At 40.9% G+C, this 576716-nt stretch overlaps 4 protein-coding genes, 2 long non-coding RNA genes and 1 pseudogene across 23 annotated transcripts in view; 5 read left to right on the top strand and 2 right to left on the bottom strand.

Moving 5' to 3' along the window:
- Nucleotides 1-60249, top strand: part of LOC111838792 (pleckstrin homology-like domain family B member 2) — a 69461-nt gene extending 9212 nt beyond the window's left edge. For 4 of the 11 annotated variants that reach the window (XM_072716511.1, XM_072716508.1, XM_072716510.1 and 1 more), the window contains 15 exons: nucleotides 28157-28223; nucleotides 28926-29085; nucleotides 29174-29284; nucleotides 29507-29644; nucleotides 29915-30064; nucleotides 30528-30683; nucleotides 33614-33724; nucleotides 35726-35818; nucleotides 35918-36002; nucleotides 37781-37952; nucleotides 38418-38505; nucleotides 53567-53713; nucleotides 55381-55585; nucleotides 55697-55782; nucleotides 57168-60249. In XM_072716511.1, the coding sequence (XP_072572612.1) occupies nucleotides 28171-28223; nucleotides 28926-29085; nucleotides 29174-29284; nucleotides 29507-29644; nucleotides 29915-30064; nucleotides 30528-30683; nucleotides 33614-33724; nucleotides 35726-35818; nucleotides 35918-36002; nucleotides 37781-37952; nucleotides 38418-38505; nucleotides 53567-53713; nucleotides 55381-55585; nucleotides 55697-55782; nucleotides 57168-57320 (1908 nt within the window). In that variant the 5' untranslated portion in view covers nucleotides 28157-28170 and the 3' untranslated portion in view covers nucleotides 57321-60249. The remainder of the gene's footprint in view (nucleotides 1-28156; nucleotides 28224-28925; nucleotides 29086-29173; nucleotides 29285-29506; nucleotides 29645-29914; nucleotides 30065-30527; nucleotides 30684-33613; nucleotides 33725-35725; nucleotides 35819-35917; nucleotides 36003-37780; nucleotides 37953-38417; nucleotides 38506-53566; nucleotides 53714-55380; nucleotides 55586-55696; nucleotides 55783-57167) is intronic. The other 7 variants (XM_072716516.1, XM_072716518.1, XM_072716517.1 and 4 more) reach the window with 4 other exon arrangements.
- Nucleotides 60250-67827: 7578 nt separating this feature from the next.
- Nucleotides 67828-83843, top strand: nt5c3a (5'-nucleotidase, cytosolic IIIA). Of its 2 annotated transcripts, none has more exons than XM_072716507.1 (9): nucleotides 67828-67849; nucleotides 81479-81577; nucleotides 81654-81723; nucleotides 81828-81874; nucleotides 82010-82095; nucleotides 82480-82569; nucleotides 82719-82881; nucleotides 83006-83206; nucleotides 83296-83843. In XM_072716507.1, exons 2-9 carry the CDS (start codon nucleotides 81479-81481, stop codon nucleotides 83395-83397), a joined length of 858 nt encoding a protein of 285 aa, XP_072572608.1. In that variant the 5' UTR covers nucleotides 67828-67849; the 3' UTR covers nucleotides 83398-83843. The 2 variants fall into 2 exon arrangements, with proteins under 2 accessions (XP_072572608.1, XP_023657871.1); XM_023802103.2 differs by lacking the exon at nucleotides 67828-67849 and adding an exon at nucleotides 79901-80026.
- A 13037-nt stretch (nucleotides 83844-96880) lies between these two features.
- bbs9 (Bardet-Biedl syndrome 9) lies at nucleotides 96881-425721 on the top strand. Of its 4 annotated transcripts, XM_072716502.1 has the most exons (22): nucleotides 96881-97008; nucleotides 114259-114375; nucleotides 160256-160406; nucleotides 178555-178619; nucleotides 179262-179375; nucleotides 182622-182796; nucleotides 186641-186725; nucleotides 186890-187073; nucleotides 187599-187728; nucleotides 201804-201985; nucleotides 203724-203800; nucleotides 212905-212958; nucleotides 213072-213174; nucleotides 243328-243432; nucleotides 246239-246379; nucleotides 248244-248339; nucleotides 252252-252424; nucleotides 289752-289904; nucleotides 339691-339864; nucleotides 364373-364592; nucleotides 372283-372387; nucleotides 424086-425721. In XM_072716502.1, exons 2-22 carry the CDS (start codon nucleotides 114264-114266, stop codon nucleotides 424229-424231), a joined length of 2745 nt encoding a protein of 914 aa, XP_072572603.1. In that variant the 5' UTR covers nucleotides 96881-97008; nucleotides 114259-114263; the 3' UTR covers nucleotides 424232-425721. The 4 variants fall into 4 exon arrangements, with proteins under 4 accessions (XP_072572603.1, XP_072572604.1, XP_072572606.1 ...); XM_072716503.1 differs by lacking the exons at nucleotides 372283-372387; nucleotides 424086-425721 and adding an exon at nucleotides 368211-368508; XM_072716505.1 differs by lacking the exons at nucleotides 96881-97008; nucleotides 160256-160406 and having other exon boundaries at nucleotides 114291-114375.
- Nucleotides 160413-162915, top strand: LOC140592646 (uncharacterized). Its single transcript, XR_011993018.1, has 2 exons — nucleotides 160413-161077; nucleotides 162097-162915. It is a non-coding gene; the product is annotated as an uncharacterized lncRNA (long non-coding RNA).
- Nucleotides 173960-180282, bottom strand: LOC140592645 (uncharacterized). Its single transcript, XR_011993017.1, has 2 exons — nucleotides 180197-180282; nucleotides 173960-179793 (listed from the first exon to the last, which is right to left on the bottom strand). It is a non-coding gene; the product is annotated as an uncharacterized lncRNA (long non-coding RNA).
- Nucleotides 220834-235800, bottom strand: LOC140592473 (E3 SUMO-protein ligase ZBED1-like; annotated as a pseudogene).
- Nucleotides 425722-428370: 2649 nt separating the features above from the next.
- Nucleotides 428371-476881, top strand: LOC111841646 (BMP-binding endothelial regulator protein). Of its 4 annotated transcripts, none has more exons than XM_023807532.2 (16): nucleotides 428393-428471; nucleotides 428922-429069; nucleotides 431070-431155; nucleotides 437703-437802; nucleotides 444178-444260; nucleotides 454642-454732; nucleotides 455496-455578; nucleotides 465829-465928; nucleotides 466039-466148; nucleotides 466363-466503; nucleotides 467187-467291; nucleotides 468513-468558; nucleotides 473526-473852; nucleotides 474116-474452; nucleotides 475004-475134; nucleotides 475607-476878. In XM_023807532.2, the coding sequence occupies exons 2-16, from the start codon at nucleotides 428949-428951 to the stop codon at nucleotides 475786-475788; spliced, it is 2043 nt and encodes a 680-aa protein (XP_023663300.1). In that variant the 5' UTR covers nucleotides 428393-428471; nucleotides 428922-428948; the 3' UTR covers nucleotides 475789-476878. The 4 variants fall into 4 exon arrangements, with proteins under 4 accessions (XP_023663302.1, XP_023663300.1, XP_023663301.1 ...); XM_023807533.2 differs by having other exon boundaries at nucleotides 428410-428500; nucleotides 475607-476879; XM_023807534.2 differs by lacking the exon at nucleotides 467187-467291 and having other exon boundaries at nucleotides 428371-429069; nucleotides 475607-476881.
- The last annotated feature ends 99835 nt before the right edge of the window (nucleotides 476882-576716 follow it).

The raw sequence follows: 576716 nt of genomic DNA, 5'->3' as shown, positions 1-576716 counted from the left end.
AATAAGACTTGAGTAAAAGTCGTAAAGTATCCAATTTTAAAAGAACTTAAGTATTTTACTCGTACTGAATGTAGGCTCAAAGAACACCAAGAAATGTGGAAAACAAGGAACTATTTATTTATGAGGCTTTATTTCCTAATATAGACATTAAATTGAACACCTCAATGTTTCAAAATGGCAGAAGAAGAAAATGGAACAAAAAGTCAGTCTCAGTCAAACTCAAATGTTCAAAAAAAAAGGTAAAACAATAAAAAAACTAATAAAAAAACAAATTCAGAGCTGACTTTAATGGTGTTTTAAGGGCAATTCTTAAGGGCAATTCTTAAGGGCATTTCAAGCAAAAATGGAGCACTCATATTACTAAAATAATGACTTGAATTACACCATGATAATTATCAATATCGTTTGATATGATCATGATAAAAATATTTTTGCTATATCGCACAGCCTTAATGGATGCTACCACAGTGGCTTTGCTAACTAGCTAATAACTAGTAACCCATAGGAAGCAAGCTGAACAGTCGTTTGAGCAGACAGTAATATCTGATGACGCACAAAGTCTTTAAGTGTCAAGTCTTGTTAACTACATGGAAGCTATATTATCAGCAAGAAGGTCTTTACCTAGTTACCATAGTTTTGGTAGTGAGTCGGCTAGATAGTCAGCTAACTGATGGAAACGTTTAACCAGCAGCAAAACAACCACAAACAACCATGCGGGTCCCACAGTAAAATCTTTGTGCAGTAATTGACAGTCAATAGTGTGTCTAGCAGAAACATTAACAAACAAAATAATAAATAATAGATAGCACTGTTATTACACTGGGACACTAAAGATTTTTAACTTAATGACATAACAGGTACTACAACGATTCCGTTCTGCGAGTTCGCTTTGGCTTCCGCTTTAAGACGTGTTGGACAAGGGCGTGGCTTTCGCGGTACGAATGGGCCGGGTTGGATGTGGGCGGGGTTGGATGTCCAACCCCGCCCTCCTGCAGGCTGCAGCGAGACATACTTGACGAAATTAGCCGTGGTAGATAAAGATCCTAACTTGTCGCATGCAATCACAATGTAGCGAGTAACGGTAAGCGTCCGTTCAAATGTAGTGGAGTAAAGAGTACATATATTCAGTCACAAATGTAGTGGAGTAGAGAGTAAAAGTTGCTTATATTTTTGATACTCAGTACAAGTACAAAGTAGCCAAAAAAATACTTAAGTACAGTAACGAAGTCCATTTACTCAAGTACTTTACACCACTGCCAGTTTTGCCTGAACAGATGTATCTCTCCAAATACTTATTAAATCCAGCACCTCACTGTCCCTCTACTGGCCAACTTCTGTGCTTTCCTCCATGTTTGGCACTCTGACGGAGACATATGATGACTTCCGCCTGCGCAGAATTGTGACGAACGTTGATCGAGAGCAGAGCATGTGAGCGGAGTGCAGCGGTGAGATATCCCGCTCCTCGCTCATGAGGCTGTAGGCTCCGCCCGCTCCTCGCTCCACTAAAATTTCCTCCCTCTCCAGTCAAATTGCTCCACGCTCACTCCAATTTAAAAGAGGGACAAATAATCTGCATGCCTAACAAATGTCACCTTAAACCGAAGCCTTATATCATAAAGAAATATGAGCAATGGCAACATTGCCACTCAGAACAGAAAATATCTATTTTTAAGCAACATATAGGCAACGGACAGGTTTGGCAATGGCATTCCACACAAAAATATACTTAGAAAAATAGACTTAATAATTAAATTCCTCAATTTTTTTTCTGTTGATGCTGCTGCTGTGTCTCTATAAAATCAAATTTCACGGGGAGCGTTACGTGAAATTTTAAAAATCCTATTAGACCTAATTTGAATGACAAAACAAATGTATTTGGTTACCAATATTTACTTTATAGGCTTTTATACTTTACTTTATAGACTAAATATTGGTGTTGTAGTCAAGACCGCCTAAACCAAGACCAAGACTGGCCGAGACCAAGACCAAGACCGAAAACAGACTAGGGCTAGAATGGACATCACATTACTCAGATCAACTGTAGAGAAAAAAGGCATTGCTGTAAAGTGTCATTACTCGTTAAATCAAATTCATGTTATCTTTTCAATTATATTGTCCATATGTCTCTCATTTAAAATCTCCCAGATTTGTCATAGTTACCAGGCCTGATGGAAAATAATATTCTCAGCAATCCTCTCCTATAACCATTTTATCAGACCTCATCAAGGGAAAGAGATGGGATGTACCAGAAAGATGTTCATATTAAGTCTCTTATACCAGGGAGAGAGGCCTCGGGTAAGCTATGAATACGGCTATGTAATGATCCTCTGCTTTGAATTGAAGAGAATGCTATTAGTGCTGGGCGATAAAACGATCTCGATTTTTTTTTATCGATTAAACGATCGATTAAAAAAAGTGACGATCACGTTGATACACACAGACTATAAAACTCAATCAACCAAATTTTCTCCGTTTTAGAGAATGCGCTGAGACAGACAACTCGATGGCTTATCGAGCAGAGGTTTACTGAACGCCAGCACAACAGCCAATCACCGACGACGTTGTAATTTTGCCCATCCTCCCTTAAAGAAGCAATGGGTGCGTTCGACTTGGGCTTAGGTCTGTCTGCAGCTGACGCAACATGGAGCGCGATCTGCCGGCGGCTGCAGGGGTGGAGTATAAACTGACTGCAGCCAAGTCGGACAACTTCTACTCCTCGTAGTCTGTGAGACCTGACTGCAATGGCAGCACTTCCAGAAGGGTGTAGATAAATCTATACAAATATCACCTGCATGCCTTCTTCACAGATTGGACGATTAAACATTACAGTAACTAACAATAAATAAACCACTAACTTACTTGTACTGTTAGAGCATTTATGTAATTTATTTAAACTTTATTTTACCAGGTAAATGAACTGAAACCAGTTCTCACTGCTTTATGTGCTTTTCGGGAGAAATAGCAGATAAAGCAATGGAACTTCCTGGGATACAAACGTCATGCGTGTGACTAAAATCTTCAGCCAATAAGGGCAAAGTTGTGTTGTCATGGAGGTGGTTCCAGTTTGTGCTGCACGGTCTGCCTGAAGTCGTCTTGCTCTCGCGAGGATTTTGTACCATAAGAACATAAGAACATAAGAACTATACAAACAAGAGGAGGCCATTCGGCCCATCGAGCTCGCTTGGGGAGAACTTAACTAATAGCTCAGAGTTGTTAAAATCTTATCTAGCTCTGATTTAAAGGAACCCAAGGATTCAGCTTGCACTACGTTATCAGGAAGACTATTCCATACTCTGACTACACGCTGTGTAAAGAAGTGCTTCCTTAAATCCAGTTTGAAATGTTCTCCCGCTAATTTCCACCTATGGCCACGAGTTCTTGTATTTGAACTAATGCTGAAGTAACTATTCGGTTGAACAGCATCCAAACCTGTTAGAATCTTATAGACCTGGATCATGTCCCCCCTCAGTCTCCTTTGCTTGAGGCTGAACAGATTTAGCTCAAATAACCTTTCCTCGTATGACATTCCTCTAAGACCAGGAATCATTCTTGTGGCCCTACGCTGCACCTTTTCTAAGGCCACTATGTCCTTTTTAAGATATGGTGACCAAACCTGTACACAATATTCTAGGTGAGGTCTCACCAAGGAATTGTATAATCTTAGCATTACCTCCCTTGACTTAAACTCCACACACCTGGAGATGTACCCCAACATCCTATTGGCCTTTTTTATTGCTTCCCCACACTGGCGAGAATGAGACATGGAAGCATCAACATACACACCAAGGTCTTTCTCATAATCAGCTACCTTTATTTCAGTAGGTCCCATAAAATACCTGTACTTTATATTTCTGCTCCCTACATGGAGTACCTTACATTTGTCTATGTTAAATTTCATCTGCCAGGTGTCAGCCCAGTCACTAATTAAATTAAGATCCCGCTGTAGCTGCTGAGCCGCTAGTTCAGTATCTGCTACACCACCCACCTTGGTGTCATCTGCAAATTTCACCAGTTTACTGTATATATTGGTGTCTATATCATTTATGTAAATTAGGAACAAAAGTGGTCCTAAAATTGAACCCTGCGGTACCCCACTATGAACGCAGGCCCACTGTGACATCGAGCCTCTTATAACTACTCGCTGCTTCCTATCCGTTAACCAGTTATCAATCCAAGTCGCTACAGTTCCTAAAATACCTGTCGCTTTGAGTTTAAGTGAGAGCCTCTTGTGGGGAACAACATCAAAAGCCTTTTGGAAATCTAAATAGATGACATCATAGGCCTTCTTATCATCAACTTCCTGAGTAGCTTCCTCAAAAAACTCCAACAGATTTGTTAAACAGGATCTACCTCTCCTAAATCCATGCTGGCTATCCCTCAAAATGTTATTTGAGTCCAGGTAATCTACCATTTTCTCTTTGATTATAGCCTCCATAACTTTACCAGTTATACAAGTTAGACTGATTGGCCTATAGTTTGACAAATTACTTCTATCCCCTTTTTTGAAAATGGGCGTTATGTTGGCATGCTTCCAATCAGAAGGTACCACACCTTCAGATAAGGATTTTTGAAACAGTAATGTTAAGGGTCGGCAAATAATATCCCTCATCTCTTTTAACACTATAGGTAAGATGCCATCAGGGCCCTGTGATTTATTTATTTTGAGCTTAGCTAGGCTTTGCAAAACATCAGCTTCAGTTATATATATATTAGTTATAGACGATGTTGAATTAGTAATAAGAACTGGTAAGTTACTAGTGTCCTCGACAGTGAATACCCGTGCAAAACTATCATTGAACTCATGTACTATGTCAATGTCGTTTTCAATTATAAGACCCTTACTATCCTGCAGATTAGTAATTTCAGCTTTTAGAGCTCTTTTAGAGTTAAAATACTGGAAGAAACTTTTAACGTCATCCTTAGCCTCCAATGCGATCTTCCTTTCGACATTCCTTTTAGCTCGTCTAATGTCATTTTTTAATTCAGCCTGTAGATTTAGATACTCTTGCTTTATTATGTCATCATCAGTTATTTTCCATCTCTGGAACAAAGCCCTTTTCCTCCTTACTTTATACTTTATGTCCCTATTAAACCACCTAGGTTGCAATTTCCTAGATTTATTCTTGCTAGAAACAGGTATGAAGTCCTCTTGTACTTGCAATAATGTGCTTTTAAAAAATTCCCATGCCTCTTCAACAGTTTTGTTATTTAACTCCATCCAGTTCACGGTTTCTAGTTTTAATCTCATACAATTGAAGTTAGCCTTCCTAACATTATATATTTTTGATTTGGACTTTGCTCTTCGGGCACTAAACTTAACCTCAAATTTAACCATGTTATGATCGCTACTGTCAAGTGGTTCTAAAACATCTAATTTACCAATCCTGTCCTGGTTATTAGACAAAACAAGATCAAGAATGGCATCTCCCCTGGTAGGGGTGTTAACAAACTGAGTAAAAAAACAATCCTGTACTAATTCCACCATCTCAAGTTCATTTTCAGAAGAGCCAGCAACAATGTCCCACTGTATCCCCGGTAGATTAAAATCACCCATAACTACCACATCATTTTTATTGCTCATAATCCTAATATCACTGTATAACAATCTGCTTTCCTCAGCAGCTACATTGGGTGCTCTGTAACAAACACCGACAATTAGGCTATTTGAGTTTGTAGCATCTAATTTTACCCATATAGCTTCCGTACTTTTACTTATATCAGTAAGCTCCCTTGCCTGCAAGATTTCCTTTACATATACTGCAACACCACCTCCCTTCTTACCTATACGGTCTTTACGGAACAATGTGTAACCATCCATATTATATTCTTGTCCATCCTTATCACTCAACCACGTTTCAGTTATTGCTATAATATCATAAGAGTCCGATGAGATAAGAGCCTCTAAATCATGAATTTTATTCCTAATACTCCTGGCGTTTAAATACAGACAACAAAGGGTAGGCTTATTACAGTGCCTACTTATAATATGATTTTTTTGGGCTTTCCGTTTCCCCCCAGTTACATACTTAACTAACCTCCCTGCCCCCCCAGTCCCTAGTTTAAACATTCCTCAACTACTCTACAAATACGCCTTCCCAGTACACTGGTTCCCCTCCGGTTCAGATGCAACCCATCCGGCTTGAACAGGTCCCACCTGTTCCAGAAGGTCCTCCAGTGCCCCATAAACCTAAACCCCTCTTTCCTACACCATCCTTTTAGCCACGCATTTAATCTCCTTATCTCAGCTAACTTAGCCTCACTTGCGCGTGGCACGGGGAGTATTTCGGAAAATACCACCATGGACGTTCTGCTTCTAAGCTTATTGGCGACTTCTATAAATTTATCCTGCAGAACAGCCCTTCTACCCTTGCCTATGTCGTTGGTGCCAACATGCACCACGACAACTGGATCCACCCCAGCTGGGGCCAAAAGCTTGTCCACACGATCTGGAAGGTCTCCTACCTGGGCACCAGGCAGGCAAGACACCGTACGGGACCCTCTATCACGCGTGCACACATAACTGTCTACTCCCCTAATAATTGAATCCCCCACTACCACAACCTCCCTCTTTCTGGGGGGAGGGGGCTCCTCAGTGCCCAAGGGCCCACCTGCTTCCCCAGTCCCTTCCGGCTCTAAAGCTGGAAGCACCTGAAACCTGTTAGACACAGACACCTCAGGTGATGCCGCCTCTGTAACGTGTGTACGCCTTTTCCTGCGTCTACGACCTACGGTCACCCAGCTCTCTCGACCTCTCTGCTCTTCATTCTCCCTCCCCCCCGTTAGTGGCGTACACACCGTCTCCCTAAACGGCGTATCAACTAGCTCATCTAACTCACTGTTGCATTGGATGCGAGCCAGTTGCTCCTCAAGGTCGCGAACCTTGACCATGAGTGAGTCCACTAGCTTACATCGCTCGCAGATGAAGTCCGACTGGACACTAACGTCCAGAAGGGCAAACATCTTGCAAACGCAACACTGAGCTGGCCCCATAATTAACTAACTCACTATGACCCCGTACTCCCAGCCCAGTAAATTTATATAGTGTATTTAACTATAAAGATTAATTTGCGTAACAATAAATGCAGTAACGTGCGGAGTACACTAAAATAAGTTATTACTTGTGTTAAAACGGAACTTAATTATTATTTTATTAAAAATTTTAAACCTGATAAACTTACTACTACTTACCAGAAGAACTTCTGCCTGAACCAAGTATGAACTAAAAACAAGGCGAAATCGAAGTTGCTCTTGGGAGGTCGAAAAACCACAAAAACCCCCTCACAGCAGGCTACTGCCGGAGCGGGAAAAAAGTGGAAAATGTCCTCCCGGCCCCGACTGGCGACCGAGCAAAGCTCAGGAGCAACTGTCCTTTTCCGACGCTTGGTAGCGATACCGACGTTAGATGTTATTAGTTATAATCGCCCCGCGGGTGTTTGTTACGGAGTTTAAACGCGGACAGAAAAACGCCGCGCACGCGACACCCGCAGCTCTCTGTCGGTAATAATCGCGCTGTTGATTAACAGACAGGACAGACAAGCACTCACGCTGACCGAAATAAGAACAATAAATAGAAATAAACAGCCACCCACGTAAACAGGTAAAGCACACAAACACTCAAAACACTCCAAAAAAACAATCCCAAACAATCGCTGCAGCTCAACACCACTCTCTCGCAGCAATCCCAGCAATCCTCGCAGCAATCCGACATGGTGACGCATGGTGACGTTTTGGAACATTTCTTTGCCTACTTCGATATCATGCGATGTGTATAAAGTGTGTGGACTGTGCACTGGCAGTGTCCATTGAGAAAATGTATACAATGTAACGTTTTTAAAGTAGATGCATCTGATTGGTTGCATTTGAATTGAGGCGCGTAATGAATAATGATACTGTTCTGTGAGGATGTGCTGTTTTCTCTTTTTTTCCCCATCCCATCGAGACCGCTATGTCCGAGACCAAGACAAGACCGAGACCAAATAGGGTAGAGACCAAGACAAGACCGAGACCACAAAAAATTGGTCTCAAGACCGGTCTTGAGACCAAGACCAGTCTCGAGAACTACAGCACTACTAAATATGCTACAACCATATACAGTGCCTGACAAAAGTCTTGTCGCTTAACCAAGTTGTAGGAACAACAAATAATAACTTGACCTGTAGTTAATCAGTTGGAATCAGAAATGGCTTATAAGAAAAGGCAAAGCCCTCTAGATTATGCTTATTATACCAAAATAAAGTTTTGCATCATTCATTGAGTTTTGTCATGTAATTAGGACAGAAAGGTCAACTTTTGCCTGGACAAAAGTCTTGTCATATGCAAAAATAATGTAGAAATTATACATATATTTCATTTAGAATACACAAACATGCTACAATAACATCAGAACATAAAGTCATGGTGCCTTGGAAAAAAAAATTAATAATGTGTATGACTCCCATGAGCTTGGAGGACCACATCCATACGTCTTGGCAATGACTGAAATAACTTGTTGATGAAGTCATCAGGAATGGCAAAGAAAGCAGTTTTGCAGGACTCCCAGGGTTCGTCTAGATTCTTTGGTTTCGTCTTCCAAGCCTCCTCCTTCATCTTACCCCAGACATGCTCAATAATGTTCATGTCTGGTGACTGGGCTGGCCAATCCTGGAGCACCTTGATCCTCTTCAGTTTCAGGAACTTCAATGTGGAGGCTGAAGTATGAGAAGGAGCGCCATCCTTCTGCAGAATTTGCCCTCTCTTATGGTTTGGAATGTAATGGGCAGCAAGAATATCTTGATACTTCAGGCTGTTGATGTTGCCATCCACTCTGCAGATCTCTCGAACACCCCCATGGATGTAACCCCAAACCATGATTTTTCCTCCACCAAACTTGACTATTTTCTGGGTGAATTTTGAGTTCATGCGGGTTCCAACAGGTCTCCTGCAGTATTTGCGGCATTTGGTATGTAGTTCAATGGATGATTCGTCAGAAAAATCAACCTTCTGCCACTTTGCCTCTGTCCATCCTTGCTGCAAGCTGTGGGCCTTGGCAAATTCAACATGCTTTTTTGTTGTGTTCTTGTTAATGCTGGTTTCTGAGCACTAATATGGCCATGGAGACCACTGCGTGCGAGAATTCGAGAAACTGTTCTTGTAGACACAGCGGTTTCTGGTGACCAGCTCTGATGTAGCTCTGCTGCAGTTGAAAAAGGGTTGGCCCTGGACTTTCGAAGCAACAAACGGTCCTCTCAAAGAGTTGTCTTACGGGGTATGCCTGACCTGGGCTTGTCATGAACATCACCAGTTTCTTCATATCTTTTTTTAATCCTCTCCACTTGACGTTTGGATACATTAACGATGTCTGCCACCTCAGCAGCAGACTTGGTCTGTGGTTGAATCTTTGGCATGTTGTCAGAAGTTAGGTTGCACTTCAAGTGAAGGCCTGGGGGGTATTCCAGAAAGCAGGTTATGTGACATACCCGGGTAAGTTTAAGAGTAAGTTAGTGGATAACCTCAACTTTCGGTTCCAAAAACGGAGGTTAACTTTCTGGGTATGTACGTAACCATAGCAGCTTACTCTCTGAAGATAACCTGCTACTGAGCAGGTTATGTTCCAGGGTCAGTTTGTTGCAGAAGGTTACTGAGCATGGCGTGCCCTTTTGATGACGATCCTGTGGACGTGGAGGCATAAATTATACGAGGTTTTTTTTGCCGGGAGAGAGTTATAAGACCGCGTATTGATATCTTTTCATTTCCTAATGATTATTTGAAAAAGCATTATCAGTTTTCAAAAGAATCGTTCATTTACTTAACATCTCTTGAAACCGCATATTGCAAATGTCACAAACCCAAACCGCGGGTCTGCGCTTAGCACAGAAAACATTCTGTACATAGCGCTTCGGTTTTTTGCGTCAGGGCATTTTTTGTACAATATGGGCGACGCAGAGCATGTGGGAAAGGCAACTCTGTGTAGAGCCGTTCGCACAGTATGTCTGGTACTTAACGCTTCTTACACACATTTGTACAGTTCCCTGTCCATAAAGCTCTGCGTGTTATTAAAGAGGAATTCCACAGAGTGGTAGGATTGTCCTTTGTAGTAAAATCTATGATGCATATTTAATATGTAGTCATACTATTTATATCTATAGCCTACATGTATTCATCCTGCACACACACACACTTGATACTTCCATATATGACTTTATATTTCAGGGTTTCCAAATGTAATTTGGAATACATGTAATACATGTATAGTGACAATAAAAGGCATTCATTCATTCATAATTGGGTGCATTGATGGCACCTACATTCCTATTAAAGCTCCTTCAATAAATGAGGGAGACTATGTTAATAGATAGATAGATAGATGTCTTTATTGTCACTATACAAGTACAGCGAGATAGCGTAGGAAATCTATTCATAGTATCAATGTGCAGGTAACTTGATTTTTGTATTTTTTGCCTTGTTAAAATCATCACATTTTTTCCACTAACTATAGGTAATCATTACAGGACAGTACAATGCTGGTTACCACTGGTTGCCCTCAGATGGGGTGAGGGGAGGTGGTGGTGGGCCCCCGCCAGTTAGACGGGCTTCAGCCTTTTTTCTATTAGCTACATGACAGAAAGAATATACTAAATCGTGTTTAATAAATAGTTAAGTGATCGTGTAATCAATTACCTTTTTGCAGAATGTTTTTGTGTTTCATTTTGACTTGGCTCAAAGTTCTTCTGGCTCCAGAAGGATTACACCTTATTAAATAAGAAACCATATATTCCTAGTCGATACACATTGTTATTTTAACCTAAAGAAATGAATGGCAGGAAAAGTAAATGCTTTCATAGTGATTTAACAGTCAAAAGGATGCGGAAGGGTTACGTGTTTAATTATTTTGCATTATAATAAAAGGGGAGGCGATGTCAAATTTGCAATTTAATACACACGCATTTACTCTGTCCGTTATTTTTTGCCAAGCCAACTCTTTCTTTAGCCGATGCAGCCGTATTGCTTTTTTTCATTATTATTGGCTTGAATTCCTCATATGCGTGCATTAAAACTTCCAACTCCGCCTCTGTGAAGTATGCCGCTCTCTTTTTTTCACTTTGATTTTCCATTCTGACTCGTGAAATCGGCGATCAATTGAAAACGTCTTTATGTATGCACGGTGCACGCGCATTAACTCTGGGTAACCAATAGGAGGTTGATTGAACTTACTCTTCTCAGGTGTTTTGGAACCGACATACTCATGGTATGCGGGTTTGGGGTATATCAACCCAGAGGTTAAGATTTACCAAATGGTAAGTTAACCAAGCTTTCTGGAATACCCCCCTGGTGTGCTGGGGTTCTTTTTATATACACCTGGGATTATGTTCATTACAATATTTGTCACAGGTGAACCTCTAATTTGTGATTGGTTGAATAATTAAAAGACATGACAAGACTTTTGTCGTTGCAAAAACAGGTGTTATGGACTTTAACAAGCTGTGAACATCAGGACACTTTTTGACTGTTTCATTTTGTACCCAGTTATTAATGTGAAAGCCCTTGGCATTAAATTGATCCATTCAATGTAACAATTGATTGATTAGAAATAAAGTTATATGCCTTTTTAAATTACTATGTCCTTATGTGACAAGACTTTTGTCAATGACTGTACACATTGCTCACGTTTTGCTCTGGCTTCTTGCCTGTTCGCGTAGCACACTTTCATGTTTTTGAGTAAAATGATTCCAAAGTGAATCTTTACTCACTGAAACAGTTTCACCACATTGTTGTTCTTGCTCTACATTATTGTCATCTATACGTTTGATAAGAATAGTACACTTGCATGATTTAACAGTTTCCTTTGTGAAATACTTTGCGAATTCCATCTCGGCCAATTTGTGTAACAGTCTTGATAAATGTACAGATGAATTCTAGGTAGATTTGGGCACGCCTCAGAATCGTAGTGTGAGTGGTATCGGAGTGAAATTGGAGCGAGACAGAGCGACTGCTCCAGCCTTAATTAAAAAACTGCTCTGCACTCTGACTAAATTCTGCCTGCTCCGCTCCTCGCTCATGCTAAAAGTCGTAAAAGTTGCATGAATTCTAATTTTGCTGTTCAGAGTGAGGTCACATTGCAAAAAAATCAGACCTGTATCCGATTTATGACCACATACTGAAGTGACCCAAATCAGAATTTAAAAAATCAGATTCCATGTCACTTGTGCTATTCACATTGTCATGAGAAAATGATATCTGAGTCACATTTGAACAAAAAATCGGATTTGGGCCACATAAATTTGTCCTGCAGTGTGAACGTAGCCAGAGTATTCAATGTTTGGTTGAAACTAGGGCTGGGATGATTATTCAACGTAATCAACGATGTCGATTATAAAAATGCGTCAATGTGGAATTTTAGTGTCGATGTGTAAAACTACGTACAGTGGTACCTCAGAACTCGAACTTAATCCATTCAGAACTCCGGATTGAATCCTAAAAACTTCGAGTTCTGATCGAATTTTCCCCATAAGAAATAATGGAAAAATGAAAATGAAAAAAATTGGTTCCCGGTCCCAAAAAATTACACCTAAATATGTTTTTTTTTTTTAAAACACAAAATGAACCGGATAAAACAAGAGCATATACTGTACTAAACACATCTAAGCACATTAATCAAAACAGCAATTTGTAAAGTAAGAAAATAAATGTATCCAAACAATGTGTAAACAATATTATGTCCGCTCGTCCGCTCCTTCCATGTCCCACCCCCACCCCCCCGTTAACACCGTGTGGAATCCCTGTGTGATCAGCTGTTTCTGTTTGTTGTCATTAGTCCTCTGTATTTAGTTCCGCGTTTCAGTTTGTTTCCCCAGTCCAGTCATTGTATTGTCCGCTTGCGTTTTGCCTGCCTTACCTGTAATTAAACTCCGTATTCCCTGATACCCTGACGTCTGCGCCTTTGTCTCCGTTCCGTCCCCGCTCGGCACGACTATATTATTATAATTAAATGTATTAATGGTTTATTATTAATGATATAAAAATTATTTATAAGAAATCTTTATTTTTTAAATGTATTTTATTATTATATAATACTGTTACTGTCCATCATTGTCTAAATGTATTTTTACTGTCTAAATATATGTATTCAGCTAGTGTATACATGCACGATGCTATCACAGCGAATGCGAGGCTGAGACTGAAGCGTTACCCTTTGTTTCTGCTGAGAGACGTGCTGCGTGACTCATTTCCCCGCACAAACAGTACAAGTTATCTTAGGTCGGCGTTCACGGTTTGATTTCTGAGATTCAGATCGAGCTCTAGGTAATTTTTTTTCTAACTGGTTGGGTTGACTTCGAGTTCTAATGAGTTTGAGAACTGAGGTACCACTGTAAATGTTTTGTAACTGCAATGCACTAAGTGATACGGCATTGTAAGGGAAAGTATTTTGTCCCCTTGGGAGCACGTTAACGCTGTCATTTTAAGAATCGTGCAATAAAACAGTCTGCTAATAACTGAACTTTACTGTCCACCTGATGATCTCTTCGCCACTCGAGAGCTACAATATTTTATTTATTGGACCTGCGGCATGATTTTCATTTACAATACAAAGTTATTCCGCTAATAAGCTGGCTAGTTGTTTCACTGCTGGCACCATTAAAACTATATCAATTATAGACTGAATTCCGATATAGTTTTGTCTAATATCGCGGGTGCCAGCAGTGCCGCACTATTTTGTAAGACATTCACTGGCCAATCATGTAGCACTTCTCTCATAAATATTAATGAGACATCTCCTACCACCCTGCAAAAAGGAAATTTGCCTCCTGCCCCACCCCCCTGTGCATGAGGTCACCACAGCAAAGTAGAAACGGGGAATCCTCACCTATCGCACTAGTCGCTCCCTGGATGCCGAGGCCGTGATGTAGAGACCTGCACTCCCGCAGGAGTACCGCGGGACCCGCCGCACCAAGTGCGGCGCGGGACAAGATTTGATGGGTCCCAGATAGCAAAATCTTTCTGGCCCGGATGTGGCCCACATCACGCATAATCATCTGGCCCACATACCGCATGGAATGACGGCGATTGAGCGGACTGCTCTCGGTTGCCGCATCAGGTTAACATCTGGGACAGAGCAGGGCCTGATGTTAGCCACGAGTGGCCAGGCTCTGTCTGAGATCTGGCCATATTATGGCCCATTACCAGTTTCTGAACCTCACAGATATTAACCTCGTAAGAGCTACTTTTCAACAGGAACTGTATACACTCCCTGATCAGGCTTCAAATGTGTTTAGAAACAACAAAAGTCCAATGTCTTCAAGGATTTTGAATTTGAGGAAAAAAACAAAAAAAAAACAAAACAACATCCGTGGATGTCTGGTGCTGGGTGGGTACTGTCGTTTTGAGGTGGACACACCCTTTACATTTACAGTACAGCATTTAGCAGACACTTGTATCCAGAATAACTTCCATTTTCAATTTGGGGTTAAGGGTCTTGCAAATGAATCCAGCTCAGTTGGATAAGTGCATGTTTATGGGCCCTTGAGTCATGAAAAATAATGAATGTAGTGAATTACTATGTTTTCAAATTACTTTTTGTAGTTTTGCGAACAACATCATTTATTAAACAAACAAATCTGAATTGGCAGAATGAAAAATTAAAAATGAAAATAAGCTATTATTTAAGAAATATTCCTTGGAACAACAACCTGTGGAAAACTGTGAATTTACAATATTTTCCTTGAAACTTGAAGGAAGAGTCCATAAACGGAAAATGTGCTGGTAATTTTCTGCCAGTACATTTTCCGTTTTTTCGTCTACAGAAACTACAATTGCCGCGCTCTGAGTGCCGGGGGACGAAACCAGACACCCCAAGAAGTAATCAGCCTGGTGCTTGGACGGGATGGCATGTTCTGAAAAGCTCCTCATTCGTGTCCATGTTCATCATTCCATTTAATTAAACTAAAGTAAAACTAAACATATTTGTTTATTTTCCGTTTCTTTTTTATATATACTCAAAAGGGAAGCAAGTGAAACAAATAACAGAGTAGCGGGAAGAAGCGGTAAAAATAAAACTACTTATATGTTTACCTGCGGTATTTTGCGGGCGGGAGCAGGACAAAACTTGAATACTGCGGGTGGGAGCGGGAAAAAATAATATATATTTTTTGCGGGAGCGGGACAGAATCTTGCGGGAGCGGGACTGAAAAATCCGTCCCGCGCAGGTCTCTACCGTGATGAGTAGAGGTATGGTGTTATATTTACTAGTCGGCAAAACGGCGAGATAGACATAAGTCGCTGAAGTGTCTACTTTATAAGTCGGAAAAACAGCGAGTTATATTTACTAGTCGACAAAACGACGAGATAGAAAAAGTTGCCAAAGTGTCGACTTAGGTGTATCTCGTCAATTCTCTAAGTCGTCACTTTTAAACTGGTCCCGCGAGTGTCGACTTAGACCAGTTTTACTGTATATAAAATAATATATTAAATGGAAATCAATCAACAACATATCGGCACATCCGCACGTTAGGATTCGAACCTGAGTTCTGAACGGATTAAGTTCGAGTTCTGAGGTACCACTGTACCAGCATCCCATGTTATGCATATACAATTCTTAAATGACTAATAAGCTAGATTAAGATAAATCTTTTTCATGCCTTCATAGTGTATCGATATAGCGCAGGGAGTTAGTTTTGATAAAGCATTTTTACTCGGTCAAAGGAAATTTTTTTTAGCTAGCTTTGCAATTTTAATGATTCCTTTTCAATATCATCTAGTGTATGTTTAATACTTAGTTTAAAGTTTACCTCTGATCTTTCACCATGATTTACTTTAGCTTTACATGTATTACAAATTGCAAGCTTTGTGTCGTCTTCACTAACAATGAAGAAATTCCATTCTAACTACATGTTAGCATGTGACTGTGAGTGTGCTCATGGCTCAGAGGCTATTGCTTGTGCAACTGTACGTTTTATATGTGGTGCATGTGTAAAACGGACTGGTTTGGTATTGGAAATTCATGAGATTGACCGGCTGGTTTCCGGTCCAGGCCGAGCATGCTGAAAATAGTCCGATTCTGCTTCTTGGCTGCTCAACTGATGCATTCCTACTATTCAGTCTAAATCATTTTTGACATATTGGAACACACACATTTCAGTGTAAGCGACACTGTTGCCAACGGGAGAAAAATTGTGGGGCATTTTAAGCATTCGCCACTTGCGTGTACTACCAGCCTGTTACTAGCCAACGTGCAGTCCCTGGAAAACAAACTAGACAAACTACAAGCCAGGATCACAACATAGCGGGAAATAAGAGAGTGCTGTGCTCTTATTTTCACCAAGACCTGGCTTTCAGACAAAGTTCCAGAATGCGGCGTTCAGCTACAGACTCACTCCATACACCATGCATACTGGACTGCAGCCTCCGGTAAGGCTAATGGGGGAGGTGTGTGTGCAATTATCAACAACTCCTGGTGCGGAGATGTACAGACTGTCTATAAGCACTGTTTGCCAGACGTGGAGCTTTTGTGGCTGAAATGCTGCCCCTACTATCTACCGAAGGAATTCTCAGCTGTGTTTTCGGCCGCTGTTTATATCCCGCTGCGAGCTAACTCCACAGCAGCGCTCGGCAAACTCCACGACGTCATCAGCGCATTAGAGACGACTCATCTAGATGCTGTTTTCATCATTGCTGGCGATTTCAACCAGTGCAACTTATGGACTGTACTTCCCAAATATTACCAACATCTGGACATTCCCACCCATGACAAGAACACCTTGGACCATGTTTACAGCAACATACGCAGCGCATAATACAGGGCTGTACCCCGCCCCCACTTTGGACAGTGTGACCAGATTTCTCTGTTCATGTCCCCGGCAGAGACTGAAACAATCAAACCTTGTCACCAAACTTGTGAACTGATGGACCCCAGAGACTGAGAGCATCCTGCAAGACTGTTTTGCTCAGACAGACTGGGATGTGTTGAAAACTGCAGCCACTATGGAGGACTATTCTGTCAGCACTTGTGTTGACAATATCATGCCCACCACACAAGTCAGGAAGTTCCTCAACCAGAAGCCCTGGGTTAACCGTCAAGTATGACACATGCTGCATACTCGCTCTCTTGCATTTAGATCAGGCAATGAAATGGAGTACAAGGCTGCGAAGTACAGACTAAGGAAAGCCATCACGACAGCCAAGAGGCAGTACAGAGAGAAACTGGATGGCTTCTATTCTTCTGCTGACCCCAAACAGATGTGGCAAGGTCTGCAGCACATCACAGAATACAGGGCCACCACCAACACCATCAACTTTTCAGGCAGCCTGCTGGATGATCTTAACACCTTCTACACTCGCTTTGAGACCCCCAGCCACAGCACAGAAAGGAGGCATGCATACACCCTGCCCTCCCAGACCACCCGACCACCCTCCCCCCTACCAACAGTCTCAACAGACCAGGTACAAAAGGCACTGAGGAAGATCAACCCCCGCAAGGCAGCAGGACCAGACAACATCCCTGGGCAGGCCCTCAAAGCATGTGCTAACGGGCTGGTTGATGTTTTCACCTCAATCTTCTACCTTTCCCTCAGCCAGAGCACTGTTCCCACCTGCTTCAAGACCACAACCATTGTCCCCCTCCCCAAGAAAAGCACAGCCACCTGCATGAACGACTACAGACTAATAGCACTCATTCCAATCATCGCAAAGTGTTTTGAGACAGTGGTGCTGGCACACATCCAGAGCAACATCCCAGACACTCTGGACCCCCTGCAGTATGCCTACCGGCCCAACAGGTCCACATCAGACGCCATTGTTGCTGCCCTCTCCCACCTGGAAAACAAAGACTCCTACATCAGGATGCTCTTTGTTGATTACAGCTCCACCTTCAACGCGGTCATCCCCCACAAACTCATCCACAAACTGATCACACTCAGCCAGCAACCCACTCTCTGTGACTGGCTCCTGGACTTTTTGGCTGACAGACTTCAGTATGTCAGGATCGGCAACAGGACTTCAGCCAGCATTACCACAAACACTGGCATTCCACAGGGTGGTGTTCTCAGCCCCATCCTCTACACTGTGTTCACCCACAACTGTGTCAACTCCCACAAAGACAACATCATCCTGATGTTCGTGGATGACACCGCAGTGATTGGTCGCATCAATGGAGGGGACGAAGCGGCCTACAGGAGAGAGGTGGTTGGTCTGGTGTCATAGTGTGAAGACAACAATCTCACCCTCAACATGGACTAGACAAAGGAGATGATAGTGGACATGAGGAAGAGGAGGAGGTCTCATCAGCCACTGTTTATCCAGGAGCTTGAAGTGGAGAGGGTGAGCAGCTTTAAGTACCTGGGCGTCCACATCAGTGAGTACCTCATCTGGTCACTGAACACCACACGGCTGGTCAAGAAGACTCAACAGTGGCTGTACTTCCTGAAGAGGCTGAGGAAGTTTGGTATGTTAACCAAGATCCTCAGCAACTTCTACAGCTGCATTGTGGAGAGCACTCTGACCAGCTGCATCACCGTGTGGTACGGCAGCACTACAGCTATGGACTGCAAATGCCAGCAGAGTCTGGTGAAGACTGCGGATAAGATCATCAGGACTCCGCTGCCCTCTTTGCAGAGCAGCTGCCACCGCAGAGTCCAGAGGAGAGCTGCCTCCATCCTCAAAGACCCCACACACCCCCAACATGGACGGAGGTACAGAAGTGTGAAATCTAGAACCTCCTGACTTAACAGCTCCTTCTTCCTCACTGCCATCAGACTCTTTAACAGCCAACAGGAGTATGATTAATGGACATCATACTACCATACCTACCTCATACTGTAATTTTTGCACATTACACTTAAAAGTATTTATTTTTCTATTTTTTCTATTATATTGCACCTTGGCATTTTTGTGTGGACAGCAAAGTAAGAATTTCATTGCACAGAGAAATGCACTTTTCTACTGTACATACTGTATAACAATAAACGCATTGAATCTTGAAGTCACACTAAGTACTCCAGGGTTGCCTGATAAATAGCTTTACAGTGCATGTCTGAATATTACTGAAAAGGAGAGTGATTAACCACGTTGAACCATTCAAAACACAAGTTCAGCCATCAGGCAAGATAAAGTCACTTGTTTGCCAGCATTCCTTGTTGATTTATGGGCAAGGAATTTATATACTCTACACAAAGGAGCCAAGAGTTAAAAATACTTATAAGAACATAAGAACATAAGAACTATACAAACGAGAGGAGGCCATTCGGCCCATCGAGCTCGCTTGGGGAGAACTTAACTAATAGCTCAGAGTTGTTAAAATCTTATCTAGCTCTGATTTAAAGGAACCCAAGGATTCAGCTTGCACTACGTTATCAGGAAGACTATTCCATACTCTGACTACACGCTGTGTAAAGAAGTGCTTCCTTAAATCCAGTTTGAAATGTTCTCCCGCTAATTTCCACCTATGGCCACGAGTTCTTATACAGTGGTACCTCAGAACTCGAACTTAATCTGTTCAGAACTCCGGATCGAATCCTAAAAAGTTTGAGTTCTGATCGAATTTTCCCCATAAGAAATAATGGAAGACCAATTAATTGGTTCCCGGCCCCAAAAAAATACGCCTAAATATGCTTTTTTTTTGCATTTAAACACAAAATGAACCAGATAAAACAAGAACAGCATATACTGTACTAAACACATTTAAGCACATTTATCAAAGCAGTAATTTGTCCAATTTATCCAAACAATGTGTAAAGTTAAAAAAAAAAAGTGTTCTGCCCCAATGGTCCACTCCTTCCGTCTGCCACGCCCCCTCATTAACCCCGTGTGGAATCTTCATGTGATCAGCTGTTCCTGGTTGTTGTCAGTCCTCTGTATTTAGTCCGCATTTCAGTTTGTTTCCCCAGTCCAGTTATTGTATTGTCCGTGTGCAGTTTGCCTGCCTTACCTGTAATTAAACCCATTATTCCCTGATACCCTGACGTCTGTGCCTTTGTCTCCGTTCTGTCCCCGCTCGGCACGATAATATCATTATAATTAAATGTATTAATGGTTTATTATTAATATTTAAATAATTAATAAGAAATCTTTATTTTTAAATGTATTTTATTATATAATAATTACTGTTACTGTCTATCATTGTCTAATGTATTTTTTTACTGTCTAAATATATGTATTCAGCTAGTGTAAACATGCAGGATGCGATCACAGCGAATGCAAGGCTGAGACTGAAGCATTACTCTTTGTTTCCGCTGAGAGACGTGCCGCGTGACTCATTTCCCCGCGCGTACAAGTTATCTTAGGTCGGCGTTCACGGTTTGACTCCTGAGAGTTCTAATTTTTTTTCAAACTGGTTGGTTCGACTTTTAAGAAATTCGAGTTCTAATGAGTTCAAGAACTGAGGTACCACTGTATTTGTAAATACTTCTCTTGGTGGTGGTCACCAATTCCATGAATATACTGTAAGCAATGTTCATTGTTTTATTAAATGTGCAAAAGGAACATGATTTTCTGTACTGAAAAATAAAATATGGTGTCCTGTTTTCCACCGATATGGGTTGCAGTTTGTCTCATATTTTCTGATTGTGTGACTGTGAGCTCAGTTTAAAGCAGGAGTATCTAAGTCTACAGGTTGAGTTAAAAAAATAAGAGGAATGTAGAAAGGAGGATTGCATTGGAGGCTAAGGATGACATTAAAAGTTTCTTCCAATATTTTAACTCCAAAAGAGCTCTAAAAGCTGAAATCACTAATCTGCAGGATAGTAAGGGTCTTATAATTGAAAATGAAATTGATATAGTAGATGAGTTTAATGATTATTTTACACGGGTGTTTACAGTAGAGGACATAAGTAACCTGCCACCATTTAGTACAAATACAGCTTCGTCTATGACCAATATATGTATAACTGAGGCTGATGTGGTACTAAGCCTAGCTAAGCTCAAAATAAATAAATTGCAGGGCCCTGATGGCATCTTACCTATAGTTTTAAAAGAGATGAAGGATATTATTAGCCAACCTTTAACATTACTATTTCAGAAATCCTTATCTACTGGTGTGGTACCTTCTGATTGGAAGCATGCTAATATAACACCCGTATTCAAAAAAGGGGATAGAAGTAATCCAGCAAACTATAGGCCAATCAGTTTAACTTGCATAACTGGAAAGGTAATGGAAGCTATAATCCAAGTGAAAATGGTAGATTACCTGGATTCAAATAACATTCTGAGGGATAGCAAACATGGATTTAGGAGAGGTAGGTCCTGTTTAACTAATCTACTTGAGTTCTTTGAGGAAGCTCCTAGAGAAATTGATCACAAAAAGGCCTACGACATGATCTACTTAGATTTCCAGAAGGCCTTTGATGTTGTCCCCCACAAATGGCTCTTGCTTAAGCTCAAAGCTACAGGGATTTTAGGAACTGTAACCAAAAACTGGTTAATAGACAGGAAGCAGCGAGTAGTTATTAGAAGCACAATGTCGCAGTTGGCTTGCGTTCATAGTGGGGTACTGCAGGGTTCAATTTTAGGACCATTATTGTTCCTAATTTACATTAATGATATTGACACCAATACATACAGTAAACTGGTTAAATTTGCAGACAACACCAAGGTGGGTGGTGTAGCAGATACTAAACTAGCAGCACTGAGGCTACAACGGGATCTTGATTTAATTTGCGACTGGCAGATGAAATTTAACGTAGATAAATGTAAGGTAATCCATGCAGGGAGCAGAAATATAAAGTACAGATATTTTATGGGTTCCACTGAAATAAAGGTAGCTGATTATGAGAAAGACCTCGGTGTGTATGTTGATACTTCCATGTCCCACTCTCGCCAGTGTGGGGAAGCAATTAAAAAGGCCAATAGGATGTTGGGTTACATCTCTAGGTGTGTGGAGTTTAAATCAATGGAGGTGATGCTACGATTATACAATTCCTTGGTAAGACCCCACTTAGAATATTGTGTGCAGGTTTGGTCACCATACCTTAAGAAGGACATTGCTGCCTTGGAAAGGGTGCAAGCTCTTTCGTAGGGCGACGAGAATGATTCCTGGTCTTAGAGGAATGTCTTATGAGGAGAGGTTAGTTAAGCTGAATCTGTTCAGCCTCGCGCAAAGGAGATTACGGGGGGGGGACATGATCCAGGTATATAAGATTCTAACAGGTCTCAATGCTGTTCAGCCAAATGGCTACTTCAGTATTAGTTTAAATACTAGAACTCGTAGCGATAGGTGCAAATTAGCGGGAGAACATTTTAAACTGAATTTGAGAAAACACTTCTTTACACAGTGTGTAGCTAGAGTATGGAATAGTCTTCCTGCTAGTGTAGTGCAAGCTAAAATCCTGGGTTCCTTTAAATCAGAGCTAGATAAGATTTTAACAACTCTGAGCTATTAGTTAAGCTCTCCCCAAACGAACTTAATGGGCCGAATGGCCTCCTTTCGTTTGTAAATTTCTTATGGTTTTCAAGTAACCCTTTTTTATATTTGTTTTTTATTATTAGCATTTGTTGTTTATGTCTTATTCTGTATAAGATGAAAATTAAATCATATTGGAATGTATGTATGTATGTATGTATGGAAGGTATGCAGATATGAAAAACAAGTTATATGTGGCATTTGCTGCTATTCACGGTGCTATCCACTGTAGGTAATGGGGCAGTACTGTACTTGTTGTACTCACTCCACTACTCAAGTTGGTTTTGCATTGAGGACAGCAAAATGGCAAACAGAAAAAAAGTTTTACTAAACTTTTATTATTTATTAGGTTTCCTGTTTTACGGTTATTCTGGTGTATTGTACATTGTACAGTTTCACTCTGCTTTGTCATATGCAGAAACTATTTCAACGAGTGGCACAGTCAACAATAGCGCTAAACAATGGATAAAGCCCAAAGAGATATAAATATTTGTAAATAGTTTGAAAGAGTGTTAGACATCTGAGTTGCCTTTTTATTAGTTTCTCCTTGTTTTTTGTGTTTTGGTGCATTAGCCAGTTTTGGCAGAAATCTGCCCTTGTGTGCAAATTTTTCTGTCTGTCCTAGCTGTTAAGCGATACATACCTGTAGTGTCAAGAGCATTCCTGTAGCCAACAGATTGCACTAACAGTGCTGTGCTCATGCAATCCTAGGGATGACATGCAGATTTTAGCTCCTCCCTGTACTGTAAGTGTATATGGATAAAAGTGTCTGTTAATTGTAAATGAGTTGCCATGCACAGGAAAAACAAAAACTGTCTGTGGCCCCTTCAGGGCTTTGTATTTACTATTGGTGTATTTCTTACAGTTCTTACTGACATGTCACCAGAATGCAAAAGTAGTGCAAAATTTAATATTTACATTTTATTTACTTAGTTTACCTCCATTAAACTAAACTACATGTCACCTGCTGCCCGAGTAGAGGATAACAAAGGAGTGAAAAGAGCAGGGTCCTAGGAGTAATTTGATGAGAATCTATCTTAAAGTAGACACTGGTAGGACATTATATGTTGGTCATTCCATTTTAATTAAACAAATCACTCTGAATTATCATTTTTGGATGCCCACTGCGTAAAAAAAGCTGTATATCTCAAAGAGAATAAACAAAAATATTTTTTAGCTGTGGAAGTTATGTGTAATTCACATGCCAAATTTAATGAAAATCAAAAATGGTAATTTCTCAAATTAAATTAGAAATGGCCCATACTGGAGAATGTGAACGGAAGTGGGTCTTAACCTTGTGTACCAAATATGGAAAGGATTCCCAGAATTAACTGAGTTCAAGAGAATGACCTGGGATGAGTTTCAAAAAGGAACATTACGGCAAGCATTATGCCTAATTACTATTGATTTCAGGTATGTGTCAGGGGTTGTTCATTATTGTAGTATTTAGAGAAGTAATTAACAGAGGAGTGTGAAGGATCATATCAGCCAGCAATATGATCAGATTTTCTGTCATTGGCTCAGCCCTTACCATAATGTCTAGCTTTTTCTTTCACTGCCAGGGTTTGGCTTAAATCCCCTCCTACCAGATTCGTTTTTGTTCTCGGGTCGTGCCACTCCTCTGTGTTTTAATGGGTACTTTATGTTTGCTTAAACCCTTACGGTTTTCTGTTGTCTGACTTGACAGGAATTTACATTTACATATACATTTTTTACATTTATGAAAATTTGGCAAATCCCCTTAGCCAGAGCGACTTACAAAGGTGCTTAGCAGTCTCATCAATGAATACATTCTGAGACTGGTTCAATAGAACCTGGCTAAGAATACTTGGACTTTAGTCCTGAGCACCTCCTTTTCATCTCGATGGTGCCTGAAAGCAGTTCAAAGTGACCTGTGAAGTTTGAGGTTTCTGCTCATATGTAATACAATTCTGTGTAATATAGCTTATTTTTTCTTCTTTCTTGTTTTAAGGGAGCACTGTAAAATTGTGCTGCCTCACATTACGACATACAGTCATGATTTCTATACTTAGATGTACTGAGGCTAGGTAAAACAGGTATATTTATACAGCACATTTTCCAACACAGAGGTCATTCAAAGTGCTTTACATAAAATTAAATAAAGCAAGTATTAGGAATTATTAAATAGGAAATTGAAAAAACTGCATGTAAAAGACAACAAAAATTATCAGAGGTGTAGATAGTTATGTGTTCACCCGTGATAGAGGGTCCCGTACGGTGTCTTGTCTGCCTGGTGCCCAGGTAGGGGACCTTCCGAGTCGAGTGGACAGGCTTTTGGCCCCAGCCGGGGTGGATCCAGTGGTCGTGGTGCATGTTGGCACCAACGACATAGGAAAGGGCAGAAGGGCTGTTCTGCACGGGTGCACACATAACTATCTACACCTCTTATAATTGAATCCCCTACTACCACAACCTCCCTCCTACTGGGGTTAGGCGGCTCCTTGGTGCCCAAGGGCCCACCTGCCTCCCCAGTCTCTTCCGGCTCTAGAGCTGGAAGCACCCGAAAGCGGTTAGACACCGTTACTTCAGGTGATGCCGCCTCTGTGAATTGTGTACACCCTTTTCTACATCTACGTTCACCCAGCTCTCTCGACTTACCTGTTCATCATTCTCCCCCCTCCCCACTTGTGACGTACACACAGTCTCCCTAGAAGGTGTATTAACTCTCTCCTTTAACTCATTGTTATGTTGGATGAGAGCCAGTCGCTCCTCTAGGTCACGAACCTGGACCATGAGTGAGTCAACTAACCTACATCGCTCGCAGACGAAGTTCGACTGGACGCAAGCATCCAGAAGGGCAAACATCTTGCAAACACAACACTGAGCTGGCCCCATAATTACCTAACTCACTATGTCCCCGTCCTTTACTCCCAGCCCAGTATATTAATATAGAGTATTTAAACTTTTAGTTGATCTAATTAACGTATAGTTAAAACAAATTACCGGGTACGCTAAAACACTAAATTAACACTTGCGTTAAATCGGTACTTTATTATAAATTATCCGGCAGCGTCAGCGATAACAACCTTTAAATTAAACTTTTAAAATAACCAAATTAACAATTACTTACCCGAGACTAACTTCCTGCTGAACCACGTTTAGCTAAACTAAAGCGAAGTTGCTCTAGGGAGGCCAAAAAAACCACAAAAAAAAAAAAACCTCTCAAAGCAGGCTACTGCCGGAGCGGAAAAAAAAGTGGAAAATGTCCTCCCGGCCCCGACCGGCGACCGAGCAAAGCTCAGGGGCAACTGTCCTTTTAGAGTTAATGTTACCGATGTTCGATAATATTACCCGCGGGTGTTTGATGCGAAGGACGCATACAGAAACGCCGCTCGCGCCCGCAGCTGTCGGTAACACTCACGCTGTCAATTAACAAGGACAGACAAGTACACACGTAAAAATAAAAGTTAAAAATAAAACAACAACCACCCAAGTAACCGTGCTGGCACACAAACACTCAAATATACTTTACAGATAATTCTAATCAAATCAACCGGCGCACAACACAACCAAGTGCACACAGCAACTACACCACTCCCGCACAGTACAGCAATCCCAGCAGCCTCTACAGATAAGATTTTAACAACTCTGAGCTATTAGTTAAGTTCTCCCCAAACAAGCTTAATGGGCCGAATGGCCCCTTCTTGTTTGTAAATTTCTTATGTTCTTATGTCCTTAAAAATATTAAAAGAAAAAGCATCAGCATTGATTACAGTACTTATCAAAGGCACAGTGGAATAAAATTTTTAAGCCTGATTTTACAGGTATATTTGGTCTAATCTCTTCCGTGAGTCTGTTCCAGTTGAATGCCATTTGGCCTTGCTTACTTTTCATTCTTGGCACTATTAGCTGACCAGCTCCAAATGATCTGGCACTTTAGGTTCGTACTCAGTCAGAAGGTCTATGATGTAAACTGGGCCAAGACTACTGAGTGACATGTAAACAAGCAGCAGCACCTTGTAGTGGATTCTAAAGACAACTGGAAGCAAGTGTAAGGAGTGAAAGTCTTGAGTAATGTATTCACTCTTCTTTGTCCTAGTGGCAGCATTTTAGATGAGTTGTTGCTCCCTTATGCATTTTCTGGGAAGGCCATACTGTATATGTACAAGACGGCATTGCAATAATCCAACTGATTGGAGATGAAGGCATAAATAAATTTTTCAAGGTCATGCTTGAAGATTAGGCCTTTGGGTATACAGTTGTTCCTAAGCTGATAAAAGGAAGACTTAGTTATAGGCTTAACATGGTTATTGAAACTGAGATATTCAATTTCTATATTTTTAGTCTTTGTGGCCTTTGTGACTCAAGGTAGGCACTAACTGGTAGTTGCTCTGCTGTCTTCCCAAATAAATAAATAAATAAATACAAATTAATTGGGTGGCAAAACCAGGGAGATCTGTGTGTCATCCATGTAACTATAACCCACATTAAAATAATCTGACCTGAAGGAAGCATATAGTAGTTGAATAAGAGGGGCTTTAGGAAATATCCTTGTGGGACCCTGCAGTTCAATACCTTGATTTATAACTGCAAATTTCAACATAACTACTTCTGCCCTCTAGGTATGTCCTGAACTAGTTCAAAACAGTTCCAGTGAGGCTAAGTCTTCAGCCTTTCCATGAGTATTTTGTGATCAATTGTGTTAAATGCTGCATTTAGATGTAGTAAAACCAGTGGCCTGTACTACGAAGGGCATTTAACCAAATCAGACTTAACCCGGAGGTAATTTGCGAACGCAAGGTTGACAAAATCAGGTTGACTCAATCGGGGCTAAACAGTACTACTAATATATATATATATATATTACTAAAAATGCGATAAAACTAACCTTGTTTCTTCTTCGAAAAGCAGAGACTCGAAAGCAGCAGATATTTATGGGCGTGTGTTAACTGCGCAAGCTCGTTCGCTACTTAACTCGGGTAGGACATTTTCATGGGTAGGAAATAATTTCAGAACACCTGCATTGTCTTCGGAGAAATTGTAGTTGGAGGGGCGGTGCTCATATAGGGCTGGCTTACGCAGAAACCTCAACTTAACCAAGAACAAAAACTGCTCGGAGCAGTTTTGAGACTTAGTGTAAATTGCCATGGCAGCATGCCTCGACTAAAACCTACCCACCTTTCGTAGTACAGGTTAATCGCGAAGTTACACCTCACGTCATCAAGTTACTCGCAAAGTTACCCCGATAAGCCAGTAAACCTGTTTCGTAGTACAGGCCACGGGACTTTGCCTGAATCACTGTTTTGCTGGATAGCAATCTCGGTGCTGTGGTAAGGGTGGAAACCTGACTAAAGTCTGTCAAAACAACCACTTGTGTTTAAGAGCAGGATTAGTTTATTGAAAACAGCATACTCAATTATCTTTCCAAAGAAGGGAAGATTTGAAATTGGCCTATAATTTTTTAGTATGGAAGCATCAAGACTTTTTTTTTTTTATGGAGGGACTTAATGCTTGCAGTTACTACTACTAACACAAGGCCTTTTTTGTGAAAATGTTCACTAGGGCACCTTTCTTTGGAACCAAATGAAGGATTTTGATCTTTCTTATTGTATGACATGGCGAATGACCCTGTTCCGTGTTGGTGTTATTGTTCCAGACTTTGTTACAGGGAGACGTTACAACAGATGTCTGCATGCCATAACTCATTTATTATTCCTTTCCTGTCTCTCCTTCTGCTTCTTTAGTCCCCCATCCACCTTAGCTTATCTTTGTGCATGTCAGTGTATTAGCCAGATTTTGAAACTTTTCATTCAAATATATTTATCCCTACAGCTGAATAGCCCTGAATGCACAACCAATTAAGGCAAGAACTCATGGGGACAGAACAAGGCTGGGAAAGGTATAGATCTTTGAAGTCATGGCTCTGCTCCCATGCTTGTTCACAAATGATGTAAAATTAAATTTGCTTTCCATTTATGTTGATAACAAATAGCAGTTGCATCCAGTGTGGGTTTGTTTTCATGCCAGTTGTTGTTTGAGGTGTGCTGCACATTCAACAGTCTTTTTTTGGTGTAAGAACATAAGAACATAAGAACTATACAAACAAGAGGAGGCCATTCGGCCCATAGAGCTCGCTCGGGGAGAACTTAACTAATAGCTCAGAGTTGTTAAAATCTTATCTAGCTCTGATTTAAAGGAACCCAAGGATTCAGCTTGCACTATGTTATCAGGAAGACTATTCCATACTCTGACTACACGCTGTGTAAAGAAGTGCTTCCTTAAATCCAGTTTGAAATGTTCTCCCGCTAATTTCCACCTATGGCCACGAGTTCTTGTATTTGTCTTGTATTTGAACTAATGCTGAAGTGTGTTGATCCAAAGAAATGCATTAGTGTAATTTGTTTGCTTCTATGTTCTATTCCAAGCAGTTTTGGTAGTAGTTTTACTCCCACTTCCCGTGCTCTGTAATATTTCTCTATGTCATGTACAACTCCTTTTTACTCTGCTATTGCTTGTCATGCCAACTCCGTAGTATAGAAGTATGAGTTATTGGAACTTTTATGAGTCTGGGAGGTTTAACTTTCATTTTTGCTTTCAATAGCCTTCAATTAGAAATGATTCAGCACAACACAGGCATGCAGAGGAGTCAGTGGCAGAAAGGCAGACAACTTCCAGCCAGCACCAGAGTGATTTATGGACATAGCCCTGTGTCATCGGGGGCGGAGTCAGATGTAGAGAGCAGCAGCACTGAGAGTGAGAACGTAAGGGAGAATATGGCTGCATTATCATCATATACAACTTATCATGCAAAAACAGCCATATTGTTTTTTAACTTGTCTTGCTCCTTAGTCCCATTCCCAACATGCAGAGGTGGAGCCCAGAAGAGGCCTGGCCTCTCCCTCCATTCTGAGGCAGCGAATCGCAGAGCTTGATCAGCAGAGGGAGGAGCTGAAGATAGAAGTATGGAAATAAGCTTATAACCTAAATCTTGCCTAAAATTCAGGGGGAAATATACATTTATGCATTTGTTTGGCACTTGAGTCACTGGAGCAAAAGAAATGGAAAAAGTCATTTTGTGTTTAAGCAAAATATGTTTTTTAATCTAAAAATGCTATATTATTGTAAATGTATCGTTTATGTTCTTTCAATGTTTCTAAAGTGTCTGCATATCCTTCTTTACAGATGCAGCTCGAGGTGGCCTTATTGTGCGGGGAGCTACAGACTGAGAGGGAGCGACTTTGCAGACACATGCAGCAAATGCAGAAGCTGCAGGAGGAAGGAAAGCTGAGGGCTTCACAACGGCAGCTCAAGAGGCAGCAGGTGCATCTTCTGCAGAAAGCAGATTGCATCCAGATATGCATCTAGATTTGCATGTCACAATGAACAAATGTAGAGGAATTCAACAATCAACTTAAAATAATTATATTTTATGTATGTGACAGATGGTTTATCCAAAGTAACATATATTGTTTGAGAAACAGGATCAGACAGTCCCTGGATTAAGTCCTAGCAAAGGAATCGAACTTGGGTCTCAGTGGTGTGAGCACTGAATTTTAATCAATAGACCACCATATGGCTATTCTGTTTTAGGAGCGAGCTGCCCTGGAGCAGGAGCGGGAACGAGTGGGAGAGCTGAAGAGGCACTGTGAGAAGAAGGAGACGCACATTTTATCCCAGCCGGAGAGCCAGAGAGAGCAGCTACTATTCCAGCTGCAGCAAGTAACTCCTGATCTTTCGACTGTGTGTCACATCTGCTTTTTTCTCCTTTTGCTAACAATTTATTTGTCAGTTATCTGTTTCTCTGCCTTGCACCCCTACCTCTCACACAAAAAATGAACACAACAAGTTGTATAAGTTTAGTAATAATTATGTGTCTGGCACTAGATGTTCATTCATTTAATATGACACCCAGACTGCATAAGATACTTAAGGGCTTCAATGTTGCTATTTCATTACAGTGATTACACAAAACAGATTGGACAATATTGTGTTGGACAGTATTGTATCAAAGAAATTGTGGCAATTGGATGGCTTGGTGGCCTTTCCAGAGACATTTGAAGATGACTTGCCTAAGCACATTACAATTAAGAATGTTATTTATGTAACTGAATTTTATTAATTATTTCTTTCTTTCATGTTTGTATTCATGCCTCCATATGTTCTCCTTCAATTAGCATTTGCTCCTTCTCATTGTTCCTTTTAGGAGAAAGAAGCCATAGAGATAGCAGTGAGGAGCTTTGAGGACATGGAGTTCCAATTTCTGGAGCGAGAAAGTGGGGTTGTGGAGGAGGAGGAAGAGAGTGATAGTGAGAGGGAGAGAGAGATGTCTCGCCACCAGCATGCTGTCAACACTGCTCAGGTAACTGAGATAGGGACCATTCACATGAGGGAAGAGTCAAGTATGCCAAGCGTTTTGTTGGAGGAATACAATTTGATGGTCATGTGAGTCGAATATATTTTCTGTACTCACTACAGCACACTTTACTTTCTGTATGATGCATTTTTGTATTAAATCTAAACCGTTCTTCTAAACACGTGTCACAGCTTTCCTTATCTATATCTCATTGAGAGGAAAGCTACAGTCAATGGTCGTATCCTGGCAACAATAATTCAGAACTTTGTCAGTCTGATGATGGAGAAAATACAGTGGTACCTCGACCCACGGACAGTCCTTTTCGCGAACAAATCGGGTTATGGACCAGATGTTCAAAAAAATTTTGTACCGGTTTGCGAACCGTGTTTCAGGCTGTGAACACACAAACATCGGCCAAAAGTGCCCCAAAGAACCACCCAAAACACAAAGAAGTGTACATTATGCCCAGGAACGGTTGTGGAATGTATAAAAAACTTGTTGTAGATGTATATCTTTACTATATCTCTTCAGAGGTGAAACAAGAAAAAATAGAGAGAGAGAACGTTCTGTTATAGTGGTACCTTTCAGTGATTGATAAACATGTTTGTGATGGTTTTTAACAGTCACATAGCTATACATAAAATTACAATACTATATTAATAACATAAATTATTAAATAACTCCTATTGAAGTGTTATAATCTCCATTCACACATGGTGGCAACTGCATATTGTTTGTTTGCAGTACAAACAAAATTCATCGCCATACAATGTGTCGCATCACGAAATGTACATAAAAATTTTAGGCATATGAAAATAATGTACAGTATAATAAAAAAAAATCACATTTTTGAAATTACTGTATTGTTTTTGGCTGTTACTCAGTCTTTTAATGTTAATTGTTCAGTTTTTTTTGTGGTTCTTTTCCATGTTTTGGCGTGTTTATAGCAACCAGCCCGCCAACAAGTGTATGCTCAGTGGTACTGTTTTATTCAATTTAGCATTATTTGTTTATAATTAAGGTTATTTTAATTTAAGTATATATTCTTGGTCACAGAAAAACATAAAAAATTGAAAAATTCAGTGTTTCTGAGGTTTGAACAAATTATTTGTTTGAAGGTTTGAACATTATTTTAAATGGGAAAAATTGATTCAGGTGGCAAACTTTTCAGGTCACAAACTGTGTCCTTGAACGAATTAAATCCGTGAGCCAAGGTACCACTGTATTTAGGAATTTCTGTGGTAAGGCTGACCAGGGAATGGAGGAGGTGGGCGAGTGGAAGTCTAAGTAGCTTTACTGGCCTTGTTTTAAGGAACAATCTATTTCAGGCTATAACTATCACATTTTCAATTATTCTATAGAATATTCAGTAACATTTTACTTAAGAGGGTACAAAAATGTTATTATGCAATTGCTTATGTATTAACCACATGCTACGTCTTTGTTACATTCTGATCTCATGTTTTTTCATCATTAATAATTCGTAACATCTTTTATGAAGTAATTACTATATTTGTTACTATATCTCTTAATTCTGTGAATCTTTGTGAACTATTGAATGTACTACTGAAGTAGCAAATAATGAATAACACATGTGAAATACTAATCTCATGTTAGTTCATCATTAATGAATCATAACATACCTTTTATCTCAAGTAGTGACTATATTTGTTCATGATTTGTTCTTCAGTAGTAACTCTGTTAATACTAGCAGTGAGTGGACCATGAGGGTAGACCTGGGGAGGCAGCTCCAATTCCCCAGGGAGATTGTAGAGACGTCGCTCCGGCCAGACCTAGTCATGTGGTCAGAACCACGTAAGACCATTCTGTTAGTGGAGCTTACAGTCCCATGGGAGGAGGGTATGGAGGCTGCTAATGAACGGAAGCATTCCAAGTATATGGACCTGGTGGAGAGTTGTAAGGAGGCTGGCTGGAAAGCTATCTTGTGCCCCGTCGAAGTGGGATGTAGGGGCTTCGTTGGATCCTCAACAATGCGCCTCCTCAGAGACATTGGATGCACAGGAGTGGGGTGTCGGAGAGCCATCAAAGAGTTGGCAGAAGAAGCAGAGAAGGGCAGTTTTTGGCTGTGGTTGAGGAGAAAGGATAGGGATTGGGGGTCAAATAATACCTAGGGCATCTGCAGGGGGTGACTGGGGAAATCCCAGTCATCGCTCCGCCACCATGAGATGTACTGGGGTTAAAGGAGCGAAACATCAATGACTGGTGGTCCCCAGCTGATGACCCATCTATGCCCAGAGAGGTGGATAGAGGAGGACATATGAAAAGGCACTGGTGGAGGTGCGACAAGCAGCAATGCTCTGCAGGTAAACCACCAACCTGTAACTGCATTATGTATTTTTGCCCCCCAAGTAAAGTGCTACCGAATATTCTGATGCTAGCTTATAATGAAAATGACTCAAGTATATACTTCATTGTTACCGGAAAAAACAATACTATTAGAGTTACTGCCATGTAAAACATTTTGACTGCATTCACATTCAAATGTCATCTGCTTTCATCATTCCGTTTGCTGCCACTAAGCGGTGTTGCTTCAGTGTTGAGATGATCTGTCTATATAATCATTTCCAGGTCATCAACCATAAAAAGCCTCTTCAAAGTTTGAAAATGATCCATCAAAAACTTTGTGTTATCTTTTTAACGGTGTCAAAATTTCCCTTTTTAGCTATAGCAAAGCATCTCTGGCGGACTGGTGTTAAAACAATATGTATTCCCTGAAGTCTGTGTATTTACATGTATAAAAGATATTTCGCATTACAAAAATTGTTGATGGTAATGATGAAGTTGTTTCCAAGGTGAAGTAAGTAGAGTATTTTTTGACCAACTGCCTTTTTGAAGATTCTAAAAGGGAAAATTAACTAGTATCTTCAGTGCCTTCAGCGATACCATAGTAGTGATCCACACTCTCTGTTTTGCAGGAGCATGTCCTCCAGCTTGAAAAACAAGTGAAGGAGATAGAAAGGGAAAAGGACAGAGAGCTGAACACACTGAGACAGGAGCGAAGAGAGCTGCATCACAACTCTCAAAGGGTAAAGCACTTGCCAGCAGTCTGCCCCTATCGTTAGGGCACAACTAATGTAACTTACTGTAATAATTTGCTGACTCTCCCTTCAGTTGTTTGTACTCGGTGAACAGCATCCATTCAGCATAACATCAAATTCTCTGATAGTTTTTGAAAGATGGATGCGACTACAGTGCTAAACATTGAGATATCATACTGCTTCGTAGTTTTTACTTGGGCTGCCACTAACGACTATTTTTCTATAGATTAATCTATTGTCTCTTTTATTGACTGGTTGATGAATCATTTAGATTAATTTTCCTCCAGAAAATCAATTTGAGCATTTTATTAAACAAATTCAGCAAACTGTATGCCATTACAGGGCTTTAGATAATGTACACTCGAAATATATATGAATATTTTCACCCACAATTCGATAAACAGATTATCTAAAAATATTAATGAGATGTGTATTGTGATGCCCAAAAGTTAGTAATCTGTATAAATTTGGCATATCCTCATGCTTAATTTGGTTGGCATACCATACCACATTTGACACAAGCGATAAACACTGAAGTCACAACGAAGGAAGGGACAGCTTTTTGAAGATGAGATACTGTGGTTAAACAAGGTAAATGATGTTGATGGTGTGGCGGTACTTTTGAAGATTAACGTCCAACGCGTTTTTTTTTTTTTTGGTAAATATGGTTTTCATTTTTATCTCAGTTCACAAGTATTATTTTGTTTATTTAAGGGGATGTTGCCTATTCTAGAGGTCTAGAATAGTGACTGTGTGTTTTTCTCTTCCGGGGCTTACAGTATGCATAGCGCTAGCACCGCCGTGGTATGCCATAGCACTTTGCACAGTGTAAAACCACCTTTTGGAACTACTCAGAATAATCACGTACTGATATTAAAGGAAAACACTTGTTATAATGAATTAAAGCATTTTTAAAAATCATAAAGGTAAGTTTATTAAAAAAAATTTAATGATGCGTCGATTTAAAATATTGATATCGACGGATTTTCAGCGTCGACGTCATCTACTACATCAACTAATCACGGCAGCCCCAGTTGTTACTTTGTCTTTAAAAATGTTCATTCAAAATAACTAAAATAATACTGGTTTTCTATAATGGTTAATAATTAAAGAATGATTTAAATGTGAAAATAGAATTCTGAAAAAGCATGTAAAAGAACTACATTAAAATGGGAAGATCTATAACCCTGACAGCTGGATTTACCCATTAAGATTAATGAAAAGTCTATTAACTCTGTCCTTCCACATAGCTATTGTACTGTAAAGTTGTCTGAATATGTGAGCTCCCTCTAGTGGTTATCTTTAGGTAGGGCATGGCAGTCGTGGCTGTATTATTGTTGCCGTCACCTTATTGTAAATATCTAACCCTTTTTACAAAAACATGTGATAATGAGCCCACCCAGATTTAATTCAGGCCCACCCATCAGCCACTTAGTAAATCCACCACTGCATTAAAAATGCACATGAAAGTCTGAAGTACAGTGCCTTTGCTTTGGTCATGCTGTTATTGTGAATAAATAAACCAAGACATGCAGAATTTGACAGGGAAAACAAGATGAAAAGAGTGTGAGCTAATAGAGTAAGTAAGAAGAAGGCTTAAAAGACACAAGGATGAACTGGAGGAGGGGAGAGGGAGAGCTAGTGAAGGGAGCTACTGAGAGGGAAGAGAGGGAGCCAGTGAGGTGAGACCAGTGAGGGAAGCTACTGGGAGGGGAGAGGGAGAGCCAGTGAAAGCTACTGGGAGGGGACGGGGAGAGCCAGTGAGGGGAACTACTGCAAGGGAAGAGGGAGAGCCAGTGAGGGGAGCAATTGGGAGGGTAGAGGGATAGCCAGTGAGGGGAACTGCTGGGAGGGGAGAGGGAGAGATAGTGAGGGGTTGTAATGACCTTTATCATTGTGTTAGGTAGCCCAAGCTTTATTCTCTGCCATTATCATTTGCTCCTGTTCTCCAAATTTGCTTGATGTTTGTACTGTGATCATCCTTAATAGATTCCGAAGGAGAAGAAATCAAGTTGTGACTGGCTCAGCATCTCAGCATCTACCCCTTGTATGATCTCACTGAGCCCACTTAGCATTCACAGGGTATGAAGGGAAGTAATGGGCAGAAACATTACAATGTATTTTTTTTATATTTCATGTTATATTAGAGATCCTGAACTCACTTTAAAATTACTTTGACAGGACTCACCAAAGGAAATGTCTAGTATTCCCAAACACAAGAATTCTCACCGAAACAAGTTTACTCATAGACCTTTGTCTGGTCAAGGTAAGCCATAGCTGTTAAAATCAGAGTCACAACAAATATTAGTTTTGGCCAAGGCTACATCCACACTGCTATGTTTTCTTAATGGAACTTTCAAATGAAAACTATCTCAATCCACACAGGTGTTTTCATATCGTTTACAAGAGTATTTCCATCCACACTGAAATGAGTAAAAATTTATATGACATAGCATATACACTCACCTAAAGGATTATTAGGAACACCATACTAATACGGTGTTTGACCCCTTTCGCCTTCAGAACTGCCTTAATTCTACGTGGCATTGATTCAACTAGGTGCTGAAAGCATTCTTTAGAAATGTTGGCCCATATTGATAGTATAGCATCTTGCAGTTGATGGAGATTTGTGGGATGCACATCCAGGGCACGAAGCTCCCGTTCCACCACATCCCAAAGATGCTCTATTGGGTTGAGATCTGGTGACTGTGGGGGCCATTTTAGTACAGTGAACTCATTGTCATGTACAAGAAACCAATTTGAAATGATTTGAGCTTTGTGACATGGTGCATTATCCTGCTGGAAGTAGCCATCAGAGGATGGGTACATGGTGGTCATAAAGGGATGGACATGGTCAGAAACAATGCTCAGGTAGGCCGTGGCATTTAAACGATGCCCAATTGGCACTAAGGGGCCTAAAGTGTGCCAAGAAAACATCCCCCACACCATTACACCACCACCACCAGCCTGCACAGTGGTAACAAGGCATGATGGATCCATGTTCTCATTCTGTTTACGCCAAATTCTGACTCTACCATTTGAATGTCTCAACAGAAATTGAGACTCATCAGACCAGGCAACATTTTTCCAGTCTTCAACTGTCCAATTTTGTTGAGCTTGTGCAAATTGTAGCCTCTTTTTCCTATTTGTAGTGGAGATGAGTGGTACCTGGTGGGGTCTTCTGCTGTTGTAGCCCATCCGCCTCAAGGTTGTGCGTGTTGTGGCTTCACAAATGCTTTGCTGCATACCTCGGTTGTAACGAGTGGTTATTTCAGTCAAAGTTGCTCTTCTATCAGCTTGAATCAGTCGGCCCATTCTCCTCTGACCTCTAGCATCAACAAGGCATTTTTGCCCACAGGACTGCCGCATACTGGATGTTTTTCCCTTTGCACACCATTCTTTGTAAACCCTAGAAATGGTTGTCCGTGAAAATCCCAGTAACTGAGCAGATTGTGAAATACTCAAACCGGCCCGTCTGGCACCAACAACCATGCCACGCTCAAAATTGGTTAAATCACCTTTCTTTCCCATTCTGACATTCAGTTTGGAGTTCAGGAGATTGTCTTGACCAGGACCACACCCCTAAATGCATTGAAGCAACTGCCATGTGATTAGTTGATTAGATAATTGCATTAATGAGAAATTGAACAGGTGTTCCTAATAATCCTTTAGGTGAGTGTATATATATGGCATTGACAAAACACCACCACTAGTGAATGTCTTTGTGAAAATATGCAGCAGTCACACTGTGTAATATGCTATTTAGCTGCATACTAATCAGCAACATGGCGAGTGCCATGAAAAGCAACTCCAAGGGAGGAAAGGGAAGACTTTCAGATATGCACAGAATCCATCCATGCTGCCAGTCGATAAGGCATTGCATAGACAGCTGAACTCTCAGGGTAGTGCATGTGCATTTTTTAATATTGTTTTATTCTTCTCTGCTCCCATTTTGTCACACTTTTTTTTTTTTCTGTCTGTAAAGGGCTAAAAGCATGCCACATACAGTATTTACTTGGTATATACTTGGTCATCTTTGCACAGGGTCAGCAAAAATGATCCCAGACAGTCAAGTGTCCAAGAATCTTGTCATCCCACCTGCGTGGGCTTCAAATCAGCATGGGAATCAGCATGGAAACAGACTCATAGCACAGAGTTATAATGACTGTGGGCTCATCACTTCTTGCAACAGTGCCAGCAGCTCCAGGACATCTAGGTCAGTGCAGGAATATCTCCTTCATTTAAAACTTTATTTTCAGTTTTAAAGATGGCTTTAAAATGTATTCTTTGGCTCAGTTTAGTATATGAATTGTGGAGTAACATTAGAGAATGTTTCCCTGTTGTCTTGTTACAAATGTGTCAGTGGCAGAAAGCCCAAGGTTGATGTGATAAGTATACAACTGGTTTTAATTATTTCTTGCAACTTCCATATTCCACAGAGGGCATAAAATGACAGAGATTTATACAGTATATATTAACTGTTCTGTGGACTATAGTCACTAAATAAAAATGTAAGATTTATTTTAATAATAATATATATTTAGAGTGCAAATTTACAGTAGACCAAAAAAGACAGATATTTATATTTATAACTACATGTATAGTCTTAGCCTGCAGGCACTTCTGGTGGGTGGCCCTTGTTGTGGTTGTGAGTCACATGATCAGACCACTTTCCCTGCAGTCCCTGTCTCGCTGTACCAGACCTGCTGGAGATGGAACGAAGGCTCAGGAAAGCTAAAGTCGAGAGGGAGCGCTTACTGAGGGACCGGGTGAGATCCCACTCTCGGAATCCAATGCTATGGTCACTGCTAAATATTTGCAAAATAATTATAAAATAAATAATTACTAAAAATGAATCACCACCCTATTGTGGTGGAGGGGTTTGTGTGCCTCTATGATCCTAGAAGCTATGATGTCAGGGCATATTGGTCCAGGCATAGCCCGAAAGGAGAACTTGGGTCTGCTCTCCTGTGGACCCACCATTTGCAGGATAGGCTGTAGGGGTTAGGTGCCATGTATATTGGGTGGCATTTGAAGACAGGGGCTTCAGTGGATAGATCATCGGCTATCAAATGTAGCTTTAGGCACATGGCATGTAACCTCTCTGGTGGGTAAGGAGCCTGAGCTGGTGCAGGAGGTAAAGAGATACCAACTACATATAGTCTGGCTCACCTCAACCTACTGTATGACTTGGACTCTGGATGAGACTCCTGGAGAGGGGCTGCATTCTTCCACTCTGGAATTGCCCTAGATGAGAGTTGCCAGGCAGGAGTGGGTCTACTTACTTATAGTCCCTGTGTTCGGTGCCTATGTTGAAGTTTGTCCTGGTGGATGATAGGGTCACCTCCCTTCGACTTCAATTTGGGGGACAGGCTCTGACTGTTGTCTGGGCTTATGCGTCAAAGACTAGCTCAGAGTATCTGGCCTTCTTGGACACCTTGGATGGGGTACTGGAAGGTACTGCCTCTGGGGACTCCATTGTTCCTCTGGGGGACCTTAACGCTCACGTGAGTAACAACAGTGAAACCTGAAAGGGTGTGATTTCAAGGAATGACCTACTCGATGTGAAACCAGGTGGTTTGAACATAAAGGTATTCATAAGTGCACCTAGCACCAGAGCACCCTTTGCCACAGTTCGATGATCGATTTTGTAATTGTATCTTCAGATTTGCGTCCGCATATTTTGGACACCCATGTGAAGAGTGGAGCTGAACTGTTTACTGTAACAATGAATTGCGAATCGGTTAAAAATCGATGTAAATGTATGACGATTTAAACTGGCTGATGTGGAAAATGAATCACTACTTTAGGAGTACTTCACAGCGTAAAACAGGTCTGATATCACATTTGATTTCACGACGTCAGTTCGACGTCAGATGTCACTGCGCATTTACGTCAACCTCGTTCGTCAGTTTTTGGTTTTGACTGAACACGAGATGGCGAGCGAATTTGTAATTGAGGACACACCACGGGGCGGCGCGGTGGCACAGTGGTTAGCTTGCCTCACAGCAAGAAGGTTTTGGTCCCGGGTCCTTTCTGTGTGGAGTTTGCATGCTCTCCCCGTGTTCACATCGGTTTTTGCCGGGGGCTCTGGTTTCCTCCCATGGTCCAGAAGCATGCAGGATAGGTTGATTGGTGAGTCTAAATTGGCCCTGTGAGTGTGTGCACCCTGTGGTGTGTTGGCAACTGCCCGGGGTTGGTTCCCACCTGCGCCCATTGTTCCCAAGATAGGCTCCGGTCCCCCCATGACCCCAGTTAGGATTAAGCAGTTTCAGAAAATGGATGAATGGACGCACTGCCTGATCATAGGTGGTGTTGCAGCATTTTAGCGTTCCGGTAATCACAAACGAAAATGGTGAGAAAACCACAGACAAGACAAAAATTGCGCGCGAACATTGTAAAAGACTGATAAGATACACAAATAGCACAACAAACATGCTTCAGCATGTCCACCGGCACCACAGTGAGCTCAATTCACCACCGCCAGAGCAAAGATTATTAAAAGGGCAAACCACGCTAAAAAACTGTGCATGCAAGCCTTAGATTATTTAATTGAAGATTTTTTTTTTATTTACTTTGATTTGGGATTTTAAAAACAGTATTTTATTCAATTTCAGTTGTACTGTTAAGAAGAGGACACGTTTTGCAGTTTAGAAAGATAAAGGAATATTTTTAATACATTTGTCTGCAGCTCATTCTGTTAAAAAATCATGAGAAAATCATACCGTGAACTAGGGGTTGCACCGACTAGTCGACTAGTCGACTGGTCGACCTTAATACTCTGTCATGACGCTTTTTGATTGAAGTCAACTAGTCGCGCTGCGTGGATCATGTGATTTTGACGTGAAAAACATGGCAGCCTTACACGACACGTCACACGTGCACCGATCAGGAACCTAGTGGGTCATTTCAGAAAAGCAGCGGCATATTAGCAAAAGCTACTTAGCTGTTCCAGCTACCAGCACCCCAAGCGAGAGAATCTTTTCACTCGCTGGGAATACAATTACGCGACAGCGTGCGAGCCTGCATCCAGCCCATGTCAACGCCCTCATTTTCTTGCACGCAAACCAGGATAAAAAAGTAAATTATGTGACTGAGCAGGACTCTGACAGTGAGTAGGCTTATAGCCTTTCTCGTTCGAGAGTTATGAAATCACTTCATATGAATTAGTGTTCTGTTCTGACGACGGTATGCATTACTTTTGCATAAACTATTTGTCGTTTTTATATTTTTAGTAAGTGCAGTGTTTATTGTGTTGACTGTGCATTTGTTGGCACTAAAATTAGCCAGTGCTGTTGCATTGTTTTTGCAATGTGTTATGAGCTGTCTAACAGCATTTGTATATTTTGTTCCTGTCAATAAATTACAAATTGTGGCATGTTGCAAAACTTTTGCATCGTTTTAATGATGACGTCACCAGCGACTAGTCGACGTCGACTGGACTTCAATCACATAAAAGTCGACTTTAAAAAATCTAAAGTCGTTCAACCACTACCGTGAACTCAGAATTGTGAATCGTATTGAATCGTGAGTTGAGTGTATTGTTACATCCCTACTGTTTACTGATCACCACCTGGTAGGCAGTTGGATCCAATGGTGGGGGAAGACGCCAGAAAGACCTGGTAGACCCAAATGCATAGCGAGGGTGTGTTGGAAGCATCTGGCAGAGGCCTCTGTCTGGGAGATCGTCAGCTCACACCTCTGGCAGAACTTCTACATCCCAAGTGAGTCAGGGAATATTGAGCCTGAATGGGCAATGTTCCGAGATTCCATTGCTGAGACAGCTGTGTGGAGCTGTGGCTGTAATGTTGTTGATGCCTGTCGCAGTGGCAATTCCCAAACCCGGTTGTGGACACCAGCAGTTAAGGGAGCTGTCAGGCTGAAGAAGGAGGCCTCCTGAGCTTGATTGTCTGGTAGGACTCGTGAATCAGCGGACAGGTACTGGGAGGCTAAGCTGCATGCAGTTGCTGAAGCAAAAACCTGAAAGGAATTTGATGAGGCCATGGAAAATGGCTTTCGGTCGACCACAAAAAGATTCTGACAAACAGTGAAGCGACTCAGTAGGGGGAAGCAAGGCTTTATCCATGCTGCAGGGATGGTGAACTGTTGACCTCAGGCAGTGGAAGTAGTATTTCCAGGACCTCCTGAAACCCACTGATATGCCTTCCTTGTAGGTAGTAGTGCTGACAGTGTCACACCCTGCTCCGTACGATCCCGATGTGTGCCACGCCCCCCTCATTACCTCGTGTTCAACCCTGATTGTGATCGCCTGTGTTCTATTAAGTCTAGCTTGTCTTGTGTATTTAGTCCTCGTCTGAGTCAGTCTTCCCCAGACTTGTCATTGCGTTGTTCATGTATTGTCCGTCGATGTCCGTACCTGTCCGTCCGCCTCCAAATAAACCCCGTTTCCCTGACTACCTGGCTGCTCTCGCCTGCTTCCCTTCTCGCCTCCCCACCGAACGTGACACAGACAGACTCAGAGGGGGACTTTACTCATTTCTAGGGCTCAGGTCACTGAAGTAGTCAAAAAATTCTTTGGTAGTAAGGCTCCAGGGGTGGATGAGATTCTCCCTGAGTTTCTGAAAGCTCTTTATGTTGTTGGGCTGTCTTGGCTGACACATCTCATAAAGATTGCATTGAGGTTGGAGACTGTGCCTTTGGTTTGGCTTTAAGAAGGAAGACTGGAGAATGTGTTCCAGCTTCAGGGGATCAAGCTCCTCAGCCTCCCTAATAATAATTATAGTAATAATAATAATAATTATTATTATAATTCACGCTCCTCATCCTTCCTGGAAAATCTTTGCCAAGGTACTGGAGAAGAGGGTCGAACCTGGTTGGTTGAACTTTGGATACAGTAGAAACCATGTGGATTCCGTCCTGGTCACAGAACACTGGACCAGCTCTTCACCCTCGCAAGGATACTGGACAGGTCATGGGAATTTGCCTAACCAAACTACATGTGTTTTGTGGACTTGGAAAAGGCATACGATTGTGTCCTTTGGGGGATTCTGTGGGGGTTGCTTCAGAAGTACAGGGTTGTAGGCCATCATGTCCCCATATTAACGGAGCAAAAGCTTGGTTCGCATTGCTTACAGTAAGTCAGACTCATCCCTGGTTGGTGTTGGACCCCACCATGGCTACTCTTTGTCACCTCCAAGTTTGAGGCCATGGTTTTCTACTGGAAAAGGGCCTTCTCTTGGCGGGGGAGGAGTTACTGCCTCAATAGAGTAGTTTAAGTATTTTGGGGTCTTTTTGATAAATGAGGGATGAAGGGAGTGGGAGATTGACAGGCAGATTGGTGCAGCATCAGCAGTAATGCGTTTACTGTACCATTCTGCCATGGCAAAAAGAGCTGAGCCGAAAGGCAAAGCAATCGATATACCGGTTGATCTACATTCCTATCCTCACCTATAGTCCTGATCTTTGGGTTGTGACTGAAAGAATGAGATATAAGTGGCAGAAATTAGTTTGCTTTGCAAGGTGTGTGGGCTCAGTCTAGTTCAGACATTTGTGAGGAGCACAAAATAGAGCCACTACTCCTCCGCATTGAAAAGAACCATTTGGAGTTTTTCAGGCATCTATCTAGGATTCCTCCTGGACGTCTCCCTGGGGAGGTGTTCAGGGCATGTCTAACCAGAAGGAGACCCAGGGCAGACCCAGGACATACTGGATAGACAGTTTATGGATAGATGGTAGGGATGGCACGGTTCATGAAAAAAAAAAGAACCGTTCGGTTCGCTTGTCTCAGTTCGGAGCATGCATGCGTCGCACAGTTCGACGGTTCATGACATGCGCAATGTAGCCTCGTGTCCCGTATGTGATGTCAGTGTGTTTCCCTTTCGCGGGAAAGAATAGGCTATATGCGCAGAGCGGTGTGACGTAGTTCCGGTAAAAGTTCAGCCAGCTAAGTAATTTCCGGTAGCCTTTCGTTTGCTGCGTTTAGCTTGCGTTTTCGGCGTTACCACCCTGTCTCTGAAGAAAACGTTGAAATTTCAGTCAACCGATAGCACAACATCTGAACACTGTTGTGCGCCTTTGTTGTGTGACTTTATTTAATGTGCGGTTAGGCACTTTGTTAAAGAAAATTAAGTTATCAGTGAGTGTCATGCCTCGATCGTCCGCTCTTTCCGCGTGCCACGCCCCCTCGTTAACCCTGTGTGGATTCCCCGTGTTTACCAGCTGTTCCTGATTGTTGTCAAATTTGTCATTACTCCATTGTATTTAGTCCGCGTTTCCGTTTCTCCAGTCCGGTCATTATATTGTGCGGAGGGGCCGCAGGCGAGAGGAAGGAGGGAGCAGGAGGGGACCACCCAGGGGCCAAGGGAACGGGACGAGGGAGTGACGGAGGGTACATGGAGGGAGCAGGAGGGAACACCGGTGCAGGCAGGCTGGAGGGGGAAGCCGCGGCAGGCGGAGGCGCAGCCGGAGCCGGCAAAGGTGCCGTCCGACGCTGAGCCGGAGCAGGGGGGCCCGTAGGCGGCCGACACGGAGCCGGAGGTGGGACCGAGGACCGGCACCGAGGATCCAGGGGGGGACCCGGCGGAGACCACTGACCCCGAGGTGCAGGACCCGCAGGCAACCACCGAGCCACAGCCAGGGGCCAAACGGGCGAGCCAGGGGCCAGGGCAGGCGGGACCCGGGCCCGACGCTTGTGTCCCCGTCCCTTACGGGACACTGACAGGCGGGGTCCTGGGGGGCGTTGGCCTTGCCGGGGTAAGGGCGAGGGAGTCAGGGCCTCTAATGAGGCAACAGGCGTGGCCGCAGGCGGGGCAGCTAGAGCCGCGGGTATACAATGGCAAGGCCGCCATTACTTGGCCAACAGGGGGCGCCGTGGCGGGCGCCTCCATCACGTGGTCAGCTGGCGGCGCCTCGGTGGGCGCCGTCATCACGTGACCCCCAGGGCGCGCCTCGGTGGGTGCCGCAGGCAGAGCGGTGTCCTCAGCTGCAGGCTGAGGTGAAGCCAGGACCTGGGGCAGGGCTGCAGCGTGCGCTACCACTTCCTGTCCAGTAGGGGGCGCCGCGGCGGGCGTCGCCATCACACGGCCAGCAGGGGGCGCAACCGCGGCCACCTCGGGCAGTTCAGGTGCCGGCAGGACAGGCGAGACAGGCAGATCAGGCACCGGCAGGACAGGCGAGACAGGCAGATCAGGCGCCGGCAGGACAGGCGAGACAGGCAGGTCAGAAGGGAGCGCCTCTGGCGTGCGGCCAGCAGGGGGCGCCCCGGCGTGCACCTCTGTCATGCGGCCAGCAGGGGGCGCCTCGGCGGGCACCTCAGGCGTGCGGCCATCAGGGGGCACCTCAGCGGGTGCCGCAGGCAGAGCGGTGTCCTCAGCTGCGGGCGGAGGCGAAGTCAGGCCCTCGGGCGGTGCTGTAGCGGGCACCCTCAGTTCCTGGCCAGCAGGGGGCGCCCCGGCGGGCGCCGCCGTCACGCGGCCATCAGGGGGCGCCGCAGCGGGCGCCACCATCACGCGGCCAGCAGGGGGCGCCACAGCGGGCGCCACCATCACGCGGCCAGCAGGGGGCGCCGCAGCGGGCGCCAGCATGGGGCGCAACCGCAGCCACCGCAGGCAGTGCCACAGGCAGAGCGGTGGCAGCTGCAGGGACTGCAGGCAGGACAGGCGGGTCAGGCAGGACCAGCAGGGCGGCGGGCAGGGCGGCGGCAGCCGCAGGAGGTGCCGCGGGCAGAGCGGCGACAGCAGCAGCAGGCGGTGCCGCGGGCAGAGCGGCGACAGCAGCAGCAGGCGGTGCCGCGGGTAGAGCAGCAGCAGCAGCAGCAGCAGCAGGCGGTGCCGCGGGTAGAGCAGCAGCAGCAGCAGCAGCAGCAGGCGGTGCCGCGGGCAGATCCGGAGCGGGTGTCAGGAGGGGAGCCGAGCGACTAGGCGCTGCCCCTTTAAGGGCTTTGGAGACCCGGGGAATAGAGTCTTGCCGCGTTCGGCGTTGCTTACGCCGGTTCCTTCTGGAGCTGGGGGGTTGAGCGGCCGAAGCCGCTTTAAGCTCACTAATGCGCTGTGGAAGACGCGTCTTTTGCGGGGCGGTGGAGGCTGGAGCTCTAGCCGTCTTGCCCAGGACGGAGAGGACGTTCGAAGGTGAGTCGGGGGGCGGCTCCCAGGAGGTATATCCCAGTGGGGACAACCAAACAGCTGCTCTCTCCCTCAGCCGACGAAGGTGTTCTTCCACCCTTACGTGGAGCTGTTTCTCCCCGAGAATGTCTCTCTTTTTCAAGAGCTGCCAACACTCCTTTACGAGCGGTCGTGCCTCTGGATCGTCGCGGAGTTCCAGCAGGTTGGTCCAGTGGATCACCTCTTCGTCGATCGAGAGGTCCGCCCCGACAGCGCTGAGCTTGGTTGAGAGACTTGTCATTCTGTCACGATAAGGAACGGGCGATCCGGGAAACAGGCGATTGAAGCCAGGAGTACGCACAAAACGGGGTTTATTTCTGGGTACGGGCAAGACGGAACAGCAGACATGACATTACAATGACAAGTCTGGGGAAGACTGACTCAGACGAGGACTAAATACAAAAGACGGGCTAGACATAACAGGACACAGATGATCACAATCAGGGCTGAACACGAGGTAACGAGGTGGGCGTGGCACACATCAGGAGCGGACAGAGCGGATCATGACAATACCCAACTGTAATAGCGATCAAAGCGATCTATTCTTTTAGCATTTATGTTAAGGCAAGACTTTTATTTTATTACTGTTCTGGGATTAATAATGTTTAATAATTTTAATAATGTGCTTTAAGTCAAGTCAAATTCAGTTTATGAATGATTACATGATATAACTTTTTTAATACTGTATCCTAAATTGTGGATAATTAAGCTATATATCATATGCTGAAGTACATTTCTGGAGTGTTAAAGATTAAAAGAAAAAATAACAAGAACCGTACAGAACCGAAAACCGTGACCCTAAAACCGTGATACAAACCAAACCGTGGGTTTTGTGAACCGTGCCACCCCTAATAGATGGATATCTAAAAATAATATGAACACATTTTAAACCATTAAGATCCATCCATCCATCCATTTACTTCCATTACCAGCCAATAACCAACAATACTTCAAAAAAGTATTTTTAAAGCAGTGGTTTTCAATCTTTTTTTGACAGCGCCCCAGTGCTGATATATTAGTTCTAACACACACACACAAACACACACAGACTTGCACAGTTAACAATTTGGTTCAATTCACAATATTGGGTTTACGATTTGACGCCCCATATTCTTGAAAACTGAAGGAAATTAAGAAAATTTAATTACCAAAAATTGCCACATTTATTTTTGCATTCTTTATCAACTTAAATGCTCCTTTTTTAAATAAAAAGAAAAAACTTTTATTTTCTTAACCAACAATAACTGTTTACAATAATTTGTAAAGGTTGGTATAAAATATAGTAACCTATTAACTAAAACATCCCTTTAATTGAAAATGAAAAAGTTTATTATAAATAGGCCTTTTCTTAATAATTTATGAACATTTGTAAAGGATGTAGTCAAGCTTAAACCAGACACCAATTTGACCGCTATCTGTGCTTACCATTCTGTAATGTGCTTTCTGCAGGTTGCATTAGTTGGTTGCTGGTAGAGGGACTGGTGAAGTTATTCCATCATCTGCTGTCTAAATAATGCAATTACAGCTTGGAAAAACTAATATTATGTAGCCTAATAGTAATGTGAGCTCTTTTGTGGTTCATTTTAATTTACAAAATTTTTACTGTCATTAATTTGTACCACAATTTTTCACGGCATGATATATTGTTATTTGCCTAACTCACTCTGACTTAAGATAAACTGCAACTCAATGGGAAGAATGTTTACATAGCTTGCTGTCATTTGCTACAGTTGCAAGAAAAAGTATGTGAACCCTTTGGGATTACGTGGAGTTTTGCATGAATTGGTCATAAAATGTGCTCTGATCTTCATCTAAGTCACAACAATAGAAAAACAGTCTGCTTAAAATAGTACTACACAAACATTATATGTTGTCATGTTTTTATTGAACACAACATGTAAACAATCACAGTGCAGGGTGGAAAAAGTATGTGAACCTTTGGACTTAATAACTGGTTGACCCTCCTTTGGCAGCAATAACAGCAGATCAGACCTGCACAACGATCTGGAGTAATTTTGGACCACTCCTTTTCAGAAAACTGTTTCAGTGTAGCAATATTCTTGGGATGTCTGGTGTGAATCGCTCTCTTAAGGTCATGCCACAGCATTTCAATCGGGTTGAGGTCAGGACTCTGACTGGGCCACTTCAGAAGGCGTATTTTGTTCTGTTGAAGCCATTCTTTTGTTAAATTACTTGTATGCTTTGGGTCATTGTCCTGTTGCATCACCCATCCTCTGCGGAGCTTCAGTTGGCGGACAGATGGTCTTACGTTTTCCTGCAAAATGTCTTGATAAACTCTGGAATTCATTTTTCCATCAATGACAACAATCTGTCCAGGCCCTGAGGCAGCAAAGCAGCCCCAAACCATGATACTCCCTCCGCCATGTTTTACAGTGGGGATGAGGTTTTGATGTTGGTGTGCTGTGCCTTTTTTTCTCCACACATAGTGTTGTGTGTTTTTTCCAAACAACTCAATTTTGGTTGCATCTGTCCACAGAATATTTTGCCAGTAGTGCTGTAGAACATCCAGGTGCTCTTTTGCAAACTTCAAACATGCTGCAATATTTTTTTTGGACAGCAAAAAACTTCCTCCATGGTGTCCTCCCATGTACTCCATTCTTGTTTAATGTTTTTCTTATTGTAGATGTGTCAACAAAAATGTTAGCATGTGCCAGAGATTTCTGTAAGTCTTTAGCTGACACTCTAGGATTCTTCTTCACCTCATTAAGGATTCTGCGCTGTGCTCTTGCAGTCATCTTTACAGGACGACCACGCCTAGGGAGAGTAGCAACAGTGCTGAACTTCCTCCATTTGTAGACAGTCTGTCTTACCGTGGACACATGAACATCAAGGCTTTTGGAGATACTTTTGTAACCCTTTCCAGCTTCATGCAAGTCAACAATTCTTGATCGTTGGTCTTCTGAGAGCTCTTTTCTGCGAGGCATGGTTCACATCAGGCTGTGCTTCTTGAAACCAGTAAACCCAAAACTGGTGTGTGTTCTTAAAGGGCAGGACAGCTTTCAGCAACACGTCCAATATAATCACACTGATTGGACTCAAGGTTGGCTGACTCCTGGCTCCAATTAGCTCTTGGAGAAGGCATTAGGCTAGGGGTTCACATACTTTTTCCACCTTGCACTGTGATTGTTTACATGTTGTGTTCAATAAAAACATGACAACATATAATGTTTGTGTAGTATTATTTTAAGCAGACTGTGTTTTTCTATTGTTGTGACTTAGATGAAGATCAGAGCACATTTTATGACCAATTCATGCAAAACTCCACGTAATCCCAAAGGGTTCACATACTTTTTCTTGCAACTGTAGGGTACATGCACAAACCATACAAAGGGCCATGCATCTCCATTGACAATAAATAAAGTGAAACCGTATTCCAGATATGCATTGTCATATTTTCTGTTTCTACTCATTTTAAGTATTGCTTTGCCATCACATTTTGTTTTAACACAACTAGCACCATGAAATTAGGTGCCTCTGTGTTTTACACATTTTATTTATTTAAAATGCTAATGTCATATCATGTGAACAGGAATGTGTGTTCACATTATTTTTGATATTTGTAAAGGTTGCAGTTTCAAAATATACTATATTGCCAAAAGTATTGGGATACCTGCCTTTACACAGACATGAACTTTAATGACATACCATTCTTAATATATAGGCTTTAATATACCCTTTGCACCTATAACAGCTTTGGCTCTTCTGGGATGGCTGTACACAAAGTTTAGGAGAATTTTTGACCATTCTTCCAGGAGAGCATTTGTGAGGTCAGGCACTGATGTTGGATGATAAGGCCTGGCTTGCAGTCTCCACTCTATTTCATCCCAAAGGTGTTCTGTTGGGTTGAGGTCAGGGCTCTGTGCAGGTCAGTCAAGTTCCTCCACACCAGACTCCCTCATTCATGCCCTTATGGACCTTGCTTTGTGCACTGGTGCGCAGTAATGTTGGAATAGGTAGGGACCTTCCCCAAACTGTTCCCACTAAGTTTGGAGCATGAAATTGTCCAAAATGGCTTTGAATGGTGCAGAATTAAGAGTTCCTTTTACTGGAACTAAGGGGCCAAGCTCAACCACTGAAAAACAACCTCACATCATAATCCCCTTTACACTAGGCACAATGCAGTCAGGCATGCTCTGGAGTCAAGTGGTGGCGTGCTTTAAACCACTTCATCCGACACTTTGCATTGCACTTGTTGATGTAAGGCTTGGAAGCAGCTGCTCGGCTATGGAAACCTATTCCATGAAGTTCTCTCCACACTGATCTTCAGCTAATCTGAAGGCCACACAAAGTTTGGAGGTCTGTAGCTATTGACTCTGCAGACAGTTGGAGACTTCTGCACACTGTTTGCCTCAGCATGCGCTGTCCCCGCTCTGTGATTTTACGTGGAGTTGCTGTTGTTTCCAATTGCTTCCACTTTGTTATAATACCACAAACAGTTGACCGTGGAAAATTTAGTAGCGAGGAAATTTCACAAATGACTTATTGCACAGGTGGCATCCTATCATGGTACCACACTTGAATTCACTGATCTCCAGAGCGACCCATTCTTTCGCAAATGTTTGTAGAAGCAGTCTACAGGCCTAGATGCTTGATTTGTATACGCCCGTTGCTATGGAATTCAATTATTTGGAGGTGTGTCCCAATACTTCTGCCAGTATAGTCTAGGTATGCCTCCACCTCAAGCCCCCACACAGTTCTGTTTTTGTTTTCTTGACCCGTACCCTCCTGCAATTTCTTAACAGTTTGAATACCTGTGTCTGCAAGTCTGTTATGATGTTCTCCAATATTTATCAATATAATATTAAAATTATGAATTTACTAAAGTAATTTGATGAAAATTATGTCTTCAACCAACACCCCCAATCTAATCTCACTGACTTCAGTGCTTTTTGAGAAGTCATTAGCCAGGAGATTCATATACTTTTCCTGATCTAGACTGAATGTTATCAGAATGTATTCAGTATTTACAAAAAGTAGTACAATTATTTCTTAGTACATTTTGCAGATTGGATTTGTTATTATGACTTATGTGATCAGATCAACACCATTTACAGAAAATCCTCTACATATGAACCTTCAAGATGCAAGATTCAAAAATGCGAACATGTCCAATAAATATAAAATTGTTTATATAATTGCAAAATTAAAAATTGTGCCAGAATTTCAAATTTTGTGGCAGCGCATAAGCTATTTCCTCTCTCTGATGCTTGACTGAGTCAAATGTGCATACATGCTCTTGATACAGTAACGTAGGCTCGCTTGCGAGCGGTAAGTGAGAGAAAACAATGGAGAAAAAAAGAACTCAATTGTTATTGTTTGTTAAAATGCACCTGAAATCAGTAACAAAAATAGATATTAACTTTTAAAATCATTTTCTTATGTAAATGTTTTCAATAGGAGTTGAGGAGAAGTAGGCTAGGTGTGCATATGTTGTGTAGGCTAGCTCAGCAAGGTCAGCTGATGGAAAAACAATGGAAATAAAAAATGATTCTCAGTGGCTTCTTGTTAAAATACACCATAAATCTAAAACAAAAAATACAAATATTAACGTTTAAAAGCATTTTCGAATGTACAAATAGTTGTACATAAGGGGTTCAGGGTTGGAGCATCATTAGCTGGATGCCTAGGCTGACTGTTGGACTTGCGTACTTTTGGCCTTGTGAACCCGCTCTCTGAACAGAACTGGGGGGTATTCCATGAAGCAGGATTAAGGGAAAGTCTGGCTTATTTCGTTAAGTCTGTCTTATTTAAGTGAGAGTTCTGTTCCATCAACGTGTCTTAAATGAATCCCCGCTGAGCTGCCATGGTAACTTGCACCTCCGAACAAGTCTGCTCGGGACCAGGCTAACTGTCTCGCTTAGTTTAGCGTTGTCTCAAAGAACGTCCGCCGTGTGGGAACAGATTCCCAAAAGATCGTTCCGTCGGACGACATTCTGCGATTTTACTATTCATGTCATGTAATCTGTTGAATTATATGTCATCTGACATTATATTTTACATTATCTGATTGATTTTTTTGTTAATTTGTAAGGTGTACCAAAATGACATGATTTTGTTTGAGTTGGCGGGATAATGAGTCTTGTATATACGTATATAAAAAAATGGAAGCTTGTAGTCAGTGCTGTGAGTAAAAGCAAGACGAGAAAGCAGAGAATAAAAACCATCTTTTCTGAAGTAAAGCTCTGCGTGATACTTTCATAATATGGAGAACAGAGCTGAGATTGCTACATAATCAATATAATAAAGCCTATAAAATCACGTCTTAGCATTCCAATTAATTCCAAAATACTTACAGTAAAATCCCGTTATAGTGGACTCGCTTATAACGGAATTTCGCTTATAATGGACAAACAATTTCGTCTCCAGGGCCGCTTTTAGATGTGGTTCTGTTCGGCTATAACGGACATGCAGTTCTGCCTACAAGGCGTGTGGCGTGCCGGTGATATCCAGCGCAGATACGTACGTAGTCGGGATTATTAATAGTCACGTATCTGGTTAGGTAAAGTTGGATTACTACATGTACAATATAATAATCTATACCACAAGTGTGTCTGCTGGGGTGTGGCATGAGTAAATGATGTCGTGTAGTTGTGTTCTGGGCATACAGCAACTCTGGATATAACGGACTGTTAATTGCCAGGTCCCTTGAAGTCCGTTATAACGGTATTTTACTGTAAAATAAAAGCGTACGCTTTTACAAAGGTCAAACATGAAATGCAATGACTGAAATTTAAAGAAAATCTGTTAAAATAATATGAACAGGAAGATATTTTTATATTTTGTTTAGTCACAGTCTACTTTGAAAGTTTATAAGTGAAAAGCAAAGACAAGATACGGTTATTTGTGCAGAACATTTCACACGGATGTGACTGAAAGTATTTTACGGAGATCAAATAATATTATACAATAACAATGACACGGGAACTCAACCCAGCTGGTTATGGGAATCGAACCAGCAACTTTCACGTTATAAGGCGACAGCATAAACCACTGTACTACCATGCCAAGCACTTACAACATATACGTAACTTGTACATTTAATCTGTCTGTAATGCATTGCCAAGCCAACACTCTGGCTATGTTTATGGCCACAGTATTGCCTTTTTTAACAATTACATCTTTGTGTTTTTCATACAGCTCCATCAGCAGCGTTTGTTCTGCAGCGGAAAGAAACGCCGATCTCGTTTTAAACACTTTCCGACTCATTTGGTCGATCTATCGTTCATCCATTCATTTGGGCTTCTTAAATATCACGGGTGTGCGCACTAAGTGAGACTATGCAAGTCTGCCTTGAATAAGCCTCGATTAGTTAAAACTGAACTGCGTTCGTGGAACGACAGGCTAAGTTTAGAGATAGAGCTAATTTGAGTCTCACTTTTTCGCGTAAGTCTGGCTTTATTTAGCTACTTTCATGGAATACCCCCCTGGTTCGTATCTTGGAGACTTACTGTATTATGATTGATTAAACCAATTAATTCTGAAGGGTTCACAAACTTTCTTTTGCAACTGTAAATGAATGGGTTATACCACAAGATGGAGCTGTACTGTATAAAAGTCATAAACAAACAAAGTCAGTTTCTTCAAAATGTTCTTCAGGAACAGCTATAAACAATCAACAACAGATACTGTAACTGTCTTTTGAGATATTCACATTAATATGGTTAATAAACATGGTTTGTGTCCATGATAGGAAGAGAAGAGGAAGACTACAGAGAAGGAGAGGAGACCCAGACCACCTGATTCTCAGTGCTCAGAGTCAGCTGAACAACACACGCTTTCGGCTGCTGATAGAGAACAATCACAGACAGCATACAGCCCATTTCGGGGAAGTCTAGAGGTACTGTCAAGCAATGGCTATTAATGACCACAGACAGTGTGCAGCCCATTCTGAGGAAGCAAGGTCAATTTGTTGATGGATACACTCTAATTAACAGTGGTGTGCAATTATCAAATAGCATTCAAATGTTGCTTCACTTCTATAAAGGGGCCCAGTGAGCGCCATGAACACACCCTGCCAACACCAGTCTGCCTGGTCTGGCACATGACATAAAGTCTGACACATGACATGAACACGATGCATGAACTCAGGTGGTTTTCTCCACACCCTTATCCACTTATCAGCTAATAATAGTATATGGGGAATCATCATACCAGGCCATGTTTTTGTTTGTGTAGATGCTGATTGGTTGCCATCCCTGTTGTGTCAGTATGCAATGAGTTGTGCATTCTTCTATGACTCTTTTAAAACTTTCATTACACTGAATAGCCAGTTAACTAATATCACCAGTTAAACCACAAAATTAATGTTTCTGCTGTTTTTAAACTTAAAAAAAAATCTTTTAATTCTTTTTCTTTGTCACCTCAAAGACACCTACACTGATGCAATTGATTAATAATTAAATGCTTTACCTAGGTATATAAGGTTGGACTATTCCAAGGAAAGGCCAGACATCCCTATTATATTAAATGAAGGAAGCTACTCAGGAAGTTGATGATAAGAAGGCCTATGATGTCATCTATTTAGATTTCCAAAAGGCTTTTGATGTTGTTCCCCACAAGAGGCTCTCACTTAAACTCAAAGCGACAGGTATTTTAGGAACTGTAGCGACTTGGATTGATAACTGGTTAACAGATAGGAAGCAGCGAGTTTAAATTTAACAAAGACAAATGTAAGGTACTCCATGTAGGGAGCAGAAATATAAAGTACAGGTATTTTATGGGACCTACTGAAATAAAGGTAGCTGATTATGAGAAAGACCTTGGTGTGTATGTTGATGCTTCCATGTCTCATTCTCGCCAGTGCGGGGAAGCAATAAAAAAGGCCAATAGGATGTTGGGGTATATCTCCAGATGTGTGGAGTTTAAGTCAAGGGAGGTAATGCTAAGATTATACAATTCCTTGGTGAGACCTCACCTAGAATATTGTGTACAGGTTTGGTCACCATATCTTAAAAAGGACATAGCGGCCTTAGAAAAGGTGCAGCGTAGGGCCACAAGAATGATTCCTGGTCTTAGAGGAATGTCATACGAGGAAAGGTTATTTGAGCTAAATCTGTTCAGCCTCAAGCAAAGGAGACTGAGGGGGGACATGATCCAGGTCTATAAGATTCTAACAGGTTTGGATGCTGTTCAACCGAATAGTTACTTCAGCATTAGTTCAAATACAAGAACTCGTGGCCATAGGTGGAAATTAGCGGGAGAACATTTCAAACTGGATTTAAGGAAGCACTTCTTTACACAGCGTGTAGTCAGAGTATGGAATAGTCTTCCTGATAACGTAGTGCAAGCTGAATCCTTGGGTTCCTTTAAATCAGAGCTAGATAAGATTTTAACAACTCTGAGCTATTAGTTAAGTTCTCCCCAAGCGAGCTCGATGGGCCGAATGGCCTCTTCTCGTTTGTATATTTCTTATGTTCTTATGTTCTTAACTTGGAATGCCTGTTGACTCAGTATGAATCTGTAATCACACTAAAATTGAAAATTCTATGTATGTTATTTCCTAAGTGTCTTCCACTCTCCCTGCATCCAACATTTGACCTCCGGGCTCATGTGGAGTCCCTGGGTCATGGTGTAGCTGAGTGCCTGGGGGTCTACCTATCTCCACGGCGCTGTGTAGGCTTTCTGACCAAGTGTGGGGGCAGAGTTAAGACCTGGAAGAGGAGATGGTTCCTTTTTGATCTGGATCATCGGAGACTAGCCTACTACACAGGTTTTTAATTTATTTTCTCAATTTTTGATGTCAGACATTACATTGTGGTGGTTAGTTCAGCAAAATTGCTAAACATGTAATATTAATCCGTGTTTTCTTCTGTCTGCTCAGATCACGATGAGAGGAAGCTGAAGGGTGTGATCTACTTCCAGGCCATAGAGGAGGTGTATTATGACCATTTGCGCACAGCATCTTCTGTGAGTGTTCCCTCACAGATATAATATGACATATCAATGTATCTTTCTACAGTGCTTCAAATGGGCAGTCTCATACTGCAAGGGAGTAAAATAACCTATCCAGAAGGTTTTCTTTTTTTCTTTTTCTGCAATTTTCCAGTGATGTGACACTGCCCTGTTATTATTTTGGAAAAAATTATTTTGACAATTGATTAATCATGTGTTCATGTAACCAAGTAATTGATTAGTTGGGCCAAAACACAGGGTTTAAAAAAGTGAAAACGCTTTATTTAAAAAACATCAAGATGTATTTATGCCACATTTGTAATAAAAACTTTACCCAATGTTGAGAAACTCTATTTAAAGTGACTAAGTGGCATAGAAACAAAGATCAAAGCTTGATCAAGTTTAAACATAATATCGATCGCTATCCTTCACTGATGAACCAGCTGTCTCCACCATATTTAGCTTATTAATGGTTGTACTTAACAGACCATTTCTATTACAAACCTCGGATAACCCTCTCTTTTGCTCTGCCAATCTAATCCATAATCGTCCCACACTCACCAATCTGTACAATTTCTAGAAGTACACACTAATAGTATATATGGAGGTCTGGAAGGGCCGCAGACTGTTTGTGTGTGTGTGTGTGTGTGTGTGTGTGTGTGAGTGAGAGAGAGAGAGCTCAAGACCATGCACTTGGAAAATACAAAACAAATCACATCCCATATTGGATCAAAATGGGACATGGGATTTTATTTTTCAATACATGGTGATCACACAATATATACGTGATGGGTACAAACACTAATCCTCAGGTTCTCCAGCAGACTTAATTGTATGCCTGTACTGATATGTTCCTTTTACACAATAAAAAGCTGAGTGACGTTCTTATTAACAGTCAATTCACAGGATTGGATTACATGGGATTAATAAATATCCAGACATATTTACAATTAATATAAATGACATTAAGACATACAAAGAAATAAAGTTAACAAACTTATTGGTTGGGAACAATTGTGCATATAAGTGGAATGTGCAATAAATTAATTGATGCAGTTACAGAGTAACACATCACAACTCAGAACATTTGGGTAAAAACATTTATTGACTTTCACATTTCCAGTTGATCCATCCAGTAATTCTGTAAATTATAGAATTTGGGGAATGTGGGAGGAGTACAAATTAGATGGGTAGAGTGGGAGATAGGACTCTTCCCCCACATGCAATGCTCTTCCCCGACAGCCCCTTTTCTACTTAGGTTTAATGGTTTTCCTGGCATTTGAAACAAAGTTTAACTTTTATGTTATGTTTTTGTGGCAGTATTGACAGTTAATGTTTCATGAGAATATTATGATTCCATTCACATTGACTTGGGTCCCGTACTATTGTTTGTTGCTCAGTCTCCCCGACCCAGCCTGACTTTCTGCGTGAAGACCTATGAGCGCCTCTTCTTCCTGGTGGCTCCGAACCCGGAGGCTATGAGGATCTGGATGGATGTCATTGTCACAGCCACAGACGAGCACTGCCGTTACACAAGCTGTGGAACTCTCTGAGCAGCATGCAGGACCATCCCTGTTTATGGAATGTCATTCTCTGAGAGGGAAGCATTTTGACTCTTGTTGGAGCTTTGGCAAAATTGGGTGTGTATGGATAGGGGATGTAATGAAGAGTATAAGAATTGAATGAGAAGATACAAATTATTTATTCATTGAATTCGGCTAGTTAAGACAAACTTCTGAGCCTAAATCTTTCATTGTTGGTGACAGTGCCTCTTTACATAGAATACACAGCAACTTGGACAAATTTGCTTATACTTCTTTTGTAAGTCAAATGTCTTATTGTCATGTGAAGCACAGTATTTTTAAAATATCAATACCAGTTACATACTGATGAATCATTTTAACCGCCCCCATGTGAAGTGATTTTTAATTCCTCCATTGGCATGGGGAGAATATGCAAACTTCACACCCATGGAACCCTGGCCAAGACTCAAACCCAGGTTCCAGAGGTGTGAGGTGACAGTGCTAACCCCTGCACCACTGTGTCACCTCCGTGAGTTTTAATTATTCAATGAAAACTTTACCTGTCATGGCCTGGGATATATTAGAGAGTAAGCTAACATTCAGTACTAATAGATGACATGCAGAAGAAATGGGCTTGGATAAAGATCTGAGTGACTTTGAACGGCCAAATCATTATGGCCAAATGACTAGGTCAAAACATCTCCGAAATGGTCAGGTTTGTAGGATGCTCATGTTCAGCCATGGTGTATACCTACTGAAAGTGGCCTGAGGAGTGAATAACTATGAACCACCGGCAGGGTGCTTGTCAATGCGAGTTGTGAAGAAACGCTATCCCGTCTGGTACAAACGGCAAACAATTTTCACAGGATTAGCTGGAGGCCAGACACAATATCCATTCCAACCCCTGTCTTCCGGTGAAAGTACCTACAATGGACAGGCTAGCATCAGAACTGGAACCATGGACCTTTGGAAGCAAGTCTCCTGGTCCAATGAATCCCGTTTTCCTGTTGCATCATGTGGACATGTGAAGCAGCTGTGGGATTGGACCACTAAGTCCCATCCACAGCCACACAGTCCGATAAACAGCAGGGTCCTACATTACAACAATACGAAAAGTTTCGGCTGCCCAACAACCTGTCGGCGATTCATGGTTTTACCTTCCTCAGATTGCTTTCAGTATGTATTCACCACAGCTGACCGTGAGCATTCCACAAGCCTTGCCATTTCTTAGACCTTGAAACGTGCCATTTTTACGCAATAGTCAGTATTGTTCAGTTCGTGCGGGAGTGGTCATAATGTTTTGGCTCATTGGGGTATATGTTATTACAGTGGTACCTCAGAACTCAAATGTAATCCGTTCAGATCTCCGGATCGAATCCAAAAAGTTCGAGTTGTGATTGAATTTTCCCCATAAGAAATAATGGAAAACCAATTAATTGGTTCCCGGCCCCAAAAAATTACACCGAAATATGTTTTTTTTTTTTTTTTTTAAGCATTTAAACACAAAATGAACCGGATAAAACAAGAAGAGCATATACTGTACTAAACACATCCAAGCACATTTATCAAAACAGTCATTTGTAAAGTAAGAAAATAAATGTATCCAAATAATGTGTTCTGCCCACGCCCACTCGTTAACCCCGCGTGTAATCCCCGTGTGATCAGCTGTTTCTAGTTGTTTTCATTAGCCCTCTGTATTTCGTACGCGTTTCAGGTTGTTTCCACAGTCCGGTCATTGTATTGTCCGTGTGCAGTTTGCCTGCCTTACCGTATTCCCCGATACCCTGACGTCTGCGCCTTTGTCTCCGTTCCATCCCCACTCGGCACAAGAATATTATTATAATTAAACGTATTAATGGTTTATTATTAATATTAAAATAATGAATAAGAAATCTTTATTTTTAAATGTATTTTATTATATAATAATAATTACTGTTACTGTCTATCATTGTCTAAATGTATTTTTACTGTCTAAATATATGTATTCAGTTAGTGTAAACATGCACGGTGCTATCACAGCTAATGCTAGGCTGAGACAGAAGCTTTACCCTTTGTTTCCGCTGAGAGACGTGCCGCGTGACTCATTTCCCTGCGTGTACAAGTTATCTTCACAGTTTGACTTCTGAGATTCAGATCGAGCTCTAGGTAATTTTTTTTCGAACTGGTTGGTTCGACTTTTAAGAAATTTCAGTTCTAATGAGTTAGAGAACTGAGGTACCACTGTATTGCTGTTTACATTTCAGATAAAATCTGTTGTCTTGTGTGTTTAATATCTTTCCAAATGTTTCCTTTTAATGAGACATTTTTGTTCTTCATGTAAATTTGATTTTAAAAGCTTCCACAATTACTTGCACCCTCTTTTAATAGCTGTTTTGTACATTACTACATAGCTAAGCGTGTTGTAATTATCATTAGTGAATGCAATATGAGTGCACCGTGTGACCATTCTAAGTGTCTAGGTTGTCATGTATCCTTTTGCATTATCTATCTGAACTCATTCTGTGCTTCTGCAAAGAAGAAACATTGAAAAAGTAAAAGAATCTATTTTGGATTGAACTCCACTGATAATTTAAGCCTATGATTGCAATGTTATGCTTAGAATCGAATATTCTGCTGTCTATACCAAGTAAAAATGTTATGGTTGGCCTTCTTTTGTCAATGAAGTTTGTGAATTCTGCAAGGAGTACACTTAACCTTGTTTTTTATGAATCAGGACACCAATCCATTGAATCTGAGACCACATCATAGTGTTTTAGAAAAGCAATGAGAATAGTAAAATCTTCAAAATAGAATAGATGATGGTTGCAAAACAAAACTGCTAGTATACTGGAAACAACAGAAGAGTAATAAGTGGTGTACATTTCTTTTTTCTCTGGTGTTTCTTGAATATCCCATTGTTGAAAAAGTGATGATTTGATTTCCTGGAGCTATTATTGTGAATAAAATGTTATTGAAGATACCTGCTTTTAATTTTGTTTTATATTATAGTAATTTTTAAGATTTTAAGAGAGAGAGGTGCCTTTGCTCTAAAATCACAATCCCTGTGGGGAAATTCTCTTTTCACCTGTTCCATCTTGCTATCCATGATACACAGACACATATATAGGTGAAAGCAAGCTTGGCAGCAAAGGGCAGCCACCTGCAGTGGTGCCCCTGGAGCTCGGGGTTAAGGGCCTTGCTCAATGGCCCACAAACATGACTACTTTGCAGAAGCTGGGCTTCCTTGTCAAGTGCAGAGGAAGAGAACACAGAATCCAAACTGTGATGATGAGAAGCTCTATCAACATCTGTCATTTCTATCAGATGGAATGGTAGTCATTGCTGATGAATCAGCCCATGTCTGCTCACATAGTCCAAGTAGAGTAATGAAGGACCTTGTTACAGGGTTGTCAACACTTATGCATCCGGCATGACACTAATGCTTTCAGACTTTCATGCTCACACAATAAATCTTATGACAAAGCTTCTTTATTCATTTATAAACCTAAAATGATCTGAATCAAACGTTGGGGTTGTTTGCAAACCCTACAGGTAATATATCTGTTATATACACTGACCTAAAGGATTATTAGGAACACCTGTTCAATTCCTAATTAATGCAATTATCTAATCAACCAATCACATGGCAGTTGCTTCAATGCATTTAGGTGGTGTGGTCCTGGTCAAGACAATCTCCTGAACTCCAAACTGAATGTCAGAATGGGAAAGAAAGGTGATTTAACCAATTTTGAGCGTGGCATGGTTGTTGGTGCCAGACAGGCCGGTCTGAGTATTTCACAATCTGCTCAGTTACTGGGATTTTCACGCACAACCATTTCTAGGGTTTACAAAGAATGGTTTGCAAAGGGAAAAACATCCAGTATGCGGCAGTCCTGTGGGCGAAAATGCCTTGTTGATGCTAGAGGTCAGAGGAGAATGGGCCGACTGATTCAAGCTGATAGAAGAGCAACTTTGACTGAACTAACCACTCGTTACAACCGAGGTATGCAGCAAAGCATTTGTGAAGCCACAACACGCACAACCTTGAGGCGGATGGGCTACAACAGCAGAAGACCCCACCGGGTACCACTCATCTCCACTACAAATAGGAAAAAGAGGCTACAATTAGCACGAGCTCACCAAAATTGGACAGTTGAAGACTGGAAAAATGTTGCCTGGTCTGATAAGTCTACTGTTGAGACATTCAAATGGTAGAGTCAGAATTTGGTGTAAACAGAATGAGAACATGAATCCATCATGCCTTGTTACCACTGTGCAGGCTGGTGGTGGTGGTGTAATGGTGTGGGGGATGTTTTCTTGGCACACTTTAGGCCCCTTAGTGCCAATTGGGCATCATTTAAATGCCACGGCCTACCTGAGCATTGTTTCTGACCATGTCCATCCCTTTATGACCACCATGTACCCATCCTCTGATGGCTACTTCCAGCAGGATAATGCACCATGTCACAAAGCTCGAATCATTTCAAATTGGTTTCTTGAACATGACAATGAGTTCACTGTACCACAATGGCCCCCACAGTCACCAGATCTCAACCCAATAGCGCATCTTTGGGATGTGGTGGAACGGGAGCTTCGTGCCCTGGATGTGCATCCCACAAATCTCCATCAACTGCAAGATGCTATCCTATCAATATGGGCCAACATTTCTAAAGAATGCTTTCAGCACCTTGTTGAATCAATGCCACGTAGAATTAAGGGGGTCAAACACCGTATTAGTATGGTGTTCCTAATAATCCTTTAGGTGAGTGTACATGTAAATGCATGTGCAAACTTGTCTCAAATTGAAAATCTCACGCCAGGCAGCTGACCAAAGTTGGTAACCCTGGGTCCGTGCGACAAAGCAACTATGGGGACGTCTCAGAAGGGTACTGCTCTAGGAAAAGGGTTAGGATGTCTGCATAATTGGATCGGCAAGACTCCCACTCCATGTTTTCCTGAGTTTTGCTAACTTTATATTTGAGTGTGATAGTAAGCAATACGGGTGGCATGGTAGTGCAGTGGTAAGCACTGTTGCCTCACACCTCTGGGACCTGCATTCAAGTCTCTGTTAGGATTCCATGTTTTTGGAGGTTGCATGTTTTCTCCATGTCATCAAAAACATGCTGAGGCTAACTGGAATTGCCAAATTGTCTGTAGGTGTGCATGTGTGTGAGTGTGCCCTGTGATGGGTTGGCAACCCATCCTGGGTTGGTCCCTGCCTCGTGCCCATTGCTTCCGGGATAGGCTCCGGACCCCCCGCGACCCAGTAGGATAAGCGGGTTGGACAATGGATAGATGGATGGTAGTGCAGTGGTTAGCACTGTTGCCTCACACCTCTGGGACCTGCATTCAAGTCTCTGCTAGGATTCCATGTTTGTGGAGGTTGCATGTTTTCTCCATGTCATCAAAAACATGCTGAGGCTAACTGGAGTTGCCAAATTGTCTGTAGGTGTGCATGTGTGTGAGTGTGCCCTGTGATGGGTTGGCAACCCATCCTGGGTTGGTGCCTGCCTGGCACCCATAGGCTCTGGACCCCCTGCAACCATGAATAGGGTAAGTGGTTTCAGAAAATGGATGGATATTAAGCAAAACTCCACTTCATTATTAGTCCACACATATGATTCCCCTCTTCCTCAAGGCACCATCATTTGTAATGTAGCAGAACTGGTAATAAGGCTTCTGGTTGGTTAACATGGCTTTTTGGTTAGCTGTGGCCCTCTGACCTATGATGTTCCTGCCACGTCTCCTCACTTTATTCAGGTCAATTCCTGCCTCATCCACATACACAAAATTGTGTGGTGTCTCATTGGTCTCCAACTGAAGTATTCTCTGTATAATCCAAAAAGAGTGTTCACATTAGAAACATCTGAAATAGTCCAGCTTAGAAAATAGAGCAAACATCTCTATATCCTTACCTGTACATATAGGAGTCTTTTACTCTCTCACTGTTCCTCTCAAATGGAACCGTGTACAGCTGTTTTGTAGACATAGCATGTTTTTTCAGGATACTGTCCAGGAAAAGTGAATGGTGGATGCAGAATCCATCCCGCTTTAGGGCTCCGAATCAACTGTTCAATAATATTGAACCTGGGGGGCGCTAGTGAGTTATGAGCGAGTGAAGACATCCCTTGGGATAGCTTGTCAAAATTACAGAGTTAAATAAGTTAGATGAGCAATGTGAAGATCTTGAGGAACGCTCCAGGAGGAATAATGTAAGAATTGCAGGAATGCCAGAAGGCACCGAGGGACACAAGATAACTGAGTTCGTTTTGCAACTTTTGGCGGAGACGCTACCTCTTGAGAAGAAGCCACTTATTGACCGAGCACATAGAGTGAATCGCCAACGCCTCGAACAAAGTGATCCTCCTCGACCCATCATCTTGAGATTACACTACTACCATGTTCACGAGGAAATACTACGGAAAGCTGCAGAGAACAGGAACCTGATATATATGGGGTTTAAAATAAATATCTTCCCAAATCCTCTCCTGGAGCCGACACCTTATCGTGGTGGAGGGGTTTGCGTGTTCCAATGATCCGAGGAGCTAAGTTGCCCAGGGCTTTATGCCCCTGGTAGGGTCACCCAAGGCAAACAGGTCCTGGGTGAGGAACCAGATGAAGTGCGGCACACAAGACCTCTAATGATGAATAAAATAGTGGAACCACGGATTCCCTTGACCGGACGCGGGTCACCGGGGCCCCCCCCTGGAGCCAGGCCTGGGAGTGGGGCTTGATGGCGAGTGCCTGGTGGCCAGGCCTGTACTCATGGGGCCTGGTTGGGCACAGCCCAAACAAGGCACGTGGGTCCCCCCTCCAATGGGCTCACCACCTATAGGAGGGGCCATAGGGGTCGGGTGCAATGTGAGCTGGGCAGTGGCCAAAGGCGGGGACCTTGGCGGTCCGATCCTCGGCTGCAGAAGCTAGCTCTTGGGACATGGAATGTCACCTCTCTGATGGGGAAGGAGCCTGAACTGGTGTGCGAGGTTGTGAAGTTCTGGCTAGATATAGTCGTACCCACCTCGACGCATGGCTTGGGCTCTGGAACCAGTCTCCTTGAGGGGGGTTGGACCCTCTTCCACTCTGGAGTTGCCCGCGGGGAGAGGCACCGAGCGGGGGTGGGCATACTCATTGCCCCCTGGCTGGGCGCCTGTACATTGGGGTTTACCGCAGTGGACGAGAGGGTAGCCTCCCTTCGCCTTCAGGTGGGGGGACGGGTCCTGACTGTTGCAGCAGTTCAGAATACCCACCTTTTTGGAGTCCTTGGAAGGGGTGTTGGATAGCACTTCTGCTGGGGGACTTCAATGCTCACATGGGCAATGACAGTGAGACCTGGAGTGGTGTGATTGGGAGGAACGGCCCCCCCGATCTGAACCCGAATGGTGCTTTGTTGTTGGACTTCTGTGCTCGTCACCGATTGTCCATAATGAACACCATGTTCAGATATAAGGGTGTCCATATGTGCACTTGGCACCAGGACACGCTAGGCCGCAGTTCGATGATCGACTTTGTAGTCATGTCATTGGACTTGCGGCCGCATGTCTTGGACACTCAGGTGAAGAGAGGGGTGGAGCTGTCAACTGATCACTACCTGGTGGTCGGTTGGCTCCGCTGGTGGGGGAAGAAGCCAGCCAAGCCTGGCAGGCCCAAGCGTATAGTGAGGGTCCGCTGGGAACGTCTGGCGCAATCCCCTGTCAGGAGGTGTTTCAACTCCTACCTCCGGCAGAACTTCTCCCATGTCCCGGGGGAGGCGTGGGACATTGAGTCCGAATGGGCCATGTTCTGTGCCTCCATTGTGGAGGTGGCTGACCGGAGCTCTGGCCGTAAGGAGGTCGGTGCCTGCCGTGGCGGCAATCCGCGAACCCGCTGGTGGACACCAGTGGTGAGGGATGCCATCGGCTGAAGAAGGAGTCCTATCGGGCCTTTTTAGCCTGTGGGACTCCAGAGGCAGCTGACAGCTACCGGTAGGCCAAGCGGGATGCGGCTTCGGCGGTTGCTGTGGCAAAAACTTGGGTTTGGGAGGAGTTTAGTGAGGCCATGGAAAACGACTTCTGGACAGCTTTGAGACGATTATGGTCCACCATCCGGCGGCTCCGGGAGGGAAAGCAGTGCAACATCAACACTGTTTATGGTAAATGGACTGTATTTATATAGTGCTTTTCTACTCTTACGAGTACTCAAAGTGCTTTACAATTTATGCTTCACATTCACCCATCCATACACACATTCATACACCGGTGGCACCATGCAAGGTGCCAACCTGCACACTGGGAGCAATTTGGGGTTCAGTGTCTTGCTCAAGGACACTTTGATGGGGTCAGGAGGAACCAGGGCTTGAACCTGCAACCTTCCAGTTGCCGAACAATAGCACTACCTCCTGCGCCACCATCTTCCCCGATGGGGATGGGGTGCTGCTGACCTCAACTCGGGACGTTTTGGGTCGGTGGAAGGAGTACTTTGAATTCCTCCTCAATCCCACCGACACGCCTTCCAATGTGGAAGCAGAGTATGGGGACTTGGGTGTGGACTCCCCTATCTCTGGGCCGGAGGTTGCTGAGGTGGTTAAAAAGCTCCTCAGTGGCCGGGCCCCAGGGGTGGATGAGATCTGCCTGGAGTTCCTTAAGGCTCTGGATGCTGTGGGGCTGTCCTGGTTGACATGCATCTGCAGCATTGCGTGGAAATCGGGGGCAGTGCCTCTGGACTGGCAGACCAGGGTGGTGGTCCCCCTCTTTAAGATGGGGAACCAGAGGGTGTGCTCCAACTATAGGGGGGTCACACTCCTCTAGTGTAGGGACGAAACAAGGGTTGCCCCCTCTCTCCATTCATATTTGCCTTGGCAATAGAGCCCCTTGCTGAAATTATACGTAAAGATCCATCTATTTTTGGTTATAATACTGATACAACTACTAATATATTCTCACTCTACGCGGATGATGTGTTATTATATACAGTATCACTCAGCCAGGAAAGACTATTCCCGCCATATTAGACAAAATTAAGTTATTTGGGTCCTTCTCTGGATATAGGATAAATTTGAATAAAAGTGAACTAATGCCTGTACATGTCAGTAACCCATCTTGGCTACAAAACCTCCCATTCAGTATAGCTTATGAGAAGTTCACTTATCTGGGTATTGGGGTTACAAAATGCTATTCCTCTCTACTAAAATCTAACTTCTCTCCCTTAATATCTCAACTTCAGTCAAGTATATAGTTCTGGAACACACTCCCTATATCACTCATTGGTAGAGTTAATGCTATAAAGATGATAATTTTGTGGTTGTACTTATTTCAAAATCTCCCTGTGTTCCTTCCTAAATCATTTTTTTAAAATGTGAATTCACTCATCTTTTTTATTGGGCAATAAAACACATAGAATTGCTTGGAAACATCTTTGCAAGTCTAAAATAGAGGGAGGGTTAGCACTTCCAGATTTCTTGTTTTATTACTGGGCTTCGCATATAAAATTAATGACACACTGGTTAGCAGACAACGGCAATCCCCTCACATGGTTGCAACTGGAGCAGTTTTGTTTTTTTCCCCAAGATTAAAAACTATTGGGCTGACATCTTTCATTTATTTCTGCGCCTTTTCTACACTCCGTGCGCCGTCCCAGCATGACACTTTGTATTGTAAATATTCAATTAAGTTTATTTTTATATAACGCCTTTGTCCTGGGTATGATGTTAAACTGCATCTGGCCCTGCAAGTGGTCCTCCAACTTGCAGGGAAACAATTTTTGGGGGGGTTGGTGGTGGGATTGGCACTCGAGCCAATGTAAAACAACTCACAACTGCTCGATACAAACAAGCACAATACTTTTTTGCTCTCCGCTCTGCTGCAGCTGCCCGCAGGAAGGCTGCATGCACCATGAAGGGGTTGGAGGAAAGCCTTCGGGAGCTCCATCCCCGGATGAGTCTAAACTGTCGGAGAGCTAATAGGGTCAGGCCTGTTGGGGATCGGGGCTGGGGTGGTGCTGAGGTGTCGCCTGCTGCATGGCAACACTTGGGTCCCAGTTTAAGACAGCCCATCTGGGTAGGCGCGTGGAACGTCTTGTCTCTCCGGCAAGATGACCATCTTCCTCTGCTGTTGGGGAGCTTTGTAAACCGGGGAGTGGTCAGATCTCTGTAGGTGGGTACAGGGGCGGACTGGCAATCTGTGCGTTCTGGAAAAGTCCAGAACGGCCGTCTGATCCACGGCTGTCGGCTTGCCTTTCCTCTTAAATGAGAAATCAGCTAACAGCAGATGGCGCTAATACGATCATTTGTCCGGTGAAATCCATCAGTAAAAGCCAACAAAAAAGAGTGAATCATAAGTTGCAGCTGCGGGAATGATGGCAAGCCGAAAACGTAAGGAGAAAGGAGGATGGGAAAAGTTAAAAGAAAAGAAAGCCAAGTCTCTCGAAAATGATGCGTCAAAATTGGCTGCAGTTTAACTGCCAGCAGCAGCAGTAATGTATATCAAAACGCTAAATCACCCAGCAAGAGTGTTGAAGACCAGGTGAAAGTTGAACCTGTTGAGCATCCACAGACTGGTCACAAGGGACAGACAGCAGAGGAAATTTCATGGGAGGAAGAGGTACTGGTAAGTGGCCTCAACATAAAACAACAGGCCTATTCTACATTTATTCTTATAGTCATCCAGTCAGCATCTATTAACTGGACTTGCATGATGATGAAAAATATATTTTATATAAAAAATATAGACGCTCTAAAAATTAATTGTGAGATGGCTGTGATTTTATCTTGTCAGTAGTAAGGTCATCTCTGCAGCTAGACAGAAGACCATGGTATTGAAAGAAACTGGAAAACAAACCATCCACTCCTAACACTCGTGACATGCTAGCAAGTGGGAAAGAGGGCTAAATAAAGCTCTATGTTAAACCAAAAATTTGGGGAGGGAAAATCTCATTGTTTTCCATTTAAGTGCAATTTGTTTCTGTCTTTCTGTGGTGGGCTATTGTGGAACTGACACTTAACATACAAATCTGGGGTTTGTCTAAAGCTTGATTAGTATTAGCTGGTGGGCCTATTTGGGAGAAAGTCCAGGGCTGTTTTTTAGTCCCAGTCCGCCCCTGGGTGGGTATACCTACTTTCTGGCCGGTCTGATGGCTGCCATACTCAGGGAGTAGCTGTTCTGTTGCCATAGCAGATCGGCTCCTACTGATGGTGTCTGATGTTACTCCTTTCAACGAGCGTATTATGAGACTCAGGGTAAGGCACTCCTTGGGTGTCCTGTCTGTTGTCTCAGTGTATGCTCCGACCGCGGTGAGTGATGTCTCGTCAAAGGAGACATTTTACTCACAACTTCGCTCGGTGGTTGGAAAGTGCCCACGAGGTGACATTCCTCTGGGCTTGGGTGACTTCAATGCGACCACTGGCACTAACAGGGCTGGCTATGAAGATTGTGTCGGTCCCCATGAGTCTGGAGACCATGGTGAAAGTGAGTCCATGTTCCTTGACTTTGGGAAAGGTCAGGTACCGCGAGTTGCTGGATCCTGGGTCAAACACCCTGAGCCGCATCATTGGACTTGGTACTTCAATACTGGTGGTACAGCGAAGGAGATTGATCACATCCTCGTGGGCAGATGCTGGAGGCTCCTGCAGAACTGCAGGGTCTACAGAAGTGCCCAGTTTGTGAATTCTGACTACAGACTTGTTGTTGCTACTCTGAAGATTCAGCTTAGATCCATTAGGCTACCACCTACTATGAGAACAAGGCTGGACTTAGCCAGACTCCAAGATCAAGCTGTTGTGGGAGACCTTCCGTGATAAGACCCTAAAGGTTGCCGAGGGTTGTGTTTGTGTTGCTGGTGTCCCCAGAAATAGGTGTTTCATCTCACAGAGCACCCTGGATATTATTGGAGAGGAGTTTCAGCGCTCGACTTGCAACTCCAGACTGTACGGGGAACTGAGAAGGATGGCTGTGAGGGCTCTGGGGGCAGATAAGGAGGCATTTGTTAGACAAATCTGTGAGCAGGTGACACACGATCTGTGGTCTAGTGACCCACATCCTGCTTACAGAGGAATTGAAGCATTATGCACATCTGAATCTGTTCCTCTCAGACTTGCAGTCAGGGCAAGTGATGGAATGGTCCTTATGGATGACACTGCAGTTGTGACCCGCTGGGCCAGCTACTTTGAGCAGTTGTTTAAAGCTGACCCTCCAGCTAGGATGTTGGACATCTCTGGGTCCACGGTTCTCGAAGCTAACCCTCCAGTCAGCTATGAACCACCCAATCTCACTGAGATTGCACGGGTGGTGAATCAGCTGGGGGCAGGGAAGGCCACAGGGATCTGTGGTATCTGGGGTGAACTTCTCCAGGCTGGTGGTAAAGCTGTCCTCCTGGCATTGCAGACAAGCTTTGCTTCCATTTGGGAGTCAGGCGTCATCCCAACTGACTGGAAAATGGGACTTGTAGTCCCTATCTGGAAAGGGAAGGGTGATCGCCTGGATTGCGGAAACTACAGGGGGATAACAATGCTTTCAGTGCTGGGTAAGGTCCTTGCTAGACTCATCCTTAATATGATCCGTGATCACTTGCTTGTCTGTCAGCGAACGGAGCAGTCTAGTTTTACGCCTAAGAAGTCTACCATCGACCATATCCTTGCACTGAGGGTTCTCATCGAGCGCAAGCATGAATATCGGCAGAGGATCTTTGCAGCCTTTGTCGATTTTCATAAAGCGTTTCACTCAGTTGATTGAGTTGCCCTGTGGGACATCCTGAGACTTTGCGGGGTCCCCCCAAAGTTGCTGGACGTCATGGCCGGCCTATACACTGGTACTGTGAGTGCTGTGCAGAGTGGAGGGAGAACCTCTGTGTTCTTCCTAGTTGATTCTGGGGTTCACCAGGGGTGTGTTCTTGCTCCCACTCTGTTCAATGCTTGTATGGATTGGGTGTTGGGCAGGGTCATGAGGTCTAGCAGCTGTGGGGCATCCGTGGGTGAAGAAAGATTTACTGATCTTGACTTTGCCGATAATGCTGTGATCTTAGTGGAGTAAATGGAGGCTCTGATCGGGGCTCTCAAGAGAATGAGCAAGGAGTCTGAGTGTCTGGGATTGCGGGTGTCCTGGATAAAGACCAAGATTCAGGCATTTAATGACTTCTTGGGCAGAGCATCAGTAGTGTGTCTGTCTGTGGGGGAGAATATCGACCTTGTCCAGAGATTTACCGACCTTGCCAGCAATATTCATGTCTCTGGTGACTATTCCTATTAAGTTAGCAGATGGATTGGAAGAGCATAGGGGGTCATGAGGTCACTGGAAAGGGGTGTATGGAATTCTCGATATCTTTGCAAGAGGATGAAGGTTCAAGTCTTTAGAGTCCTGGTGTTCCCTGTCTTGCTGTATGGCTGTGAGACATGGACACTATCCAGTGACCTGAGACAAAGACTGGACTCCTTCGGTACTGTGTCTCTTTGGAGAAACCTTGCATACTGCTGGTTTGACTTTGTGTTGTATGAGCGGTTGCTAGAGGAGTCCCAAAAGTGGCACATTACCTGCATTGTAAGGGAGCATCAGGTACGGCACTATGGTCATGTGGCGCGTTTCCCTGAAGATGATCTGGCTAACAGGATCCTCATTACTGAGGACCCAAGTAGCTGGACCAGGCCAAGGGGATGCCCATGTAGCACCAGGCTGTGGCAGATGGATGGCCATTTCCGGTGGGTAGGACAGGACCCTGTATCTGCCTGGGGGATTGCCGGCCGGGATCCGGAGGAGTTTTGCTGTGTGGTGGGTGTGGCAATGTGCTGCATCAGCGCATGGTCCCCAACCTGACCTGACCTGATCTAGCGCCTTTCACAAAAGTGTCACCCCAAGGCGCTTTACATGGGTATGTTGTGATACATGACAACATTATTAAGAGAAAAAATGGGATGTCAACACAATAGCAGACTATTGCTGGGTGTTAAAAGACTTGTCAGGGGATGATGACGACAGGGAACACAAAAGAAAATTGTAGAAGAAACATTTCTGTTCATAGGAATGCTCACTTTATTTGGAACTGAATGCCATACTGATATTCCTGTGCCGTTTCATGTTAAGATTTAAATGTTTGTGTAGACACCATAAAATCATCTGTATCTATGGTTTTCATAGCTGTGAGATTTTGTTAAAAAATATATATTTTTGACATGACAGCTATACTGCAAAGCCTAATAGGAAACGCAGGAAATCAGTTTTGGCAAATAAAAGTGAGAAAGTTTGAAGATACTAATCTGAAGCTAATTCCAATACTGTTTCCTGTTTTATTGTGCCTGGTCATTTTCAAAAGTAAAATACAAAAAAGTAAAAAAAATAATTTATGTTTAACTGCATTTTGCGATTTTTCAGTACTGCATTAAAATTAACATCTGATTTATGAAAAATGTGATAAAAATTGTATCGAGTCACCTTAAAACTTGGAGACATGCGACAATTTTTTTCACAATACATCGCAGCGTTCTCTGGCTTACCATCTTCATCAGCAGGTTACTGCTCATGCCAACTACTTGCAGTGCGGGCATCAGCTGATAACTGGACAATTTTCCACATATGTACCTTCCTGTACACCCCACTGCTCGATGCCCCTCCTATCCACATATAAAACAGCATGGGCCAGCATTCTGTTCAATGCACTTGGTGCAGCTGTATTGTTTTGATGAATGACTGGACCACCATTCTGTGTGGTTTGGGTTAGAATGTATGTTCTGTGGATTAGATTTTTTCAAATTTATTCTTATTTTAATTTCACAGCATGTCCTCTTTAGTGCACAACAAGAATAAATACGTTTCCCAACATCAGTGAAAAAATAAATGCAAAAATACAATGTCCACTACAATGGACATAAATGAATAGGTCGGGTCTCAGGAGGATATACAAGAACTGTTGCAGGCTCTCATGCTCATATTGTTTTGTACTCATTAGATTTTGGAAGGACTCACTGCCACTTTTGAGCTCATCAACTGTGGGATCATTCTTATTAATGAGCATATCCTGAGTGAAGTTGAACTGGAGCCCCTCTTCAATCTGCTTGCTCAAGATGTGATAGCCAGTGTCAGAGGCATTATCACCCACCTCACCCCCATAAATTCTGAATTCTCTGCGTTGCAGAAATGATAGGTCTCTTATGAGACAACACTATCAGACCGAATCACTGTGGGACTAACTGAGTTGTACTGAATAGTGCTCTGCCTGGTGGTGAGGAGTGGTAGGCTAAGTGCCAGTGCATGTGTAGGTGACATTACATTACATGGGGTAGAGGATGCAAAGCAGAGTGTATATGACAGGGTATGGATGGGTAGGTTGGTGATGTGAGTGGTAGTGGTTAGTGCACATGGTGTGGATTGTGGCATTTTAACCTCAACCTTTAGCTTCTTACCCAAAGCTTCATTGTCAGCCCTTAACTTTTGATACATGTGTGTCTGCTGGTGAGTTGAATCTGATGTGATTGCAGTTACCACAGAGTTATGTAAAGAGGCAGGGATGGTGATATCACTCTCTGGGCCCCCTCAGTAGCAATTCACCTTGAAACTAAAAAATCTATAACATCTTCTAAGTACGGTAATTTGGAAAAGCCTTGAACTTCAGACTCAACCAGAGTTTTACAATTAAGATAGGTATGAAAACAATCATAACAACTCATCATCACCTCTTACCACCCCTGAATAATCAAGCCCTATTACTGGTCCAGTGCTCTGTCAGCAGCTTGGATGAGTTCACCGCCACTCAGCTTGTGAATTCTTCTCTTGATCTTCCATGTCTGTCTTTTCCTCTCACGGTCATATGTTGCTTGTCCCTCATCAGCTATGGCTTACAGTCCCTGACATCTCTAAGTCTGCAGAGCACTACTTCTTCATTAGGACCCCCTAACCAACCTCATTTGAACACTGCCAGCTCCTCACACCAGCTATGTCGCTCTTGGTGTCTGGTTCGAAATTTTAAGGATCAGCATTGACATCCCAACTGTCTCTCCAAAATTCTGCTATAGGTTCTTCAGCCGGGGGCCATGTACAGATAAGAGATACCTGTTTTAAACAGAGAAAAAGTTAGGAGACATGAATGGTGTTTTCTTCATACAGGCTTTTGGTCTGAAGAAAATGTCTCATGCACATTTTGCTAGTGCTTATGTCTACGTACTTGCAGCCCCATCTTGTGGTATATTAGATAATTGCACTCCAATATTAACAATATTAACTGGCAAATTCACATAATAAAATTATACCTCGACACAGAGTTTTAAAATAAATATAAATATTTTTTTTGTGTGTGTGTGTGTCACACTAGTATGGGGCGAGGGGTGCAACTGCTGGCAATGACCATTTTCCTGTCTGCTTGCTGTGATTTTAGCTCCACCATTGGTCCCGTTAGTACAAGGCTAAGTCCACAGGTTTTCATTCTAATCTTACAGATGAGTGAAAACTGAGACATTTGTAAATGCTCAGCACATTGGTCATCCCTGATCTAATTCCACTAGTCACACCCATTGTCTGATTCCTCACCTGAGGGGTATTCCACAGTTGCGAAGGATCTACCTAATGGATTCTTCACAGCCCAACATATCTCAGAATTCATTGTGCAGACTTTGAAGGATGCATACATAGACTGTGTCCTTTGAAGGATGCAGCCCCTGAATTCGAACACAGCCAAGGTTCTCCCATCTGCTAAATTCCACTTTAACCCCTACTTAAAAGTCTTCCATGGTCTTCTCATTTCCAATGAAGTCAACATCCTACAGCTGCCTCTCAGAGCAGATTACTTTTAACTTGAGATATACATACTGAAGTGGTGATGGTAAGTGGTAATGATCTTGTTCCTGAGCCATTTTCTGCTAGACAATTATTGAGTGCAGAAAATGTATGTCAAATTGATGAGCTGACATAACTGCATGATTGCTTACTATAACAGTTTCACGCTCAACAGCGTATATGCACTCACCTAAAGGATTATTAGGAACACCATACTAATACAGTGTTTGACCCCCTTTCGCCTTCAGAACTGCCTTAATTCTACGTGGCATTAATTCAACAAGGTGCTGAAAGCATTCTTTAGAAATGTTGGCTCATATTGATAGGATAGCATCTTGCAGTTGATGCAGATTTGTGGGATGCACATCCAGGGCACGAAGCTCCCATTCCACCACATCCCAAAGATGCTCTATTGGGTTGAGATCTGGTGACTGTGGGGGTCATTGTAGTACAGTGAACTCATTGTCATGTTCAAGAAACCAATTTGAAATGATTCGAGCTTTGTGACATGGTGCATTATCCTGTTGGAAGTAGCCATCAGAGGATAGGTACATGGTGGTCATAAAGGGATGGACATGGTCAGAAACAATGCTCAGGTAGGCCGTGGCATTTAAACGATGCCCAATTGGCACTAAGGGGCCTAAAGTGTGCCAAGAAAACATAAGAACATAAGAACATAAGAACTATACAAACGAGAGGAGGCCATTCGGCCCATCGAGCTCGCTTGGGGAGAACTTAACTAATAGCTCAGAGTTGTTAAAATCTTATCTAGCTCTGATTTAAAGGAACCCAAGGATTCAGCTTGCACTACGTTATCAGGAAGACCATTCCATACTCTGACTACACGCTGTGTAAAGAAGTGCTTCCTTAAATCCAGTTTGAAATGTTCTCCCGCTAATTTCCACCTATGGCCACGAGTTCTTGTATTTGAACTAATGCTGAAGTAACTATTCGGTTGAACAGCATCCAAACCTGTTAGAATCTTATAGACCTGGATCATGTCCCCCCTCAGTCTCCTTTGCTTGAGGCTGAACAGATTTAGCTCAAATAACCTTTCCTCGTATGACATTCCTCTAAGACCAGGAATCATTCTTGTGGCCCTACGCTGCACCTTTTCTAAGGCCGCTATGTCCTTTTTAAGATATGGTGACCAAACCTGTACACAATATTCTAGGTGAGGTCTCACCAAGGAATTGTATAATCTTAGCATTACCTCCCTTGACTTAAACTCCACACACCTGGAGATATACCCCAACATCCTATTGGCCTTTTTTATTGCTTCCCCGCACTGGCGAGAATGAGACATCCATCAACATACACACCAAGGTCTTTCTCATAATCAGCTACCTTTATTTCAGTAGGTCCCATAAAATACCTGTACTTTATATTTCTGCTCCCTACATGGAGTACCTTACATTTGTCTATGTTATATTTCATCTGCCAGTTGTCAGCCCAGTCACTAATTAAATTAAGATCCCGCTGTAGCTGCTGAGCCGCTAGTTCAGTATCTGCTACACCACCCACCTTGGTGTCATCTGCAAATTTCACCAGTTTACTGTATATATTGGTGTCTATATCATTTATGTAAATTAGGAACAAAAGTGGTCCTAAAATTGAACCCTGCGGTACCCCACTATGAACGCAGGCCCACTGTGACATTGAGCCTCTTATAACTACTCGCTGCTTCCTATCCGTTAACCAGTTATCAATCCATGTCGCTACAGTTCCTAAAATACCTGTCGCTTTGAGTTTAAGTGAGAGCCTCTTGTGGGGAACAACATCAAAAGCCTTTTGGAAATCTAAGTAGATGACATCATAGGCCTTCTTATCATCAACTTCCTGAGTAGCTTCCTCAAAAAACTCCAACAGATTTGTTAAACAGGATCTACCTCTCCTAAATCCATGCTGGCTATCCCTCAAAATGTTATTTGAGTCCAGGTAATCTACCATTTTCTCTTTGATTATAGCCTCCATAACTTTACCAGTTATACAAGTTAGACTGATTGGCCTATAGTTTGACAAATTACTTCTATCCCCTTTTTTGAAAATGGGCGTTATGTTGGCATGCTTCCAATCAGAAGGTACCACACCTTCAGATAAGGATTTTTGAAACAGTAATGTTAAGGGTCGGCAAATAATATCCCTCATCTCTTTTAACACTATAGGTAAGATGCCATCAGGGCCCTGTGATTTATTTATTTTGAGCTTAGCTAGGCTTTGCAAAACATCAGCTTCAGTTATATATATATTAGTTATAGACGATGTTGGATTAGTAATAAGAACTGGTAAGTTACTAGTGTCCTCAACAGTGAATACCCGTGCAAAACTATCATTGAACTCATTTACTATGTCAATGTCGTTTTCAATTATAAGACCCTTACTATCCTGCAGATTAGTAATTTCAGCTTTTAGAGCTCTTTTAGAGTTAAAATACTGGAAGAAACTTAACGTCATCCTTAGCCTCCAATGCGATCTTCCTTTCGACATTCCTTTTAGCTCATCTAATGTCATTTTTTAATTCAGCCTGTAGATTTAGATACTCTTGCTTTATTATGTCATCATCAGTTATTTTCCATCTCTGGAACAAAGCCCTTTTCCTCCTTACTTTATACTTTATTTCCCTATTAAACCACCTAGGTTGCAATTTCCTAGATTTATTCTTGCTGGAAACAGGTATGAAGTCCTCTTGCACTTGCAATAATGTGCTTTTAAAAAATTCCCATGCCTCTTCAACAGTTTTGTTATTTAACTCCATCCAGTTCACAGTTTCTAGTTTTAATCTCATACACACCATTACACCACCACCACCAGCCTGCACAGTGGTAACAAGGCATGATGGATCCATGTTCTCGTTCTGTTTATGCCAAATTCTGACTCTACCATTTGAATGTCTCAACAGAAATCGAGACTCATCAGACCAGGCAACATTTTTCCAGTCTTCAACTGTCCAATGTTGGTGAGCTCGTGCAAATTGTAGCCTCTTTTTCCTATTTGTAGTGGAGATGAGTGGTACCCGGTGGGGTCTTCTGCTGTTGTAGCCCATCCGCCTCAAGGTTGTGCGTGTTGTGGCTTCACAAATGCTTTGCTGCATACCTCGGCTGTAATGAGTGGTTATTTCAGTCAAAGTTGCTCTTCTATCAGCTTGAATCAGTCGGCCCATTCTCCTCTGACCTCTAGCATCAACAAGGCATTTTCGCCCACAGGACTGCTGCATACTGGATGTTTTTCCCTTTGCACACCATTCTTTGTATCCCTAGAAATGAAAATCCCAGTAACTGAGCAGATTGTGAAATACTCAGACCGGCCTGTCTGGCACTAACAACCATGCCACGCTCAAAATTGCTTAAATCACCTTTCTTTCCCATTCTGACATTCAGTTTGGAGTTCAGGAGATTGTCTTGACCAGGACCACACCCCTAAATGCATTGAAGCAACTGCCATGTGATTGGTTGATTAGATAATTGCATTAATGAGAAATTGAACAGGTGTTCCTCATAATCCTTTAGGTGAGTGTACATAGTATATACAATCACCGACTGTGATTGTTTACATGTTGTGTTCAATAAAAACATGACAACATATAATGTTTGTGTAGTATTATTTTAAGCAGACTGTTTTTCTATTGTTGTGACTTAGATGAAGATCAGAGCACATTTTATGACCAATTCATGCAAAACTTCACGTAATCCCAAAGGGTTCACATACTTTTTCTTGCAACTGTATATAAAGAATGACGATCTTTAATTCTTTGATATTTGCACATTATTTTGCATCTTCTCAAAAGCACAGTATCAGTGTTAAAAATAAATAACTTACATGACTGGGGGAACTATCTGGGAAAAAAAACCATGCCATTGTGTTCTAGACCAGTGTTTCTCAAAGCAGTCCTCAGAGACCCCCAGATGGTCCACGTTTTTGCTCCATCCCAAATCTCAGGGAATTGGGCAAAATCAAAAACGTGGACTGTCTGGGGGTCCCCAAGGACTTCTTTGAAAAACATTGTTCTAGACTGAAAAGTTCTTGGCTGTTTGACACAACATTTACGCTCTTAGGCAACAGATGTGTTTTGTACTCTTTTATTGCAAAAAGACTGAGCACGTAAAATGTGCTTGTATTGTTGATAAAACTGCTGGATGCAAAAATTAAGCCATAACTTGTCAAGAAAAAAGACCATACGAAGGTACACAGAATCACCATGGCAGAAACTTGCGAATGCTGCTGAGAAAGATAAACATAAAATAGTTTGTTATACCTATGTCCTAGATGAACTCCATTCCAGCTCATCATGTGATAGGACAATTAATCATTTTCCTGTCCTTATTCTATTCAATTTATTTTTATATAGCACCTTTCCCAACAGAGTCATATCAAGGTGCTTTACGTGGATATGTTGTGATACATTAAACATCATTAGAGAGAGTAATACAGAATGGGAAAATGAAGGAAAGAAATTAAATAAAGAAAGCAGGATGACAGTGGAGGAGAGGAACCAAACCCCACCCGGGCACCATCCGGACATGTGGGAAGGCAGAGAGCATGGATGGTCAGAACATGTGTTGACACATAAATGGACAAGCATAGTAGATTAAAATTATATGTACAGCAGCACCAGCAGCCATAGTTACAGTATGGTGTGTTAGGTTGCAGGTAAGCTAAACTGAAGTAATAGGTCTTCAGTCGAGATTTATAGACTGAGATCGAATCAGCATCCCGAACATAGGCTGGTAAACCATTCCACAATATAGGGGTCTTGTAGCAGAATGCTTTACTGCCCACTGTCACTTTATTTATATGTGCAACGACAAGGAAACCTGTATTCTGTGACCAGAGTGGATGATGCGGCTTATAAACATGAAGTAATCCTGTCAGGTAGGCAGGAGCTAGACCTTTAAGTGCCTTATATGTAAATAGGAGAACTTTGAAGTCAGCTCTTAACCTAAGAGGAAGCCAATGTAGGAAACTAAGAACAGGGGTTATGTATTCAAACTTCCTGCTCCTGGTAACAATTCGAACTGCTGAATTTTGAATACGCTGCAAAGTATTTAGTGTGCAGTGTGTGCTTCCAGATAATAAAGCATTACAGTAGTCTAACCTACTGTATACAAAGGCATGTATCAATTTCTCTGTCTTGAATAGTAAGAAATCGTTGCAGTTTGGCAATGTGGCGTAGCTGTAGGAAGCCTTCAATACTGCACTTACATGTGATTTGAATGAGAAGCTTATATCTAAGATAACACCTAGGTTATGGGCTGAACTTATATGTCCTTATAACATCCTCAAGCTCACTTATTGGTGTGAGGTTGACTGTTGACTGTTAAGGCACTATCAAAGAACAGCTGATGTTGCATATTATCTTCTTATTCAATCCATACAGTTTCAGTCAGTACTGAGGAATATTTGCACAGATTGCTGGCCATTTTCACAGTGCCTGCATTGTTATTTAACTAAAAAGAGCTTGGAGTAATTTGGAAATGTATTGTTTGTTATTTTCTGATAAAGATTAATGACTTGTTTGGTGTGGACATAAAGGGAATTTTAGGATCTAAAGAGATAAGAATAATAAAAGGTACTTTAATGGGAAACAAATCGACAACCTCATATAGCCTTCACATCTGTGCACTCAGGACAGTTTTGAATATTTACTGTTCAGGTACAAAGATAAGACTGATGACTTCAACCAAAATAATTTGATAAGCTTTTCCACAAAGGGAGATGATTGATTCTAGTTCTTTCATTTAAACTATGGTGGGATCAAATGTTGCCTGTGAAATCTCAGCTGTAACCTTTCCCCTACTGGCCTTTGATACTCCTTTGAAATTTCATGTCAAAGGAACAGCAACAGCTTATTTAGCTAATGGGACTTATCACAGGGGTTGGCGAAGAGTTAGAGTAGGTATTTGCAACTTCTAGTGCTTTGGAAAGGTCAGAAAGGGTGGGATTACTAGGTATTTCTAGCCAATGCCCTTTAAGCAGATATAGTCCATGTTTGACATATGGAGTTCTCTTTCTTATTTGTCAAGAGTGCAGAGAACAGTAAGACCATGTCTTTATTTGGCTGTTTTTCTCTCTTTTTTGTTTTGGTTTGAGGATTTTGCAGCTGCTTGTTTTAGGATTTTTATAACCTGTTATCTGCATCAATTTAATACAGTCTAAAAGTTTCTTTGCTGCTCTTAGTGCAATAGAACATATGGGAACACAGTGTGGGGGATGGCTTTTCATATGCAATATGAAATTTGTATTTGTGTGCTCTCTCAATTCAAAAGTCATGATTTCTTTTAATTTGAGATTAAATTTGGTAATCTGAAGCATCATATGAATAGTGAATAGTTGATCTTGTAGCCGCTCTGAAGTCAAAATCTGTAATTAAGCTCTGTGAGGTTTTGTGAGCCAAGTAATATTCACAATTTTCCATGAATAAACTATTTTAATTTGTTTACTGATAATAGTTAAAGCTTTTGGCTACTCATGTTAATATGGGCAGGATGTTGAACGGATGTCAATCTGAAATTTAAATATTAACTTAGTAGTTGTGTGGCATTTTTAACAAAAAAAAATTTTATTGAGCAGAAAGATGGTGTTGGCATATTGTGTTTGCCATGCCTACAGACTCTCTTAATGTCTGTACACATATATTGAAAATAGGAATACGAAGTAAAACATCAAACTATAACAATGCACACACTTTAGAAAATCAAAACCAGAATTGTACATTGTAAGAATCACTGATGTTATGCTATTTTGATATTTGCATTTCATTTTTTGCTTTTAGCTGTTTGTTAAAAGGTGTGAGTCTTATGTATTGCAGAATTGATTTGTCAATATATCAATATACTTCTCAGTTACCATCAGACCATCATAATTTGAATACCAGTTGTTTCTAATCTAATTCATGAAGCAATATTCTTATATTGGGTGATTTTTTAAATGTTACATTCTAGAATATGGATCAAAGTGGGGGTTGCCAGTTTTTAACTTTGAACATTTTGGCTATCTAGTCTTCTCTCTTAGCATTCACAGCTCGTGTTTTTTATTTGCTCATGAATATTATTGTTCTACTTCTCTTTGGTTGAGACATTTTTTTATATCATGGTACATACATAAGCCACTGTTTGATTTCAAATTACTTATAATAATGTCTTGCTTGGAAAATCCTGGATTTTCAGCTTAAAAATCTGTTATTTATTTTATATAATTAATATAATTAAGTGTTTTTAACGATTAATTTCATGTATAATTGTGACAAAGAAGAGGGCCTGTTTTAGTGTTTTACAGAACTTTCCCATAGCTCATCCTAAACAAAAAGGAAAGTATTTACTTCTAAAATAGCCAGCTTTATTGTTTTTCTTTTTATATATTTGCACCTTTAGTATTTATAATCTCATCATTGGACAAATTATTTTTTGAATTAGTTTCTGACACATTTATTGTTCAGCAGTTTACACACTGGACTTATTTGTCTTTCATCCACAAACTCTTATCATCCAGATGCCCCAGTTCAAGAAGTCTACTGTTCATATGAAGGACCCACAGCATGTGGAGGAAATTATCTGCAACCTGATTCGGGGTGGAGCCTCCAAACTCCAGGTATATGATCCATAGCTTGTATTAGCATGATATCCTGCTTCTCTGTCCATTAACCTTAGATTGTTTTGCTTTCCAGATTATCACTGACTTTGACAGGACATTAAGCAGGTTTTCAAACAATGGCAAACAATGCCCTACTTGTCACAGTAAGTTAACCAAGTGATTATTCTTGAACAGAACATGTCAATAACACACATATCAGTGACTGATTGGATTAGGATTGAAAACCAAACATCTTCCTGATTTACAGACATCATCGACAACTGCAAACTGGTTACAGCGGACTGCAAAAAGAAGGTATGTGTATTATTTTAAAAGGGTTATTGTGTCATGTATACTCCTGTAATCCTACAAGATGTAGATAATGTAAAATTCAACCTCATATCAAAGTGGCACCTCTGCCATACTCTTTAATGTGTGTATCTTCTGTAGCTTCACAAGCTTAAGGACACATATTATCCAATTGAGATCAACCCGCATCTTTCAGTGCAAGAGAAATATCCATTTATAGTGGAGTGGTGAGTATTTAAGATAGCTACTGTACACACGCACATGTTTTTACAAAGTGACAAAATAATACTACAATGTACACATTTGTCCTTTTGATTTAGTATGTCAAATGTTAAAATTTGGTTAAAATAAATAGATTATTTAAAAAGTGTTATGTGAGACACCCATTGTAACAGTAATATTTCAATGATGAGATGCTAAGTTCACCATCCTTTCTAGCTTTTTCTGTTTATCTGAGCAGTGTTTCTCTACATTATGCTTTCTTTGGCGCAATAGACATTCTACAGGCAGACAAACCTGCTGATGCCATTTGAGAAAAATTTGAACAAATGATAACTTAAGAAAGATGAACTGAAACACTTTATAGATTTAAATTTTCATCTCAATTTCAGGTATTTTAAATCACACACATTACTGGTGGAACAGCGATTGCAAAAGGACAAGCTGCCGGAAGTAGTAAGAGAATCGGATGCATGCTTAAGGTAAGATAAAAATGATGTAAGGTTTAATTTTTAAATTATTGGTAATAAATTGCAAGATAAGAATATTAAATATTATAAAGGTTTCTTATTTAATTTACCCAATATTTATATTAAACAACCCAAAACCAATTAAAATGATATATTCACAGGGATGGGTACAAGCAGTTCTTTGACCAACTGCAACAGCGAAATGTGCCTGTGTTCATTTTCTCTGCTGGACTCGGAGATGTACTTGAGGAGATAATACGTCAAGCAGGAGTCTATCACCCCAATGTCAAAGTGGTCTCCAACTTTATGGACTTTGATGAGAATGTGAGCTTATTAACCTTAGGTGCTTGGTTCCCTATTGGAGAAATCAGTTTTATATGTCTGACTCTCTCAGTAATTTTTTTTTTCCATTGTTGAGAATAGTTAAGTAATACTTATTATTTTTTAGGGCATTCTGAGAGGATTCAAAGGTGAACTGATTCATGTATACAACAAACATGATGGTGCACTTAAGAATACAGAGTACTTTGATCTGCTGAAGGACAACTGCAACATTATTCTTTTGGGGGATTCACTGGGTGATCTCCACATGGCAGATGGTGTAGCCAATGTAGAAAACATTCTCAAAATTGGCTTCTTGAATGATAAGGTATTTTGTGTCATTATTAGTTTTTATTTTTCAACTAAAAATGATTTTAAAAGATGATATTTTATTCAAAACAAACTATACCTTCACAGGTGGAGGAACTGCTGCAGAAGTATCTGGAATCATATGATATTGTATTGGTGCAGGATGAAACTTTAGAGGTGCCAAACTCCATCCTCCAGAAGATAATCTGACTCAGATCCCATATGTTAATTTTTTTGCCCAGAGTTTCTTTTGGATTTTGTTCTTACATAAATATCACTTGTAACTTAAAAACATGGCGGCGATTGTTCAATTGTGCCTTGAAATAATTTTGGGATAATTTGTGTGGATTTTTTTCTTATTTTTAGTGACTAGAAGATTTAACAAACTTAAATTCTCATTAATTAGGATTCTCTTTTTGTCAATTTGAATAGTGTCACAAAAGGACTACAATAAAATTAGGCATAAATAACTCATAAAATTTCAGTCTTTCCTAATTTATACAACTGTACCTGTTAGAATGCAATAAAGTAATATATACTATTAACAGTGCATCTTTCATTGAATTGGAATATATACAGTTGTCAAGTTTCAATTTGCTTAATCTATTGTAAATCATATTTAATTTTTAAATAAAAAGAATTCGTCTTTAAATGTTGTCTCCCATCATTCTGAAATGATTTTTCTCAAAAATGGTGTACATTCTTCCTGTCCTTCTGTTTTGAACTTACGTAGTAGTTCTCAAATTATGGTATGTGTACATGCAAGGAAGAGGACTCCCTTACTATTATTTATATTGTAATCTGTATAGCACGTTAGCAGCATACTTTTCACTTTATTAAAGGCACTGTATATTAATTAACTCTATGGGGTGCAGCAGGGGCCCCTTTGCAGGGGGCCCATTGGAGGGGCATTCCTTCCCTCTTTGGAATAATTACCGTATAACTTCAGATGTAAAAGTCACAGACACATGCCTGATACCTAAAATCAAAGCTGACCCCTTTACAATCAATTGTTGGAAGCTCAATAACCAAAATGAATAACTGTGTATAATTTATGGACATGCGAATATAACAAAAACAGCTGGAAAAATACAAAAACCTGTCTTTGTCTTGGATTTTTGCAAATATTTTAAAGAAGTAGATGATGGATTAGGTCCAATTTTCAATATGTGGTTCCCTAACTTGTTTTCTACATGTGTGCCCAATTTCATGTCATTTGATCTAGCCGAACAGGTTTTACAGAGGAAAGAACAAATGGTGCGACTGGGAGCCTTTCATATCCAAAATCTGAAACCAATCCAAAATGACCACAGTGTAACAAGCAGTGTTTTTTGGGATAGCATCTTTCTTTCTAAATGCATTACCACTTATGGGTCATAAGAAACATTTTGTCACACATCACCACCACACATCTGGAGGAAAATCTATATTTTATTCACACGACTTGTGCCAAATATATCCAAAACCTATCCAAGACCTATCCAAACTGGCCACAGTGTAACTAGCAGTGTTTTTTGGGATAGCGTCTTTCTTTCTAAATGCACTACCACTTACGAGTCATAAGAAACATTTTGTTTCTAACCCTAACCCCGCATAACTTTGCCCAAACAAAGCGCGACAAGTTCCCGGCATAACTTAGCCCAAACAAAGCCCGACAAATGCCCCGCATAACTTTGCCCAAAAAAACCCGACAAGTACCGTACATAACTTTGCCTAAACAAAGCCGACAAGTGCCCCGCATAACTTTGCCCAAGTAAAAGCCAAAAGCGCTGCACATTACTTTGCACACGCAAAGCTTGACAAAGGCGATGCGGAACTTTTCCCTATGTACCATAATACAATTGTTACCAAAGCAGATGTTAATTATAATTTGCTGAATCACGGAATTATAAAAATCTATAGAATAAAAGAGTAAACTGTAAATAAATGTACTTACATGTCGAGGGTTGCATACTCTGCGAGTCATATTTATGGAAAACTGGGTGTTTTGTCTTAATACTGTAATGGTTTATGAATTGTTGGTCGTGAAGGAAATAGTTTTAAATGCTTAGTTTTCATTTTATTAACACTTATATTTCACTTCCGGACACTCGACCCGTTTAAAGATGGTTGCCATGGTCATTTTGTTTTAACTTGTTACAAAATAACCATGGCACAAAAATTGTGCAACTTTGTACATATATTATAATAAAGGTTTCTAGTACTGTAACAAGCTGTTTTTGGTTGATTTTATACATTTGTTTCTTTTATTGAACGTCATTTTTCTTTGTTATTGAAAACTCGGACGTATGCGTCCGAACCACTAGAGGGCGAATTGTTAAGCACTTTATTTAGCATTGCACTTTAACCACGGATTTGCATAGAAGAACATGTGCATACAAAAGTTTAATTGTGTGTTGAATATTTATTGGGAATTTTAAAATCAGTTGGTAGCCTTGTTTCAGAACCTGCACGGCGGCTCCTCATCAAGGAAGGTGGTGGTGGCTGTGAAACTGAAAAGGAATGGTGATTGAGAGAGAATAAGGTTTACCAGTAAGGAGAACTAAGGCAGATGTGCGTGTGCGTGTGTGTGTGTGTGTGTGTGTGTGTGTGTGTGTGTGTGTAAAATCTAGAATTAAAGGGGATGCAAAGAAGTGATTGTAAGATGTGATGACTCACCTTTCTTTCCTGTATTATCTCCAGGGTGTTTGGGCAAATGTTTCCCTGGGGGTCCAGACACCAGTTAAAGGTTCCGGGAGAGACCACGGGTTAAGGGAGTGTGGGGAATCTTTTGTGTTTGGGGTTTTTTGGGGTTTTATAATATGCGGTTTGATGTAAAATTAAAGTGGAAAATATTTATTAATATCAAAATGTGAAAATGTATTTGTATATTTATTTATTCAGGTTAATGTGTTGTGTATTATTGTGGAAGGTTGGGATTTAAGAAGTTACCTGTGAGTGGAATGATGGTTTAGCCTGAGACAGCTGAAAGTATTTAAGGCTGCCAGTTGTCATTAGAGGAGAGTTGTTGTGCTGTGAAAAAGCTCGACGGGTGAATTGTTTGTAAGAAGAGCTGCATGACAATAAATACGCGTTGTTCAAGTGCATTTGTTTTAGTCTTCCTCACTGTCAAATCCAGCCACTAAGGGCTGCCTCGTTACAGTACACATGGTCCCCCCTTGTTGTATGCAAAGGTATTAATGTATCAGTGGTATGTGGCAAGGGTCTACAGCTTATTTCATGACCACTGGTACGTGGGGTTTGAGAACCACTGGTCTAGATGAATTCAGTACGTCTTCAGTAAAAAAAAAAAAGAGAGAATTCTACCAATCCTTTTGGCATCCAGTTTCATTTTGGGATTTTTGCAAACATCCTTACATGTCTCCATGCAAACAGTTTATACCACAAAACTGTGAGTTAAATATACAGTCTTATCAATATTTTGAATAAAGAGGGATCATTAGCAATCATGGAGGCATATGAAACATTCTGTGCTGAGCAATTGTGAATTACCTCTATTCGAAAACAAATTGTGCAATCAAGGTCTATGTAAAATATAAAATATTTAAATGTAATTTTCAGCATAAATTTAAATTCTTATGGTCATTGTATTTTTTTTCTATTTGTTACCTTGATTTTAACCATGTTCTGCTAAAAATACACTGCTCAAAAAAATTAAAGGAACACTTTTTTTCAGAGTTTACTATCAAGTCAGTTAAACTTCTGGGATATTGATCTGCTCAGTTAAGTAGCAGAGGAGGTTGTTAATCAGTTTCAGCTGCTTTTCTGTTAATGAAACTAACAACAGGTGCACTAGAGGGGCAACAATGAGACGACCCCCAAAACAGGAATGGTTTAACAGGTGGAAGCCACTAACATTTTCCCCTCTGCTTCTTTTCTCACTGTTTTTTCACTAGTTTTGCATTTGGCTACGGTCAGTGTTACTATTGGTAGCATGAGGCGATACTTGGACCCTACAGAGGTTGCACAGGTAGTCGAACTCCTCCAGGATGGCGCATCAATACGTGCCATTGCCAGAAGGTTTGCTGTGTCTCCCAGCACAGTCTCAAGAGCATGAAAGAGATTCCAGGAGAATACTCTAGGAGAGCTGGACAGGGCCATAGAAGGTCCTTAACCCAGGAACAGGATGAGCACTGCCAGGCCCCCCTGCACCGTGGAGCTCAATTCACATTTGCCATAGAATACCAGAATTGGCAGGTTCACTACTGGCGCCCTGTGCTTTTCACAGATGAGAGCAGGTTCACTCTGAGCACATGTGACAGACATGAAAGGGTCTGGAGAAGCCATGGAGAATGTTATGCTGTTTGCAACATGGTTCAGCATGACCAGTTTGGTGGTGGGTCAGTGATGGTCTGGGGAGGCATATCCATGGAGGGATGCACAGACCTCTACAGGCTAACAATGTGCAAATGATGGCTGCATATGTTCCCTTGCAAATAACCATGGTTAAGAGAGGAAGAACAATGATTTCAAGCACCACCCTTCTTTTAAAGTATGCACTCTGCTATTCTAACTCAATCAGCATGACAGAGTGATCTCCTCATCAGCACTCTCACCTGAAATGATGTCAGCAGGTCCTTTTGTGGTAGGACTGAAATGCAGAGGGTTTTTTTGGGATTAAGTTCATTTTCATGGCAATTTTGCAATTCATCGGATCACTCTTCATAACATTTTGGAGTACCGGTATATGCAAATTGCATAAAAAACTGAGGCAGCAGACTTTCTGAAAACTAATATTTGCGTTATTCTCAAAACTTCTAGTCATGACTTTATATGCATTTAGTATATAATATAAAATTTTTGCAGTTTCATGTTAACTATGATTACTACCCAAGTTAACAAAAATGCGGTTCTATGAGCACAGGGGATGCTAGATTTTTTTTTTTTTTTAGCAGAGCTGTCCGCTAGTCGGCACTAGTTAATCATTAATGGCTTACATCAGAGAAAGAGCAAGAATGTTAACAATGCTTAAAATATCAAAAAGCGATTCTCTGAGGAAATATATGAAAATGATAATACTTGCCACATAGGGTTATAACGTTACACAAAAATTCCGGTTCAGTACGTACCTCGGTTTTGAAGTCGCAGTTCTGTACGTTTGCGATAAAAGAAACAGAACATAAACTGCTTTTTTTCCTTTATTAAACAAAGTATGACTGTCTTTCTTAAATAAAGTCTCTGTCAATACTGCTGCAGTATGCTAGCCGACTATGTAGGAAGGCTAGCAACATCATCAAGGACCCCACCCACCCGGGTTACAAACTGTTTGTCCCCCTCCCATCGGGCAAAAGATTCAGGACCATCAAGTCACGAACAAACAGACTGAGGAACAGTTTTTTCCTGAGAGCAGTAGCCTCCGTCACACCCCTTCCCACTACAGAACACTGACCATTAAGTCACTTCCACACCTCTGTATTACTGCTGATATGCAGTTGTTCACTTTAAATCACATTGACTTTTACAAATATATTGTATTTTATTAATAGTTATTTTAGGTTTTATTCATATTTATACCATGTCTATGAGACTATTCTATATTAATGTGGTACCTTAATGTATACCTCTTTGCTGCTGAGCCGTGAGCTACCAAACAAATTTTGTTGTATTTCTGATACAGTGACAACAATAAAGTTTAAGTTTACTAAAAAAAACTAAAATTTCTAATGAAACTGATTGATTATGACCAGGCAACATGTCCACTGCAGATTATTTGTTGGGCTTATGTCTTTGAAGCCATGAAAAAATTTAACAACTCTCAGACTGAGACCGACACTAAAAGGTAACTTTGAGTTATGTTAATGTTCATTTCCATCCACTTGCAGTAAACCTAATTAGCAATGTTTTTTCCTATCCATCATTTTACCTCAGGAGGAAGTTGGGTTGAGACTGATGGCAAAATGTATAACTTTAACTCTGAGGCCAAGACAGAAATGAGACTTTACTATGATTTATGTTAAGTTCCAGCTGGTTACAATCAATTTCATTAGAGACATTCACAATCTATCCACATGAAGACAGGTGAACAGAACACAGAGAACAGAGATCACAGAGAGATCTCTCACTGAACAGATGAGAACAACTCCCAATTTCCAGTGTTAAAATCTTTTTTGTCATCAAATTTTATTAAAGAAAAATCACAACAACGAACACCCCCTACATGGCCCTTCCCTACGGTGGCCGATAAGGGCAAATCAAATTAACTTTTCAGAAAACAAAATTACAAAAGTCAAGACAAATTAACAAAGCCAAGCAAAAACGAACACACTTACAAGTGCCCAAACAAATTTACAAGTGCCCAAACAAATTTACAAGCGCGGAAACAAATTTACAAGTTCCAAAATAAATATACATGCGACGAAACAAATTTACGAGATGAGAAACACTTTTACCAGTCCTCAAAACAAATTTACAAGTGGAGAATCATACGGAAAGGGTAGGTACGCGCTGCACAGGAAGTGCCTAATTATTGCTTGCCTTTTGTGTCAATCAAGCGGTTTCGCGAGGGGGAAGTTGCTGAGGGGGGGCCCAATCCCAAACTATACCCTCGACACTCCGCCTTCATTTCGAGTCACACTCCCGCCGAGTCACCCTCACAACACGCCCTATACACTTAAACTGAAGGAAATTGTCACAAGAAAGATTTGAGACAGACTTGCCCTCGCAGCGCCTTTTTACAGTCTTCATTACCGGAAAGAGGAAATGCATTACGTAGTGATTTGACGAAATGGATCCATCAAGAAGCTGTATTGTATTTTCTTTAATGACATATCAGTTATTTTAAAAAAGCACAGTTTATCTAATGCGCGAAGACGACGGCTACGTCGTCTTATTGCACTGAGCAATTTTAAGTATGTACATGTGTCATATTGACGATTGTACAATTTCTACCATAGCTAACTTAGGTTACACGCATAAAACATTACGCATTACTTCTGTACCAAATACCAGATCCAGATATGTAGAGGAAAAAACAGGCAAATATGAAACATAAATTGTTATTGCTGGTGTGATGTTGATCGAGTTTGCGTACGAATGTTTCTTCGCGTGGTTTCTAGTTTGAAAAGTACACAAAATCTCTCGTAATCGGATCACGATAAAATCTACCTGTACTGACCAGCTATAAATAACTGCTTTCCTAATTTTTTTTCTGCAGCGATGAATTATAACATGTAACATAGACTTTCTATGTGTATTTCACTGTGCTGTTAGAATCCAATTATTAAATTATCGCGCTGTTCTGTTTCCTGTGCGCTAGGAATTATGGGATATGGAAGTGGTAGTGAAATCGCGCGAGCCACCATCGTTGCCGACTCGCTAAAGGAGGGCATAATCGACCACTCCCCCTTAGCCCTTGCTGCTTTGAGACACACTTCAACATGGCGACGGGTCTCGGGAACGCGCAAACGAAGGCGGAGTGTGTAGGGACCGGTTTGGGATTGGGCCGGGGTTCAGTCTTGAAACGGCAGCTGGCAGGAGGAAGTGACGTCACAGGCACCCGCCAAGGCAGGTAGCGGCAGCTGCCACTAAGGAGCTTGGCAGCTGCCAGTTCTTAGTGGCAGCTGTCACTTCTGTCCGTCGCTAGTGGCGCTTAACAGTGGCAGGTCCCGTTCAAATACAGTGCCTGCCGGGGTACAGAGACAGCCACCGCCGCTCGTGGAAGTAAACCCGAGATGCTGTGCACGGCTACGATAAACTGGCATACGGAAATAAATTGAGTACTTGTTTAATCTTTATATGACTACGAATTATATTATTGTTGCTGACTCTACATCTCTTTAAGATAATATTTGAGAAAACAATGATTGTACTGTCGCTAGTGGCGCTAAATAGTGACAGGAGCCGTTCGGGAACAGTGCCTGCCGGTAGTGGCAGGTCTAGTGGCAGGTGCCGTTCAGATACAGCAGAGAGGCACCTACCCGCCACTCCTGGAAGTAGCCTAAACCAGAGATTCTGTACATCGGCTAAATGATCAAAAGCAATGATTGTGCTGTCGCTAGTGGCGCTAAACAGTGACAGGAGCCGTTCGGGAACAGTGCCTGCCGGTAGTGGCAGGTCCCGTGGCAGGTCCCGTGGCAGGTGACGTTCAGATACAGTAGAGAGGCACCTACCCGCCAATCCTGGAAGTAGCTTAAACCAGAGATTCTGTACATCGGCTAAATGATCAACTGCAATAGTTCGGTAAAGTTGGAACGATATTGGCAGATTCGAACTTGGCGGCTCAATAAATCTTAAACAAAACGTTCTTACAATACAATATACGGGTCTATTTAACAGTGGTAAGGTAGACAATGAGCTACAACCGGATTTTCGTCCAAACAATATGTATTTACAGAAATACGGATAACATTGCTCCCTATGAGCAGTCCGCTGTCTGAGGAGAGCTTAGGGACCGTCTACAAAGTGCAAATCGACAACGGATAATGTCAATAACTTCGCTTCCAAAGAGTGAAGAGCCACCAAAATCACTAAAGGCTTTTGGAATGTTATCATGGTCATACTACACCCCTTAGTTTGGTGAAATGTACCTACGTCTATTTCTAAAGAATTTATATTAGGAATAACATTGCTCCTATCAACTGTACTACCACCAAAATCACTACACACATCTAGGGTGTCATCATGGTCATATTACAACACTTATAGTTTGGTGAAAAAAATCATTATTATTAAATAAAATGCAATAACTTTGCTCCTATCAATTGTAGCGCCACCAAAATTACTATATACTTTTGTAATTTAATTATGGTAGGACTGCACCACTTAGGTTGGGAAAATGTGGCTTAGTTTATTGTTAAAGGGATTTTATTGGCAATAAAATCAACTTTCCCTTCGCGAAACCGCTTGATTGACACAAAAGGCAAGCAATAATTAGGCACTTCCTGTGCAGCGCGTACCTACCCTTTCCGTATGATTCTCCACTTGTAAATTTGTTTTGAGGACTGGTAAAAGTGTTTCTCATCTCGTAAATTTGTTTCGTCGCATGTATATTTATTTTGGAACTTGTAAATTTGTTTCCGCGCTTGTAAATTTGTTTGGGCACTTGTAAGTGTGTTCGTTTTTGCTTGGCTTTGTTAATTTGTCTTGACTTTTGTAATTTTGTTTTCTGAAAAGTTAATTTGATTTGCCCTTATCGGCCACCGTACTTCCCTGTGACAGCCCAAGAGAAACAGAGTTGTTAGCGATAGAGATGACAGTACACTTAAGAGGAGAAAAAAAGAAAGACACCTCACCTAGCAATACCTATTCAAATCTCAACCTGCTGCAAGGCATGAAACCATTTTTGAATGGTTAAGGAGGAAAAGTTGTTAATCCATGATGCAGACAACTCCAGAAATATCAGATTACAGAAAGTGGACTACCAGAGAGATGGAATTGCAAGGTCCAGAGAATACAGGCTAGACACAGGTCTAAATCTGGGAGAAAGGGATGTGGCATAGGAGCATAGTAGATAAAGAGGACGAGGTGAGGAGAGAAAAATTGTACATGCTTTATCAGTCCATCAGTCTCTCTATAACTTCTTCATAATCACACTGCTATCCTATAGCATAAATGCAGCACCTAGTCTGGATGGGAGAATCTTCTAGATTTATACTCCCTGATGTAAGTCCATGCAGTCTGAGCTCGCACTGATGCTTCAAACTGATTGCTCTACATTGTAAAAAACTTAAATAACGGCCTAAGTTCAGTCTAATATTGCACACAGCATCTGTGATGGAGAAGCAGAATTTGCAAGCATCCGCATCCGATTCTTAGCCGTCCCCGCATACCTGTCTACTGAACATGCTGTCCGTCTGGGTGCGCACTACAGGAAGCAGACCGTTTTGCACTGTGTTAGCTTCAGTAACGTATACTATATGGACAAAGTATTGGGACACACCTCTTAATCATTGAATTCAGCTTTTTCAATCAGACCCATCGCCACAGGTGTAATAAAATCAAGCACCTAGCCATGCAGTCAGGTTTACAAACGGTTGTGAAAGAATGGATCATTATGAGTTCAGTGAATTCAAGTATGGGACTGTAAAAGGATGCCACCTTTGCAATAAGTCAGTTTGTAAAAAATTTTCCTTACTAAATATTACATAATACTGTACTAAATATTACATGATATTCTACTATACATGGTATCATTGCAAAGTGGAAGCATTTACAATCAACAGAAACTCAGCCACAAAGTGGCAGACCATATAAAATTACAAAACGGGGTCACCAAGCCCTGAGGCGCATGATAAAGTGATAAATCAGTGGGCCTCATTCACCAATATTTTCTTAAGAATTCTCTTAAATTTGTTCCTACGAAATTTGTTAAGAACAAACTACGTCGGATTCATGGCGTGTTGTTAAGTAGAATTGTTCGCACCTTTGTTCTTAAGAATGATGAATTCCACGTCTTCGTAACTGAAAGTGTGTGCCAGTTTGTCCTAATTAGCATAGGGAAATGCCCTGCAATTTCCCATAAAAGGGAATGAGAATGTAGGACCGTGTGCAAGGAATGGCGAAGACACGCGCAGGCTGTGGACTGCTTGGCATCAAGAGGAAAAAACTTCAATAATGCTGAAATAAAAGTATTAATTCAGTAAAATCCTGTTATAGTGGACTCGCTAATAATGGAATATCGTCCATAACGGACGAGGTCCGCCGGTCCTAGCCGTGCGCCTTTAGGAGCATACAGAAAAAGCATCGGATATAACGGACTGGCATATAACGAAATTTTGCTTATAACGGACAAACAATTTGGTTCCCAGGGCTGCTTTTAGCTGTAGTTTTGTTTGGCTATAATGGACATAAAGGTGCGTGGCATGCCAGTGATATCCAGCGCAGATACGTAGTCGGGATTATTAATGGTCATGCATCTGGTCAGGTAAAGTTGGATTACTACATGTACAATATAATAATCTATACCACAAGTTTGTCTGCTGGGGTGTGGCATGAGTAAATGGTGTCCTGTAGTTGTGTTCTGGGCATACAGCAACTGGATATAACAGACTTTGGATATAACGGACTGTTTTGCCAGGACCCTTAAAGTCCGTTAAAAGTAGATTTTACTGTACAGGAGGTAAATGCAAATAGACACATATTATTTTGTAGCGTAACCAGTGGATATAAAGCCCCCAAGAAAGCTGATACATGGAGAGATATGACCTTCTCTGTGAACGCTGCGTGTCAAATAAATCTAAATGATCTTCAAACATGCGTTCCCTTCTCAGAGCACGATTGGCATGCTCTTCAAGAAGTAACACAAATGCCATTTTGATAGTAAGGCCAATGCGCAGAAACAGACCTATTTATAATCTGCATGATTGCTGTTACTACCATGAAAATAATTTTTACACTTTAAAATTATTTTTTATATTTTACTTTTACAAATTATTCAAATACTATCATTTTATCAACTGTAGACTGAACAAAACTGCTATAACCGATTATTTTGAACAAACTATCATTACTCAAATGTGTGTACAAATGGTCTTGAGTTTGCGTAGATTCTATTCTTAGCTAAGAACAAATTCAGATAAGAAAACATTGGTGAATGTCAGAATCTTCGTAAAAAAGTGCGTACGTGAGGTTTAAGAACAAATTTGTTCATAAGAACAGTTGGTGAATGAGGCCCAGTGTTAGGAAGGCCCTTTTCTGTTCCAGCATCACTGTGCCCCAGTGCACAAAGCAAGGTCCATAAAGATATGGTTGTGTGTGTTTGGTGGGGAAGAACTTGACTAGCCTGCACAGAATCCTGACATCAACTCCATCAGACACTTCTGGGATGAACTAAAATCCAACTTCACATCCAACATCAGTGCCTGACCTCACCAATGCTCTTCCGGATGAATGGGCAAAAATTCCCATAGACACACTCCAAAATCTTGAGGAGAGCCTTCCCAGAAGAGTGACAGCTGTACCAAATCCATGGGATGTCATAAAAGTTCCTGTAGGTGTAATGGCTAGGTGTCCCAGTACTTTTGTTCATATATTGCACATCACAAATTAGATGACAACCCCCCCACCCTCCGTCAACAAAAAACATGGCTTAGTACAACACAAGTGAGATACCACTGCAAATAATGTAGCGTCTGAACTTAAGGTAATGATACAGAACCGCTTTTCTCATTAAAGAATAATGCTGCCACTCAAATGTCTCGGCCAGAGTGGCTCACCGCACACCCATTTCTGTCATTAACTGCCCTCAGTACAACTCTGCCACAAAAGAGTCCAAAGCACACGTGGACAAGTGAAGACGTATGAATGAGACATAACCTGTTATACCAAATAGTGAGAACAAAATAAAGACAATAACAATATACTAAATGTGTCTAAAGGACTAGATAATTGGAAGTGGCAGTCTCTAAATTATGTATTCTTTGGGCCCAAGCAACACACGGAGAAGGTAAACTGTGCACGCACACACACGCACACACACACCTACACAAACGCACATGTAGGGTAAACATATCCTTATGTGGACCGCTCATTCATTTCAATGGAAAAAATGCTAAAGGTAACTATGACAACCTTAACCCCCACCCTGCCCCAACCATAACCATAAGTAACCTAACAAAATACAAGAGTTTTTGCATTTTGAGTTTTTTCATAGCAGTCACCGATTTTTATAAAATAGAGTTTTACCTTATGGGGACCAGGAAACCGGTCCCCATAAGGGAAAAAAAACGGATATTTATCACGTTATGGGGACATGTTCCCATAAGGATAGGTAAACTCGCCCGCACACGCACACACACACACACACACACAAGTTGGTCTTCCTATCTAAATGGGGACCTCAAATGTGATCTATGCAAACCCACACACACACCAGAGTCAAAATTACAATGTACTACTACCACTAATAAATTTCATTGCTGCTTCTGTAGCTATGTCCACCAATCCTTTCAATCGAAGATTGAAGAAAATGGTGACAGCCGTTTGCGCTGCAAATTAAAAAACACACACAAAAGAAAAAGCAGAAACAAAATGAAAATGTGCTGCAAATTAAAAAACACACAAAAGAAAAAGCAGAAACAAAATGAAAATGCGCTGCAATTCAAAAAAGACAAACAAAAGAAAAAGTAGAAACAAAATGAAAATGCGCTGCTGCTTTTTCTTTTGTTTGTGTTTGTCTCTAGGGGCCTCCGTAGATTTTGGATGGCGGAGACCAGCGTGGACATTAGAGAATTACCCAAACAACCCTATCCTATCTGCTTTTGGCTCCCCCCTAATCAGCATTGGCCTCTGACAAGGCCGCTGCTGAATTAACAACTCCCCCGGAAGAACAAGGCAGTGAGACTCTCTTGTATTTGCATCTCCCCCAATCCCAAGGACACCTGGATACACACACACATATACATACGTACCACACCCTCCCCCCCATCTCACGCCTTTGCCGCTTCATACCCCCAGCGTGAACAGGTGGGTCTGTGATCAGTGCCTCTGGCTGCAGAACCGGATGGATGTTTGTCTATGCTGGACTACCTCAACTTTCCCTCCCCTGTTGCAAGTCACGACTTTTTATGTTGTAAGGTATAGTGACTATGTGCTTATATGTTGCTGGAGTCTCGGAAGCTATGGACGTAAGACACAGAATACCCAGGACGGGGCGCGAACTCATCGCAGGGCACCTACCCCATTCACCCACAATAACGACGTCATTTATGTAAAAACGATTTTCAGTCCTACATTTCCCAGAAGGCTATACGCAGAAAGCACATGCGCAGTCGTTTCCTAAGTCGTTGACGTTAGTACTATGACAACGGTGAGATTCTGTGAAGTAGTTGAACCGCTGAGCTGCTGAAAATGTACTAAAGCTCAAATATACCATTTTCCTCTAAGGTACAGTATAAGAGTTTCATTATAAATGCTGTAATTAATTTAGGGGACTGTACCAAAATGTACCCGACAACAATTAGTTTCTTTCTAGCTAGTTGAATCGTCCTCCTATATTGTTAGCAATCTGGTTATCATGCTATCTACGTAATTTCTTTTTTTAACTAGAGACATATTACCTTGTGTTCTTACATGTAAGAGGAATGGTATAAATGTGCAAATAGGTCAGTACGAAAGCTAGAGTTTACCTTAGTCAGCTGGTCATGGTTTGTGTAAATTACCTGCTATCCATATGGTCATCGCATTTTTTAAGAATGAAAAATTAGCATCTGATTCATTTCTTTGATTCTGTTTTCCCATAAAACTGATTGTTTGTATCCCCATAGCTAAATTGGCTAATCTTCTTACAATACTGCGTCATTGTAGCGAGAGGGATTAGCTAGCAAGCTTTCTTATTTCTGGATTGATTATAGCTTGTGCATTCAGAAGCTGAAAAAGTAAGCTCTTGAAATCTAAAAATCTAAAAATTCTATAATTATTTTTAAATGCATGCATGTAATTCATGTCCACTATTTTAAATCTGTAAAGGGAAATTTGCTTGACTTAATGTACATTAAGACAATATTTTTTTGCATTGTGTCTAAATACTTCTGTTAGCAGTCACGTGTTTAGTCTATCCAGCTCATTGACTAGACCGATAAACCTGGCCGAGGGTATGATGTGAGCGGGGCCCTTCTTTGATGTATAATATAATGTATTAACTGTCCATTCCACCTCCTTCCCAATTAGGGGAACATATTGTATTGACCTGAGCAGTTTCCTTCACATTGTGCCATGTGCTCGATCCCCAGATTTTCAGTATAGTAATGTGTAGTAACAATATATTAAATGAAAGTTTCGAGGATACTTAAAAAGCTTTGGATTCTTGAAAACAGAGTTAAGTCGATGGTATTACAGTGAACCCACGCCTATCGCGGAAGATGCGTTCCAGACCCGTCAGCGATAGGTGAAAATCATATAATTTTTTTTTTTTCTTATAGTTTAAGCCTTAAAATACTCCTCCGACACACTTTAAACACATGTAAGCTTATTAGAACAACACATATATGTGGATGTCCTGCTACGGATATGAGTAGTAATAATAATACTAATAATAATAATAATAATAATAATATGTAATGTGTGTGTGTGTCTCTGTATACGTAATGGAATATATACAAATAAAAACACGTATGGCTCATATATTCTTTTCATCCTTCTTGATGTAGCGTACCGTCGGTTCATTACCACGGTTAAGTTAACCTCATAATCGATATTCAGTGTTCTAGCTTTAATAACTTTTCACGGAAGTAAGATGGGGCGTTTTTGATGATAGAATCGTGTGGTCCAGTACACAGACAACGATGCACACCGATTATTTTTGCGCTTCAAACCATTTCGTGATTTGTGCAAAATCGTGTTAATAGCTAATATTATAGGTGCTGTCAGCTGTAATGACATGGTGGTTTAGCATTTTGGGCTCATGGCGACTATTGCACACCCCTTTGTTTCCCAGATTACTTTACGTAAAATTTTTATTTAATTTTTGAATGTTCGAATGTATCCGTATAATGTGCAATGGGACAATACATGAATGGGTTAATACCTTTAAAACTAGACAAGACAGGCACATCTAGTGAAGTGTGTTTTGATCAGTGGACTACAGGGAACAATGCACACCCCTTGAATTTTCAGATTATTTTTGTCTGTAACAGTTATTAATTATTATATTGCATCCATTTAAAATGCAATGGGGCAACACATTAAAGGGTTAATAGCTCTGAAACCAAATGGGACAGCCATGTCCTATGGAGTGTGCATGAATCAGGGGAACTTGGGGCACAATGCACACCCCTTATATTTTCAGGATCACTTTCTCTCTATCAGTTATTAATTAATACATTGGATTTTTTTTATATTAACACTTTTATTGAGAAAGCACATATTATATTACAGTAACATAGCTGTTGACATTGCCTTTGCTTTCAACGTTTTAACCATCCTACTAGAAAGATAGAGGAAAAAAAAACACTGAAACTTGGGTGGAGGTGTTGGGGTTGCTGGGTTACAATCACATAATTGAGATGAGGGTTCAAATCAGTGCAGCAACATATAAAGCAGCAGGATTTATAGAAAATCAGACCTAACAGGCTTAACAAATTCCGTCCACTTAGTCCATAATTTGTAAAAGGTATCACTCTGCACTTTGAGAGAGAAAGACAGTTTTTCCATTGTATAAATTTCTTGCACTACATTTATCCAGTCTTCAGTTGTTGGTGGATCAGGTTTGAGCCATCTCCTCGTGAGGGCCTTTTTACTCGCAGCCAATAAGATGTACAAAAGTTTTTTATTATCGAGGGTCAATTTATCCACCGGTATATTACACAGAAATATGATTTCAAAGGTTAAAGGAAAAACAAATGAAGACATTCTGTACATGCTCATGGATTTGAGACCAATACTGATGAATGGCTTGGCAATCCCAGAAAATATGAAAATGATTGGCACTATCTCCCCCACATCTCCAACAAGCATCCCCTAATCCCCGATACATTTTCTGGGCAGGGGTAATGAAAAATCTCATTATGCTTTTCCAGCAAAATTCATGCCAGACATTCGATCCTGTTGTGCCCCATTGTATCTCACATATATGGTCCAAACATTCCTCTGTAATTGTCAGATTGCCCTCCTTTTCCCACTTCATTTTAACATGAACAGTGCTGTCATTTCTACACCACAGGATGCTATTGTATATTCCGGAAATAATTGTATTGTGCAGTCCAGATTTAGTTAACGATACAAATGTTTCCACAAATCACAGGTCATTTAAATTCACTTTTAGGTCCTGGTTAAAATAATTTCTGACCTGTAGGTATCTGAAGAAATCGTCTGAGCTTAGGTCATGTTTTCTTTTCAAGGCTTCAAAGCTTTGAATTTTGATCCTAGCCGTTGGTTTATTATATAAACCTAAAATAGTGTCAATTATAGATTTATCAAAACCAAACCTTAAAAGCATTTTATATAAAAAGGACCACCACACTGAATCAAATGCCTTTTCAGCGTCTAGACTTAACACTAGGGTCTCTAGTTTTTGTTTATCAACCTGCCTCATTACGTGTAGAACCCTCCTGATGTTGTCCTGAGTCTGTCTCTGTTTGATGAAACCTGTTTGATCCTTATGTATTAACACAGGTAGGATTGTTTCTAGTCTCTTTGAAATTATGGAGGTCAACAGCTTATAATCAATATTTAATACACTAATTGGACGGTAGTTACCACATTCTAATCTATCCTTCCCTTCCTTTGGAATGACAGAGATTATTGCTTCCCCCCATGAGGGAGGGACTATTTTCTTTTCCATTACCAAATTAAATGTTTTCAGTAGGGTGGGGGTCAAACAATCTCACATTATTTTGTATCATTCTGGGCCAAATTCATCTGCCCCTGCCATTTTCCCTCCCTTTAGTCTTTTAATTGCCGAGTGAATTTCTTCTTTGGTTATTATGGATGACAACATTTTATTTTGTTCCTCTGTCACTGATGGTAACTCTAGTGCAGGCAAAAAGGTGTTCACATCTTGATCATTATCTACATGGGGTTGAGAATAAAGATTTCTGTAGTAATCCTGAAAACATTGTTGAATTCTCCTCTGTTCAGTTTCTATTTGACCATTAAAAGGATTCTTATATTCTAAGTATAGTCCTCTCCGCTCGTTGCTTCCTGAGTTTATAAGAAAGAAGTTTTAGTGATTTCCCCCCTATTTCGCAGTACTGTTGCTTGATAAAAAGCATTTTTTCTGTATGTCCATAGTGTGTAGGTAATCCAATTATTTTTTCAATTTTATTATATCAGATTTAATATCATCATTTAAAGTCAAGGAGTGTTGGCGCTGCAGATCTAACTATTAATCTTCTAAGTGATGGAGTTTTAGCCAACTTTCTTCAAGTGGGAGGAAATACTAATAATTTTCCCTCTGATCACTGCCTTCAGTACGTCCCATATTATTCCAGGTGTCACCTCCTCAAAGATCTAAATAAGTTGCTATTTCTTTTTTCAAATCTTCTTTAATATTTGGGTAATTTAGAATGTTCGTATTCAACCTCCATAGGGTAGATCTATTTTTCCTGTTCAAGCAGATATCAGCATAAACCGGGTTGTGGTCTGAAATAATACAGGGACCTATTTCACAGCTTTTCAGCCTAAATAAATCATTCTTAAACATAAACATATAGTTTAGCCTGGAGTATACATTGTGTGGATATGAGAAGTGGGTGTATTCTCTATCTGTTGGATGATAATCTCTCCATACATCAAATACTCCTAAATCACCCATAAGGCTTACCATCCTTTTGCATATGTTTCTTGCATCTCCTTTCCCGTTCAAAGAATACAATTTAGCGTTTAATGTGATATTAAAATCACCACCACTTAAAAGTTCCCTGGCTCCTTGCTGACGCTAATTCTAGGATCTGCTTATACAGGGACCAATCGATGTTTGGGGGAACATACACATTTAACAGATTGGTCAGGGTACCATCAATTTTACCCGTTATCATTACATATCTACCGTCCTTGTCTTTAGATTCTGATATATAAGAACATAAGAACTATACAAACGAGAGGAGGCCATTCGGCCCATCGAGCTCGCTTGGGGAGAACTTAACTAATAGCTCAGAGTTGTTAAAATCTTATCTAGCTCTGATTTAAAGGAACCCAAAGATTCAGCTTGCACTACATTATCAGGAAGACTATTCCATACTCTGACTACACGCTGTGTAAAGAAGTGCTTCCTTAAATCCAGTTTGAAATATTCTCCTGGTAATTTCCACCTATGGCCACGAGTTCTTGTATTTGAACTAATGCTGAAGTAACTATTCGGTTGAACAGCATCCAAACCTGTTAGAATCTTATAGACCTGGATCATGTCCCCCCTCAGTCTCCTTTGCTTGAGGCTGAACAGATTTAGCTCAACTAACCTTCCTCGTATGACATTCCTCTAAGCCGAGGAATCATTCTTGTGGCCCTACGCTGCACCTTTTCTAAGGCCGTGTAGGAATTATTAGCTCAGGTAATTTTTTAATATCTCCACCAATATGTGTGAATTAATTAAAGTTTAATTAATTATTATTTAATGCTGATTATTAATCAATTGTTATGCCGAATGGTCGGCTCCTCCAAACTCGATTGCGGTATCCCCGTGAGTCTGTTAATGTGAGACTTAAATGGGATTCACTAATTACCAGTATCGCTTAGTAACCTGGGTTAGAAAGCTCGTCCAGCGAGCTGCATCACCAGGTAATGTAAACGATTGGTAGTGAAGCTCCCCTCACGGCCGATGAGAGAGAGTCTCGCGATGTTTCAGGTGAGTTTGAGGTTCAGAGCGTGTAGCAAGATCGCACAGAGGCAGGGACTTTATTGTGAGACACTCAATGACGGAGGCTAAAGTTGTGTAAAAGACATGCATTTATTCCTAACTAACACTACAACTAACATAAGACAGACATTACACCTAACACACACAACAAACACGAAATAACGGAATAGAACAAACGATGTAATTATGAAAATGCAATGACCGGATTTAAATGAGTAACCTTAAATGGGAAATACTGTTCTGCAAAGCAAGCACAGTTTGTGGAAACACGACCCTAAAGTCTTATAGCAGGTTAACAGAACAGCTTAAGTTGTTAGAATGAAAGGAAGCTGGTTTACTTGGTTGAAGAGTGGGGGGGGGGGTCTTGGCAGTTGATGGCAGAGCTGCTGAGCCGATGGCACTCAGGAAGGCGCGGCGTTTGAAGCAGTGGAGTGGAGCCCCTTTGGATTCTCTCTCCTGGTGAAGCTTTGTCTTGGGTGCTGTTCTCTGTTCAGGTGGCCCTTCACCGGGGGGTTTCTTGTGGGCTTCTCGTCTCCCGGGCTGATGGTCTTTTCTGCACTGCTGCTGGTTGTTCTCTGCGCTTGATGATCTGTTTGCCCTGGCTGATGTTTATTCTCTGCGCACCTTTGTTCTGAGGTGCTAGATTTTTATGGTCTAAAGTTCATGAATAGGGATGACCAGGAATTCGACTCCTGGCCCAATGGCTGGCCATCCATTTGGCGGGCTTTCGGAAGGGGGTCTGTATCAGTCCTTTTGGGATTTATGGCCCGACTGATTCTCCCTTTACTGATGATTTTCATTAAGCTGTTATAACTTTTGATACATCCACTTTTATGGTAATCACTGACCAGATTTGGAATCAGGGGTGATTAACAATCAGTTTGACACCAAACATGCCATACCAGCTTCACAGGTACATACCTCATTCACATCAGTATAGGATACAGGTGTTTTGGGTTGCACCTCAACAGATGTTACACTTTGTGCGGATATTACATCAAATATTCATATTACAAACAGCACATCTTATCCATAGATAGGCGTGGCCGTTAGTTTGTGGTAATATCAATATAAGTTGCACATCTGGAAACAACATATTTTGTTTGGTGTGGCTTATGCCAATTCATCTTCTCCAGAATGGATAAGATACACCTTAAGGGGCCGTTCACATATCGCGTCTTTTGCGCGCTCAAGTCCATTATTTCAAATGTAGACGCGCGGCAGCCGCGCTCATAACGGAAGCGACGCGGTCGCGACGCGCACGCGGTGCGACGCGCCAGGTTTTTTCAGGCGCGTCCGCGCCGCGACGAGTTGGAAACATCTCAACTTTTTCAAAATGCCGCAAGCGCACCGCGAGTCATGTGACAGGATTCAACCAATTAGCTTCCTCGCCTTTTCCGTTACACTGACGCCTCAGCAGAAACATGGAGGAGCAGCTCATTATTGTGGTCCAGGGATTTCCTGAACTTTATGATTTGTCATATATATATGTACACACACACACAATTGCTGTACTAGTTACTTAAAAATATTTTAATGCGTATAACTAATTCCTTGTTAAATCCATCATTGTTTTTATAGAATGGATTTATATAGAATTTGTTATTGTTTATATAGATTTTATATAGAATTCAGTTATTTTTTTTAACTTTGTGTTTTGGTCATTTCGGTTATGACGGTAATTATCTCAGACAAATGCAGAGCCGTTGTGCAGGAGAGATGGTTTCACGGCAGAAGCTCTAGCTGTTTGCTGATGCTAGGGCCAGCTTTTCCTAAAATATAATCCAACTGGTCCTTGTCAAGTCTGAAATAGGCTTTGAACCTCCCGTTGTCCAGGCGGAGCTCCTGGATCAGCTGGTGAAATTCCCCGTGTTTTTTACGTTTTTGAAGAATGGGGTGCACCCAAACAATACGGCGTTTTTTTCTTTTCTGCGTAAATAAATCTTGTAGCAGAGTCACAGCAAGGGTTTTTCGTTGGTGGAAATCCATTTTTGAAATTAATGGAGAGCGCGGCGGATGGTTACTTAGCAACGACAGACACTTCCAGAGTGCAAGCGCCCGGGCGCTTTTGGAAAAAAGGAGAAAGCGACGCGCCTAGCGTTTTCCTCGCGTTTTTAGGCGCGATATGTGAACGCCCCCTAATTCAGTTCTTTTAACATAGCATGGTAGAAACAAAGAAACTTGGTGACTGTCCACCAAGATCAGATAAGGACCACAAAGGAATGTTGGAAGAGAAGGGGGGGTTGTTAACAAATAAGATTCTCTAAAAGTTAGGACACATTGGTTACACTAATTTTCCAGATTCTTCTGGTATACCATGAGAACCTATATACAATGGTAGCTATACCTGTCTATTTATTTAAATTTATATGTGTTCAAGTGCAAAGGGGTAAAATAGGTGATACTCCGTGAACATGGTTATAAGGGTGGCACACAAAACACTAAGATTGTCTAAGGACACATACAAACATAACCATATCTGTATATTGAGACTAGTAGTCATGAGTAAATCAATATACAGGGTATACAAAAGCCAAACTTAAATGAAACTTCCTTTAGGGTGTTTGTCTGTTGGGTGAGTGATATGTAAGACAGAATGTATGGGGAGGGGGTTGTGTGCCAAGTCGAGGGACCCCTGTCCATTAGGTCCACTCTGCTTGTCTGTAGGTCCCTAAATCTTTGGGCAATAAAAGTTGGAGTGCTGGCCTCCCTTGTTATCTGTGTGTGTGTGTGTTTATGTGTGTAACCCCCCTTTGGTGCCTCTCGTACCAGGCTCAGCCTTGTCTCAGGCCACCTGGAATTTAGGCCCTGTGATATGTGCATGTGTGACCCTACAGCCGCAATGTCCTTTTTAAGATATGGTGACCAAACCTGCACACAATATTCTAGGTGACGTCTCACCAAGGAATTGTATAATCTTAGCATTACCTCCCTTGACTTAAACTCCACACACCTGGAGATATACCCAAATATCCTATTGGCCTTTTTTATTGCTTCCCTGCACTGGCGAGAATGAGACATGGAAGCATCAACATACACACCAAGGTCTTTCTCATAATCAGCTACCTTTATTTCAGTAGGTCCCATAAAATACCTGTACTTTATATTTCTGCTCCCTACATGGAGTACCTTACATTTCTCTATGTTAAATTTCATCTGCCAGGTATCGGCCCAGTCACTAATTAAATCAAGATCCCACTGTAGCTGCTGAGCCGCTAGTTCAGTATCTGCTACACCACCCACCTTGGTGTCATCTGCAAATTTCACCAGTTTACTGTATATATTGGTGTCTATATCATTTATGTAAATTAGGAACAATAGTGGTCCTAAAATTGAACCCTGCGGTACCCCACTTTGAACGCAGGCCCACTGTGACATTGTGCCTCTTATAACTACTTGCTGCTTCCTATCTGTTAACCAGTTATCAATCCAGGTCGCTACAGTTCCTAAAATACCTGTCGTTTTGAGTTTAAGTAAGAGCCTCTTGTGGGGGACAACATCAAAATCCTTTTGGAAACCTAAGTATATTACATCATAGGCCTTCTTATCAACTTCCTGAGTAGCTTCCTCAAAAAACTCCAACAGATTTGTTAAACAGGATCTACCTCTCCTAAATCCATGCTGGCTATCCCTCAAAATGTTATTTGAGTCCAGGTAATCTACCATTTTCTCTTTGATTATAGCCTCCATAACTTTACCAGTTATACAAGTTAGACTGATTGGCCTATAGTTTGCCAAATTATTTCTATCCCCTTTTTTTGAAAATGGGCGTTATGTTGGCATGCTTCCAATCAGAAGGTACCACACCTTCAGATAAGGATTTTTGAAACAGTAAAGTTAAGGGTTGGCAAATAATATCCCTCATCTCTTTTAACACTATAGGTAAGATGCCATCAGGGCCCTGTGATTTATTTATTTTGAGCTTAGCTAGGCTTTGCAAAACATCAGCTTCAGTTATTTATATATTAGTTATAGACGATGCTGAATTAGTAATAAGAACTGGTAAGTTACTAGTGTCCTCAACAGTGAATACCCATGCAAAACTATCATTGAACTCATTTACTATATCAATGTCGTTTTCAATTATAAGACCCTTACTATCCTGCAGATTAATAATTTCATTTAGAGCTCTTTTAGAGTTAAAATACTGCAGGAAACTTTTAACTTCATCCTTAGCCTCCAATGCAATCTTCCTTTCGACATTCCTTTTAGCTCGTCTAATGTCATTTTTTAACTGTAGGTTTAGATACTCTTGATTTATTCTGTCATCATCAGTTATTTTCCATTTCTGGAACAAAGCCCTTTTCCTCCTTATGTTCATAGTCTAGAACTCCAGATATTAAGATTGCCACCCCTCTTCGCCTCCCCGAACCGTGGGAAGAATAAAAGACATGCATAAACCCCAACTTGTTCAATTTTGCATGCTCATTATCAGCCAGATGGGAATGGGAATGTCCAGCCATCATACCGCTCAGGAAGGAGACGGCTCCTGAGTTCAAGAGATGAACGTGTTTTGGTGCGGAATGTGCGTATCAATCCCATAACAAAATCAAAAGACCTTGTGAAGATGCTGGCTGAAGCTGGTAAGAGTGTATCACTATCCACAGTGAAACGAGTCCTGTACCGAACATGCGCGTAAAGGCTACTCAGCGAGGAAAAAGCCATTACTCCAAAAGCGACATAAAAAAGCCAGATTACACTTTGCAAATACACACAGGGACAAAGACCCTAATTTCTGGAGACATGTCCTGTGGTCTGACGAAACAAAAAATTGAACTGTTTGGCCATAATGACCATCGTCATATTTGGAGGAAAAAGGAGGAAAACCTTCAAGCCTGAGAACACCATCCCAACTGTGAAGTACGGAGGTGGCAGCATCATGTTGTGGGGGTGTTTTGCTGCAGGAGGGACTGGTGCACTTCACAAAATAGATGGCATCATGAAGAAAGAACAGTATGTTGAAATATTGAAGCAGCATCTCAAGACATCAGCCAGGAAGTTAAAGCTTGGGCGCAAATGGGTCTTCCAAATGGACAATGACCCTAAGCATACTGCAAAATTGGTTACAGAGTGGCTTAAGGACAACAAAGTCAATGTTTTGGAGTGGCCAACACAAAGCCCTGATCTTAATCCCATAGAAAATTTGTGGTCAGAGCTGAAAAGACGTGTGAGAGCAAGGCGTCCCACAAACCTGACTCAATTACACCAGTTCTGTCAGGAGGAATGTGCCAAAATTCCATTAAACTGTTGTGAGAAGCTTGTGGAAGGATACCCAAAGCGTTTGCGTCAAGTCATTCAGTTTAAAGGCAATTCTACCAAATACTAAGCAAATGTATGTCAACTTTTGACTTTGAAGAAAGTAATAAAAAAATCTCTAAAAAATTCTCTCATACATTATTTTGACATTTAGTAAATAGAAATTATTTTGGGAATCCGAACGGGCCTAAAACTGAAAGGGTTTTGTGTGATTTAATATCAGACAGTAAGAAAAAAAAAAGTTATATGTCTTTTTATACAGTGTATGTAAACTTTTGGTTTCAACTGTAGATAGCGCTTTCCACCTTTTCACCGGATTACGCAAGCCATTAATGTTTAATGATTTAACTGTATTTGACTCTCCCTGCCGACCCCTGGAGGATGGGCTCCCCCTTTGAGTCTGGTCCCTCCCAAGGTTTCTTCCTTCTAGGGAGTTTTTCCTTGCCACTGTCGCCTATGGCTTACTCACTGGGGGCTTTGGGTGGGGATGCTGTAAAGCGCTTTGGGACAATGTAATGTTGTGATAATGCGCTATACAAAAATAAATTTGTTGTTGTTGTTGTTGTAATGTTGATTGATACCAGTTTTGTTAATCTGCTACTCATCTAAATTATAGTCTCTATAGTTATTATGCACAGTTTAATGGGCTCCCCGCTCACCCTTGTAAACACTGAACATTGAACATATGAACGAGTTAACATCGAAAAGAAACAAAAATCAAACTGAGATATTAACTTCCAAGATAGGGGTCTCAGAGGTAGACCCTGTTTCACCTCTAAGGGCAACTTCCTCATCAGTCAGTGAAGGAGGCACTTGAAGGCTAAGACCCTACTACAGAAAGTACTTACGAGAAACCTTACTTATTTACTTGTTATGCACCAAAAACCGAATATAATAGTCTTAAGTAACAAGAACCAAGTGGGTAAACCTCAATTTCACGAAGGTGTAGATGATGTCCTCTTGAAGTCTCTGAGTTTGTCTGTGTAACCAGTGTCCCGCCTCTTGCTTGTCATACCGCTCCTCGGTCCTCTGCTCACTTTGCTCCAGGTCAGCTGCTTCAGTTGTTCCAGGGCCGTTTCTGGTGATTTAACCACCGTCACAGCATAGCCTCTACTGGACATATCTTCAGTGGCCTCCACCACCGTGTTGTAAATTTTTGTTTCGTCGGTGTATTTCACCCTCAGCCGAGCTGGACAGAGGGTCTGAAAAGGGATCTTCTGCTCTTTCAGAATCTTGCGCACTTCTGCGTATTCCCTTTGTTTTTATAGAATCAAGGGGGGATAGTCATGATCCCAACTCACTTGTCTGCCATACCAGGTAAATCCTCTTTTCTGCCATGCCTTATGGAGCAGAAGTTCTTTGGTTTTGAAGCTGAGGAATTTCACGATAATAGATCATTTGGGGGGGGGGGGGGGGGCGTCGCCTGGGGGTAATGGACCTAGAGAGAGGTGCGCCCGTTCGATGTGTATGTCAAGCTCATCTTGGGGCAGCCCCAAGCCGTCACGCAGCAATTTCTCCACAAAATCAATCATTGTTGGAGAGTCTCGGGTACACCGTAAATGCGTATGTTCTCTCTTCTTGTACGGCTCTCTAAGTCGATTAATTTATCTTCCAACTTAGTTTGTAGTTTTATTATTTCCGTCATGGCGCCCTCGGGGCTCTGAATACTTTCCTCCATTTTCTCAATTCTCCCCTCAGCCTCATCCAGTCTGGCGCTCATCTTTAAGATTTCTTCCTTAATTTTCCCCAATTGCACATTATTTTCTTGGCGAAAGCCTCTTATTTCTTGTAATACCGTGTCTAATTCGCCCATATCTCAGCGGCTGCTTGTTCTAATCGAATCACAAAATGCCGTAGCAGCCTTTCAGTGTGCAGGTTCGTAACGAGAAGTGATTCGCATTAGCCGGGAAGGTAGCGTTATTCTCCCAACTTTAAACTTCCACTTTGTTGTTGCCTCTTTGAAGCATCGGTGTATTTCACTTACCCCCTTCCTTATTCACTTATTCCTTATTCAGCAGGTTTTCGTCATCTTAATGGGGTTAAGTTTACAATGTCGTAGGTTTCCTCGGGAGCTTGTTCGCAGCGCGGCCATCGCGGTGACGTCCAAACCGGAAGTATATTTATAATAATAACAAACCATGTTACAGAAGTTGCAGGGTTTAAAAACATGCTTAACAATTAGGCACATCTGCAAATATCAGCATGTACTATCATGTATACAAATTTCCTTCATGATTTGTTTTTTTCTTTTAATTTTTATTATGTTTAAAAGTTGCTCTTCACTAGGAAAACAGTTCAGTGTATGACTAAATTTCAACATTTGAGAAGCCATTTTTAATAAATAATATATATTTTTTTTAAATTATACTTCTTATTGTTATAAAAATTATAAGGGATAAATACTTTTACTTATACAATGTTTGTTACTCATAGTCCAGGCTATATTCCAATTGATATTTTCAATGTTGCAAATGAACTCGGACCACAGTGTGGCAACGTTATGCATCAGGATTCTGGTGTATTTATTATTCCACTTTTAATGTTTTGTTAATAAAATTTATCGTGACATCTTTTCAAGTTACTGGCATCCTGTCAGGTGTGCTGCTATCTTGCAGTAGTTTATGAAGACCTAAAAGAATTGTGTCAAAAACAAGAGTATTCTCTAGGAGATATTGGAACACTAAATTTAGTTAAAAATCACACTATGTGAGCAAATGCCCCTCTCAATTGATCAGCTGGGAGATTAATAGAATGTTACTGTTAACCCTTTTGTGTAAAAAAGTATTAATTCTTAAATTTTATTTAATTCCAAATTAATTTTTATAAGAAGAGTAATTATCTTTGTATATAAGAAGCCAGGATTCAAATGCTGGCTTAATTATTGTTTTCTTTTTTTATTCAATGGATAAATGCTTAATGCTAATTAGAGATGCTCCGATCAGCATTTTTGTGGCCGATCACCGATTACCGATCACCAAGATCATGATCTGCCGATTGCCGATCACTGCCGATCACAGAATGGCAGGGGAATGGGAATCTTTTATCTATAATCTAGCAGAGTTTGCACCATTTGTAGAAATGAAACTAACTCTAAATTAACTATATTGGGGAAAAAAAACTGTAGAAATAGGCTACAGTCAAGATCTTGAAGAATCAAGCGCTTGACACTTGGCGCCCCACACTGAAGGAGGGGCAGTAACACTTTGGTCAGCACTGTTGCCTGACACCTCCAGGGTCAACACATGAAATGTTCCCCGAGAGCAGAGTGGTTTAGTTTCTCATACTCGGCATATTCAGTTGTATGGCGTGTTCTAAGATGCCTAATCATGTTAATGGTGTTAAAATGCCGTTGCTTGCGTCCACCTCGAGGGATTTCATCACGACATACATTGCAAACGGCTAACTTTACGTCTTTATCGGACACTTTGAAAAACTTCCAGACAGGAGAACTCATGTTGCCACTAGTAAGCTCCGCTCCGCTGTTGTTTACCTGTGCGCCGTGCATGCCCGTGTGAAAAAGTCGCACGAGTAATTTACGTCAAGTGATCGGCTTTTTTGATCGGCGCTTTTGGGGCTCGCCGATCAAGCTATTTTTAGCCAATATCGGCCGACCAATTGGAGCATCACTAATGCTAATGTATTAAATGTGATGAAACACGTAATCAAGCAATTCAGCTGAGGTACATTTGCTTTGTCCCACGGTGCATTGCCTAATTCACACTTTACAACTTATTTATGTATTAATTTGTGTTATCAAATATCAATTAACTGTCAATCTGTATGAAATGGAGCAATGGCATGTAATATGGATACGATGTAATAATTAATAACTTAGACAGAAAGTGATCTTGAAAATCCAAGGGAAGTGCATTAGGGATGCTACGATCAGGAGCCACCGATACCAAGTACCGATTTTTTGCCATGGTGATCGCCCGATACCAATGCCAATTCTGATGCTTCAAGTTTATATAACTGATATGTAAGCTCTCTGATCACCATTAACTTTTTTTCAGATAAAGTAATACTATAAATGTTGCCTTTGTTATATTTTTGTTATATTTTTACAGTAATATATCTAATGTAACTATTGTTTTAACAGAGTACTAAATAAATATTTATTATATAGTGAACATTTTAATATGCCTTTACAATTGGGTTTACGCATAACACTATGCACATCAGCATGCTTAATATGAGACAAAAATTAATAAACAAAATGGAGCCAGCTGATGCAACCCACAAGGTTTGCTATAAGTCTGGGAGAGCAACATCAGTAAAATATTTGCGCTGTGGCAGTTTATATCATGGTTTAAGATGTGCAATTAGGCGTTTAAATCCAATGTCTTCTGTGACTGACCGAGGCTGGTGGTCAATACATATAAATTACATTATCTTCGCGGTTATATCCTTAGCTTTCTTGCTGTCTGGTGTGTACAGTTTGTGTTTTTTCAGAATGTCTGTAATGGATGGCTGAGTGAGAGTCGCATTATTAGTTACCGTTGCCTTTTTTAATTGCAGTTGCCAGTTTTTCGTATTCGCCGTACGACTCGTGGTGGCTCGTTCTTAAGTGCCGAATGAGGTTCGTTGTATTAAATATTTTGGACAATGCGCCTCCACGTGAGATTTCTTTGGAACTTAAACAGCAAATAGCAAATTTTTCATTGTTTCTCAAAACATCATAGTAATTTCACACCGGTGATGACATGACTGCGGCGACAAAACATTTACGTCCCCACTCATCGTGTACGTCCTCACGCATTGACGTCATCAATTGTGATCGGTTTATAAGATTGGCCAAGTTTAACGAGTACCGATCGAGTCATAAAATGTGATTATCGGCTGACTCATCAGACCAGGCAACATTTTTCCAGTCTTCAACTGTCCAATTTTGGTGAGCTCGTGCAAATTGAAGCCTCTTTTTCCTATTTGTAGTGGAGATGAGTGGTACCCGGTGGGGTCTTCTGCTGTTGTAGCCCATCCCCCTCAAGGTTGTGCATGTTGTGGCTTCACAAATGCTTTGCTGCATACCTCGGTTGTAACGAGTGGTTATTTCAGTCAAAGTTGCTCTTCTATCAGCTTGAATCAGTCGGCCCATTCTCCTCTGACCTCTAGCATCAACAAGGCATTTTCGCCCACAGGACTGCCGCATACTGGATGTTTTTCCCTTAGCACACCATTCTTTGTAAACCCTAGAAATGGTTGTGCGTGAAAATCCCAGTAACTGAGCAGATTGTGAAATACTCAGACCGGCCCGTCTGGCACCAACAACCATGCCACGCTCAAAATTGCTTAAATCACCTTTCTTTCCCATTCTGACATTCAGTTTGGAGTTAAGGAGATTGTCTTGACCAGGACCACACCCCTAAATGCATTGAAGCAACTGCCATGTGATTGGTTGATTAGATAATTGCATTAATGAGAAATTGAACAGGTGTTCCTAATAATCTTTTAGGTGAGTGTATATGGAGTGGTCTCTTAATTTTTCCCAGAGCTGAAAGTTTTCCTTTTGCAAGTGCCTTAAATCCTGCATTTCTTAGCACTTATTTCTTTTAGTGCAGCATTGTGATTGTTCAATTCTACAGTTCATAAGAACATAAGAACATAAGAAATTTACAAACGAGAGGAGGCCATTCGGCCCATCAAGCTCGTTTGGGGAGAACTTAGCTAATAGCTCAGAGTTGTTAAAATGTCATCCAGCTCTGATTTAAAGGAACCCATTGTTTTAGCTTCCACTACAATAGCAGGAAGACTATTCCATACTCTGACTACACGCTGTGTAAAGAAGTGCTTCCTCAAATTTGTTTTAAAATGTTCTCCCGCTAATTTCCACTTATGGCCACGAGTTCTAGTATTTAGACTAATATTGAAATAGTCATTTGGCTGAACAGCATCCAGACCCGTTAGAATCTTATAGACCTGAATCATATCCCCCCTTAGTCTCCTTTGCTCAAGGCTGAACAGATTCAGTTCCGCTAACCTCTCCTCGTAAGACATTCCTCTAAGACCAGGAATCATTCTCGTAGCTCTTCGTTGCACCTTTTCTAAGGCAGCAATGTCCTTCTTGAGGTGTGGTGACCAAACCTGCACACAGTATTCTAGGTGGGGTCTTACCAAGGAATTATATAAGTGTAACATCACCTCCCTTGACTTAAACTCCACACATCTAGAGATATAACCCAACATTCTGTTCGCCTTTTTTATTGCTTCCCCACATTGGCGAGAGTGGGACATGGAAGCATCAACATACATACCGAGATCTTTCTCGTAATCAGCTACCTTTATTTCAGTGGAACCCATAAAATATCTGTACTGTATATTTCTGCTCCCTGCATGGATTACCTTACATTTATCTGTGTTAAATTTCATCTGCCAAGTATCAGCCCATTCGCTAATTAAATCCAGATCCCGTTGAAGCCTCTCTGCTGCTAGATTAGTATCTGCTACCCCGCCCACCTTAGTGTCGTCTGCAAATTTAACCAGTTTACTGTATGTATTCGTGTCAATATCATTAATGTAAATTCATACTGGTAATATGCTGAGGTTTAAATGCATTTTCACTGAAACATTTTTTCCTCTGTTCCTAAAAGGTGGGATGTCTCTCTTTAAAGCTCGGGAGTGGTGGTTCACTGTCCTGGGAGAAAGGGAGGAATTTGACCGGGGGTGCCTGTGTATCAGTGATGTAGATAACAGTGGCTCTGGACATGGTAAGTACCAGCTGTATGAGTTGAAATGGAGCAAATGTCATACTAAAGAAGTTGCTGACTCATGGCAAGCTTGCTTAACAGATGTAATAGCCCTTTTACACCAGAGCCGGTGCCCATGCCGAGTCTAAATTCCGGCCCCGACATTGTATTCATGCCAGCAATGCCGAGCCGATATATCTGGGCCTGAGCTCAAAATAAAAGTGAAAATGTATACAGGAAATCGAAAAGAGAGCTAAATAAAAATGGTGCTGGCCACCCTAAAAACGAACATCTTGGACTCCGTGTTTGGAAACAGCTCTACTAACCAGGCGACTGGAGCATTGAATTCTGCGACCGCTTTGGAGGAATCGGGTAAGTTGTTATTGTTGTGTTTACTTGTAATTTGACTATGAACTTTAATTATGTTTGGTGTATGTCTGATGCCTTCCAAGGATCCGTCTAATAAAACAGCATATCGTTAAACACTTGGTTGTGTTTTGTTTATTGGACGTGTGCTGTGACTAGGGCTGCTTCATTTTTAAACATTTTTGTACAGCCCACCTGTTTTTTGTAACAACAACTTGGATAACTAATAAGTTACCATTAGAATTTGACCTCGGTGTACCAGCCAGTGATACATAACGTACAGCTTACTTTCATTGCTGCAACAAACACTATCTTGTGTGAAATGTCAGTAATTTAATTGAAATTTACCTATCATGTCTTTTGTGTGCTTGTTTTACCACAGGTGAAGAGAATGAAAATGGATAGGAGCAACACTTTTTATATTTATTTATTCCACATGAAAGATTTACATATTTCTTGATTATTTGTATATTTGTAAAATAAAAGTTTACCAGAATGTTTTGTTCTTTTCTTGTCTTCACTCTCCCTATCAGAGTAGTCCATTAATGCATAATGCACAGTAGTTTCTTCAGTGTCCCCTAGTTATTTTATGTTCATTTTAAATTACTATGCATTTGAACCTTTATATGCTAATTCGTACTTCAGTTGCGATGTAAAGGTTAAAATGCATGATAATTTCTTGTAATAGCAGTGCAAATGCACATAAAATACGAAAATACAAAAGTACGAATTTCCGCTGTTGAAACAATTGATTGCAGCACATATCGCTTTTAAAAGTGAATGCAGGACACTGAGAAATTTTGAATGAACTGTCAGGTTAAACCCAGGAACAATAACATATAAAGGTAAAAAATAATGTAAGCATTTTGGTAAATTCAAAAAAGTCTTGCTTTGATATTATGTGGCATGGTCCTCCATTTTTGTCTTTACTTCTGAAACGGTACCTGTCCCGCAGCAACACGCACACACTGACATCATCGTTTTACCCTTTTGGCACCAAGTGCAGTATGAATGTGAGATGATTTTTGATGGGCCAAGGTGAGCTCCAGCCCAGCTCTGGCTGAGCATTGGCACCTGAACTGGCTCCGGTGACGGCTTGGTGTGAAAGGGCTATATGTGTAAGGCTTACGGGTTAAAGTTGTTTACTTTAAATGCTCAGCCCCCTCCTCAATTATTAGCACCCCTAGTAAAGATGGATAAAAAGGGTTATAAGAAATTAATCTTTTAATGAATCAGTTTTATCATACTCTGAAAAAATAAGAATAATCCAACCATAATTTATTCTGAAAAAGATTAAGAAAAAAATATTTTTAACCACATGTTCCATGATTATGGGCACCCCTCCATCTAATACTTTGTGCAATCTCTTTTCAACAATTAAACAACACTGTTTTCTCCTGCATCATCTTATAAGGTTGGAGAATACAGGGCAGGGAATTGAAGACCATTCCTAATCACTGAATCTCTCCAGATCATGCACAGGTCTAGCTCCTCTCCTCTTCAGCTTACCCTATAGGTTTTAAATGAGATGGCAATGGCTGAATATTGAGTTAATTTAACAATTTTCATTTTGATTTGGGCATATGTTTTGTATCATTATCCTGCTGGAAGATCCAGCAATGACCCAGTTTTAGTTTCTTGGCAGTCAGCCAGATTTAGATTTCAAAATTTTCTAGTAGTTCATGGAGTCCATGATGTCATGTACCCCACCAAGGTTCCCAGGGCCTTTGGAGGAAAAACATCCCCACAACATTACAGAACTTCCAGCATACTTAACAATGCGAAACAGGTTCTTTTCAATATTGTCATCCTTCTTTTTACACCATACCTACCTTGAGTTGTTTGTTCCCAGAAAGCTGAATTTACATTTCATCTGTCCATAAAACACAGTTCCAGTCAAAGTTCCAGTGGTACTCAGCAGAGTCCTGGGGTTTCATTTATCAAAGTTGTGTATGCACAAATATATGGCCAAAATGTCTGCACACAACTTTTCACATTTATCAAACAAAACTTGTCAGATCAGGTCTGGTTGGGGAGCATGCACTGATGCAGTGTGTTGCCACACCCACCACACGGTGAAACTCCTTGGAGTCCTGGCTGGCGACCCCCCCAGGCAGACACGGTCCAGTCCCACACTCCAGAAATGACCATCCATGTGCCCCAGCCAGGTGTAATGTGAGCATCCCCTCGGCCTGTTCCAGCCGCTTGGGTCCTCAGCAGTGAGGATCCTACAAGTTGGATTGCCCTCAGGGAAACATGCCACATGGCCGTAGTGCCATAACTGACACTCCCTCACAATTCAGGTAATGTGCCTCATTCGGGACTCCTCTAGCAACCACTCATACGACACAAAGTCAAACCAGTGGTACCCAAGGATTCTCCGAAGAGACATGGTACTGCTGGAGTCCAGTCTTTGTCTCAGCTCACTGGATAGTGTCCATGTCTCACAGCTGTACAGCAAGACAGGGAGCACCAGTACTCTAAAGACTTGGACCTTCATCCTCTTGCAAAGATATCGGGAGCGGCACACACCCCTTTCCAGTGACCTCATGACTCCTTATGCCCTTCCAATCCATCTGCTGACTTCACAGGAAGAGTCATCAGAGACATGAATGTCGCTGCCAAGGTAAGTAAATCTCTCAACGAGGTTGACATTCTTCCCGCAGACAGACACACTACTGATGGCCGTGCCTAAGAAGTCATTAAAGGTCTGGATCTTGGTCTTTATCCAGCACATTCGCAATCCCAGACACTCAGACTCTTCACTCAGTCTCCAGAGAACCCCGATCAGGACTCCAGGAAGATCACAGCATTGTTGGCAAAGTCAAGATCAGTAAATCTTTCTTCACCAACAGATGCCTCACAACAGCTGGACCCTACAACCCTGCCCAACACCCAATCCATACAAGCATTGAACAACACTCGTGTTGAATCCCGGGATCAACTGGGAAGAACGTGGAGGTTCTCCCTCCACTCTGCACAGCACTTGCAGTACCAGTGTACAGGTCGGCTATGACGTCCAGCAACTTCGGGGAGATCTTGGGAAGTCTCACCGAGTCAGATGCTTTACAAAAATTGACAAAGGATGCAAAGAACCTCTGCCAATATTTGTGCTTGTGCTTGATGAGAACCCTCAGCGGCAGGATGCGGTCAATGGGGTAAAACCAAACTGCTCCGGTTACTGACAGGCGAGCAAGTGATCACGGATCCTGTTAAGGATGACCCTAGCAAGGACCTTACCTGGCACTGAGAGCAGTGTTATCCCACTGTAGTTGCCACAATCCAGGCGATCACCCTTCCCTTTACAGGATCAGCCTCGAGAACTCTGGATGCAGAGTTGTCCAATGTCCTAGTTGAGGGGTCAGCTTTAAACACCTGTTGAAAGTACTGCAGTGTCATCTGTAAGGACCGTTCTATCACCCGCCCTGACTGCAAGTCTCCGAGGAACATATTCAGATGTTCTTAATGCTTCGATTACTGTAAGCAAGACGTATGCCACTAGGCCACAGATGGTGTGTCACATGCTCACAGGTTCATCTAACAAAAGCCTCCTTATCTCTCCTTCGAGCCCTCACAGCCATCCTCCTCAGTTCCTGGTACAGACTGGAGTTGCTACCAAGCACTGTGACTCCTCTCGATAATATCCAGGGTGCCCTGTGAGATGAAACACCTCTTTCTGGGAAAGCTTACAACTCCAACATAACCCTCAGAAACCTTCAGGGTCTTATCACGGATGGTCTCCCACATCACATTAGAGTCAGCGCTCGCACCCAAGTCTGCAAGTTCCTCACACAAACTGTGTGCAAACTCATCAGAAACAGCTTGATCTTGGAGTCTGACCAAGTCTAGCCTCATTTTCCTAGTAGGTGGTAGCCTCTGAATTTTCAGAGTAGCAACAACAAGTCTGTGGTCAGAATTCACAAAATGGACACTTCTGTAGACCCTGCAGTTCTGCAGTAGCCTCCAGCATCTGGCCACGAGGATAATAATAATAATAATAATACATTGTATTTGTGGGCGCCTTTCTAAAACCCAAGTTAACCTTACGTAGCACATAAAAGACAAACAATTAAAAAAAAAATAATTAAAAAAGTTATGTACATAATTAGACAATAATTGGGTTAAAGCGAGTAAGCCAATTTAAACAGATGGGTTTTGAATTTTGACTTAAATAATGGAAAAGAGGGGTGACATGGTGGTGCAGTGCTTAGCACTGTTGCCTCACACCTCTGGGACCTGGGTTTGAGTCTCCGCCTGGGTTTCATGTGTGTGGATTTTGCATGTTCTCCCCGTGTCGTTGTGGGGTTTCCTCCGGGTTCTCTGGTTTCCCCCCACAGTCCAAAAACATAATGTTACTAAATTGCCCATAGGTGTGCATGTGTGAGTGAATGGTATGTGAGTATACCCTGAAATGGGCTGGCCCCCCATCTAGGGTTGTTCCCTGCCTCATGCCCATTGCTTCCGGGATAGGCTCCAGACCCCCCGCGACCCAGTAGGATAAGCGGGTTGGAAAATGGATGGATGGAAAAGAGTCAATGTTTTTGATAACGGGCAGAAGTGAGTTCCAGAGTCAGGGAGCAGAGCGACTGAAAGCTCTGTTTCCCATGGTGATGAGCCGGACAGAGGGAACAATAAGATGGGTGGCAGATGAAGATCTGAGAGAGCGGGAGGGAGTGGTGATGTGATGCAGGCCACATGGATAGGGAGGGGTGAGATTGTAAATGGATTTGAAAGTGAGAAGCAGAATTTTGAATGCTATTCTAGTTTTTATGGGCAACCAGTGAAGCTGTTTAAGGACTGGGGTGATATGTTGGAGAATTGGAGTAACAGAAGCAGTTTTGAGTGATGGAGGGACAATTCCAGTATTAAGGGAAGAGTGGATAATGGTGGTAATGAGGGGGGCCAGGGAGGGAAGACAGGTTTTAACTAGAGTAGTGGGTAGAGGGTTGAGCTGACAGGTGGACGATTTAGATTTTTTATTTTTTTTATCAAACATTTTTTATTGAATTTTACAAAAAACATAGACAGATAGACACAGTGTAGAACAGACAGTATGAACTAGAGCTGCACGATTTGGGGAAAATATCTAATCACAATTTTTCTGACGGACATTGCAATTATGATTTGATTTGCGATTTCATTTTTTTTATGTCAAGCTTCAGTTCAATATTCAGTGTGTATTCTGATGCAAGGATGAGAATTTAAAGATGTGGTATGTCAAGTTAAATAAAGTAATAATGAAAACAATTGCAGCAAAAAGAAAAATAGCGATCTTGCAGGTAACACTGCATGTTGGGGAAGATGGTGGCACAGGTGGTAGTGCTATCGTCCTGCAACTGGAAGGTTGCAGGTTCAAGCCTTGGTTTCTCCTGACTCCATCAAAGTGTCCTTGAGCAAGACACTGAACCCCAAATTGCTCCCGGTGTGCAGGTTGGTGCATTGCATGGCAGCCTCCACCACCGGTGTATGAATGTGTGTACGGATGGTTGAATGTGAGGCATAAATTGTAAAGCACTTTGAGTACTCGTAGGAGTAGAAAAGCACTATATAAATGCAGTCCATAACACTGATTACCCCCCTAATAACACTAGAACCGCCTTTTCCCACGCAAATGAACAAGCAAGAACTACTTCGGTGTATGCAGCCATTTTGTTTGCGCTAATGTGTTATTAGTGTTAATAACAGCAGCTAACAACACTCAAAAAGTCGTAATGTTCATAACAGAGTGGCTGTTCTGTCCTGAAACCGTAAAATGTTGAATAAATAGAAGTCGTTTATTGGTGATTTCATGTTGGTCGAAGTTTCCGCTTTTTAACAACTGTCTACAGTTATTTTCTATACAAATCAATTCAGGTAAAACAAAAAAAATGTACGTGTTCTGTAATGTACAAACTCTTTCAGACTCTCACACAAGAAATCTTACGGCAAATCTATATTCCATTCTGAACTTAAAAGTAGCTGCATCAAAAACGTTACGTCAGTTTGCAAACCCTACGGACTATTTAAAAGGTAATAAAACTTACATACATGTAAATGTGTGTGCAGAACTGAGAACAGAATATCTCACTCCATGTAGCTTACCAAAGTTGCCAACCCTGCATTTTATTTGAAATGAGAAGTAAAATGCAGTTTTCGACTGAAGCGGCTTATCATTCCTTTGCTTTGTTACTCGGACAAATACAAAACGAATGAATAAACATAATATGCGTCTCTTTTTGTATCTTTTCTAAATAAGACCGCATGTCCATACCCAACTGTAATAGCGATTAAAGCGATCTATTCTTTTAGTATTTATGTTAAAGGCTTTTGTTTTATTACTGTTGTGGGATTAAGATTAATCTTTTGTGCTAATAAGCACAAAAACATATGACATAAACACGACTGTATTATGGGTTTTACGGCTTTTTTGGGGGTCACCGACTCCGCTGCTGTGCGAATTACTGACTGTCTCGTTGTTTTGATGGGTTAGAGGTACCCTAATGCTATTGCCTATTAACAAAAACAAAAGGTTTGATACGCTGAAGTATATCGCAGCTGATGTTTAAAAGGAGCTCGCCGGTTCTATTGATGATAGGACCTTTCTGAAACAATCTCGGACCATGAAATAGGAAGGCAATTCACTTATAGCTCAGTAGCAGAATTAGTATTTTTCCGCACCGCAAATGTAACATTTTCGCGTGTTTGCTGTTTGTGCGCCTATACGCCTTCTTGGGCCACTTCTGATTGGTGAGAATGACTGGCACGTGAGAAGCATGGCGCTTGTGATTGGTGAGAATGACTGTCACACAAGGGAGCACAGCATGAATTTGTAAAACTATTCTCACAGCAGTTTTAAACCCTGGGTCCGACGTGTTGTATAATGTATATCCTAAATCGCAGCCTTTGCGACTTGCTAATTGCGTTGTTTCAAATCGCGATTTCGATTTGAAATCGATAAATCGTCCAGCCCTAGTATGAACCATATAGTAATCAGGCATATTCCACACATGAATAGAATCTGTGGTTGGCAAACTTGGCATTAAGGGGATAGCTCTCTCTTGGTTTCGCTCTTATTCAACTGATTGTTATCAATTTGTCTACGTGGACAATGAATCTTCCAAGCCCACCAACGTTAAATATGTTGTCCTATAGAAATCAATGCTTGGCCCTCTACTGTTTACTTTATATATGCTTCCATTTTTAAATTACCATTTTTAAAAATCATGATGTTGGGTTTCATTGTTATGCTGATGATACACAGTTAGAAGATTGTCTACTAGACATTTGGTGTTGGATGGTAAAAAAAATCCTTATGTTAAACCCAGAAAAAATAGAAGTACTGCTAGTTGGACCCAAATCTGCTCAAAATAAGTTTGACAACCTCAACCTGGGTGGTCTTCCTGCTCAGCTTAACACCGTGGTCAGGGATCTTGGTGTCCTTGTTAATTCAGATCTATGTTTCAATGCTTACATAAGAAGTATTACTAGAACTGTGTTCTACCATCTGCAGAACATAGTCAAGCTTTGGAAGACGCTCTCCTTCCATAATGCAGAAAAACGAATACATGCCATTATAACTTCCAGACTGGACTACTGTAATGCCCTCCTTTCTGCTTGCCCATCTGGATGCTTACATAAACTTCAGCTAGTACAAAATGCAGCAGCCAGAGTTCATCAGAGATCATATTATTAGCCCTGTTCTATGCTCCCTTCACTGGCTTCCAGTTTAGTCTTGGATTGTATACCAAATACTGATTTTAACTTATAAAGCACTGAATGACCTTGCACCAGAATACCTTAAAGATCTACTGATCCATTATAACCCTCCTCGCTTGCTTCAATCTCAAGGAGCAGGATATCAATTAGTAGCTGGAGTAGAAAGAACTACAACAGGCTGCAGAGCATTCTCTTATAGACCTTGCAGCTGTGTAATAGTATTCCAGCGAATGTGCGAGATTCAGGCTCACTTGTTTAGTCTAGATTTTAGGGACTTCTCGCTCGCAGTTAGACCTATAGTGTGAGGTATAGAGCTGGGTGGGAATTGGTGCCATTGGCTTTGAATGAACTGAACTGTCAGTGCTGTCACTCTAGCTTCACACCCCCTTGTGGAATTGGAGTCTCCCATACTTTGGCTAATTGCACATTTTGTTTCCCCAACCCCTCCTGGGGTGTTCTTCCTGGAGAAAATATCAAGATACAGTTGCAAGAAAAAGTATGTGAACCCTTTGGGATTACGTGGAGTTTTGCATGAATTGGTCATAAAATGTGCTCTGATCTTCAAGTCACAACAATAGAAAAACACAGTCTGCTTAAAATAATACTACACAAACATTATACACTCACCTAAAGGATTATTATGGAAAAAGTAGTGGCTTCCCAACTTCATAACCATCTTAAACTAAATAGTTTATATGAAACATTTCAGTCTGGTTTCCATCAAGGCCACAGCACGGAAACAGCGCTGGTTAGAGTGACCAATGACCTGCTCATGACAGCTGATGCTGGTTCCCCATCCATTCTCATTCTTCTGGATCTGTCCGCCGCTTTTGACACCGTCGACCACAATATCCTATTGCACCGCCTTCATACCACCTTCGGCCTCTCCAACTCCGTCTATGACTGGTTCTCTTCCTTTCTCTCGGGAAGAACTGAGCACGTTGCCCTGGGGAAAGCCAAATCAGATACCCACATTGTCACCTGTGGGGTTCCCCAGGGCTCGGTACTAGGACCAACTCTTTTCACCCTTTATCTGCTCCCTCTTGGTCGTGTTATCAGCACACATGGACTATCATTCCACTGCTACGCTGACGACACACAGCTTTACTTAAAAATGGATTTTAACCACCCCAACCACTCTGCACTTTCGAATTCTGCCGCTCTCACCACCTGCCTGGAGGACATAAAGGCGTGGATGAAGCTCAACTTTTTGCAGCTAAACAGCTCCAAAACTGAGGCCATCCTAGTCGGCACTCCACACCAAGTTTCCACTTCCACCATCACTAGTATCTCTTTTTCAGATCAGGACATTCCATTATCTTCAGTTGTCACCAACCTCGGTGTAAAAATGGACCCACATCTCACCTACGATACTCACATCCAACAGCTTTGCAAAACCTCTTTTTACCACCTCAGGAACATCGCGAAACTCCGCCCATTACTCACCCTGGCAGATGCAGAAAAGCTGGTCCACGCCTTTATCACCTCCAGGCTGGACTATTGCAATACGCTCCTCATCGGGATCCCTAGCAAGAGCATTCAAAAACTTCAATACGTGCAGAACAGCGCTGCTAGGATCCTGATGAGGGTGCGAAAATTCAACCACATCACTCCTATTCTAAAAACACTTCATTGGCTCCCGGTTTCACTCCGCATTGAGTATAAGGTCTCCCTCCTCACCCACCGATGTCTCCACGGAACTGGCCCTACATACCTCAAAGATCTCCTCACTCCTCAGACATCCATACGTTCCCTCCGCTCCTCCTCCAGCTACCTACTTAAAACTCAAAGGACAAAACTGCGCACAATGGGGGATCGGGCCTTTTGCTCTGCTGCCCCTCGTCTTTGGAATGCCCTCCCAGACCATCTGAGGGCACCACAGAATGTAGCCACTTTTAAATGTGGCCTAAAGACCCACCTTTTTAAGCGAGCATTTCATTGCTGATTTTATGTGTTTTTATGTGCTGATTTTACTTTGTAGCACTTTGAGATTTGTTTTAATGAAAAGTGCATTAGAAATAAAATTTATTATTATTAAATTTATTATATTAGGAACACCTGTTCAATTTCTCATTAATGCAATTATCTAATCAACCAATCACATGGCAGTTGCTTCAGTGCATTTAGGGGTGTGGTCCTGGTCAAGACAATCTCCTGAACTCCAAACTGAATGTCAGAATGGGAAAGAAAGGTGATTTAAGCAATTTTGAGCGTGGCATGGTTGTTGGTGCCAGACGGGCCGGTCTGAGAATTTCACAATCTGCTCAGTTACTGGGATTTTCACGCACAACCATTTCTAGGGTTTACAAAGAATGGTGTGCAAAGGGAAAAACATCGAGGATGCGGCAGTCCTGTGGGCGAAAATGCCTTGTTGATGCTAGAGGTCAGAGGAGAATGGGCCGACTGATTCAAGCTGATAGAAGAGCAACTTTGACTGAAATAACCACTCGTTACAACCGAGGTATGCAGCAAAGCATTTGTGAAGCCACAACGCGCACAACCTTGAGGCGGATGGGCTACAACAGCAGAAGACCCCACCGGGTACCACTCATCTCCACTACAAATAGGAAAAAGAGGCTACAATTTGCACGAGCTCACCAAAATTGGACAGTTGAAGACTGGAAAAATGTTGCCTGGTCTGATGAGTCTCGATTTCTGTTGAGACATTCAAATGGTAGAGTCACAATTTGGCGTAAACAGAATGAGAACATGGATCCATCATGCCTTGTTACCACTGTGCAGGCTGGTGGTGGTGGTGTAATGGTGTGGGGGATGTTTTCTTGGCACACTTTAGGCCCCTTAGTGCTAATTGGGCATCGTTTAAATGCCACGGCCTACCTGAGCATTGTTTCTGACCATGTCCATCCCTTTATGACCACCATGTACCCATCCTCTGATGGCTACTTCCAGCAGGATAATGCACCATGTCACAAAGCTTGAATAATTTCAAATTGGTTTCCTGAACATGACAATGAGTTCACTGTACTACAATGGCCCCCACAGTCACCAGATCTCAACCCAATAGAGCATCTTTGGGATGTGGTGGAATGGGAGCTCCGTGCCCTGGATGTGCATCCCACAAATCTCCATCAACTGCATGATGCTATCCTATCAATACGGGCCAACATTTCTAAAGAATGCTTTCAGCACCTTGTTGAATCAATGCCACGTAGAATTAAGGCAGTTCTGAAGACGAAAGGGGGTCAAACACCGTATTAGTATGGTGTTCCTAATAATCCTTTAGGTGAGTGTATGTTGTCATGTTTTTATTGAACACAACATGTAAACAACCACAGTGCAGGGTGGAAAAAGTATGTGAACCTTTGGACTTAATAACTGGTTGGCCCTCCTTTGGCAGCAATAACCTCAACCAAACGTTTCCTGTAGTTGCAGATCAGACTTGCACAACGATCTGGAATAATTTTGGACCACTCCTTTTCAGAAAACTGTTTCAGTGTAGCAATATTCTTGGGATGTCTGGTGTGAATCGCTCTCTTAAGGTCATGCCACAGCATTTCAATCGGGTTGAGGTCAGGACTCTGACTGGGCCACTCCAGAAGGCGTATTTTGTTCTGTTGAAGCCATTCTTTTGTTAAATTACTTGTATGCTTTGGGTCATTGTCCTGTTGCATCACCCATCCTCTGCGGAGCTTCAGTTGGCGGACAGATGGTCTTACGTTTTCCTGCAAAATGTCTTGATAAACTCTGGAATTCATTTTTCCATCAATGACAACAATCTGTCCAGGCCCTGAGGCAGCAAAGCAGCCCCAAACCATGATACTCCCTCTGCCATGTTTTACAGTGGGGATGATGTTTTGATGTTGGTGTGTAGGGCTGGACAATAATTCGATATCAATATATATCGCGATAGAATTTTTTTCAATAACGGTGATACGATTTTTAAACACATTTCCGATATTTCGATATACATTTGAATATACCAAATGTATAGAGGGAACCGCCAAATTCCCCTTTGTCTTAGCATTTTCTCATCGGTTATGTCGATTCTTTTATGTCGCCGAACCCTAATATCTTGAGCACAAAAGAGGGCCAAAATCGCCACTTAAACGGTTATCTCCATCCCCGTGACGATTCGCCGGCTTTTAAAAATGTATCACAAGTGCTAAACAGCGCGTATTCAAATAGCATTCGCATGGTAATTTGCTGAACAACGCAGCTGTGAAACGCGATCCAGGTAAAACTTTTTTAGACAGCATAAATAATATTGAAGCATTTGTTTTCAAGCAGACTGTTAAAGGCAAAAGCAACAAAGCATTTTAGACTTTGTAAAGAAACCATAGTAACCGCGTGTATGATACTTTTCAGAGCTGTGTCAGAGCGAAATGACTCGTGAATTTAATTTTGACACTGGTTAGCTTTTTGTAAAAACGAACTACAGTACACCCCGCAGGTTTTTTGTGATTTTGTGAGCGATCTTTGTGTTTTCAATATAGAAGAATATATTTAATTATATTTCAAAGAATATAATTAAAGGTTTGTATCTAGAAACAACGGTGGTTTTTATTGTATACTGGTAAATCTCTGCTGTTAGTTGGTGCACATATGCCTTTTGTTAAGCAATATGTATGTCGGGGCCGGCTCTACACTGGGGCAAGAGGGGGCAACGCCCCCTTAAGCAAACGTCCTGCCCCCTTAAATCAAACTTTTAAAAGTTGAGGAAGAAAATAATAACTACCCACAAACTGAATATGGACAAGATTTACTACAGTAGCTGAAAAATCCATTGAAAAAGGCACAAACGAGATGATAAGTTTCACTTCTTGTTCGCTCTTTCCCTCCGCGTTCTGTTTGTGCACGGGCTCACACGGCACTCGGCAGAGATCCCCCACTCACCCTCCCCCCAGCTAAACATCCAATCACTGTTAGTATGCAAATGAGCCAGTTTCTCAGTAGGCAGGGCAGAGCGAAATGAGCTGCGCGATTGCGGGAGGTTTAGAGGAAGCAGCAATCTCTCTCGTCAAAATCATCATTTTGTCTATTTGGGAGGGGGGGGTCTTGATCGTGGGATACTGTACCCCCCAGTACCCCCCGATCAAGAACCCCACAAATAGACAGAAATAGCAGTTTGGGGGGGGGGGGGAGGTCTTAACATTTTTCTTTTGTTTTTTTTTTTTTTAAAGAAAGATAACTTCACCTTGTAGGAAAATTTTATGTAAAACGATTTCAGACACCCCTAGTGTGGACCGTACCATTTTAACCACCTCGGTGCTGGAAGCAGTTTAGCCAGTCGGTTACGTCATTCATTCTCATTGAGCGACTTGTTCGTTGTGAATTCAAGATTCTTTATTCGTCACATACATAATTATAACAAGTACAACATGTAGTGAAATGAACCCTGACCGATCCTATTTTTCAGTTTTTATATTTCAAGACTCGGTGAATTGATTTTTTCTTTTTCATAACTTAGCCTACCCTTTTTAGTTTTGGTAATATTGGCAATAGTGAAAAGTGTTTTGTTGGGTTCAAATATGTTGATATAGGCCATCCAATTAAGGTAAACATCATGTTTTTACTTGTTTTAATCTGATGAGGAATATTTTATTTTATTTTTTGTTGTTTTACTTTTCAGTTTTCCCCCTGAGGGATTGCCACCTTACTGTGGTCAGGGGCTTTGCGTGCCTCAGTGACCCTAAGAGCTACACCAGCAGAAGCTTAGCCTTCAGGTGGGACACCCAAGTTGGACAGGTCTTAGGGTAGAGGCCTGACAAAGTGCAATCCAATTACATGACAAAAACAGTTATCCAGAGCACCACCCCACCCCTTTCCCGCCTTTGTCGCCACCATGTGCCCCCTTCACATTTCTGTCTGCCCCCTCATATATGCATGTCTAGAACCGGCCCCGATCATGTCAAACAAATCACAGCAATGCCAAAAACACCAAAAACCCGTGCATGTACATCCTCAGTTATTAACGCACATAAATAAATTTCAAGCACATGTTAATATATTGCTGCCATATTGGTTTTCGGTTATATCGGTTATCTCGACGCTTTTTGGCAACCCCCTAGGCCGGCGACATAACCGGGTTCGACTGTATATGAATAATCAGCCTGTTCTAGTTTAAATGGAAATATATTATTGTTAATAAGCTGAGTCTGAGAGTTTTATTTATCTGAGTTTATTTCACATTTCTTGCTTGTAAAGGCTAAATAAAAATAAAAAGTGAACCTTATTTTTTTTTGTACTGTTTTTATTTATAAATGGTAAATGGTAAATGGACTGCATTTATATAGCGCTTTTTACTACTCTTACGAGTACCAAAGCGCTTTACAATGTACGCCTCACATTCACCCATCCACACTCACATTCACACACCGGTGGCAGAGGCTGCCATGCAAGGCACCAACCAGCACACCGGGAGCAATTTGGGGTTCAGTGTCTTGCTCAAGGACACTTCAATGGAGTCAGGAGGACCCGGGGCTTGAACCTGCAACCCTCTGGTTGCCGAACGGTAGCACTACCTCCTGCACCACCATTTAAAAAAAAAAAAATGATATAATTTTAATAGGAGGAGCCTGGAGGTATTATAGACTTTGCAAATTCAGTTTGCAGACATCCATTGTGTGTGTCCTCGGCAGTTTTTTCCTGAGGCTTTTTAATATTGTCCATATCGATATCGGAATTATATCGTATCGACCAAAATTAAGAAATATATCGTGATATAAATTTTTGCCATATCGTCCAGTCCTATTGGTGTGCTGTGCCTTTTTTTCTCCACACATAGTGTTGTGTGTTTTTTCCAAACAACTCAATTTTGGTTGCATCTGTCCACAGAATATTTTGCCAGTAGTGCTGTGGAACATCCAGGTGCTCTTTTGCAAACTTCAAACGTGCTGCAATATTTTTTTTGGACAGCAATGGCTTCCTCCGTGGTGTCCTCCCATGTATTCCATTCTTGTTTAATGTTTTCCTTATTGTAGATGTGTCAACAAAAATGTTAGCATGTGCCAGAGATTTCTGTAAGTCTTTAGCTGACACTCTAGGATTCTTCTTCACCTCATTAAGGATTCTGCGCTGTGCTCTTGCAGTCATCTTTACAGGACGACCACGCCTAGGGAGAGTAGCAGCAGTGCTGAACTTCCTCCATTTGTAGACAGTCTGTCTTACCATGGACACATGAACATCAAGGCTTTTGGAGATACTTTTGTAACCCTTTCCAGCTTCATGCAAGTCAACAATTCTTGATCGTAGGTCTTCTGAGAGCTCTTTTCTGCGAGGCATGGTTCACATCAGGCAGTGCTTCTTGAAACCAGTAAACCCAAAACTGGTGTGTGTTTTTAAAGGGCAGGACAGCTTTCAGCAACACGTCCAATATAATCACACTGATTGGACTCAAGGTTGGCTCACTCCTGGCTCCAATTAGCTCTTGGAGAAGGCATTAGGCTAGGGGTTCACATACTTTTTCCACCTTGCACTGTGATTGTTTACAAGTTATGTTCAATAAAATCATGACAACATATAATGTTTGTGTAGTATTATTTTAAGCAGACTGTGTTTTTCTATTGTTGTGATTTAGATGAAGATCAGAGCACATTTTATGACCAATTCATGCAAAACTCCATGTAATCCCAAAGGGTTCACATACTTTTTTTTGCAACTGTATTCTCTCTATCCTGCTGCCTGCAATGCCTCCACTACCTGTGGCGTCTTTCTGGCCTGCTTGGCCTTCTGTCTGTGATGTCTCTCCTGTATGCCCTGCTGCTGTACCACTGCTCGTCCTGCCATCAGAAGCAACGCATGCCCCTGTCTACCATCACCTGCCTGCTTCCCTCTTAAAACTTGGATAGTGTGAATTGAGACTTTTGCCATCTTGCTCATTTGACTTTGACTTCCTCTGCTGGGCTCTGGAGGATGGGTTCGCCCTTTGAGTCTGGTTCCTCCCAAGGTTCCTTCTAGGGAGTTTCTTCTTGCAATTGTCGCCTCTGGCTTGCTTACTGAGGGATATTGTAAAGCACTTTGAGACAATGTAATGTTGTGAAAATGCGCTATACATAATTGAAAATTGTCAGCAGCCAGGCAGGGATGAGGTATGAATTTAGTTGGTCACAGTTTAGCACCAGTGAGAGATCATATCTACCCTTTATAACACTACAGTTATCACACAGAAAAAACAGTAATACAACAATTAATAATTATGAACACAATAAACAACCGTAAAGAATGTTGCCAGAGGTGACAAAGGCTTCAGCAGCACTTGAACACTGTTCATATACAAGAACAGAGCGTTAATGCTGAGCTTGGTCCTACACTCAATGCTTATCGTGATTTTCACCAAGCTGTGAACCCAAAACAGGTTTGCACTGAGCTGTTTTTTTGTGTACTGTTACACCCCTATTTTCGGGTTGTTTTTAACATACAGTCAGCCCTTGTGCATTCGCGCTTTGTGATTCACAGATCTGTGAAAATTGAATTGGAACCAAACTTATTTGCATCCGCGATTTTTTCGCACATCTGCGAAATCCTCAAAAAACCCTACATTTGCAAAGTTTATTCCCTTTGGAACGCTAATGGTTACATAACTATTAGAAAATGGTAAATTTACTATTTTCTAATAGTAAATACATATTAACATAAATTCAACGCACAAAAAAGATAAATTTCCTGAAAGGTGCTAATGTTTACGCACATAGCAAATGCGTCCCGGGTTTTCCTTCTCGAGACATTTGCTTTAAACACTGAAAGGGTTGGAAGTAGCCAATCACAGAGCAAGGTTAACACCCATTATCTTAAATCAATATTCATCATTGGTGAGTCCCCATACTACTGTTTTTTATTAAATATTTTTAATGTGTGTATGTATTTCTGGTCTCTCTTGATAGTGATCATATAGTGGTTAGTACTTTGCGTTGTGGCCGCAACAACCTCCGGTTCTTTTAGTTGAATGATGAGGCAGGTTCCTTAAGCTTAAGCAGTTTATTAAGACATAATGAAGATGTTACAGAAAGATGTTTCACACGGCCGGTTCAGTGTCTGTCTGTGTCTCTCTCTGCCCCCACTGAGGGAAGTAGGCCCTTTATGTAAGGTCTTCGTACAGACTCCTGGAACCAGGGGGTCAGACGGACTTGGTGAGAGTAAGTTGTATGAGATAGGCAAAGAATATGATGAGCAAGTAGCAAGGACAGCAAGAAATATAAAAATAAGAAATATGAAAGCTATAAATGAATGACAATTAACAAGGGAAATCCCTGTCTCTCTCTTCCGTGGTTAGCACACACATAGCATTTTTACAACTTATTATTTCTGTACGTCTTTACGTAATTTTTTAATTGATTGAATTCCTGTACCCTGTACATACAGTACATGGTTCCTTTACATATTTTATTGGATAGATAGATAGATAGATAGATAGACAGATGCTTTATTGTCATTGTAAGTACAATGATATTTAGTTTGTAACATACCAGCAGATGCTCAGTATATTTACAATTAAATAGATTCTGAGGCATAAATAGAATGGGAGAGTATGTAGTCACTATACAGTATATGCACAAGATACAAATACACACACACACATACACACACACACACACACACACAAACACACAATAAGGTGCTGGTAAGTAAGTTCGCAGAGGTAGAGTTTAAGTGGACTAAATGTACATAAATATTTGCACATGTGGGGTATTGCTTCAGAATGTTCGAGATCAGTGCTGAGAGTTTCGAAGTGTGATGGATGTGGGATAAAAACTGTTCCTCAGCTGGGTTGTGTGTGCATACAGGGTTCTGTAGCGTCTACCGGATGGCAGAGGTGTAAAGAGTTTGTGTCCAGGGTGGATTGGGTCCTTGATTATTTTCTCAGCTCTGTGGCTGCACCGGGTGCGGTGGATTTCTTCCAGTGAAGGAAGCTGGGTGCCAGTGATCCTCTGGGCTGTCTTAATGATGCGCTGCAGGGTCTTCCTGTTCTCTGTGGTGCATCCGGAGTACCATGCAGTGATGCAGTATGTGATCACTGACTCTATGATGCACCTGTAGAAGTTTACCAGGAGCTGCTGTGGAAGTTGTGCTTTCTTAAGGCTCCGCAGGAAATGGAGCCTCTGAAGTCCTTTTTTGGCAATGACTGAAGTGTTTGTGGTCCATGACAGGTCACAGCTGATCTGAACCCCGAGGAATCGAAAACTCTGAACCACCTCCACCCTCTCACCACCGATGCTGATGGGGTGGTGGCCTCCGTGCTTCTGTCTCGTGAAGTCCAGGACCAATTCTTTTGTCTTTTTTGAGTTCAGGGCGAGGTTGTTGTCCTGGCTCCAGTGCTCCAGGTTTTCAACCTCTTCCCTGTAGGCTAACTCGTTGTTGTTTGAGATCGGACCTATCACAGTTGTATCGTCTGCAAACTTAATTATGATATTAGAATCATCAAGGCAAGAAGTTTATTGTCATATACACAGTAAAAAACGTACATGTTAGAACCATATAATGAAATTCTTACTTTGCTTGGTCAGCCTTCAAAAAAGATATAAAATAGAATACATTTAAAAAAATTATAAAAATATAAGAATCACTCGATAAAGTGCAAAGTGCTAAATGACATACAGTAAAAGTTTGATATGAATATGGATAGGTTTGCAGTCGTGTGTGAAGAAGGAGTAGAGGAGTGGGCTGAGCACACAGCTCTGAGGTGCTCCTGTATTGAGAATGATGGAGGTGGAGATGTGGTTACTCATGTGCACTGTCTGTGGTCTGTTGGTCAGAAAGTCCAAGACCCAGTTGCACAGGTGTGTGTTGGTCCAGTGAGGGAGGCATGTTATTCTTGATGTGTGCTAAGACCAGCCACTCAAAGCACTTCATATTCTGAGAGAATAAGGAGAGCATTGAGAAAACAGATTCGAAATACTGACACGAAATACACAGTAGGTGACAAGGTGTATTACAAGCGTATGGATTGTGCTGAGTGGAAGGGACCAGGCACTGTAATTGGTCAAGATGGTATGGTTGTATTTGTCAGGCATGGTGGCATATGTGTTCAGGGACATCACACAAGGCTTCGCAATGTGCGTAACTAAAATCAAGCAGAAACTGATTGTGAAAGCCAACATCTGATGCAAGGAGAATGCTCTCAAAATGAAAGAGGTAACGACAGGTACACACTTTCCACATCAGAAAGTGAGGAGGAAATGGAAAGACATGACATGGACAACACTGATGGAGCAGGTGAGGTGGAAAATGCTCCAGATACTCAAGTACTGACACAAACAAAATCCCTCAATCTGAGGAAAGGGCAGGTTGTTCAGTATGTTGACAAAGAGAATGGTACCTGCACAGCTGAAATTCTTGGTCGTGCAGGAAAGGCAATTGGAAAGCTGAGTAACTGGTACAACTTGAAGTATTCAGAACCAGCCAGTATTGCTGGTACATCTGGATCAGCTGACTTGTCATGTGTGGACAATCTTTGCACTAGACCATTTCAAACCTCAGAGACTCAATTCAGTCAAAGAGGAGGAAGATGTGCTTGTGATGGATGATGCGTCACTTGAAGTAGCAAAACAGGCTGAGTTAAGTAATTGGAAGAATAATAATGTCATAGATGGTCATAGATGTTAGCCAAAAATGCATTTCAACAAGATGGGTCTGCACAATGAATGAGACCTCAAATGGACTTGTAGCAAAGGCACGGCTGGTAGCTAGAGGCTTTGAAGAGCTTGACATTCAGCAACGTCCTAAGGATTCTACAACATGTGCATCTAAATCTTTTAGAGTTCTTCTGTCTGTGATATGCCAGAATAAGTGGAAACTCAATTCTTTGGACATAAGATCTGAGTTTCTGCAAGGGGCTCCATTAAACCGTGACATCTACATTCGTCCTCCACCCGAAGCTAACTGTGTTGGGAAGCTTTGGAAACTTCAAAAATGTGTTTATGGACTTGCGGATGCCTCACTATATTGGTACAAAAGAGTGAGAGACTCTGTGTTTAAAACAGGGGGTAAGGTGTCTCAGGTGGCTCCAGCTGTGTTTTACTGGTTGGATCAGGAGGGCAATGTTAACGGAGTACTTGGATGTCATGTGGATGATTTCATTTGGGGAGGCACAACTGATTTCTCTGGCACTGTGATTTCTCACATGAAAAATACTTTTCAGGTTGGCAGAGAGGAGATGGATCATTTCTGTTACATTGGCATGGAAGTTTCCACAGACAATGACACTGTCTTTGTACAGCAAGAAAGATATCCTAAGAATTTGTCGTCTATTCACATTGATTCCACTTGGGCTTTATAGCGTAATTCTGCACTTGATGAAGCTGAGGTAGATCAACTTAGATCTAAGGTTGGTCAGCTTCTCTGGATAGCAAGACAGATTCGACCTGATGTCATGTTCGATGTATGTTACCTAGCTTCATCAATGAAACATGCCATGGTACAAGACCTGCATGATGCCAATAAAATTGTGAGAAAATTGAAAACTGACTGTGTGAAGCTGAAGTTTCAGTTTTTGGGAAAACAAGATAAACTGAAGCTTGTTCTTTTCAGTGATGCATCACTGTGAAACTTACTGGATGGAGGCACACAAGGTGGGCACTTCATCATGCTCATGGGACAGGATGGCAAGTTCTCATCACTGTGTTGGCAGTCGAAGAGAATAAGGAGGGTTGTTCACAGTAGCCTTGCTGGAGAGACACAGTCTCTGGCTCTTCAGTAAATGAACTTAAGATGGTCGAATTAGTACAGGATTGTTTTTTTACTCAGTTTGTTAATACTCCTACCAAGCCCTTCTTGATCTTGTTTTCTCTAATAACCAGGATAGGATTGGAAAATTACGGGATTTAGAACCATTGGATGGTAATGATCATACCATGGTTAAATTCAAGGTTAATTTTAGTGTCTGAACAGCAAAGTCCAAAATAAAAGTATACAGTGTTAGGAAGGCTAACTTTAATGGTATGAGACTGAAACTAGAAACTGTAAACTGGATGCAGTTAAATAGCAAAACGGTTTTTTAAAAGCACATTTTTGCAAGTGCAAGAGGACTTCATACCTGTTTCCAGCAAAACTAAAACTAGGAAACTACAACTAAGGTGGTTTACTATGGAAATTAAGAAAGGAGGAAAAGGGCTCTGTTCCACAAATGGAAAATAACTAATGATTTCAAAATTAAGCAGGAGTATCTAAGTCTACAGGTGCGACTTGTTTACACCGGACGGGTTGCATGTGGTCAGGTATGTGGTCACTTCCGGTCGAGTGAATGCTGGTGCGTTTGGCTGCCGCTGCTCTCTGGAATAGTTGTTATTTTCTTATTTTACTTACTTTTAACTTAAGCTCCTAAATCTCATTTTGACACTTTTATTTGAACGTTTTTTCTGCTGAAACGCCGGCTCCCATGCTAGCAATGAACTGGCTTCTGATTGCTTTTTTGGATTTTGGCGTGGTACCTGCTGTCCGGATAGTGCTTCACTCGCTGCTGTCTGTGGGTCTGGCTCTGGAGTATCCTGGTTTGCGAGCTGTGGATTTATTGCAGCCCTGTTTGCCTCTGTTGCCTGATCGGTGTGTCTTTGCGAGCCCTCTCATGTAAATCCGCAGATATCGTATTGGTAAGTTCTTGCTTTCTTACAAGTGGGTAAGTTCTTGATAATACTATCACACTGCGGGGTCTGGTTACTGGTGTCACCAGCCCCAAAGTGTTTTTGGATAGCGCGTGTTGGCTAACGCACTAGACTCGACTGTTGTGGTTAGGTACTGGGCGCTAACTTGTTACTGCGTGCTATAGCTGGCTGTATCACAGAAGCTCTCTCTGGACTAAGACTGTTCATTCACCTTTTCAAATGCGTTTCATGGTAGTGCTATTCTGGCTCATATCGCTTGGGTCAGCGCTACCATGAGCTTCGCTACCAGAAGCCATCAAACTCAATGAACATGATTTTTAAATACACGTCGGAGTTTCTCATCAGTCTGAGAAGGAAATCATATGGACCAACTGACGCTCTTTTAGAGCACCAACATGATGACATCATTCGCCGACGCCCTAAATACTGCCACAGGGGCTCACGTAGGAATCTCTCCTCTTATCGTCATTTAAACAACATTGATTTCAATTGGAACTGGTCCCGTGATATGAACAATTTTGCTTCCAAGCGAACTGTGGATTTTAACAACTTATGCCCAGTGACAATCATGAAAGCTGTTAATAACAGCCAAAACCTTTGTAGTGCAAAGTTTGCCTTATACAGTATAAGATCTCTTAATAAGAAAGCTCTTTATATGCACGATATGACTACTGACATGGGTCTTGACTTCATGTGCTTAACTGAGACTTGGCAAACCCCAAACGAGTTTATGGTGTTAAATGAAGCTACTCCATCTGGCTATAAATTCATAAATCAACCTCGATCAACAGGTCGCGGGGGTGGGCTTGCTGTGTTGTATCGCTCCTGCTTCAAAGTTATGAGTGTGCCTCTTCATGATACCTCCTCATTTGAATGTCTTGCTCTAAAATTCATTGCAAATACACCATTGCTTCTCCTACTCATCTACAGGCCTCCTAAAACATCTACCACCTTCATTAATGAATTTACTGAGTTTTTGTCTTCATTGACCCATCTGTATACATCTATTTTGATTCTGGGACATTTTAATATACATATTGACTCAAATACTTGCAATCTTAAACAATAAACAACATGTAAACTCTCCCACTCACTCAAAAGGTCACGCACTAAATCTTGTCTTATCCCATGGCGTTTCTCCGACTGATCTCTGTCTTAAGGATCTTTCTGTTTCTGATCACAAAGATGTTTTATTTAATATAGTGGTTCCTAAGCAACACCATCATTGTCGTACTACACGTTCCATTACTTACAGAAACATCAAGAACATTAACATGGCTGAGCTTTTAGATACATTACATTCCCAATTAAATGATCAGGCGTTTGGTAACATAAGCCTTGACGATAAAGTGATACTATACAATTCATAACTTTTCAATGTGCTTAACCAGTACTCTCCCCTGAAAACACGCTCTGTCTCATTTTTACATTCTGCTCCATGGTTCACACCAGAGCTGCGCAAAATGAAGGCAGCAGGACGCCAATTAGAGAGACGTAGCAGGAGTACTGGCCTAACTGTACATGCTCAAGCGTACAAAGATCACGTGTTGGCTTATAAGGATTCCCTCAATAAGGCCAAATTATTTTATTATTCCTCACTTATTGCAAATGGTCAGAATAATCCTAGGGCTCTTTTTTCTACAATCAATAACCTACTCCTAGATCTTTTCCACTTTCACCTTCAGTTGGTCTCTGCTGTGAATTTCTTAACTACTTTCAGAACAAAGTTAGCTCTATTCATTGCCAGCTCCAGACATCATCTGTTACAGCTAACCTGAGTGAGGATCTTACGTCATTAGCTCAGTTAACTAAATCGTTCTCTGCTTTTACACCCATAGATGAATTTACTGTCTATGACCATCCATCCATCCATCCATCCATCATCTTCCGCTTGTCCGGGGTTCGGGTCGCGGGGGTAGCAGCTTCAGTAGAGGCACCCAGGCCTCCCTCTCCCCAGCTAACCCCATCAGCTCCTCGGGGGGGACACCGAGGCGTTCCCAGGCCAGCCGAGAGATATAATCCCTCCAGCGAGTCCTGGGCCTGCCTCGGGGCCTCCTCCCTGTAGGACAGGCACGGAAAACCTCTCCGGGTAGCCGCCCAGGAGGCATCCGCACCAGATGTCCAAACCACCTCAACTGGCTCCTTTCGACGTGAAGAAGCAGCGGTTCTACTCCGAGGCCCTCCCGGATATCCGAACTTCTCACCCTATCCCTAAGGGAGAACCCAGACACCCTGCGGAGAAACCTCATTTCGGCCGCTTGTATTCGCGATCTCGTTCTTTCGGTCATTACCCATAGCTCATGACCATAGGTGAGGGTAGGGACAAAGATGGACCAATAGATCGAGAGTTTGGCTTTTTGGCTCAGTTCTTTCTTAGCCACGACGGACCGGTTAAGCGCCTGCAGAACTGCAGACGCCGCTCCGATCCGTCTATCCAACTCCCGATCCCGCCTACCCTCACTCGTGAACAAGACCCCGAGATACTTAAACTCCTCCACTTGAGGCAGTACGTCTTCCCCAACCCGAAGAGGGCAAACCACCCGTTTCCGGCTGAGAACCATGGTCTCGGACTTGGAGGTGCTAATCCTCATCCCTGCCGCTTCGCACTCGGCTGCGAACCGCCCCAGTGCCTGCTGGAGATCCCCAGCAGATGAAGCCAACAGGACGACATCGTCTGCAAAAAGCAGCGAGGCAATCCTGAGGTCACCAAACTGGACACCCTCAACGCCTTGGCTGCGCCTAGAAATCCTGTCCATAAATATGATAAACAGGACCGATGACAAAGGGCAGCCCTGGCGGAGCCCAACACGCACCCGGAACACGTCCGACTTATTGCCGGCAATGCGGACCAAGCTTCTGCTCCGTTCGCACAGGGACCGGATCGCCCACAACAGTGGACCCCGGACCCCATACTCGCGAAGCACCCCCCACAGAGCACCTCGGGGAACCCGGTCGTAAACCTTTTCCAAATCCACAAAACACATGTAGACTGGATAGGCAAACTCCCAGGCCCCCTCCAGTACCCCTGCAAGGGTATAAAGCTGGTCCAGTGTTCCACGACCAGGACGAAAACTGCATTGTTCCTCCTGAATCCGAGATTCGACTATCGATCTCACCCTCCTCTCCAGTACCCTGGAATAGACCTTCCCAGGGAGGCTGAGAAGTGTGATCTCCCTATAGTTGGAACACACCCTCCGGTCCCCTTTCTTAAATAAGGGGACCACCACCCCGGTCTGCCAATCCAGCGGCACTGTCCCTGACCTCCACGCACTGTTGAGAAGGCGTGTCAGCCACGACAGCCCCACAACATCTAGAGCCTTCAGGTACTCCGGGCGGATCTCGTCCACCCCCGGGGCCCGGCCACCACGGAGTTGTTTAACCGCCGCGGCCACCTCAGCCTCAGTGATGGGCAAGCCCCCCCCAGCACCCTCGGGCTCTACGCCCTCAGATGTCTCAAAGGCAGTATGCGTAGATGTATCGGAGGCAGGGTTGAGGAGGTCCTCAAAGTATTCCTTCCACCTCCGGATGATGTCCCCAGATGAGGTCAACAGCCCCCCCCCCCACTATAAATAGTAGGAACCAGGAGCTGCTTCCCCCTCCTGATACTCCGTATGGTTTGCCAGAACCTTTTTGAGGCCGACCGAAAGTCACTTTCCATGGCCTCACCGAACTCCTCCCACACCCGGGTTTTTGCTTCTGTGACCGCCCGAGCCGCGTTCCGCCTGGCCCGCCGGTACCCGTCAGCTGCCTCCAGAGACCCCCGGGCTAATAATTCCCGGTAAGCCTCCTTCTTCAGCTTCACGGCCCCCCTCACCTCTGGTGTCCACCATCGGGTACGGGGGTTACCGCCACGACAGGCACCGACCACCCTGCAGCCACAGCTCCGTACGGCCGCTTCCACAATGGAGGTCCGGAACAATGTCCATTCGGACTCAATGTCCCCTACCTCCCCCGGCATGCAGTTGGAATTCTGCCGGAGGCACAAGTTAAAGCTCCAGCGAACAGGAGCCTCTGCCAGACGTTCCCAGCAGACCCTCACTATACGCTTGGGCCTACCAGGTCTGACCGGCTTCCTCCCCCGCCACCTGAGCCAACTCATCACCAGGTGGTGATCAGTTGACAGCTCTGCCCCTCTCTTTACCCGAGTGTCCAAGACAGAGGGCCGCAGATCAGTTGATACGATTATAAAATCGATCATCGACCTGTAGCCCCGAGCATGTTCGTACCATGTCCACTTATGGACACCCTTATGCTCGAACATGGTGTTCGTTATGGACAAACCATGCATTGCACAGAAGTCCAATAACTGAACACCACTCGGATTCAGATCAGGGAGGCCGTTCCTCCCAATCACCCCCTTCCAGGTCACACTGTCATTGCCCACGTGAGCGTTGAAGTCCCCCAGCAAAACGATGGAATCCCCCCGCGGCACACCAAATAGCATACCGCTAAGGGAATCCAAGAAGGCCGTGTACTCCGAACTGACATTCGGCGCATAAGCGCAGATGACAGTCAGAGACCTATCCCCGACCCGAAGGCGCAGGGAAACAGCCCTCTCGTTCACCGGGGTAAACTCCGATGTTAATGCACCGAGCTGTGGGGCCACCAATAGCCCTACCCCAGCCCGGCGTCGCTCACCCGCCGCAACTCCAGAGTAAAAGAGCGTCCAGCCCCTCTCCAGGAGATTGGTTCCAGAACCCAAGCTATGTGTTGAGGTGAGCCCTGTAATATATTGGTATATATGTAACAGGACGACCGATGTTGTTTTCAAGGCTTTTAATGAACACTTGCTCGTGCCTACCTTGTGCCTGTGTTAACACTGAGCCATACGCTCTGGAACTGCCGCGTTACGTCATCACGTACGAATGCCCGCATGGCTCAAACCCTATTACATTACATCCCCCTTTTTAACAGGTTTTTTTTTTTTTTTTTTAAATGAAAGAGTTACAGCACATTCAACTTGTGTATGTCTCTGAACCAATTATTCAAAGAAATAACTTCTGTACAAACAACCTGTAATTCGTCAGTTACTGTACTTACTGCAACGTAAACATGCATTATCAATAAACACAAATTCAACAACAATCTTGGTCATGTGACCTACTCTCTGTATCTTACTGGTGGTCTAATCTGTCTACCGTGTCTAGTTTGATAGGTGTATGTTTCAGTTTGTTCAACAGGTGTTCTGTCTTGCTTTGTCTCATCTGTGCTCTCAGTAGACTGTGTTTTGTCCTTTTGTGTGTTGTCTGTGACACAGTCTTTCATCTCCACGTCCATCTTTCTGCAGGTGTCTTGTTCTTCTGTTGATGTAATGACATTTCCATTTGTTTTCCGCAGATACTTTCTGTTCCTCCTGTACAGTCTCCCGTCTGGTGTGTGTACCACAAAAGATCGTGGTTGTTCATGCTTGTGCAGGACAACCGCAGGCTCCCATCTCTCTCCTCTTTGCATCCGGACTCTCTCTCCTGCTCGTAATTCTGGCAGCTCCCGTGTTTGCCTGTCAAAGTAATGTTTCTGTTTCATCTGCTTCTCTCTCAGGCGTTCTCGCACTTGAACAGTTCCTTCAGGAGTAAGCAACATGTTTGAGGTAGGTAGCTTTCCTTTCAGCCGCCGTCCCATGAGCAACTGTGCTGGAGATAATCCTACACCTTCCAATGGTGTATTACGATATTCCAGCAGGGACAGGTAGGGGTCGCCATTCTGGCCTTCGGATTTCTTCAATAGACTTTTAATAGTCTGTATCATCCTCTCAGCCTGACCATTTGATTGAGCATGACCAGGACTGGATGTATTGTGCCTGAATTCCCAACTCTTTGCAAAGTCTTTGAATTCTGAACTGGCATACTGCGGACCATTGTCAGAAATGACAACATCTGGAATGCCATGTCTTGCAAATACTGATTTCAGTGCTACTATGACATCAATACTGGTGGTACTTGACAGTTTGACTATTTCTGGAAATTTTGAAAAGTAATCCACACACAGTAGAAACTCACTCCCTCTGTAAAGAAAGAGGTCTGTACCTACTTTCTGCCACGGTCTGTCTGGTATCGGACAAAGTACTAATGGCTCTCTCGGGTTACTGTTTCTGTTTTCATTGCAAATGACACACTGAGAGACCATCTCCTCAATGTGTGTACACATTTTTGGCCAATAGAGCACGTCTCTGGCTCTTTCTTTACACTTTACAATTCCCAAGTGTGACTCGTGGATCTTGTTCAGCATTTCATTCCTCAACTGACTTGGAACAATGACTTTGGCTGCTTTAAACATCAGTCCAGACATGTGTGTGATTTCTTCCTTAAATGTCCAGTAGGGCTGAATGACTTTCGGAACAGCACTTCTTTCATCTGGCCACCCTTTCAGTGTAATGTCCTTCAACTGCTGTAGCTCAGGATCTTCTGCTGTAGCTTTTATAAACTTCTGCAGTTTCTCATCTGACATTGGAAGCTGAGATGTAACTGTGTTCACCTCCAAGTCTGTTCCCAACAGATCTTCTTTCTGCTCATTCAGGAATGCTCGACTTAAAGTGTCTGCTATATGCAGCTGTTTGCCTGGCAAATAGGTAACGTTAAGGCTATATTTTTGTAGCCTCAGCAGCATCCTCTGCAGCCTCATTGGAGCTTGGTGCAGAGGCTTTTTAAAGATGCTTTCCAACGGCTTGTGGTCACTTTCAACCTGAATGTTTTTCCCATAAACATACTGGTGAAATTTCTCACAGCCGTAGACTATGGCTAGCAACTCCTTCTCGATCTGTGCATACCTGCGCTGACAGTCAGTGAGGGCTCTAGAGCCATAAGCAACTGGCTGTCCATCCTGTAGTATGACTGCTCCCAGACCCTCCGAGCTTGCATCAACTGACAAGGTGACTGGCTTGTTGACATCATAAAACTTTAAGGTCGGGGCATTTGTGACTAATTGTTTGAGTTGTTCAAAACTTTTCTGCTGTATTTCTTCCCAACACCACTCTGTACTTCCCTCCAGCAGCTTTCTTAATGGAGCGCTGATGCTTGAGAGGTTAGGTATGAATTTGCTGAGATACTGGATCATTCCCAGGAATCTCAGTAGCTCCTGTTTGGTCTGAGGTGAGGGAAGCTGTGTCACTGACTTCACTTTCTCCTCATCTGGTCTGAGTCCACTTGAACTGAGTATATGTCCAATATATTTGATTTCTGTTGTCCTGATATAGCACTTGCTTTTGTTCAGTTTTAGATTGTATTCTCTTGCTCTGTCTAACAACCTTCTCAGTCTCTTGTCATGCTCCTCCTTGGATTCTCCCCACACCAGCAAGTCATCAACAATGTTGACCACGCCATCCAGGTCCTCAATCATCTGTGCCACTAACCTCTGAAACACCTCTGGTGCTGATGATATTCCGAAGGGTAGCCGCAGGAACCTGTATCTTCCTATGGGTGTGTTAAATGTGCAGAGCTTTGAGCTTTTCTCATCCAATTTTATTTGCCAAAACCCTTGGTTTGCATCTAGTACTGAAAAGTACTTTGCTCTTGGCATTCGTGAGACAACTTCCTCCACTGTCAGCAGTGGATAGTGTTCTCGCTTAATTGCTTGATTTAGATCTTTTGGATCCATACAAATGCGAATTTTCTGTGGTTTGACCACAGTTACCATGCTGCTCACCCATTCTGTGGGTTCTGTTTGTCTTGTAATTACACCCATTTTTTCCATGTGCTGCAGTTCCTGTATTACTTGGTCCCTGATTGCTACGGGAATTCTCCTTGGAGCGTGCACAACAGGTGCTACTTTGTGGTCAATCTTAATGTGGTGCTCACCTGGTAAGCAACCCAATCCTTTAAAGAGATCTTCATATTCGTTAAGAATGTCACTTTCTTTCTCTACCTTGTGCATTCTCTTTATTAGGCTCAGATGTGCACATGTGTGTCCTCCCAGTATAGCTGGAACTTCTTCTTTCATGATTTCAAACTCTATTTCGTATTTTCTGTTTTTGTACTCACACTTTAGTGTTTTCTTACCCAATGGCGCTATCTTTTGGCCAAAGAATGCAACAAGTTTGCTTTGACTCACTCTGAGTCTGCCTGTAGTTGTGAGTGCTTTCAGAGTTTTAACTGACATTGCATTGCAGTCTGCCCCTGTATCTAGTTTAAAGTTTATCTCTTTACCATTTATTCTCAGCTTTTCAGTCCACATTTTTTTCACTGTTTCTTCCACTGGTATCTCAACCATTTCAGTGTGTTTCTCATGCTCCAAGTCGACTGTTCCAATAAACAAGTTCTCTTCAACCCCATTCTGCTCGACTGTATGGACCTTCTTTCCTTGTTGGCTCAGGTGTCCTCGTGATTTACACATCTTAGCAAAATGATTTTTCTTTTGGCAAACTCTACATGTTTGACCCACTGCAGGACATTTGTTTGTCATGTGTTTAAAACCACATCTGTTGCAGCGTATTTCCTTTTGTTCAGTCTTTTCTGGACCAGTCTTAGACCTGTTCTCTTTTGGCCTCACTGCCCTTATCCTGTTTACTACTGCCTCTTCGGTCAGTATTTTGACTTGGCTAGTTGTGATCTCGCTTGCACGGCAAATATCAATAGCCTTTTGTAATGTCAGATCCGCTTCTCTTAGCAGTCTGCCTCTCACTTGGTCGTTGGTTATACCACATACTATTCTGTCACGTACCAGGGAGTCATGCAAATATCCAAACTCACAGTCCGTAGCTTTGTTTTTTAGATCCGTGACATAAGCGTCAAAAGACTCCGTTGGATTCTGAGCTCGTGTGAAGAATAGATGCCTTATGTAGGGCAGGTTTTTTCTCGGTTCACAGTAATCCTGAAATTTCTTCTTCAGTACGTCTATTTTGTCTCTTTCGTCGTCCCCGAATTCAAACGTATTACGTACTTTAATCGCTTCATCTCCCGCTACATGTAGAAAAGTTGCACACTGTACCTTCTGTGACTTTTCCGCGACGCCACTGGCAGTACAGAAGAGTTCGAAGCGCTGAATCCAATTCCTCCAATTCTCTGCGAGATTGCCTTGCAAACTCAAATTCGGTGGGGGCTGAAACTGCGCCATCTCTTCTTCCGCCTTTCACTTCTGACACCATGTAATATATTGGTATATATGTAACAGGACGACCGATGTTGTTTTCAAGGCTTTTAATGAACACTTGCTCGTGCCTACCTTGTGCCTGTGTTAACACTGAGCCATACGCTCTGGAACTGCCGCGTTACGTCATCACGTACGAATGCCCGCATGGCTCAAACCCTATTACATTACAAGCCCGACTATATCTAGTCGATACCTCTCAACCTCATGCACAAGCTCAGGCTCCTTCCCCACCAGAGAGGTGACATTCCATGTCCCGAAAGCCAGTTTTGTCAGCCGGGGATCGGACCGCCAGGGCCTCCCTTGGCCGCCACCCAATCCACAATGCACCGAACCCCTGACATTCCCCTTGCGGGTGGTGGGCCCACCTGGGGACAGTCCCGCGTGCCTCTTTCGGGCTGTGCCCGGCCGGGCCCCACGGGCCAAGGCCCGGCCACCAGGCGCTCGCCAACGGGCCCCTCCCCCAGGCCTGGCTCTAGGTTGGGGCCCCGGTGACCCTAGTCCGGGCGAGGGAAACGGGACTTTGATATTGTACTTTTTCATAGGGTTCTTTCTGTCTATGACCTTGTTTCAAAATCCAAGTCCACTACATCTCTTTTGGATCCCATGCCCACTCAACTAGTGAAGTGCTGCTTGCCTGCCCTTTGTCCACTCATTGTTCAGATAATAAATTAATCCCTTCTTACCGGTACTGTTCCTAGTTCCTTTAAAACTGCAGTCATCACTCCTGTCCTTAAAAAGACTGGGACGGTAGTTGATGATTTCTGTAACTACCGTCCTATCTTCAACCTCTCTTTCATTGCTAAACTGCATGAGCGTACTGTTGCCTTACAGCTACAGGATCATCTAACGAACAATAGTCTATGGGAAGAATTGCAGTCTGGTTTTAGACCTAAGCATAGTACAGACACGGCCCTAGTCAAGGTTGTTAATGATTTGCTGGTTGCGGCTGACACAGGTCATGTCAGCCTCCTCCTTCTATTGGATCTTACTGCCACATTTGACACAGTTTGTCATAAAATTCTACTCAGCCATATGGAAACTCTTGTAGGCATTAAGGGCATAGCACTTTCCTGGTTCACCTCGTATTTTACTGACAGGGAACAGTTTGTGTCCATTGGTAGCTTCAGGTCGCACAGGGCACCATGCAGACACGGAGTCCCCCAGGGCTCTCTATTGGGTCCTCTTCTTTTTCTCATCTATATCCTTCCCCTTGGCCACATTATTCGTCAGCATGGATTAAATTTTCATTGCTATGCTGATGACACACAAATTTATATCCATTCAAAGCCCTCTAACTTACTTCCACCATCGGGCTTGGTCGGTTGTCTGACCGCCATTAGCACCTGGATGACACAAAATTTTCTCAAACTCAATCATGACAAAACAGAAGCTATTTTGATTGCCACACCTACCATGCTAAGCAAGATCAAGAACCTAAACCTGTCTATCCCTGGGTACTTCACGACTACTACCTCTGAAGTAAAAAATCTTGGAGTCATGATGGACTCAACACTTTCTTTTAATTCTCATATCAAATACATCACCAAAACAGCTTTTTTTCATCTCAAAAACATATCTAGAATACGTGTTTCTCTTACCTATAACTCTGCAGAGACTCTCATCCACGCCTTTATAACCTCTCGGTTAGACTACTGTAATGCCCTGCTATTTGGCATTTCAGCTAAGAACCTAAACAGGCAGCAATATGTTCAAAACTCTGCAGCACGTGTTCTCACGTCTACCAAATCCAGGCAACATATCACCCCTGTTTTACACCATTTTCACCGGTTACCCATTCAATACCGCATTCACTACAAAATCATTCTGTTAGTTTTCAAAGCAAAGCATAATCTTTCACCTACATATCTTTCTGAGCTCTTAACTTCATACCAACCTACAGATCTGGCCATTCAAATTGTGCGCCGGAAGGAAAGTGATCTCGCGTGACACCGCAGTATTTCCCGTGAACACAGAAAATGCATTGACACAGGAAAGACATGATCAGTAGGGGGCAGTCATGTAACGCACTGAACTGAAGCGGCAGCGAACATCTCCGCGAGCTGCCTGAGGACACAGTTGTTCAAACAATTGTGATGTTGCATTCTCTTCTAAAATGTTTTATTTTTTAATCTAATATCATGTCTTGTGTATCGTATTTATTTCCATATAAAAGCAACAGAACTGAAACTATATCTTGTTTATCAGCAACACAGCACGTGAGCGTGAATAACGCGATATCCGCATTTGATCTCGTAGGTATCTGTTCCGCTTCCAGAGCTCTGTTCCACTTTTTTAACTTGACATAGCAACCTGTTCATTATCAAAAATCGAATATAGTTAAAGGAACAACAAACGGTTGCACTGCTCAATTTAAATAGTCCATACAGTCTGTGCTTTAATCTTGTAAGTGAAGATGGTAGCGCAGGGGGTAGTGCTATCTTTAGGTAACTGGAAGGTTGCAGGTTCGAGCCCTGGTTCCTCCTATCGGATTTAATGTGCTCACTGTGATTAGGCCTGTAAGTAGTATTTTTAACCAGCAGTAATTTAAAATAATACATTTGGCTATGCTAAATATATTTATTTACATCTGCATATTTATGCTGGGTTCATTCTCGAAAGAGCGGTGACTGACAGTGATATCGAAGCAATTGACGGGACAAAAATATTTTCCCCGTTAGTTTAATTTTGTATGTATTGGCAAAGTGATTATATTTAGTCTAATTTAGTTTAGTTTTTTTAGTTAATTTAGAAGCATTTTTGAGCATTTTTTGATCGTTAAATATAAGGGGTATGTTGGGGTGTATTATTTCCTGTTAGAAAACATACATTTTAAAAGCTGAAAACCCGTTAAAACATTCGCTATAAGCTGGAGCTTGACCATCAAACATTGTTTATTTTTTTCTGTAGATGAAAACAAAACACGGGTTAATAAACAAACATAACATAAAGCAAGCCTTTATGGATTCTTTTAATTCCTATAGCCTATTTCAAGGACAATGTAAGCATTATTTTACAACGAATCAATCAATGAAATGGTATAAAACAGAAAAATATATATTTCGCGAAATACAGGGCTCTCAAGTGTCACGCATTGAGAGTGACAGTCACTCTTTTCAGTGTTTTGTCACGCACTCCCGCCACACATTGTATTTCTCACGCGGAAAAATAATTTGTAGGCTAATATGCCGCAGAGCCCAATTTTTCCCCAGACCGCGGCACAGTAGCGCCTCACTATAAAACAAGCGTGTCTCCTCTGGAGTCTAATGGTGCGTTCGTTTTTCTCTCGGAACTCGGAAATTCTGAGTTGAGTGACATTATGGTGCGTTCGATTATTTCTCTCCAAGTCGGAACTCGGAAGGAAACGTCAAGAAAAACGTCGCCTCCCGTCGGAAACACGCCTCTTTTATGAAGTCGGACAAGATTTGCCCCAAGAGCCTGTCACTTACCAGCCAATCAAAAAAAAGAAAGGGCCTACACAATAGCCAATCAGAAAATAGTACTATTGTATCTGGGTAAAATACAACTCAACAACCAATGAAAAGGCATCCTGTGGAATGGCACTCTTGCCTGTCTTCAAAACTTGACAGCCCTGGAAATATTTTACAGTTTTGAATTACAGTATGTTTAGCTTCTGTCTGTATGACCATAAATTACAGAGTAACCGCCTCTTCTCATAGAAGGCTAAAAAATGCAGTGATCACGCAGGCTCCGGTACACGCAATATATTTTGCTAACTTGACAACCTAGCTGTTCATTATCAAAATCAAATATAGTTAAAGGAACATATAAAACGTTGCACTGCTCAATTTAAATAGTCCATACAATCTGTGCCATTCAGCATGAGCACCACCTCACTGTGATTAGGCCAGTAAGTAGTATTTTTAACCAGCAGTAATTAAAAATATCTTGAATTACATTTTAACCCCCCAGAGCCAAGCCTGCTCTTCTCTCCTTTATTCATAGGGTGGGGGAAGGTGAATTGGCACGTTTAAAAGTGACACGAACGACCCCCTCTCATTAACATTTGTGAGGTTAGATCTTGTAATTTGAAGGGTTGTGAAAGCCATAAGGTATTGCTAGGGTGCAAAGTCCAAAAAGCAAGGAATATCTGCGCTGTGTTACTCGTTAGTTGCGCAGTAATATTTTATGAATCACAAGAATAGGCCAACATGCAATTACAAAATACAATGCTCTGCAGTTCTTAATTTAACTTCTGAAGGCCATTTTGCGATCTCAATCGTCATACACCAGCATAGACCACCGTTTTCTCAATTACTTTTTCTTAGATTTTTGTTTTACTATGCCACTCAAACGCACATAATGCTATGCCTTTATTCTCAAAATAGACTATTAGGATCTCATATTGCTACAACTTTGTACACTCACCTAAAGGATTATTAGGAACACCTGTTCAATTTCTCATTAATGCAATTATCTAATCAACCAATCACATGGCAGTTGCTTCAATGCATTTAGGGGTGTGGTCCTGGTCAAGACAATCTCCTGAACTCCAAACTGAATGTCAGAATGGGAAAGAAAGGTGATTTAAGCAATTTTGAGCGTGGCATGGTTGTTGGTGCCAGACGGGCCGGTCTGAGTATTTCACAATCTGCTCAGTTACTGGGATTTTCACGTACAACCATTTCTAGGGTTTACAAAGAATGGTGTGCAAAGGGAAAAACATCCAGTATGCGGCAGTCCTGTGGGCGAAAATGCCTTGTTGATGCTGGAGGTCAGAGGAGAATGGGCCGACTGATTCAAGCTGATAGAAGAGCAACTTTGACTGAAATAACCACTCGTTACAACCGAGGTATGCAGCAAAGCATTTGTGAAGCCACAACACGCACAACCTTGAGGCGGATGGGCTACAACAGCAGAAGACCCCACCGGGTACCACTCATCTCCACTACAAATAGGAAAAAGAGGCTACAATTTGCACAAGCTCACCAAAATTGGACAGTTGAAGGCTGGAAAAATGTTGCCTGGTCTGATGAGTCTCGATTTCTGTTGAGACATTCAAATGGTAGAGTCAGAATTAGGCGTAAACAGAAAGAGAACATGGATCCATCATGCCTTGTTACCACTGTGCAGGCTGGTGGTGGTGGTGTAATGGTGTGGGGGATGTTTTCTTGGCACACTTTAGGCCCCTTAGTGCCAATTGGGCATCGTTTAAATGCCACGGCCTACCTGAGCATTGTTTCTGACCATGTCCATCCCTTTATGACCACCATGTACCCATCCTCTGATGGCTACTTCCAGCAGGATAATGCACCATGTCACAAAGCTCGAATCATTTCAAATTGGTTTCTTGAACATGACAATGAGTTCACTGTACTACAATGGCCCCCACAGTCACCAGATCTCAACCCAATAGAGCATCTTTGGGATGTGGTGGAACGGGAGCTTCGTGCCCTGGATGTGCATCTCACAAATCTCCATCAACTGCAAGATGCTATCCTATCAATATGGGCCAACATTTCTAAAGAATGCTTTCAGCACCTTGTTGAATCAATGCCACGTAGAATTAAGGCAGTTCTGAAGGCGAAAGGGGGTCAAACACCGTATTAGTACGGTGTTCCTAATAATCCTTTAGGTGAGTGTACACAACAATACGGCAACAACTTTACAACGGGACACGTTTTTTTTTATTATTTTTATCATTATTATTTTATGTTTTTGATAACGGCAGATTCTCAACAACAACAATGCCAAAAAAACTTATTCATTCAAGTGATCAGAAATGTACAGTATATTTTCATTTTATAGTTTTGCCAATGCTTAGACATTTTTAAACAACTTTAGACATTGTTACATTCCAGTATGTCCTCTCTGGCTGCCTGCTGTGAAACAGACATAACAAATACTGCCCAAATAGCCATCTTTGAGTGCGGAATCACTGCTGAGTTTGAAACGACCGAGGCATTGCTGTCTTTGCAAGCCATACTTGCCATACCAAAGGTGATGATTTGTTTGAGCAAGTTGTTTTGGCAATGAACAAATTTGAATTACTGTACCATTTGACAAGTTAAGTGGCCTTGCCACCGATTGAGCTTCAGTCATGCTTGGCCAGCAAAAGGGACTAACTGCATTGTTTAACTCTTGGGGGTCCAGTGCATCGTCGTCGAGTTTTCGCGTCTATTTCAGTTTATATCTCGCTGAAATCTTACATCTGTACAATCATGAAAAAAACGCTGGCTAAATCCGTAATCTGTCTTCTTTTCAAAACGTCCATTGTCGGAAGTATTACAGTTTTTAAAATTGGGTTAAATCGGCATCGGGGGCGTGTAGTACCGCTCTCACCCGAAGATCGCTATTCACATTCTAAATAGCCGCATTAGCGCGTATTCAGATAGTATTCGCATGGTAATTTGATTAACAGTCCAGCGGTGAAACGCGATCCAGATACGTCCCCATCAGCGCCATAAAAGGGGGGTAGGGACCAGTGGCGGCTACTGGTCTTTCAAATAGGGGAAGCTCATTTTCGGCCTACATCACAAAATTGTCTATTTATTTAAAAGTAAATTCTGCCCTAAGTTCCTTTTCAAGAAAATGGTCTGTGACCCTGTCGTACCAACTAGGCGTCTTTTCCAGTGACTTGACCAGTGTCCTCTCAATAGCCAGCAGTACATTTTATTTGTCACAGCACTTCCAGTCAGCCAGCTAACTTTGGCCCCGTTTACACTGCAGGTCTTGATGCCTAATTCCGATTTGTTGCCTATATCCGATTTTTTGGACCGTCTGTTTACGCGGTCTTTTTAATTGTGACCCATATCCGATTCGTGTGTTTACACTTGCTATAATTTCACGCATGCTGAACGGGGGTTTTTGCACGACACCGTAGCCAAGACGGACGAACGCGAAATTTGTTTTATGATAGCTTTGCGATGTATGCGAAGTTCGCCGAACAACATCACGATTTTGAGGCGAAGGAGGAGGAAAAGGGCCATCATTGCAGCCGAAATATCCTCGAAAACAGATTTGTTTCTGTAGGAACCTTTAATTTTATCCTGAACGGATTCTTCTCCCCACAGGGTGAGAAGGTAGGCTATTTCAGGCGCCGACCACTGCCCTACACTTTCCTCCTCCATGTTTCGTGTGTTTCTTGAATGTTACGCTTCCACACGTACTTCCCACGTACTTTTCACGTACGCTTCACGTACGCAGTTTAATGACGTACAGAACGCAATGCCTCAGAAAATCCGATCTGCCTGTTTACATTACAGTCGCATTGGCCCATATCTGATTTATATCTGATTTATTTCCACATATGAATGAGGCCTGAAACCGATCTCGAAATATCCGAATGCATGCGTTTTTTTCCCGTTTACACTGTCACAGAACAGATCCGATCTGTGCCACATATGAGCAAAAAATCGGAATTAGGTCGCATTTAACAGACAGTGTAAACGGGGCCTTTGTCATACCAGGGGGGTATTCCAGAAAGCAGGTTATGTGACATACCCGGGTAAGTTTAAGGGTAAGTTAGTGGATAACCTCAACTTTCGGTTCCAAAAACGGAGGTTAACTTTCTGGGTATGTACGTAACCATAGCAGCTTACTCTCTGAAGATAACCTGCTACTGAGCAGGTTATGTTCCAGGGTAAGTTTGTTGCAGAAGGTTACTGAGCATGGCGTGCCCTTTTGATGACGATCCTGTGAACGTGGAGGCATAAATTATACAAGGTTTTTTTCGCCGGGAGAGAGTTATAAGACCGCGTATTGATGTCTTGTCATTTCCTAATGATTATTTGAAAAAGCGTTATCAGTTTTCAAAAGAATCGTTCATTTACTTAACATCTCTTGAAACCGCATATTGCAAATGTCACAAACCCAAACCGCGGGTCTGCGCTTAGCACTTCGGTTTTTTGCGTCAGGGCATTTTTTGTACAATATGGGCGACGCAGAGCATATAGGAAAGGCAACTGTGTGTAGAGCCGTTTGCACAGTATGTCTGGTACTTAACGCTTCTTACACACGTTTATACAGTTCCCTGTCCATAAAGCTCTGCGTGTTATTAAAGAGGAATTCCACAGAGTGGTAGGTTTGTCCTTTGTAGTAAAATCTATGATGCATATTTAATATATAGTCATACTATTTATATCTATAGCCTACATGTATTCATCCTGCACACACACACACTTGATACTTCCCTATATGACTTTCTATTTCAGGGTTTCCAAATGTAATTTGGAATACATGTAATACATGTATAGTGACAATAAAAGGCATTCATTCATTCATAATTGGGTGCATTGATGGCACCTACATTATTAAAGCTCCTTCAATAAATGAGGGAGACTATGTTAATAGATAGATAGATAGATAGATAGATAGATAGATAGATAGATGTCTTTATTGTCACTATACAAGTACAGCGAAATAGCGGAGGGAATCTATTCATAGTATCAATGTGCAGGTAACTTGATTTTGTATCCTTAATTTTTTGCCTTGTTAAAATCATCAAACTCATTACTTTTTTCCACTAACTATAGGTAATCATTACAGGACAGTACAATGCTGGTTACCACTGGTTGCCCTCAGATGGGGTGAGGGGAGGTGGTGGTGGGCTCCCGCCAGTTAGACGGGCTTCAGCCTTTTTTCTATTAGCTACATGACAGAAAGAATATACTAAATCGTGTTTAATAAATAGTTAAGTGATCGTGTAATCAATTACCTTTTTGCAGAATGTTTTTGTGTTTCATTTTGACTTGGCTCAAAGTTCTTCTGTCTCCAGAAGGATTACACCTTATTAAATAAGAACCCAGCCAACATGTCCATGTGGGGCCCATGTGGGTTTATGGATGGGCTGAATCATGGGCCCCATTTGGGCAGCCCTACTGGGCCCCATAAAGATTTGTCCTCAGGTTCCATGGTGGCCCCACCTGTGGCAGCCCACCTGGGGCTAATATGGGCTAAACTTGGGGCTCATTTAGGCAAACTCACTGGGCTCATGTATGGCCCCACTACTGAATGCTCATTTGGGTAAATGATGGGGTTTTAACAGGCTAAACCTTTTGGGCAACTGGGCTATATACCTGGGTCCCACAAAGGTTATTTTTCAAATATTAAAGCTATATATAAATTTGGTTAGGCTAAAATCTAAATGTACACCATGTACTATTTTACACAAACTTACACCATTTGCTATTTTTACACAAATTTACACCATTTAGTACTTCTACAATTCTTATTTAATTTTAAAATGCAAGTACATGGCTTACGTTAATAACAGGTAAATGAGGCAAATAATGGCATTAAGATTTCACAAATGTTATTTTCAACTTTGTCTAGACATTTAAAAATGAAAAAAATTCAGAATGTAGTTTAAGTAATGAAGTTTATTAACTGACACCAAATTTTCAACAGAACATTGTCATTTGTGAATGCAAAAATACATTTTTGAAACAAAAAAAAAGCAATAAGTGAAAAGTTGAAACTATGGCTGAGGCCCGGCTGCAGCATCATGCCTACAGAGGAGAAAAACAAAATGCATTAAAATTCATATTATAGTCATTTATGCAAAACAAAAACTAATAAATCTAGCTTTTGTGTTTGACAAAAAAGCTTTCATACTTTTTTTAATTCCATTTGTGAGTATGCAAGCACAACCAAATTATCACCAAGTGTCATCAGTTTCTGTTTTATTATGCTATGCAGCCCGAACCATGTGAGAATTTCATTTAAAATGTCTGCTCTAGCATTACAGTAAGACAGGATTATATCAATTAAGTTGAGTAGTAAAGAATTATCAATTAAATTAACAGCTCAAACATTAATTGACAGATCTCCAGAATATCTATGAACCCATCCAACAAGTATTATTGTGCTGTATCGACTATGGTATGCTATACTACATTTTTTCCCCCCAAAAGATAGCAACAGAGTACTTTTATAAATTACAATATCACTGACATATATTTAGTGATGCACAGATACCAGTTTTTTGAGACAAAACTTTGTAAAATAAAGTAAAATTTAAAACAGGCGCTTAACATTTAGACCAGAGGTCTCCAGCTCCAGTCCTAGAGAGCTACCGTCCAGTTAGGTTTTCTATCCTACCTGGCCTCTGATGAGCCACACCTGTTCTCAGGTAAATACCAGGGCCAGGTGTGGCTCATCAGAAGCCAAGTGGGACAGAAAACATACTGGATAGTAGCTCTCCAGGACCGGAGTTGGAGACCCCTGATTTAGACTGTAATTATATAGTGCATTCTTTATCGTATCATGGAATAAGTCTATTCCATGGGGGAAAAAACGTGTATACATTATGTGTTTTAATAAATACAAGTTAAAATGACTGCATTCAAATAAGTAGTTTTCCATCAGAAACAAATTAAACCATAGAAAAAAATGTCAATTTTCCAACTAGTAGGTATGCAAACATGTACAGAAACCCCTGTCTCTGTATATGGTATAGAAGGCAATATTATATTCCACATAACTTAATAAGACAACTAATTTTCACAAATGTATATTTTAACCCCACCACATACCACCACCTAGTTTTCATATGTGAGCTCAAACTTTAGGTGGGAAAATAACAGACCAATCAATCTAGGGCAAATGCCATTTGTAAATGAACACAGTATGGTTAACATCCAAGCGATTATTTAATAATCGTAAATAGAGCAGTACACATTCAAATATATACAACATTATTTTAGCTATGTATAGCTAAAGTACATTAAAATACCAAGTGGTACTTTAATTCGTAGCCACAAATTAAAAAATTCGAACGTTTCAGCAACAAAAATGCCATGTTTAACTCGTTTCTAGTTATGTTAGCATGCGTGCTAATTTACAATAAGAATATCATCATAGGACATGACAAATTCTTAAAAGTTATGATGCCAAACTTTATTAATTGACACCTTTTGTCAGGTTTACTATTCAAGCATTTAAGAAATAACATAACTTACCTCAGGCTTGTTCTTCTTAGATTTATTACTCTCGCGCTGCTCCACTCCTGAACGTTAAAATTGCGCGGAAAAATGAATTATGGGATACACGACAAAACAATTAGTGAGAGGGGTGACGGCAGCTCATCACCATCCTACCCATAATCCTAATTGTGGGACAAGCAGTTCTTAACAAATGTATAAAACGAATGAACTTTGCGGGATATTATTGAACAAAAACACCTTTAAACGGTTGATTACTGCTAATTAAAAGAATTAAAAACAATTTTCAACAAAAACAATTTTCAACTGCTTTAACTAGATTATAATTGTCAGTATTACTTCCTGCTTGCTCTTACGCTACAGTATGTTGATACCCCCAAAGAAACAGAATCAGCTATAGCACAGTAAATGGAAATGAACGTTTAACGTTTTCTGGTATGCCCACATATTCATTATGTTTAAATGGGCAACCCAAATGGGCCCCACTAATATCCAAAGAACTCACTATGAACATGAAAATGGAAAAGCATATTTTTAAACGTATGCATAATAAAAGCAACATAAATTAATATTTTGGATATATTTATGCCAAAATTACAAAATCTTTGTATACCCAAATAAACCCACAAAGGGCCCATGTGTGCCCTATATGTACAGGTTTGATGGGCTTCCCACATACATCCCACTATAAACTTTCCTAGGCAGCCCAACAGGGCCCCAGTATCAGCCCGTTTACTAGCCTAGAGCCCATGCCCACGTGGAACCCGACCAGCCCACTTTAAACCCGTGTTGGCCCCACAAGGGCGTGTTAGCTGGGAAACCATATATTCCTAGTCGATACATATTATTTTAACCTAAAGAAATGAATGGCAGGAAAAGTAAATGCTTTCATAGTGATTTAACAGTAAAAAGGATGCGGAAGGGATGTGTTTAATTATTTTGCATTATAATAAAAGGGGAGGCGATGTCAAATTTGCAATTTAATACACACGCATTTACTCTGTCCTTTATTTTTTGCCAAGCCAACTCTTTCTTTAGCCGATGCAGCCGTATTGCTTTTTTTCATTATTATTGGCTTGAATTCCTCATATGCGTGCATTAAAACTTCCAACTCCGCCTCTGTGAAGTATGCCGCTCTCTTTTTTTCACTTTGATTTTCCATTCTGACTCGTGAAATCGGCGATCAATTGAAAACGTCTTTATGTATGCACGGTGCACGCGCATTAACTCTGGGTAAGCAATAGGAGGTTGATTGAACTTACTCTTCTCGGGTGTTTTGGAACCGACATACTCATGGTATGCGGGTTTGGGGTATATCAACCCAGAGGTTAAGATTTACCAAATGGTAAGTTAACCAAGCTTTCTGGAATACCCCCCAGGAGAGCTGAAAAGACCTGTTATTTTTCCCTATCTTTTGCACTAAATCAATCTTAGGTGTTGATCTGCCCTGCTGATCAGGTCGACAATATTAGCACTGTCTGCCATCGTGTGCAGTTTCACCCACGACACTAGCCTAGCCTAAGCCTACTATATGAATGAATGAATGAACGATCTAAAAAAAATATTAAACTCTGTAAAAGTGAAACAAGGAATGTGGTGTATAATTGTGTGAAATGTATGATGAAAATCAAGCAATTTCGCCAAGCAAATATTTCGCTTGCAGGATGCCGCGTGATCACGCGTGCCGAATTGCAGGATGCCGCGTGAAAATAGACGCATTTCTAATGGCCAGATCTGTATACGTACTCTGCGGTCCACCGATGCCCACCTCCTTACTGTTCCTTCCACCCATCTGCGCTCTATGGGAGACAGGGCTTTCAGTGTGGCTGGTCCTAAATTATGGAACTCTCTCCCTCTTGCACTTCGTCAATGCACTGAATTTTCTACTTTCAAAAGACTACTGAAAACTCATCTCTTTACTGGCTTTCCATACATCACCCTGAAACTCTCATCATTGAAAGATTAGTTTTCTCTTTTATGCTGTGATTTGTTCTTTTATTTTTAACTGTATATGAACTTACTTCACTGTTTCTTTGTGGGCCATGTTCTTGATTTTTATTGTATTTAATGTTTAATTAGTGATTTTATTTTATTTCATGTACGGTGTCCTTGGGTGGCCTGAAAGGCACCTTATAAATAAAATTTATTATTATTATTATTATTATTATTATTATTATTATAGGTTAAAAAATAACATTAGACTCTCCAAGAGGAATGTAGAAAGAAAAATTGCATTGGAGGCTAAGGATGACAATAAAAGTTTCTTTCAATATTTTAACTCCAGCAGAGCTCAAAAAGTTGAAATCACTAATTTGCAGGATAGTAAGGGCCTTATAATTGAAAATGAAGTTGATATAGTAAATGAGTTGAATGATTATTTTACATGGGTGTTCACAGTAGAGAACATGAGTAACTTACCACCATTTAGTATGAATACAGTGTCGTCTATGACCAATATATGTATAACTGAGGTTGATGTGGTACTAAGCCTAGCTAAGCTCAAAATAAATAAATCGCAGGACCCTGATGGCATCTTAACTATAGTTTTAAAAGAGATGAGGGGTATTATTAGCCAACCTTTAACTTTAATATTCCAGAAATTGTTATCTGCTGGTGTGGTATCTTCAGATTGGAAGCATGCTAATATAGCGCCCATATTCAAAAAAGGGGATAGAAGTAATCCAGCAAACTATAGGGGGCAGCGTGTGGCTCAGTGGGCTAAGCCGTGTGCCTGTAATCACAAGGTCGCCGGTTCAAGCCTAGCCTCAGCACGTCTGCGGCTCCTTGAGCAAGACCCTCAACCCCCAGCTCCCTGGGCGCCGCTACAGGTGGCTGCCCTTCGCAGAAAGAGCAAGATGAGGGAGGCGTAAAAACAATTTTCCCACGGGGATCAATAAAGTATCAATTATTATTAATTATTATAGGCCAATCAGTTTAACTAGCATTACTGGAAAAATAATGGAAGCTATAATCCAAGTGAAAGTGGTAGATTACCTGGATTCAAATAACATTCTGAGGGACAGCCAACATGGATTTAGGAGAGGTATATTCTGTTTAACTAATCTACTGGAGTTCTTTCAGGAAGCTTTAAGAGAAATTGATCACAAAAAGGCCTACGATGTGATCTGCTTAGATTTCCTGCTTAGGTCTTTGATGTTGTCCCCCACAAACGGCTCTTGCTTAAGCAGGGATTTTTGAACTACAGCAGCTTGGATCTAAAACTGGTTAACAGACAGGAAGCAGCGAGTAGTTATTAGAGGCACAATGTCACAGTGGGCCTGCGTCCATAGTGGGGTACCACAAGGTTCCGTTTTAGGACCACTATTGTTTCGAATTTACATTAATGATATTGACACCAAAACATACAGTAATCTGGTTAAATTTGTAGACGACACCAAAGTGGATGGTGTAGCAGATACTGAACTAGCAGCACAGAAGCTACAATGGAATCTTGATTTAATTAGCTATTGGGCTGATACCTGGCAGATGAAATTTAACATGGATAAATGTAAGGTAATCAATGCAGGGAGCAAAAATATAAAGTACAGATATTTTATGGGTTCCACTGAAATAAAGGTAGCTGATTATGAGAAAGATTTCGGTGTGAATGTTGATGCTTCCATGTCCCACTCTCGCCAGTGTGGGGAAGCAATAAAAAAGGCCAACAGAACGTTGGGCTACATCTCTAGGTGTGTGGAGTTTAAGTCAAGGGAGGTGATGCTATGATTATATAATTCCTTGGTAAGACCCCACCTTGAATATTGTGTGCAGTTTTGGTCACCATACCTTAAGAAGGACATTGCTGCCTTAGAAAAGGGCCAATAGAGGGCTATAAGAATGATTCCTGGTCTTAGAGGAATATCTTATGAGGAGAGGTTAGCTGAGCTGAATCTGTTTAGCCTCGAGCAAAGGAGACTAACGGGGGACATGATCCAGGTATATAAGATTATAACAGGTCTGGATGCTGTTCAGCCAAATGGCTATTTCAATATTAGTTTAAATACTAGAACTCGTGGCCATAAGTGGAAATTAGCGGGAGAACATTTTAAAACAAATTTGAGGAAGCTCTTTAAACAGCGTGTAGTTAGAGTATGGAATAGTCTTCCTGCTAGTGTAGCGCAAGCTAAATCCCTGGGTTCCTTTAAATCAGAGCTAGATAGGATTTTAACAACTCTGAGCTATTAGTTAAGTTCTCCCCAAACGAGCTTGATGGGCCGAATGGCCTCCTCTCGTTTATAAATTTTTTATGTTCTTATAAATACTTACCAATCAAGGTTGTTCATTGCACTGTTCTTACTCATGCAGATAAGATTGTTGTGGGGAGCTACATGGGCCTGCTCAGGATTTACACCCCCCACCCTCTTAAGCCTGGAGATACCATTCATGCTGAAGACCTGCTTCTTGAAGTGCAGCTCCAGGATCCTATCATCCAGCTGGATATGGGCAAGTTTGTCTCGTAAGTAATATGCCCACTAGGGGTAGTGGTGGTGGTGGGGGGATTGATTCTGTTACAAATTGTAATTCTTCAAGCTGGCGATTTTACTATTGCAGTGAGAGTTTCCATTTAAACATGGATTACTGAAATCATGTTGTTCACATTTCGTACTGCTAATATACACTCACCTAAAGGATTATTAGGAACACCTGCTGAATTTCTCATTAATGCAATTATCTAATCAACCAATCACATGGCAGTTGCTTCAATGCATTTAGGGGTGTGGTCCTGCTCAAGACAATCTCCTGAACTCCAAACTGAATGTCAGAATGGGAAAGAAAGGTGATTTAAGCAATTTTGAGCGTGGCATGGTTGTTGGTGCCAGACGGGCCGGTCTGAGTATTTCACAATCTGCTCAGTTACTGGGATTTTCACGCACAACCATTTCTAGGGTTTACAAAGAATGGTGTGCAAAGGGAAAAACATCCAGTATGCGGCAGTCCTGTGGGCAAAAATGCCTTGTTGATGCTAGAAGTCAGAGGAGAATGGGCCGACTGATTCAAGCTGATAGAAGAGCAACTTTGACTGAAATAACCACTCGTTACAACCGAGGTATGCAGCAAAGCATTTGTGAAGCCACAACACGCACAACCTTGAGGCGGATGGGCTACAACAGCAGAAGACCCCACCAGGTACCACTCATCTCCACTACAAATAGGAAAAAGAGGCTACAATTTGCACGAGCTCACTAAAATTGGACAGTTGAAGACTGGAAAAATGTCTGATGAGTCTCGATTTCTGTTGAGACATTCAAATGGTAGAGTCAGAATTTGGCGTAAACAGAATGAGAACATGGATCCATCATGCCTTGTTACCACTGTGCAGGCTGGTGGTGGTGGTGTAATGATGTCGGGGATGTTTTCTTGGCACACTTTAGGCCCCTTAGTGCCAATTGGGCATCGTTTAAATGCCACGGCCTACCTGAGCATTGTTTCTGACCATATCCATCCCTTTATGACCACCATGTACCCATCCTCTGATGGCTACTTCCAGCAGGATAATGCACCATGTCACAAAGCTCGAATCATTTCAAATTGGTTTCTTGAACATGAAAATGAGTTCACTGTACTAAAATGGCCCCCACAGTCACCAGATCTCAACCCAATAGAGCATCTTTGGGATGTGGTGGAATGGGAGCTTCGTGCCCTGGATGTACATCCCACAAATCTCCATCAACTGCAAGATACTATTCTATCAATATGGGCCAACATTTCTAAAGAATGCTTTCAGCACCTTGTTGAATCAATGCCACATAGAATTAAGGCAGTTCTGAAGGCGAAAGGGGGTCAAACACCGTATTAAGGTGAGTGTATATATATATATATATATACACACACAATATAAGGGAAATAATTATTTGACCCCCCATTTCTAATTTATAAAGAAATGGGAAGTTTATAATTTCAATGGTATGTTTATTTCAACATCAGAAGATAGATTTTCAACAAAACAAACAAGAAATAATCATTATGTAACAGGTACAAATCAATTTGTCATTTATCTAGGGAAATAAGTATTTGATCCCCTACAATTCAGCAAAAAATTAACACATTAACACAACACAAGTAGTACTTAATTAAGTATTAACAGATACCAAGCCAGCGTTCGCATTTAATCCTGCAGTGGTATTAACAGTACTCCTGTTCGTCAGGGCCCATGTTCAGACCCAACTGAAGTATGCCAGTGAACACCGGAATAATTCCAATGAGGCTTGGAAGAATGTGATGTGGTCAGATGAGACCAAAATCGAGCTGTTTGGCATCAACTCTACATGCTGTGTTTGAATGGAAAAGAATGCTGACTATAACCCCAGGAACACCGTCCCTACTGTTTGTTACGTGCCGTTGTTTTTACCCCGCCTCCACGTGCGAACTCCGCCCACGACCATGCCCGCTCGACCTGTCCTGGACCCGCCTCCACCTCCGGACCCCGCCTTCGTTTCCTGTTTGGCCTCCGTCATTTCCGTCCGGAGAAGGATAAGAGCCGGTCCAGGACACTCTTCGGGAGCTTAGCTCATTGTTGGATTATTTGTTGGATTGCTTTATTTGGTTTGATTATTTGTGTATGACTTTTGATTTCCTTGACTACCGATTCTTTGCCTTACCCCTTTCTGTACTTTCGCCCGGTCTGCTTGATTTTCTGGTTATCGATCTTTTGCTTGCTTTTGGTTTACGTCTTCGCGCGCCCCTCTAACTTTGACGCTTTACTGTGTGTATGTTTTGTGTGATTGTTTGGTGCTTAGGGAGTGATTCCGGTTTTGTTTGGAAGTTTTTGTGACTGTTTTTGGATAGGGAGTTAGGAGTATCACTTGTTGTTTGGTTTTACACTTAGTTAAGCTAGCATTGGGTTGTGTTGGACAAGTGGGTTTTTGTTTCTTATTTTGGCGATAATCACTCCTGAGTCTTTCTGCACTAAACCATTTGTTCTGTGTCTGTCTTGCGTGAATAAAATATAAAAAACTATAAAAATATCCCCTTTGTCCACGTGTGTTCCCTTGTACACCACACCCTGTGTTCCCCTCGTTCCCCTTTCCCCATTCCCTTCATCTGTTACACCCTAACCCCTAGACAGGGTCGTAACAGAATTGGGGGCTCGTCCGGGATTTTCCTGTCTGGGATATCTTCGTTCCTCTGTGTTGTCCTTCTGTGTACTTTCGGTTTTGCTTGGCGGATTGATTGTAGTGGGGATAGTTGGTGTACTTGGGATTGCAGTATGGCTACCTTTGACCTGCTCGAGTTTACCCTGAACCCCACGCAGGAACACTTTGAATCTTGCAGGAAAGCTGACCTAGTAGCCATTGCGGGGTTTTTCAACGTTAGGATTCCGATCTGTGCGTCGAAGCAGGAAATTAAGCGGGTCCTGCACGACGAATTAGTCATGCAAGGTATTCTGCCCGAGCCTGGTGATCTTTCGGGTGTTGCACCTTGCCCGCCCCGGTCTCCTGCGTCGGCGGAAGCAGAAGGCCCGGTGCCGAGGTCTCGCATGGATCCCGGAGGTCCCGGCTCCACTAAGGAGGAGATTCTCCTCACAATTCGGCTACGAGAAACCGAATTGGAGATTAAGAAGCAGGATTGCCAAGCCCAGCTCTTACGAATCAGGGCTTTGGAGTTGGAGGCGGAACGGGATGCTAACATGAAAAGGGCGAGGGCAGGTCCAACACCGCCTGTTCCTCACCCTCGTAAGGTGAGCTCGCCTCTTGATGCCGACCGCTCCACTGCTCGTGCCGGTGTAGGCTCACTGGACGAGAGTGTGCGTCCTATTGCTCCATCTCCCCCGGTTTCTACTCGATCTCCTGAAAGGGAAACTACTGGCTTTGATGTAAGCCGACACATTGGACTTGTGCCCATTTTTAGGGAAAATGAGGTAGACGCTTACTTCCCCATCTTCGAACGCATTGCGACCACCTTGAATTGGCCCCGGCATCTTTGGTCCTTACTGCTGCAATGCAAACTCGTGGGGAAGGCTCAAGAGGTCTGTTCAGCCCTTGGTCTGGAGCAAAGTCTCGACTATGACATTGTGAAGGCTACAGTGTTGAGAGCATACGAACTAGTGCCTGAAGCCTATCGGCAGAATTTCAGAAAACTATGTAAATCCGCTACGCAAACCCACGGGGAATTCGCTCGAGAAAAGGCAACACTGCTAGATAAATGGTGTACTGCCAGCGGTGTGACTGACTTTAGTCAGCTTAAGGAACTTATGTTATTGGAAGAGTTCAAGAATTGTGTACCCGATCGTGTAGTCGTTTACTTAAACGAACAGAAAGTTACGACTCTTGTTGAAGCTGCCACCTTGGCAGATGAGTTTGTACTGACGCACCGTACTGTGTTTGCCCCTACCCCTTTGCCACGCAAACTGAATGCTAGACCAGTATCGGAAAAGGCTACTCCTGCGACCTCGACTACGGAAACTCGTGCTTGTTACTATTGTCATGAGATTGGTCACCTTATTTCAGTTTGTCCTGCGTTACAACGCAAGAACGCTCGTTCGAATGTGAAAAAGGTACTTGTTACGGATTGTGTTCCTGTTTCTGATGTTCCGTTGTTACCTAACTCTGTTGAACCCTCCTTCCAGCCTTTTGTATTCCATGGTTTTGTGTCACTTGGAAACTCTGATGTGAAGTACCCCATCACTATATTGCGGGACACTGGTGCTGCTCAGTCCTTCATATTGGACACTGTGTTAAATTTTGATGACTCATCCTATGCTGGTTATGACGTTCTAGTCCAAGGTATCGAGTTAGGAACCATGAGAGTGCCTCTCCACCAGGTTTGCTTAGAGACCAATGATTTTTCGGGTGTTGTGAAAGTTGCTGTTCGACCTTGTCTTCCTGTTTCGGGAGTAACTTTTATTTTGGGGAACGACATTGCGGGAGGTAAGGTAGTTCCTCTACCTGAGGTAGCGTCAGAACCGAAGGGTGGCTCTGACAATTTAGAGTATGATTTCCTTGATGCATTTCCCGCTTGTGTCCTTACTCGTGCTCAGGCTCGACGATTAGCAGATATTGACCTGGCTGATTCCTTCATGGCTGATCGGGATGAATCTATTCTGCCCCCGTGCGCTAGTCCCACACTTGAAATAGAGAAACCAGTTCTACCCCAAGCTACAGATGGTGGGTGTACGCGAAAGGAATTATCCGCCGCTCAGGGAGCTGACCCGTCTCTGACGGAGTGTTATGATTTGGCCGTAGAGAAAGCAACCTTAGCAGACCATTCGGTGGCTTACTTTGTTGACCGTGATCTGTTAATGAGGAAGTGGACACCTCCTCAGTCTCCAATGGAGTGGGCTACGGTGTTTCAGGTGGTTGTTCCGTGTTCCCACAGAAACCAGGTATTAGCTTTAGCTCATGATCACCCGTGTTCTGGACACTTAGGCATTAGAAAGACGCTCGCTCGTGTACTGAAATACTTCTATTGGCCGGGCATAAATTCGGAGGTTAAGAGATACTGTCGTTCGTGTCACATTTGTCAGCTGGTAGGGAAAACATATCAAGTGATTCCCCCTGCGCCCTTGCGTCCTGTCCCAGCTATCGAGGAGCCAGTAACCTTGTGGCAGATGCCCCCTCACGTTCCTGATGGATTTGTAATTTGGTTGTGTAATTGTATATTGTGGATTTTAGTGATGATTGTGAAATGTGTTTTTGTATACGATGTTAAATGGGTTAGAAATTGTGAACCCTACGAGGTTCACACTTATGGGGGGGGGTGTTACGTGCCGTTGTTTTTACCCCGCCTCCACGTGCGAACTCCGCCCACGACCATGCCCGCTCGACCTGTCCTGGCCCCGCCTCCACCTCCGGACCCCGCCTTCGTTTCCTGTTTGGCCTCCGTCATTTCCGTCCGGAGAAGGATAAGAGCCGGTCCAGGACACTCTTCGGGAGCTTAGCTCATTGTTGGATTATTTGTTGGATTGCTTTATTTGGTTTGATTATTTGTGTATGACTTTTGATTTCCTTGACTACCGATTCTTTGCCTTACCCCTTTCTGTACTTTCGCCCGGTCTGCTTGATTTTCTGGTTATCGATCTTTTGCTTGCTTTTGGTTTACGTCTTCGCGCGCCCCTCTAACTTTGACGCTTTACTGTGTGTATGTTTTGTGTGATTGTTTGGTGCTTAGGGAGTGATTGCCGGTTTTGTTTGGAAGTTTTTGTGACTGTTTTTGGATAGGGAGTTAGGAGTATCACTTGTTGTTTGGTTTTACACTTAGTTAAGCTAGCATTGGGTTGTGTTGGACAAGTGGGTTTTTGTTTCTTATTTAAACTCAGAGCTGGAAGCATTATGCTTTAGGGGTGTTTTTTTGCCAAGGGTATAGGACGGCTGCACTGCATCGAAGGAAAGATGGATGGGGCCATGTAGCGTAAAATCTTGGAAGAGAACCTGCTTCCTTCAGCCAGGGCACTGAAAATGCGTTGTGGGTGGGTCTTCCAGCAAGACAACAACCCTATGGAGGGAACTCAAGCTTTGTGTATCCAAGTGACTGCCTAAAAACCTTAAAAATTTGGAGATCCGCAAAGAGTAGTGGAAGAAAATTCCTGCTGAGCTGTGTGCAAACCTGGTGACCACCTACAAGAAACATCTGACTGTTGTGCTTGCCAACAATGGTTACTCAACCAAGTACTAAAGCATGTGTTCCAAGGGATCAAATGAAGAGCTCTTTTCCAAAATGGCATAAATCCATTATGATGGTTTTCAGGAAAATTGTATTTTTTACCTAGACCCACACAGTTTGTTAATATTTAATTTATCCTGTTAAAATGGTTTGTTGGCTCAGTATGAACATGTTGAACAATGATTATTAAATCAAACAACAGTATTGTTGATTATAAATTCAGTTTATTTTTTTTCAAAACACTATAAATCCATCCATTCGTTTCCAAAACGCTATAAATCCATCCATTTATTTCCTAAAAGTTGATTGTTTATGTGTGTTATGTGTGAACATGCAACATATGACATCAGGGACTCATACAATAAATGAATATAAATCAAAATAAGTGCAAATGCATTAAATAAATAGTAACACAAACTAAATAGTAAAATAAAATAAATATTGGCAATTTCACGTTTCAATATCGTCCACCACATAAAACAAATAATCCAGCTTCTCGGCTTGACAGAAACCGGTCGCAGCAGCCTTGTGTTGACATCCCACAGTAGATATTAATGCACCACCTGAGTGATGAACCTTCTTTTTTTTGTTGTTTTTTGTGGTTTTCTTTGTCCAGTCGGCGTTTTCTACCTCCAGCTGTAGGTCTCACTGGCTCATCGATGCCATCAAAAAGGTTTAAACACTCATTTTGAAGAGAACACTAAACAATATCGCAACAAAACTCCATCGCCTCAGAGCGCCGCCAAGTTCGATTAAGTCGCACGCTCACCGAATTCTGATTGGTCGAGAGTACATATCACGTTTTGACAAAAAATAGGTACGGCGCTTATTGCGGTTTGGATAGAAATGGCATCTTGCAGTTCATCTTAAACAAGGAAATATAGCGATTTGGCTATGAAATGTTGATGGAGCAGTGCACAGCAAAATGGCATGACATTACAATTCGGCGTTTATCGCGTTTGGAAAAGAGCTCTTCAAATACTTATTTCCCTAGATCAGGGGTGTCAAACTCATTTTAGTTCAGGGGCCGCATACAACCTAATTTGATGCCAAGTGGGCCGGACCATCAAAATCATAGCACAGCACATCATAGCTATAAATAACAAAAAATTTATGTTTTCCCCTTTGTTTTAGTGGAAAGAAGTATAATTACATTAGGATATTTTTTAATTTAATGAACTATCCTTTTACAAAACATGTTATGAATAACTTCAGATTTCTCAAGAAAAACGTGCAATGTGCTTCAGTTTATGATTTACATGTGTGCATTACAAGTGATCACAGTGTTTGTACAAAGGCACAAAAGTCACAGGTATTTAGAACTGAAAAATATGGTAGCCTATTGCACTTTAAGATTAAATAAACTAATCAAGATATAGGAATTATTTTTACTCCAATTTCCACATGTGTAATAATTCTCAAAACCAAAATGGTGGCCATTTTAAATATATAAGACAGAAAGTAATCACCCGGCCTGTAAATATAAGATTTATACATGAAACATACATAACAAATGCATACATAAAATGTATGACCAAACTCTTTTGTACTGAAGCTGGTGACTAACAAATTGAACAATTTTTAGCTATTATTACAGCAAGGATTCATTTTCACAGAACTATATTTTTTGAGTGCAAAATGTTTCTGATGCAGCATTTTACAAGAATTAGTCTAGTTTAGACTACTTTGTTTTTGCTCCTGAAACTTGGCGTCTTTTAGCCCGCACAAGTGCATCAGTGTCAGGCGTCAGGTCCTGAGTAGCAGCCAGTTTCAGAATGTCATTTAAGTGCTGGTGTGTGAGCCTTGAGCGCAGTTTTGATTTATTGATGTGCATTACAGAGAAAACCTGTTCACAAAGGTAGGTAGTCCCAAACATGCACAAAATTTTTGCAGCTAGGGCTGTTAATTTGGGGTACCCTGGCAGGAGATACTGATAAAATGTGTCCAAGTCCACTGAGGCAAATGTGTTCTTCAAATTTGTATCACATTGCAAATCAATTATTTCTAATTGGATGTCGACGGGCACATCAGAAGCTTTGACTGTGAAGGGTGAGCGAAAAACTGCAAATTCAAGTTCACCAAAGACCTGAAACCGTTTCTCAAACTCCCACAGCAATCCTGAAATCTTATCTTTGTACCATTTCATGTCAGCATTAACGACAGTCGCACTTACATCTCTTAGACAGGGGAAATGAGCAGGGTCACCACATGCCAGCTGTGTCTCCCACAAAGTCAGCTTCAACTTGAATGCATGTATGCTGTCATAATACTGTGTGACAACCTTTTTACGGCCTTGCAACATTTTGTTCAAATTATTGAGGTGCTCTGTAATATTACACCATAAATGCAAGGTCCTGCAGCCATTCCAGAGATTGTAATTCCATCACTGGCTTTCGTTTTGTCTCCATAAACTGTCCAATTTCCTCTCGTAGCTCAAAGAAACGCTTCAGCACAGCGCCTCGGCTTAACCATCTTACTTCAGTGTGGTATGGCAGGCCATGGGTAATTTTATTGTCACTGAGAAGGCAGTCAAACTGACGATGATTCAGACCTCTGGCTCGGATAAAATTAACAGTTCGGACAACCATCTCTATGACGTGATCCATTTTTAATGACTTGCAACACAATGCCTCCTGGTGCAAAATACAGTGAAATGTCCAAAAAGCATCTCCTCCATTTGCGGCTTGTACTTTCTCTCTGAATTTTGTCACAACGCCTGCTTTTTTCCCGATCATTGATGGCGCGCCATCTGTAGCCAAGCTGACAGCACGCGACCAGTCTACTCCGACTCTGTCCAACGCACAAACGAGAGAGCTGAAAATGTCCTCTGCTGTTGTGGTGTCCATCATAGGCACCAACTCAAGGAACTCCTCTGTGACGGCCAATGTATCATCAACTCCGCGAATAAATATAGCCAGTTGAGCAACGTCTGTAATGTCAGTGCTCTCATCAATTGCAGCAGAAAATGCAAGAAATTACTTGACTTTTCTCCTTTTTGACAAAGACATGTTGGCTAATAAGGGTGTAAAGGCGAGCATTGTTTTGTCTTTTTCTTCATCTTAATTTCAGCTGCTCCATGTCTAAAACAGTGCGCCCCTAGAGGACAATTTAGGAATAGCAGTTTATTTAAAAAAGTCTAGTTCATGTCTCATTGAAATTTTTCACTTTCAAATTTATCCTGCGGGCCGGATTGAATCCCTTGGGGGCCGGTTCAGGCCCGCGGGCCATACGTTTGACACCCCTGCCCTAGATAAATGACAAATTGGTTTGTAACTGATACATTGATTTTTCTGGCTTGTTTTGTTGATCTATTTATCCTATGCTGTTAAAATAAACCTACCAGTGAAGTTATAGACTTCTCATGTCTGAATTAATGGGTCAATTTAAGAATTCAGCAGGGAGTCAAATAAATATTTCCCTCATTATGTGTGTGTGTGTGTGTGTATGCATTACCTGCATTGTAAGGGAGCCTCAGTTACGGCACTACGGCCATGTGGCACAGTTCCCTGAGGGTGATCTGGCTCGCAGATTTTGTGCAAAATCTTAAATACCTGTATCAGCCCACAAGTCCAAGAGTAACCGTCTAAGTGCACATGTGACCATACAAAAATATATTAAAATTTGCCTATAAAGAAATTTGGAAAAGTGTCTGCAATAGTTTTCATGAACTCTAAATGCTGAACCATTATCTTGTTACAGCAGAAATAGGTTATTTTCGTAGCTATTACCAAGCACAAATAGTGAAAGGGCTTGAATTGCCGAAGTCGGTGTGCATTGCTGTCTGCATACTGGACATAATGAAGGTAATACTAAAAACTGTTTTGTGTTTGTTAAAAGATTTTACAGCTGGAAAACTTAATATCAAATATGAGTCTAATTTTATCGTAACAATGTCTTTGTAACATTCTGGAAATTGAAGTAGAGTGTTCCATATACTGATTACGTACTGCATACAATGTAATTTCTTGTGCACTCGCGATAATTATCTTGAAAAACACCCACAGTGTTTCATTTAAAGTGCTGGCTACATTGCCCTAAAATATCTGGTGGTGCTGCTCTGTTTTGTCCATATCCGTAAGATTTCAGAAAACGTCTATATCCATCCATCCATTCCCCCTGCTTATCCGAGGTTGGGTCGTGGGGGCAGCAGTCTAAGCAGGGAAACCCAGACTTCTCTCTCCCTAGCCACTTCATCCAGCTCCTCCGGGGGAATCCCGAGGAGTTCCCAGGCCAGCCGAGAGGCATAGTCTCTCCAGCGTGTCCTGGATCTTCCCCGGGGCCTCCTCCCAGTGGGACATGCCCGGAACACCTCACCAGGGAGGCGTCCAGGAGACATCCTAATCAGATGCCTGAGCCACCTCATCTGGCTCCTCTCGATGCGGAGGAGTAGTGGCTCTACTATGAGTCTCTCCCGAATGACTGAGCTCCTCACCCTATCTCTAAGAGAGCCCAGCCACCCTGTGGAGGAAACTCATTTCGGCCACTTGTATTCGTGATCTCGTTCTTTCGGTCACTACCCATAGCTTATGACCATAGGCCATATACTATATCCATATACATATTTAACTTTGAGCCTAAATGAGCCTTTAAAAGCATTCCTGCAATAATAATAACAATAAAAAAAACAATAAGGTTCCATAACACTACGTGCTTTGGACCCTTAATAAGGTGGAATTGTACAACAATCAGGGGTGGATATAGCTTTTATGGATTTAATAGAATGTATTGTCATTCTCATTTTATCTGAATTATTCAGAGTGATAACAATGCGATGATTAGGGTATGTGCTGGAGTGGAGTGAGGCTTAATTTCAATTACAGTAAATCAGGGGTGTCAAACGTACGGCCCGCGGGCCTGAACCGGCCCCCAAGGGATTCAATCCGGCCCGCAGGATAAATTTGAAAGTGAAAAATTTCAATGAGACATGAACTAGACTTTTTTAAATAAACTGCTATTCCTAAATTGTCCTCTAGGGGCGCACTGTTTTAGACATGGAGCAGCTGAAATTAAGATGAAGAAAAAGACAAAACAATGCTCGCCTTTACACCCTTATTAGCCAACATGTCTTTGTCAAAAAGGAGAAAAGTCAAGTAATTTCTTGCATTTTCTGCTGCAATTGATGAGAGCACTGACATTACAGACGTTGCTCAACTGGCTATATTTATTCGCGGAGTTGATGATACATTGGCCGTCACAGAGGAGTTCCTTGAGTTGGTGCCTATGATGGACACCACAACAGCAGAGGACATTTTCAGCTCTCTCGTTTGTGCGTTGGACAGAGTCGGAGTAGACTGGTCGCGTGCTGTCAGCTTGGCTACAGATGGCGCGCCATCAATGATCGGGAAAAAAGCAGGCGTTGTGACAAAATTCAGAGAGAAAGTACAAGCCGCAAATGGAGGAGATGCTTTTTGGACATTTCACTGTATTTTGCACCAGGAGGCATTGTGTTGCAAGTCATTAAAAATGGATCACGTCATAGAGATGGTTGTCCGAACTGTTAATTTTATCCGAGCCAGAGGTCTGAATCATCGTCAGTTTGACTGCCTTCTCAGTGACAATAAAATTACCCATGGCCTGCCATACCACACTGAAGTAAGATGGTTAAGCCGAGGCGCTGTGCTGAAGCGTTTCTTTGAGCTACGAGAGGAAATTGGACAGTTTATGGAGACAAAACGAAAGCCAGTGATGGAATTACAATCTCTGGAATGGCTGCAGGACCTTGCATTTATGGTGTAATATTACAGAGCACCTCAATAATTTGAACAAAATGTTGCAAGGCCGTAAAAAGGTTGTCACACAGTATTATGACAGCATACATGCATTCAAGTTGAAGCTGACTTTGTGGGAGACACAGCTGGCATGTGGTGACCCTGCTCATTTCCCCTGTCTAAGAGATGTAAGTGCGACTGTCGTTAATGCTGACATGAAATGGTACAAAGATAAGATTTCAGGATTGCTGTGGGAGTTTGAGAAACGGTTTCAGGTCTTTGGTGAACTTGAATTTGCAGTTTTTCGCTCACCCTTCACAGTCAAAGCTTCTGATGTGCCCGTCGACATCCAATTAGAAATAATTGATTTGCAATGTGATACAAATTTGAAGAACACATTTGCCTCAGTGGACTTGGACACATTTTATCAGTATCTCCTGCCAGGGTACCCCAAATTAACAGCCCTAGCTGCAAAAATTTTGTGCATGTTTGGGACTACCTACCTTTGTGAACAGGTTTTCTCTGTAATGCACATCAATAAATCAAAACTGCGCTCAAGGCTCACACACCAGCACTTAAATGACATTCTGAAACTGGCTGCTACTCAGGACCTGACGCCTGACACTGATGCACTTGTGCGGGCTAAAAGACGCCAAGTTTCAGGAGCAAAAACAAAGTAGTCTAAACTAGACTAATTCTTGTAAAATGCTGCATCAGAAACATTTTGCACTCAAAAAATATAGTTCTGTGAAAATGAATCCTTGCTGTAATAATAGCTAAAAATTGTTCAATTTGTTAGTCACCAGCTTCAGTACAAAAGAGTTTGGTCATACATTTTATGTATGCATTTGTTATGTATGTTTCATGTATAAATCTTATATTTACAGGCCGGGTGATTACTTTCTGTCTTATATATTTAAAATGGCCACCATTTTGGTTTTGAGAATTATTACACATGTGGAAATTGGAGTAAAAATAATTCCTATATCTTGATTAGTTTATTTAATCTTAAAGTGCAATAGGCTACCATATTTTTCAGTTCTAAATACCTGTGACTTTTGTGCCTTTGTACAAACACTGTGATCACTTGTAATGCACACATGTAAATCATAAACTGAAGCACATTGCACGTTTTTCTTGAGAAATCTGAAGTTATTCATAACATGTTTTGTAAAAGGATAGTTCATTAAATTAAAAAATATCCTAATGTAATTATACTTCTTTCCACTAAAACAAAGGGGAAAACATAAATTTTTTGTTATTTATAGCTATGATGTGCTGTGCTATGATTTTGATGGTCCGGCCCACTTGGCATCAAATTAGGTTTTATGCGGCCCCTGAACTAAAATGAGTTTGACACCCCTGCAGTAAATTAAAAATGATAACAATTTAAATGCATTTAAGATAACTGTCTCCTGAAAATACTGTTTCAAAAATCCTTATCTGAAGGTGTGGTACCTTCTGATTGGAAGCATGCCAACATAACGCCCATTTTCAAAAAAGGGGATAGAAGTAATTTGTCAAACTATAGGCCAATCAGTCTAACTTGTAAAGTTATGGAGGCTATAATCAAAGAAAAAATGGTAGATTACCTGGACTCAAATAACATTTTGAGGGATAGCCAGCATGGATTTAGGAGAGGTAGATCCTGTTTAACAAATCTATTGGAGTTTTTTGAGGAAGCTACTCAGGAAGTTGATGATTTCAATTCAATTCAATTTTATTTATATAGCGCATTATCACAACATTACATTGTCTCAATGCGCTTTACATTTCTGCCTTGTAAGGACCCCCCATTGAGTAAGCCAAAGGCAACGGTGGCAAGGAAAAACTCCCTAAGAGGAAGAAACCTTGGGAGGAACCAGACCCAAAGGGGGAGCCCATCCTCCAGGGGCCGGCAGATGAGTCAAACAAACAAGATGATATGACTAAGCTAATACAGGGGTTGAAATACATGTCTCAATGCATCGGCCGACCGGTGCAGGCACGGGGTGCTTGATGCACGATGGCAGGATTAATAGAGGCACAGCCGCAGGGAAGGATGGCGAGGCATCGTGTTGAGCCAAGGGCAGGCAGGTTGGAGGGTAGTTGCCGGAGGTGGAGGTAGTTGTCTTGCAGGCAGCAGAGGCATAAATTCTTCAATGACATTGTGCTCCAGGGAGCACACCCCAAAAGGGGTGAGGGAGGAAGTAAGAAAAATTGTGTATTAGCCAGAGTTGAGGAAACCAGAGGCAGTGCAAGCAAAATGATCGAGTGCAATATTCGTCTAGGCTCCGGCAGATCTGGGTATAGCAGCATGAGAAAGAGGGAGAGACAGGCGGGAACACAGGCATGGGGACTCCCTGAACATCAGCACTCTAGTGTAAAGCTAGAGTGACAGCACTGACGCATCAGTTTATCCAAAGCCAATGACACCGATCCCCACCCAGCTCATCACCTCATACTGTTAGTCTGACTGGGAGTGAGCGACTAGCTGGAACCAGAACTAAGTTTCCTATACGCTAAGCTATACAAGTGCGTTTTTAATCTAGACTTGAAAAGCGAGAGTGTGCCTGATTCCCGCGCATCCTCCGGGAGACCATTCCACAGCTGCGGAGCTCTGTAAGAGAATGCTCTGCAGCCTGCCGTAGCCCTGTCTACTTTAGGAACTAATAGATATCCTGCCCCTTGTGAACGAAGCAGGCGAGAAGGGTTGTAAGGGACCAGAAGATCATTGAGATATTGTGGTGAAAGGCCATTCAGAGTTTTGTAGGTCAATAGCAATAATTTGTAGTCAATCCTAAACTTGACCGGTAGCCACTGCAGGCAAGACAGGATAGGGCTAATGTGATCAAATTTTTTAGTTTTTGTGAGAACTCTGGCAGCTGCATTTTGTACTAACTGAAGTTTATGTAGGGATCCAGATTGACAACCCGAAAGGAGGGCATTACAGTAGTCCAATCTAGAAGTTATAAAGGCATGTATTAGTTTTTCTGCATCTTGAAAGGAAAGCATCTTCCGAAGCTTGGCTATGTTCCGTAGATGGTAAAATGCCGTACTGGTAATGCTATTTATGTGAGCACTGAAGCAGAGGTCGGAGTCTACCAGGACACCAAGATTTCTGACCACTGTTTTAAATTGAGTAGGGAGGCCGCTAGGGTTGGGGTTTACAAACTTATTGTGGGCATCCTTAGGACCGATTAAAAGAACATCAGTTTTTTCGGTATTTAACATGAGGAAATTCCTTGCCATCCAACAACGGATGTCTAGCAGACAGTCGGCTAAAGAAGAGAGCTGGGATGCGTCACTAGGTTTGACAGATAGATACAATTGTGTATCATCAGCATAACAATGAAAATTAACACTGTAATTTCTAATTATGTTACCAAGCGGTAGCATATATAGATTGAACAGTAGTGGGCCCAACACTGATCCCTGCGGGACACCATATCTTACTTTAGTGGCTATGGATGACTCATTGTTTACATGGACAAACTGGTAACGATCAGTTAAATACGAATGAAACCACAGTAGTGCTGTCCCTTTAATGCCAATCAATGTTTCCAGCCGGTCCAAAAGAATATTATGGTCTACAGTATCGAATGCTGCAGTTAGATCCAGTAAGAATAATAGCGATATACAGCCACGGTCGGAAGCCATAAGCAAGTCGTTTATCACTTTGACTAAGGCCGTTTCTGTGCTATGATTGGGTCTGAAACCAGACTGATATAGCTCGTTAGCATTATTATCTTGAAGAAAGGAAGACAGCTGGTGAGCAACAACTTTCTCTAGAATTTTAGAAATGAAGGGAAGATTTGAGATGGGTCTATAGTTTCCTAAGTCACTAGGTTCAAGATTTGGTTTCTTTAGGATAGGTCTAATAACAGCCATTTTAAAAGATTTAGGAACATATCCAAGACTAAGAGATGAGTTTAACAAGTTTAACAATGTAGTGCTAATCAGTGGTGCAATTTCCTTAAGTAGATTGGTGGGTATTGGGTCAACAAGGCTAGTAGTGGGTTTGCAAGAGGAAATTAACTGAAGGAGTTCTGTCTGCACTACAGGAGTGAAACATTCAAAGGTGTTATCATTAGTACTAATAACACTAGCACTAGCAGAGGATTGGTGGTTGTGTGCAACCGTGGGCGTGCTCGTGATGGTATGTCTAATCGTGGTTATTTTATTATTAAAAAACGCAATAAAGGCATCACTACCAAGAGCTTCTGGGACTTGTGTTATATTATTTGGGTTATAGTTATAGTTGTAGTTTAAAAGTTCGCGCGGTAGCAGCCAGTCTCGCTCACGCAGGAAACAGCACACAGCAAACAGGAGGCAAGATAAGAAGGCCTATGATGTCATCTACTTAGATTTCCTAAAGGCTTTTGATGTTGTCCCCCACAAGAGGCTCTTACTTAAACTCAAAGTGACAGGTATTTTAGGAACTGTAGCGACCTGGATTGATAACTGGTTAACAGATAGGAAGCAGCGAGTAGTTATAAGAGGCACAATGTCACAGTGGGCCTAATTTACATAAGATATAGACACCAATATATACAGTAAACTGGTGAAATTTGCAGACGACACCAAGGTGGATGGTGTAGCAGATACTGAACTAGCAGCACAGAGGCTACAATGGGGTCTTGATTTAATTAGCGACTGGGCTGATGCCTGGCAGATGAAATTTAACATCGATAAATGTAAGGTAATCAACGGAGGGAGCAGAAATAAAAAGTACAGATATTTTATGGGTTTCACTGAAATAAAGGTATCTGATTACGAGAAAGATCTCGGTGTGAATGTTGATGCTTCCATGTCCCACTATCGCCGGTGTGGGGAAGCGATAAAAAATGCCAAAAGGATGTTGGGTTACATCTCTAGGTGTGTGGAGTTTAAGTCAAGGGAGGTGATGTTACATTTATATAATTCCTTGGGAAGACCCCACCTAGAATATTGTGTGCAGGTTTGGTCACCATACCTGAAGAAGGACATTGCTGCCTTGAAAAGGGTGCAACGTAGAGCTGCGAGAATGATTAGAGGAATGTCTTATGAGGAGAGGTTAGCTGAGTTGAATCTGTTCAGCCTCGAGCAAAGGAGAATAAGGGGGGACATGATCCAGGTATATAAGATTATAACAAGTCTGGATGCTGTTTCAATAATAGTTTAAATACTAGAACTTGTGGCCATAAGTGGATATTAACAGCAGAACATTTTAAAATGAATTTGAGGAAGCTCTTTAAACAGCGTGTAGTTAGAGTATGGAATAGTCTTCCTGCTAGTGTAGTGCAAGCTAAAACCTTGGGTTCCTTTAAATCAGAGCTAGATAAGATTTTAACAACTCTGAGCCATTAGTTAAGTTCTCCCCAAATGAGCTTGATGGGCCGAATGGCCTCCTCTCGTTTGTAAATTTCTTATGTTCTTATAATGCATCCATAAAGCATTATAAACGTGGCAAGAAATATTAATAAAAAAGCATAAAACATCATAGCCATATTTATTATGCATGATGAATGCTTTATGAAGTTTTCATCTATAATACACTATGGATATCACCATAATGGAGTTCAAAGCATCCTTAATTCTTATACCAACCATTATAATGCATTAGGATGGTATCTATAGTGCATTAGAGGTGAGAGCTTCATTGGAGCTTATGAAGAATTATAATCAACACTTCAGTGCCTTATGACAGTCAGTAGAAGATTATAATGTATTATGAAGGTATCTATAATGCATTTTGGATGATACCTTTAAGTAAAGTTACCAAAATGATTACTCGATTAATCATCACATTAATCAGTATATTACTTGATTATTAATGTAATCGATAGTGACATCCCTAGCCACAATCGGCACAATGTTTTCTGTGTTGAACACCTACTTGTGAATTTAGGTTTCTCCTGTGTCAGTAAATATGTATGTTATTTTTGTTGTATGTACGGAACCAAAAATTATGTCCTGAGCAGTACATGATGAATACATGTGCTCTTACAGCCCTAGTCCCTATGTGGACCATCTGCCAGAACATACGTTCTGTTTGTCTTCAGTCTGCTAGCCCATTGTACTTGGACTCCTCTAATCACTGCTTGCAACTCTATTTTTATTTGTTATTGGTCATTATTTGCAAAGAATTGGACATGGCCACATTGCAAATATGTCCACTGTGCACAAATTTAAAATAATTCTTTGCACCTTCTTTAAGAAATCTGAGCTTAATAAAAAAAATCACATTCACTAGTACCTTGAAATGGCTCTGATAACAAATAAAGTGACTATTGATTGTAGTGTGCCCTGTTTTATGTGGTTTTACGTATTCTGCAGGTGTTCAGATCTTCTGCATCTGGCCGTCCTACATCCCAAAAAGCTATCTGTTTTTGCTGTCACAGGTAAGGTACCCTTAAATTACTGGGATACCACTAGGCACCATTAACATATGCGGCACTAATATCAGTCACATTTGATTTCCTGTTTTGTAACATTTTCATTGATTTCTCATGACTACTTATGCACTCACGTGAACATCCTAAGGGCATTTTAGAGTTGTCTTATCACATTTCCTACTTTTGTGTGTTTTCTTCGCTGTCATATTTGTGCTTATTTTTATTTTTTCATTAGTTATAATATCCCATTGAGACTGCTTTAGGTGGCCCATCGTGACAAACCATCATCCTACTGGATCCAGAATCAGACCATTTTTTGAGAGTGTGCGAGTTAAAATGTTACTTGGTATCATCACAGTGTATGAGAAGCATTAGGATGCTTTGCTTTCGCATGAGTACTGCATTAACGAATTGTGATTGAAAGTTTATTTTTTCATCTTCAATGTATTTTCATCTTCTGTGTATTTTTTTTTTTTTGCTGAGTTGGTCTCTATCTGCACAAGGGAGTATGTATGTATATGCACACTGATAAAATGAGCAAAACAATCTCTTTAGCTATGGTGCTAACATGTTCCAAAAAATGAAGCAGTCTGATTTTTTAAAACAAACAAAAAGCTATTATGGAGCCCTGTGCATATGTTTCCACAGCCACAGCAGGCAATGTGGACCATGGCATCCAGTACCAGATTAAGCTGATGTATGAGCATAACCTGCAAAGAACCGCCTGCAACATGACCTATGGGCCCTTTGGAGGTGTCACAGGTACCGCTTTCTTTTTTATTTGCCATTTTAAAAATATTGTATGTGCAAATTTTATTTATGTTTTCTGTTATATATTTTGTATACCATTTTATATTTTTATATTTAAAGTTTTTGAAATCAGAAATTGAAATAAATAAATGAATGAATCATACTTACTGCTGAGCATCTGAATGTGTTACCAGGTTTCCAGGATATGGACTAGAAACAGTGGTAAACAGACCTGATGAGACAGCTTATTATATTTCCTGCAGTGAATAATTGGGTCCTTACCTGCCTGAATAATCGCCTGCAGTAGCAATAGACATCCACCTTGATGGCATGAGCTGGCATTGTAGTTATGAAAAATATAGAATTTCCAAGGTCCACAAAGGAGCACATATTATTGTACATAGGTGCTCAGCAAAAATGAGTACACTCCCTTTTAAAAGTAAGATATTTCAATCAATATCTCAATAAACACAAGAACAATTTCCAAAACCTGACAAGAGTTTTATAGAACATTTCCTTAACTCATGATCATGAAAGTAAGGTTAATAATATAAATTAGATTACAAAAATTTCAGTTTTACTCAAATCAGGTGATGCAAAAATGGATACACCCCCAACAAATATTACTTCATATAGCAGGGCTAGACATAAGCCGCGGCACCGCGGCCAATGGCCGTCGTGCCTTTCAAAATTGGCCGCACGCCTCCTCAAAATTGAAGTACCTTACGGCCAAGATTGGCCAGCCTTTAATGTTTGTCTGGCCGTATGTCCCCTTTTTACCGAAAGTAACGTTCATTACACAAAAGACTTGCGCACGACACGGTCCACTTTACCTCGTCAACAATCGATGCATCTGTACTGAACCCGAACCCAACCTTCGATACGAGAAACGAGGTCGACCTGCACATCTCGTAATTCCCAACTACTGAATGAACCGCAATGAATTCTGGACTAATACGATCATGTGTTCGTCGCATGATTGGCTGGTACGGTATGTATCGTCCAGCCTACTATGGAGCCACAGCAATGACAATGGTGCATCATCGGGGGTTACGTTTTTGATTGGAAAAGCCATCCGACGGTTTCCGAATAACAGATAGGTGTCCTCTTCGGTAATCATCGTGTAGTTGTCGTCTGCTGCTTATGCTGTCACCATGCCTCGCAAAGATCGAGAACGTAAAAGAAAGCAAGCTGAACTCGCGGCTACTGCCGCAAAATGTTGCAAATTATCTACTTTGTTCAGGTAAGTGTCAGATGGTGTTGTAAAAAAACATTTGCCGAGGCAGAGCAGATTTGACTCAGAGAAGTACCAAGCTCTGCTGGGAGGATATAGGACTGGTAGCGTGCAGTGTGCAAAAAACGAACGTCAAGTCAATTGTCATGTACACTAAAAGAATACGGGTGTTCTGAGCAAACAAATACAAAAATATTGACGGCTCCTTTATTGTTGGATTTTGTTTTTTGAAATAAAGCTATATCTATCTATCTATCTATCTATATATATATATATATATATATATATTCTGTCTCAAATCGAAGGTCGTATTGCGTAGGTTGTCTAAACTTGGTAATTACAGTAATTGGTAATTAGTGACTCAGTATTGGCCCAATGCCTTTTTGGAAAGTTTCTGTTTTTTTGAAAATAAAAAAAAATGCATCCTTTATGGAAATAAAATTCCTCCACAAGGCCCGAGGTGTCCTTTGAAATTTAAATAAATGAAAAAAACATTTTTACTCCAGATTTTGGCCTTGTGCCCAGGCTTAATGGCCTTGTGCCCTAGAAAAAATATGAATAGCCAAGGCCAAAGTGGCTGTGCCCTCCTAAATCCTTATGTCTAACCCTGATATAGTATTCTGTATGACGTCCATGATTTTTGAGGACAGCACAAAGTCTTCTTGACATGGAATGAACAAGTTGGCGACATATTGCAACATCTATCTTTTTCCATTCTTTAAGAAAGACCTTATTTAGAGCCTGGATGCTGGATGAAGAGTGATACTGAACTTGTCTCTTCAGAATTCCCCATAGGTGTTCACTTAGGTTCAGATCAGGAGACATATTTGGCCACTGAATCACTTTCACCCTGTTCTTCTTCAGAAATGCAAAAGTGGCCTTAGATGTGTGTTTTGGATCATTGTCATGTTGGAAAAGCAACGACCAAGGGCACAGAGTGATGGTAGCATCTTCTCTTTCAATATTGAGCAGTACATCTGTAAATTCATGATAACATCAATAAAATGCAGCTCCCTGGCACCAGCAGCACTCATGCAGCCTCACAAATGGACCCTGCCGCTACCATGTTTCACTGTAGGCAGTACTCTTTGTACTCCTCACCTGTGACACCATACAGTTTTGAAGCCATCAGTTCCAAAAACATTTATCTTGGTCCCATCACTCCAGTGTATAGAGTCCCAGTAGTCTTCATCTTTTTCAGCATGGGCCCTGGCAAATTCTAGATGGACTTTTTTGTGCATGGGCTTTAGGAGAGGCTTCCTTCGTGGACGACACCCATACTTGCCATTCCTCTGCAGTGTGAGCCATATTGTGTCACGGGAAACAGTCACCCCTGTTTGGCTTTCTACTTGGTTAGCTAACTGCAGTGAACTTGCATGGCGATTTTCTTCAACTCTTCTCATCAAAAAACGCTCCCGTCAAGGTGTTAACTTCCATGGACAGACTGGACGTCTCTGTAAGATGGTTGCAATTCCATATCTTATATTTTTGTATCACTTTTGCTACAGTATTTTGACTGATAAGTAAAGCTTTGCTGATATTATTGTAGCCTTCACATTTCTTCTGTAAAGAAATTATTTCCTTTCTCAGGTGTTGTGACTTTTCCATTTCATTTGGTGCAATTACTGACAGCATGGAATGGGAAGGGTTTTCTTTGTTAAGTAATTCCCTTTTATAGTCAAAATGCCTGTTTAATGAATAATTGGACTGACCTGTGGCTGATTTCTTGTTAATTAGGATTTTGTAGTCTAAAATTTAGCTTTGCTCCTAAGACTTTCAATGGGGTGTACTAATTTTTTGCAATCAATGGCCCACATTTGTGGGAGTATTTTGTAGTGTTCCATAGAAAATGTTGGTTCTGAAAGGAAACTAATGTTTTTCTGACAAATCTGTTGGGGTGTACTCATTTATGCTGAGCATTGTTTGTTTTAAAAAGCTGATCATTTTAAATTCACAAGAAGTATATAATGATTGTGTGCACTAGCTCGCCTTCTTGCTTTTACCTCACCTAACCCTAATTGCAGGTCACCACTTCATCTGTATTCAGTCCATGGATGGGATGCTCATGTTCTTTGAGCATGAGAGTTACGCTTTTGGCCGTTTTCTGCCTGGGTTCCTACTGCCAGGCCCACTTTGCTATTGTGCCCGTACTGACAGTTTCATCACAGTGTCCTCAGCTCGTCAGGTGGAGAGCTACAAGTAAGTGCTTGTTATTGCTCAACATGGATGTCACTTCCGTAATCCTTGCTTGTGCAGAATTGCATAGCATAAATCAGTTGTGCAGATTCCAGCCAGGTATACATATGCTTTTGTGAGTGGTCTGACACCTCCACAGACCTTTTCTTGTTAAGAAGAAACGAAAAAATACATTTGATAGATCTTTTTCAAACTTTACAGAGGCATTGTATGATGAGGAACTGGAACTGATATTTGTGTAAATGTGTAAATATAATCTTTGCACACAATGACAACAAAAGCTTTATATTCCATCTATTTTATAGTCGTCGCAAAGAAAGAGACAGTTTTGTGTACTTGAATCTTTTGCAAATCTTTTTCAAACTTTGCCGACACGTGTGTGTGTGTGTGTGTGTGTGTGTGTGCGCATGTGTGGAGGGCTGGGTGACATGACTCAATAGAGTATTCCTAAGAAACCTTTGGTAAGCTGAAATAGTGGAAAGCAAAACAATATGGAGTCATAGAGTGCCATAAAAAATAATAAATTTGTAAAAGAGTAAGAAAGAAATGCTTTTTTATAGCTTTTTCCATAATGCTTTTGCTTTTTCTTGAAGAGCCAAGCTGTCAGTTAACTGTCATAAGCAATATGGAAAGATGCAAAAGCAATACCGAAGAGACTAAAGAAATACAGAAAAAGCACAAGCCATAGGGAAAAGCAATAAGGAAAAACCAATAAAGAAAAGCATTTATTTTATTGGTGTTTTATTTAACTTTTTTATTCAACATTATTATTCTTTTACAGATTTACTCTTTTTTTATGGCGCTCCATTGAAGAAGCAATTAACATTAATATACAGTGGTACCTCAGTTCTCGAACTCATTAGAACTCGAATTTCTTAAAAGTCGAACCAATCAGTTAAAAAAAAAAAAATACCTAGAACTCGATCTGAATCTCAGAAGTCAAACCGTGAACGCCGACCTAAGATAATTTGTACGCACGGGGAAATGAGTCATGCGGCACGACCCTCAGCGGAAACATAGGGTAACGCTTCAGTCTTCGCATTCACTGTGATAGCATCGTGTTTACACTAGCTGAATACATATATTTAGACAGTAAAAATACATTTAGACAAAAATAGACAGTAACAGTAATTATTATTGTAATGTAATGGGAAGACTAGTAATTTGAAATGGGACTTTTATTTTGAAAGGGTTTGTTTGACCTGTGACCTGAGTCTATTGTTTATGATGTGGGCAGCCATTTTAGTTTCCCTCTCAGAAGGAAAAACATATGAGTTCTCACAACACAGAAGTTTGTAACACAACTCTATTCTGGTGCTAAGTCTGAAACTGAAGAAGAAATATAAGTTAGGTAGTTATAAGGAAATATTTGTATATTAAGTTAATATACTTACCGGTTAGCATTACCTGTGAAGGTAAAGGTTGTTAGTATGCTTTGCATGATTTAGATATTTTTATACTTCCCTGTGTTATTTGGATTTATTTCAGTTTTACCTTTTCTTCATTAAAATTGTCCAAATTCAACACAGAGCCTGTTCCTTGGAGATGATTATGGAGAAATGAGTTTAAGCTTGCTGTTTCGTAATAGATGAGAACAGTACAATTATTATATAATAAAATACATTTAAAAATAAAGATTTCTTATTCATTATTTTCATCATTATTTTAATATTAATAATAAACCATTAATACATTTAATTATAATAATATTGTTGTGCCGAGCGGGGACGGTACATGCTGAGACAAAGGCACAGACGTCAGGGTATTGGGGAATACGGGGTTTAATTACAGGCAAGGCAGGCAAAACGCAGATGGACAATACAATGACTGGACTGGGGAAACAAACTGAAATGCAGACTAAATACAGAGGACTAATGACAACAAGCAGAAACAGCTGATCACACGGGGATTCCACACGGGGCTAACGAGGGGGCGTGGCACATGGAAGGAGCGGACGATCGGGGCAGGACACATTGTTTTTTTTAACTTTACACATGATTTGGATGCATTTATTTTCTTACTTTACAAATTACTGTTTTGATAAATGTGCTTAGATGTGTTTAGTACAGTATATGCTCTTCTTGTTTTATCCGGTTAATTTTGTGTTTAAATACTAAAAAACATATTTAGGTGTAATCTTTTGGGGGTGGGAACCAATTAATTGGTTTTCCATTATTTCTTATGGGGAAAATTTGATCACAACTCAAACTTCGATCCGGAGTTCTGAACGGATTAAATTCAAGTTCTGAGGTACCACTTTATATGGGAAAAAAATTTGAGCATTCCCAGACCAAAAAGACCCCTACATAATCATGCCAAATCACAGATAATAACACTAATAAATAATAATAAATAACACTATCGTATAGTAAAAGCTGTAGCTAGGATAAATACAGAGACTGTAGCAGTGTAGTTTTGGTAACTGACAGAAATACAAAGAGGATTTCTAGATAAAGCGCAGATACTCAGACACTTCAAAGCTAGCATGATGCTGAGTGTAGTTCCCAGGGAAGGAGCTTGGTGGCGCCCCTCTCATTGAACACTATTTTTGCTTTTCGCCTTTTTGCGTAAAAGTGAACATCTTCTTCGGATTTCTTTTTGTTAGGGAAAACAGGTACTGATATAGGTCTTTTGTGAAAGTAAATTAGTCTAAAGTGAATTTTAGTAAAGTGGGGGATACCTATATCCCTATATTTTTAAATTAAAATATTCTATATTTTTTAGATATATTCCAGCTGTAATACGAACCTGTTTGTATACCTCCTCTTCATATTTCATCATAGCACCTTTTGCAGTATGCTATGCTTTGGTTTTTGTCATTAAGGAGTGGGCCGATTCACATTTTTTCAGTTCCGATCCGATTCTGCTGCAAAAACTGCTGATACCGATACAGATTCCGATACAAGAGCTCTTTCTACTGTAATATTTTAATAGAATAAATAAATATCTAATCTATTTATACTTATACTTTATATACAAATATTTTTTAAATAGTAAATACAAATGAAAAAAAAAATCTTTGTTAATAAGGCTACTTACATAACATACTGTTCCACCTTGTTTGTACATCTTGTTTTATGCATTTTTAAAGCATTTGCTGTTCAATTTGAATATCTTATAAGAAAGTATACACAAGTGGCAAAATCTTAAAATGCCCCACAATTTTTCTCCCAGTGACAACAGCATCACTTACAGTTTGTTGCAATAACAGCCTCCTCGTGTATCATGAGCTGTAGTGAGTATGAGAAACAGCCCAAGCTAGTGACTCCCAAGTCATCCATTGCCTTTTTCATATTTCCCGCGTAGTCTCACAAATTGAAAAGAAATATCTAGAATGGAAAAGAGCTGTCGTGCGATTGATTGTACAAATAGATTTAACAAGAAATAAGAGCAATCTTTTTACAGACTGCCAAAAACTAGTATCGGACGTGGATCAGTCAGATATGGCCGATATCCAATCCATCTAATAGGTATGGATCTGTGCCGATACCGATCCAAATATCGAATCACTGCACCTCTAATTAATTTTGAAGTCCACATCACAGACAAATATACTCCTGTATCTTTTGCTCATTATCAATATTGCTGCTACATCATCACATGGTGTTGGTAAGAGACATTGGTGCATTGTCACAAGGATGAGTACCAGTACATAAACACTGTTTCTCACCTGATATCAATACTAATATCAGTATCAATGTACCCCTATCTATATCTGTGTTCGTATTTATCCATATCTTTGGCTCTGGAAACGTTGCCCATGAGGAATGCACCTTATATACACCGAGAATTTAAACACACAATTTTTTCCTCAAACTGTGCTCTTGTATTTTTTGCCACAAAAAAGGTATGAGGCATTAGCTATAGCCGCAGACACAGAGAGTAATCACAGCGTGGAGCAGCAGAGGAACCTCTCTGGGAAGAAGCTTATGGTAAGACCAGGGCCACCACAGTTCATAATTAATTACATAATCATTTGGAAGAAGTATTGTTTACTCTTTCATTTTACTGTGTTAAGTATAAGCTGACTGGTTATAATATGTTGTGCCTTCTGTGCAGTTATCTTTTTCATGAATGTATTTGTTTTTTTATGCAGGCGGACTGGACTCTGGTCATTGGGGAACAGGCCCTGGATATTGTTTTCTCCTCTTTTAACCAGTGCACATCTTCAGTTTTTGTGCTTGGGGAGCGAAATTTGTATTGTCTGAAAGAAAATGGACAAATTCGCTTTATGAAGAAATTGGAATATAACCCGAGTTGCTTCTTACCCTATACCTCAGGTAATATTCACATCACTGTCAATTCCTTTGTACCATGCTGTATTTCATTAACTATATTACAATCACTGTGTTTTCATTCTGTACCAGGCTATATTTCTGTATCTCAGGTAAGACTCAGGTTGCTGTTTTTTTAAAAATGAAATTATAAGTGATGTTAAAATTGTTGCTAATTTGAGAATTTATATGTTAAATAAAACTTTTAAAATGTTTAATAAAATAGAGCAGTACTGTAAGAAAGTGACACAAGACTCAATTATTTGTAAGAAACATAATAGCTATTGTGGTACGTGAGCAAGGTAAGAAAATGCTGAGATATACTGTACAACATATCTGCAACACTGTAACTGCATTTTCCCATCCAGACTGGTTTCCTGGTTTCTCTTAACTCAGGTCAAATCAACAGAACGTACTGATCTTTCTATTTTACAAATGCCCTGCTTTCAACTTGCTTTAGTTTTAGTTTAGCTAGATTTAATTCCCTGCCTAGACAAAGTCAATAAGACTTGTGTTTTCTTTCTGTTGAAGTGAGTGAAGGGACCATCAACCTTCTCCTAGCGAACCACAACAGCGTGCTGCTTGTTTATCAGGACTCAACACTAAAATGGGCTTCCCAGCTGTCCTGTGTGCCTGTTGCAGTCCGTGTGGGTAACTTCCAGTAAGTATTACCATTACAAAGACAGTCCTGTCTCAGTAATGCAGAGAGAATACATATGGTTCTGGGACTGGTTCACTGCTGCTAAAGTTTCTTTGCTTGTTAAGATGTTAACCCAAGAACTGTTTGATGGATCTTTTTCAAACATTTTCAAGAATGCAGAGGCATTCTATGGGAGATGAACTAGAACTGAAAAAAGTCTGAGACAAAATTGCAGCTTAGTGATTGCAAAAAAGTTTTACACTTGATATTGTTAAGATGATAACTCAAAAGGTTTTCGCCAGATTTTTTTCTCAAACTTTGCAGAGGCATTGCATATGTGCTGGACTGGAAATGATAAAATTTTGAAACAGATCACCACAAATTTAAACCAACACCACTTAGTGACAGCAAAGGGAAGGGTCAAAACAGATGACCTTGTTATAGGTCAAAAGGTATTTGGTGGATGTTATTACTGCTTCACAAATACATTATGTAGATGAAGATGTACACCTGCTTGATTTTCAGACAAAATGCTCCAAAAATGAAGCATGAGTGCTGTGTGGCAGCAAAAGAAGGAAAGAGCAGCTGTGGAAGACACTTGTGAACACAGTGACACAAGTGGATCTTTTTAGAACTTCCTAGGCATATTGCAGAGGTAGTTTCAGATCTTACCACACTTTGGGGACATTTTGGTGCCCAAATGTAATCTATGCATACACACATACACACACACACACACACACATACACACATATGTGTGTTTATGTATGTATATATATGTCTGTGTGTGTGTTTGCATAGATTACATAGATTACACCGCACAAAATGTAACTCTTCACACGTGCATGTGCAGTATTATTCAACCCCCAGCTTCAGTACTCTGTGGAGCATCCTTTAGCTTTTATAACTTCTAACAAACGTATTCGGTAAGTGCTGACAAGCTTCTTACACCTCTCCATCGGAATCTTTGCCCATTCTTCACGTGCAAAAGCCCCTACCTCAGTGATGTTTGATGGCCTCCGTGCTGCAACTGCCTTCTTTAAATCCCACCAAAGATTTTCAATCGGATTTAAATCTGATGACTGAGAAGGCCACTCCAGGATATTCCAGGATCTTTTTCTCAAACAAGCTTTGGTTGATTTGGAGGTATGTTTGGGATCATTGTCTTGCTGGAAAGTCCAATGATCACCAAGGTGCAATTTGTCAACAGAAGGCATCACATTTCTCGTTAAAATGGCCTGGTATTTCTGGGAATCCATGATGCCAGGTACACGATCAAGATTCCCAGTTCCTGCCGCAGAAAAACAACCCCAAATCATCAATGACCCACCTCCATGCTTGACCGTGGGGATGGTATTCTTCTGGTCAAAAGCCTGGCCTTTTGCACGCCAGACATAGCACTGGTCCATATGTTCCAGTTTGGTTTCATCAGTCCAAAACTCTGGAGTTTTATCCAAATTCCTCCTGGCATATTCAAGTCGACTTTTGACATTCCTTGAGGATCAAGAGTGGAGTGTGTTTTGGAGTCTGGCCATGAAGTCCTTGTTTATTCAGTGCACGTCTTATAGTGGCCACTGAAGCACTTGTACCAGCCTTCATCAGGTCATCCTGTAGGTGTCTTGCAGTCACACAGGGGTTTCTCTTAGTTGTCCTGACTAAGTTGCTAAGGGCCCTTGATGAAATTTTGGGCTTTCTTCCACGGCCAGCCAGGTTTGCCGCTGTTCCATGAGATTAAAACTTCCTTATTATGCTCCCAATGGTATCTCTTGCAATGTTAAATGTTTTGGAAATCATCTTATACCCAAGGCCCTTCAGGTGTGATGAAATAATCACCTCTCTGAGCTTTTGTGGAAACTCCATTGTCTTTCCCATGATTGCAACTCACCTTGAATACCTTCATGGGTGGGCTTTATATATGCATCACAGCTGAAGCAAATGAAGGATCATTATAGAGTTCCCAAAGGCTTAATTATGTTTAAACTCCACTTCTAGCCATAAAAACCTGCAGAAAGCTTTATAAAACAACAATATTGTATGGGGTGGAATAATATTGACCTGTTAACAAAATATACTGTTACACACTAATGCTACATCATTCTTTTTCTCTGTTGATTTTATGTTTCACTCAACCCATAAAGATGTCATCCAAAGCAGAATCTTGCATTTTGACACTAAATGAGAAATCCTTAAAATTTTGGGGGGGCTGAATGTGTATGTGTGTGTGTGTATGTGTATGTATATGTGTATATATATATATATATATATAAAAATATATGATGGCTGTCAAAATTAACGAGTTAACGCGGATTAATCCATCATCATGATTAATGACTCAAAATCCCTGAAATGTCTCTGTCAACCCATTTCGGGCAGTTTTGGTGCGTTCCATTTGCCCTCAGAACTCGTATTCTGAGTCAGATTCTGAGTTTTGAAGCCAGAAGTGACGACATGCGCACTCCTGTTTCTCTGAGATCCGAGAAATATCTCGGAGCAGCACAGAGGATCCCGAGTTCAGAATCCAAGATGGCTGCGCCCTTTATCAACAGAAGGGAAAGTTGTAGTTTTATACTGTTTAAAATTAAATTCAAAAATTAAATTTTAATTAATTATTATTTAATGCTGATTATTAACCAATTGTTATGCCGAATGGTCGGCTCCTCCAAACTCAATTGCGGTATCCCCGTAAGTCTGTTAATGTGAGACTTAAATGGGATAAGAACATAAGAACATAAGAACTATACAAACGAGAGGAGGCCATTCGGCCCATCGAGCTCGCTTGGGGAGAACTTAACTAATAGCTCAGAGTTGTTAAAATCTTATCTAGCTCTGATTTAAAGGAACCCAAGGATTCAGCTTGCACTACGTTATCAGGAAGACTATTCCATACTCTGACTACACGCTGTGTAAAGAAGTGCTTCCTTAAATCCAGTTTGAAATGTTCTCCCGCTAATTTCCACCTATGGCCACGAGTTCTTGTATTTGAACTAATGCTGAAGTAACTATTCGGTTGAACAGCATCCAAACCTGTTAGAATCTTATAGACCTGGATCATGTCCCCCCTCAGTCTCCTTTGCTTGAGGCTGAACAGATTTAGCTCAAATAACCTTTCCTCGTATGACATTCCTCTAAGACCAGGAATCATTCTTGTGGCCCTACGCTGCACCTTTTCTAAGGCCGCTATGTCCTTTTTAAGATATGGTGACCAAACCTGTACACAATATTCTAGGTGAGGTCTCACCAAGGAATTGTATAATCTTAGCATTACCTCCCTTGACTTAAACTCCACACACCTGGAGATGTACCCCAACATCCTATTGGCCTTTTTTATTGCTTCCCCACACTGGCGAGAATGAGACATGGAAGCATCAACATACACACCAAGGTCTTTCTCATAATCAGCTACCTTTATTTCAGTAGGTCCCATAAAATACCTGTACTTTATATTTCTGCTCCCTACATGGAGTACCTTACATTTGTCTATGTTAAATTTCATCTGCCAGGTGTCAGCCCAGTCACTAATTAAATTAAGATCCCGCTGTAGCTGCTGAGCCGCTAGTTCAGTATCTGCTACACCACCCACCTTGGTGTCATCTGCAAATTTCACCAGTTTACTGTATATATTGGTGTCTATATCATTTATGTAAATTAGGAACAAAAGTGGTCCTAAAATTGAACCCTGCGGTACCCCACTATGAACGCAGGCCCACTGTGACATCGAGCCTCTTATAACTACTCGCTGCTTCCTATCCGTTAACCAGTTATCAATCCAAGTCGCTACAGTTCCTAAAATACCTGTCGCTTTGAGTTTAAGTGAGAGCCTCTTGTGGGGAACAACATCAAAAGCCTTTTGGAAATCTAAATAGATGACATCATAGGCCTTCTTATCATCAACTTCCTGAGTAGCTTCCTCAAAAAACTCCAACAGATTTGTTAAACAGGATCTACCTCTCCTAAATCCATGCTGGCTATCCCTCAAAATGTTATTTGAGTCCAGGTAATCTACCATTTTCTCTTTGATTATAGCCTCCATAACTTTACCAGTTATACAAGTTAGACTGATTGGCCTATAGTTTGACAAATTACTTCTATCCCCTTTTTTGAAAATGGGCGTTATGTTGGCATGCTTCCAATCAGAAGGTACCACACCTTCAGATAAGGATTTTTGAAACAGTAATGTTAAGGGTCGGCAAATAATATCCCTCATCTCTTTTAACACTATAGGTAAGATGCCATCAGGGCCCTGTGATTTATTTATTTTGAGCTTAGCTAGGCTTTGCAAAACATCAGCTTCAGTTATATATATATTAGTTATAAACGATGTTGAATTAGTAATAAGAACTGGTAAGTTACTAGTGTCCTCGACAGTGAATACCCGTGCAAAACTATCATTGAACTCATTTACTATGTCAATGTCGTTTTCAATTATAAGACCCTTACTATCCTGCAGATTAGTAATTTCAGCTTTTAGAGCTCTTTTAGAGTTAAAATACTGGAAGAAACTTTTAACGTCATCCTTAGCCTCCAATGCGATCTTCCTTTCGACATTCCTTTTAGCTCGTCTAATGTCATTTTTTAATTCAGCCTGTAGATTTAGATACTCTTGCTTTATTATGTCATCATCAGTTATTTTCCATCTCTGGAACAAAGCCCTTTTCCTCCTTACTTTATACTTTATGTCCCTATTAAACCACCTAGGTTGCAATTTCCTAGATTTATTCTTGCTAGAAACAGGTATGAAGTCCTCTTGTACTTGCAATAATGTGCTTTTAAAAAATTCCCATGCCTCTTCAACAGTTTTGTTATTTAACTCCATCCAGTTCACGGTTTCTAGTTTTAATCTCATACAATTGAAGTTAGCCTTCCTAACATTATATATTTTTGATTTGGACTTTGCTCTTCGGGCACTAAACTTAACCTCAAATTTAACCATGTTATGATCGCTACTGTCAAGTGGTTCTAAAACATCTAATTTACCAATCCTGTCCTGGTTATTAGACAAAACAAGATCAAGAATGGCATCTCCCCTGGTAGGGGTGTTAACAAACTGAGTAAAAAAACAATCCTGTACTAATTCCACCATCTCAAGTTCATTTTCAGAAGAGCCAGCAACAATGTCCCACTGTATCCCCGGTAGATTAAAATCACCCATAACTACCACATCATTTTTATTGCTCATAATCCTAATATCACTGTATTTGGAGGATGGGCTCCCCCTTTGAGTCTGGTCCCTCCCAAGGTTTCTTCCTTCTAGGGAGTTTTTCCTTGCCACTGTCGCCTATGGCTTACTCACTGGGGGCTTTGGGTGGGGATGCTGTAAAGCGCTTTGGGACAATGTAATGTTGTGACAATGCGCTATACAAAAATAAATTTGTTGTTGTTGTTGATTCACTAATTACCAGTATCGCTTAGTAACCTGGGTTTGGAGGCTCGTCCAGCGAGCTGCATCACCAGGTAATGTAAACAATTGGTAGTGAAGCTACCCTCATGGCTGATGAGAGAGAGTCTCGCGATATTTCTGGCAAGTTTGAGGTTTCAGGACTTGTAGCCAGATCGCACCTTGGCAGGGACTATTGTGAGCACTCCATGAACGGAGGCTGAAGTTGTGTAAAAGACATGCATTTATTCCTAACTAACACTACAACTAACATAAGACAGACATTACACTTAACACAAACAACAAACACGAAATAATGGAATAGAAACAAAAAATGTAATTATGGAAATGCAATGACCGGATTTAAATGAGTAACAAAAAAGGGAAAATAGGGAAATAATGTTCTGCAAAGCAAGCACAGTTTGTGGAAACACACAGCATAGCAGGTTAACAGAACAGCTTAGGTTGTTAGAATGAATGAAGGAAGTTGGTTTACTTGGTTGCAGATTGGGGGGGGGGTCTTGGCAGTTGGTGGCAGAGGCTGATGAGCTGACACTCAGGAAGGTGCGGCGTTTGGTGCAGTGGAGTGGAGCCCCTTGGATTATCTCTCCTTGTGAAGCTTTGCCTTGGTTGGAGTTCTCTGTCCAGCTGGGCCTTCATTGGCAAGCTTCAGGAGGGCTTCTTGCGGGCTTCTCTTCTCCTGGGCTGATGTTCTCTGCCTCTCTTTGGGCTGTTGTTTTTTTTTGCTACTCCCCTGGCTTTGTTCTGAGTTGCCAGGTTTTATAGTCTAAAGTTCATGAATAGGGATGACCACGAATTCAAAACCTGAACCAATGGTTGACCATCCATTTGGCGGGCTTTCGGAGGGGATGTCTGTAACAATCGGGGGATTGATGACCAGACTGATTCCCCCTTTACTGATGATTTTCATTAAGCTGTAGTAACTTTTGATACATACTCTTTTATGGTAACCACTGACCAGATTTGGAATCAGGAGTGATTTTCCATCAGTTTGATACCAAACATGCCATACCAGCCTAGTGGTTCACACCTCATACCATCTGTTTTAATTAATTAACAATTACTTACATAATGTATGTTACTGACTCACATCAGTATACGGCATAGGTGTTTTGGGTTGCATCTCAACAGATGTTATACTTTGGATAAATTACACACATTAAGCACATTAAATGACATTCACATTCAAACAGCACATCTTATCCTTAGATAGGCGTGGCCATTGGTTTGTGGTAATACTAATTTAAGTTGCACATCTGGGAACAACATATTTTGGTTGGTGTGGCTTATCCCAATTGATCGTCTCCAAAATGGATAATGTACACCTTAATTCAGTTCTTTTAACATAGCATGTTAGAACAAAGAACGCTTGCTAACAGACCAAGATCACATAAGGGCCACCGAGGAATATGGAGGAAAAGGGGGTTGTTAAACAAAGAAAGAAGAATCTTTGAAAGTTAGGACACACTAAGATACCTGGTTAGACTATTCAATTTTCAAAATTCTTCTCGTATAACCATGAGGACATATATGCAGTGGTAGCTATACCTATTTATTTATCGAAATTTATATAAGTGTTCAAGTGTAAAGGGGTAAAATAGGTGATACCCCGTGAACATGGTTATAACGGTGGCACACAAAACACTAAGATTGTCTAAGGACACATACAAACATAACCTATCTGTATATTGAAACTAGTAGTCATGAGTAAATCAATATACACTCACCTAAAGTATTATTAGGAACACCTGTTCAATTTCTCATTAATGCAATTATCTAATCAACCAATCACATGGCAGTTGCTTCAATGCATTTAGGGGTGTGGTCCTGGTCAAGACAATCTCCTGAACTCCAAACTGAATGTCAGAATGGGAAAGAAAGGTGATTTAAGCAATTTTGAGTGTGGCATGGTTGTTGGTGCCAGACGGGCTGGTCTGAGTATTTCACAGTCTGCTCAGTTACTGGGATTTTCACGCACAACCATTTCTAGGGTTTACAAAGAATGGTGTGCAAAGGGAAAAACATCCAGTATGTGGCAGTCCTGTGGGCGAAAATGCGTTGTTGATGCTAGAGGTCAGAGAATGGGCCGACTGATTCAAGCTGATAGAAGAGCAACTTTGACTGAAATAACCACTCGTTACAACCGAGGTATGCAGCAAAGCATTTGTGAAGCCACAACACGCACAACCTTGAGGCAGATGGGCTACAACAACAGAAGACCCCACCGGGTACCACTCATCTCCACTACAAATAGGAAAAAGAGGCTACATTTTGCACGAGCTCACCAAAATTGGACAGTTGAAGACTGGAAAAATGTTGCCTGGTCTGATGAGTCTCGATTTCTGTTGAGACATTCAAATGGTAGAGTCAGAATTTGGCGTAAACAGAATGAGAACATGGATCCATCATGCCTTGTTACCACTGTGCAGGCTGGTGGTGCTGGTGTAATGGTGTGGGGGATGTTTTCTTGGCACACTTTAGACCCCTTAGTGCCAATTGGGCATCGTTTAAATGCCACGGCCTACCTGAGCATTGTTTCTGACCATGTCCATCCCTTTATGACCACCATGTACCCATCCTCTAATGGCTACTTCCAGCAGGATAATGCACCATGTCACAAAGCTCGAATCATTTCAAATTGGTTTCTTGAACATGACAATGAGTTCACTGTACTAAAATGGCCCCCACAGTCACCAGATCTCAACCCAATAGAGCATCTTTGGGATGTGGTGGAACGGGAGCTTCGTGCCCTGGATGTGCATCCCACAAATCTCCATCAACTGCAAGATGCTATCCTATCAATATGGGCCAACATTTCTAAAGAATGCTTTCAGTACCTTGTTGAATCAATGCCACGTAGAATTAAGGCAGTTCTGAAGGCGAAAGGGGGTCAAACACCGTATTAGTATAGATAAAATCAAAGAATAGAGCATCTTTGGGATGTGGTTGGAATGTTCTTGGCTCTCAGCGGAGGCGGACGCACTTCTCTCCCTCTCCCTCCCCTTATCTTCCCTGCTTTGCTTCTCACATCTCGTCTAGTCTACTGTCTTACTGTCTATACTCGAGAGACCCTCTCAGCCCTGCTCTTCAAAACTAAGGAAATTATAGATTTGATCAACTGGTCTCTCAATGCAATTGACACCATCTTCTCGCAGAGGAGCGCAGGTTCGGGGGAACCTGACTGTCCTGCAGGGACGTACGCAGCTGGCTACACGATGGACGGATGGGAGAAGTGGAGGGTTGTGTGTCTGGCAGCTCTTTCCGTGGAGGACATCGAAGATATCTACCTATTCGGAACCTTGATAACAGGTCTTATGCTGATTGGATTAGGCATCGCCCTGGTTTATCGGAAATTGAAGAAAACGGTGACAGCCGCTCAAAGCCCCACTAGGCTGGCCAAATTGATTGATGGTCTTGGCAGAGCTGTTGGCGCTCAGACTATGGCTATAGATCGCAAACTGGATAACATCACAGTGTCAAATGACCGCAGATTTGATTACATCACCGTGACTATGGACCGCAGATTGGATAACATCACGGAGGAGCTCAAGGCTTTGCACAGGATTTTAGACGGCGGAGACCAGCGTGGACATTAGAGGAGCTGCGAAATTACAGCTTCTCGCACAAAAACCCAAACAACCCTATTCTATCTTCTTCTGGCTCCCCCCTAATCAGCAAGGGCCTTGGCCAAGGCCGCTGCTGTATTCAACAACTCCCCCAGAAGACCAAGGCGGTGAGACTCTCTTGCATTCCTTTACCCAAACCACAAAGGACACCCTCCCCCAATCCAACGCCTTCGCCGCTTCATACCCCCAGAGTGGACAGGTGGGTCTGTTGACTGGCGCTGACTTCGTTGACTGGCGCCGGTCAGGATGGCTGTTGTCTATGCTGGACTACCTCCAACTCCCCATTCCCCACCCCTGTTGCAAGTCACGAGTCTGTTCTTAGGTGTGGTGACCATGTGCTTATGTTGCTGAGGTGTTTTTTTCTGTTCCTACATTATACTCCCTATTGGAGTACAGTATGGGGGCTGTTTTTTTATTCGCCTCGCGTTTCCTAATGTAATTAGGAAAAATTTCTCTTTTCTTCTATATCCCCTGTCTACCTGACCTGTCTAACCCCTGTAATGTTTGTATGTGTATGGTCGGGTAGATCGGGACAAATTTCATTTCACTGCATGTTGTACCTGTACGTCTGTGCATGTGACAAATAAAGCAACCTTGAACCTTGAACCTTGAATGTGGTGGAACGGGAGCTTCGTGCCCTGGATGTGCATCCCACAAATCTCCATCAACTGCAAGATGCTATCCTATCAATATGGGCCAACATTTCTAAAGAATGCTTTCAGCACCTTGTTGAATCAATGCCACGTAGAATTAAGGCAGTTCTGAAGGCGAAAGGGGGGTAAAACACCGTATTAGTATGGTGTTCCTAATAATCCTTTAGGTGAGTGTACAGGGTATACAAAAGCCAAACTTAAAAGAAACTTTCTTTAGGGTGTTGGTCTGTTGGGTGAGTGGTATGTAAGGCAGGATGTCTGGGGAGGGGGTTGTGTGCCAAGTCGAGGGATCTCTGTGAGACGACTGCACTTTGCAGCCCAACGTCCGGCAAAAGGCCGTCACCGAAACCCAAAAATAAAATTAAAAAAAATCCAATAATGATGGTAATACTCGCAGAGGTGTTAAGTGACAGGAGATAATTTAATTACAGCGCTCAAGAGGTGGGAAAAGTCCCATCAGAAAACAAAGCCAAAGCTATACACAACGTAATGAAATAACGCTACAAAAAAAAAGGAAACAACCAGATAAATGTATGTACACGCAAGTTACTTATATATCGCCCCCGGCACCACCATTGCACGGTCGCTCGCCCGGTAATAAACAAAACCTGCTCTCCCATACTGGTTTGGGGCTTCCTTTAATAGTCAAACCCCGCCCCCTCAGGACAAACCAAGCGTAACAAACAGAAAAGGGAAATATGGAATGATAAGTATATACATTTCGACACATCCGGACATCCACTTCATGCTTCTTTGGTTTAGTCATCGTGGACTTAAATAACATACACAAATAACAAACAACACAAACTAAACACAAAAATTCATACTTACCTTTCCGACAAACAATGGACGAGTCGGCTTCCGGTTGCTTTGCGCCGGCGCATCGTACCTCTGGCACTATATCGCCAGGCCGCCAGGTTTCACTCGGGTTGGCCGGCCGATGGTAGGACAGCAACGCGAAAGACCGACAACAACCCTGAACCCCGGTAAATAGACAAAATACGAAACAAAAGGACAGACAGCTTAATATGTGTGTGCATTGCTATGCACGGCGTGGATTACTGTTGGGGAATGGAGTGGATATGTTTGGGGTTATGTGAAACCAGTATGCAATGGCATGCATGTGCACCCGCATCGCCTCAACACGGGGATTATGGAGGAGGAGTGAGGCAAGACGTGGTATGTGTATGGTGTAAGTGCTGTGCAAACCACCAGGGACAGGTCACCTTGTGACAGCCTCCCTTGTTATCTGTGTGTGTGTGTTTGTTTAAGTGTGTTTGTGTGTGGGGGGTCATTAACCCCCCTTTGGTGTCAATGTGTACCTCTTGTACCAGGCTAGGCCTTGTCTCAGGCCACCTGGATTTTAAGCCCTGTGACATGTGCATGTGTGATCCTACACACTATACCGTCCAACTTATCTGTGGACGTGTTGCTACGGTGTTTTATACGTAAAGCACCGCGCGTAATGTGTTATCAACTGATATTGATAACAATGGCACTTAACCAGGCTAGAATTGGATTTCATGATTAGTCATATTATTTGTCGGATTTATGGTAGTAGGGCTAATTGTAAGTGAACGAAGATAAAGACCATTTAAACTGAGGTACCTTAAATCCGACAAGTTGTCCGGCTAAGCAAAAAAATCTTGCTTTTTGATATGGGTCCATGGTATTGCACTTCTGTGGCAGATGTAATGCATCTGACTCGTGTTCAAGATGTTCAATAACCATGTTAAGTATATATACATTCCCTTTTTTCTTGAGTCTGTTTGCTCATGCAAAATGAAATGCGATTAATATAGATTAAAATGAATGATATTTAATCGTGATTAATCTAAATTAATCCACAGCAACCCTGTGATTAATCTGATTAAAAAGTTTGACAGCACGATGCCGTTTCTATCCAAACTGCAATAAGCGCCGTACCAATTTTTTGTCAAAACGTGATATGTACTCTCGACCAATCGGAATTCAGTGAGCGTGCGACTTAATCAAACTTGGCGGCGCTCTGAGGCGATGGAGTTTTGTTGCGATCTTGTTTAGTGTCCTCTTCAAAATGAGTGCTTTAAACCCTTTTGATGGCATCGATGAGCCAGTGAGACCTTAAGCTGGAGGTAGAAAATGCCGACTAGACAAAGAAAACCACAAAAAACAACAAAAAAAGAAGGTTCGTCACTCAGGTGGTGCATTAATTAATACCTACTGTGGGATGTCAACACAAGGCTGCTGCGACCGGTCTCTGTCAAGCCGAGAAGCTGTCACCGGATTATTTGTTTTATGTGGTGGACGATATTGAAACGTGAAATTGCCAATATTTATTTTATTTTACTATTTAGTTTATGTTACTATTCATTTTATTTATTTAATGCATTTGCACTTATTTTGATTTATATTCATTTATTGTATGAGTCCCTGATGTCATATGTTGCATGTTCACACATAACACACATAAACAATCAACTTTTAGGAAATAAATGGATGGATTTATAGCGTTATGGAAAAGGATGGATGGATTTATAGTTTTTTGGGGAAAAAAAAAACTTTGAATTTATAATCAACAATACTGTTGTTTGATTTAACAATCATTGTTCAACATGTTTAGACTGAGCCAACAAACCATTTTAACAGGATAAATTAAATATTAACAAAATGTGTGGGTCTAGGTAAAAAATGTCATTTTCCAGAAAACTATAATAATGGATTGATGCTGTTTTGGAAAAGAGCTCTTCATATATATATAGCTTCACAGCACGGCTTGGAGTGCATCTGGCCACTTAAACCAGTTACTACACCTTTGACGTATGGTCTTAACAGCTGGACATTTCAGAGCTAACCACTGATGGTGGCTTGGGTCATATATAACCAAAATATTTAATAGCAGTAGGATTAGGCGAAGTCTAATTTTTATATTGTCCAGACATTACATCCAGGTGCACAGTATTTTGATTGCAGTGTAAAAAAATAACGCTACTCCGGTGAAAATTATGTCTAATTATGTCAAATGTATAAGTGGAGTTGTGTATTAACCCTTTCATAGTTCATTTATAATGTGCGTGTAGGAATCGATAAGTGGAACTCTAATTCAAATATCTTTCCAAATTAAGAACCGGTTCTAATATGGAACTATTTTCAATACCCAACCCTAATCTTTATTGACCTTGGGACAGTGCCATCTAGCAAAGAAACAGTGTGTGGTGAAAGTTTACATTGGATGCACCATAGAAGGGGCATTTCTCTTCAGAAATGAATTGCTGGAGCAGTTTGCTAGGACCTTCAATGGTCATCTCCCTGTGGTATCTTCCCCAAGTCAGCTTAGCCTATTATTATTAGAAAAACCTTTTCCATGCTTCAACCAAGGTGTTGTGTGGTTCAGTGAATTTGGCCTCAGTGCCTATGACTAGGGCTGAATGATTTATTGATTTTAAATCGAAATCGCGATTTGAAACAATATGTTTAGAAATTGCAATGGCTGCAATTTACGGTATGCAATATAGAGCACGTCTGACCCAGGGTTTAAAGCTCATGAGAACATTTTCACAAATTCATGCCATTCTCCTTATGTGACAGTCTTACTAAATAGGAAATGCCGTGCTATTCGTGCCAGTCATGCCCACCAGTCAGAAGTGGCCAAAAGAGCCCACAAACAGCAATCACATGAAACCCAAGGAAAACGTTACCATTCTGCTTTACACACTGCAACCCAACCCCATTATTGGGTTAAATGAAATTGGCGCTTTACACCTTAAATTGACATTTGCATTCAGCTGTTTAATCTCCTTGGTGTTAACCCTGAGTTTGAATTTAGCTCAGTATTTTATGTAACACTAACAGGTACTAAATCTGCATCAGTACAGCACTGGACAATAGACATACCTTTCTTACTGTAATGTAGCGTAATATCATTCTGGTTTGAACAAGTTTCTGAGACATGGAATCAAATTTTTTCTTTCTTTTTTGCACATTTTCCCAGGGGGAAGCGTAATGCTAAGCAGATTTAGAGTTGCTTGTGTGCTTTATCTTGATCTTAAATCCACACTGGGACATCATGACGTAAGTGTATTTCCTTTTAGTTGTGGTTTTAGGTGAAGATTCTCTTCCCTCAGATTTACATCCCAGCATAATATTAAATACTTGTTAAGAAAAAAAGGCAACACTTGAAAAGAGACAATTGTTTTTCAAAGTCACCGAGATCTCTTCTTTAATTAATTCTAGCCAAAATGATGGGAAACTGCTCCTGCCAAAGTGCAAGAATAATATTTTTTTCAGTTGATGGCCTCTGTTGGCACTGCATTAATCAATGAAGGTTGCGTGGCCTGCGTCTAGCACTGGAGACTAATGATTGCAATTAGTGCTCATTTGGCACAGGGTTGCCAGGTCATTGTACTGAGTAACTTGAGGTTCTTTTCCTCCTGTTCTTTACAGGGATCTGAAGGGTGTAGTGGTGATGCTAAGTGAAGAGGGCCAACTGCAGTGCTCCTATATGGGTAGCGACCCATCCTTTTTTATCGCTCCGAAAGCAGAAGCACGGGAAATCAACTATGATGATGTGAATAATGAAATGAAAACTTTACAGAAGACAATCAAGGAGGCTACCAAGATGCAAGGTGATCAGCAGCGTTTGTGGATGGCATGGAGGGGGAATTCTGCCCATCCCATAACAGCTTCCTGTGAATGGAGATCAGTATCCCCAGGATTTAGCAATTCTGCATCACAGTAATTCATGCAAAATCAAGTAAACCACACAATATTTGCAAGAGCTTGCAGTTTTTCAAATTTACCACAGCTTTTCTGCAAGAAATGGCCAAATCCACTGACCGCTTGTATATACTGTGTATGTGTGTGTGTGTGTGTGTAAGACTGGGCCAATGGTTCTTGAATTAAAAAAATATTCCATATGTCTCCTGAACTCGCAATTTGCCAATTATTGGCATTTTCAGAAACACACATATTGAAAATTTTGAGAAATGCTGTTATAATTACAAAAATTTCAGCAAAATTCCTTAGAGCCTGACAGGATATACTATGCTTAATTTTGCATATTTTGTTTCCAAAGTAGTTTGCCTCATTCAGCTTACTTTCGATTTTACCTTCTTTCAAACCTGGGCACTGAGATCTTTTATAAATTAGACACTGTTGACAAACTGTGTACTTGTAGTGCATATTTCTCTGCCTGATTGGCTTTGTTAATAAATTTTACCTGCTGAGATTACTGTACCGACACAAGACTATTTGTTTATGTTGTAAGGCAGTAGTTCCCAACCTATTTTGGCTTAAGTACCCCAAGGCCTTTTCTGTACATCTTAGGTACCCCTTCATCCACACCACACCGATATGATTCCAAATATGTTCATTTAAACCAACATCAAAAGGAAAATTCTGAAAACGAGACTAATACTTATAATATTAGGGCTGTCAGATGACTAATTTTGTTAGTTGTGATTATTTGCATAAACAATGGTTAATCGTATATTCAGTCACATTATAATTAGTATATTCGGGCTGTGAGCTGAATTATTAATCACAGGGTATTCTGTGATTGATCATACCTAACATTGAAACTTATAATCATGAATATGTACACATTGAATTCCCAAATTAATGTAGAATTAAAACAAAGGGAGTTTTTGGCCACAACCATATCAATATTCTATAATTTTTTTAAAGTTAGTTTGAAACACACAACTATAAAACTTAATTTTCAAAATTGTCAACTTGTATTACATCAAATAAGCAAAAGGATTCCATCAAATCCAGGGAAAGAGCTACTGAGATGCCTTTTATCAATGCCTGAAATATTAGGTTATGATACACAGATGCCATTTTAGTACTGCTTCCAGTTTTGGGGCAAAAGATTGTTCCAGGTTATGACTATATCATGCAATGATCTCAGGGGTAGCCAGGCCGAAGTAGCCTATATACTCAAACTGGTGGTACTGGAGTCTTTAATGATGAAAGATAGGATGCAGCTGAGGACTGAGCACAGTTTTCTACTTTAGACCTGCCGATATGTCAGGAGGTATTGCAGGATTTAACTTTTTCTTTAGCAGGTCAAAGTTAACATTTGAAGTATTTATGTACAGCTATTACGTCTATTGATTGTTACTGAGGAAAAGGTGTAAAAATAGGTGTAAAAGTGTAATGCAATGCTAATAATAGTGATTACAGTCCCCTAAGGTATCCTCTTTTCAAACATAGCAACATTTCAGTTCTTAGGTTTGACACTCCCACCTCAACAAACCAGGATAAGAGACCAACAAGATGTTTTGCAATAAAACATGTTATATTACAAAACAACGCTAATATAATTAATTGGCACAGCACTGTCTCTCTGCCTATTTGCAGACATCCTTCCCAAGACAAGCCTTGAGGACCAGCTGAAAGTCACAGCCTCAGTCTCTGCCAGCATGGATGCCATTTCTGTATGTGAGCCCTTCGTTGCAGCAGACAAACTCACCAACACAGTTCTCTTTCTCTTACTCAGCTTTTCACACTGCATGTGAGCAGTTGTCACCTCTTGCACCTACTGCTAGTTTCCTGCAGCTGCCCACTGTAACTACAATTTTTACTAATGTTTTAGAGCATCTGAAATATACATAAATTGCATAAAAGCACAAGATTGCATAAAGAAAAGCCAATTCTTTTGTTCTTGTTATTTATTTTTTTTTTTTTTTGGGGGGGGGTATATTCTGGTCCACACAACTTAAATGAAATTAAATAATGAATTATAAATAAAATGGCCTCCCCATCATAATTCCTTTATCACAAAATGAGCATTCTAAATTAAATCAGGAAGAATGTTATGTAAATAAATAACTAGTAAGGTGGATTTTCAAGCCCATTTAGGTTCAACTGTGGAACTGGATGTGTTTTTGAACCTAGGAGGACCCTAAATTCTTTGTTGTTCTTCACCACATTTGGGATGAATAGTGAACAGATATGTTTAGTTTTGTCTGATATCTCATCTAGTGGCGGCACAGTGACTCAGTAGCAGCACTGTTGCCTCACACCTCTGTGTTTGGTGGTTTGAGCCCTGCCCCCACTCACTGTGTGTGGGTTTTGCATGTTTTCATTTATTTTCCTCCAAGTGCTCTTCTTTCATTCCTCAATCTAAGGATGTAAGGTAGGGGCAGATTGATCAGAGATTTCTTAAGTTTAACCATCACCATTTTTAGATGAAAAAAGAGTTTGTTTTTGGAAGTTAAGCAGCTCTCCTCAAAACTGCCAGGATTCCGCGGACCAATGAAATACTGGCCACGGACCGGTGTTGGGGGGCCTTTTACGCTACCGTAATGGACTGATATTGCACCCAGAGTGTTCTCCTGCTCCCTGTGCTACCTAGTCTGCCCCTGCCCCCCAACTCTGTGCAACAGAAGGAGCACCCTCTGGGGTTGACGGCATCGTTGGCGATGCCGCGTATCTCTCTTGTGTATTTCAGTTCATAACTTGCTGAAATCTTATTGTAGAAACATGGAATAAAACGCTGACTAAATCTTATTTTCAAAACCCCCATTGTCGGAAGTATTAAAGTTTTTAAAATTAGGTTAAATAGGCAGAAAAGTAAACCATGTCATCTTTCTTTGTTTTAACTGCATCAGGGGCGTGTAGTACCGTCCTCACGTGAAGATCGCTATTCGCATTCTAAATAGCCGCATTACCACGTATTCAAATCGCATTCGCATGGTAATTTGATGAACAACGCAATAGTAAAACGCGATCCAGATACATCCCCATCAGTGCCATAAAAGTTTGGGGGGGGGATGTGCACATGAGAGCTACATATTCAATGATGAAGACCAGAATTAGTGTCATGAGTTTTTTCTTATTTATTTATCCAAGTGAATGTTGCAACTACACCATTTAGTCACCAAAACGCATATGGACAATACAATGACCGGACTGGGGAAAGAAACTGAAACGCGGACTAAATACAGAGGACTAATGACAACAACCAGAAACAGTTGAGACACACGGGGATTCCACACGGGGTTAACAAGGGGGCGTGGTACACGGAAGGAGCGGACGATCGGGGCAGGACACATTGTTTGGACATATTTATTTTCTTACTTTAAAAATTACTGTTTTGATAAATGTGCTTAGATGTGTTTAGTACAGTATATGCTCTTCTTGTTTTATCCGGTTGATTTTGTGTTTAAATGCTAAAAAAAACATATTTAGGTGTAATTTTTTTGGGGCCGAGAATCAATTAATTGGTTTTCCATTATTTCTTATGGGGAAAATTCAATCAAAACTCGAACTTTTTAGGATTCAATCCGGATTTCTGAACGGATTAAGTTTGAGTTCTGAGGTACCACTGTATATAAGAAATAATTTATTTGCCATGAATTAAGTTTATGATATTGAAAGAAATGTGTTATCATGCCCCAGTCAGTGAATGTGTGTTCCCTACCCCTAGATCCCAGAGGATTAAACATTAAAATTAATTTAATTCAACTGCCATTTGGTAACAGTGACAACAGAGACTCTTTCTGAGCCATCATTCCAACTTGGCATTATTAGTAATATGTTAAAGTCTGACAATTCTTACTTATTTTAATTTTACATAGATGTCTTCATCTTTTACGTTAAAAGCTGTATTTAATGTAGGGTCCTGCTGTCACAGCAAATCGGGGAAGCAGGAGCGGGGAGACGGAGAATCAGGGAATATGTGGTTTATTAGGAAACAATCCTGACCAGGGCACAAGAAACATGCAACGTCAATATACTCAAACATGGACTGAAATACACAAGACCAATTAACAGCAACAAGCAAAAGCTGGTAAACACGGGGATTCCACATGAGGTAGATGAGACAAACCATGGGAAACATAGGGGCACCAGCAATGGAAACACAGTACCTGGGAACACTAAAGGGGACAATGGAGGGACAACACCAGGTGACAAACTCACAGGAGGCACAAAGGGACCAGAAGGGAACTCAGGCTCAGAGCGACAGGGAGCAAACACAGGGGGCACAAAGGCAGGAGGCGAAGAGGCAAAGGGCGGGGGAAAACGGCGAACCTCGCCGTGTGAGCTGCGGAAGCCGCAGGGGCAGCACAGGTGACCGCGAGGTTGGAGCCGAAGGGACCCTCGGCGACCACGAGGCAGGAGCCGAAGGGGACACCAAAGGGGGCGAGGAGGAAGGTGCAGGCGACCAAGGAGGCACTGCAGGGGGACCCGCAGATGACCACCGAGCCAGAGCCAGGTGGACCGCAGATGGCCGCCGAGCCGGAGCTGGAGGAACTGCAGGCGACCGCCGAGCCGAAGCCAGGGGGACAGAAGGCGAGCCAGGGGGCAGGGCGGGCAGTACCCGACCCTGACGCAGGTGTCCTCTCCCTATCTAGGAGACAGAGAGGCGGGGACCCGGCCTGGATTTGCCATGCTGGGATGGTCGTGGAGGAGTCACTCCAAAGTGGGCCACCGGGGAAGTCAGGGTGATATCCGAGGGGTCCCACTTGAGCTCCTCCTCCAACTCCATTAAGGAGGGAGGAGCGGTGGTCTGGCAATCTGGGACTTCCTCGGTGACAGGAACTGGGGTCATGGAAACAGAGGGTTCCGGGGATCTGGAACCACGGGGGGGCGGAGCCGCCGGAGGGTCAGGAACCACGGGGGGTGGAGCTGCCGGCACAGGAACCACAGGGGGAGGAGCGGGCACCGCCTTTTTAAGGAGCTTTGGGATCCGCAGGATGGCATCCTCCATTGACCTGGTCCCTTTAAATACCAGGTGCATCCCTAAAAAGGGGCAGGCTGCTGACGCTGGTAACGAAGTGGCGGATGGACAAGCTTCGGGCTTGTGCTCAGGCGAGGTGATGGCGGTGATGTCATGCGTGAACACCGCCGGGTTCAGAATCGGGACGACACACAGCAGGGCAGGCAGTGGAGACCGAGACAGCCCCTAAGAAGAGCTCCGGCGTCTCTTCCCATCTTCTGCTTTTCCGCTTTTTCTTTCCACGTCCAGTTCTGCCAGAGGACTGTGAGGCAAGCCACAAGCTGTGGCCACCTGCTTTAAATTAGCCTCTGCCACCCTGCATCTCAGCCGCTGCAGGTTTTCACGCAGCTCTATGAGGTGCACATCTTCGAACAGGGATATCTCCTCAAGAATATCCCTTGTCCGGAAAGCAAGGGCTCGCATCACAGGCTCGCCCCTTAACTCGGGCTGCTCGAGCCAATGCAGAGCCTCATTCACGAGACCGAGGTATTGCTCCTCAGATCAGGTTAGGCATCTTCGGTTGGAGTCCTGTCATTCTGTCACAGCAAACCAGGGAAGCTGGAGCGGGGAGACGGAGAATCAGGGAATACGGGGTTTATTAGGAAACAATCCTAACCAGGGTACAAGAAAACATGCAACGTCAATGACAGGACTAGGGAAACATACTCGAACATGGACTGAAATACACAGAACTAATTAACAGCAACAAACAACAGCTGGTAAACATGGGGATAACACACTAGGTAGTTGAGGGGGGGTGGCACACGGGAGGATCGGACAAGTGGGGCATGACACCTGCACTGTTAATGCATTTGTATTTTCTGTATTCTGCTGGAGTTCTTTCACATGAAACTGCTTTGAGTTTGTCATGCTTTGAGTGTTAAATCTAATTGTTGTTTCACTGCTTCCATTTTTGAGCAGTTATAGTTAGTATGTGTAATTGAAATACCTTTGTTTAACTGTTTGCTATGGCCTTTAAATAACATTGTCACTGTAGGGGAACCGTCCACTGGCCCAATGGCGGAATCCAATTGGGCAGCCGAAGGCTTGAAATGTGTGTGGATCCTTCCGAGCACTCCTGTAAAGTTACTTACTCGTTTTAGGTAAAGACCAAATTATATCTGTCTCCAATTTAATTAAAGATCTTTATGGCAATTTTAATCATGACATTTCTGTTATTTAGATTACTCATGGGCTGTGCCTTCTATTGCTGAACTCCCACTAATCCCGGACAGTGGGGTATACCGGATTCGCCTCGGCCGAATCCGTGGATCTGCTATGTAGGTTTAGAAGTTGGGAAATCACTACAATGTAATACAGTGCCAGCCTAGATACCCTTCAGGACGCCTCAGAGGCTTTGCTGACACTTGCAGAATCTGAGCTAGTGAGGGCCACAGAGGTTAAGCCGGTGTTTGCCATAACCCAGCATGTGCGCACCTCAGAGGCTGAGTCGGACTTTATGCCATAACCCAGCGTGTGCGTGCCTCAGAGGCTGAGCCGGTCTTTTACCGTAACTCAACTTGGGCAGTCGCATCGGGTCTCGGAGAAACGGGGTCGAGTCACAGGCTGCGAGAGAGTGCTAGAATAACCCCAGTCTCTGCGAAACATGCAGAGGTTAACAAAGTCAGACAGCCAAGAAGTAATCAAAAACACAGTTTATTCACAATTAATATATAACACATCAAATTGGTGCACTGCTGACCTCAGCTCGGGATGTTGTGGGTCAGTGGATGGAATACTTCGAAGAAGACCTCAATCCCACCGACACGCCTTCCAATGAGGAAGCAGAGTCTGGGGACTTGGGGGTGGACTCGCCTATCTCTGGGGCAGAGGTCGCAGAGGTGGTTAAAAAGCTCCTCAGTGGCCGGGCCCCAGGGGTGGATGAGATCCGCCCGGAGTTCCTCAAGGCTCTGGATGTTGCGGGGCTGTCTTGGTTGACACGCATCTGCGACATTGCGTGGACATCGGGGGCGGTGCCTCTGGATTGGCAGACCGGGGTGGTGGTCCCCCTCTTCAAGAAGGGGATCGGAGGGTGTGTTCCAACTATAGGGGGATCACACTCCTCAGCCTCCCTGGTAAGGTCTATTCGGGGGTGCTGGAGAGAAGTGTCCGTCGGATAGTCGAACCTCGGATTCAGGAGGACCAGTGTGTTTTTCGCCCTGGCCGTGGAGCAGTGGACCAGCTCCTATGGGTGTCCGCGGGGTTTTAAAAAGTATTAAAAGGTAGTAAATCACATAAGCAAAAATTAAAGCCATTAAAAGGTATTACACGCAAATTTACGAGGTATTAAATTTTAGATTTTTTTTTAGCTACAAATTGTCCATTTGTGTTTTAAAGTTTATCTGCTAAATTTCTCGCAAATTATTTTAAATGTGGATCAGCTCATTCCTTCATTCATAGATGATGGTCATATGCTGACGTCATATTCGGTGGTCGAGCGACGTCTTAAACAGTTTGCGCGCTGAAGTACATGTTGGCTGCTTACACTCAGAAAAGCTAAGTCATAGTCATCATGGGTAAGTGCAAATTTGCTCGTAAGTGGTTAGAGGACCCAGCGTTTAAGGACTATGGAAGTAAATTAATGACAAAAGTCGTTGATGAAAAAAAACACGTTGAATTACACTTATCGAATAAAAACGCATTGCATTAATGACACTTTGAATTTTTGGGGACTGTAATTTAATATGTGCATACATTTAAACATTGAACATTTCAACTGAAAACATTTCAATCGTAATTTCATTGCTTAAATATTCAGTACAAAAATATTCGGCTTCCAAAATTCAGTTCCAAAAGATACGTATTTTAAAGTGCGTGTTTATAATTCAACCACATGAATTAAGTTAATTTAATTTCGCCTCAAAATAAATTTCAAAAGAACAAATTCAGTTGAAAATATTCCATGTGTTTTATTCGCATCTTTATTATTCAAGCAGTAACATTCAGTCCTCTTATTTCTGCTTTACAATATTCAGTCCCGTTATTTTCGCTGTTTCAAATACGCTGCCACAATTTCAGTGGTTTAAAATACGATCCGAAATTCAACCCTCTACATCCGGGACTAGCAGGATGAGCCATAGATTGCCGATAGAGTTCTCTTTGGGAACTGCGATCAAAATGGAGCAAGCGATCAGTACAAGTACTGATTGACTTGGCAGCAGATTTTTATTGATTGTGTTATTTATGTTTCTTGTCGTTTACTGGTCAATACGATAACTTATTGCAACCCCAAGTAGTAGGTTTTTATGTAAGTAATTCGCTAGCTGCATTAATTATCACCAAACTTATCTTGCTAACGTAAGATGCCTGCAGGCAACTACAAGGTTTACACACCAAGAGTTTAAATCAGCGTGATAAATTTATGATAATGACAGTCAGCGCTCTCTTTTTGCATATGCGATGAACAACTCATAAATCAGGAATGCATGGATGAGAGCAGTTGGTCAACTGGAGCAAATCGACAAACTCATTGAAGAAAAAGCCAAACAATTAAGGCACTTGCCACGAATAGCCTAGTGGATAAAGATATGGACTTGTGACTGAAGAAGTTAAATGCAAGATGTTTTCAAAATCACAGTCACTAAATTTATTCTGTTGACCCATGTTCCCTATTTAAATTCTGTTGTACAGGCCAAAATTGTGTAACATTATAAATCTTTAAATCAGTTTGAAACTTGTTTAAAAACGGTTGCAACTCAATGCCGTGCGGGTTTTAAAAAATATTGAGAAAGTATTAAAAAAGGTATTAAAAAGTGTTAAATTTAACCTCTGGATTTCTGTATATACCCTGTATACTTTCGGCAGTGCCCTTAGGGTGCATGGGAGTTTGCCCAACCAGTCTACATGTGCTTTGTGGACTTGGAGAAGGCATTCGACCGCGTCCCTCGGGGAGTCCTGTGGGGAGTACTCCGGGAGTATAGGGTGCCGGGCTGCCTTATAAGGGCTGTTCAGTCCCTGTACAACCGGTGTCAGAGCTTAGTCCGCATTGCCAGCAGTAAGTTGGACTCGTTCCCGGTGAGGGTTGGACTCTGCCAGGGCTGGCCTTTATCACCGATTCTGTTCATAACTTTTATGGACAGAATTTCTAGGTGAATTGAAGGTGTCCAGTTTGGTGACCTCAGGATTAGGTCTCTGCTTTTTGCAGATGATGTGGTTCATCAGACCGTGACCTTCGGCTCTCACTGGAACTGTTCACAGCCGAGTGTGAAGCGGCTCGAATGAAAATCAGCACCTCCAAATCCGAGACCATGGTTCTCAGCCGGAAAAGGGTGGAGTGCTCTCTCCGGGTCAGGGAGGAGGTCCTTCCCCAAGTGGAGGAGTTTAAGTATCTTGGGGTCTTGTTCACGAGTGAGGGAAGGATGGAACGGGAGATCGACAGGTGGATCGGTGCGGCGTCAGCAGTGATGCGGGCGCTGCATCAGTCTGTCATGGTGAAGAAGGAGCTGAGCCAAAAGGCAAAGCTCTCGATTTACCAGTCGATCTACGTTCCTACCCTCACCTATGGTCACGAGCTGTTGCTGGATATCAGAAGGCTCATTAGAATTTATCGAGGAAGTGCTACTTACTGTTCTGTGCATGACAACATTTTTAGGAAACTTACCCCTGTTTAACACATAATACTCTGGACAATGGTAATATTTGCAAAAAATATTTGCACTATGGTGCTTTTGGGATATGCTCCGCTTTTTTTGTTACACAAAATGGTTCGTTGAACTACAGTAATAATGGTCAATACTCTGCTAACTAGCAAATTAAGTAAAAAGTAGATGTACAATAGGGGGGCAGCGTGTGGCTCAGTTTGGTTCAAACCCAGCCTCAGCACATCTGCGGGTCCTTGAGCAAGACCCTCAACCCCCAGCTCCCTGGGCACCGCTACAGGTGGCTGCCCTTCGCGGACACCTTGTTGAGGGAGGCGTAAAAAGAATTTCCCCACAGGGATTAATAAATTATTATTATTATTATTATTATTATTTCAATATATTGCTTAACATATCAGATATTGGTTGATATTTGTTAAAACTCAGGATATCAACATTTATCTGATGAGTCAGTTTTGGCCGGACAATATTTAAACTTTCATTAACTCATTCATCACTTATAAGAGGCCTCAAAGTATTGGCCCTTGACAAGTTTATAATGAATTATTAAATCTGGCCCATAGATTGTGCCATAGATTCATTTTCTAGAGAATAAAAGACAATTTAACGTTCTTCCACTAATCTGGGTTTACACTTATCAGCGATATTAAACAAAAATATATCACTAATCACTATCGCTCAAAAAAGTGGTCAATCAGGGGGTGCTTCCTTATTTGTTTGTTTCTGTACAATTCAGTTGTTGGTCTTTTTGATAGTTTACACTGGCTTGTTCTCCTTGTGAATAAAAATAGTTTTTGATGATTCTACTTTCTTTGTATGCATCTTTGTATTCCTAAAACATTTCAGGATGGGGAAATCAAACAAAAGTTCAGCCTCTCTTTCCAAATTTTAAGTTCATGTTCAGTGTGTCATCCTGCAAAGTTCTTATTTTGAGACCTTTGTTACACTTTCCATTAAATCTTTCCACAACCAAATCCTCTATTTTTATCAACAACAACAAACATTATTAATCAATCAGTCAGTTGTCTGGTAACCAAGTTCCTGAGTGAGCAGAATAGGCTTAAAGGATAATTAACAGAGCCGTGGAAACAATGTGCTTCCCATGATGGTTAGTCATTCTACTGCTCTTTTCTACTTGAGCTCTGAATTATTAGATAACAGTGCCTTTGTTATCTAATAATAGAACTGACTCTAACAACAGTTTTCATCTTGTCCACAGCGTGCCTTGCTTCCAGAAATTGCTGACATCCCAGTACCCTCAGTTACTGTAAAGGTAGGGCTGCTGGGGTCTTCTACTCTTCCTCATTTTTTATGGAATAGGATTCGTACCAGCATCTATACTTTGGGTGTCCCTGAGAATGGAAGTTCCTGTTCTTCATTTTCCAGATCCAATTGATGAGCCATTTGTCAGTGCAGAGCCCCAAGCTGAGTGTGTGCGTGCAACCTCCTTTGGCAGTGACCCAGGAGCAGTTTGTACTGGATTCCATGGGTGAGTGACTACGTGTGTGACAGTCTATGTCCTGCCAGTGATTGTGCATGTACACTCCTGGGCAAAAGAATGGACCAGGGATTATTGTTGTGCAATATGGGTTTGGCCCATTTTTTTGTACTAATTGCTATATGCATTAGGAGTGTAACAGTATACAAAACTCAGGGTTCAGTACAAACCTCAGTTTTGGGTTTTTGGTTCAGTGCAATTTTGGTGCAGCCGGAAAAAACAATTTGTTTTGAAATCAGGTATCATTATAATTGGAAACACAAATGCAGTTAGAAACAGTTGTTAATCAAAGTCAATGCGTATGAGGACAAAACCATATAGAGACACTTATTTGCACATTGTATAAATAAATATGTAAAATGAAGTAATCAAAAATATAACCATCATAATGAACTAAATCCTGTGTTCACTGCCACGAAGTATTGTTGCATGTTAATAGTGATAAATATTTTTAGCCTGATTTGAATTTCTTGGCAAAAATGCCTCAAATGCACAGGGGAGAATAACTTTCATCGGTCATATGCACACTCGGATGTATCAAATGAATTACGTACCCTCCCGGACAATTTGAGGGCACCACAAACTACTGAGATTTTTAAAAAGGACTTAAAACATTTCTTTTTAGCAGAACTTATCACTTTTGATTAACCTTGCAGGTTGTCACATATTTTTATGTTGCTTTTTGCTATGATGTATTTATTTTGTCACACTTTGAGATTTGTTTCAAATGTAAAGTGTGTTACAAATAAAATGTATTATTAAGGGTCCAAAGCACGTAGTGCATTGGAACCTTATTGTTTTTCTTAGGATTTTTCTCTTTTATTATTATTATTATTTTCCTGCCCTAAAACTTGAATGCCCAGCCTAAACCGTAAGTCCTACGCCGACCAAACTTGGTAGGTTGATTGCAATTCCTACCCGCTACTCAGTTTGTCCGACCCGTCCGACTCAGCCAGGCGCCCCCCAACACGTTTTGGTCGATATCTCCTGTCCTGTTTGTCCTACAATCGAAATTCTTTTTTTCTGCTGATACAGACAGCCATGCCCTACGAAAAAGTCAATGGGAACTATGAAGCTCCGCCTACTTAGATTTTTTGCTAATTTGCAAATCTTACTTTTTCCTTAAAGTCCTAGCTTGTCCTACCAAATCAGACAAATGAGGTGTCAAACGAATCAGAACTCTGAGCTGATCACGAATTTAAAAAAAAATTCCGACATTTGTCTATTGTATGGCCATTAGCCACGCCCAAACAATATCCAAATTTGGCCCATTTTGCTCTGACTGCTATAACTTGGCCGTGACATATACTAGGACCCAGCCTGAGGACAGACACGTACAATGGCAGTCATAAATCATAAAAGATTGTCCACCATTAGCCAATCAAAATCAAGCAGCCATTTGACAGGATTATCGATGAGCAATCAAAAGCAAAACCAAATTTGGCTGGTACATTCGGCCTCTGACCCTCTGCAAACCCTGTAAAGGACAACTCACTCGGCCAGATGGGGGCGCTACAGTGCCCCCATTTGCATTTCTGCCTACTTCTACAGAACTATCAAGCATACCGTTGAAATTGATTGCCAATCCAATTCACTATGTCGTGCCAAATCCAAGCACATATTGAACTTGGTTATACATCATTGCCTTTTTGCATGACTTATATTTGTCTGAAAACAGGCTTTTTCGTTAACCTCCTATGATTTTCACCTCACCTACATAAATCTGGTGTCATTCAAATCAGGAGACAGTCCATTTAAAGATTTAGAGAAAAAAACTTAAACTTTCGGTAAGGTACGGCCAAAAGCCACACCAAGACCCTACTGGTGCCACGTCCATTTCAATCAGACAGCTATAGCTCAGCCTTGCTTCAGCCAATCATTACCAAATTTGTCTCACTAATGTAGGGCTGTACCATAGACAGACCCTCCAATTCGTGTCGATCGGTCAAACAGGAGCGCTACAGCCACTGGTTATATACACTCACCTAAAGGATTATTAGGAACACCATACTAATACGGTGTTTGACCCCCTTTTGCCTTCAGAACTGCCTTAATTCTACGTGGCATTGATTCAACAAGGTGCTGAAAGCATTCTTTAGAAATGTTGGCCCATATTGATAGGATAGCATCTTGCAGTTGATGGAGATTTGTGGGATGCACATCCAGGGCACGAAGCTCCCGTTCCACCACATCCCAAAGATGCTCTATTGGGTTGAGATCTGGTGACTGTGGGGGCCATTTTAGTACAGTGAACTCATTGTCATGTTCAAGAAACCAATCTGAAATGATTCGAGCTTTGTGACATGGTGCATTATCCTGCTGGAAGTAGCCATCAGAGGATGGGTACATGGTGGTCATAAAGGGATGGACATTGTCAGAAACAATGCTCAGGTAGGCCGTGGCATTTAAACGATGCCCAATTGGCACTAAGGGGCCTAAAGTGTGCCAGGAAAACATCCCCCACACCATTACACCACCACCACCAGCCTGCACAGTGGTAACAAGGCATGATGGATCCATGTTCTCATTCTGTTTACGCCAAATTCTGACTCTACCATTTGAATGTCTCAACAGAAATCGAGACTCATCAGACCAGGCAACATTTTTCCAGTCTTCAACTGTCCAATTTTGGTGAGCTCGTGCAAATTGTAGCCTGTTTTTCCTATTTGTAGTGGAGATGAGTGGTACCCGGTGGGGTCTTCTGCTGTTGTAGCCCATCCGCCTCAAGGTTGTGCGTGTTGTGGCTTCACAAATGCTTTGCTGCATACCTCGGTTGTAACGAGTGGTTATTTCAGTCAAAGTTGCTCTTCTATCAGCTTGAATCAGTCGGCCCATTCTCCTCTGACCTCTAGCATCAACAAGGCATTTTCGCCCACAGGACTGCCGCATCCTGGATGTTTTTCCCTTTGCACACCATTCTTTGTAAACCCTAGAAATGGTTGTGCGTGAAAATCCCAGTAACTGAGCAGATTGTGAAATACTCAGACCGGCCCGTCTGGCACCAACAACCATGCCACGCTCAAAATTGCTTAAATCACCTTTCTTTCCCATTCTGACATTCAGTTTGGAGTTCAGGAGATTGTCTTGACCAGGACCACACCCCTAAATGCATTGAAGCAACTGCCATGTGATTGGTTGATTAGATAATTGCATTAACTCTTTCACTGTCGCCCTCTAGTGGTACGGATGCATACGTCCAAATTTTCAATAACAAAAAAAATTGACGTTCAATAAAAGAAACAAATGTATCAAATCAACCAAAAACGGCTTGTTACACTACAAAAAACCTTTCAGATAATATCTGTAGAAAGTTGCGCAATTTTTCTGCCATGGTTTTTTTGTAACAAGTAAAAATAAAATGACCATGGTAGCCATCTTTAAACGGGTCAAGTGTCAGGAAGTAAAATATAAGTGTTAATAAAATGAAAACTAAGCACTTCAAACTATTTCTTTCACGACCAATACTTCATAAACCGTCACAGTATTAAGACAAAACACGCATTTTTCCATAAATATGACTGTAATGCTCTCAAATAGCTTGCTATGTAAAAATGTCAGTCAGCATTCTGTACATTCGTGCAATGTTTTTTATCTTCAGAGTTTTAGAAGAAAACCAATGAATAGCTTCCCTGCTAGCACATTATTTTTTACGCACTGAACCTTTGCCCATGGTTATGTTTCACCATAATAAACTTTCGCGCTGGGGACATGAATGCGCAACTTATTCTCTGCAGGTGCAGTATTTGTGGGAGTGTCTCGAGTACGCATTGCGCACGTAGTCTCCGTGAGTTTACACAGTTATTTTCGGACAACAACTTTTTTGACTGAAGAAAAATGGCTCGGATGACTTTCACTGTTGAGAAAGCACAGAAGATGATTTTGAAGAGTGGTTCGGAGGAAGAAAGTGTCGCTTTTATCCATTGATTCGATGGAGGAGGACGCTTTTTTGCGCGGAGAGGATGCAACGCTCGACATAAGTACATTTATTTACAGTTTACATTTTACTCTTTTATTCTATAGATTTTTATAATTCCGTGATTCAGCAAATTACAATTAACATTTGCTTTGGTAACACTTGTATTGTGGTACATTGGGAAAAGTTCCGTATCGCCTTTGTCAAGCTTTGAAGTGTGCAAAGTAATGCAGCGCTTTTGGCTTTCACTTGGGCAAAGTTACGCGGGGCTTTGTTTGGGCAAAGTTATGCGGGGCACTTGTCGGCCTTGTTTGAGCAAAGTTATGTACAGTACTTGTCGGCTTTGTTTGGGCAACATTATGTACGGTACTTGTCGGCTTTGTTTGGGCAAAGTTATGCGGGGCACTTGTCGGCTTTGTTTGGGCAAAGTTATGCGGGGCACTTGTCGGCTTTGTTTGGGCAAAGTTATGCGGGGCACTTGTCGGGCTTTGTTTGGGCACAGTTATGCGGGGCACTTGTTGGGCTTTGTTTGGGCACAGTTATGCAGGGTTATGGTTAGAAACAAAATGTTTCTTATGACCCATAAGTGGTAATGCATTTAGAAAGAAAGACGCTATCCCAAAACACTGCTAGTTACACTGTGGCCATTTTGGATAGGTTTTGGATAGGTTTGGCACAAGTCGTGTGAATAAAATATAGATTTTCCTACAAATGTGTGGTGATTTTGTGTGACAAAATGTTACTTATGACCCATAAGTGGTAATGCATTTAGAAAGAAAGACGCTACCCCAAAAAACACTGCTAGTTACACTGTGGCCAGTTTGGATAGGTTTTGGATAAGTTTTGGATAAGTTTGGCACAAGTCGTGTGAATAAAATATAGATTTTCCTACAAATGTGTGGTGATGATGTGTGACAAATTGTTACTTATGACCTATAAGTGGTAATGCATTTAGAAAGAAAGTTGCTACCCCAAAAAACACTGCTAGTTACACTATTGCCATTTTGGATAAGTTTCAGATTAGTTTAGGTTAGGTTTTGGATAGGAAAGGCTCCCAGTTGCACCATTTGCTCTTTCCTCCGTAAAACCTGTTGGGCTGCATCAAATGATATGAAATTGGGCACACATGTAGAAAACAAGTTTGGGAACCAGATTTTTAAAATTGGACCTATTCCATCATGTAGTTTTTGAAATATTTACAAAAATCCAAGACACAAAGACAGGTTTTTGTATTTTCCAGCTGTTTTTGTTATATTCGCATGTCCATAAATTATACACAGGTTATTCATTTCATTATTGAACTTCCTACAATCAATTGTAAAGGGGTCAACTTTGCTTTTAGGTATCAGGCATGTGTCTGTGACTTTTATATCTGAAGTTATAAGGTAATTATTCCAAAGAGGGAAGAAATGCCCCCCCATGCAAGGGGCCCCTGGTTCACTCCATAGGGTTAATGAGAAATTGAACAGGCGTTCCTAATAATCCTTTAGGTGAGTGTACAGTATGTCTAAGACCAACCTAGGCTAATTCAGCTAAAATGAGTTACCAGATCAGGTAGGAAGATGTCTACCGATCTCACCCATCTAACCCAAAGCAGCGTGTGGTGCAGCGGGCTAAGCCTGTGTGTCTGTAATCAGAGGGTCGCTGGTTCGAATCCAGCTTCGGTGGGTTCTTGAGCTAGACAGCCTACTCTACGTAAAGACGACGATCAATGAAGCTTCTTTATTATTATTAAGACAGGCAAAGGCACTTCACCGGAGGGTTCAACATTCTGTCCAACATCTATTGACCTGTTACACCTACACTAAAAGCATCTCATCAAAATTTCTACCTACTACTAAGACTATCTCACCAAAACCAGTCCTGCTCTGTCATACATCTACTATCACATTAGACCTACACTGAATCTCCATCCTGTTATGAGAGTATAGTTCTGTCTGACTTTCTACTACCCTGGCCGCCAGTGACAGTCCTCCAGTTTTCTGGCGTTATTTCTCTATTACTTGTCCTACCTGTCCTACTTGTCCGATCATCCCGAGCTTTGGACCCTTCAGTCACTGCCTGAAGTTACTAGTTATTATTGTTGTTAGTAGTAGTAGTAGTAGTAGTAGTAGTAAGCACATTGGCTGTTTTTCCAGCAACATATCCGAGACTGATATAACAGAGCTGACAGGGGCTCCGTTTTGAAAGCATAAAGCGCAAAGCGGAACTAACAGTTATGGCCGTGTCCAAATCCATTCAGCTATTTTCATGGTGGAAAAACCAGACTTTGCGCTAGCTGAAGATGCAAAAAGGTAGTCTTATTCAGAGGCGTGGTTTGGGCATAACATGCAATTAATCAATCAGAATGGTGCGTCACCTCAGCTTTAAAAGGCAGCAGCGCATGATCAACTGCGGATTGCTATTACAATGGTGTGTTTGCCTGGCAAGCCAGATCGCTTTTCGCCCGAGGAAACGGATATGTTCATGTTAGGGATGCTCATTTCGGTTAATTTTCCCAACCGACAACCGCCGTTCGTTAACCGAACATTAATCGTTAACCCTCTGGAGCCTAGTATGTCGTCGACGACACAGAGTTTTTTTTCGCGTCTGTTTCAGTTTATATCTCGCTGAAATCTTAATGTAGAATCATGCAAAAAACGCTGACTAAATCCGTAATCTGTCTTCTTTTCAAAACGTCCATTGTCGGAAGTATTAAAGCTTTTTAAATTAGGTTAAATCGGCAAAAAAGTAAACCATGTCATCTTACTTTGTTTTACCTGCATCGGGGGCGTGTAGTACCGCTCTCACCTGAAGATCGCTATTCACATTATAAATAGCCGCATTAGCGCGTATTCAGATCGCATTCGCATGGTAATTTGATTAACAGCGCAACGGTGAAACGCGATCCAGATGCGTCCCCGTCAATGCCATAAAAGGGGGGTAGGGACGTGGCCAGGTGACAATGGCTCATTCATACAAATGAAAGTTGCTACATATTCAATGAAAGGAGCCAGAAATAGTTACATGAGTTCGGTTTTTCTTATTTATTTATCCAAATGAATGTCGCAACTACACCATTTAGTCATCTTCATATAGCAAAGACTTTGCTGATCAGATATCTGGGATCAAAACAAACTGCCAGCATTGCTTACTATGTACTTTTATAATGTTTCTGCAAGTGTTCCAAACTGTATTTTGCAATTTCTATACTTTGATGTCGAATTACAAACTTAACAAAAATCTGACATATTTACAATATACATTAAAATAAAGATGAGTGTAATGGCAAAACAAATATATAAAAAATAATTTATTTGCCATGAATTAAGTTTATGATATTTGAAGAAATGTATGATCATGCCCCAGTCAGTGAAAGTGTGTTTCCTACCCCTGGGCTCCAGAGGGTTAACTGATCAGATTAGAATATTAAATTAGAATTGAATGAAAATACAACTGAGGAGTGTCTGATTAAATATGTGAACATTTTTTTCAGTTTTATTTTAACATGTGCGAACAACAGCACACAGAACATATCAAGAACAGAATCTGGATTCACACATCACACATTTTCACGCACCTGCAGCGTTTCCGACAACAGAGAAAAACAAATTAAAATAAATAAAAAGAATAAAATAAATAGGCCTGCACTAAATATTTTTTACTTAAATAAATTAAGATTACAAAACGAAAACATGCTGAAATCCCTTTTAAGATTTGAAGATCAGGCATAGGCAAATTTTTTCAGACATGGGCTACTAAGTTTTTTCGGTTAAAAAAAAATAGCAGGCCTGCCTCAAACCACAAATTGTCTAGTTTTTATTTAAAAAGAGTAACATGTCGACGTGCTGTGGGGATAGTCTGGAGCGCAACCTATTGACAGTTAATCCCGCGGCAGAAAACACCCTCTCAGATGGCACAGATGTCCCAGGAATGCAGAGATAACGCCGCGCTAGCATGGCCAGTCTCGGGAAGCGCTGTTCATTTGCTTTCCACCAGTCAAGAAGATTAATATCCAAAGAGGGCGGATTGTCTCTCATATAAATGTCCACCTCTGCTCCATAATCAGTGGCTTGTTGAGGAGTGGTGTAGTCATCTCCCAGGAGCAACATCATGGCATTGCTCTGGCTGGGTTTTGTATCTTCAGCTTGGGCAGCAGACACCGCTTTCTCATCACCTTCCGTAGTGGCCATTTCCAAAGCAGAGCACATTTCTGTAAGTTTCGCTTTTGCGGCTTCTTTCTCCGCTTGTGCAAAAAAACGGAGATGTTTATGGCGAGGGTCCAGGACAGAGGCAATCAGCGCTGGTTTGGCCATCAACTCATCTGAGTCAACCTATGGCAAGCAATATCCTCATAATTAGTTAATTAATAAATAATAATAATAATAATAATAATATCATCATCTACCTCCATGCGGTCACTTAAGGACTGCCGAACCTTCGCCTTGAACTCTGTTACTCTGTGGGTGTCCTCCTCAGCTCTCATCAGGTGTGTGTTCAGGAGGCTGAATGTGATGGGGTAAATGTTGGAAATTGACACGTTCTTTTCTGTTGACATTACGGTGGTTGCACATTTTAAAGTTTCCAGCACTGGCGCAATCTCAGCCATTATCTGCCAGTATTCGTCTCGCATCTCGAGAGTTCTGGCATCTTGCAGCTTTGTTACCGTTCTGTCAGACAGAACAGCTGTAACAGCCCATCTTTGTTCAAGAAGTCTCCCGAACATGTCACACACAGAGTTCCATCGTGTTTTACACGATTGAACGAGCTGGTGTTTCGGAAGCTTCATTTGTTCTTGTTTAGCTTCCAGTGCCTTGCAAGCAGGTGTGCTGTGGTTGAAGTGGCTGACAAGCCGCCTAGCTGCAGTGTATGAGCAAAACAGGGAACCGAGTCCCAGTTCACCCGTCCTGGAGAGTTTACAGCCACGATGTTGCGTGCATTGTCATGAACGCATGCAGACACTTTCCCATTTAGACCCCAGGTCTCCACCGCATCAACTAGTTTAGCTGCGAGGTTCTCAGCTGTGTGTCTGCTTGTCATACTCTGTGTTAGTAGGACAGCTGAATTAACTTGCCAGTTCTCATCTATGTAGTGGCAAGTTATTGTTATATAGCTTTCCGTTGTAAGTGCCGTCCAGCAGTCAGTCGTAAGGGCCACAAACTTTGTGCAACTGAGTTGTGTTTTAAGCGATTTTTTCCTCTCCTCAAAACAGGCTTCAATTCTACGGGTAATAGTAGGTCTTGATGGGATATCGTAATTAGGCTCAATATATCTCAGCAGCTCTCGAAAACCTTCACCACAGACGACCCTGATGGGCATAATGTCCTTAACTATCATTGAGCAGATTCTCTGAGTTATCTCTTCAGATCGCCGTGCATCACATCTTCTCCCTGATAACATTGAGGGCAATGTTTGTTGTCCTTCATTGCACAAGGCTTGTGGATGTTTGCTTCGCAAGTGATATTGCATCGTACTTGTACTACTGGTGTATTTTAATACCGCGTAGCATATTTTGCAAGTCACTTCGTCGGCCTTTCTGTCGAAATGGTCCCACACAGTACTTCTTTTCGCTCGCTTTATTTTGCTTGCCCGGCTAAATGTCTGAAGGCACGTGTGGTTGCACGTGATAACGCCCCATGAGTTAACAAATAGCGTATGTGTAGCATATTTATGCCGCAAAACTTTATACTACTACTACTACTACTACTACTACTAATAATAATAATAATAATGAAGAAAAAAAAAAATATAAACATTTTAAACCGTTTAACTGATAGTAATAATCGGTCAAAATTCATTCGGTCGGTTAACGGTTAAACGGTCAATATGAGCATCCCTAGTTCATGTACTAATTGAAAATGTGCAAACATATCATCATTCAGTAAATAAATAAAAGGAGTATTCTGTAGATGAACAGAATTGTTTAATATGAGATTTTTTTATGTGACCTACAACTGCACACACACATATTTTAAAGATTTTAAGATTTGGATTGCTGCGAGAGAGTGGTGCGAGAGAGTGGTGTTGAGCTGCAGCGATTGTTTTGGGATTGTTTTTTGGAGTGTTTTGAATGTATTTTGAACATATATTTTGAGTGTTTGTGTGCTTTTTCCTGTTTACGTGGGTGGCTGTTTTATTTCTATTTATTGTTCTTATTTCGGTCGGCATTAGTGCTTGTCTGTCCTGTCTGTTAATTAACAGTGCGATTATTACCAACAGTGAGCTGCGGGTGTCACGTGAGCGGCGTTTTTTGTCCGCGTTTAACTCCGTAACAAACACCCGCGGGGCGATAATAACTAATAATATCTAATAATATCTAACGTCGGTATCATTACCCAGTGCCGGAAAAGGACAGTTGCTCCTGAGCTTTGCTCGGTTGCCAGTCGGGGCCGGGAGGACATTTTCCACTTTTTCCCCACTCCGGCAGTAGCCTGCTGTGAGGGGGTTTTTGTGGTTTTTCGACCTCCCAAGAGCAACTTCGATTTCGCTTTGTTTTTAGTTCATACTTGGTTCAGGCAGAAGTTCTTCTGGTAAGCAGTAGTAAATTTACCAGGTTTAAAATTTTAAATAAAAATAATAATTAAGTTCCGTTTTAACACAAGTAATAACTTATTTTAGTGTACTCGGCACTTTACTGCATGTATCGTTACGCAAATTAATCTTTATAGTTAAATACACTATATAAATTTACTGGGCTGGGAGTACGGGGTGATAGTGAGTTGGTTAATTATGGGGCCGGCTCAGTGTTGCGTTTGCAAGATGTTTGCCCTTCTGGACGTTAGTGTCCAGTCGGATTTCATCTGCGAGCGATGTAAGCTAGTGGACTCACTCATGGTTAAGGTTCGCGACCTTGAGGAGCAACTGCCTGTCATCCAATGCAAAAGTGAGTTAGAGGAGCTAGTTAATACGCCGTTTAGGGAGATGGTGTGTACGCCACTAGCGGGGAGGAGGGAAAATGAAGAGCAGAGAGGTCGAGAGAGCTGGGTGACCGTAGGTCGTAGACGCAGGAAAAGGCGTACACACGTTACAGAGGCAGCATCACCTGAGGTGACTGTGTCTAACAGGTTTCAGGTGCTTCCAGCTTTAGAGCCGGAAGGGACTGGGAAGGCAGGTGGGCCCTTGGGCACTGAGGAGCCCCCTCCACCCAGGAAGAGGGAGGTTGTGTTAGTGGGGGATTCAATTATTAGGGGAGTAGACAGTTATGTGTGCACGCGTGATAGAGGGTCCCGTACGGTGTCTTGCCTGCCTGGTGTCTTGCCTGCCTGGTGCCCAGGTAGGAGACCTTCCAGATCGTGTGGACCAGTTGTCGTGGTGCATGTTGGCACCAACGACATAGGCAAGGGTAGGAGGACTGTTCTGCAGGATAAATTTATAGAAGTGGCCAATAATCTTAGAAGCAGAACGTCCATGGTGGTATTCTCTGAAATACTCCCCATGCCATGCGCAAGTCAGGCTAAGTTAGCTGAGATAAGGAGATTAAATGCGTGGCTAAAAGGATGGTATACGAAAGAGGGGTTTAGGTTTATGGGGCACTGGTGGACCTTCTGGAACAGGTGGGACTTGTTCAAGCCGGATGGGTTGAAGGAACCAGGGGAACCAGTGTACTGGGAAGGCGTATGTGTAGAGTAGTTGAGGAATGTTTAAACTAGGGACTGGGGGGACAGGGAGGTTAGTTAAGTATGTAAGTGGGGGGAAACGGAAAGCCCCAAAAAATCATATTATAAGTGGACACCGTAATAGGCCTACCCTTTGTTGTCTGTATTTAAACGCCAGGAGTATTAGGAATAAAATTCATGATTTAGAGGCTTTTATCTCATCGGACACTTATGATATAGGAAAAACTGAAACGTGGTTGAGAGAAAAGGATGGACAAGAATATATAATATGGATGGTTACACGTTGTTCTGTAAAGACCGTATAGGTAAGAAGGGAGGTGGTGTTGCAGTATATGTAAAGGAAAACTTGCAGGCAAGGGAGCTTACTGATATAAGTAAAACTATGGAAGCTATAAGGGTAAAATTAGATGCTAAAAACTCAAATAGCCTAATTGTTGGTGTTTGTTACAGAGCACCTAATGTAGCTGCCGAGGAAAGCAGATTGTTATACAGTGATATTAGGATTATGAGCAATAAAAATGATGTGGTAGTTATGGGTGATTTTAATCTACCGGGGATGCAGTGGGACATTGTCACTGGCTCTTCTGAAAATGAACTGGAGATGGTGGAATTAGTACAGGGTTGTTTTTTTAGTCAGTTTGTTAACACCCCTACCAGGAGAGATGCCATTCTTGATCTTGTTTTCTCTAATAACCAGGACAGGATTGGTAAATTAGACGTTTTAGAACCACTTGACAGTAGCGATCATAACATGGTTAAATTTGAGGTTAAGTTTAGTGCCCGAAGGGCAAAGTCCAAATCAAAAATATATAATGTTAGGAAGGCTAACTTCATTTGTATGAAATTAAAACTAGAAACTGTGAACTGGATGGAATTAAATAACAAAACTGTTGAAGAGGCATGGGAATTTTTTAAAAGCACATTATTGCAAGTACAAGAGGACTTCATACCTGTTTCCAGCAAGAATAAATCTAGGAAATTGCAACCTAGGTGGTTTACTAGGGAAATAAAGTATAAAGTAAGGAGGAAAAGGGCTTTGTTCCAGAAATGGAAAATAACTGATGATGACAGAATAAAGCAAGAGTATCTAAATCTACAGGCTGAGTTAAAAAATGACATTAGACGAGCTAAAAGGAATGTCGAAAGGAAGATCGCATTGGAGGCTAAGGATGACGTTAAAAGTTTCTTCCAGTATTTTAACTCTAAAAGAGCTCTAAAAGCTGAAATTACTAATCTGCAGGATAGTAAGGGTCTTATAATTGAAAACGACATTGACATAGTAAATGAGTTCAATGATAGTTTTGCACGGGTATTCACTGTTGAGGACACTAGTAACTTACCAGTTCTTATTACTAATCCAACATCGTCTATAACTAATATATATGCAACTGAAGCTGATGTTTTGCAAAGCCTAGCTAAGCTCAAAATAAATAAATCACAGGGCCCTGATGGCATCTTACCTATAGTGTTAAAAGAGATGAGGGATATTATTTGCGACCCTTAACTTTACTGTTTCAAAAATCCTTATCTGAAGATGTGGTACCTTCTGATTGGAAGCATGCCAACATAATGCCCATTTTCAAAAAAGGGGATAGAAGACAATCAGTCTAACTTGTATAACTGGTAAAGTTATGGAGGCTATAATCAAAGAGAAAATGGTAGATTACCTGGACTCAAATAACATTTTGAGGGATAGCCAGCATGGATTTAGGAGAGGTAGATCCTGTTTAACAAATCTGTTGGAGTTCAGGAGGTGACATGATAAGAAGGCCTATGATGTCATCTACTTAGATTTCCAAAAGGCTTTTGATGTTGTCCCCCACAAGAGGCTCTTACTTTAACTCAAAGCAACAGGTATTTTAGGAACTTTAGTGACCTGGATTGATAACTGGTTAACAGATAGGAAGCAGCGAGTAGTTATAAGAGGCATAATGTCACAGTGGGCCTGCGTTCATAGTGGGGTACCGCAGGGTTCAATTTTAGGACCACTATTGTTCCTAATTTACATAAATGATATAGACACCAATATATACAGTAAACTGGTGAAATTTGCAGATGACACCAAGGTGGGTGGTGTAGCAGATACTGAACTAGCGGCTCAGCAGCTACAGTGGGATCTTGATTTAATTAGTGACTGGGCCGATACCTGGCAGATGAAATTTAACATAGTGAAATGTAAGGTACTCCATGTAGGGAGCAGAAACATAAAGTACAGGTATTTTATGGGACCTACTGAAATAAAGGTAGCTGATTATGAGAAAGACCTTGGTGTGTATGTTGATGCTTCCATGTCTCATTCTCGCCAGTGCAGGGAAACAATAAAAAAAGGCCAATAGGATGTTGGGGTATATATCCAGGTGTGTGGAGTTTAAGTCAAGGGAGGTAATGCTAAGATTATAAAATTCCTTGGTGAGACCTCACCTAGAATATTGTGTGCAGGTTTGGTCACCATATCTTAAAAAGGACATTGCAGCCTTAGAAAAGGTGCAGCGTAGGGCCACAAGAATGATTCCTGGTCTTAGAGGAATGTCATACGAGGAAAGGTTAGTTGAGCTAAATCTGTTCAGCCTTGTCTTAAAATGGATGAGAGAGGGATATAGGGCTCTCGAAGGAACAAACAGGCACGCTTAGGTTCCATCAAATACACTTTAATAAGTAATACAAAATGATCTCGCATTAACACCAATACTAAGCTATCATATTGAAGGCAATGCAAAATAACTCGTACTACAACGGGTATCAAATAATATATATCTTATAGCTAATAGTATTAGGTGCAAAGGTACGAATATATATATAGAAAAGAAGCAATAATACATAAAAGAAGCAAGGAAACATAAAAAGTTACGAAATATTATTACAAGCGGCAATAATTTACTCGCAACAATCAATGGAAAGCATAAGCAGTTGCAAAGCTATTTACACTCGGACGTGCTGTCATCACCCACCTTCACACATGGACTGGGGAGCCCTTTCAGTCCTGGCAGGAGACCAGCACGTGAGTTCCGAGAAAGTGCCGGGCGATGCGCGCTCTGTCCCACGGCTGAACTCCAGTCAGTACTGGGATCTCCCCCTTCCTTTATACTAAATTTAGAGTTGCGTGTGGGCAGGGGGTAAGCTGGCCAGGCTCACCCCTTCCCCCCAGGCAATATATGGTGCTCCAATTGCCCCTTTTGTCTGAGTGATGCTGCTTGCGATAACATACTACAATAGGTGTCCTTGTGCAATGCCTCCCTGTTCCCCCCTAAAGGCAATATAGGGTGCTGTATACCGACCCCCCCCCCCCCCCCCCCCCATCTCCCAAAACCAAGATAAGCATCCTGCATGCCGATCTAATGGCCCAGATGAGCATCCTGGCTTCTCTTTATGAGCCCAAGTTATTTATGGCAAAATTAGGTTTTACAGGGGATCGGTAAATAACATGTTCGTGCAGTTTAGTAACATTCGGGGTGAATCATGGACGATTGATCTGAATTTCAGGACGATCAGTCCACACGCGATCGGAATAATCCACAATTACAACTTAAAGTTAATTCCATGTCACGTGAGTGACATAATCGTCCGCGAATTCATCCTAATACAAGCCTCAAGCAAAGGAGACTGAGGGGGGACATGATCCAGGTCTATAAGATTCTAACAGGTTTGGATGCTGTTCAACCAAATAGTTACTTCAGCATTAGTTCAAATACAAGAACTCGTGGCCATAAGTGGAAATTAGCGGGAGAACATTTCAAACTGGATTTAAGGAAGCACTTCTTTACACAGCGTGTAGTCAGAGTATGGAATAGTCTTCCTGATAATGTAGTGCAAGCTGAATCCTTGGGTTCCTTTAAATCAGAGCTAGATAAGATTTTAACAACTCTGAGCTATTAGTTAAGTTCTCCCCAAAAGAGCTCAATGGGCCGAATGGCCTCCTCTGGTTTGTATAGTTCTTATGGTATTTGATCACAATAATATTAAGAAAAAGCGTAAAATAACAATATTTCTCTTCTGAACTTATAGAACTGCCCTTTTAATCAAGGTATTTGATCATAATAATATTAAGAAAAACTGTAAAATACTGTAACAGTGTTTTTATGTAAAAGAAGAACGGACATTTTTTGTAAATTTAATGTTTTTGCACTTCATTTGAAATACAACATTTTACTGTAATTTTAGTAAAATGTTGTAGGGCTCCAGAGTGTAACTATATGCACATCTATGAGGCCAGAATTATTAAAAAATATATATTTTTTTTAAATAGCTGGCTGTGTACTAGGGGTGCAACGGTACAGGTATCCCACGGTACAGTACGTACCTCGGTATTTGGGCCACGGTTTCGGTTCGGTTTAAACACAACACTACAAATAATAATACAACAAAACAAATAATAAACTCTCTTATTTATGTATAAAATATGTATACATGTATAAAATTCAAACTTACAAAATGTAAACAAAAACACTTAAAAATGTTAAAGTGCTCTAAACACTGTATATTCCACTCGAGGCTCTGTGCTTGAGCCAAATCGTTTTCGATGGCTTTGCGGCCTTTGTCACAGAGGTTGGGAATTATAACGTCGCTGAAATGTGTACGGCAGGGCACAACATAAAGTGGGTCGAGCGTTTTAATTAAGTGGCGAAACCCAGCATTCTCGACAACAGAAAAGGGTTGCAAATTTTTAGCAATGAATGTTCCCACTGCACGGGTTATTTTCTTATGTTTATCGGATGTGGCAGGGTATGTCTGTTAACTGAAAAGCTTTTTCGATAGACACTTGTTTACCTGCAGTTACCTTTTCGTCTGTCCTTCGTTCAGGAACCGTTATATCGGCATGACTATGTTTGAGATGCTTAGCCATATTTCTCGTGTTTCCATTAGCGTATGGGACACGTGTTAGGCAATATTTACAAACAGTGGCATTTCTATTAACTGTTTCGACTCCCTGGTCGTTGTATTCTACAGTGAACCCGAAAAAAAACCATACTGGAGATTTGTACGAAGCCGGTGCTTCTTCAAACTTCTGCCTCTCAACTGTTCCGCTAGTGCTGGCCATGCTTGTTTGTTTTTCTTTTTTCCGCTTTTGTGTACCGATCGAGCTGCTAGCTCGGCTCCAGTTACGTCAGTGTGAGAGAGGGCGAGTGGGTGGAGCCACAACAGTGATTGGACATTAATGGTCACTTTCCGTCGGACTGGCGGCTTACACACTCAACAGTAATTCTATTTTATAAATCTTTAAAAATGTTTATTTTGTTAAATGTATTAATATAGTTATAAATGTAATTGCATGTGTAGAGAATACCATATCATGACCGTAAACAGTATCCTAGCATGCAATATCAGATTTTTACCGGACTTGTCTTTGGTTTGTTTGTAGTTTACCTCTCGAAAAAAGAATATCGCTATGAATGTACAAAAATATTTTTTAAAGCTTTTAATGTGTTTTGACTAGTTCGTGTTTCTTGTTTGTCTCTCAGAAAAAATAATCTCACTCCAAATCTGCTAAAATATAAAGCAACAACACACAGCAGCGTGTTCATGGAGGCAGCCATGTTTGTTCCGAGATGTGGGTAGCTCGATGGACGTGATGTCACTCAACTCGGAATTTCCGAGTTCCGAGAGAAAAACGAACGGACAATAACTCACGGTGGAGGGCTTTCGCTCATTTGCGCTTACTGCTTAACAGTAGCCTGATAAGCATTAAGCATCATTTTCAAAAGGAAGTGCAAAACCGAAATACCGCGGTTCACAAGGGCGTACCGAACCGTGCAGCGCGTACTGAACGGTCCGGTATTTTACCGAGTACCGTTGCATCCCTACTGTGTGCACAGTCTTAAAGGGAACTCTGACATGATGAAACATATAGCCTTGTTTTTAGAAGTCTTTGTGCATCATCTGTAGCCAAAAAATAATAATAAAAAAGAAAAGAATTGGTTCAATACTGACCGAGCTGTTGTGATGGACGCCCCTTTGTACTGGTGGAATTTCCACAGTCCCAGCTGAATAGCACATGGAGATGACCAGTCAGCGTAAATATATATGAAGATTAAGGACACAGGAGTCTGCATTTGGTCCACCCTCTCAGACCACTGCTTTATTCTGGCTGTATACAGTTGTGAACATGCAAAGGGGATATAGTAAGAGGCATCACGCCACCTTCAGAGCGCAAATATGCGTTAAACATTCAACATGACATAAATAGTTAAGCAAATATATAGCAGTCAGAGTCCCCACGTCTTCTCTGCTGCGTGAGATAACAGAATCATGTGAATACTTTCGTGCATTTACAAAATGTGAACATTTTAGTACAGTTCGTGCATTTAACTATACACAACATATAGTGTTAGAGAAATTGTACTGAATTCACGTTTTCAGTGTTCATTAAAAGGCACTGAAGTTCTTACCATGGAAATGCTGTTGGTCCAGGTTGTGCAGCGTACGTTACTCGCCGTCAAATGCTTAAGGCAGACATTGTCACTCTATCCTAGGTTGTTCCCTGCCTTAAATAAACTAGCTAATGTTGTATGTAACTGCAATAAACTTGTTTCTACACTGTAAAAAAAAATCCTGTTAATTTACAGTAAACAGCTGGCAGCTAGATTTTCCGGCTTTGAGCTGTAATTTTACAGTTCATGTACTGTAATATGGAATGACAGTTTATTACTGTAAAATATATTACAGTACTGAACTGTAAAAATATATGATGTACAGTATAACACTGTAATATATTGGTTAGCATTATACTGTTTCAGTATGTATTAGGTTATATTATAAAATTATTTTTATTTATGTTATATTAATGTTATTTATGATTTAAATTTAATTTCTTAAACAAATTGCTTGGACAAAAGATGGCCTTAAAACGTTAGATTTTTATTAAAGCCAACATATAAAATACATTAACATTGTTTTCACTTAACAAATATGTGGACATTAAAATAATGGACAAAATGCAAAATACATGTTCTCAACATGTAAAATAGCAGCATACTGAAATCCTATGAATTTAAACAAATATATTGTTGCAAAAAGTGCTGTCACTTCAGATTTCACATGAACATTCAACTGCAGAACACTGCGCTGACTTTGCATGAACAACACTTCCACAGACTTCGCATGAACACTCAATTGCAGAACACTGCACTGAATTCAAATGAACACTCTATTGCAGACCACCACACTGACTTTGCATCAAAACACCCATAGACAGAGCACAGCACTGACTTCAGATCCAAAACAGGATGTTGAACATGTGCTGTACTGACTTTGTATTACTGAACAAAGCCCCACTCAAAGTCCAAAAGATTTTTTATCAGGGTGGCTACATGAACATTTACAGTTGCAGTCTTTTTATGGACAAGTTTTCCAGTCTTTTTGGAGATCACCTTCACCTGGCTGGCCTTTGTCCCTCTCTCAGGATTCAAACCAACGAAGCGCCTAAAAATCAATGTAGAAACATACGTTAGGCTTGGAATCAAATGAACCTGCCATATTTTATCTCAACTGTAATGTAAAAAATTTAAGTAATTTAATATCTTCATTATTTTACATTAAGTGAACACAATATGTGCATGAATTACATGAACATGATTTGTATTATCTGGACATTTCTGCCATAAGAGTAGTGTAACAATTGTAAAAAGTGTATTGATAAAGCACTACATAAATAAAAGAGACTTGTATTAAATACGGATAATATATTTTTTCAAACTTAATAATATGTATGAGAACAAACATTACATTATGGTGGTGCATGGTTTATGTCATTGACAGTTCTCTGCTTCCTGTTAAATCATTGCACAATTTACACTCACCTAAAGGATTATTAGGAACACCTGTTCAATTTCTCATTAATGCAATTATCTAATCAACCAATCACATGGCAGTTGCTTCAATGCATTTAGGGGTGTGGTCCTGGTCAAGACAATCTCCTGAACTCCAAACTGAATGTCAGAATGGGAAAGAAAGGTGATTTAAGCAATTTTGAGCGTGGCATGGTTGTTGGTGCCAGACGGGCTGGTCTGAGTATTTCACAATCTGCTCAGTTACTGGGATTTTCACGCACAACCATTTCTAGGGTTTACAAAGAATGGTGTGCAAAGGGAAAAACATCCAGTATGCGGCAGTCCTGTGGGCGAAAATGCCTTGTTGATGCTAGAGGTCAGAGGAGAATGGGCCAACTGATTCAAGCTGATAGAAGAGCAACTTTGACTGAAATAACCACTCGTTACAACCCAGGTATGCAGTAAAGCATTTGTGAAGCCACAACACGCACAACCTTGAGGCGGATGGGCTACAACAGCAGAAGACCCCACCGGGTACCACTCATCTCCACTACAAATAGGAAAAAGAGGCTACAATTTGCACAAGCTCACCAAAATTGGACAGTTGAAGACTGGAAAAATGTTGCCTGGTCTGATGAGTCTCGATTTCTGTTGAGACATTCAAATGGTAGAGTCAGAATTTGGCGTAAACAGAATGAGAACATGGATCCATCATGCCTTGTTACCACTGTGCAGGCTGGTGGTGTAATGGTGTGGGGGATGTTTTCTTGGCACACTTTAGGCCCCTATATTAAATGACAAGTTCTTAACAGATCTGGGAAATAAGGCACAATACAAACTCCTCCTTGGATTGCCACCTTATCATGGTGGAGGGGTTTGCGTGCCTCAGTGAACCTGGGGGCTATGTTGTCAGGGGCAATAGCCCCTGGTAGGGTCTCCCAAGGCAAAAAGGTCCCAGGGGAGTGGCCAGACAAAGAGCAATCCAAAAGAACCCCATGAAAAAGTTTAAAAACAAAGTCCCGTTTTCCTCGCCCGGACTAGTCGTGGCGGTAACCCCCGTACCCGATGGTGGACACCAGAGGTGAGGGGGGCCGTGAAGCTGAAGAAGGAGGCTTACCGGGAATTATTAGCCCGGGGGTCTCCGGAGGCAGCTGACGGGTACCGGCGGGCCAGGCGGAATGCAGCTCGGGCGGTCGCAGATGCAAAACCCGGGCGTGGGAGGAGTTCGGTGAGGCCATGGAAAGTGACTTTCGGTCGGCCTCAAAAAGTTTCTGGCAAACCATCCGGAGTATCAGGAGGGGGAAGCAGCTCCTGGTTCCTACTATTTATAGTGGGGGGGGGTGCTGTTGACCTCATCTGGGGACATCACCCGGAGGTGGAAGGAGTACTTTGAGGACCTCCTCAACCCTGCCTCAGATACATCTACGCACACTGCCTTTGAGACATCTGAGGGCACAGAGCCCGAGGGTGCTGGGGGGGGCTTGCACATCACTGGGACTGAGGTGGCCAGGGTGGTTAAAGAGCTCCGTGGTGGCCGGGCCCCGGGGGTGGACGAGATCCGCCCGGAGTACCTGAAGGCTCTGGATGTTGTGGGGCTGTCGTGGCTGACACGCCTTCTCAACAGTGCGTGGAGGTCAGGGACGGTGCCGCTGGATTGGCAGACCGGGGTGGTGGTCCCCTTATTTAAGAAAGGGGATCGGAGGGTGTGTTTCAACTACAGGGGGATCACACTTCTCAGCCTCCCTGGGAAAGTCTATTCCGGGGTACTGGAGAGGAGGGTGAGATCGATAGTCGAATCTCGGATTCAGGAGGAACAATGCGGTTTTTGTCCCTTAGGGATAGGGTGAGAAGTTTGGATATCCAGGAGGGCCTCAATGTAGAACCGCTGCTTCTTCATGTCGAAAGGAGCCAGTTGAGGTGGTTTGGACATCTGGTGCGGATGCCTCCTGGGCGGCTACCCGGAGAGGTTTTCCATGCATGTCCTACAGGGAGGAGGCCCCGGGGCAGGCCCAGGACTCGCTGGAGGGATTGTATCTCTCGGCTGGCCTGGGAACGCCTCGGTGTCCCCCCCGAGGAGCTGGTGGAGGTAGCTGTGGAGAGGGAGGTCTGGGTGCCTCTTCTGAAGCTGCTGCCCCCGCAACCCGAACCCCGGACAAGCGGCAGATGATGGATGGATGGACCAAAACAATATTTACCTTTGTACAAACTCCAGGGTCCTTGAAGCTTCCTCTTGGTACTGTAGATTAAAGACGCAGTAAGTGGAAAAAACAGCAGCTAGCCCTGTGATGAAGCTTTGGTCGACACCTTCAAAGATTACATGATTTTCGATGGTGATCATCCATCCTCCAATTGTGGCATCTTCACCGGCAACTGATAAAGACAACAAATTGTAGTTAAAACAGTGTCTAATATGGTCATCGGTACTTTATTCATTTATTGTAAAGTAAGTAACACATTTTCTGCAGATTAGTACTTTTCATGATCTGGGATGGCTAAAACAATATTGATGAGGTAGACTGATGGGAGAACCTTGCTTATCTGACACTTACACAGCAGTATCAGTCGTGGAGATGCGGGGAGGGACAGGGTGCGCTCAACATCTGCTGCCGTGGCAGATATCTGTAGAATACAGGCAATTTTATACAAATTATAAATGACAGAATAGCAAGTCCAGTAATAGCAAGTATATGTAAATGTTAACAAAACATATGTCAGCACGGAGTATTAGTCCCTCTATTCCTTCATCAAAGCATCAACCGGGCTGACATACATGAAAATATGTGATTGAAGATACCTCTTTGGGTAAAAAGGTAAGGCCACTGGATTCTCATATCTTCGATGGAAGGTGATGGAGTCTGATTTATATGTTTACGCTGAAGACAGAATGTTGTTGAATCACTTCCCCCTTCTCACCACTGCGAATACCTTCTTGTCTATAAATGGTCTCTAACTGTTGCCTCTTCTGCTCCAGGATTTCATATGTTTCTTCTGGTGGCAGTTCAGGGTTAAATTGTGTGCATCCATAAGAATCACTTGGCCTCTGATGCAGTTGTCCAGGCACTTTCGAAGTTCGGAGTCTCTTCATTGTCCCTGAACGGTTCATGTTCTCAATTCTTGTTTTTAATTGATAAAGCAATGAAGTAAATCCACTACCAATGATGACACCACTTGGTGTCATATCTGCAAAACTGTTGGGGAAATGCTTAACAATGTTGCAGCAGATGATGAGACATTCATTGCGTGTGGGGTTATTCTCACTTTTCCTGATTTCATCAGCTAGGATACGTATCATCTGGCGCCGCTTGTCAGGAGTAGGACGCTTGCCGTTGGCAATAGCTGACTGCATTTCCAAAAAAATTTTCATACCACTTACTGGATATGTTGGGTGATTGGCTTTCCTTGCTTAAAGTACAAGGTGTTGATGCTCGTGAAGAGCTTGAGCTTAAGCTTGAAGATGTGCAGGGCTGTATACTGGAGAGTGAAGACATACTTGTATCTGTTGACTCATCTGGCAATTTTTGGAGATCAAGTGTGACTTGTGTAGTTTCTGAAACACATAAAATTGAAATATATTTTTATTAAAGCAAATCCAATTTCCTAACAAGATGTAGGTTAATTTTTTTCTTTCAATATAACAATGAAATTTGAATGATAGAAAATCAATGGTTAGCATCCCTTTGACAATAAAAAAAACATATACATATAAAACATATACAGCAAAACAAATAATAATAATAATTAGTTTGAATTAGTTAGTAAGTTTGAATGCCTCCGAAAGTTTCCTTTGCTGTATAACAGGCAGGACATCTTTGAGATCTTCTATTGATTCCACACCTGAGCGTTCAAGTGAAGTGATGACATGTTCTCGAATCTCCTCAGTCAGACTGGGCAAACCCCTGAGGATAATAGCCTTTATCTCGTTATGGATTGACATGTAGGAAAGGAATCTAAAATGTGGGGACAGAGTGGTGAAGAGTTACCAATGACATGCCACAAACTGAATATTTAGGCAGTGGGTAATAATCAAGAAGCTCTGATTGACTGACACAGTAATAGGTCTCCTGCATTGGTGTAGTGCAATAAGTGTTACTGTAAGGTTGACGAACAGCCTGATATACCTCAGTGATAAAATACACAGCAGAATTCTTATGAATGACAGCCTTTTAGATTTGTCCTACTATAAGTCCGTCATCATTATGGCCTATCACCACAAACATGTTGCTCTTATAAGTTGTCCCTTTTAGTCACACTATGAGTAATAAGTGTATGAAGAGGATCAAAGTTCAGATGAGCAACTGACCGTATTATCTCTGCATTGTAGTCTCCAGCAATGAATTCAGTTCCCTTCTCTACTACAACAGAGGGTTGGAACAGTGTCCCAGCACTTAGAAAAGATTGTAAAAGTTGATGTCTTTCAGCAAGAGTTCTGCAGAGGTTTTTGAAGTTATGAAGCTTTCTTGCACATTGTTTGAAGTAAGTATGCTTACTTTTACTGGTAAAGTTATGGAGGCTATAATCAAAGAGAAAATGGTAGATTACCTGGACTCAAATAACATTTTGAGGGATAGCCAGCACGGATTTAGGAGAGGTAGATCCTGTTTAACAAATCTGTTGGAGTTTTTTGAGGAAGCTACTCAGGAAGTTGATGATAAGAAGGCCTATGATGTCATCTACTTAGATTTCCAAAAGGCTTTTGATGTTGTTCCCCACAAGAGGCTCTCACTTAAACTCAAAGCGACAGGTATTTTAGGAACTGTAGCGACCTGGATTGATAACTGGTTAACGGATAGGAAGCAGCAAGTAGTTATAAGAGGCGCAATGTCACAGTGGGCCTGCGTTCATAGTGGGGTACCGCAGGGTTCAATTTTAGGACCACTTTTGTTCCTAATTTACATAAATGATATAGACACCAATATATACAGTAAACTGGTGAAATTTGCAGATGACACCAAGGTGGGTGGTGTAGCAGATACTGAACTAGCGGCTCAGCAGCTACAGTGGGATCTTAATTTAATTAGTGACTGGGCTGACACCTGGCAGATGAAATTTAACATAGACAAATGTAAGGTACTCCATGTAGGGAGCAGAAATATAAAGTACAGGTATTTTATGGGACCTACTGAAATAAAGGTAGCTGATTATGAGAAAGACCTTGGTGTGTATGTTGATGCTTCCATGTCTCATTCTCACCAGTGCGGGGAAGCAATAAAAAAGGCCAATAGGATGTTGGGGTATATCTCCAGGTGTGTGGAGTTTAAGTCAAGGGAGGTAATGCTAAGATTATACAATTTCTTGGTGAGACCTCACCTAGAATATTGTGTACAGGTTTGGTCACCATATCTTAAAAAGGACATAGCGGCCTTAGAAAAGGTGCAGCGTAGGACCATAAGAATGATTCCTGGTCTTAGAGGAATGTCATACGAGGAAAGGTTATTTGAGCTAAATCTGTTCAGCCTCAAGCAAAGGAGACTGAGGGGGGACATGATCCAGGTCTATAAGATTCTAACAGGTTTGGATGCTGTTCAACCGAATAGTTACTTCAGCATTAGTTCAAATACAAGAACTCGTGGCCATAGGTGGAAATTAGCGGGAGAACATTTCAAACTGGATTTAAGGAAGCACTTCTTTAGACAGCGTGTAGTCAGAGTATGGAATAGTCTTCCTGATAACGTAGTGCAAGCTGAATCCTTGGGTTCCTTTAAATCAGAGCTAGATAAGATTTTAACAACTCTGAGCTATTAGTTAAGTTCTCCCCAAGCGAGCTCGATGGGCCGAATGGCCTCCTCTCGTTTGTATAGTTCTTATGTTCTTATGTTCAAACCTTAATGTGCATAAATGGATGAGTGGCCCAAACTGAGTTATAAGTTCTGGATAATGACTTAGGTAGTGATGCTTAGGCTTAAGTGGATGTTCCCCAAAACTCTGTGTTCTGGTATGCAAATATTCATCTATAAGAACTCGTAAATAGGCTACCTGACCTGTGGAAATTGCAGGTGCACAAACAAGCTCTACAATTTCTCTTAGCTGTAAGATAAGTTGCCATGCCACACTATCTTCAGGACATTTTATTTTATCACCAGTTAATACTGGCAACATCCGCAGGAAACACCAATTTTGAACTGCATGTCCGGAGAGTTTTCCAGCCCCAGGGTTAACCTCAGAAGGTTTGTTGTTAGCATCATTGCCTAGATATTTAAAATGATTTATGCGCTGATTCAATTGAAAATAAGTGAAGTTTTTCTCTTTTGACACAAGGTGGTTTAGGTGTAACACCAAATCAGTTGAGACAATGCCCTCAAAAAGGTCATGACCAAGGCAAGGAGTTAATCCGGGCTGACATACATGAAAATATGTGAGCTCATTGAAGATGGAGTCAAATTTAACACCACCACAGTCACGTGATTCTACATTACAACTCAGAGCCTCAACATGTTTCTGAAATGACTCTGGTGTGCGGTCAGGGCCCTTGGCCAGAGGGTCTGCCAGAAATGCTTCCAGATTAATCTCACAATACCTGCAAAAATGTGAGCTTCTGCTAAAATTTTCTGTGAAGCCCCCAATATTGTGTGAACCCAAATTGTCACCTGAAATTGCATAAATGGTTCCTTTGAAAAGCTGGCCATCTGGCAATGTTACTCCGTTTGTCTCAAAATCCTTTAAATCTTTCACCAGAGAGCCAAACACTAGATTCTGTCCAAAATGCTTATAGTCTTGTTCTCGACATAACAGCACAAGTTGCATCTGATCAAGACTCAATCTGTTGTGTGGCAAAATATTTGCAAGTGTCAGATACATGGCTAAAATCTTGTGCTTTTTCCTCCTTGACCCTAGGGGGTTTACTACTTCAAAGGCATCCTGATAAAGGATTATGCCGATTGAAGATGATGTGTGCTTGAGTAGCAAGTTCTGTTTAATGTTTGTGCCATCCCTAAAATCCTGAAAAATATTATCAGGCTGGACTCTAGTTTGTATTTGCTGTAGCTGGTCTCTCACTGACTCTGAGGACAAAAGTATATATTGCACAAAACATTCGTTGCCCGACTCATTTTTACCAAGACAAATGGATTCTGGCTCTACATAATTGAAGTTATTTTTGAAAAAAGTTTTTCTCTTATGGTCAGTTTTAAGTGCATGAGTATTACAAGCCCTGTGGAGATCCTCACTTTTCATGGTATCAATCACAGTGTTTATGTCAGCTTTAGTTAGTCCAAGCAATGTCAATTTATCTGCAAGTTTGGAAATTAGGTGTGACTGATTTATCTCATGTATTTCCTGGTAGTGTTCAATGATTGTTTGAATAGTAGAGGATGGAAGGAGCAATTTAGATTGAAGTTTCAGATAAAACAAGGCTAAATGTCTTATAAATTCTCCTTCATCTTCCTTTTCTGGGCACACATCCATTTCTTCCGGACAGAAATCCTCAGTTTGCATATCACAACTTGTATTATTACCATCACTAGTACTGGCAGGATTTGCAACTGAGTCAAGTAAACTGTCATTAGAACAGTGTATATGCTTTCTTGAGACATGTGATGTGAATGTAGACTTGACTGTAAATTTTTGGTTACACCTTCTGAATGGGCATGTAACAGTCTTACCTTCGGTAATGTGGTTTTTCAGGTGTAAGATTAGACCCTGGATATCCTCACACTTCGAGCTGCAAAAGTCAACGTGACACGTTAAATCATCTGTTTTATCCAGTTTAGTCTTATTTTTTCCAAATTTATGACCATATGGCACTTGAACGCTGAAAACTTTGAAAAAACTCTTGTTCACTGAGGAAAACCACACTTAAACGTTGCATTAGGCAATAAACTATGCATCCGCATGTGCCTCACATGCGTAAAGGAATTGCTGCAGGTTTTATTGCAAATATTGCAAATGAACATTTTCTCCTGCAGTCAGCAAATATCAATGGCAAAATAACCATGCTAGTTTAACACAAGCCTTCTTTGAGCTAAAAATAAACAAAACTTACTTTGACTGGCAATGCAAACGTAGTTACTACATTGCTAATTCAGTACATAATAATCAGAAAAATCGATTTTATTAGATCGTTATTAGCAAATAATATAATAAAGGCTAGTACAGTGTAACAATGAAAATGATAAAATTGCATTTACCTCAAGCAAGGAGGAAAACACCGTGCGGGAATTCCGTTTATCTCGACCAGTTCAGCTTCAGCCGATAAGTTTATAGTCGGGACAAACCTCAAAATTGTTGCGTTCTAAAACTCTTCCTCCTTCGTTCTTCAACATTTACGTACACCAGGTGTAAAGATGAGGCTTGATTTGATGATCTTGCTCAGATTAGACCTGCAGGAATCTCTTCTAAGGAGTTGTGAGCATAAGCAACAGCATCGGACACGTGACTAGACTTAAAAAATAGAATAGAATAGAATTAAACAGTAGTTTGCGATTAAAAGTTTTTTTTCCAAAAAAGGTTTGCATTCACAGTATTCAACTGTATTTTTGAATAACAGTGCCTTACTGTTGGAAAATCCCTGTTTTTTTACAGATATTTTTTACTTTGTAAGGTTTATTTATTAGGTAATAATAACTGTTTCTTGAGTTGGTATATTTATCTTATTGAAGTTGACAAATTATATAGATAATTATAAACCAGTTTTAGACCGTTTCTTTGTTCTTTTGAATAACACTGAATATCACTATGGTTGGCACAGCCATTGCGATTCAATATGATTCTGATTCACAAGCTAATGATTTGATTCAATCTGATTTGATTTGATTCTGATTTGATATCATTCTAATAGGAATGAAGAATAGCAATGGCTTTCCACATTTGGAGAGATGTTTAAAAAGCTCTAAATTAATCACAAATTTAGAAATCACTGGAAACAAACTGTTAAAACCACTGGCCAAAAGGCCAAAGGCTTGAATTCCAAAACCTTTTTATTTGAAAATTTTGGGGTTTGGTGGCGGGATTGGCACTCCAACCACTGTAAGACACTTCACTGCACCTAGGTCTGCTCCCTGCGGGAGTAGCTCTGCTGCAGCCAGAAGATTGCACACATCATGGAGGGGATGGGGGAAAGCCTTTGGGAGCCTCATCCCCAGAAGAGTAGAAACCAATGGAGAGCTAATAGGGCCTGTTGGGGATTGGGGTGGTGCTGAAGTGTCACCTGCTGCATGGCTGCACTTGGGTCCTGGTTTGAGGAAGCCCATCTGGGTAGGCATGTGGAATGTTTTGCCTCTCTGACAAGACAACTATCTTCCTCTGCTGTTGGGGGAGCTTTGTAAGCTCTGCATTTCGGTGGCAGCACTCTCTGGGGTATGCAGACCGGGGAGTGGCCACATCTCTGTAGGTGGATACACCGACTTTTGGTCTGGTTGTTCTGATAGCTGCCATACTCCTGTTGCTCCTGTGGTGGATCAGTTCCTCCCAATGATGTTTGATAATAATTTAACCTTACTTTGCCCTTTGTAGAACAAGCTGTCTGCGAAGGGCAGCCACCTGGTGGGGTGCCTAGGGAGCTGGAGGTTAATGGCCTTGCTCAAGGACCCGCAGACATGCTGAGGCTGGGTTTGAACCAGCGACCTTGTGATTACAAGCACACAGGCTTAGCCCACTGAGCCACACGCTGCCCCCATGTCATGTCACTCCTGTCAACTAGTGTATTATGAGGCTCAAGCTAGGGCACTCCTTGGGTGTCTTGTCTGTTAGTGTATTCTTTGACCACGGTAAGTGATTTCACGTTGAGGGAGACATTTTACTTCACTTGGTGTTTGATGAGTGCCCACAAGGTGAAACTCCTCTGGTCATGGGTGACTTCAGTGCAACCACTGGCACTGACAGGGCTGGCTATTGGTCCCCATGGGTCTGGAGACTGGGCTGAGAGTGGCTCCATGTTCCTTCACTTTGTGAAAGGTCTGGGGCTGTGGGTCGCTGGGTCCTGGTTCCCACACCCTAGGCTGGATCGTTAGACTTGATACTCCGATACTGGTGGTGCGGCAAAGATGATAGATCACATCCTCATGGGCTCCTGCAGAACTGTAGGGTCTACAGAAGTGCTCAGTTTATGAATTCTGACCACAGACTTGTTGTTGCTATTCTAAAGATTCAGCTCAGATGCAGTGGACAATCATCTACTATGAGAATGAGGTTGGACCTGGCCAGACTCCAAGATGAAGTTGTTTCTGATGAGTTTGTATGCAGTTTGTGTGAGGAACTTGCAGACTTGGGTGTGAATGCCAAATCTAATGTGATGTGGGAGACCTTCCATGATAAGATCCTGAAGGTTGCCGAGGCTTGTGTTGGTGTTGCTGGTGTTCCCAGAAGGGGGTGTTCATCTCACAGGGCACCCTGGATATTATTGAGAGAAGTGGCAACTCCAGTCTGTACCGGGAACAGAGAAGGACAGCTGTGAGGGGTCTGAGGGCAGATAAGGAGGCGTTTATTAGACGAATCTATGAGTAGGTGTCATCACATCTGTGGTCTAGTGTCCCATGTCCTGCTTGCAGAGGAATCAAAGAATTACGCACGTCTGAATCTGTTCCTTGGAGACTTGCAGTCCTTACAGATGACTCTGCAGTTGTGACCTGCTGGACTGGATACTTTTAGCAGTGATTTAAAGGTGATCCTTATTATGCTAATAAAATGCATAAGAGCAGGTTAGTTAACAAATGAATCCAAAATGAAAAGCAGAATAATAATTTTGTAAATGGTTAAAATTAACGAAAGTGATTAATAAGTTTAGCCCATTGATGACTATGGAAGTTCTTTAAAGCAACTGTTCTATATATACATGAAGGCTAGAATGAAAAATGGAGTCTTTTTAGACATTTTCCTTCACAGTGTTCTCTATATGCATTAATTTTGCATGGTTTGTTTGTTTTGTTTTTTTTTTTTACAGATCCCGGCTCCACATGCATGGTTCTGTTCTCAGCCTTTCTCAAAGAACCCTACCCTCCAGCGGATTTAGGAGGACATGTGGTGGTGACCTACAGTACACCCACCGGTAGGGTGCACAGATATTGCCATTATTGAGTACAACCATTTAGATCAAATAAGCATGGAAAAATATTTATTACAGTCTTCAGAATCTATGTGTTGCTTCGTCCAGTGTTCATTTTCCTTTCTAATTTCACTGTTTAAGGCACTTTCTGTGGCACACAACTATTGCTTTCTCTTTTTATGTATCATCTTAATTTATGTTTGTTCCATTGATTCTGAAATGAAAGTGCCAATGCAGAAAGATTTTTAAGTAGCAGTAGGGTATTGCGAAAGGGCCATGTACTAGAGGATATGTGTCTTCATTTACACAGTATGCAATACTGGGGAGTAAAACCAATAAAAATCATAGCAAGTAGCTCTAGGCAAGAACTTAGTGTGTGGATTCATTTGAACATTTGTGTGGTTCATTTGAAACCAATTTAATTTTGAGAGTATGTTAATTTATAAGACTCAATGACAAGTATTCAGTACTTAGTTTATGTTGTTAATTACACTGCCTGGCCAAAAAAAAGTTGCACACTTTAATATTTAGTTGGACATTATTTAGCTTTGATTATGGTGCACATTCGTCAATGCTTTGTTTCCACACGCTTATGCAACATCTCAACATTTTTTTCATCGGGATTTGCATTAATTTCTCGTTGAGATCTTGTATCGATGATAGGTGAGTTGAACCACTCTGGAAAGTCTTCTTCAGCACATCTCAATGACTTTCGATGGGGTTAAACTCTGTGGTGGCCAATTAGTGTGTGAAAATGATTCCTTATGCTCCCTCACTCTTTGACAATTGGAGCCCGATGGTTCTTGGCATTATAATTTTGGAATAAGCCCATGCCGTTAGGAAAGAAAAAATCCATTGATGGGATAACCTAGCCATTCAGGAGATTCAGCTGCTCAGCTGACTTCACTTTAATGCTGTATAATGTTGCTGAGCTTTAATAATGGTCCAGTCATTGGCTCTTAAGAACTTGCTGATTTAAATTCAAATGGGGACAGTTTTTTTGCCCGGACAGTGTATGTGGACAGCTTTCCAGATCAGAGGATTTATGTCCTAATCCATTATATAGTAAGTATTAGAGCTGGGTGTTTGATGCTGGCAATAGAAAGAATGTTTTCTTTTGGAATAATAAACAACAAAACCTGCTAAACACTAAACTTTATTGAATATATATGTTTCTTATAAATGTTTCTAACATTATAAAATCTAACAGTGTTAAAAGCTTAATTTAAAAACATGGACCTTTATTTCCCTAATCCCTTTTTTACATAAAAGAACATACAGTATATTCATGTATGGTAAGTTGATTGTGATTTTTGATGGCAAGTCTTTCTTCACCATTTGACAGTCTTACATTATCATTTAATAATTTTGTTTGCGTTGTGATAAGATCCTTATACGTAACAGTTATGTTTTCATTACACTGCTTCGTGGAAAAAGAGCTGAATCCTGGTGGTGAGTGTAGCAGTGGAGGCAGAAATCAAAAATGTTTTAAATATAAGCACTCATATTTACTGGAAATGTGATAGCTGCAGGGCTGCTATGAGGTGTTTCGTGCAGGTTTGACAGGGGCTTTGGCGTGCTTCAGTCAGGGAAGCTGGCTGCTGCCACCAACTAACACGGGGGGGGGGCGTTGCATTTATGTGACATGATGACCGGGGACAAGTGGTATAAAGTAGATCATATCAACGCACCAGCTGAAGCTTTCTGTGTCCTTTGCCCAAGCTAGATGGTTCTTTATGTGGTTTAAGTGTTTGAGCTTAGATAATCTTTTTATTAATAGCTGCTTTGTATAATGCAGTACTCGAGGTAAATGAACACTGTACAGAGTGTAGTTTGGGTTGTCTCACGCCTTCATGGTTGGGAGTTTGAATCTGGCCATTCTCTGTTTGCATTTTCTTCTAGGGTCATGCAGGTGTCCTTCTGCAGTCCAAACTCATGCAGCTGGGTTAATTTGTGTCTATTAATTGCTGTGATGTATATTATTATGTGAGTGTGTGCCATGCAATGAGCAGTCATCCGATTTACCTTAAGCTGCTTGGGATAACAGTGAGGCCCTGGGACCCTAACTCAGATAACTGGTTGAACAACACAAGGAACTATTAGCTATGGCTGCAAAAAACAAAACATGTCAGTCAAGGCTGCATTTTAGTCTGTATCAAGGGGGTTTGATGATGTATTCAGAAGACAACAATTATGTTTTAGTTCTGTAGTTAGCTTAGCACCTTTAATGACAGAAATGGGTATATTGCTGGTCTAGAATTAAAGTGTGTGTTTAAACCAGGAATCAGGGAGCCATGTGTATCTCATTAAGGGTATCAGCTGCACTGTGCATAAGCTCTACAAGGTTGCTATTATGATGGATGGATGGATGGATGAATGGATGGAGTGGAGGAGCACCATTTAGCATTTAGTTTTCCTGTTCTTTTAAATATTGAGGTTTGAGGGATAGCAAAGAAAAAAATAGCAATGTCCCTTAAGGGTTTTAGGGATATGAAACTATATTAAAGTATACTACTTTAAATTGTCCTGCTTTAATTAAAATAATGCATTGATATTGCTGGTCACTATTTCTCGAACAAAGGATGAAAACCACTGCTGGGTTATTGTTAAGCTGTAGCATTTTATTGGTGTTTCAATACACAGGTATATGCCTGCCTATTTGCAGAAATGCAAATTTTGTCCTTAATCTGCCATCTCGAATATGCCCATCTTAATTAAAGTATTCATTTGCTTGTGTATTTGAAAATGAACATTATACGAGTAATATGCAATTCTGGGGATCAATATCATGATTCTTTCTTTGTTTCAGGATGGATTCGTGTGGTCCAGTGTAAATTTACCCTTCCATTTCGACTTGTTAGCTGGCCGTCAACTCCATCCAATCACGCCAAACACAAAATCATCATTGACACCAACAAATCTTCAGTCAGTCTTGCAGAACTCTACCCAGGTATATCTATATTTATGTTGATGTTCTTAAGAATTTATATATATATTTAGCAGACCATTTGTCGAAAGTGATGCACAAGTAAGGCAGATAGTCCTTTATATGGATGCAGTTTGCGACTAGCTATGTTAGTAGAGCTAGATTGAGCTTCCAATAAATGCCCAGAAACCAATGTAAGTAGGACTATTCAATCAAAAGACAACGTGCAACACTAGAGCTAAGAGCATTAAGGGAATATAAGAAATTAGCAAGGGAGCATGAGTAGTGTGGACTAGTAGAGGTCTTCCCTGAATAGATGGGTCTTGAAGTGTTTCTTGAAAGTTGAGAGGAAAATCTGATGACTGGGTGTGGTTTGGTAGTCCATTCCACCATCAAGGAACCTCACATGAGAAGCACTTAGAGTGAGACCTTTCTCATAGTGGAGTTATCTTAAGGAAGTGTTGATTTGCTGACTGAAGAGGGTCAGATGGGATATAGGCCTTGAGGAGCACTTGGATGGAGATGTGTGCTGTCCCATTATTGGCACTTAAATTAATGAACCTGAATTGATACCAAAGAAGAAGAGTGACAGGGCGGAGGGTAACATTAGAGCAATTTGGCTAATTGAATAACCCAGACAAGTTGCAACGAACCAATCGGAATGGCGCGTCACCTCACATTTAAAAGGCAGTGGTGCATGATCTACAGTGGATTACTATTATAATTGCACTTTTCCTGGTAAACAAGACTGCTTTTCCCCCAAGGAAATGGTCGTAGTTGTGCACGAGGTGAAAAGGCGTGAGCTTGTAAGTGATGGGAGCATCAAAGCAACTAAACTTTTCGAGGTGAAGCAGGTGTGTGATGTGGTAGCAGCAAGTGTGTGTCCTCATTTTCTGGCATCACAACACCATCCATGCAGTGCCTAAAGTAGTATAATGATGTCAGAAGATAAGGAAAATGAGAACAGCCACTAGGAAGGGGGACTTAATATTGCTTGTGTGTTTTTTAAATTAAAATTTTGCGTCTGCAGTTAGCAAAATATAAATAAAAGTGCAATCTTTGTTCAAACAAAACACAACCTACAGTTTTTAAGGTTTTTAAAGTGTTCAAATAAAAGGCAATAGCGCTGTTATTTTTCTACATCTCACAATTTAGATTCCTTACCAGGCTACAGATGATTCAGCGCTTCTGCCAGCTGATTCCTCCTTGCCCATGCTGCTGCCAGCATGTTGGCATCGGTATATGCGGTTCAGCATCATGCCTTCTAAAGTCTTCTAATGTTTCCTCATTTATGCCCAACAGACATCCATCACACATGGCAATGTTAAATACCATTGTATTGTATGTCATTTCGCTGCCTTAAAATAGCAACATGCCAACAGTGTGCCTGGCCACGTCTCATTTAAAAAAACACCACTCCTACAAGTGGAAAGCGGCTTGCAAAATCATTTGCTCTTTTGAAGATATGCATACATGGTGTGCCAGTGGAAAATAGGGCCCAAAGAATTTTAATTATGAATGATAGCTGATAAACTGGTCCGTAGATTTAATTTTGTGAAGAGTTCCACATCTGAGTTCCACAAACATGCTTAAATGCAATATTAAATGTATCCATCATGAGTGAAGCAAATTATTTCCATTGATAACATCTAGAGTATTTGGCAGTACAGTGGTAAATTAGGTAGCACACTGGCCTAACATGTCCAGCCCTTTGTGCTTCCTTTCATCTTTGTGTGTGTGGAATCTGCATGCTCTGCCCATGTTTATGTGTGTACTCCAGTTTTCTGTTTTCAGTCTTTAGGTGCAAATTCCTGTGTTTAATTCTCACCCCTATTCACCTCTTATTTCTCTTCTCTCACATTTTAATACGAATTCCTTCCTGAGGAAGATCTCCTGATGACATCTGAAGATAAGGAGAGCAATGCTGTCGCCTTCCAACTCATTGCTGGATCTGTAGTCACTGTACAGGTTTCCAAGTCATCTCGTGAGTACATATCACACACACACACACACACACACACACACACATACAAGTTGGTCTACCTATCTAAATGGGGACCGTCCATTCATTTATATGGGGAAAACCCTAATCCCAATCACAACACCCTTAACCTTTATCCATCCCTAATCCTAACCATAAGTAACCAACCCAAATACAAGACTTTTGGGATTTTTTACTTTTTTGATTGCATTCACAGATGTGTATAAAACTTGAGGTTATCCAAATGGGGACCTCAAAAGATGTCCCCAAAAGTAGGAAAATTTCAGGTTTTACAACACTTTGAGGACAATTTGGTAATTTTTTTTAGATTTTATTAAATAGAGTTTTCCCGTATGTTTCCTATAGGTAAAAAATAAAATAAAAATTAAAAAAAAGGGCATTCATCACATTGTGGGGACATTTGGTCCTCACATGGTAAGGTATACCTGGACACACACAAACACACACACACAGTCCATGAATTCATATCTTTGTGGGAACTCTCCATTCTTTTTTATGGGCATAACCCTAATTCCAATTATGAAAACCTTAACCCCTACCCAGCCCTAGGCTTAACCATAAGTAACCAAGCAAAATGTAACAGTTTTGCCATTTTTAGTTTTTTGATTGCTTTCATAGATTTTTTATAAAACTGAGTTTCCTCTTGTGGGAACTGGAAAAAATATCCCCACATGATGTAAAGTAACTGGTTTTTATGGCATTTTTGGGACAATCAGGGTGAGCCTGGGAGTGCTGTCAGTAAAATATGCCAGTTGGCGGAAGGTGGTATTTTGCCCATGGATCAATTTAAGAAGTTTAACCATTACTGCAATTACTAAGGTTACTCTTGAATTTTTGCATACACTTGTTTAATTGTCTTCTCTCCATGACTGTTCACAACTGTGTACCACTGTAGCAAGATAGTATCAAAGACATGGGAGATCTAATGTTTGTCTTCTGTCTTCTTCTATTAGACTGTTTTATGACAGTTTGCTCAGCAGTGAAACAATCAGTAGACTCCAGTATTAAACAAAAGCTGGATAATGAGACCCCGAGATAAACTCCTCCGTTTAAGGCAGTAACTGATCCCTCACCAGGAGAGGGCAATCCACCTTTTTTCAATCAAGAATATTGACCTCATACTTGGAGGTGCTGATCTTTATCCTGGCCACTTCACACTCAGCCACAAACTGACCCAGTGCATGCTGCCGATCACAGCCTGATGACACCAACAGGACTACATCATATGCAAAATGCAAACATGCGATCCTGAGGCCCTCAAACCTACACATGCCAGATTTGATATATTATTTTTTTTGTGTGTATGCGTACATTTGTTTCTTTTCATGCGTAGATATTTATTTCACATTTTTTTTTTTGCTGAGTTTGATAAATATTGGCCTTACATGTTTTACCCGTTTAATCGTTAATGAAATGATGATGGAACAGCCCCCACCTGGCCATAAAACAGCTTGTCAGTCAATTGTCAAATTACTTTTGAGCCCCTGAAAATTGCATGACTGTCCAAACACTTATAAACCTGATTTTTGACCTACTTTCTGGGAGAAAAATTAAAACCCTGGCAGATAAGTTCAAACCCTCAATGCTACCAATTTCTTGAATACAATGATGACCCTATACAAATTATTCCATCCATTTTCTGTCTGTACTGCTAGTCCTGCTACAGTGTGACTAATGTGTTTCTAAAAAATCTCGCATTCACTAAAATCATGTACTAAAATACACATATCCAATGGGAAAAATTATGTTCGGGGAATGTAACTCCAAAACTTAGCAACTTAGGCCAAACAAAATTAATTAAATAATGAAAACAGATTCTTGCTTGGCTCTCAGCGGAGGCGGACGCACTTTTCTCACTCTCCCTTATCTTCCCTGCTTTGCTCCTATCGTCTCGTCCAGTCTATTGTCTTATTGTCTATACTTGAGAGACTCTCTCAGCCCTGCTCTTCGAAACTAAGGAAATCATGAATTTGATCAACTGGTCTCTCAACGCAATTGACACCATCTTCTCGCAGAGAAGCGCAGGTTCGGGGGAACCTGACTGTCCTGCAGGGATGTACGCAGCCGGCTACACGATGGACGGATGGGAGAAGTGGAGGTTCGTGTGTCTGGCAGCTCTGTCCGTGGAGGACATCGAAGACATTTACCTATTCGGAACCATGGTTACAGGTCTGATGCTGATTGGCATTGCCCTGGTTTATCGAAAATTGAAGAAAACGGTGACAGCCGCTCAAAACCCCACTAGGCTGACCGGGATGATTGATGGAGTTGGCAGAGCTGTCGGCACTCAGACTATGGCTATAGATAGCAACTTGGATACCATCACTGTGACTATGGACCGCAGATTTGATAACATCACAGAGAAGCTCACGGCTCTGCAAAGGATTTTGGATGGTGGAGACCAGCGTGGACATTAGAGGAGCTGAGAAATTACAGCTTCTCACCCGAAAACCCAAATAACCCTATGCAATCTGGTTTTGGCTCCCCCTTAATCAGCTTTGGCCTTGGCCAAGGCCGCTGCTGAATTCAACAACTCCCCCAGAAGAACAAGGCAGTGAGACTCTCTTGCATTCCTCTCCCCCAATCCCAAGGACACCCTCCCCCCATCCCAAGCCTTCGCCGCTTCATACCCCCCAGCATGAACAGGCGGGTCTGTTGACCAGCGCCGTTTGGCAGCAGGACCGGATGGATGTTTGTCTATGCTGGACTACCTCCACCTCCCCATTTCCCTCCCCTGTTGCAAGTCACGACTTTTTATGTTGTAAGGTGTGGTGACTATGTGCTTATGTTGCTGAGTGTTTTTTTCTGTTCCTACATTATACTTCCTACTGGAGTACAGTCTGGGGGCTGTTTTTTTATTCGCCTCTTCTCTCCTCATGTAATTCTGTTTTCTCTGTTTTTTCCTATATCCCCTGTCTACCTGACCTGTTTACCCCCTGTAATGTTTGTATATGTATGGTCAGGTTGATCAGGATAAAATTAATTTCACTGCATGTTGTACCTGTACATCTGTGCATGTGACAAATAAAGCAATCTTGATCTTGAACATCTTGAACAGTGATACGGGTGGCTAGTAATGTAATTATTGCATTTTAAATGATAAGTAATTATATATTCAGACATTATATCATAAATATCTCCTATGGGTTTTATGAGTCTCATGAGAATTGCCTAGTAATTTCAAATAAAATTTTAGTTCAACCGAACTTATTGAACTTGCTAACTTGTTGATTGCTGAGAGTCAGGAGTAGTGAGCTACAGCTATCATGCTGCGGGGCATGCACACTGTACAATCACAACAGATTACAGTATGCACTGTATGCACAGGGTCACTGAAGGCAACATGGATACACACACTCTACAAAAAGCAAATGTAAGTGATTTTAAAAATGTTGCTGTGTGTTTTTACATAATTTGTCAAATATTTATTTAGATTTTTAGAATCTAAGCCTGACATGTGCAGTCCCTAGATGGACAAAAATGTTGATTCTTTTACATGTGAAAACCCATTCAACTGATTCACTAACCGGTTCAAAAGAATGATTTGTTCACAACTCTGAGATCACTATTGTCCACTTGGATATCTGTTTTTGCATGCAAGTAGTGTTTCTTACTAAGACCATGCTACATTGTACTTTGTGTAGTGCATTCCCCTCTGACTGAAAATCCTGGAAGTACAAAAGTGATTGCGTGTTATATTGGACTTGGGAACTAATATATCAATTGAGTTACAATATATTTGTGATGTGATATCACACGTTGCAGCAGGACTGACTGTTTTTTAAAAGGCTGTTCTGCTTTTGCTGTGTGACAAACTGACATTTTTTTTTTTATCTCTGCTTAAAATTCTTTTTTTTTTCTTTCTCATTCTCATGCTCTTCCTACCTGTTTAAGAGCGCTATAGAATCCAGAGTGACATCTTTGAAGATATGTGGCTGGTGACCAAGGAACTCGTTCAGCGCATTAACGACTATTTTGCTAAACATGGAGTTAAAGATTTTAAGAAGAGCTTTGCGGGACCTGTCCCTCTGGCAGAGTACTTTCAAATTGTCGACCATCACTTTGAGGTGAGAACTTGTTTCTCTATCAAGTGTATATATGTGTGTGTGTGTGTGTGTGGCGGGGGGGGGGGCGGTTTATATTATATTAACAAAGGGGGGCTTTATATTATATTAGCAAAGCTAAGGGGGGCTAGGTTTATATTACAGTTGCAAGAAAAAGTATGTGAACCCTTTGGGATTACGTGGAGTTTTGCATGAATTGGTCATAAAATGTGCTCTGATCTTCATCTAAGTCACAACAATAGAAAAACAAAGTCTGCTTAAAATAATACTACACAAACATTATATGTTGTCATGTTTTTATTGAACATAACATGTAAACAATCACAGTGCAAGGTGGAAAAAGTATGTGAACCCCTAGCCTAATGCCTTCTCCAAGAGCTAATTGGAACCAGGAGTGAGCCAACCTTGAGTCCAATCAGTGTGATTATATTGGACGTGTTGCTGAAAGCTATCCTGCCCTTTAAAAACACACACCAGTTTTGGGTTTACTGGTTTCAAGAAGTACTGCCTGATGTGAACCATGCCTCGCAGAAAAGAGCTCTCAGAAGACCTACAATCAAGAATTGTTGACTTGCATGAAGCTGGAAAGGGTTACAAAAGTATCTCCAAAAGCCTTGATGTTCATGTGTCCACAGTAAGACAGACTGTCTACAAATGGAGGAAGTTCAGCACTGTTGCTACTCTCCCTAGGCGTGGTCGTCCTGTAAAGATGACTGCAAGAGCACAGCGCAGAATCCTTAATGAGGTGAAGAAGAATCCTAGAGTGTCAGCTAAAGACTTACAGAAATCTCTGGCACATGCTAACATTTTTGTTGACACATCTACAATAAGGAAAACATTAAACAAGAATGGAATACATGGGAGGACACCACGGAGGAAGCCATTGCTGTCCAAAAAAAATATTGCAGCACGTTTGAAGTTTGCAAAAGAGCACCTGGATGTTCCACAGCACTACTGGCAAAATATTCTGTGGACAGGTGAAACCAAAATTGAGTTGTTTGGAAAAAACACACAACACTATGTGTGGAGAAAAAAAGGCACAGCACACCAACATCAAAACCTCATCCCCACTGTAAAACATGGCGGAGGGAGCATCATGGTTTGGGGCTGCTTTGCTGCCTCAGGGCCTGGACGGATTGTTATCATTGATGGAAAAATGAATTCCAGAGTTTATCAAGACATTTTGCAGGAAAACGTAAGACCATCAGTCTGCCAACTGAAGCTCCACAGAGGATGGGTGATGCAACAGGACAATGACACAAAGCATACAAGTAATTCAACAAAAGAATGGCTTCAACAGAACAAAATACAAACAACAACAAATTTATTTTTACATTACATTGTCCCAAAGCGCTTTACAGCATCCCCACCCAAAGCCCCCAGTGAGTAAGCCATAGGCGACAGTGGCAAGGAAAAACCCCCCAGAAGGAAGAAACCTTGGGAGGGACCAGACTCAAAGGGGGAGCCCATCCTCCAGGGGCCGGCAGGGAGAGTCAAATACAGTTAAATACGCCTTCTGGAGTGGCCCAGTCAGAGTCCTGACCTCAACCCGATTGAAATGCTGTGGCATGACCTTAATAGAGCGATTCACACCAGACATCCCAAGAATATTGCTACACTGAATCAGTTTTGTGAAGAGGAGTGGTCCAAAATTACTCCAGATCGTTGTGCAGGTCTGATCTGCAACTACAGGAAACGTTTGGTTGAGGTTATTGCTGCCAAAGGAGGGTCAACCAGTTATTAAGTCCAAAGGTTCACATACAGTGCCTGACAAAAGTCTTGTCACTTAACCAAGTTGTAGGAACAACAAATAATAACTTGACCTGTAGTTAATCAGTTGGAATCAGAAATGGCTTATAAGAAAGGCAAAGCCCTCTAGATTATGCTTATTATACCAAAATAAAGTTTTTCATCATTCATTGAGTTTTGTCATGTAATTAGGACAGAAAGGTCAACTTTTGCCTAGACAAAAGTCTTGTCATATACAAAAATAATGTAGAAATTATACATATACTTTATTTAGAATACACAAACATGCTACAATAACATCAGAACATAAAGTCATGGTGCCTTGGAAGAAAGAATTAATAACATGTATGACTTCCATGAGCTTGGAGGACGGCATCCATACGTCTTGGCAATGACTGAAATAACTTGTTGATGAAGTCATCTGGAATGGCAAAGAAAGCAGTCTTGCAGGACTCCCAGGGTTTGTCTAGATTCTTTGGTTTTGTCTTCCAAGCCTCCTCCTTCATCCTACCCCAGACATGCTGAATAATGTTCATGTCTGGTGACTGGGCTGGCCAATCCTGGAGCACCTTGATCCTCGTCAGTTTCAGGAACTTCAATGTGGAGGCTGAAGTATGACAAGGAGCGCCATCCTGCTGCAGAATTTGCCCCCTCTTATGGTTTGGAATGTAATGGGCAGCAAGAATGTCTTGATACTTCAGGCTATTGATGCTGCCATCCATTATGCAGATCACTCGAACACCCCCATACTGGATGTAACCCCAAACCATTTTTCCTCCACCAAACTTGACTGTTTTCTGGGTGAATCTTGAGTCCATGCGGGTTCCAACAGGTCTCTTACAGTATTTGCAGCATTTGGTATGCAGTTCAATGGATGATTCATCAGAAAAATCAACCTTCTGCCACTTTGCCACTGTCCATCCTTGCTGCAAGCTGTGGGCCTTGGCAAATTCAACACGGTTTTTTTGTTGTGTTCTCATTAATGCTGGTTTCTGTGCACTAATTCGGCCATGGAGACCACTGCGTGCGAGAATTCGAGAAACTGTTCTTGTAGACACAGCGGTTTCTGGTGACCAGTTCTGATGTCGCTCTACTGCAGTTGAAAAAGGGTTGGCCCTGGACTTTCGAAGCAACAAACGGTCCTCTCGAAGAGTTGTCTTACGTGGTCTGCCTGACCTGGGCTTGTCATGAACATCACCAGGTTCTTCATATCTTTTTTTAATCCTCTCCACTTGATGTTTGGATACATTAATGATGTCTGACACCTCAGCAGACTTGGTCTGTGGTTGAATCTTTGGCATGTTGTCAGAAGTTGAATCATTAAAAGACATGACAAGACTTTTGTCCTTGCAAAAACAGGTGTTATGGACTTTAACAAGCTGTGAACATCAGGACACTTTTTGACTGTTTCATTTTGCAGCCAGTTATTAATGTGAAAGTCCTTGGCATTAAATTGATCCATTTATCGTAACAATTGATTGATTAGAAATAAAGTTTCATGCCTTTTTAAGTTACTGTGTCCTTATGTGACAAGACTTTTTCCACCCTGCACTGTGATTGTTTACATGTTGTGTTCAATAAAAACATGACAACATATAATGTTTGTGTAGTATTATTTTAAGCAGACTGTGTTTTTCTATTGTTGTGACTTAGATGAAGATCAGAGCACATTTTATGACCAATTCATGCAAAACTCCGCGTAATCCCAAAAGGTTCACATACTTTATATTGCGGAGACCAAATGTCCTCCAGAAAATAAAATTTTGAGCCATTGCCTACTGCTAGATTTGACACTTGATTCCAAAATGTCATAGTTTTGACACTTGATCCTGTTGAGATGAAAACTAAGTTTTTGATGGATTCTTTTCAAACAGAGACATTGAAGCAATTAACAGGAGAAGTAATTATGAATTTTTAACTTGGATCTTTCACTTAGAGTGTACAAATTTTTTCCACAGAACAACAAGGCATATGGACACTCCTTGCGAAACGACCGATTTTCCGTTCCTATGACTATGTCGTTAAGTGAATTAGATGATTAGCAAGGAGCTGACTCTTACCAATATTTCAAGCATACTATACTGGTAGTGGGTTTGTGTCAACCATCTTTAGATATTCCTTTAATGTCACCTGTGCAACTTTTATAACATATTTAGATTTTTGATCTGTGCCTGGTCTTTCATGTGCCACCACTGACTAGACTGGACTAAATGGTAAATGGACTGCATTTATATAGCGCTTTTCTACTCCTTCGAGTACTCAAAGCGCTTTACAATTTATGCCTCACATTCACCCATTCATACACACATTCATACACCAGTGGCGAAGGCTGCCATGCAAGGTGCCAACCTGCACAACTTGAGCAATTTGGGGTTCAGTGTCTTGCTCAAGGACACACTGCTCGAACCTGCAACCTTCCAGTTGCCGAACGATAGCACTACCTCCTGCGCCACCATCTTCCCTAGGGAATGATTATATTCTCCCACGATAAATGTTCCCCACAATACATTTTGCAACTGGCTACTGCACTGCTACAGATGAAATTTGCAGAATGGGGAGACTAGCAACTAAAAATCCATATACATTTTATTACAGAATATTCAGAAAATCATCTTGTGCCCTACAGTTTTAGAAGCACTGACTTGTACAATATTCCTGGGAAGCCTGCAAAAAAGATCCACGGAATATGTTTAGATAGCAGATTCATGGCTCCATTTTTGCTCTCAGCTGCTCTCTATCTTGTAGTTCCAATTTTTTGCTGATCAAATGTGCATTTTTATTAGAGATGGCACAATCCCACTATCAGTATTGGACCAATAAAAGCAAAAAAATTCTGCATCAGAAATTGGGAGTAAGAAACCGATCTGATTTTCAATCACACGTATACTGTATGAACAAAAGTACTGGGACATTTGGCCATTACATGTACAAGAACTTTTATGACATCACATTCTAAATCCATAGGCATCAATGTGGGAAATCTTTTGAAGTTCATGGAGTGTGTGTGGAAATTTTTGCCCATTCATCCAGAAGAGCATTTGTGAGGTCAGGCACTGGTGTTGGATGTGAAGGCCTGGCTCGTAATCTCCATTCTAGTTCATCCCAAAGGTGTTTGAAGGGGTTGAGGTCAGGGGGACAGTCAAGTTCTTCCACACTAGACTCATCCAACCATGTACTTATGGACCTTGCTTTGTGCACTGGAGCGTAGTCATGCTGGAAGAGAAAAGGGCCTTCCCAAAACTGTTCACACAAATTTGGTAGCATAGAATTGTCCAAAATGTCACGGTATGCTGAAGCATTAAGAGTTCCCTGTTTTTACAGGCCCATTTACAATCCTATTATTTGGCCCTAGATTGAAACAAGTTGTTTTTCCATTTTTTGTTGGGCACATTAATATGCTGATGAGCTCTGCTCTGGCTGGTTTACAATGAGGCATTGAGATAGCTTACACAGAACCAATATCTATACAGTCATACACCGCATAACAACATTTCTGTGAATGACAGACTGCTTTTATGGCAGTGGTTCCATAATGGAGCTGAAAAATTCCTATTGCCAGACTTCTGGTCGGCAGCCGCATGGAGTAGAAGTGTCATATAGGCTATCCCGCTTACTTGTTATTTTTTTTCCACTCCTTTCTCTATTTATTTCGCAACCAAAATTCTAAACATCTTCTATTTTTTCTTTTGTTAATGGCTTCCAAAAGTGACAAAATGGTTTCAAAGAGTGGCAAATTGGGGGAAAAGGGTGATTCAGTAACTAGCTTAACAATGGAGGCAATCTTCACATTTAAAAGTTCTTTTAGCCTGTTGGAAAATAAACTTGCCCAAGTCCAATCTGTGGTGGAAGACCACAGCCAATGACTAGGATCTTTGAAGTTCACTTTGGATGATCTCAGTTAGCATGTTAGAGATCTAGAGAATGTCTGCTCTAGCCTCAGTGAGAACAACTCCAAGCTAAGGGCTAAAGTCACCAATTTAGGTGAAATTTGCACATCATGTTCTTAGAGGAATCTATTGAAGGATTGTGTCCTACAGAATTCTTTTCTGGTCTGTTATGTGAGGTTTTCGGGAAGGAGACGCTCCCAGCCCTGCCGGAGATCGACAGAGCCTATTGTTCCCTGACAGCCAAGCCGGCCCTGGGGCAGATTCAGCGTCTCATCATTCTCCATTTACGCTGCTATCAAATAAAGGACCTTTTGATCCGAGAGGCTTGGCGGAGAGGGAAGTTGAATTCCCATGGTCAACAGATCCGCATCATGGATGATTGCTGCCTCAAAGTTCTGAGTCAGCGATTCAACCACAGGGATGGCAGAGCTATATAAATGACTCAAGCCCTCTCTACTGCATCCCTCATGGCTTCGTTTTACAGAATTTAGAGTGTTTTACAGGGCTTGCTGCTATGTTGCTTGGCAGATATTCTGTCTTTGGGGAGGGTTGTGCGCAAGGATTGCTGGGATTGCTGTGAGAGAGTAGTGTTGAGCTGCAGCGATTGTTTGGGATTGTTTTTTGGAGTGTTTTGAACGTATTTTGAACATACTGTATATTTTGAGTGTTTGTGTGTTTTACCTGTTTACGTGGGTGGCTGTTTTATTTCTATTTATTGTTCTTATTTCAGTCGGCGTGAGTGCTTGTCTGTCCTGTCTGTTAATTAATTATTACCGACATTGAGCTGCGGGTGTCACGTGAGCGGCGTTTTCTGTCCGCGTTTAACTCCGTAACTGTCGGAGAAAGTGATCAGCCCCCCCCGGCCGCTGGCCCACAGAGTATGAGACACGCGTTGTTTTACTTGCAAGGGTGCACACCGCAGTGTAGCTACAAGGGTGTGGCACCACGAGAGGGTTTATTTGGTGATCAGGTTACATTGTGGGTGTGAACAACATTTCGAGTGGGATAGAATATGGAAGTGGGAAGTGGGAATGGAAATAGGAACAACAGAACGTACAGCAGAGGTGGGCTCATCTGCTGCACGTGATAGAAAATTACTGTTAAGCACTTACACAGTTGCCATATAAAACAAGTTATGCATTCATAAGAATACACATGGCTGATAATATATACACAATCTCAACCCAACAGTCCCTCCTGTTTATCATGAACCGTGTATTCTACACCCACCATCCACATCTTGTCTAAACATTTTCTGTGGGCGGGCGGCATCACTAAATAACGGCGTCATCATGTTCTTCGTCAGCGAGGAACTCTTGTTGGCTCAGGTTAGTGTATGCTACAGTAAAAGAATTAACAACCATTCTGCTAATCACAGCTTTACAACATGGTACAATACAAATGGAAAAAACACAAAGAAAAATCAAACATATAATAACCATTATTGCAAGAAATTTGAGTAGTCCGAGCCAACCCCCTTGAAATAGCCAATCAAACCAGGATGTGCTAGGGTGAAAGTCCGCGGCTAGGACTCTCCGCAGATCCCTGAGATAGTTCATGGCTTCAGTCATATTAGGGGAATGGACATTGTCTGTAATGTATGTACAACAAGTACATACATTCAATAAAACACAAACACCTCCTTGGGCCGCTGTTAACATATCGAGCACCATACGGTTTTGAACCACCATTTGCCTCATGACATCCAATTGTGCATTTTGTTGTTCATTAATTACAATAGAATTATTAATAAAGAGCCTTAAGTGATACTCTATGGTTTCCAGTCGTAAAGTGTTCTTTGCTACTCCGACCCAGGGGAACAGTGCTAATAAAACCTTCTGGTCTGTGGACCAATGTTTGAACTCTGGGGGCACATCAGTTCCCCAGACGCTGTCATGTGGCTGTAGTGCTGGTGCGGTAGAACGTCGTCTGCTAGTGGAACCTGAAACAGAACTGGTTGATACAATAAAGGTATGATCTGAAATGAAGATGGGCGCGCAAACCCCATACCAATTGGATGGCAGCACAAAGTAGGCACGACTACCACATAACCAGGCTACACCTTGCACCCAATAGGACCCATTGCTGGGGCCTGACATGTTGACTGGTGCACCTTCACCTGAAACAGCGATTTGGTCACAGTTCGTGGTGTTACCTAAAGGACGTGTACCATACATCTGGTCATAACACATTGTATGGTTAAATTTTCCTGGGTCCTTGTTCATGAAAACAGAGAATGGAAATGAGGAAGTGGATTTAGTGACATTGAAGTCGATCCAGAACAGGAGATTGCAAGTACCATTAAGAAGCCCTGGGGCATAGGGATTCGTATCATTAATGGTGATACCAAAATGCTGATATCCAACCCCTCCAAACGAAGAAGCACATTTAGCCTGGGATTTATTCATGGGCTTAGCAAATATTGCGGGACCTTCCGCATGTGTGGGCATTTGTGAGCATATGTAACAGTTAGAAACATTGGACTTCATAACTGTGTCGTGTACGTAGCGATACCAGTAATTTTGCATATAGGGATGTGAGTGGTCAGTTGTAAGAGGTCTCAGGTGGGAGCCATCGTGCGTCCACCTGGGGACGCGGCGAGTGTTATCCGATGCGGACCTCGTCCACAAAAGCCGACTACAGTCAGGAGGATCAGAAGCCATTGTATAAGGAACCGCTTACAGTCAGCCATTCTAAAAGTGAGTGCAGATCAGTTGGTTTCTTCACCGGGTTGAGACGTCGGCACCCTATTGGTTACCGCGCCTTTGTAGCGGACTTCCACTTCTACTCCGTCGGTTGTACTGGCTCCTGTAGGGGTTTAATGAGCTTGCAGTGACTCCTGTGAATCCACGATGGTCGCTCCGCTATCTTCACGGCTGTCGGGGTCGTGAGGAGCACTTGATATGGGCCGTCCCACCTGGGAGAGCTCCAGTCCTTCCGAAGGAGGACCTTGACGAGAACCCAATCTCCAGGTTTGAGGTTGTCCTGTAATACAGAAGCAGAATTTACTGGCAGACTACTGGGCCTTTGTACTTCTTGAGTGCGCAGCAGTTTGCTCATCCAGTCTGCGAGTGTTGTTTCCCTGTGCGCCTTTGTTATATCACTCATTTCTGTAGCTAGGGGAAAAGGCCTACCATGCACTATTTCAAACGGCGTAAGACCTGTTGGGGTTGGCGTAATTCTCATCCACAGTTTTACCAGAGATAAGCATTCCGGCCATGGTCTCCCTGTCTCTTCCACTGTTTTTCTTAGTCTAGTTTTTATGGTACCGTTGGTTCTTTCGACTAGTCCTGCACTCTGAGGATGGTATGCGCAATGATTCTTTAGTTTAACTTTAGTTTAGTTTAGCGCTTGTGAGCACAGGTCCATTGTTCGATTTACAAAATGGGTACCGTTATCCGATCTGATGGTTTGAGGAATGCCATATGTGGGGAAATAACTGCCTACCAGACATTTTGCCACCGTCATCGCATCACAGTGTTTAACTGGATATATTTCAACCCACTTCGAGAACGTATCAATTATTACCAAACAGTACTTTTTTCCCTGTGACCATGACAGCTCAATAAAGTCCATGTGAATAATTTGAAACGGGTGCTCTGCTACCGGAAACTGCCCTCTCTTAGGTCTCAGGTTGCCCTGGGAATTATGCTTACAACAGATAAGGCATGATCTACAAAAGTTCTTTGCATAATCAGAAAAATTTATAGTATAGAATTGTTGATGTATTATATGTACCATCCCTCCTGTTGAGACATGGGTATTCCCGTGGCTCACCAATGCCGCTGTTTTGTATAAATTTTTTGAAAGTACGGGCTTATCGTCGATGTAGTAAATATCATTAATCTGAATTGCTCCTCTTTTGATCCAGGCTTTTACTTCTGAGAGCGGCGCATGTTTTTGAGAATCACATAGTATATCTGTGTCAATCAGTAGGAGATCCGTCATTTTCAATATAGGTTGTTTCTGTGCTGCTGCCTTTTGCTGTTGCATACCACTGTAGTTAAAGTGGTATCAGTTTGGTGGGCTCTACATTTACATATTGCAAGAGCAGATGGTAGCTGTACGGCATCTAATAGTCGTAATAACAAATTTGTGTGTGTTAGGGAGGTGCCCTGCGATGTTTTAAATCCCCTGTTTTTCCATACTCTGGAGTGATGGTGAACCGCTCCGAACACATATTGACTGTCAGTGTATATTGTCAATGATCTGTCTTTGTGCAATTCACATGCTCTGATGACAGCATACAATTCTGCTGCTCGAGCTGAACATGTCGGGGGAAGTGCATTAGCTTCAAGTACTTCATCAGTCAAAACTACAGCATAACCAACCTTATTTCTCTCAGTACTGTCTTTTGACGCTGAACCGTCAACAAACACAGTTACTGAATTCGATAATGCCGTTTGAGAAATATCATGTCTCGGTTTTGTTTGTTCCTCTACTGTGGCTTTACATGAGTGTGGTTCCCCATCCACAGCTGATGGAAGGAGAGTACTCCGGCTCGAAGGACCAAGTTTTATGTCGGAGAGAGTGATCAGCCCCCCCCGGCCGCTGGCCCACAGAGTATGAGACACGTGCTGTTTTACTTGCAAGGGTGCACACCGCAGTGTAGCTACAAGGGTGTGGCACCACGAGAGGGTTTATTTATACGTTAAGGTGATCAGGTTACATTGTGGGTGTGAACAACATTTCGAGTGGGATAGAATGGGATGTGGAAGTGGGAGTGGAAATAGGAACAACAGAACGTACAGCAGAGGTGGGCTCGTCTGCTGCACGTGATAGAAAATTACTGTTAAGCACTTACACAGTTGCCATATAAAACAAGTTATGCATTCATAAGAATACACTTGAGTGATAAAATATACACAATCTCAACCCAACAGTAACAAACACCCGCGGAGCGATAATAACTAATAATATCTAACGTTAGCCAGCGCCGGAAAAGGACAGTTGCTCCTGAGCTTTGCTCGGTCGCCAGTCGGGGGGCGGGAGGACATTTTCCACTTTTTTCCCGCTCCGGCAGTAGCCTGCTGTGAGGGGGTTTTTGTGGTTTTTCGATCTACCGGGGATGCAGTGGGACAAGGGGGCTCTTCTGAAAATGAACTGGAGAGGGTGCAATTAGTACAGGATTGTTTTTTTAGTCAGTTTGTTAACACCCCTACCAGGGGAGATGCCATTCTTGATCTTGTTTTCTCTAATAACCAGGACAGGATTGGTAAATTAGATGTTTTAGCTACTTGACAGTAGCGATCATAACATTGTTAAATTTGAGGTTAAGTTTAGTGCCCGAAGAGCAAAGTCCAAATCAAAAATATGTAATGTTAGGAAGGGCAACTTCAATTGTATGAGATTAACTCATACAAGAAACTGTAAACTGGATGGAGTTAAATAACAAAACTGTTGAAGAGGCATGGGAATTTTTTAAAAGCACATTATTGCAATGCAAGATGACTTCATACCTGTTTCCAGTAAGAATAAATCTAGGAAATTGCAACCTAGGTGGTTTACTAGGTAAATAAAGTATAAAGTAAGGAGGAAAAGGGCTTTGTTCCAGAAATGGAAAATAACTGATGATGACAGAATAAAGCAAGAGTATCTAAATCTACAGTTAAAAAATGACATTAGACGAGCTAAAAGGAATGTCGAAAGGAAGATTGCATTGGAGGCTAAGGATGACGTTAAAAGTTTCTTCCAGTATTTTAACTCTAAAAGAGCTCTAAAAGCTGAAATTACCAATCTGCAGGATAGTAAAGGTCTTATAATTGAAAACGACATTGATATAGTAAATGAGTTAAGTGATAGTTTTGCACGGGTATTCACTGTTGAGGACACTAGTAACTTACCAGTTCTTATTACTAATCCAGCATCGTCTATAACTAATATATACTGTATATAACTGAAGCTGATGTTTTGCAGCTAAGCTCAAAATAAATAAATCTCAGGGCCCTGATGGCATCTTACGTATAGTGTTAAAAGAGATGAGGGATATTATTTGCCGACCGTTAACTTTACTGTTTCAAAAATCCTTATCTGAAGGTGTGGTACCTTCTGATTGGAAGCATGCCAACATAACGAAAAAATGCCATTTTCAAAAAAGGGGATAGAAGTAATTTGTCAAACTATAGGCCAATCAGTCTAACTTGTATAACTGGTAAAGTTATGGAGGCTATAATCAAAGAGAAAATGGTAGATTGCCTGGACTCAAATAACATTTTGAGGGATAGCCAGCATGGATTTAGGAGAGGTAGATCCTGTTTAACAAATCTGTTGGAGTTTTTTGAGGAAGCTACTCAGGAAGTTGATGATAAGAAGGCCTATGATGTAATCTACTTAGATTTCCAAAAGGCTTTTGATGTTGTCCCCCACAAGAGGCTCTTACTTTAACTCAAAGCGACAGGTATTTTAGGAACTGTAGCGACCTGGATTGATAACTGGTTAACAGATAGGAAGCAGCGAGTAGTTATAAGAGGCACAATGTCACAGTGGGCCTGCGTTCATAGTGTGGTACCGCAGGGTTCAATTTTAGGACCACTATTGTTCCTAATTTACATAAATTATATAGACACCAATATATACAGTAAACTGGTGAAATTTGCAGATGACACCAAGGTGGGTGGTGTAGCAGATACTGAACTAGGTGAATTTTTGAGCCCAAAAGCCATAACGGTATATTGCATAAAGGTGTCTGGAGTTGCAATATCGGAAGCACGCGGAGAAAGAGGAACTTGCCAATAACCCTTTAAAAGATCCAGTTTACTCACATAAGTGGCAGAGCCGATACGATCAATACAATCTTCCATGCGGGGGAGTGGAAAAGAATCCGCTTTTGTTACAGCATTAACCTTTCTATAGTCGGTGCAATAACGGAACGTGCCATCTGGTTTTGGCACCAAAACAGATGGAGAACACCACGGACTAACACTGGGGATGGCTAACCCGTCTTCCTCAAGATAAGCAATTTCTTTGCGGAGCACAACACGCTTCTGGGGATTTACGCGATAAGGATGTTGCTTAATAGGCACCTGACTACCAACATCGATGTCATGACAGAGGACATTCGTACGGTACGGGGTATCTGAGAATAGATCCAGGTATTTTCTTACGAGGGACTGAATGTCTTGTCGAGCTAAATCGGGGAGATGGGTTAAATGGTCGGCTAGATTTTCGAGGGCTTCAGAATTTGGCAGGCGAGCACAGGGAAAACACAATTTCCCAAGATGAAGATCATCTTGTTCAGGGGAATACTCCAAAGGAGGCACTGGGACAATCGAGACTGATAAAACAGGCAGGGCAGACATAGCGTCTACAGTATGTCGGGATCTGTACGCGTGCGATAGGGCTTTAGCATGTTTACATGACATACCCGGGACTTGCGCTTGCGGGCGGGAGTGTCCAAAACATAATCCGTATCACTAAGTTTCCTGAAAATCACGATTTCCTGAAAATCGTGCCTGCAGAGAGGAATGAGGCAGAGGCAATAAAACCAACACGCGATCTCCAACCTGAAAAGAGCGTTCGATCGCTTTCAAATCACAGCGAGACTTCATCTCTTTCTGGGAAGCAGTCAAAGAAGCTCGAGCACAATCCCACGCCGCACGCAACCTAGAACGAAGCGATTCAACATAAGCCGATACAAGTTTAGGCTGAGCAGCCAATACAGGTGACAACCATTGCTCCTGTAGCAACTTGAGCGGTCCACGAGCAGAGTGACCAAAAACCAACTCAGCAGGACTAAAACCAGTAGATTCCTGCACAGCGTTACGGATGGCAAAAAGCAACAAAGGGACTCCCTCATCCCAGTCCTTTTAACTGTATTTGACTCTCCCTGCCGGCCCCTGGAGGATGGGCTCCCCCTTTGAGTCTGGTTCCTCCCAAGGTTTCTTCCTTCTAGGGAGTTTTTCCTTGCCACTGTCGCCTATGGCTTACTCACTGGGGGCTTTGGGTGGGGATGCTGTAAAGCACTTTGGGACAATGTAATGTTGTGATAATGCGCTATACAAAAATAAATTTGTTGTTGTTGTCAGACTCGAGACAATAAGTACGTAACATACTTTTTAAGGACTGATGGAAGCGTTCCAGTGCACCTTGTGACTAATGGTAAGCACTGGACGATTTATGTTGGACCTGTAACTCCGCAAGAACCTGTTTAAACAGACAAGAGGTAAAGTTAGACCCCTGTCTTAGGTAAGCCAAAGGTGGTGAAAAACTTAACAAAAGCCTTAACAATCACCCGTGATTTCAAGGAACGAATGGGAATAGCTTCAGGGTAACGAGTTGTCATACACATGAGAGTTAAGAGGTAATTATGTCCTGCACGAGACTTCGGAAGAGGACCCACACAATCAACTAAGATGTATTCGAACGGTTCACCCACCACCGGTATAGGTCGAAGCAGTGCAGGGGGAACCACCTGATTGGGTTTACCAGACACTTGACATTTGTGACAAGTGCGACAATACGAAATAACATTACCTTTAATACCAGGCCAAAAGAAATGTCTTAGGATGCGCTCATGAGTCTTACGCACTCCCAAATGACCAGAAAAAGGATGGTCATGGGCAAGTGATAGAACTTGTTGTCTAAATGGAGAAGGGACAACCACCTGGCACACCGCATCCCAGGAGTTCGGTGATGCAGCAGGAACCCATTTCCTCATTAAGACCTCATCCCTTAAGAAATAAAGAGGAGACTGGGTAGAGTTAATATCGCTACCCTCGGATAATCGGAAACAGTAAGCCAAAGAAGGGTCAGCCTTCTGAGCTTTTATTAATTCAGCTCTGGTAACATCAGTCAATGTGGGAGCATCTGCGCGAAGATTGCTGTCTTCCAACAAAGATGAACGAGTCTTACCCTCAGCAGTGTTATAACATAAAAACGAATCAGACAAGTCAATCACGTCTCGGTATTTCCGTGCCTGAGCTCTAGTTACTGCACAAGCTGGAAAGATACTTGAACTTCGACTTTCACATTGGGGTTTTTCAACCACCTCTAACACTGAGGTTATTTTTCCCCCAGCTATATCTTTTCCTAAAACAAATGAAACACCAGGAACAGGTAACTGCGAACGAACAGCAACCTTATAAAATCCCGCAAAGTCATCCGTCTGTAGATAAACCGTGTGTAGAGGCACACGTACCACGGTCATCACGGTCATATTGATCCCCTGAATCAAAACATCACTGCCACAATAGGATGAGTCCGAAAAAGGAAGCACAGTGTCCAAAACAAGAGATTGAGCCGCAGGATAGTGACAGGCTGTTTCTCGTCACTTTCGTTACCGAAAGAAATAAACCCAGAGAAAATAAAAGGCGTAAAAGATGAATCCACAGAAGACTGAACATCGCCACGAATAGTCTTCACACAATGCACAGGTTTTTCTGGTACAGTCTGTCTGGCCATCTTGCGCTTTAGCGCTGGACAAGCATCTATAAGATGTCCTGGCAAGTGACAGTAGAAGCAGGAACGGGTTTCCACTAGTAGTTTATCAGAAACACCCGATTTAGGCGATCCGGTATGTACAGACTTAGGTACGGTTGTAGCAACACTGGAAGCAGGATCTCGCCGAGACGGAGGGGAGGCAAAAACAAACTTATGAGTTAGTGCAAACTTGTCTGCTAATGTAACGGCTTCGGACAAACTAGTGACCTTCTGTTCATTCAAATAGATCACGATTTTCTCAGGTATACAATTCTTAAATTCCTCTAACAAAATAAGCTCCTTCAACTGTTCAAATTCAGAGACCGCACTAGAAGTACACCACTTTTCAAATAACACAGATTTTTCTCTGGCAAATTCCACAAACGTCTGGCTGTTGGTTTTTCTGAGCCACCTAAAATTCTGTCGATAGGCTTCCGGTACCAGTTCATAAGCCCGCTGAATAGTGGTTTTAAGGACTTCATAATCAAGGCTTTGCTCCAGAGTCAAAGCTGCACACACATCCTGGGCTTTTCCTACCAACTTGCATTGTAGCATCAATGACCAGAGAGACTTAGGCCAATTTAAGGTTGTGGCAATGCGTTCGAATATAGGAAAATAAGCATCCACTTCATTTTCCCTAAACAGTGGTACTAGATTGACCTGCCGACTGACATCAAATCCAGGGACTCCACCTACCGGGGAGCCCTGAGGAATGCGCGGAGTCTTTATGACCAGATGTGTGAGTGTGAAATTTGGTGATTATTGGTCGCTATTTTGGTACATTAAACCACATTAAGCGTTTTCACATTAAGCGTTTTAGAATGTCCCTCTCAAAGGTACTATGAAACACCAGGAAAGTATTAGCTTACCTTATATATATAGTAATTAGAACATTACTTCCGAAATGCGTACTATACATCATGTTTTCAGCACGCAAATTTTTACACAGTATTCACGATTCTCCCAACCTTATCAAGTAGACTCGTGACTCGCCCATGCCGTTAGTTGACCAATCACTGTGATTGTCAGAAGAGATGTATATTCAGTGAGATTAATGATTAATTTATTAAGAAGCGGCGAGAGAGTGACTAAAAAAACGGATGCTGAAAAAAAGTGAAGAATTTGATTAGTAGAAGCAAAAATACAAAGAAAAGTGAAGAATTGAAATCAAACTCCAGGGGGAACCCTGCCCGTGGATTGGAAAATGTTTTACTATTAATCATATCTGAAGATCAAGTTGGTTTTGTCAAAAAAACTCATATTTCAATATATACTATATTGCCAAAAGTATTGGGACACTCCTCCAAGTCATTGAATTCAGGTGTTCCAATCACTTCCATAGCCACAGGTGTATAAAAGCAAGCACCGAGGCATGCAGACTACTTCTACAAAGAAGTGAAAGAATGGGTCGCTCTCAGGAGCTTATTGAATTCAAGCGTGGTACCGTTGAAGATGCTACCTGTGCAAAAAGTCCATTCATGAAATTTCCTCCCTACTAAATATTCCATGGTCAACTGTTAGAGGTATTATGACAAAATGGAGGCAATTGGGAACAACAGCAACAAAAGTAAAATCATAGAGCAGAGACAAGGTTTGTTTTTCAGGGGTTGGGCTTGGCTCCTTAGTTCCAGTGAAAGGAACTCTTAATGCTGCAGCATTCAAAGCCATTTTGGAGAATTTCATGCTCCCAACGTTATGGGAACAGTTTGTGGAAGGTCCCTTCCTGTTCCAACATGACTGCGCACCAGTGCACAAAGCAAGGTCCATAAGGACATGGATGAGGGAGTTTGGTGTGGAGGAACTCAACTGGCCTGCACAGAGCCCTGACCTCAACCCGATTGAACACCCTTTGGGATGAAATAGAGTGGAGACTACAAGCCAGGCCTTCTCATCCAACATCAGTACCTGACCTCACAAATGCTGTCCTGGAAGAATGCTCAAAAATTCCCATAAATACACTACTAAACCTTGTAGACAGCCTTCGCAGAAGAGTTGAAGCTGTTATAGCTGCAAAGGGTGGGCCAACTCCATATTAAAGTCTATATATAAAGAATGGAATGTCATTAAAGTTCATGTATGTGTAAAGGCAGGTGTCCCAATACTTTTGGAAATATAGTGTATGTCGGCTACTTAACACTTTGTACTCCACTCCGGTCAGGCTCCTCAGTGTATCCTTTGCCTGGATGTGGAGAATGCATTCACCCGAGTGCAGTGTATTTACATATTTGCAACCTTAAAAAAAAACTTCACTTTGGACCAAGCTTTATCACATGCATAAAATGATTGTACTCGTGCCTCATGCTCCAATTCTTGCTAACTCAATAGTCACAACCTCCAACCAGGAACTCATCTAAAATGTCCACTACAATCCACTACTTTTTGACCAGACCATAGAGCCATTTGCCGTTACACTCTGTAGTCGAGAGGATATCTCGAGGATCTGGAGGATGGGGGTTGATCACAAAGTGACTCTATATTTCCTGACGACCTGTTGATTTTTGCATCTAGGTCAGCTACTTCTGTTCCGCCCATGTTATCACTAATTACCCAATTCGGTTAGTTTTCAGGATAAAAACTAAATGTGTATAAAAGTGAGCTCTTCCCTCTGGGGGGAAAGGTGCAGGCATCGGAATATACTAACTTCCCCTTTAACACTGAAAAAATCAGTTCACTTATCTAGGTATAACAGTCACAAGAAAACACAAGTGTCTTTTAAAAAAAAAAAAAAAAAAAAAAAAAAAAAAAAAAACCTTGCTTGAATAATACAGGGCTTAACACGGTGGTCACCCCTCTCCACAACTTTGATGGGCAGAATTAGCTGTCAAAATGAACATCCACCCTAATTTTCTATATCCGTTTCATTCTATACCAACCTTTATTTTTAAATCAGTTTTTCATTTTTTAGATCCATATACAGGTCCTTCTCAAAAAATTAGCATATTGCGATAAAGTTAATTATTTTCTGTAATGGACTGATAAACATTAGACTTTCATATATGTTAGATTCATTACACACAACTGAAGTAGTTCAAGCCTTTTATTGTTTTAATATTGATGATTTTGGCATACAGCTCATGAAAACCCAAAATTCCTATCTCAAAAAATTAGCATATTTCATCTGACCAATAAAAGGAAAGTGTTTTTAATACAAAAAAAAAGTCAACCTTCAAATAATTATGTTCAGTTATGCACTCAATACTTGGTCGGGAATCCTTTTGCAGAAATGACTGCTTCAATGCGGCGTGGCATGGAGGCAATCAGCCTGTGGCACTGCTGAGGTGTTATGGAGGCCCAGGATGCTTCGATAGCGGCCTTAAGCTCATCCAGAGTGTTGGGTCTTGCGTCTCTCAACTTTCTCTTCACAATATCCCACAGATTCTCTATGGGGTTCAGGTCAGGAGAGTTGGCAGGCCAATTGAGCACAGTAATACCATGGTCAGTAAACCATTTACCAGTGGTTTTGGCACTGTGAGCAGGTGCCAGGTCATGCTGAAAAATGAAATCTTCATCTCCATAAAGCTTTTCAGCAGATGGAAGCATGAAGTGCTCCAAAATCTCCTGATAGCTAGCTGCATTGACCCTGCCCTTGATAAAACACAGTGGACCAACACCAGCAGCTGACATGGCACCCCAGACCATCACTGACTGTGGGTACTTGACACTGGACTTCAGGCATTTTGGCATTTCCCTCTCCCCAGTCTTCTTCCAGACTCTGGCACCTTGATTTCCGAATGACATGCAAAATTTGCTTTCATCCGAAAAAAGTACTTTGGACCACTGAGCAACAGTCCAGTGCTGCTTCTCTGTAGCCCAGGTCAGGCGCTTCTGCCGCTGTTTCTGGTTCAAAAGTGGCTTGACCTGGGGAATGCGGCACCTGTAGCCCATTTCCTGCACACGCCTGTACACGGTGGCTCTGGAGGTTTCTACTCCAGACTCAGTCCACTGCTTCCGCAGGTCCCCCAAGGTCTGGAATCGGTCCTTCTCCACAATCTTCCTCAGGGTCCGGTCACCTCTTCTCGTTGTGCAGCGTTTTCTGACACACTTTTCCCTTCCCACAGACTTCCCACTGAGGTGCCTTGATACAGCACTCTGGGAACAGCCTATTCGTTCAGAAATTTCTTTCTGTGTCTTGCCCTCTTGCTTGACGGTGTCAATGATGGCCTTCTGGACAGCAGTCAGGTCGACAGTCTTACCCATGATTGCAGTTTTGAGTAATGAACCAGGCTGGGAGTTTTTAAAAGCCTCAGGAATCTTTTGCAGGTGTTTAGAGTTAATTAGTTGATTCAGATGATTAGGTTAATAGCTCGTTTAGAGAACCTTTTCATGATATGCTAATTTTTTGAGAAGGACCTGTATATTGTCTTATATATGGAGGGGCAAACATCCTCGTCTGAATAAAGCCCATCTTCAAAAATCTAAAAGTGATGGGGGCCTGGCACTGCCTAACTTCTGTTATTACTACTGGGCGGCTAATATACTCTGTCTTGCATTTTGGTTCCATTTCCAAACCCAGAATGCTTGTCCGTTGTGGGTGTCAATGGAGTTTAATTCTGCTAAAAAATTCCAAATCCATCATTGCTTGGATCCTCAATCCCTCTCCCCCCTAACTAATTAATTGACAATCTGGTTCTCTGGCACACTGTGAGGGTGTGGGCTCAGATGAAAACATTCTTTGGTTTGTAGGATTTCTCTCTTTTAAGTCCAGTTTTTTCCAAATGTCTTTTTCAACCATCTTTACTTGATCTTGTATTTCAAAAATGGCACAGAAGAGGCGTTGTGTGCTTTGAAGATGTTTTCATTGATAACAGCTTTGCATCATTTGAACAACTTTCTGAAAAGTTTAATCTCCCAAATACACATTTCTTCAGGTACTTGCAGACCAGACATTGAGGCCCAATCTCAATACCCTCACTTAGCCCTACCACTCCGTTTTGCGCGTACCTGCGTAGGGTAGTGTTGTCCCATTTCTTTTTAGCAGCGTGGGGTAGTGGTGTTCAGCCCTCAAGATAGCCATCGAAACTGAGATTTTTCAGATGCTGACTCAAAACCGAGTGAAAGAAGAAAATTCCCACAATACACTGCAATCCACAACAAGAAAAAAAATAGATAACTAGCGATGTGGGGAAAGAAGCTTATAAATGTAATACATCTTTACAAATACGCTTGCAAAAAAAATCTAATTCTTAGCGAAATATCTTAGTTTAATGTAAGTGAAACGGAGTATTAGGTTGAATTTTTCAAAAACAATTTTCTGAAAATCGCTAATTCCGTGCGTAGAGACAGAGCAGTATCTCTGTAGTATTTATAGAAAAAGAACCGAGCAGGGGTGAGTTTCACAAAACCGTCGAAGAATTAAGAACGAATTTATTCAGAGAGATCATTCAAAGTCTTTTTTATGTAGTTTTTTGGCTATGACACTTTTGGGAAACTCACCCCCGATTGTTGATACACATTACTTAACTTGAAAGTCCTCTTTCATTAAAGCTATCTAAATGGTATCAGAGCATACAAATGATTTTACCTTTAAAATTTTCCATGTGTTCATGCATACAGGGCAATAAAACAAATAATCCGCACACATATAGCACATGTACTTTTAAAAAAGTTGAGGTAAAAAAAAATTGCATTGTACCGCGATGCACTATATTTAAGCATGCGGTGTTTGGATAGCATTTGCTAAACGGTACATAAAATAATGTTTATTCTAATTTGTATGTTAATCGCTGTGTACATGCACATAAAGTCACATTTATAAAAGGAAATAGTATGCCAAATACATTAAGCAATGAAAATTAGGTACATTTTATTATGAACGTTGTGACACAGGTAAACCGACAGGTAAAACTTTAGCCAGGCACTCTAGCTGACACAAACACGAGTCGTTTTTAAACGATATCTCGTAAAAGACAGTTAGACAGTTATGTGTGCACGCGTGATAGAGGGTCCCGTACGGTGTCTTGCCTGCCTGGTGCCCAGGTAGGAGACCTTCCAGATCGTGTGGACAAGCTTTTGGCCCCAGCTGGGGTGGATCCAGTTGTCGTGGTGCATGTTGGTACCAACGACATAGGCAAGGGTAGAAGGGCTGTTCTGCAGGATAAATTTATAGAAGTCGCCAATAAGCTTAGAAGCAGAACGTCCATGGTGGTATTTTCTGAAATACTCCCCGTGCCACGCGCAAGTCAGGTTAAGTTAGCTGAGATAAGGAGATTAAAAGCGTGGCTAAAAGGATGGTGTAGGAAAGAGGGGTTTAGGTTTATGGGGCACTGGAGGACCTTCTGGAACAGGTGGGACCTGTTCAAGCCGGATGGGTTGCATCTGAACCGGAGGGGAACCAGTGTACTGGGAAGGCGTATTTGTAGAGTAGTTGAGGAATGTTTAAACTAGGGACTGGGGGGGCAGGGAGGTTAGTTAAGTATGTAACTGGGGGGAAATGGAAAGCCCCAAAAAATCATATTATACAGTAAGTAGGCACTGTAATAGGCCTACCCTTTGTTGTCTGTATTTAAACGCCAGGAGTATTAGGAATAAAATTCATGATTTAGAGGCTCTTATCTCATCAGACTCTTATGATATTATAGCAATAACTGAAACGTGGTTGAGTGATAAGGATGGACAAGAATATAATATGGATGGTTACACATTGTTCCGTAAAGACCGTATAGGTAAGAAGGGAGGTGGTGTTGCAGTATATGTAAAGGAAAACTTGCAGGCAAGGGAGCTTACTGAGGATTGCTGTAGAGGCTGCTGGGATTGCTGTAGAGGCTGCTGGGATTGCTGTACTGTTCGGGAGTGGTGTAGTCGCTGTGTGCACTTGTGTTGTGTTGTGTGCCTGTTGAAGCGGTTGATTTGATTTGAATTATCTGTAAAGTATATTTGAGCGTTTGTGTGCCAGCACGGTTACGTGGGTGGTTGTTGTTGTTTTCATTTTTTACTCTTATTTTTACGTGTGTACTTGTCTGTCCTTGTGAGTGTTACCGACAGCTGCGGGCGCGAGTGGCGTTTCTGTTTGCGTCCTTCGCATCAAACACCCGCGGGTAATATTATCGAACATCGGTAACATTAACTCTAAAAGGTCAGTTGCTCCGGAGCTTTGCTCGGTCGTCGGTCGGGGCCGGGAGGACATTTTCCACTTTTTTTCCCGCTCCGGCAGTAGCCTGCTTTGAGAGGGTTTTTGTGGTTTTTTGGCCTCCCTAGAGCAACTTCGCTTTAGTTTAGCTAAACGTGGTTCAGCAGGAAGTTAATCTCGGGTAAGTAATTGTAAATTTGGTTATTTTAAAAGTTAAATTTAAAGGTTGTTATCGCTGACGCTGCCGGATAATTTATAATAAAGTACCGATTTAACGCAAGTGTTAATTTAGTGTTTTAGTGTACTCGGCACTTTATTTTAACTATACGTTAATTAGATCAACTAAAAGTTTAAATATTCTCTATTAATATACTGGGCTGGGAGTAAAGGACGGGGACATAGTGAGTTAGGTAATTATGGGGCCAGCTCAGTGTTGTGTTTGCAAGATGTTTGCCCTTCTGGATGCTTGCGTCCAGTCGGACTTCGTCTGCGAGCGATGTGGGTTAGTTGACTCACTCATGGTCCAGGTTCGTGACCTAGAGGAGCGACTGGCTCTCATCCAGCATAGCAATGAGTTAAAGGAGAGAGTTAATACGCCTTCTAGGGAGACTATGTGTACGTCACAAGCGGGGAGGGGGGAGAATGATGAACAGGTAGGTCGAGAGAGCTGGGTGAACGTAGGTCGTAGACGTACAAAAGGGCGTACACAGTTCACAGAGGCGGCATCACCTGAAGTAACGGTTTCTAACCGCTTTCAGGTGCTTCCAGCTTTAGAGCCGGAAGAGACTGGGGAGGCAGGTGGGCTCTTGGGCACCAAGGAGCCACCTAACCCCAGTAGGAGGGAGGTTGTGGTAGTAGGGGATTCAATTATAAGAGGTGTAGATAGTTATGTGTGCACCCGTGATAGAGGGTCCCGTACGGTGTCTTGCCTGCCTGGTGCCCAGGTAGGGGACCTTCCTGATCGAGTGGACAGGCTTTTGGCCCCAGCCGGGGTGGATCCAGTGGTCGTGGTGCATGTTGGCACCAATGACATAGGAAAGGGCAGAAGGGCTGTTCTGCAAGATAAATTTATAGAAGTCGCGGATAAGCTTAGAAGCAGAACATCCACGGTGGTATTCTCTGGAATACTTCCCGTGCCACGTGCAAGTCAGGCAAAATTAGCTGAGATAAGGGGATTAAATGCGTGGCTAAAATGGTGGTGTAGGAAAGAGGGGTTCAGGTTTATGGGGCACTGGAAGACCTTCTGGAACAGGTGGGACCTGTTCAAGCTGGACGGGTTGCATCTGAACCATAGGGGAACCAGTGTATTGGGGAGGCGTATGTGCAGAATAGTTGAGGAATGTTTAAACTAGGGACTGGGGGGGCAGGGAGGTCAGTTAAGAATTTATGTGGGGAGAGACGGAAAGCCCAAATAAATATTAAAAGTAGACACTGTAAAAGGCCTACCATTAGTGGTCTGTATTTGAATGCTAGGAGTATTAGAAACAAAATTAATGACTTAGAGGCTTTAATTTCTTCAGACAATTACGACATTATAGGAATAACTGAAACATGGATGAGTGACAATGATGGTGATGAATATAATATGGATGGTTATACGTTGTTCCGTAGAGACCGGATAGGCAAGAAGGGAGGTGGTGTTGCATTATACGTAAAAGAAAACTTGCAGGCAAGGGATCTCACTGATAAAAATAAAAATTCAGAAGCTGTATGGATCAAACTTGATGCTAAAGATTCAAATGGCCTAATTGTCGGGGTTTGTTATAGGGCACCTAATGTAGCTGTAGAGGAAAGCAGAATATTATATGATGATATCAGGATTATGAGTAAAAAAAATGATGTGGTGGTTATGGGTGATTTTAATTTACCTGGGATACAGTGGGACACAGTCTCTGGCTCTTCTGTAAATGAACTTGAGATGGTGGAATTAGTACAGGATTGTTTTTTTACTCAGTTTGTTAATACTCCTACCAGGGGAGAAGCCCTTCTTGATCTCGTTTTTTGCAATAACCAGGATAGGATTGGAAAATTAGAGGTTTTAGACCCATTGTACGGTAGTGATCATAACATGGTTAAATTCGAGGTTAATTTTAGTGTCCGAAGAGCAAAGTCTAAATTAAAAGTATACAATGTTAGGAAGGCTAACTTTAATGGTATGAGATGGAAATTAGAAACTGTAAACTGGACAGAGTTAAATAGCAAAACAGTTGAAGAGGCATGGGAATTTTTCAAAAGCACATTGTTGCAAGTGCAAGAGGACTTCATACCTGTTTCCAGCAAAACTAAATCTAGGAAACGACAACCAAGGTGGTTTACTAAGGAAATTAAGAATAAAGTCAGGAGGAAAAGGGCTCTGTTCCACAACTGGAAAATAACTAATGATTTCAAAATCACAATCCAAGTCTACAGGCAGAGTTAAAAAATGACATTAGGCTATCAAAGAGGGATGTAGAAAGAAAAATTGCATTGGAGGCTAAGCATGACAGTAAAGGTTTCTTCCAATATTTTAACTCCAAGAGAGCACTAAAAGCTGAAATCACTAATTTGCAGGATAATAAGGGCCTTATAATTGATAACGAAATTGATATGGTAAACGAGTTTAATGATTATTTTTCAAGGGTGTTCACAATAGAGAACACAAGTAACTTACCACCAATTAATACGAATACAGCATCGTCTATGACCAATATATGTATAACTGAGGTTGATGTGATACTAAGCCTAGCTAAACTCAAAATAAATAAATCGCAGGGGCCTGATGGCATCTTACCTTTAGTCTTGAAAGAGATGAGGGATATTATTAGCCAACCTTTGACTTTAATGTTCCAGAAATCGTTATCTGCGGGTGTGGTACCATCAGATTGGAAGCATGCTAATATAACACCCATATTCAAAAAAGGGGATAGAAGTAATCCAGCAAACTATAGGCCAATCAGTTTAACTAGCATTACTGGAAAAATAATGGAAGCTATAATTCAAGTGAAAATGGTAGATTACCTAGATGCAAATAACATTATAAAGGATAGCCAACATGGATTTAGGAGAGGTAGTACCTGCTTAACGAATCTGCTTGAGTTCTTTGAGGAAGCTACAAGTGAAATTGATCACAAAAAGGCCTATGATGTGATTTACTTAGATTTCCAGAAAGCCTTTGATGTTGTCCCCCACAAACGGCTCTTGTTAAAGTTTAAAGCTGCAGGAATTTTAGGAACTGTGGCAGCTTGGATCAAAAACTGGCTAACTGATAGGAAGCAGCGAGTAGTTATTAGAGGCACTATGTCACAGTGGGCCTCCGTTTATAGTGGGGTACCGCAGGGTTCAATTTTAGGACCACTATTGTTCCTAATTTACATTAATGATATTGACACGAATACATACAGTAAACTGGTTAAATTTGCAGACGACACTAAGGTGGGCGGGGTAGCAGATACTAATCTAGCAGCAGAGAGGCTTCCACGGGATCTGGATTTAATTAGCAAATGGGCTGATACTTGGCAGATGAAATTTAACACAGATAAATGTAAGGTAATCCATGCAGGGAGCAGAAATATACAGTACAGATATTTTATGGGTTCCACTGAAATAAAGGTAGCTGATTACGAGAAAGATCTCGGTATGTATGTTGATGCTTCCATGTCCCACTCTCGCCAATGTGGGGAAGCAATAAAAAAGGCGAACAGAATGTTGGGTTATATCTCTAGATGTGTGGAGTTTAAGTCAAGGGAGGTGATGTTACACTTATATAATTCCTTGGTAAGACCCCACCTAGAATACTGTGTGCAGGTTTGGTCACCATACCTCAAGAAGGACATTGCTGCCTTAGAAAAGGTGCAACGAAGAGCTACGAGAATGACTCCTGGTCTTAGAGGAATGTCTTACGAGGAGAGGTTAGCGGAACTGAATCTGTTCAGCCTTGAGCAAAGGAGACTGAGGGGGGACATGATCCAGGTCTATAAGATTCTAACGGGTCTGGATGCTGTTCAGCCAAATGACTATTTCAATATTAGTCTAAATACTAGAACTCATGGCCATAAGTGGAAATTAGCGGGAGAACATTTTAAAACAAATTTGAGGAAGCACTTCTTTACACAGCGTGTAGTCAGAGTATGGAATAGTCTTCCTGCTATTGTAGTGGAAGCTAAAACCATGGGTTCCTTTAAATCAGAGCTAGATAAGATTTTAACAACTCTGAGCTATTAGCTAAGTTCTCCCCAAACGAGCTTGATGGGCCGAATGGCCTCCTCTCGTTTGTAAATTTCTTATGTTCTTATAAGTAAAAGTACGGAAACTATATGGGTAAAATTAGATGCTACAAACTCAAATAGCCTAATTGTCGGTGTTTGTTACAGAGCACCCAATGTAGCTGCTGAGGAAAGCAGATTGTTATACAGTGACATTAGGATTATGAGCAATAAAAATGATGTGGTAGTTATGGGTGATTTTAATCTACCGGGGATGCAGTGGGACATTGTTGCTGGCTCTTCTGAAAATGAACTTGAGATGGTGGAATTAGTACAGGATTGTTTTTTTACTCAGTTTGTTAACACCCCTACCAGAGGAGATGCCATTCTTGATCTTGTTTTGTCTAATAACCAGGACAGGATTGGTAAATTAGACGTTTTAGAACCACTTGACAGTAGCGATCATAACATGGTTAAATTTGAGGTTAAGTTTAGTGCCCGAAGAGTAAAGTCCAAATCAAAAATATATAATGTTAGGAAGGCTAACTTCAATTGTATGAGATTAAAACTAGAAACTGTGAACTGGATGGAGTTAAATAACAAAACTGTTGAAGAGGCATGGGAATTTTTTAAAAGCACATTATTGCAAGTGCAAGAGGACTTCATACCTGTTTCCAGCAAGAATAAATCTAGGAAATTGCAACCTAGGTGGTTTAATAGGGAAATAAAGTATAAAGTAAGGAGGAAAAGGGCTTTGTTCCAGAGATGGAAAATAACTGATGATGACATAATAAAGCAAGAGTATCTAAATCTACAGGCTGAATTAAAAAATGCCATTAGATGAGCTAAAAGGAATGTCGAAAGGAAGATCGCATTGGAGGCTAAGGATGACGTTAAAAGTTTCTTCCAGTATTTTAACTCTAAAAGAGCTCTAAAAGCTGAAATTACTAATCTGCAGGATAGTAAGGGTCTTATAATTGAAAATGACATTGACATAGTAAATGAGTTCAATGATAGTTTTGCACGGGTATTCACTGTTGAGGACACTAGTAACTTACCAGTTCTTATTACTAATCCAACATCGTCTATAACTAATATATATATAACTGAAGCTGATGTTTTGCAAAGCCTAGCTAAGCTCAAAATAAATAAATCACAGGGCCCTGATGGCATCTTACCTATAGTGTTAAAAGAGATGAGGGATATTATTTGCCGACCCTTAACATTACTGTTTCAAAAACCCTTATCTGAAGGTGTGGTACCTTCTGATTGGAAGCATGCCAACATAACGCCCATTTTCAAAAAAGGGGATAGAAGTAATTTGTCAAACTATAGGCCAATCAGTCTGACTTGTATAACTGGTAAAGTTATGGAGGCTATAATCAAAGAGAAAATGGTAGATTACCTGGACTCAAATAACATTTTGAGGGATAGCCAGCATGGATTTAGGAGAGGTAGATCCTGTTTAACAAATCTGTTGGAGTTTTTTGAGGAAGCTACTCAGGAAGTTGATGATAAGAAGGCCTATGATGTCATCTACTTAGATTTCCAAAAGGCTTTTGATGTTGTTCCCCACAAGCGGCTCTCACTTAAACTCAAAGCGACAGGTATTTTAGGAACTGTAGCGACCTGGATTGATAACTGGTTAACGGATAGGAAGCAGCGAGTAGTTATAAGAGGCTCAATGTCACAGTGGGCCTGCATTCATAGTGGGGTACCACAGGGTTCAATTTTAGGACCACTTTTGTTCCTAATTTACATAAATGATATAGACACCAATATATACAGTAAACTGGTGAAATTTGCAGATGACACCAAGGTGGGTGGTGTAGCAGATACTGAACTAGCGGCTCAGCAGCTACAGCGGGATCTTAATTTAATTAGTGACTGGGCTGACACCTGGCAGATGAAATTTAACATAGACAAATGTAAGGTACTCCATGTAGGGAGCAGAAATATAAAGTACAGGTATTTTATGGGACCTACTGAAATAAAGGTAGCTGATTATGAGAAAGACCTTGGTGTGTATGTTGATGCTTCCATGTCTCATTCTCGCCAGTGCGGGGAAGCAATAAAAAAGGCCAATAGGATGTTGGGGTATATCTCCAGGTGTGTGGAGTTTAAGTCAAGGGAGGTAATGCTAAGATTATACAATTCCTTGGTGAGACCTCACCTAGAATATTGTGTACAGGTTTGGTCACCATATCTTAAAAAGGACATAGCGGCCTTAGAAAAGGTGCAGCGTAGGGCCACAAGAATGATTCCTGGTCTTGGAGGAATGTCATACGAGGAAAGGTTATTTGAGCTAAATCTGTTCAGCCTCAAGCAAAGGAGACTGAGGGGGGACATGATCCAGGTCTATAAGATTCTAACAGGTTTGGATGCTGTTCAACCGAATAGTTACTTCAGCATTAGTTCAAATACAAGAACTCGTGGCCATAGGTGGAAATTAGCGGGAGAACATTTCAAACTGGATTTAAGGAAGCACTTCTTTAGACAGCGTGTAGTCAGAGTATGGAATAGTCTTCCTGATAACGTAGTGCAAGCTGAATCCTTGGGTTCCTTTAAATCAGAGCTAGATAAGATTTTAACAACTCTGAGCTATTAGTTAAGTTCTCCCCAAGCGAACTCGATGGGCCGAATGGCCTCCTCTCGTTTGTATAGTTCTTATGTTCTTATGCTCTTAAAAATCCACAAGCGTTAGCAGAAGATTAAAATGCACGCAGTCGACAACGGCATACCTTGAGCCGGCATTGTTACAAACAAAGGCAAAGTCGCAGGTGTGAAACATATGTGCAATGATCGACTGCTGATGACGTAAGCGAGTGGTGGCTCGATATGGAGTCAGAATAGTGCCATATGTACTTGTATGTGTACTTTCCAATTTGCACCCGTAAAAAGAAATTTGCTCACACTGAACACAATTTTCATTCGCAAAAAAAAATATTTTGCAAATACAAGTCAATATTTTTTGTAAATGCGAAACCAAACATCTTCATAAAAATATTTTTTACAAAGATAGAATGATTTTCAAGTACAAAACCTCTATTGCAAATCCAAGTCCTCTTGCAAATACCAACCTGCGAGTGCAAATTCACATTTGCGCATATAAATAATTTTGGCACTAATTTGCCTAGCGCTTTGCAGATAAATATTTGCTCGCATAGCCACCAATCAAATTAATTCATAATCTAGCGAATCACAAAGCTGCAGGTAAGGTAACAACCAATCCTGGCCTTCCAGTAAAAAAACATGCTGAAGAAGATGAAGGTGTTAGACCAGGACTTTATACGGGAAGATAGTAGTCAGAATTTTGAATAAATCCAACGGATTTGATTAAAATTGTCCTGACGTACAGAATAAATTAGCCACGCTAGCTGTAATGATATGATAACGCCTTATCAAACTATGATGCAATTAATTTGTTTAACGATGCTAATTCTGTCATGACCTGCTCGTTCGATCCTCCTGTGTGCCACGCCCCCCTCGTTGCCTCGTGTTAATTCCCGATTGTAATCACCTGTTGCCTGTTCTGTTTGGCCTATCCTGTGTATTTAGTCCGCGTCTGAGTCAGTATTCCCCAGATCAGTCATTGATGTTGTCTGCCGTATTGTCCTGTCCGCTCCAAATAAACCCCGTTTCTACCCGTAATCACGGCTTGACTCGCCTGCTTCCCCGCTCGCGACGCAACAAATTCTATTTTTAGCTAGGTGTTTCAGCTGACATGTTTTTAAAATTAGCAATAAACTTTTTTGAATGCTTATAGGTTACTTGTTAAATCAGTGTTTCATACCAAGTCTACTAAGACCGTGAATATGTTTTGTTTTTTAATGTCTTACAACGTACGTAGCTAATCTAATAATGAATAGATATGTTATTAAAAGGAGTGCTGTAGTATTTTATTCTAAGTTCTAAGTTACATGAACATATAAAACAAGTAATTCATGATACAGTAATTATCCAGTAGAACGGTTATGGTATGCAGGACACCAGTGGTTTTATGATTGGCTAGAAAATGAATTAATTTGATTGGTGGATATGCGAGCAAATATTTATCTGCAAAGCGCTAGGCAAATTAGTGCCAAAATTATTTATATGCGCAAATGTGAATTTGCACTCGCAGGTTGGTATTTGCAAGAGGACTTGGATTTGCAATACAGGTTTTGTACTTGAAAATCATTCTATCTTTGTAAAAAATATTTTTATGAAGATGTTTGGTTTCGCATTTACAAAAAATATTGACTTGTATTTGCAAAATATTTTTTTTTGCGAATGAAAATTGTGTTCAGTGTGAACAAATTTCTTTTTACGGGTGCAAATTGGAAAGTACACATACAAGTACATATGGCACTATTCTGACTCCATATCCCGATCCCTAGGTAAAGATTTCAAGCCCTACCCCTTGTGGCTACGATCTGTGAAGTCAACTTCGGAAGGGAGGGCCCTCGAAATCTAGTGGTAGAGCTAAGGGAGGAGAAATGGGATTGGGCCTTTCTCCAGTCCCAGATACCAAATTTCCCTAGGTCACTGGATATGAATATAGCTGAAACGTTTCTTAGTTTGCACCCAACACCTTCTACATATGAGAGATTTATATTTGAAAGTCGGAACAACAGTGTTTGAGATTCATGGTGTCATTCCATGCACCGAATGGTCTTTATTCAGTTATACCAAGGTAAAGTTAGATTTTCATTCTATGGCATATTTAAGACATGGACATTATCACACACACAAAGAAATGCTGTTAACTACCTTTTTATTGGGGAACTATTCGGCAAATTGCCATGTCAGTAGAATGTGCAAAAAATTAATAGGTTTTGTTCAGAGTTATACACTGTATGGACAAAAGTATTGGGCTACACCTCTCAGTCATTGAATTCATGTGTTTCACTCAGCCCCATTGCCACAGGTGTATAAAATCAAGCAACTACCAATGCAGTCAGGTTTACAAACATATTTTATAGAATGAGTCTTTCTGAAGAGTTAAGTGAATTCAAGCATGGTGCTGTCACAGGATGCCACCTTTGCACAATCAGTATGTGAAATTCTAACTCTGATAGATATTCCACAGTCAACTGTAAGTGGTATTATTGTAAAGTGGAAGTGTTTAGGAACAATGGACACTCAGCGATGAAGTGCCAGACCAGGTAAAGTAACAGTGCAGGGTCGCTGAGGCGCATAGTGGGTGACAGTCTCCAATGCTCTACAGACTCAATAACTGCAAGTTCCAAATGACCTCTGGCTTTAACCCCAGCATAAAAACTGTGCACCAGGAGCTTCATGGAATGAGCTTACATGGTCCAGCAACTGCATGCAAGCCTCACATCTCCTAGTGCGATGCCAAGCCTCAGATGGAGCAGTGTGAAGCACGTTGCCACTGACAGCCTGATGGACGAGTCTGCATTTGGCAGATGCCACGAGAACGTCACCTACCTGACTGCATTGTGCCAACTGTAAAGTTTGGTTGAGGACGGATAATAGTATGTGGTTGTTTTTCAGGGGTTGGACTGTGCCCCTTAGTTCTACCGTTTTATTTATTCTGTGGAAATTATTAAATTAATATTATTATTATTATTATTATTAATAAATCTGCTGCCCAGATTTAATAATAAATTATAAATATGTTGTAAGTTGAAAAAATATTGTGATGCTCGAGTGGCAAAGAGATCATAACATGGACAGCAAAGTTCAATTTTTAGCAGAACGAGAATTAACTGATTTACACACATAAATTAGGGAGAAATACATCCTTTAAGTAGGCAAGTGGATAGAAGTAGTAGAGGCATTACAAAAACTTAAAATCCGGAACAGATTGAAACATATCTGAAGACACAGAATTTATATGAGTCTTTGCTTGACTCTCACTTCTGCCTACAGACCACTTCTGTTCAATTCTTTTTTGAAAAGATAGAAATGTGGGCAGGTTTTCAAAAGGCACCAAGCGAGAACCAGGCTGGCACCAGCCCCGTGCTACTGGAAACGAGGTATTAATGCTTCAGCATACTGTTACGTGCCGTAAGTTTTGGTTACGTGCCGTAAGGGATATGTGCCGTAAGTTTCGGGTACGTGCCGTAAGTGTTACGTGCCGTAAGTTCAGGAGGATGCCTGCAGGTCCTTCGGACGTCCTGCCCACTCGCCGATTGGTCGCCCGCCCCCTCGACTCCGCCCTCAGGACCTGACCCCGCCTCCCTTGCCCTCGGAGCCGTTTCCGGTTCACCGGCTGAAGAGTTCGCCGCTTTGTCCCTTCGTTGCCCGCTACTTGCTTCTCGCCTGCTAGCTCGCTCTCTGTTCGCTTTTGCTTTGTTTGATTGATTGTGTATGACTGTTTTGCCCTTGACTTCCGATTCTCGCCTCGCCCTTATTTGTACTTTCGCCTTGGTTTCTGATTGCTTGATTGGTTTTGGACTTTCGCCTGTGTTTCGACTTCGCCTCTCGGTTTTCCCTTTTGATACCTTTGCCTCGGCTTGGTGTTTCGTGTTTCACTAGGTGTGTAGGGAGTGTCTGCCTTTTTGGTTTATTCGTTAACGTGGGGATTATTGTTTGTTTGGTCAGGGAGATAGATTTAGGCATTGTTGTTTCGTTTCACCATTTTCTTTGTGTTCACTTAGGTAGCTCAACTTGGGTTACTCGGTAGATGTGCTTTTGTTTGTTTCTTTGGCCTTTGTCACTCCTGACGTTCGTTACACCTAGTGTTTGTATTGTGTTTGTGAAAAACTATAAAAAAAACTATAAGAAAAAGACTCCCTCTGTGTCCCGTGTTCCCTTCTCCTAGCCCTAGTTGTCCTGTCCTCCCCAATCCCTCCTTCCCTTTCACTTTGTTGCGGTCCAACCCTAGACTGGATCGTAACAAAATTGGGGGCTCGTCCTTTCCTTCTTTCCCTTTCGTGCTTGTCTGGCGGATTTTTTTTGTGTGGGGGGGTGTTGTGGTGATTGCAGTAATCGTGATGGCCCAATTCGACCTTGTTGCGTTCACCCTTTACCCCACACTCGAACAATTTGATGTGTGCCGCAAGGATGATCTGCTACAGATAGCAGACTTCTTTAACATTTTGGTCCCCGCTGAGGCTTCCAAGCGGGTCGTTAAGCAATTTTTGCTCGATGAATTGGTTCAGCAAGGTATACTGCCTGAGTTGGGTGGATCCCCTAGTGTTGCTGCCACCCCGGTTCGGATGTCTGCTGTAGCGGAGGCCAGCAGCGACGATCCAGGGAGTGGACACCGCATGGATCTTGGAGATCCCCGCTCAACCAGGAAGGACCTACTGCTGACAATTAAGTTACGGGAGTTAGAGCTTGAGATTAAGAGACAGGAGTACCAGGCTCAGCTACTCCGTGTCCGGGCTATGGAGATGGAGGCTGAGAAGGAGCTGGAGTTACGTCGGATGAGCATGGGCGACCAAAAACCAATGCCTCTTCCGCGTAAGGTACCCACACCAGGTACGCCTCCACCCGCAGCTCGCTCCGCCCGAGACCAGGCTGACGCCCAAGACGCTCCTAGACCCCGTCCCCGGTCTCCCTTGAGCTCGCCTGTCTCCCCGGAAATTGGTAGATCGAGCTTTGATGTGAGCCGACACATCGGTCTTGTTCCTGTGTTTCGGGAAAATGAGGTAGACGCCTACTTTTCCATTTTCGAGCGCATTGCTATGACATTGAACTGGCCCAAACACCTTTGGTCATTGTTACTGCAATGTAAGCTTGTGGGTAAGGCACAGGAGGTTTGTTCGGCTCTTGCGTTAGAGCAGAGCCTGGATTACGACATTGTGAAGGCTACTGTGCTTCGAGCTTATGAATTAGTGCCGGAAGCTTATCGGCAGAACTTTCGAAAGCTTCCCAAATCCGCCAGCCAAACATACGTGGAGTTCGCACGCGAGAAAGCCGTCTTGTTTGATAAGTGGTGCGGCGCTAGTGGTGTGTTTACCTTCGACCAGCTTAAGGAACTGGTCCTGTTAGAAGAATTTAAGAACTGTGTTCCTGATCGAGTGGTAGTGTACTTGAATGAGCAAAAGGTCACTTCGCTAACTGAAGCTGCCACCCTCGCTGACGAGTTCGTTTTGACCCACAAAACTGTGTTTGCTCCGATTCCTTTGCCTCGTAAAACTCGTCCAGTCGTATCCTCCCCCTCGCCAGCGTCTCCACCACCCGTGGAGAAACGCGAGTGCTTTTACTGCCACGAGGTGGGCCACATCATTTCTGTGTGCCCTGTGTTAAAGCGCAAGGAAGCTTGTTCAGCAGCTAGGAAAGTAAATGTTGCTGCCTGCCCCAACAGTTCTTCGCCCTCGTCCTCTCGTATTGACGCTGCTTTCGAACCATTTGTATTTCCTGGGTTGGTTTCGCTCAGTGTGACTGATGCTCGGCACCCTGTGACTATCCTGCGGGATACGGGAGCCGCTCAGTCCTTCTTGGTGGAAGGGGTTATTCCCCTGTCTGTCAATACGTACTGTGGTACGGATGTGTTAGTGCAGGGAATTGATTTGTGTGTGGCTGGAGTTCCCCTGCACACCGTTTATTTGTGTACTCCCGATTTCTCGGGATACGTGCGAGTAGCTGTCCAGCCCCAGTTACCTGTCCCAGGCATTACGTTTATTCTTGGGAATGACATAGCGGGGAAGAGAATCATTCCTCTACCCGAAGTCGTTCTGGACCCTGTGCTGTGTGAAAATGATGTAGCGGTGGAACACCCGACGGTGTTTCCTGCGTGTGTGCTTACTCGTGCACAGCGGCGCCAGCTTGCCGACATTGACCTCGAGGACACGTTCATGTCCGTGCCAGTGTTGGATAAACCTTCGAAGGTTGAGTCTGTGACCCCGGATCCTAATCACTCTGTTCCCTCCCCTGAAGTTCCGTTCTGTTTGTTTTCTTATGTTTATTTTGTGGTTTTTGTTGTTTTCTATTTGGGATCTGTGTACTGTATATTGGTGACCCGTGTGGGTTCACTCTTGTGTGGAGGGGTGTTACGTGCCGTAAGTTTCGGGTACGTGCCGTAAGTTCAGGAGGATGCCTGCAGGTCCTTCGGACGTCCTGCCCACTCGCCGATTGGTCGCCCGCCCCCTCGACTCCGCCCTCAGGACCTGACCCCGCCTCCCTTGCCCTCGGAGCCGTTTCCGGTTCACCGGCTGAAGAGTTCGCCGCTTTGTCCCTTCGTTGCCCGCTACTTGCTTCTCGCCTGCTAGCTCGCTCTTTTTTTGCTTTGTTTGATTGATTGTGTATGACTGTTTTGCCCTTGACTTCCGATTCTCGCCTCGCCCTTATTTGTACTTTCGCCTTGGTTTCTGATTGCTTGATTGGTTTTGGACTTTCGCCTGTGTTTCGACTTCGCCTCTCGGTTTTCCCTTTTGATACCTTTGCCTCGGCTTGGTGTTTCGTGTTTCACTAGGTGTGTAGGGAGTGTCTGCCTTTTTGGTTTATTCGTTAACGTGGGGATTATTGTTTGTTTGGTCAGGGAGATAGATTTAGGCATTGTTGTTTCGTTTCACCATTTTCTTTGTGTTCACTTAGGTAGCTCAGCTTGGGTTACTCGGTAGATGTGCTTTTGTTTGTTTCTTTGGCCTTTGTCACTCCTGACGTTCGTTACACCTAGTGTTTGTATTGTGTTTGTGAAAAACTATAAAAAAAACTATAAAAAAAAGACTCCCTCTGTGTCCCGTGTTCCCTTCTCCTAGCCCTAGTTGTCCTGTCCTCCCCAATCCCTCCTTCCCTTTCACTTTGTTGCGGTCCAACCCTAGACTGGATCGTAACAATACCAAGACATTTTGGACAATTCTATGTGTCCAACATTGTAGGAATAGTTTGTGGAAAGCCCTTTTCTGTTCCAGCATGACTGTGCCCCAGTGCACAAAGCAAGGTTCATAAAGACATTGTTAGGTGAGACACAGAGCCCTGATCCCAACCCCATGAAAAACCTTTGGGATGAACTAGAACGGAGATTGTGAGCCAGGCCTTCACGTGCAACATTGGTACCTGACCTCACAAATGTTCTTCTTGATGAATGGGCAAAAAATCCTGCAGACATACTCTTGTGTAAACTTGTGGATAACCCTCTCAGAAGAGTGGCAGCTGTTATAGCTGCAAAGGGGGGTACCGACTCTTTATTGATGCCTATGGTTTTAGAATGGGATGTCATATAAGTTCCTGTAGGTGTAATGGCCAGGTGTCCCAATACTTTTGTTCATATACAGTAGTGTATGTCACAACTAAGACTCAGAGCATCCAGGTAAAAACACATTTTTTGGCTTTACCATTTCCAGGTGATCCATCCAGTATTTCTAGAAACTGTAGAGGTTGGTTAAAGTGTGAGGAGGATGGCCAGACCAAATAACAGAGCTGCCTGCGGAATACAATGCTGTCAAGCCCTAAATCTAGTTGGGGGGTTCGGGGGGAATGAGGATTAGATGTGGGGCAGGGATGACTGGAATGCCTGGGGAATATGTCCCCAATGTCCTGACAGCATCTTTTCTAGTTCACTAAATTGTCTGACTATAGCAACTATTTTGGAAACAAAAATGAACTTCTCCACGGGGAGAGCGCATTGCAGTCGAATTACTGGATCTAACTCTCACACAGAAATTTATGTACAAGCACTTAATAGGCCAGACTGAGCAAAAATATGAGAATGAATGAAGTGTGGCTGCTGAAGAAAAGCTGAAGGCAAGGATATCATTTGCGCTGAGTTATTAGTGACGATAAAATGTGATTTACTTAAATGAGCAGGAAGTTGACAATATGCCCAATATAATCTACTTTGTATAATATAGATTCCCTTAATGTATGCACTTCTTGTAGACTGTTCAGTATATCACAGTTTCCTGTGACAGACTCTGTTGTATTCGTGTATTTCACGATAAGTGCTTTGTGTGCCATTTGGCAGTTATACTCATGCTTTATTTGTTCAAAGTTTTTTCCAATTCCTTGTCCCTTAGATTTATTGAATGTTTTGTTTTTATCTGCCCAGTGCTGTATGTACCTTAACAGCTTTGCTAGCTATAATCTGAGGTTGCAGTAACATTTAATTGAATACTGTTTTGCTTGCATTGCAGCTGCGTGTGAATGCAGTGAAGTATCATAACTTCTTGTCGGAGAGGGCAGTGCAGTTTCGCGCCATCCAGCGGCGGCTGCTGACCCGCTTTAAAGACAAGACCCCGGCTCCAATGCAGAACCTGGATACCTTGATGGAGGGAACCTACAGACAAGTAAGGGTTTACTACTGTACATATGGGCGTGTAGCCACAGGGGCACAGTACAGGGAAAGGCTTCACACAATGACAAAGTACCAAACTACATCACAGGTGTCTCTCTTCTGTTTCTTTATCTTAATATCTCCTATCTTCTAACATTGCATAGCTATACATTTTTATCAAGTCTTGACACAATGATATACATAATGAATTCTTACGAAATAGTATGGTGTTTAGTTGTTACAGGAAGTATTGTCTAAGGTAACATCAGTTACTTGCTACAGTACAACAGTTTTTAGTTGTATCTGAAATCAAGTATTCTGTGTGTGTGTGTGTCTGTCTACATCTGAGTAAGTCTCAAAAGTATAGCAATGACCACCTTTAACCATTTGTACTGTGAGATTAGTCGTCAGGCAAGATGTTTTGAAGGCAAAGAATTGCTATACTCCAAGTGAAAGAGCTAAGAGTTAAAAATGCTTTGCTATACAGACGCTCCTCTTCTTACGAGTGAGATACGTTCCGAACGGTCGTTTGTAACTTGAAATGTTCGTAAGTCGTTATTCAACATCATTTTAAGGGTATATGCAAGTGCAAAGAACTAGAATGCTGGGAGTATGCATGCTACGCTGCTGTGCGGCGGGAGTAGCGTACTAGGCGGAATTGGCGCACAGAAAAAAAATCATTGATGTTGTGGACAGGAAATGGGAGCCCAATGAACACAATTTGGACTTACAGACCTCTTCGTTCGTATGTCTGAAAGTTCGTAAGTAGAGGAGTGTCTGTACTGTATATAAAGAATAAGAAATTATTTTTTTGTGTTTTTTATTGTGCAGAAAGAACATATCAGTGTAGTCATGGAAATAAGGGAAATGTGAGGATTAAAGTTTGCACCTGTCCCGCATATTGTGCGTTTGCTCCATAATAAAGAATGCAAACAAATTAAACGAATGTATTTTTGTATAGCGCGTTATCACAACATTACATTGTCTCAGAGCGCTTTACAGCATTCCCACCCAAAGCCCCCATTGAGTAAGCCATAGGCGAGAGTGGCAAGGAAAAACTCCCTAGATGGAAGAAACCTTGGGAGGGACCAGACTCAAAGGGGTAGCCCATCCTCCAGGGGCTGGCAGGGAGAATCAAATTAGAAAGATGGCAAGTGCCAAGTCACACTGTCTAAGTCATAAGATTTGAGACACAACCGGGGAGCAGGAAGGTGATGACAAGCCGGTGCCAACGCTCCTTCGGATCGCCAGGCAACTGGTAGTAAGGCAGCGGGTCATACATGGAAGAATGGCAAGCTGGATGCAAGGACGTCATGGGTAGTGGCAACGTCACATGTAGCAGGGTGTGCAGGATATCTTGATAGATTGAGGTCTCCAGGCAGCACACCCCAGGAGGAGTAGGGGAAATAAAATGTGCAATTAGTCAAAGTAGGGGAGACTATAGGCAGTGCTAACAGTTAGGTGAGGGCAATATGAAATGCAGTGTGCAAGCTCTGGCAGATATGGTTATGGCAGCATAAGTAGGAGGGAGAGGCAAGTGGGAATGCAGGCATGGCGAGTCCCTGAAATGTCAGCACTCCAATTCCACAAGGGATTGTGAAGCTAGAGTGACAGCACTGACAGTTCAGTTTATCCAAAGCCAATGGCACCGATCCCCACCCAGCTCTACACCTCACACTATAGGTCTAACTGGGAGTGAGGAGTTAGCTAAAGCTAGAACTAGTGTCCCTATAAGCTAAACTAAACGGGTGTGTTTTTAGTCAAGATTTGAATATTGAGAGTGAGCCTGAATCCCACATATCCGGTGGAAGACCATTCTACAGCTGAGGAGCTCTATAGGAGAAAGCTCTGCAGCCTGACGTAGCTGTTTCTACCCTAGGTACTAACAGATATCCTGCGCCTTGAGAACGAAGCAAGTGCGGAGGGTTGTATGAGGTCAACAGATCACTAAGGTATTCTGGTGCAAGGCCATTCAGTGCTTTATAGGTTGGTTAATAGCAGTGTTTTATAGTCGATCCGAGACTTAACTGGAACCCAATGAAGGGAGGATAAGACAGGTGTAATACGATCAAATTTTTTTAGTGTTTGTTTGAACTCTGGCTGCTGCATTCTGTACCAGCTGAAGTTTATGTAAGGATCCAGACCGACAACCAGAAAGGAGGGCATTACAGTAGTCCAGTCTGGAAGTTACAAAGGCATGTATTAATTTTTCTGCATCATGAAATGAGAGCATCTTCTGAAGCTTGGCTATGTTCCGTAGATGATAAAACGCAGTTCTAGTAATGCTTCTTATGTGAGCATCAAAACATAGATCTGAATCAACTAGAAGACCAATATTTCTAACCACTGGTGTAGGATGGCCACCAATGTTGAGGTGGTGAAATTTATTTCTTGCAGCCTTGGGACCATTTAGCAGTACTGCTTTTTTTCTGTGTTTAACATAAGGAAATTTTTTGCCATCCAGCACCGGATATCTAATAGACAGTCTTCTAACCGAGAGAGCAGTGATGTATCATCAGGGTTAACATATATATATAACTGTGTATCATCTGCATAGCAATGAAACCCAACACCATGATTTTTAATAATGTTATCAAGAGGTAGCGCATATAAGGTAAACAGTAGCGGGCCCAGTACTGATCCCTGTGGGACACCATATTTGACTTTGGCGGCCTTGGAAGGTTCATTGTTCACATGGGCATACTGATAGCGATCATTTAAATAAGAGCGGAACCAAGAGAGAGCCAACCACACCTTCTAACCGATCCAAGAGGATATTATGGTCCACAGTATCGAATGTTGCAGTTAAATCTAGTAATACCAATAAAGATATACAGCCACGGTCAGAAGCCGTAAGTAAATCATTCATTACTTTGACTATAGCGGTCTCTGTGCTATGGTTTGGTCTAAAGCCAGACTGATATAATTCATTACTATTATTTTTCTGTAGGAAAGAAGACAACTAACGAACTACAACCTTTACCATGATCTTTGAAATGAAAGGAAGATTTGAATAGGTCTATAATTTCCTAAAACACTAGGTTCAAGATTTGGTTTCTTTAGGATGGGTCTAATAACAGCCATTTTAAAAGGTTTTGGAACATATCCAAGCCTAAGAGATGAGTTTAACACATTAAACAGGGTAGTGCTAATCTGCCGTATAATTTCCTTGAAGAATTTTGTAGGAATTGGGTCTACGAGGCTAGTAGAGGATTTACAGGAGAAGACTAAGCTCAAAAGTTCTGAGTGTTTTATAGGAAGGAAAGATTCAAAGTTCTCATTATTGCTAGGCAAAAGACTAGCTGGAGGCTGGCAGCCGTAAGTAGCTAAGGACGTGTACTGGATGGTCTGTCTAATCTTAGTTATTTTACCATTAAAATGTAATAAAGTTATCACTCTTAAGAGCTTGTGGGACTTGTGAGTTTAATGAAGATTTCTGTGTTAACCTAGACAAGGATTCAAATATGAATTTAGGATTGGTTTTGTTCACGTCTATTAATCTGGAGAGATACACAGACCTAGCAGTCACTAGTGCTTGTCAGTATTTAGAGAGGCTCTCTTTTCAGGCAGATTTGAAGACTTCTAGTTTAGTTGAGTGCCATTTGCGCTCTAGCTTGCGTGATGCCTGTTTGAGTTCATGTGTATATATGATCAGAGTACCAGGGGGTAGGTTTCTTATCTCTATGCTTTATCTTCTTAAGTGGAGCTACAAGATCTAGTGTGCTACGAAGGGATTTATCCATGTTTGCAGTTGCCTGTTCAAGTTCATTTACACACAATGCTTCAGATGTAAGGCTGAATGACTGTGGAAGTTGTTTCATAAATGTTGTAGTTAGTGAGGCAATGGAACGTCTGATTCTGTACTTTGGAGCTGTGGTCGATGGGAGGCTATACTGGATTTTAAATGTGAACAAGTAATGATCTGAAAGCAGAAGACTCTGAGGTATAATAGATACATGTTCCACCAGGATGCCATGACTAATAATCAATTCAAGGGTATGGTTACAGGCATGAGTAGGCCTGACTACATTCTGACATACACCTATAGAGTCAAGAATAGTTACAAACACTATTTTTAAAGGATCACTTTCTTTCTCCATTTAACTGTTAAAATCACCAACAATAACAGCTATGTCAGTACTGGCCACCAGGTTTGATAAAAAATCAGCAAACTCCATAAGAAAATTACTGTATGGCCCAGGTGGTCTATTCACAATAACAATGGTGATTTGGGCTGAAGAGCTATGAAGAGATGAGCCAGCAAGGGTAAGAACAAGAGTTTCAAATGTGCTGAAGCTCAAACTACATTTCTCAGACACTCCTAGGTTGGATTGAAAAATTGCAGCAACACCACCACCTTTGCGATTTGGTTGAGGGTTATGCTTATAACTGTATTCAGCTGGAGTAGATTCATTTAGTGACATTAATTCTTTTGGTTTAAGCCAGGTCTTAGTAAGGCATAGGGCACTAAGACTAAAATCAGTAATTATTTCATTTATTAATAGTGCATTAGGAGCCGGTGATCCTACATTGAGAAGTCCAAGTTTAAGTTTCAGCCTTGCATCACAGCTGTTTTCTAGTAATGGATTCATTGTAATTTTTATTAAGTTATTATGGCACACATTATGGTGGAATAGGCTTCCATGATTAAAAACACGGGGAACAGACACAGTCCCAATAACATGAACCCTAGGTGATGACTAGCGACTAGCAGGTGGTCAGTTATGTCGGTTTGCCTCCCACCTGGGCTTGGCTCTAGTTAGTCAGCGATCTGCCTCGAAGTTATGAGCTATGCTTTTAGACGGGAGGTCAGCACCAGCCCGCGAGGGGTGAATACCGTCCCTCTTCAAAAGCCCAGGCCTACCCCAAAACGTCCTCCAGTTGTCTATATAACCCACACCATTTATCGCGCACCATTCCGACAGCCAGCGATGTACAGTAGCGACGATAATCTGCTGTACATTTCATTGCCACGTCTAGCAGGGATGGGGCCAGAGCACGTCACTGACACATGCATCTTCTTCGCAAGGTTGCACACCTCTTTAAAATTTGCCTTAGTGATCTCCGATTGCCTCAATCGAACATAATAATCTGAGAGTATTTACATTTACTTTTAGCCAGCACTTTCATATTTGCCGAGATGTTGGTCGCTCTGGCACCAGGGTAACAATTTACTATGGTTGCTGGAGTCGCTACTCTCACATTTATTAGAATAAAGCGCTATGTCCCATTTTGAACCAATATGAGACGCGTTTTGTCTCATTGTTTGCCTACACAATTGTGATCTCAATTTAGTATTTTGTGGGCTCAGAAAACTAAAGTACAATTTAGTACAGGGCCAGCAGCACTCCAGTTGCTAATCATAAGAACATAAGAACATAAGAACTATACAAACGAGAGGAGGCCATTCGGCCCATCGAGCTCGCTTGGGGAGAACTTAACTAATAGCTCAGAGTTGTTAAAATCTTATCTAGCTCTGATTTAAAGGAACCCAAGGATTCAGCTTGCACTACGTTATCAGGAAGACTATTCCATACTCTGACTACACGCTGTGTAAAGAAGTGCTTCCTTAAATCCAGTTTGAAATGTTCTCCCGCTAATTTCCACCTATGGCCACGAGTTCTTGTATTTGAACTAATGCTGAAGTAACTATTCGGTTGAACAGCATCCAAACCTGTTAGAATCTTATAGACCTGGATCATGTCCCCCCTCAGTCTCCTTTGCTTGAGGCTGAACAGATTTAGCTCAACTAACCTTTCCTCGTATGACATTCCTCTAAGACCAGGAATCATTCTTGTGGCCCTACGCTGCACCTTTTCTAAGGCCGCTATGTCCTTTTTAAGATATGGTGACCAAACCTGTACACAATATTCTAGGTGAGGTCTCACCAAGGAATTGTATAATCTTAGCATTACCTCCCTTGACTTAAACTCCACACACCTGGAGATGTACCCCAACATCCTATTGGCCTTTTTTATTGCTTCCCCACACTGGCGAGAATGAGACATGGAAGCATCAACATACACACCAAGGTCTTTCTCATAATCAGCTACCTTTATTTCAGTAGGTCCCATAAAATACCTGTACTTTATATTTCTGCTCCCTACATGGAGTACCTTACATTTGTCTATGTTAAATTTCATCTGCCAGGTGTCAGCCCAGTCACTAATTAAATTAAGATCCCGCTGTAGCTGCTGAGCCGCTAGTTCAGTATCTGCTACACCACCCACCTTGGTGTCATCTGCAAATTTCACCAGTTTACTGTATATATTGGTGTCTATATCATTTATGTAAATTAGGAACAAAAGTGGTCCTAAAATTGAACCCTGCGGTACTCCACTATGAACGCAGGCCCACTGTGACATCGAGCCTCTTATAACTACTCGCTGCTTCCTATCCGTTAACCAGTTATCAATCCAAGTCGCTACAGTTCCTAAAATACCTGTCGCTTTGAGTTTAAGTGAGAGCCTCTTGTGGGGAACAACATCAAAAGCCTTTTGGAAATCTAAATAGATGACATCATAGGCCTTCTTATCATCAACTTCCTGAGTAGCTTCCTCAAAAAACTCCAACAGATTTGTTAAACAGGATCTACCTCTCCTAAATCCATGCTGGCTATCCCTCAAAATGTTATTTGAGTCCAGGTAATCTACCATTTTCTCTTTGATTATAGCCTCCATAACTTTACCAGTTATACAAGTTAGACTGATTGGCCTATAGTTTGACAAATTACTTCTATCCCCTTTTTTGAAAATGGGCGTTATGTTGGCATGCTTCCAATCAGAAGGTACCACACCTTCAGATAAGGATTTTTGAAACAGTAATGTTAAGGGTCGGCAAATAATATCCCTCATCTCTTTTAACACTATAGGTAAGATGCCATCAGGGCCCTGTGATTTATTTATTTTGAGCTTAGCTAGGCTTTGCAAAACATCAGCTTCAGTTATATATATATTAGTTATAGACGATGTTGAATTAGTAATAAGAACTGGTAAGTTACTAGTGTCCTCGACAGTGAATACCCGTGCAAAACTATCATTGAACTCATTTACTATGTCAATGTCGTTTTCAATTATAAGACCCTTACTATCCTGCAGATTAGTAATTTCAGCTTTTAGAGCTCTTTTAGAGTTAAAATACTGGAAGAAACTTTTAACGTCATCCTTAGCCTCCAATGCGATCTTCCTTTCGACATTCCTTTTAGCTCGTCTAATGTCATTTTTTAATTCAGCCTGTAGATTTAGATACTCTTGCTTTATTATGTCATCATCAGTTATTTTCCATCTCTGGAACAAAGCCCTTTTCCTCCTTACTTTATACTTTATGTCCCTATTAAACCACCTAGGTTGCAATTTCCTAGATTTATTCTTGCTAGAAACAGGTATGAAGTCCTCTTGTACTTGCAATAATGTGCTTTTAAAAAATTCCCATGCCTCTTCAACAGTTTTGTTATTTAACTCCATCCAGTTCACGGTTTCTAGTTTTAATCTCATACAATTGAAGTTAGCCTTCCTAACATTATATATTTTTGATTTGGACTTTGCTCTTCTGGCACTAAACTTAACCTCAAATTTAACCATGTTATGATCGCTACTGTCAAGTGGTTCTAAAACATCTAATTTACCAATCCTGTCCTGGTTATTAGACAAAACAAGATCAAGAATGGCATCTCCCCTGGTAGGGGTGTTAACAAACTGAGTAAAAAAACAATCCTGTACTAATTCCACCATCTCAAGTTCATTTTCAGAAGAGCCAGCAACAATGTCCCACTGTATCCCCGGTAGATTAAAATCACCCATAACTACCACATCATTTTTATTGCTCATAATCCTAATATCACTGTATAACAATCTGCTTTCCTCAGCAGCTACATTGGGTGCTCTGTAACAAACACCGACAATTAGGCTATTTGAGTTTGTAGCATCTAATTTTACCCATATAGCTTCCGTACTTTTACTTATATCAGTAAGCTCCCTTGCCTGCAAGATTTCCTTTACATATACTGCAACACCACCTCCCTTCTTACCTATACGGTCTTTACGGAACAATGTGTAACCATCCATATTATATTCTTGTCCATCCTTATCACTCAACCACGTTTCAGTTATTGCTATAATATCATAAGAGTCCGATGAGATAAGAGCCTCTAAATCATGAATTTTATTCCTAATACTCCTGGCGTTTAAATACAGACAACAAAGGGTAGGCTTATTACAGTGCCTACTTATAATATGATATTTTTGGGCTTTCCGTTTCCCCCCAGTTACATACTTAACTAACCTCCCTGCCCCCCCAGTCCCTAGTTTAAACATTCCTCAACTACTCTACAAATACGCCTTCCCAGTACACTGGTTCCCCTCCGGTTCAGATGCAACCCATCCGGCTTGAACAGGTCCCATCTGTTCCAGAAGGTCCTCCAGTGCCCCATAAACCTAAACCCCTCTTTCCTACACCATCCTTTTAGCCACGCATTTAATCTCCTTATCTCAGCTAACTTAGCCTCACTTGCGCGTGGCACGGGGAGTATTTCGGAAAATACCACCATGGACGTTCTGCTTCTAAGCTTATTGGCGACTTCTATAAATTTATCCTGCAGAACAGCCCTTCTACCCTTGCCTATGTCGTTGGTGCCAACATGCACCACGACAACTGGATCCACCCCAGCTGGGGCCAAAAGCTTGTCCACACGATCTGGAAGGTCTCCTACCTGGGCACCAGGCAGGCAAGACACCGTACGGGACCCTCTATCACGCGTGCACACATAACTGTCTACTCCCCTAATAATTGAATCCCCCACTACCACAACCTCCCTCTTTCTGGGGGGAGGGGGCTCCTCAGTGCCCAAGGGCCCACCTGCTTCCCCAGTCCCTTCCGGCTCTAAAGCTGGAAGCACCTGAAACCTGTTAGACACAGACACCTCAGGTGATGCCGCCTCTGTAACGTGTGTACGCCTTTTCCTGCGTCTACGACCTACGGTCACCCAGCTCTCTCGACCTCTCTGCTCTTCATTCTCCCTCCCCCCCGTTAGTGGCGTACACACCGTCTCCCTAAACGGCGTATCAACTAGCTCATCTAACTCACTGTTGCATTGGATGTGAGCCAGTTGCTCCTCAAGGTCGCGAACCTTGACCATGAGTGAGTCCACTAGCTTACATCGCTCGCAGATGAAGTCCGACTGGACACTAACGTCCAGAAGGGCAAACATCTTGCAAACGCAACACTGAGCTGGCCCCATAATTAACTAACTCACTATGACCCCGTACTCCCAGCCCAGTAAATTTATATAGTGTATTTAACTATAAAGATTAATTTGCGTAACAATAAATGCAGTAACGTGCGGAGTACACTAAAATAAGTTATTACTTGTGTTAAAACGGAACTTAATTATTATTGTATTAAAAATTTTAAACCTGATAAACTTACTACTACTTACCAGAAGAACTTCTGCCTGAACCAAGTATGAACTAAAAACAAGGCGAAATCGAAGTTGCTCTTGGGAGGTCGAAAAACCACAAAAACCCCCTCACAGCAGGCTACAGCCGGAGCGGGAAAAAAGTGGAAAATGTCCTCCCGGCCCCGACTGGCGACCGAGCAAAGCTCAGGAGCAACTGTCCTTTTCCGACGCTTGGTAGCGATACCGATGTTAGATGTTATTAGTTATAATCGCCCCGCGGGTGTTTGTTACGGAGTTTAAACGCGGACAGAAAAACGCCGCGCACGCGACACCCGCAGCTCTCTGTCGGTAATAATCGCGCTGTTGATTAACAGACAGGACAGACAAGCACTCACGCTGACCGAAATAAGAACAATAAATAGAAATAAACAGCCACCCACGTAAACAGGTAAAGCACACAAACACTCAAAACACTCCAAAAAAACAATCCCAAACAATCGCTGCAGCTCAACACCACTCTCTCGCAGCAATCCCAGCAATCCTCGCAGCAATCCCTGGAATCAGATGAAGGATTATGCAAACAACACAGAGCTTGTGGGTTCAAAGCCCTGGGAGCACACATAAATTGTGTCCCTTTTCTCTACTGAAAGTCTTTTTGGATAATAATGTCAGTTAAATGTAAATGAATGAAATGTACATTGTGCAGATGGGGGTTTAAAAAAAAAAAAAAAAAAAACATCCATGGCCCTTCAAAAGCTCCATATATACCATAGTGTATCTTTTACAGTTATTACTTTTATGTTGTGGAATATGTTAGTCATAATGCAATAAATATTTAAACATATAAAAAATATAGACAGTAAAAAATTACATTTTCAGATATGGACATTACAACATACACAAAGGAATGCACATAACCACCTAAATGGGGAAAGATTCTGCAAGTTGTCACACAAGTGGAATGTGTAAATAAAAAAATTATTTAAAGTGTAGTTGCGCACTTTTTTCACTTATGTGTATTCTCCCTTCAAATTGAGTCTGGGGTTTATGCAGAATTAAGCCAACTTTTAATTGCATTTTTCATTGCATGCTCTGGGGATCTGTATTAAGTTGCATGCCACTGCATGGCCAAATTCAGCATTGCGGTGTTCTGCAGGGAAGTGTAGGTATGGGGACTGGCAGATTTCACAGTGTTACAGCATGTACTCACTTATGAACTGTTTGTTTCTGGAATTTCGTTTTTTTTTCAAACCACAGATAACTGAAACTGCACATGTAGGGGTCCCACTGTAGTGTGTCCTCACAATCTTAAACCACACCGCATGTACTTGTGCTCCTGTAGGAGTAGGACAGACAGACACCCTCGTCTTGATGTATTTCAGCTGACCAACACTGACCGCATTGCTTCTGAGTGGATCATGAAACACTTTGTTTTCAACCAATACGAGATACGATTTGTCAGTGTTTGGACTGATTGTATTATTATTTTATCAGCAAAGCATTCTAAATTTTCATTCCATGCTACTAATAATACTAACAGGTACACCATATCTATTGGTTAGGCATATTTTCTTATTTACAGAATTTATCTGCATGAAGAGAGGAAAAAAAGCAGATTTTACATGGATTAATTTTTAAACACGATATGGGTCACTGTAGCTGTTGCATAGATACAGTGGTACCTCAGAACTCGAATTTAATCCGTTCAGAACTCCGGATCAAATCCTAAAAAGTTCGAATTGTGATTGAATTTTCCCCATAAGAAATAATGGAAAACCAATTCATTACACCGAAATATTTTTTTTTTTTTAGCATTTAAACACAAAATGGACCGGATAAAACAAGAAGAGCATATACTGTACTAAACACATCTAAGTACATTTATCAAAACAGTAATTTGTGAAGTAAGAAAATAAATGTATCCAAACAATGTGTCCTGCCCCGATCGCCCTGCCTGCCTTACCTGTAATTAAACCCCGTATTCCCCAATACCCTGACGTCTATGCCTTTGTCTTCATTCTGTCCCTGCTCGGCACAACAATATTATTATAATTAAATGTATTAATGGTTTATTATTAATATAAAAATAACGAATAAGAAATCTTTATTTTTAAATGTATTTTATTATATAATAATAATTATTGTTACTGTCTATCATTGTCTAAATGTATTTTTACTGTCTAAATATACACTCACCTAAAGGATTATTAGGAACACCATACTAATACGGTGTTTGACCCCCTTTCGCCTTCAGAACTGCCTTAATTCTACGTGGCATTGATTCAACAAGGTGCTGAAAGCATTCTTTAGAAATGTTGGCCCATATTGATCGGATAGCATCTTGCAGTTGATGGAGATTTGTGGGATGCACATCCAGGGCACGAAGCTCCTGTTCCACCACATCCCAAAGATGCTCTATTGGGTTGAGATCTGGTGCCTGTGGGGGCCATTTTAGTACAGTGAACTCATTGTCATGTTCAAGAAACCAATTTGAAATGATTCGAGCTTTGTGACATGGTGCATTATCCTGCTGGAAGTAGCCATCAGAGGATGGGTACATGGTGGTCATAAAGGGATGGACATGGTCAGAAACAATGCTCAGGTAGGCCGTGGCATTTAAATGATGCCCAATTGGCACTAAGGGGCCTAAAGTGTGCCAAGAAAACATCCCCCACACCATTACACCACCACCACCAGCCACCACAGTGGTAACAAGGCATGATGGATCCATGTTCTCATTCTGTTTACACCAAATTCTGACTCTACCATTTGAATGTCTCAACAGAAATCGAGACTCATCAGACCAGGCAACATTTTTCCAGTCTTCAACTGTCCAATTTTCGTGAGCTTGTGCAAATTGTAGCCTCTTTTTCCTATTTGTAGTGGAGATGAGTGGTACCCGGTGGGGTCTTCTGCTGTTGTAGCCCATCCGCCTCAAGGTTGTGCGTGTTGTGGCTTCACAAATGCTTTGCTGCATACCTCGGTTGTAACGAGTGGTTATTTCAGTCAAAGTTGCTCTTCTATCAGCTTGAATCAGTCGGCCCATTCTCCTCTGACCTCTAGCATCAACAAGGCATTTTCGCCCACAGGACTGCCGCATACTGGATGTTTTTCCCTTTGCACACCATTCTTTGTAAACCCTAGAAATGATTGTGCGTGAAAATCCCAGTAACTGAGCAGATTGTGAAATACTCAGACCGGCCCGTCTGGCACCAACAACCATGACACGCTCAAAATTGCTTAAATCATCTTTCTTTCCCATTCTGACATTCAGTTTGGAGTTCGGGAGATTGTCTTGACCAGGACCACACCCCTAAATGCATTGAAGCAAATGCCATGTGATTGGTTGATTAGATAATTGCAATAATGACAAATTGAACAGGTGTTCCTAATAATCCTTTAGGTGAGTGTATATGTATTCAGTTAGTGTAAACATGCACGGTGCTATCACAGTGAACGCGAGGCTGAGACTGAAGCTTTACCCTTTGTTTCCGCTGACAGACGTGCCATGTGACTCATTTCCCTGCGCATACAAGTTATCTTAGGTCGGCATTCACGGTTTGACTTCTGAGATTCAGATCGAGCTCTAAGTAATTTTTTTTCCAACTGGTTGGTTCGACTTTTAAGAAATTCGAGTTCTAATGAGTTCGAGAACTGAGGTACCACTGTATAATATTAATGCTTTCATGTTTTTATCATATGGCTTCATGCAACATTGTGGCAATGCAGCAGAATATCAGTCATGTATATTGCCAGGGTACACTGAAACAGTTGCGAGGGAATGCAAATGTTTTGTAATGGAACCTAAAAATAATTGTGCAGAAACAAACACACACACAAAAATGCATGGGAATGTAAACATATAAGTAAGTGAAACCCTCTTTGGTTTGTCTATACACAGGAACCCCTAAGCACGGCAGAGTTGCTTTACTAACATGCCATCAGTTATGGCTTTTGTACCCACAAAGAATGCTCTCTTTCCCTCCTTATGTGCAGCTTCTACTTTTAGCTACAGTTTATTGCAGACTTTTTTTCCCCCTCGTAATGAGATCTTTAGCAAAATGCAACTTTCTGGATTTAAGAAATTTGGATCCTTTGGCATCCGTCCATACCCTTTCCCATACTGATCTTAGAGAAAGCCAGATCAGCACTGGGTGGGTCTTTCCTTCTTTCCTGCCCAGTCTGTAGTTGATGTCTACCAGGATATGAAGTGGTTTCCGGCTTCTGGGAGGAGAATACAGCAGACTTCTATGACCCGCAACATGATGTCCTCTCCCCCCTCTGTCAGTCCATGTAATTCATCTACTCTGACACCGCTTAGCTTCATTAAGCTGGTCTTCAGCTGCTGACATTCTAGTTTCAGGATTGGGTTTGCTGTCTTCACTGTGAGAACATCACTGTTAATCGCTTGAACTTTTTTAAAACTCAGAAAGCTCTTTTAAAGCTTCACTGGTATCAGTTTTCTTCTTCATTACCTGGGCAAGGTTCTCTGTGCTCTCTATGATTCTTTCCATCACTAATGTTACAGTGTCGTTATGCAGCTCTGACAAACTTAGCTCAATCTTCCCTTTTTTTGGGATTGGGGTGTTATGGTTAGAGTCTGGTAATGGGACAACCTCCACACAGGACTTTGTATAATTATGAATGTCCAATGCAGCGTTGTTTCCAATTTCCCAGATGACTCACTAAGCAGCTACCTGTCCAGCTTTTCTTTTCATTTTTCTCTTCTTCTCTTCTCCTACATCAATGTGCTTGATAGGATTTGGTCATAGATGACAGTTTCTTATTGAGTCTTGAGTTTTCAGCTTCAGGTATACCATAGTGTTATATAACCACTTCCGCTCAGGATTGATAAACTTTAATAGGTTAATAGATGAGAAAATATCTCAGCCATGTGAAAAAAAAGACTACACTGGTCGCCATCTTCAACCGGCCCAAGGTATATTGTAGGTCGCTAGAAAAAACTTTGCTCATACTGTTCTCCCATGTCTTTATCAAAATACCACACATGTTAATGTGACTAAGAAATAATAACATGTTATGACTTTTTAAAATGAATACTATGCATTAACTTTCCCTATTTATTTTAATTGCTTTTCATATAATAATTTCTAACAAGAACACATTTTACATCAGTAGTGGTTCTGTTTCATTGAAGTTGTTCTTTCTACAGTATATGGAAGATATCTACAAATTTAAGGGTTCAATGATATCTCTGGATCACTGTCAGTGTATTTGATCCTAAAGTTTTGTAAGTTCATTCAGTGAGCTATTCAATGTGAAATGTCCGGAGTTTACCAGAGACAATATTATTATTATATTAGACAACCATATTCACACTAGATAGTCAAAGGAATTAGTAGCCATTTGCAAAGAGGTAAGGTACTTGGAAACTTGGCATACTTTCTGTCTGTCTGTTGTGATACATTTAACATCATTAGAGAGAGTAATACAGAATAAGAATCATCAATTTTTTCACTATTATGCTGGTGTCAGTTTCTAATCATAAGATACATAATATTGTGATATTAGATCATGCTACAGTGTATTTAGATATTCTTGTTGGTGGACCACTTAAATGCTCACAAAAATGGAGGTTTAACACTTCACCTATTTTTACACAGAGTAATAAAATAATCCTTTCTATTAGGATTATTAATTACTAATTCTACAGATGATCCACTTTTGCTTTAGGAAACTTGTCTGAAACAAGTTATACAAGCAGCAACAAATGGAACAAGCTGGATATGCAAACACGACTCAACCTCAAAAATGACGAAAACTCAACTTCAATCAGTTTAAGGAAGAATTGTCTTCTACACTGGATCTGGCTGTGCTTGATGACATACTGTATGTAACATTCTTCCTTGTTGCAGTTCAATACAGCTCTCCCCAATGATATCTATCTCCAGTTCAGTAAAGACCCCAGGTCCAGATGGTTTAAGTTTTTAAACATACAAAGCATTTTGACATTTGTTCCTTGACCTTTTTCTTCAAATGATAAACAATTCATTTATAAAGGAATGCTATCTATTCAATTCAATTCAATTTTATTTATATAGCGCATTATCACAACATTACATTGTCTCAATGCGCTTTACATTTCTGCCTCGTAAGGACCCCCCATTGAGTAAGCCAAAGGCAACGGTGGCAAGGAAAAACTCCCTAAGAGGAAGAAACCTTGGGAGGAACCAGACCCAAAGGGGGAGCCCATCCTCCAGGGGCCGGCAGATGAGTCAAACAAACAAGAGGAAATGACTAAGCTAATACAGGGGTTGAAATATATGTTTCAATGCAGCGGCCGACCGGTGCAGGCACGTGGTGCTTGATGCATGATGGCAGGATTAATAGAGGCACAGCCGCAGGGAAGGATGGCGAGGCATCGTGTTGAGCCAAGGGCAGGCAGGTTGGAGGGTAGTTGCCGGTGGTGGAGGTAATTGTCTTGTACTATCTACTTCCCTTAGAGGAGTTAACATCGTGGGATAGCCGTAACGTGTTCCTTTCTGACAGACAGGGTCAAAATCAAAATGCCTGTGTTAGAGTAAGATAATCACACTGACTTTTAAGTGAGAATGAGATTGGCTGGGGTGGTCATGCTGCAGGTATACCATACACAGTACATTACTTTCCCACAGCAATTATAATACAGTGTGCAGCAGCACTAGGTAGCATAACGCTGCTAGGATGTGCCTGCCTGAGATTTACTTTTACATACTTATGTTTACTTTTTTATATACTTATTTATACACTCACCTAAAGGATTATTAGGAACACCATACTAATATGGTGTTTGACCCCCTTTCACCTTCAGAACTGCCTTAATTCTACGTGGCATTGATTCAACAAGGTGCTGAAAGCATTCTTTAGAAATGTTGGCCCATATTGATAGGATAGCATCTTGCAGTTGATGGAGATTTGTGGGATGCACATCCAGGGCACAAAGCTCCCATTCCACCACATCCCAAAGATGCTCTATTGGGTTGAGATCTGGTGACTGTGGGGGCCATTTTAGTACAGTGAACTCACTGTCATGTTCAAGAAACCAATTTGAAATGATTCGAGCTTTGTGACATGGTGCATTATCCTGCTGGAAGTAGCCATCAGAGGATGGTGGTCATAAAGGGATGGACATGGTCAGAAACAATGCTCAGGTAGGCCGTGGCATTTAAACGATGCCCAATTGGCACTAAGGGGTCTAAAGTGTGCCAAGAGAACATCCCCCACACCATTACACCACCACCACCAGCCTGCACAGTGGTAACAAGGCATGATGGATCCATGTTCTCATTCTGTTTACGCCAAATTCTGACTCTACCATTTGAATGTCTCAACAGAAATCGAGACTCATCAGACCAGGCAACATTTTTCCAGTCTTCAACTGTCCAATTTTGGTGAGCTCGTGCAAATTGTAGCCTGTTTTTCCTATTTGTAGTGGAGATGAGTGGTACCCGGTGGGGTCTTCTGCTGTTGTAGCCCATCTGCTTCAAGGTTGTGCGTGTTGTGGCTTCACAAATGCTTTGCTGCATACCTCGGTTGTAACGAGTGGTTATTTCAGTCAAAGTTGTTCTTCTATCAGCTTGAATCAGTCGGCCCATTCTCCTCTGACCTCTAGCATCAACAAGGCATTTTCGCCCACAGGACTGCCGCATACTGGATGTTTTTCCCTTTGCACACCATTCTTTGTAAACCCTAGAAATGGTTGTGCGTGAAAATCCCAGTAACTGAGCAGATTGTGAAATACTCAGACCGGCCCGTCTGGCACCAACAACCATGCCACGCTCAAAATTGCTTAAATCACCTTTCTTTCCCATTCTGACATTCAGTTTGGAGTTCAGGAGATTGTCTTGACCAGGACCACACCCCTAAATGCATTGAAGCAACTGCCATGTGATTGGTTGATTAGATAATTGCATTAATGAGAAATTGAACAGGTGTTCCTAATAAACCTTTAGGTGAGTGTATATTTGTTAGTTACTTTGTCTATTTATTAATAACTTTGATCATATGAGTTGTAAATCACATATGTTGTAAGTTGGAGATGGTCTGCAGCTCTATTAAATTTAGATTCAAAATTATTATCTAAAATGTTAGCTCTTAGGCTACAGGTTTTACCAATCAATTTTTGAGGACCAGACTGTCTTTTTATTAAGGAAAGGTGCTCTTGTTAAAACACAATTAACTAAAGATTTTCACTGTAAATCTAATTTAGGTCCTGTATTTCATAGAATTCCTAGTGACCTTAATAAATTGTTATAGACGATTGTCATAATCAATGAATATTCTTCCACTATTGCATTTCCCTGGACTTTGGGGAATACACATGGGTTTGGGACCGGTCTGCCACCGCTGCTACAGACACTTTGCTTATTAAGATATTATCAAGGTCACATCACAAGGATTTGCTTCATTCTGGGGCAATTTGTCTGAATTTGAAACCCTGTGTAGATCTTCATACATGAAATGAGTTTGTAAAGCAGTAATAAAATCCATGTCTGTTTTCACCCTTCCCTGTGCTGTCACATCTGTGTTGCTTCAATTTTAGAGTGATTTGTCAAAGTTTCATCAGTTTCAGTCTGGCACCTATACAGCGCCTCTACAAGGCTTGAAAAATTTATATCAAGTAGTTTTTGAGTTATGATGTTAATGAGATCAAATGTCAAACCTTCCCCTTTTTTGCTGTCACTAGTTAAGTCAAGTTTATTTGTATAGTACATTTGCAAACACAAAGGTCATTCTAAGTACTTTAAAGAAATTAAAAAAAACTCATACAGTTAAATGGACTTCTGTCAGGCAATCTGTCTCAAAATGTAATCAGTTTGTCATCCATATAATGCCTGTACTAAGTTTGAAAAATAATCATGTAACACTTTTTGAGTTATTGTCTTAATAAGCAAAGCATCTATAGTGGGAGAGTGTTCCCAAATCCATACAAGTAGAAGCAGTGGGTGGGCAATAAATTAACAGCAGCAGCAAGGGAGGGAAGGAAACAACCTTCAGTGAAATATGTTCAAAAGATGCGATATCAAATAGTAAAACTTCTTTGACTTTTAAACCAGAGTTAAAAACATCAGCTAATCCAGCTCTTCCACTTAAGTTAGCTTTTGATAGAAAGCTGTTGCCCGGAGGGGTCCAGCCAGTTTAAATGTAAAAAATCACCAGGTCATTGCCAAGTTTCTGTATGAAATATTTCCACTGTCTTCTAGGTAATGAGGTCATTGATTAGTGAGGCTTTGTTGGCTATGGAGCAATGTTTAGAAGAGCATGATTTGGGCTGAGACGTCTGGGAGAGGGAGATGCACACAGTTTAGGGAGAGGAAAAATATGATCATGGTTAACTCTTCAGACGGAATTAACGTTTGCGCCAGCGACCACGATCACGTCCATATAAAATGAGATTGACGTATCTACGCTATAGATAAATGAAGGTCCTCTTTTTGAGGGGTGGATGTAATGTGGGTGTTGGGAAATTCCAAATGACCTGCACAGATTGTAAATCATAGCAACTAGGCACCATAAAAAAGTGTTCTAAAACCCCAGTGAAAATGTGTCACAGCAGCATCTCACCTTTCCACATTAGCCAAAAACAAACTCATTACACAAAGCAGCTAAAATAATGACAAAAGCAAGCTGGTAAGCTGCACTTCTCAAAACTGGACTGGTGACAGCAACCTAGTAAGGTAGTAGAGACTCACTCACCACCAATGCAGTCACGGTGCAGGAGAAGCAGGAGAGGGTTACTGCAGGTAAATTACAGGTGCCTATTAAGCATTATCTTGAAGAACATTGAAAAGTAGATGAGGGTTTAGTAGAATATAAGAACCCAAAAATGTGCAGGGCTCCGGCCCTCCAGGACTGGAGTCTGACACCTGTGCCCTAGGCTGTAGTTCAATGACTGATTTTGTAAGGATATCAGCAGATCTATGACCATATGTCTGGGATACTCAGAGGGGAGCTGAACTATCAACTGATCAACATCTGGTTGTGAATTTGATCAGATGGTGGGGGAAAATGCCAGACAGACCTGATAGACCCAAACATATAGTGAGGCTGTGCTGGGAGCATCTGGCAGAGGCCTCTGTCTGGGAGGTCTTTAAATTACTCCTCTGGTAGAACTTCTTGTACATTCCAAGGGAAGCTGGAGACATTGAGCCCAAATAGTTCATGTTCCGTGACTCAAATGCTAAGGCAGTGTGCAGAACTATAGCTTTAAGGATGCTCACAAGGGGGTAGCAGTGCTTTTCTCATGCTGCTTACGTCAGGGATGCTGTTCACCTCAACTGGGGATATAGATGGATGATGGAAGGAGCACTTCAAGGACCCCCTGAATCCATTGACATGCCTTCCTTGAAGGAAGCAGAGTCGGAGGACTTGGAGGAGGATGCACTCATCACTAGGGCTGAGATTACTGAGGTAGTTAAAAAAAACTCCTCAGTGATAAGGCTCTGGGGGTGGATGAGATTCACCCTGAATTCCTGTAGGCTCTGGATGTTGTTGGGCTGTCTTGGCTGACACGCCTCTTTCACAATTTCAGGGAGATCAGGGACAGTGCCTTTGGATTGGCAGATGAGGGTGCTGGTCCCAAATTTTAAGAAATGGAATTAGAGATTGTGTTCCAACATCAGAGGCATCACACTCCTCAGCCATTTCGGAAAGGCCTATGCTAGGGTACTGATGAGGAGGAAACATCTGTTTGTTCAACCTCAGATTCAGGAGGAACAATGTGGTTTTCATCGTGGTCATGGATCACCGGACCAGCTCTTTACCCTCATATGGAAATTGGAGGGTTCAAGGGTGTTTGCCCTCCAAGTCTACATGTGTTTTTGGGGACTTGGAAAAGGCATATGACTGTGTCCCTCGGGGTGTCCTGTTAGGGGTGTTCCAGGAGCATTGGGTGCCAGAGCTTGCTGTTAGAGGGCATTAGGTCCCTGAGTAAATGGAGCAAGAGCTTGGTTTTCATTGCTGGCAGAAATTCAGACACTTTCGCAGTGGGTGTTGGACTGCATTTTGTCACCGATTCTATTCATAATTTTTATAGACAGAATTTCTAGGTGCAGTAAAGGGGTGGAGGTCATCCAGGTCGGTGACTTCGGGATCGCATCTTTGCTTTTTGCAAGTGAGGAATGATTAGAGTGGTAGATCATTGGATAATTAGATCAAGGCAGTGTCAGCAGTTATGCAGGCATTGTACTGGTCTGCTATGGTGCAGAGATTTATTATGTTCCTACCCACACCTATAGTCAGAAATTTTGGGTAGTGACTCAAAAATGAGATCAAACAGGGTGTCAGGGCTCAGCCTTAAACATAGGCTTTGGAGCTCCAAGTATAGCCACTGTTGCTCCTCCACATTGAAAGGAACCTGCTGAGGTTTTTCAGGCGAAGAGTTGGATTCCTTCCTGGAGAGGTACTTCAGGGAAGTTCAACTGGGAGGACACTCCGGGGCAGACCCAGGACACACCGGAGAGATGATATCTCTTGGCTGGCCAGGGAATGCCTTGTTGTCCCCCTGGAGGAGCTGGAGTAGGTGGTTGAGGAGAGGGAGGTCTTGGCATCTCTGCTTAGACTGCTGCCCCTGTGACCTGGAAGAGGATGAGCAGTGGAAAATGGAAAGATGGATAGAAATACTTCTTTAAAATGAAACAAAACCTCACTGAAAAGTAAAATTAGACTGGATTTTTAATGAAAAGTAAAAATAATATAAAAGTAAAAACTAAATCAAAATGTAAACTATAATAACACTGAATGTTACACAACTGGTGTTGCCATTTTGAGCGCCTCACCTGCTTTCTTTTAGAAGGCTGGGTACTCCAAACAAATATCAGTCACAGTTTTGCTGTCTGCAGCTCACTGTCGCACAAAGACAACCATACTGTACTCTTGGAAAACCTCTCACTGCATAGCCCTCAGCCTAGGGCTTCTGAATATCTCTTCACCTGCCAGAAGTCTTTCACCAATGGGGACTTCCAGAGTAGGAGAGACTCCACCTCTGATCCCAATGACTGCTTTTAGAGCCCACACTGTGTGTGGAGTTGAGGCCAACACTATCTAGCTGATAGTTTACTGTCTTTTATACTAGCTCAGGCTCCTTCCTCATCACAAAGCAGTGCATAATTTGTGCAGATCCTACTGGAACGCAGTCTGGGATCTCACTGTTTTTGACTTAATGTATTGTGGCACCTATTTTCACTGATCTGGCAGCTTTCTGGGGGAAAAAAAAACCTAAAATAAATATATATTTTAATTTACAGACCCATTTTCAACCAATCTCACATTCTTTATTGTATGAGATTTATTCTTAAAAATACATAGCATTTTTTCAGCACCGTGTTTTGTACGCGTCCTGGGACCTGCACCCACCTCACTACCCCTCCACTCTAATATGCCATTCACGTTCCTGGCACCTTCTGATTTACAAATTAAGTACTGCCATAAAGGTTATATTTATGTTCCCAAAATCAGTATCTGTTGCTAAGGTCTAATCTATCTGGCTCTTTCCCACTCATGCCTGCCGCCCAAATGGCACATTACCTAACCCTCACGTTTCATTTTGCGGGGTGGCGAGCCCACAAGATGGCTCCATCCATTTCGATCTCGGCTGGGTAACGTGGGTGGCCCAGCCACTAGGCCTTCACCAGTGAACACCACCCCCTGGCTTTGTTCCAGGGGTGGGACCTGATAACCATATTCTGGGAACATTACACTTGTTCGGTTTGGTACCTTTCATTGGGATTCTTTTTTGAATCGTAGTTTGTCAGGACTGTTTTCCAAGGGAGGCTCTACTGAGAGCGAAGTTCCAAATAACACAGCTCTGTGGATCATTAAAGCACATTCCTCTCCATCACACTAAGGTCATGATACTCATATTTCCTCATACAGTCATTTTAGTATCTTACTCAAATCATTTTAAAGACCTTTTTGACTTTTTTACAGAAATCAGGATGATAAGTTCTTTTTTCTGTCTTAACCAGCCAAATATCCATGTTGTTTTTGTTTTTCCACAAATTAACTTCACTAAAAGATTTTTGAAAATAGAAAAATATGAGAAAATCAGCTCTTCTTGAGGCAGTGGCCGGAAATGCCATGGCCTTTTGATGGCTAATGAGGCCCCTGCTGACTTCACTGATGCAATATTGCTGCAAAAACAGAGCCTTACACTGCGACTCAAAGCCTGCAAATGCTATAGCTTATTTAATATATTATGTTGTATTTAATTTAACAATAAAAACAAATCTTAGCAGATGCAAAGGTTTAAAGCTAATGAGAACAATTTCATTAACTGAAGAAGTTTCTTTAAAAAAATCCACTTTGTCAATTCAGGAAAACCCTGTTAGGAACCCTGATTGTGCTGTCCCAATACCAAGCAGCTGTTTGGAATTTAGGTCATGAGAAAGTATTTTAACCAAGAGCAGAGTGAATTTTGTTGTTATTTGCAGTATTCAGGTATTTTCATATGTGGTTTGAGATTTTGCACATACTTGCTTAGATTGGTAGTTGTTGCTCTTATGCCACTGAAGCCTGAAGTGACTGATACGTTTTTCTGGCATGTTTTCCCCAAAATTAATAAGTTTTATATTGTTCTTATTATTTGCGTGAGGTCACCTGAATTTCATGGCTTATATAAATAAATTAAAGGTGACTGAGGCTCGTAAAGTAGGTTGCACTGTTGCCAAATGTTACCATCGTTGTGGGGGGCTGTGGTTTGAATCCACACCCTGCTCTGTGTGTGAAGTTTGCCTGTTTTTCCTATGTCGCATGGGTATTTACCTAGAATCCAAAGTGATGTAAAGTGGCCACTTAAGTGTGCACCCGCATGCCTGTGTGTGCCATGTCAAGATACAGAAACCATCCCCTATTTATATATAAAATGTTGGAAGCGCTAGAAATAAATTTATCTAGGTCATGGTGCCGATTGACAATAAAGAGTAGGTCCTTCCCCAAGCTGTGGGTATCCAGATGAAAAAAAGGCCATCAACACCAGGTAATCAAGGGCATGGAGGCCCTGGGAAACTGATACATCGGCGGGTCACTTGGGGGAACAGAGGGTGAAGTGTCTTCCTAGTAGAAAATAGCTGAGATCTGCCCCTTTAATGGCAAGACAAGCCTATTTGTTTCTGGTGCACTTCTTGTATGTTGTCTTCAGCTAAAGTATGGCATGGACATTCATCCTTTTCACTTCCACATACCACCAAAGGACATAAAATTGGTGCCTAGCATCCCTTTCCTGCATTCTGGCCATAACCAGTAAATGGGCAGCAAATGTAAAATCAGAACACAGAGGACAAAGAGTACAAACATTATACACTAAATTTAAGCGCAGAACCCATACTAGCTTAGAAACTGATCCACCACATATCATAGATAACCCCGAGATTACCCAGTTCTGTTTTGTCCTTATGGCTTGTTACAATATCATAAACTTAAAAGAATTATTGGATTTTTTTTCTTTTTCATGTTCAGAATATTACTTATAAATCATCATTTCTTGCCTAACTGAAGCAATTGGGTATAATTTTGGACTGGAATGCCTGACTGTGGTCATGTAAATAGGAAGATAAGTGTTTTTCTTTTTTTTTTATTAGATGAAAAATTTCTCCCGTGACACGTCTGAATCATTAGCAATTCAAGCTGGTACCTCTCTATATGCCAACCAGGAATTTGCACCTGCCTGATGTAGGACAGATGTTCAGAAACCTCACTATCTGCTATCTTTCTAACACACAGCATCAGTGATGCTTAACCATGAGTGAGTCCACTAGCTTACATCGCTCGCAGATGAAGTCCGACTGGACACTAACGTCCAGAAGGGCAAACATCTTGCAAACGCAGCACTGAGCCGGCCCCATAATTAACCAACTCACTATCACCCCGTACTCCCAGCCCAGTACATTTATATAGTGTATTTAACTATAAAGATTAATTTGCGTAACGATAAATGCAGTAAAGTGCCAAGTACACTAAAATAAGTTATTACTTGTGTTAAAACGGAACTTAATTATTATTTTTATTTAATATTTTAAACCTGATAAATTTACTACTACTTACCAGAAGAACTTCTGCCTGAACCAAGTATGAACTAAAAACAAAGCAAAATCGAAGTTGCTCTTGGGAGGTCGAAAAACCACAAAAAAACCCTTACAGCAGGCTACTGCTGGAGTGGGAAAAAAGTGGAAAATGTCCTCCCGGCCCCGACTGGCGACCGAGCAAAGCTCAGGAGCAACTGTCCTCTTCCGGTACTTCCATTCGTGGACATTAGTTATTTATCCTATTTTATTCTGTTTTTTATTCTGTTTCACTGATGCACATAAGTCACTTTAAATATGACACTTTCAGGCATATTTGCACACCCCCTGGACATTTCTATTTATATTCACTTCATTCCCACACAAAAATTCCATAAATTCTATATTTTCTATATTGAACAGCTAGGTTTTTCTTATTTTTCTTATAGTTTTCTTATATTTTGTTTATATTGTATATTTTGTGTTGTACAGATATTTTATTCTCTCTTAGTTAAATTTACTTTCTATTTTCTTTTTCATATTTATTTCCTATTAATAGTCTTTTATTTTAAGGTCACGGGCAGTCGTCTAAGCATTTCACTGCATATCGTACTGTGTATGTGACAAATAAAAATTTGAATTTGGTTGAAGGGTGCGCACGAGGTGACACTCCTCTGGTCATGGGTGACTTCAGTGTGACCACTGGCACTAACAGGGCGGGCTATGAGGATTGTGTCAGTCCCCATGGGTCTGGAGACCAGGATGAAAGTGGTTCCATGTTTCTTGACGTTGCGAAAGGTCAGAGGCTGCAGGTCACTGGATCCTGGTTCCAAAGCCCTGAGTCGCAGCGTTGGTACTCCAATACTGGTGGTCTGGTGAAGGAGATCGATCACATCCTTGTGGGCAGACGCTAGAGGCTCCTGCAGAACTGCAGGGTCTACAGAAGTGCCGGTTTGTGAATTTTGACACAGACTTGTTGCTACTCCGAAGATTCAGCTTAGATCCAGTAGGCCACCACCTACTAAGAGAATGAGGCTGGACGTAGCCAGACTCCAAGATCAAGCTTTTTCTGATGAGTTTGAATACAGTTTGTGTGAGGTACTTGCAGATTTGGTTGCAACTGCTGACTCTAATGTGATGTGGGAGTTCTTTCGTGATAAGTCCCTGAAGGTTGCCGAGGGCTGTGTTGGTGTTGGCAGTGTTCCCAGAAGGAGGTGTTTCATCTCGCAGGGCACCCTGGATATTATCCAGAGGAGTCGCAGCACACGACTTGGTGTCAACTCCAGTCTGTACTGGGAACTGAGAAGGAAGACTGTGAGGGCTCTGAGGACAGATAAGGAGGTGTTTGTTAGACGAATTTGTGAGCAGGTAACACACCTGTCTGGAAAACATTGAAATGGCCAGCCCTGTGGTTTAGTGATACACATCCTGCTTACAGAGGAATTGACGCATTGCGCACATCTGAATCTGCTACTCTGAGACTTGCAGTCAGGGCGGGTGATGGAACGGTCCTTATGGATGACACTGCAGTTGTAACCCACTGGGCTGGCTACTTTGAGCAATTGTTTAAAGCTGATCCTCCAGCTAGGATGTTGGACATATCCCAATCTACAATTCTTGAAGCTGATCCTCCAATCAGCTGTGAACCATCCAGTCTCACTGAGATTGCACAAGTGGTGAAGGGAAGGCCACAGGGATCTGTGGTATTTGGGGTGAACTTCTCCAGGCTGCTGGTAAGGCTGTCCTCCTGGCATTGCAGGCAATCTTTGCTTCCATTTGGGAGTCAGGCATCATCCCAACTGACTGAAAAACGGGACTTGTAGTCCTTATCTGGAAAGGGAAGGGTGATCGCCTGGATTGCGGAAACTACAGGGGGATAACAATGCTTTCAGTGCCAGGTAAGGTCCTTGCTAGGGTCATCCTTAACCGTCTGGAGTCGGCAATTGCACTGGTGGGATCTGACAGAAATTTAACCAAACCGTTTAAAAAACTCTGCGAGTTTTTCTCATATACACATTTAAAAAACACCCTCAGAAACCTTGGACGGTCTACTTTTCAAATATATATATAGGTAGAAACTAAATATATTTTTACAGCTTCATGATACGAATAGAAAGAACAAGAGTGACTGACTTAAGCGCCTGCGTCTCAAAGCAGCTCTGATCGCCCACCCACTTGCAAATCACGCTATTCGCATGATAATAACATGATAATCCGACAGTTAGTATATTGGGTAAAGAAATATGTGAATACGCCCATTGTGATTGAAATAAACAAGAGCACATGTCTGGGTAGTATATACACTGATCAGCTACAAAATGGCAGAGGAATACGTCTCTACTGCTGCAGCTTTGCGCCAGTGTTGCCACTTTCAGCAGCAAATCTCATACCATTTCAAACTGCCTTTCCAAAGTGATGGGTGTGGGGTGCAGTGACATTCCAGACTGATGGGCCATTGACAGTATGCAGACTACTACAGGTGTGGGGATACCTATCAAATCAATATTCATTGTGCAGACCACTGACTTTGAGAAAAAGAGTGTCACTCCAAAGTTCTAACACTTTAGTAATCAAACCACATAAAATTTCAGAATGTCTCTTTCACCTATGTGTAGCCAACCCCTGTGTCTATAAGCTTCAGAGCTCAAAAGTCTTGGCTAGAAATGTCTATAATGTGATTTTTTACAATTTCTCAGCATGTCTGAAAATAGGTTTTTGAAAAGCATATGTTTAAAGTTGATTTTAACAAAAAATAGAATAATAACATTCTAAGTGGTCTCAGATTATTGGTGCTGAGTTTGTGCTGAATAAAAGCAAATGTAACACTTTGACATAAATGTTTTTTAGACAGGTGAAATATTTTAAAATGTCAAGGCATGTCAGACTACCCCGAAAGTGGCTGAGAGGCCTCAGACTCCCAAGGATTAAATGCAGCATAAAGCAGTTAACAGAATTCCAAGGAGGTCAGACAGTTGGTTCCTGAATTGCAGGTGCTTTAGTCAAAAAATTATGGATTAAGGATGTTATGGAAGAACTGCTATTCAGATCTCTTGTATCTAAGGGCAATGGCCATAAAGATATCTAACTGGGTGTATAGAGCCCTGAAGAGAAAAAAAATATATGGTCTAATGTGTCATGTTTCACCGTATTACCTACAGTACTGTGTAAAAGTCTTAGACAGTAAAAGAGAATGTTATAGCTATTTATGTGGGTAGCAATTGTATTTTTGCTCAGACAAAAAAATTAAAGAAGAACTCAAGAAAAGTAACAGTAACACAATAAAAACTAAGAATGACTAATAAGAATGGCTCAGAGGGCTAAGCCTGTGTGCCTGTAATCACAAAGTTGCCAGTTCAAACCCAGCCTCAGCACGTCTGCGGGTCCTTGAGCAAAGCCCTTAACCCCCAGCTCCCTGGGCGCTGCTCTCTTCAGGTCAGGAGACAAGGCACTGTACAGTGCATCCAGAGCTAACCTGAAGAAGGGCATCAGGGCTGTAAAGGTAGCATACAAAAGGAAAATAGAGGGATACATCACAGACAAGAATCCATGTTAAGTGTGGCACAGATTGCAAAACATCACCAACTACAAGGGCCACCAGATCACACTCCCTTCCACCGATGCTACAATGGCAGAGGCGTAAAATAACTTCTTTACCCGATTCGAGGCAAATGGTCAATCAGTACCCCCCCAGCCTTCACCAACACCCTGCTACTCCTCCAGGAACATCAGGTGAGGATGGTCCTGAGGGAGGATAACCCAAGGAAAGCAGCTGGACCGGACGGAGTATCTGGCAAGGTACTCAAGGCGTGTTCAGACCAACTAGCAGGAATTTTCACCAAGATCTTCAACATCTCCCTATCCCAAGCCATCATCCCATACTGCTGGAAATCCTCCACCATCATTCCAGTTCCAAAAACATCTGCCAGCAAAAACGTGAACGACTTTAGGCCCGTGGCATTAACATCTGTGGCAATGAAGTGCCTGGAAAAGCTGGTTGCCAAGCACATCAAAGATTACCTCCCTCCATCATTTGACCCCCAGCAGTTAGCCTACAGGGCAAACCGTTCCACCGAGGACGCCATCGCCATCACCCTCCATGCAACGCTGAGCCATCTTGACCACCCGGGTAACTATGTAAGACTGCACTTCATAGATTTCAGCTCAGCCTTTAACACAATAAACCCGGACATTCTGATCAAAAAACTTCTGGACTTACGCCTCCTCCCCTCCACCTGCGCTTAGATTAAAGACTTCCTCTCCAATAGGCCACAACAAGTGAGACTCGGTCACCATCTTTCCCCTTTGCTCACACTCAGCACTGGCTCCCCCCAAGGCTGTGTGTTGAGCCCACTCCTGTACACACTCTATACATCAGATTGTTCCCCCATCCACCCCTCCAAGCTCACCATAAAGTTTGCAGATGATACCACAGTGGTCGGTCTCAACAACAACAACAAATTAATTTTTGTATAGCGCATTACATTGTCTCAAAGTGCTTTACAGTATCCCCACCCAAAGCCCCCAGTGAGTAAGCCATAGGCGACAGTGGCAAGGAAAAACTCCCTAGAAGGAAGAAACCTTGGGAGGGACCAGACTCAAAGGGGGAGCCCATCCGGCAGGGAGAGTCAAATACAGTTAAATCTGAGACACAAACGGGGAGCAGGGGGGAGATGGCAAGCCGGTGCCACCGCTCCCTCCAATCGCCAGGCAGCCAGAAAGCAGGGAGCGGGTCATACAAGGAAGATGACACAGGCAGAACGGCGAGCTGGATGCACGGACGTCATTGCTATGTCACATGTAGCAGGGTGTGCTGGACATCTTGATAGATTGAGGTCTCCAGGCAGCACCCCCCAGGAGAAGTAGGGGAAAGAAATGCAATTAGTCAAAGTAAGGGAGACTATAGGCAGTGCTAAAAGGTAGATGAGCGCAATATGAAGTGCAATGCTTCAGCAGATATGGCTATGGCAGCATAAGTAGGAGGGAGAGGCAGGTGGAATGCAGGCATGGGGAGTCCCTGAAATGTCAGCACTCCAATCCCACAAGCAATTGTGAAGCTAGAGTGACAGCACTGTCAATACAGTTTATCCAAAGCCAATGGCACCGATCCCCACCCAGCTCTACACCTCACACTATAGGTTTAACTGGGAGTGAGAAGTTAGCTAGAGCTAGAACTAGTGTCCCTATAAGCTAAACTAAATAGGTGTGTTTTTAGTCTAGACTTGAATATTGAGAGTGAGCCTGAAACACGCACATCTGGTGGAAGACCGTTCCACAGCTGAGGAGCTCTATAGGAGAAAGCTCTGCAGCCTGCCGTAGCTCTTTCTACCCTAGGTACTAACAAATATACTGCGCCTTGAGAACGAAGCAAGCGCGGAGGGTTGTATGTGGTCAGCAGATCACTAAGGTATTCTGGTGCAAGGCCATTCAGTGCTTTATAGGTTAATAGCAGTATTTTATAGTCAATCCGAGACTTAACTGGTAACCAATGAAGGGAGGATAAGACTGGTGTGATGTGATCAAATTTTTTTTAGTGTTTGTGAGAACTCTGGCTGCTGCATTCTGTACCAGCTGAAGTTTATGTAAGGAACCAGACGGGCAACCAGAAAGGAGGGCATTACAGTAGTCCAGTCTGGAAGTTACAAAGGCATGTATTAATTTTTCTGCATCACGAAGTGAGAGCATCTTACGAAGCTTGGCTATGTTTTGTAGATGATAAAACACAGTTCTAGTAATACTTCTTATGTGAGCATCAAAACATAGGTCTGAATCTACTAGGAGACCAAGATTTCTAACCACTGTGTTAGGTTGTGTAGGAAGGCCACTAATGCTGAGGTGGTGAAACTTATTTCTTGCAGCCTTGGGACCAATCACCAGTACTTCTGTATTTTCTGTGTTTAACATTAGGAAATTTTTTGCCATCCAGCACCGGATATCTACTGTAACAGACAATCTTCTAACCGAGATAGGAGTGATGTATCATCAGGGTTAACAGATATATACACTCACCTAAAGGATTATTAGGAACACCTGTTCAATTTCTCATTAATGCAATTATCTAATCAACCAATCACATGGCAGTTGCTTCAATGCATTTAGGGGTGTGGTCCTGGTCAAGACAATCTCCTGAACTCCAAACTGAATGTCAGAATGGGAAAGAAAGGTGATTTAAGCAATTTTGAGCGTGGCATGGTTGTTGGTGCCAGACGGGCCGGTCTGAGTATTTCACAATCTGCTCAGTTACTGGGATTTTCACGCACAACCATTTCTAGGGTTTACAAAGAATGGTGTGCAAAGGGAAAAACATCCAGTATGCGGCAGTCCTGTGGGCTAAAATGCCTTGTTGATGCTAGAGGTCAGAGGAGAATGGGCCGACTGATTCAAGCTGATAGAAGAGCAACTTTGACTGAAATAACCACTCGTTACAACCAAGGTATGCAGCAAAGCATTTGTGAAGCCACAACACGCACAACCTTGAGGTGGATGGGCTACAACAGCAGAAGACCCCACCGGGTACCACTCATCTCCACTACAAATAGGAAAAAGAGGCTACAATTTGCACGAGCTCACCAAAAATTGGACAGTTGAAGACTGGAAAAATGTTGCCTGGTCTGATGAGTCTCGATTTCTGTTGAGACATTCAAATGGTAGAGTCAGAATTTGGCGTAAACAGAATGAGAACATGGATCCATCATGCCTTGTTACCATTGTGCAGGCTGGTGGTGGTGGTGTAATGGTGTGGGGGATGTTTTCTTGGCACACTTTAGGCCCCTTAGTGCCAATTGGGCATCGTTTAAATGCCACGGCCTACCTGAGCATTGTTTCTGACCATGTCCATCCCTTTATGACCACCATGTACCCATCCTCTGATGGCTACTTCCAGCAGGATAATGCACCATTTCACAAAGCTCGAATCATTTCAAATTGGTTTCTTGAACATGACAATGAGTTCACTGTACTACAATGGCCCCCACAGTCACCAGATCTCAACCCAATAGAGCATCTTTGGGATGTGGTGGAACGGGAGCTTCGTGCCCTGGATGTGCATCCCACAAATCTCCATCAACTGCAAGATGCTATCCTATCAATATGGGCCAACATTTCTAAAGAATGCTTTCAGCACCTTGTTGAATCAATGCCACGTAGAATTAAGGCAGTTCTGAAGGCGAATGGGGGTCAAACACCGTATTAGTATGGTGTTCCTAATAATCCTTTAGGTGAGTGTAAAGCTTCTATTCTATTCTATTCTATTCTATGGGTGGCAGCCCTTCATGGACAACTTACTCTGCAAAGAGCAAGCTGAGGGAGGCATAAAGACAATTTCCCCACGGGGACAATAAAGTATCGATTATCATTATTAAGGGTCCAAAGCACGTAGTGCTATGGAACCTTATTGTTTTTGTCAGGATTACTATTTTTAAGGGTCCAAAGCATGTAGTGCTATGGAACCTTATTGCTTTTGTTAGGATTTTCTTCTTTTTTTATTCTTCCGTAAAACTGAATGCCCAGCCTAAACCGTAAGACCTAGGCTTATCAAATTTGGCAGCAAGATGTCAATTCCTACCCACTACTCAGGCCCTCCGACCCGTCCCTGTCAGTCAGATGGGAGCGCTGTAGCAGACTATGAAACTACACCTGGGTAGATTTTTCGGTAATTTTTCATAATTTGCAAATCCTAATTAAGCCTTAAAGTCCAAGCTTGTCCAACCAAATCAGACAAATGAGGTGTCAATCGAATTAGAACTCTAAGCTGATCAAGAATTATTTAAAAAATTCAGACATTTGTGTATCCTACGGCCATTAGCCACGCCCAAACAATGCCCAAATTTGGCCCGTTTTGGTCTGACTGCTATAACTTGGCCGCGCCTTGGCCTACCTCGACCAAATTTGAAATCCTACCTCCCGACACCATTCTGGGGGCAAGGTCCAAGGCGGGCCGCATTTCATCCATAGGGGGCGCTACAACTAAAAACTGCCCATATCTCCTGACTACCTTGGCGAATCCAACTGAAATTTGGCACATATGTTCTGGGTCCCAGCCTGAGGTCAGTCACCTACAATGGCAGTCATAAGTCCTAAAAGAGTGGCCGCAATCAGCCAATCAATTTCAAGCAGCCATTTGACAGGCTTATCGATGACCAATCCAAACCAAATTTGGATGGTATATTTGTCCTCTGACCGTCAGCCCTCCCTGTAAAGGACACCTCAGTAGGCCAAATGGGGGCGCGATAGCACCCCCATCTGCATTTCTGCCTATTTCTTCAGAACTGCCAAGCCTACACTTAATTTTTTTTGCCAGTCCAATACACTATGTCCTGATTAATCCAACTGCATATAGAACTTGGTTCTACATCTTTGCGTTTGATTTATATTTGTCTGAAAAAAAGACATTTTGTTAACCTTGTTGGATTTTCGCCCCAACTTACTTAAATCTGGTGTCATTCAAATCAGGAGATGGTACTTTTATAGATTTAGAGAAAAAAACTTAAACTTTCGGTAAGGTACGGCCAAAAGCCACACCAAGACCCTACTGGTGCCACGTCCATTTCAATCAGACAGCTATATCTCAGGCTTGCTTCAGCCAATCATTACCAAATTTGGCTTCCTATTATACGGCTGTACCTCAGAGAGACCCTCCAAATTTTGTGTCGATCGGTCAAACGGGAGCGCTGCGGCCACTGTTTATATATGTCTAAGACCCACCTAGGCCAATTCAGCTAAAATGAGTTACCAGATCTGGTAGGAAGGTGTCCACCGATCTCATCCATCTTACCAACAGCAGCGGGTGGCTCAGTGGGCTAAACTTGTGTGCTTGTAATCAGAGGGTCGCTGGTTCGAACCCAGCTTCGGTGGGTACTTGAGCTAGGCAGCCCAATGTGCACAGCATACTCTCCGTATAGCAAGCTGGGGAGATGTGAAGGTGTTTTCCCCATAAAGGTCAATTAAGCTTCTATTATTATTAAACCAGCCATTCAGACTGGCTCAGGTACTCCTCCGGAGGGTTCGGTTATAATAATTTTTCTTCCCTAAAACTGAATGCCCAGCCTAAACTGTAAGTTCTAGGCCGACCAAATTTGGCAGTAAGATGCCTATTGCTACCCACTACTCAGCCCCTCCAACCCGTCCCAGTCAGTCAGAGGGGGGCGCTGTTGCACCCCACAACACGTTTTGGTTGATATCTCCTGTCCTACATGTCCTACACTTAAATTTTATTGCCAGTCAAATTCACTATGTCGAGCCAAATCCAGTAACATATAGAACTTGGTTCTCCATCTTTGCATTTTTGCATGATTTATATTTGTCTGAAAACAGCTTTTTTCGTTAACCTCCCAGGATTTTCCTCAAACCTACATAAATCTGTTGTCCCTCAAATCAGAAGATAGTCCTTTTAAAGATTTAGAGAAAAAAATGAAACTTTTGGTAAGGTATGGCCACCAGCCACACCCTGACTCTACTGGTGCCACGTCCATTTCCATCAGACAGCTAAATCTCATGCACGCTTCAGGCAATCATTTCCAAATATCTATCTCTGATGAAAGGCTGTACCACAGAGAGACCCTCCAAATTTCGTGTCGATTGGTCAAACGGGAGCGCTATACCCACTATCCATATATGTCTAAGACCCACCTAGGCTAATTGAGCTAAAATGAGTTACCCGATCAGGTAGGACGGTGTCCACCGATCTCACCCATCAGACCAACAGCAGTGGGTGGCTCAGTGGGCTAAGCTTGTGTGCTTGTAATCAGAGGGTCGCCGGTTCAAACCCAGCTTCGGTGGGTGCTTGAGCTAGGCAGCGCGATGTGCACAGCATGCTCTCTGTAAAGCAAGCTGTGGAGACGTATAGGCATTTTCCCCATGATGGTCAATGAAGTTTCTATTTTTATTATTAAACCAGCCATTCAGACGGCCTCAGGCACTCCTCCGGAGGGTTCGATTATAATAATTTTTCTTCCCTAAAACTGAATGCCCAGCCTAAACCGTAAGTCCTAGGCCAACCAAATTTGGCAGTAAGATGCCTATTGCTACCCACTACTCAGCCCCATGATGGATCCATGTTCTCATTCTGCTTACGCCAAATTCTGACTCTACCATTTGAATGTCTCAACAGAAATCGAGACTCATCAGACCAGGCAACATTTTTCCAGTCTTCAACTGTCCAATTTTGGTGAGCTCGTGCAAATTGTAGCCTCTTTTTCCTATTTGTAGTGGAGATGAGTGGTACACGGTGGGGTCTTCTGCTGTTATAGCCCATCCGCCTCAAGGTTGTGCGTGTTGTGGCTTCACAAATGCTTTGCTGCATACCTCGGTTGTAACGAGTGGTTATTTCAGTCAAAGTTGCTCTTCTATCAGCTTGAATCAGTCGGCCCATTTTCCTCTGACCTCTAGCATCAACAAGGCATTTTCGCCCACAGGACTGCCGCATACTGGATGTTTTTCCCTTTGCACACCATTCTTTGTAAACCCTAGAAATGGTTGTGCGTGAAAATCCCAGTAACTGAGCAGATTGTGAAATACTCAGACCGGCCCGTCTGGCACCAACAACCATGCCACGCTCAAAATTGCTTAAATCACCTTTCTTTCCCATTCTGACATTCAGTTTGGAGTTCGGGAGATTGTCTTGACCAGGACCACACCCCTAAATGCATTAAAGCAACTGCCATGTGATTGGTTGATTAGATAATTGCATTAATGAGAAATTGAACAGGTGTTCCTAATAATCCTTTAGGTGAGTGTATGTCTAAGACCCACCTAGTCTAATTCAGCTACTGTATAATGAGTTACCAGATCAGGTAGGAAGGTGTCTACCGATCTCACCACTCTTTCCAACAGCAGTGGGTGGCTCAGTGTGCTAATCTTGTGTGCCTGTAATCAAAGGGTCGCCGGTTCAAACCCAGCTTCAGTGGGTATTTCAGCTAGGTAGCCAGATCTGCACAGCGTACTCTCTGACGTCAACTGACCTGTTACGCCTGCACTAAAAGCATCTCCATTATAATTTCTGCCTAAAACTTAGACCATCTCACTGAAACTCATCCTCCTCTGTTCTACATCTCCTATCCTCTACTTGTCCTACCTGTCCGATCATCCGAGGCTTTGGACACGTTCGTAACTGCCTGCAGTTTCTAGTTATTATTGTTATTCTGTTCATAATTTTTATGGACAGAATTTCTAGGCATAGCCAAAGGGTAGAGGAGGACCGATTTGGGGGCCTTAGGATTTCATTTTTGGGTTTTGTGGATGATGTGGTCTGGTTGGTGTCATCACGCTGTGCCCTGCAGCATGCACTGGGGTGGTTTGCAGCTCAGTGTGAGGCAAGCGGGATGAGGATCAGCACCTCCAGGTTTGAGGCCATGGTTCTTGAACCGTAAAGGGTGGATTGCCCGCTCTGGGTGGGGGATGGGTTACTGCCCCAAGTGGAGGAGTTTAAGTTTCTTGAAGTCTTGCTCACGAGTGAGGGGAGTGGGAGATTGACAGATGGATTGTTGTAGCATTGGCAGTAAGAGCAGACTCTATATCTTTCTTTCGTGACGAAGAGGGAGCTGAGCTCGAAGGCCAAGCTCTGGATTTACCAGTCGATCTACGTTCCTACCGTCACCTATGGTCATGAGTTCTGTGTAGTGACCAAAAGAATGAGATCGCGGATACAAGCGGCAGAAATGAGTTTCCTCTGCAGAGTGGCTGGGCTCAGCCTTAGAGATAGGATGAGGAGCTCAGACATTTGGAAGAATTACTTCTGCTCTTCAAAAGCATATTCTGTCCGTGTCATCATGGGATATCCTCCTGGTACCCCAGTTTCCTCCTCACTGTCCAACACATGCTGAGGCTGACTGGAGTTATCAAATTGTGTGTAGGTGTGCTTGTGTGAGTGAATGGTGTGTTTGTGTGTGTGTGTGTGCGTGTGTGTCCTGTGATCGGTTGGCGCCCCATTCTGGATTGTTCCCTGCTGTGTGCCCATAGCCTCTGGGATAGGCTCTGGACCACCTGCAACCCTGAATAGGATAAGCGGTTACAGATGATAGATGGATGGATGGATGGAACTGATGAGCAAAACATTGCGTACTAATGGTTGAGTCAAATAGATGGGTATATTGGATTGTTTCTGCAAATACTGAAGTGACATTTTGGTAGACATAAAATTGTAAGTTTTACACCAACATGAAGAAATGTTCTTAACTGCCAAACACTTTTGCACAGTAATGTATATCCTGACAGCTTTAGATTTGGAGAAAGCCAAAGGATGCCTCTGACCCACAGTGTCTGTTGGATTGGGCAGTAATTGTTGGAGTCATTTGATCAATTCATTACTGTGCAAGTTTGTGCACATATGATGTCATTTTGTAGGACAATATGCACCCTGTGGTGCAAACACTACTCACTCAAGATTTTCCCATATTCCGTGATGATAATGTTCCCATACACAGCACAAAAACAAAGTCAGGAATGGATTCATAGAAGCCAGTATGATGTCAACACCTTTATTGGCCTCCCCAGGCATCAAACTCAACATCATTGAGCCTTTATGGGCCGTTCTGCAAAATTACACTTCCACCTCTTTAATTACTGAAGGAAGTGGGGTATTATCTTGTAGAATTGTGGTTCCCAATCCCTGGTCCACGTACTACTACCAATACCAGTGCTCCACCCAGTTACGGAATGCTGGAGATTTTGTGGGGGGGTGGGTTAGTTTCCAAAAATAGACTGTACATTTTCAACTTTTTCTGACCCTTCATGTTTACGTGTCCTGTTCCCATGTGAAATAAATGGAAACATTTTAAATTATGAAATCGGCGATCAATCCATGACAGTTCAGTATGACGTAAATTGGTCCATGAAGACCAAAATATTGGGATCCCCTGTTCTAGAAGAATGGCACAATATCTCAATACATAGAAACACAGTGTTCAAGATATGTGCGACAACATTCCAAGATGAATTGAAGCAGTTTTGAAGATTAAGGCTGGCCTTACTTCTTATTTAATGCTTGGTAGTAATGTATTGTTAGCTTTTTATTATTTTTTCCAACCACATAATTATTTTAAAAAAGAAAAACTGCAAATGTGTAAAAGGTATAGCTAAAGTAAAACAGTAATTTTGCTAGTGTGTTGTTTTTGCTTTTTTAATCTGCAAAAATGCAGTTGTTTATCTTTTTTATGTATTAAGTATAGAGCAAGGCATTGTGGATGATGGAAATCATTCCATGCAATTCTTGTTTATGATGCAAGTGCTGGCTTTAGTATGGTGTCAAAGCAGTGATATTACTTTTAAGAGCTGTGGCCAGAGAAAAAGTTGACTCATTTTTAAATTATAGCAGGATGGGAGGCAAGTTTGAAGAGTGGTCAGTTTGTTAATTAAAGGGTTTTATATGTGTATTGCTAAAATTACTCTGACTTTCTTTGCTAATTAAAGGGCCAGGAAGGCAACCCGGCTTCTAAATATGGAAACATGACTGCAGTATAAATAATTATGCAAACACAGTACATTCTTCCATCTGCCTTGGTGTATTTTATGTATTACAGTTATCAACCATCTTAAAATTCATCCACCCATCCATCTTCCAACCTCTTATCCTGAACTGGGTTATGGGGTCTACAGGGGACACAAGGCTGGGATATACCCTCGATACCTGCACAACCATGCACTAGCAGTACTTTACAGATGGCAGTTAACTGCTTCTAAACAGTTCTTATATGTATCAGTTAACTTGTTGCACCTTGTCACTGAAAATCATCCCAGTGCTTTTTTCAGGGCTCACTATGATTTTACACACCTTTGATTAGACACCCAGTGTGCTGGGAAATAATCTTGAATAATCTTTAGATTGCATGAGACCATGAAGTTCTGCATGTCTGTATCATAATGCTTAGTATGCAAGTAGAAAATGACATAGAAGGATAATTAATTCCAGGTGCATAATACCTCTTAGGTAGATGCATATTAAAATTAAATTTATTGTGATGTATCAACTCTTTTCCATTACTGTATATAAAAATAGTCTTCAGAGCATTAATTATCTAGAAATACATGGAGGTGTAAAATGAAGGAATATTGAAGTGCATTTATATGCTTGCATATTCAGGTATATTAAAATTACAGGGGATTGACCCATTTTAAATGATTATCTATTTTCTAATATACACCAAATAATTTTGTTTACTCTTGCACTGCCACTGCTCATACAAGAACAGAAACCGTGCATGAAAATATATTGTTTCCCTGACTCTCAAAACCTAGCTTTAACTTTATTGGAAGCCTTAGATCGGATAGATATATTTGTGTATCCTAAATTGATCATAGTTAAATTAGTTTTTCTTTGTCTAGGTCTCTTGTGTATCTCCAAGCTCTCCTTCCATTTTCCATATGGCATCATTAATTTGAGCATGTGGATTTCAAAGTGAATATTGGGAAGATTATGCTAATGAGACCCCACCAAAGTAGATTTTGTGTAACTCTTGCTAAGTATGTCCTGCTATCCTCACTGATATCTGCAGAAGCTCACCCCCGTGGAACCCAAATAGTAAAGCACAGCCTTGTGTAGGCATGTTTATTTATTTTAAAGAAACATAAAAACTGGCAATTTTACATTATAATGCTGTAAGTACTTTTAATGATACATTTAATAAGACATTTTTCTTTGCTTGTCAGTAGTTCTAACAATAAACTGACAGTGTTCCCATTATTGTTCCAGCATTAACCAAGGCGAATAGAGACACTGGATTGACCAATCACGCTGTTAAGACAAACTGAAAAGGAATATATCAGGCAACAAACAGGAACAGGCTTGTTTATCTGATTGTGTGGTTTCAAGTTTTCCACCCAGGTAGATAAGCCATCTCTTGTTGCATAAAAGAGGCTGACAGATGCTATCAGACACTTACATTTTTCCAGAATTTTCTTTAGCCAATGAAGGATGGCATAAACAAGGACTGTTTTTTCCAAGCAACCTATTCTTATCAGGTCAGCTATTATCTCTGCGCCTTGGCTAAAGACAAAAGGCAGATACTATCTAGGATTACCGGCGTGGCAAGGCGGCAATCTACCTTTTCATGCTTTCTCTTCCCTTGGAGATACTATTCTGTCCTTTTGAATATCAGCTCTAGAAAGATGCTGAGGATTGTGAGGTTGTCATTGTCTGTGCACATGTTCTGTCAAAACATAACAATATAAGGATAACTATGTGTATCTGTGCATTTGTTTGTGGATTTGCTTGTGTATGACAAAACAGATGTCTTATCTGTTAGCTGCCACTTCCACTGGGTTCAGCTTGTATCAGTCAAGTTTATCAAAAAGTTTATTGTCATATACACAGTAAAAAACATGTACATGTTAGAACCATGTAATGAAATTCTTACTTTGCTTGCTCACCCTTTGAAAAAGATATAAAATAGAATAAATAAAAAAATATATAAAAATAAATGACATACAGTAAGAGTTGGATATGAATATGGGGTCAGATTAACTACATTAAGTACATTAAGTGCTTGAGGAATCTATTTTCATTCCCCCCATTTAATTGTAATAATCTTTTGTGTAGGCTAATAGGATTTCTGTGAATGATTTCTGTGAATGATGCCTCGCCATCCTTCCCTGCGGCTGTGCCTCTATTAATCCTGCCATTGTGCATCAAGCACCACGTGCCTGCACCGGTCGGCCGCTGCATTGAGACATATATTTCAACCCCTGTATTAGCTTAGTCATTTCATCTTGTTTGTTTGACTCATCTGCCGGCCCCTGGAGGATGGGCTCCCCCTTTGGGTCTGGTTCCTCCCAAGGTTTCTTCCTCTTAGGGAGTTTTTCCTTGCCACCGTTGCCTTTGGCTTACTCAATGGGGGGTCCTTACGAGGCAGAAATGTAAAGCGCATTGAGATAATGTCATGTTGTGATAACGCGCTATATAAATAAAATTGAATTGAATTGTACCATTTCCTTCTCTGTCTTCCTTTTTCAGTAGGTCGTCCCTGTTTTTTTCCCCTCTTTAATGTTACTTCAGGCTGCTCATCATCTGCTTTTCCTTTCTAAAGAGCTGTCAATAAGTATAATTCAATTGGTAATTTACTCTGTACTTTTTGAGTAATTGACTTTTCCCTTCCATATTGCATGTTTTAGGCAAAATCTGGACTGTCACAGGCTTGATTATAGGCACAATACAATATTGGCCCACACAGGAATGTCTTACTTTCAGGCTTTAAGTTTCTATAACATGGAATCAGTGGCAATAGAGGTCAGTACCAATATACTCTCTACCATGGTTCTACTGGAGTAACATTATCATTGTAACATGGGAGTCAGGGATGATAGGGGTCAGTACCTATACTCTCTAACACAGGGGTCACCAACATGCCCCTAAGGACAACTTGAGTCGACCTGTTCTAAAAATTGCACAGTATAATTCAATTGGTAATTTACTCTGTACTTTTTGAGTAATTGACTTTTCCCTTCCATATTGCATGTTTTAGGCAAAATCTGGACTGTCACAGGCTTGATTATAGGCACAATACAATATTGGCCCACACAGGAATGTCTTACTTTCAGGCTTTAAGTTTCTATAACATGGAATCAGTGGCAATAGAGGTCAGTACCAATATACTCTCTACCATGGTTCTACTGGAGTAACATTATCATTGTAACATGGGAGTCAGGGATGATAGGGGTCAGTACCTATACTCTCTAACACAGGGGTCACCAACATGCCCCTAAGGACAACTTGAGTCGACCTGTTCTAAAAATTGCACAGCTCACCAGTGAGCAGTATCTACAATTTAATTTTATCCTGTTGCTATTCTTCTTTAATCACATTTGCATTTATATAGATTTGAAAATGGCAATATCTAAAAAAAAAACATTTTAAACATGTTTATTATACATAAAGTTTAGATAAGTTTAGGAGGGTGTTTCAAACTGGTAGCTCTTCGTATGGCTCATTACCCATGAAGTAGCTCTCAGTTTCAAAAGGGTTGGTGACCCCTGCTCTAACAGGATCCTAACAGAGTAACATTATTATTATTGTAACATGGGAGTCAGGGATGATGGGGGTCAGTATCTATGCTCTCTAGCATGATCCTTAGAGTAACATTATCACTTCTCTATTATATCTCAGGGTAATGTAGTTTACTAATACACTATATTGAATGTGATTTTGGCAGAGGTAACCACCAACCAGTTAAACATAAAGAGTCAGTCACAGAGTATTCAACTGGTTGTGTTGAAACAAAATCTTGGTCTGGACTTTTACTTTCTGGACCTGAAATGTCCACCTCTGGGTTATACCAACCACACATTACTCTCAATAACCATTTTAGCTATGGAAAGGAAATTTCTTCCAATAGAATAAACCGTTATTCCTCTTTAACCTGGCAACATATCTCAGTAGGAAAAGGTTTTCAAGAAAGTACTTAACATGTTTTATGCATATGGAGGATGTGTGTACATGTCTGGCTGGCTCTGTACCAAGCCAGTCTTGTATGTCCCAGCACAGTAAATCACAGTCTGCAGGAACGTGCTGGAGTGCTGCCTTGGCAGTATGGACATACGGTAGAGATATTTATATTATGTATGTGATGACAGGCATTAACGCTTGGGAGGCAATGTCATTCTAGGGGTGAGCCTTGTTGAAGGAATGAGGGAACACTATACAACAAAGGTGATGGTCCCTTCAGGGAAGTCGTCCTCCAGTGTCCACAAGCAGAAAGCATGTATGCATGACCGGCTTCCCTTTCCCCTCTCCCCTGGCTTTGTATATAAATGTGATTGGCTAACTTTTCCCTTCTCACCTGGCTATTTGTGTAAGTGTGACTGACTTCCCTTTGTACGGAAGAGGATTTGGGCCACCATGAAAATATTATTTGAATTCTGACTTTAATGTCAGAATTCTGACTTTAATCTCAGAATTCTGAGTTTAGAAAAAAAGTCAGAATTCTGAGAATAAAGTCACAATTCTGAGAAAAAAGTCACAATTCTGACATTAAAGTCAGAATTCAAATAATATTTTCATGGTGGCCCTAATCCTCTTCCATACCCTTGTCTTCTCACCTGGGCCACAATATACACTACGCAACGCATACACAACGCAAGCAGTGTACTGACTTTACTTGCACATGTAGTTTATGTTTATCTAGGGGATTAAAGGTCATGTCCACCAGGAGGCAGTGCGAGAAAACCATCTTGGTCGGCTCATTTGTTCCTAGTCTCACTTGTTTTGTATGAGGTTGTGACAGGAAATGATGTAGACCCGCTGCCTCCACAGCGATCGAGTTGCTAATTTTTTTATGCTGCCACAGCATTCTCTGTATTCTAACCACTGCTCCACTTTACTACCCTATGTTGAATGTTGCATTGTGTGTTGTTAGATATTTTGTAGTAGTTAGTGTGTCGTAATTAGGCTGCACAACACTGGAAAATTTTAATTTCTGCAATACTACAGTAATTGCTGTATTTATAAAGAAAAAATAGTTCAAAATAAATAAATTTCCCACAAACACATCTATTCAGGAGTGATTTAAACAGCAAGGATGAAAATGATTAGGAATGGCTTGAAGAGCGCATGCAGAGCGCATGCAAAAGTAGCTGCAGTAAACTTGAAACTAATGTTAAACATATACTAGATAATCCTGAAAAGGAGCGGTCATTAAAATTTCACAGCTTGCTAAGTTTTGTTTCCTATAACAGTATAAATGTTTTAGCAAAATGTAAACCACACGCTCTCTGCGAAATTTATAACCAAGATTTATAAATACTGGAACTGTATTGAAAAAAAACATTGCTTATGAAAATAGGCATGTCAGAATTTCAAGTTAGACTTTCATTGTACTTCGAACATACGATACTGCTTTCTTTAGAAACTTAAACTGCCATTAAAGACATTGTACACAGTGGGACACAACAGTGCTTGCAATGTTTTCTCTCTTGCCTCTGAAAATATACAGTTCTTCTGGCCATTCATTCTTAAAAAAATCACGTCACTTTTTTCAACTACCATATATAAACATAAAAGGTGACCGCACTGCCACTCAAATGTTTGGTAGTACTGCATCTCGCATACACATAGTGTTAACTCTTTGCGTAGGTGGACCTACAACATGTGGAATGAACCCAGAAAACGTGTGGCTGCCATGATGCGTATGCGTTGTTAGCGTTAAGTATTTGGTTAGAAGGTGTAGTTGGCATTACAGGGACAGCACTCTCTTGGTTCCGCTCATATTTAACTGATCGCTATCAGTATGCACATGTGAACAACGAATCATCCGAGGCCACCAAAGTCACATACGGTGTCCCACAGGGATCAGTACTGGGCCCACTACTGTTTACCCTATACATGCTACCGCTTGGTAACATTATTAGAAAACATGGTGTTGGGTTTCATTGTTATGCAGATGATACACAGTTATATATATCTGTTAACCCTGATGATACATCACTCCTATCTCGGTTAGAAGATTGTCTGTTAGATATTCGGTGCTGGATGGCAAAAAAATTTCTAATGTTAAACAAAGAAAAAACAGAAGTACTGGTGATTGGTCCCAAGGCTGCAAGAAATAAGTTTCACCACCTCAGCATTAGTGGCCTTCCTACACAACCTAACACAGTGGTTAGAAATCTTGGTCTTCTAGTAGATTCAGATCTATGTTTTGATGCTCACATAAGAAGTATTACTAGAACTGCGTTTTATCATCTACGAAACATAGCCAAGCTTCGTAAGATGCTCTCACTTCGTGATGCAGAAAAATTAATACATGCCTTCGTAACTACCAGACTAGACTACTGCAATGCCCTCCTTTCTGGTTGCCCGTCTGGTTCCTTAAATAAACTTCAGCTGGTACAAAATGCGGCAGCCAGAGTTCTCACAAACACTAAAAAATTTGATCACATCACACCAGTCTTATCCTCCCTTCATTGGTTACCAGTTAAGTCTCGGATTGACTATAAAATACTGCTGTTAACCTATAAAGCACTGAATGGCCTTGCACCAGACTACCTTAATAATCTGCTGACCACATACAATCCCCCACGCTTGCTTCGATCTCAAGGTGTGGGATATCTGCTAGTACCTAGGGTAGAAAGATCTACGGCAGGCTGCAGAGCTTTCTCCTATAGAGCTCCTCAGCTGTGGAACGGTCTTCCACCGGATGTGCGGGTTTCAGGCTCACTTTCAATATTCAAGTCTAGACTAAAAACATACCTATTTAGTTTAGCTTATAGGGACACTAGTTCTAGCTCTAGCTAGCTCTAAGTGTGACTGGCTTCCCTTTCCCCTCTCCCCCGACATTGCATGTCAGTGTGACTGGCTTCCCTCTCCCTTCTCCCCCGGCATTGCATGTCAGTGGGACTGGCTTCCCTTTCCCCTCTCCCCTCTCCCTCAGCATTACATGTCAGTGTGACTGGCTTCCCTTTCCCCTCTCCCCCGGCATTGCATGTCAGTGTGACTGGCTTCCCTTTCCCCTCTCCCCTCTCCCCCAGCATTACATGTCAGTGTGACTGGCTTCCCTTTCCCCTCTCCCCTGGCATTGCATGTCAGTGTGACTGGCTTCCCTTTCCCCTCTCCCCTGGCATTGCATGTCAGTGTGACTGGCTTCCCTTTCCCCTCTCCCCTCTCCCCTGGCATTGCATGTCAGTGTGACTAATTCTTATTTTTCTCATCCACGATTATTTTTTCTGACGTTTATGGGTGTTATTTACATCATCTGCCTATCTACCCATCTTCAACCCACCTTTCATGTTGAGGGATGTGATGAAAACCTCCCTAGCAGGTTCTTGCTAGCTCTCTATAAGGCCAGGCGTCACCCCTCCTTAGTTCCTGACTCTGCCCCACAGCCCCTGTTTGGAATAGCTCACTTGTGAGCTGAAAAAGTGACATCCTTGTGAGACAACCAGACCATCTTAGCTGATCCCTCTACAACCAAATGAGCACAGATCTATTTCAGGGTTCTTCCAGGCCTCTGAACTTCTCACTGTACTTGTGACAGAGAGGCAGTGTGGCGAGTCTTCAGAGAAACCTCATCTTGGCGGCTTATTTTTTCTTTCTTGATGCATGGTTCATAACTTTAAGTGAGCATGGGGAAGCAGACTGACCAGTAAACCATAAGTCTTTTCTTACTTCTTAGTTTATGTAGTCAAAAGGCCAACACTTGAAACTAAATATTTACTAAGTAACCATAAATTAAATAAAGCTACTTTTTTTAAAATTAAAACTTTATAAAGGCTGGTGTTGCTTTTTATATTCAGAAGTTGTTTTGGCATTGTAATATACTCAGCTAGTGATGCAGAGCTTAGGAATATGGCACTGAAGTGTTCCAGGAAACAGCTTTATTGCATTTGAACAGGGAACTTTTCTGAATTGCTCCATTATTCAATTTATTACTGAAGTTTCCAGTTGTCTACTAGTATGACGTGAAATAATTTAGTTGTATAAAAAACATTTCTTGTGCAGTTTTTCCTTATGAAAATTAGTCCTTAGCCCCTGAAATCAATTGCTGTCATGCTGTTGCTTGCTGTTGGTAGTCCTGCTTTTCTTCACATCATAGCAGAATGGTCCGGAACATTCCCAATAACACTAAAATAACCATCCAAATAAGCACAAAATGGTATTTGCTATATATATTGTTTGTTCAAGTTTTTGCCTCTTGGTTTTGATGTTGTCTTAGTTGCATATTTATTTTGCGAATGTTAAAATCAGACAGAATTCAAGGAAAGCTCTTGCTTCTTGTGTGCAGAGATGTAACCTCATACCCTTAACTCCATCTGTCTATGAGACTTTCTTTTGAAGGCTGTGCTGCATGTCTGCTCAGACTGGTAGATAGAGATAAGGAAGAAGGAAGAGGAGATGCAGCCTGGCCGGCAGGGCCTGCCAAGTAGCTCCGCTTTGGTTTTAATGGTTAATCCAGTTTGTAGGAAACTTTTAGCACCAATATGAATATACATTCTACAGTTTGGACCACACCCCCAGTGCGAGCAAAGGCACATTTGTTCTTTTAGTTGGCATCAATCAGCTGCATGCTCCTTCTCACAAAGAATCCATTAGAACGTTAACAGTGATTCCACTTGGCTTGACTGCGCAGAGCTACAGAGACTTCTGCTTTCTTCTGCATTGTTTAGTTGGCAGTCTAAGCATTGTGCAGTTGTTATGGTCAGTGTCTCAAGGTATGTTCAGAGTCACACCTGAAGGTTGGGAAACCAAACTGCTTTGGGCATCCTTTTGTGTTTTACACAGTGTGTCCAGTGTAGACTGTCTTGTCATCACGCCAGAAAGTATTTATTACAGCACAGCTGGACAATATTTTCATACCAGAAAGACAAAATATTGTTTTGTGAAATACAGAACAAGCTGGATTGGCTGATTATTTAGCTATTTCTGTCTCAATTGCACATCCACCAGATGTTACAGTCTCTTCTTTGGTGCCACTAGTAGAATCTAGGTTCTTGTGATTTCATTTCTGAAATAGTTGTTCCTTGCATTGACAGATTTGTTTTACTTGAAGATTTCATTGAATGAGAAGAGATGTGTTTTTTGTATCCACAGGCTTTTTGCATGTAACCAGCATAACACACTCAAATGATCATATGCTTCCATCCATTATCCATACCTGTTAAACTAGATGTAGGGCTGCACGGTATCACATTGCAATATAACCAAGACTACAGTATATAGCGCATGCACAATAATCACCAGGGCTTTAGATGACATCCATAAACATTTGTCTGGACACCGGCTTTTCAGTATTATACAGACATTTACTTACTCCCACAATTTGATAAGCAGATTAGTCACGGTTATATTAGTCATGTTCTTATGTTCTTATGTAGTAGTGTGCCTAAAATATTAATGTGAGGAATATTGTGACACCTAAAAGTTGGTAATCTTCATATATTTGGCTTTTCCTTTATTAAATGTGTTTAGCGGAGCACCCCACATACTACTGTTTTAGTATCAGTCAGTCAATCAGTCTCAATCAATCTTTATTTTTATAGCACTGTTTTAGCCATGACTTTAACTGCCATATATTCACATTGTGATATAGAGCAACCCTAACTAGAAGCATAGAGCACAATGCAGGAAACACATCCACCACTTACCAAACACAATCACACTCTTTTGGGAAGTCAGAGATACTAAGTATTCAGTGGAAATCCATCTAGTACCGGGCAAACACAATCACATACTGTGGGCAATTCAGAGATGCCAGTTCACCTTCTGAGTACCCAGCTGAAATCCATTTATCACTAGTCAAGCACAATCACACACTATGGGCGACTCACAGACGCTGGTTCATCTTCTGAGTACCCAGTGGAAATCCATCTATCATCAGGCAAGCACAATCACACACTGTGGGCAACTAAGACACGCCAGTTCACCTTCTGAGTACCCAACAGAAATCCATGCAAACAATGGAAACAATTGCAAATTCCACAAAAAGAGGCTGGTGGAAGGTGTGAATCTGTGTGTTACAGTGGACCAGCATCCCATCCAGGGTGTCTCCTACCATGCTCTGCCTGCGACAGGCTCCAGGTTCACTTTGACTTGGCACTGAATAAGTGGCTATAGAAAATGGATATACAATGACTAAGTAGTAGTCAGTCAGAATTATGGTAGACACCATGCTTTTTATTTAGAAACATAGGAATGTGAACTCCCCAATGCTGTATACAGGGATTCTTTTGTTTTTTTTTTCTGGCATATGGATGGTATTTCCTATGTATGTAAGACAAAGAAATAAAGTTCTGTTTCAAGTTCTGTTCTGTTTCAAGTAACATCCTCCCAGTGCCATTACCCCAATCATCTCACAAATATTGTACTATAAATTTATACTTACGTATCCAGATTACAAATACTAAAAAATTCCTAAATTCCTATGCATAATAAATTGTCATCATAGACCATTATTGTGCAGAACAAAAATCTTATATAATTCACATGCTAATTTTATGTATTTTACAGCTGCCTAAATTGCTTTTTGTGACGGGTGAATGTGACGGGTGGTGCTGGTAATTATGCCTCGAATTGAGTGAAGTGGCTACTGAATAAGAAATGCCAAAAATATTTTTTCATTCCTCCAGTGCAGTGAGGCATTCTGGTGATTTATGGACTGTTGTGCATTCATAAGTCTGTGTTAGTCTTTTTAGTCTGCTGCTTTGGTTCTGTGAGAAAGCTTTCTGTTATGCCAACAGCAGCAGCAGCCTTGGCTCTTGGCTTTGCACTGTGTGACAGAGCTGGGCCCTAGCAGGCTTCCTTAGGGTGTTTTCACACTTATAGTTTGTTCTGGTCAGAATCAGTCGATGAGTTTTTCCCCTTGGTTTGGTTTGTTTTTACACAGATTAAAATTCAAACGAACCAAAGTCCCCTACTACAAACCACATGAGAACATTCACTCCACTTATTGGTCAGATATCAACATATATAGCAAATGCAGACAGTAAGAGAGTAAATACAGAAAGATGGTCTTGTGTTCTGAACTATTGTATATTACTATGCAGTGTGACATGGAGCAACAGCAGAAATGGGAATTTGTATAGATATGGTAATTCTCTGGGTAATATACCAGACTGCACTATACCAGTAGAATGCTGAATACACTTCAAGGGCACGTCTGAAAAATGCTGTCCTGCTTCAGAATTTGAGAAGATGACATGCCGCCGTCAGATGACTGAGTGGAAGAGGGGAGATAATATTGAGGCACTTAGCTGAAACTTGGTAGTTGGTTCAGATTGAGGTGTAATCACAATCCTACCACAAACAAACTGCACCACAGGTCATTTGGGACTGGACCAAGACCACCTCTTCTAAAAGGTCTCGGTATGGTTATTTTGGTCCACACCCAAGTGCAATTACTGTATTCATATCTGCCCAAATGAATTGCACCAAGATGGAAAATGAACCAGATTCCAGTTTAACCAGACTTAAAGGTGCAGCTGTGAAAACACCCTTAATCCAACTAGCCTTCATCTTGATTGTATTCCCTTCTTCAAGGTGCAGCGTAGGGCCACAAGAATGATTCCTGGTCTTAGAGGAATGTCATACGAGGAAAGGTTATTTGAACTAAATCTGTTCAGCCTCAAGCAAAGGAGACTGAGGGGGGACATGATCCAGGTCTATAAGATTCTAACAGGTTTGGATGCTGTTCAACCGAATAGTTACTTCAGCATTAGTTCAAATACAAGAACTCGTGGCCATAGGTGGAAATTAGCGGGAGAACATTTCAAACTGGATTTAAGGAAGCACTTCTTTAGACAGCGTGTAGTCAGAGTATGGAATAGTCTTCCTGATAACGTAGTGCAAGCTGAATCCTTGGATTCCTTTAAATCAGAGCTAGATAAGATTTTAACAACTCTGAGCTATTAGTTAAGTTCTCCCCAAGCGAGCTCGATGGGCCGAATGGCCTCCTCTCGTTTGTATAGTTCTTATGTTCTTATGTTCTTATGTTCTTAAGGTCATTGCCCTGGCAGATGCAGCAGAAGATAACCAGGCATTGCTGTGCCAGGCCTTTGCCCGCCTGTGCAGTGCCACTCACCTGCTCATCACACTTATCTCGCTGTGGCTGGGATTGAATGCCAGTCAGACAGCCATCCTAGAAGCTAGCCTGCTGCCCGACACCCCACAGCTGGTGAGTATCTGCCCCACCCTGAGCTCCCTGGTGCTCCTGCTGCCTTACACCCCACAGCTGGTGAATATCTGCCCTACTCTGTGTTCTCTGATGATACCTCCCATTAGCACATGACTAGTAAGAGTATCACAGTCTCAGGATCTCTGCTTGTCATTGGCGTTAATTTTTTTTCTCATCTTATCGCTGGCCTCATTCTTAGGAGATAGCATAACAAAAGAATGTTGCCCTGTTCTCCATGCACCCTACACAGGTATCAGACTGAGCCTCCCGCCTTCCGGGACCACATGCCATCCCAGCCCACTCCTGTTGCTTTGGTATTTTTAACATTCCATTCACATAACACAAGCCCCTGATTGTTTGCACTTTAAGAAAACTTTTGCAACAATGAATTGGCTTTCTTGTACTTGCCCTTCACTGACATTCTGCACTATGCTTTTTTTAAACTCCTTCACCCATTTTTTTGTCTGTGGAGCAACAAATATATGGATATTTATATAATCACAAAGCATTTCAAGCTAATCGGTATTCCTGTATATGGGACGCCATTTGTAAAGGTACTAAACATTTTTGTACTTGCCACTTTTTCAACATTTATTGCAATTTTATGACATTTAGCTAGAAGTGAATGGTGTCATCAGATTTTTTTGCTGTGTAAATAACTTTCAAAATTATCATATGTAAATATAAATGTTATGTCTATATATAAATATTAAATGTAAATGTTAAATATAAATGTTAAATGTAAATATATATGGTAAATGTAAATATAAATGTTAAATATAAATATTAGAGGCGTGTTTCCGACGGGAAGTTACGTTTCTCGTGACGTTTTCATCTGAGTTCCGACTTGGAGAGAAATAATCAAACACACCATGAGAGTGCACGTTCTGTAGCCAAACCCTTTTGACTTAGCATGCTTTCGTCGTTACCGCCCATTTCTACGCAGATGAACGTGGGGAATTTGCATATGTTCTCAACATTTACAGTCTACATTTAACATTTATATTTAAATTTACATTTAAGTTTTACATTTAACATTTAGATATGTTAACATTTAATATTTATATTTCATATTTATATTTACATTTAACTTTTATATTTACATTGCACTAAATGCTGAAAAAGTGGCAAGTACACAAATGTTTAGTAACTTTACACACGTTGCCTCATACCTTATCATAGCTTGATGATAGATATTGAATGTTGATTTGTTTTTATGTGTATTAATCCATGCCTAATAATTCAAGGTTCTAGGTTTTTATAAATCTTAAATTCATAAAGTTAACAAATATGAAAAGTGCTTTGGGGAAAGGCATGTGCTCAAAGTATTTTGAAAAGTCTTTATACATATATGTAACTTTAACTTGTTTTTATCTACTTTGATATATTTGTGACAGTAGCCTCAGCTAAAGCATCTGCAGATTGGTTGTCACAATTATTCATAGTGTTTTTGAATATGTTTGGAGTCCTCAACATTGTGGTTTGGTAAAACAGCAGGTTTGGTAGGGATTCTGTTCAGAATTCATGTGGAAAGCTTTTCTGGTTGATGCTGCTGATTTTTATTAGGTGCATGCTTAAGTGTTTCAACACACGTGTTAATGGCTTTTCTGTTTGTCTGCATTTACTGTATACAAGCACATTTGTGAAGTATCTAAGCATGAACGTGCATTTCTGTGTACTTGCAGGGGAGTATTTTGCAAGTGGTTTATGGGACATTGAGGAAGTTTTTTTTTCCAGTATAAATCAGTATAAACCATCAAATCAGAGCCTCCTGTTTTCCTCAGTAGTCCAAATAACAACCCATAATTTCCTCTGTCATTCAGGAGAACTAAAACCATCTGAGTGACTTTGAGAAAATCACCTTATCTTGTTTTCCCACACAATTAGCTGTAAGGGTCAGAACATACGGAAAACAATTAATTTGACCCCATGCATGCTTAATGATTTTTTTTCCATTTCTTTTAATTATGGCATGTAAATAATTTTGGAACCTGCAGAAGATTAACGTTTACATTACATTTTATACTACTGTATATTTTATTTTATATATTATACAATAATTTATATTATCTTTTACTCTTGGTAAAGAGATGAGTTAGTGGCACCCTATTCTAGTGCAGACATGATTCATGATGTTTTCCTGGCCATTTGCAAATGCTGACTTGTTCAGCCACACCCAGTGCAAATAACAGCTACTGTTACACAGACACAGTCTATTACTAAATAAGTAGTAGATGTGAAGCTCATACACAATAAGACAATGTCTTTGCGATAGATAATAGACTTGCAATAGTCTAGTGAAACAAGGATACTTGAGGTGTTACAGTTCACATACCTGAAGCTTTCCAGGCTCCAAACCCCCACGACCCTGCACCGGATACACAGGTACAGTATAGAACATAGATGGATTGAGGGATGGATGCTGTCAGCACGACAAGAATGTATTCCCCACACCACTGTCCATCTAATTCCTACTCCTCTCACACTCCCATTATGGTCCCCCATAATAAAAATTTTGAGCAGGAGATAAATGATAAATGATAAACCATGATAAATTTTCCAAAACAAAAATACCACGGTATGCTAAAAAATATTCCTGTTCTGCCTCACAGTGCTATTACTTCAGTTTTGGGACAATTTGTGTCAGAATGTTATTTAAATAACATTTTTTGGTGAGCTGGTAATAACATCAAATTCCAGACCATCAAATACTTTATGAGTTGTTATATTCATAAGGTCAAATGTACTCTGAGGTCACCCTTTCCTTTGGTGCCACTAAGAGGTATTGCTTCAATTTTTGTGCAACGTGGGATGATCTGTTTCAGAATTGAATCAGCTTCATCCATACATTGTGTTCTGCTTAGTTTGAAGACGATGTCAGGTGCTTTTTGTGTTATTGTCTTAACGAGAAATTGCACAGTTAATAGGTACAATCTCTTAAATGTTTGCTTGTGGCACAGATATACGGATGACAGCAGCAACTGTCTGCTGTGGTTTGAGTTTCTCATGGACTATCAGCATTTCACGGCTGGATATTTAGGGGAATGACTGAAGTTTTCCATAGCTTGATTGTCTTCCTTGTCAGTTCTACACACAAATCACTATGGTTTTTAAACCCACTAGAATCTTACAGCAGGTCTAAGTAGTACCCTGGTGTAAACATTGCTGGCGTGGCCCACCCATAGGTTCTCTTGTCCACAAAAAGCCCATCTTCTTGGTTTAATTGCACAGGACTCATTTTCCTTGGCCCATGTAGCGACTGGTGTGGTGAACCATAACGACTTTTAGCTGAGATGCTGACGCATTTTTTGCTTCTATTTTTGTGTGTCTTCACATTTTTTTTATGTTGTGGTTGTACGGGGGGTAGTCTTCCCTTCATTCTGAAGCCATAAGTATTTTGAGTCCTGAGTGCAAATTTCAGCATGTCAGAGAGGCAAAAACATTGTATTATTGTGTAAGGGCTGTTCATCTAATTAAATTCTGCTGTTTCTAAGCTATGGGTGAAAGAATTGATGCAGTGACTATCTCTGCTCTTGGACTTTGATGACATTCTGCATAACTTCCTTCATTCAGGGATAGTATTTTTGTGTGAAAATGTTCCTATATACAAGAAGGACATGTGTTTCTCCATTAGTAATGTCTGATTTTTCTTTAACTCTTTAACTTTTATTAACTGAAAACACAGATGAGAACACAAATGATGTTGGGGCAAATAGGGTATGGGATTTTTCCCATTGGGACCCCATGTATGCTATATCTGTGTGCAGAAAAGAGCTCACTTTCCCCATCTGTTTTCTTCCTCTTTCTTCATTTTCACCTGCTCTTCTCCTCCCTCTGCTTTGCTTAATTGAGCCACAAATTATGGGAAGAACAGACTTCTCTTGTTTATTATCATTACTGGGATGATTATATGTCATTAGGACTCATTTAGGACTGATGTGTTTGATGGCAAAAGGCAGCCTTTCAGGGTGCTTGTCAGCACCAATGTTGGGTCGTCTATCTCTGAGTTAAAAAACCAATAGAATCCAGTTGACCAATTACACTCAAAGAGAACTAACAATATATTAATTATACTTAAGAATTTAACTTGACAAAATTGTGAGCAAGTTTACAGTCAAATATCCAAAAATATTTCAAGATGCATTTCATCAAGGATGCTTCTCTGTCTTTTGACTTGCACTGCCTGGATTATACAGTGGATATAAAAATGTACACACCCTTGTAAAAATGCCAGGTTTTTGTGAAGTAAAAAAAAGCTATGTGTCACGCCCCGCTCCGTCCACTCCCGATGTGTGCCACGCCCACCTCACGCCTGCAGCTGCCTCCGCTCTGCCTGAGGTGCCCGCTGAGGCGCCCCCTGCTGACCGTACGCCAGAGGCGCCTGCCCAGGCGGCCCCTGCGGGTCGCACGCCTGCAGCTGCCTCCGCTCTGCCTGAGGTGCCCGCCGAGGCGCCCCCTGCTGGCCACATGCCCGCGGCCCCGTCCGAGGCCGCCTCTCCCGTCCTGCCCGCGGCCCCGTCCGAGGCCGCCTCTCCCATCCTGCCCGCGGCCCCGTCCGAGGCCGCCTCTCCCGTCCTGCCCGCGGCCCTGGCTGCCCCGCCTCCTGTTTTCGCCCTGATTGTTCTCACCTGTGGCTCGTTCTCCGTGGCATGTCTTGTGTATTTAGTCTTCGTCTGAGTCTGGCTTCACCAGACTCACCATTGATGTTGCCTGTCGTGCTCCCCCGGTCCTGTTGCCCTAATAAATCCCCGTTTGTACCTGACTTCCTGGCTCCGATCGCCTGCTTTCCTGCTTGCTTGCCCGCGATCGTAACACTATGAGATCCCAATAAATTATTTCAAAATTTTTGCCACCTTTAATGTGACCTACTTTTTTATTTCTTATATTTTCCCCCTAACAGATTTGTTTGTTTTTATATTGAATTGTACAAGTTATAGGTCACATTAAAGGTGGGACAAGTTTTTAAATGATTTATCATAGTCTCTTTTTTTTACATCACAAAAAACTGCCATTTTAACAGGGGTATGTACACTTTTTTATATCCACTGTACTTCATGTCTTTGTACTAACAGCACAATAAATTACCTCTTAAAATGAACACAAAAATGATGCTTGGTTTAATGGGGATACTTGCCCCATTATTGTTCAGTATATATACACTCACCTAAAGGATTATTAGGAACACCTGTTCAATTTCTCATTAATTATTAATTATCTAATCAACCAATCACATGGCAGTTGCTTCAGTGCATTTAGGGGTGTGGTCCTGGTCAAGACAATCTCCTGAACTCCAAACTGAATGTCAGAATGAGAAAGAAAGGTGATTTAAGCCATTTTGAGCGTGGCATGGTTGTTGGTGCCAGACGGGCCGGTCTGAGTATTTCACAATCTGCTGTTATTGGGATTTTCACGCACAACCATTTCTAGGGTTTACAAAGAATGGTGTGCAAAGGCAAAAACATCCAGTAGGCGGCAGTCCTGTGGGCGAAAATGCCTTGTTGATGCTAGAGGTCAGAGGAGAATGGGCCGACTGATTCAAGCTGATAGAAGAGCAACTTTGACTGAAATAACCACTCGTTACAACCGAGGTATGCAGCAAAGCATTTGTGAAGCCACAACACGCACAACCTTGAGGTGGATGGGCTACAACAGCAGAAGACCCCAACGGGTACCACTCATCTCCACTACAAATAGGAAAAAGAGGCTACAATTTGCACGAGTGTAGGAATTGAACAGCTCAAATGGGGATGGTTTCCCACCAATGTTCAGGGGAATTGATTATGAATTAATTAATGATTAATTCATACACAATTAAATATGGAATATTAGGTTTGAGTTGTTGTTCCGATATCACAGTTTTTATATTAGTCCCACTTGGTAAAGAGCTGGATGATTTAAGTCCAGAATGTGAATGGAATTCATTCGTTGGTATCACTACTCAGTCTAAAGATAGCTGCCCGTCCACCGGGTTAGCTTCTCTCTGTAACCTAGCGACTCAGCTCTTGGCCAAAGAGAGAGTCTCGCGATACTTGAGGACGCGAGTGGGACTTCAAAGCTCAGTAACGGGATTCAGACCAATAAAGTGACTTATTGTAAGCACAGAGAGGGAGATTTAAAATGTGAACAGCATGCGTTTATTCTAATACTACACTAAAACAGGACAAACATTAAACATAACATAATACATACAAACACAATAACGGAATTACGGAAAATGGATTTACAGTAGGAAACAGTGATAAGCTTTGATTAAATACTGTTCTGCAACGGCAAGCCTAGGATCTAAACAGGCAACCCAGATTTCGGCGTAGATCAGCCGGTACTAGTTGCTTATTAGAGAGTTGTCGGTGAGTTTACGTGATTGCAGCGGGGATCAGCTTTGTCTTTTGTTGAAACTCGCGGCGAAGAGGCTTCGTAGTTTCGATGGTAGATTTAATCTTCTCCGCGCGTAGTTTCTCCCGCAGTCTTGGATTGGAGGCTTTACGTTTTCTTCTCCTTTTTCGATGACTTTTTTCGATGACTTTTTTTTTCTCCTCCGGGTGTGAGGTTTTTATGCCCCGTGGGCTCCATGAATATTCATGACCCAGGGTCCAACTCATACCCAATGAGAATTGGTACCTGGATCCGAGGGGCCGGTTGCAGGCTCCCCGAATGTCCCCATAGATTTATGGTGGTCTTTGGCCAACTTTTGTGCTGATTTTAATTAAGTAATTTAGCTTTGGATAGGTTCAATTGTGTAATAATCCGTCCCCGGATTCACATTCGGACATAATTTAGGATGACATTGATACCAAACATGATATTCCACCTTTGATCCAAACCTTTGCTAATTTTCATTGATTAATTTATAATTCCTCTTATGAGGTGCATGCTTATTATTGCCATCAATGTGCAGAATACATGGCTAGGTGGCATATCTCACAGCTGTGACAAGTTCAGGTATATTTTTCTGAAGCTGTACCCCATTGCATACAGTGTGTCCTAATTAAGGATGGCTTGGGTAACTTTCTTTACTTCAGTAAAAGAACAGTGTTGATTATACATTGCAAAATTATAAAATGTAGCAAATTGGGCTATTAAAAGGGGTTCAGTACACAAGTTTTCACATACATTGCATAGTCTCTTTCAGACAAAGGGAGGCAGGAAAAGAGCGCGAATCTCTGATTTACGACTGTAAGGCATAGATAAGCAACCGCATTTCTACCCCTTCCCCCCCCCTTTTGGTGAGGGGTGGGGGCCTTCCTTAGTTCTATTAACTAAATAACTATGTGCTCAAACATTTCTACCTACTTGGTTACACCACTTAAACTCATTTCCCCTATTCTCTGAGAGAGGTGTGAGCACGTGGTTGGATAACCCCAGTGTTTACCTATCTGTGCATATTAATATATATATATATGTATATATATATATGTATATAATTGTCCAAGTGGCAAAGATACAATGGGACATTCATAAGAAAAATAAAAGACAATTGTGACTGACACATACACATCCACCAAGTTTACAGTAATGATGCCAAATAATAGTGAGGATAACACACAATCAAATACACAATAGATGGCACATGATTTTAGCTTTGTCCCACTCCAGAGAGATGCAGGATCTCCCCCCCTTTCCACTATCTGGGTCCTCCGTTTGAGGGCCATAAACATTGGAATGCGGGCTTCGGCTTCCTGGAGAGGGGCCCTGGGTCAAAGAGGTACGGAGGGAGATCTTGGCATGGCCGACTCACTCCCTCAGCGGCCATAAAATACTGGCTGTGGGGCCTGCGTGATCCTACATATCCCCCCTTTCGGCTGATTATGGCACTGCCATCATTCAGGCGACAAAGAGCTAAAAGGGATCACCATCACAAGACACGACACAGAAACTTCCCATCCTTTTGACAGCCTGGGTAGTATGGTAGAAGGGAGTCGACCGTTGGCATCAGGCTTTGGAGACATGAGTGAGTGGGGACAACACCGGTTTATGGCGGTCAGGGATTGCTGTTTGGGGTCTATAATGGGCAGGTTCACGAGGAATGCTACTTCCCAGAGAATGGGATCAACGTATAATGGTATAGCACTTCCCAGTGAATAAGCTAAATGGGCTTGCATGGACTGTACAGCTCCCAGTGTGGCCCCGGCCAGGATATCTGGCACTAGGCTCAAGGGCACCAGGTACGGTGGTATTCTACCCATGGCCAAGCTATCCAAAGAGGAACTTATCTCGCGAAGCATGTCCCCCATCAACAACGAAACGACTTGCGTGTGCGCATAGTCGTTCTGAAGAACGTGAAAAAGTTGGTTTACGGCCTTCACTGTCTGGTTGAGGATGACACTATGAGTGTTTACCACAACGATGGTGCCCTGCACGGTTTTACCGATAGCTTGGGACGCCTCCTTCTGGGCGCGAATCTGTTCTTGAAGTTTGGGAATTTCGTCCTGCAATTCGCTGACGTGACGCCGTACGGTGGCTAAATTTATGGCATTGACTGTGGTAAACCCAATATTAAAAAGGGTGCCTACAGCTGCGGCAGCCCCTAGCAGCGCCCCCAGGAACCTCTTTGGCCGGGGATTGGAACCGCTTAATTCGGCTTGGGTCACAGTCATCTTTTGTAACTGCTGCAACATATAGGTAGTGTCCGCAGCAGCGTGGTGAAGGGCGTCCTGAGTCCACTTGATACCCGCCCAACTAGCCTGGGGCTTTTCATTGGGGTAATGGGTTCAGTAGACCTCGTAGGGGTCGAGACGGACTAATACCCTCTGCGTGTGGGTACGGCAGTTGGTAATCAATAGGCCCGGTTGTTCCCTCAAAACGATGCCTGATGGAGGCCCAGGAACAACCGTCTCAGACTGGGTCCTTGCTCTTCCCATCCAGAGTAACGTCAGGAGCAGGGTCAGCATCCTCCTAGTGGCAGGGGGTAGACAATGAAAGGTCGTGTTATGAGGGGCACTGAGCTAGGTCAGAGCCTCGGGTGGTTGAGCTTGTGGAGTAGGGTTAAGGAGTAGTGAAAGAGGGTAGGATAGTGAGAGGATTGTGCACACCGGTGCAGAGGGGACAGAGAGAGTTTGAAAACCCTAACACTCAGCCAGGGAACGACCGAAATCAAATAAACGGGACAAATAAAAATGCATAACCGTATCCTCTTCAGTAATTTCCCGGGCACGCGTGAGCCACCCCAGGTCCTTACCAAAAACAACAACCAAATGAAATAAATAGTTAAAAAGAAAACTTAATGTCACTCAGATACCAGTAGTCAGGCTCACCACCTTAGTCTACCCATCTGAGTTTCCTTGTCCTTTTTTTTTTGTTTTGTTTTGAGCTTGGGGACATATTTAAGGTTGAAGGTTGGCTGTGGTTTATTTGGAACGGCTGGCTTGATCCTGACCACGGTCCACTGGGGAATGATCAGTGGGTCTTCCCAGCCTTCCTTGGGTTCGGTGTTGCCTGATTTGGTTGCGGTGAACCCACTTGAGGCATGTTTCTGGAGTGCCCCGGCTCATTTTAATACGGTAAGCTACAGGGGACAGTTTGTCCACGATTTCATGCGGTCCTGACCAGCGTGGCAGGAGTTTCCTGGAGAGTCGTTGTGTGGAATTCCGACTGCTCGGCTGCACGAAGTTGTAGTACCAGACTTTGTCCCCCACTTGGAGTTCTTCCTGTGAGGTTTTCTGGTCATAGTAGGCTTTCCTGCCTTCTGCTGCCTTCTGCAACTCCTGCTGGGCGAATGCGAAGGAAGCTCTTAGGTGCTTGTGCAGACTGTCCAGATACTGCTGCGTGGTGTAGGCTGTGACAAGGCTGTGGTCACCTGTTTGGTAGAGGAGGTGGAGAGGGAGTGTCATTTGTCGTCCTGTCATTAGTTCGAAGGGTGACACTCCCGTGGACTTGTGGGGTGTGGCCCTGATGGCCATGAGTACCAGCGGTAGCTTTACATCCCAGTCCTTCTGATTTGATGCCACGTATTTCTTGAGCATACTGACTACGGTTCTGTTGGTCCGTTCTACTTGGCCGGATGCCATAGGGTGGTGGCTGATATGGAACTGTGCTTTGATGCCCAGAAGTTTCCAGATGTCCTTCATCACTTCGGCAGTGAAATGGGTGCCTCGGTCTGAGTTGACCTTCAGCGGGAGGCCAAATCTGGAGAACACATGGTTCATGAGCAGGTATGCCGTTGTCTGGGCTGTGTCATTGGGTGCTGGTAGGCATTCTACCCACTTGGTGAACTGGCAGGTGACAGTCAGGAAATACTTGTTTCCCCGGGTCGATCTCGTCAGGGGTCCTACCCAGTCGATCTGCAGATCTGACCACGGGAAGTTGATTCCTCGGCGCTGTAGAGGGGCCTTGTGGTTTGGGTTTGCTGGCTGAAATTGGCAGCAAACCAGACACCCTTTCACGTATTCTGTCACGTCCTGCCGCATGTTAGGCCAGTAAGCTACCTGATTGAGGGCTTGATAGGTTGCTTTGGCATTGCGGTGTCCCGCGCAGGGTGCGTCATGGGCGTAGAGTAGCATCACCCCCCTTTGGTCCCGAGGGACCACGAGCCTTGGCGAAGTGTGATCCTTGGGAACGTAGAGAAGTACGCCCTTGACCAGACGCAGAAAGGCGAGGAGTTGGATGAGGACGCGGAGATCTGCGGAGGCGTCGAGATCCGTGGCCGAAATCGGTTTGGTGGCGGGGTCGCGGAGGTGATCGGAGATCTTGCTGAGCACAGCATCAGCAGATTGGAGGGAGACAACGTCTGAGTCAGTAAGCTGAGGGCCGAGGTCCAGGAAGGAAGATGCTGGAGCCAAGGCCAGCTCACGAGCTTGGCGGCGAGTGATGGCATGCACAGCAGGGTTGGGTGGGGGGCTTGAAACTCCCACGGGTCTCCGTTCAACGCTCCAGCTTTGGCAAGCGCATCTGTTTGGTCATTGTAGGTCTTGTCCAGGCCTGGGAGTCTGGAGTGACCACGGACCTTTTTCCAATAAATGTGCATGTCGTGCGACGTTATCAGCGCGTCACACTTCTGCAGCAGTTCCTGGTGTTTGACTGGCTTGTTACCTGATGTCTTGAAGCCATTCTGCTGCCAGTGAGGGAGGTGGCATAGGAAGCTGAGTCGTGCATAGTTGGAGTCCGTGCAGATCAGCAAATCCTTTATGCCCTGTTTGGCAGCCAATTCCAAGGCAATCAAAATCGCTGCTAGTTCCGCATACTGTGACGTGCGGGGGCCCAGCTTGAACTGCTGTGGTGGGAGTGGATCGTCTCGGAGCCATGTGAGACCTGCCCCGGCTTTCAGGTTTCCTTGATGGTTGAAAGCACACCCGTCCACATAAACGGTGGCCATGTCCTTACAGACGTTCTCATCAAAGTAGTGATGGTGAGATGGCTCCATCACCGTCTGTGGGTCAGGGACCCTGATTGCTAATGGTTCATCCTGAGAGCAGTTTTGGCAGCTAGCTAGTCCTGTCCCAAGGGGTAGCTTTTGGGTTTGGGCATACCGGATGTCGATGTCACGGCCCTGGAGTGTCATCAGCCAGGTGGCTATGCGTGAATTAGTGACCACCCCATCTCTGATGCGCTGGCTGTTGAGGAACGTGACAGGTTGATGGTTAGTTTCAATGATGGTCTTCTGTCCCCCAATGTAGTTGGAGAAATGCGTCATTGCCCAAACGGTGCAGAGTAGTGCCTTTTCACAGTCGGAATACTTGCGTTCTGGTGCCAGAAGGGTTTTGCTGGCATAGGCACCTACACGCCTGTCTTGGTCATAGACTTGATACAACCCTGCGCTCAGACAGTCCTTCGAGAAGCCTGCTTCCAAGTGGAACTCCTTGTCCGGGTTTGGGTAAGCCAGGCAGGGTGCTGAGCACAAAAGCCGTTTCAGTTCTGTCATGGCCTCTTCTTGTTCTGTGGTCCACTGAAATGGGATATCCTTCTTCAGAAGGGTGGTCAGTGGTCTGGCAACGTCCGCGTAGTTTTCGATAAACTGTCTGGAGTAGTTGCACACCCCTAGGAAACTGCGCAATTCTGACAGGTTAGAGGGCGCCTTGATGTTCTGGATGGCCTGGGTGCGGCTGGACTGGGGCTCAACACCGTTTGGGCCCACCAACAGGCCAACATAATTGACCTTGGTTTTGCACCACTGGCCTTTGTGGAGGGCAATTTTAGCACCTGCTGTAGCCAATTGTCCTAAAACATGGTCAAGTTCAAGCAGATGAGCGTTCATTGTGGTGCTTCGGACCAGAATGTCATCCACATAGACAAGGTTTCCTCGAGCTCTTGCGTCAGGCAGTGCCTTGTTCAGGAAAATGTTGAACTCAGCCGGCGAGTTGGCATAACCAAAGGGGCACCTGGTGAAGGTGTATTGTCTGTTGGCAAAGGTGAATGCCAGCTTATGTTGGTCTTCAGGGTGCACTGGGATGGTCCAGAATCCTGAGGCCACATCCATAGTGGAGAAGATTCTGGCACCACCGACTCTGGGGAGGTCTTGTTCCAGCTGTGTCATGGGCCAACGGGACAGAGGCACTTGCTGGTTCAGTTTCCTGTAGTCGATGGTGGGGCGCCATTTCCCATTCGGTTTGAGAACTGGCCAGATGGGGGCTGAGTATGTGCTGTTGCATGGTCGGATGACCCCCTTTTCCAACATGGCATCGACGATGTCCTGCACAGGCTCGTATGAAGCGATGGGTATCTTGTACTGCTTCACGAATGTTGGCGGGGCCCCTGGTCAAGTGGGGATGCGGACCATGTGAATGTCCGTGAGTCCACAGTCCAGAGAATCTTTGGCGAAGAAGTCCTTATACTTATAGATGACTTGACGAAGCTTTTGGCGATCTTCATCACAGTCAATAGCGTCGGCGTCTTTGAGGATTTGCCGTACTTCCGCCTCAAATCCAGTGTAGGGTTCACTGATTTCCTCTGTGGACTTCGGCATCGACTGATTTGGGGGTTTGACCGCTTCTGAGTCTGTGGTTATGGCACAAATTGTGAGATGTTGCTCATCTGTGAGTTCAACTCTACATACCGCCTCCTTCGTCACCGGTACGGTGGAAGTAATGGCGATGGCGCCGGTTGGTGCTGTGAACAGCCGATTTCTGTCCAGCTGAGCTGTCAGCAAGTTAGTGGGGATCTGACCAATCACCGGAAGTGCTAGGTCAAAATCATGGAACTGTTGGCTGATGAGCCATCCTACCCTGGTTGCCCTGGGTACAGTGATGTCGGCTGCCGTGCAGTTATTGACGAGCACATACACTGTCCGACCTGTTACCTCCAGGAGCGGCATGGCCTCCAGGGTGAGTCCCAATTCCGTTGCTTGGGCGGACGGCTGGAAAAAGGCCATGGAGTGGTCTAGCGTTTGGCCTTTCTGCATGTTCAGGCGCATCGAGATGCCTTTCCTGTATGCGGGGAGTGTCACAGTTCGTTCGGTGACCATTGCGCATGCTTCCGGAATGGTCTGTCCTGAACAGAGGTTGTCAAGGTTCACCTCGGATTGGTGCATTTGTCCCCGTAGGGAGGTCCAAAGGACGTTGTTGATTGTGTCCACTTGGATGGCCATTCTGACCAGTAGATCCGCACCAATGTGGACCGAGTGTGGAAGACTTGGGATGACCGTGAAGTAATGCCTCAGAGATCGCTGGTTCCAGACGAGGTCCAGGGCACAGATGCCTGTGGCTGAGACAGTGGACTCCGGGTCCGTGCTCAGCGGGAACCTCGAGGCTTTACTGGCATGTGGCACGGGAACGTCTCTTTGCCTTAGTTCCTCGTACAGTTTCTGGCTAATAGCGGATTTTTCCACCCCCAAAGTCATCACCACGTCCATGACTTCCATGCCTTGGAGCCGAATGCCGTCCCTGACCTTGGGACGATAGGGTCCCGGCGTAGGATCCAGGCTGCACAGGAAGGAGTCATGTCGCTGGTATGGGTCTCCTGCGTTGAGACGCTGATCTGGAGGGGAGTCTTTTCCTTGGTGCGGAGTGAAGTCTGGGGAGACAGCCAGGGTTTGGCATTCTCCCATGACGGTGTTGGATGCCGGTAAGGGCAGTGGTTCTCGGACCTGAGCCCAGATTTTTAAGCGCTGCAGGTCCAGCAGTGGCTCAAACCGGTTCAGGAGGTCTTTTCCAATGAGAAGAGGGATGGATTCGAGTTGGGAAATGTATATGGGGTGCATCACGTTCATTGGGCCGATGGACAAGTTGAGTGGCATCATGTGTTCGATCCTGGTGCCTATTGGTGAATAAGCCTGCACGTCCAGGGAGCACTTCTTGGGCTGGAGGGTTTTGTTCTCCCAAGCCGCTAGGTGTTGCACCTGTAGGAAGAGGCTGGTAGACATGAGCGTGATGTCTGCTGCCGTGTCGATGAGGGCCTCCAAGGTGATCACATCCTCTAGGGTGAGGGATAGATACAGCATCTTGGCAACCCCTCTTTCCACCAAGTCCCCCAGGAATCGCGGTGTAGGGGCCTGGACGGAGATTGGCGAGGTGTTGCCATCGTCGGGTTGGTGTTCCGAATCACGACACACCACCAGAACAACGCTGTCAGGCACAGACGAGGGCTCATCTCCCTGGTCGGGTTCTGTAGTGGGGGCAGCAACATCAACTGTGACAATGAGGCGTGAGTCCGCAGGTTTTTCTATTGGAGCCAGGGCTTCTTCCCTGGTCATGATAGGAATGACCGGTGGGGTTCGAACGTTGCCTGGGGTTGAAGGCCAGGGCAATTCACGGGTATGGTCAGGTGCGGGTTCAGCTGACGGCTGGCCCTCTCGTCCTAGTCACTTGGGATCTTTCTCTCGAAAATTCCTGGGACTCTTGGGAGGATTCTGTTCGAAGAAGTCGCGCAGCATTTGAAGCAGGGCGGACTCCTCCTCTTTCTTGGATGGTTCCGGCTTTGCATCCCGTTCCAAATCCCTTGTTCCATCGGACTGGTTCCGTGGTAGGGTTCTTCACGGTCTCGGGGGAGAGCCGGAGTTAGGACGCCGGTCTTCCGTCTTGTTCCACGAATCCCGTGCTTGTGGCTTGCCCTTGTTAAGGTGGCGTCGTTTCTCCCACTGACCTGGCTGGGACTTTGCCTGCTGAGGGCGTGAGCTGGGGTATCGCTCTCTGGGGCCCGTGGCCTTCCAACCGTGGTTACGGGTTGGACCAGGGGGTTGAGAGTGGCCACCTTCTAAGGGTAGGCTGGGGTCTTGCGTCACCAGGTTCAGCACTGTGGTAGCCTTGGGTGGTTTCTCTGTTGTTGCTGCTCGTTGCTTGTTATAGGCCTTGATTGCCAAGTCTCGCAGCCGCTGGCTGGTCATGGTGTGGGGGCACGCCATGAGCCCAATGTGATGATTCACGGTGGGATGGAGATTCCGGAGGAAGAGAATCTTGAAGTTTACATCTTCTTCCATGCCTGGTTCATTTTTGGACCCGAAGTAGGCTCGCCGTAAGCGGTTGTAGTAGACTTGAGACGTTTCCTGTCTACTCTGTCTGACGTCGAGTGCCGTGGTAAGACCTTGTTCTGACTCTGGGTCAGAGAATTCTCGAGTCAGTGCTTCATGTAGCAGCTTGGGGTCCATCTTGACCTGATCTGGCTGTCGATCCAAGAAGCTGCGGACTTCTAGGCTGGAGGTGATCCTGATGAGGTAGAGTCTATCTTCATGGGTCACATTGTCCAGCCTTTGGAGGTGGAAGTCAACATCTTGCAAGTAGGCATGTATGTCGTGGCCGCCCGTAGGGTCAGGGGTGAACTTGTTCACATTCCGGGCTACCTTATCCAGCTCTTTGGTGGTGAGTCTGTAGCGGTGAGGGACTGGTCTTGGTAGGCTCGTGCCGTCTGGGGAGTCTCCCTTGAAATGGGCCCTCCAGGCGCTTGGTTCCTTGAAGTTGCTGGATAGGTGGGGTGGAGATTCCCCCCTGTGAGTAGTTACGGGAGCCGGATACAACTGCCTTGGGGGCGGTAGTGTGGCAGGAGGGGACCCTGGTGCTCTTGCTGGGTTGTACGGCATTTCATATTCTGCCTTCGTTGCGCGCGCCCATTCGAGTTCTTGGCTCAACTGGTCAAGTTCCGTAGCATCAGCCTGGTGCTTCCTCTTAGCATCACTGAGCTGTTCTCTGAGGTCCGTCACCTGGTGCCTGAGCTCGCGGACTTGCCTTTGGGCTTCTCCCCGATGGTCCTCCAGGGTTTGGATTCGGTTGTTCCTTTCCTGGAGCTCTTTGTGGGCTCTATCCAACAGGGTTTCAACCTGGTTGAGTTTGGCCGTGAGGTCCTCTTGGGTGGTTCTGGCTTTCTGTTCTCGTTGATCAGCCTGAACTCGGAGCTCTTCCAGGGCCTGTTGAAGCTCTTCAGTGAGTTTATGTGTGTCATCTTCTATGGTCTCCTCCCCCTCTGGGGATGGGGTCCTCTTTTGCTGGAGTTCTTGCTCCAACTTCTCGATGCGATCTTGTGCTTGGATAGCATCTTGATGACTCTCGGCCAGTAGTCTTCGGGTGTCTCCATCCCGTTGCTCGAGGATTTGCACCTGTTCCTGGAGGCGGGATGTTTCTTCTTCACCCATCATCAGCCTGGCTAGAAGCTTGTGTGCTAGGGAGCCGAGTACTTTGGTTAGCTCTTTGCTCCCGGGCTTCTGAGTAGGGGGCGTGGCCATGAGTTCAGCAATGTCCTCATCAATTTGGTCCATGCCTTTTCCCTGTATGAGCTCCGTGTGACCGGGCAGGAAATCGCCAGTCATGACGTCCAGCCAGGTGCCTAAGGCTTTCCATTGGTCCAGGGGGCTTTCTCTGTGGGCCATAGTGACTTGATTAACTGAAGGGTGACACTAGAGGTCTGTTGCTCTCAGACGGGTATGGGCTAGGCGGGTGGCCTGCTACCTGAAACTGAGGTGACAAATCAAAGAAAGAAAAAGAAAACAAATAGGACTAGGGCCCGTCAATGGGTAACAGGGCGGGTGTATTGAACCACGAACTGGTTACCCAGACAAAATAAATGAAGAAAAGTTGTTCCCTGTGAGCGTCTGTGGTAGGAAGAAGAAACGACAGCTAAGTCTGGAGGGAGTCACACCACCGGCCGTGTGTGTGACTACTGATGGGCTGTCAAGAGAAAGAAGGGAAGTTGGGGGAACAAGGAGAATTTCCAGCAGCAATAGCAGTGGGACCGCGTTCAAAACCTGGCTTGCTGTTGCAGATCAGATTTAACCAGAAGAGGGAAAATTGGCAGGTTCTGTTCTGCTTGCCTTTATGCGGTGTGTCGCGGTGTTAAGCTATTTACTGGAGTGGAGGGGTTTGAATGCTGTCAGGTGTCTCTCCCGGACCAGGCACGTCCCACAGCTCAATCTTAGCCAAGCAGGCCCGAGCCCGGCTCCCACTCCCCCGATCCCCAGCAATGTCAACTTGGAAAGGGCGTGTTCTGTACGCACAACTGAGACAACCCAGGTGGGGCTCAGCTTATTGGGCGCACTGCCTGGCCCTGACTCGAACAAGAGACGGCGCAACGGCACTCGGGTGTCACCCAACCGATTGAGAGTCCAAGCTAGGGCTGTTCTCCTGAACTTTGCCCTAGACGAGGTCCTGCTCAAACTTGTAATGACCTCCCGAGATACCTGCCAACCTTGCCCTTAATGAGTCAGTGGGTGCAGCCCAGCTGGCGCGCTTTTGGGCATCCAATTGCTGAGAACTTCCCTTTCAGTTCTGACAAACTGTAAGATCGCAAGCAGTGACAGCAGCAACTCGGACAAGCTCCACCAATTAGAGCGGATGGTAAACACCCAGTACCGGAAAAGCTTGACTGATCACACTCAGAACCCCAACCGCTGCCTGAGGTGGTAGGGCAAGTAACTGATTTATTATTATTGATTTTATGTATTTAATTCAAACCCTTGCATAAGTCCTTGTGTGGGGGAAGGGAGCAATTAAAATCATAAAATGTGAAAAGCCCAAATTAAAATTAAACAGGGAAAGGAAACGTCAAATTAAATCAAATGAGATTCTAATTAATTTATCATAAACACAAGTTGATTGTGTAACAATTAACTAATTAGATGCCACCAAGTTACATAAAAGTAGTCCTATGGTTGACCTCTGCTCAGAGTACAATGCCGTTGGATCCAATTCAGTGTTTTCGGAGCTGACCACTAGAGGCGCAATTTAAATGGCGTAGCACTCCTATGGTTGACCCCTAGAGGCGCGATCCAAAATGGCGTTGTACTTCTATGGTTGACGCCTAGAGGCGCAATCCAAAATGGCGTGGTACTTCCAGGCCGGCCCACTAGAGGCTCTATGGGGTTTTACTCCCTCGGTGGGAGGCGTTTGTGACCCCTGCAGTGGCGTCGGGGCAGGCCTGCGGCCTTATCCGACCCAGATGTGATTACGGTGGCGTTCGTGGACGGCACTCGTAATCGAGGCGATCGCTAGACAATGCTGGTTTGCCAATGCTAGAAAATCGACCTTTAATGCAAGCACACTATGGTCTGCGCGGTGCGCGGCTTAAGACCTCTGAACCTTACTACGACAGCAAGGCGGCGCTTGCCTTTTGGCGACGGATCCAAGCAGCGAGTGTGCTGTCGCGTCACGTCGCGAATGGTGCTTATACCACGGCGGGTTTTCTGCACCAGACTCCCGTTAAATAACACACACACCCTCCGGCTATTTGCCCGTGGTGGCGTTAAGCTTGCTCTTCTCTAAAGCAGGCACAAACGTGTGAGTAAGAGGATAGTTAGCTACGCTATCGGTCTTAACTCAGGGAGTCTTAGCACAACAGAATTCAGGTTAGAAACTCGTAACGGGAATTCCTGTTGGCTAATTTAGAGATCTCTGGCAGGATGTTAGAGACGGAGAACCTCGTCCGAATCTATCCTGGAAACAACGCACTATACCTGAGAATCTCGTCAGATATAGGATAAGCGTTTACTGCAGTTAAGAAAACGAAACCTAAAATAAAATGCTTAAATAAAACGCAAAATTTAAACAATCTATTACTAGTGAGGCACAGTAGGGAACCCGCGTAGTTCCGTTCTGATGCCTTTGACTGCGGTTCGCTCAATCGTCAACCAATGCAATCCGTTAACAGTAATGCCTATTCGACTGTTTGCTTGTAAAAAAGTTTAAATTTTTGTGCTCACAATAAGTTTAAATCGGTGCCCGCATTCTCCACCAATTATGTAGGAATTGAACAGCTCAAATGGGGATGGTTTCCCACCAATGTTCAGGGGAATTGATTATGAATTAATTAATGATTAATTCATACACAATTAAATATGGAATATTAGGTTTGAGTTGTTGTTCCGATATCACAGTTTTTATATTAGTCCCACTTGGTAAAGAGCTGGATGATTTAAGTCCAGAATGTGAATGGAATTCATTCGTTGGTATCACTACTCAGTCTAAAGATAGCTGCCCGTCCACCGGGTTAGCTTCTCTCTGTAACCTAGCGACTCAGCTCTTGGCCAAAGAGAGAGTCTCGCGATACTTGAGGACGCGAGTGGGACTTCAAAGCTCAGTAACGGGATTCAGACCAATAAAGTGACTTATTGTAAGCACAGAGAGGGAGATTTAAAATGTGAACAGCATGCGTTTATTCTAATACTACACTAAAACAGGACAAACATTAAACATAACATAATACATACAAACACAATAACGGAATTACGGAAAATGGATTTACAGTAGGAAACAGTGATAAGCTTTGATTAAATACTGTTCTGCAACGGCAAGCCTAGGATCTAAACAGGCAACCCAGATTTCGGCGTAGATCAGCCGGTACTAGTTGCTTATTAGAGAGTTGTCGGTGAGTTTACGTGATTGCAGCGGGGATCAGCTTTGTCTTTTGTTGAAACTCGCGGCGAAGAGGCTTCGTAGTTTCGATGGTAGATTTAATCTTCTCCGCGCGTAGTTTCTCCCGCAGTCTTGGATTGGAGGCTTTACGTTTTCTTCTCCTTTTTCGATGACTTTTTTCGATGACTTTTTTTTTCTCCTCCGGGTGTGAGGTTTTTATGCCCCGTGGGCTCCATGAATATTCATGACCCAGGGTCCAACTCATACCCAATGAGAATTGGTACCTGGATCCGAGGGGCCGGTTGCAGGCTCCCCGAATGTCCCCATAGATTTATGGTGGTCTTTGGCCAACTTTTGTGCTGATTTTAATTAAGTAATTTAGCTTTGGATAGGTTCAATTGTGTAATAATCCGTCCCCGGATTCACATTCGGACATAATTTAGGATGACATTGATACCAAACATGATATTCCACCTTTGATCCAAACCTTTGCTAATTTTCATTGATTAATTTATAATTCCTCTTATGAGGTGCATGCTTATTATTGCCATCAATGTGCAGAATACATGGCTAGGTGGCATATCTCACAGCTGTGACAAGTTCAGGTATATTTTTCTGAAGCTGTACCCCATTGCATACAGTGTGTCCTAATTAAGGATGGCTTGGGTAACTTTCTTTACTTCAGTAAAAGAACAGTGTTGATTATACATTGCAAAATTATAAAATGTAGCAAATTGGGCTATTAAAAGGGGTTCAGTACACAAGTTTTCACATACATTGCATAGTCTCTTTCAGACAAAGGGAGGCAGGAAAAGAGCGCGAATCTCTGATTTACGACTGTAAGGCATAGATAAGCAACCGCATTTCTACCCCTTCCCCCCCCCTTTTGGTGAGGGGTGGGGGCCTTCCTTAGTTCTATTAACTAAATAACTATGTGCTCAAACATTTCTACCTACTTGGTTACACCACTTAAACTCATTTCCCCTATTCTCTGAGAGAGGTGTGAGCACGTGGTTGGATAACCCCAGTGTTTACCTATCTGTGCATATTAATATATATATATATGTATATATATATATGTATATAATTGTCCAAGTGGCAAAGATACAATGGGACATTCATAAGAAAAATAAAAGACAATTGTGACTGACACATACACATCCACCAAGTTTACAGTAATGATGCCAAATAATAGTGAGGATAACACACAATCAAATACACAATAGATGGCATATGATTTTAGCTTTGTCCCACTCCAGAGAGATGCAGGATTTCCCCCCCTTTCCACTATCTGGGTCCTCCGTTTGAGGGCCATAAACATTGGAATGCGGGCTTCGGCTTCCTGGAGAGGGGCCCTGGGTCAAAGAGGTACGGAGGGAGATCTTGGCATGGCCGACTCACTCCCTCAGCGGCCATAAAATACTGCCTGTGGGGCCTGCGTGATCCTACACGAGCTCACCAAAATTGGACAGTTGAAGACTGGAAAAATGTTGCCTGGTCTGATGAGTCTCGATTTCTGTTGAGACATTCAAATGGTAGAGTCAGAATTTGGCGTAAACAGAATGAGAACATGGATCCATTATGCCTTGTTACCACTGTGCAGGCTGGTGGTGCTGGTGTAATGGTGTGGGGGATGTTTTCTTGGCACACTTTAGGCCCCTTAGTGCCAATTGGGCATCGTTTAAATGCCACGGCCTACCTGAGCATTGTTTCTGACCATGTCCATCCCTTTATGACCACCATGTACCCATCCTCTGATGGCTACTTCCAGCAGGATAATGCACCATGTCACAAAGCTCGAATCATTTCAAATTGGTTTCTTGAACATGACAATGAGTTCACTGTACTAAAATGGCCCCCACAGTCACCAGATCTCAACCCAATAGAGCATCTTTGGGATGTGGTGGAACGGGAGCTTCGTGCCCTGGATGTGCATCTCACAAATCTCCATCAACTGCAAGATGCTATCCTATCAATATGGGCCAACATTTCTAAAGAATGCTTTCAGCACCTTGTTGAATCAATGGCACGTAGAATTAAGGCAGTTCTGAAGGCGAAAGGGGGCCAAACACCGTATTAGTATGGTGTTCCTAATAATCATTTAGGTGTATATATATAAATATAAATAACCTGGGACGAAACATTCCAAACTCTACTTTTCACCTTTATGCTGATGATACTGTGATCTACTGCTCTGCACCTACTCCTGCAAAGGCTTTCGAATATCTTCAAGATGCTTTTGACAAAGTACAGGAACAACTTTGTCATCTACAACTCAGTTTAAATGCAGATAAAACAAAACTTATGTTCTTCACCACTTCAGAAACAGATAGATTAGCACTGGCCGGGAAAATTTTAATTAGAGATGGTCAACAAATAGAATTGGTATCTAATTTTAAATATCCAGGATTTTTAATTGATGACCACCTGTCTTGTAAGGAACACATTAAGTATGTAGTAAAAAAGCGGGATTTTATTATAGAAATAAATCTTGCTTTTCTTTTATGTAAAATTAAAACTGTTTGAATCAACGTTTTTGCCTGTTATTGACTAAGGTGATGTATTGTATATGGACGCATCTGCTCATTGTTTACACATGTTGGATAGTGTGTATCGTGGAGCACTGATATTTATTTGAAACAGTGGTTCTCTTACTAATCATTGTGTGCTTTATGCTAAAGTAAATTGGTCATCTTTACAAGCTTGTCGGCTTAGTCACTGGTATATGTTTATATAAAGCCATTCTGGGTAAAATTCCTTCTTATTTATCATCATTCCTGATCTGGAAGCAAGGAGGTCATAATCTTCACTCAATGGACTTTTTAAAACTGGTTGTTCTAAAAGTAAGAACTGAATTAGGAAAGAAAGCTTTAAGGTTTTCAGCACCTGACGCGTGGAACACTCTTCAAGTTGAACTTTGTCTGCAAAATTAAATACCCTTGAATGAATTTAAAGCTTTGGTAAAAACTCTGTAGTCTATGTTGTCTGTGTGCTAAGTGTATGGTTTGATTATGTTTTTATGTAATTTTATGTAAGATTTTGTACTGACACTGTGTTGCTGCTACCTTGGCCAGGTCTCCCTTGCAAAAGAGATCTCTCAATTGGACAAACCTGGTTAAATAAAGGTTAAATAAATAAAAATAAAATCAGTTTAGAATCAGTTACCTTGGAATCCATCTATCCTTTTCCATAACAAAATAGTCAGTATGAGGTCAGAGAGCTGGGAGTCTTTGGAAGAATAAAGCACAGGGCAAGGGCACCCTGGACGGGATTCAGCATTTTATATATGTGCATTAGGCTGAGTGAGAGAAATGTGCCAGAGCAGGGCTAGGGTGGAATGGTACTACAGACAACCAGACTAGACTGGCAGAAACTCTGTTAATTTTCTTCAATAGACAGACATTGAAATATGAGTAAAATTGGATTCTCAATTGTGAACATAAAGCAAGTACTGGATGTGTTGGACAAGACAGGAGAGGAAACAGGGAAATTCGTTGTTTAATAGAATTTGAAGGATTAGTTATATGTAACTTTGAGGATAATGAGGATATTTTCTTTAAATAAGAATCCTGTGAAGTTACATTTGTGTTGATCTTCATTCAACCTTTCAGATTGTTGTTTGTTGACTATTGAAATACAAATACTAGGGTGGCCCATAACTATATGACAAAAATTGTCAACTGTATGAAGCAAAAGTTTGATTTGGGGAACCTCTCTTTTGGTGACCTCATATGAGAAGAAATTTTGAGAGCAGTTTAGACAAATGTTTAGAGGTTGCACAAGTCGTTTGTCAAATAACTGTCAGGCCATGAAAACATTTGGTCATCATCTGTGGTACCTTGGGGAGGTTTTGGTCAATCTAGCATTCTTTGATACTTACAGATGCCGAGTAAATGGACACGCTCAAAAATTTGACTGAAAAAGAAGGAACTGATGAACCCCCTCACAGACTGGATGCAAAATGACACAAGAAAATCCCTGTGCTCATTTGTCACCAGCAATACAAAGTAATTCCACAAAATTCTAGGACTTTCAGGATTCAATTCAGACCTCATCTCATGCAACATGGAAAAAATATCAACATTATAAAGCTACCATGACAGTCATCAATGGCAGTGCAGAAAGAGGTGTCAGATTGATCCAGGATTATAATCAACTGTTGACCGATGATGAGGAACTGAAGCAGCTCCTTTTACAAGTCATGCAGGAAACTCGGCATCAGTATCTTGATTCTAGCAATGGACCTCATCTGGCTGGACTGTTAGATCAAATAGGCCTATCTGAATGACATACTGACAAGTTTATTTGCTAATACTACATTAAATATGTATTGAGCTTCACTGATAATTGACAACTGTCAGGGCCTGTGCCTGCAGTTTGTCAGGTTATGAAGGCTATACTCTAGGTCAATTGATGTCTGTCCGTGCAAACTGAATTGCATTTTTTTATTAAATGTTTTGGATGTTCTGTTCATTTATTTTGCATATTTTATAAATGTCTTGTGGTTGTTGTGACAAATTATTTCGACTAAATAATATGCATGACTCCCTGATTGTTTCCACATCACTTGGTGAAATGTTATCACTTGTTATTACTTGGTCAAATGTTCAAAATTTCAGGTGGTCTGCGCACAGTTTCATTAATTTTTTCACCGTTTTTTTTTCTTACAATGGGGAATGAGAATGTAGCCTTCTCTGGCATCATTTTCAAAAAAAAAGGAAAATGTTTTTTTAGCCACCCTAACAGATACAGAATAATTTAAAAATGCATTTGAATTTTTTTTTTCTCTGGATGTTCATTTCTCCTAGGGTTGGGAGGAGAGTGTGGATGCAGCTGTATCACATCTGTTGCACACGTGCCTGTCACGCAGTCCCAAAGACCAGGCCTTGAGCCTAAGCACCAGTCAGCTAAGCATGCCCAGGGACACAAGCCAACTGAAGAAGCACATTGCTTTGCTGTGTGATCGTCTAGGCAAAGGGGGGCGGCTTTCCTCAGAAGGCCACACCCACTCACCTATCATCATGCCAGGTAAGAGGTCACCTGACCTTCTCTGTGTTGGTGTCTGACTGTATTATAGTTGTGATATAGACATGGAAGCATCTATTTTTTGTACACGTGATCTTTAAGGACGTAAATTGGAGCTCCGGTTAGGGTTAGGGTTTATTCGCTGTGACACAGAGTTGAGGCCACGTGTTTCCTGTGGAGGTGACGTATTTCCGGTGGAGCTCCACTCTACAGGCGTCTGCAGCTGGACCCTTCTCAGGAAATTTGCTGCCCGCCCCACCCCCTGCGCACGAGGTAGCATGGCTGTGTCTAGCAGCAGAGCTCTGGAGCCTCTGGAGAAACACGAGGCAAAAAAGGCTTGCACACGGTCTTCCAAAGTTTGGGAATACTTCAGTCATGACACCTTTTCTGCACCTCTACTGTAGCTGACGTTAATGACGTCATTTGGTTGTGTGGGGGAGAGGATGAATTGTATTAAATGACTAACTTGAAAATAATTGCTTATCAATAAATTTATCATCAGATCAATCGAAAAATTGATTGTTAGATTAGTTGAATAATCAAATAAATAATTGCTAGATTAATCGTTTAAAGAATAATCGTTTGGGACAGCACTACTTAATTTTAATTAAAAGCAAATAAGACATCTCCTGTGTGCATCACTTCACCTATATTAAATTGCAGGTAATTTTCACCTAAGCATTCACATGGAGCTGTATGTGTAATCTCCTAGGAAGTGGATGTGACCAGCTGACCACTAATATCATGCTCAGCAGAACTTACAATTGAAAAAGACAGGATGCAAAGTTTACAAAAATGTCCTGTAAAGATCTAAGACAAAAGTTTCAGCTCACACTATCCACAACTTACTAAACCAAGAAGGTTTGTATGTTTTGGTAGACACAAAAGGAGAACACAAAAGTGTACGATCACACATGCACATATCACAGGGCCTAAATTCCAGGTGGCCTGAGACAATGCCGAGCCTGGTACGAGAGGCACCAAAGGGGGGTTACACACATAAACACACACACACACAGATAACAAGGGAGACCAGCACTCCAACTTTTATTGCCCAAAGATTTAGGGACCTACAGACAAGCAGAGTGGACCTCAAGGACAGGCATCATTTTCCTTGTGATAATATTTAGCTCTAAAGATGCTAAGTTTTTCATTCCTGCAAGTTACGAGTGATACAAATAAAAGTGGATATGGCCATTTATTTTTAAATAAATGGATAAAATTATGAGTTTGCCAATACATGGTTATGATGAATACTTTGTCTAGCAAACTATTATTGTTTTTATGTATAGAATTGTTATTTATGGAAGCCCATTTCCGCCAGTAAAAGAAAAAAAAATGAAATAGAAAGTCGAAATAACGAGATATAAAATCGAAATTACGAGATACAAAGTCATTATTATGAGATACAAATTCATAATTACGAGATAGAAAGTCATAATTACGAGATAAAAATAATCGAAATTATGAGATAGAAAGTCATAATTACGAGATACAAAGTCATAATTACGAGATAGGAAGTACGCATGCACTCTAGTCCAGCTGAAGACCTGTCTTCGCCTCATTGGCATCAATGTGGAGAGACGCAGTTCAAACGTAAGCCATTAGAAGTGGTGCTTTTAAATGTTAGATACAACTGCCAGACTGTAAATCCCTCGTTTCACTACATTATTGTTAGTTTTGCTGGACTGAGTGTCTTGATCTTATTCAAAGTTCAGCATCTCTTCCAATGTGAATGGGAACTGAATGATCCAAACCATGTGCAATTGTAGTCCTCTCCACTGCTGCTACAATATTGCACACCTATTCAACATATCTGTACATATTTTATTATTGATTGTAGTTTTCCTTCTTCTGACTGCTGATACATTTTGCATAGATTATATTCATTGTAAATATTACTGAATAGTTTTCCTCCTATTGTCTGCTTCTAAAAGTATTTGCAGAAATCTGGACACTTTTTTATATACAACTTGCTGGAGCTTAAATGCTATCTTGATATGTACATATATTCTAAGCACGTTATTTTTTGTCAGCAAAATTACTTTTTATCTCGTAATTATGAATTTGTATCTCATAATTTCGGCTTTTTATCTTGTAATTATGACTTTGCATCTCATAATTTCGACTTTTTATCTCGTAATTATGACTTCCTATCTCGTAATTTCGATTTTTTTTATCTCGTAATTACGACTTTACATCTCGTTATTTCGACTTTCTATTTCATTTTTTTTTTCTTTTACTGGCGGAAATGGGCTTCCATAGTTATTGTATTTTTATAATATCTTTTATATATAGGCTGCAGTATGCCCTTGATTTTCTTTCTTCGTGTTTAGGTTGACTAGGTAATTTAGTTCGAACCTTTAATAATTACGACTTTACATCTCGTTATTTCGACTTTCTATTTCATTTTTTTTTTCTTTTACTGGCGGAAATGGGCTTCCATAGTTATTGTATTTTTATAATATCTTTTATATATAGGCTGCAGTATGCCCTTGATTTTCTTTCTTCGTGTTTAGGTTGACTAGGTAATTTAGTTCGAACCTTTAATAATTTACTTATTGTAGCTATCCATCTTGTGGCACCATCTAACCATTATTGCTGATTACTTATGTGCTATTGCTAGCATGGTGACAAGTCCCTTTGATCTCATCAGTATCTTTTAAAGTAGGCTTTTTTTAAATCCTGCAGCTTATGCTTCTCCACAGTATGCGAGGAATGTGGAATTCTTAACAGAATAGTTCTAATCACTGTCAGTGTCACTGCATCTACAGAGCGTTGTGAATGTATCTGTGCTTATACCACTGTTGCCTGTGAGATTTTATAAAGAAAAAGTCTAGATAGGAAAAAAATACAAAAAATAAATAAATCATTACCTCATGAACTGCTTTCATTAATATCTCTATTTACATAAACACAATTTCATTTATTTTTATTTTTTTTACACTTCAGCATCTTTACACTATCCTCTAGGGAATAGGACTGTGTGTCATTCGTGATTACACAATTATGATTATTTCTTAGAGTCTGTGGATTACTTGCACTCAGATTTCACAGTCATTTTAACCTTAGCAGCATATAAATTGATGCTAATATGGAGCAACCAACATTATTTTACTAATTAGCTCATATAATTAAGTTTAAGTATATGTTTTTTTTCTTCATTTTGATATGTATGTGAATATTTCTTGAAAGCACTAGGCAGCAAATTCTAAATCTACAGCAGCAATGGGACCTTTGTGTGATAAAGTGATGTTCTTCCTGGTTTTATTTCCTTAGGGAGATGATTTATTGTTTGTTTATCTCTTCACATCTGGCCTATTCTGATTTTACTGAAAATTATTGAAATTGGTTAATAGTTTATATAAATATTTTGAAATTGACACAGTTGAGCCGCTTTGGGGGATGCTTGTCACGCCCACGGGGGGCGGGACCGGACAGGTGTAGCTCCTTCTCCACGGATGAAGGATCAGTTAAAAGGGGAGAACTAACATCATGCAAGTGCGAAGTATTGAGCTGATGAAAAGAAGCCGTGCCGAGCGATTACTTGTCTTACGATCTCCTGTACCAACCCCAGTTACCTGTTGTTGGACCTATACCTCTTGTGCCTTCCCTCCACAGCCCAGAACCCGTCCCTGACTTACCAGTCCTGCTGAGTCCTGCTCTCCTCGGGTCCCGCCGTCCTGTGTATCTTCGTCGGACTGACTCCCTGGCTGCTGACCTCCCCGCCTGTTTACCGACTTCGATTCTCACCCTACGTTTCTGTTTCTGTTTGCCATGGCTCCCCCCCGGAGAGAAGCTCCCTTGTTCGACACAGTCGCTCCTCTGCCGCGGAAGGCGGCGCTTCCCTTAACTGGGTTTGCGGGAAGCTTTCTCTCTGTTCTGTCGCTGTTTGTATTAAAGTTCAGCATTTCTCGCATTACTGGGTCCGTGCTTCTCTCCTTCCTCCACCTGACAATGCTAGTCCCTCGACTGATTTCATATTCCTTCTTAAGCCATAATGCAGTTTTATTTACCTTTGTTTTTCTTTTGGGAGTCATGCACTCATCAGAAATGTATCTTAAAGGAAGGGGAAAAACATTCTTCGAGGGAAATTGCATTTACCTGCTGCCAATGAACAGTTTGTATTTTTGGCGGCTACTTTAAGCATGCATTATGGTCCGAAGCATATATTTTATATTCTGAAATTATGACCAACAAAAAGTAATTTCCTCACCTGACAAATTGTTAAGTACTACACATCTTGATTAAAACTTCAGGTTTTTGAAATGTATAGCCAAAGATCAACAAAAATCATGTCAGCCATTTTTCCCATCTGTTATAGCACCTTGCAACCAAGAATATTCAAACAAATAGATCAGTGGCTGTCAACCTGTGGGCCATGGTGGTATGACATTCCTTATTTTAATAAGACCTTCCTGAAATAATACCCTTGCACGACATAGACAAACATGGTCTGGCCATGTTTGTGCATGTTGTGCAAGTTGTCTAGGTGTTTTTAATTGTATTTCAGCAAGGTCTTATATTTGTAATGTTTTCCATATATTGTGTACATTTCCTCTTGCAGTTTAAAAATCTGCTGTCACATCTCTCAGTTGCTTTCAGTGCATGTGCCCTGTGATGTACTGGCATTCTATCCAGTGTGTACGCCTGCCTTGTAATATTTGCGGCCTGCACACTGGTTTAGAATGATTTTTCCCATTTACTCCAGTGACAGATGATAGATGCTACATTTTCATTTTGAGATGATGTTTTTTATATAGTTTTATGAGATAAGATTAGGACTCAGCTGGCAGGTACCATCAGGCTAAGCTGAATGTGGCTTTGACTGTTGTGGAAGCAAAAACTTGGATGTGAGGAAAGTTTGGTGAGCAACCAAGTGCAAACCATGGCAAATGACTTTCGGTCTGCCTCGAAGAGAATCTGACAAACCTGAGGAGGACTTGTCCATCACTTCAGGTCACTGAAGTATAGGGATGTCACCAGAACCATCACTTACAATACCGATCGATACCATTTGGTTTGATAGTACAACAGACATTGTATTAGATTGTTAATATACTTTCAGCTCAAGAGTGACAAGTTTTATCCTGTACCACTGCACTTAATAATCTAATAAAATGTCGGTTTTACTTTCAAGCTAAATGCAAATGATTTCTTAATAAGAATTCATAAAAACATACTTTTCAAAAAACATTTGAAAACGTATTTTATTGATGTCAACTCTTGCTGCAGCAGTACATCGAACTGACAACATAAGTATAATGTATCCCCTCTAACTTCCCTTAAACAAGTTTGGAAAAATGTTGGGCCGCTATAAAGTCACTTTTATGCATTTATGTCTATACTACTTTTTAAAGTCTTATAAAGTACAAATAAACTTAATGGAGGTATGTGAAATTAGCGCTGTCATCCTGAGTGTTTTGTAGACCTGTTGTTACGATGCCCAGGGTGTTTTATGTAATGGTAGATATAAATATCTCTTCAGTTTTATTCAGCGATTTAGGTACACCTGGGATGTACGCTTTCTTCGCTCCCATAAAAAATCAAATGCTACCAAACAGACCAATCATAGTTATTGCAGTCTGCGTCGCCACAATGTAGTTACATTTCAGGGAAGGTGCACATTAGGCTATGGCGAGGGCCATTATGGTCCATGACTACACCATACTTATGGCGTCAGTTTGATTTAGAAGTATAAACCAGCTTTTACTGGTTGATCTACTTTCTAACCCTCACCTATGGTCACAAGCTATAGGTAGTGACCAAAATAATGAGGTACAAGTGCAGATACAAGTGCCAGTAATCAGCTTTCTTCACAGGGTGATTGGGCTTAAATTTAGAGAAAGGGTGAGGAGCTTGGATATCTGGGCTCAAAGTAGAGCCGTGGGTCCTCTGCATTGAAAGGAACCAGCTGAGGTGGTTTGGGCATCTGTCTAGGATGCCTCCTAGGTGCCTTCCTAGGCAGGAACTCTAGGCATGTCCAACAACAGGAGGAGACCCTGGGGTAAACGCAGAGCACTCTGAAGGGATTTTATCTCTCTCCTGGCCTGGGAATGCCTTGATATTCCCCTGGAGAAGGGAGAGATGGAGGTCTGGGCCTCTCTGCTTAGACTGCTCTCCCCATGACACAGATCCGGATAAGCAGCAGAAGGTGGATGGATGGAGTTTAGAGGGATGACTTTTTTGTGTAGTTCCAGTATGGTGTCATGTGGATAATGATAGTATTTACTCAGAATGTATTTCCTGATTTATGTCATTTTTGTCTCAGATGTGTAGAATGCTTTTTTAGTATTTTAAACACCTTTTTCAATGGGTTTTCCATCCAGATAGTGTACGAGGAATTTCACATATATTTTGTACATCCAAACATGGTATGAATTAAAGCTTAAAAGCAACACAACATAAAAATAATTTGAGGGTTTGAATACTTTTCCTGGGCACTATTTCCTGTGCAGTGCTATTTTAGCAGTAATAACATTGGTGGGTTTTCTCTCACCATCAGTTGTCTGAACGTCATTTTTTAAGATGCTTGAGCACAATCCAAATTTCAGTGGTTTCAGCTCTGCTATTTCAATCTGAGATGTCAAAAGGGAGAAAGGAACATGTTTTTAGGAAGGAATACATATCGGCCGGGATGAATTGTTCTGGTAGTTCAAATAAAAGCCATTATCACTTTGTGCTGTTTAATATTTCAGTGACCCACTTAATTCTTACTATTTTATTCTTATTTGTTTAAGTCCATCCAACGTCCATACCACTTATGCAGTACAGGCTGTCACAGATTATTTTTACTTCCTGGGCAGCCTGATTGTTTAGCGGTTAGCACTGTCGCCTTACGCCTCCACAGTTGGGGGTTTCAATTCCACCTCTTGTTCTGGGTGTGTGGAGTTCATATGTTCTCCCTGTGTTTGTACAGCTTTCCTCCCATCATTCCAAAATATGCTTCAGCTCACCACAGCCCTGTACTGGATAAGTGGTTATGGGTGATGAATCTTAAAATAATAGGTTCCAGATTGGCACCACTGCACCATCATGTCAAGCTCTTAATAGAGGTCATTTAAATTGTATACAGGGGAGCTGAAGTCTGCCTATGGCTGCCTAGTATATGAGGCAGGGCAACATCCTGAATGGGATGTAGTTTTATTTGTTTATAAATAATGTAATGCAGTGATTGTCAACTAAGTTAAAACTAAGTTTTAAATTATGCTATTCCAGACAAATTAATAGAACTAATTATTTTCTTTAATGGGTAAAAGTGATGATCTGGATTTAGTGCTTTGCAGAAATGCATCACTTTCATCTTTTCAGTAGCATGTCAGGGAGTGAGTTCAGTGAAATTTCAGTCTTCTGATATCTCATCTTGCTTTTGACATGTACAGGTTTGAGTAATGCTTGGGGTCAGAGCACAGGATTAGCCACTGTCCAGCACCCCTGGGGTTAGGGCCCTTGCTAGGGCCCACTAGTGATATGATTACTTTGCCGGCCATGGGACTCGAACTGACACCCTTCCTATCACCAGCACAGAGCCATAAACTGTTTCATCTTCAACCCAGTCCCTAATATTGGAACACTGGTCTTTCACTTGATATGCCTGTATTAAAATGACATTGGTCTTGTTTATAGTGGAGAAGATTTTTCATACATTTTTGTACTGTCCACTATATTAATTATATATTTTTATTTTTCCTAGGGGACTATGAAGCTGTTTCTGAAGTAGAATTTGAGCCTACAGAGAGACAGGTGTCAGCCACACAGTTAGTGAAGAAGAGGCAGTCAGCTAAGAAAAGCAATTCAGGTATGGCTTTGTGAAGATCACCATTCAAATTAAACCAGCAATATAACTTTGAGTTATATTGAATTAAGGTCAATATATTAGAAATATTTAAAAATAAATAAATCATAAGCCATTGGAAAGTTCAGTCTCAAACTAACTGTCAATCCAAACAAACTTCAGTATCCAGTACATTTCCCCTGGGAGTGCTATTCTCCCAGACTTTCCCAATTAGTGTCAGCTGGGTTTCATTACCAGATGTAATTGCTATGGAAACATGAAAGATCAGCTAAACTCATACGCAATTGAATTCTGTAATATTCTTTAATAATTCAAGATTCAAGAGGTTTATTTGTTTTATTTATTTATTTGAGATAATAAACTAATTTAGTTATGAAGGGTTTCTGTAAATGCATGCTAATTTACAATCAGTCTTAAGTACAAGATAACTAACTACTTAACATTACAAACCTTTCTGGAAAGCCACCCCAGAATGTGAGTTCAACCATCACGCAAGATAAAGTCCCTCGCCTCTCCATCCAGACCATCGGTGTATCTGTTATAGTTGTTATTGTTGTCATGGAAATGTTGGTCATAGTGCAAAAGAGAAATATACAGAATATTAAAAGTATGAATAATATATATGACACTTTAACACATGGATCCTTCTCAAAGTTTTTAGAAGCATTGTATGGGTGCCATACAGGAGCAGATGAAACTTTGAGGAAGATTGCCCCAAAACTGAAGCGACACCACATAGTGATTGCAAAAAAGAGCAGTTTTGACATGATTTGAGGACTTTAAGACATGAACAAAAAAACTAAGATTAAATGAAGAAATACAGGTAACCACCTAAATGGTGAGAAAGGATTCAGCAAATTGGTACGGAAGTGGTATGTGCAGTAAATTAATAGGTGTAGTTTCAGGGTTATATGTCACAACTACAGTAGGACTAGGACAATTTGGTAAAAACACATTTATTAACTTTCATGTTTCCAGTTGACATATCCAGTACTACTAGAAATTGTACAGGTTGGTGAGTGTGAGGGGAGTATAGATTAGATTAGCATAGCAGGTGACAGGCTGTCTGGGGAATATAATGCTGTCATTAACGACAGCCCCTTTTATAGTTTTCTAGGCCATTCCCTGCATCTTGCTAAGTGTCAGTCTGAAAGTTTCTTGGCATCGTTCGTTGATGTCTTCACTGTCAAGAAGAGTAAAGTTAGCTACCATTTATTTTGTCATACCCTTTACTTTTAGTCATAGCCATTGTCTTTTTCAGTCTGTTCTTTAACTTCCCAGTTCTTGCTAATTTTCTGCAGTGTGTGGTGTTGGCATATCAGATGTTCTTGTTGTTGTTTATTCCACCATCTTGTGATCACAGTGTCTTCTTCCAATTCCACTTAGTATCCAGTCTTGTCTAATGCCTTTAACAATCTATAACCAATCAATTCTCCATATTCAGTCCTGAGTGTCTCTTCTTGTCCAGTGTAGAGATTTTTCAAAAGGACAGTGAGATGCTTGATCACACACATTTTCTCCTGGTATTCCATATTCTTTTCAGTTTGTGAAAAGTAGGTTGTGGATTATGGGTCAGCAATGTTTGAACATAAGAACATAAGAAATTTACAAACGAGAGGAGGCCATTCGGCCCATCAAGCTCGTTTGGGGAGAACTTAACTAATAGCTCAGAGTTGTTAAAATCTTATCTAGCTCTGATTTAAAGGAAGCAGGAAGACTATTCCATACTCTAACTACACGCTGTGTAAAGAAGTGCTTCCTCAAATTTGTTTTAAAATGTTCTCCCGCTAATTTCCACTTATGGCCACGAGTTCTAGTATTTAGACTAATATTGAAATAGTAATTTGGCTGAACAGCATCCAGACCCGTTAGAATCTTATAGACCTGAATCATATCCCCCCTTAGTCTCCTTTGCTCAAGGCTAAACAGATTCAGTTCCGCTAACCTCTCCTCATAAGACATTCCTATAAGACCAGGAATCATTCTCGTAGCTCCTCATTGCACCTTTTCTAAGGCAGCAATGTCCTTCTTGAGGTATGGTGACCAAACCTGCACACAGTATTCTATGTGGGGTCTTACCAAGGAATTATATAAGTGTAACATCACCTCCCTTGACTTAAACTCGACACACCTAGAGATATAACCCAACATTCTGTTCGCCTTTTTTATTGCTTCCCCACACTGGCGAGAGTGGGACATGGAAGCATCAACATACATACCGAGATCTTTCTCTATAAAAGTGATACCACTCATAAAATATTAAAAACTCCATTTCCTGTATCATATTTATATTAAAAAATGTCTGCGGTTCTTTCAGAGTATATTCTACATGTATAATCATCAGTGGTGAAAGATGGGTAAATAACCTCCACCTTTCATGTTCAGCTATTTTCTTGTTGGTCCTACTGTATATCATCTTAAGAAGCTGTTATGGTAATAAACAAAACAGAAAATTGTATGTTAGGGTTTTAACAGTTCATAGGTTTTTCCAGGGTTTTTTCAGTTCATATTAACCTTGGGATGATTAAATATGCTGGAGAAAAAGGGTGAAGGTGCAATGTCTTAGAAACTTAAGAACTTAGAGGATGCCTCTCAGAGATGACGTAATTTGAAGCAGGTAATGGATGATACAAGAAGATATAGTGACTGGTCAGGATTTACAGTTCACGTAATTCACGTGAATTACTGGAATTATTGGAAGGGTGCTTGCATGAAAGTGAGCTAAAATTATTGTATAAAAAGAACCACACATGCAAGAGGTGATTTGTTGGGGTTAAAAAAATGGGTAACCCGCATGCTTTTATTTCAAACAGATTTTTGGAGCAAAATACAGTTTTCATTTAGCAATACAAATTTTTATCAAAAATACAGATTCCAAAATTATTGGCCCCCCAAATTTCAGTATTTGATGGAGTCTTCCTTGGCAAGAATGACAGCACTCTACCTCTTTCTCCAGTGTTTAACAAGGTTGGAGAACACATGTGGATGGGATCTTAGACCACTATTCCACGCAGAACATTTCAACTCATTGAGATTCTTTGGGTTTTCTCTTGTGAACTGTCCTCTAAAGTTGTGACCACAGATTTTCAATTGAGTTCAAATCTGTAGACTGAGAGAACATTACAATACCATTTCTTTGTCAATGTTGATGTGTGCTTTGGGCCGTTGTCTTTTTGGAAGACTCAGTCATGGCCCAGTTTCAGCCTTCTGGCAGAGTCAATCAGATTTTGGGCTAAAATGATTTGGTATTAAATTAAATCCATTATGCCACTGATCTTAACAAGAGGCCTCGGACCACTAGCAGCAAAACAGCTCCAAAGCATGAAAATATCACCACCATAATTTACTGTGGGTATGAGGTGTTGTTTGTATGCAGTCCCCCTTTTTGCCAAACATGACGAAGATGTGTGGAGTCAAAAAGCAAAATTTTTGTCTCATCTGACCAGAACACATGATTCCAGTTGTAACTCTAATGTTGCTAGGCAAAGTTCAGACACTGGGATTCCTGTCTTGATCTTGGGAAGGGCTTCTTTCATGGAACTCATCCAAAAAGCTTCTGGTCATAGAGGTGGTGTCTCACTGTTGATTTTCAAACAGTGAACCCTCAAGATTCAGTTAAACACTGCAACTGTGAATCTGTGAGCTCCTCTCTGCATGTCTTAGCATCCTCGTCACTGTGCGTGGAGGTGAAATTTCCCCTTTTTGGGAAATTTTCAACAGTTCCAGGTTCAAGCTTAACACTTCAAGCTCTGATTGTGCTTACTGGAAATTTCAACTGACTACCATTTTTTGTAGCCATTCCTCAATCTATGCAGCTCAACACCTTTTTTTTTCCTCATTTGAGTTGAGTGCTCTTTCACTTTGTCCATGTTGATGGAAGGCAAAAAGGATTTTACCTGCGTGTTACTTCATATTTATACCCCAGTGAAAGTTACTAAACACTAAAAGTAATATCACAAAACATTTTTCCCTGAAGAGGCAAATTCCATTGATTCTATTTATATTATTCTTTAAGCATGCCAATAATTTTGCCACATATGTTTTTGACAGAAAAAACTTTTCCAAAGATAAACACTTTTGCAGTAATAATCTTTATTAAATGAATAGTTAGCAATTTCTCCAAACATTTGAGGAAAATTAGAATCATTTAATGCATTTTCTATATTGCATGAATGTTTTTGTTCACTTTCTTGAGGGGTGCCAATATTTATGGAGTTGAGTGTAAACGCCAGGGGTGCCACTGCTTACCCCAACTCTGTTATGCTCAGGACGTACAGTGTATCTTCAGCTCTAAAAACTTGATCATTGCAGTGCTTCACTATTGCAAAATAGGAATTACTGTATTTAAGATGTATTATCATAATTTTTTTAGGCATCATCTATAGGTTAATAATGCCTATACTACCTCTTGAAAATACAAGCAAGCTTAAGTAAATCCATCCTACACAACGTTTCATCAGGACAGCATCTGCATAGGCTGTAACTGGTAGCCAAGTTACAACTTAATCACAACAGTTTTAGGGTAGAAAAGGGCATCTGCATTCTCTGTTCATTGCAGTCAGCTATTCAAGTGGAAAATCAGAGATTTTTTGTTGAATGCATCGTAGTAATCAAAGAAAATGATCCTGATCATTCTACATACTCTAAGGGCGATTTTCCACTGCACCAGGTACCGTATTTTGGGTACTTTCGGTACTTCCATAAAGTACCAAAAGTATGGTACTTCTTTTGTGTCGATTTTCCACTGGCGTAAAAACTGGTACCAGCACCAAAAGACATCATCAGTGATCGCCCCTGACAGACATCAACACAAAGCGTGACACGGTATTTCTTTCGCTGAATTCAAACATGTTATTATGATCCTTCACTTTCTTGTAGTCTTGCTTAAGTTTTTTGATTTTCAAGCGGCATGTTTCGCGTGTGCTCCATTTCTTCCAAGCGGCGTGCTATTACAGCAAATACTTTTTTATTCCGAGTCGTGTCATCCAAATCCCGCTGGATCTGTTCATCCGACCATATGGCGATTAAAGCCTGTGTTTCCTCGTTTGTCCATCCTTCCGTTTTACTTTTTTTAATATTTTTGTTTCTACTGCTTTTTATTTCATTTCTCGCTGTTCGCTGTGTGTTTTTTGTGTTTCAGTGGCAGGCTATTTGCATAACCAATCGACAGCAAATACGTTTGTAGTCCCACCCCAAAGTACAGTGGTACCTCGGTTCTCGAACTTAATACGTTCCGGACTCCGGATCGAATCCTAAAAAGTTAGAGTTCTGATCGAATTTTTCCCATAAGAAATAATGGAAAACCAATTAATTGTTTCCCGGCCCCCCAAAATTACACCTAAATATGTTTTTTTTTTTTTTTTAGCATTTAAACACAAAATGAACAGGATAAAACAAGAGCATTTTTATCTTACAGTTTTTCTCTATTGCTTTGATGCTGCAATCAACTCAAACTCCACATTTTCAAATCAGTTAACACACAGGCCTAAACAGTGGCACTCATGGTCAAAGTGGCACGTTTTGTTTGCAAAAGGCTCTAACCGTGCCAAAACATTTACAATATGAAACAAAAGCAAATTTTGCCTTCAAACAACACAACTTGCAAATAAGTGTATGAGCTCTTCCAATCAATCATTACACAATGGACAACAAAATTCAAAATGTAGCGCTCAGTGCGAATCAGTGCACCATTGCTTGTCATTGTAGCCTATTACATAGCTGTCATTACCAGTGCCAACTGTTATCTTTCTACATAGGCTGTGTCAAATTTGACTTCTTGCAAAGAACTGGATCCAGAATCAGAAATGCTTTGATGCAAATTTTATTGATTCCATGACATTCTTTTTTTCAAACTGTGGCCAAAACCTGAAATACTGTAAATATTACAGAAAATACATGTAAACCAAAATAACATCTATCAGATGCTAAGAAAATAAAAATAAAATATATTACAATAAAGTATAAATAAAAAGAAATAGCCACTATTGATACTCAGTCTCTTCTGCCTTGACGATGGGGCCACCTGGCTTCATCCACATCACATTCAATATCCTCTCTTGCACCCAGTGAAAAACCTTGATATACACCTTGATTTATAGGTGTACAGACTGATTGCTGATTGAAGAGTTGTGCAAACAAGTTTCACACAGGTACATTGGATATTCATAATTATGCAAGTACTTTCTATCAGCTGTTAATAGATGTTTTCCTTTTGTTCAACACAGTGAATCCAATGTAGTTTGGGATCTTTCAATGAGATCTGTGGTGACTGTTTTGACAAAGGGTGTGAAAAATGTGTGAAACAAATGAAAAAGTGTTAAGGCATTTGAAAGAGAAGACTTCTCCTGTGCTAAGAATGTGATGATGAAGATCAAGTGAATCCCAGTTTCACTGAGCGTGTCTTAGCAAATGAGAAAAACTGTAATGGCTTCCAAAACGATAAAGATCTTATCCCAACATTACCCCTGCCTTGCCCCGATAGTCCGCTCCTTCCGTGTGCCACGCCCCCTCGTTAACCTCATGTGGGATCCCCATGTGATCAGCTGTTTCTTGTTGTTGTCATTAGTCCTCTGTATTACAGTTTTTCTCGATTGCTTAAACACACTTCTTGAAACTATGCCTCGTATTCTCAAAACAGTAAACACAAATCCATAACATCTCACCCAATTTCCCAAACATCGTATTTTCAGGTCAAAATGAAGCTCTACACTCAAAACCATTCACTGTTGCTGAAAAACCAAACTTTTCCCACAGACATCACACACAAGGCCTCAAAACACACACACTACAACATAGTCTTACACATTGGTGCAATAAATTAAAAACAATATTGCCAAAACTGGCAAGTTATGTTGCTTGTGGTTCTTCCCCTCAAAAATCTTTTCACATGATGAACACAAAAGACGCAACCAATGCATATACAGTGACACATTTTTATTCATGTACTATACAGTACAACACACACCAAAAACATTATTCCACCTCAGCATCCTGTCTTTGGTCTGGATCAGGCCAGAGAATCTCATCCACATCACAGGCTATATTGGCCCTAGCCAGGCAGCAGGGGTAAAATCCTCATGCATGCCTGATCCACCCCTGGCATGCATCTACTGATATGTCTAGGCAGGCTTCTTCCATGGCCTGGAGGAGGTGAACACGGACATAAGGTTCTGTCGTACACTTTCCACCGCCATGCCGAAAATAACTCCTCTATCGGGTTTAGAAAGGGACAGTATGCAGGCAGAAAGATGTTAGAAAACCTTGGGTTATTGGTAAACCAGTCATGAACCAGAGCAGCGCGATGGAAGCTGACGTTATCCAGCCTCAATACAACAACGTAGTGAGGCTGCTCTGGCTGTGTTGGTTCCCTGTAGTCCAGCTGGAACATATGTTGTCTTAGACCATCAAGAAAAGCAAGGAGAAGCATAGTGTTATAGGGTCCTAGAATGGCATGGCGGTGGAGTACCCCTCGTTGGCTGATGGCTGCGCACATACTGTAGTGACATTCCCTCCACGCTGACTAGGGACATTTACAATAGCCCGATGGCCAATTATGTTCCTCCACCTCGTCCTCCCTGATGTCCTGGACCTCCTTCTACTTCTCTTCCTCGACCTCCTCCTTTGCATCTCTTTGGATCCATTGTTTCAAACCTGAATGAGCTGACTTTGGCCCTTTTATCTATCCATCAAAGTTTCTGATTGGTGTGTGATAAATTTTGACTCCTAGTGTTTCCACTTGGTTAATTGTGTGCTAACTGAGCTTAAACTCTGCTGACATAAGTTAACATTATTGAATGCTAGTGCTTTCTAAATGACCACATGGTGTAAGCACTGAAAAATTTAGGGATTTGTGTGTAGAGTTTTGCAGTAACAGTTCACCAAATCTGACTCATGTGTTAAAGCAGGGGAATAGTGTTTATAGTTCAGGGAAATGGGTGTGCTTTTTGAAAAATAGCATTATGGTTTTGAAATTTTAGTTCAAAAGATTGGTTATAGTGTTTTAGCAATCGAGAAAAACTGTAAGTCCGCATTTCAGTTTGTTTCTCCAGTCATTGGGTGCATTCGGCTTGCTTACAGCACTGGCTTAAAGCAACGCATTCTGATCCTGACGCAATGCATTACGGTTAGATGCATTGCGACCTCTCAACCGGCTGCACAAACTGGAACCGCCTCCGTGACGACACACCTTTGCCCTTATTGGCTGAAGAGTTTAGTTACACGCATGACGTTTGTATCCCAGGCAGTTCCGATGCGTAATCTGCTATTTCTCCCGAATATCACAAAAAGCAGTGAGAACTGGTTTTCAGTTAATTTACCTGGTAAAATAAAGTTTAAATAAATGACATAAATGCTCTAATAGTAGGCTACACGTAAGTTAGTGGTTTATTTATTGTTAGTTATTGTAATGTTGCGCTGCTTTATTTGGTTAATCATCCAGTCTGTGAAGAAGGCATTCAAGTAAGAATTGCATTGTATTCTGTACATGACAATAAAAACTTTGAATCCGGTCCATTGTTTATTTTTATTATTACTCTGTATTCGTTAATTTGTTAATGAATAGCAAACTTTTAGGTCGTAACATTTGTACAATTATTACGTAACTCTTTGGTGAGCAATGGCTAACAAAATTATATAAAGTACAGTGTATTACCTGATACAGTATTTTCAATAAAATAGCATTATCACCAACAAGCGCTGCTACTACAGCAAATGCGAGGCTGACACTGAAACGTTACCTTTTGTTTCCGCTCAGAGACGTGCCGTGTGACTCATTTCCTGGCGTACAATTTATATTAGGTCAGTGTTCACGGTTCGACTTCTGATATTCAGATCGAGTTCTAGGTCAAACTGGTTTGTTCGACTTTCAAGAAATTCGAGTTCTAGTGAGTTCGATAACCAAGGTACCACTGTATATACAAAATACACACACACGCACATGTCAGGTAAACATATCTTTATGGGGACCAGTCATTCATTTCTATGGGGGGAAATATATATATATATATATATATATATATATATATATATATATATATATATATAGACACACATACACACAGGAGATCAAAATTGAAGAACAACCTATAATTTCCTAAATGTCAAGGTCACAATGTAGTCCTATTTGGAAGTTATCCAAACAGGAGTAAAAGAACAGTATTTCAACCATATGTCATGAGCTACATAAATTCAGAAGCACAGTATGAGAAACTTAAATGAGATATTTCAAAAAGAACACGTTCAGATACCTCCCTTTTATTGGTGTTCATCTGGCAGCTGGTGCTATTTTCCTTAATTATCTGACAAACCCTATTTAACCGGCAGCCTAACTTTCCAGTTATCAATGACTCTGTGAGATGTTGAGCTGTTCTAAAGTGACTAAAACCCTGCGGCAGGAGGTTGTCCAGATGAAGGCCAAAGGGGTGACCCTATCAGCTGTTCTCTAATTTTGATCACTGTGTTTCCTTCAAATGTAGAGCAATGAAAATGACATTATTTCTGAAAAAAATCAAGTGTTCATAAATTGTTCTCTAATTTTGATCTCCAGTGTGTGTGTGTGTGTGGGCTGGGTATTCAAAAAAACTGAGGACCCGCAGGCGACCGACGCGGAGTCGGAGGCGGGACCGAGGCCGGGGGACGAGGCCGCGGAGGGGGACCCGCAGGCGACCGCCGGCCCGGAGCTGGAGGAACCGCAGACGCACCCCGAGCCCCAGCCAAAGCGAGCGAGGGCAAGCCAGGGGGCGGGGCGGGTGGGACCCCGGCCCGACGTCTATGTCCCCTCCCCTTGCAGGACACTGACAGGCGGGGTCCTGGGGGGTGTCGGCCTCGCAGGGGCAAGGGTGCTGCAGTCACCAGAGCTGCAGCGGGTGGAGGCTCAGGCAGAGCAGGGGGTGTGGCGGCAGGCGGTGCAGCCGGAGCCGCGGGCGTGGCGGCAGCCGGTGTAGCCGGAGCCGGAGCCGCGGGCGTGGCGGCGGCAGGCGGTGCAGCCGGTGCAGCCGGAGCCAGGATGGGCTGGACAGGCAGGTCTGGCGAGCCGGGCTTGGCAGGCAGGACGGGCAGGGCCGCGGACAGAGCAGCGCCATCAGGCAGGGCCGCGGGCACCTCGGGCTTGCGACCAACAGGGGGCGCCTCCGTGGGCACCTCGGGCTTGCGGCCAGCAGGAGGCGCCTCAGCGGGCACCTCGGGCGTGCAGCCAGCAGGGGGCGCCTCAGCGGGCATCTCGGGCTCGCATCTAGCAGGGGGCGCCGCCAACATGTGGCCAGCAGGGGGCGCCTCAACGGGCACCTCGGGCGTGCGGCCAGCAGGGGGCGCCCCAACGGGCGCCGCCGACATGTGGCCAGCAGGAGCAGCGGCAGCGGGCGGTGCCGCGGGCATGGCAGCGGCTTCAGCAGCTGCAGGTGGTGCCGCGGGCATGGCGGCGGCGGCAGCTGCAGGCTGTGCCACGGGAATGGTGGCGGCGGCGGCAGCTGCAGGCGGTGCCATGGGCATGGCGGCGGCAGCAGGTGGGAGGTTGGGCACTTCGGGCGTCGCAGGAGCAGCGTCAGCGGGCGGTTCCGTGGGCATTTCATCCAGCGCGTCCAGGTCAGGTGCTTCTCGGAGTTGCTTGGTCCCTTTAAGGGACCGCGGGACCCACGGGATAGCGTCCAAGACAGACCCGATCGCCACATGTTCCAGGCGGACGCCCTGGAACATGGAGGCTTGTGGTGATGGTGGCTGCGCGGCTGTGATGCTCCTCTGGGGCTGCCGAGTCAGGAGGGATTCCTCCTGACATTCCTCGGGAAGAGGTGCTGCGGACAAATAACACGCCCCCAGGAAGATCGTCGGGGCGGCTTCCTCCCCTTTTTCCCTTCGCCTCTTCTTTTTACGCCGGCCAGGACAGGTAGGTGGAGGCGGGGTTACCTCTGAGAGGGAGAGTGGCGACTGCCGCTTCTCCTTCCATGTGCAGACCAGCTGCTGCAGGAGAGCGCGTACTTCTGCCATTGCGTGCACTTTGGTACGTGGGGTGACTCCCTGTAGTAGGGCCCAGCTCTTCTCCGCCAGGGCGAATAAGCCGGGATCCTCTCGGATCTCCGGCTGCTCTCACCAGTAACTCACCTCGTGCAGCAGGATGAGCCATAGATCCTCGTCCTGCCGCGGTGAGTCTTTGGAGAGATCAGTCATTCTGTTTTGATCTGTCACGTAGGCAAGTGGGCGAGCGGAGAAGCAGGCGAGCAGAGCCGTACATACGGACAGACGGGGTTTATTTAAAGTAGACAGAGGCACATAACACTATAATGACTGATCTGGGGAATAGTGGGAGACGCGGACTAATATACACAGGACAGGTTGGAATTAACTAGACATAGGTGGGAACAATCAGGAGTCAACATGAGGTAATGAGGGGGTGTGGCACACACGAGGATCGTTCGGAGCTGATCGTGACAGGTAAAGTCACTGAAACTAGTGTTTAGTCCGAAGTAGGAGAGTAACATATTCATGTGTCACAACTTCGTTGTTGGACTATTTCTAAGTTGATGCCATTACCCTTTCCTAGTATTGTTCTTGGAAGAAAAAAGTAAAGTATAGGTGCAGCACATTTTATAGGTTTGTATACAGAGTATATTATGGTGCATAGCGTCAAATTCGCCTAACATCCTGTTGGACAGAATGTAACCCAGACGTTAAGCGACACCAATCTGTATATGTATATTTCTTCATACTGTGTCCCCACTGCCTTTTAATATGCAATCATTTTCTAGGAATCTAAAAACAAGTAGAACGTACATTTCAGGTTGTGCCTGTCTCTGTGAACACCAAAGATTGTAGTCAGGTGTTGTTACCAGCCTGCTTTTTTCTGAGTGAAGTCACTGGCAGCCAGACCGAAGGGCTGAAATAATAATAATGAATAAAACATTAGTATTGAAGTTTGTAAGCCTGTACTTCCTTAACCATTTTACTGTAAACCTTTTTTCAGCATAGCCTATAGTTTCTGGGTTCAAATCCAACCCAAAATTGGTAAAAAAAAATTATGTAATTCTTTCACTCCATTGTGCATGGATTTGACTGGGATTTGTGAGAAAATGTAAGATGTAAGGTTATGATACAAGGGGTAACTTTTTGAGCATTGTGGCCTGGCACAATAAAAATATATCTCTTCATATTAGAATAACTGTGAATTTGGATAAACAGTAACTTTGTAAATTACAAAATATCACTCATTCTCTAATTTTGAGTGAAAGAAGAGCAGCTCATCATAACATAACATAACAGTCTAGGATTTTTGAATTAGACTGTTTTACCACCTTCTTTTAAATTATACACTATATTGCCAAAAGTATTAGGACACCCCTCCAAATCATTGAATTCAGGTGTTCGATTAGATGATTAGATCTAATCATTTCCATAGCCACAGGTGTATAAAATCAAGCACCTAGGCGTGCAGACGGCTTCTACAAATGTTTGCAAAAGAATTTGTCGCTCTGAGGAGCTCAGTGAATTCAAGTATGGTAACATTATAGGATGCCACCTGTGCAGTTAGTCCATTTGTGAAATTTCCTCGCTACTAAATATTCCACAGTCAACTGCTAGTGGTATTATAACAAAGTGGAACCAATAAATTCGATGTTACTCACAGAATCAGATGACACTTGAATTTTAATTGTAGCCCTAACAATACTCTAGATATAGACATTATATTCAATATTCAAGATTCTTTATTCGTCACATACACAGTTATAGCAAGTACGACATGTAGTGAAATGAACCCTGACCGATCCAAAGACTGTGCAAACAAGAGTAAACTACAGTAAGAATTTAAAATAACAATTTACAAAAGTGCAGACAATATATAAGAATGAATTTAACAATATATACATAGAATAGAATAAAATAGAAAATAGAAGAAAAAGAGGAATCTTAGATCGCACTATGAACAACTGACATTGACTGTAAATGTGCGTTTCACAGTTGACAGCAGGAGACAGTAGCATATCTAAGGTATTATACAGTTATAGTGCCCCCTTGAGACCTGATTGATCTGAATTTTTGCCTCCACAGAATGTTGTTCTGATCCTGTTTATCAAATTTCATGAGAATGTTTCATGTTTTCAGAATGTTAATGAATATTTTAAAATATTCATAATATTACTATGGGAAAAATACTGGACTTATTGAAGTTTCTTTTTATCTGGAATGTTGGCAGATTATCTTGGTGAAGTTTCGAATAAACTGGGCTACCTGCCTATGACGAGTTTGTTTTAGAATTTTTTTATGTTCTTTAAAATCACAGTTCTTGAGAAAATGACCAATATGTAAAACAATTTATTATAGTGCCATCTTGAGGCTGCTTGGTGTCATCTTAATTGGCTGAGTAGTGGGGGAGGTTTTCGACCTACTGTGGGATTCAATAGAATTATAAAGAACATACAATGAATAGAGGAAAATGAGAATATAGCTTAAAGCAGGGCATGATGAAAAGGGGGGGTTCATTCTAAAAAATGCAGTTAACTGAAACGAGAACTCACTGGCGCCGGCAAGGCAAGGTTACCTAATCGGGACCGATGAAGGGAGCGACAGAGAACGTCAGCGGCCCTTACGTATCTGTAGCCTTCCACAAGGACAAGTACTAACCGACTAACTAGAGTAAATGTCAAACATGTGGTTGTCACATAGACGGAAGGTACCGAGAGAGGGGGGGGAGATGCCCAAAGGGCTTTAAAAGGGATACAGCTGATACATATGGCAGAGCGTCCTCCTGTACATGCTGAATGTATGTCAGATGGTCGCTCCCTGATTATAATCAGTCGAGAATAAAACGGTGATTTGCAACTTCTCCCCGTGTCAGCGGTGAATCTCTTCTCATCCACGGACCCAGTGGAGACGGCCTACTCCAACACTACCTGCCAAGTTTGGTTTTACTAGGACTTTTTTTTGCTGCTTAAAGACTTTTAGCAAGGAAAAATAGTAAGAGGAATCAGTCGGGTTCTCACAGCTATGCTGCTTGGACCACTAATAAAGATGATGGTAGTAATGATGGATGGATGGTTAGATGGATGGATATTCAATGTTCAATAAGTGTTAAGTGTCATTACTGCAGGGTGACACATGGCTGGTGTGGTGGGAGGATGATGTGGAGGAGCAGCAGACATGAAACACTCTGATTGTAGCAGGCAGAAGAAATGTGGCGCAGTGCTTCCTAAAACACAGTTTTGGCCTGAGCAGCTGACTGCAGTCCCTTCAAATGTGCTGCAGAACTGCTATCTGATACCTTGGATCAGTAGATTTACACTCACCTAAAGGATTATTAGGAACACCATACTAATACGGTGTTTGACCCCCTTTCGCCTTCAGAACTGCCTTAATTCTACGTGGCATTGATTCAACAAGGTGCTGAAAGCATTCTTTAGAAATCTTGGCCCATATTGATAGGATAGCATCTTGCAGTTGATGGAGATTTGTGGGATGCACATCCAGGGCACGAAGCTCCCGTTCCACCACATCCCAAAGATGCTCTATTGGGTTGAGATCTGGTAACTGTGGGGGGCATTTTAATACAGTGAACTCATTGTCATGTTCAAGAAACCAATTTGAAATGATTCGAGCTTTGTGACATGATGCATTATCCTGCTGGAAGTAGCCATCAGAGGATGGGTACATGGTGGTCATAAAGGGATGGACATGGTCAGAAACAATGCTCAGGTAGGCCGTGGCATTTAAACAATGCCCAATTGGCACTAAGGGGCCTAAAGTGTGCCAAGAAAACATCCCCCACACCATTACACCACCATCGCCAGCCTGCACAGTGGTAACAAGGCATGATGGATCCATGTTCTCATTCTGTTTACGCCAAATTCTGACTCTACCATTTGAATGTCTCAACAGAAATCGAGACTCATCAGACCAGGCAACATTTTTCCAGTCTTCAACTGTCCAGTTTTGGTGAGCTCGTGCAAATTGTAGCCTCTTTTTCCTATTTGTAGTGGAGATGAGTGGTACCCGGTGGGCTCTTCTGCTGTTGTAGCCCATCCGCCTCAAGGTTGTGCGTGTTGTGGCTTCACAAATGCTTTGCTGCATACCTCGGTTGTAACGAGTGGTTATTTCAGTCAAAGTTGCTCTTCTATCAGCTTGAATCAGTCGGCCCATTCTCCTTTGACCTCTAGCATCAACAAGGCATTTTTGCCCACAGGACTGCCGCATACTGGATGTTTTTCCCTTTGCACACCATTCTTTGTAAACCCTAGAAATGGTTGTGCGTGAAAATCCCAGTAACTGAGCAGATTGTGAAATACTCAGACCGGCCCGTCTGGCACCAACAACCATGCCACGCTCAAAATTGCTTAAATCAGCTTTCTTTCCCATTCTGACATTCAGTTTGGAGTTCAGGAGATTGTCTTGACCAGGACCACACCCCTAAATGCATTGAAGCAACTACCATGTGATTGGTTGATTAGATAATTGCATTAATGAGAAATTGAACAGGTGTTCCTAATAATCCTTTAGGTGAGTGTATATTACACGCAAGGGCTTAACTTTGGGTTGATCATTGGTGGGAGTTGAAATCTCCATGCCTTTAGGGGCTGGTTTTAATTACTGGGGGTTTACCACCCCCATCTCCCCTTTAATTTACACCCATGATTACACGTGTCAAATATTAAAAATACACATACAGTTGCAAGAAAAAATAAGTGAACCCTTTGGAGTTACCTGGATTTCTGCATTGATTTCTAATAAAATGAGGTCTGATCTTCATCCAAGTCAGCGCATTTTTGCTACTCTTTCAAGCACTTTACAGTTATGCCTCACATTCACCCATTCAAAGACGAATTCACACATCGGTGGCGGAGGCTGCCATGCAAGGCGCCAACCAGCTCACCAGCAGTTTGGGGTTCAGTGTCTTGCTCAAAGACACTTTGATGTACATGTTGGTTTATACCATGCACAATATTAAGAATCAGATTACCATAATGCCTAATTTCTGTCATAGAATTGATTGAAACTTTCTTTGGACAAGTGCCAGGTCTAGCAGAATTAGACCAGTTTGGACTGGGAGACAAATTATGTATTATTACAGAGATTTGAGCAAGTAAATTTACTTTCGTTAAACCCATAATACTCACACAGCTTCTGGCTGTGAGGTCACATTTTCTTTAAACAAGAACACAAACAACCAAAACATTTGTATTTAGTAAAAAAAAAAATTAATTTGAGAGCTCTAAATTGAGCTCTAAATTGCAAATTGAGAGCACAAAAAAGTAAATTGTGTGCATATTGTAGGGGATTTGTAAACTCAGTTTAATTTTTCATAAGAATGTTAATTGTGTGCAAGATTTCCTACAAAGTGCCCATGAAAAGGAGAAAAAAATAAAATACTGTCCATGGCATGTCCCGGGCTCCATATATACCATTAGTGTATATCTGTAACAGTTTTAACTTTTATGTTGTGTAAAAAAAATTTCATAGTGCAAGAGAGAAATAATAGAATAGAAGAAATATAGATCATATTTTAAGAAATGGGTATTATGACAGATAACCAACTAATTGTTGGGGAAAGGTTTTAGAAATTAGTATGTAAGTAGAATCCGCAATAAATAAACAGGTGTAGTTTCACAGTTATATGTCATAACTAGAACTGAGAGCATTGGGTAAAGACAGATTTGTTGGCTTTCACATTTCTAGTTGATCTATCCAGTATTTATAGCAGTTGGGGAGTATGGGAGAAGTAAAGGCTGATTTATACTTCTGCATAATATCTATGCCGTCAGTAGTCCCGTAGCTGCATATACCCTATGCCCATAGCCTGAAGCCAGTAGTTGCATTTCTGGGGTCATCAAGCACCCTCTGATACGATGAAGAATTCATAGTGGATTATACACTCACCTAAAGGATTATTAGGAACACCTGTTCAATTTCTCATTAATGCAATTATCTAATCAACCAATTACATGGCAGTTGCTTCAATGCATTTAGAGGTGTGGTCCTGGTCAAGACAATCTCCTGAACTCCAAACTGAATGTCAGAATGGGAAAGAAAGGTGATTTAAGCAATTTTGAGTGTGGCATGGTTGTTGGTGCCAGACGGGCCGGTCTGAGTATTTCACAATCTGCTCAGTTACTGGGATTTTCACGCACAACCATTTCTAGGGTTTACATCCAGTATGCGGCAGTCCTGTGGGCGAAAATGCCTTGTTGATGCTAGAGGTCAGAGGAGAATGGGCCGACTGATTCAAGCTGATAGAAGAGCAACTTTGACTGAAATAACCACTCGTTACAACCGAGGCTTTGTGAAGCCACAACACGCACAACCTTGAGGCGGATGGGCTACAACAGCAGAAGACCCCACCGGGTACCACTCATCTCCACTACAAATAGGAAAAAGAGGCTACAATTTGCACAAGCTCACCAAAATTGGACAGTTGAAGACTGGAAAAATGTTGCCTGGTCTGATGAGTCTCGATTTCTGTTGAGACATTCAAATGGTAGAGTCAGAATTTGGCGTAAACAGAATGAGAACATGGATCCATTATGCCTTGTTACCACTGTGCAGGCTGGCGATGGTGGTGTAATGGTGTGGGGGATGTTTTTTTGGCACACTTTAGGCCCCTTAGTGCCAATTGGGCATCGTTTAAATGCCACGGCCTACCTGAGCATTGTTTCTGACCATGTCCATCCCTTTATGACCACTATGTACCCATCCTCTGATGGCTACTTCCAGCAGGATAATGCACCATGTCACAAAGCTCAAATCATTTCAAATTGGTTTCTTGAACATGACAATGAGTTCACTGTACTACAATGGTCCCCACAGTCACCAGATCTCAACCCAATAGAGCATCTTTGGGATGTGGTGGAACGGGAGGTTCGTGCCCTGGATGTGCATCCCACAAATCTCCATCAACTGCAAGATGCTATCCTATCAATATGGGCCAAGATTTCTAAAGAATGCTTTCAGCACCTTGTTGAATCAATGCCACGTAGAATTAAGGCAGTTCTGAAGGCGAAAGGGGGTCAAACACCGTATTAGTATGGTGTTCCTAATAATCCTTTAAGTGAGTGTATGATGGTGAGCTGGCCAGGTGTTGCTACAGCAAACCATGATTTCCACCCCCATGCTTCTCAGCTGGTATGAGGTTCTTTTGCTCAAAATCTGTCTTTGGTTTACACCAAAAATGTCCTCTGTTACTGTGTCCAAATAATTGAGATTAATAATTGGAATAATTTTAGATTGATCTAAAAGGACTGCCTGACCTGGCCATTTTGGCAATTGTTTTAAATGTTCTCCACTTGTAAATTACTTTCCAGACAGTGGAATGGCTGATTCCAAACTCTCTTGAGATCTTTTTATATCCTTCCCAGACTCATATGCATCTACAATGTGCAATGTAAAACACACACAGACATATGTGCATATACTGTTACGACTGGCGGGCGGGCGAGTAGGGAAGCAGGCGAGAGAAGCCAGATGACCGGGTAAAAAGGGTTTAATCGGACTTGGAAGGCAGACACTCACGAAACGCATAACAATACAATGACGGATCTGGGTAGACAGACTGAGACAAGGACTAAATACAAAAGACTAGGCAGACATAACAGGACATAGGTGATCACAATCGGGGATGAACACGAGGTAACGAGGTGGGTGTGGCACACATCAAGAGCGGGGCATGACATATACACACACATATTGGTGTAACAAAAAAATTTGTCGGATCTTAATTATTTATGTCATAATGATTGGTCTCAGTATCTTCAGCCAGAAGAGCTGCATGACATTTACGGTTCATTTATTTTATTTCTTTGTTGCAGGTGTTTAATGTAAAATAATTTATCATTTTGTATAATATTTTCTCTCTCCTGCCATAAATGTCATCCTGTTCCCACATGTAAAGGAAAAATACACTTTGTTTTACTATGCTTATTGTCAGGTTAAAAATAAACATAAACCTGTAGTCTCAACAAATAGGCCACATTCAACATTTCAACATTTGACATATAGGCATATTTTGCCTGCAGCAACGCTTGCAATAACAGTTCATAGAATCTGCACAAACAAAATCTACACATTTTGTGTTGTTTCAGTTTTTAATGGAGTTGTCACTTAATTTTCTTGCAATTACAGTGTATGTCAGTGTAGTCTGGCCCTTCAAAACTGAACACAAGTAGCCCTGAAGTGCCTGACTTTTGCCCAGTGTATGATAGCACTTCGTTGCATTTGTCACAACAGGCATAAGAACATAAGAAATTTACAAACAAGAGGGGGCCATTCGGCCCATCAAGCTTGTTGGGGAGAACTTAACTAATAGCTCAGAGTTGTTAAAATCTTACCTAGCTCTGATTTAAAGGAACCCAGGGTTTTAGCTTCCTCTACACTAGCAGGAAGACTACTCCATACTCTAACTACACGCTGTGTAAAGAAGTGCTTCCTCAAATTTGTTTTAAAATGTTCTCCCGCTAATGTCCACTTATGGTATAGTCTAGTATTTAGACTAATATTGAAATAGCCACTTGGCTGAACAGCATCCAGACCCGTTAGAATCTTATAGACCTGGATCATGTCCCCCCTTTGTCTCCTTTGCTGAAGACTAAACAGATTCAGCTCAGCTAACCTGTCCTCATAAGACATTCCTCTAAGACCAAGAATTCTCATAGCCTTCCGTTGCACCTTTTCTAAGGCAGCAATGTCCTTCTTAAGGTATGGTGACCAAACCTGCACACAATATTCTAGGTAGGGTCTTACCAAGGAATTATATAAATGTAACATCACCTCCCTTGACTTAAACTCCACACACCTAGAGATATAACCCAACATTCTATTGGCCTTTTTTATTGCTTCCCCACACTGGCGAGAGTGGAACATGGAAGCATCAACATACACACCGAGATTTTTCTCGTAATCAGCTACCTTTATTTCAGTGGAACCCATAAAATATCTGTACTTTATATTTCTGCTCCCTGCATGGATTACCTTACTTTTGTCTGTGTTAAATTTCATCTGCCAAGTATCAGCCCAGTCGCTAATTAAATCCAGATCCCGTTGTAGCCTCTCTGCTGCTAGATCAGTATCTGCTACATCACCCACCTTGGTGTCGTCTGCAAATTTAACCAGTTTACTGTATGTATTGGTGTCAGTATCATTAATGTAAATTAGGAACAGTAGTGGTCCTAAAATTGAACACTGTGGTACCCCACTATGAATGCAGGCCCACTGTGACAATGTGCCTCTAATAACTACTCGCTGCTTGCTGTCAGTTAACCAATTTTCGATCCAAGCTGCCACAGTTCCTAAATCCTAGTTGTACATGTTCTATAACATCTAAACATTATAACCGATGATGCAAAATTTCTGCCACTTACCTATTCACAGCTTGACAGGTGAATCTTTGCAGCATGTACAGCAACAACCTCAAAACTCGTTGGGGGCCATATTTATTGTGGAAAAAAAATCTGGTTAATTCAGTCAGTAATCACTAAATGTCACTGTTACTGGGTCGTATATGGTACAATGGGCTGTAAAGCAAAAAAAAAAATCTTAACTTTGATGATTGGGTTGAATGTAAGGCAGAAATAAAAGTAAGGCTCGTATATGACCCTGTGGGTTCCCCAGGATTACACTCTAATTAAAAAGTGTTCTTTTAATTTTTTGAGCAGTGTATATTGGAGTGTGTAGTTTGAGAAGCAGACGCTTCATCTGTCTTCAACTGGCAGCTTCATTAAACAGTACCTGCAAAAGTCAAGTCTCAAAATCAACAGTGAAGAGGTAACTCTGGGATGCTGGCCTTCTAGCCAGAATTGCAAAGAAAAAGCTGTATCTCAGAATGGCCAATAAAAAGAAAACACAGACACCAGACTGAGGAAGATTGAAAAATTGTACTATAGATAGATGAATCTAAGTTTGGGGTGTTTGGATCACAAGGAAGAACATTTGGAGACGCGGAACAAATAAAAAGACGCTGGAGAAGTGCTTGACGACACTTGTCAAGCATGATAGTGGCCAAGTGATGGTAAAGGGGGAGATTTGTACAGGGTAAAAGGGATCTTGAAGATGGAAGGCTATCGCTCCATTTTGCAATGCCATGCCATACCCTGAGGACAGCACTTAATTGGAACCAATTTTGTCCTACAACAGGACAATGATCCAAACACAGCTCCAAACTATGTAAGAGCTATTTAGGGAAGAAACAGTCAGCTGGTAATCTCTATATAATGGAATGGCCAGTATGGTCTCCAGATCCTGGATCTCAACTCTATTGAGCTGTCATGGGAGCAGCTTGACTGAATGGCATGTATGAAGTGTCCATCAGACCAATCCTACTTGTAGGAGATGCTTCAGGAAGCCCAGGGTGAAATCTCATCATTACCTCAACAAATTGACATCTAGAATGCCCAAGGTCTACAAGGCTGTAATTGCTGCAAATGGAGGACTCTTTGACGAAAGCAAAGTTACAAGAATACAATTATTATTTTATTTTCAAAAATTATTATTTCCAACTTTGTCAATTACTATTTCTATTTACTATTTATTTAGCTATATTTCCTATTCAAACTTAATTTCATGTATGTTTTCATGGAAAACAAGGAAATTTCGAAATGAGTTCTTTGTTTTGTTCTTTTATTTTAAATCATAGTTCCCTGCTAATGGATTAATACACTAACTGATATAAACACCTGAGAATCTGATATAGCAGTAACTATTGCTCTACCTCTATCAATAAGGATGTTCTGCACCAATCTGTTGTGAGACCCCCATGCAATCTCCCTAAACAAGCATGGGTCAAAATGCTGCTGCCCCTCACTGGACAGGCACAGGCATAGGCCCTTGTTGATGTCAATGCCAAAAATCACATCTACAATAGAAAACAAACCTTTCCTTTGCCTCTGGAAATAGGTGTTGGCAAAATATTGAAGTACATTTCCTTTAGTTTAGCTGCATGGTTTATGTGAGTCACTTCTGGCTTAGAGGCCAGCAACCATGCTATATAGAACTATTTTTTATGTAAATATAAACAAATTAATGATTTTAATAACTTTAATACAAAACACGTGTTTGCCACCCTATTGAAGATGTGAGTTTTTAATTCCGAACTACCTTACTTTGTGTACTAAACATTTAATTTCAGTAATATTGCGGTAGTGCTATAGAGGAAACTCATACAAGGCCTCCAGCTTCCTGAATCTATAAAAGCCTTTTGTCTGGACATGGAAATGTTGTATCTGCTTTGGGCGTCTCTGGCAGCCAGCTGTGTCAATGAAACACCATGTCATTTGGCTTTGCAGGCCTTGCATGGTGTGGTCTCCTGGTGACTATTTTGACATCATGGTCAGGGACTAAGTGTAGAGGTTTTCTCATGTAGCCACCAACCGAACTTCATGGTTTCCGACAGCCTCATCCCTCCTTTAACATTTTGCTTGTTTATAATGTGCTGTTCTGCATGAAAAGGAAGAACAGACCTAAAGGAAATTATATGCAGTGTTCTTTTTGTTTTCTTCACAGCTTAGTCTTTATTCAAGCAACTCAGATGAAATATATTTATTATTACTTTATTAAATGATCCACTGTGGTCTAAATGCTGAATAGAGACAGATTTAATATTCTAATTGGTTTGCAATATCACAAGAAGGATAGTATACTTCAAAATTGGAAGGTGTACATTTATTCTATGTTAGAAGTATATATGTATAGATAATCATTTACAGTCCACATTCATCTTTTTTTTTTTACAATATATCCACTGCATTAAAATAATGTTACATGTAATGCTATGTTTTAGAGGTGTTTTTTACATTGTTGGCAGAATGGTTTCCAGAAAAAGAGATTAGATCATCCATGGCAAATGTTTTTATGTACATTTAATGAACAGTAACACACTGTAGGAGATTGTACATCAGGAAAGAGTATGTAAAATGTCCCCTAACATTTATAACATTCAGTTGAACCCCTGCCAAAGCACATCTTGTACAGTGCCGCTGCTCCTCATGGTCTCAGGCTGCTCCCCCTGCCAAAATGCAGAGTGCACAGTGCTGCTGCTCCTCATAGCCTCAGGCTGCTCCCCCTGCCAAAATGCGGAGTGCACGGTGCCGCTGCTCCTTCTGCCAAAACTTGGCCCATACAAAGCCGCTGCCCCTCTTCGCCTCAGGTTTCTCCACCTGCCAGTGCTCAGCCTATACAGTGCTGCTGCAGACTACAGAGCATAAATTCACCTATTTCAACTGCTGAGACTAGTTAATGCTATCATTGCCATCTATTAGTTCTGGTACGCATTGGGTGTACTACTTAAGAATCATGAAGGTAACCACGAATTATAGATATATTTTCCAATGCTATTCAGTGTTCATACTAGACCTACCACTTCACAGTACAAACCCCTGCCTACAAAGTGGTATTTTCCCAGCGATCAGTAGCAGTCACAATCAACCGACTGCACACAAGAAATCAAGATAAGCCTTTGTGCCCATTGTACTTGGTATATGATAAACAGGGATTCTCTCTCTCACAAAAAAATTCACAAACCAGCATGATGTCGAGACACTGTTTTGCCGATACAATCTTCTGTTTCTGAAATGTCATCTTTAGACTCACTGTTTAAATAGAAAGTTAAACATGGATTAGTGATCACAAATGAATCTCTCAGTCACTGGACTTTAAAATATTTTGAACTATAGGTGGTCTATTCTGTTCCGTCTATAAATTAGGCATGATGAGGAAAGCCCAGTGCTGGTGGAGCAGTGTACTTCTTGTGTTTGAATCCATGCTGTGTGTGTATGTGTTGATGATATGCAGGTTTTCCTGTGATCCTGTTCATTTGTGCCTGTCTGTGGTGCCTGTGTGGCCCGCTGGCCTCGGCCCGCCGTCTGGCCCCTGATTGATATCCATGCTAGGAGGTATGCACGGCAGAGGAGCCTGTCTGCCTGGGTCCTTCTGATGTGCCTGATCTGCTGGGGAGATTAGACACAGCCTCCCCGACTTTGATGGCACCTAGATCCGAGACAGGAGTCTGCGATGGACAAGCTGTCTGTCAGCAAGCAGGAATTAGAAGAGTCAGTTTGGAATGGGATGTCACTGTGCTAAGGGACCAGGTGCCCCCCTCCCCCCTAACCTCCACTACCCCCCTAAGGGTGGGAGGTGGTGGGCTTGAGATGAATGTCATGCTGCTATTAGGTAGAAAAAAAATGTCCCTATTCTTGGGTCTGGGGCAGGGTGTTTATTTTCAGATAGGCTTTTGTTAAGTTTAAGGCAAGTGTTTTCCCCAAAAAAACATCAAGTATCTTGCATCTGAGAGAATGGAAATCATTTTCAGTTCAATCATTATCACCATGCAACCAGCATTGCAGTCAGATCTGAATATGATTGAAGAAAACTGTAAATATTGAAGTTGTGAGGATATCCATTTTCAACCTGTGTCTGCACGTCAAGATTGACACATCGTTCAAAATATTAAATTCATCTAAATAAATTTTGCAATATAATGCAATTGATCAAAAGGTATCCGTTGCATAATGTAACATATACGTAAAATGGGGAATCAACACCAAAATCCTGCAGGTTTTTGTAAAATTGTTTATTTCATTTAGTGGCCACATGTCATAGTAATACTCTGACTGTACCAGGTTCAGGGGTTGGACCCTTATTTTGTCATTTACCAGATTAGATCTAATATTTTAACTCTTTTATTTGCATAACAAAGACATGTAGAATGGAACCAGCATCTGTGGGAATGGTGTAGAGATCTTACCCTTGAGGTACTTGAGGTAATTTATGTTATATAGCAGGCTCCTGGTATTTTATGATTTAATCTGTGTAAATACAATAAGATGTTTATAAAGCAATATTATAAATTATACATTCTTTGGCTTTTGGCATCCATCCATCCATTTTCTGTACCCACTTGTCCTATTCAGGAGGTCCGGAGCCTATTCAGGAGACTACAGGCACAAATCAGGGAATAAACCAAGATGGGGCACCAACCCATCACAGGGTATTCACACTTATAAGAAAATAAAACCTCCAAGAAAATCTTAATAAATGCAAGGATATATTATGAAAATAAACCTACGTGAAAATCTTAATGAATTCAAGGATACATGACAATTTGGTCTTTGTTGTTGGTGTGGGGGGGGGCATATGGGCTTGGGGCGTCTGGGGGTTCCCTGGGGGTTTTGGCATTGAGGCTGTGGTCCTGGCCTAGATGGGGCTTTGGTGGTTCTTGGGTGGCGTCTTTCTGGCGGCTGCTTGCAGTGCTGCTGAGGTAGCCTGTGCCGGCGGATGTAGGGTACCGGCCTGGCGGCTGTGCTGCTCCTGGGTGGGTCCGGGGCGGGCTTGGGGTTCCGGCTGGGCTGGGGGGGCTTTGGTCCTGGTGGGTGTGTCGCCGGGATGTGGGTTGGCGCATGCACTGGGGCCCGGCCCCGGCGCGGGGGCCTTCGGCGCGTCGGTGGGGCTGGGGGCCTCTTTAGCTGGCGGGGAGGTTGTTTCCATCTGTCCGCAGGTGGTCTCTGCCTTAGGGGTATCCACTCGGCGGGGGGGCGGATCCAATAGAGGAGGAAAATGGACTCAACCTGGGTGTCTATTGTCTTATGTAGTCTGGGAGTTGACTGAATGGTGGGGTGGGTGTAGTTTTTCCTCTGTGGTGGGGTCTGGTTGGCTGCCCCGGGCTCTGTGGTGCCCGGTGGTGCCGCTGCTCTGGGCCCCGGTCTGGATGGGCCTGAACCCCCCACCCTGGGTGGATTCCGGGGAATGGGGGTGCTTATGGGGGTCAGCGGGGGAGCTGGCTCCAGAGGGGGGGTACTTGCCCCCCCCCCAGTCCTTTCCTCCCCATCCCTAAGTGCTTCCCTCCTCCCGCTCCGTCACTCCAACACACATGTAGGGCTTTGAGGTGCAGGTGCGTCGCTGGGATGCAGGGGAGGTATTCCTCCTCTGTCCCCCCGTGACCACCTGTGTCTCAATCATACACCACAACTTAGACACTCTCATTACTTACTCTCTCATGACACATACATTTAGGGCCTTGGGGGTGGGCACACAAAATGGCGTCCGGAGGGCGGTCTGTTCACTCAGCCTTACCTCTGGTGCTCACTTCTCAATTTTAAGTTGCACATAGACATTGAGGGTTCTGGGGAGGGGCCGAGCTGACACCAGCTGTTGACTGACAGAGGGTGGTTAGCACATGCCCTTCCCCTGTTTTAAAGCGCTTTAGAAAAACACGCACCAACACCACATATGAGCGGGTGTCGGGCGGAGGGAGGCATGGGGTCTTTTCACACCCCCGTTCTCTGTTCGCCATCTGGGGCCGGGGGCTGAGAAGAGCTGGCCGTCCGGTCAGGGTCTGGGTCTGGTGGGCTTCTCGGCTGCTGCGGGGTCCAGGGTGGTCTTCTTGTCCCCACGCCAGAGGAAAAGAAAAAAAAAAAAAAAAAAAAGGGGGTCCATCTCCGAGGTCTGGTGGCGGATTGCCCCCCTGGGGGTGGTGGTGCCTGGATCTCGGAGTATAGAGTATATATGGGGAGTGTGAATGTGTGTACGGCATTCATTTCTGTGTGTCTCCATGTTGGGCGCATGGGTGAATATTTGTTTATGTGCGCATGAGGGTGGGAACGTATGCTTGTGTATGTGTACGTCTGTTTGTCTATACGCATGTGTCAGGTTGGGTCTTATACTCCACCTGGAATAACATCTCAGGCTCTGTTGCCCCCCCCCACACTCCCTGCCGGTGGATGAGGCCCCCGGCTGCCGATGCGTTGGGGGTTCTCGATGTCCGGGGCTGGATGCTCTGGTGTGTGCTGGCTCACTCTCGGCGGTTGCCTGCCGGGGCCTGGCCCTTCCGGCTCTGTCGGGGCCCCGGCTGGGGGGTGGGTGGGCCCTTGGATCTCTGGGCCCGGGGCCCGGTCTGCCCTGGTGTGGCCGGCCGCTGGCGGGGCCTGCGTGCTCGCCGCCACGGCCCCCTGGGGCTCCTGCGATGTGGCTGCCGGATGGCCCCCCTCCGGAGCACTCCTCTGCCCTTTTCTGGGTGGGGGCTGCAATTGTCCCTGTGGTGGTCCTCCTGGGGTTCCCGTGCCCTGTGGGGCCTCTGGATGTCTAGGGCCCGGGTCTCCTCCGTGTCGACTTCATGTCCTGGGTGGGCAGGGCTGTGGCTCCCCACACACACTACTAGACATTTATATGGAGGAACCTTAGGAACACCAGCGCGCTGACACACACAGGTGTTCACACAGGTGCTCACGGACGCGTGCTCATGGACACACACTGTCTTGATCGGCTGTTGCTTCTGGGCATGTGTTGTAATACTGTTTGTGCGTGCTGTTCAACAACATTTAACGTTTGGTGGTCATTGTGATTAGTACAGATGTTGTATGTTGTCTTTCTCTTTTCAGCAGACATGGAAGCAGATTATCTGTTTTGTTTTCTTTTCTTTTCTCTCCTCTCTCTCTCCCTCTCTCTCTTTCCCCCTTCTTCTCCTTTGTTTTCCCCCTTCTCTCTCCCTCGCCTTCTCTTGAGGAAGTAAGTAAATAAATAAATAAATAAATAAATAAATAAAGTAGTCCTCCGCAGAGGGGGGGTGGTGGAGGGAGTAAAAAAAAAAAAAAGGATACATGACAATTAAACCTACAGGATAATCTTAATAAATACAAGAATATATGGATAACACAAGGAATGCTATAAAATAGTATGTCATTTTTGTTATGAAAGATAAAATACAAAGCAGCAGTTTGCTAACTCAAAGCCTCATTTAATGAACCAGTCTGTTTTTTTTTTCTTAAACATGATTATTAGATAATTACGGCCTTTCTACACCAGTTATGCCTAACCCAGGGGAGTGAAACTGTATTAAAAGAGACATGCAGTGGCTTGGCCACCCTGGGATCTCAGAAAAAATCGATTCCTTTTTCAGAGGAAGTCATGTAAGAATTCACATAAATGTTAATCCATATCAAAATCAACTGTTATTGATGATTATACCCAGAATATCAGCTGAAATGGCTTAACAATAGTGACTTTTATTAGACAATACTGTATAAAAATACTGAGAAAGTGATGACATTTTAGTAAATATTACCTAAAAAAACTGAAAGAAAAATATTGAACCTTTTGCTATTATTTGGAGAGTTTTTACTATTTAAAAGGTTATTCTAGGTCAAGTCTAACTTCGAAAACTTACTGTGATTAATAAGTAATAACACACATATGCACATATATCATATATTTGTGTCCAGTCAGTTTGGAAGTGTGGAATTAAAATTGACTTGCAAATTGTAATGCATGTAGATTGTGGGACTGAATCAGGCACAAAGTGTAAGGATTTATTGTGGAATACAGAGCTACTATCTGAGTGTCTCCACTAGGAGAATTTATGTCTGTGTGGCCCACCCCCAACCCCCTCGATTCTGTGGAACAGTAGGAACCTCATAGTCTCTTGGTATGCGTTACAGAGACCCAAATATAATTGTTTCACAAATTACTGTCATGACAAGACAGATTACTTACTTCTCCCTCTAGCTGCGGTGGATCTCCCATGTTTAAGCAGGCAGCTAATGGGACAATTGGAACCATTGTTCACTCAAAGAGGATTTAATTGCACACATTGTTGTCTTCTCTGCTATCTGTGGGAAAGTTTAGCTCTTTGTCTCTGGCTTTGGCATTAGTGAATGGGCTGCATCAGTCCGGTGTCCTCCCTTTTTTGTTTTCTGTCCTCACTCTAACCAGTTACGGAGAGACCAGCTGAATTTGTCATGTGGACTCTAGGTTAGTATAAAATGTTAATGCATTAAAAATTATTTGCTTTGTGTATCTAAAATTAGGATGATTTTGCCATTTTACTATTGGTTCACTAACCACTTAATGTCTACTGATCTGCACCCAGGTATTTTTGTGGTTGTCCTAAGACTTTATTTGTGAAACCAGATGAGCCCTATTTTGGGTCAATCAACAGGACAATTACAGAGAGAGATTGCACTAAAGAAAGGGAAGCCCATCTGAGATGTCTCATCTTAAAATCTCTTTTTGTCTCTCTAGGACTGTCATTGCATTGCTCAATTTGATTTTGACAAAACTATAAGTATAGGTAGTGTATAATAAAATAATGCATTTATTTTATGGATTTTTTTTTATTAATAAATACATTTCTTGCACTTTGTTCACAACATTGGTTTGGATGATGAAGCAGGAAAGTGGAAATCGCAATGCGTGACTTACCTTTTGTTTTGGAATTGAACTTGTACCATACGTACCATAGCTTTGTCACTCTTAATCCCTACTCCTCCATTCTCTTTAGGATTTTTCCACACAGCCAGCTCTGACAAACTTAGCAGTCTGAAAAAAGCATCACATATATTCCGGACAAAACAGAGTGAGATATTCTATAGTTAACAGTGCTTTCGCTATGAAAGTAACACACCAGTGCCATCAAGCACTTGGATTTCTACATACCTGTATGACTGTCAGTGTTGTTGCAGCTAGCAGTGTAAATAGTGTGCAGCTTGTAAAGAAATGCAGACATATGTTTTAGCTGTGACTGTGTTTGCCTAGCCATGCTGCACGGGGGATTTTGAGCACCGCTGAAATAATTGCCTCCTTCGGATGTTCCGCAGCTGCGTGTGGCTAGAGCTCATGCTGCTCTGTAGATCTGGAGTTCTTATTAAACTAAGCAGGGGGATATTTTGTAACTGGGTGTATACGAATGAAGAAACAATATCTCTCGTAAGCATAGGAATGTTCTTAGCAAGGTCACACTCTCGGAAACATTCTCTCCTGACCTCATCCCCACTCATCCCCAGTTCTGCAGATAACACTTGCACCCCCTCATGAGTTTAAAGTCTCCTTTCCTTCTCCACTCAATGCTCTCATCACTCTTTTCCTCCACTTTTCCTATCCTCATTCTCTTCATTCTTTGACTGTCACTATCTCCTTCTCTTATGCTTCTCACCCTGAATTTCCATAGGCTTCGTGCTCTCAGGCTCTGTACTGTACTTCATTTGAGTATGCTGGTCAGTAGCAGTGTTTATAGCTGGTGTATCATGATGTATTTCTTTTTCATGTAGTTTATGATGGATAAGCAGGCTTCACTTGTGTTCCTGCTTACACTGAATGTATTGTTTCCAGGTACAGTGAAGGCTTGTATTCCCATCTTGTTTGTCTTTGTAAAGCTCCACTTGCTTCTAAATAGCAATATTCTTCATAGGGCTCCTTGTTACTCTTTTGAAGTTCTGAAACTTACACATTGTTTAATGTTCCAGTTCATGTTATTCAAATGTGACTAAATAAAACAGTATGGTCACATAAAAACATCAAAAGAAATTGCAGATCTGTGCTCACTGGCCACTTTATTAGGTACATCTTGCAAATGCCGGGCTGGACCCCCTTTTGGCTTCAGAACTGCCTTTGTTCTCCATGGCATATATTCAACAAGGTGACTGTGGAGTCCTGGGTATGATGTCAAACTGCATCCAGCCCTGCAACCGGTCCTCCAACTTGCAAGGAAAAAAATTTGGGGATTGGTGGCAGGATTGGCACTCCAGCCACCGTAAAACAACTCACAACAGCTCGAAATATACAGGCATGATACCCTTCTGCTCTCCGCGGGAGTAGCTCTGCTGCAGCCGCCCACAGGAAGGCTGCACACACCATGAAGGGGATGGGGGAAAGCCTTTGGGAGCCTCAACCCCTGATGTGTCGAAACCATCGGAGAGCTAATAGGGTCAGGCCTGTTGGGGATCAGGGCTGGTGTAGTGCTGAGGTATCGCCTGCTGCATGGCGGCACTTGAGTCCCAGTTTGAAGTGGCCCATTCGGGTAATCGCGTGGAACATCTTGTCTCTGCTGTCAGGGTAGCCAAATAAACTCCACATTTCGGTGGCAGGACTCTCTGAGGTACCCAGATCGGGGAGTGGCCAGATCTCTGTAGGTGGGTATACCTACTTTTGATCTGGTTAGTCTGATGGCTGCCATTCTCAGGGCGTAGCTGTTGCTATAGCGGATCGGCTCCTCTCGATGGTATCTGATGTCACTCTTTTCAACGAGTGTATTATTAGACTCATTGGGTGCTTTGTCTGTTGTTTCAGTGTATGCTCCAACCACGGTGAGTGATGTCTCGTTGAGGGAGACATTTTACTCACAACTTCACTTGGTGGTTGATGAGTGCCCATGAGGTGACACTCCTCTGCTCATGGGTGACTTCAATGCGACCAATGGCACTGACAGAGCTGACTTTGAGGATTGTGTCAGTCCCCATGGGTCTGGAGACCAGAGTGAGGGTGGCTCCATGTTCCTTGACTTTGTGGAAGGTCAGGGGCTGCAGGTCGCTGAATGCTGGTTCCAAAGCCCTGAGCCGCATCGTTGGACAAAGGAGATTAATCACATCCACGTGGGCAGATGCTGGAGGCTCCTGTAGAACTAGAGGGTCTACATAAGTGCCCAGTTTGTGAATTCTGACAACATACTTGTTGTTGCTATTCTGAAGATTCAGCTTAGATCCAGCAGGTTACCGCATACTAGGAGAATGAGGCTGGACGTGGCCAGACTCCAAGATCTGGCTGTTTTTGATGAGTTTGCATTCAGTTTGTGTGAGGAACTTGCAGACTTGGGTGCGATTGCAAACTCTAATGTGATGTAGGAGACCTTCCGTAATAAGACCCTGAAAGTTGCTGAGGTTGGTGTTGGTGTTGCCAGTGTTCCCAGAAAGAGGTGTTTCATCTCGCAGGGCACCCTGGATATTATCGAGAGGAGTCGCAGCACACGGCTTGGTGGCAACTCCAGTCTGTACCTGAAACTGAGGAGGATGACTGTGAGGGCTCTGACGGCAGACAAGAAGGCGTCTATTAGATGAATCTGTGAGCCGGTGACACACCATCTGTGATCTAGTGACCCACGTCCTGCTTATAGAGGAATGGAAGCATTATGCACATCTGAATCTGTTCCTTGGACACTTGCAGTCAGGGCAAGTGATGGAATGGTCCTTATGGATGACACTGCAGTTGTGACCCACTCGGCCGGCTACTTTGAGCAGTTGTTTAACCCTCTGGAGTTGGTGATCCCGCCGGCGTGATCTGACATAAATTTCGCCAAAGCGTTTAAATAACTCTACGAGTTTTTGTCATATACACATTTCAAAAACGAAAATAAATGAGGGTCACAGACCATTTTCTTGAAAAGGAACGTAGGGCAGAATTTACTTTTAAATAAATAGACAATTTTATGATGTAGGCCGAAAATGAGCTTCCCCTATTTGACAGACCAGTAGCCGCCACTGGTCTCGAAGTAGCTCTGATCGCCCACCCACTTGCAAATCGTGCTATTCGCATCATAATAACATGATAATCCGACAGTTAGTATTGGGTAAAGAAATATGTGAATATGCCCATTGTGATTGAAATAAACAAGAGCACATGTCTAGGTAGTGTTTACACCAGGGGTCTCAAACTCCAGTCCTGGGGGGCCGGAGCCCTACACAGTTTTTGGTTCGCCCTCATTTAACACACCTGATTCAACTCCTTGTGCTAATTACCACACAGCTCTTGAGCTGAATCATTTGTGGTGGAAGTGGGAAAGAACTAAGCTATACAGGGCTCTGGCCCTCCAGGACTGGAGTTTGAGACCCCTGGTTTACACTAGGGATGCAACGGTACTCGGTAAAATACCGGACCGTTCGGTACGCGCTGCATGGTTCGGTACGCCCTTGTGAACCGTATTTCGGTTTTGCACTTCCTTTTGAAAATGATGCTTAATGCTTATCAGGCTACTGTTAAGTTTGAGAAAAAGTGTCACTCTGAAGTTCTAACACTTTAGTAATCAAACCACATGAAATTTCAGAATGTCTCTTTCACCTATGTGTAGCCAACCCCTGTGTCTATAAGCTTCAGAGCTCAAAAGTCTTGGCTAGAAATGTCTATAATGTGATTTTTTGCAATTTCTCAGCATGTCTGAAAATAGGTTTTTGAAAAGTATATGTTTAAAGTTGATTTTAACAAAAAATAGAATAATAACATTCTAAGTGGTCTCAGATTATTGGTGCTGAGTTTGTGCTGAATAAAAGCAAATGTAACACTTTGGGATAAATGTTTTTTAGATAGGTGAAATATTTTAAAATGTCAAGGCATGTCAGACTACCCCAAAAGTGGCTGAGAGGCCTCAGACTCCAGAGGGTTAATGACTTCTTAGGCACACCTATGACTAGCGTGTCTGTCTGCGGGGAGAATGTCAACCTTGTTGAGAGATTTATTTACCTCAGCAGTGACATTCATGTCTCTGGTGACTCTTCCCATGAAGTGGGAAAGGGGTGTGTGGCACTCCTGATATCTTTGCAAGAGGACAAAGGTTCAAGTGTTTAGAGTCCTAGTGCTCCCTGTCTTGCTGTATGGCTGTGAGACATGGACGCTATCCAGTGAGCTGAGGTGAAGACTGGACTCCTTCGCTACTGTGTCTCTTCAGAGAATCCTTGGGTACCGCTGGTTTGACTTTGTGTTGAACAAGCGGTTGCTAGGAGAGTCCTGAATGAGGCACATTACCTGCATTGTGAGGGAGCATCATTTACGGCACCATGTGGCACGCTTCCCTGAGGGTGATCTGGCTCATAGGATCCTCATTCCTCAGGACCCAAGTGGCTGGATCAGGCCGAGGGGACGCCCATGTAACGCCTGGCTGTGGCAGATGGACGCCCATTTCCAGAGTGTGGGGCTGGACCGTGTGTCTGCCTGGGGGGTTACCAGCCGGGATCCCGAAGAGTTGGGTGCGGCAACGCACTGCATTGTTGCATGCTCCCTGACCTTACCTGACCTGGAGGCCATTTGTGTTAGTGTTGCACCGATAAGGAAATTTGTCATTACTGTGCGACTTTTCTGTGTTGAGGAAAACATAGAACATAAGAACATAAGAACTATACAAACGAGAGGAGGCCATTCGGCCCATCGAGCTCGCTTGGGGAGAACTTAACTAATAGCTCAGAGTTGTTAAAATCTTTTCTAGCTCTGATTTAAAGGAACCCAAGGATTCAGCTTGCACTACATTACCAGGAAGACTATTCCATACTCTGACTACACGCTGTGTAAAGAAGTGCTTCCTTAAATCCAGTTTGAAATGTTCTCCCGCTAATTTCCACCTATGGCCACGAGTTCTTGTATTTGAACTAATGCTGAAGTAACTATTCGGTTGAACAGCATCCAAACCTGTTAGAATCTTATAGACCTGGATCATGTCCCCCCTCAGTCTCCTTTGCTTGAGGCTGAACAGATTTAGCTCAAATAACCTTTCCTCGTATGACATTCCTCCAAGACCAGGAATCATTCTTGTGGCCCTACGCTGCACCTTTTCTAAGGCCGCTATGTCCTTTTTAAGATATGGTGACCAAACCTGTACACAATATTCTAGGTGAGGTCTCACCAAGGAATTGTATAATCTTAGCATTACCTCCCTTGACTTAAACTCCACACACCTGGAGATATACCCCAACATTCTATTGGCCTTTTTTATTGCTTCCCCGCACTGGAGAGAATGAGACATGGAAGCATCAACATACACACCAAGGTCTTTCTCATAATCAGCTACCTTTATTTCAGTAGGTCCCATAAAATACCTGTACTTTATATTTCTGCTCCCTACATGGAGTACCTTACATTTGTCTATGTTAAATTTCATCTGCCAGGTATCGGCCCAGTCACTAATTAAATCAAGATCCCGCTGTAGCTGCTGAGCCGCTAGTTCAGTATCTGCTGCACCACCCACCTTGGTGTCATCTGCAAATTTCACCAGTTTACTGTATATATTGATGTCTATATCATTTATGTAAATTAGGAACAATAGTGGTCCTAAAATTGAACCCTGCGGTACCCCACTATGAACGCAGGCCCACTGTGACATTGTGCCTCTTATAACTACTCGCTGCTTCCTATCTGTTAACCAGTTATTAATCCAAGTCGCTACAGTTCCTAAAATACCTGTCGCTTTGAGTTTAGTAAGAGCCTCTTGTGGGGGACAACATCAAAAGCGTTTTGGAAATCTATGTAGATGACATCATAGGGCTTCTTATCATCAACTTCCTGAGTAGCTTCCTCAAAAAACTCCAACATATTTGTTAAACAGGATCTACCTCTCCTAAATCCATGCTGGCTATCCCTCAAAATGTTATTTGAGTCCAGGTAATCTACCATTTTCTCTTTGATTATAGCCTCCATAACTTTACCAGTTATACAAGTTAGACTGATTGGCCTATAGTTTGACAAATTACTTCTATCCCCTTTTTTTGAAAATGGGCGTTATGTTGGCATGCTTCCAATCAGAAGGTACCACACCTTCAGATAAGGATTTTTGAAACAGTAAAGTTAAGGGTCGGCAAATAATATCCCTCATCTCTTTTAACACTATAGGTAAGATGCCATCAGGGCCCTGTGATTTATTTATTTTGAGCTTAGCTAGGCTTTGCAAAACATCAGCTTCAGTTATATATATTTTAGTTATAGATGATGTCGGACTAGTAATAAGAACTGGTAAGTTACTAGTGTCCTCAACAGTGAATACCCGTGCAAAACTATCATTGAACTCATTTACTATATCAATGTCGTTTTCAATTATAAGACCTTTACTATCCTGCAGATTAGTAATTTCAGCTTTTAGAGCTCTTTTAGAGTTAAAATACTGGAAGAAACTTTTAAGAAACTTTTCATCCTTAGCCTCCAATGCGATCTTCCTTTCGACATTCCTTTTAGCTCGTCTAATGTAATTTTTTAACTCAGCCTGTAGATTTAGATACTCTTGCTTTATTCTGTCATCCTCAGTTATTTTCCATTTCTGGAACAAAGCCCTTTTCCTCCTTACTTTATACTTTATTTCCCTAGTAAACCACCTAGGTTGCAATTTCCTAAATTTATTCCTGCTGGAAACAGGTATGAAGTCCTCCTGCACTTCCAATAATGTGCTTTTAAAAAATTCCCATGCCTCTTCAACAGTTTTGTTATTTAACTCCATCCAGTTCACAGTTTCTAGTTTTAATCTCATACAATTGAAGTTAGCCTTCCTAACATTATATATTTTTGATTTGGACTTTGCTCTTCGGGCACTAAACTTAACCTCAAATTTAACCATGTTATGATCGCTACTGTCAAGTGGTTCTAAAATGTCTAATTTACCAATCCTGTCCTGGTTATTAGAGAAAACCAGATCAAGAATGGCATCTCCCCTGGTAAGGGTGTTAACAAACTGAGTAAAAAAACAATCCTGTACTAATTCCACCATCTCCAGTTCATTTTCAGAAGAGCCAGCAACAATGTCCCACTGCATCCCCGGTAGATTAAAATCACCCATAACTACCACATCATTTTTATTGCTCATAATCCTAATATCACTGTATAACATTCTGCTTTCCTCGGCAGCTACATTAGGTGCTCTGTAACAAACACCAACAATTAGGCTATTTGAGTTTTTAGCATCTAATTTTACCCTTATAACTTCCATAGTTTTACTTATATCAGTAAGCTCCCTTGCCTCTTCAACTGTTTTGCTATTTAACTCTATCCAGTTTGCAGTTTCTAATTTCCGTCTCATACCATTAAAGTTAGCCTTCCTAACATCGTATACTTTTAATTTGGACTTTGCTCTTCGGACACTAAAATTAACCTCGAATTTAACCGTGTTATGATCACTACCGTACAATGGGTCTAAAACCTCTAATTTTCCAATCCTATCCTGGTTATTACAGAAAACAAGATCAAGAAGGGCTTCTCCCCTGGTAGGAGTATTAACAAACTGAGTAAAAAAAACAATCCTGTACTAATTCCACCATCTTAAGTTCATTTACAGAAGAGCCAGAGACTGTGTCCCACTGTATCCCAGGTAAATTAAAATCACCCATAACCACCACATCATTTTTATTACTCATAATCCTGATATCATCATATAACATTCTGCTTTCCTCTACAGTTACATTAGGTGCTCTATAACAAACCCCGACAATTAGGCCATTTGAATCTATAGCATCAAGTTTTATCCATACAGCTTCTGAATTTTTATTTTTATCAGTGAGATCCCGTGCCTGCAAGTTTTCTTTTACGTATACTGCAACACAACCTCCCTTCTTGTCTATCCGGTCTCTACGGAACAACGTATAACCATCCATATTATATTCATCACCATCATTGTCATTCATCCATGTTTCAGTTATTCCTATAATGTCGTAATTGTCTGAAGAAATTAAAGCCTCTAAGTCATTAATTTTGTTTCTAATACTCCTAGCATTCAAATACAGACCACTAATGGTAGGCCTTTTACAGTGTCTACTTTTAATATTTATTTGGGCTTTCCGTCTCTCCCCACATAAATTCTTAACTGACCTCCCTGCCCCCCCAGTCCCTAGTTTAAACATTCCTCAACTATTCTGCACATACGCCTCCTCAATACACTGGTTCCCCTATGGTTCAGATGCAACCCGTCCGGCTTGAACAGGTCCCACCTGTTCCAGAAGGTCTTTCAGTGCCCCATAAACCTGAACCCCTCTTTCTTACACCACCATTTTAGGCACGCATTTAATCCCCTTATCTCAGCTAACTTTGCCTGACTTGCACGTGGCACGGGAAGTATTCCAGAGAAGGAAGGCCACTAATGCTGAGGTGGTGAAACTTATTTCTTGCAGCCTTGGGACCAATTACCAGTACAGTGGTACCTCAGTTCTCGAACTCATTAAAACTCTAATTTCTTAAAAGTCGAACCACCCAGTTAGAAAAAAAATTACCTCGAACTCGATCTGAATCTCAGAAGTCAAACCGTGAACGCCTACCTACGCACGGGGAAATGAGTAACGTGGCACATCTCTCAGCGGAAACAAAGGGTAATGCTTCAGTCTCAGCCTCGCATTCGCTGTGATAGCATCGTGCATGTTTACACTAGCTGAATACATATATTTAGACAGTAAAAATACATTTAGACAATGATACAGTAACATTAATTATTATAATTCTTATTAATTATTTTAATATTAATAATAAACCATTAATATATTTAATTTTAATAATATTGTCGTACCCAGCAGGGACGGAATGGAGACAAAGGCGCAGATGTTAGGGTATTGGGGTATATGGGGTTTAATTACAGGTAAGGCAGGTAAAACGCAGATGGACAATACAATGACTGGACTGGGGAAACAAACTGAAACGCGGACGAAATACAGAGGACTAATGACAACAACCAGAAACAGCTGATCACACATGGATTCCACACGGGGTTAACGAGGGGGCGTACGTGGCACACGGAAGGAGTGGACAATCGGGGCAGGGCATATTGTTTGGATACATTTATTTTCTTACTTTAAAAATTACTGTTTTGATAAATGTGCTTAGATGTGTTTAACACAGTGTATGCTCCTCTTGTTTTATCCGGTTCATTTTATGTTTAAATGCTAAAAAAAACATATTTCGGTGTAATTTTTTGGGGCTGGGAACCAATTAATTATTCCTTATGGGGAAAATTTGATCAGAACTCAAACTTTTTAGGATTCAATCCGGAGTTTTGAACGGATTAAGTTCGAGTTCTGAGGTACCACTGTACTTCTGTTTTTTCTGTGTTTAACATTAGTAAATTTTTTGCCGTCCAGCACCGGATATCTAATAGACAGTCTTCTAATTCCTTATGGGGAAAATTCGATCAGAACTCAAACTTTTTAGGATTCAATCCGGAGTTCTGAACGGATTGAGTTCGAGTTCTGAGGTACCACTGTACTTCTGTTTTTTCTGTGTTTAACATTAGTAAATTTTTTGCCGTCCAGCACCGGATATCTAATAGACAGTCTTCTAACAGAGATAGGAGTAATGTATCATCAGGGTTAACAGATATATACAACTGTGTATCATCTGCATAACAATGAAACCCAACACCATGATTTCTAATAATGTTACCAAGAGAGGTAGCATGTATAGGGTAAACAGTAGTGGGCCCAGTACTGATCCCTGTGGGACACCATATTTGACTTTGGTGGCCTTGGACATGATTCTGGCATTTTAGATATCATTACACCCATATCAGGATTATGGAACTCAATCCGCTTCCCATAGCCATAGCCTTCAAAATCAGAGCCCTCCTCTGAATCTGTCGATGTGACAGCTCCAGACTCCGCATCAGGTACCACAACATCTGCGCCTACATTTGGCTGAGAACCCCCTTTTATAGTTCTTTTCCTCAACCTTCGAGACTCCAGTTCTGGCCCATTTTTTATGTCTTGCTCCAAACTTACACCTTCCCTTGGTGGTAGCCAGTGGTTGCGATGCAAAACCTTCACATTCTGGGTTCCATCTTTGGGCTTCAGTCGGTAAACAGGCAGGTCTGCCAACTGGCTTTCCACAACATAGGGTATTGGACTCCATTTATTAGCAAGCTTCTGCTTCCCATGCAAACCCAAATTCTGTATTAACACACGGTCCCCAGGTGCAATGTCTGAGTAGCAGACCCTCTGGTCATATCTTGCCTTATTACCAGCATTCTTCCTCTCTGCAGTATCTTTGGCAACCTGGAATGCAGCTTGCAACCCCTGTGTTTTTTTCAAACATTAAATTTCCGCGCAGGCGCTCTGGGTGGGGTTAAAAACGTCAGACGCAAGATGTAGTTTTGTGATAATGGCGGGGGAGTTTCAGTCGCAATATGCCGGGTAAATGTCGCTTTAACAATAAATGGCTTCACTTGGATAAATATAAGACATGGCTTGAAAAAGACAAGGACACAGGACGTGCCAAATGTCGACTGTGTAGTAAAACTTTCGACATATCAAACATGGGAGAGGCAGTCCTATCTAGCCACGCAAAGGGGGCTAAGCACCAGGCTGCTGCTACGTGTGAATCTTCGTTCAACCCCATCACTGGCTTTTTCCCTCACAACGCCAACGTGAGAGCCGCTGCCACCTGCAGCACGTCCCTCTCGTCCACCTTCAAACAAGGGACCATTTCAGACACCGTGTCCAGAAATGAAGCCCTTACAGCAGAGGTATTGTGGGCGCTAATGGTGGCAAAATCTCACTATTCTTATAAATCGTGCAAAGACACAAGCCAGCTATTTCAGGCCATGTTCCCCGACAGTCATAGCTACGAGATTTGCATGCGGTGAACGCAAATGCTCGTACATATGTACTTTTGGACTGGCCCCTTACTTTAAGAAAAAGACTTTGTCCGAAATATCGAAGCAAAGACTGTACGTGATGTTTGATGAAAGTCTGAACCACTATTTACAGGCTAAACAGTTAGACATGCACGTGAGACTTAAAATTAATAAATTGTTTTACATGGCCGCCCGCCTCAATTTTTTGGTGCTGCCTCGATTTTTTTTATATTTTATATTTTTCAAAAAATCCGTTTTTTTCACCTCAAAAACTGTCAGAGATCGTCAATGTGCCAAATCCTGATATCCTGTGCACTGTGAGCAAGTAGTCTCTTGTAGGGTGGTCCAATAATAGTGACCCTCATTGAGGTAAAACAACAGCACTTGTTTGAAACAATGGAAGTGCTGTTGTTTTGCTATTGTCAGGAGGACGCTTTTATTGGGCCATTCTGTGGCAAGACCATTAAACACTTAGACTAGGCATTTGTTTTGAAGGTTTCTCTTTTCTTGTAATTGTTTGAACTGTTGAGAGTTTAAAATGTTGAGATACTGACAAATTAAAGTTGAATTTTCTAGTTTTAGTATATCTCTGTTGCCGATCGTCTTTTCGCTAAAAATATAAAATATAAAACCCCCTACTCACCAATATTTTAGAAGTTTGAGTCATGTAAAACAATTTATTAATTTTAAGTGGCCTAAAAGAAAGGATATCTGCTGAATATTGAACAGTTTATTGATGAGAAGCTTGCAGAAATTAAAAAATAAACTGTGTGTAGATTGTTTTTGGGGAAGTAGAAGGCTATAATTTGTTAAGCCAGTGTTATTGAACTATTTTATTTATTTATTTTTCAAACAGTGTTGCCTCCCAGTTATGTTAATTGGGGCTAGTTGATGTTTGTCAAGGTTCACATTGTGCTGATGTGTCAGCAACATTAAATGTTTTTTTTTATTTATTATAAAACCACATAGTTTGTCATTATTTTTTGTTTAAGAATACTTTGATAAATGTTCATATGGATTTTTGGTTTTCAAAAATATGCAGATATTTCCAAGAACTTATGGTCATGGAAACTTGCCTCAGAGTCATTGAAAAGTCATGGAAATTTTTTGGTAAAAATGTGTATGAACCCTATTATCAGCTGGCTCTCGAAATTTCTGCCCTAGTACAAGTGAAGTCTTCTTGGCAAACCATAATGAATGAAATATTTTTCCCAGAGCACTTTGGCAACTGTGCTGGCTTTCTGATCACATGTTGGGAAAGCCTGAGCATACCTCGTCCAGTGATCTGTGATAACTAAAACATTGCCAACATTGCTGGAATCAGACTCCAGGGACAGAAAGTCCATGCACATTAAATCCATGGGTATTTTACTCTCCAGATGGCTCAAAGGAGCAGCTCTCTGAGGTAAGGTTTTTCTTTGGATACAGGGTGCACAGTTCTTACAATACTGTTCCACCTCACTCTTTGACATCGCTAGGAAATCAATAGCCCTATGTCTGGATCCACTGACAGACGCAGGACCAGTCTGTGACATCTGACATAATGCCCTCACACCTGAAGATGTAACATTCTCCGACATCTCAGGAACCTCAGATTCTGATTCGGGACAAGGCATCCGCATCTATATTCATCCTTCCCTTCAAACTGAAGTCATACGCTGATAGCGCCGCCAACCACCTGTGCCCTGTTGCGTCCAGCTTAGACATAGTCAAAATATACAGTATGTAAGTGGATTGTTATCAGTGTGAACTTCAAATCTGGCCCCATACAAGTAATCATGCAGCTTATCTACAACAACCCATTTTAAGGCAAGAAATTCCAATTTATGTGTTAGGTAATTTCTCACAGAAGGAGACAAACTCCTGCTCACAAAAGCCACAGGTCTCAAACCATTTCCTTGGTTTTGGTAGAGAACTCCCCCAAGTCCCTCTCTGCTTGCATCCACATGCAATATGTAAGGGAGCTGTGGATCAGCAAAAACTAGCACAGGTGCTGCAGTAAGGCATGACTTTAGAGCTTCGAAAGCCTGTTGACAACTATCATCCAAATGGCTCTGTGGATGCATAACGCCTCTGACCATCATGCCCACCTCCCCATCTCTTGGTGCTACAGCCTTGCAGAAGGTGGTTTAATGGATAGCACACTTTGGAGAAATTCTTAACAAACCACCTGTAGTAGCCACAAAATCCAAGAAATGATCTCAAAGCAGACACATTTCCAGGCTTTGGCCACCCTTTCACAGCTTCCACCTTTGTGGGATCTGTGGCAACTCCATCCCGAGAGACAATATGCCCCACATAGCTGACAGAGGTTCTGCAAAATTGACACTTGTCCAAAGAAACTTTAAAACCTTCTTCCTTTAACCTGTCCAGCACTTTCACCAGCCTGTCCTCATGTTCCTTCAAGCTCTTGCCAAAAATGATGATGTCATCTAAGTAAACCAGTACTTCCAACAAATTCATGTCACCCACCATCTCTTCCATGACACGTTGGAAGGTGGCCGGGGCCCCTGGCATCCGCTCAAACTGGTAAAAGCCTGCTGGACAGATAAAAGCAGTCTTTTCTTTATCTTCTGCACTCATGGGTATTTGGTAATAGCTACTTCTTAGATCCATCACACTGAACCACTGAATTCCATTCAAACAGGCTAATGCATCCTCCACCCGAGGGACAGTGTACTGATCAGGGATTGTTCTCTTATTCAGAGTGTGGTAATCCACACACATCCTAATAACAACAACAACAACAACAAATTTATTTTTGTATAGCGCATTATCACAACATTACATCGTCTCAAAGCGCTTTTCAGCATCCCCACCCAAAGCCCCCATTGAGTAAGCCATAGGCGACAGTGGCAAGGAAACACTCCCTAGAAGGAAGAAACCTTGGGAGGGACCAGACTCAAAGGGGGAGCCCATCCTCCAGGGGCCGGCAGTGAGAGTCAAATACAGTAAATTTTGAGACACAAACGGGGAGCAGGGGGAAGATGGCAAGCCGGTGCCAACGCTCCCTCCAATCGCCAGGCAACCAGAAGACAGGGAGCGGGTCATACAAGGAAGATGACACAGGCAGAACGGCGAGCTGGATGCACGGACGTCGGCGTGCTGGATGCACGGACGTCATTGCTAGAGGCTGGACATCTTGATAGATTGAGGTCTCCCGGCCAGTGTTGCCAACTACTTTCAATGGAAAGTAGCTAAAGTCTGCTCGAAAAGTCGCCAAATGTCGCTAGATGACATCATGCGTATATTTGCATATTGATGACGTAATTACGTCATATTCGCATTCTGCGTGTTTTCCCTAATCCTTCCTCACGTGTACAATATAAAACTATCAATTACGTTACATATTTTCTGTCAGACAACATTTATATTATACGTATATATGTTTTTTTATGTGTATATGAGTTTAATAAGTTTAATGAAGTTTATCGTTGTGTATGAGTAAGTAGAATCACGTACAGTCAATCAGATGTAGCTTGAGCAGTAAACGATCTCAGACGAGTTCAGAAACTGGAATGAACTTAAGCTCTGTAACAGTGAGTAATATAAGTGCATCAGAAGAAAAAATAAATAAATAAGAAGAAACGGTCAAATTAAATAGTTTTATTTCAAGCAAAGGACAAGCAGGTAAGTGATTTGTCCGTGGCAACACTGTTTGCACATGCGCAGCTCATTCACATCTATGTCAGCTGCCGTGCGGTCACGGGAATATGCTGCTCCTTTCAGCCGGAGCTAGCGCTCACTGATCAGAGTAGACACAGGGAGATGAGTAACTGTACCGGGAAAGCAAGACCTCGCGCTTACAGGACAGTACTGGCGACATTTGGAAAGTTGCTAAGGATTGTCCAAAAGTCGCTAGATTTGTCGCTAGGCGCTTTTTTGAAAAAAAAGTCGTCAAGGGGGTCTGAAAAGTCGCTAAATCTAGCGACAAAGTCGCTAAGTTGGCAACACTGCTCCCGGCAGCACCCCCCAGGAGAAGTAGGGGGAAAAAAAATGCAATTAGTCAAAGTAAGGGAGACTATAGGCAGTGCTAAAACGTAGATGAGTGCAATATGAAGTGCAATGCTACGGCAGATATGGCTATGGCAGCATAAGTAGGAGGGAGAGGCAGGTGGGAATGCAGGCATGGGGAGTCCCTGAAATGTCAGCACTCCAATCCCACAAGCAATTGTGAAGCTAGTGTGACAGCACTGTCAATTCAGTTTATCCAAAGCCAATGGAACTGATCCCCACCCAGCTCTACACCTCACACTATAGGTTTAACTGGGAGTGAGAAGTTAGCTAGAGCTAGAACTAGTGTCCCTATAAGCTAAACTGAATAGGTGTGTTTTTAGTCTACACTTGAATATTGAGAGTGAGCCTGAAACCCGCACATCTGGTGGAAGACCGTTCCACAGCTGAGGAGCTCTGTAGGAGAGAGCTCTGCAGCCTGCCGTAGCTCTTTCTACCCTAGGAACTAACAGATAAGAACATAAGAACATAAGAAATTTACAAACGAGAGGAGGCCATTCGGCCCATCAAGCTCGTTTGGGGAGAACTTAACTAATAGCTCAGAGTTGTTAAAATCTTATCTAGCTCTGATTTAAAGGAACCCAGGGTTTTAGCTTCCGCTACACAAGCAGGAAGACTATTCCATACTCTAACTACACGCTGTGTAAAGAAGTGCTTCCTCAAATTTGTTTTAAAATGTTCTCCCGCTAATTTCCACTTATGGCCACGAGTTCTAGTATTTAGACTAATATTGAAATAGTCATTTGGCTGAACAGCATCCAGACCCGTTAGAATCTTATAGACCTGAATCATATCCCCCCTTAGTCTCCTTTGCTCAAGGCTAAACAGATTCAGTTCCGCTAACCTCTCCTCATAAGACATTCCTCTAAGACCAGGAATCATTCTCGTAGCTCTTCGTTGCACCTTTTCCAAGGCAGCAATGTCCTTCTTGAGGTATGGTGACCAAACCTGCACACAGTATTCTAGGTGGGGTCTTACCAAGGAATTATATAAGTGTAACATCACCTCCCTTGACTTAAACTCCACACATCTAGAGATATAACCCAACATTCTGTTCGCCTTTTTTATTGCTTCCCCACACTGGCGAGAGGGAGACATGGAAGCATCAACATACATACCGAGATCTTTCTCATAATCAGCTACCTTTATTTCAGTGGAACCCATAAAATATCTGTACTTTATATTTCTGCTCCCTGCATGGATTACCTTGCATTTATCTGTGTTAAATTTCATCTGCCATGTATCAGCCCATTCGCTAATTAAATCCAGATCCTGTTGAAGCCTCTCTGCTGCTAGATTAGTATCTGCTACCCCGCCCACCTTGGTGTCGTCTGCAAATTTAACCAGTTTACTGTATGTATTTGTGTCAATATCATTAATGTAAATTAGGAACAATAGAGGTCCTAAAATTGAACCCTGCGGTACCCCACTATGAACGGAGGCCCACTGTGACATTGTGCCTCTAATAACTACTCGCTGCTTCCCGCACCTTGAGATCAAAGCAAGCGTGGGGGGTTGTATGTGGTCAGCAGATCACTAAGTTATTCTGGTGCAAGGCCATTCAATGCTTTATAGGTTAATAGCAGTATTTTATAGTCAATCCGAGACTTAACTGGTAACCAATGAAGGGAGGATAAGACTAGTGTGATGTGATCAAATTTTTTAGTGTTTGTGAGAACTCTGGCTGCTGCATTCTGTACCAGCTGAAGTTTATGTAAGGAACCAGACGGGCAACCAGAAAGAAGGGCATTTCATTAGTCCAGTCTGGAAGTTACGAAGGCATGTATTAATTTTTCTGCATCACGACAGTAGTGGGCCCAGTACTGATCCTTGTGGGACACCGTATGTGACTTTGGTGACCTTGGATGATTCGTTGTTCACATGTGCATACTGATAGCGATCAGTTAAATATGAGTGGAACCAAGAGAGTGCTGTCCCTGTAATGCCAACCATTACAATACCGTTCTTCTTCCGCACAAACACTATGGGTGATGCATATGGGCTCCTTGACTCAGATATAACCCCAGCATCCTTAAGTTTACCCAAATGTTGTCTCAAATCCTCAAGATCTGCAGGTGCAAGCCCACGGGATCGTTCACGGAATGGTGTGTGTTCAGTAACCCGTATAGTGTGTTGTGTGTTCTTTGAACATCCAACATCAAATTCACTGAGCGAAAATACCTCTTTCCTTTCCATCATTCTGGCAATTAATCTCTGCCTCCATTCTTACCGGTGAATCGCCAAAATTAAATGATGATGGTGGAATATCACTTGGGGTAACACTTTCCTGGGGTACGGTGGGCACAATATCAACTGGGAACAAATGTGCCACTGGCATTCCCCTCCTCAGAACAACAGGTTGCGACGACTCATTCTTTACCATGACAGTGATCCTTTTTGCAGACACCACAGTGGCTGGCTAGATCTCAGGCCTTACCAGCAATCCCTCTGGGAAGCATTCCAGTTCAGGGCGATCAACCATAATGGGTGAAGAAACTATTTGCCTTGGATACTTTGGTATGCCATTTACTAGACAAGTCTGACCTGGTTTCAACGTAAATGGCTATGGTTTCGCAAACCACTACATCACCTGATCCAGCCAGATGCGATTCACCTCTTTCATTTCAAGACCACCCTTCCTAATAACAGCATGAAAAACTTTATCCAAACGAAAGAGGTAAGTAGAAAGTTTCTCCCCATCCAGCTGATATGTGGTACAAAACTTGACTAGGAGGTCAGCAGCAGATTCGGTGGTCCCAAAAGCTGTCTCTAAGGCACTCAGGTAATCTCTAGCAGTAGACAGGGGATTTTGGGCCCTCAAAAACCTCACAACATCAGCCCCGGGGCCTTTAATACTTTCCACAATCTTTTGCCTCTTACTGTGATCAGAGCCCTGCCACTCTTCTAACATAAGTGCAGCCTGCTCAGCCCAAGACTCAAACTCTTCCTCACCTAGAGGTACTGGCTGTGTCCCTGAAAACAACCGCAGCTTACGGTAGTTTGGTACCTCTGCAGGTATCCCCAAGCATTTGTCAACCAAAGAATTTATGGTTCCAACTAGCTCAAAACTTACTCCTGGGGCAGGTGGGGTAACAAGAGAATGAACCTCAGCGAGACTCTTTCCTTCTTGTTGCAGGAAAGCAATTAGCTTACACTGGAAGTCCATATCGCCCCCATCTGACTGACTCACAACCCTAATGATAGGCCAGGGACCTAACTCATCTGGGACTCCTACTGCATCGGGTAAAGTTCCATTAGATATGTCTTGGGAAGTCTCAAATAAGAACAACTGTGTTTGTCCAGTTTTATCTACACACTATCCCCTCAGTCTTATTCTACCAAGAGCTTTAACAGTGGTCAGCGCCTGATGCACTCTGACATCACAAATGTCAATCGGTACTCCAGTCACTACAACAGCATGAGCAACATCAATCCCTTTCTCCCTGCACCAAAACTGAATCTGATCCTCATCCATCTCTAACCCAATTATTTAGATTATATCATGTGTACAAATATATGTATTACTGATGGTAATTTCCTTTTAGGGAAAACAATCCCAGACAAGCCCCCACGTGTAGCACACCTCCACTGTATGCGTATCCACATTTCTAGGGTATGATTCTCAACTTGTGATAGTGCATGTCGGAAGAGGTCATAGGTCGCTTAATATTAAGCTATTCCCTATAATTTCCCCATTTCCAATATTCCCAATTTCCAGTACCTGCCTTTTACACGCCCCTTATAATTACTATATATAATATAATTTATGGCCACCACAAGGCAGGGGGGGATTCGGAACACACTCTCAATTTGGAGGGGGGATAAAAGAAAAGAAATATGTACAAATACATGGAAAAATGCTCTCTTTTAATTCCCTTCCACGTTTCCCCAGGCCATCACATTTCACTTTTAAAGAGTAAACGAACAACACATTTGACAAATTCGTACACCGATCACAACGTTCTCCTTTATGTAAAAAAACAACAAAAAACACCCACAATCAATTTAATACACAGGAAAAAGGGGGGGGGGGAACCCAGAGGTTGTATTGAGAGAGAGTCACGCTCTTTATGCCGGCTAGTTGGTGCACGTTGGAGCTCTTACTGGGTAGGAATACTCACACCTCCAGAGCGATGAGGAAACCCACGTCCCGCAGGCAGGATGGATCCACGGCTCTGGCTAGTGTCTCGGTCCCACAGCCAGCGGAGGTCCCACTAGCTTCGGCGGATGGCATAGGAAGTTTAATTCCGCTGTTCTTAATGCCACTCCCTGGTAGCTTTTCCAGCTGACGCAGTTTAATTCCGCTGTTCTTAACGCCGCTCCCTGCGACTGTCCAGCAACCCAACAAACCCCGGTGAAACTCGGATTACTAATGTTACAGTCCGAACCCCAAATCAGACCAGTTCGCCGTGCGATCCAGCTACCCTCTGTTTGTCCTAGAAAACAATCCTATACAAGCTCTCCTCCGCTACCCGTCAGCCAACAGCAAGCGCTCTCCTCCGCTCTCCCCTCGTCTTCCTCTTCTTCCTCCCACCATGCACGCGCACCCCTTCTTCCGGGACTCTCTCAAAATGATAACAAATTTTAAAAAAAACACCCTATAACAGTATCCATCAGGACAATACAATTTATCAATTCTATTGAACAGAATGCCACACCAATACATTCAGTGCATAAACAACTTAACTGCAACATGAAAAAATCACCCATATGGATCACCCATAGGAAAAGAACACATTAAAACCATACACACACGCAGGTGCATTGATCATAATACAAACGTCACCCTGCAATATTAACACCCATTTCTATAGGGCACTACACACGTTTAATGAAGAAATCTGTGTTAACCTAGCCACGGATTCAAATAGGAATTTTGGATTGGTTTTGTTCCCGTCTATTAATCTGGAGAGATACACAGACCTAGCAGTCACTAGTGCTTGTCTGTATTTAGACAGGCTCTCTTTCCATGCAGATTTGAAAACTTCTAGTTTAGTTGTGCGCCATTTGCACTCTAGCTTGCGTGATGCCTGTTTGAGTTCATGTGTATGATCAGAGTACCAGGGGGCAGGTTTCTTATCTCTATGCTTTATCTTCTTAAGTGGAGCTACAAGAACTAGTGTGCTACGAAGTGATTTTTCCATGTTTGCAGTTGCCTGTTCAAGTTCATTTATAGACGATGCTTCAGATGTAAGGCTGAAGGACTGTGGAAGTTTCATAAATGTTGTTGTAGTTAGTGAGGCAATGGAACGTCTGATTCTGTACTTTGGAGCTGTGGTCGACGGGAGGCTATACTGGATTTTTAATGTGAACAAGTAATGATCTGAAAGCAGAAGACTCTGAGGTATAATAGATACATGTTCCAAGGATGCCATGACTAATAATCAAATCAAGGGTATGGTTAAAGGCATGAGTAGGCCCAACTACATTCTGACATACACCTTGAGAATCAAGAATAGCTGCAAACGCTATTTTCAAAGGATCACTATCTTTCTCCATATGAATGTTAAAATCACCCACAATAACAGCTTTGTCAGTACTGACCACCAGGTTTGTTAAAAAATTCAGCAAACTCCTTAAGAAAATTACTGTACGGCCCAGGCGGTCTATACACAATAACAATGGTGATTTGGGCTGAAGAGCTATGAAGAGATGAGCCAGCAAGGGTAAGAACAAGAGTTTCAAATGTGCTGAAGCTAAAACTACATTTCTCAGACACTCATAGGTTGGAATGAAAAATTGCAGCAACACCACCACCTTTGCGATTTGGTCGAGGGTTATGCTTATAACTGTATTCAGCTGGAGTAGATTCATTTAATGCCATGAATTCATTCGGTTTAAGCCGGGTCTCAGTAAGGCATAGGGCACCAAGACTAAAATCAGTAATTATTTAATTTATTAATAGTGCCTTAGGAGCCAGTGATCTTACATTGAAAAGTCCAAGTTTAAGTTTAAGCCTTGCATCACAACTGTTTTCTAGTAACGGATTCATTGTAATTTTTATTAAGTTATTATGACACACACTACGGTGGAATAGGCTTCCATGATTAAAAATGTGGGGAACACAGTCTCAATAAAATGAACCCTAGGTGATGACTCTAAGCGACTAGCAGGCAGTCGGTTATGCCGGTTTCCCTGCCACCTGGACTTGGCTCTAGTTAGTCAGCGATATGCCTTGAGGTTATGAGCTATGAGTTATACTGCTGGAAGTAGCCTGTGGTCATTAAGGGAGGGACATGGTCAGCAGCAATACTTAGGTAGGCTGTGACATTTAAACAAAGAGCCTGATATAGATGTTGTGACACACATACACATCCTTTTTAACAGTAACACGTCTCTTACTCTGTTCTGTTCCTCTGGTCCAAGTCTGGCCCTAAGTCCTCTTGCTTCTGTCAGCATATCTACATGTGCTATAGTCCTCTACATCCTGTTGCATACTGATTGATCGGGCTATTGTGGGCAGTATATGTATGCCTTGTGTGTTTGCTTGATTTATATCCAGGTTCTTACCCATCTGTTCCAGGAACATCTCACCTCTCAGTGTTCGCTAAATGTTCTTAGTGCTGTGCTTTGTTGATTTTAATAATTGTCTTATTAGGTTCTTGCTTTGTTTGAATATGTTGTGTAGCTTCTGTTCCCATGCTGCTTACATTTGTAACTGGGCATTTATTGAAAGCTCAGCCTAATTGCACTTATGTCTAGTCGACTCCTTGACGGCTAAGACCATACGTTTGGTTTCAACATTGGTAGGGACCAAATTGGCCCTGAACCCCCCACCCCGCTAAACACACATGATACTCTCATAATATTGGTAGAAACATCCGTATCATCTATACCCAAATCTACACCCTTCTTGACAGCACAGAAATTACAAATATATGTGCTACTTGCCACACTTGTGCATCACTTTGGACAAAATAAAATAAAAATATATAAAAGTCATTATTACTGTTATTGTAGATAACCTGTATGTCACATTCCCACAGAATTCCACAAGCTGAATGAAAATCACAGGCTGTTTTAGATAGAATAGGTGTCTCATTTATTTGATGTTTTTTTAACCTGACCCAAGTGACTAGTGTCTCTACAGCAGCATGTGAGTGTTATCCACTAGCTGGCCATATAATATAATGCACCACAAGCAGGGGAGATGTGGTCTCGACTACAAGCTTCCAATTTCTGTGCTAAACGTACCATGGCTTTTAGAGATTAAGACCAATGTTTGCACAGCTGGCCTGTGTTTTACTCCTTTTTAAATCCTTTTGGATTTCAGTTGATTGCTGAGAAATTATGAAGGTAGAAGGACAATGTTTTACTTTTATTTTATTTGGCTATTTATTACTGTAATTTGCGGCTACATATATTTTGTAATTGTGTAATTCTGTAATTGTTACATTTGTGAGCTGTAGGTTTGATGCCGACTAAGTATGTGTGCTGCACAGTCCACAGCCACGTGGATTGAACATTGATTAAAAGAGAAGGAACACTCTTAAATAATTAAATAAAGGCTGCCCTTAATGCAAAAGTGTACTGTTTTCACAATGTCATATGAAATAACTTATGATCCCCCAGTGTATTTGAACACATCTTAGAAACCTGTTGGTTTCATACTCTTCTGGTACTGATGTCAACAGTTTTGGTAAAATAAATGATCATGTCACCTCTCCAATTCCAGATGCTGTATTGAAAGATTGTATGAAGGAATCCTTAATGGAGGCTGAAAAGGAGTCTGCAAAAGATCCCAGAAAGGTGAAAATTTCCACGAAGGCCTCTGTCAAGGCTAAGGAAATGAGGAAGGAACCTGAGACTGGAGAAGGCTAATGGACTTCCAACAAAATGAAAGTGTGTTTTTAGACATATAAGCAAGACCTAGATGCAGCAATGAACATAAATTCTCTAGATTTATTTTTACTGAGCAGTAACAGCAGGACTGTTTCAAACTTGGAATGACCCATAAGAGAGCAGAAGTTTCCATGCCATGGGTGGAGCCTGCGGGTCTAGCCCAGGAGTTTACCTTCCCATGCCCTGCTGTATTTCAGCATCCATGCTCAGTGGGCCTTTGATAAGACAGTTTCCTTCAGCCACAGATTTATTTTAAACATACACCATCTCTTTTCATCTTGATCTACTGTATGCCTTATCTCAGCCTTTACACATAGCAGTTCATTCACAAAATTGTTCTTAAGTTTCAGCAGGTGCTATCTTCACAGCAATAGCATTTTCCTCAATTTAAAAGAGTAAGTTTCAGTAAACAATGAAGACATGTTGAAAACAGAATCATTATTATATATGTATAATTAACAGAATTATACATTATTATATTATTATAATCATTATATTATACTAGTATCCCACAACTGACAGCATATTACCACCACTTCTTCCAAAGCATCTACACTTAGAGCATGGATATAAGGCATTGTGGCACAAGGAAATACATGGTTGTACTCAATACATTTTAATTTACTTTTAATTTCTATTATATTCACATAAGCTTCTTCATAAAACATATCCTTAGCTCTGATCTCTACAAAATGAGGCTGAGTAGGAGACAGAAGTTCTTCTGCTTGCTTGCATCAATCATACTGGAAAATATCACCACCATCTTTTCACATCACAGAACAGTGAGATGCTGGAATTATTCATGTACATGTTTACTTTTATTCAAAACTGTGGCAGAGAGAAAGAAAAAAGGGAGCTTCTGCCAGCTATTAAACCCTTAGTCACATGAAACATATTTGCTGGTTTTATCTGTTGTTTGATTAACTTGTTTTTTATTGAACTGTTTTTTGGCTTTAATGTTCAAAAGATAGAAGCAATTTCATGATGGTACACACCATTTGCAAAATACTGTTCATATTCTCTTCCTGGTTTCCTTTAACATATTTATTTTATATGGCTGAAATTTTCAATTTTACATTATAAGTACATCATGTATGGGACTAAATGACAGTATTTACTCTGAGTTAGGTAATCCAAATGTAATCATTTTAGAAAGTAATATCACTGTTGATCCCTTGCGCAAGGTCCTAACCCCAGTTGCTCCAGGGACTACCTGACGCTGCTTCCTCATTTGTACGGTGCTTTGGATAATACCATCTACTAAATAAACAAATAGCTATTTGTAAATATAAGAATTGTAATGAACAGGACAAAACCTTTTAGTCTATGATTATTTCCGTGTTTAGTTCCTTTTAGTATAATCTAGTGTGTTCTCTGCACTTCTAGGAGAACAGAATCATAAACATTGTTTTAGCCCATTGAATTCTGTGCAATAAACATATAGACCTGGGAACCATTAGTATTTAACATATCCCTGAATATTTGGAAATACCAAATAAAGTTGAGAAAAGCAGCCTTTGTTCATGTGCATATTGAAAGATTATATATATATATATATATATATATATATTATATATATATATACATATGTATATACACACACCTAAAGGATTATTAGGAACACCTGTTCAATTTCTCATTAATGCAATTATCTAATCAACCAATCACATGGCAGTTGCTTCAATGCATTTAGGGGTGTGGTCCTGGTCAAGACAATCTCCTGAACTCCAAACTGAATGTCAGAATGGGAAAGAAAGGTGATTTAAGCAATTTTGAGCGTGGCATGGTTGTTGGTGCCAGACGGGCCAGTCTGAGTATTTCACACTCTGCTCAGTTACTGGGATTTTCACGCACAACCATTTCTAGGGTTTACAAAGAATGGTGTACAAAGGGAAAAACATCCAGTATGTGGCAGTCCTGTGGGCGAAAATGCCTTGTTGATGCTAGAGGTCAGAGGAGAATGGGCCGACTGATTCAAGCTGATAGAAGAGCAACTTTGACTGAAATAAGCACTCATTACAACTGAGGTATGCAGCAAAGCATTTGTGAAGCCACAACACGCACAACCTTGAGGCGGATGGGCTACAACAGCAGAAGACCCCAACGGGTACCACTCATCTCCACTACAAATAGGAAAAAGAGGCTACAATTTGCACAAGCTCACCAAAATTGGACAGTTGAAAACTGGAAAAATGTTGCCTGGTCTGATGAGTCTCGATTTCTGTTGAGACATTCAAATGGTAGAGTCAGAATTTGGCGTAAACAGAATGAGAACATGGATCCATCATGCCTTGTTACCACTGTGCAGGCTGGTGGTGGTGGTGTAATGGTGTGGGGGATGTTTTCTTGGCACACTTTAGGCCCCTTAGTGCCAATTGGGCATCGTTTAAATGAAACAGCCTACCTGAACATTGTTTCTGACCATGTCCATCCCTTTATGACCACCATGTACCCATCCTCTGATGGCTACTTCCAGCAGGATAATGCACCATGTCACAAGGCTCAAATCATTTCAAATTGGTTTCTTGAACGTGACAATGAGTTCACTGTACTAAAATGGCCCCCACAGTCACCAGATCTCAACCCAATAGAGCATCTTTGGGATGTGGTGGAACGGGAGCTTCGTGCCCTGGATGTGCATCCCACAAATCTCCATCAACTGCAAGATGCTATCCTATCAATATGGCCCAGATTTCTAAAGAATGCTTTCAGCACCTTGTTGAATCAATGGCACGTAGAATTAAGGCAGTTCTGAAGGCGAAAGGGGGTCAAACACCGTATTAGTATGGTGTTCCTAATAATCCTTTAGGTGAGTGTATATAATTTTTTATTATTATTATTTTCACCACCGCTTCAAAAGTATCAATTCCTTACATCAATTATTACTGATGGGACAGTTGCTTTAATATGGTACAGAGGAATGGGCTACACTCCTAGTACTATAATGTCTGGATTGCAATAAGAGAATCAATGAAACAAGGATGTCCAACTTTTCTTCAATATGATTTTATTGTAAGTCTGCACACAACACAGATGCATTTTGGCATAATGCCTTCCTCAGTGTACTACAGACCATGTGCAATTCCCGTTTAAAGAGACACATCCCTGTGGTATAACCAATGATAACACAACAGGTGTAATGAACATCACCAGGGCATCACCAGACCTCACCCAAAAAATATGTTGTAACAGTAGATTATTGTCACCATATGAAAAGTATAATAAACTAATCAGTAATATGTAAAACAGTTGAAATATCACTATCAATATATCCTATGAGGGACTAGTTCATTATATTTTAAAGTATTATATAAGATTCTGTTGTACACAATGCCAGAACACGTGACTTATTGCAAGGATGCTCTTTGATGTCATCTAGTGGCTGTCATGTGAAGTGCATGAATTTACATAAAATCAGGGTCGATTTCATTTTTTACAGTGTCAAAATTACTGGAATATGTGCCCGTACATTCACTTGATCATACAGATCATAAAAATAGATTTGCTGAATACAGTTTAAGTTTAAAAATATATATAGACCAGCACATGAGTTATGCTTTATTAAAAATTAAATTATTATTTTTTTTAAGTTTGACGATGCTATTTTAAACCAAAAAGGGAGATTCGAAACGATTTAGGTCTGCTTTTAATGACGCTTAATTTTCAACTTGCTTAGAATATAGATATTATGTATTATATTATGAGTTTATGTCAGGGCGTTTAATAAATAAAATATTTTCAAAACTAAGACGCCTTCAACAGTGTAACTATAAAGAAATCCTCGTAGCCTAATTGTCTTGTATGTAACTAATAGCTTCTAACTAATAGGTCATGTCAAATGTAAAACAGGGAGAACTTTATACAGCAATCGCATCATTCAGTTTCATTTTAATGATATGAACTATAGAAGGATGGCCAAATGCAGCGAAGTTATGTGAATGTAGCTACCGCTGAGAATCCCTCCCAAGAATTACTGGATTTACAATAGCCACATGTGAGCTACTTCTGCACTATGGGTTGTTAGCAGTGAAAGAAGTAAGTAACTGGATCTCTCTCCGACTCATGTAACGCTGTGCTTCATTCAATTACTAATATCTGGGCGATTTAAATATAGCGGGGGCTGAACTATCCATGCGTGGAGGTGGACCTCCTCCCCCGGTTTAACTGGCGCTGCGGCTGTGCGTTACTGTTGGCGTCGTTTCATTTGTCAGGGTGTAAGGTAGGACATCGCGGCGGCGCGGTCACGCTGTATGTATTCGGACAGTTTGGATAGATTGTATTACACACACACACACATATATATATATATGTATATGTGTGTGTGTGTGTGTGCGTAACTGGCATGGAAGAAAAAATATTTTAGCTCTTTAATTTGCCATTGTTCCAGGGGACCTGGAGAGGAATGACTCCCCCGAGTCAAACTTGTCTCCTGTCTGCCCCCCTGACATTACCATTGTAATTTCCACGCGTCCGGTCGGTCTCGGATATCAAAGAGCACAATCAGTGTCGCTCTGCATTTTGATAAGGTGAAGGTTATGCCTTATGCACTACTGCTACGAGCCAAACTCAAATGCCCATTGACATAGTATCGTCGCCTGCATTCACACACGGTTTTCGGAGAAAAACAGGCGTTTGTTTTCTCAAAATTTTACTTGGTTTTATTGTTTAGGTTTTATTTTGACGGGACGCGATTAGGATGCTGTTGTTTGGAAGCCTAAACGCCAATGCTGCGAGTTTATCCGCGAAGTTCATGCACTCTGTGCTCTTTCTGTTTTTGCTGCTCCGACTGCCCCAGTCCAGCACACCTTTAATTACAGGTAAGTCTGATCGTTTCTTATTTACCAATTTACCTTTAATTTCAGCACACCTTTAGTTATAATATGCTTAAAGACTACTTAACACGGTAGGATCACTACATTTGGCTCCTCATTTAATACTTGAATGTGCAAACGCCTATGGCAATAGTCAACAAAAGACATTTATTCTCTTGTAGAAATCTTAAGTTTATCTTATGGAAGATAGTTTATCTAAAAAGAATAGCAACCAACACTAGCAGTTTTCACTGTGAAAGTGATTGACGTGTCAGTGTGCCTGCGCATACATTGGAAAATACATTCGTATACATTTATGTATGTGTAACATACAACATGTTCTTAGTACTACAGCAGAGACGTATTCTTATTCTAATTGAAGGATACAAGGGTTTACTTAGACTCATAATTACTTGGACTGTCAGTGATTTTTTTCCAAAGTCGCTTCCTTTTAGTATACACAGTGTTGGGGAGTAGCTTACAATTAGCGACACTACTAACTTTACTTTTATCAGTAGGTTACTTTTAAAACGCTGTAGCTTTACCGGTAACCAACTATATATTTTTTGTAAATAGCGATGTAGCATGGCTAAACGCTACATCGTTAAAATACTACAGCTCCTCGTCGACTTACGAGCTATGCGATTACAACTGGTCGACTTCACAACCGTTCCGAAACCGCAGATTTGTGGCTGCCGCTGAGCCGCGTCTGGCAGCGCGAGTACTGCCCCGCGAGAGTATATGACAGTTTCTGCCCCGACTGCTGGCCGCATGAGCATCCCCGCAAGACGCCCATTCATTCATCTCGTGGTTAGGCTAGTATACAGTAGTATCCCTTTGTGTAACAATAATGAACTAAGAAAATTTTGATAAAAACGTTATAACAATAATGAATTAAGAAAATGGTGAAAAAATGTTAAAAAAAACACAAGACATATTACTTAATTTAAGGTATATAATTTTATTATCCGGTATACTATACATATGATAATTTTTGCATATAAAATAGAGGGGCGTCATACAACCAAATCACTTTCGACCGGTCAGTCGAAATATATTAAGGTCGTAAGTCGACAACAACCTGTAGTATTTTTCTCTCTTTACAAAGATAAGTATTTTCAATTAGTCTATCAGGTGTTACAAAGCCAGGTATTTTCAAGCACCAGGTGTTTCTGATTGGTGTTTTTTGCTTGAATACTGTGGGGATGGATGTTAAAGAGATTTTAAGCACTTTCATTAAAATGTATAGGAGCACTTGTTGGACAGATTATCAAAATCTTTTTTGTTGTTGTTGTAACCCTTTAATATTCACACAGCAATTTTGTAGTGCTCTTGGTTTACACCAAACAAAGAACCTTTCTGAAACATTATTGTGATTTAACATTACATTGTTAAAAAATTAGATCTTCGTATTAGTTTTAACATCATGTTTCACATTTTTAAATTAATTTGCTTTAAGAGTATCCTACAGCATAAATATGAAATATTACAAGATGAAATAGCTTCGATGTACTTAGTTACTTTTTCACATCAGCTTGCAGTGTAGCTAACTACTATATTAAACCAGTAGCTTGGCTGTAGCTTAGGTGTCTTTAATCATAAGTTGCTTATAGCTTGAAAAGCTGCTGTTTAGAAGTAGGTTCCCCAACATTGGGTATACACGATGGATAGTGTAATTGTAATTTCGCTACTTGTATATATCCATGTATTATAAATGGATTAATATGCTATTTAGCTGTAAATCAGTAGAGTATCACTTTATGGTATCTTGCAGCGTGCTTTGACCCTTCTGTCACCTATAGTTTTACATAGATATGTCTCGTTGAAATTGTATGTCATAAGTGACTTATGGTTGTCACTCATACTCACTGCAACATGCTTGATAATATGATACAGTGCCTAAACTGTATTCACTCCATTTGAATACTCATTTGCTCAACAGTGAGAGGACAATCAGAATATTGAAGATTCACTAACAGTTTCTTATCGTTTTGTGGTTCACACAGGTACTGAAGCTAGCTGTGAAAACGAAGGGGAAGTATTGCATATCCCCAACATCACTGACAACCCTTGTATCACCTGTGTGTGTCTGGTGAGACTGGCTTTTTTACACTGATATTTGAAAATTTGAAAAGCCGGCGTACATTATCTAAAGCCCTACAATGGCATACAGTTTCTTGTTCTCAAAATAAAATTAACCTAAATTAAATGGTCAAGTTGATTTTCTGGAGGAAAATTAATTGGTTAGATTAATCGACCAATAGACAAAATAATTGAATGCTTAATCTATACAGTATAGTCGTTAGTGGCAACCCTACTATTTTGTGATCAATTATGGTAGTCCAAATGGCAGGTGACACCCAAGATAGCAAATAACTGGAAGCATTAAGAAAGTAAAGCACTACAGACAAGCTGTTTGAAAATAACTGTACAGTTTTGGGGGCATCATGGTGACTCAGTGGGTTTGAATCCTGAACATTACATTTTGGTCCATTATCCTGCCCAAGACTCTATGTGTGTGTGTGTATTGTGTGTGTGCACATATGCATGTGTGTCTCTATACGTACATACATATGTAAATTCCTCATAGATTTATGATACTTTTCCATCAACAAGCACTACTACGTTTCACATATCCCAGCTAATGAGACACACACGGATGAAAGCAAAGTGAGACTCATGGTAAATGAAAATGAATCATATGAATCATCCTTTTGTCATCGCATCACAACCTCTAACTCTGCATCTTAATGATATGAAGTTTCTGATTACAATGGATTCTTTGAAGTACTAGTCTTACTATTGCTGTATTAACTGTCAAAATTACATAACATAGTTTCTTAAGTCACTTTTGCAGAAACCTTAAAATAACATTTAAGGCTTACTTTTTCTAAATGCATACACTGAAAAAAATAGTCTGTTGGATTTACATTAAAAAAAAACATGTACATCGGTTACACACAATGTTATTGTTTTTTCTTAAAACATTTTACCTATGTTAAACACACTTTATTTTTTGTTAAACAAACATGACTTTATGTTAATTTAAAAAAATAATTTAATTGAAAATGTAATCACCTATTTTATGTCAAACCAATATAAATTTGTTAATTTAGAGCTTCTTATGTACTTAATGTATATTTAATTGGTATATGTTAAAGCAACATGACTTATTTAATCTAACCTGCTTACACTATGAAGTTTAAAATGTCTGCATTATTCATGCATCTATTCCACATTATTTCCATCCACTGATCTCTGTAAATGTATAATATACATATTTAGATGTACTTTGTACATCCTATTTAATGCACTCACCAGAAATTCAAAGCAAATAAGGCACGAACATGTCCTTTAATGAGGTATTTGTATTTCCACAATATAGTTACATCGAAAACATCCACAATCTTATTACTAGCTGTCAGGGAAAAAATGCAAATAAAACAAAATCAATAATGCTACATCCAAATTCAAGAGAGCACAATAAACATTTACTACTGTTCTGTTCAAGTTTGAAGGAAGAATGCGTTCTCCTGGGGAAAAAATGTTTGTGTCAAATGGCTCTTAAATATATACAATCAATAGTGACATGCGTAACAAAAAAAAAACACAAACAAATCCCAAGAGAAGAAATTAAATCCATTAAAGTGGCATCTTACCTATGATAAACATTGCAAAAAGTTCACAAGTGCAAGTTGCCAAGTGCAATTACAAAGTCCAGTATGTAAGAGGTTTGGATTTCAAAAGGCCATATGACAAGGCTAAATAACAAATCAAACAAAACATAGACACTAGAGGTGTAACAATACATCGATTTGTATCGATATATCGATACAACGGCAAACGATCCGATGCATCGATGTGACATAAATATCGATACATGCGTTTTTATTTTCTCACCTGTTCCAGTATTGTTTTCATGATCCACTCCAACGTATACATGGTCTACACCAGGGGTGCCCAATACGTCGAGCGCGATCTACTGGTTGATCGCAAAGGTAGTCTGGGTAGATCGCATGACATAAAGAAATAGAGGATGGATGACGCGTTCAACCACGCCAGCTGCTGCAAATCTCTAGCAAGCTACCGAGTCGCCTAGTTAGCCTCCAATTTATTTCTACTAAACTTAGAAATGGGTATAAAAATGAATGGAGGAGCTGGACCAAGTAAGAAGCCTTCAGAGCGTGTGTTTAGTATGGCAGGTGACATAGGACGCTATGCTCAGAGCACACAATCTCCTGAACACGTTGACTACTATCCCCAGTATCAAACTGAATCTAATCAAATCGTATCGTGGGAATTTCTGAGGTATCAAAAAAAATCGAACCGTTGGCTTAAGGAATCTATATTGTATCGTATCACGAGGAAAGCTGTGATTTACACCCCTAATAGACACTGGGTGAGCTGTTGCTAAGTTTGAGAAATTGAACTTCTTTATAAATTGTAGCGATAGCAGCAGCTTCTAAAATGTCCTTTGGCTTACTGCTGGTATCACCAAAATGTAGTGAGAACCATTTTCACAGTATAGAAGATGCAAAAAAAAAAATCCCTCTATATTAGAAACTGGAAATGAACTAATAGATTTATTACCTTCTGTAATAAATCTATTAGCTTAAAAAAATCAGAAAAAATGACAAGGCACATTGTGTAAGCTTTTTCAGATTCTGAAGATTGTATCAAAGTCCAGTATGTAAGTGGTTTGTATTTTAAAAGGCCAAAATAACAAATATGTAACATTGCAAAAAAAAGCATTATTAGAGTTCCAAAAGTTATATAGTGCTTGTGTATCACTGAAAAAATGCATGGTCCATGGCAACAACTCACTCATAGAGTCTGTTTTTAAGAACCTGGGCTTTCTTAGAGATAGTGTTGCCATCTAGCTCCATCACAACTTTTTGGAGCACTTCAAAAAAGTACTTCAGTTCAGGAGGGTAGTTGAGGTTCAAAACATACATTAGGCCAAACAACATGGCAACAGCTGAAGCAATGTTGTCCAGATCATGTAGAACCTGCTGGCCTTCCAGGACAATCCCGATGTCCTCTGGTGTACTGGTAACATTGTGTTTGACCACGTATATTCCCAGTGGTCTCCTCAATGGATGCTTGAATGACAACTTCATCTTCTGCCTGCAGAATGCAAAATAGATCAAATCTAATACATACATAGACTGGAAATATTATACACCAATTTCTAAATTCTTGTGCTAAGTAAATTCTTTGTTGTGTGATCTGCTCCTCGCCACCAGAATTTTGTTGCTGCTATTCTCAGGAAACTTGAATGCAAGTTTAAATAAGTCAAATTCAACAACAAAAGCATTTGAATACTCACCTTTTACTACAGAGCCTTCAGAACAATGCTTAAAGCAAATGAAATGTCAACCCAAGAACACCTAAGCAAAACACAAGATATTTCAAATTATTTTATTATACAGTCATTTTTCCTTTTCTCCTTATTTTATCATGGTTAATATGGACGGAGCTGGGCACCCCCACTGTAAAAACCTACAGTAAATTAATGTCACAAGCAACATTAATGGAAACCAAAATTAATTGGCGAAACATGAGACAACGAACTATGAACTTGAAATGCAAACACAACTTCAGCAATCTACGCAACGCATTGTTTCATCCTTCAAGATTAAAAGAGATCTACAAGACTAATATATGTTCAGAAAAGGAACACAAGTAAATTATGTCTTATATACTAAATGTAGATTTGTAAGTTAAACAATCCCCCTTCTCCCTGTTTTCAGTGAACTCAGATCTATCATTACTTAGGCATCAATGCTTTACTGACAAACACATTATAGTTTTCCTATGACCTAACTGGAGCTAAAAACCACTAAAACTAGAAGCTGAAAATGGCACATTAAATTTAGGGCTTGCTTTTTTTAACATTGAAGCGGCCACATAGAACAGAAACTAGAGCACACTTGATTACCCCTGTTGTCCTTGCTAAAAGCTCACTTTGTTACATTAAAAGTTTCCACGCTGACATTCTGTTCTGTTGATCTTAATGTAAAATCAACTCCAGCATAATCTACACTTCCATTAATGAAGGTTCTTAATGAAGTTCTTAACAAGTTCTCAAAGCTTAGAAACCAATTCTTCAATAATACAGTGCACATCACTCACTTTTATATCTCAGTGTTTAATTGTGGCATCTCGTTATATGTAAATATTTTATATTCATCTTTGCCTGCACATTATGTGCTGTGATATGTTTTCTTACTTTGCCTGTGGACAGTCACTTGGTTGTTGCTGACCTTGGGGCTTGCCAGCTGCTGACCTGGGGGAATCCAGGCATTTCCTGGCAATAACAGGCATTAGGGAGCATTTATAAGGATGCTTGGAGGCTGGGAACATGGTTTTAGAAGTCTAGGTAGCATGTTTTCTCATTTCATGAAGATGATGTGGTAGAGTGAAAGGAGAACGAGGAGGACTATATTCTGTAATGCTAATATAAACGTTGTCCACCAGTCCATTGCAGCTGGTCTTAATAGAGGTACCTGAGTGGATAATCTGTTTCTCCACCCCATATGGTATTCAATATGGGAGGCAGCTGAATGAAGCATATGTTTTCAGATATGTCGCATTTCCAGACTGTATACCAGGATTAGGCCGCTGTAAGAGGAGCTTTTGCAGTGCCAGATTTTAGAGGAATTTTTCTCTGCATATGTTCTCTGAATGCTGGCAATAATAATTATACTACTTGGCATCTTGCTCTTACTGATTTCGGAAAAGAAAGTCTCAATCAATGAATAAATGTAGTATATTAGCAAAGTTTTAAAGAGAAACATTTTCAAAATCCAAGAATTCAAAGACTAAAACAAAGTTGAGGTGAAATTCAGACTCTGCATGGAAAATGCTTGCCTCTTTACCTAGACTATGATAGGCCCAATCAGTAATAATGTTGACTTTGTGATTTATAGCAAGCACATTTAAAAAAAAAAATCCAAGTAAGCATGGTTATGATAACAGGGGCAAAGAAGTCCTGGCTTGTGGATGAAAAACTTCTTACTGGTTGCTTGAAGCCTGAATATTATTTGACTTAATTAACTCGCCTAAAACCTAGGGGATGTGTTCAGGTATAACTGACAATTGGCCCATTAATGGAACATTCACAGCATTTCTTGTAAACAGTGACATATTCCGGTGGTTGTTAACTGTGGCTTAACCCACAGTGCTAGTTTGTTTCAACCAAATTCATTTTTTTTTATATTAAAACAATAGTTTGAAGCTAAAGAGACTTTAAGGGAAAGATATAGACCAAAATATGAATGCTTTACTCCTTTCATTTACTATGAGCTTTACTTAAATTAAGTTAATTCTAAAATTAATATCAATGTTTGTGAAAAAAATAATTCTCCTTATTATGGAATACCATGGAATACTATTAGTTTGAGTAAATATTTAGATATACACAATCTCAGTTATAATTTAACCAACAGCTTGTGTGGGCTAAATAATGAGTAATTCAGTTGTAACAAAAATTCTGATTCTCTTTAGACATAGATAGGGAAATATGATTATGGGTTAATGTTTCAGAGTGTTCTGGGCACCTGAGGCACCGTGGGCCTGGAAGACAGGATGGGTCAAATGGATACAATGAAAGCCTTGCAACAATGCAGTGAATGACAGGCCATTAGGCTCTTTGAGATGCGGAGAGAGGCATCAGCCCCCTCTGCTGATATGATGTACTAATGAATTCCCTCATTTACCAGCAGCAGCTCCTGATGAAATGAAATCAATGAGACAATGGCTCAGCCTTCTAGAAGGCAATTCCCCCTATCTATTTGTCCTGTCTGTCTGACCCTGTCATTGAAATCGCAGTGCTGCATATGAGGCAAGATGATACTATTATCGGTGTTTCGCAAAGGGTAAAGAGACAGGAGAAGAGGCGAATTCAGTCAGGGTTTATTTTCTTTTCTTTTTGCGTGAGGACTAGCAGGAGAAATAAAAGCGTGTATATTTCTGCAACTGCAAGGAATGAACCTGCCGATGACTGACCTATTCCAGCCTTGGCTTCGTATGTTGTATTTTGTTCTGTCTTCACAATTGTGAATTGCTACTTAGCTACACCCATATATGGCTCTGAACCTGGTTAGTTCAGTCTGCCTGTCATACTGATGAATGTAATACACGGATTCTACTGTTTTCTTTTAGATTTTTCCAGTATTGTATAATATGCGCATAATATACATGTTAATCCTTGGAAAGTACATGGAAAGTATTTGGAAAGTTTATTTCACCATTTTTTAATTTATGGTCGGGAAAGTGTTACGTTATTTATGGTTTGAAATGGAAACCAAAGCCCCTCACTTGTGATGTGCTGCTACTTAATAGCTGAATGCTGTAGTAGAATCCCTAGACCTGGGGTACTCAATTATTTTTCCCTGAGGTCCAAATTCCATCAGCGACACAAAGCCAAGGTCCAGAGGGGGAAATCCCCACAGTAAATTCCAGGGGGTGGGGTAGTTGGTAAATTCCAACTATGTGGGGGGGGGGGGGGGGAGTTCCATTTGGTACATCCTGCTGATGAAATGTCTCCCCAATGTGTATCAAGAAGATGTATAAATAAGCACAATTGTTAAGTCTGTAGGAGGCAATTTAAGAAAAAATGTCTCCTTTCCCCTAAGGACAAGAAGGCAAACTGTAAGCAGGAGAAGTGTCCATCAGTGTCCGACGACTGTGCCTTGGTGGTAAAGCAGACAGGAGCCTGCTGTGAGCAGTGCAAAGGTATGGCTACTAGTTTTACTTATCCTGTTCATTCAAGTTTTCTCAGTGCTGTCTTAATAGAGCAGTTTCAGTTTGTTTTTATAAGTTGCTGTAATGATGCATTATTAAACAATTCATGTACAGTAGGAATAGTGTAATTCAGTTTTTGTTGGCCAATTTTTATAGCTCTCCTTTAATCACACTGATTTTCATTTGTTTTTTTACACTGGTTTTCAATGTGTTAGGAAGCTGAGTCCATGATCAGAATGGTGGTGGTTCAAATCCTCTAGTTGTGGAGTACTGTCACTATTGGGGCTTAAGCAAGGCACTTAACCTTGATTGCTCCAGGGACTGTCTGACCCTGCTTCCTCAACTGTATGTCGCTTTGAATAAAGCATCTCCTAAATAAGTAAACGTTCAACCTTTTGGTTTTCCAGTATATTTGCAAAATTCAGTCTGTCGACCTAGGCCTTTTGGCGTGGAACTTGCTTCAGTATTGGGTGTACTTTATTAGAATGCACAATAAAGTAACAAGTATTTTATGTAATTTCAATTGAAGTTTGATTTATTTTTTTGCTGATGGTTGATCAAATATATTGTACATATATTTTACTTTGAAAGAGCTATTTCTTACAATTACTAACATATGTGATTATGTTGTATTTGTCATATATTCATCGAAAGCCAGGTTATGATATTCCTGCTGTAGCATATATGTAATGGATTCTTATGGCTAGCTGCTTCAGACACAAGTGTGCCTCTGGTATTTTGTTACTAATGCATTGCACTAGTTGCTGTAGAGTAGTGTAAGTGGTCAAAACATGTCATGCCAGAATATGATGTAAAGAATCATAAATGCATTAAGAAATATGCCTTGATATTTGTGTCCTTGTGGTGAGTTAGGCTGGTTAGGATAAGACCACTGGTGCACTATCTAGCCTTGCCAAGCAGTTGTCGGCATAACAGCTGAACATAACCCTTAACCAAATATAAACTGAATACATTATTACCACACACAATTATATTTAAGGGTAATGAGAAATGCTGTGTTTGTGTGTGTTGTACATGTGAGTAACAGTTAGGGTAATATGTGTGTTAAAGAGATAAAGCAGTTATTCACTTCAATGTGTGTGAATGACTTAATGTCCAATAAATCCTGTATTTTAAAGAGTTTTTTTGATGAATGGTCCCTCAGTGCTTCAAGGGTTACATTGTGGTTTCCAGGTCATACCTGAGTTTTATGAGGTGTGTTTGTCATGGAAATATCCTTCAGTGAATAACTGATAAAGTGATCCCTGTGAAGGTTCTTTATTTAAATGAACACAACATAGTGCCTGGATTTCTCAGCCCAGGCAAGGCTTGCCTGTAGATAGTATAGGGGTGTGTGGCTATGTGAGTCAGCAAGCAGTGACTTAAGGGCACTCTAAAAATCAGCTGTTTAAATCCCATGGTCAACAGAGTGATGTCACTAGCAAGGCCTTTCACCCCAGCTGCTACAGGGAGGCTGACTCTGCTCTTTCACTTGTATGTCACATCAAATAAAAGCATCTGCTAAATAAATGTAAAAATTGAAATCTTTTTATATTTTGATTATTCTATTTGTTTTGTCATTTATTTAAATTAATTTAAACTAGAGCTGATCATTTTGAGGAACAATGGTAATTAAGTCCTGGGGGTGGGGCTCGATGGCAAGCGCCTGGTGGCCAGGCCTACACCCATGGGGCCTGGTCGGGCACAGCCCGAACAAGACACGTGGGTCCCCCCTCCAATGGGCTCACCACCTGTAGGAGGGGCCATAGGGGTCGGGTGCAGTGTGAGTTGGGCAGTGGCCGAAGGCGGGGACCTTGGCGGTCCGATCCTTGGCTGCAGAAGCTAGCTCTAGGGACATGGAATGTCACCTCTCTGGTGGGGAAGGAGCCTGAGCTGGTGCGCGAGGCTGTGAGGTACCGACTAGATATAGTTGGGCTCACCTCGGCACACGGCTTGGGCTCTGGAGTTGCCTCGAAGGGGGTTGGACCCTCTTCCACTCTGGAGTTGCTCACGGGGAGAGGCACCGTGCTGGGGTGGGCATACTTATTGCCCCCTGGCTGGGCGTCTGTACATTGGGGTTTACCGCAGTAGACGAGAGGGTAGCCTCCCTTCGCCTTCGAGTGGGGGGATGGGTCCTGACTGTTGTTTGCGCTTATGCGCCAAACGGCAGTTCAGAATACCCACCCTTCTTGGAGTCCTTGGAAGGGGTGTTGGAGAGCGCTCCCCCCGGGGACTCTCTTGTTCTGCTGGGGGACTTCAATGCCCACGTGGGCAATGACAGTGAGACCTGGAGTGGCGTGATTGGGAGGAACGCCCCCCCCGATCTGAACCCGAGTGGTGTTCTGTTGTTGGACTTCTGTGCTCGTCACGGATTGTCCATAATGAACACGATGTTCAGACATAAGGGTGTTCATATGTGCACTTGGCACCGGGACACCCTATGCCACAATTCGATGATCGACTTTGTAGTCGTGTCATCGGACTTGCAGCTACATGTCTTGGACACTCGGGTGAAGAAAGGGGCGGAGCTGTCAACTGATCACTACCTGGTGGTGGGTTGGCTCCGCTGGTGGGGGAGGAAGCCTGCCAGGCCTGGCAGGCCCAAGCGTATAGTGAGGGTCTGTTGGGAACGTCTGGCGGAATCCCCTGTCAGAGGGAGTTTTAACTCCTACCTCCGGCAGAACTTCTCCCATGTCCCAGGGGAGGCGGGGGACATCGAGTCCGAATGGGCCATGTTCCGCGCCTCCATTGTGGAGGCGGCTGACCGGAGCTGTGGCCGTAAGGTGGTCGGTGCTTGTCGCGGCAGCAATCCCCGAACCTGCTGGTGGACACCGGTGGTGAGGGATGCCGTCAAGCTGAAGAAGGAGTCCTATTGGGCCTTTTTGGCCTGTGGAACTCCGGAAGCAGCTGATGAGTACCGGCAGGCCAAGCGGAACGCGGCTTCGGCAGTCGCTGAGGCAAAAACTCGGGTATGGGAGGAGTTTGGCGAGGCCATGGAGAATGATTTCCGGACGGCTTCGAGGAGATTCTGGTCCACCATCCGGCATCTCAGGGCAGGAAAGCAGTGCAGCATCAACACTGTTTATGGTGGGGATGGGGCGCTGCTGACCTCAGCTCGGGACGTTGTGGGTCAGACCTCCTCAATCCCACCGACACGCCTTCCAATGAGGAAGCAGAGTCTGGGGACTTGGGGGTGGACTTACCTATCTCTGGGGCAGAGATTGCTGAGGTGGTTAACCCCCTGGGGTCTGAGGCCTCTTTTCCACTTTCGGGGTAGTCTGACATGCCTTGACATTTCAAAATATTTCACCTTTCTAAAAAACATTTATCCCAAAGTGTTACATTTGCTTTTATTCAGCACAAACTCAGCACCAATAATCTGAGACCACTTAGAATGTTATTATTCTATTTTTTGTTAAAATCAACTTTAAACATATGCTTTTCAAAAACCTATTTTCAGTCATGCTGATAAATTGTAAAAAATCACATTATAGACATTTCTAGGTAAGACTTTTGAGCTCTGAAGCTTATAGACACAGGGGTTGGCTACACATAGGTGAAAGTGACATTCTGAAATTTTATGTGTGTCAGAACTTTGGAGTGATACTATTTTTCTCAAAGTCAGTGGCCTGCACAATGAATATTGATGAGATAGGTGTCCTCACACCTGTAGTAGTTTGCATACTGTCAATGGCCCATCAGTCTGGAATGTCACTGCACCCCACCCCCATCACTTTGGAAAGGCAATTTGAAACGCAAGAAAAGTAGCAACAATAAAATCCCGTTCATATTTTATTGGTAGATGGAATGAAAAATTAAAAACTGTAACCATATAAATATAGAAAGCGATAAATATGATGCAGTGACTATTATTAACACTCGGGACCAGGGCATCGTCGACCACTTATCTTTCTCATGTATTTCAGTTTATATCTCGCTGAAATCATTATGTAGAAACATGAAAAAAACACTGACTAAATCCGTAATCGGTCTTCTTTTCAAAACTTCCATTGTCGGAAGTATTAAAGTTTTTTAAATTAGGTTAAATAGGCAAAAAAGCAAACCGTATCATATTTCTTTGTTTTACTTGCATCAGGAGCGTGTAGGACCGCTCTCAGCTGAAGATCGCTATTCACGTTCTAAATAGACTGGGTTTGAATCGGCGACCTTGTGATTAGAGGCACACAGGCTTAGCCCACTGAGCCATGGACACAGGTATGAGATTTGCTGCTGAAAATGGCAACATTGGCGCAAACCTTCAGCAGCAGAGACGTATCCGTGTACTATATTGTAGCTGATCGGTGTAAGCACTACCCAGACATGTGCTCTTGTTTATTTTGGTCACAATGGGCGTATTCACATATTTCTTTACCCAATACTAACTGTCGGATTATCATGTTATTATCATGCAAATAGCATGATTTGCAAGTGGGAAGGCCATCAGAGCTGCTTCGAGACGCAGACGCTTAAGTCAGTCACTCTTGTTCTTTCTATTCGTATCACGAAGCTGTAAAAATATATTTAGTTTCTACCTATATATATTTGAAAAGTAGACCATCTAAGGTTTCTGAGGGTGTTTTTAAAATATGTATATGACAAAAACTCGCAGTTATTTAAACGGTTTGGCGAAATTTCTGTCAGATCCCGGGAGTTAAAAAGCTCCTCGGTGGCCGGACCCCGGGGATGGATGAGATCCGCTCGGAGTTCCTCAAGGCTCTGGATGTTGCGGGGCTGTCTTGGTTGACACGCATCTGCGGCATTGCGTGGACATCGGGGGTGGTGCCTCTGGATTGGCAGACCGGGGTGGTGGTCCCCATCTTCAAGAAGGGAGACCGGAGGGTGTGTTCCAGCTATAGGGGGATCACACTCCTCAGCCTCCCTGGTAAGGTCTATTCGGGGGTGCTGGAGAGGAGGGTCTGTCGAATAGTCGAACCTCGGATTCAGGAGGAGCAGTGTGGTTTTCGCCCTGGCCGTGGAACAGTGGACCAGCTCTATACTCTCGGCAGGGTCCTGGAGGGTGTGTGGGAGTTTGCCCAACCAGTCTACATGTGCTTTGTGGACTTGGAGAAGGCATTCGACCGCGTCCCTCGGGGAGTCCTGTGGGGAGTGCTCCGGGAGTACGGGGTGCCGGACTGCCTTATAAGGGCTGTTCGGTCCCTGTACAACCGGTGTCAGAGCTTGGTCCGCATTGCCGGCAGTAAGTCGGACTCGTTCCCGGTGAGGTTTGGACTCCGCCAGGGCTGCCCTTTATCACCGATTCTGTTCATAACCTTTATGGACAGAATTTCTAGGCGCAGCCAGGGCGTTGTTTTTGCAGATGATGTGGTTCTGTTGGCCTCATCAGACCATGACCTTCGGCTCTCACTGGAACAGTTCGCAGCCGAGTGTGAAGCGGCTGGAATGAAAATCAGCACCTCCAAATCCGAGACCAATGTGGAGTGCTCTCTCCAGGTCGGGGAGGAGGTCCTTCCCCAAGTGGAGGAGTTTAAGTATCTCGGGGTCTTGTTCACGAGTGAGGGAAGGATGGAACGGGAGATCGACAGGCAGATCGGTGCGACGTCAGCAGTGATGCGGGCGCTGCATCGGTCTTTCATGGTGAAGAAGGAGCTGAGCCAAAAGGCAAAGCTCTCGATTTACCAGTCGATCTACGTTCCTACCCTCATCTATGGTCACGAGCTGTGGGTAGTGACCGAAAGAATGAGATCGCGAGTGCAAGCGAGCGAAATGAGTTTTCTCCGCAGGGTGGCTGGGCTCTCCCTTAGAGATAGGGTGAGGAGCTCGGTCATTCGGGAGAGACTCAGAGTAGAGCCGCTGCTCCTCCGCATTGAGAGGAGCCAGATGAGGTGGTTCGGGCATCTGCTTAGGATGCCTCCTGGACGCCTCCCTGGTGAGGTGTTCCGGGCATGTCTCACTGGGAGGAGGCCCCGGGGAAAACCCAGGACACGCTGGAGGGACTATGTCTCTCGGCTGGCCTGGGAACGCCTCGGGATTCCCCCAGAGGAGCTGGAGGAAGTGGCCGGGGAGAGGGAAGTCTGGGTTTCCCTGCTGAGACTGCTGCCCCCGCGACCTGACCTTGGATAAGCGGAAGTAAATGGATGGATGGATGAATGGTAATTAAGTTTCAGTATTAGACTGGTCTTCGTTAAGTGGGAGGATTGTTGATTTCACCTAATCAATAGAGTAGATTGATTTTTTTAGAATATTTGTGTTTAATGACTTACTATAATGATTCTCATTTTTTTTTGTAATTAATCATCTGCATAAAGACTGATCTTGTCTGCTGTATTGTTAGTTGTAAGAAAAATATTCAGAGTGGTAAAAGACCAAGATGTACACATTGATTCCCTTACATTTTCTCTTCCATAGGCTGCCACTTGGAGCACCAGTCTTATAACAGCTCGGAGACATGGACCACCTCCAACAAGCCCTGTGTCACCCGCCACTGCCAGGTATGTTGCATTAGCGTTTACTAGGTACATGTTCAGTCATAAGGCCGCTGAAATTGGAAAAAATTCAAATATCGTAATGTGATTTTTTTTTGTGATAAATATGCAGTATTTGTAAAGCAAAAAAGCAGTCAAAATTTGTCAACAATAGCCAAAATGGAGCTTATCATCTACCAATAGAGTCAAATAAGTTGGTGGTGTTGCCGTTAAGTCACTCCGACCCAAAGCAGTGCCAGCAAACCACTAACTTTTGCTCAATGTCATCTCTGTGGAATCCAAAATATTTTTTTGGTGACCAGTTTGTGTTTGCTTTTCTCTTCTGCACTCTGTCACAGTCTATGAGTAAAAGAATTATAATCAGGTCCAACCGCAGCAGTAATATTTACACTGATTTTTAACATGTACTAAAGAATTCTGAAAAGGAACAATGATTGCGTCCTAGGACAGAATAAATATGTTTTACTGAAATTTATTGATGAACATTACTAGGCTTGGGTAATATGGCATACCATGGTATTTCAGAAGTTTTGTGGTGGGAGGAGGGTGAATTTTATAGCAAAGATTTTTAAATACCAGAATAGGAAAAATTAGTCACACTGAGTTAGAACTGAACACGTGAGGCTCAGAGGTCTGGTGTTTTTCATTGCTGTGGGGGCTTAAAAAGGATGACATGAGGGGGATGAGAATAGAAAATGAGAAGAGAATGAGGATATGCAGTTGATTTATTGTAGTCATTCACTGGAAGGAGATCCAGGTAAACTTCATTTTCCACCAATGTGCTCAAATGAATCTTTTCTCTGCAGTTTGTTCAACCTCATGCTCTATTATGATTCATCCATTTGCTTACAGCCTAAGTACTCAGCAGGTGGCCAGCAACATGTCTACTCCTCAATATATTATTATTAATTCAATAATTGTTAAGTTGTGTGAAAATCAGTAATTTGCCTTTAGTTTAATGCCTCATCCAATAATCAGACAACAGGGAAGTTATTAACAGTATGCTGTCCTTACAATGTGTCAATCTTAGTGCAAAAGTAGATGGCTAGCGAAGGTGTGATGTTACTTGAGTTTCACTGAAAAATTAATTTTGCTGTAAAAATGAAGATCCAAACCGCAAAGTACATCAATGTACATGATATCATGTCTTGCCTGCCATATCCACCTGACCCTCCTGTCTCCTCCCTGGCATGGCCCGAACAAGCCACACCTGTTGCTCGTTTGTCTTATCTCTTGTTCCTGCCCTTGCATTATTCAGGCCAGTTGCCTCTTGTTTGCTCCCCCATCAATTTCATATATAAATAAATGCTTCCCAGTCCTGTTTTCCCCAGTACAGTCATTGATGTTGTACCCTTGTGTTGCCTGTGCCCTGCTTCCTCCGGTCCTCCCATTTTGATCCCTTGAGATCAAGTTTATTTCCAGTCTTTGTTCATTTGAGTCAATAACCCCCCCCCCCCTAAGTTTTGCAACCAAACCTGCTGTCAGGTACTCCGTCTTGCACGGCACAACACATGACTGTTATGAAAACATAGATATAGGTATTATTTAGCTTCCACAGCACAATATGTGCATGCCAACCCCATCCCCACTCCACCCCGCTCATTAGTTAAATTTTAGCATCAACAACCCCCCTCTGACCCTTGGCATTTGATGTGGTGGAAATGTGCTGCTTTACATCTCTGAAGGTTAGAATTTATGATTCAAGTACCAAACATCTGGCAAGAAAGATTTTTACTCTCTTTGCCCTGTATGAAGGGAGGGGCTTTTGCTGATCTGATATCCTAGACAGTGTGTGGACCAAGCACAGTACCCTTGACCGTCTCACTTCTAACAATGGATCCCACATAAGTATTGAAGAAAAGCCAGAACTGAACTTTGATGAAAAAAGAAAAGAACAGGTCCAGTTGCAGACATAGAAGACTGACTGCTGAATGTCTGCTGCCTAATTCTGCTGAAAAAACTCAATAGTCAATTACCAATGACTAGCACAACCAAAAGTTACCATTGATGAAGTTTCACAGTCTGCCTTTTTGGATAATCTGTTTAGGTCAGATGTAAACCTGGAACAATGCTATGCACCCACAGAGGATTTATTCTGTTAGAATTGCCTCTGTAGTCATATATGTACAGGATATAAATACTTTATATATTTATATATTAAATTGTGTCAGTCTCATCTCAACCTGACTCTGTTCCGTTGTAAAAGAGAAATGTATTTTTCCCAGATAAACACCACATTTAATTCCCCACCCCTAAGTCACACATCTGTGTTTGACATACTAACCCAGGGGTACTCAATTATTTTTCCCTAAGGTCCAAATTACATCAGCGACATAAAGCCAAGGTCTGCTGTTCAAATAACATTCTAAGGGATAGCCAACATGGATTTAGGAGAGGTAGGTCCTGTTTAACTAATCTGGTGGAGTTCTTTGAGGAAGCTACAAGAGAAAATGATCACAAAAAGGCCTACGATGTGATCTACATAGATTTCCAGAAGACCTTTGATGTTGTCCCCCACAAACAGCTCTTGCTTAAGCTCAAAGCTGCAGGGATTTTAGGAACTGCAGCAGCTTGAATGGAAAACTGGTTAACAGACAGGAAACAGCAAGTAGTTATTAGAGCCACAATGTCACAGTGGGCCTGCGTTCATAGTGGGGTACTGCAGGGTTCAATTTTAGGACCACTATTGTTCCTAATTTACATTAATGATATTGAACCCAATACATACAGTAAACTGGCTAAATTTGTAGATGACAACAAAGTTGGTTGGTGTCGCCGATACTGAACTCGCAGCACAGCTGCTACAAGGGGATCTTGATTTAATTAGCAACTGGGATGATACCTGACAGATGAAATTATTTTTTTTTTGATCAAAATCTTTTTATTGGAAAAAAAAAAAATAAAATTTGCACGACATCACCAAAATAATCGACATGTACAATATGAAGATGTACAGCTCACAATGATGTCATCATAGAACTAACAACCAATACAAAGAAAACAAATAGGACCCAACCCCCACCCCCATCACTGCCAATTACCTGGAAAAACAAACCAGCGAAACAAAAGTCAGCAATACCCGAGTAAAAGTAGTGGTAAAGCTGTAGTTTCACAGATTTTGAAACATGTTTAACAAAGGACCCCATATTTCAAGGAATTCACCACTGGAATTTTAAGCGAATGTCTAACTTTCTCAAGTTTCAAACAAGACATGATATCCGCCAACCATCTAAAATGTGTGGGCGCGGCAGCATCTCTCCACTTAAGCAAAATGGCATGTCATGCGAGAAGGGAAGCAAATGCCAGTGCATTCCATTTCCCAACAGTCAATTTAACATTAACTCCAGGGACACCAAAGAGTGCAGTCAGAGGGTCTGGGTCCAGGTAAACTTTCAAAATGCAAGAAAGAGTGTGGAAAACCTCTTTCCAGAACGTGTGAATACTGGGACATAACCAAAACATATGCATCAGTGAAGCTATGTTGATTTTACATTTGTCGCAGTAAGGACCGACTTCAGGATACATACGGGATAGTTTAGATTTTGACAAGTGAGCTCTATGTACCACCTTAAACTGAATTAAACAGTGACGAGAGCATAGAGAGCTTCAGTTAACGAGTTGAAGTACAGACCTCCATATATTATCTGAAAGGGAAAAGCCCAAGTCCTCCTCCCACAATGCCTTAAGATTATCCAACGGTGCAGACTTCAGGCCAGATACCAAGCCTCCCCACAAGAGGCTCTCACTTAACCTCAAAGCGACAGGTATTTTAGGAACTGTAGCGACTTGGATTGATAACTGGTTAACGGATAGGAAGCAGCGAGTAGTTATAAGAGGCTCGATGTCACAGTGGGCCTGCGTTCATAGTGGGGTACCGCAGGGTTCAATTTTAGGACCACTTTTGTTCCTTATTTACATAAATGATATAGACACCAATATATACAGTAAACTGGTGAAATTTGCAGATGACACCAAGGTGGGTGGTGTAGCAGATACTGAACTAGCGGCTCAGCAGCTACAGCGGGATCTTAATTTAATTAGTGACTGGGCTGACACCTGGCAGATGAAATTTAACATAGACAAATGTAAGGTACTCCATGTAGGGAGCAGAAATATAAAGTACAGGTATTTTATGGGACCTACTGAAATAAAGGTAGCTGATTATGAGAAAGACCTTGGTGTGTATGTTGATGCTTCCATGTCTCATTCTCGCCAGTGCGGGGAAGCAATAAAAAAGGCCAATAGGATGTTGGGGTATATCTCCAGGTGTGTGGAGTTTAAGTCAAGGGAGGTAATGCTAAGATTATACAATTCCTTGGTGAGACCTCACCTAGAATATTGTGTACAGGTTTGGTCACCATATCTTAAAAAGGACATAGCGGCCTTAGAAAAGGTGCAGCGTAGGGCCACAAGAATGATTCCTGGTCTTAGAGGAATGTCATACGAGGAAAGGTTATTTGAGCTAAATCTGTTCAGCCTCAAGCAAAGGAGACTGAGGGGGGACATGATCCAGGTCTATAAGATTCTAACAGGTTTGGATGCTGTTCAACCGAATAGTTACTTCAGCATTAGTTCAAATACAAGAACTCGTGGCCATAGGTGGAAATTAGCGGGAGAACATTTCAAACTGGATTTAAGGAAGCACTTCTTTACACAGCGTGTAGTCAGAGTATGGAATAGTCTTCCTGATAACGTAGTGCAAGCTGAATCCTTGGGTTCCTTTAAATCAGAGCTAGATAAGATTTTAACAACTCTGAGCTATTAGTTAAGTTCTCCCCAAGCGAGCTCGATGGGCCGAATGGCCTCCTCTCGTTTGTATATTTCTTATGTTCTTATGTTCTTATGAAATAAGCCTTTTACCAGAGGGGTTTAATGAGAGAACTGTGTCGACTAGCGTGGCATCTGACGAGAGAGGAACACTAAGAAACTGTGAAAACAAATACTGCCTCGCTTGCAGGTACTTGAAAAAATTTTAATTGGGAAGATCAAACTTTCTACTTAACTATTCAAATGTTTGTTACAAACAGTTTGTTATCTATGAATATGTCTTTAAACTGCACCATGCCCTTCTTGGACCATTCCAAGAAGACAGAGTCTTGAATGCCTGGCGTAAAGAGGTGATTTGAACCCATAGGGCTCAGCAGAGAGAAACTGCATAAGCCAAAGTATTTCCTGAATTGAGACCATATATTTATTGAATGTTTAACCACTGGGTTCCCGATAGATTTGACTGAAGGAAGAGGGAGCGAAGAACCAAGCACTGCTAGAATTGATACCTTGTCACCAGAATGTATTTCCATCTCTGCCCAGTCAGGGCCTTGACGACGGCCAAAAGCAAAAAAGAATGACGAATAGGCCCGATTCTGCAGGTTAGCGGCCCAGAAATAAAAACGGAAATTCGGAAGAGCCAATCCACCGATAGCCTTAGTTTTCTGAAGGTGAGTTTTACTAAGGTGGGGGCGTTGGCCCTGCCATATGTAGGATGAAATAACCGAATCAAGTTGATTGAAAAAGGACTGGGGAATAAAAATTGGTATTGCCCGAAAAAGAATTTAGGTAGGATAGTCATTTTAATTGAATTAACACGTCCCACAAGAGACATGGACAAAGGTGACCACTGTGTCAAAGTTTGTCTAACATGGTTTAACAGGACAGTAAAATTCTCCTTAAATAGATCTTTGTATTTACTTGTGATGGAAATACCCAAATAGGAAAATGTCACCACTCTAAAAGGGAAACTGGACAGATCTAAAGTTCAAGCAGCATTATTAATAGGAAAGAGCTCACTCTTATGAAGATTTAATTTATAACCTGAAAATTGACCAAACTTACTGAGCAATGACAAAACAGCGGGCAGTGAAATAAGGGGATGTGAGACAAAGAGCAACAAGTCATCAGCATACAGTGAGACTTTGTGCTCTGCGTTATTTCTCCAGACACCAGATACATCTTCACAGCTCCGAAGAGCTATAGCAAGCGGTTCAATTGCCAAATCAAACAGCATAGGACTCAGTGGGCATCCCTGACGAGTTCCATGGTATAAGTTGAAACTTTCTTAGACCTGAGAATTAGTGCGAATTGAAGCAGTGGGATGGGTGTATAGTAGCTTGATCCATGAAATGAAATTTGTACCAAAACCAAATTTGTCAAGAGCAGTGAATAAGTAGTTCCACTCAACACAGTCAAAAGCTTTTTCCGCATTGAGAGAAACCACACACTCAAGGACCGACTCAGAGGCTGTATAAAGAATATTGAATAGATGTCGTATATTAAAATGAGAGTGTCTATTCTTAATAAAGCCTGATTGGTCTTTTGATAAAATTACAGGGAGGATGTCCTCAAGCCTATGGGCCAGGACCTTGGCTAGAATTTTAGCATCTACATTTAGAAGAGAAATAGGTCTGTAAGAGGCACAGTCTGTTGGATCCGTTCCTTTTTTCACAATTAGGATGATACAAGCCTCAGTGAAAGAGCGGGGCAGGGAACTTTGTGTAAAGGATTCAGACAGCACAGAACAAAGCACTGGGGATAAAAGTGAAGAAAACTTCTTAAAGAATTCTACGGGAAAACCGTCAGGGCCTGGACACTTACCGGACTGCATTTTAGAAATGGCGAATGTAACCTCCTCCTGGGTGATGGGCTCCTCCAATTTCCTCGCTACGTCTGGTGAAATTTTAGGAATGTCAAGTCTACTAAAGAAGTCTATGATTGCATTGTGGTCAGTATGGGCCTCAGAAGCATAAAGCAAATAATAAAAGTCCCTAATTGTGCTATTAATTTGTGAGTGGTCCGAAGTTATTGCCCCATTCAATATTGCAATTTTAGGAATACTCTGGTTTGCTCTAGGGCCCTTTAGTAGATTAGCCAGCATTCTATCCGATTTGTCACCATGTATATAAAACATAGTTTTAGTTTTTAGAAGCAAGTACTTAGTCGAATGAGTGGTGAGCAGGTCATATTTAGTCTTAAGGTCCAATCGTTTATTGAAAAGGTCAGGAGTTGGAGTACGTGCATACAACTGATCGATTTCTGTAATCCGTTGAGATAATTCTGTACGCTCCCTATAAGATTTTCGTTTTAATTGTGCGGTGTACGATATAATCTGCCCACAAAGGTAGGCTTTAAGTGCATCCCATACCGTTAAAACAGACATGCCTGGAGACATATTTGTAGCGAAAAAAATGCTATTTCAGTCTCGATAAATTTCACAAAATTATCGTCTGACAGAAGAGTCGGATTAAAGCGCCACTGCCTGCTCTTACGCGGAAGATCAGGAAGGCCCAAAGACAAGGTAATTAGGGCATGATCCGAGATAACAATGCTGTGATAGTCACATGACTGAACCAGTGGAAGGAATCCATTTTCAATGAAAAAATAATCAATCCTCGAGTAAGTATGGTGGACATTCGAAAAAAAGGAGTAGTCTGTCATTCGGATGCAAACAACGCCACACGTCACAGATCCCATAGTCAGAGAGAAAAGCCTGAATGAAGGAAGCTGATTTGCTTATTGTGCTAATTTTAGTAGAGGATCGATCTAAAACCGGATCTAGACAGCAGTTAAAATCACCAATTATGTATAAGAACGTACTTGGTCAGATCTGGAAACAATGAAAAAAGGCATTCGAAAAAGCCCACATCGTCTATGTTTGGTGCGTACACATTGGCCAAAACTACCAATATATTATACAATCTACCCGTGACTATAACGTATCGACCAAATCTGTCTGTGAACACATCATGCGGTTCGAAAGAAATATCCTTATTGATAAAAATTGAGACCCCTCTAGCTTTGGCCTGAAAAGAATAGTGGAAGCTCTGCCCCACCCACTCTGACAGAAGGCATCTGTTGTCTTGACTACGTATGTGAGTCTCTTGAAAAAAGGCTATGTCCGTATTGAGTTGTTTAAGGTGAGAAAAAACTTTTTTCCTTTTAATCGGGTGGTTCAGACCTTTAACATTCCAACTGACCAATTTTAAAAATTGACCCATACAACTTAACCAAAAGAAGGCGGAAGTGTTGCAAAAACGCCTTTGAAACCAGAGAATACTAATCTAAAATGACTCTTGTAGTACAACAAACGTATGCAATTATATTGGCAGTGACCACCCCCCTCCCATCCCCACCCTCCCTAATCAGGTAAGCTGCTAGAAAAAAAAAGCAGCAAGCTCCACAAACCAAACATTAAACAAAAACGACTTCTCATGACTTACTACTAAATCAACTACAGCTCCGGTTTAATGTACAAAGATAATAAGCATCTCAATGAATAACAGTTAGCGCGGCCAAAACACAGAATTACCCTAGTGGGGAAAACCAGAAAAATCCACATACATGGCGCCAACCCAAGGTACAATTGCACAAAGAAAACCATACCATCGATGTGGCCTCACGACGTGCATCTAAATTTGCGACACCGTAAGAGGAATCCAGTACCAATTAGTCTGAAGAACACTATGGTCAAGTGAGTTAAATGCCTCAGAACTGACCGTTTATGAATCCTTTGGCAATTTGTCAAGGTACGAACGTGCCTCCTCAACAGAGTTGATTCGCTTCTTAACTCTGTCGGGTAGCGTGATACACAGACGTGCTGGGTATAGTAGTGCAGGCCGTAGCCCGCGCTGATAAAGTTCTGCCATAACCTGCTTGTATTCCGATCGCTGGCTGAGGACTTCAGGACAGTAGTCCTCCACAATCCTAATCGACTGGCCGCGAAAGTCCAGTTGTAAATGTAAGGTAATCCATGCAGGGAGCAGAAATATAAAGTATAGATATTTTATGGGTTCCACTGAAAGAAAGGTACCTGATTATGAGAAAGACCTCGTGCATATGTTGATGCTTCCATGTCCAACTCTTGCCAGTGTGGGGAAGCAATTAAAAAGGCCAATAGGATGTTGGGTTACATCTCTAGGTGTGTGGAGTTTAAGTCAAGGGAGGTGATGTTACATTTGTATAATTCCTTGGTAAGACCCCACCTAGAATATTGTGTGCAGGTTTGGTCACCATACCTTAAGAAGGACATTGTTGTCTTAGAAAAGGTGCAATGGAGGGCTACGAGAATGCTTCCTGGTCTTAGAGGAATGTCTTATGAGGAGAGGTTAGCTGAGCTGAATCTGTTTAGCCTTGAGCAAAGGAGACTAAGGGGGGACATGATCCAGGTCTATAAGATTCTAACAGCTCTGGATGCTGTTCAGCTAAATGGCTACTTCAATATTAGTTTAAATACTAGAACTCGTGGTCATAGATGGAAATTAGCAGGAGAACATTTTAAAATTAATTTGAGAAAGCACTTCTTTACACAACATGTAGTTAGAGTATGGAATAGTCTTCCTGTTAGTGTAGCGCAAGCTACCCAAATGAGCCTGATGGGCCGAATGGCCTCCTCTTGTTTGTAAATTTCTTATGTTCTTGTGTTCTTATGCTACCCGGCAGAATTTTCTGTGAGGGTGGTCCCCCTGTTTAGATTTTGTTGACAAGGAGGTGGTTGAGTTGGGGGATCAATCACACCATCCGGATTAAATTGTAACTTGTTCTAACCTGAAAGACTGTCATAGGAGGTTTATCACAAGTCTTTTTTTATTTAAGCTAGAATGTAGTTTTGGTGTGTTTATTATATAATATTTGCACTATTAGATGAAGGACATTAGCTTGTACAGTACATTTTTGGTCTTAGGATTCAGGAGAAAATGTGCACTGTGTGAATGTTGAGGGTGATGTCTATCTTATGCTGCTTGCAGTATACTCGAGATTCACTATGACCCTGTAGGTAATGAGTTATGGTAGATCAGTGCATGGATTAAACTCCATTCAATGCAAAATTAGCCAAATGCCTTATTACTGAATGCTGTACTTCAAGCTGTTCAATACCAGCATCTTAGCAGCCTGCAGCAATTGAAAAGACGTGAATGAAATAAGAGCGTGGAGTTATTTATTTTGTTGCCAAAGATGGCATAATATTCAGAGGTGGAAATTTTAGGGCCAGAAAGTACAAATCAAACCAAGATTTTGCCTGAAACAACCAGTTGAGTTCTTTGTGACTCTTTATACTCAACTGGTTGGTTGAAACAAAATCTTTTTACCTTTCTGGACCTGAAATATTCACCTCTGATAATATTCTTCATTGATATAGTGATGTGGCTTGTAACAGGCATTTTTTGCAGTTATGGTACCAGCTTTATTTTGGTAAGTTTCATGCGTTCTAGGCTAAGAACACTAGAATAAAGCTTAATGTGAGGACTGGAATGCAGATAGGTCCATTTTTTCTTGCGTAATCGATGTCAATGTGAATGTCCTGATAATAGAGAAGCGATATGCACCTAGGGTCAAGTAAGTTAACCTTGACTTAACATTAAGTACATATTGCATTTTATGTGCCCTGGGGTCTCAGGAAGGTGTCATCACAGAAGCTGAGATGCAATGTATTGTCCACTGTAAGAACCCCAAGATTCACCCCAAGAAATGCTGCCCATCTTGTCCTGGTAAGTTTGATTGTTGCTGAATGCCACCCCTTTTTAAAGCCACTTTTTTGTCCAGCATTCATGTAAATACTTTAGCTGCACTATATAATGTCATTTTTAATGCACTCATTCTTCATTTTGGTGGTACTTAAATGTGATTTCATATAATTTTATTATACACTTTCATAAAGCATGTTTTATGAATTAACTGCAGTGGGTAACGATGTTGCCTTGCATCAAGTTTGGGAGCTAAATTCCAGAATCTCCTTTATATGTGTGGAGATTGCATGTTTGGGCAGGACTCCAGTTTCCTCCTGCAGCCCAAAGATATATGCAGTTAGGTGAACTGGTGTCTCTAAATTGTTGGTAGCGTATGTGTGCCCTGAGATGCCCTGGCCTCCTATTTTGGATGCCTCCTGCTCGGTGCCCTGTGCTTCCTGCTCCAGGCTATCAGTGAACCTGTACTGAATAAACACTCTGAAGATGGGTGGACTTACATGATTTCCTCAGCAACTGGTTACATAACACATTATTTGGTTATGGACAAAAAGCAAGAATAAGACTGGCTGATATTTAGTACAGAGTGTGTCATTTACTTTTTACATTGCAAGACTGGCAATGGCTCTGCCTGTTCTTGTTTGGGTTAATGGAGGAAAAAGCTATTTCTTTGCTAAGTCGACCATAGGATAAGTCTGGTCCTGGAGTGTTTGGTGTGGGAACAGGTCAGTTGATCTGAGCAAGGAGAATGGTGGATCCTGCCGTAATTCCTCCATTACCTTTCCAGGCTGCATCTTTGAAGGCCATTTATATAAAGACCAGGAGGAATTCCACCCTGAAGGACAACCCTGTATCACCTGCTCCTGCACTGTGAGTCCTCTTTGCTTTACTCATAAACAGTTGCTCTTCTGGCCCATTGGTCTCTGTAGCTTTTTCTGATCTTGCCCTCAGTTAGCTTTTGCACCGCATTTCTGTCCTTCAACATGCTTTTTCATTCAAAAATATAAACATACTGAACAAACATAATCAGCAAACCTGCTATGAAAAAGAACACATTTTGAGATAACGGCAACCCAACACCTCTGCTTTAGGTGATATTTGCAGTGTTTTGAATAGAGGTGCATCAGTCTGGTCCGATACAGTGCTCATGTACTCGTACTCATTCTTGTGACAATGCACTGATCCCTATCACCGATAACATGTGATGACGTATCAGTGATATCTTTATTGAGCAAAATAAAGGGAACCACAAGTTGTGTGCAGTGTGGAAGCACTTCACAATGAACAACAAAATCCAAAGCATACTGTGCTCTGTTAACATATCAAGAAGAGATACGAAAACGAGTTCATATAACACAAGTATTCCAATAAAACATCTAAAAACTAAACATAAAGTATGACAAAATTGCCACCAGCAGCAACATTTTGCAATTTATACAATCTCTTCTATGGAAGTGTTCTTTGCATACAGTTTTTTGAAAGACTTTATTTGAAGTAATGAACCATGTAAGCAATTTGATAAAACCGATCTCAGGGAGGAGAGTATCATGCCGGTGGATCTGGCCAAATTTAAGAAGTTCATCTGTTCCCTGTTTTGCCGTGACTCTAGGCTGTAACCTAGGATAGCATGTGCCTTTTCTCCACCCCTGAGGTTAAGGTTAGCCTTCAATTTTTGGATACTTTAATTTAGTTCTATCCATGTTTACAATTTGTATACCACTCTAATGAAATGGTATAAAAGACACGGGAGCTGTAATGTTAGTCTTGTATCTTAGGACCGTTTTCTTCTAGGCTACTCTGTGCCTATTCATTTGGCAGTGAAACAACAGGTAACTTATCAGTAGATTCTTTTGTAGAATGAAAGCTAGGAGTGTTAAGTTAAGTTAGGAGTGTTGAAACTTCAGTCATAATGGTGTATGTAGTGTTAAAGTTAAATCACACCAGAAGATCCAGTCTCTAGAACCGTTTTAAATGGTACACAGCATTTTAAAAATTGTAATTAAATCCAGACTGCTGATTCATTGTTTTCCACACAGAGTAAATAATGATGGGTGTTTATCAATATGCAAACTTGACCATTCTTGTGCTCTCGTGTACCCGTTTGACGTCATCTTCCAATGTCGAAGTGTTGAAGTTCCTATACTCATGAACAGAAGCACAGAGGATGGTAAAAAATCCCCAAATATGAAGGATACCATCACTACAGGATTTCAGTCAATGGTGGATGTGAGTTGTACAAGCGTTGAAAGGCTATAAAAGCAACCAAAAACTATCTAACTAAAACTAAAAACAAAATAATGAAAAGCCAAATACAAAAAATGTATGTGTTCAGTTCCTGTGTATATGCCAGTGAAAATACAGACAATTAAAGATAATCAGCCATTTTATGAAAATTTAAGCAAGGACATGAGATGAGATTGCATCCTCTCCGCGCAAAAAAGCGTCCTCCTCCATCGAATCAATGGATAAAAGCGACACTTTCTTCCCCCGAACCACTCTTCAAAATCATCTTCTGTGCTTTCTCAACAGTGAAAGTCATCCGAGCCATTTTTCTTCAGTCAAAAAAGTTGTTGTCCGAAAATAACTGGGTAAACTCATGGAGACTACGTGCGCAATGCGTAATCGAGACACTCCCACAAATACTGCACCTGCAGAGAATAAGTTGCGCATTCATGTCCCCAGCGCGAAAAACAATGCCCAATCAGCACATCCCATACCATTTTGCAAACCTTAGACACACCTCTATTGGATGAAGCAAATGACACTGTAATTTGATGTTCATGTAAAAAGTTTATTATGGTGAAACATAACCATGGGCAAAGGTTCAGTGCGTAAAAAATAATGTGCTAGCAGGGAAGCAGAGCATATATCTGAAAAAATACTTGACAATGAAGGATTACAGTGATTGATTTATGTACATAAGAGATCAAGCTTTCATTTTCAAGCTTTGTCATTTTATTCATTGGTTTTCTTCTAAAACTCCAAAGATGAAAAACATTGCACGAATGTACAGAATGCCGACTGACATTTTTCCGCGATGAGTGAGCAAGCTATTTGAGAGCATTACAGTCATATTTATGGAAAAATGCGTGTTTTGTCTTAATACTGTGACGGTTTATGAAGTATTGGCCGTGAAAGAAATAGTTTGAAGTGCTTAGTTTTCATTTTATTAACACTTCTATTTTACTTCCTGACACTCGACCCGTTTAAAGATGGCTACCATCGTCATTTTATTTTTACTTGTTACAAAAAAACCATGGCACAAAAATTGTGCAACTTTCTACAGATATTATCTGAAAGGTTTTTTGTAGTGTAACAAGCCGTTTTTGGTTGATTTGATACATTTGTTTCTTTTATTGAACGTCATTTTTTTTTGTTATTGAAAATCCGGACGTATGCGTCCGAACCACTAGGCGGCGACAGTGAAAGAGTTAATTGATTAACCAATTAATTATTTTATCAATGTGACTAATTCACATCAGTATAGGATACAGGTGCTTTGGGTTGCACCTCAACAGATGTTACACTTTGTGCAGATATTACATCAAATATTCATATTACAGCACATCTTATACATAGATAAGCGTGGCCGCTAGTTTGTGGTAATATCAATATAAGTTGCACATCTGGAAACACCATATTTTGTTTGGTGTGGCTTATGCCAATTAATCTTCTCCAGAATGGATAAGATACACCTTAATTCAGTTCTCTTAACATAGCATGTTAGAACAAAGAAACTTGGTGACGGTCCACCAAGATCAGATAAGGACCACAAAGGAATGTTGGAATAGAAGGGGGGGTTTTTAACAAAGAAGACTCTCTAAAAGTTTGGACACATTGGTTACACTCACTTTCCAGATTCTTCTGGTATACTATGAGAACATATATACAATGGTAGCTATACCTATCTATTTATTTAAATTTATATGTGTTCAAGTGCAAAGGGGTAAAATAGGTGATACTCCGTGAACATGGTTATGAGGGTGGCAAACACTAAGATTGTCTAAGGACACATACAAACATAACCTATCTGTATATTGAGACTAGTTGTCATGAGTAAATCAATATACAGGGTATACAAAAGCCAAACTTAAATGAAACTTCCTTTAGGGTGTTTGTCTGTTGGGTGAGTGATATGTAAGGCAGAATGTATGGGGAGGGGGTTGTGTGCCAAGTCGAGGGACCCCTGTCCATTAGGTCCACTCTGCTTGTCTGTAGGTCCCTAAATCTTTGGGCAATAAAAGTTGGAGTGCTGGCCTCCATGGTTATCTGTGTGTGTGTGTGTTTATGTGTGTAACCCCCCTTTGGTGCCTCTCGTACCAGGCTCGGCCTTGTCTCAGGCCACCTGGAATTTAGGCCCTATGATATGTGCATGTGTGATCCTACATACTTGAAGAGTTTAGCACAGTTAACTCAGATCGTGAGTTCTTGGTATTGATAAATACCTGATGGTCAGCACCACTAATCAGCCAGTTTTAATGTTTTAATGCTTGTGGTTTACCTTGTTATCCATATATGATTTTCAGCAAAAAGAATTTTATTGAGAAGGCGCTGCGCTGACCAATGCAAAAAAAACAAAAAACGAGCATGCAAAACTGTAAAACATATTTCTTCCGTGATCAAACTCATCACCATTGCTGTCCCTTGTAAAATATACAGTATATATACAGTGGTACCTTGAAACTCGAACTTAATCCGTTTAGAACTCCGGATCGAATCCTAAAGAGTTCGAGTTCTGGTCGAATTTTTTCCATAAGAAATAATGGAAAACCAATTAATTGGTTCCCGGCCCCCCAAAATTACACCTAAATATGTTTTTTTGCATTTTATATGCATTTAAACACAAAATTAACAGGATAAAACAAGAAGAGCATTTTTTTCTTAATGGCTTCCAAAACGATAAAGATCTTATCCCAACATTACCCCTGTCCTGCCCCGATTGTCCACTACTTTTGTGTGCCACGCCCCCTCGTTAACCTCGTGTGGGATCCCCATGTGATCAGCTGTTTCTGGTTGTTGTCATTAGTCCTCTGTATTAAGTCCGCGTTTCAGTTTATTTCCCCAGTCCGGTCATTGGGTGCGTTCGACTTGCTTACAGCGCTGGCTTAAAGCAACGTATTCTGATCCTGACGCAATGCATTACGGTTAGATGCATTGTGACCTCTCACCCGGCTGCACAAACTGGAACTGCCTCCGTGATGACACACCTTTGCCCTTATTGGATGAAGAGTTTATTTACACGCACGACGTTTGTATCCCAGGCAGTTCCGATGCATAATGTACTATTTCTCCCAAATATCACACAAAGCAGTGAGAACTGGTTTTCAGTTAATTTACCTGGTAAAATAAAGTTTAAATAAATGACATAAATGCTCTAATAGTACACGTAAGTTAGTGGTTCATTTATTGTTAGTTACTGTAATGTTGCGCTGCTTTATTTGGTTAATCGTTCAGTCTGTGAAGAAGGCATTCAAGTAAGAATTGCATTGTAGTATGACTCATTTCCTGGCGCGTACAATTTATATTAAGTCAGCATTCACGGTTCGACTTCTGATATTCAGATTGAGTTCTAGGTCAAACTGGTTTGTTCGACTTTCAAGAAATTCGAGTTCTAGTGAGTTCGAGAACCGAGGTACCACTGTAATTGGTTCCCGGCCCCAAAAATTTACACCTAAATATGATTTTTTTTTTTAGCATTTAAACACAAAATCCATCCATCCATCCATTTCCCAACCCGCTTATCCTACTGGGTCGCGGGGGGTCCGGAGCCTATCCCGGAAGCAATGGGCACGAGGCAGGGAACAACCCTGGACAGGGGGCCAGCCCATCACAGGGCTAAACACAAAATGAACCGGATAAAACAAGAAGAGCATATACTGTACTAAACACATCTAAGCACATTTACCAAAACAGTAATTTGTACAATAAGAAAATAAATGTATCCAAACAATGTGTAAAGTAAAAAAAAGTGTCCTGCCCCGATCGCCCGCCCCTTCCATGTGCCACACCCCCTCATTAACCCCGTGTGGAATCCCCATGTGATCAGCTGTTTCTGGTTGTTTTTATTAGCTCTCTGTATTTTGTCCGCGTTTCAATTTGTTTCCCCAGTCCGGTCATTGTATTGTCTGTCTGTGTTTTGCCTGCCTTACCTGTAATTAAACCCCGTATTCCCCAATATCCTGACGTCTGCGCCTTTGTCTCCCTTCCGTCCCCGCTCAGCACTACAATATTATTATAATTAAATGTATTAATGGTTAATTATTAATATATTATTATTATTATTATCATTATATTATTTATTATATAATATTATATATTATTATTATTATATATATATATATATATATATGTATGTATGTATGTATGTATGTATGTATGTATGTATATATGTATGTATATATATATGTGTATATATATGTATGTATATATATGTGTATATATATGTATGTATGTACACTCACCTAAAGAATTATTAGGAACACCTGTTCAATTTCTCATTAATGCAATTATCTAATCAACCAATCACATGGCAGTTGCTTCAATGCATTTAGGGATGTGGTCCTGGTCAAGACAATCTCCTGAACTCCAAACTGAATGTCAGAATGGGAAAGAAAGGTGATTTAAGCAATTTTGAGCGTGGCATGGTTGTTGGTGCCAGACGGGCCGGTCTGAGTATTTCACAATCTGCTCAGTTACTGGGATTTTCACGCACAACCATTTCTAGGGTTTACAAAGAATGGTGTGCAAAGGGAAAAACATCCAGTATGCGGCAGTCCTGTGGGCGAAAATGCCTTCTTGATGCTAGAGGTCAGAGGAGAATGGGCCGACTGATTCAAGCTGATAGAAGAGCAATTTGACTGAAATAACCACTCGTTACAACCGAGGTATGCAGCAAAGCATTTGTGAAGCCACAACACGCACAACCTTGAGGCGGATGGGCTACAACAGCAGAAGACCCCACCGGGTACCACTCATCTCCACTACAAATAGGAAAAAGAGGCTACAATTTGCACGAGCTCACCAAAATTGGACAGTTGAAGACTGGAAAAATGTTGCCTGGTCTGATGAGTCTCGATTTCTGTTGAGACATTCAAATGGTAGAGTCAGAATTTGGCATAAACAGAATGAGAACATGGATCCATCATGCCTTGTTACCACTGTGCAGGCTGGTGGTGGTGTAATGGTGTGGGGGATGTTTTCTTGGCACACTTTAGGCCCCTTAGTGCCAATTGGGCATCGTTTAAATGCCACGGCCTACCTGAGCATTGTTTCTGACCATGTCCATCCCTTTATGACCACCATGTACCCATCCTCTGATGGCTACTTCCAGCAGGATAATGCACCATGTCACAAAGCTCGAATCATTTCAAATTGGTTTCTTGAACATGACAATGAGTTCACTGTACTAAAATGGCCCCCACAGTCACCAGATCTCAACCCAATAGAGCATCTTTGGGATGTGGTGGAACGGGAGCTTCGTGCCCTGGATGTGCATCCCACAAATCTCCATCAACTGCAAGATGCTATCCTATCAATATGGGCCAACATTTCTAAAGAATGCTTTCAGCACCTTGTTGAATCAATGCCACGTAGAATTAAGGCAATTCTGAAGGCGAAAGGGGGTCAAACACCGTATTAGTATGGTGTTCCTAATATGAGTGTATATATATATATGTATGTATATGTATATATATATATATATATGTATATATATATATATATATATATATGTATGTATGTATGTATATATGTATATGTATGTATGTATGTATATATGTATATGTATGTATGTATGTATATATGTATATGTATGTATGTATGTATATATGTATATGTATGTATGTATGTATGTATGTATGTATGTATGTATATATATATATTAGGGGTGGAGCAGAACCCGAATACGGTATTCGGAAAGGCACAAATAATGTGTTTTTTACGAATACTTATTTCGAACAAATACTTAAAAAAATATTTGTATTCGGGAACAAGAAAAACTTTATATCAAAAAGCTGCGTTTCCTCTTGAAACCGCAGTGCATGCCCGGATGAGTGAGTGAGTTCAGGAGTCGGGGGGGGGGGGGTTGTAAAAGAGGTGACTGACACAGGCTGCTCCACACAGTAACAGAGAAGGCTCGGCTGAGCGAAAAAAGACTTAACTGTATCACTATTTTTGTTGAATAGATTTTTGTACCTTAACTGGGTTCCGGAGGCAGTTTATAACTTTCGGGAAGCAGAGTTTGATCGGGAGATTATTCCATTACACTGCATTATTGACGTCTGCAATCAGGTGCTCTCATGTTCGCTCTGTTTACGTAGCTCTGTTAGCTCGGTAATTTAGACAATAGGCTGTTGACAGAGTAACGTTAACGTTTGGTTAAAAAGGTTAAAACAATGCTTGTGTAGTTGTGTCGAATTGTATGCACTTGTAGGAGTTATATGGTATGTTTAAGTTACTCTGTCTACTGCATATCCATAATTATTATAATGGATATAATTAAAGAATACTTACACTATAGCGTAAATTAGAAGTGCAACGCAAAAAAACTGGATTTTTACGCCTATTTTGAATTTTACTCGAATACGAATACAAATACAAATACTTTTCCCCCCTCAACAAATACAAATACAGATACAAATACCGGCTGCTTTGCACACCCCTAATATATATATATATACCCACTCACCTAAAGGATTATTAGGAACACCATACTAATATGGTGTTTGACCCCCTTTCGCCTTCAGAATTGCCTTAATTCTACGTGGCATTGATTCAACAAGGTGCTGAAAGCATTCTTTAGAAATGTTGGCCCATATTGATAGGATAGCATCTTGCAGTTGATGGAGATTTGTGGGATGCACATCCAGGGCACGAAGCTCCCGTTCCACCACATCCCAAAGATGCTCTATTGGGTTGAGATCTGGTGACTGTGGGGGCCATTTTAGTACAGTGAACTCATTGTCATGTTCAAGAAACCAATTTGAAATGATTCGAGCTTTGTGACATGGTGCATTATCCTGCTGGAAGTAGCCATCAGAGGATGGGTACATGGTGGTCATAAAGGGATGGACATGGTCAGAAACAATGCTCAGGTAGGCCGTGGCATTTAAACGATGCCCAATTGGCACTAAGGGGCCTAAAGTGTGCCAAGAAAACATCCCCCACACCATTACACCACCACCACCAGCCTGCACAGTGGTAACAAGGCATGATGGATCCATGTTCTCAATCTGTTTAAGCCAAATTCTGACTCTACCATTTGAATGTCTCAAGAGAAATTGAGACTCATCAGACCAGGCAACATTTTTCCAGTCTTCAACTGTCCAATTTTGGTGAGCTCGTGCAAATTGTAGCCTCTTTTTCCTATTTGTAGTGGAGATGAGTGGTACCCGGTGGGGTCTTCTGCTGTTGTAGCCCATCCGCCTCAAGGTTGTGCGTGTTGTGGCTTCACAAATGCTTTGCTGCATACCTCGGTTGTAACGAGTGGTTATTTCAGTCAAAGTTGCTCTTCTATCAGCTTGAATCAGTCGGCCCATTCTCCTCTGACCTCTAGCATCAACAAGGCATTTTCGCCCACAGGACTGCCGCATACTGGATGTTTTTCCCTTTGCACACCATTCTATGTAAACCCTTGAAATGGTTGTGCGTGAAAATCCCAGTAACTGAGTAGATTGTGAAATACCTGTATTTAAAGTATCCAAACCTAAGTAATGTATATTAGAGCTGATTTCCTCTATTCTGTTTATTACCAGTACACAGTACACAGTACACTACTGTATAAACATTCATAAATGTACTAAAAATATTATAAATGGTGCAAAGGTGACAGTAAAACAATGTCTAAGTTATGCTTTTCCTTTTTTGATGACATCTTGTACTATAGGGTACACCATACAGTACAGATTTATAGATGAAATATGTAGTCTTAGTCTTGAGGATGTGTAGTTGTGCATCTGACTGGTTGGTTCTACGCATCCTACAGGTGCCTGACACACACCCGACCTTCTGCAGGAAGGAGACCTTATTCCATAGCTCCAACGTCCAGTTCTGACCTTTAGTAGCCTATTGTAGGTGCTTTCAACAGTGGACAGGGGTCAACATGGGCACTCTGACTGATATGCTGCTATACAGCCACATACACAGCAGGACTTGATGCATCATGTGTTATGACCAGGGGTGCAGATAACTAGTACACAAGTAGCCATTCACCTTTAAGAACGATACCTGTAACAATCGATTGTTTGTAAAGGCGCAAATGCGTTCTTATTTTATGTGCATTTGCGCTGCTATGAAAACAAAATATAATGTATTATAATCTTTATATGCTAACTCGACTTCATTTTGCCGTATATGTGTTAAAATCCAAGGTATTTTCTTGTCCTAGCAGCGCAAATGCATATAGAATAAGTACGCATTTGCACTTTTACAAACAATTGATTGTCGCACGTATCGTTCTTAAAGGTGAATGGCTACTTGCGTACCAGTTATCTGCACCCCTGGTTATGACACATTACTCCCGTGACCATCATCAAAATCAGCTGGCATTTGTGCCAAGGTGGCCCTTAATTTGGTTTACACTAGATGGGATAGTCTTCACTCACGTCTCATATCGACAAGTCTTGGCCACCCAACACCCTGTTGGCGGTTATTTTTTCCCCCCCCTTGGAGCACGCTCAGTAGGTACTGACCATTGCTGAGCTTGGCTGACACACAAGCCTTGCCATTCTGAAGATGCTTTGAAGCAGTCATCTCACATTAATGATTTGGACATTCAACATGTACTGAATGTTAGCTTACCATCTAATATATCCCAGACCTTGACATTAACCATGTTTACTAGATGTCATATGTAACAGTACTTTCTTTGAAGTGGATTTCAGAAAGTTTCTTATCCATCATTGTTTTGTAATCCACAACTCTGCATTTAATAGTATGTTGATTAATATTTGGACTGTTAGATGCAGGTCATTACAGTGCTTATTCATGATTTCAAGACGTCTTAGGACTTTCACTGGTTTTCCATCTCCTATATGCCTAATTGGGCTGTGTATGTGTTTGCACTTGTAAAAGGCCTACTTGAGTTCTGTGCAGTTGATGTAGCTTTGAATATTTCTTGTCAGGGTGGAAGAACAATGTGCAGGAGGGAGGTGTGTCCTGTACTATCCTGCCCTGCCTACCTCAGTCACACCCCACCTGGAAAGTGCTGCCCTAAATGCTTAGGTAACTCTCAGTCCTGCTGTCTCATTCTCTCATATGCTGAACCTGTGTTTCTGACCTTGTTCATAGTCCTACCAAAGCTTTCTGATCACACAGAGACCTTTTTGTTGCAGGCCAGAGAAAAGTGTTTGATCTTTCATTGGGAAGCTGCTTGTTCCGCAGTGAGGTCTATGAAAATGGCACCTCCTTTAAATATGATAACTGCACCTCCTGTATCTGCAAGGTTAGTCTTGGTTATAATCAGGATGTGCAGATATGAATTTAACTGCTCTTTTCGATTTGAACATTTCACCTTGTATGTTATATTAAACATCAGTGCTATATGTTCATTTTGAACATACAATAATGCAAGCAAGTAAAAACACTAGCACAGTCTAACACAGAGCCAGTTCTAACATATTGTACACACAGATACAGAGTGCCATTCTCTTTCCTAGGATTCTACGATGGTATGCAGGAAGAGATGCTCTAAGCCTGGAAGCTGCCAGAGAAATTCAGATCACTGTTGTGATGAGTGTCTGTCATACATGAAGGTGGAGGATATCAAGTACTGCCGTGTCAGGAACAAAGTCTACAGGGTGAGAACACCTAGTCTTATCTGGTAGGCTGAACATGAGTGCATGACCACTATCAAATGGCTGATTATACGTATATTAACTCCCACAGTGCCTCAGAGCAAGTTGGTACAAAAAGTAATTTACACCCTGCCAGGAGAGTAGTTGGCAAGTGTTTAAAAAGTAGAATGCAAAGTTAAACTCTTTTTTATCCATGTGATACAATCATAACATGCAGATACTGCGATCCTCCTGGTGTATGATTTATGGAATAACATTTCTGTTTTATGGAAATAAAAAATCACTCATACTTATGAGAATATGCTCATGTTATTGTGCTGGCTGACTATAAAACAAACTAAAATTATGTGTTTCAAGTATTATTAAAACACATACATTGAATGGATAGGTCTGTCATTGTGATCCTGACTGGGTATTTCAGTGTGAAAGCCATAGGGAGAGTTATTTGAATGATAAAGAAATAAGTTTTATTTTTTGGTGGAATTCATAATTAAAAAACTTAATTATAAATAAACACCACACCCAGACAGAATATATAGGGTATTGTTTGTGAAAAATATTTTAATGAAACAAAATAAATCTTGGCTCTAATCTTTTAAAAGTGGAGCTAAGTATGTTATACATGTTACAGAAGGAATATGATGATAAAGCAATGGAGAGATTAATGCTTTATTTATCTTCTTAAGGATGGGGACCGGTGGTCATCAGTGAACTGCACACTATGTGCATGTGTTAAGGGGACCATAGAGTGTAACACGAAACAATGTGTGCCAATCACAAGCTGTCCCTCGGTGAGTGTCCCCTTTGAAGGGCTTATTTTATTCCCCTGGCCATTCCTATGCTCAGGTACTACAATGGTGTGATTATTAAGGCAACATAAAAATAAAAACATAATGCATAATATATAAATAAAATAAGTAAAAATCTAGTGCATATAAAACATCTCAAAAAAAGATGACAAGAGACAAATTATCATTCCGTGATGCATTTTATGGTGGCTTGGAATGATGGTGGCAAATGTGTCAACATATTAAACATACCACAAAGATCCACTCTCCAGAACCGCATACAGGCTTGTTGTCATGTTGACAGTCTGTTTACTGAGTAGGAAAGTGCAATGTGGAATTGCCTTTCTGAAATTAAATATAGCAAGCTCTAAGCTCTATATTCTGCTCTAAATTTCATGTTTAGCAATGTGCATCTAAATGTTTATTGCATCTGTCAGAAAGCTGTAATTCAATAAAGAGTGCACTTTCCTTTGAAACACGCTATTATCAGTCACACTAATAGATGGAAAACACCTACTGTAAGGGCAAAAATACTACTACAAGACACTCTTGGACACACACAGTGATTGGTATGGATTGGTAAACTAGAGCATACATCTCTGGTGTGTGGTGGTTATTATAGTCAGAATATAGTTAATAGTTTTTACAAGCTGTACTACTGGAGGGTTTAATGTCATTACATCACCATGAAGTCTAAGGGTTAATAATAACTTCTGACTCTTTCATTCTTCATTAGTTCAAAAAAACTTCAGAGTTTCCTGCCATGAGAAACTTGCGACTGCCAGACTACATATTGAATGAGTTTAACAACTTAATGTAATTATGCTTTGTGAAAACAAAGAGTTGTGGTGCATGTCTCCTGGGGGCCAATGCATCATTTACCCACTGGCCCATTGCCACCATCCAAGCCTCTGATTTGGACATTTACACGATTTAATGTCAGAGTGGTTGCCTGAATACGGCCCAATTGTGATCTATATTTAGCAAGTGAAAAGTCAGCTCTGTATCTCTCTGAAGACTTGAAAGAATGAAATTTATATATGTGCAGTTGGGGGTGCAGCTTGCCTGGGGGCACTGGCAGGGATGGGGGGGGCATAGTCCTCTGATGTGCCCTTCCATGGAAAGATTGACACAAGCTCCCGTTTCTGCCAGCTGTCTCTTATTTCAGAGGCAGAGTTTGTCTCTCAGCCTTTAATATTCTGGCACTCTGCCTGTCTTTCACAGAATAAAGTACTCAACAGGACTGGTTGCTGCCCCATTTGTACTGAAAGTGAGTAAGTTATAGATCTTGTTCCTATTCTTTTTACTTCCTGTCACCACCTCCCTGCACCCTCTTTTAAATGGAGTGCACACAGTTACTGTGGCTGATACTGGATTATTTGTGTGTTTGTAGTTTAATTTCTTGGCTAAAGCCGTAACCAAGGAAGATTTCTGCTAGTATAATAGGAGTCCCTTTTGCCAGTTCCAAACGGAAGTGATGGGAATGTTATCACCAAGCAGATCACCATAAGAACATAACTGTCTGACGCTATTTTGGCATTTGGACACTCAACGATGATTTCTATAAAGAAATGGCTTCCCAGTTATTAAATGGTCCTCAATGACATCCCCATTTGTTCTAGAATTTATTTTATCAGTTGATCATCAGGATTGTTTAGTTTGAAATATTTGTCCCCGACAATTATTTCTGCCTTTAAGTAACTTAACAGATTTAATGACTCCATTTGTCTTTGTATAAGATTAAGATTCCTTTTTAACTAGGCTTACAATGTCATTGTTGACATTTTGGATTGTAAAAGTATTGTATTGTAAAATACTTTGAGGTAATCATACGGTGGCCCCGAGAGACAAAACACACGCAAAAGAAAAAGCAGAAACAAAATGAAAATGTGCTGCAAATTAAAAAAACACACGCAAAAGAAAAAGCAGAAACAAAATGAAAATGCGCAGCAAATTAAAAAAACACACGCAAAAGAAAAAGCAGAAACAAAATGAAAATGCGCAGCAAATTTAAAAAACACACGCAAAAGAAAAAGCAGAAACAAAATGAAAATGCGCAGCAAATTAAAAAAACACACGCAAAAGAAAAAGCAGAAACAAAATGAAAATGCGCAGCAAATTAAAAAAACACACGCAAAAGAAAAAGCAGAAACAAAATGAAAATGCGCAGCAAATTAAAAAAACACACGCAAAAGAAAAAGCAGAAACAAAATGAAAATGCGCAGCAAGTAGACAATCCCAAACCGGAAGTGCTCCACCACGCGAGGGGGCGCGGTGAGCTCATGTGGCCCAGTCGCTACACAGTAGTGATGGGAAGTTCGACTGAATTAACTGATTTGATTCTTTCGAGCTGTCCGTTGTAATGAATCGATTCTAAAATCGATTCTCTGTGATTCACTTTTTTTTCCGTCTTTTTTGCGCCTGACCGAATCATGGGATCGGATAATAAATCAAACGGTCTCTCAAGGTTACGTTATTTGACTGAAAGATGGGGCTGGTGTTCAACAAAAATGTTCAGCTTGACTGTTCACAATAAAAAAAACAATATATAAAAAGCAGAAAGGGTGTCGATGCTGAATAAACACGCGTGTATATATAGTTCTTATTTTCTTTACTTTAGCCAAATTCATGTGCATGAGTATCAAGGACTACATCACAGTTAACAACTGCAATATTACCAATACAATCACACACACATACAATGAGCATGAGTAAACTTGCATACGTTGTTGTGTAAACGTCAAACTTAATAAATATCTTTGGTTTTTGATGAAAGACATATGGTTTTATTATGCAGAAATGCAATAATTTACTGTTGTGATAAATGATTAACACAGGGCTGCCAACTCTCACGCATCTGGCGTGACACTCACGCTTTCGGACTCTCACACTCGTGCAAATCTTACGGCAAATTTATATTACATTATAAACCTAAAATTAGCTGCAGCAAAAGCGTTGGGGTAGTTTGCAAACCCTACAGACCATTTACAAGGGAATAAAACTGTCACAAAGGTGTAAATGCGTGTGCGGACTTGTCTGAAATCGAAAATCTCATGCCAACCGGCTGACCAAAATTAACAGCCCTGTGAACAGCTGCGTTAATTTTATTCCTTTCAACAGCGTAACTGCATTTCCGCAGCAAATACCGCGAGGTCTCTTTGGATCGGTTCGCAAACCATTCGTTTTAGTCACCGACCGAGTGTCCGAAAACCGTAAGTTCGATTTGTTCATTGAACGGACTCTCGGACACTCCGTCGGCGACTCAAACGGATGGTTTGCGAACCGATCCCAAGAGCCATTGCGGCATTCACAACAGTAAATTATTGCATTTCTTCCCATCATGAGCTCACTGCGCCCCCTAGCGTGGTGGAGCACTTCCGGTTTGGGATTGTCTACTTGCTGCGCATTTTCATTTTGTTTCTGCTTTTTCTTTTGCGTGTGTTTTTTTAATTTGCAGCGCGTTTTCATTTTGTTTCTGCTTTTTCTTTTGCGTGTGTTTTTTTAATTTGCAGCGCGTTTTCATTTTGTTTCTGCTTTTTCTTTTGCGTGTGTTTTTTTAATTTGCAGCGCGTTTTCATTTTGTTTCTGCTTTTTCTTTTGCGTGTGTTTTTTTAATTTGCAGCGCGTTTTCATTTTGTTTCTGCTTTTTCTTTTGCGTGTGTTTTTTTAATTTGCTGCGCGTTTTCATTTTGTTTCTGCTTTTTCTTTTGCGTGTGTTTTTTTTATTTGCTGCGCATTTTCAATTTGATTCTGCTTTTTCTTTTGTGTGTGTTTTGTCTCTAGGGGCCACCGTATAATCAAACAGTCAAGAGATTAGTCAAATATTTTGGCTAATTGGAAAAAAAAATCATTCTTTGTGGAATAATACACTGATCAGCATTAACATTAAAACCACTGACAGCTGAAGTGAATAACATTGATTATCTCATTACAATGGTACCTGTCAAGGATGCCATTATATATTCGGCATGTGAACAGTCAGTTCTTGAAATTGATGTTTTGGAAGCAGGAAAAATGGGTAAGCATAAGGACCTGAACAACTTTGATAAGGGCCAATTTGTGATGGTTATACGACTGGGTCAGAACATCTTCAAAGTGGTAGGTCTTCTGGGGTGTTCCCAGTATGCAGTGGTCAGTACCTACCAAAAGAGGTCCAAGTAATGCCAACCGGTGAAGCAGAACAGGGTCATGGGTGTCCAAGGTTTTTTGATGCACATAGGGAGCTAAGGCTAGCCCATCTGGTCCAATCCCACAGGAGAGCTACTGTAACACAAATTGCTGAAAAGGTTAATGCTGGCTATGATAGAAAGATGTCAGAACACACAGTGCATCACAGCTTGCTGTTTATGGGGCTGTGTAGCCACATGCTAGCCAGATGCCCATGCTGACCCCTGTCCACTGCCGAAAGTGCTTTCAATGGGCATGTGAGCATCAGAACTGAACCATGGAGGTGGTTTGGTCTGATGTCATGTTTTCTGTTACATCATGTGGACGGCCAGATGTTTGTGCATCATGTGTGTGGAGAAGAGTGCACCAGGATGCACTGTGGGAAGAAGGCAAACCAGCGGAGGCATTCATGTGGATGTTACTTTGACACGTACCACCTACCTAAAGATTATTGCAGACCAAGTACACCCCTTCATGGCAACATTATTCCTGGCTGGCTGTGGCCTCGTTAAGCAGGATAATGTACCTTGCCATGCTTCTAAAATTGTTCAGCAATGGTTTGGGGAACATGAAAAAGATTTCAAGGTGTTGACTTGGCCTCCAAGTTTCCCAGATCTCAATCTGTAGGATGTGCTAGATAAACAAGCCCGATCCATGGAAGCCCTACCTAGCAATTTACAGATCTTAGAATCTGCTGCTAATGTCTTGGTCTTGGATACCACAGGACACCTTCAGAGGTCTTATGGAGTCTGTGCCTCAACAGGTCATAGTTGTTTTGGTGGCATGAGGGGAACCAATGCAATATTAAGCGGGTGGTTTTAACATTATGACTGATCAGTGTACATGGCCTATCATATTTAGCAGTGTTTCAGTTAGCTCTGGATATTAATCCACTTTGTCCTGGTGGTGATGGAGAATGAATGTATGTATCATGTAGGATGACATTCTTTAATTATGTCTCTGAAAATGAGCTACCATATACAATTTGGGAAGAAGGTTTTGGAGAGTATTGAGTTTGTAGGGAAAAATTGTTCAATAATTTCTGTCTACCAATATGTAGGGAGACTAATTGTTATTTTATTATTAATTAATTATTATGCTTGAATGGTTTATTTCTCCAACAAACAGTCTTATGGAAGTTCCAATTAATCAGTTACTGGAAGATTTAGTTCCAGGATATGAATAGAACTTATTAATTACAGTATCACTACGTAACCTGGGTTAGAATGTTCGTTCCGTGAACATAACTCTCACCAGGTATGTAGCAACTCTGTGGCAAAACCACTCAGACTTGGCCATAAGGGGGTACCAGCCTACCCTCGGCTGGATCTTCAAAACAAGGCTCAGATAGTAGTTATTTTTGAGTTTCTAAATCATTAAGCCATAAAACTTGGAATGCTAGCCTTCCTTTGCCTTGTTATCTGAATCATCTTGGGTGTGTGTGTGGGTGTGGATTAGGATTATATTACATTGTGGGGACCAAATGTCCCCCACAATGTAATAAAAACCTGTTATTTTGATGTTGTGGGGACCATTTTTCAGGTCTTCACAAAGATCTGTCAATGCAGTCAAAAAAGACAAAATGGCAAAAGTTTCATAGTTTCTTTGGTTGCTTATGGTTAAGGTTAGGGCTGGGTAGAGGTTAAGGTCGTCAAGTTGGGATTAGGGTTTTTCCCATAGAAATGAATGGAAAGTCCCCACAAAGATATAATTACAAACCTCTGTATGTGTGTGTGTGTGTGTGTGTGTGATCCTACAAGTATTAGACAAATAAATTGATTTCAGTTTTACTGCTCATTTTAAATATGTATCAGAGGACATTGTTGCATTGAAAAAGCTATGTAGATATTTGTTCTTAAGCCAGAAATTAATAAACTGAATTTGAAAAAGGAAAAACACGGAATCAGTGAGCCATCAAATCTTGACATTTGCTATTGAATACCACGTTGCAAATCTTTTTTGATGAAATTATCCATTTATAGTAATGATTCCTGAGCTGTATGTCTGTGTATGTACTGTGTAATGGCACGTGCATAACTGTATGTTGATGACCTTCATCCTGATCCTCAGAACCTGGCGTGTGCACAGTGTTTGGGGACCCGCACTACAACACGTTCGATGGGCGCACCTTTAACTTCCAGGGTACATGCCAGTACGTGCTGACCCGGGACTGCTCACCAGCAGCCGCCTTCCAGGTGCTGGTGAGGAACGACGCCCGCCGCACACGCTCTTTCTCCTGGACCAAGTCCGTGGAGCTGCAGATGGCGGGTCTCAGTGTAGGTCTACACCAGCACCTCACTGTACGCCTGAATGGCAGCCGTGTTGCCTTACCGTACAGTGCAGCTGGAGTACACATCAACCTGGACAGCTACCTACTTAAGCTCAGCACCAGTGCAGGTGTGCTGGGGTGGCCTTCGCTTTGGGTGTTAGGGGACAATTCTTGTCACAAACCATTTCCTATAGTGCTTTAAGCTAATGTAGTTTGTAAAATCTATGGCTGTTTCTCCCATTATTAAACAAACAGTAAACTTGGTAATATAATCTAGATTTGTTTTGCCTTGTATTAAAGTTTATTTGTTTAAGTGTTTATTTGTTGCTGTTTTATCCTGTACATTGAGGTCAGCTAAATATGGCTGTATCTCTTTCCCTTCCTGGAGCAGGATTGGAGGTAACATGGGATGGGGACAGCTTTGTGGAGGTGGTGGCTGCACCTCGCCTGAAAAACAGCCTCTGCGGTCTCTGTGGAAACTACAACGGGCACAAGCAGGATGATGTCATTGGCGGTGATGGTCACTTCAAGTTTGATGTGGATGAGTTTGCTGAGAGCTGGCGGGTGGAAAGCAATGAGATCTGTAATCAACCTCCACACAAGCCCACCCTCCACTTGTGCCCTGGTTTGGTCAAGGTCAAACTCCGTGCCCATCGTGAATGCCAGAAGCTCAAGTCCTGGGAGTTTGAGAAGTGTCACCCTATGGTAGACTTCCTGCCGTTCTACAGGTATGTGTGAAAGAAGAAATTTTGTGAATCGTTGCTCTGGACAGACTGTGGTAAGTCAGTCCCTTCACATTTAACATACTTTTGACTAAATCATGGTAATGAAGAAAAGTCAGCCCATGGATGGTGCTGTAACTGTAAGGAATAATGACATAACATTCAGATTAAAACAATGATGATAAATCACCCAAGTAAAGTACACCATGAATAAAATAAAAAATAAAAAGTCACCTGATCCAAAAGGGAGTGGGCAGGGGTTAATGAAAGTTTACCCTCCACCACAAGCCAAATTAATGGACTACAGCAGAAACTTGATGTCATCTTCAGCGTCATCTTAAAAAATTTCTATCACTACTCCCAGATGTACCCAGGGTATCTCCTGCCATGTGCCCTAACTAAGGCTAACACTAATGTTGGGTGGGCAGCTATGGAAAGTCGATGAATGGAAGTTTCACAATTAAGCTTCCAGATACACTCCATCCTTGGTCATTCTGAAGCCTGTTTGTTGACAGAAATGCTCTGTATTCTTAGTGCCATCTTATTTTGCTTCTAAGGTCCTGTGTCACAGACATGTGTGAGTGTCCCGTGCACAAGAAATGTTACTGTGAATCCTTCATAGCCTACAGCCGTGCCTGCCAGAGAGAGGGTTCGGCAGTGCTCTGGAAGCCTGAGCAGAACTGCATGGGTAAGGGGCATAAAACAATTGTTTAATTTTATAATTTAAAACAATGATCATAGAAACAATGATCATGTCCTGGAGAAGATAAGGATACTGGATGTCTTATGAGAGGTGTTTCACACTCACAAAATTTCTCTGTCTTGAGTCTATTGGCTAGATGCTATTTTTAAAAGTATTTTACTTCATAGTTCACAGACTTTAAGTAACTGAATGACAAACAGGGAACTGTACTGTTGCAGTAATGAATGTAACCGAATTAAATCTTGCATTTTGTACCTTTTTATATACATAAACATTCCAATTGTACTCATTCCTGCAGCTTCTGAAGATGAATAGCTTGCATACACTGTTTTTCTAACAGCACAATCTATATGCAGAACTAGGCTAGGACTGAAAACTTAAACTTAATAACATTAAATGATTCAGTTTAAACACAATAATGTTTTTGCCTTTTGCTTTTTTCTTCTAATCCCTTCAGCCACCCAATGCAAACACGGTGCTGTTTATGACACTTGCGGTCCTGGCTGTGCCAAGACATGTGATAACTGGAATGAGATTGGGCCCTGCAACAAGCCCTGTGTGGCCGGTTGCCACTGCCCCGCTGACCTGGTGCTCTTCCAAGGCCGCTGCATCAGGCCTATCCTGTGCCCTGGGCAGTGACACTGACTGCCACGGTTTTGCTGTGGATGGGGGGGGTCATGTGGGACAGTGGACTAGGATTTGTCTGCAGTGGGGGAGGTGACATACTGAAAGACCAGGAGACAGGAGGAAGACTGGGCATCTGCTGTTTACCTGCAACTACCTCAGCTAAAGTAACATGGCTGTGCAAACTTACTGTGACATAACTCCTCCCCACCACCATCATATCAGTACCACCAGAATGGCACATTGTCTCCCCGGAACTGTAGTCTATAACAGTACTTCCCTGAATAAAAGATCCACAGATGCCTGCCTCCACAAAGTAAAGGTAATATGCTCTGTGAGCTTAGGTTGTCTGTTGTTGAAATGGTGCTTTAAAAAGCAATAATGATAACATTAGGGAGGTGGAGCCATTATTTCTTAAGAAAATTTTAAAGATAATAAAAGGTTTGGGGAGCAGATGAAGTGAATCATCCAACTTACTGTCCTGAAATATAGCAAATGGTCCACCTAATTAATATATCACAACAAGAAGAATCTAGTCAACATATGCTTATATTGCCATTTTAATTTATGTATCATAAATGTACCATTGTAGCAAATACAAAATCATAAATATTGTGTTTTGATATGGGCAAATATATATTTGTCCTGACATTCAGTTCTGGTTTTTAAAAAGCTTTGTAGCAGTAACAAAGATTTTGTAAAATGTACAGAGTAATCTTGTGTTTATTTCCTTGTGGAAGATTTTTTTTTCTTGACAGTTTACAATTTGGCTCTATTCAGTGAAGCCACAGCCATTGGAAGTATTCTGATAATTTAAGGTATTAGTATCCAGTTCTGTTACAAATTAGAAGTATATATAATTAATGAGCATTATATGTAATCGTTTTTCATGTAAATAAAAAGTTATTGACTATACATCACATCATCCCATTCATTGCCTCTCAGGAACTCTAGTAGTGGCAATACAAATGGCTTCATGGGGTCTGAACCTCAAATTTAATTTATTGAAACAATTTCCTGATTTTGAGATGGAATTAAATGCTCATGCCATACTTTCTGTCCTACTACTGCACTTTTTGCACCTCCCATGGCTTTCAGATTTATGCTTTATTCCAATAAATGTTCTTGGCTTGTGAGTTTCTTAATTTCCCCCAGCAGTCTCATCTGATGGATTCGACTTAACAAAATGTATGGAGGAGAAAGGGTCAGCAAAAATAACACCTCCCATCACGCACACAACTCAGCAGCTCCCCAAATTGTATTTTTTATAAAAATAGTTATTTCTGTAAAAAGAACTACCTAATGCAAATTTGTCTTACTATTGTCTTTATCATCTTTTGCTGCCTTCTAAAAATACTCTCTTAATATTGTGATTTGAACCCGACAGCTGTTGTTTCATGGTCATTTGGTTTGTGTTATACAGTGGTACCTCAGAACTCAAATTTAATCCGTTTAGAACTCAGGTTCGAATTCTAAAAAGTTCGAGTTCTGATCGAATTTTCCCCATAAGAAATAATGGAAAACCAATTAATTGATTCCCGGCCCCCAAAAATTACACCTAAATATGTTTTTTTTTAGCATTTAAACACAAAATGAACAGGATAAAACAAGAAGAGCATATACTGTACTAAACACATCGAAGCACATTTATCAAAACAGTAATTTGTAAAGTAAGAATATAAATGTATCCAGACAATGTGTAAAGTTAAAAAAAAAAAAACAAGGTGTCCTGCCCCTATCGTCCGCTCCTTCCATGTGCCACGCCCCCTCATTAACCTGGTGTGGAATCCCCGTGTGATCAGCTGTTTCTGGTTGTTGTCATTAGTCTTCTGTATTTAGTCCGCGTTTCAGTTTGTTTCCCCGGTCTGGTCATTGTGTTGTCTGTCTGCGTTTTGCCTGCCTTACCTGTAATTAAACCCCATATTCCCCGATACCCTGACGTCTGCGCCTTTATATCCGTTTCATCCCGCACGGGATGACAATATTATTATAATTAAATTAGGGCTGTCAAAATTAACGGGTTGTTATGGAAATTTGGAGGTAGGAAGGAACAGATGAGTCCAATGGTTTAGCTTGGTTTCATTTATTGAGATATCTTTCTATGCGAGCTCGGGGAGACTCTCCACAGACAGTTCTGAGAAGTTCTCCAAATAGCAGACGCAGCTGCTTTCATTTTATATTGACAGACAAATGACCCTTCTCTGCAACCACAACCAGAAGACCCATGTCTGCTTTTGCACATTCTATGTGTAACCCAGTTGTTAAGAATGTTTTTTTTTTTTGTATTTCTTCATTATGTTCATGTATTAAATGTTGAACTTTTGAGATAAAGAAAAAAAGGAAAATATTATGTTTGTATATGTGCTGTGTTGATATTTTGTATTATTGTAAAGCGGGCATGTTATAATTTATTCATGTATTCATTTGGGTGAGGTGTGGTCCAATGAACACTGAGGGTCAAGGTTGAGCGAGGCGCGGGAAGAGAGCGGCGGGGAAGAAGGTAGTGTAATGGCGGAGAACTGTGGCTGAAATGCGTAGCTCACGCATTTCATGAAAATAGCAATATCGTCGACCAGACGATGTATTAAGCTTACAGTAAGGAGTCTGGGGAAAGCGAATTTCTACACGAAGTTCGGGAAAGCTAAGAACTAGCCTCCGAGAGTGACTCTTGCCTGACCGTGGGTAGAAGCCCACCAATCCACCGGAAGCTCCTGGATCGAACGCCCAGGGGAGAGACCAAGCGCAGAAGGGTGCACCTGACTGCCAGATCCACTCGGCACGGGACGACACCCAGGGATATTGTGAGTGTGGTTTGCCTTATTTTACATTGCGCTTGTAGCTCACAAGCGTGAAGCAGCCTTTTTCATTTTTGTTTGGCTACAACGTGCCCGAGCTTCACAACAGGCCTGCACCGTACGGGAGTGGTGTTTTTTCTTTACTTGAATCTGCCGGCCATCGTTTATTTTATCTTTGGAACCTTTTGGGTTTTTTTTGGGACTTTTGCGTTTCGGTTTAAAGGGATGAAAAAGTATTATTTGCTCCCGAGTGAAATGTCTTTTATAAACTGTCATAAATGAGTAAATAGTACCATTTACGTTTGATTGTATTACTGTGTTGATTGTGTTCTTTTGTGTAAAGTGATGTATATATTTATGTTTGGGCTTTAAAGAGAATGGATAGGGAACCCTAAATACTAAAGGACTGAGGGAAAAGAACTCAGGGTAGCTCCCGTGTTACTCTTAATGCACAAAGGGGCGCTACATAAATTGGAGGCACCGCTGGGATCTGATTAGGGTCCCTAGCTAAATAGATATTGAGTTACTTTACAACTGGGAAAATAAAGTTTACTGGTGAACATGACGCATGCAGCTGAGTTGGTAGCAAAGCTGAAAGGTTGGTGTCGTGGTGAGGGTCTGTCTGAGGCTCATACGCTTATGGTGATCATCCCTGATGACGCGGACATCAGCGAGATTGAGGATACTCTCCAGACTGTGAAATGTTTGGGTCGCGTTCGTGTCCGAGGTAGGACTTTTGATGTGAAGCACAGTCAGCTGATGGCTTTGTGTGAATGCAAGGAGAACCTCAAGGAGGCGAATGTTCCAAAGGAAGTGCTGCCTATCGGTGGAGGGGAGCCCTGGCCTATTGTAGTAGTAGGTGAAACTCTGCCAGATGATACTGATGATTTTGGCCACAAGCTCATAGGGTTTCTACAGAAAGAGGGGAAGACCTTAGAGGAACTTGGTACTCTCTTCTCTGCTCCTGACCATTCCACTGATCCCACAGAAGCCATACTTCGTGCTGTTAGTGACCTGTTAGAAAAGGCCAGACCTTCCGTTGAGCCTGTTAGCTATCGCCGCGTACGTCTTTTCTCTGGGTTGTTGCCCACCCCAGCAGGTGAGGAGCCATTTGAGGTCTGGATGGAGCAGGCACGACTCATGGTGGAGGAGTGTGATTGCTCTGGAAAGGAGAAGAGACGGAGGCTAATGGAAAGCCTTAAGGGGCCGGCGCTAGAGATAATTAAAGCTGTGAGAGCGAGTAACCCTGATGTCCGTGCAGGTGAATGTTTGGATGCTTTGGAAGATGCATTTGGGTCAGTAGAGACTGGAGACAACCTGTATTTTGCCTTTCGCTTATTGCAGCAGCAATCAGGCGAGAAGCTGTCCGACTTCCTATGTCGCTTAGACCGGTCTTTGGAAAAGGTACAGTAGTTAACTTTGGGGACTCTCCTGTCTCCGAAGAATGGAAAGATCGAATTCGTCAGAAACTGGCTCAAAGACCTCATGTTTTTTCCATGCATGAATGGGATGTTGGGTTGGCAAAACGGGTGGAGCACAGAATCAGACTGTCTGACTCAAGACCCTTCCACCAGCGCTCACGCCAGCTGTCACCTGCAGATATTGAAGATGTGAGGAAACATCTGCAGGAACTCCTGCAGGCTGGTATAATAAAAGAATCTCGTAGCCCCTATGCCTCCCCAATAGTTGTTGTGAGGAAGAAAAATGGGACCATAAGGATGTGTATAGATTACAGACTCCTGAACAGCCGGACCATCCCAGACCACTACACAACACCTTGCATAGATGATGCATTGAATGCCTTGTCAGGTAGCCGTTGGTTCTCTGTTCTTGACCTGAGAAGTGGCTATTACCAGATAGCTATGGATGAGGAAGACAAAGAAAAAACTGCTTTTATTTGTCCGCTAGGCTTCTTTCAATTTGAACGGATGCCACAGGGGATATCAGGAGCTCCAGCCACCTTCCACAGATTAATGGAAAAGGCTGTGGGTGATATGAACTTGCTGGAGGTCCTGGTATATTTAGATGACTTGATTGTCTTTGGTAGGACTCTCAAAGTGATTGACCGCCTTGGAGAAGTAGGGCTGAAAATCTCTGTAGATAAGTGCCAAATTTGTTTGACACAGGTGAAATATTTGGGGCATATAGTATCTGCCAGTGGTGTCTCTCCTGATCCAGCTATGATTGAGGCAGTGACTAACTGGCTTCAGCCAACAAACTTGAAAACTTTACAGTCATTCTTAGGATTCTGTGGTTATTATAGGCGGTTTATAGCAAATTATTCTGCCATCGTTCGTCCACTGACAGAGCTCACCAAAGGCTATGCTCCAGTTCAGAAGGGCAAGAAACATGCCATAGATCCGTCTAAACAGTACATGAGAGAATCTGAACCCTTTGGTGAGAGATGGGATGACTCTTGTGTAGAAGCTTTCCATCAGATCACTTATTGCCTCTCACATGCTAAAGTATTGGCGTTTGCTGATCCCCGAAAGCCATACATTTTGCATGTTGATGCTAGTTTAAAAGGGCTGGGTGCTGTAGTATATCAAGAGCATCCAGAGGGCTTGCGCCCAGTTGCTTTTGCAAGCAGAAAATTGAAGCCATCTCTGAAGAATCATCCAATCCACCAATTGGAGTTCTTGTCTTTGAAGTGGGCTGTCGTTGATAAGTTCCACGAGTATTTGTATGGAGCTAAATTCACAGTACGTACGGATAACAATCCCCTCACCTACGTGCTCACGTCGGCAAAGCTTAATGCTGTCGGGCACAGGTGGTTAGCTGCATTGTCTGTGTATGAGTTTGATGTGCAGTACCGGCCGGGCCGTCACAATATCGATGCTGACCTACTATCTAGAAACATGCCTGAAGAAGACACTACAGAGTGGGTGACTATATCTGAGTCTGGTGTGAAGTCTATCTGCCAACGTGTCTGTGCTCTTGAATCCTCTATTAGCCCACTGAGGTATGTAGACCAGTTAGGAGCTTCACCTGACAGTGTTCCAGACATTTACGCATTTCCGACTCACTTAGAGTTGAAATCCTTAAAACAGATGTCAAAGCAGGATCTTAGAAGATCTCAGAAAGAGGATGCAACGATAAGGCCCGTTATACAGGCAGTTAAATATGGAAAATGGCCTGAGGATGACAATCTAGATCTAGAGCAGTCTCTGATGAAACGGGAAATGGGAAAATTAACTCTGAAAGGTGGTTTATTATACCGTTTGAGCAGGCGATCGTCGGGTGAAGTAGTCCATCAGCTTGTCCTGCCTAGAGAGTTCAGGGATGTAGTGCTGAGGGCAATGCATGATGATTTGGGACACCTGGGGGTGGAAAGAGTCAGTGACCTCATGAGAAGCCGATTCTTTTGGCCAAAGATGGCGGTAGATATAGAAGAATACATTAGAAACTGTGGAGAATGTGTCATTCGAAAGTCCCCTTGTCAGAGAGCTGCCCCGTTGCATCATATTGTGAGCCATGGACCGATGGATCTCGTTTGCATGGATTTTCTTTGCATGGAACCGGATTCGAAGGGCATAGGTAATGTGCTTGTGGTGACAGACCATTTTACGCGGTACGCCCAGGCCTTCCCTACAAAAAACCAGAAAGCTCATGTTGTTGCTAAGACCTTAGTCGAGAAATATTTTGTACATTATGGACTGCCTGCAAGGATCCATTCCAATCAGGGCAGAGACTTCGAAAGCCGTCTGATCAAAGAGCTCCTGAACCTGATGGGTATTAGAAAATCACGGACAACCCCCTATCATCCGCAAGGAGATCCTCAGCCGGAGAGGTTCAACCGAACCTTACTCTCAATGCTTGGCACTCTGGGTCAGGAGAAGAAACGCCACTGGAGTCAGCATGTGGGATACCTGGTTCATGCGTATAACAGCACAAAGTGTGACGCCACTGGATACTCGCCATATTTTTTAATGTTCGGGCGAGAGGCAAGACTCCCAGTAGACCTGTGCTTTGGAACCTCTCCAGATGGCATAGAACATGAGTGTCATTCTCGCTATGTAAGTAAGCTGAAAGACGATTTGTCAGAAGCCTATAAGCTTGCTTCTGAAACTGCAGACAAGAGACACCAGCGAAATAAGAGACACTATGACCGGAAAGTTGGATTTCGGAGGTTGGGGCTAAAAGGGAAGCACAAGCTGGAAAGTCGATGGAATCCTGCTCCCTATGTCGTAGTAGGAAGGATGCCCAACCTTCCAGTATTTAAGATCCGACGTGAGGATGGGAGGGGTAGTGATAAGACAATGCATCAGGATCATCTTTTGCCATTAGGGAAGTATGTGAGGGTTCCGACAGCAGATGGGAAGGAAGAATCACCTGTTCGACTACGAACCAAAGTCAATACTCGGCCAAAGCAGACGAAGGACTTACCTGAGATGCCAGTCACTCATGTTGATTCACAGGAGTTTTCTGATGTATCCTCTGACCTTGAATATTACACACCTTCTACAACTTGTCGGAAAAAGATTCTTCCTGGGAGTGAGGGCTGTGCTAGGCGTATAGGTAGTTTCCCAAAGAGAGATGATGTTCTTCAGCCGAGTGATGGGAGTGAGGGAAGTAATACCACCCCGGTTGAAGATTCTGAAGCTGAGTCCCAGGGTTTGCACGAAAATGATTCAGAGCAGTATATAGATCCTGTTACCACTAGTGATGATGGGGAGGGACCTGCGAAACAGTCTGAGATGCTGTCCAAACAAAAAGTGAGGGTTAGGTCAGATACTCGTCCCAAAAGATTAATAAAACCAACCATTAAACTTACTTATGATGAACCAGGGAGGTCGAGAGATCAGCCCTTAACTGTAGTACATAGAGGTGTTATCATCAAGATAGGGAAACATTAGATTAGGAGAGTTTTAACATCCGTGATACCCTTAGGTTTGGTATGGGATAGTATGTCTGATGGGGACATTCAGACGTTCAGAAGGGGGAGGGTGTAACCCAGTTGTTAATGTGGCATCCCTGTGAGGGAATGACCACATTAATATTGTTTTGTGTAAAACACTCATGTAACGGGACATTTTTCATTACTATATGTCTTTATTTTCAGTTTCTTTAAAAGGATAGAAAATCCATGTAACAGGGATTCATTTTAGGTTAGAAAGCAGTGAGGGCGGAACTTTGGTGGTTGCTCCAGGGTTTCAGGGTGCGGTAATTAAGTGGAGCCCACCTTCCGCTGCTTCCTCAGACACGTTCTGGAGGAAAGCAGAGACGCATCGTATCTTCCTTACTCCGCTCTTCACCTGCTTTTACAGGTCGGTAAATGGTGCTCGCACCGAAAATGTTGTTTATTGTTAATGTAGGGCAGTAGTTCTGATGCAACGCTATTTTGGCCATTTTACATTTATATGTTCGCTCTGGGACACCGTATTCCATATGCGGGTTTAGAGCGGATGGCATTTTTTTTCCTTTAGTTTGCTCTCGCTACCCCGAAAGGTGAGCATTGTTAATGGCCGCTCTCTTTTCATATTAGAATGACAGAGCTAAAATTGCCCACCCATCCAGTTGAATATATTCTGGTTAATGTGAGGTTCGGATGCAGACCGTTTGGTTTGGGGTATTTTGATGTTTTGGTACTGAATTATAATTTGTAACTTTGGGTTGTTAATTGTCGGAATGAAGGCTATGTGCGGCAAAGGGGTTATTATCATTTTAGTTAGTAAAATGTTACGATGTCATTAAATGTACTGTATTTGTTATTGTCTTACTTTTATTTTTGAAGTGGGAATTGTACATTTTGTTAATTTTGAGTTTGCTCTCGCTACCCCAAAAGCACGGAGCGGCAACAGTGGAGAGAGAGGGAGCGAAGCTGTGTCCTCATTGTAATAAATCGCGTCAGTCCCGACCTACAATCCCGAACCTGCGTGGCTGGTGTTTTGTTCCTGCCCAACGCCCCTCGACCCAACACATACAAACACAACGCAGAGCATTGAGGTGCGGACCGGAGGCAGGCGGACCGACGCAACGCAGCGGGAGGGTTACATCTTTGGTGCCGTGACCCGGATTGTGGCGTTGGAGAGACTGACGGTATCGGTCGACGATCTGATTAATATCGGTTGAGTGGTGTACTGCCATTTGTTCTTGTGCAGTAATTCTGGTTAAAGTTGTATGGTTATTTTGTATTTTTCCTACACTCCATTCCCTTTACTATTCATTATACACTGTACATTTCAACATAGATTCACTTTCAGTCAGCAGTGCATAGACTGTGTTTGGAAAACAAAATGCGGCATAACAGTACAGATTGCATAATAAGGCTGCAGGACCCCTCAGCCGCTGCAATAAGCAACAACCCCACCACCCCAAACCAGATGCAGACCCGGCCTTGGAGAGGAGAGGTACAGGAAGCTCCACCCTCCCCAGTTCTACCACCTTATGTTGATCGGTTCACTACCCCAGCCTATGCATCCACGAGACCAGGCTGCCAGGTCAACCGGCGAGACAGCAGCCCCTCTAATGTAGTCCCTAGAATGGAAACCTCTGTTCCCCAAGCTGGTGTACATGGATCAACATCCCCCCTGCCTGTTCAGAGTTTTGCACATTTTATTCATGCCGGTATGCAATCTGTACAGCATCCCATCGTGAACCACTCTGTGGCCTCACCTTACCTAACTCAGTTGGTGGAGCCAAGCCCCCAGGTATACCCAGGCTATGCACACTCAACCCTGGTGCCCCCAGTTCCCCCGCTAAGTTTTGAAACGCCACTACCAGCAAACAACATTACTAATCCTCCTACTGCAGGGCGGAGCCTACAGGGGCCAGATTATGGACCCAACCCCCCGATGCATGTTCAAGTAGTTGCCCCTAGCCCTTATTATACCACCCATAATGTAGCTACCTCTACTCCCCAATCGGCTGCGAACTCATTGGTCCCCTACACAACTGTGCATATCCCTTATCACGCAACGAATGTAGAACTTGGTTACAGACATCCGGTTGTTGCCCCTGGTCTGCGACCGACGCCTGTTTCAGATTGTCATGCCAACCTGTACCCTGGTGCATTTTCGCAAACCATTCCCTCACCCACCACCCTGCACATGCATACAGACTTGCCTGTGCCACCTTCAGACATTCCTGCCAAGGTATCAGCAAACCAAGGCTTTCTATCCACGGCTTATGGAGGTCTTATGCAGACTCATCAGGTAAAAAATGTTCAAGTCTTCACTGGCAATGCGGACAGTAAGATGTTGGTGGAGGACTGGATTCGGGATATGCAGTATCTCCTAGAAGCAATAGAGCTCCCCGCCCATCTCTGTTTCTCCACAGTGGTGCGGCACCTGAGTGGTGAGGCCAGAAAGCTTGTCTTAAACCTACCTCCTCAGGAACAGACCCCTGAGAAAGCATTTGAAGAGCTGAAGGCAGAGTACAGCGATACACAAGGCTCCTTAGACCCATTAGAGGACTTCTATGAGCGTAGCCAGAAAGCAGGAGAGTCGGCCTGCTCCTATGCTATAGCACTAGAGGCAATATTAAGGGCTGTAGAGGAGAGTCAAAGAGGGGGGAGACCGTTCCCTGATCGCGATAGTAAGCTCACGCGGCAGTTTTTACGGGGACTTACTGATGAGGAGGTATTTGCCAGAATTGCACCCATGAAGCCCAGGCTCCAGAGCTTCCGAGAGTTGAAAGCTGAGCTCCGGAACTTAGCAAGAGAAACTAGAAGGGTCCAGTTTCAACACAAAGCGAAGAAAGCATATGCCTAGGTTCACATCACACCAGAGTGTGCTGTAAATGAGAGGGCAGAGAGAACTAGATGTAAGTCGGAATTATCAGAGTTGACTGAAATGGTGAAGAAACTGGCTCTTACCCAAGAGGAACAAATGGCTAAATTGTCTCGTTTAGAATCAACAATAACCTACCATACTCCCATCCAAACTGTACAGTCATCTCTGGGAAATAGAGTCCAGAGTTCAATGGTGACCTGTCATCGGTGTGGAAAGCAAGGACACATAGCCCGAGTCTGCCGAGCAGTACTTTCAGATTCTAGTTCACCAGCCGGAGCTCGTCAACCCCAGCCAGCAGCAGGAAATGCACTGGAATCTTCTCAGCATTTAAATGCCTAGAGCCCATGGTCTCCGGGGCAACCATGGGCAAGAAGCAAGGACCCCACCCACAGGTAAAAAAAAATGGCACTGGAGGAGAGGAGACCCCCTTAGTGGGCCCCAGGAACGAGGGAAAGGTGGAAGTCAATGGAATACAATGCAGGGCGCTCATTGACTCAGGCTCACAAGTAACAACAATGATCTACAGTTACTGGCGTAACCACCCCACCCTGCAGAGCCAAAAGTTACAGCCCTCTGAAGTTCCAAAAGAAGGTGCAGCCGGTCAGACTATACCCTACTACGGTATCCTGTATGTTGACTTGAAAGTATTGGGGAATGAATATAAGGCTTTGTAGTTCCTGATTCTGATTACCGGTCCTCAGTTCCAGTGCTGGTGGGAACAAATGTCATTCACACCTCCAGAAGCCACCTTCAAGCAGCGTATGGCCAGCAGTTTCTTCACTGGGTCAAAGAGGATCACCCAGAGTGGTACACAGCTCTACTGGAGGTCGAGAGTGCAGAACAATGTAAACTGAATGGTGTGGTGGGTCCTGTTGTGTACACGGAAAAAAGGTCTACATTCCTGGTGGGAAAGAGATGGATTTAAGGTGTAAGGTTAAAATTGGGCCACAAAGAAAGACCTATACGGTCCTGATGGAAAGTCGGGCCTCCCTGCAGCTCCCTCAGGGTCTCTTGGTCGCTAAGGTTTTGGCAGACGTGAAGGGGGGCTGTGCTCCCGTCAGAGTGATGAACCTGTCCCAGCACACTGTCACTCTTAAGCCATACACACACCTTGCTGTGGCTGTCTTAGTGGACAATGTGTTAGAGTTTACAGACTCAAGGCTGGGTGAATGTCACCATGATGGAGGAGGAGAGACATGTCTGAGTCTTGATCAGGTGGTGGCAAGCTGTGATGTGGATCTGACTGAAGCAGCAGTGGAGAACGAACACCAGCGCACTCTGCTTAAGGAGCTGGTGGAAAGGAATGTGAATGTGTTCTCCATGCACCCCATGGATTATGGTCATACCAAAACAGTACAACACGAAATCCCCTTGGTTGATTGTAGACCCTTTAGGTTGCCATATCGCAGGATTCCCCCTTCTCAGTGGCAAGATGTGAGGAGACTGTTGGCAGAGATGGAGACAGCAGGAGTCATCCGGCCTAGTAAAAGTGCATATGCTGTGGTGGTGGTGACCAAGAAAGATGGGTCGCTAAGGCTCTGTATTGACTACAGTAATCTCAATGCCTGCAGCACAAGAGATGCATTTCACTTGCCTAGAATAGAGGAGGCTTTAGAAGCTCTCGGACAAACTAGGTACTTCTCCACACTTGACCTTACATCTGGTTAATGGCAGGTAGAAGTGGCTGAGCATGACAGGCATAAAACTGCTTTCAGCACTCCTATAGGAAAATGTGTTTACGTGAAGAAATCATGACAAACTATCACAAAATGAAGATTTCATTATAACTTGAAATTCTGACTTCATTTCATGAAACCTGCGCTTCCCCTATAAGAGTTCGACCTACCATTATAGGAAAATGTGTTTACGTGAAGAAATCATGACAAACTAACACGAAATGAAGATTTCATTATAACTTGAAATTCTGACTTCATGTCATGAAACCTGCGCTTCCCCTATAAGAGTTTGACCTACCATTATAGGAAAATGTGTTTACGTGAAGAAATCATGACAAACTAACACAAAATCATTTCATTATAACTTGAAATTCTGACTTCATTTCATGAATCCTGCTCTTCCCCTATAATAGTTCGACCTACCATTATAGGAAAATGTGTTTACGTGAAGAAATCATGACAAACTAACACGAAATGAAGATTTCATTATAACTTGAAATTCTGATTTCTTCACGAAAACACGTTTTCCTATAATGGTAGGTCGAACTCTTATAGGGGAAGCGCAGGTTTCATGAAATGAACTCAGAATGTCAAGTTATAATGAAATCTTCATTTTGTGTTAGTTTGTCATGATTTCTTCACGTAAACACATTTTCCAATAATGGTAGGTCGAACTCTTATAGGGGAAGCGCAGGTTTCATTAAATGAACTCAGAATGTCAAGTTATAATGAAATCTTCATTTTGTGATAGTTTGTCATGATTTCTTCACGTAAACACATTTTCCAATAATGGTAGGTCGAACTCTTATAGGGGAAGCGCAGGTTTCATTAAATGAACTCAGAATGTCAAGTTATAATGAAATCTTCATTTTGTGATAGTTTGTCATGATTTCTTCACGTAAACACGTTTTCCCATAATGGTAGGTCGAACTCTTATAGGGGAAGCGCAGGTTTCCTGAAATGAACTCAGGATGTCAAGTGTCTTAAAATGGATGAGAGAGGGATATAGGGCTCTCGAAGGAACAAACAGGCACGCTTAGGTTCACTCAAATACACTTTAATAAGTAATACAAAATGATCTCACATTAACACCAATACTGAGCTATCATATTGAAGGCAATGCAAAATAACTCGTACTACAACGGATATCAAATAATATATATCTTATAGCTAATAACATTAGGTGCAAAGGTTTGAATATATATAGAAAAGAAGCAATTATACATAAAAGAAGCAAGGAAACATAGAAAGTTACGAAATATCACAAGCGGCGATAATTTACTCGCAACAATCAATGGAAAGCAGAAGCAGTTGCAAAGCTATTTACACTCGGACGTGCTATCATCACCCACCTTCACACATGGACTGGGGAGCCCTTTCAGTCCTGGCAGGAGACCAACACGTGAGTTCCGAGAAAGTGCCGGGCGATGCGCGCTCTATCCCACGGCTGAACTCCGATCAGTACTGGGTTCTCCCCCTTCCTTTATACTAAATTTAGAGTTGCGTGTGGGCAGGGGGTAAGCTGGCCAGGCTCACCCCTTCCCCCCAGGCAATATATGGTGTTCCAATTCCCCCTTTTGTCCGAGTGATTCTGCTTGCGATAACATACTTCAATGGGCGTCCTGGCGCCAGGTGTCTTTGCGCAACACCTCCCTGTTCCCCCCTAAAGGCAATATAGGGTGCTGTATACCGACCCCCCACCCTATCTCCCGAAACCAAGATAAGCATCCTGGCTTCTTTTATGAGCCCAAGTTATTTACGGCAAAATTAGGTTTTACAGGGGATCGGTAAATAACTTGTTCGTGCAGTGTAGTGACATTTGGGGTGAATCATGGACGATTGATCCAAATTTCAGGATGATTAGTCCACACGCGATCAGAATTAATCCATAATTATAACTTAATATTATAGTAAAAAGGATTAATTCCATATCACGTGGGTGACGTAATTGTCTGTGAATTTATCCTAATACATTCGGTCCCTCGGCCATGATTCACCAATGTATAACCCGTGCAGAAATGTGATCATATAACCTGCGGGTATAAATACATAAACAGGTGTTCCACACAGCCAATAGCATAACGTATTCGTAGTGCATACATATCCTCTATCTCGTATATTATACGTTTTGTTAGTATAGGTATCTAGTCATTCTCCCTTCCTTTTAAAGTCCTATATGCCCGTCCAGCTATTACAGGCAGCACATGGAACCTACATAAAGTTTGGGGAGTAGTTACACTATGCATTTACCATTGGCCAGTACACAAAGTCTCGTTACACTGAGTTTTTTCAGGCTTCAGATGTAATCTCATACTGGAATCAATATTCCAGAATATTTTCCATTAGAATTAAATGTGATTAACACTTAATACACATTATTTAGTTGAATTCTGGTGTTTTACATAGTCATAGTGCATTCAGTCCGATTCCTCCACTGAGTTAGGTCACACTCCTACACCCACTTGAGGGGCACTCCGGCAGACGCAAGGATGGGAATGTTCTTTCCCATTGTGGCATCCTCTACAGACGTACATCTCGTTCGGGTTCACAGGAGTCAGTTCAACGACGAAGCATGATTGGTTTGCTGGTCAGGTGAAGATGTCTTGCTGCCGCTCCGTCGCGCTGTCTTTCCATCCGATCCTGAAAGTAGAAGTCTGCTCCCACTCGGTCCCTGGGACTGCAGCATAGCCGAAGGTCGTCAGCAGCGTCGGCCACGCCCATCACCAGAGCCATTGCGTCATCCTTCACACATAAGGAAAGAACTCACATGCACATTAGTTTTCTCCTAGATAACATTCATTAGCTGGGACATGTCGCCACCTTCGGCGCTTGGCTCCATAACGACCACAGTGTTGTTTTGTCCCACAGCTATCACTTCTGCAGGTTTCGGTGGGTTGTATTGTTGTTGCTGAACCCACATACCTGTGTTTTTATTCTTTTTACTTGTTTTTCAGATTCGCTCCTATAATTTCTTACCCCAAACCTCCTTGGTCCTAATTCTCTAATTCAGATTTTTCCACGCAGGCATCTGAACAGCCATACCATTCACTACTCACCAGGAATCAGTATAAACATAGCAATCACTCATCCCTTCCTGCTTCCAAAACCATTACTCACAAATCAGCCCATTGGCTGCTTTTACCTTCACCTGTCATTTCCAACATCTGCTGCGTACATAGATTACATGCCGCAGCTTTCCACTTTCGCTTACCATCGACATACTTAGCCGCCCCATCCGTACAACACACATGCTGTTTCTATTCTTCATCCCCCACGATATAGGGGACTCCACCAACACCGTCAATATCACAATCTCTTCCCCTTTCTCTACAACATCCGCCACTTACTCATAGCCCTTGTCATTTACATACCATTTCCATTTTAAACCCATGCTTCTTACGCTCCACCAATCCGGTGCTGCTTCAATCTCACTACTTTGTTTGCGAGAGGTATGGACTGGGGAAAGGTTGCATCTTCACCTTCCCCACCAATACCGGTCGCTCTGTCACCATACCTCGAAATTTTAAATTGTCCATCCCACTCCTGGGTCCCAGGTGTAATCACCATCATGGTTAGACTTATCCCACTCTCCTAGATCTCCCAATTCTCTCAATCTGAACGCCACATCTCCTATTCTTTCCCCTACCATCTTCAACAACAATGACATCACTGCTGCCTTGTACTGAGCGGGTGCTGTTTTTATGAGAGCATTCCGGGTCAGTATTGTTAAGGACAAATCGTCCAGTGCATCAACATGCCCGGTATACACACCCGCCCTCATAGTCAACTCTCGCATTCTAGCGATCGCTTCTGACAATGTTTGCCACTGGCCCGGTTTTTCCGGCCAGCTGCTTTCATCGGGGTATCGCTGGTTCACCCCGGTTCCCATAAGGGCTAGGAGAGTAGTGTCACTGCTTCTCCCATCTATTGGTGGCTGCCTGTGCTCCCGACATTGGGACCGCACTACAGCGTCGGTGCTTAAATCACAAAAATGGTGACAATCCATATGATCTATGGATATTTGTGCCGCACCCTGATCATACAGCCTGACCAACCATTTATCTAATGGTTCTCCTGGTCGCTGCTTCATCCGCTCCCGTATATCGCTAATCTCCTTCTGTGTGAAATCCTCCACAAGTAGCTCAGACTGCCGTGGTCTCCGGCCAGAAGGATCTTGCACTTCCCTTCTCCGTGAAATAGGGAGTGCAGAAGTTGTTAACGGAGGGTGATCCATAAGAGATCCCCGATCAGGATCCGCGACTTTATCTGGGTTGTAAATATCAATATCCTCATCATCTGAGTCCCAGATATTGCCATCCCATCGCTCGGGATCCCAACTAGCTGCTGTTGCAGTAGCAACAAATGCTCTAATTTTTCGCGGACATGGTGTCCGTTTTTTCCTAGCATTGGCTTTTGCTACTTGCATCGCAGCCCGCTCTGCAACCCCCGTTACTTGTTGCAGGCGTTGATGTAAAATATCCACCTGACCCTGTGCCAGGGTCATCCGACCTAATGCCTCAGTTAACTCTCTCATTTGTCCCTCTTTTTCCCTTTCAGTCTGGTCTGCGCGCTCATACTGCATTCTGTATGCAGCCAACACGATCCATAGGCGTCTCTGTAGAGCATGCACAGGATCCTTTACAACCGGAACCTTTTTAAGGCAAGACAATACTTGCTCAGGCTCGGCTTTTCTCAACGCAGCAGTCCAGGAATCAACAGGCCCTCCACCTTTCCTTATCTCCTGGGCTAACGCAGCAAACTGCGTCTCATCCCACTCAGGGAGCACTTCAGGCTCGGGCGCTGCTATCTTTCTCCTAAACATGTTTGTTCCTTAGTCCTATATCTTTTTCCCCTCAGATCCTGCCGACTACGCCAAAATGTCTTAAAATGGATGAGAGAGGGATATAGGGCTCTCGAAGGAACAAACAGGCACGCTTAGGTTCACTCAAATACACTTTAATAAGTAATACAAAATGATCTCACATTAACACCAATACTGAGCTATCATATTGAAGGCAATGCAAAATAACTCGTACTACAACGGATATCAAATAATATATATCTTATAGCTAATAACATTAGGTGCAAAGGTTTGAATATATATAGAAAAGAAGCAATTATACATAAAAGAAGCAAGGAAACATAGAAAGTTACGAAATATCACAAGCGGCGATAATTTACTCGCAACAATCAATGGAAAGCAGAAGCAGTTGCAAAGCTATATACACTCGGACGTGCTATCATCACCCACCTTCACACATGGACTGGGGAGCCCTTTCAGTCCTGGCAGGAGACCAACACGTGAGTTCCGAGAAAGTGCCGGGCAATGCGCGCTCTATCCCACGGCTGAACTCCGGTCAGTACTGGGTTCTCCCCCTTCCTTTATACTAAATTTAGAGTTGCGTGTGGGCAGGGGGTAAGCTGGCCAGGCTCACCCCTTCCCCCCAGGCATTATATGGTGTTCCAATTCCCCCTTTTGTCCGAGTGATTCTGCTTGCGATAACATACTTCAATGGGCGTCCTGGCGCCAGGTGTCTTTGCGCAACACCTCCCTGTTCCCCCCTAAAGGCAATATAGGGTGCTGTATACCGACCCCCCACCCTATCTCCCGAAACCAAGATAAGCATCCTGGCTTCTTTTATGAGCCCAAGTTATTTACGGCAAAATTAGGTTTTACAGGGGATCGGTAAATAACTTGTTCGTGCAGTGTAGTGACATTTGGGGTGAATCATGGACGATTGATCCAAATTTCAGGATGATTAGTCCACACGCGATCAGAATTAATCCATAATTATAACTTAATATTATAGTAAAAAGGATTAATTCCATATCACGTGGGTGACGTAATTGTCTGTGAATTTATCCTAATACATCAAGTTATAATGAAATCTTCATTTTGTGTTAGTTTGTCATGATTTCTTCACGAAAACAAATTTTCCCATAATGGTAGGTCGAACTCTTATAGGGGAAGCGCAGGTTTCATGAAATGAACTCAGAATGTCAAGTTATAATGAAATCTTCATTTTGTGTTAGTTTGTCATGATTTCTTCACGAAAACACTTTTTCCCATAATGGTAGGTCGAACTTTTATAGGGGAAGCGCAGGTTTCATGAAATGAACTCAGAATTTCAAGTTATAATGAAATCTTCATTTTGTGTTATTTTGTCATGATTCCTTCACGTAAACACGTTTTCCAAAAATGGTAGGTCGAACTCTTATAGGGGAAGCGCAGGTTTCATGAAATGAACTCAGAATGTCAAGTTATAATGAGATCTTCATTTTGTTTTAGTTTGTCATGATTTCTTCACGAAAACACATTTTCCCATAATGGTAGGTCGAACTCTTATAGGGGAAGCGCAGGTTTCATGAAATGAACTCAGAATGTCAAGTTATAATGAAATCTTCATTTTGTGTTAGTTTGTCATGATTTCTTCACGAAAACACTTTTTCCCATAATGGTAGGTCGAACTTTTATAGGGGAAGCGCAGGTTTCATGAAATGAACTCAGAATTTCAAGTTATAATGAAATCTTCATTTTGTGTTAGTTTGTCATGATTTCTTCACGAAAACACATTTTCCCATAATGGTAGGCCGAACTCTTATAGGGGAAGCGCAGGTTTCATGAAATGAACTCAAAATTTCAAGTTATAATGAAATCTTCATTTTGTGTTAGTTTGTCATGATTTCTTCACGTAAACGCGTTTTCCTAGCTCGAACTCTTATAGGGGAAGCGCAGGTTTCATGAAATGAACTCAGAATGTCAAGTTATAATGAAATCTTCATTTTGTGTTAGTTTGTCATGATTTCTTCACGAAAACAAATTTTCCCATAATGGTAGGTCGAACTCTTATAGGGGAAGCGCAGGTTTCATGAAATGAACTCAGAATGTCAAGTTATAATGAAATCTTCATTTTGTGTTAGTTTGTCATGATTTCTTCACGTAAACACGTTTTCCAATAATGGTAGGTCGAACTCTTATAGGGGAAGCGCAGGTTTCATGAAATGAACTCAGAATGTCAAGTTATAATGAAATCTTCATTTTGTGTTAGTTTGTAATGATTTCTTCACGAAAACAATTTTTCCCATAATGGTAGGTCGAACTTTTATAGGGGAAGCGCAGGTTTCATGAAATGAACTCAGAATTTCAAGTTATGATGAAATCTTCATTTTGTGTTAGTTTGTCATGATTTATTCACGTAAACACATTTTCCAATAATGGTAGGTCGAACTCTTATAGGGGAAGCGCAGGTTTCATGAAATGAACTCAGAATGTCAAGTTATAATGAAATCTTCATTTTGTGTTAGTTTGTCATGATTTCTTCACGAAAACACGTTTTCCCATAATGGTAGGTCGAACTCTTATAGGGGAAGCGCAGGTTTCATGAAATGAACTCAGAATGTCAAGTTATAATGAAATCTTCATTTTGTGTTAGTTTGTCATGATTTCTTCACGAAAACACGTTTTCCCATAATGGTAGGTCGAACTCTTATAGGGGAAGCGCAGGTTTCATGAAATGAACTCAGAATGTCAAGTTATAATGAAATCTTCATTTTGTGTTAGTTTGTCATGATTTCTTCACGAAGACACATTTTCCCATAATGGTATGTCGAACTCTTATAGGGGAAGCGCAGGTTTCATGAAATGAACTCAGAATGTCAAGTTATAATGAAATCTTCATTTTGTTTTAGTTTGTCATGATTTCTTCACGAAAACACATTTTCCCATAATGGTAGGTCGAACTCTTATAGGGGAAGCGCAGGTTTCATGAAATGAACTCAGAATGTCAAGTTATAATGAAATCTTCATTTTGTGTTAGTTTGTAATGATTTCTTCACGAAAACAATTTTTCCCATAATGGTAGGTCGAACTTTTATAGGGGAAGCGCAGGTTTCATGAAATGAACTCAGAATTTCAAGTTATGATGAAATCTTCATTTTGTGTTAGTTTGTCATGATTTCTTCACGAAAACACATTTTCCCATAATGGTAGGCCGAACTCTTATAGGGGAAGCGCAGGTTTCATGAAATGAACTCAAAATTTCAAGTTATAATGAAATCTTCATTTTGTGTTAGTTTGTCATGATTTCTTCCGGTAAACACGTTTTCCTAGGTCGAACTCTTATAGGGGAAGCGCAGGTTTCATGAAATGAACTCAGAATTTCAAGTTATAATGAAATCTTAATTTTGTGTTAGTTTGTCATGATTTCTTCACGTAAACACATTTTCCAATAATGGTAGGTCGAACTCTTATAGGGGAAGCGCAGGTTTCATGAAATGAACTCAGAATGTCAAGTTATAATGAAATCTTCATTTCGTGTTAGTTTGTCATGATTTCTTCACGAAAACACATTTTCCCATAATGGTAGGTCGAACTCTTATAGGGGAAGCGCAGGTTTCATGAAATGAACTCAGAATGTCAAGTTATAATGAAGTCTTCATTTCGTGTTAGTTTGTCATGATTTCTTCACGAAAACACGTTTTCCCATAATGGTAGGTCGAACTCTTATAGGGGAAGCGCAGGTTTCATTAAATGAACTCAGAATTTCAAGTTATGATGAAATCTTCATTTTGTGTTAGTTTGTCATGATTTCTTCACGTAAACACATTTTCCAATAATGGTAGGTCGAACTCTTATAGGGGAAGCGCAGGTTTCATGAAATGAACTCAGAATGTCAAGTTATAATGAAATCTTCATTTTGTGTTAGTTTGTCATGATTACTTCACGTAAACACATTTTCCAATAATGGTAGGTCGAACTCTTATAGGGGAAGCGCAGGTTTCATTAAATGAACTCAGAATGTCAAGTTATAATGAAATCTTCATTTTGTGTTAGTTTGTAATGATTTCTTCACGAAAACAATTTTTCCCATAATGGTAGGTCGAACTTTTATAGGGGAAGCGCAGGTTTCATGAAATGAACTCAGAATTTCAAGTTATGATGAAATCTTCATTTTGTGTTAGTTTGTCATGATTTATTCACTTAAACACATTTTCCAATAATGGTAGGTCGAACTCTTATAGGGGAAGCGCAGGTTTCATGAAATGAACTCAGAATGTCAAGTTATAATGAAATCTTCATTTTGTGTTATTTTGTCATGATTCCTTCACGTAAACACGTTTTCCAAAAATGGTAGGTCGAACTCTTATAGGGGAAGCGCAGGTTTCATGAAATGAACTCAGAATGTCGTTATATTGAAATCTTCATTTTGTGTTAGTTTGTCATGATTTCTTCAGGTAAACACGTTTTCCTAGGTCGAACTCTTATAGGGGAAGCGCAGGTTTCATGAAATGAACTCAGAATTTCAAGTTATGATGAAATCTTCATTTTGTGTTAGTTTGTCATGATTTATTCACGTAAACACATTTTCCAATAATGGTAGGTCGAACTCTTATAGGGGAAGCGCAGGTTTCATGAAATGAACTCAGAATGTCAAGTTATAATGAAATCTTCATTTTGTGTTAGTTTGTCATGATTTCTTCACGTAAACACGTTTTCCCATAATGGTAGGTCGAACTCTTATAGGGGAAGCGCAGGTTTCATGAAATGAACTCAGAATGTCAAGTTATAATGAAATCTTCATTTTGTGTTAGTTTGTCATGATTTCTTCACGAAAACACGTTTTCCCATAATGGTAGGTCGAACTCTTATAGGGGAAGCGCAGGTTTCATGAAATGAACTCAGAATGTCAAGTTATAATGAAATCTTCATTTTGTGTTATTTTGTCATGATTCCTTCACGTAAACACGTTTTCCAAAAATGGTAGGTCGAACTCTTATAGGGGAAGCGCAGGTTTCATGAAATGAACTCAGAATGTCAAGTTATAATGAAATCTTCATTTTGTTTTAGTTTGTCATGATTTCTTCACGAAAACACATTTTCTCATAATGGTAGGTCGAACTCTTATAGGGGAAGCGCAGGTTTCATGAAATGAACTCAGAATGTCAAGTTATAATGAAATCTTCATTTTGTTTTAGTTTGTCATGATTTCTTCACGAAAACACATTTTCTCATAATGGTAGGTCGAACTCTTATAGGGGAAGCGCAGGTTTCATGAAATGAACTCAGAATGTCAAGTTATAATGAAATCTTCATTTTGTGTTAGTTTGTCATGATTTCTTCACGAAAACACGTTTTCCCATAATGGTACGTCGAACTCTTATAGGGGAAGCGCAGGTTTCATGAAATGAACTCAGAATGTCAAGTTATAATGAAATCTTCATTTTGTGTTAGTTTGTCATGATTTCTTCACGAAAACACGTTTTCCCATAATGGCACGTCGAACTCTTATAGGGGAAGCGCAGGTTTCATGAAATGAACTCAGAATGTCAAGTTAATATGAAATCTTCATTTTGTGTTAGTTTGTCATGATTTCTTCACGAAAACACATTTTCCCATAATGGTAGGTCGAACTCTTATAGGGGAAGCGCAGGTTTCATGAAATGAACTCCGAATGTCAAGTTATAATGAAATCTTCATTTGGTGTTAGTTTGTCATGATTTCTTCACGTAAACACGTTTTCCCATAATGGTAGGTCGAACTCTTATAGGGGAAGCGCAGGTTTCATGAAATGAACTCAGAATGTCAAGTTATAATGAAATCTTCATTTTGTGTTAGTTTGTCATGATTACTTCACGTAAACACATTTTCCAATAATGGTAGGTCGAACTCTTATAGGGGAAGCGCAGGTTTCATTAAATGAACTCAGAACTTCAAGTTATGATGAAATCTTCATTTTGTGTTAGTTTGTCATGATTTCTTCACGTAAACACATTTTCCAATAATGGTAGGTCGAACTCTTATAGGGGAAGCGCAGGTTTCATGAAATGAACTCAGAATGTCAAGTTATGATGAAATCTTCATTTTGTGTTAGTTTGTCAAGATTTCTTCACGTAAACACGTTTTCCCATAATGGTAGGTCGAACTCTTATAGGGGAAGCGCAGTTTTCATTAAATGAACTCAGAATGTCAAGTTATAATGAAATCTTCATTTTGTGTTAGTTTGTAATGATTTCTTCACGAAAACAATTTTTCCCATAATGGTAGGTCGAACTTTTATAGGGGAAGCGCAGGTTTCATGAAATGAACTCAGAATTTCAAGTTATGATGAAATCTTCATTTTGTGTTAGTTTGTCATGATTTATTCACTTAAACACATTTTCCAATAATGGTAGGTCAAACTCTTATAGGGGAAGCGCAGGTTTCATGAAATGAACTCAGAATGTCAAGTTATAATGAAATCTTCATTTTGTGTTAGTTTGTCATGATTTCTTCACGAAAACACTTTTTCCCATAATGGTAGGTCGAACTTTTATAGGGGAAGCGCAGGTTTCATGAAATGAACTCAGAATTTCAAGTTATAATGAAATCTTCATTTTGTGTTAGTTTGTCATGATTTCTTCACGAAAACACATTTTCCCATAATGGTAGGCCGAACTCTTATAGGGGAAGCGCAGGTTTCATGAAATGAACTCAAAATTTCAAGTTATAATGAAATCTTCATTTTGTGTTAGTTTGTCATGATTTCTTCACGAAAACACATTTTCCCATAATGGTAGGCCGAACTCTTATAGGGGAAGCGCAGGTTTCATGAAATGAACTCAGAATGTCAAGTTATAATGAAATCTTCATTTTGTGTTAGTTTGTCATGATTTCTTCACGAAAACAAATTTTCCCATAATGGTAGGTCGAACTCTTATAGGGGAAGCGCAGGTTTCATGAAATGAACTCAGAATGTCAAGTTATAATGAAATCTTCATTTTGTGTTAGTTTGTCATGATTTCTTCACGTAAACACGTTTTCCAATAATGGTAGGTCGAACTCTTATAGGGGAAGCGCAGGTTTCATGAAATGAACTCAGAATGTCAAGTTATAATGAAATCTTCATTTTGTGTTAGTTTGTAATGATTTCTTCACGAAAACAATTTTTCCCATAATGGTAGGTCGAACTTTTATAGGGGAAGCGCAGGTTTCATGAAATGAACTCAGAATTTCAAGTTATGATGAAATCTTCATTTTGTGTTAGTTTGTCATGATTTATTCACGTAAACACATTTTCCAATAATGGTAGGTCGAACTCTTATAGGGGAAGCGCAGGTTTCATGAAATGAACTCAGAATGTCAAGTTATAATGAAATCTTCATTTTGTGTTAGTTTGTCATGATTTCTTCACGAAAACACGTTTTCCCATAATGGTAGGTCGAACTCTTATAGGGGAAGCGCAGGTTTCATGAAATGAACTCAGAATGTCAAGTTATAATGAAATCTTCATTTTGTGTTAGTTTGTCATGATTTCTTCACGAAAACACGTTTTCCCATAATGGTAGGTCGAACTCTTATAGGGGAAGCGCAGGTTTCATGAAATGAACTCAGAATGTCAAGTTATAATGAAATCTTCATTTTGTGTTAGTTTGTCATGATTTCTTCACGAAGACACATTTTCCCATAATGGTATGTCGAACTCTTATAGGGGAAGCGCAGGTTTCATGAAATGAACTCAGAATGTCAAGTTATAATGAAATCTTCATTTTCTTTTAGTTTGTCATGATTTCTTCACGAAAACACATTTTCCCATAATGGTAGGTCGAACTCTTATAGGGGAAGCGCAGGTTTCATGAAATGAACTCAGAATGTCAAGTTATAATGAAATCTTCATTTTGTGTTAGTTTGTAATGATTTCTTCACGAAAACAATTTTTCCCATAATGGTAGGTCGAACTTTTATAGGGGAAGCGCAGGTTTCATGAAATGAACTCAGAATTTCAAGTTATGATGAAATCTTCATTTTGTGTTAGTTTGTCATGATTTCTTCACGAAAACACATTTTCCCATAATGGTAGGCCGAACTCTTATAGGGGAAGCGCAGGTTTCATGAAATGAACTCAAAATTTCAAGTTATAATGAAATCTTCATTTTGTGTTAGTTTGTCATGATTTCTTCCGGTAAACACGTTTTCCTAGGTCGAACTCTTATAGGGGAAGCGCAGGTTTCATGAAATGAACTCAGAATTTCAAGTTATAATGAAATCTTAATTTTGTGTTAGTTTGTCATGATTTCTTCACGTAAACACATTTTCCAATAATGGTAGGTCGAACTCTTATAGGGGAAGCGCAGGTTTCATGAAATGAACTCAGAATGTCAAGTTATAATGAAATCTTCATTTCGTGTTAGTTTGTCATGATTTCTTCACGAAAACACATTTTCCCATAATGGTAGGTCGAACTCTTATAGGGGAAGCGCAGGTTTCATGAAATGAACTCAGAATGTCAAGTTATAATGAAGTCTTCATTTCGTGTTAGTTTGTCATGATTTCTTCACGAAAACACGTTTTCCCATAATGGTAGGTCGAACTCTTATAGGGGAAGCGCAGGTTTCATTAAATGAACTCAGAATTTCAAGTTATGATGAAATCTTCATTTTGTGTTAGTTTGTCATGATTTCTTCACGTAAACACATTTTCCAATAATGGTAGGTCGAACTCTTATAGGGGAAGCGCAGGTTTCATGAAATGAACTCAGAATGTCAAGTTATAATGAAATCTTCATTTTGTGTTAGTTTGTCATGATTACTTCACGTAAACACATTTTCCAATAATGGTAGGTCGAACTCTTATAGGGGAAGCGCAGGTTTCATTAAATGAACTCAGAATGTCAAGTTATAATGAAATCTTCATTTTGTGTTAGTTTGTAATGATTTCTTCACGAAAACAATTTTTCCCATAATGGTAGGTCGAACTTTTATAGGGGAAGCGCAGGTTTCATGAAATGAACTCAGAATTTCAAGTTATGATGAAATCTTCATTTTGTGTTAGTTTGTCATGATTTATTCACTTAAACACATTTTCCAATAATGGTAGGTCGAACTCTTATAGGGGAAGCGCAGGTTTCATGAAATGAACTCAGAATGTCAAGTTATAATGAAATCTTCATTTTGTGTTATTTTGTCATGATTCCTTCACGTAAACACGTTTTCCAAAAATGGTAGGTCGAACTCTTATAGGGGAAGCGCAGGTTTCATGAAATGAACTCAGAATGTCGTTATATTGAAATCTTCATTTTGTGTTAGTTTGTCATGATTTCTTCAGGTAAACACGTTTTCCTAGGTCGAACTCTTATAGGGGAAGCGCAGGTTTCATGAAATGAACTCAGAATTTCAAGTTATGATGAAATCTTCATTTTGTGTTAGTTTGTCATGATTTATTCACGTAAACACATTTTCCAATAATGGTAGGTCGAACTCTTATAGGGGAAGCGCAGGTTTCATGAAATGAACTCAGAATGTCAAGTTATAATGAAATCTTCATTTTGTGTTAGTTTGTCATGATTTCTTCACGTAAACACGTTTTCCCATAATGGTAGGTCGAACTCTTATAGGGGAAGCGCAGGTTTCATGAAATGAACTCAGAATGTCAAGTTATAATGAAATCTTCATTTTGTGTTAGTTTGTCATGATTTCTTCACGAAAACACGTTTTCCCATAATGGTAGGTCGAACTCTTATAGGGGAAGCGCAGGTTTCATGAAATGAACTCAGAATGTCAAGTTATAATGAAATCTTCATTTTGTGTTATTTTGTCATGATTCCTTCACGTAAACACGTTTTCCAAAAATGGTAGGTCGAACTCTTATAGGGGAAGCGCAGGTTTCATGAAATGAACTCAGAATGTCAAGTTATAATGAAATCTTCATTTTGTTTTAGTTTGTCATGATTTCTTCACGAAAACACATTTTCTCATAATGGTAGGTCGAACTCTTATAGGGGAAGCGCAGGTTTCATGAAATGAACTCAGAATGTCAAGTTATAATGAAATCTTCATTTTGTTTTAGTTTGTCATGATTTCTTCACGAAAACACATTTTCTCATAATGGTAGGTCGAACTCTTATAGGGGAAGCGCAGGTTTCATGAAATGAACTCAGAATGTCAAGTTATAATGAAATCTTCATTTTGTGTTAGTTTGTCATGATTTCTTCACGAAAACACGTTTTCCCATAATGGTACGTCGAACTCTTATAGGGGAAGCGCAGGTTTCATGAAATGAACTCAGAATGTCAAGTTATAATGAAATCTTCATTTTGTGTTAGTTTGTCATGATTTCTTCACGAAAACACGTTTTCCCATAATGGCACGTCGAACTCTTATAGGGGAAGCGCAGGTTTCATGAAATGAACTCAGAATGTCAAGTTAATATGAAATCTTCATTTTGTGTTAGTTTGTCATGATTTCTTCACGAAAACACATTTTCCCATAATGGTAGGTCGAACTCTTATAGGGGAAGCGCAGGTTTCATGAAATGAACTCCGAATGTCAAGTTATAATGAAATCTTCATTTGGTGTTAGTTTGTCATGATTTCTTCACGTAAACACGTTTTCCCATAATGGTAGGTCGAACTCTTATAGGGGAAGCGCAGGTTTCATGAAATGAACTCAGAATGTCAAGTTATAATGAAATCTTCATTTTGTGTTAGTTTGTCATGATTACTTCACGTAAACACATTTTCCAATAATGGTAGGTCGAACTCTTATAGGGGAAGCGCAGGTTTCATTAAATGAACTCAGAACTTCAAGTTATGATGAAATCTTCATTTTGTGTTAGTTTGTCATGATTTCTTCACGTAAACACATTTTCCAATAATGGTAGGTCGAACTCTTATAGGGGAAGCGCAGGTTTCATGAAATGAACTCAGAATGTCAAGTTATGATGAAATCTTCATTTTGTGTTAGTTTGTCAAGATTTCTTCACGTAAACACGTTTTCCCATAATGGTAGGTCGAACTCTTATAGGGGAAGCGCAGTTTTCATTAAATGAACTCAGAATGTCAAGTTATAATGAAATCTTCATTTTGTGTTAGTTTGTAATGATTTCTTCACGAAAACAATTTTTCCCATAATGGTAGGTCGAACTTTTATAGGGGAAGCGCAGGTTTCATGAAATGAACTCAGAATTTCAAGTTATGATGAAATCTTCATTTTGTGTTAGTTTGTCATGATTTATTCACTTAAACACATTTTCCAATAATGGTAGGTCAAACTCTTATAGGGGAAGCGCAGGTTTCATGAAATGAACTCAGAATGTCAAGTTATAATGAAATCTTCATTTTGTGTTATTTTGTCATGATTCCTTCACGTAAACACGTTTTCCAAAAATGGTAGGTCGAACTCTTATAGGGGAAGCGCAGGTTTCATTAAATGAACTCAGAATTTCAAGTTATGATGAAATCTTCATTTTGTGTTAGTTTGTCATGATTTCTTCACGTAAACACATTTTCCAATAATGGTAGGTCGAACTCTTATAGGGGAAGCGCAGGTTTCATGAAATGAACTCAGAATGTCAAGTTATGATGAAATCTTCATTTTGTGTTAGTTTGTCATGATTTCTTCACGTAAACACGTTTTCCCATAATGGTAGGTCGAACTCTTATAGGGGAAGCGCAGGTTTCATGAAGTGAACTCAGAATGTCAAGTTATAATGAAATCTTCATTTTGTGTTAGTTTGTCATGATTTCTTCACGAAAACACGTTTTCCTATAATGGTAGGTCGAACTCTTATAGGGGAAGCGCAGGTTTCATTAAATGAACTCAGAATGTCAAGTTATGATGAAATCTTCATTTTGTGTTAGTTTGTAATGATTTCTTCACGAAAACAATTTTTCCCATAATGGTAGGTCGAACTTTTATAGGGGAAGCGCAGGTTTCATGAAATGAACTCAGAATTTCAAGTTATGATGAAATCTTCATTTTGTGTTAGTTTGTCATGATTTCTTCACGTAAACACATTTTCCAATAATGGTAGGTCGAACTCTTATAGGGGAAGCGCAGGTTTCATGAAATGAACTCAGAATGTCAAGTTATAATGAAATCTTCATTTTGTGTTAGTTTGTCATGATTACTTCACGTAAACACATTTTCCAATAATGGTAGGTCGAACTCTTATAGGGGAAGCGCAGGTTTCATGAAGTGAACTCAGAATGTGAAGTTATAATGAAATCTTCATTTGGTGTTAGTTTGTCATGATTTCTTCACGTAAACACGTTTTCCCATAATGGTAGGTCGAACTCTTATAGGGGAAGCGCAGGTTTCATGAAATGAACTCAGAATGTCAAGTTATAATGAAATCTTCATTTTGTGTTAGTTTGTCATGATTACTTCACGTAAACACATTTTCCAATAATGGTAGGTCGAACTCTTATAGGGGAAGCGCAGGTTTCATGAAATGAACTCAGAATGTCAAGTTATAATGAAATCTTCATTTTGTGTTAGTTTGTAATGATTTCTTCACGAAAACACGTTTTCCCATAATGGTAGGTCGAACTCTTATAGGGGAAGCGCATGTTTCATGAAATGAACTCAGAATGTCAAGTTATAATGAAATCTTCATTTTGTGTTATTTTGTCATGATTCCTTCACGTAAACACGTTTTCCAAAAATGGTAGGTCGAACTCTTATAGGGGAAGCGCAGGTTTCATGAAATGAACTCAGAATGTCAAGTTATAATGAAATCTTCATTTTGTTTTAGTTTGTCATGATTTCTTCACGAAAACACATTTTCTCATAATGGTAGGTCGAACTCTTATAGGGGAAGCGCAGGTTTCATGAAATGAACTCAGAATGTCAAGTTATAATGAAATCTTCATTTTGTGTTAGTTTGTCATGATTTCTTCACGTAAACACGTTTTCCCATAATGGTAGGTCGAACTCTTATAGGGGAAGCGCAGGTTTCATTAAATGAACTCAGAACTTCAAGTTATGATGAAATCTTCATTTTGTGTTAGTTTGTCATGATTTCTTCACGTAAACACATTTTCCAATAATGGTAGGTCGAACTCTTATAGGGGAAGCGCAGGTTTCATGAAATGAACTCAGAATGTCAAGTTATGATGAAATCTTCATTTTGTGTTAGTTTGTCAAGATTTCTTCACGTAAACACGTTTTCCCATAATGGTAGGTCGAACTCTTATAGGGGAAGCGCAGTTTTCATTAAATGAACTCAGAATGTCAAGTTATAATGAAATCTTCATTTTGTGTTAGTTTGTAATGATTTCTTCACGAAAACAATTTTTCCCATAATGGTAGGTCGAACTTTTATAGGGGAAGCGCAGGTTTCATGAAATGAACTCAGAATTTCAAGTTATGATGAAATCTTCATTTTGTGTTAGTTTGTCATGATTTATTCACTTAAACACATTTTCCAATAATGGTAGGTCAAACTCTTATAGAGGAAGCGCAGGTTTCATGAAATGAACTCAGAATGTCAAGTTATAATGAAATCTTCATTTTGTGTTATTTTGTCATGATTCCTTCACGTAAACACGTTTTCCAAAAATGGTAGGTCGAACTCTTATAGGGGAAGCGCAGGTTTCATTAAATGAACTCAGAATTTCAAGTTATGATGAAATCTTCATTTTGTGTTAGTTTGTCATGATTTCTTCACGTAAACACATTTTCCAATAATGGTAGGTCGAACTCTTATAGGGGAAGCGCAGGTTTCATGAAATGAACTCAGAATGTCAAGTTATGATGAAATCTTCATTTTGTGTTAGTTTGTCATGATTTCTTCACGTAAACACGTTTTCCCATAATGGTAGGTCGAACTCTTATAGGGGAAGCGCAGGTTTCATGAAGTGAACTCAGAATGTCAAGTTATGATGAAATCTTCATTTTGTGTTAGTTTGTCATGATTTCTTCACGAAAACACGTTTTCCTATAATGGTAGGTCGAACTCTTATAGGGGAAGCGCAGGTTTCATTAAATGAACTCAGAATGTCAAGTTATGATGAAATCTTCATTTTGTGTTAGTTTGTAATGATTTCTTCACGAAAACAATTTTTCCCATAATGGTAGGTCGAACTTTTATAGGGGAAGCGCAGGTTTCATGAAATGAACTCAGAATTTCAAGTTATGATGAAATCTTCATTTTGTGTTAGTTTGTCATGATTTCTTCACGTAAACACATTTTCCAATAATGGTAGGTCGAACTCTTATAGGGGAAGCGCAGGTTTCATGAAATGAACTCAGAATGTCAAGTTATAATGAAATCTTCATTTTGTGTTAGTTTGTCATGATTACTTCACGTAAACACATTTTCCAATAATGGTAGGTCGAACTCTTATAGGGGAAGCGCAGGTTTCATGAAGTGAACTCAGAATGTGAAGTTATAATGAAATCTTCATTTTGTGTTAGTTTGTCATGATTTCTTCACGAAAACACGTTTTCCTATAATGGTAGGTCGAACTCTTATAGGGGAAGCGCAGGTTTCATTAAATGAACTCAGAATGTCAAGTTATGATGAAATCTTCATTTTGTGTTAGTTTGTCATGATTTCTTCACGTAAACACATTTTCCAATAATGGTAGGTCGAACTCTTATAGGGGAAGCGCAGGTTTCATGAAATGAACTCAGAATGTCAAGTTATAATGAAATCTTCATTTTGTGTTAGTTTGTAATGATTTCTTCACGAAAACAATTTTTCCCATAATGGTAGGTCGAACTTTTATAGGGGAAGCGCAGGTTTCATGAAATGAACTCAGAATTTCAAGTTATGATGAAATCTTCATTTTGTGTTAGTTTGTCATGATTTCTTCACGTAAACACATTTTCCAATAATGGTAGGTCGAACTCTTATAGGGGAAGCGCAGGTTTCATGAAATGAACTCAGAATGTCAAGTTATAATGAAATCTTCATTTTGTGTTAGTTTGTCATGATTTCTTCACGTAAACACGTTTTCCCATAATGGTAGGTCGAACTCTTATAGGGGAAGCGCAGGTTTCATGAAATGAACTCAGAATGTCAAGTTATAATGAAATCTTCATTTTGTGTTAGTTTGTCATGATTTCTTCACGAAAACACGTTTTCCCATAATGGTAGGTCGAACTCTTATAGGGGAAGCGCATGTTTCATGAAATGAACTCAGAATGTCAAGTTATAATGAAATCTTCATTTTGTGTTATTTTGTCATGATTCCTTCACGTAAACACGTTTTCCAAAAATGGTAGGTCGAACTCTTATAGGGGAAGCGCAGGTTTCATGAAATGAACTCAGAATGTCAAGTTATAATGAAATCTTCATTTTGTTTTAGTTTGTCATGATTTCTTCACGAAAACACATTTTCTCATAATGGTAGGTCGAACTCTTATAGGGGAAGCGCAGGTTTCATGAAATGAACTCAGAATGTCAAGTTATAATGAAATCTTCATTTTGTGTTAGTTTGTCATGATTTCTTCACGTAAACACGTTTTCCCATAATGGTAGGTCGAACTCTTATAGGGGAAGCGCAGGTTTCATGAAATGAACTCAGAATGTCAAGTTATAATGAAATCTTCATTTTGTGTTAGTTTGTCATGATTTCTTCACGAAAACACGTTTTCCCATAATGGTACGTCGAACTCTTATAGGGGAAGCGCAGGTTTCATGAAATGAACTCAGAATGTCAAGTTATAATGAAATCTTCATTTTGTGTTAGTTTGTCATGATTTCTTCACGAAAACACATTTTCCCATAATGGTAGGTCGAACTCTTATAGGGGAAGCGCAGGTTTCATGAAATGAACTCCGAATGTCAAGTTATAATGAAATCTTCATTTGGTGTTAGTTTGTCATGATTTCTTCACGTAAACACGTTTTCCCATAATGGTAGGTCGAACTCTTGTAGGGGAAGCGCAGGTTTCATGAAATGAACTCAGAATGTCAAGTTATAATGAAATCTTCATTTTGTGTTAGTTTGTCATGATTTCTTCACGAAAACACGTTTTCCCATAATGGTATGTCGAACTCTTATAGGGGAAGCGCAGGTTTCATGAAATGAACTCAGAATGTCGTTATATTGAAATCTTCATTTTGTGTTAGTTTGTCATGATTTCTTCAGGTAAACACGTTTTCCTAGGTCGAACTCTTATAGGGGAAGCGCAGGTTTCATGAAATGAACTCAGAATTTCAAGTTATAATGAAATCTTAATTTTGTGTTAGTTTGTCATGATTTCTTCACGTAAACACATTTTCCAATAATGGTAGGTCGAACTCTTATAGGGGAAGCGCAGGTTTCATGAAATGAACTCAGAATGTCAAGTTATAATGAAATCTTCATTTCGTGTTAGTTTGTCATGATTTCTTCACGAAAACACATTTTCCCATAATGGTAGGTCAAACTCTTATAGGGGAAGCGCAGGTTTCATGAAATGAACTCAGAATGTCAAGTTATAATGAAGTCTTCATTTCGTGTTAGTTTGTCATGATTTCTTCACGAAAACACGTTTTCCCATAATGGTAGGTCGAACTCTTATAGGGGAAGCGCAGGTTTCATTAAATGAACTCAGAATTTCAAGTTATGATGAAATCTTCATTTTGTGTTAGTTTGTCATGATTTCTTCACGTAAACACATTTTCCAATAATGGTAGGTCGAACTCTTATAGGGGAAGCGCAGGTTTCATGAAATGAACTCAGAATGTCAAGTTATAATGAAATCTTCATTTTGTGTTAGTTTGTCATGATTACTTCACGTAAACACATTTTCCAATAATGGTAGGTCGAACTCTTATAGGGGAAGCGCAGGTTTCATTAAATGAACTCAGAATGTCAAGTTATAATGAAATCTTCATTTTGTGTTAGTTTGTAATGATTTCTTCACGAAAACAATTTTTCCCATAATGGTAGGTCGAACTTTTATACGGGAAGCGCAGGTTTCATGAAATGAACTCAGAATTTCAAGTTATGATGAAATCTTCATTTTGTGTTAGTTTGTCATGATTTATTCACTTAAACACATTTTCCAATAATGGTAGGTCGAACTCTTATAGGGGAAGCGCAGGTTTCATGAAATGAACTCAGAATGTCAAGTTATAATGAAATCTTCATTTTGTGTTATTTTGTCATGATTCCTTCACGTAAACACGTTTTCCAAAAATGGTAGGTCGAACTCTTATAGGGGAAGCGCAGGTTTCATGAAATGAACTCAGAATGTCGTTATATTGAAATCTTCATTTTGTGTTAGTTTGTCATGATTTCTTCAGGTAAACACGTTTTCCTAGGTCGAACTCTTATAGGGGAAGCGCAGGTTTCATGAAATGAACTCAGAATTTCAAGTTATAATGAAATCTTAATTTTGTGTTAGTTTGTCATGATTTCTTCACGTAAACACATTTTCCAATAATGGTAGGTCGAACTCTTATAGGGGAAGCGCAGGTTTCAGGAAATGAACTCAGAATGTCAAGTTATAATGAAATCTTCATTTCGTGTTAGTTTGTCATGATTTCTTCACGAAAACACATTTTCCCATAATGGTAGGTCGAACTCTTATAGGGGAAGCGCAGGTTTCATGAAATGAACTCAGAATGTCAAGTTATAATGAAGTCTTCATTTCGTGTTAGTTTGTCATGATTTCTTCACGAAAACACGTTTTCCCATAATAGTAGGTCGAACTCTTATAGGGGAAGCGCAGGTTTCATTAAATGAACTCAGAATTTCAAGTTATGATGAAATCTTCATTTTGTGTTAGTTTGTCATGATTTCTTCACGTAAACACATTTTCCAATAATGGTAGGTCGAACTCTTATAGGGGAAGCGCAGGTTTCATGAAATGAACTCAGAATGTCAAGTTATAATGAAATCTTCATTTTGTGTTAGTTTGTCATGATTACTTCACGTAAACACATTTTCCAATAATGGTAGGTCGAACTCTTATAGGGGAAGCGCAGGTTTCATTAAATGAACTCAGAATTTCAAGTTATGATGAAATCTTCATTTTGTGTTAGTTTGTCATGATTTCTTCACGTAAACACATTTTCCAATAATGGTAGGTCGAACTCTTATAGGGGAAGCGCAGGTTTCATGAAATGAACTCAGAATGTCAAGTTATAATGAAATCTTCATTTCGTGTTAGTTTGTCATGATTTCTTCACGAAAACACATTTTCCCATAATGGTAGGTCGAACTCTTATAGGGGAAGCGCAGGTTTCATGAAATGAACTCAGAATGTCAAGTTATAATGAAGTCTTCATTTCGTGTTAGTTTGTCATGATTTCTTCACGAAAACACGTTTTCCCATAATAGTAGGTCGAACTCTTATAGGGGAAGCGCAGGTTTCATTAAATGAACTCAGAATTTCAAGTTATGATGAAATCTTCATTTTGTGTTAGTTTGTCATGATTTCTTCACGTAAACACATTTTCCAATAATGGTAGGTCGAACTCTTATAGGGGAAGCGCAGGTTTCATGAAATGAACTCAGAATGTCAAGTTATAATGAAATCTTCATTTTGTGTTAGTTTGTCATGATTACTTCACGTAAACACATTTTCCAATAATGGTAGGTCGAACTCTTATAGGGGAAGCGCAGGTTTCATTAAATGAACTCAGAATTTCAAGTTATGATGAAATCTTCATTTCGTGTTAGTTTGTCATGATTTCTTCACGTAAACACATTTTCCAATAATGGTAGGTCGAACTCTTATAGGGGAAGCGCAGGTTTCATGAAATGAACTCAGAATGTCAAGTTATAATGAAATCTTCATTTCGTGTTAGTTTGTCATGATTTCTTCACGAAAACACATTTTCCCATAATGGTAGGTCGAACTCTTATAGGGGGAGCGCAGGTTTCATGAAATGAACTCAGAATGTCAAGTTATAATGAAGTCTTCATTTCGTGTTAGTTTGTCATGATTTCTTCACGAAAACACGTTTTCCCATAATAGTAGGTCGAACTCTTATAGGGGAAGCGCAGGTTTCATTAAATGAACTCAGAATTTCAAGTTATGATGAAATCTTCATTTTGTGTTAGTTTGTCATGATTTCTTCACGTAAACACATTTTCCAATAATGGTAGGTCGAACTCTTATAGGGGAAGCGCAGGTTTCATGAAATGAACTCAGAATGTCAAGTTATAATGAAATCTTCATTTTGTGTTAGTTTGTCATGATTACTTCACGTAAACACATTTTCCAATAATGGTAGGTCGAACTCTTATAGGGGAAGCGCAGGTTTCATGAAATGAACTCAGAATGTCAAGTTATAATGAAATCTTCATTTTGTGTTAGTTTGTCATGATTTCTTCACGTAAACACGTTTTCCCATAATGGTAGGTCGAACTCTTATAGGGGAAGCGCAGGTTTCATGAAGTGAACTCAGAATGTCAAGTTATAATGAAATCTTCATTTTGTGTTAGTTTGTCATGATTTCTTCACGAAAACACGTTTTCCCATAATGGTACGTCGAACTCTTATAGAGGAAGCGCAGGTTTCATGAAATGAACTCAGAATGTCAAGTTATAATGAAATCTTCATTTTGTGTTATTTTGTCATGATTCCTTCACGTAAACACGTTTTCCAAAAATGGTAGGTCGAACTCTTATAGGGGAAGCGCAGGTTTCATGAAATGAACTCAGAATGTCAAGTTATAATGAAATCTTCATTTTGTTTTAGTTTGTCATGATTTCTTCACGAAAACACATTTTCTCATAATGGTAGGTCGAACTCTTATAGGGGAAGCGCAGGTTTCATGAAATGAACTCAGAATGTCAAGTTATAATGAAATCTTCATTTTGTGTTAGTTTGTCATGATTTCTTCACGAAAACACGTTTTCCCATAATGGTAGGTCGAACTCTTATAGGGGAAGCGCAGGTTTCATGAAATGAACTCAGAATGTCAAGTTATAATGAAATCTTCATTTTGTGTTAGTTTGTCATGATTTCTTCACGAAAACACGTTTTCCCATAATGGCACGTCGAACTCTTATAGGGGAAGCGCAGGTTTCATGAAATGAACTCAGAATGTCAAGTTATAATGAAATCTTCATTTTGTGTTAGTTTGTCATGATTTCTTCACGAAAACACATTTTCCCATAATGGTAGGTCGAACTCTTATAGGGGAAGCGCAGGATTCATGAAATGAACTCAGAATGTCAAGTTATAATGAAATCTTCATTTTGTGTTAGTTTGTCATGATTTCTTCACGAAAACACATTTTCCCATAATGGTAGGTCGAACTCTTATAGGGGAAGCGCAGGTTTCATGAAATGAACTCCGAATGTCAAGTTATAATGAAATCTTCATTTGGTGTTAGTTTGTCATGATTTCTTCACGAAAACACATTTTCTCATAATGGTAGGTCGAACACTTATAGGGGAAGCGCAGGTTTCATGAAATGAACTCAGAATGTCAAGTTATAATGAAATCTTCATTTTGTGTTAGTTTGTCATGATTTCTTCACGTAAACACGTTTTCCCATAATGGTAGGTCGAACTCTTATAGGGGAAGCGCAGGTTTCATGAAATGAACTCAGAATGTCAAGTTATAATGAAATCTTCATTTTGTGTTAGTTTGTCATGATTTCTTCAGGTAAACATGTTTTCCCATAATGGTAGGTCGAACTCTTGTAGGGGAAGCGCAGGTTTCATGAAATGAACTCAGAATGTCAAGTTATAATGAAATCTTCATTTTGTGTTAGTTTGTCATGATTTCTTCACGAAAACACGTTTTCCCATAATGGTAGGTCGAACTCTTATAGGGGAAGCGCAGGTTTCATGAAATGAACTCAGAATGTCAAGTTATAATGAAATCTTCATTTTGTGTTATTTTGTCATGATTCCTTCACGTAAACACGTTTTCCAAAAATGGTAGGTCGAACTCTTATAGGGGAAGCGCAGGTTTCATGAAATGAACTCAGAATGTCAAGTTATAATGAAATCTTCATTTTGTTTTAGTTTGTCATGATTTCTTCACGAAAACACATTTTCTCATAATGGTAGGTCGAACTCTTATAGGGGAAGCGCAGGTTTCATGAAATGAACTCAGAATTTCAAGTTATAATGAAATCTTAATTTTGTGTTAGTTTGTCATGATTTCTTCACGTAAACACATTTTCCAATAATGGTAGGTCGAACTCTTATAGGGGAAGCGCAGGTTTCAGGAAATGAACTCAGAATGTCAAGTTATAATGAAATCTTCATTTCGTGTTAGTTTGTCATGATTTCTTCACGAAAACACATTTTCCCATAATGGTAGGTCGAACTCTTATAGGGGAAGCGCAGGTTTCATGAAATGAACTCAGAATGTCAAGTTATAATGAAATCTTCATTTTGTGTTAGTTTGTCATGATTTCTTCACGAAAACACGTTTTCCCATAATGGTAGGTCGAACTCTTATAGGGGAAGCGCAGGTTTCATGAAATGAACTCAGAATGTCAAGTTATAATGAAATCTTCATTTTGTGTTAGTTTGTCATGATTTCTTCACGAAAACACGTTTTCCCATAATGGCACGTCGAACTCTTATAGGGGAAGCGCAGGTTTCATGAAATGAACTCAGAATGTCAAGTTATAATGAAATCTTCATTTTGTGTTAGTTTGTCATGATTTCTTCACGAAAACACATTTTCCCATAATGGTAGGTCGAACTCTTATAGGGGAAGCGCAGGATTCATGAAATGAACTCAGAATGTCAAGTTATAATGAAATCTTCATTTTGTGTTAGTTTGTCATGATTTCTTCACGAAAACACATTTTCCCATAATGGTAGGTCGAACTCTTATAGGGGAAGCGCAGGTTTCATGAAATGAACTCCGAATGTCAAGTTATAATGAAATCTTCATTTGGTGTTAGTTTGTCATGATTTCTTCACGAAAACACATTTTCTCATAATGGTAGGTCGAACTCTTATAGGGGAAGCGCAGGTTTCATGAAATGAACTCAGAATGTCAAGTTATAATGAAATCTTCATTTTGTGTTAGTTTGTCATGATTTCTTCACGTAAACACGTTTTCCCATAATGGTAGGTCGAACTCTTATAGGGGAAGCGCAGGTTTCATGAAATGAACTCAGAATGTCAAGTTATAATGAAATCTTCATTTTGTGTTAGTTTGTCATGATTTCTTCAGGTAAACATGTTTTCCCATAATGGTAGGTCGAACTCTTGTAGGGGAAGCGCAGGTTTCATGAAATGAACTCAGAATGTCAAGTTATAATGAAATCTTCATTTTGTGTTAGTTTGTCATGATTTCTTCACGAAAACACGTTTTCCCATAATGGTAGGTCGAACTCTTATAGGGGAAGCGCAGGTTTCATGAAATGAACTCAGAATGTCAAGTTATAATGAAATCTTCATTTTGTGTTATTTTGTCATGATTCCTTCACGTAAACACGTTTTCCAAAAATGGTAGGTCGAACTCTTATAGGGGAAGCGCAGGTTTCATGAAATGAACTCAGAATGTCAAGTTATAATGAAATCTTCATTTTGTTTTAGTTTGTCATGATTTCTTCACGAAAACACATTTTCTCATAATGGTAGGTCGAACTCTTATAGGGGAAGCGCAGGTTTCATGAAATGAACTCAGAATTTCAAGTTATAATGAAATCTTAATTTTGTGTTAGTTTGTCATGATTTCTTCACGTAAACACATTTTCCAATAATGGTAGGTCGAACTCTTATAGGGGAAGCGCAGGTTTCAGGAAATGAACTCAGAATGTCAAGTTATAATGAAATCTTCATTTCGTGTTAGTTTGTCATGATTTCTTCACGAAAACACATTTTCCCATAATGGTAGGTCGAACTCTTATAGGGGAAGCGCAGGTTTCATGAAATGAACTCAGAATGTCAAGTTATAATGAAGTCTTCATTTCGTGTTAGTTTGTCATGATTTCTTCACGAAAACACGTTTTCCCATAATAGTAGGTCGAACTCTTATAGGGGAAGCGCAGGTTTCATTAAATGAACTCAGAATTTCAAGTTATGATGAAATCTTCATTTTGTGTTAGTTTGTCATGATTTCTTCACGTAAACACATTTTCCAATAATGGTAGGTCGAACTCTTATAGGGGAAGCGCAGGTTTCATGAAATGAACTCAGAATGTCAAGTTATAATGAAATCTTCATTTTGTGTTAGTTTGTCATGATTACTTCACGTAAACACATTTTCCAATAATGGTAGGTCGAACTCTTATAGGGGAAGCGCAGGTTTCATTAAATGAACTCAGAATTTCAAGTTATAATGAAATCTTCATTTTGTGTTAGTTTGTCATGATTTCTTCACGAAAACACGTTTTCCCATAATCGTAGGTCGAACTCTTATAGGGGAAGCGCAGGTTTCATGAAATGAACTCAGAATGTCAAGTTATAATGAAATCTTCATTTTGTGTTAGTTTGTCATGATTTCTTCACGTAAACACGTTTTCCCATAATGGTAGGTCGAACTCTTATAGGGGAAGCGCAGGTTTCATGAAATGAACTCAGAATGTCAAGTTATAATGAAATCTTCATTTTGTGTTAGTTTGTCATGATTTCTTCAGGTAAACATGTTTTCCCATAATGGTAGGTCGAACTCTTGTAGGGGAAGCGCAGGTTTCATGAAATGAACTCAGAATGTCAAGTTATAATGAAATCTTCATTTTGTGTTAGTTTGTCATGATTTCTTCACGAAAACACGTTTTCCCATAATGGTAGGTCGAACTCTTATAGGGGAAGCGCAGGTTTCATGAAATGAACTCAGAATGTCAAGTTATAATGAAATCTTCATTTTGTGTTATTTTGTCATGATTCCTTCACGTAAACACGTTTTCCAAAAATGGTAGGTCGAACTCTTATAGGGGAAGCGCAGGTTTCATGAAATGAACTCAGAATGTCAAGTTATAATGAAATCTTCATTTTGTTTTAGTTTGTCATGATTTCTTCACGAAAACACATTTTCTCATAATGGTAGGTCGAACTCTTATAGGGGAAGCGCAGGTTTCATGAAATGAACTCAGAATTTCAAGTTATAATGAAATCTTAATTTTGTGTTAGTTTGTCATGATTTCTTCACGTAAACACATTTTCCAATAATGGTAGGTCGAACTCTTATAGGGGAAGCGCAGGTTTCAGGAAATGAACTCAGAATGTCAAGTTATAATGAAATCTTCATTTCGTGTTAGTTTGTCATGATTTCTTCATGAAAACACATTTTCCCATAATGGTAGGTCGAACTCTTATAGGGGAAGCGCAGGTTTCATGAAATGAACTCAGAATGTCAAGTTATAATGAAGTCTTCATTTCGTGTTAGTTTGTCATGATTTCTTCACGAAAACACGTTTTCCCATAATAGTAGGTCGAACTCTTATAGGGGAAGCGCAGGTTTCATTAAATGAACTCAGAATTTCAAGTTATGATGAAATCTTCATTTTGTGTTAGTTTGTCATGATTTCTTCACGTAAACACATTTTCCAATAATGGTAGGTCGAACTCTTATAGGGGAAGCGCAGGTTTCATGAAATGAACTCAGAATGTCAAGTTATAATGAAATCTTCATTTTGTGTTAGTTTGTCATGATTACTTCACGTAAACACATTTTCCAATAATGGTAGGTCGAACTCTTATAGGGGAAGCGCAGGTTTCATTAAATGAACTCAGAATTTCAAGTTATGATGAAATCTTCATTTTGTGTTAGTTTGTCATGATTTCTTCACGTAAACACATTTTCCAATAATGGTAGGTCGAACTCTTATAGGGGAAGCGCAGGTTTCATGAAATGAACTCAGAATGTCAAGTTATAATGAAATCTTCATTTCGTGTTAGTTTGTCATGATTTCTTCACGAAAACACATTTTCCCATAATGGTAGGTCGAACTCTTATAGGGGAAGCGCAGGTTTCATGAAATGAACTCAGAATGTCAAGTTATAATGAAGTCTTCATTTCGTGTTAGTTTGTCATGATTTCTTCACGAAAACACGTTTTCCCATAATAGTAGGTCGAACTCTTATAGGGGAAGCGCAGGTTTCATTAAATGAACTCAGAATTTCAAGTTATGATGAAATCTTCATTTTGTGTTAGTTTGTCATGATTTCTTCACGTAAACACATTTTCCAATAATGGTAGGTCGAACTCTTATAGGGGAAGCGCAGGTTTCATGAAATGAACTCAGAATGTCAAGTTATAATGAAATCTTCATTTTGTGTTAGTTTGTCATGATTACTTCACGTAAACACATTTTCCAATAATGGTAGGTCGAACTCTTATAGGGGAAGCGCAGGTTTCATTAAATGAACTCAGAATTTCAAGTTATGATGAAATCTTCATTTTGTGTTAGTTTGTCATGATTTCTTCACGTAAACACATTTTCCAATAATGGTAGGTCGAACTCTTATAGGGGAAGCGCAGGTTTCATGAAATGAACTCAGAATGTCAAGTTATAATGAAATCTTCATTTTGTGTTAGTTTGTCATGATTACTTCACGTAAACACATTTTCCAATAATGGTAGGTCGAACTCTTATAGGGGAAGCGCAGGTTTCATGAAATGAACTCAGAATGTCAAGTTATAATGAAATCTTCATTTTGTGTTAGTTTGTCATGATTTCTTCACGTAAACACGTTTTCCCATAATGGTAGGTCGAACTCTTATAGGGGAAGCGCAGGTTTCATGAAGTGAACTCAGAATGTCAAGTTATAATGAAATCTTCATTTTGTGTTAGTTTGTCATGATTTCTTCACGAAAACACGTTTTCCCATAATGGTACGTCGAACTCTTATAGGGGAAGCGCAGGTTTCATGAAATGAACTCAGAATGTCAAGTTATAATGAAATCTTCATTTTGTGTTATTTTGTCATGATTCCTTCACGTAAACACGTTTTCCAAAAACGGTAGGTCGAACTCTTATAGGGGAAGCGCAGGTTTCATGAAATGAACTCAGAATGTCAAGTTATAATGAAATCTTCATTTTGTTTTAGTTTGTCATGATTTCTTCACGAAAACACATTTTCTCATAATGGTAGGTCGAACTCTTATAGGGGAAGCGCAGGTTTCATGAAATGAACTCAGAATGTCAAGTTATAATGAAATCTTCATTTTGTGTTAGTTTGTCATGATTTCTTCACGAAAACACGTTTTCCCATAATGGTAGGTCGAACTCTTATAGGGGAAGCGCAGGTTTCATGAAATGAACTCAGAATGTCAAGTTATAATGAAATCTTCATTTTGTGTTAGTTTGTCATGATTTCTTCACGAAAACACGTTTTCCCATAATGGCACGTCGAACTCTTATAGGGGAAGCGCAGGTTTCATGAAATGAACTCAGAATGTCAAGTTATAATGAAATCTTCATTTTGTGTTAGTTTGTCATGATTTCTTCACGAAAACACATTTTCCCATAATGGTAGGTCGAACTCTTATAGGGGAAGCGCAGGATTCATGAAATGAACTCAGAATGTCAAGTTATAATGAAATCTTCATTTTGTGTTAGTTTGTCATGATTTCTTCACGAAAACACATTTTCCCATAATGGTAGGTCGAACTCTTATAGGGGAAGCGCAGGTTTCATGAAATGAACTCCGAATGTCAAGTTATAATGAAATCTTCATTTGGTGTTAGTTTGTCATGATTTCTTCACGAAAACACATTTTCTCATAATGGTAGGTCGAACTCTTATAGGGGAAGCGCAGGTTTCATGAAATGAACTCAGAATGTCAAGTTATAATGAAATCTTCATTTTGTGTTAGTTTGTCATGATTTCTTCAGGTAAACATGTTTTCCCATAATGGTAGGTCGAACTCTTGTAGGGGAAGCGCAGGTTTCATGAAATGAACTCAGAATGTCAAGTTATAATGAAATCTTCATTTTGTGTTAGTTTGTCATGATTTCTTCACGAAAACACGTTTTCCCATAATGGTAGGTCGAACTCTTATAGGGGAAGCGCAGGTTTCATGAAATGAACTCAGAATGTCAAGTTATAATGAAATCTTCATTTTGTGTTAGTTTGTCATGATTTCTTCACGAAAACACGTTTTCCCATAATGGTAGGTCGATCTCTTATAGGTGAAGCGCAGGTTTCATGAAATGAACTCAGAATGTCAAGTTATAATGAAATCTTCATTTTGTGTTAGTCTGTCATGATTTCTTCACGAAGACACATTTTCCCATAATGGTATGTCGAACTCTTATAGGGGAAGCGCAGGTTTCATGAAATGAACTCAGAATGTCAAGTTATAATGAAATCTTCATTTTGTGTTAGTTTGTCATGATTTCTTCACGAACACACGTTTTCCGATAATGGTACGTCGAACTCTTATAGGGGAAGCGCAGGTTTCATGAAATGAACTCAGAATGTCAAGTTATAATGAAATCTTCATTTTGTGTTAGTTTGTCATGATTTCTTCACGAAAACACATTTTCCCATAATGGTAGGTCGAACTCTTATAGGGGAAGCGCAGGTTTCATGAAATGAACTCCGAATGTCAAGTTATAATGAAATCTTCATTTGGTGTTAGTTTGTCATGATTTATTACGACATACCATTATGGGAAAATTAATACATGCCTTCGTAACTACCAGACTAGACTACTGTAATGCCCTCCTTTCTGGTTGCCCGTCTGGTTCCTTAAATAAACTTCAGCTGGTACAAAATGCAGCAGCCAGGGTTCTCACAAACACTAAAAAATTTGATCACATCACACCAGTCTTATCCTCCCTTCATTGGTTACCAGTTAAGTCTCGGATTGACTATAAAATACTGCTGTTAACCTATAAAGCACTGAATGGCCTTGCACCAGACTACCTTAATAATCTGCTGACCACATACAATCCCCCACGCTTGCTTCGATCTCAAGGTGCGGGATATCTGTTAGTACCTAGGGTAGAAAGATCTACGGCAGGCTGCAGAGCTTTCTCCTATAGAGCTCCTCAGCTGTGGAACGGTCTTCCACCGGATGTGCGGGTTTCAGGCTCACTTTCAATGTTCAAGTCTAGACTAAAAACACACCTTTTTAGTTTAGCTTATAGGGACACTAGTTCTAGCTAGCTTCTCACTCCCAGTTAAACCTATAGTGTGAGGTGTAGAGCTGGGTGGGGATCGGTGCCATTGGCTTTGGATAAACTGAATTGACAGTGCTGTCACTCTAGCTTCACAATTGCTTGTGGGATTGGAGTGCTGACATTTCAGGGACTCCCCATGCCTGCATTCCCACCTGCCTCTCCCTCCTACTTATGCTGCCATAGCCATATCTGCCGGAGCATTGCACTTCATATTGCACTCATCTAACTTTTAGCACTGCCTATAGTCTCCCTTACTTTGACTAATTGCATTTATTTCCACCACCTTCTCCTGGGTGGTGCTACCTGGAGCCTTCAATCTATCAAGATGTCCAGCACACCCTGCAACATGTGACGTCGCCACTGCCAATGACGACCGTGCATCCAGCTCGCCGTTCTGCCAGTGTCATCTTCCTTGTACGACCCGCTCCCTGCCTTCTGGCTGCCTGGCGATTGGAGGAAGTGTTGGCACCGGCTTGTCATCTCCCCCCTACTCTGCGTTTGTGTTTCAGACTACACTGTATTTGACTCTCCCTGCCGGCCCCTGGAGGATGGGCTCCCCCTTTGAGTCTGGTCCCTCCCAAGGTTTCTTCCTTCTAGGGAGTTTTTCCTTGCCACTGTCGCCTATGGCTTACTCACTGGGGGCTTTGGGTGGGGATGCTGTAAAGCGCTTTGGGACAATGTAATGTTGTGATAATGCGCTATACAAAAATAAATTTGTTGTTGTTGTTGTTATTCACGTAAACACATTTTCCAATAATGGTAGGTCGAACTCTTATAGGGGAAGCGCAAGTTTCATGAAATGAACTCAGAATGTCAAGTTATAATGAAATCTTCATTTTGTGTTAGTTTGTCATGATTTCTTCACGTAAACACGTTTTCCCATAATGGTAGGTCGAACTCTTATAGGGGAAGCGCAGGTTTCATGAAATGAACTCAGAATGTCAAGTTATAATGAAATCTTCATTTTGTGTTAGTTTGTCATGATTTCTTCACGAAAACACGTTTTCCCATAATGGTAGGTCGAACTCTAATAGGGGAAGCGCAGGTTTCATGAAATGAACTCAGAATGTCAAGTTATAATGAAATCTTCATTTTGTGTTATTTTGTCATGATTCCTTCACGTAAACACGTTTTCCAAAAATGGTAGGTCGAACTCTTATAGGGGAAGCGCAGGTTTCATGAAATGAACTCAGAATGTCAAGTTATAATGAAATCTTCATTTTGTTTTAGTTTGTCATGATTTCTTCACGAAAACACGTTTTCCCATAATGGTAGGTCGAACTCTTATAGGGGAAGCGCAGGTTTCATGAAATGAACTCAGAATGTCAAGTTATAATGAAATCTTCATTTTGTGTTATTTTGTCATGATTCCTTCACGTAAACACGTTTTCCAAAAATGGTAGGTCGAACTCTTATAGGGGAAGCGCAGGTTTCATGAAATGAACTCAGAATGTCAAGTTATAATGAAATCTTCATTTTGTTTTAGTTTGTCATGATTTCTTCACGAAAACACATTTTCTCATAATGGTAGGTCGAACTCTTATAGGGGAAGCGCAGGTTTCATGAAATGAACTCAGAATGTCAAGTTATAATGAAATCTTCATTTTGTGTTAGTTTGTCATGATTTCTTCACGAAAACACGTTTTCCCATAATGGTAGGTCGAACTCTTATAGGGGAAGCGCAGGTTTCATGAAATGAACTCAGAATGTCAAGTTATAATGAAATCTTCATTTTGTGTTAGTTTGTCATGATTTCTTCACGAAAACACGTTTTCCCATAATGGTACGTCGAACTCTTATAGGGGAAGCGCAGGTTTCATGAAATGAACTCAGAATGTCAAGTTATAATAAAATCTTCATTTTGTGTTAGTTTGTCATGATTTCTTCACGAAAACACATTTTCCCATAATGGTAGGTCGAACTCTTATAGGGGAAGCGCAGGTTTCATGAAATGAACTCCGAATGTCAAGTTATAATGAAATCTTCATTTGGTGTTAGTTTGTCATGATTTCTTCACGTAAACACGTTTTCCCATAATGGTAGGTCGAACTCTTGTAGGGGAAGCGCAGGTTTCATGAAATGAACTCAGAATGTCAAGTTATAATGAAATCTTCATTTTGTGTTAGTTTGTCATGATTTCTTCACGAAAACACGTTTTCCCATAATGGTACGTCGAACTCTTATAGGGGAAGCGCAGGTTTCATGAAATGAACTCAGAATGTCAAGTTATAATGAAATCTTCATTTTGTGTTATTTTGTCATGATTCCTTCACGTAAACACGTTTTCCAAAAATGGTAGGTCGAACTCTTATAGGGGAAGCGCAGGTTTCATGAAATGAACTCAGAATGTCAAGTTATAATGAAATCTTCATTTTGTTTTAGTTTGTCATGATTTCTTCACGAAAACACATTTTCTCATAATGGTAGGTCGAACTCTTATAGGGGAAGCGCAGGTTTCATGAAATGAACTCAGAATGTCAAGTTATAATGAAATCTTCATTTTGTGTTAGTTTGTCATGATTTCTTCACGAAAACACGTTTTCCCATAATGGTAGGTCGAACTCTTATAGGGGAAGCGCAGGTTTCATGAAATGAACTCAGAATGTCAAGTTATAATGAAATCTTCATTTTGTGTTAGTTTGTCATGATTTCTTCACGAAAACACGTTTTCCCATAATGGTACGTCGAACTCTTATAGGGGAAGCGCAGGTTTCATGAAATGAACTCAGAATGTCAAGTTATAATGAAATCTTCATTTTGTGTTAGTTTGTCATGATTTCTTCACGAACACACGTTTTCCGATAATGGTACGTCGAACTCTTATAGGGGAAGCGCAGGTTTCATGAAATGAACTCAGAATGTCAAGTTATAATGAAATCTTCATTTTGTGTTAGTTTGTCATGATTTCTTCACGAAAACACATTTTCCCATAATGGTAGGTCGAACTCTTATAGGGGAAGCGCAGGTTTCATGAAATGAACTCCGAATGTCAAGTTATAATGAAATCTTCATTTGGTGTTAGTTTGTCATGATTTATTCACGTAAACACATTTTCCAATAATGGTAGGTCGAACTCTTATAGGGGAAGCGCAAGTTTCATGAAATGAACTCAGAATGTCAAGTTATAATGAAATCTTCATTTTGTGTTAGTTTGTCATGATTTCTTCACGTAAACACGTTTTCCCATAATGGTAGGTCGAACTCTTATAGGGGAAGCGCAGGTTTCATGAAATGAACTCAGAATGTCAAGTTATAATGAAATCTTCATTTTGTGTTAGTTTGTCATGATTTCTTCACGAAAACACGTTTTCCCATAATGGTAGGTCGAACTCTAATAGGGGAAGCGCAGGTTTCATGAAATGAACTCAGAATGTCAAGTTATAATGAAATCTTCATTTTGTGTTATTTTGTCATGATTCCTTCACGTAAACACGTTTTCCAAAAATGGTAGGTCGAACTCTTATAGGGGAAGCGCAGGTTTCATGAAATGAACTCAGAATGTCAAGTTATAATGAAATCTTCATTTTGTTTTAGTTTGTCATGATTTCTTCACGAAAACACGTTTTCCCATAATGGTAGGTCGAACTCTTATAGGGGAAGCGCAGGTTTCATGAAATGAACTCAGAATGTCAAGTTATAATGAAATCTTCATTTTGTGTTATTTTGTCATGATTCCTTCACGTAAACACGTTTTCCAAAAATGGTAGGTCGAACTCTTATAGGGGAAGCGCAGGTTTCATGAAATGAACTCAGAATGTCAAGTTATAATGAAATCTTCATTTTGTTTTAGTTTGTCATGATTTCTTCACGAAAACACATTTTCTCATAATGGTAGGTCGAACTCTTATAGGGGAAGCGCAGGTTTCATGAAATGAACTCAGAATGTCAAGTTATAATGAAATCTTCATTTTGTGTTAGTTTGTCATGATTTCTTCACGAAAACACGTTTTCCCATAATGGTAGGTCGAACTCTTATAGGGGAAGCGCAGGTTTCATGAAATGAACTCAGAATGTCAAGTTATAATGAAATCTTCATTTTGTGTTAGTTTGTCATGATTTCTTCACGAAAACACATTTTCCCATAATGGTAGGTCGAACTCTTATAGGGGAAGCGCAGGTTTCATGAAATGAACTCCGAATGTCAAGTTATAATGAAATCTTCATTTGGTGTTAGTTTGTCATGATTTCTTCACGAAAACACATTTTCTCATAATGGTAGGTCGAACTCTTATAGGGGAAGCGCAGGTTTCATGAAATGAACTCAGAATGTCAAGTTATAATGAAATCTTCATTTTGTGTTAGTTTGTCATGATTTCTTCACGTAAACACGTTTTCCCATAATGGTAGGTCGAACTCTTATAGGGGAAGCGCAGGTTTCATGAAATGAACTCAGAATGTCAAGTTATAATGAAATCTTCATTTTGTGTTAGTTTGTCATGATTTCTTCAGGTAAACATGTTTTCCCATAATGGTAGGTCGAACTCTTGTAGGGGAAGCGCAGGTTTCATGAAATGAACTCAGAATGTCAAGTTATAATGAAATCTTCATTTTGTGTTAGTTTGTCATGATTTCTTCACGAAAACACGTTTTCCCATAATGGTAGGTCGAACTCTTATAGGGGAAGCGCAGGTTTCATGAAATGAACTCAGAATGTCAAGTTATAATGAAATCTTCATTTTGTGTTAGTTTGTCATGATTTCTTCACGAAAACACGTTTTCCCATAATGGTAGGTCGATCTCTTATAGGTGAAGCGCAGGTTTCATGAAATGAACTCAGAATGTCAAGTTATAATGAAATCTTCATTTTGTGTTAGTCTGTCATGATTTCTTCACGAAGACACATTTTCCCATAATGGTATGTCGAACTCTTATAGGGGAAGCGCAGGTTTCATGAAATGAACTCAGAATGTCAAGTTATAATGAAATCTTCATTTTGTGTTAGTTTGTCATGATTTCTTCACGAACACACGTTTTCCCATAATGGTACGTCGAACTCTTATAGGGGAAGCGCAGGTTTCATGAAATGAACTCAGAATGTCAAGTTATAATGAAATCTTCATTTTGTGTTAGTTTGTCATGATTTCTTCACGAAAACACATTTTCCCATAATGGTAGGTCGAACTCTTATAGGGGAAGCGCAGGTTTCATGAAATGAACTCCGAATGTCAAGTTATAATGAAATCTTCATTTGGTGTTAGTTTGTCATGATTTATTCACGTAAACACATTTTCCAATAATGGTAGGTCGAACTCTTATAGGGGAAGCGCAAGTTTCATGAAATGAACTCAGAATGTCAAGTTATAATGAAATCTTCATTTTGTGTTAGTTTGTCATGATTTCTTCACGTAAACACGTTTTCCCATAATGGTAGGTCGAACTCTTATAGGGGAAGCGCAGGTTTCATGAAATGAACTCAGAATGTCAAGTTATAATGAAATCTTCATTTTGTGTTAGTTTGTCATGATTTCTTCACGAAAACACGTTTTCCCATAATGGTAGGTCGAACTCTAATAGGGGAAGCGCAGGTTTCATGAAATGAACTCAGAATGTCAAGTTATAATGAAATCTTCATTTTGTGTTATTTTGTCATGATTCCTTCACGTAAACACGTTTTCCAAAAATGGTAGGTCGAACTCTTATAGGGGAAGCGCAGGTTTCATGAAATGAACTCAGAATGTCAAGTTATAATGAAATCTTCATTTTGTTTTAGTTTGTCATGATTTCTTCACGAAAACACGTTTTCCCATAATGGTAGGTCGAACTCTTATAGGGGAAGCGCAGGTTTCATGAAATGAACTCAGAATGTCAAGTTATAATGAAATCTTCATTTTGTGTTATTTTGTCATGATTCCTTCACGTAAACACGTTTTCCAAAAATGGTAGGTCGAACTCTTATAGGGGAAGCGCAGGTTTCATGAAATGAACTCAGAATGTCAAGTTATAATGAAATCTTCATTTTGTTTTAGTTTGTCATGATTTCTTCACGAAAACACATTTTCTCATAATGGTAGGTCGAACTCTTATAGGGGAAGCGCAGGTTTCATGAAATGAACTCAGAATGTCAAGTTATAATGAAATCTTCATTTTGTGTTAGTTTGTCATGATTTCTTCACGAAAACACGTTTTCCCATAATGGTAGGTCGAACTCTTATAGGGGAAGCGCAGGTTTCATGAAATGAACTCAGAATGTCAAGTTATAATGAAATCTTCATTTTGTGTTAGTTTGTCATGATTTCTTCACGAAAACACGTTTTCCCATAATGGTAGGTCGAACTCTTATAGGGGAAGCGCAGGTTTCATGAAATGAACTCAGAATGTCAAGTTATAATGAAATCTTCATTTTGTGTTATTTTGTCATGATTCCTTCACGTAAACACGTTTTCCAAAAATGGTAGGTCGAACTCTTATAGGGGAAGCGCAGGTTTCATGAAATGAACTCAGAATGTCAAGTTATAATGAAATCTTCATTTTGTTTTAGTTTGTCATGATTTCTTCACGAAAACACATTTTCTCATAATGGTAGGTCGAACTCTTATAGGGGAAGCGCAGGTTTCATGAAATGAACTCAGAATGTCAAGTTATAATGAAATCTTCATTTTGTGTTAGTTTGTCATGATTTCTTCACGAAAACACGTTTTCCCATAATGGTAGGTCGAACTCTTATAGGGGAAGCGCAGGTTTCATGAAATGAACTCAGAATGTCAAGTTATAATGAAATCTTCATTTTGTGTTAGTTTGTCATGATTTCTTCACGTAAACACGTTTTCCCATAATGGTAGGTCGAACTCTTATAGGGGAAGCGCAGGTTTCATGAAGTGAACTCAGAATGTCAAGTTATAATGAAATCTTCATTTTGTGTTAGTTTGTCATGATTTCTTCACGAAAACACGTTTTCCCATAATGGTACGTCGAACTCTTATAGGGGAAGCGCAGGTTTCATGAAATGAACTCAGAATGTCAAGTTATAATGAAATCTTCATTTTGTGTTATTTTGTCATGATTCCTTCACGTAAACACGTTTTCCAAAAACGGTAGGTCGAACTCTTATAGGGGAAGCGCAGGTTTCATGAAATGAACTCAGAATGTCAAGTTATAATGAAATCTTCATTTTGTTTTAGTTTGTCATGATTTCTTCACGAAAACACATTTTCTCATAATGGTAGGTCGAACTCTTATAGGGGAAGCGCAGGTTTCATGAAATGAACTCAGAATGTCAAGTTATAATGAAATCTTCATTTTGTGTTAGTTTGTCATGATTTCTTCACGAAAACACGTTTTCCCATAATGGTAGGTCGAACTCTTATAGGGGAAGCGCAGGTTTCATGAAATGAACTCAGAATGTCAAGTTATAATGAAATCTTCATTTTGTGTTAGTTTGTCATGATTTCTTCACGAAAACACGTTTTCCCATAATGGCACGTCGAACTCTTATAGGGGAAGCGCAGGTTTCATGAAATGAACTCAGAATGTCAAGTTATAATGAAATCTTCATTTTGTGTTAGTTTGTCATGATTTCTTCACGAAAACACATTTTCCCATAATGGTAGGTCGAACTCTTATAGGGGAAGCGCAGGATTCATGAAATGAACTCAGAATGTCAAGTTATAATGAAATCTTCATTTTGTGTTAGTTTGTCATGATTTCTTCACGAAAACACATTTTCCCATAATGGTAGGTCGAACTCTTATAGGGGAAGCGCAGGTTTCATGAAATGAACTCAGAATGTCAAGTTATAATGAAATCTTCATTTTGTGTTAGTTTGTCATGATTTCTTCACGAAAACACATTTTCCCATAATGGTAGGTCGAACTCTTATAGGGGAAGCGCAGGATTCATGAAATGAACTCAGAATGTCAAGTTATAATGAAATCTTCATTTTGTGTTAGTTTGTCATGATTTCTTCACGAAAACACATTTTCCCATAATGGTAGGTCGAACTCTTATAGGGGAAGCGCAGGTTTCATGAAATGAACTCCGAATGTCAAGTTATAATGAAATCTTCATTTGGTGTTAGTTTGTCATGATTTCTTCACGAAAACACATTTTCTCATAATGGTAGGTCGAACTCTTATAGGGGAAGCGCAGGTTTCATGAAATGAACTCAGAATGTCAAGTTATAATGAAATCTTCATTTTGTGTTAGTTTGTCATGATTTCTTCAGGTAAACATGTTTTCCCATAATGGTAGGTCGAACTCTTGTAGGGGAAGCGCAGGTTTCATGAAATGAACTCAGAATGTCAAGTTATAATGAAATCTTCATTTTGTGTTAGTTTGTCATGATTTCTTCACGAAAACACGTTTTCCCATAATGGTAGGTCGAACTCTTATAGGGGAAGCGCAGGTTTCATGAAATGAACTCAGAATGTCAAGTTATAATGAAATCTTCATTTTGTGTTATTTTGTCATGATTCCTTCACGTAAACACGTTTTCCAAAAATGGTAGGTCGAACTCTTATAGGGGAAGCGCAGGTTTCATGAAATGAACTCAGAATGTCAAGTTATAATGAAATCTTCATTTTGTTTTAGTTTGTCATGATTTCTTCACGAAAACACATTTTCTCATAATGGTAGGTCGAACTCTTATAGGGGAAGCGCAGGTTTCATGAAATGAACTCAGAATTTCAAGTTATAATGAAATCTTAATTTTGTGTTAGTTTGTCATGATTTCTTCACGTAAACACATTTTCCAATAATGGTAGGTCGAACTCTTATAGGGGAAGCGCAGGTTTCAGGAAATGAACTCAGAATGTCAAGTTATAATGAAATCTTCATTTCGTGTTAGTTTGTCATGATTTCTTCACGAAAACACATTTTCCCATAATGGTAGGTCGAACTCGTATAGGGGAAGCGCAGGTTTCATGAAATGAACTCAGAATGTCAAGTTATAATGAAGTCTTCATTTCGTGTTAGTTTGTCATGATTTCTTCACGAAAACACGTTTTCCCATAATAGTAGGTCGAACTCTTATAGGGGAAGCGCAGGTTTCATTAAATGAACTCAGAATTTCAAGTTATGATGAAATCTTCATTTTGTGTTAGTTTGTCATGATTTCTTCACGTAAACACATTTTCCAATAATGGTAGGTCGAACTCTTATAGGGGAAGCGCAGGTTTCATGAAATGAACTCAGAATGTCAAGTTATAATGAAATCTTCATTTTGTGTTAGTTTGTCATGATTACTTCACGTAAACACATTTTCCAATAATGGTAGGTCGAACTCTTATAGGGGAAGCGCAGGTTTCATTAAATGAACTCAGAATTTCAAGTTATGATGAAATCTTCATTTTGTGTTAGTTTGTCATGATTTCTTCACGTAAACACATTTTCCAATAATGGTAGGTCGAACTCTTATAGGGGAAGCGCAGGTTTCATGAAATGAACTCAGAATGTCAAGTTATAATGAAATCTTCATTTCGTGTTAGTTTGTCATGATTTCTTCACGAAAACACATTTTCCCATAATGGTAGGTCGAACTCTTATAGGGGAAGCGCAGGTTTCATGAAATGAACTCAGAATGTCAAGTTATAATGAAGTCTTCATTTCGTGTTAGTTTGTCATGATTTCTTCACGAAAACACGTTTTCCCATAATAGTAGGTCGAACTCTTATAGGGGAAGCGCAGGTTTCATTAAATGAACTCAGAATTTCAAGTTATGATGAAATCTTCATTTTGTGTTAGTTTGTCATGATTTCTTCACGTAAACACATTTTCCAATAATGGTAGGTCGAACTCTTATAGGGGAAGCGCAGGTTTCATGAAATGAACTCAGAATGTCAAGTTATGATGAAATCTTCATTTTGTGTTAGTTTGTCATGATTACTTCACGTAAACACATTTTCCAATAATGGTAGGTCGAACTCTTATAGGGGAAGCGCAGGTTTCATTAAATGAACTCAGAATTTCAAGTTATGATGAAATCTTCATTTTGTGTTAGTTTGTCATGATTTCTTCACGTAAACACATTTTCCAATAATGGTAGGTCGAACTCTTATAGGGGAAGCGCAGGTTTCATGAAATGAACTCAGAATGTCAAGTTATAATGAAATCTTCATTTTGTGTTAGTTTGTCATGATTACTTCACGTAAACACATTTTCCAATAATGGTAGGTCGAACTCTTATAGGGGAAGCGCAGGTTTCATGAAATGAACTCAGAATGTCAAGTTATAATGAAATCTTCATTTTGTGTTAGTTTGTCATGATTTCTTCACGTAAACACGTTTTCCCATAATGGTAGGTCGAACTCTTATAGGGGAAGCGCAGGTTTCATGAAGTGAACTCAGAATGTCAAGTTATAATGAAATCTTCATTTTGTGTTAGTTTGTCATGATTTCTTCACGAAAACACGTTTTCCCATAATGGTACGTCGAACTCTTATAGGGGAAGCGCAGGTTTCATGAAATGAACTCAGAATGTCAAGTTATAATGAAATCTTCATTTTGTGTTATTTTGTCATGATTCCTTCACGTAAACACGTTTTCCAAAAACGGTAGGTCGAACTCTTATAGGGGAAGCGCAGGTTTCATGAAATGAACTCAGAATGTCAAGTTATAATGAAATCTTCATTTTGTTTTAGTTTGTCATGATTTCTTCACGAAAACACATTTTCTCATAATGGTAGGTCGAACTCTTATAGGGGAAGCGCAGGTTTCATGAAATGAACTCAGAATGTCAAGTTATAATGAAATCTTCATTTTGTGTTAGTTTGTCATGATTTCTTCACGAAAACACGTTTTCCCATAATGGTAGGTCGAACTCTTATAGGGGAAGCGCAGGTTTCATGAAATGAACTCAGAATGTCAAGTTATAATGAAATCTTCATTTTGTGTTAGTTTGTCATGATTTCTTCACGAAAACACATTTTCCCATAATGGTAGGTCGAACTCTTATAGGGGAAGCGCAGGATTCATGAAATGAACTCAGAATGTCAAGTTATAATGAAATCTTCATTTTGTGTTAGTTTGTCATGATTTCTTCACGAAAACACATTTTCCCATAATGGTAGGTCGAACTCTTATACGGGAAGCGCAGGTTTCATGAAATGAACTCCGAATGTCAAGTTATAATGAAATCTTCATTTGGTGTTAGTTTGTCATGATTTCTTCACGAAAACACATTTTCTCATAATGGTAGGTCGAACTCTTATAGGGGAAGCGCAGGTTTCATGAAATGAACTCAGAATGTCAAGTTATAATGAAATCTTCATTTTGTGTTAGTTTGTCATGATTTCTTCACGTAAACACGTTTTCCCATAATGGTAGGTCGAACTCTTATAGGGGAAGCGCAGGTTTCATGAAATGAACTCAGAATGTCAAGTTATAATGAAATCTTCATTTTGTGTTAGTTTGTCATGATTTCTTCAGGTAAACATGTTTTCCCATAATGGTAGGTCGAACTCTTGTAGGGGAAGCGCAGGTTTCATGAAATGAACTCAGAATGTCAAGTTATAATGAAATCTTCATTTTGTGTTAGTTTGTCATGATTTCTTCACGAAAACACGTTTTCCCATAATGGTAGGTCGAACTCTTATAGGGGAAGCGCAGGTTTCATGAAATGAACTCAGAATGTCAAGTTATAATGAAATCTTCATTTTGTGTTAGTTTGTCATGATTTCTTCACGAAAACACGTTTTCCCATAATGGTAGGTCGATCTCTTATAGGTGAAGCGCAGGTTTCATGAAATGAACTCAGAATGTCAAGTTATAATGAAATCTTCATTTTGTGTTAGTCTGTCATGATTTCTTCACGAAGACACATTTTCCCATAATGGTATGTCGAACTCTTATAGGGGAAGCGCAGGTTTCATGAAATGAACTCAGAATGTCAAGTTATAATGAAATCTTCATTTTGTGTTAGTTTGTCATGATTTCTTCACGAACACACGTTTTCCCATAATGGTACGTCGAACTCTTATAGGGGAAGCGCAGGTTTCATGAAATGAACTCAGAATGTCAAGTTATAATGAAATCTTCATTTTGTGTTAGTTTGTCATGATTTCTTCACGAAAACACATTTTCCCATAATGGTAGGTCGAACTCTTATAGGGGAAGCGCAGGTTTCATGAAATGAACTCCGAATGTCAAGTTATAATGAAATCTTCATTTGGTGTTAGTTTGTCATGATTTATTCACGTAAACACATTTTCCAATAATGGTAGGTCGAACTCTTATAGGGGAAGCGCAAGTTTCATGAAATGAACTCAGAATGTCAAGTTATAATGAAATCTTCATTTTGTGTTAGTTTGTCATGATTTCTTCACGTAAACACGTTTTCCCATAATGGTAGGTCGAACTCTTATAGGGGAAGCGCAGGTTTCATGAAATGAACTCAGAATGTCAAGTTATAATGAAATCTTCATTTTGTGTTAGTTTGTCATGATTTCTTCACGAAAACACGTTTTCCCATAATGGTAGGTCGAACTCTAATAGGGGAAGCGCAGGTTTCATGAAATGAACTCAGAATGTCAAGTTATAATGAAATCTTCATTTTGTGTTATTTTGTCATGATTCCTTCACGTAAACACGTTTTCCAAAAATGGTAGGTCGAACTCTTATAGGGGAAGCGCAGGTTTCATGAAATGAACTCAGAATGTCAAGTTATAATGAAATCTTCATTTTGTTTTAGTTTGTCATGATTTCTTCACGAAAACACATTTTCTCATAATGGTAGGTCGAACTCTAATAGGGGAAGCGCAGGTTTCATGAAATGAACTCAGAATGTCAAGTTATAATGAAATCTTCATTTTGTGTTATTTTGTCATGATTCCTTCACGTAAACACGTTTTCCAAAAATGGTAGGTCGAACTCTTATAGGGGAAGCGCAGGTTTCATGAAATGAACTCAGAATGTCAAGTTATAATGAAATCTTCATTTTGTGTTATTTTGTCATGATTCCTTCACGTAAACACGTTTTCCAAAAATGGTAGGTCGAACTCTTATAGGGGAAGCGCAGGTTTCATGAAATGAACTCAGAATGTCAAGTTATAATGAAATCTTCATTTTGTTTTAGTTTGTCATGATTTCTTCACGAAAACACGTTTTCCCATAATGGTAGGTCGAACTCTAATAGGGGAAGCGCAGGTTTCATGAAATGAACTCAGAATGTCAAGTTATAATGAAATCTTCATTTTGTGTTATTTTGTCATGATTCCTTCACGTAAACACGTTTTCCAAAAATGGTAGGTCGAACTCTTATAGGGGAAGCGCAGGTTTCATGAAATGAACTCAGAATGTCAAGTTATAATGAAATCTTCATTTTGTTTTAGTTTGTCATGATTTCTTCACGAAAACACATTTTCTCATAATGGTAGGTCGAACTCTTATAGGGGAAGCGCAGGTTTCATGAAATGAACTCAGAATGTCAAGTTATAATGAAATCTTCATTTTGTGTTAGTTTGTCATGATTTCTTCACGAAAACACGTTTTCCCATAATGGTAGGTCGAACTCTTATAGGGGAAGCGCAGGTTTCATGAAATGAACTCAGAATGTCAAGTTATAATGAAATCTTCATTTTGTGTTAGTTTGTCATGATTTCTTCACGAAAACACGTTTTCCCATAATGGTACGTCGAACTCTTATAGGGGAAGCGCAGGTTTCATGAAATGAACTCAGAATGTCAAGTTATAATAAAATCTTCATTTTGTGTTAGTTTGTCATGATTTCTTCACGAAAACACATTTTCCCATAATGGTAGGTCGAACTCTTATAGGGGAAGCGCAGGTTTCATGAAATGAACTCCGAATGTCAAGTTATAATGAAATCTTCATTTGGTGTTAGTTTGTCATGATTTCTTCACGTAAACACGTTTTCCCATAATGGTAGGTCGAACTCTTGTAGGGGAAGCGCAGGTTTCATGAAATGAACTCAGAATGTCAAGTTATAATGAAATCTTCATTTTGTGTTAGTTTGTCATGATTTCTTCACGAAAACACGTTTTCCCATAATGGTACGTCGAACTCTTATAGGGGAAGCGCAGGTTTCATGAAATGAACTCAGAATGTCAAGTTATAATGAAATCTTCATTTTGTGTTATTTTGTCATGATTCCTTCACGTAAACACGTTTTCCAAAAATGGTAGGTCGAACTCTTATAGGGGAAGCGCAGGTTTCATGAAATGAACTCAGAATGTCAAGTTATAATGAAATCTTCATTTTGTTTTAGTTTGTCATGATTTCTTCACGAAAACACATTTTCTCATAATGGTAGGTCGAACTCTTATAGGGGAAGCGCAGGTTTCATGAAATGAACTCAGAATGTCAAGTTATAATGAAATCTTCATTTTGTGTTAGTTTGTCATGATTTCTTCACGAAAACACGTTTTCCCATAATGGTAGGTCGAACTCTTATAGGGGAAGCGCAGGTTTCATGAAATGAACTCAGAATGTCAAGTTATAATGAAATCTTCATTTTGTGTTAGTTTGTCATGATTTCTTCACGAAAACACGTTTTCCCATAATGGTACGTCGAACTCTTATAGGGGAAGCGCAGGTTTCATGAAATGAACTCAGAATGTCAAGTTATAATGAAATCTTCATTTTGTGTTAGTTTGTCATGATTTCTTCACGAAAACACATTTTCCCATAATGGTAGGTCGAACTCTTATAGGGGAAGCGCAGGTTTCATGAAATGAACTCCGAATGTCAAGTTATAATGAAATCTTCATTTGGTGTTAGTTTGTCATGATTTATTCACGTAAACACATTTTCCAATAATGGTAGGTCGAACTCTTATAGGGGAAGCGCAAGTTTCATGAAATGAACTCAGAATGTCAAGTTATAATGAAATCTTCATTTTGTGTTAGTTTGTCATGATTTCTTCACGTAAACACGTTTTCCCATAATGGTAGGTCGAACTCTTATAGGGGAAGCGCAGGTTTCATGAAATGAACTCAGAATGTCAAGTTATAATGAAATCTTCATTTTGTGTTAGTTTGTCATGATTTCTTCACGAAAACACGTTTTCCCATAATGGTAGGTCGAACTCTAATAGGGGAAGCGCAGGTTTCATGAAATGAACTCAGAATGTCAAGTTATAATGAAATCTTCATTTTGTGTTATTTTGTCATGATTCCTTCACGTAAACACGTTTTCCAAAAATGGTAGGTCGAACTCTTATAGGGGAAGCGCAGGTTTCATGAAATGAACTCAGAATGTCAAGTTATAATGAAATCTTCATTTTGTTTTAGTTTGTCATGATTTCTTCACGAAAACACGTTTTCCCATAATGGTAGGTCGAACTCTTATAGGGGAAGCGCAGGTTTCATGAAATGAACTCAGAATGTCAAGTTATAATGAAATCTTCATTTTGTGTTATTTTGTCATGATTCCTTCACGTAAACACGTTTTCCAAAAATGGTAGGTCGAACTCTTATAGGGGAAGCGCAGGTTTCATGAAATGAACTCAGAATGTCAAGTTATAATGAAATCTTCATTTTGTTTTAGTTTGTCATGATTTCTTCACGAAAACACATTTTCTCATAATGGTAGGTCGAACTCTTATAGGGGAAGCGCAGGTTTCATGAAATGAACTCAGAATGTCAAGTTATAATGAAATCTTCATTTTGTGTTAGTTTGTCATGATTTCTTCACGAAAACACGTTTTCCCATAATGGTACGTCGAACTCTTATAGGGGAAGCGCAGGTTTCATGAAATGAACTCAGAATGTCAAGTTATAATGAAATCTTCATTTTGTGTTAGTTTGTCATGATTTCTTCACGAAAACACATTTTCCCATAATGGTAGGTCGAACTCTTATAGGGGAAGCGCAGGTTTCATGAAATGAACTCCGAATGTCAAGTTATAATGAAATCTTCATTTGGTGTTAGTTTGTCATGATTTCTTCACGTAAACACGTTTTCCCATAATGGTAGGTCGAACTCTTGTAGGGGAAGCGCAGGTTTCATGAAATGAACTCAGAATGTCAAGTTATAATGAAATCTTCATTTTGTGTTAGTTTGTCATGATTTCTTCACGAAAACACGTTTTCCCATAATGGTACGTCGAACTCTTATAGGGGAAGCGCAGGTTTCATGAAATGAACTCAGAATGTCAAGTTATAATGAAATCTTCATTTTGTGTTATTTTGTCATGATTCCTTCACGTAAACACGTTTTCCAAAAATGGTAGGTCGAACTCTTATAGGGGAAGCGCAGGTTTCATGAAATGAACTCAGAATGTCAAGTTATAATGAAATCTTCATTTTGTTTTAGTTTGTCATGATTTCTTCACGAAAACACATTTTCTCATAATGGTAGGTCGAACTCTTATAGGGGAAGCGCAGGTTTCATGAAATGAACTCAGAATGTCAAGTTATAATGAAATCTTCATTTTGTGTTAGTTTGTCATGATTTCTTCACGAAAACACGTTTTCCCATAATGGTAGGTCGAACTCTTATAGGGGAAGCGCAGGTTTCATGAAATGAACTCAGAATGTCAAGTTATAATGAAATCTTCATTTTGTGTTAGTTTGTCATGATTTCTTCACGAAAACACGTTTTCCCATAATGGCACGTCGAACTCTTATAGGGGAAGCGCAGGTTTCATGAAATGAACTCAGAATGTCAAGTTATAATGAAATCTTAATTTTGTGTTAGTTTGTCATGATTTCTTCACGAAAACACATTTTCCCATAATGGTAGGTCGAACTCTTATAGGGGAAGCGCAGGATTCATGAAATGAACTCAGAATGTCAAGTTATAATGAAATCTTCATTTTGTGTTAGTTTGTCATGATTTCTTCACGAAAACACATTTTCCCATAATGGTAGGTCGAACTCTTATAGGGGAAGCGCAGGTTTCATGAAATGAACTCAGAATGTCAAGTTATAATGAAATCTTCATTTTGTGTTAGTTTGTCATGATTTCTTCAGGTAAACATGTTTTCCCATAATGGTAGGTCGAACTCTTGTAGGGGAAGCGCAGGTTTCATGAAATGAACTCAGAATGTCAAGTTATAATGAAATCTTCATTTTGTGTTAGTTTGTCATGATTTCTTCACGAAAACACGTTTTCCCATAATGGTAGGTCGAACTCTTATAGGGGAAGCGCAGGTTTCATGAAATGAACTCAGAATGTCAAGTTATAATGAAATCTTCATTTTGTGTTAGTTTGTAATGATTTCTTCACGAAAACAATTTTTCCCATAATGGTAGGTCGAACTTTTATAGGGGAAGCGCAGGTTTCATGAAATGAACTCAGAATTTCAAATTATGATGAAATCTTCATTTTTTGTTAGTTTGTCATGATTTATTCACGTAAACACATTTTCCAATAATGGTAGGTCGAACTCTTATAGGGGAAGCGCAGGTTTCATGAAATGAACTCAGAATGTCAAGTTATAATGAAATCTTCATTTTGTGTTAGTTTGTCATGATTTCTTCACGTAAACACGTTTTCCCATAATGGTAGGTCGAACTCTTATAGGGGAAGCGCAGGTTTCATGAAATGAACTCCGAATGTCAAGTTATAATGAAATCTTCATTTGGTGTTAGTTTGTCATGATTTCTTCACGTAAACACGTTTTCCCATAATGGTAGGTCGAACTCTTGTAGGGGAAGCGCAGGTTTCATGAAATGAACTCAGAATGTCAAGTTATAATGAAATCTTCATTTTGTGTTAGTTTGTCATGATTTCTTCACGAAAACACGTTTTCCCATAATGGTACGTCGAACTCTTATAGGGGAAGCGCAGGTTTCATGAAATGAACTCAGAATGTCAAGTTATAATGAAATCTTCATTTTGTGTTATTTTGTCATGATTCCTTCACGTAAACACGTTTTCCAAAAATGGTAGGTCGAACTCTTATAGGGGAAGCGCAGGTTTCATGAAATGAACTCAGAATGTCAAGTTATAATGAAATCTTCATTTTGTTTTAGTTTGTCATGATTTCTTCACGAAAACACATTTTCTCATAATGGTAGGTCGAACTCTTATAGGGGAAGCGCAGGTTTCATGAAATGAACTCAGAATGTCAAGTTATAATGAAATCTTCATTTTGTGTTAGTTTGTCATGATTTCTTCACGAAAACACGTTTTCCCATAATGGTAGGTCGAACTCTTATAGGGGAAGCGCAGGTTTCATGAAATGAACTCAGAATGTCAAGTTATAATGAAATCTTCATTTTGTGTTAGTTTGTCATGATTTCTTCACGAAAACACGTTTTCCCATAATGGCACGTCGAACTCTTATAGGGGAAGCGCAGGTTTCATGAAATGAACTCAGAATGTCAAGTTATAATGAAATCTTAATTTTGTGTTAGTTTGTCATGATTTCTTCACGAAAACACATTTTCCCATAATGGTAGGTCGAACTCTTATAGGGGAAGCGCAGGATTCATGAAATGAACTCAGAATGTCAAGTTATAATGAAATCTTCATTTTGTGTTAGTTTGTCATGATTTCTTCACGAAAACACATTTTCCCATAATGGTAGGTCGAACTCTTATAGGGGAAGCGCAGGTTTCATGAAATGAACTCAGAATGTCAAGTTATAATGAAATCTTCATTTTGTGTTAGTTTGTCATGATTTCTTCAGGTAAACATGTTTTCCCATAATGGTAGGTCGAACTCTTGTAGGGGAAGCGCAGGTTTCATGAAATGAACTCAGAATGTCAAGTTATAATGAAATCTTCATTTTGTGTTAGTTTGTCATGATTTCTTCACGAAAACACGTTTTCCCATAATGGTAGGTCGAACTCTTATAGGGGAAGCGCAGGTTTCATGAAATGAACTCAGAATGTCAAGTTATAATGAAATCTTCATTTTGTGTTAGTTTGTAATGATTTCTTCACGAAAACAATTTTTCCCATAATGGTAGGTCGAACTTTTATAGGGGAAGCGCAGGTTTCATGAAATGAACTCAGAATTTCAAATTATGATGAAATCTTCATTTTTTGTTAGTTTGTCATGATTTATTCACGTAAACACATTTTCCAATAATGGTAGGTCGAACTCTTATAGGGGAAGCGCAGGTTTCATGAAATGAACTCAGAATGTCAAGTTATAATGAAATCTTCATTTTGTGTTAGTTTGTCATGATTTCTTCACGTAAACACGTTTTCCCATAATGGTAGGTCGAACTCTTATAGGGGAAGCGCAGGTTTCATGAAATGAACTCAGAATGTCAAGTTATAATGAAATCTTCATTTTGTGTTAGTTTGTCATGATTTCTTCACGAAAACACGTTTTCCCATAATGGTAGGTCGAACTCTTATAGGGGAAGCGCAGGTTTCATGAAATGAACTCAGAATGTCAAGTTATAATGAAATCTTCATTTTGTGTTATTTTGTCATGATTCCTTCACGTAAACACGTTTTCCAAAAATGGTAGGTCGAACTCTTATAGGGGAAGCGCAGGTTTCATGAAATGAACTCAGAATGTCAAGTTATAATGAAATCTTCATTTGGTGTTAGTTTGTCATGATTTCTTCACGTAAACACGTTTTCCCATAATGGTAGGTCGAACTCTTGTAGGGGAAGCGCAGGTTTCATGAAATGAACTCCGAATGTCAAGTTATAATGAAATCTTCATTTTGTGTTAGTTTGTCATGATTTCTTCACGAAAACACGTTTTCCCATAATGGTAGGTCGAACTCTTATAGGGGAAGCGCAGGTTTCATGAAATGAACTCAGAATGTCAAGTTATAATGAAATCTTCATTTTGTGTTAGTTTGTCATGATTTCTTCACGAAGACACATTTTCCCATAATGGTATGTCGAACTCTTATAGGGGAAGCGCAGGTTTCATGAAATGAACTCAGAATGTCAAGTTATAATGAAATCTTCATTTTGTGTTAGTTTGTCATGATTTCTTCACGAAAACACGTTTTCCCATAATGGTAGGTCGAACTCTTATAGGGGAAGCGCAGGTTTCATGAAATGAACTCAGAATGTCAAGTTATAATGAAATCTTCATTTTGTGTTAGTTTGTCATGATTTCTTCACGAAAACACGTTTTCCCATAATGGTAGGTCGATCTCTTATAGGGGAAGCGCAGGTTTCATGAAATGAACTCAGAATGTCAAGTTATAATGAAATCTTCATTTTGTGTTAGTTTGTCATGATTTCTTCACGAAGACACATTTTCCCATAATGGTATGTCGAACTCTTATAGGGGAAGCGCAGGTTTCATGAAATGAACTCAGAATGTCAAGTTATAATGAAATCTTCATTTTGTGTTAGTTTGTCATGATTTCTTCACGAAAACACGTTTTCACATAATGATAGGTCGAACTCTTATAGGGGAAGCGCAGGTTTCATGAAATGAACTCAGAATGTCAAGTTATAATGAAATCTTCATTTTGTGTTAGTTTGTCATGATTTCTTCACGTAAACACGTTTTCCCATAATGGTAGGTCGAACTCTTATAGGGGAAGCGCAGGTTTCATGAAAAGAACTCAGAATGTCAAGTTATAATGAAATCTTCATTTTATGTTAGTTTGTCATGATTTCTTCACGAAAACACATTTTCCCATAATGGTATGTCGAACTCTTATAGGGGAAGCTCAGGTTTCATGAAATGAACTCAGAATGTCAAGTTATAATGAAATCTTCATTTTGTGTTAGTTTGTCATGATTTCTTCTCGAAAACACGTTTTCCCATAATGGTAGGTCGAACTCTTATAGGGGAAGCGCAGGTTTCATGAAATGAACTCAGAATGTCAAGTTATAATGAAATCTTCATTTTGTGTTAGTTTGTCATGATTTCTTCACGTAAACACATTTTCCCATAATGGTAGGTCGAACTCTTATAGGGGAAGCGCAGGTTTCATGAAATGAACTCAGAATGTCAAGTTATAATGAAATCTTCATTTTGTGTTAGTTTGTCATGATTTCTTCACGAAAACACGTTTTCCCATAATGGTAGGTCGAACTCTTATAGGGGAAGCGCAGGTTTCATGAAATGAACTCAGAATGTCAAGTTATAATGAAATCTTCATTTTGTGTTAGTTTGTCATGATTTCTTCACGAAAACACATTTTCTCATAATGGTAGGTCGAACTCTTATAGGGGAAGGGCAGGTTTCATGAAATGAACTCAGAATGTCAAGTTATAATGAAATCTTCATTTTGTGTTAGTTTGTCATGATTTCTTCACGAAAACACGTTTTCCCATAATGGTAGGTCGAACTCTTATAGGGGAAGCGCAGGTTTCATGAAATGAACTCAGAATGTCAAGTTATAATGAAATCTTCATTTTGTGTTAGTTTGTCATGATTTCTTCACGAAAACACATTTTCTCATAATGGTAGGTCGAACTCTTATAGGGGAAGCGCAGGTTTCATGAAATGAACTCAGAATGTCAAGTTATAATGAAATCTTCATTTTGTGTTAGTTTGTCATGATTTCTTCACGAAAACACATTTTCCCATAATGGTATGTCGAACTCTTATAGGGGACGCGCAGGTTTCATGAAATGAACTCAGAATGTCAAGTTATAATGAAATCTTCATTTTGTGTTAGTTTGTCATGATTTCGTCACGAAAACACATTTTCCCATAATGGTAGGTCGAACTCTTATAGGGGAAGCGCAGGTTTCATGAAATGAACTCAGAATGTCAAGTTATAATGAAATCTTCATTTTGTGTTAGTTTGTCATGATTTCTTCACGAAGACACATTTTCCCATAATGGTATGTCGAACTCTTATAGGGGAAGCGCAGGTTTCATGAAATGAACTCAGAATGTCAAGTTATAATGAAATCTTCATTTTGTGTTAGTTTGTCATGATTTCTTCAGGTAAACATGTTTTCCCATAATGGTAGGTCGAACTCTTGTAGGGGAAGCGCAGGTTTCATGAAATGAACTCAGAATGTCAAGTTATAATGAAATCTTCATTTTGTGTTAGTTTGTCATGATTTCTTCACGAAAACACGTTTTCCCATAATGGTAGGTCGAACTCTTATAGGGGAAGCGCAGGTTTCATGAAATGAACTCAGAATGTCAAGTTATAATGAAATCTTCATTTTGTGTTAGTTTGTAATGATTTCTTCACGAAAACAATTTTTCCCATAATGGTAGGTCGAACTTTTATAGGGGAAGCGCAGGTTTCATGAAATGAACTCAGAATTTCAAATTATGATGAAATCTTCATTTTTTGTTAGTTTGTCATGATTTATTAACGTAAACACATTTTCCAATAATGGTAGGTCGAACTCTTATAGGGGAAGCGCAGGTTTCATGAAATGAACTCAGAATGTCAAGTTATAATGAAATCTTCATTTTGTGTTAGTTTGTCATGATTTCTTCACGTAAACACGTTTTCCCATAATGGTAGGTCGAACTCTTATAGGGGAAGCGCAGGTTTCATGAAATGAACTCAGAATGTCAAGTTATAATGAAATCTTCATTTTGTGTTAGTTTGTCATGATTTCTTCACGAAAACACGTTTTCCCATAATGGTAGGTCGAACTCTTATAGGGGAAGCGCAGGTTTCATGAAATGAACTCAGAATGTCAAGTTATAATGAAATCTTCATTTTGTGTTATTTTGTCATGATTCCTTCACGTAAACACGTTTTCCAAAAATGGTAGGTCGAACTCTTATAGGGGAAGCGCAGGTTTCATGAAATGAACTCAGAATGTCAAGTTATAATGAAATCTTCATTTGGTGTTAGTTTGTCATGATTTCTTCACGTAAACACGTTTTCCCATAATGGTAGGTCGAACTCTTGTAGGGGAAGCGCAGGTTTCATGAAATGAACTCCGAATGTCAAGTTATAATGAAATCTTCATTTTGTGTTAGTTTGTCATGATTTCTTCACGAAAACACGTTTTCCCATAATGGTAGGTCGAACTCTTATAGGGGAAGCGCAGGTTTCATGAAATGAACTCAGAATGTCAAGTTATAATGAAATCTTCATTTTGTGTTAGTTTGTCATGATTTCTTCACGAAGACACATTTTCCCATAATGGTATGTCGAACTCTTATAGGGGAAGCGCAGGTTTCATGAAATGAACTCAGAATGTCAAGTTATAATGAAATCTTCATTTTGTGTTAGTTTGTCATGATTTCTTCACGAAAACACGTTTTCCCATAATGGTAGGTCGAACTCTTATAGGGGAAGCGCAGGTTTCATGAAATGAACTCAGAATGTCAAGTTATAATGAAATCTTCATTTTGTGTTAGTTTGTCATGATTTCTTCACGAAAACACGTTTTCCCATAATGGTAGGTCGATCTCTTATAGGGGAAGCGCAGGTTTCATGAAATGAACTCAGAATGTCAAGTTATAATGAAATCTTCATTTTGTGTTAGTTTGTCATGATTTCTTCACGAAGACACATTTTCCCATAATGGTATGTCGAACTCTTATAGGGGAAGCGCAGGTTTCATGAAATGAACTCAGAATGTCAAGTTATAATGAAATCTTCATTTTGTGTTAGTTTGTCATGATTTCTTCACGAAAACACGTTTTCACATAATGATAGGTCGAACTCTTATAGGGGAAGCGCAGGTTTCATGAAATGAACTCAGAATGTCAAGTTATAATGAAATCTTCATTTTGTGTTAGTTTGTCATGATTTCTTCACGTAAACACGTTTTCCCATAATGGTAGGTCGAACTCTTATAGGGGAAGCGCAGGTTTCATGAAAAGAACTCAGAATGTCCAGTTATAATGAAATCTTCATTTTATGTTAGTTTGTCATGATTTCTTCACGAAAACACATTTTCCCATAATGGTATGTCGAACTCTTATAGGGGAAGCTCAGGTTTCATGAAATGAACTCAGAATGTCAAGTTATAATGAAATCTTCATTTTGTGTTAGTTTGTCATGATTTCTTCTCGAAAACACGTTTTCCCATAATGGTAGGTCGAACTCTTATAGGGGAAGCGCAGGTTTCATGAAATGAACTCAGAATGTCAAGTTATAATGAAATCTTCATTTTGTGTTAGTTTGTCATGATTTCTTCACGTAAACACATTTTCCCATAATGGTAGGTCGAACTCTTATAGGGGAAGCGCAGGTTTCATGAAATGAACTCAGAATGTCAAGTTATAATGAAATCTTCATTTTGTGTTAGTTTGTCATGATTTCTTCACGAAAACACGTTTTCCCATAATGGTAGGTCGAACTCTTATAGGGGAAGCGCAGGTTTCATGAAATGAACTCAGAATGTCAAGTTATAATGAAATCTTCATTTTGTGTTAGTTTGTCATGATTTCTTCACGAAAACACATTTTCTCATAATGGTAGGTCGAACTCTTATAGGGGAAGGGCAGGTTTCATGAAATGAACTCAGAATGTCAAGTTATAATGAAATCTTCATTTTGTGTTAGTTTGTCATGATTTCTTCACGAAAACACGTTTTCCCATAATGGTAGGTCGAACTCTTATAGGGGAAGCGCAGGTTTCATGAAATGAACTCAGAATGTCAAGTTATAATGAAATCTTCATTTTGTGTTAGTTTGTCATGATTTCGTCACGAAAACACATTTTCCCATAATGGTAGGTCGAACTCTTATAGGGGAAGCGCAGGTTTCATGAAATGAACTCAGAATGTCAAGTTATAATGAAATCTTCATTTTGTGTTAGTTTGTCATGATTTCTTCACGAAAACACATTTTCCCATAATGGTATGTCGAACTCTTATAGTGGAAGCGCAGGTTTCATGAAATGAACTCAGAATGTCAAGTTATAATGAAATCTTCATTTCGTGTTAGTTTGTCATGATTTCTTCACGAAAACACATTTTCCCATAATGGTAGGTCGAACTCTTATAGGGGAAGCGCAGGTTTCATGAAATGAACTCAGAATGTCAAGTTATAATGAAATCTTCATTTTGTGTTAGTTTGTCATGATTTCTTCACGAAAACACGTTTTCCCATAATGGTATGTCGAACTCTTATAGGGGAAGCGCAGGTTTCATGAAATGAACTCAGAATGTCAAGTTATAATGAAATCTTCATTTTGTGTTAGTTTGTCATGATTTCTTCACGAAAACACGTTTTCCCATAATGGTAGGTCGAACTCTTATAGGGGAAGCGCAGGTTTCATGAAATGAACTCAGAATGTCAAGTTATAATGAAATCTTCATTTTGTGTTAGTTTGTCATGATTTCTTCACGAAAACACATTTTCCCATAATGGTATGTCGAACTCTTATAGGGGACGCGCAGGTTTCATGAAATGAACTCAGAATGTCAAGTTATAATGAAATCTTCATTTTGTGTTAGTTTGTCATGATTTCGTCACGAAAACACATTTTCCCATAATGGTAGGTCGAACTCTTATAGGGGAAGCGCAGGTTTCATGAAATGAACTCAGAATGTCAAGTTATAATGAAATCTTCATTTTGTGTTAGTTTGTCATGATTTCTTCACGAAAACACATTTTCCCATAATGGTATGTCGAACTCTTATAGTGGAAGCGCAGGTTTCATGAAATGAACTCAGAATGTCAAGTTATAATGAAATCTTCATTTCGTGTTAGTTTGTCATGATTTCTTCACGAAAACACATTTTCCCATAATGGTAGGTCGAACTCTTATAGGGGAAGCGCAGGTTTCATGAAATGAACTCAGAATGTCAAGTTATAATGAAATCTTCATTTTGTGTTAGTTTGTCATGATTTCTTCACGAAAACACGTTTTCCCATAATGGTATGTCGAACTCTTATAGGGGAAGCGCAGGTTTCATGAAATGAACTCAGAATGTCAAGTTATAATGAAATCTTCATTTTGTGTTAGTTTGTCATGATTTCTTCACGAAAACACGTTTTCCCATAATGGTAGGTCGAACTCTTATAGGGGAAGCGCAGGTTTCATGAAATGAACTCAGAATGTCAAGTTATAATGAAATCTTCATTTTGTGTTAGTTTGTCATGATTTCTTCACGAAAACACGTTTTCCCATAATGGTAGGTCGATCTCTTATAGGGGAAGCGCAGGTTTCATGAAATGAACTCAGAATGTCAAGTTATAATGAAATCTTCATTTTGTGTTAGTTTGTCATGATTTCTTCACGAAGACACATTTTCCCATAATGGTATGTCGAACTCTTATAGGGGAAGCGCAGGTTTCATGAAATGAACTCAGAATGTCAAGTTATAATGAAATCTTCATTTTGTGTTAGTTTGTCATGATTTCTTCACGAAAACACGTTTTCACATAATGATAGGTCGAACTCTTATAGGGGAAGCGCAGGTTTCATGAAATGAACTCAGAATGTCAAGTTATAATGAAATCTTCATTTTGTGTTAGTTTGTCATGATATCTTCACGTAAACACGTTTTCCCATAATGGTAGGTCGAACTCTTATAGGGGAAGCGCAGGTTTCATGAAAAGAACTCAGAATGTCCAGTTATAATGAAATCTTCATTTTATGTTAGTTTGTCATGATTTCTTCACGAAAACACATTTTCCCATAATGGTATGTCGAACTCTTATAGGGGAAGCTCAGGTTTCATGAAATGAACTCAGAATGTCAAGTTATAATGAAATCTTCATTTTGTGTTAGTTTGTCATGATTTCTTCTCGAAAACACGTTTTCCCATAATGGTAGGTCGAACTCTTATAGGGGAAGCGCAGGTTTCATGAAATGAACTCAGAATGTCAAGTTATAATGAAATCTTCATTTTGTGTTAGTTTGTCATGATTTCTTCACGTAAACACATTTTCCCATAATGGTAGGTCGAACTCTTATAGGGGAAGCGCAGGTTTCATGAAATGAACTCAGAATGTCAAGTTATAATGAAATCTTCATTTTGTGTTAGTTTGTCATGATTTCTTCACGAAAACACGTTTTCCCATAATGGTAGGTCGAACTCTTATAGGGGAAGCGCAGGTTTCATGAAATGAACTCAGAATGTCAAGTTATAATGAAATCTTCATTTTGTGTTAGTTTGTCATGATTTCTTCACGAAAACACATTTTCTCATAATGGTAGGTCGAACTCTTATAGGGGAAGGGCAGGTTTCATGAAATGAACTCAGAATGTCAAGTTATAATGAAATCTTCATTTTGTGTTAGTTTGTCATGATTTCTTCACGAAAACACGTTTTCCCATAATGGTAGGTCGAACTCTTATAGGGGAAGCGCAGGTTTCATGAAATGAACTCAGAATGTCAAGTTATAATGAAATCTTCATTTTGTGTTAGTTTGTCATGATTTCTTCACGAAAACACATTTTCCCATAATGGTATGTCGAACTCTTATAGGGGACGCGCAGGTTTCATGAAATGAACTCAGAATGTCAAGTTATAATGAAATCTTCATTTTGTGTTAGTTTGTCATGATTTCTTCACGAAAACACATTTTCTCATAATGGTAGGTCGAACTCTTATAGGGGAAGGGCAGGTTTCATGAAATGAACTCAGAATGTCAAGTTATAATGAAATCTTTATTTTGTGTTAGTTTGTCATGATTTCTTCACGAAAACACGTTTTCCCATAATGGTAGGTCGAACTCTTATAGGGGAAGCGCAGGTTTCATGAAATGAACTCAGAATGTCAAGTTATAATGAAATCTTCATTTTGTGTTAGTTTGTCATGATTTCTTCACGAAAACACATTTTCCCATAATGGTATGTCGAACTCTTATAGGGGACGCGCAGGTTTCATGAAATGAACTCAGAATGTCAAGTTATAATGAAATCTTCATTTTGTGTTAGTTTGTCATGATTTCTTCACGAAAACACATTTTCCCATAATGGTATGTCGAACTCTTATAGTGGAAGCGCAGGTTTCATGAAATGAACTCAGAATGTCAAGTTATAATGAAATCTTCATTTTGTGTTAGTTTGTCATGATTTCTTCACGAAAACACGTTTTCCTATAATGGTAGGTCGAACTCTTATAGGGGAAGCGCAGGTTTCATGAAATGAACTCAGAATGTCAAGTTATAATGAAATCTTCATTTTGTGTTAGTTTGTCATGATTTCTTCACGAAAACACGTTTTCCCATAATGGTAGGTCGATCTCTTATAGGGGAAGCGCAGGTTTCATGAAATGAACTCAGAATGTCAAGTTATAATGAAATCTTCATTTTGTGTTAGTTTGTCATGATTTCTTCACGAAAACACGTTTTCCCATAATGGTAGGTCGAACTCTTATAGGGGAAGCGCAGGTTTCATGAAATGAACTCAGAATGTCAAGTTATAATGAAATCTTCATTTTGTGTTAGTTTGTCATGATTTCTTCACGAAAACACGTTTTCCCATAATGGTATGTCGAACTCTTATAGGGGAAGCGCAGGTTTCATGAAATGAACTCAGAATGTCAAGTTATAATGAAATCTTCATTTTGTGTTAGTTTGTCATGATTTCTTCACGAAAACACGTTTTCACATAATGATAGGTCGAACTCTTATAGGGGAAGCGCAGGTTTCATGAAATGAACTCAGAATGTCAAGTTATAATGAAATCTTCATTTTGTGTTAGTTTGTCATGATTTCTTCACGAAAACACGTTTTCCCATAATGGTAGGTCGAACTCTTATAGGGGAAGCGCAGGTTTCATGAAATGAACTCAGAATGTCAAGTTATAATGAAATCTTCATTTTGTGTTATTTTGTCATGATTCCTTCACGTAAACACGTTTTCCAAAAATGGTAGGTCGAACTCTTATAGGGGAAGCGCAGGTTTCATGAAATGAACTCAGAATGTCAAGTTATAATGAAATCTTCATTTTGTTTTAGTTTGTCATGATTTCTTCACGAAAACACATTTTCTCATAATGGTAGGTCGAACTCTTATAGGGGAAGCGCAGGTTTCATGAAATGAACTCAGAATGTCAAGTTATAATGAAATCTTCATTTTGTGTTAGTTTGTCATGATTTCTTCACGAAAACACGTTTTCCCATAATGGTAGGTCGAACTCTTATAGGGGAAGCGCAGGTTTCATGAAATGAACTCAGAATGTCAAGTTATAATGAAATCTTCATTTTGTGTTAGTTTGTCATGATTTCTTCACGAAAACACGTTTTCCCATAATGGTACGTCGAACTCTTATAGGGGAAGCGCAGGTTTCATGAAATGAACTCAGAATGTCAAGTTATAATGAAATCTTCATTTTGTGTTAGTTTGTCATGATTTCTTCACGAAAACACATTTTCCCATAATGGTAGGTCGAACTCTTATAGGGGAAGCGCAGGTTTCATGAAATGAACTCCGAATGTCAAGTTATAATGAAATCTTCATTTGGTGTTAGTTTGTCATGATTTCTTCACGTAAACACGTTTTCCCATAATGGTAGGTCGAACTCTTGTAGGGGAAGCGCAGGTTTCATGAAATGAACTCCGAATGTCAAGTTATAATGAAATCTTCATTTTGTGTTAGTTTGTCATGATTTCTTCACGAAAACACGTTTTCCCATAATGGTAGGTCGAACTCTTATAGGGGAAGCGCAGGTTTCATGAAATGAACTCAGAATGTCAAGTTATAATGAAATCTTCATTTTGTGTTAGTTTGTCATGATTTCTTCACGAAGACACATTTTCCCATAATGGTATGTCGAACTCTTATAGGGGAAGCGCAGGTTTCATGAAATGAACTCAGAATGTCAAGTTATAATGAAATCTTCATTTTGTGTTAGTTTGTCATGATTTCTTCACGAAAACACGTTTTCCCATAATGGTAGGTCGAACTCTTATAGGGGAAGCGCAGGTTTCATGAAATGAACTCAGAATGTCAAGTTATAATGAAATCTTCATTTTGTGTTAGTTTGTCATGATTTCTTCACGAAAACACGTTTTCCCATAATGGTAGGTCGATCTCTTATAGGGGAAGCGCAGGTTTCATGAAATGAACTCAGAATGTCAAGTTATAATGAAATCTTCATTTTGTGTTAGTTTGTCATGATTTCTTCACGAAGACACATTTTCCCATAATGGTATGTCGAACTCTTATAGGGGAAGCGCAGGTTTCATGAAATGAACTCAGAATGTCAAGTTATAATGAAATCTTCATTTTGTGTTAGTTTGTCATGATTTCTTCACGAAAACACGTTTTCACATAATGATAGGTCGAACTCTTATAGGGGAAGCGCAGGTTTCATGAAATGAACTCAGAATGTCAAGTTATAATGAAATCTTCATTTTGTGTTAGTTTGTCATGATTTCTTCACGTAAACACGTTTTCCCATAATGGTAGGTCGAACTCTTATAGGGGAAGCGCAGGTTTCATGAAAAGAACTCAGAATGTCAAGTTATAATGAAATCTTCATTTTATGTTAGTTTGTCATGATTTCTTCACGAAAACACATTTTCCCATAATGGTATGTCGAACTCTTATAGGGGAAGCTCAGGTTTCATGAAATGAACTCAGAATGTCAAGTTATAATGAAATCTTCATTTTGTGTTAGTTTGTCATGATTTCTTCTCGAAAACACGTTTTCCCATAATGGTAGGTCGAACTCTTATAGGGGAAGCGCAGGTTTCATGAAATGAACTCAGAATGTCAAGTTATAATGAAATCTTCATTTTGTGTTAGTTTGTCATGATTTCTTCACGTAAACACATTTTCCCATAATGGTAGGTCGAACTCTTATAGGGGAAGCGCAGGTTTCATGAAATGAACTCAGAATGTCAAGTTATAATGAAATCTTCATTTTGTGTTAGTTGGTCATGATTTCTTCACGAAAACACGTTTTCCCATAATGGTAGGTCGAACTCTTATAGGGGAAGCGCAGGTTTCATGAAATGAACTCAGAATGTCAAGTTATAATGAAATCTTCATTTTGTGTTAGTTTGTCATGATTTCTTCACGAAAACACATTTTCTCATAATGGTAGGTCGAACTCTTATAGGGGAAGGGCAGGTTTCATGAAATGAACTCAGAATGTCAAGTTATAATGAAATCTTCATTTTGTGTTAGTTTGTCATGATTTCTTCACGAAAACACGTTTTCCCATAATGGTAGGTCGAACTCTTATAGGGGAAGCGCAGGTTTCATGAAATGAACTCAGAATGTCAAGTTATAATGAAATCTTCATTTTGTGTTAGTTTGTCATGATTTCTTCACGAAAACACATTTTCTCATAATGGTAGGTCGAACTCTTATAGGGGAAGCGCAGGTTTCATGAAATGAACTCAGAATGTCAAGTTATAATGAAATCTTCATTTTGTGTTAGTTTGTCATGATTTCTTCACGAAAACACATTTTCCCATAATGGTATGTCGAACTCTTATAGGGGACGCGCAGGTTTCATGAAATGAACTCAGAATGTCAAGTTATAATGAAATCTTCATTTTGTGTTAGTTTGTCATGATTTCGTCACGAAAACACATTTTCCCATAATGGTAGGTCGAACTCTTATAGGGGAAGCGCAGGTTTCATGAAATGAACTCAGAATGTCAAGTTATAATGAAATCTTCATTTTGTGTTAGTTTGTCATGATTTCTTCACGAAAACACATTTTCCCATAATGGTATGTCGAACTCTTATAGTGGAAGCGCAGGTTTCATGAAATGAACTCAGAATGTCAAGTTATAATGAAATCTTCATTTCGTGTTAGTTTGTCATGATTTCTTCACGAAAACACATTTTCCCATAATGGTAGGTCGAACTCTTATAGGGGAAGCGCAGGTTTCATGAAATGAACTCAGAATGTCAAGTTATAATGAAGTCTTCATTTCGTGTTAGTTTGTCATGATTTCTTCACGAAAACACGTTTTCCCATAATAGTAGGTCGAACTCTTATAGGGGAAGCGCAGGTTTCATTAAATGAACTCAGAATTTCAAGTTATGATGAAATCTTCATTTTGTGTTAGTTTGTCATGATTTCTTCACGTAAACACATTTTCCAATAATGGTAGGTCGAACTCTTATAGGGGAAGCGCAGGTTTCATGAAATGAACTCAGAATGTCAAGTTATAATGAAATCTTCATTTTGTGTTAGTTTGTCATGATTTCTTCACGAAAACACGTTTTCCCATAATGGTAGGTCGAACTCTTATAGGGGAAGCGCAGGTTTCATGAAATGAACTCAGAATGTCAAGTTATAATGAAATCTTCATTTTGTGTTAGTTTGTCATGATTTCTTCACGAAGACACATTTTCCCATAATGGTATGTCGAACTCTTATAGGGGAAGCGCAGGTTTCATGAAATGAACTCAGAATGTCAAGTTATAATGAAATCTTCATTTTGTGTTAGTTTGTCATGATTTCTTCACGAAAACACGTTTTCCCATAATGGTAGGTCGAACTCTTATAGGGGAAGCGCAGGTTTCATGAAATGAACTCAGAATGTCAAGTTATAATGAAATCTTCATTTTGTGTTAGTTTGTCATGATTTCTTCACGAAAACACGTTTTCCCATAATGGTAGGTCGATCTCTTATAGGGGAAGCGCAGGTTTCATGAAATGAACTCAGAATGTCAAGTTATAATGAAATCTTCATTTTGTGTTAGTTTGTCATGATTTCTTCACGAAGACACATTTTCCCATAATGGTATGTCGAACTCTTATAGGGGAAGCGCAGGTTTCATGAAATGAACTCAGAATGTCAAGTTATAATGAAATCTTCATTTTGTGTTAGTTTGTCATGATTTCTTCACGAAAACACGTTTTCACATAATGATAGGTCGAACTCTTATAGGGGAAGCGCAGGTTTCATGAAATGAACTCAGAATGTCAAGTTATAATGAAATCTTCATTTTGTGTTAGTTTGTCATGATTTCTTCACGTAAACACGTTTTCCCATAATGGTAGGTCGAACTCTTATAGGGGAAGCGCAGGTTTCATGAAAAGAACTCAGAATGTCAAGTTATAATGAAATCTTCATTTTATGTTAGTTTGTCATGATTTCTTCACGAAAACACATTTTCCCATAATGGTATGTCGAACTCTTATAGGGGAAGCTCAGGTTTCATGAAATGAACTCAGAATGTCAAGTTATAATGAAATCTTCATTTTGTGTTAGTTTGTCATGATTTCTTCACGTAAACACATTTTCCCATAATGGTAGGTCGAACTCTTATAGGGGAAGCGCAGGTTTCATGAAATGAACTCAGAATGTCAAGTTATAATGAAATCTTCATTTTGTGTTAGTTTGTCATGATTTCTTCACGAAAACACGTTTTCCCATAATGGTAGGTCGAACTCTTATAGGGGAAGCGCAGGTTTCATGAAATGAACTCAGAATGTCAAGTTATAATGAAATCTTCATTTTGTGTTAGTTTGTCATGATTTCTTCACGAAAACACATTTTCTCATAATGGTAGGTCGAACTCTTATAGGGGAAGGGCAGGTTTCATGAAATGAACTCAGAATGTCAAGTTATAATGAAATCTTCATTTTGTGTTAGTTTGTCATGATTTCTTCACGAAAACACGTTTTCCCATAATGGTAGGTCGAACTCTTATAGGGGAAGCGCAGGTTTCATGAAATGAACTCAGAATGTCAAGTTATAATGAAATCTTCATTTTGTGTTAGTTTGTCATGATTTCTTCACGAAAACACATTTTCTCATAATGGTAGGTCGAACTCTTATAGGGGAAGCGCAGGTTTCATGAAATGAACTCAGAATGTCAAGTTATAATGAAATCTTCATTTTGTGTTAGTTTGTCATGATTTCTTCACGAAAACACATTTTCCCATAATGGTATGTCGAACTCTTATAGGGGACGCGCAGGTTTCATGAAATGAACTCAGAATGTCAAGTTATAATGAAATCTTCATTTTGTGTTAGTTTGTCATGATTTCGTCACGAAAACACATTTTCCCATAATGGTAGGTCGAACTCTTATAGGGGAAGCGCAGGTTTCATGAAATGAACTCAGAATGTCAAGTTATAATGAAATCTTCATTTTGTGTTAGTTTGTCATGATTTCTTCACGAAAACACATTTTCCCATAATGGTATGTCGAACTCTTATAGTGGAAGCGCAGGTTTCATGAAATGAACTCAGAATGTCAAGTTATAATGAAATCTTCATTTTGTGTTAGTTTGTCATGATTTCTTCACGAAAACACGTTTTCCTATAATGGTAGGTCGAACTCTTATAGGGGAAGCGCAGGTTTCATGGCATGAACTCAGAATGTCAAGTTATAATGAAATCTTCATTTTGTGTTAGTTTGTCATGATTTCTTCACGAAAACACGTTTTCCCATAATGGTAGGTCGATCTCTTATAGGGGAAGCGCAGGTTTCATGAAATGAACTCAGAATGTCAAGTTATAATGAAATCTTCATTTTGTGTTAGTTTGTCATGATTTCTTCACGAAAACACGTTTTCCCATAATGGTAGGTCGAACTCTTATAGGGGAAGCGCAGGTTTCATGAAATGAACTCAGAATGTCAAGTTATAATGAAATCTTCATTTTGTGTTAGTTTGTCATGATTTCTTCACGAAAACACGTTTTCCCATAATGGTAGGTCGATCTCTTATAGGGGAAGCGCAGGTTTCATGAAATGAACTCAGAATGTCAAGTTATAATGAAATCTTCATTTTGTGTTAGTTTGTCATGATTTCTTCACGAAGACACGTTTTCCCATAATGGTATGTCGAACTCTTATAGGGGACGCGCAGGTTTCATGAAATGAACTCAGAATGTCAAGTTATAATGAAATCTTCATTTTGTGTTAGTTTGTCATGATTTCGTCACGAAAACACATTTTCCCATAATGGTAGGTCGAACTCTTATAGGGGAAGCGCAGGTTTCATGAAATGAACTCAGAATGTCAAGTTATAATGAAATCTTCATTTTGTGTTAGTTTGTCATGATTTCTTCACGAAAACACATTTTCCCATAATGGTATGTCGAACTCTTATAGGGGAAGCTCAGGTTTCATGAAATGAACTCAGAATGTCAAGTTATAATGAAATCTTCATTTTGTGTTAGTTTGTCATGATTTCTTCTCGAAAACACGTTTTCCCATAATGGTAGGTCGAACTCTTATAGGGGAAGCGCAGGTTTCATGAAATGAACTCAGAATGTCAAGTTATAATGAAATCTTCATTTTGTGTTAGTTTGTCATGATTTCTTCACGTAAACACATTTTCCCATAATGGTAGGTCGAACTCTTATAGGGGAAGCGCAGGTTTCATGAAATGAACTCAGAATGTCAAGTTATAATGAAATCTTCATTTTGTGTTAGTTTGTCATGATTTCTTCACGAAAACACGTTTTCCCATAATGGTAGGTCGAACTCTTATAGGGGAAGCGCAGGTTTCATGAAATGAACTCAGAATGTCAAGTTATAATGAAATCTTCATTTTGTGTTAGTTTGTCATGATTTCTTCACGAAAACACATTTTCTCATAATGGTAGGTCGAACTCTTGTAGGGGAAGGGCAGGTTTCATGAAATGAACTCAGAATGTCAAGTTATAATGAAATCTTCATTTTGTGTTAGTTTGTCATGATTTCTTCACGAAAACACGTTTTCCCATAATGGTAGGTCGAACTCTTATAGGGGAAGCGCAGGTTTCATGAAATGAACTCAGAATGTCAAGTTATAATGAAATCTTCATTTTGTGTTAGTTTGTCATGATTTCTTCACGAAAACAGATTTCTCATAATGGTAGGTCGAACTCTTATAGGGGAAGCGCAGGTTTCATGAAATGAACTCAGAATGTCAAGTTATAATGAAATCTTCATTTTGTGTTAGTTTGTCATGATTTCTTCACGAAAACACATTTTCTCATAATGGTAGGTCGAACTCTTATAGGGGAAGGGCAGGTTTCATGAAATGAACTCAGAATGTCAAGTTATAATGAAATCTTCATTTTGTGTTAGTTTGTCATGATTTCTTCACGAAAACACATTTTCCCATAATGGTATGTCGAACTCTTATAGTGGAAGCGCAGGTTTCATGAAATGAACTCAGAATGTCAAGTTATAATGAAATCTTCATTTCGTGTTAGTTTGTCATGATTTCTTCACGAAAACACATTTTCCCATAATGGTAGGTCGAACTCTTATAGGGGAAGCGCAGGTTTCATGAAATGAACTCAGAATGTCAAGTTATAATGAAGTCTTCATTTCGTGTTAGTTTGTCATGATTTCTTCACGAAAACACGTTTTCCCATAATAGTAGGTCGAACTCTTATAGGGGAAGCGCAGGTTTCATTAAATGAACTCAGAATTTCAAGTTATGATGAAATCTTCATTTTGTGTTAGTTTGTCATGATTTCTTCACGTAAACACATTTTCCAATAATGGTAGGTCGAACTCTTATAGGGGAAGCGCAGGTTTCATGAAATGAACTCAGAATGTCAAGTTATAATGAAATCTTCATTTTGTGTTAGTTTGTCATGATTTCTTCTCGAAAACACGTTTTCCCATAATGGTAGGTCGAACTCTTATAGGGGAAGCGCAGGTTTCATGAAATGAACTCAGAATGTCAAGTTATAATGAAATCTTCATTTTGTGTTAGTTTGTCATGATTTCTTCACGTAAACACATTTTCCCATAATGGTAGGTCGAACTCTTATAGGGGAAGCGCAGGTTTCATGAAATGAACTCAGAATGTCAAGTTATAATGAAATCTTCATTTTGTGTTAGTTTTCATGATTTCTTCACGAAAACACATTTTCCCATAATGGTATGTCGAACTCTTATAGTGGAAGCGCAGGTTTCATGAAATGAACTCAGAATGTCAAGTTATAATGAAATCTTCATTTTGTGTTAGTTTGTCATGATTTCTTCACGAAAACACGTTTTCCTATAATGGTAGGTCGAACTCTTATAGGGGAAGCGCAGGTTTCATGGCATGAACTCAGAATGTCAAGTTATAATGAAATCTTCATTTTGTGTTAGTTTGTCATGATTTCTTCACGAAAACACGTTTTCCCATAATGGTAGGTCGATCTCTTATAGGGGAAGCGCAGGTTTCATGAAATGAACTCAGAATGTCAAGTTATAATGAAATCTTCATTTTGTGTTAGTTTGTCATGATTTCTTCACGAAAACACGTTTTCCCATAATGGTAGGTCGAACTCTTATAGGGGAAGCGCAGGTTTCATGAAATGAACTCAGAATGTCAAGTTATAATGAAATCTTCATTTTGTGTTAGTTTGTCATGATTTCTTCACGAAAACACGTTTTCCCATAATGGTAGGTCGATCTCTTATAGGGGAAGCGCAGGTTTCATGAAATGAACTCAGAATGTCAAGTTATAATGAAATCTTCATTTTGTGTTAGTTTGTCATGATTTCTTCACGAAAACACATTTTCCCATAATGGTATGTCGAACTCTTATAGGGGAAGCTCAGGTTTCATGAAATGAACTCAGAATGTCAAGTTATAATGAAATCTTCATTTTGTGTTAGTTTGTCATGATTTCTTCTCGAAAACACGTTTTCCCATAATGGTAGGTCGAACTCTTATAGGGGAAGCGCAGGTTTCATGAAATGAACTCAGAATGTCAAGTTATAATGAAATCTTCATTTTGTGTTAGTTTGTCATGATTTCTTCACGTAAACACATTTTCCCATAATGGTAGGTCGAACTCTTATAGGGGAAGCGCAGGTTTCATGAAATGAACTCAGAATGTCAAGTTATAATGAAATCTTCATTTTGTGTTAGTTTGTCATGATTTCTTCACGAAAACACGTTTTCCCATAATGGTAGGTCGAACTCTTATAGGGGAAGCGCAGGTTTCATGAAATGAACTCAGAATGTCAAGTTATAATGAAATCTTCATTTTGTGTTAGTTTGTCATGATTTCTTCACGAAAACACATTTTCTCATAATGGTAGGTCGAACTCTTGTAGGGGAAGGGCAGGTTTCATGAAATGAACTCAGAATGTCAAGTTATAATGAAATCTTCATTTTGTGTTAGTTTGTCATGATTTCTTCACGAAAACACGTTTTCCCATAATGGTAGGTCGAACTCTTATAGGGGAAGCGCAGGTTTCATGAAATGAACTCAGAATGTCAAGTTATAATGAAATCTTCATTTTGTGTTAGTTTGTCATGATTTCTTCACGAAAACAGATTTCTCATAATGGTAGGTCGAACTCTTATAGGGGAAGCGCAGGTTTCATGAAATGAACTCAGAATGTCAAGTTATAATGAAATCTTCATTTTGTGTTAGTTTGTCATGATTTCTTCACGAAAACACATTTTCTCATAATGGTAGGTCGAACTCTTATAGGGGAAGGGCAGGTTTCATGAAATGAACTCAGAATGTCAAGTTATAATGAAATCTTCATTTTGTGTTAGTTTGTCATGATTTCTTCACGAAAACACATTTTCCCATAATGGTATGTCGAACTCTTATAGTGGAAGCGCAGGTTTCATGAAATGAACTCAGAATGTCAAGTTATAATGAAATCTTCATTTCGTGTTAGTTTGTCATGATTTCTTCACGAAAACACATTTTCCCATAATGGTAGGTCGAACTCTTATAGGGGAAGCGCAGGTTTCATGAAATGAACTCAGAATGTCAAGTTATAATGAAGTCTTCATTTCGTGTTAGTTTGTCATGATTTCTTCACGAAAACACGTTTTCCCATAATAGTAGGTCGAACTCTTATAGGGGAAGCGCAGGTTTCATTAAATGAACTCAGAATTTCAAGTTATGATGAAATCTTCATTTTGTGTTAGTTTGTCATGATTTCTTCACGTAAACACATTTTCCAATAATGGTAGGTCGAACTCTTATAGGGGAAGCGCAGGTTTCATGAAATGAACTCAGAATGTCAAGTTATAATGAAATCTTCATTTTGTGTTAGTTTGTCATGATTTCTTCACGAAAACACGTTTTCCCATAATGGTAGGTCGAACTCTTATAGGGGAAGCGCAGGTTTCATGAAATGAACTCAGAATGTCAAGTTATAATGAAATCTTCATTTTGTGTTAGTTTGTCATGATTTCTTCACGAAGACACATTTTCCCATAATGGTATGTCGAACTCTTATAGGGGAAGCGCAGGTTTCATGAAATGAACTCAGAATGTCAAGTTATAATGAAATCTTCATTTTGTGTTAGTTTGTCATGATTTCTTCACGAAAACACGTTTTCCCATAATGGTAGGTCGAACTCTTATAGGGGAAGCGCAGGTTTCATGAAATGAACTCAGAATGTCAAGTTATAATGAAATCTTCATTTTGTGTTAGTTTGTCATGATTTCTTCACGAAAACACGTTTTCCCATAATGGTAGGTCGATCTCTTATAGGGGAAGCGCAGGTTTCATGAAATGAACTCAGAATGTCAAGTTATAATGAAATCTTCATTTTGTGTTAGTTTGTCATGATTTCTTCACGAAGACACGTTTTCCCATAATGGTATGTCGAACTCTTATAGGGGAAGCGCAGGTTTCATGAAATGAACTCAGAATGTCAAGTTATAATGAAATCTTCATTTTGTGTTAGTTTGTCATGATTTCTTCACGAAAACACGTTTTCACATAATGATAGGTCGAACTCTTATAGGGGAAGCGCAGGTTTCATGAAATGAACTCAGAATGTCAAGTTATAATGAAATCTTCATTTTGTGTTAGTTTGTCATGATTTCTTCACGTAAACACGTTTTCCCATAATGGTAGGTCGAACTCTTATAGGGGAAGCGCAGGTTTCATGAAAAGAACTCAGAATGTCAAGTTATAATGAAATCTTCATTTTATGTTAGTTTGTCATGATTTCTTCACGAAAACACATTTTCCCATAATGGTATGTCGAACTCTTATAGGGGAAGCTCAGGTTTCATGAAATGAACTCAGAATGTCAAGTTATAATGAAATCTTCATTTTGTGTTAGTTTGTCATGATTTCTTCTCGAAAACACGTTTTCCCATAATGGTAGGTCGAACTCTTATAGGGGAAGCGCAGGTTTCATGAAATGAACTCAGAATGTCAAGTTATAATGAAATCTTCATTTTGTGTTAGTTTGTCATGATTTCTTCACGTAAACACATTTTCCAATAATGGTAGGTCGAACTCTTATAGGGGAAGCGCAGGTTTCATGAAATGAACTCAGAATGTCAAGTTATAATGAAATCTTCATTTTGTGTTAGTTTGTCATGATTTCTTCACGAAAACACGTTTTCCCATAATGGTAGGTCGAACTCTTATAGGGGAAGCGCAGGTTTCATGAAATGAACTCAGAATGTCAAGTTATAATGAAATCTTCATTTTGTGTTAGTTTGTCATGATTTCTTCACGAAGACACATTTTCCCATAATGGTATGTCGAACTCTTATAGGGGAAGCGCAGGTTTCATGAAATGAACTCAGAATGTCAAGTTATAATGAAATCTTCATTTTGTGTTAGTTTGTCATGATTTCTTCACGAAAACACGTTTTCCCATAATGGTAGGTCGAACTCTTATAGGGGAAGCGCAGGTTTCATGAAATGAACTCAGAATGTCAAGTTATAATGAAATCTTCATTTTGTGTTAGTTTGTCATGATTTCTTCACGAAAACACGTTTTCCCATAATGGTAGGTCGATCTCTTATAGGGGAAGCGCAGGTTTCATGAAATGAACTCAGAATGTCAAGTTATAATGAAATCTTCATTTTCTGTTAGTTTGTCATGATTTCTTCACGAAGACACGTTTTCCCATAATGGTAGGTCGAACTCTTATAGGGGAAGCGCAGGTTTCATGGCATGAACTCAGAATGTCAAGTTATAATGAAATCTTCATTTTGTGTTAGTTTGTCATGATTTCTTCACGAAAACACGTTTTCCCATAATGGTAGGTCGATCTCTTATAGGGGAAGCGCAGGTTTCATGAAATGAACTCAGAATGTCAAGTTATAATGAAATCTTCATTTTGTGTTAGTTTGTCATGATTTCTTCACGAAAACACGTTTTCCCATAATGGTAGGTCGAACTCTTATAGGGGAAGCGCAGGTTTCATGAAATGAACTCAGAATGTCAAGTTATAATGAAATCTTCATTTTGTGTTAGTTTGTCATGATTTCTTCACGAAAACACGTTTTCCCATAATGGTAGGTCGATCTCTTATAGGGGAAGCGCAGGTTTCATGAAATGAACTCAGAATGTCAAGTTATAATGAAATCTTCATTTTGTGTTAGTTTGTCATGATTTCTTCACGAAGACACGTTTTCCCATAATGGTATGTCGAACTCTTATAGGGGACGCGCAGGTTTCATGAAATGAACTCAGAATGTCAAGTTATAATGAAATCTTCATTTTGTGTTAGTTTGTCATGATTTCGTCACGAAAACACATTTTCCCATAATGGTAGGTCGAACTCTTATAGGGGAAGCGCAGGTTTCATGAAATGAACTCAGAATGTCAAGTTATAATGAAATCTTCATTTTGTGTTAGTTTGTCATGATTTCTTCACGAAAACACATTTTCCCATAATGGTATGTCGAACTCTTATAGGGGAAGCTCAGGTTTCATGAAATGAACTCAGAATGTCAAGTTATAATGAAATCTTCATTTTGTGTTAGTTTGTCATGATTTCTTCTCGAAAACACGTTTTCCCATAATGGTAGGTCGAACTCTTATAGGGGAAGCGCAGGTTTCATGAAATGAACTCAGAATGTCAAGTTATAATGAAATCTTCATTTTGTGTTAGTTTGTCATGATTTCTTCACGTAAACACATTTTCCCATAATGGTAGGTCGAACTCTTATAGGGGAAGCGCAGGTTTCATGAAATGAACTCAGAATGTCAAGTTATAATGAAATCTTCATTTTGTGTTAGTTTGTCATGATTTCTTCACGAAAACACGTTTTCCCATAATGGTAGGTCGAACTCTTATAGGGGAAGCGCAGGTTTCATGAAATGAACTCAGAATGTCAAGTTATAATGAAATCTTCATTTTGTGTTAGTTTGTCATGATTTCTTCACGAAAACACATTTTCTCATAATGGTAGGTCGAACTCTTGTAGGGGAAGGGCAGGTTTCATGAAATGAACTCAGAATGTCAAGTTATAATGAAATCTTCATTTTGTGTTAGTTTGTCATGATTTCTTCACGAAAACACGTTTTCCCATAATGGTAGGTCGAACTCTTATAGGGGAAGCGCAGGTTTCATGAAATGAACTCAGAATGTCAAGTTATAATGAAATCTTCATTTTGTGTTAGTTTGTCATGATTTCTTCACGAAAACAGATTTCTCATAATGGTAGGTCGAACTCTTATAGGGGAAGCGCAGGTTTCATGAAATGAACTCAGAATGTCAAGTTATAATGAAATCTTCATTTTGTGTTAGTTTGTCATGATTTCTTCACGAAAACACATTTTCTCATAATGGTAGGTCGAACTCTTATAGGGGAAGGGCAGGTTTCATGAAATGAACTCAGAATGTCAAGTTATAATGAAATCTTCATTTTGTGTTAGTTTGTCATGATTTCTTCACGAAAACACGTTTTCCCATAATGGTAGGTCGAACTCTTATAGGGGAAGCGCAGGTTTCATGAAATGAACTCAGAATGTCAAGTTATAATGAAATCTACATTTTGTGTTAGTTTGTCATGATTTCTTCACGAAAACACATTTTCTCATAATGGTAGGTCGAACTCTTATAGGGGAAGGGCAGGTTTCATGAAATGAACTCAGAATGTCAAGTTATAATGAAATCTTCATTTTGTGTTAGTTTGTCATGATTTCTTCACGAAAACACGTTTTCCCATAATGGTAGGTCGAACTCTTATAGGGGAAGCGCAGGTTTCATGAAATGAACTCAGAATGTCAAGTTATAATGAAATCTTCATTTTGTGTTAGTTTGTCATGATTTCTTCACGAAAACACGTTTTCACATAATGATAGGTCGAACTCTTATAGGGGAAGCGCAGGTTTCATGAAATGAACTCAGAATGTCAAGTTATAATGAAATCTTCATTTTGTGTTAGTTTGTCATGATTTCTTCACGAAAACACATTTTCTCATAATGGTAGGTCGAACTCTTATAGGGGAAGGGCAGGTTTCATGAAATGAACTCAGAATGTCAAGTTATAATGAAATCTTCATTTTGTCTTAGTTTGTCATGATTTCTTCACGAAGACACGTTTTCCCATAATGGTAGGTCGAACTCTTATAGGGGATGCGCAGGTTTCATGAAATGAACTCAGAATGTCAAGTTATAATGAAATCTTCATTTTGTTTTAGTTTGTCATGATTTCTTCACGAAAACACATTTTCTCATAATGGTAGGTCGAACTCTTATAGGGGAAGCGCAGGTTTCATGAAATGAACTCAGAATGTCAAGTTATAATGAAATCTTCATTTTGTGTTAGTTTGTCATGATTTCTTCACGAAAACACGTTTTCCCATAATGGTAGGTCGAACTCTTATAGGGGAAGCGCAGGTTTCATGAAATGAACTCAGAATGTCAAGTTATAATGAAATCTTCATTTTGTGTTAGTTTGTCATGATTTCTTCACGAAAACACGTTTTCCCATAATGGCACGTCGAACTCTTATAGGGGAAGCGCAGGTTTCATGAAATGAACTCAGAATGTCAAGTTATAATGAAATCTTCATTTTGTGTTAGTTTGTCATGATTTCTTCACGAAAACACATTTTCCCATAATGGTAGGTCGAACTCTTATAGGGGAAGCGCAGGATTCATGAAATGAACTCAGAATGTCAAGTTATAATGAAATCTTCATTTTGTGTTAGTTTGTCATGATTTCTTCACGAAAACACATTTTCCCATAATGGTAGGTCGAACTCTTATAGGGGAAGCGCAGGTTTCATGAAATGAACTCCGAATGTCAAGTTATAATGAAATCTTCATTTGGTGTTAGTTTGTCATGATTTCTTCACGAAAACACATTTTCTCATAATGGTAGGTCGAACTCTTATAGGGGAAGCGCAGGTTTCATGAAATGAACTCAGAATGTCAAGTTATAATGAAATCTTCATTTTGTGTTAGTTTGTCATGATTTCTTCACGTAAACACGTTTTCCCATAATGGTAGGTCGAACTCTTATAGGGGAAGCGCAGGTTTCATGAAATGAACTCAGAATGTCAAGTTATAATGAAATCTTCATTTTGTGTTAGTTTGTCATGATTTCTTCACGAAAACACGTTTTCCCATAATGGTACGTCGAACTCTTATAGGGGAAGCGCAGGTTTCATGAAATGAACTCAGAATGTCAAGTTATAATGAAATCTTCATTTTGTGTTATTTTGTCATGATTCCTTCACGTAAACACGTTTTCCAAAAACGGTAGGTCGAACTCTTATAGGGGAAGCGCAGGTTTCATGAAATGAACTCAGAATGTCGTTATAATGAAATCTTCATTTTGTTTTAGTTTGTCATGATTTCTTCACGAAAACACATTTTCTCATAATGGTAGGTCGAACTCTTATAGGGGAAGCGCAGGTTTCATGAAATGAACTCAGAATGTCAAGTTATAATGAAATCTTCATTTTGTGTTAGTTTGTCATGATTTCTTCACGAAAACACGTTTTCCCATAATGGTAGGTCGAACTCTTATAGGGGAAGCGCAGGTTTCATGAAATGAACTCAGAATGTCAAGTTATAATGAAATCTTCATTTTGTGTTAGTTTGTCATGATTTCTTCACGAAAACACGTTTTCCCATAATGGCACGTCGAACTCTTATAGGGGAAGCGCAGGTTTCATGAAATGAACTCAGAATGTCAAGTTATAATGAAATCTTCATTTTGTGTTAGTTTGTCATGATTTCTTCACGAAAACACATTTTCCCATAATGGTAGGTCGAACTCTTATAGGGGAAGCGCAGGATTCATGAAATGAACTCAGAATGTCAAGTTATAATGAAATCTTCATTTTGTGTTAGTTTGTCATGATTTCTTCACGAAAACACATTTTCCCATAATGGTAGGTCGAACTCTTATAGGGGAAGCGCAGGTTTCATGAAATGAACTCCGAATGTCAAGTTATAATGAAATCTTCATTTGGTGTTAGTTTGTCATGATTTCTTCAGGTAAACATGTTTTCCCATAATGGTAGGTCGAACTCTTGTAGGGGAAGCGCAGGTTTCATGAAATGAACTCAGAATGTCAAGTTATAATGAAATCTTCATTTTGTGTTAGTTTGTCATGATTTCTTCACGAAAACACGTTTTCCCATAATGGTAGGTCGAACTCTTATAGGGGAAGCGCAGGTTTCATGAAATGAACTCAGAATGTCAAGTTATAATGAAATCTTCATTTTGTGTTAGTTTGTCATGATTTCTTCACGAAAACACGTTTTCCCATAATGGTAGGTCGATCTCTTATAGGTGAAGCGCAGGTTTCATGAAATGAACTCAGAATGTCAAGTTATAATGAAATCTTCATTTTGTGTTAGTTTGTCATGATTTCTTCACGAAGACACATTTTCCCATAATGGTATGTCGAACTCTTATAGGGGAAGCGCAGGTTTCATGAAATGAACTCAGAATGTCAAGTTATAATGAAATCTTCATTTTGTGTTAGTTTGTCATGATTTCTTCACGAACACACGTTTTCCCATAATGGTACGTCGAACTCTTATAGGGGAAGCGCAGGTTTCATGAAATGAACTCAGAATGTCAAGTTATAATGAAATCTTCATTTTGTGTTAGTTTGTCATGATTTCTTCACGAAAACACATTTTCCCATAATGGTAGGTCGAACTCTTATAGGGGAAGCGCAGGTTTCATGAAATGAACTCCGAATGTCAAGTTATAATGAAATCTTCATTTGGTGTTAGTTTGTCATGATTTATTCACGTAAACACATTTTCCAATAATGGTAGGTCGAACTCTTATAGGGGAAGCGCAAGTTTCATGAAATGAACTCAGAATGTCAAGTTATAATGAAATCTTCATTTTGTGTTAGTTTGTCATGATTTCTTCACGAAAACACGTTTTCCTATAATGGTAGGTCGAACTCTTATAGGGGAAGCGCAGGTTTCATGGCATGAACTCAGAATGTCAAGTTATAATGAAATCTTCATTTTGTGTTAGTTTGTCATGATTTCTTCACGAAAACACGTTTTCCCATAATGGTAGGTCGATCTCTTATAGGGGAAGCGCAGGTTTCATGAAATGAACTCAGAATGTCAAGTTATAATGAAATCTTCATTTTGTGTTAGTTTGTCATGATTTCTTCACGAAAACACGTTTTCCCATAATGGTAGGTCGAACTCTTATAGGGGAAGCGCAGGTTTCATGAAATGAACTCAGAATGTCAAGTTATAATGAAATCTTCATTTTGTGTTAGTTTGTCATGATTTCTTCACGAAAACACGTTTTCCCATAATGGTAGGTCGATCTCTTATAGGGGAAGCGCAGGTTTCATGAAATGAACTCAGAATGTCAAGTTATAATGAAATCTTCATTTTGTGTTAGTTTGTCATGATTTCTTCACGAAGACACGTTTTCCCATAATGGTATGTCGAACTCTTATAGGGGACGCGCAGGTTTCATGAAATGAACTCAGAATGTCAAGTTATAATGAAATCTTCATTTTGTGTTAGTTTGTCATGATTTCGTCACGAAAACACATTTTCCCATAATGGTAGGTCGAACTCTTATAGGGGAAGCGCAGGTTTCATGAAATGAACTCAGAATGTCAAGTTATAATGAAATCTTCATTTTGTGTTAGTTTGTCATGATTTCTTCACGAAAACACGTTTTCCCATAATGGTAGGTCGATCTCTTATAGGGGAAGCGCAGGTTTCATGAAATGAACTCAGAATGTCAAGTTATAATGAAATCTTCATTTTGTGTTAGTTTGTCATGATTTCTTCACGAAAACACGTTTTCCCATAATGGTAGGTCGAACTCTTATAGGGGAAGCGCAGGTTTCATGAAATGAACTCAGAATGTCAAGTTATAATGAAATCTTCATTTTGTGTTAGTTTGTCATGATTTCTTCACGAAAACACGTTTTCCCATAATGGTAGGTCGATCTCTTATAGGGGAAGCGCAGGTTTCATGAAATGAACTCAGAATGTCAAGTTATAATGAAATCTTCATTTTGTGTTAGTTTGTCATGATTTCTTCACGAAGACACGTTTTCCCATAATGGTATGTCGAACTCTTATAGGGGACGCGCAGGTTTCATGAAATGAACTCAGAATGTCAAGTTATAATGAAATCTTCATTTTGTGTTAGTTTGTCATGATTTCGTCACGAAAACACATTTTCCCATAATGGTAGGTCGAACTCTTATAGGGGAAGCGCAGGTTTCATGAAATGAACTCAGAATGTCAAGTTATAATGAAATCTTCATTTTGTGTTAGTTTGTCATGATTTCTTCACGAAAACACGTTTTCCCATAATGGTAGGTCGAACTCTTATAGGGGAAGCGCAGGTTTCATGAAATGAACTCAGAATGTCAAGTTATAATGAAATCTTCATTTTGTGTTAGTTTGTCATGATTTCTTCACGAAAACACGTTTTCCCATAATGGTAGGTCGATCTCTTATAGGGGAAGCGCAGGTTTCATGAAATGAACTCAGAATGTCAAGTTATAATGAAATCTTCATTTTGTGTTAGTTTGTCATGATTTCTTCACGAAGACACGTTTTCCCATAATGGTATGTCGAACTCTTATAGGGGACGCGCAGGTTTCATGAAATGAACTCAGAATGTCAAGTTATAATGAAATCTTCATTTTGTGTTAGTTTGTCATGATTTCGTCACGAAAACACATTTTCCCATAATGGTAGGTCGAACTCTTATAGGGGAAGCGCAGGTTTCATGAAATGAACTCAGAATGTCAAGTTATAATGAAATCTTCATTTTGTGTTAGTTTGTCATGATTTCTTCACGAAAACACATTTTCCCATAATGGTATGTCGAACTCTTATAGGGGAAGCTCAGGTTTCATGAAATGAACTCAGAATGTCAAGTTATAATGAAATCTTCATTTTGTGTTAGTTTGTCATGATTTCTTCTCGAAAACACGTTTTCCCATAATGGAAGGTCGAACTCTTATAGGGGAAGCGCAGGTTTCATGAAATGAACTCAGAATGTCAAGTTATAATGAAATCTTCATTTTGTGTTAGTTTGTCATGATTTCTTCACGTAAACACATTTTCCCATAATGGTAGGTCGAACTCTTATAGGGGAAGCGCAGGTTTCATGAAATGAACTCAGAATGTCAAGTTATAATGAAATCTTCATTTTGTGTTAGTTTGTCATGATTTCTTCACGAAAACACGTTTTCCCATAATGGTAGGTCGAACTCTTATAGGGGAAGCGCAGGTTTCATGAAATGAACTCAGAATGTCAAGTTATAATGAAATCTTCATTTTGTGTTAGTTTGTCATGATTTCTTCACGAAAACACATTTTCTCATAATGGTAGGTCGAACTCTTGTAGGGGAAGGGCAGGTTTCATGAAATGAACTCAGAATGTCAAGTTATAATGAAATCTTCATTTTGTGTTAGTTTGTCATGATTTCTTCACGAAAACACGTTTTCCCATAATGGTAGGTCGAACTCTTATAGGGGAAGCGCAGGTTTCATGAAATGAACTCAGAATGTCAAGTTATAATGAAATCTTCATTTTGTGTTAGTTTGTCATGATTTCTTCACGAAAACAGATTTCTCATAATGGTAGGTCGAACTCTTATAGGGGAAGCGCAGGTTTCATGAAATGAACTCAGAATGTCAAGTTATAATGAAATCTTCATTTTGTGTTAGTTTGTCATGATTTCTTCACGAAAACACATTTTCTCATAATGGTAGGTCGAACTCTTATAGGGGAAGGGCAGGTTTCATGAAATGAACTCAGAATGTCAAGTTATAATGAAATCTTCATTTTGTGTTAGTTTGTCATGATTTCTTCACGAAAACACGTTTTCCCATAATGGTAGGTCGAACTCTTATAGGGGAAGCGCAGGTTTCATGAAATGAACTCAGAATGTCAAGTTATAATGAAATCTACATTTTGTGTTAGTTTGTCATGATTTCTTCACGAAAACACATTTTCTCATAATGGTAGGTCGAACTCTTATAGGGGAAGGGCAGGTTTCATGAAATGAACTCAGAATGTCAAGTTATAATGAAATCTTCATTTTGTGTTAGTTTGTCATGATTTCTTCACGAAAACACGTTTTCCCATAATGGTAGGTCGAACTCTTATAGGGGAAGCGCAGGTTTCATGAAATGAACTCAGAATGTCAAGTTATAATGAAATCTTCATTTTGTGTTAGTTTGTCATGATTTCTTCACGAAAACACGTTTTCCCATAATGGTAGGTCGATCTCTTATAGGGGAAGCGCAGGTTTCATGAAATGAACTCAGAATGTCAAGTTATAATGAAATCTTCATTTTGTGTTAGTTTGTCATGATTTCTTCACGAAGACACGTTTTCCCATAATGGTATGTCGAACTCTTATAGGGGAAGCGCAGGTTTCATGAAATGAACTCAGAATGTCAAGTTATAATGAAATCTTCATTTTGTGTTAGTTTGTCATGATTTCTTCACGAAAACACGTTTTCACATAATGATAGGTCGAACTCTTATAGGGGAAGCGCAGGTTTCATGAAATGAACTCAGAATGTCAAGTTATAATGAAATCTTCATTTTGTGTTAGTTTGTCATGATTTCTTCACGTAAACACGTTTTCCCATAATGGTAGGTCGAACTCTTATAGGGGAAGCGCAGGTTTCATGAAAAGAACTCAGAATGTCAAGTTATAATGAAATCTTCATTTTATGTTAGTTTGTCATGATTTCTTCACGAAAACACATTTTCCCATAATGGTATGTCGAACTCTTATAGGGGAAGCTCAGGTTTCATGAAATGAACTCAGAATGTCAAGTTATAATGAAATCTTCATTTTGTGTTAGTTTGTCATGATTTCTTCTCGAAAACACGTTTTCCCATAATGGTAGGTCGAACTCTTATAGGGGAAGCGCAGGTTTCATGAAATGAACTCAGAATGTCAAGTTATAATGAAATCTTCATTTTGTGTTAGTTTGTCATGATTTCTTCACGTAAACACATTTTCCCATAATGGTAGGTCGAACTCTTATAGGGGAAGCGCAGGTTTCATGAAATGAACTCAGAATGTCAAGTTATAATGAAATCTTCATTTTGTGTTAGTTTGTCATGATTTCTTCACGAAAACACGTTTTCCCATAATGGTAGGTCGAACTCTTATAGGGGAAGCGCAGGTTTCATGAAATGAACTCAGAATGTCAAGTTATAATGAAATCTTCATTTTGTTTTAGTTTGTCATGATTTCTTCACGAAAACACATTTTCTCATAATGGTAGGTCGAACTCTTATAGGGGAAGCGCAGGTTTCATGAAATGAACTCAGAATGTCAAGTTATAATGAAATCTTCATTTTGTGTTAGTTTGTCATGATTTCTTCACGAAAACACGTTTTCCCATAATGGTAGGTCGAACTCTTATAGGGGAAGCGCAGGTTTCATGAAATGAACTCAGAATGTCAAGTTATAATGAAATCTTCATTTTGTGTTAGTTTGTCATGATTTCTTCACGAAAACACGTTTTCCCATAATGGCACGTCGAACTCTTATAGGGGAAGCGCAGGTTTCATGAAATGAACTCAGAATGTCAAGTTATAATGAAATCTTCATTTTGTGTTAGTTTGTCATGATTTCTTCACGAAAACACATTTTCCCATAATGGTAGGTCGAACTCTTATAGGGGAAACGCAGGATTCATGAAATGAACTCAGAATGTCAAGTTATAATGAAATCTTCATTTTGTGTTAGTTTGTCATGATTTCTTCACGAAAACACATTTTCCCATAATGGTAGGTCGAACTCTTATAGGGGAAGCGCAGGTTTCATGAAATGAACTCCGAATGTCAAGTTATAATGAAATCTTCATTTGGTGTTAGTTTGTCATGATTTCTTCACGAAAACACATTTTCTCATAATGGTAGGTCGAACTCTTATAGGGGAAGCGCAGGTTTCATGAAATGAACTCAGAATGTCAAGTTATAATGAAATCTTCATTTTGTGTTAGTTTGTCATGATTTCTTCACGTAAACACGTTTTCCCATAATGGTAGGTCGAACTCTTATAGGGGAAGCGCAGGTTTCATGAAATGAACTCAGAATGTCAAGTTATAATGAAATCTTCATTTTGTGTTAGTTTGTCATGATTTCTTCAGGTAAACATGTTTTCCCATAATGGTAGGTCGAACTCTTGTAGGGGAAGCGCAGGTTTCATGAAATGAACTCAGAATGTCAAGTTATAATGAAATCTTCATTTTGTGTTAGTTTGTCATGATTTCTTCACGAAAACACGTTTTCCCATAATGGTAGGTCGAACTCTTATAGGGGAAGCGCAGGTTTCATGAAATGAACTCAGAATGTCAAGTTATAATGAAATCTTCATTTTGTGTTAGTTTGTCATGATTTCTTCACGAAAACATGTTTTCCCATAATGGTAGGTCGATCTCTTATAGGTGAAGCGCAGGTTTCATGAAATGAACTCAGAATGTCAAGTTATAATGAAATCTTCATTTTGTGTTAGTTTGTCATGATTTCTTCACGAACACACGTTTTCCCATAATGGTACGTCGAACTCTTATAGGGGAAGCGCAGGTTTCATGAAATGAACTCAGAATGTCAAGTTATAATGAAATCTTCATTTTGTGTTAGTTTGTCATGATTTCTTCACGAAAACACATTTTCCCATAATGGTAGGTCGAACTCTTATAGGGGAAGCGCAGGTTTCATGAAATGAACTCCGAATGTCAAGTTATAATGAAATCTTCATTTGGTGTTAGTTTGTCATGATTTATTCACGTAAACACATTTTCCAATAATGGTAGGTCGAACTCTTATAGGGGAAGCGCAAGTTTCATGAAATGAACTCAGAATGTCAAGTTATAATGAAATCTTCATTTTGTGTTAGTTTGTCATGATTTCTTCACGAAAACACGTTTTCCTATAATGGTAGGTCGAACTCTTATAGGGGAAGCGCAGGTTTCATGGCATGAACTCAGAATGTCAAGTTATAATGAAATCTTCATTTTGTGTTAGTTTGTCATGATTTCTTCACGAAAACACGTTTTCCCATAATGGTAGGTCGAACTCTTATAGGGGAAGCGCAGGTTTCATGAAATGAACTCAGAATGTCAAGTTATAATGAAATCTTCATTTTGTGTTAGTTTGTCATGATTTCTTCACGAAAACACGTTTTCCCATAATGGTAGGTCGATCTCTTATAGGGGAAGCGCAGGTTTCATGAAATGAACTCAGAATGTCAAGTTATAATGAAATCTTCATTTTGTGTTAGTTTGTCATGATTTCTTCACGAAGACACGTTTTCCCATAATGGTATGTCGAACTCTTATAGGGGACGCGCAGGTTTCATGAAATGAACTCAGAATGTCAAGTTATAATGAAATCTTCATTTTGTGTTAGTTTGTCATGATTTCGTCACGAAAACACATTTTCCCATAATGGTAGGTCGAACTCTTATAGGGGAAGCGCAGGTTTCATGAAATGAACTCAGAATGTCAAGTTATAATGAAATCTTCATTTTGTGTTAGTTTGTCATGATTTCTTCACGAAAACACATTTTCCCATAATGGTATGTCGAACTCTTATAGGGGAAGCTCAGGTTTCATGAAATGAACTCAGAATGTCAAGTTATAATGAAATCTTCATTTTGTGTTAGTTTGTCATGATTTCTTCTCGAAAACACGTTTTCCCATAATGGTAGGTCGAACTCTTATAGGGGAAGCGCAGGTTTCATGAAATGAACTCAGAATGTCAAGTTATAATGAAATCTTCATTTTGTGTTAGTTTGTCATGATTTCTTCACGTAAACACATTTTCCCATAATGGTAGGTCGAACTCTTATAGGGGAAGCGCAGGTTTCATGAAATGAACTCAGAATGTCAAGTTATAATGAAATCTTCATTTTGTGTTAGTTTGTCATGATTTCTTCACGAAAACACGTTTTCCCATAATGGTAGGTCGAACTCTTATAGGGGAAGCGCAGGTTTCATGAAATGAACTCAGAATGTCAAGTTATAATGAAATCTTCATTTTGTGTTAGTTTGTCATGATTTCTTCACGAAAACACATTTTCTCATAATGGTAGGTCGAACTCTTGTAGGGGAAGGGCAGGTTTCATGAAATGAACTCAGAATGTCAAGTTATAATGAAATCTTCATTTTGTGTTAGTTTGTCATGATTTCTTCACGAAAACACGTTTTCCCATAATGGTAGGTCGAACTCTTATAGGGGAAGCGCAGGTTTCATGAAATGAACTCAGAATGTCAAGTTATAATGAAATCTTCATTTTGTGTTAGTTTGTCATGATTTCTTCACGAAAACACATTTTCTCATAATGGTAGGTCGAACTCTTGTAGGGGAAGGGCAGGTTTCATGAAATGAACTCAGAATGTCAAGTTATAATGAAATCTTCATTTTGTGTTAGTTTGTCATGATTTCTTCACGAAAACACGTTTTCCCATAATGGTAGGTCGAACTCTTATAGGGGAAGCGCAGGTTTCATGAAATGAACTCAGAATGTCAAGTTATAATGAAATCTTCATTTTGTGTTAGTTTGTCATGATTTCTTCACGAAAACAGATTTCTCATAATGGTAGGTCGAACTCTTATAGGGGAAGCGCAGGTTTCATGAAATGAACTCAGAATGTCAAGTTATAATGAAATCTTCATTTTGTGTTAGTTTGTCATGATTTCTTCACGAAAACACATTTTCTCATAATGGTAGGTCGAACTCTTATAGGGGAAGGGCAGGTTTCATGAAATGAACTCAGAATGTCAAGTTATAATGAAATCTTCATTTTGTGTTAGTTTGTCATGATTTCTTCACGAAAACACGTTTTCCCATAATGGTAGGTCGAACTCTTATAGGGGAAGCGCAGGTTTCATGAAATGAACTCAGAATGTCAAGTTATAATGAAATCTACATTTTGTGTTAGTTTGTCATGATTTCTTCACGAAAACACATTTTCTCATAATGGTAGGTCGAACTCTTATAGGGGAAGGGCAGGTTTCATGAAATGAACTCAGAATGTCAAGTTATAATGAAATCTTCATTTTGTGTTAGTTTGTCATGATTTCTTCACGAAAACACGTTTTCCCATAATGGTAGGTCGAACTCTTATAGGGGAAGCGCAGGTTTCATGAAATGAACTCAGAATGTCAAGTTATAATGAAATCTTCATTTTGTGTTAGTTTGTCATGATTTCTTCACGAAAACACGTTTTCACATAATGATAGGTCGAACTCTTATAGGGGAAGCGCAGGTTTCATGAAATGAACTCAGAATGTCAAGTTATAATGAAATCTTCATTTTGTGTTAGTTTGTCATGATTTCTTCACGAAAACACATTTTCTCATAATGGTAGGTCGAACTCTTATAGGGGAAGGGCAGGTTTCATGAAATGAACTCAGAATGTCAAGTTATAATGAAATCTTCATTTTGTCTTAGTTTGTCATGATTTCTTCACGAAGACACGCTTTCCCATAATGGTAGGTCGAACTCTTATAGGGGATGCGCAGGTTTCATGAAATGAACTCAGAATGTCAAGTTATAATGAAATCTTCATTTTGTTTTAGTTTGTCATGATTTCTTCACGAAAACACATTTTCTCATAATGGTAGGTCGAACTCTTATAGGGGAAGCGCAGGTTTCATGAAATGAACTCAGAATGTCAAGTTATAATGAAATCTTCATTTTGTGTTAGTTTGTCATGATTTCTTCACGAAAACACGTTTTCCCATAATGGTAGGTCGAACTCTTATAGGGGAAGCGCAGGTTTCATGAAATGAACTCAGAATGTCAAGTTATAATGAAATCTTCATTTTGTGTTAGTTTGTCATGATTTCTTCACGAAAACACGTTTTCCCATAATGGCACGTCGAACTCTTATAGGGGAAGCGCAGGTTTCATGAAATGAACTCAGAATGTCAAGTTATAATGAAATCTTCATTTTGTGTTAGTTTGTCATGATTTCTTCACGAAAACACATTTTCCCATAATGGTAGGTCGAACTCTTATAGGGGAAGCGCAGGATTCATGAAATGAACTCAGAATGTCAAGTTATAATGAAATCTTCATTTTGTGTTAGTTTGTCATGATTTCTTCACGAAAACACATTTTCCCATAATGGTAGGTCGAACTCTTATAGGGGAAGCGCAGGTTTCATGAAATGAACTCCGAATGTCAAGTTATAATGAAATCTTCATTTGGTGTTAGTTTGTCATGATTTCTTCACGAAAACACATTTTCTCATAATGGTAGGTCGAACTCTAATAGGGGAAGCGCAGGTTTCATGAAATGAACTCAGAATGTCAAGTTATAATGAAATCTTCATTTTGTGTTATTTTGTCATGATTCCTTCACGTAAACACGTTTTCCAAAAATGGTAGGTCGAACTCTTATAGGGGAAGCGCAGGTTTCATGAAATGAACTCAGAATGTCAAGTTATAATGAAATCTTCATTTTGTTTTAGTTTGTCATGATTTCTTCACGAAAACACGTTTTCCCATAATGGTAGGTCGAACTCTTATAGGGGAAGCGCAGGTTTCATGAAATGAACTCAGAATGTCAAGTTATAATGAAATCTTCATTTTGTGTTATTTTGTCATGATTCCTTCACGTAAACACGTTTTCCAAAAATGGTAGGTCGAACTCTTATAGGGGAAGCGCAGGTTTCATGAAATGAACTCAGAATGTCAAGTTATAATGAAATCTTCATTTTGTTTTAGTTTGTCATGATTTCTTCACGAAAACACATTTTCTCATAATGGTAGGTCGAACTCTTATAGGGGAAGCGCAGGTTTCATGAAATGAACTCAGAATGTCAAGTTATAATGAAATCTTCATTTTGTGTTAGTTTGTCATGATTTCTTCACGAAAACACGTTTTCCCATAATGGTACGTCGAACTCTTATAGGGGAAGCGCAGGTTTCATGAAATGAACTCAGAATGTCAAGTTATAATGAAATCTTCATTTTGTGTTAGTTTGTCATGATTTCTTCACGAAAACACATTTTCCCATAATGGTAGGTCGAACTCTTATAGGGGAAGCGCAGGTTTCATGAAATGAACTCCGAATGTCAAGTTATAATGAAATCTTCATTTGGTGTTAGTTTGTCATGATTTCTTCACGTAAACACGTTTTCCCATAATGGTAGGTCGAACTCTTGTAGGGGAAGCGCAGGTTTCATGAAATGAACTCAGAATGTCAAGTTATAATG

The sequence above is a fragment of the Paramormyrops kingsleyae genome, chromosome 9, assembly GCF_048594095.1.
Source record: "Paramormyrops kingsleyae isolate MSU_618 chromosome 9, PKINGS_0.4, whole genome shotgun sequence".
Classification (NCBI taxonomy): domain Eukaryota; kingdom Metazoa; phylum Chordata; class Actinopteri; order Osteoglossiformes; family Mormyridae; genus Paramormyrops; species Paramormyrops kingsleyae.
Note: the sequence above shows the minus strand (reverse complement) of the source record. Positions and strands in the feature narration are given on the sequence as shown.

What these genes read in the sequence shown, in the direction of transcription:
- bbs9 (XM_072716502.1), top strand. Translation starts at nt 114,264, where the DNA reads ATGTCTCTCTTTAAAGCTCGGGAGTGGTGGTTCACTGTCCTGGGAGAA. An exon ending in GATATGGGCAAGTTTGTCTC is followed by an intron (nt 160,407 to 178,554) that starts GTAAGTAATATG and finishes CGTATTCTGCAG; the next exon opens with GTGTTCAGATCTTCTGCATC. An exon ending in GACCTACAGTACACCCACCG is followed by an intron (nt 243,433 to 246,238) that starts GTAGGGTGCACA and finishes TCTTTGTTTCAG; the next exon opens with GATGGATTCGTGTGGTCCAG.
- nt5c3a (XM_023802103.2), top strand. Translation starts at nt 79,976, where the DNA reads ATGTTTGACATATGGAGTTCTCTTTCTTATTTGTCAAGAGTGCAGAGA. An exon ending in CAGCGGACTGCAAAAAGAAG is followed by an intron (nt 81,875 to 82,009) that starts GTATGTGTATTA and finishes TATCTTCTGTAG; the next exon opens with CTTCACAAGCTTAAGGACAC. An exon ending in TTGGCTTCTTGAATGATAAG is followed by an intron (nt 83,207 to 83,295) that starts GTATTTTGTGTC and finishes ATACCTTCACAG; the next exon opens with GTGGAGGAACTGCTGCAGAA.
- LOC111841646 (XM_023807533.2), top strand. Translation starts at nt 428,949, where the DNA reads ATGCTGTTGTTTGGAAGCCTAAACGCCAATGCTGCGAGTTTATCCGCG. An exon ending in GTATCACCTGCTCCTGCACT is followed by an intron (nt 455,579 to 465,828) that starts GTGAGTCCTCTT and finishes ATTTCTTGTCAG; the next exon opens with GGTGGAAGAACAATGTGCAG. An exon ending in GTGCTGCCCTAAATGCTTAG is followed by an intron (nt 465,929 to 466,038) that starts GTAACTCTCAGT and finishes TTTTTGTTGCAG; the next exon opens with GCCAGAGAAAAGTGTTTGAT.